Source organism: Geotrypetes seraphini, chromosome 2 (assembly GCF_902459505.1).
Source record: "Geotrypetes seraphini chromosome 2, aGeoSer1.1, whole genome shotgun sequence".
NCBI classification, from domain to species: Eukaryota; Metazoa; Chordata; class Amphibia; order Gymnophiona; family Dermophiidae; genus Geotrypetes; species Geotrypetes seraphini.
In genome coordinates, this window is record NC_047085.1 from 116,215,542 (window position 1) to 116,703,128 (window position 487,587).

Here is a 487,587-nt window from a genome sequence, read left to right on the forward strand (position 1 = left end):
CTACTCTTCAACATATTTATCAATGACCTGGAAACGGAGGCAAAGTGTGAGGTTATAAAATTTGCAGACGATACCAAGCTCTGCGCCAGAGTTAGGACCAGGGAGGAGTGTGAGGAACTGCAAAGGGACCTCGATAAGCTGGAGGACTGGGCAAACAAATGGCAAATGCGCTTTAACGTAGATAAATGCAAGGTCATGCACATAGGGAAAAAGAACCCGTTGTTCGAGTATAAAATGGGGGGGAGATTGCTGGAAGACACCGGACTTGAGAGAGACTTGGGTGTGCTAGTGGATCCATCCATGAAACCATCCGCACAGTATGCAGCAGCCTCGAAGAAAGCCAACAGGATGCTGGGCATCATCAAGAGGGGCATATCAACCAGGACGCGGGAAGTCATCATGCCGCTGTATCGAGCGATGGTGCGCCCACATCTGGAATACTGCGTTCAATATTGGTCACCGCACCTCAAGAAGGACATGGCAGTTCTTGAGAGAGTCCAAAGGAGGGCAACGAAACTGGTAAGAGGGCTGGAAAACTGCCCATATGCTGAGAGGCTGGATAAACTGGGGCTCTTCTCTCTGGAAAAGAGGAGGCTCAGGGGGGATATGATAGAGACCTTCAAAATACTTAGGGGCATAGAGAGGGTGGACAGGGACAGGTTCTTCAGACTAAAAGGGACGACAGGTACGAGGGGGCACTCAGAGAAACTGAAGGGAGATAGGTTCAAATCAAATGCAAGGAAGTTTTTCTTCACCCAAAGGGTCGTGGACAAATGGAATGCGCTCCCGGAGGAAGTGATCCGGCAGAGTACAGTACAGGGATTCAAACAGTGATTGGACAGATTCCTGAGGGAAAAGGGGATCGTGGGGTACTGAGGGAGGTGCTGGGGTGTTGCATAAGTATAGACAGCTCACCAGGTCGTGCAGGTGCAAGGCCGGAGGGTTAGGACATTGATGGGAAGATAGGACTTCGATGAGAAACCTAGGGGGCAAGGGGGCCCCTTCTGGTGATTAAGGCAGGTCATGACCTGTTGGGCCGCCGCGGGGGCGGACTGCTGGGCGGGATGGACCTCTGGTCTGACCCGGCAGAGGCACTGCTTATGTTCTTATGATACTCTTCAATTCCATCAAGTTCCTCCGGAACATCCTCCAATCCCTCCCAGACCGCCCTTCTTCTTCAGGAAGCTCAAGCTCTCCTTCAGCTTCGAGCTATTGAGCCAGTTCCTGTCTCAGCAGAACAAGGGTTTTTACTCCCAGTACTTCCTTGTTCCGAAGAAGACGGGCGATCTGCAACCTATTTTGGATCTCAGGGTGCTCAACAAATTCCTAGTCAGAGAAAAATTTCGCAAGTTGACCCTGGCATCTCTTTATCCCCTCCTCGAGCAGAACGACTGGTTATGCTCTTTGGATCTCAAGGAGGCCTACACACACATTCCCATCCATCCGGCCTCCCGTCAGTACCTCAGATTTCGGGTGGGAAATCTGCATTTTCAGTACAGAGTATTCCCTTTCGGCCTGGCCTCGTCACCCAGAGTCTTCACCAAGTGTCTGATAGTTGTGGCCGCTGCTCTCAGGAACCATGGTCTTCAAGTATTTCCATATCTCGACGACTGGCTCATCAAAGACTCCACGTCTCAAGGAGTCGTCATAGCGACCCAACGGACTATCTGGTTCCTGCAAAGTCTGGGATTCGAAATCAACTTTCCCAAATCCCATCTACAGCCGCCTCAGACTCTTCAATTCATCAGGGCCGTTCTGGACACGATCCAACTCAGAGCGTTCCTTCCTCAACAACGTCTGGTAGCTCTTCTCCAGCTTTGTCATGCAGTGTCCTCTCGCCCTTCCATTTCGGCGAGACACATGATGGTTCTTTTGGGTCACATGGCTTCCACAGTAAACGTGACTCCTTTTCCCAGACTTCACCTCAGAATTCCTCAGTGGACCATAGCATCTCAATGGATGCAGGTTTCCGACCCTCTGACTCGACACATCCAGGTCACTCCTGCTCTGACACAGTCTCTTCGCTGATGGATGCTCTCTTCCAATCTATCCAGAGGCTTACTTTTTCACACTACACCCCCATCAGAAGGTTCTCACGACCGATTCTTCAACTTAGGCTTGGGGGGCTCATCTAGATGGTCTCCGTACTCAAGGCTATTGGACCAGTACAGATCGTCAGTGTCACATCAATCTACTGGAACTCAGGGCGATTTTCAATGCTCTCAATGCTTTTCAGCACCTACTTCACGACCGTGTAGTCCTCATTCGAATGGACAATCAGGTCGCAATGTATTATGTCAACAAACAAGGCAGCACGGGATCTGCCTCCCTCTGTCAGGAAGCTCTGAAAGTTTGGGATTGGGCAATTCGCCACAACACCTTCCTCAAAGCTGTCTAAATTCAGGGGGCGGACAATGCCTTAGCAGACAACTTGAGTCGTCTTCTACAGCCTCACGAATGGACTCTCCATTCCATGCCCCTTCATCACATCTTCTCTCAGTGGGGAACACCTCAGATAGACCTCTTTGCAGCCCCACAACTACAAACTGCCTCAGTTCTACTCCAGGATCTACACTGCTCTTCGCCTCGAGGGAGATGCTTTTCTTCTGGACTGAACGAATCTCTTTCTATATGCGTTTCCTCCATTCCCTCTCATTCAAAAGACGCTGGTCAAGCTGAAGACCGACCATGCCACCATGATTCTGGTTGCTCCTCGGTGGCCCAGACAACCCTGGTACTCCCTTCTCCTTCAACTCAGCAGCATGGAGCCATACCTTCTACCAGTTTTTCCCTCTCTGCTTACACAGCATCAGGGATCTCTGCTTCATCCCAACCTGTAGTCTCTACACCTGACAGCTTGGTTCCTCTCAATGTAACTCCTCTCCAGTTTTCTCAATCTGTGAGAGATGTTTTGGAAGCTTCACAAAAGCCTACTACTAAACAATGCTATCACCAAAAATGGACTAGATTTTCTACTTGGTGTTTTTCTCATCATAATGAGCCTCAACATTCCTCCTTATCATCTGTTTTGGACTATCTTTTGCACCTATCCAACTCTGGACTCATGTCTACATCGATACGAGTCCATCTGAGTGCAATTGCTGCTTTCCATCAGCCTATTGAAGGGAAACCTCTTTCTGCTCATCCAGTGGTTTCCAGATTCATGAAAGGACTTTTCAATGTCAAACCTCCTCTCAAATCGCCTCCTATGGTTTGGGACCTCAATCTTGTTCTTACTCAGCTGATGAAACCTCCATTTGAACCAATGGACAAAGCTCATCTGAAGTATCTCACTTGGAAAGTAGTATTTCTCATTGGCCTCACTTCCGCTAGACGAGTCAGTGAGCTCCAAGCATTAGTTGCAGATCCACCTTTTACAGTGTTCCATCATGACAAGGTGGTTCTTCGCACTCATCCGAAATTCCTTCCTAAAGTGGTCTCTGAATTTCATCTCAACTAATCTATTGTTCTTCCAGTGTTTTTTCCAAAAGCCTCATTCTCATCCTGGAGAATCAGCTCTTCATACTCTGGACTGCAAACGTGCTTTGGCTTTCTATTTGGAACGCACCAAACCACACAGAACTGCTCCTCAATTTTTTGTCTCCTTTGATCCGAACAAGTTGGGACATCCTATTTCTAAGTGTACCATCTCCAATTGGATGGCGGCTTGTATCTTTCTGCTATGCCCAGGCTGGATTACCCCTTCACAGTAAAGTCACAGCCCATAAGGTCAGAGCAATGGCAGCTTCTGTAGCTTTCCTCAGATCTACAACCATTGAGGAAATTTGTAGAGCTGCTACTTGGTCCTCGGTTTCTACCTTCACTTCTCACTATTGTCTGGATACTTTCTCCAGATGGGATGGACAGTTTGGCCAAACAGTATTGCAAAATTTATTCTCCTAAATTGCCAACTTTCCCACCATCCCACTTTGGTTAGCTTGGAGGTCACCCATTTGTGAGAATACCTGCCTGCTTGTCCTGGGATAAAGCACAGTTACTTACCGTAACAGTTGTTATCCAGGGACAGCAGGCAGCTATTCTCACATCTCACCCACCTCCCCGGGTTGGCTTCTCTGCTAGCTATCTGAACTGAGGAGACGCGCCCTGCGCTGGGCGGGAAGGCACTCACGCATGCACGGTGCGGGCGACTCGAAACTTCGAGTTTCTTCAAGCAAGTCTGCTTGTGAGGCGTCCGCATCGAGGCTCCGTCGGATGACGTCACCCATTTGTGAGAATAGCTGCCTGCTGTCCCTGGATAACAACTGTTACGGTAAGTAACTGTGCTTTTTCCTACCTTTGTTTGGTGATTTCATGAGTCTCTGGTTGCACTTCCTTCTGACTGTGTATACAATATTTCTTTCTGCTTCCTGCGGACTTCATTCCCTTCCCCAACTAACATCTCTCTCTGTCCCTACATGAGTCCAACTTTTCTTCCTCTTTCCTCCACCCCCATTAGCAACATGTCTCTCTCTCTCATTGTCCTTCTCTCATTTCTACCCTTGCTGCAAAGAGAGTGGAGAAAGAGAGAAAAAGATCTAGGGTTTATCTCCCATGCCCTCCACTACAACATCCAGCATTTCTCCCTCCTTTCTACCAGTTCAACATTTCTTTCTCTGCCTCCTGCATGCTTCCTCTCCTCCAGTATTCATTCCCTCCCCCTCCATGAGTCCAATGTTTTACTCTCTCCCCTTTCCCCTGAGTGTGACATTTCTCCTTCCCTTCTTTCTGCCCTCTCTTTCCATCTCTCCATGAGTCCAACACTTTCTGCCTCCTACATGCTTTCTCTCTTTCTCCTTGCCCCTTCCCTCAAGTGTGATATCCCTCCTTCCCACCCTAGTCCATCTCTCCCCAACCCCACTCACATGTTCTCTCCCCATGCCCCATTTCTCCCTCTCTCATCACTCTTACTCATCCTGCAACAGTTTTCCTTACTTCCCTCTCCCCATTCTCACTCACAACTAATATGCTCTCTCCCCAAGCACGATCTCACCCTTTCCTCCATTGTGCAGAACCTTTCCTTTCCCTCTCCTTCTACCAGGACCTGCAGCACCTCTTCTCTCTTCCCTTTCCCTTGTCCTTGTCCAGCAGTAACCCTTCTCCCTTCCCCCATGTCCAGCAGTACCCTTTCTGCCTTCCCCATGACTAACAATACCTCTTCTCCCTGTCCCTGCCTAATGGAATCACCAGCTCAGCAATACCTCTTCCCTCCCTAGCAGCAGGTCACTGAATGCTTTTAACTTCCCCCATGCAACTGCCACTAGCGTTAGTTTAGCCACAGCTCCAACAGGTAACCTTGGGGCCTTTGCTAGGCCGGCCCGCCTCCAATGATGCAACTTCCTCTTATGTCGGAGGTGGTCCGGCCTAGCAAAGGCCCCAAGGCTGCCTGATGGAACCACGGCTAAACTAATGCTAGCGGTAGTTGCGTAAAGAAGTTAAAAGAATATAGTGAGCTGCCACTAAGGAGAGGAGAGGTACTGCTGAGCCTGCAATTCCATGAGGCAGCCTTGGGGCCTTTGCTAGTCCAGCTCGCATCCGATGATGCAACTTCCTCTTTTGACGGAGGTGGGCTTGCCTAGCATAGGTCACACAGTGAGCTGATGCTGTTTGGGGAAGGAGGCTGGGGAGAGAAGAGGAAGGTGGAAGATACACAATGGCAGGAGGAAGAGAGACATACAGCGTCAGCACTGAGTAGACGCGACGGAAGAAGGAAGTTAGGAGACATACAGCGCCATGTACCCCCTTCAAGTGGCTTGTGTACCGCATGTTGAGAAACACTGGATTATACAAAGCTACTGATTTTAATATTCTGCTTATTGCAAACAAAAAAAATCAAAATTTTTTTTTATACAGTACTATTTTAATGAAAATTCTAGCTACAATGCATTCACTTAGTAAGTATGTATATTAGAGATACACCAAAAGACTGAAATTTCAGCCTTGCCTGTTATCTGAATATTCATTTGGTCACTATAATTGGTAGTCTTTATGATGATTAATTCTCTGTTGAAAGGGTTTTCTTTCAGTTCTTTAAAATATGGTAGAATTACATCACATAGTAGTAAATAGATAAGTTAACAGTTCTACTCTAAGCAATAAGAAACAATTTTTAAAAGCTGCTAAGACCACAAATTGTAGACACATTCATAAAAACTAAGAAACACTTTTACTAAAGTTTGTTATACTTTTGCACTTTCCACACATTAGATGCAAAGTGTGTGTTAAGTCTAAAGCCCAAAGACCACATGCTTACTGTTTGAAATGTAACCAGTATGTTCTAATATAGAGGACCTTTTACTAAGGTACACTAGCCATTTTAGCGCGCGCTAAATGCTAATGCGCACATTATTGTCTATGGACGTGTTAGCAGCTAGCACGCTAAAATGGCTAGCGCGCCTTAGTAAAAGGACCCCACAGTTGGCTGCACTGAACAGTACTGCCCATGACCCTCCCATGGTCACGCCCCTTTTTTGGAACTGCACGTAAAATTTATGTGGGTAAATTAATTGCAATTAGCACCAATAATTGCTCCCAATAATTGGTGTTAATTGGCTTGTTGAATTAAATTAAGCATTCACCCAAATTTGCAAGTGCAATTTTTAGCACTTTCTATACAACTCAGGGTAAGTGTATTCACAATGCAGTTGCTACATAGGAAGTTTAAGTGCATCTGTGCTAAGTGCAACAGTGAGAGCATGTTATAAAGCATCGTGCAGTCCTTGCCCATTTCCTACCTTTAACTTATCCCAGGACAAGCTGTGCAGTTAGTGTGTGAATTAGTGTCCTATTCTGCTAGCACTTATTTTTATTTTATTTATTTAATTTTCTATACCGTTTTCCCAAGAGAGCTCAGAATGGTTTACATGAATTTATTCAGGTACTCAAGCATTTTCCCCCATCTGTTCTGGTGGGCTCACAATCTATCTAATGTACCTGGGGCAATGGGGTGAATTAAGTGACTTGCACAAGGTCACAAGGAGCAGGGTGCTGAGGCTGTAGCTTTAACCATTGTGCCATGCTCTCCCCTTAAGAGTTACTGCATTCATGCATTAACAGTGTATGCTAATTCACATGCTAACTCCTTAGCACACTTTAGGAAAAAAGACTCCTAAGACTCTTCGTCAATCTGTGGTAACAGGTAAGATATGTGTAGTCATCCACTGATAAATATTGCACAGCTCTGCAAAACGAATGTTTAGAAAAATATACCACCATACTATATATAATTCAAATGCATTTTGACAAAGGAATATCAATATTGAGGCTCAAGCAGAATCAGTTCAGAACTTGTGGGTTGTGCCCAGTGACCAGCAGATGGAGACAGAAAAATTAGTCCTGTGCCCCATAAAGGCACTGTGCAGCCTTAGATGCTTATAATATCTCTCTCTCCAGTGGATGGTGATAGGCGGACAGCTTCTATAAATGACCCAGTTACAGAACTGGTTGTCAGTGAGCAAGATACCTCCAACTGAGATTTAAAGTTCCATTAAAAATAAACATAAAGGGCTAGATTCACTAAGCTCACCGATCGTTTTTGCGATCGTATTCCGACCCGATTTAATAATCTTGGTGCCGATCAACATTTGATCTGATCTGCGATTGCAAATGTAGCCGGCAACGATTCATTAAACATTTTCAGGCACACTGACTGGGCTGGCCGATTCAAAAACAAGCGACTTCTGAGGACCAGTCGCTTGTGCAAAAACCCTGCTCTCTGACCCAACTCTCCTGCTTTTGCTGCCCTGCCTCTCCTGCTCTTGCTGGCCCGTTCTCTGTCCTGACTCTTCTGCTCTTGCCGCCCCAGTACCGGCTCTTGCACTTTGACATAAATACTTGCAATATGGTTGGTAACCCATCCCACGTAAAGCAAGCATATGATAATCATTCCACTGAGAATCACACAAGTGGACAGTAAAGTTTTGGTTTTCTTGGTGCAAGGCATCCTGAGATCCCTGACTCCATGGTTTTAACTCTCAGGTTAAAGCAGGACTGCATTACGGCATGTTCTGTTAAGTTCCAGAACACGCCGCAGTTTAGCCCCGCTTTAAACCCGCAGGCTAAAAGCACGGAGTGAAAGCACATGCGTAGACCATCTACAGGCAAAGAAGATGGTCTATGCATGCATAAGGATCGCTCTCCAGCAATCCGTGTGGTCGGGGGGGGGGGGATCTCCGATCACCTCCATTTGTGGATCAGTTGATCTGCCATGGATCAGACAGGATCGGGAAGGTTAGTGAATTTAGGCCAAAGTAATTGAATTGTGCCTGGAGCAGGGATGATACTTAGAGGAGTCTGAGTTCTTCTCTTCCCCTCCCTCATTCATCTCCATTCTGTGCAAAAATATCTCATGCATATTTATTGTAAGAACTGCTACCCTTGAGGGATCTGTTTCTTCAGTTTTTTATTGCTGTTGTATTTAAAAAAAAAAGACATGCTGAAATCTTTATCCCCACACACACACACACACACCCATTGAGAAAAAAATGTATGAAAGATATATATTGATTCTCAGCCATGGCAGAGCCTGCACAGCTCCACTTTCTACCGAGTTATGTTTCAACAGGTGCTGTCACATATCAGATCTCCTCTTTCCTACCCACTCCCAGTTAGAGGAGTAAAGTGGGAACAACCTGCAGAACTGGCGCTCTCCCTCTACAGAAATAAAGCTTCTCATATTGCCTGTAAGGCTGGATTATGCTTGTGATGCATGAAAAATATCTACAGCCTGAGAATTTTTAAAAAATATCCTGGATAACCTGCTTGGCAGTATCTTCAGTTTCCACTTTGAGCCCTTCCCAGCCTTAATCTGTAGCCCTGCATGGAATGAACGACAGGTTTCTTTTGGCAAAGTTTGAAATGCTAAAGCATTCAACTTGACTGGTGCAAGAGAAGGAGGAAGTAGCTATTCCAGTGAAGAGGAAAATTACCTCTTTAGAAAAGGATAGTGCCTCAGTAAGGAGGTTGTGTAGGAGAAAGAAGCCTGTGAACCTTATTTATTTTATTTCCAGGTAGCTCTCAGGAGGATCCTATATTCACGGGTGGTTAAAAGCCCCCCACACTTCCTGGTACATCTGGAGATGTGATCTCCTCGGGCTGTGATACCCAGTTCTAGCCTTAGAGTGGCCAAGACCAAGAGTTTTATATTCTCTTTGGTGAAAAGATGAATAAGGTGTTTGATTACCTAAGGGGTTTATCCTTATGTAAAACCATTAAAAGGTAGCACAGCATTCAGGGATCTTCATTATAGAAAAACTGGAATTTCTGCTTAAACAATCTTTCATTTAATCTCTCATTCCAGGCAGCTATATTACAGTGGTTCTGGATAGGGCCATGTTGACCTTCCTGCAGGTAAGAGTATACAGAAGAGAAAGGTCTTGGAACAACCCTATGCAGGATCTCTTGGATGGGTTAACTACTGAAAATAATAAATATACAGAGTAGATCAGAAAGACACCTTCTGGCTCATGTGCGAAAGGAATAACTGAAGGAGGCAGCAGAGACCTCTGGCGGAGGAGTTGAAAACCTGAAATGGATTTTTTTCTGCACAAACATGGGGAGAATACCGTACTGTCCAGAATGAGATACCCATTGCACTAAAAATTGGAATAGTATTGTTCTTGGTCTCTGAATTTATAACTGACCAAAATTGGGAGGAGGGGTCTGAGGTGAAGGTCTTCCCATAAGTACTTCTAGCCAGCCTTAATGTTTTTTTCTCTTAAATTTCCACGATTTCTTCACAAAGTTGTTAACACTTGCACAGGATGAAACTGCACAAACTGTTCAAGACTGCCAAGTTCACCACTGCATGGGAGCTACATGAAAAGCATGACAAAATATTAAGGCTGTCTTGAACTAGCCCTGACCAGTTAATATGGAGGATTCCTTTGGCTGTGATCATGCCTCCCCCAATTCACATGCATGGTTCCACAGGGGTTGAGGATCAGTCCAACTGGCAGGCCAAAGATCTCAGCATTTGGAGGACTGACTGATTGAGGCATAGATTCTTCTCCCAGATCCAGCTACTTAGAGCTGAGGCAGGCTGCAACACCTTAAGAGCACATGTCTCAGTAAGGCTATTACAGCCTATGGGTAAAATCAGGGAAATCAGAAAAACCTATTTTTGAAGGTTTCTGCCACATCCTGTAGTGTTTCCTACCTCTAAAATCCTGTTTTCTGAGTGTTTTACTTTTAGTTAAGTCATTTTTGAGCCAGTTTTTTTGGCACCAAAATGCTATCACCGTGGCCATCTTGATTTTCCCAATTTTTTTCATAGTTCCCCCAGATCCTTCAAACCACCTCATTTTGCCTCAGAATTGGAAGGATGGAGTCCTCGGCTCTTTTACCCCTAATTCATGCCAGATTTGTGCTGGTTAGACACTGGAAGAATGCTCTTGCACCATGTGCTGCGCTGTACGTGAAAGGGGGCTTGAGTGTTCGGCTTAGCCTCCCCTTTGGTCTCAAGGGCTAAGGAACTTTTAGGAGGGCCTGTCTTCCAGGAGAAAATCCCTCCAGGAGCCCCAGAACAGCAGCATGCCTAAGGTTAACAATGTTGAAGCCGCAGCACCAAGAGATGTAAGGTGAAGCTACCTGTATACTAAAATTAAATGCAAAGAAGTGCATTTGGGGATTAGAAATCGGAAGGATCTGTATGTGCTGGGAGGTGAGAGGCTGATATGCAAGAATGGGGAGAGGGACCTTGGGGTGATAGTGTCCGAAGATCTAAAGGCAAAAAACAGTGTTGCCAGAAGGATGTTAGGCTGTATAGAAAGAGGCATAGCCAACAGAAGAAAGAAGGGGGGATGCCACTGTACAGGTCATTGGTGAGGCCCCACTTAGAGTATTGTGTTCAATTTTGGAGACTGTATCTGATAAAGGACATAAGAAGACTTGAAGCGGTCCAGATAAAGGCGATGAAAATGGTAGGAGGTTTGTGCCAAAAGACGTATGAGGAGAGACTGGAAGCCCTGAATATGTATACCCTACAGGAAAGGAGGGACAGGGGAGATATGATTCAGACGTTCAAATACTTGAAAGGTATTAACATAGAACAAAATCTTTTCCAGAGAAAGGAAAATGGTAAAAACCAGAGGGCATAATTGAGGTTCAGGGGTGGTAGACTCAAGAGTAATGATAATAAATTCTTCTTTACGGAGAGGGTGGTTGATACCTGGAATGCGCTCCCAAGGGAGGTGGTGAAGAGGAAAACTGTGACAGAGTTCAAAAAAGTGTGGGATGAACACAGAATCTCTAATCAGAAAATAATGGTATATATATTGAAAAACTAAGGGTGTGATTGTATGTGATGATCTTAAGGCGGCCAAACAGGTTGAAAAGGTGACTGCGAAAGCTAGAAGGATGCTAGGGTGCATAGGGAGAGATATGGCTAGTAGGAAAAATGAAGTATTGATGCCCCTGTATAAGACTTTGGTGAGACCTCATTTAGAATATTGTGTACAATTCTGGAGGCCGCACCTTCAAAAAGATATAAAAAGGATGGAGTCTGTCCAGAGGAAGGCTACTAAAATAGTATGTGGTCTTCATCATAAAGCGTGTGGGGACAGACTTAAAGATCTCAATCTGTATACTTTGGAGGAAAGGCGGGAGAGGGGAGATATGATAGAGCCATTTAAATACCTACGTAATGTAAATGCGCATGAGTAAAGTCTCTCATTTGAAAGGAAACTCTGCAGTGAGAGGGCATAGGATGAAATTAAGAGGTGATAGGCTCCGGAGCAATCTAAGGAAATACTTTTTTACAGACAGGGTGGTAGATGTATGGAACAGTCTCCCAGAAGAGGTGGTGGAGACAGAGGCTATGTCTGAATTCAAAAGGGCCTGGGATAGGCACGTGGGATCTCTCGGAGAGAGAAAGAGATAATGGTTACTGCAGATGGGCAGACTGGATGGACCATTCGGGTCTTTATCTGCTGTCATTTACTATGTTACCTAAAGGGGACTCAATGCTGCCTAGAAAAACCTTTTCTCCTGAATTTAATTTGATGTGGAGAACTTATTTGGATAGCCAGGATCTTCATATGAGGTCTGGCAGCAAACCAGAGGTCATGCAAGGGGACATTAGTGTGATTGGCAGAGGATCCAGTGGACCTTTCTGAAAGGGACTCTGAAGGCAAGAGATCAGTCCTCTATGCCCTTGCTGTCACATAGTGAGTCTTCCCTGATGGATGATATGAGGTCACAAACAGAAACAATGTGGCAGTGATGGCCCTCGACCAAGAGGAAGATCCCATAGTATACTGACTGTTCAAGCCTTTGGCGCTATTAGAACTCATTACTAACTCCCAAAAGCCCCCTTCCACTCAGTGTTAAATCTTATGCAGAGTGAGAGTGCAGCCAACGTCTTTTCCCTGGTATCCTGATATGAAGGCTTTAGTCATGGAATACTGGGATACTCCTGAGAGCTCTTTAAAGGTAGCCAAAACAATGTGTAGGCTGTATCCTGTGGCACAGGAGTGACAACAGATGTTCACTCAGCCTAAAGTGGATTTTTTGGTATCTCAGGTAACCAAGTGCATGTCCCTGCTGAGTGAGAGAGGCATAGTATTAAAGGATACGCAGGATCCTCTAAAGGCAGTTTGAAGCTTTGGCCTCAGGGAACAAAGCAGCTGCCAGCAGCCTTTTATGTGACATGCACTTATACCAATATGCATGGGCTTGGCCTGGCAGAGGGGGAGCTTTTACCCCTATTGATGCTAGAACGGGTGGATTATGTGGCCATTGTTCTCAATTACATCATTAGAGTCATGAGCAAAGTCTCAGTTTATTCAATTTCAGCCCACAGAATGCTCTGGATCATGTAATGGGTGGGAGATTCGACCTTCAAGGCTACTCTCAGCAGACTCCCTTTAGATGTTCAGAAAGGGTCTGGATGACTTGATGGCCAGTATTGCAGATCGCCAGCCAAAATCTCTGCCTGACAGCAGACTGCAAACCTCTAGAGGTTCTGGGTAGTCTAATTTTCATAATTCCGGGTGCTTTCGACAGTACTCAAGACGAGCTTGATCTCGGAGATACTTTCAGGGATCAAGACACAGATTTGCAGCACCTAGGCAAAACCAAGCCTCCGGTTCTCTTCCCACAGCAACCTCCAAGAAAGTGCAATGATGCCAGGGCCAAAGTCTTCCCCTTGAGGATAAGAGGAAGGCTCTTGGCATATGCGGAGGTCTGGGCTCGGATTTTGTCAAATTGCTGGGTGCTGGAGATCATTCGGGGAGGGTACAAGCTCAAGTTTACCCATCCTTTAACAGACTGATTTGTGAACTTCCCCAGTGGGATGACCAGAAAGATTATGCAAAGTCTTGGCAACAATACAGAGATTTGCAGAAATTAAAGCCATACAGCCAGTGACGCCAGAAGAATCAGGCTTAAGCAATTATTCCATATACTTCATAGTGCCCAAGAAAGGCTCAGAAGATTGGAGACCGATTCTAGATCTCACACATGTCAATGAGGCCCTGCTGGTTCCATGCTTTCTCATGGAAATCATGCGGTCAGTTATCACAGCAGTTATCATAGCTCCGGGGGAATTTCTAGCTTCTCTAGACTTGACGGAAGCCTACCTTCACATTCCCATATTTCCAGAACTTAGGAGATTCCTGGGATTCCATGTGGTGGAGAGACATTATCAGTTCTCAATGCTCACCTTTGGGTTGGCAACAGCATCCCACACGTTCACCAAGGTGATGTTGGTAGCAGTGTATCTCTGCAAGGTAGGATTGCAAGAGCATCCATTTCTGAATGACTGGCTAATCAGAGCTCCGTCATTATCAAAAGGGGAACAAGTGGGGCCCTGAATGACTCAAGTGGTCCAGGTCTTGCAGAGCTTGGATTGGATAGTGAATTTTCAAAAGATCCAATTAGTTCCGTCCCAATCCCTAGACTACCTGGGAGTACTCTTCAACATGGCAGAAGGCCGGGTCTATTTTCCAGAGGCACACAGACTGAAGCTTTGCACTCAGATAACAGACATGATGGCCAAGCCAGCTTCATCTTTGTGGCACTACCTCCAAGTACTAGGCTCCATGGCTGCCACTATAGATGTACTTACTTGGGCAGACTCACATGTGTCCTCTCTGAAACACACTACAGTCTCCGTGGTTCTCACAAATGGACTCCCTTCAAATGACTCTCTCATGGTCTCATCCCACCACAGTATGAGTGAGTGGCTCCTTGCAGTCATTATTATTATGGGGCATGCCTCTCAGAATAACTTCATGAGTGATTCTCACAAAGGAATCCAGTCTGTTCGGCTGGGGAGACCATTGCAACAGATGCCTGGTCCAAGGGGAAGTGGTTGGCCTCCCAGAGAAAATAGTCCATCAACAGACTGGAGCTTTGGGCCATTTGAATGACATTACAGAAGCTAGAGAAGAGTCTGGAAGGACAGGGTCTGAGTCTTCTCAGACAGTACTACAACAATGGCATATATCAATCACCAAGGAAGCACCAAGAGTGTGCAACTGAGCCTGGAAGCCCACTTATTGTTCCAGTGAACAGAGCTACACCTACAGGCGATCTCTGCAGTGCATGAAGCAGGAGTGGACAATGTTCAGGCTAATTTCCTCATCAGACAGACCTTAGACCCAGCAGCGTTTCAGTCCATTTGTCAATGGGATCAGCCAGCTTTCAATCTGATGGCTACAGTGAGGAACAAGAGGGCAGACTGCTTCTTCAGTCAAAGAGCTGAACCAGGAAGTGAAAGCCTGGATGTCCTAGTCTAGTTGTGGCTAAAGAGCAAGCTCTTGTACTTGTTTCCTCCATGGCCCATGAAAGAGCAGATTCTTCACAGAATAGCAAACCACCCAAGGAGAGTGGTCCTCATAGCACTGGATTGGCCATGCAGGCTGTGGTACACGGACCTAGTACATTTTCAGAGAGCCAAGTGTCTCAGACTGCAGGTACAGCATAGTTTTCTGGCTCAGGAACCAGTGGTCATAGAAGATCTCGATCACTTTGGCATGGCTCTTGAGCACACAGTGTTAGAATGCAAAGGATACTCAGATGTAGTCATTGCTGCTCTCCTCAGGGCCAAGAAGCCTATGAAAGTCAGCAAGATGAGTCTCGGAGCTACAGGCTGCAGGGAACTGCAGGGAGGCTCTTACTCAAGATCATGGAGGTTGGAGTTTTCTTGCGCATGGTCCCATTCTTTTTGCCGAAGGTGGTTTAAGCGTTGTATGTCAAGAGGTATAATTACCAGCATTTCAGACCACATGGTCAAAGGAAAAGGACAGGCTTCTAAGAAAGCTGGCTGTGAGGAGAATCCCTCTACAATATCTAGAGGTCATCAATGAGTTCCAACTGTTGCATAATGAACGGAAGGTTTTATCATATTGTCTACAATGACACCCAGATCCTTTTCTTAGGCACTAACCCCCAAGGTGGACCCTAGCATTTGGTAACTATGATTTAGGGTTATTCTTCCCAATGTGCATCACTTTGCATTTGTCCACATTAAATTTCATCTGCACTTGGATGCCCAGTCTTCCAATTTCCTAAGGTCTTCCTGCAATTTTTCACAATCCACATGCGTTTTAACAACTTTGAACAGTTTAAAGTCATCTGCAAATTTAATCATCTCACTTGTTCCAATTTCCAGATCATTTTTAAATAAGTTAAATAGCACCGGTCCCAATACAGATCCCAGTGGCACTCCACTGTTTACTCTCCTCCATTGAGAAAAATTACCATTTAACCCTAGCCTCTGTTTTCTATCCAATAACCAATTCCTAATCCACAACTGAATTTTGCCAGCTATCCCAGCACTGTGAACTCCCTTACACTCATTGTTCACCCTATTGTTTATTGGGACCATCTTGCATCCAGCCAAATGTGGAAAGGCACATAATACTCCAGCTGCTGACTAGACACCCCCTAGAAGTGTGAGCAGGCTAGTGCTTTGCTTTCCTCTTCCTAGACAATCTCCCACCTGGCTTATATATGCCATTCCAACCTGTAACATGGATTTCTGAATTCACTTCTCCTTATCTATGAGAAAAGATGGATATGCTGTAAGAAGGGAATAGCTAAGGCAATATCTCTGCTTCCTTATAGCAATTCATGTTCTTTTCCCCTCCACTTTCACCACCTCCTGTGGCTTAGTTGGGAACTCTTCCTAGCAAGGGTTTAGTTTTCACAAATGAGATGATGTTAGACTAAGTGGATGAGGCAAGGAGTATGCTGCCATGAATAGAAATTTTCATAAAAGAAAAATGCATATTTCCCCATGTTCTCAATTTTATCTATCTAAAATAAAATATCTTAAAAACTCAGCTACTATTCCAGCAGCTAGAGAGGTCTTGTTTTAAAGTAATCCAGTCATACAGACCTATCAAATGGATAACATGGCAGCATCTGTCATACTGCTGTTGAGGGATGACCAGAGTTAAACAAGTCTAATACACATGTAGGTAATTTCTCATAACAAAATGGCCCCTCACAAATTCATGTTTTTTGTCATGAGAATCCTTTGTTTTCTTTTTTCAAAGATAAAAGGTGTAATCACCTTTAAGGCAGAAAGGTCAAGGAGGCTATAAGTAACAGTTATTATCTTAAAAAATAGAAAAGACTGTATTGGAGGCCAAATAGCTGCAAATTGGCCAATAGAAAGCATATGATGTGGCTTTTGGGGCCCATCCAATTCTTAACCATGGAATGCATTATTATGACATGACTTCCATTCCTTTCCTGACATGTAAAAGTTGCTCATTTGAGGTCTGTCCCCTGTACAAAAAGGCAGGGAAAATGAACTGATTGTTCACCATGTTATGTACAAATGGCAAAAAGTCAGTCACTTGACTATATTTCAAAATTTATACTTTCTCATTTACACAGCAATACTTATTCATCCTGTCTCCCTAACTCTCAATGGGGAAAAGACCAACATACACTTAAAATTAACATTATGTGTAGATTTGGAAGTACAAAGCATGACATATTTCAGATTTTATAAGCAAATATATGCAAACACTGTTTCTGCTATGAAGATAATTGGCCAAGAGGTTTCCTATCTATAAAGTGAACATAAGAACTGCCATCTCCGGATCAGACCCATGGTCCATCGAGTCCGGCGATCCGCACACGCGGAGGCCCAGTCAGGTATACACCTGATGTAGTTTTAGTCACCCATATCCCTCTATGCCTCTCATAAGGAGATGTGCATCTAATTTGCCTTTGAATCCCAGCACAGTGGATTCCTTAATAACCTCCTTTGGGAGAGCATTCCAGGCGTCTACCACTCGCTGCGTAAAACAGAACTTCCTGACATTTGTCCTGGACTTGTCCCCCCTTAGCTTCAAACCATGTCCTCTTGTCCGTGTCGCGTTGGACAATGTAAATAATTTATTTTCCTGCTCTATTTTATCGATGCCTTTCAGCATTTTGAACGTCTCGATCATGTCCCCTCGCAGCCTCCTCTTCTCAAGGGAGAACAGTCCCAGTTTCTTGAGTCGTTCCTCATATTCCAAGTTCTCCATACCTCTTATTAACTTCGTTGCTCGTCTCTGCACCCTCTCCAACAGTTTTATATCCTTCTTTAGGTTGGGAGACCAATGTTGGACACAGTATTCCAAGTGTGGTCTGACCATTGCTCTATAAATAATAATAATAAGCGGTATTATGACTTTCTCCGATCTACTCGTGATTCCTTTCTTTATCATGCCTAACATTCTGTTTGCTTTCTTTGCCGCTGCCGCGCATTGTGCCGACGGCTTCAGGGTCCTATCTATCAGTACACCCAGGTCCTTTTCTTGTTCGCTCTTACCCAGAGTTGCGCCTGACATTCTATACTCGTATTCCTTATTCTTACTACCTAAATGCATTACTTTGCATTTCTCCACGTTGAACTTCATCTGCCATTGATCTGCCCATTTCTCTAACTGATACAAGTCGCTCTGGAGTTCCTCGCTATCCTCCTGCGATCTGATTGCCCGGCATAGCTTTGTGTCGTCTGCAAACTTAATGATCTCACTGGATATTCCGTCTTCCAGGTCATTGATATAAATATTAAATAGGATCGGCCCAAGTACTGAGCCCTGGGGCACACCACTAGTCACTTTCTCCCAGTCTGAGAACTTTCCATTTATGCCCACTCTCTGCTTTCTGTTTTCCAACCATTTGCCTATCCACCTTTGTATATCTCCCTCTATTCCATGGCTTTGTAGTTTCCTGAGAAGCCTTTCATGTGGAACTTTGTCGAATGCTTTTTGGAAGTCCAAATATATTATGTCCACCGGCATTCCACTATCAATTTGCTTGCTCTCCAATGATGGTTAAATGCAACTTTCAGGAGTGTTTTTTTTTTTGTTTTAAGAAACAATTCTAGAATAGCTAAAATGTACCATACTTAAAGTATAACAAAGTGGCATTGTAGAAAGAGAAAGGGGGTTAAAAAGTAACTCTGCCTGAACCCAAGCAAAACAGAGATTCTTTGGGTCCCGAACACAAGGGGAGAAACACCTGACTTCAAAATATCTTCGGGGAAGTATGAAATCCCCCTAAAATTACAGCTCATGAATCTCAGGATACTGCTAGACCAGAGGTCTCAAAGTCCCTCCTTGAGAGCCGCAATCCAGTCGGATTTTCATGATTTCCCCCAATGAATATGCATGAGATCTGTGTGCATGCACTGCTATCGATGCATATTCATTGGGGAAATCCTGAAAACCCGACTGGATTGCAGCCCTCAAGGAGGGACTTTGAGATTCCTGTCATAATAGTAGCCGAATGGGAACATAGGAGAGCGAGATGTTATGAAGACCCAGGTAGAATGTCTAGTTGGGTTCTGGAATGTGAGATGTTAAAAGGATGAAAAGGAAACAACTGGATATATGAAGCCCTGCATGGCTGAAGTTGTATGATAGGGAATGGGCTGACTGGACTTACTGGGGGTTAGGATGTCACCAGCAGTTTTCCCCTAGGGCAGGGTGTCAACGTCCCTCCTCGAGGGCCACAATCAAGTCGAATATTCAAGATTTCCCCAATGAATATGCATGAGATCTATTTGTATGCACTGCTTTCATTGTATGCTAATAGATCTCATGCATATTCATTGGGGAAATCCTGAAAACCCGACTGGATTGCGGCCCTCAAGGAGGGACTTTGAGATCCCTGTGCTAGACTCATCACTCACTCTGATCCCGCAAATTCTAACAACCTTTAAAGTTGTCACTGTCATCTATGGCAGCTACGAAATCTCCATATATTGAAAAGACAAGCCTAACCATAATGGTCCATGCTACAATAACTTCATAACTAGACTACTGTAATGCTCTATACACTGATCACTGACATAGCAAGGATGGGAGGTGCCCAGGGCGATGGCACTCCCCTTGCCTTCTTCTCTGCCCCCCCCTGCTCCTTCCCCACTCCCCCTGCCGCATGCGTGCACCCCTTCCTCGTACCTGTTTAGCTTCCCCAGCGCAAGCAGCATCTCCAACTTGTGCCAGTGTCGGCTCTCCCTCTTACATCACTTCCTAATGTCAGAGAGGAGCACTGAGGCCAGCGCAAGCAACAGGTTGAAGCTGCTGCTCATGCTGGTGAAAAGCTAGAGGTACAATGGGGGGGAAGTGAAGGCGCGCATGCAGCAGGGGAGGAGTGGGAAGAAACAGGTGTGGAGAGAGGACAGGTGTTAGCGCCTCCCACCAAGACAGTACCCAAGGCGATCTTCCCCCCCTTAGTACGCCACTGACGCTAGTCTAACCAAAAAGAGTTTGCATCAGCTGCAACTAATTTGCAATGCTGCAGCACCACTGATAGAAGGCTGCAAGAGGCGTGACCACATCACACCATTCCTGCAAAAACTGCACTGGCTACCAGTATCTTACTGGGCTAAATTTAAAACTTTTTGGCCCGGATGCACTAAACCGGTCATTAAGACCGTGTAGGTCGCCGTGGGCCAATTTTTTTTTTTTTTACCCATTTCAAAACGGCAATCAATGTTCAAACGGCTTCCTATGCAAATGAGTTTTGTAGAGGTCCTGCGTAATCCCATCCCACCAGTCACTGGAACAGCAACTTTCACACATGTACAGAGCCAGTAAGGGAAGCCTAAACAGCTGAGAGGCAGGAGAAGCCTCGAAGCAGCCTCCTGCCACTCAGTTGTTTGTGGCACGAAGACCTGTCCCCATTTAAGAATAAAGTTGTGCCGGACCACCCCAATGGTCCTCAATAAAAGAGAGGCAGTCGGGATGCCCACTCCCTCCTATTACTGGGTGGTCCCCTGCAGAACCAAACCCCACTGATACTGCGACCCACCCAATTTAGCAATTCCTCCATGCCAGGACCCCACTCCATTTCCCCACCTCTAACACCACATTTTAGTGCATCCAGGCCCCCCACACAGACACACAACATGAAGGCTCCCCTTCCCACCACCCCAAAGTCCCCAAAAGAAGGCCCTAGTGGGCTGGTGAGAGTCAGGTCAAACCCCCCCCCCCCAGCTCAAGGATACTCCCCAACCCCCTGTACCTTTTCATGAGCATAATCATTAAAATCCAGCATGAGGGATGTGCACTCCCTCCTGCCAGCAGGCCCCCACCTCTGCAAACTAGTGGGCCTTCCCGATGCATTCTGGGAGGGGTCTAAGGACCTGATTGGCCCAAATAACTAAGGTCTCTACTATAGTTATCCAAGCCAATCAGAGTCTTAGGCCCCCCTCCCACTGCAACCCAGTATGCCCCAGGAAGGGGGGGGGCTAAGTCCCTGATTGGCCTGGGTGCCTAAGGCCCCTCTGGTCTCCTTATCTCAAAAAAGATATAGTGGCACTAGGAAAAAGGATCCAAGATGGCTGCCGCTGTCTGATGCTGGAAGGACGCCTGAGAGTGTTTTCCTTACCTCTTTGGAAATGCCGAAAAGAAGGGGCAAGAGTGTTGGTGGTGCCTCCCAGCGCTCAGGACCCACGGTTCCTACAATTGAAGACATCTTCAGACGCCTTCAAAACGAGCAAGTCGGTTCAGGGAATCGCCCGATGGAAGCGTCGGCAGAGAGGAGTGCTTCGACGACATCCCATGGGCTAGACGTGACTCTGAGCCCCGACATTAGGACGCCTCCCCTCCAGCCATTGCCGCTGGGAGCTAGCTCACCGCGAGAGGAGAGCACGTCAGACGAGAGTGTGTTCTCCCCTCGAGAGGCCAGCACGTCGGAGGGCTTGCAGCAGGAGACAACTCAGAGGGACTCGCTCCCTTTGGAGAAACCAGCGACTGGGACAACTCGTGCTATGGAGGAACAGGGCACTGAAGAGGTAGACCAGACATCTGAACTATCTTTGCCTACACTAACAATTCCTTTTGTTCCAGTTAAACCCCCAGAAGTCACTTTAGACTCGCTCTGGGAGTTAGTTGTGGCTTTGGGTAATTCTCTGACTCCTCAAATTAAAAACTTAGATAAAGAACTTAAAGACCAGAAAGAAGTTATTAAGAATTTGAAAGAAGACATAGAAATATTGAAATCTGATACCCAAGAAGATAAGAAGGACATAAAAATGATAAAAAGTAATCATGACTTATTGGTAAAAGATAACTTGATAATGAGGAGAAAATTGGAAGCACTTGAAAACAATTCCCAGATTAATAATTTGCGTTTAATTAATTTTCCAAAGGTCTCTTCAATTTCCCCAAGAGACATGATAAAGCGTTACTTTCTGGAAATATTAAAAATTCCTGAGAATTCATTACCTCCATTGATAAGAGTATATTATTTACCTATAAAGACTCAGGATGCTCAGAAGAAAGATGTAATTGGAAAATCCCAGGAAAGTTCTATGGATGTATCTGCTTTATTAGAGCAGTCGGACAGAGAAGTGGCTATTCCAGCCACTCTCCTACTGACTGTAGTTCTGGCTCCAGATAAAGACTGGATCCTTAAACTTTTCTTTAAAAATAGAACCACAGACTTCCTGGGTTTTCATATTCAAATTTTTCCGGATGTCTCTAAGGAGACTCAAAAGAGAAGAAGGGAATTTCTAATGTTGAAACCTGGTGTGACCCAGATTGGGGGTTTATTTTTCCTTAGATATCCTTGTAAATGTGTAGTAAGGTATCATACTTTGAAATATGTGTTCTTTGAACCAGCTCATTTGACAGCCTTCCTCTCCACGAAGCGCCTTGGGAATGAAGGAAAATCAGCGTCCAAGGAATAATTAGCTCCTTTTCAGTATCAGATAATGTGATTTCCTTTAGTTATTTTGTATCCTTAAATCACTCAGTTTCTTAAGTCTTGGATCCTAATTTTGAGGACTAGTGTGCGATTAAGTTGAGAGTTATTTCTTCTTTTTTGGATAGAAAGTATTTTTAATGTTGTGTTTAATATTATGTTTTCTTAATTGCAATTAAAAAAAAAAGATATAGTGGCACTAGAAAAGGTTCAAAGAAGAGAAACCACGATGATAAAGGGGATGGAACTCCTCTCATGAGGAAAGACTAAAGAGGTTGGAGCTCTTCAGCTGAGGGGAGATATGATCAAAGTCTACAAAATCCCGAGTGATGTAGAACAGGTACAAGTGGATCGATTTATTACTGCTTAAAAGACTAGGGAACACTCAAAGTTACAGAGCAATACTTTTAAACCAATGGGAGGAAATATTTTTTTTAATCCAATAGGAGGAAAAAATTTTTCACTCAGAATAGTTAAGTTCTGGAATGCGTTGCCAGAGGACATGGTAAGAGTGGTTAATGTAGCAAGTTTAAAAAAAAAGTTTGGACAAGCTCCTAGAGGAAAAGTCCATAGTCTGCTGTTGAAACAGATATGGGGGAAGCCACTGCATTGGTAGCAGGGAATGCTACTACTATTTGGGTTTTTGCCAGGTTCTTATGATTTGGATTGACCTTTATGAAGATGGGATACTGGGCTAGATGGACTATTGCCTCAGCCCTCTTACTGGTTCTCCTAGATCTTACCATGAAGCCACCCTCTTGGCTTCTTCTTCTCTTACTCTGCTCATTTACCAACACTATTTACTGCCTGAACCCTCTCCCCCCAATCTACTCGACTCCACAAATATCAATAATATTTGCCCTGGCCTCAGAATCCCCACGCTAGTGCACACCAGAAGTCACCCCTTCAAAAAAACCTCCGAGGAGTCAACTACTCCTCTAAAACCCGTTCCTCCTGCCAATCTACCCAGCCTCACCTCTGATTTTCTCACCCCAGTCCCAACACTCTATTGTAACGCTAGATCTTCTTGCAACAAGACCCAAATATTAAAGGACCTACTTGTGGACTCAGATCCTGGATTCCTGTGCATCATGCAAAATGAACTCTGCTCCTATGGTTACCATGGCCTCTTCTCTCCCAGAATAAACCGGAAAGAGGAGGCCTGGCACTCTTCTACAAATCATTCCTCAACGTTCAGCTCCTCGAAAAGGGTAGCCACACTTCACTAGAATATATGCTTCCTTCAGTCAAGGATGAACTCCACCCCTACCCATTAGGTATCCTATTACTATACCGGCCACCAACCCCCTGGAATAAATCCTCTGAACTCGTCCTCGAGACCACAAGCGCCTTCCTAAAATTTCAGAGACTATTGATCATTGGTGATATTACTCTCCACCTAGATGACAACACCAGCAAGGATACAACCGAATTCAACAATTTCCTCACTTCTCTAGGTTTCCCTTCTCTTGCATCCTCCCCAACCCACGAAAAGGGGCACACACTAGACATCATCAGCTTCCTCGACCTGACCGAACACAAAACCTCTGCCGAAGATGCTCATCAGGAACATGTCCCTTGGTCTGATCACTTTCTAGGTTCTTTCTGCCTCCCCATCTTCATGTCCCACCTTGTATCTCCACCCCGTGCCACAAATCCTATCACCTTCCACAAAAAAATCACGAGCAAACTCTTCTGGACCCAATTTCTCAACCATCTTTCCTCTTGTTCTAAGCCTGCCGACCCAGAATCCAACTGGCGCAACTGGATAAACCTCTCCAAGACTACCTATTGTGCTCTTGCCCCTTTATCTACCAAATCTATCTCCTACTCCCATAAGGCCCCTTGGTATCTTCCGTACCACAGAGAACTGAAGCAGAAATGTCATGCTCTGGAGCGCAAATGGAAAAAATCCAAATCCCCTTCAGACAGACAATCCTGGAGGGAAAATATCAAGTTTTATAACTCAGTACTAAAAAAAAGCTAGGAAGAACTTCTATGGTGATAAAATTTCCAGATCCAACAACCAGAACAGCACACTGTTTAACATCTGGCGCTCATTAACTTCCAAAAACGACCTCACCATTCCCCCCTCCACCCCATCAGCAAACGACCTAGCAAAATTCTTCAACGAAAAGATCACTACCATAAGGAGCTCCTTCCCCCCATCAGTCTCCTACAACTCTCTGGCCCTCAATGACTCTAACCCTATCCCAGCTGACAGATCCTGGACTTCTTTCGAACTCGTATCTGAACCCCAGATCGCCAATCTCTGCCTCAAACTGAAATCCTGCAAATGTACCCTGGATCCATTCCCTTCCTACTTGTACAAGAATATTCCCGCACAGGCCATCTCATCCCTTACTGAACTTATAAACTCTGCTTTAACATCGGGCCTATTCTTTGCAGAAATGGAACATATTGCCTTGCCCCCATTACTGAGAAAAGCCGATCTTGACCCTTCCTCTCCTTCTAACTACCGTACCATAGCAAACATCCCTCTCCTGACTAAAATGCTAGAGGCCATCATTTCCACCCAGCTCTCATCCTACCTAGAGAGGTTCTCCATTCTCTTACCTTACCAATAAGGCTTCAGACCCAACTTCAGCACCGAATCCCTCCTGGTCTCATTAATTTCAAAGGTGCAACAATTACACTCTCGCAATAAGTTTGCTGTCCTATTACAATTTGATCTCTCTGCAGCTTTTGATGTCGTCCACCACGATATTCTAATTTATCAACTTTCTGAGATAGGCATTGACTCCACAGTCTTAGAGTGGTTCTTGAACTTCTTACGTTCCCGCTCCTACACTGTCAACACAAATGGCACCATGTCCGCTCCTTGGAAACCGACTTGTGGAGTCCTGCAGTGATCACTCCTATCCCCTCTTCTCTTCAACATCTACATATCTTCCCTGAAAATCTTCCATCAATCTTCCCTTGAAACAATCTATACCTATGCTGACGACATCCTTGTCCTTCTCGAGACAGAGTCGAACCTTACCAACCTCTCTGAGAACATAACAGCCTGCATAACAAAACTCAAATCCTGGTCCCTTTCTGTTCAAATGAACTGAACGAGTCCAAAACGAAACTTCTCTGACTAGGTCCAAAATTAGAACAGTTGCCCACCCTCTTCACACTGCCCTCTGGCGCCATGCTGCAGCTTGAGTTCTCAAGCAAAGTTCTAGGCATCATCATCGACTCTTCTCTTTCCTTCAATGACCACCTCAACTTCCTGGTAAAATCATGCTTTTTCAGCCTCCACATGCTGAAGAAACTGAGATCCTGCTTCCGCCAACATTTTGCCATCCTTGTTCAATCCATCATCCTTTCCAAACTAGATTACTGTAATTCCATCTACCTAAGTCTAACCAAAAAGAGTCTTCATAGACTTCAACTAATTCAGAACACTGCGGCCAAGTTGATCTTCGGAAAACGTAAATTTGACCATGTTTCCCCACTTTTGTCCAAACTCCACTGGCTCTCAATAATTGCCAGGGTTCATTTTAAATGTTCCTGTCTAGCTTTTAAAATCCTACACGGCATCCTCCCTCTCCTAATCCCTCTATCTTGGAACTCCCCGAGTCCGGATGACACCAGACCCACCCAAAAACTTAAACTATCCTTCACCTCACTAAAAGGTATCCTCTTTGTGGGAAAATTGGGAAAATCTCTCTTCTTCAGAATCACAGGGCTTTGGAATAACCTTACTACCCCACTGCGGAATCAGGTCTCCTTCCAACTATTCCGTAAGCACCTGAAAACTAGGCTTTTCACAAAAACGTAATGCTCTCCTCCCCCCCTTATACTCAATCATAAGAACATAAGAACATAAGCAGTGCCTCTGCCGGGTCAGACCAGAGGTCCATCCCGCCCAGCAGTCCGCCCACGCGGCGGCCCAACAGGTCATGACCTGCCTTAATCACCAGAAGGGGCCCCCTTGCCCACTAGGTTTCTCATCGAAGTCCTATCTTCCCATCAATGTCCTAACCCTCCGGCCTTGCACCTGCACGACCTGGTGAGCTGTCTATACTTATGCAACACCCCAGCACCTCCCTCAGTACCCCACGATCCCCTTTTCCCTCAGGAATCTGTCCAATCCCTGTTTGAATCCCTGTACTGTACTCTGCCGGATCACTTCCTCCGGGAGCGCATTCCATTTGTCCACGACCCTTTGGGTGAAGAAAAACTTCCTTGCATTTGATTTGAACCTATCTCCCTTCAGTTTCTCTGAGTGCCCCCTCGTACCTGTCGTCCCTTTTAGTCTGAAGAACCTGTCCACCAAACTCAATGTGTTATTCTTTTCATTTATTAAGCTCTTGTAAACCATGCCGAGCTCTATATTCATGGAGAGGATGCGGTATATAAACTTAAGGTTTAGTTTAGTTTATTGGTCTGACTCAGTAAGGCTATACTTATGTTCTTATGGATTGAACTGAAATTCGCTAACCCTAAAGAAGAGGGGAGACATTATTCAAAACTTCCAGAGAAAATAGAACATTCCCTGGGAAACTGGGACTTAAAGGCAACCCTGGGGAGGAGGATGTTAGCATGAGCCTAACTCCAAGTAAGCCCTCAAGACCCATACTGACCAGTGCTGATAGGGGGCCTGATGCAGTTGAGAATCTGACCCACGCTGACAGGTACTTATAGGGGCTCAGTCAGCAGAGAACAAAAGTAACTGGTGGCGGGAAGGTCCATGGGGAATCTGTGCACCAGCAGGGTGAGAGAGTGACTGGTGGTGGGAACATCTACAGGGACATGTGCACCAGCAGAGTGAGGACACACGAGCGTGTCCAGACCACTTGAAAAGGACCAAACCTCGGCCTACACCTTTGGGTAAATGGCACAGGAAGAGGGAGCCAGCCAAGCGAAGGGCTGGACAGGACTGGGATTTCCTGTGTGCACTTACTCCAGTTGATAAATTGAATCTAATCATGTTATGATCACTGTTGTCACTATTACCTCTTGCACCAGATCATGGGGTTCATTAAGGACTAGATATAGGATTGCTCCCCCTCTTGTTGATTTATGAACCAGCTACTACATAAATCAGTCCTTGATTTTTATCTACGAACATTACCTTGCTAGCATGCCCTGATATTCCATTTATCCAGTCAATTTTGGGGTAAGTGTAATTACATCAAAAATATCAAGAGAATATTGAAAACAAAATCCAGGAAAATCAAATACTGTACTATCTGCTTTAAACACAATCAAATAATTCTTGTGCGTTTATGAAAACTTTAAAATTAACTAACTTAGGCCTCCCTTTATCATGCTGCTTTAGGGGGGGGTTATTGACGGCCACTGTTATGGTAAAAGCTCCAGTGTTCATAGAAATTCTATGAGTGCTGGAGCTTTTACCACAGCAGCCGTGAATAAAAAAAACCCTAATGCAGCTTGACAAAAGGGGACCTTAATGAGTCTACAGTAATAGAACTCTATATGTACACTATCCACATCAACATATCAGTCAGTCAGAAGAAATCTCCATTGAACATATTTGATTTTCCTGGTAATTGAACTCACCCATTATTATTGTATTGCCCAGTTTGTTAGCTTCCTTAATTTCAGCTAACATTTTTAAATCTGTCTGTTCATTTTGCGTAGGCAGACAAAACACTTCCCATGGACTACCATTAGCACTCACAATGACTCTTGAAAATTTACCTACAGGAGCAGTTGTCCTGGAAGAAATCTATTATTTCCCCTCTTAAGCCAGCGGTCTCAAACACATGGCCCACGGGCTGCATGCGGCTCTCCAGATGCTATTTTGTGGCCTGCGGTCTGGACGCGATGATCAACTGCTCCCTTGCTGCAGTTGATTGTTCCATTTAAAGCTGCGGCCGCCGGGGGCTCCTCGCACCATCCACACCAGCATTTCTCTTCCCCCTTCCCTTCCTTCTGGAGCAGCAGTGTGTCTGGCCAGCTCCCTCGCTCAGTCGATCGTTCTGTTCAAAGCTGCGGGTGGTGGCTCCACTCGCTATCCACTCCTGCATTGGAAGCCTCTCTGACGTCACAACATCAGAGAGGCTTCTGACTCAGGCGCGGATCTCGCGAGAAGCCACCACCCGCGGCTTTGAACAGAACGATCGACTGAGCAAGGGAGCCGGCCAGACACGCTGCTGCTCCACAAGGAAGAGAACGGAAGGGGTGAGGAAAGAGAAATGCTTCTGCTGCAAAGGAAAGGGGGACCCTAGGGAAATGCTGCTGCTGCTGCACAGGGACAGGGAGAGGGAGGGAAGGGGGAAGAGAAATGCCTCTCCTGCACAGGAAAGGGGGTGGGAAATGCTGCTTCTGCTGCTGCATAGGGAAGGGGAGGGGGAGGAAAGGGGGAAGAGAAATGCTTCTGCTGCACAGGAAAGGGAGAAGGGAAATGCTGCTTCTGTTGCTGCTGCACCCAATTGGGGAAAGAGAGGGAAGGAAGGAGAAGGAAGACAAGGGAGAGGAGAGGAACAAGAGATGGCAAGTTCATGGGAGGGAGGGAAGGAAAGGAGATATCAGACCATAGAGGGGGAGGTAGAGATGCCAGGGCATGGGGAGAGGGAAGGAGACAGATGCCAGACCAGGGGAAAGGAAGGAAGGAGGGAGAGAGAGAAAGGAAGGAAAGAGATGTCAGACCATGGAAATAGGACGGAAGAAGAGAGAGATAGGAAGGGAAGGTAAGACATGGAAACGTAGATTTTGAAAGAAAGCAGAAAAATTGAATATTAAGTTAATGCCAAAGAAGGATGCAAGGCAGAAAGTGAAGACGGAGAGAAAAACAGTCAAAGGACAAGAGGGCCCTGGAAACATAGTTAAAAGCACAGAAAAATAAAGTCACCAGCCAACAAAGGTAGGGAAAATGATTTTATTTTCAATATAGTGATTGAAATGTGTCAGTTTTGAGAAAGAAAAGATGTTAAACTTTAAATGTGAGGGCTGCAGAAAAAATAGAGTACTTGGAGGCCGCAGAAAAAATAGTTAATGTCTTATTAAAGAAATAACAATTTTGCATAAGGTAAAACTCTTTATAGTTTGTATATGTTTCCTTTTAACTGTTAAAGGAAAGTTTTATAAACTATAAAGAGTTTTACCTCATGCAAAATTGTCATTTCTTTAATAAGACATTAACTATTTTTTCTGCAGCCCTCCAAGTACCTACAAATCCAAAATGTGGCCCCACAAAGGGTTGAGTTTGAGACCACTGTCTTAAGCTTACACTAAATCCAGTGGTTCCAGCAAATGATCAACCTGTATCCCACTTGGGCTTTCTGTCTAAATTAACTGAGAAAGTAGTTTGTCAACAACTAGTCTCCTATATGGAATAGACTTTAGTTATCCCCTCTAAGCAATCTGGTTTTAGACCATGTCATAAAACTGAAAAATCATGACATCTGTATTAAGTGAAATTCATGCAAAATTTAGCAAGGTCTTTGTGACATTAGCTATATTTTTGCATTTGTCATCCTTCAACCTATTAAATCACTCTCTTTTTTTGCTGGCTAGACTGGTAGAGATTGGTCTATCAGTTCAGCTAATGCACTACTGTATGTCCTTTTTATTGATATGATCATATGTAATTTCTACTGCTGACTTCAACTCTCCTTCCTACATCATGTTCCAAGTACCTATTCTTTATTAGTCTTATTTTTATTGTATCCTTTAATGTATATTTCTCTGTAAACCGCTTTGAACCTAACGGATTTAGCGGTATATAAGAAATAAATTACATTACATCATGTTCTGCAGCATTCTCCAAGATAAGTCATTTTTGTCAATATTTTCCTTAGCCCATATCATTATGAATATAAGAATTCAATATTAACTCACATTTTTACACTGATGCTGTTTTATTATTATCCTAGTATTTAAGCGCGTTAAATTAACGGGTGCTAGAATAGATGTGTCCGTCTGTCTGTCTATGTTTCTTTCTTTCTGTCTTTCTCTCCTTGGCCGCTGTCTGTCTGTCTTTTTTTCCCCCCAATTCTTTATTCATTTTGCATCTTACAACAAGTGCACAATATTACAACATATTAAACTTTTACCTATCACTTGAAATTCATTCAATTATGATTTTACATAGATAAATTTATTCCCTCCCCACTCATACTTCCCACAAGTAATTTACTTAAAAATATCATATACGATCATGTTACTCCTCTCTTTTGCAAGAAGCACACTGGCTACCGATCTCATATAGAATAACATATAAAATCGCATTGCTAACATTTAAAATCCACCAAACCAATACTCCAACATTTTTACATCGATATTTAATACCATATTCCCCAACTAGATCTCTAAGATCAACAGATCAGCATTTGCTATCCATTCCATCATTGAAAGTAATAGGCACTAGAAGAACTTCAATCTTTTCAATCTTGTGACCTCAGCTTTGGAACCAGCTACCAATCTATTTACGCGCTAAAACTTCTTTAGATAAATTTAAAAGCAGACTAAAAAGTTACCTATATAAAGAAGCATTTGAATCTTAGATTGGATTTTTCTCTTTATTTTTCTTTAACCAGATTTGTAAATAGGTCACCGACCTTTCTATTCACTTTTGGATCAAGTCCCATTTAAACATTTCTTTTTAGATCAAATTTTACTTTTTAAAAAAAACCCCAAAAAAACTTTGGCTTTAAATACCCTTCCTAATGTTGTCCCTTCCTCATTGGGTTTTGGGTTTTTTTTTTGGTTATTTTTTTAACAATTGTAATTTATCCCTGCCTCCCTTATGTATCTTCAATTCACTATGGATATGATTGTATGTTTATTGTTTTTAAATGGTTCCTATAAATTATCATTGTTATATGCATTGAAAATGCTTGACATTACGTTCAAATCAAAATTATACATATTGTATCACTATCTATAAATAAGATCTTAAAAAGAACTTTCTACCCTCCCCCCTCCCCCTACATATAAATACATCATTGGAAAATGATGTCTACTCATTACAATAATTTGTTAATGGCCCCCAAATCTTTTTAAAATTATTATAATTCCCTCTTTGTATGGCAATTGATCTTTCCATTTTATAAATATGACATAGCAAATTCCACCAAAATGTGTAGTTAAATCTATTATAATTTTTCCAATTGCTGGTAATATGTTGCATGGTGACCCCTGTCATAATTAATAAAAGCTTGTTATTACTTGATGAAATTTGACTTTTTGTTCTCATTGACATCCCGAACAGAATTGTATCATATGATAAAACTACATGGTTTTCAAGTAAACAATTAATTTGAGACCAAATTGATTTCCAAAAGACCATGATACAGGGACAATAAAATATTAAGTGATCTAAAGTCCCTGCTTCCAGATTACAATGCCAGCATCTATTAGACCTTTCTAACTTTTGTAATCTAACAGGGGTCCAAAAAGCTCTGTGTAACAAAAAGAACCAAGTTTGTCTCATAGATGCAGACACTGTACATCTCATTCTCCAAAACCAAATTTGTGGCCATTGAGACGCAGAAATTTGATGCTTAATCTCAATGCTCCAAATGTCTCTAAGACCAGTCTTTGGTTTTTTATTCAGATATTCAGATATCAATTTATACCACTGTGTGGCTTGGTGTCCCAAGAAATCCGCCTGAAAGAATAAAAATTCCAGACTATACTGATTATTAAGAATTTTCCATTCAGGGAACCCCTCCTGAATAGCCTGCTTCAGTTGCAACCATTTAATGCTTTGTGATTTATTAAGACCAAATTTATGTCGTAATTGTGAAAAATCAAGCAGTTTACCATTAGAAATAACATCATCTAAAGTCCGTATACCTGCAATAATCCAATGCTTCCAAACGATTTTAAATCCGCCAATTTGAATCTTGGAGTTTACCCATAAAGATTGATTTGTTGATTTATGTATTGGATTAGGTGTTAAATTACTGACATAACGCAATGTTTTCCATGTATCCATTAATATTCTGTTCTCTTTATATTTCCTAGGCATCTTGATACTGAGAACATGAGATAAATTTAAAGGAAATATGAGCCGCCATTCCAAATACAACCAATCTGGGACATTTTTCTTGAGCTCTGGGAAGACCCAATACATACCCTGGCATAAAATATAGGCTTGATGATACCTATAAAAGTTAGGAAAATTTACCCCTCCCTCCGCAATTGGCTTTTGTAAAGATACTAAAGCAATTCTAGGCATTTTACCCTGCCAAACAAATTTTGTAAGAATACCATTTAACTTTTTATAAAAGGACCTTTGAAAAAAAACTGGTATCATACTCATTTGATAACAAACCACAGGCAAAATCATCATTTTAATAGTTTGAACTCTCCCCCACCAAGAAAGATGTAAAGGATTCCATTGCTCACACATTTCTGTTACTTTCTTTAATAAAAGTTTTTCATTCTCTTCCAGTGTATTTTTGATCTTAATACCTAAATATTTTAATCCTTCTTCATTCCATATGAATGAAAATGTTTCAAATAAACCTTTAGTACAATGTACATTGAGTGGAAGAATTTCTGACTTATTCCAATTTATCTTATACTCTGAAAATTTTCCAAATTTCTCTATCAACTCCAGAAAGCATGGAATGGAAGTTTCTGGATTTCTCAAATAAAGCTGAATATCATCTGCGTATGCAGAGATTTTATATTCCCGATCTGTACGAGGAATACCCTGTATCCCCTTTGCTTGTTGAATGGCTAATAACAAGGGTTCTAAAACAATATCAAAAAGCAAAGGAGATAGTGGACAGCCTTGTCTAACCCTCCTCTGCAAATTAAAGTACTCTGAAACATTATTATTAAAATACAATCTTGCAGTAGGAGAGCTGTACAACGTCTGAATCATTTGTATAAATCCTGAACCTATACCAAACCAATTTAATGCTTGATACATGAAAGTCCACTTAACTCGATCAAAGGCTTTTTCCACATCTAAAGAAATAGAGAAAGCCGGATCTTTTAAGGCTTTTGTTAAATTTAACATATGAAAAGCCAGTCTAGTATTATTAGAAGAATGTCTCTTAGCAACAAATCCTGTTTGGTGCATATAAATAATAAAAGGGAGAGCTTTAGCTAAACGTAAAGCCAATGTCTTAGCCAAAAGTTTTCTATCAACATTGATTAACGAGATAGGCCTGTAGCTTGAAACCAAAGTGGGATCTCTGTTTAGCTTTGGCAAAATGATTGTTAATGATTCTGCCATAGTACCTGTAATGCAACCTTTAGTTAGTTGGTACTGATATAAATTTAACAAATGAGGAAATAGGGTAATTTGAAATTATTTATAAAACTCTACTGTATAACCATCACCACCTGGAGAAGATCCATCTCTAAGAGATTTCAACGCTATTTCTAATTCTTTTAGTGATATAGACTCATCCAAACTTCTTTTTATATGATCAGGAACCTTCGGTCCAATAATTAGATTCAAAAATTCTAAACCATCTTTGTTCCTATCCTCATAAGGCTCAGAAGAATACAGGTCTTTATAAAAATTATGAAATTGACTTAAAATATTTCCAATTTGCATATGTGTGACTCCTTTTTCGTCCTTAATTGCAATAATTTTTGTCCTTCTTTTCTTTGCTTTAAGATAATTTGCCAATAATCTTCCCGCCTTATTTGAACTTCCATAATACAAAGTTTGTTTGGAAAACAAATCATTCCTTATGAATTTTGATGAAATCTCATTATATTTACCTTTTGCCTTTAATAAAGCCTGTAGGGTAATTTGTTCCCATTTATCAACTAATTTAGCTTCCAAATTTTTAATTTCTTTCTCTAAATCAGAAAATTGTTTTTTAAGCTGTTTCCTAATATATGCCAAATATGATATAATATTACCTCTCATGGTAGTCTTAAAATCATCCCATAATGTTTCTATGCTAATTTCTTCCAAGGTATTAAATTGGAAAAATTCAATCATTTTTAAATTAAATTCTTCAAGGAATTTTGAATCCGTAATCAATGTATTATCGAATCTCCAAACAGACCTACTAAATTTCTGTTCTACAAACTTAAACTCAATCCACACTCCTCCATGATCAGAAAATAAAATAGGATCAATGGAAGCTTTTATCACTTGTACTAACTGGTTTGAAACGAAAATATAATCTATTCTTGAGAAAGATTTATGCACTTGTGAACAAAAAGAAAATTCCCGCTCAAAAAAATGATGTATCCGCCATATATCTTTCAAATCACAAGATTGTATCAAATTATCTAACCCTAAAGATTTCATAATTTTACTTGGTTTTTTATCCATTAATGGATCTATAACAGCATTGAAATCTCCAGCCACTATTAAATTAGAAGCAGCCAGTGGAAGTAATAATTGTTTTAATTTCTTTAAAAATTCACTTTGATTTGTATTTGGGGCACATACATTAATCAGATCCAGGGTATTATTTCCCATGCTCATTTTTACATATACCCACCTTCCTAAGGGATCAGAATCTATCAACTGAAAATTAGCTGTATTCTTTTTATTTATTAATATAGCAACCCCAGCTTTTTTTATCAAGAGCGGGTGCAAAAAAAACATTGTTTTACCCAACCCTCTTCCAATTTTTGTGATTCTATGACTGATAGGTGGGTCTCCTGTATGAAATTTAGATCGGCATTCTGTTTTTTCAGAAAAGCAAGCATTTTTTTCCTTTTTATTTGATGATTAAGGCCATTAACATTTAGAGAAAAAAGTTTAACCTCCATTATAAAATTTGTTTTTTAAATAATCAGATAAATTAAACTTAAAATAAATAGACACCATTTCCAATATTTTAAAATTTTGCACATAAAGATTTCCTACCCTTAAAATTATCTTCTCTACCCTGCCCCACCCCCACCCTCCCCAACTCCTTATTAATAGTGCTAACTTGGTGACACACATCTTAGATCGAGTAATGATAAACTCCCAACAGACCTTCTTTAAAACAATATTCAATAAATAAATCACATATGAAATTTTAATTATATATAATAATTGTTTGTAGAACTTAATCTAATTCATAAATTTTACAAAGTTTTAATTTAATGAGGTCGTATGTTTTGTGAACCTTTAAATAAATATCATATATTATTATTCCTGCATACCCAATTATAATCATAAATATAATCTCATAAATAATATATTTAATAATATGATTAAAACATCATCATATACTTAACTCCCTACATTAAGGATTTTACACTTAAGAAAATAGACTATAAATCATCTAATTATATACTTTATGATATAGAAATTTATTAAATAATGTCTATAATTAATCTTCTTCATATTAAATGTTAATTAAGACCTTTAATAAATATTGTCATCAGATTTAATTGTTATACAATTTAAATTCAGAACAAATTTAATTACTGATTCAACAAAAGATGTAAACATATCCTATATCTTTAGGAAATGCATTACATTACCTATTAAATAAATCTTTCGTATCAATCAGATTCTAAATTAAAACCATCTACTTATATAATAAAACTTCTATGAAGAACCCATATACGGTTAAAAGCCTCCTAAATCTATTTCTATAATATCTTTAAAACATGTCTTGTTAAATAAATAAAATTTAAGATTCTTTATATATAATATTTACTTTTAAAATTTATTTTCATATGAATCATATCACCTTTTCCTATAATATTATATACTTGAATTGCTTATTTTATCTGTAATATAGACAAAAACAGAGCTTGGCATGTTCATTAAATTACCATATAACAGTGTTCCATGCCCTCAACATTTTGTAACAAAAGCTTAAAATTGATCTATCTTCCTCTTTCTTTGATGAAAAAACTCCATTGTTTTGAACATTCATTCATCAAGATCATGAACACCTTGATGAATCAGTTACTGAAAAATCAATTGGCTCCAAAGAACTAGACATTCTTTACTCTTACAAAGTATAATTTTACATGAAACTACTTAGAGGAGCCTGCATAAAGTGGGAAAGAACAAGGAGGAAATTTTCTCTAGATTTACGTTAGAAATCCAATTCATTTCTACATCCTGTAACGGGTGCTTTCTTGTCACAGTAATGATCTTGACCTTTACATCCTGAATAGCCCAAAACTTCCTTGGATATATTGTTCAGATCAATTTAATGATGATGCAAAAATAGAGTAGGTTCACTGTAAAGATGAAATGCAGTCCATCTACTCATGAACAAAAGCGCTGGATCTTACTTTAATTGCATTCTTTAAGCAATGCTTCAGATCTATGCAAATAAAGCTCTAAGGGATCGCAGCCTCCAATATTATCTCCCAAAATAATGAAAGTTCATATAGCTCTTCATGCAGAGATTTTCCAGGATCTTATATTAAATCTTTATGATTCCAATAAACCTTTGAGGAAATAGAGATTTTATGAAAGCAATCATGCAATGCTATTAAGAATATAGCAAAACATAGAATCTATGACAGAGTTCTAATTCTTACTGTTGCTGCCGTTCAGTCCTTTGGTTTAAACTGAATCAAAAATAATTCTAATGTTTTTCCCAAGTACCATGAAGAGTATAATTAAACTTATTTCCAAAATAATTAGAGAACAACCAATATTTCAAAAGAAAATAAAACCATTTTGACTTACAAACCATTATTTTCTTATAGTTTTTGCCGATTCTATGTTAACATGGGCAGTTCCTGTTTGTTTATGAATTCATACAACTTTTCCGGATCATCAAAAGTTGTGATTTTATTTTCAAAAGTAACTTTCATTAGCGCTGGGTATAGTAAGCCATATTTAGCCCCCATAGCTCTCAATTGTGGCCTCAGCGCTAGAAAAGCTTTTCTTTTTATTGCAGTACTCCTAGCAAAGTCGGGAACAATATGAATTCATGCATCCTGCCACTTCAAATTCCTGTCATGTTTTGCCAGCTGAGATATTTCTACAACCTGTTGATATCTTAGGAGCTTAAAAATCAGAGGACGAGGACCCTTTTGTTTCTCATCTCTCTTGACAGGGATTCGGTGTGCCCTTTTGATTTCAAGAGGAAACTTATCTTAGGCAGAAAATTTTCTAAGAAGGAAATAGGACTCCCTTTCTCCACCCCTTCCGGGAGACCTAAGATACGTAAATTACTCCTCCTCTCATGATTAGAAACTGTCTTTCTTTATTTCTATCTCTCTCCTTGGCCGCTATCTGTGTGTCTGTCTTTTTTTCTGTCTCTCTCTCCTTGGCTGCTGTCTGTCTGTCTTTATTTTTGTCTCTCCCCTTGGCCGCTGTCTGTCTTTTTTTCTGTCTCTCTCTTTCCTTGACCGCTACCTGCCTTTCTTTATTTCTGTCTCTCTCCTTGGCCGCTGTCTGTCTTTTTTTCTGTCTCTCTCCATGGCCGCTGTCTGTCTTTATTTCTCTCTCTCTCGGCCGCTGTCTTTCATGCCCCCTTCTCCCACCTACCTGTCTTTCTGTGTGTGTGTCTTTATTTCTGTGAATGTCTATCTCCCTGCCCCCTGCCTGTCTTTTATCATGGCCCTTCTCCCATGTACCTTTTTTTTGTTGTTGTTTAGAGTGCATAGGTCAATCGGTGCACAGAAACCACCGCTGGCTCAGCTGTAGAAAGTGTAGGAAAGCGCTGAAAATTGCCACCTGCATACACGCCGAAAAGCGCCGGGCATCTCTCCTGCCGCAGGTCGCGGCAGTTCGGGTAGAGGAGTGATGGCATCGCGGTAGGGGAGATGAGGCATCTCTCCTGCCGTGATAGTTGCGGTAGGTCGGTTGCCGGGCCGCTGAACTGATCGCGCCAGCGGCCAACAGCTCAGTGGCCCCTTTTTCGGCACTTAGACCTGGTTTGACTACGTCTAAGTCAAAAAGGTCTAAGTCAAAAAGGTCTAAGTGCCAACTAGGCAACCTGTAACTGTTTTGGTTATACCTGTTGTACGCCTAGGTGTAGGTTGGCCCACCTCCCGCCTTTTCCCCTCCTCTAAACACACCTCTTTTCTTTCTGTGCGTCTAGAGGCAGGGGAAAGGCCTAAGCTGTTTTTAGATACGTCTAAAAACCAGCTTTGGTTATGGGTACTTGGACGATCAGGCTTTTTGATCGTCCAAGTAGCCATTTAGGACACTTTTTAGACGTTTTATTTTTTGATTATTACCCCTTTAGAGTTTTATTATTAGTGATTGTAACAATTTCAACCAACTTGATCCTGTCCCTCTGCAAGAATGTTTACACTCTACAGCAGAATGAAAAAGCATCATCAGATTATGAGCCCAGACAAAATGACTATCTATTGGATTTCCAGTCATTTGATTACTCCTTCTGTGAATCTGCTATTATTTGGTTTACCAGTTCTAGTGGTTGACTTCTTTAAGTACCTTGGAATTATTACATTACATTAGTGATTTCTATTCTGCTGTTACCTTGCGGTTCAAGGCGGATTACATAAGGATATATATAGCCATTTCCAGAGGAATTTGAGAATAGTGAGGTTGGTTCAAAGAGATGAAGTGGTTCTTGTAGATCAGGGGTGCCCAACACGTCGATCGCGATCGACAGGTCACTCGCTCAGACGACCCCAGTCGATCGCAAAGCGAGTTCCCTTCTTCCCTTCTCTTTTTTCTCCTCCTGACTGGCCTGCTCCTGAATTCTGCTGCTGCCTCCGCTGCTCAACATTAAAAAAAAAACACAAAACCCCGGCTTGAAGAACTTATGCTCCAGGAGCTAACCGTGTGCTTGTACCAGCTTCCCTTCTCTTCCCTCTGAAACCGGAAGTTATATGGGGGGGGGGGGGAGAGAAGGGAAGCCGGCACGCACATGTTAGAGCCCCGTTCGCGGGCTAAAGCGGGAGGGAGACAGGTCAGTGAAGCTTGCGATTTGCTCTTCTTGCTGCCAGGTCCTGCCTACTTTCTGTTTCCTCAAAGGCAGGACCCGGCAGCATTTCTCCCAATAGGTCGATCTTGGGCCGATCAGCCTTCCTCTCCCCGACGTCAATTCTGCCATCGGAGAGGAAGTTCTGGCCAGCGGAACTTCCTCTCCGACGGCAAAATTGACGTCAGGGAGAGGAATGCAAGGAGAGCTTGGCCGGCGGCGGGCGGCTTTGGGGGCCTGTTATCCGATGGCAGCGGCAGTGGCTTGGGGGAGGGCAGGGAGGGAGAAAGAGGGCAGGCAGGGAGACAGAAGGAAAGAAGAGAAACAGAAAAAAAGAAAGGGGGCATGAAGAGAGAAAGAAAGAGAGGGCAGGGAGAGAAGAAGAAAATGTTGGGGGGGGGAATGAGGTCAGGAGGAGAGGAAGCATACAGGCTAAAAGAAGGGAAGAAAAATTGGATGCACAGTCAGAAGAAGAAAGTGCAACCAGAGACTCATGAAATCACCAGACAAGGTAGGAAAAATGATTTTATTTTAAATTTAGTGATCAAAATGAGTCTGAATTTATATCTGCTGTCTATATTTTACAATATGGTCCCCTTTTACTAAACCGCAATAGAGGTTTTTAGCGCAGGGAGCCTATGAGCGTCGAGAGCAGCACTGGGCATTCAGCGCAGCTCCCTGCGCTAAAAACTGCTATCGCGGTTTAGTAAAAAGGGAGGGGGTGGGTATTTGTCTATTTTTGTATGGTTGTTACTGAGGTGACAGTGCATAGAGTCATCTGCTTTGACCTCTTTGAAAAACCCCCGGAATAGGAATGATAATTAACAATTCTATGAGTACAGTGTGCGTTGTGTTTTTTAAAAATGTTATTGTTGGTAGATCATTTTGACTTGGTCATTTTAAAAGTAGCTCGCAAGCCCAAAAAGAGTGGGCACCCCTGCGTTAGATTGTTTTTGAGAATAGTGATGTTGTTAAGTTGATTTCAAGGAATTGTTGGGTAGTAGGGTAATTTTGAATAGTATGGTTTTTATTTCTTTTCTGAATGGGGTCATTATCAGCAAAGTGGAGAGTTGGTGGTCCAATCTCGCTGCTTGTGTGGCCAGGAGGTCATCGTACAATTTTTTTCGCTGGACTTCTCTGATTAGGAGATATGTGAATGGAGAGTGGGTTCTTCTTTGTCTGGTTGAGGTGGTTTGGATTAGGCAGTTGTTCAAGTATGCTGGGCTGTCGCCGTTCATGGCTTTAAATAGTAGACAGCAGAACTTGAATTGTATTCTAGCTTGTATTGGTAGCCAGTGTGAGTGGAGGTATGCCTCAGTGATGTGGTCGTGTTTCCTCTGTGAGTAGATGAGTCTCAGAGCTCTGTTTTGGACTGTTTGTAGTTGTTTAATCAGGGTTGTGGGGCGGGGGAGATAGAGAATGTTGCAATAGTCTAAAAGACCCAGCACTAGGGCCTGGACTACAATCCAGAACTGTGTTTTGTCGAAGAATTTTCATATTTGTCTTAAGTTTCTCATGATTATGAAGGATTTCTGTATTGTTTTGTTGATTTGTGGTTGCATGGTACAGTACCTGCCAATCATCATTCCCAGTAGTTTTTGAGTGGGTTGCATGGGGAATGTGGTTGAGTTAATTACTAGGTCTGTTATGGATGGGTTCTTATCATTTTCGAGGAGAATGAATTTAGTTTTGTCTGGGTTTAGTTTCAGTTTGTGGTCTTTCATCCAAGTTGTTATTATTTCTAATGTTTTGTGTAGAGTGTCTTTTATGGAGGATTTTGGTTGATCAAAAGGGAGAAGAATGGTGATGTTGTCTGCGTAGCTGTAGGAGATTAGGTTTAATTTATCTAGATAAGCGCCAAGGAATGCGATGTAGAGGTTGAAGAGTGTGGGGGATAAAGGGGATCCTTGGGGGTACACCACAGGGGTTGGACCAGGGTTCTGACTTTTCGTTGCCTGATTTTAACCTGTAGGATCTGGACTTTAAGAATCCTTGAAACCATGCATGTACTTTGTCCGTGATACCAATTGCATCCAGAATTTGTAGAAAAATGTTATGGTCTACCAGGTCAAATGCTGCAATGAGTTGTATGAGGAACATTTTTTTGCCTGTTCTGAGGTGTTGTCTAGCTGTGTCCAGGATGGATCCTAGTAGAGGTTCAGTGCTATAATTGGTTCTGAAGCCAGATTGTGTATGGTGGAGTATGTTGTGGTGTTCTAGATAGTCGGTGAGGAGTTTGGCTACTAGGCCTTCCATTATTTTGACATAAAGTGGTATTGATACTATGGATCTGTAGTTGGATGGTTGATCTGTTGCTCTTTATAAAAAGTTATTTTATATGAATTATTTTATATAAGAGTTCTTTTTATTAAAAAAAACTAAATGGGATTCTTACAAAATTCCTTTGGATTGGTAAAACTTCTAGAATTGCCTTAGTATCTTTGCAAAAATCTCAATCGATAGGAGGGGTAAATTTTCCAAATTTTTACAGGTATCATCAAGCTTTTATTATACGTCAGGGTATGTATTGGATCCTTCCTGAACTCATGGAGAATCTGCCGGATTGGTTAATTCTGGAAAGTCATCTTTTGGCCTCATTTCATCTCAGCCATGTATTGAGTATCAAATTACCTAGAATACATAAAGACAGCATTATTTTTCATTCAACTTGGGTGATGTTAAAATTTATAGATGCTTTAACTCCTATTCTGATACAGCAAACTAAATGTCAAACCCTATGGTTGAACTCCAAGATACAAATCGGCGAGTCAAAAATCCACTGGAAACATTGGTGGCAGACAGGCATTCGTACTCTAAGGGCTCCTTTTACAAAGTTGCACTAGCGGTTTTAGCTTGCGCTAGTCGCTACTGCCTCCTTATAAGAAGGTGGTAGTTTTTCGGCTAACGCGCTCTAATCTTGTGCTTGCACTAAAAACGCTAGCACACCTAAATGATGTAATTCTGAATGAGAAAATGCTAAATTTATTACAATTACAACAATCATTTGATATATCAAAGTCTCAAGGTTATAAATGGTCACAGTTGTCCAGGTAATTTTGCAGTTGAAGCAGGCCATTCAGAAGGGGTTCACTGACTGGCGCAACTTAAAAAATCAGTACAGCTTGCCGGGTCTATGTTTCCAAATAGATTTTCAAGGGCATCAGGCCACTAAGTGGTACAAATTAATATCTGAATATTTGGAGAAAAAAAACCCCAAAACATTAAGAGACATTTAGAGTATAGAACAAAAGCAGCATATTTCTGCTACGCAATGGCCACGGATTTGCATTTGGAGAATGAGATGTACAGCATCTATGAGACAAACTTTTCTTTTTGGTGGGAAACACTTTGTCTGTACTATAGATATGAAAGGATGATTGCAGAACAATCTGGAAATAGTAAGAGGTTTAAAGAGATTTGGAGGCATTTGTCAGGCAACAGAATGATTGAATCCTTAATTTCTGGATTTTCATAGATTTCTACACACATCCAGGTAGGGAGGGAGGGAAAGGGGGGATGGGTTGGGTTAATGTGTTTCAGTTGTTTGCAAGAATATAAGTGCTGTTACTTGACATTGTTGATTGTATATTTGTTGCACTTTGTATAAGTTTTGAAAATCAATATTTAGGGCTCCTTTTACTAAGGTGTGCTAGTGCTAGACGCTAACACCTCCATAGAGCTTGTTAGCATTTTTCGTTTAGCATGAGGTTTGCACACGCTAATCTTCAGTATGCGCTAAAAATGCTAGTGCACCTTAGTAAAAGGAGCCCTTAAAAAAAAAAATTATCTAATAGTGATTTATCATGCATATATGAATGTGCCTAAGAGAGTGAATCTTATCTATCAAATGATTGAGATTTCTTTCTCACTGTTTGTAGTCTGTAAATCACCTAGATCTGTCAGCCAAAGTGGTACAGTAAGTTCTAATCAACATAAAACATAAGCTGATATGGTTAAAGTAGGATTGTTTAACATTTATGTTCTATGCTCACAGGTGAAAGGCCCGGAGATACTCTGTGCATGTTCCCATGTTTCTTGAATTCAGATACTGTCCTAATAGCAATTTCCTAAGAAGGCTGTCCCATTTATCCATCATCTTTCCCCATACAGAAATATTTCCTTAGATTACTCCTGAATCTACACCCTTTCACTCTCAACCTCTTGTTCCTGAACTTCCTTTTAATTGAATGAGGGGTGCCTCCTGTGCATTTATACCTTGGAGTTATTTAAATGTCTCCATCAAATCTTGCCTATCAGTTATCTATTATCTATTATCATGTAATTGAGAAGACCTATGAGGTTGATGTTGGTTATCTTGTGATATGTAAAGATATGGGCAACTGGATTTATGAGACTGTTTTTATGTTTGTTTAAATTATTATGAATGTTTTTTTGTAAATCACCTGAGATTTTAGGTAGGTAATAAATAGTTTTAAATAAATAAATCTATCAGCTACAAATGTGTACACTAAATTAAACTATCTAATAAAGTTTTTCATGAAAACAAACTGTAGTGAAAAACACACAAGGAACACACCTGTGTTAAATAGGTTACAAATATATTCATAAATTTTTATAGAAATGTATCCTCAGTGTGAAGCCATAAGCTATGAGAACAAATTGCCCAAAAGTCAAAAACTCCTTATGCTTTCAAATAGCCTCCTATTTCCCTGAAAAGAAGACCACAATTAAAAGTTAAGTACCCTTGAAATATGCTAGAAAGGTTGTTAAATTAAAATTTAAAAATAAAGTTTGTTAGTTAAAATTGATAGCAGCTCCAGTGAGGAGGTAGTATATAAATCCTAGGGCAGTGAAAACTTTTGAGCCTAGGTGGAACTTCTGAGGAGCTGGAGATTATATATTGGAGGTGAGGAGTTTTATATACTGAGCTTGGTATATATCTTGGTGAGAGTTCAAATAGCGTCGACATCAGGAACGGCCTGATTTGGTTTTATGCCATACACCTATCATTTGTATACACTTGCATGTGAATAGATCAAATGTGTCAAAATGAATAAAGTGAAAAACTCAAAACTTATTGGTGCATCCCCAGTGCGAGAATGCTAACAAAGTATAAATCAAATAGAGGAAGCTTGTGCACAATTTTTTTTTCACTTATCTTGCAAAGAAGTTCGTCTTTCATCTTTTGCAAAACATCCAATAGATAGGTTCTACTGTGCTCAGTTCTGGGAGCAACCCACTTCTTCAGGAACCACCACAAAGTACAGTTACTTTCCGTAACATGTGTTATCCAGGGACAGCAGGCAGCTATTCTCACATATGGGTGACGTCATCCGACGGAGCCTCGATGCGGACACCTCACAAGCAGACTTGCTTGAAGAAACTAGAAGTTTTGAGTTGCCCGCACTGCGCATGCGCGAGTGCCTTCCCGCCCAGTGCACAGGGCACATCTCCTCAGTTCAGATAGCTAGCAGAGAAGCCAACCAGGGGAGGTGGGTGGATTGTGAGAATAGCTGCCTGCTGTCCCTGGATAACACCTGTTACGGTAAGTAACTGTGCTTTATCCCAGGACAAGCAGGCAGATATTCTCACATATGGGTGACCTCCAAGCTAACCAGAATGGGATGGTGGGAGAGTTGGCAACTTAGGAGAATAAATTTTGTAATACTGTTTGGCCAAACTGTCCATCCCATCTGGAGAAAGCATCCAGACAATAGTGAGAAGTGAAGGTATGAACTGAGGACCATTAGCAGCCTTGCAAATCTCAATCAGTGTCAATCTGAGGAAAGCTACAGAAGCTGCCATTGCTCTGACTTTATGGGCTGTGACTTTACTGTGAAGTGGTAATCCAGCTTGGGCATAGCAGAAAGAGATTCAAGCCGCCATCCAATTAGAGATGGTGCATTTAGAAATTGGATGTCCCAACTTATTTGGATCAAAAGAGACAAAAAGTTGAGGAGCAGTTGTGTGTGGTTTGGTGCGTTCCAAGTAGAAGGCCAAAGCGCGTTTACAGTCCAGAGTATGAAGAGCTGATTCTCCAGGGTGAGAATGAGGCTTTGGAAATAACACTGGAAGTACGATAGATTGGTTAAGATGAAATTCGGAGACCACTTTAGGGAGGAATTTCGGATATGTACGAAGAACCACCTTGTCATGATGGAACACAGTGAATGGTGGATCAGTAACCAAAGCTTGTAGCTCACTGACTCGTTGAGCAGAAGTTAGGGCAATGAGAAACACCACTTTCCAAGTGAGATACTTCAAATGAGCCATATCAATTGGTTCAAATGGAGCCTTCATGAGTTGAGAAAGGACAACATTGAGGTCCCAAACCACAGGAGGAGGTTTGAGAGGAGGTTTGACATTGAAAAGTCCTTTCATGAATCTGGAAACTACCGGATGAGCAGAAAGAGGTTTCCCTTCAATAGGCTGATGAAAAGCTGCAATTGCACTGAGATGGACTCAAATGGATGTAGACTTGAGTCCAGAGTTGGATAGGTGCAAAAGATAGTCTAAAACAGATGAATAGGAGGAATGTTGAGGCTCCTTATGATGAGAGGAACACCATGTAGAAAATCTAGTCCATTTTTGGTGATAGCATTGCCTAGTTGTAAGCTTTCTAGAAGCTTCTAAAACATTTCTTACAGATTGAGAAAACTGAAGAGGGGCTATGTTGAGAGGTACCAGTCTGTCAGGTGTAGAGACTGCAGGTTGGGATGAAGCAGAGATCCTTGACTCTGTGTAAGCAGAGAAGGAAAAACTGGTAGAAGGTATGGCTCCCTGCTGCTGAGTTGAAGTAGAAGGGAGTACCATGGTTGTCTCGGCCACCGAGGAGCGATTAAAATCATGGTGGCATGATCGTTCTTCAATTTGACTAGAGTCTTGAGAATGAGAGGGAATGGAGGAAATGCATAGAGGAAAAGATTCGTCCATTCCAGAAGAAAAGCGTCTGCCTCGAGGCGGTGAGGAGAGTATATCCTGGAGCAGAACTGAGGCAGTTTGTAGTTTTGGGGAGCTGCAAAGAGGTCTATCTGAGGCGTTCCCCACTGTGAGAAAATGTGATGAAGAGATGAGGAATGGAGAGTCCATTCGTGAGGTTGCAGAAGACGACTTAAGTTGTCCGCCAAGAAATTCTGAGCCTCTTGAATGGAGACAGCTTTGAGGAAGGTGTTATGACGGATTGCCCAGTCCCAAACTTCCAGAGCTTCTTGACAAAGGGAGGCAGACCCAGTCCCTCCCTGTTTGTTGGCATAATACATGGCGACTTGGTTGTCCATGCGGACGAGGACTACTGTGTCGTGAAGGAGATGTTGAAAAGCATGGCGAGCTTTGAGGATCGCTCTGAGTTTCAACTGATTGATATGACATTGACGATCCGTACTGGTCCAGAGGCATTGAGTACGGAGACCATCGAGATGAGCGCCCCAAGCGTAAGTCGACGAGTCTGTCGTGAGGACCTTCTGATGAAGGGGCATTTGAAAAAGCAAGCCTCTGGAAAGATTGGAAGAGAGCATCCACCAACGGAGAGACTTCTTCAAAGAAGGAGTGACTGTGATGTGTCGAGAAAGAGGATCGCAAACCTGCGTCCATTGAGATGCCAGGGTCCAATGAGGAATTCTGAGGTGAAGTCTGGCAAAAGAAGTCACGTTTACTGTGGAGGCCATGTGACCCAGAAGCATCATCATGTGTCTCACAGAAATGGAAGAGCGAGAAGACACTGTGTGACAGAGGTGAAGCAGAGCTTCCAGACGTTGTTGTGGAAGGAATGCTCTGAGTTGGACAGTGTTCAGAACAGCTCCAATGAATTGTAGACTCTGAGAGGGCTGAAGTTGAGATTTGGGAAAGTTGATTTCGAATCCCAAACTTTGTAGGAACTAGGTAGTCTGTTGGGTCGCTACAATAACCCCTTGAGATGTGGAATCTTTGATGAGCCAGTCATCGAAGACCTGCCTGAAGACCATGATTCCTTAGAGCTGCCGCTACCACAACCAGGCACTTAGTGAACACTCTGGGAGACGAGGCCAGGCCGAAGGGTAGAACTCTGTATTGAAAATGCAGATTCCCCATCCGAAATCTGAGATACTGACGGGAGGCTGGATGAATGGGGATATGAGTATAGGCCTCCTTGAGATCCAGAGAGCATAACTAGTCGTTCTGCTCGAGAAGGGGATAGAGAGATGCCAGGGACAACATTCGAAACTTTTCTTTGACCAAAAATTTATTGAGAGCCCTGAGATCCAAAATGGGTTGCAGATCGCCCGTCTTCTTCGGAACAAGGAAGTAATGGGAGTAAAACCCCCTGCTCTGTTCCAAGGGAACTGGTTCGATGGCATGGAGACGAAGCAGAGTTTGAGCTTCCTGAAGAAGAAGGGCGGCCTGGGATGGATTGGAAGGATACTCTCTTGGAGGAAGCGCTGGCGGAACCTGAGTGAAATGAAGAGAGTATCCTTCCCTTATGATGGTAAGTACCCAGAGGTCGGATGTAATGACCGTCTGTTGTAAAAATGATGGAGACGACCTCCTATAGGTGGAAAAGGAGTCAGAGACAGAACGATGGAGGTTATGCTCTGTTGTAAACAGTCAAAAAGGCTGAGAAGCCTTAGGTGCAGCTGAGGCTTCTGTGGCTTCTGAGGTGGCTGTTTCTTCAAAGGAGAGCGAGTGTAAGGCGCCGGCTTTGGAGGAAAACGCCTCTGGTAGATAACAGGAGGGCGTGCAAGCCTAGAAGGAGCTGGCTTAGGCTTAGGTCTGACTATGGAGGCAAAAGTTTTGGCATGGTCAGATAACTTCTTAGTGGCTGCCTCGATGGACTCATCGAAAGGGTCATTGCCCTCACAAGGGATGATGGCTAGACGGTCCTGAAGGTTAGAGTCCATGTCAATGGTGTGAAGCCAGGCTAAACGACGCATGGCCACAGAGCAAGCTGCTGCTCGGGCAGAGAGCTCAAAGGCATCATAAGAGGACTGCAGAAGATGGATACGTAACTGAGAGAAAGAAGCAATGACTTCTTGGAACTCAAAATGCATGGTATCATCCAAGTAATTCAAAAATTTTGGCAAAAGAGACAAAAGAAATTCAAAGTAAGTGATGAAATGAAAATTATAATTAAGGACTCTAGAAGACATCATCGCATTCTGGTAGATATGACGTCCAAATTTGTCCATGGTTTTTCCTTCCCGGCCAGGAGGAACTGTGGCATAAACTCTGGAAGGATGGGATCTCTTTAAAGAGGATTCCACAAGCAAGGATTGATGAGACAACTGGGAGTTGTTAAAGCCTTTATGATGGACTTTTTTATATCTGAAGTCCAACTTTCCTGGAACTGCTGGAATGGAAAAAGGAGTCTCCATGCATCTAGTAAAAGTTTGATCAAGAAGCTTATGAAGTGGAAGCTTAAAAGATTCAGCCAGAAGTTGAGGAAGATGCATGACCTCGAGGTATTCTTTAGAATATTTAGAGCCAGTGTCCAATGGAACGCTCAAGTCCACGGCCATCTGTCTCAAAAAAAGAGGAGAAAGATAACTGATCTGCAGTTGCACGGCATCGGAGACCTGGAACGAGGAGTTGGTGGTCTTGTCGAGGCCGGAGGGGATCGAGGCTTGGAGGAATGATGCCTGGAAGAATGCCTCGAAGCACGCCTCGAGTGGTGTCGAGAACTGTGTCTTGAACTGGATCTCGAGGACCAAGCAGAGGTCACCTCAGAAGCAGAATATCGAAGATCTATAGGCGTAGAAGAGGAGTCTCGAAGCACTTTCGAAGACTGGACAGCCTTTGTAGAGTGTGAGGTATCCTGTCGACGCACTCACACAGAATCTACTCCATACGTTTCGTGCTTGGAAGCCAGACCAGACACTCGCAGAGACTCCGCTCCCTGCATCGAATGTGCAGGATCAGACCGGGGCAAAGGCGTCTCGACCTCACGGGAGACTGCTGCATGCCCAGGCTGGAGAAGAGTGAGTAGTGTGGGTCCCATGTTAGTAAGGACCTTAATAATCTGCTCCTCCAAAGAGGTCTGGGACGAAGCCGGCAAGGAGGGTACCGCGTCTGAAACCAGCCCACCTGCCTTGGCTGAGGGGTCCCATACAGTGGTGTGAGAGTGTTTCGATTTGGGAGGCTTCGACACTTTAATCACCACTAGCGGAACCGAGTGCTGAGCTATCTGACCTGAGGAGACAAGAGAAGATATCGCAGCCGAGGGTGTCGAAGCAAGAGCCACTCCAAACGACGAAGGTCTGATGAGGCTCGAGGTGGAAGCAATAGAGGCAGAGGCTTCGACGGGGGTCAAGGCCGAAGACATCTTCGATGTCGAGGGATTAGTAGACTCCATCTCGAAAAGGCTACCCACCAGGATGCAACGACGCTTAAAAGCACGAGGCTTAAGTGTTTGGCAAGGCAGGCACGAGGTAGGATGATGCTTCGGCCCAAGGCACTTGAGGCAGCGTCCATGAGAGATATCATGCACTTGCAATACTGTTTGAAACCGGTAACAGGCCTGTCGAAGCCAAGCGGCCAAGCGGCCTGTACCGGATGAACGAACGGAAGCAAAATTTTTTTTTAAAGAAAGAAAAGTAAGAATACAGCGATTCGGGACAAAAATAAACACAAACCGCGGTGAGAGAAGGCACGAATGACGAAGTTACCGGAGAGAGCCAAAAAGACGGACTTCTCGGCTCCGCGGAAAACTAAGAACTGAGGAGACGCGCCCTGTGCACTGGGCGGGAAGGCACTCACGCATGCGCGGTGTGGGTGACTCGAAACTTCTAGTTTCTTCAAACAAGTCTTCTTGTGAGGCGTCCGCATCGAGGCTTCATCGGATGACGTCACCCATATGTGAGAATACCTGCCTGCTTGTCCTGGGATAATAAAAATTTACTGCAAAAAATCTTGTTTGAGAACACCACCACTTAGCGCTGAAGTACATCACTGCTTCCCGTGATGCACTAAATTAAAGGCAGACATCAGAATCCCAGGCTGCAACAAGATGACTACGTTGAAGATGATCCTGGAAATTAGAATGATGCCTTTTCTTACTCTTAAGTAAACTGTTTATCACTTCTTAACATGCAGCTGCAAATTGTCATGGTGTATCATGTTTACTTTGTAAACTTGGAAGCAAAAGAAGGAGAAAAGTATCCTCATGTTTTCTGAGAAGCAGAATAGTGAGCAAAACAAAACGGGAGTCAAGAACCATGTGCTGTAAAAATGTATTAGTCCTAATAGGAAATGATGCAAAGTAATTTCACTCAGCTATAATGTAGTTGCACGCAGGATTAGACTCATTTTGGCAGAAATACATGCGTTAGGAGTCAAGCAATTCGATAATGATGTCACATAATTAATGTAGTGAATTTTTTGTAGTGATCCATATCTTACAAAACTGCAATAAATAGCATTCTCAGAGCCTGATTCTATATAAGGTGCCTAAAAATCAGCACTTAGCTAAATTCTTCAAGGTGTGAATATACATTTTATAGAACTGTGTTTAGCACCTGTGTGCATCACATAAATTAGGTGCACCCATTTAGGCTAGTTAACACCAAGCCTAAATGCCTGTGCCTAAGTTTTGCGCTCATCGGGCATAATCTATAAAAATAACTTTTAGGAATGTCACAATCTGTCCCTGGCCATGCCTCTTTTCAAATTTGCAAGTGTAAATCTTTATTAAATTGTCAATGCTAATACCAAGGGGATCATAATCAAAAGAGAAAAACGTCCAAAAACCGACCTAAGTCGGCACTTGGACGAACTTTGTCAAAATACATCCAAGTACCAATAATAAAAACAGGTTTTGGATGTATTTCTAAACGACCTAGGCCTTCATAGTACCGCTGAATGACCATAGCTAAATGGGGCGTTTCAGGAGGAGTGTCAAGGGCGGGAGTTGGATGGGACGTGGGCCGGCTTAGACTTAGTCGTACTGCATGTATAACCGAAAGTTATACAGCACAGGATCGACGGAACTTGGACGTTGTGACTTAGACTATTTAAAACATGGTCTAAGTCACAAAAAACCACCTAAAGTTACATTACATTACATTACATTAGTGATTTCTATTCCGCTTGTACCTTGAGGTTCTAAGCGGATTACAAATTAGTAGTCTGGACATTTCCAGGAGCATTACAATACTAAGAGTCCCTTCTTAATTTTTCCAAATGCCCTCTCGTTCTTGTAGTTTTTGAAAGTTTGAAGAATCTGTCCCTCCCCACTTACTCTAAGCCAGTTGGGAACCACTGGCTTAGAGTAAGTGGGGAGGGACAGATTCTTCAAACTTTCAAAAACTACAAGAACGAGAGGGCATTTGGAAAAATTAAGAAGGGACGGATTCAGAACCAATGCTAGGAAGTTCTTCACCCAAAGGGTTGTGGACACCTGGAATGCACTTCCAGAGGGTGATAGGACAGAATACGGTATTTGGGTTCAAGAAGGGATTAGATAATTTTCTGAAGGAAAAGGGGATAGAAAGGAGTATAGATAAAGGATTACTATTCAGGTCCTGGACCTGATGGGCCACCGTGTGAGCGGACTGCTGGGCATGATGGACCTCTGGTCTGACCCAACAGAGGCACTGCTTATGTTCTTATGTTAAGAGTCATGTATATAGCAAGTTACAATTGATAGTCTGGATATTTCCAGAAGTACAAAGCAGGAGTAAGTATAAAAATTAGAAGTTTGGACTTTTCTAGGAGGGTTATCTCTACAATACTAAGAGTCATGTGTATAGCAAGTAACATTGAAAGTCTGGACATTTCCTGGAGAATTACAAAGCAAAGAGAAGGTATATAATAGGTTACTGTGATGAATAGTAATAATAATAATACATCCGGGATATAGTAGTGAGTTATACTCTGTTGAAGGAATTGCTGTGGTGGTGGAGGTGGTATTCATGAGTGTATTCTAGTGCTATAGTGAGGTTAGGATGGTGGGAAGTGTTTTTTGAAAAGATGAGTTTTGATTTCTTTTCGGAATACTTTAATGTCTGTTGATTTGATCAGTAGATTGGAGATGGTAGGGTCAATCTTCATTGCCTGTGTCGCCAAAAGGCTATCGTATAGTTTCTTGTGTCTGGTACCATTGAGAGGGGGGTAGATGAATAGGCTCTGAGTTCTCCTTATTCTGGGTGAGAGGTTACGGTATAGTCGGTTGTTTAGGTAGCTGGGTGCAATACCATGGGTTACTTTATATAGTAGACAGTAGAATTTGAATTGGGTTCTTGCTTTTATCGGTAGCCAGTGTGAGTCTAGGTATGCATTGGTGATGTGGTCATATTTGCCGAGGGAGTATATGAGTCTGAGGGCTGTATTCTGAACGGTCTGTAGTTGTTTTATCATGTAGTTTGGGCATGGTAGGTAGAGGCTGTTGCAGTAATCAACAATACTTAGTACAAGGGATTGTACTAAGATCTTGTATTGATCTTTGTTGAAGAATTTTCTTATTTTTCTTAGGTTTCGCATGGTGAAGAATGCTTTTTGGATGACTTTGTGGATTTGAGTCTGCATTGTACAGTTTCTGTCTAGTTGTATTCCCAGAATCTTGAGTGTGCTTTGCATTGGGTACTTGATTGTGTTTAATTCTAGTTCTGTTAAAGATGTTTTTTTTTCCTTCTCTAGTAGTAGGAATTTGGTTTTATCTGAATTCAGTTTCAACTTATGGTTTGACATTCATTTTTCTACCGTTTCCATTGTTAATTTCAGGCGTTCTGTGGATAATGGGTCTTCAATGTCAAAGGGGAGGAGGATAGTTATATCATCCGCGTAGCTGAATGATACTGTGTTTAGGGCATCTAGGGTTGTGCCAAGGAATGCTATGAAGAGGTTGAATGGTATGGGCGATAGTGGTGATCCTTGTGGTACTCCACATGGGTTTGACCAAGGGTCGGATAGATGATCTTTTGACTTGACTCTGTATGTTCGTGTTTTAAGGAATCCTTGGAACCAGTTGTGTACGTTACCTGAGATTCCTATTGCGTCTAGTATCTGGAGTAGTGTGGGATGGTCTACTAGGTCGAATGCAGCAGAAAGATTGAGTTGGATGAGAAGCAGTTTGTTTCCTTTGCTGAGGTGTTGTCGGACTATGTCTAATAGGGAAACCAGTAGAGTTTCTGTGTTATGGTTAGTTCTGAATCCAGATTGTGATGGATGCAGTATGTGGTGGTCTTCAAGGTAGTTGGAGAGATGTTGTGCGACAAGACCTTCTGTTAGTTTGATGTATAGTGGGATAGAGGCGATTGGTCTATAGTTTGTAGGATTGTCTATAGGGCCTTTAGGATCTTTCAGTATTGGAGTAATTATGATTTTGCCTAGTTCCGGTGGGAAATGTCCTTCTCTTAGTGTATTTTGTAGCCATAGTGTGAGGCTAGCTTTAAATTTCGTGGAAGCTGTAGCTAGTAAGTATGGGGGGCAATTGTTCAAGTCACATGAGGATTTGCTGTATTTTTTGTAAAGCCTGTCCAGATCTGACCATTGTATCGTAGGGAATTTTGACCAGATCCTATCTGCTGGTATTGCTTCATCTTTTGTGGGATTGATTAGTATCTCTTCTACGTTGTTTCGTGATTTGTTGAATGTGGTTCTGATTGTGATGATTTTGTGTTCGAAATAGTCCGCTAATTGGGTAGCTGTTGGAGATTGGTTTCCTTGGATGGCGAGGAATGGTTTGGTATCAGTGAGATTTCTTACTATATTAAAAAGTCTTCTTGTGTCTGGTTTTTTGATGCCGATGAGTTTGGAGTAGTAGTTTTTTCTTTTTTCCTTCAGTTTGGTTTTGTATTGCTTGATTTGGATTTTCCATTCAGCTTTGGTGTGGTTTTGTTTCTGTTTTTTCCATGTTCTTTCTAATTGTCTGCATTTTCTTTTTAGGTGTAGGAGTTCGTCATCAAACCATTTGTTAGATGGTCTGTCTATTTTACTTTTGTTTTTTAAAGTCACCAGATAAGCACTACAAACACATAATACAGACCACCACACACTACCCCAATGATCACTGACCCTCCCCCACCCCCATAAAAATATTAATCACAACTTGAAAATTGTGCCTCCAGAACATCATCACCTGGCAGCCTGGCATAGGAAAGCCTAGTCGTGCTGCACAGAGGCGTCTTAAGCCGTCTTTGGGGTGAGTTAGGGAACCATGCCCATAAGCCCCTGTAATCACTGCATTGATATTGAAACATGGGCACTCCCCTATACATCCCCCAAAACCTTTTGTACTGGCATATAAGTGGCTCCTGCAGTCATAAGTGCTATTGGGGTGGTAGATAAGTGGGTCTAGGGGATTCTGGAGGTGGTTTGGGGGGCTCACCATGACTTATAAGGGAGCTGTAGTGAGATGACATGGCACCCTTTTTGTGAAGTTCACAGCAATGCCCTGTAAGGTACCCCACTATTTAGGTACCATGTCTGAGTGTTCAATCCATCACTTTGCAGACCCCTCCCATGTCCAACCAGCATATTCTAGGCGTTTTTGACTTGGATGAAAAGTTGGACGAAAATGTGGTATAAAGATGGACGATTTAGCGACTTGGACGATCAGATCGATAGGACGTATACTTAGACGATTTTCGAAACGGAAAAAAAATTGGGACGTATTTTTCAAAAATGTGTCCTAAACTTGTTTTTTACTTTTAACAACTTGCAACTTAGACGAAAATGGACTTAGACGTTCCTTTCGATTATGCCCCTCCAAGTGCATAAAATTATACATGGCTCTTGCGCGCACAGCCCTAACTCCTAAGAATTACTTGGAGGTAGTCATTGCAACTATCCTGAGAGTAAAAAAGCCTGTGACATTTGCTGCTTACGCTAAGACCTGAATGGCTTTCCAGCTATAGTGTGCCAAAGAGCAGCTGGAGCCTTATCAGACTCCAATTCCAGTGATCCTAGCATTCTTGCAAGCATGGCTAGAAAAAGGCCTAGCGGTTGCATCTCTCAAAGTACAGGTGGCTGGCCTCTCATGTAGAGAGTTGCGTGGATACAGAAATCTCACCTGTCCCCGCCAAAATTGCACCCATCCCCACCCGTCCCCGCGAGGAATCCCTCTGTCCCCACCCATCCCCGCAAGAAATCCCTCCGTCTCTATGAGGAATCCCCTCCATCCCCGCCCGTCCCTATAAACTTCAGAAATAGTTATTTCATTTAATTATGCTACTGAATTAAAGGCTCTAGTAGAGACCCATTTACAAATAAGCAAAGACACTTTATTAATTTGGAAATATTAACTGGGAAGAATACATACTTTGTAAATGGGTTTCTACCAGAGCCTCTAATGTAAATATACAATATAAATAAATACTCAGCTGATGAGAACTCCCAAGCTGTAAGCTGAGGACTTCCTTTGCAGTTGGCCGGGGGTCCCTTTTGCCAAGCTTGGCAGGTAGCAGTAGCGTCCCTGAGTCACAGATGCTGGCACCTCAGTGGCTCATGGATGTTGCCAGCGACTGCTTTGCTTGGTGTAGGGGAGTTCTGGCCATCTCTAGAGGAGGTCCTCTGCTGGTGGTGCTTGGGGATCCCCATCAGTCACAGCAAAGGTCAGCAAGTACTTCAACTCTGTAGAAATAAAACCAGAAATGCATTTCCTTTTCTTTTGAACACAATACAAAGACATCTGCTATATACATTTCCCAAAGTTAACATATTGAGTCCTCCCACCTTTGTTCCAGATCTTTCTGTCTGTCTCACTCTCTTTGTCCTCCTCTCCCCAGTGCCTGGCCTCTCTCTCTCCTCAGTTCAGTGTGTTTCCCCTCCCTACCCCCTCTAGTCCAGCATTTGCTCTGTCTTCCTCCTCCCTTTTGGTTCAAGTCTGCATTCCAGCCCCTCAAGGTCCTTTTCTGTCTCTCTCCTCTCTCTCCCCCCCCCCCCCCCCCGTCCAGATCCAGTGTCTCTATGAGTTTACAGCCAGCTAAACTCTAGGTTAAGTGGGATATTCAGTATTTAACAGACTATGGTGAATGGCATAAAGGAAGAATTGAGTTTTAAGCACAGTCCCATTTGACTTTGGCAAGTTAAGTCTTGAATATCAGTCCTTTACTAGCCAAATGCTCACTCCAGCCACAGAATGTCCACAACTTACCCGGTTTTCAGTGACCCGGAGCCATTTAGGAACAGTTACATTGCTTTGAATATCCCCCCCCCCCTCCCCGATAGAACCACCTTTTTGGTGCTTACGAGCTTTGGAAATGCCTAAAATCACCAAACTTAGCCCTGAAACAAAAACACCCTAGGATTTAAAAGCTTATTTTCCTCTTAAAGCGTGCAGTAAGGCAGCTCCTCCATGCCTAGGCCCAGTGAACCGTCTCTATCCTTGACCTCCTTGTGACCTGGATTACATCTCTGGCGGGGGGACAACCGGGTGCTAGGGAGAACACTGCTCATCTTCCATTTCCTGCCTGCCCTGCCGCAGCACACATAGCCGACCGGAAGTCTTCAATAAGCCCTCCCTCCGATGTCAGTGCTGACATCGGGGAAGACTTCCGATTGGCTATGTGTGCTGCAGCAGGGCAGGCAGGAAATGGAAGACGAGCCTCGCAGCAGGGCAGGTAGGAAAACCAGATGAGCCTCGCGGCTCGAGTTATATTGAACCCCATGGGATCCCCGAGAGCACAAGGGGCGCCCCCACGGGATCCCCACGACCCTAGGGGGCATCCCCATGGGATCCCCGTGACCCGAAGGATCCCCGTTCAGCTCTCTACTCTCATGCTTTCAGGCTCAGGGAGGTAAGCAGTTGCTGGCATCTCATCCAGATGTTACTTGGTTCTTAAGGGGACTGTGAGACTGTGGGTTCAAATCCTGCACTGCTCCTTGTGACCCTGGGCAAGTCATTCAATCCTTCATTGCCCCAGGTACATTAGATTGTGAGCCCACCAGGACAGATACTGAAAATGCTTCAGTACTTCACCTAGATAACCTTGATAGGCGGTGTATAAATACCTAAATAAATAAACCTTTGGGGTTTTAATGCGAGTGTTAGTTGCACATAGCAGGTTGGTTCCTGGATACTCCTAAGTTCCTGTTCATGTTATATATTGTTCTTTTGTCATAAGTTACAGAACAGAAATGTATGTTGTCTCCAGGGAAGTTCCCTTTGCCCCTCCTTTTTTCTTACATTTCAGTGGAGATCGATTGTTTTGGTACTAAAGAGAGAGCTTTTCTCCACTGCTGAAGGGGAGGATTTGAGTGACATCCTTCTGCAAGATTTGTGACTAAAGGAGGGCAACAGCTTCAGTAGAGAATTCTAAGTCTTATAACAGAAAGCACAGTTACTTACCGTAACAGGTGTTATCCAGGGACAGCAGGCATATATTCTCACACATGGGTGACGTCATCTACGGAGCCCCAGCGCGGACAGCTTTTTAAGCAAACTTGCTAGAAGTTTCAAGTTTGCACACTGCACCACGCATGTGCTAGCCTTCTCGCCACTAGAGGGCGCATCCCCACCTCGTGGTCCTCAGTTCCATATCCAGCAAAGAAGCCATCCCCGGGGAGGTGGGCGGGTTGTGAGAATATATGCCTGCTGTCCCTGGATAACACCTGTTACGGTAAGTAACTGTGCTTTATCCCAGGACAAGCAGGCATGATATTCTCACACATGGGTGACCTCCAAGCCAACCAGAAAGAGGGTAGGTGGGAGGATGGCAATTTAGGAAAACAGGTTACGTAACACCGACTGGCCAAACCGGCCGTCACTCCTGGACAAGGAGTCCAGACAGTAATGGGAGGTGAACGTATGAACCGAAGACCAGGTGGCAGCTTTACATATGTCCTCCATAGGAGTAGAACGGAGGAAAGCAACCGAAGCTGCCATCGCCCTGACCTTGTGCCCCGTAACTCGACCCGAGAGCGGGAGACCAGCCTGAGCGTAGCAAAAAGAGATACAAGCAGCTAACCAGTTGGATAAGGTACGCTTGGAAACCGGATGTCCTACCCGATTAGGATCAAAGGACAAAAACAATTGAGGAACCTTCCGATGAGACTTAGTACGTTGGAGATAAAAAGCCAACGCCCTCTTACAGTCAAGCGTGTGAAGCGCCGTTTCACCAGGATGAGAATGGGGCTTCGGAAAAAATACCGGAAGAACAATGGACTGATTGAGGTGGAAATCAGACACAACCTTAGGCAAAAATTTGGGATGGGTGCGAAGAACCACCTTGTCATGATGAAATACAGTAAAAGGAGGGTCCGCAACCAAAGCCTGTAGCTCGCTAATCCGACGAGCGGACGTGAGCGCAATCAAAAAGACTACTTTCCAAGTAAGAAACTTAAGGAGAGCTTTATCGATCGGCTCAAAAGGCGGTTTCATCAGTTGAGCTAAGACCACATTAAGATCCCATACGACAGGAGGAGGCTTGAGAGGAGGATGAACATTCACAAGACCCCTCATGAAACGAGAAACCAGAGGATGCAGAGAGAGGGAACGACCCTCGAGATGTTGATGGAATGCAGCAATGGCACTAAGATGCACTCGAATGGAAGTCGTCTTCAGACCAGAATTCGACAGATGTAACAGATATTCCAGCACCGAAGGCACTGGAACCGAACCCGGTTCAAGGTGGTTGGTGGAGCACCAGGAAGAAAATCTGGTCCACTTCTGGGAATAGCAAAGCCTAGTCGAGACCTTGCGAGAGGCCTCTAAGATTTCCCGCACTGAGTGAGAAACTGGAATCGAAGTCAAGGGGAAAGGAACCAAGCGGTCAGATGTAACGACTGAAGATTGGGATGCAACAGTGAACCCCGACTCTGAGACAGCAGAGAGGGAAAGACAGGCAGAAGCAGAGGCTCCCTGACACTGAGTTGAAGAAGCAGGGAGAACCAGTGTTGTCTTGGCCAGCGAGGCGCAATGAGAATCATAGTGGCCTTGGTCGATTTCAGATGAACCAACGTTCTCAAAATCAGAGGGAAAGGAGGGAACGCATAAAGGAACCTCCCCTCCCAGTCGAGAAGAAAAGCATCGGCCTCGAGACGGTCCCGGGAGTACATCCGAGAACAGTAGAGGGGTAGTTTGCAAGTCTCGGGCGAAGCAAACAGATCCACCTGAGGAGTCCCCCAGCGGTCGAAGACTTCGCGTAGGACTCGGGAGTTCAGCGACCACTCGTGTGGCTGGAGGAGACGACTGAGTTTGTCTGCTAGACAATTCAGCTCCCCCTGAATGTAAACCGCCCGCAAGAAAACGTTCTGAGAGACGGCCCATGTCCAAAGCCGCAGGGCTTCCTGGCATAGAGGCCAAGAGCCCGTCCCTCCTTGCTTGTTGACGTAATACATTGCCACCTGGTTGTCTGTCCGAACGAGAACCACTCGATCGTGCAGGAGGTGACAGAAGGCCCGAGCGGCCAGATAAATGGCCCGAAGCTCCAACACGTTGATGTGACACCGACGGTCCGCGGCCGACCATAGGCCTTGCGTTCGCAAACCGTCCAGATGAGCTCCCCACGCATACTCCGAAGAGTCCGTGGTCAGGACCTTGCAATGCGGAGGAACGCGAAAAAGCAAACCTCCGGACAGATTTGTAGAGTTGGTCCACCAACGGAGCGAGCGTCTGAAGGACGGAGTCACAGTCAAACGTCGAGATAGCGGGTCGCGGTCCTGACGCCATTGCGAGGCCAAGGTCCACTGAGGAATCCTCAGGTGTAACCGAGCAAATGGGGTCACTTGGACCGTCGACGCCATGTGCCCCAAAAGCACCATCATGCGTTGAGCCGACACTACCTGCAGTTGCGCAACCTGCCGGCCCAGGCGAAGCAGGGCCTCCAGTCGCGGAGAAGGAAGGAAGGCACGGAGGAGAACCGTGTCCAGCACGGCCCCTATAAACTGGAGGGATTGAGTCGGCTGCAAGTGAGACTTGGGAAAGTTCACCTCGAACCCGAGACCCTGAAGAAGCGTGATAGTCTGTTGGGTCGCTGAAATAACTCCTTCCCTTGTCGGGGCCTTGATCAGCCAATCGTCCAGATAGGGAAAGACCTGCAACCCCCGGGAACGCAGAGCAGCCGCGACCACCACCATGCATTTCGTGAATACCCGAGGAGACGAAGCCAGACCGAAGGGTAGTACACGGTATTGTAGGTGCAAGTCCCCGACCTGAAATCTTAAAAACTTCCGAAAGTCGGGATGCACCGGAACATGGGTGTACGCTTCCTTCAAATCGAGGGATCACATCCAGTCCCCCTCGTCCAACAGAGGATATAGAATCGGAAGCGATAACATACGGAACTTCTCCCTGACCAGGAACTTGTTGAGCTTCCGGAGGTCCAAAATGGGGCGCAAGTCCCCAGTCTTCTTTGGGACCAAAAAGTAACGGGAATAAAATCCCTGGCCCTGCTGGTCGAGAGGCACCACTTCGACCGCCCGGAGGCTCAACAGGGCCCTGGCTTCCTCTCGGAGAAGGGCCAACTGGCTCCAATTGGGCGGGCACGCCCCGGGGGGCATGTCGGTAGGCTGTCTTGAGAAGTTTAATGAATAGCCCTCTGAGATGGTCCGGAGCACCCATGCGTCCGACGTTATCCCTGACCAGACCCTGGCAAAAAGCCGAGAGCCGACCCCCGATGGGGAGGGGGTTGGATGCCGACGCGGCGGGGGCCAGCCCCCTGCCGCTCATCCCGTCAAAAGGACGGTGCCGGCTTAGATGTCCCCTGCGCAGCGGGCTTGGGGGGCCCCCCTCTCCCCTGGGGTGGACGTCGAGGCGGAGGTCTCGAAAAGGCCGGCGTCGTTTTTTGAGGATACCGCCTAGGTGGTTGCTTGAATGGCCTCTGAGGCAACGGCTTAGGCTTCGGGCGAACGAGAGCCGCCAAAGAGCGCTCCTGTTCAGACAGCTTCTTGGTAGCCGCATCCAGGGAGTCGTCGAACAACTCCGACCCGACACAGGGTAGATTGGCTAAGCGCTCCTGTAGGTTGGGGTCCATCTCGAGGGTCCGCAGCCAGGCCAGCCGGCGCATGGCAACCGCACAAGCCGAGACCCTCGAGGCGAGCTCAAAGGCGTCATACACCGCATGGAACAGATAAAATCTGAGCTGGGATAGGTTGGACGCAAAAGAGGCAAATTTCTCCCTATGTGACTCCGGGATCAGCCCCTGAAATTCCGGCAGATCCTTGACCATGGACCTGAGATAGGAAGAGTAGGCGAAAGCGTAGTTGAGGACCCTCGTGGCCATCTGGGAATTCGCGTACAGGTGACGGCCAAATTTATCTAGGGTCCGTCCCTCTCTCCCCGGGGGGACAGCAGCCGAGACTCTCGAGGGCTGCGAGCGCTTAAGAGCCGACTCAACCAAGAGTGACTGATGGGAAAGTTGACCTTTTTCAAACCCCTTAGGGGGAAGTGTCCGATACTTGGATTCCATCTTGGTGGGCACTACCGCCACTGTAAGAGGGGCCTCAAGGTTCCGCAGCAAGGTTTGAAGGAGGACCTTGTTAAGCGGGAGGCGGGGGGATTCCCGTTGAGGGGCAGGGGAATCCTGCTCTTCCAAAAATTCCTTAGTATAGATGGACCCCGCCGCCAGGTCCACCCCCAAAGCCTTCGCCATGTCATGGACGAATTTCGAAAAAGAAGTAGTCCGTGCCGGTGGGGAGGGCGACCGAGACTTCTCAGCGGAGTCAAAGGGAGATGCCTGGCGAGAATAGCCAAACTGCCCCCCAGACCCCGAACCCCAAGAAGCACGATCCCGTGACCTCGAAGGGGTCGGGGAGACAGCCCGCCGAAGAGACCCCCTCGGGGAACCCCCCGGGGTACGGGGCCTGGAGGTCCGTCCCTTCCGCCTCGGTGAGGAGGCACGGGAACCCTCCAGTGTTAGTACCAGATTGGGGTTGTCGAGGCGAAGATCCTCGACACACAGTGCCTCGGTCTCGGGCGGGGTCGAGCGACGACTCCTTCGGGGCGAGGCTCGAGCCCGCTTGGCTTTTTTGAGGCGGTGCTTCGGCCGGGGCTTGCTCGAGGGTGAAGAACCCCGTGAAGACCTCGGGGAGGAGGACGAGGAAATCCGGCGAACCCGGCGCTGCTTGTCTCGGGGTCGCACACTGACCTCAGGCTGTGTCATCGAGGTCGGAGCCGAGGGAAGCATCGTGGTCGAGGCCGAGGGAGCTTCGGCCGCTGAAAGGCCGGTGCCCGAGGCCGAGGTCGCCAACTGCGGGGCCCCCGAGACCGAAGTCGAGGCCGAAGCCTGCTGCAAAGTCTCAATGGCCCCGGAGAGCTCCGAGGAGATTAAAGCGCGAAGCAACTCCTGGAATACCGGGATAGTAAGACCCTGGGGCAATACCTGGGGGCGCTCCGCAGAGGGCGACCTCGGTCTCGAGTATTCCCTCGGGGCGCCCCCCTTCGATCCCTTGGCCTGGGTCGAGGCCGACGGTCCCGCCGACGAAGAGCCCAAGGATGGCTTCCTGACAGATGGAGCTGAGGAAGGAAGTGGAGACTTACCCGAGGCTTGCTTCTGCGAAGCGACCAGCTTCGAGGGAACCGAGGGGTCCGAGGTCGAGGCCGAGGTCGAGGCCGGGGCCGAAGCCGAGGCCGAGCTCGAGGCCTTCCCCGCCGGGGTATCAACGGCGAAGAGATCAGCCATACGGGCCTTTCGACGGTTAAGAGCCCGTTTCTGGAAGGTGGCACACTTAGGGCACGATGCTGTCGGGTGATGGGGCCCCAAACACCTCAGGCAGCACCTGTGAGGATCAGTGATGGACAAAAGTCGATCACACCTACCACACTTCTTAAATCCCGTTACGGGCCGGGACATGGGCCCAAAACAAGGCCGGGAACAAGCGAGGTTCCTCGGCCACGGCTACCGGGAGCCCCCGGAGCGCGGAAAACAAAAAATTTTTTTTTTTTTTTAGAGAAAGAAAGAAAGAAATAAACCAAAAACGCAGCGACCGCGTCAAAAATGCAACACAGCCGCGGCGACAGAAGGCAATATTAGCACAGATAATCCACAGGGCTTCTGGCTCCGCGGATGAAAACGAACTGAGGACCACGAGGTGGGGATGCGCCCTCTAGTGGCGAGAAGGCTAGCACATGCGTGGTGCAGTGTGCAAACTTGAAACTTCTAGCAAGTTTGCTTAAAAAGCTGTCCGCGCTGGGGCTCCGTAGATGACGTCACCCATGTGTGAGAATATCATGCCTGCTTGTCCTGGGATAAAGAAGTTTACCAAGGAAAGAGCCTAATCTTCAATTAGTAGTGTCCCTGAGAGAGTAGCATGGAGGCAGAAAAATCAGCAACAAAAAAAGGCAGTTATAAGAGGTCAAATTGTATATATCTAATGCTGACAAAAAAAAAAATGTGTACCTTTCACATATTTAAAACTATGTTTAGAGCCCATATCCTGCTCAGGATATATAAAGATTTGAAGCAATTTAAAGGAAATCAACAAAAACAGTATAGGGTCTGTGCCACAAGATGTATGAGAACAGATGAACGCAATGGAAGTAAAACCCAGATGTCTCAATCTGTTCTCCTTTTCTGGAGTCTTATGGTAACTACTAGTCTTTAAGCCCGTTACATTAACGGATGCTAGAGATTCCTCGGCTTCCTCCCCCTCCCTTTCCCCTTCCCGTCAACCCCCTTGTTTCCCTTTGCACAGTCTCCCTGCTTCATCCGCTCCTTCTCCTGTGCGGGCCACCGGAGCAGAGAGGACTGGGCAAAAGGGGCTGCCAGCCGGGGCCGGCGGAGAGGAGCTAGGCGGCTGGAGGAGTAGCAGCAGCCGCTGCCGATTGCAGCCTCCGTCCCGCCTTCGCCTCCCTGGATTTGCTAGAGCGGCCTGCAAGGTTCGCTACAGTGGCTGGCGAACCTCAGCAGGCCACTTTGAAGAGGACCGGCAGTGGGAAGGAGGAGTTGCTGGCACACGCGCTAGCGCAGGTGCCATGAGCACTGGCACAGAAGCACAGCTCACGCCACCAGGACTCACGGATTTTTGACAGCGCATGCTTGCTTAGCCTTTTATTATTATGGATAATCGGGGGTGTTAAATCCAATAGAACTTATGCCTCCATGGACATGGTCAGAGTTTGCTCAATATTTGGGGCGTTCAAGCGCCCACAGAGCTGGCTCCTATGGGTGGGAACGGGGTGAGTGCTGACCCCAGAAATAGGCAAATTATGTGGGGGTGAGTTGGTGCTGATGCAGACAGGAGGTGAGCAACAATGCAGGGAGGCTGAGGGGAGGTGCAAGAGCAAAATTTGTCTCAGAGGCCACAACACCTTGAGCCAGTACTACCTGTAATGCTAGCTCACACTTGTAAGACTGATTTTTTCTTAGCCCTACTTACAAATAAATAATACATAAAAGAGTAGGTTCTGAAACCTTCAGTGTCAACAGCTGCTTCTCCTCACCCATTGTCTCAATGGTGTTTGGTTATCATTCCAACTTTTGGCCACTTCTGTACCTGATGTTCGTTTTTGGGTTGTTTTTTTTTAGCAAGGCAAAGAGAATTCCGGCAAGTTGGTGTTTAAGATTCAGATTCGGGAAACGTAATGGACACACCAGAGAATACATAAAATACTTATATGAGAGAATAGTAAGGCTTGCTGTGAGATTTTAGTGGAATTAATGGCCCAGAAATGAGGGAAAGAGAGAAAACCACAAAGAATTCCCACATGTTTTAGAGAGACAAGCCGCAACCGCCTCCCATAGCTCCAAAAGAAATCAAAAGTGTCTAAAATGCTTACAGACAGTATACATTGGGAGCAAGACAAAATTACTGAGTTGCTGTACTGCAAGCATAGAGTTATGTACCAAAAAAACCAGTACTGAACTAAAGTAAAATACGCACCGAACACAAAATGCAATTTGCTTCAGCCTATTCCTTTCAATTAATTACCGATTCTGTAATTACCACTGATTAGCTAAGGAAGGAGCATAACTTAATGCAACTGGGGCTCCGAAATAGCTGGCCACTGCCGTCCTGTGCGACACCCTTTTAGCAAATAACTATTTCCACGGGGAGAAATGAACAAATATTAGCAAAGCTCCCCCAAGAAGTAATAAAGCAGACTGCACACCACAGCCGGGACTGTTTGAAGTAGCCGCGCCACTTTCAGGGAAGGGGTAAAACGCGGACCTCGCGGATCTGGCTCAGACCTCGGTGACGTTTTAGCGCTGCCGGATCCTATGCTGAGACGGATCCGTCAGCGCTAAATTGTCAGATTTTTAAGGACGTGCGGGGTTTAGATCCGCGAGGTCCGTCAGATCCGCGTTTTACCCCTTCCCGGCATTAAACTTTGATTTTCTGAAGAGCGGGACCGCGTGCGCGATATATTCCCACAAGATCGCGTCTCCGTGCCTTTAGGAAACGGAGGCGACTTGCTTTTTGTTAAAGAACCTGAATGATTTTCACCTGAGACGGGGAGGGGGAGAGGAAAGACTCGCGCCTTTTTTTCCTAATCAGGTGAGGAGTTCATGGGTCCAGTCAGTTCTTTGAAAAGGGGGTGTGAAAGGACTAGGCGGGAGCAAGAGATTCTTTGACAGACTTTTTATTCTTGTCTTGGTGATGCCTTCGCCTATTCCGGCGCAGCGCTTCCTGCCCAGGGACTTATCACCTTCCCTGGACCTTCGCCCCTGCAGCAGCCCCTTAGAAATCAGCTGCAAGTCAGAGCGACTCTTCCCCGGCCAGCTCCCGGGCCCGAGAGCCCGCCGCCTGCCCCACCGCTTGGCCTGGTGCTCCATTGACTGGGAGCAGGTACGGCTGCTGGAGCCGCTGGGCGCCGGGGGCTTCGGTTCGGTCTACCGGGCCACCTACTACGGTCAGACGGTGGCCGTGAAGAAGGTGAAACGGAGCGACCGGCACCGCCTAGCGTGCCGCCAAAGCTTCTGGGGTGAACTGAACGTGGCCAACCTGCGGCACTGCCACCTCGTGCGTCTGCTGGCGGCCAGTGCCAGTCCTTCCGAGGACCGCGAGAGCCTGGGCTCGATCATCATGGAGTACGTCGGCGTCAGCACGTTGCACCACGCCCTCTACGGCGGCGGCGGCCATCCGGCCCCGGAGCTTTCCCGCTGCCTGCGCTACGCTTGCCAGGCGGCGCGAGGGCTGCTTTTTCTCCACTCCTACGGCATCGTGCACCTGGACTTGAAGCCTGCCAACCTGCTGCTGGGCGAGGGCGACGTCTGCAAGATCGGCGACTTCGGCTGCTCCCAGAGGCTGCAGGACCTCGCCTCGACGGGGGCCAGGCGTTGCCAGCTGGGGGGCACCTACACCCACCGAGCGCCCGAGCTCCTGAAGGGGGAGCGGGTCACGCCCAAGGCGGACATCTACTCTTTCGCCATCACGCTGTGGCAGATGGTCAGCCGGGAGCTGCCGTACTCCGGGGACCACCAGTGCGTGGTGTACGCGGTGGTGGCGTACGGTCTGCGTCCCTCCTTCACCCCGGCGTTTACGCGAGCTGCCCAGGGAACCAAACTGAGAGACCTCGTCAGTGACTGTTGGCAAGCGGACCCGGAGGGGCGCCCTACCGCCGCCTCGCTCCTCGCTAGCCTGCAGGAGAGCTGCAAACCGGGACTTTAAGCGCCGTCAAGACGAACGCTAGAACAGAGTAATTTTATTTTTGTAGTGTCTAATTTGTTTACGGGAAAAAAAAGAAGAAAAAATGCGAACCGAGCTTGTTTCAATAAACAATTGTTTAATAAAGCGACTTTCTTTCCTTTTTGGTGGGGGACATCGGAAAAACCCGGCTGGCGACCAGGATCCCTAGGATCCAGGGTTAGGTTTATTTTGGCTGTCTGGACTCAAGCAGATCGGTGTTATCCAGGTGCCATATGATACTAAAAGGGCTTCGCCTGGATGAGGGTCCACGTGGAACACAAGTCTCTGATGTACCTTTTTTTAATGGTGTCGGATAAATGGGCTATAAAAACATGCAAATCTGATTTCAAGCACTTCCAAAAGTTCACTTGTATAATATCGATAAATAGTAGTAGCATCAGGGCAGGATTAATTCTTGGAGGGCCCCTATGCACCCAAGTACACTGGGCGCCCATGCCCCACCCCCATTTATCTGTTTTCTTATTTACTTCTTTATTTCCACTTGTATTTCTTTTTTCAATTCAAAACAAACAAAGATTAGCATACCAGTGCACAGTTTTTCTTCTATGCAACCCCCAAACATCTCTGAACAAATTCTCCTTCCTTCCCTTTCCTCCTACTTACTCAGGACTTTAACTCTGAACCCTTTCCATGCATATATAAGTGTTCAAATATTTGTAAAGCAGTAATACTATCTGAAATATGTCTATATTAATAACCAAGTTTACAACCCTCTCAACTGCCTCACTCTACATCAACCAATTGTAACCCATATGTTCAAAGAAGCGTGGGATGAACACAGGATCTAGAATCGGAAAATAATATTAAATATTAAACTAAGGCCAGTACTGGGCAGACTTGCACTGTCTGTTTATGGCCGTTTGGGGGAGGATGGGCTGGAGAGGGCTTCAATGGCTAGGAGGGTGTAGATGGGCTGCAGTAGGTTTTGACGGAGATTTCGGCAGTTGGAACCCAAGCACAGTACCGGGTAGAGCTTTGGATTCTTGCCCAGAAATAGCTAAGAAGAAAAAAATTTAAATTGAATCAGGTTGATGGACCATTCAGGTCTTCATCTGCCATTATCTACTATGTTACTATGTATAAACAACCAAATCTGTAATTCCTCTAGCACGTTCCACTCCATGTATGCTAACTTGCAATGAAACAACAAGGCAAGCAGTCCACCAAAGAATCCAACATGAAACAAAATAAGATTGGTAGAAAAATAAGGAGATAATCTTCAAATCAGGTTAATTCAAGGTGCTCCCAAGAACCATGCCTGATGCATTTCGCCAAACAAGACTAGTCAACGTTAACAAAAAAAACATATCTTTCATACAAACGGAACATAGAAAACACCTTCGCCTAGTATGGAATATGTAATCGCAAACTAACCTCTCCCCCTTTTACAAAACTGTAGTATGGTTTTTAGCCATGGCCAGCACTAATAAATGCTCTACAGTTTTGTAAAAGGGGGGGATAAAATAGAAATACGTAGACAAAGGTTAAATAAAACCACCAAGAAGCTAGACTCTGCATACAATGCAACATCACAGAAACAGCGATGCATGTCCCCTAAAGCAAAAAAAAAAAAATAAATAGAAATTTTTTTTCTACCTTTTTGTCTTCTCTGGTTTCTGCTCTCCTCATCTTCTTGTTAGTCTCTTCCTTTCATCTTCTGTCCTGTGTCTCTTCCAGAAATTGACTGCCTCTCCATTCCATCTTTTCTTCCCCCCCCATTTGTGTGGCATCCATCATCTTCTCTTCCTTCCTCCAATGGTCTGGCATCTCTCTCCTCTCCTTCCCTCTTCCACACCCCCATGGTCGGGCATTTCACTCTCTCCTCTCTCTTCTTCCCACTTCCATCAGCATCTGCCCCCTTTCTTTCCCTTCAACCCAATTCCATCCAGGATCCTTCCGCCTTGTATCTCTCCCCTTCCCCTGCACACCAATTCCATCAGCTTCTTTCTATCCTTCCACCACCCTTCCATACCACCCTGCCCCCTTTCCCGCCACCACCCTTCCGTGCTCCTTTCTCCCTTCCCCTGTAAACATTGCAGCTGCTGGCTCTGCCCACTGACTGTCAACGGGTTGCCCCCCCTCCCCCCCGCAGCAACAGCAACGCTGTTACAGGAAAGTCCCGCGATGACTGCTTCTGCCGGTCTATCCCCCTCCAATGTCACTTCTTCTAGAGCAAGTAAGTGACGTCGGAGGGGGATGGACCGGCAGAAGCAGTCATCATGGGACCTTACAGTAAAGGATCCGGTCGTGTTGCCGTTGCTGCGGAAAGGGGGGGGGGGCGTTGCTGTTTAAAAAAATAACAAGGTGAGTTGTCCTCCTTCAGTGGGGCCCCCCTCACAGTTTTGGGCCCTAGGCATGTGCCTATTGGGCCTATTGATTAATCTGGCCCTGAGTAGCATATGTTGCTTTTTTTTTTTGTTGTATTCCTATTTAGTCTTTTTCAAGTATGTGCTCAATGTACAACTTTTTCTAAGGCTGGAGAAGGAAAGCAGCAAGCCAGCAGAAACAAATACACAGAAGATTTGGCAGGGGCAAAATATTTAATGGAACACCCAAAACTAAGGGTATTTACTGTCTAGGGCAAAGGGCATGGGGGTACATGCATGTCATAAGGAATAAGTACCCCGATTTTGGGCTTAATTTGTGGGGGAAGGGTCTGGAAGATGGTTCCACCACTTATTTTCAGATTCTGGTGCGACAGGGGATTTCTATTATATCCCCTCCCTTTCAAACAGCCTTCAGGGAAGAGGAGAAAAGGTTGTGAGCAGTCACCTATGGACACTACTTCTTAATTCAGCCCCTCTTCCCTGTTGCACCTGGTTTACCCAAGTCTCTCCAGGCTCAACAGGTCCACTTCCTTTTTATCGACAAATTAAGCCCTGCCACTACTGTAATACTTGTATTAGCCCCCTAACCATATGTTCTGAAACTCTCTCTAAAGAACAAGACAGTTGTGTTTTCCCTTTAATGCATTTAGTTTGATTTCTTACGTCTTTGTCTTTTTAAAAGCTGGCTACAAATGAGCATAATGGGTGAGAGTTTGGTCATGCTGCTTGTTTGTTTTAATATTCTCTCCCTCCCCCCCCATGCAAAGAGCCAACTAGTATTTGGAAGACAAATTAGGAGTTATTAGCCAAGAAAAAATATAAGAATAGCCATATTGAGTCAGACCAATGGTCCATCTAGCCCAGCATCCTGTTTCCAATCCAGGTCCCAAGTACCTGGCAGAAACCCAAATAGCAGCATTCCATATTACCAATCCCAGGGAAAACAGTGGCTTCCCCATGTCTGTCTCACTAGCAGACTATGGACGGCAAGCAGTGGCTTCCCTCATGCCTGTCTCACTAGCAGACTATGGACGGCAAGCAGTGGCTTCCCTCATGCCTGTCTCACTAGCACACCATATGGACTTTTCCTCCAGAAACTTGCCCAAACCTTTTTTTTTTTTTTAATAAACCCAGCTACACTAACTGCTGTTATCAAATCCTCTGGCAACAAGTTCTAGAGCTTAACTATTCTTCGAGTGAAAACATATTTCCATGTAATGTCATTGAGTGTCCCCTAGTCTAGTACTTTTTGAAAGAGGTAAAAATTTATTCACTTTACCTGTTCTACACCTCTCAGGGTTTTGTAGACCTCAGTCATATCCCCTCCACCACCTCGGCTCTCTATTACTACTACTATTTATTATTTCTGTAGTGCTGAAAGGCATACTCAGCACTACATTCTAACACACAATAGACAGTCCCTGCTCAGAAGAGCTTACAATCTAATTTAGACAGGACATTTCATTATAGTGGGTATAGGTATCTAACAGTAGTGAGTGGGAGTTAAGAGTTGAAAGCAGTTTCAAAAAAGTGGGACTTTAGCTTGGATTTGAACACTGCTAGGGATGGAGCACAACTTATTGATTCAGGAAGCCTGTTCCAGGCATACAGCACCGCAAGAAAGAAGGGACGAAGTTTGGAGTTGGCAGTGGAAGAGAAGGGTACACATAACGGCAACAGATCAAGTACGCAGCCTAGGAGTAACCTTAGATGGACACCTATCCACCCACATATCCCAAGTAGTCTCTACCTCCGCCAACTGAAAAGGATCAAACACCTGACCTAGCCCAACTCCTCTACGCATATGTCCTCTCCAGAATGGATTGCTGCAACTCCCTATTTAATGGAATAACCAAAAAAGATCTCAAGCGCCTCCAACGGGTCCAAAATGCAGCTATCCGCCTCCTACATAGCCTCAACTACCATGATCCCATTTCCCTAGCACTCCGCGCTGAACACTGTTTCCCAATTAGCCGACGCTGTGCATTCAAAGCCCTGGCAATAGCACACAAAATAATTTATGTCACCACCCCCTCCTACATAAAATCCAAGCTACCCATCTACATCCCCACCCGCACCCTCCGCTCAGAAACGGAGATACGCCTATGCATTCCCCCCGGAAGGTCCCTCCTCTCAGAAACTGCCCGCAAACAGCCACTTCATTCCCCAACTCTGGAACCAACTCCCCCCTCAACTCAGACTACAGAACTCACTAATGACATTCCGGAAAATGGTAAAGACCATCCTCTTCAACTAAAGGTCACCCTCAGTCTACACCTAACCCCTTAAACCCCCATCTCTACCCTTTCTCCATTCTAATCTTCTGCCTAAATTTCTGTAAAGTCCACTCTCAGCCTATACTCAAATAACTTGTATCTAAACTAAACTACTTATATTTAAACTACTGTTCTTAATTTGCTGTATAGTCCCTATATTTACACTGCTGCACAGTCTCGTATGTCCAAGTATTTAAATCTACTGTATAATCTTGTATGTCCAATTCCCTCCATTGTAAATGTTTACTTGTAAACCGTTCTGAGCTACTGGGAGGACGGGATAAAAATCTAAATAAATAAGCTGAAGAGCCCTAAGCTCTATAGCAGGGGTGCCCACTTATTTTTGGGCTTGCGAGCTACTTTTAAAATGATCAAGTCAAAATGATCTACCAACACTAAAATTTAAAAAAACACAAAGGCGCACTGTATGCAGAGAAAATGTTAATTATCATTTGTTCCGCGGGTTTTCAAAGAGATCAAGGCAGATGACTTTATGCAATGTCACCTCTGTAACAACTATACAAAAATAGGCAAATATACTCAGAGGGTAGTGGACAAATGGAACGCACTGCCGGAGGCTGTGATAGGACAGAGTACACTACAGGGTTTTAAAGAAGGATTAGATAAATTCCTGAAAGATAGGGGGATTGAGGGATACAGATAGAGGTAGAGATGGGATATAGAGAGAGTATAGATAGAGACCAAAGGGATTTAAGGGTTCAGACAATGATCACCGTACAGGTCATGGGCCTGATGGGCCACAGCGGGTGCGGACTGCTGGGCGCGATGGACCTCTGGTCTGACTCAGCAGAGGCAACTTCTTATGTTCTTATGTACCCCCTCCCGTTTTACTAAATCGCGATAGTGGGTTTTAGCGCAGGGAGCTGCGCTGAATGTCCTGCACTGCTCTCAATACTCATAGGCTCCCTACGCTAAAAACCGCTATTGCGGTTTAGTAAAAGGGGGCCATAGTGCAAAATATAGACAGCAGATATAAATTCTCAAAACGGACACATTTTGATCACTAAATTGAAAATAAAATCATTTTTCCTGCTTTTGGTGATTTCATGAGTCTCTGGTTGCACTTTCTTCTTCTGACTATTTTCAATATTTCTTCCCTTTCAGCCTGCTGTATGCTTCCAGAGCTCATTCCCTCTGCCAACTTTTTCTTCCTCTCTCCCTGCCCCCTCCCCTTTCTGTCTTCCTGTACCCCCTTTCTTTCTTTTTCCCTTCTTTCTGTCTCCCTGCCTGCTCCCAAGCCGCTGCCATCAGGGAACAAGCCTCCAAACCACCACTGCCATCGGGGAACAGGCCTCCAAACTACTGCTGCCCCAAGCTCTCCCTGCTTCCTCACACAGAAGAGTTGGGCTGACCAGATTTCCTCTCCCTGATGTCATTTCTGAAGTCGGAGAGGAAGTTCCGGGCCAGCCAGGCAGCAATTGGCTGGCCCGGAACTTCCTCTCTGATGTCAGAATTGACATCGGGGAGAGGAAATCTGGTTGGCCCGACGCTTCTGTGTGAGGAAGCAAGTAGAACGCGAAGGCAACGCGATCGACTTGCGTTGCCTTCGTGATCTATCGAAAACACAACTGTCTTGTTATTTTGGGCACCCCTGCTCTATAGCCTTTCCTTGTATGATAGGAGTTCCATCCCCTTTATCATTTTGGTCACTCTTCTTTGAACCTTTTTTAATTCTGCTATTTCTTTTTTGAGATACCATAACTAGAATTGAATTTTGATGTCATACCATAAAGTGCAAGGTTAGGGTTACCATATGGCTCCAGAAAAAGGAGGATGGATTGAGACATCCAGGTCTTACTCCACTGAAACAATGGAAGCGAGGAGAACAGACAGAGACATCTGGGCTTTACTTGAACTGAAAGTAAAACCCAGATGGCTCAATCTCTCCTCTTTCTGCAGCCATATGGTATGTTATGTGTATGGTTGCATTCATATGCTGACAGGAACTTTAATAGTGCTGGTGGTATGGTTGCAAAAATTTGAGGCTTGAGTCACCCCCTCTCCAGGACATGGTGATTATCAGTGCTGAAACAAGGAATCCTTACACTATACTTGTTTACATTAGTTGGTGTTACTAGTGAGAAGAAATTTTACCCTTCCCAGGTACATACTGAGACCTGTAGTGTGTGTGTTTCTGGAGAACATATTTGCAGAAGGCCAGTGGAAATAGCTCAAAAGAGGGCCCTAGAATGTTGCATGACTCGTACTATAAGCTAAACCAGTGATTCCCAACCCTGTCCTGGAGGAACACCAGGCCAATCGGGTTTTCAGGCTAGCCCTAATGAATATGCATGAGAGAGATTTGCATATGATGGAAGTGATAGGCATGCAAATTTGCTTCATGCATATTCATTAGGGCTAGCCTGAAAACCCAATTGGCCTGGTGTTCCTCCAGGACAGGGTTGGGAACCACTGAGCTAAACAATTAGAAGAAAAGCAGAAAACATCCCAGGAGTATAGAAGTGTGAAATGGCCATCCATCTGTAAGTATCAAAGCCCATAAGATTATCTTAAATGTATATTATATTGCTAAAGCATGGTTGAAATAGTGTGATGGTTGAAAGCTGAAAATTTCGTTACATCAGGGATCTCAAAGTCCCTCCTTGAGGGCCGCAATCTAGTCAGATTTTCAGGATTTCCCCAATGAATATGCATGAGATCTATGTGCATGCACTGCTTTCAATGCATATTCATTGGGGAAATCCTGAAAACCCGACTGGATTGTGGCCCTCACGGAGGGACTTTGAGATCCCTTTAGTTAGACAAACAATAGCAACAAAATCTGTTTTTAAACCAGGGAAGGGGATTGTTAACAGATGAGGTTCACTATGTGGCTCAAAAATAGTGGTCAGGCTATGATACCCTTTTCTACTGCCTATGCAAATAACTCACTACTGGTGAAATCTCTTCATGAAAAGGTGGCAAATAAATCCCAATAAATAAAAATAAGGGATAATAAACTGAACCTGCTCTCAGGCGATTGTCACAGAATTTTCAAGAAGAAAAAAGAAGTCTCAGTGCTTTACAAGATTAAAAAAAAAAAAAGCTATAGGGGGAAATTGGTGCAGTGGTTAAAGCTACAGCCTCAGCACGCTGAGGTTGTGATTTCAAACTCACTATGCTCCTTGTAACCTTGGGCAAGTCACTTAATCCCCCATTGCCTCAGGTACATTAGATAGATTGTGAGCCCACAGGGAGAGATAAGGAAAATGCTTGCGTACCTGAATAAATTCATGTAAACTGTTCTGAGCTCCCCTAGGAAAACAGTATAGAAAATGGAATAAATAAATGATTATCACACAACATATGAAACATAGAAGCAGGAAAGAAACCCAAATGATGAAGTTACAGCTGGTATATTAGGCAGGTCTAAATGTATGGACTGGGCAAACAGTCTATCTTTATTCTGTTCTCACTGCCTGTGTGCATGTAAACAGAGAGAAAAAGAAACCATAATTTCTTTGTTTTATTAAACTTTATTTCCCAATTTTTTTTTCATGAGACTTTTTTTGGTCGATGCAGCTGAACCCTCCTTTCCAGGCACAGGAGTTGGGTACCTTCCTGCCCCGCTCTTTGCTCAGCTATTTATCTATACACCAGGTCTTCCATAGTTACAGCATCAGAGACAGCACTAAACACTGCCTCTCTGGCTGATGGGACATGTTTTTGTCACATCTTGCCATGCTGATGCAACTTCCTGTGGGCAGAACATGGCAGAGAAAAGGTCCTGCCGGCCAGAGAGGCAGCCTTTAATGCTGTCTCTTGATGCTGTAGCTATGGAGGACCTTGTGGGTGGAGGAGTAGTGGGGGAGAGGAATGGGGTTTCAGACCTGTAGAGGGGGGGGGAACCTCAGTCCTCCCACCCAGGTCCACTAAGTCCCAGCTATTCTACTGCTTATGGGGCCAGGCAACTAGACCTGTTCTGTTTCCCTTTCCTATTGGATATATGGCGTTTCTTTCTGATTTATTTAATATTTTAAAGGGTCATAAGATTTGATATACCACCTTTGAGAGGTTACAGTCAAAGCCATTTACACATATTATATGCTGGTTCTTTTCTGTCTCTAGTGGGCTCACAGTCTAAGTCTTCTAGTTGGGGATTTCAATGGAAGTTTAAGTGACTTGCCCAGGGTCACAAGGAGCTGTAGGCCCCTAGGTTCACAGCACACTGTATTAGCCATTAGGCTAATCCTTTGTTTAAAAAAAATAAATGTAACCATAACTTTATTAATTGGTAACAGTTGCTAGAACATATATAACTTATGGTATAATGAAATCAAGAATATAACTATTGCAGTGTCTTCAGGTTTTCATGAGCTGTTATAAATTCTCAGACTGCTAATTGTATTCATGGATAATATACGTCTGTCTGAAGAGGCAGACAGGCAAAGAGTGAGTGGTAGGGCTTTCAGTATCTTGGCTTGCAAATTATGGAGAATCTGAGTCTAAGGAGAAAATTCCTCCTGTTAATCTAGTGCAGTGTTTTTCAACCCTTTTACACCTATGGACCAGGAAACTCCTAAGACTGAAATAAAAACCACTACCCTCTGCATCCTTGTCCCTTTGTATCCTTGTGATCAGTATTGCCCTTCTATGTCCCCCATCCCTTCTCCATCCAGCATTCCCCCTCTGTGTCTATTCCTATTCTCCATGCACAGCATCTCTTCTCTGGGCATCATCTTTCTATTCTTTTCTGCCCAGAGCCCAGGCCCCCCACCCTATGGCTTGTAAGCCTTCGTTGCTCTTCCCTGTTGTTAGCATCTCTCCCTCCCTGAGTCCACTGTCCCCCGTCCACCAATTCACTCTCTCTGCCCCCTTCTCCACTGCCCTCCCCACAACCAGCAGCATCGCTCTTTCTCCCTCCAGGTCCAGCAGCAACTCTCCATTTCCAGTCCAGTGTGGCAACTCCCCTGACCAGCAGAAGCAGTGTCCTCTTCCCCCCAACCAGCTCTAGCTCTCCTTCCCCCTTTCACCCTACCAGCAACAGCATCTTCCCTTACCTGGACTAGCAGCAGCTCAGTGTTTTAACTTGCCTGCAGCAGTGTCTAAAGCGTCAGCACAACAATTCATTTAGGCAGCCTTGGGTCCTTTGATGGGTCGTGCCCGCCTCTGAAGAAAAAGGAAGTTGCATCATCAGAGGCGGTCCGTGACTCAGCAAAAGCCCCAAGGCTGCCTAAATGAATCACTGCACTGATGCTGACACTGCTGCAGGCAAGTTAGAATACTGAGAGCTGCTGGGAAGGGAGGGGAGGAAAGCAAAATGTCGGCTCTGCACAGGAACGAGGAGACATGCGGGTACCCAGCTCATCGGGCCCCCCTGATCTCCATGGACTGGCAGGAAATTTTTGCAGACCAATATTGGTCAGCGGACCGGCAGTTGAAGAACACTGATCTAGTGGATGGATCTTAGGCAGGAGCCAATCAAGAATAAAAATAACTTTTTAATGCTAGGGAAATACATCTAGTTTATATGGTTACAGCCAGCAGATGGTAGCATAACATTACCACGAAGAACAATTTACTCAGACCAATGATTTTGCAGCAGGCTGTTCCCTAATTTACCAACATTCTGTTTCCTACGTATTTGTCAGGACTGACTTAGTCCCGGCTATTGGCTATTCTTGCTCCTTTCATATACCTTAAATACAACTAATATCACATGTAAATCTTTCCTTCATTTGTATCATAGAAACAGAAGTTAAAAGATAAAGGCTATAATGTCTGTCTAGTCTGTCCATTTCCAAATAGCAGCAGAAGTAAACCCAGCCTCCTATGTGGACTGGGGTCTTAATCAGTGTCGCTCAGATACACTACTACCTTGCGAATGTCAACTATGCATCTACATAAGAAACTGTAAATAACCAAAAAGTAACAGCAAATTGAATATTTTGAGATATATAATTCAAGTAGAGAGAAAATTATATGCCACTTTTCTACATAATTGCCCTCCTTTTTAACACATTTCTCATACCATTGCAGAAATTTCTTTAGTCCATTGGGAAAAAAATATTTACAGTTGTGCCATTAGCCAGGAATGCACAGCTTCTTTCACCCCTTCATTACTTCCAAATCTTCGTCTTCTCAAAGAGTCCATGAAGGGAGCAAGATCAGGGTTTAATGGAGGATGCAGCGAAGGGAGTTGAGGAAAAGATGAATTCTGGTAATTTTCCTGTTGTTGCATGTTAATTTTTTTTTTTTTTTAAACCCCAAAACAAACTTTTGTACAGGTGGTGTGTCATGGGCAGTGAGAGACCATTCCTGCACTATCTGGCCACAGCTATCTGACTAGCATACACCCAGTGTTTCTCAACTCGGTCCTGGAGTACCCCCTTGCCAGTAAGGTTTTCAGGATGTCCACAATGAATATGCATGAACTTGATTTGCATACACTGCCTCCATTATATGCAAATTTCTAAAGGAGGGGCCTTAGGCCAATCAGGCCCTAGGATCTTGTGAGTTGAGCACGGGAGGGGCGGGCCCGCCTCATTTGGACAGAGGCGGGCCTGCTGGCCGGACGATAGGAAGACCCGTCTGGCCAACTTGGCGGTAAACTTGAGGGAGTTCTGGGGTGGGGGTTTCGTTGGGGGAGGGTCCGGCAGGAGGGGTTGGGCACCCTCCTGCCGGCGATCTTCAGGGAGGCCGTTGAGGGATCCAGGGAGTGCGGTTAGGGCATATTGTTTGGGGGTGTTGTTGGGGGAGGTCAGCAGGGGTTGGGTACCCTGCTGCCGGTGATCTTTGGGTGGGTGGGTTCTTTCGGCAGGAGGGGTTGGGCACCCTCCTGCCGTGAACGTCGGGGGGGGGTTGGGGAGACTGGCAGCCATAGCTGCGGCCGCTATACTAATCACAGCAGGGAGATCCCTTGCCAGGATAAAGTATAGCGGCCGCGTCTACTTACCATGTAGGCCAGCATTTTGCTAGCCTACATTGTAAGCATCTCCCGCTCTGCTAGGGAGACGCGCAGGGCCGCCTAGGTTCACCTAAGGCTATCGCCTAGCCTTAGGCGAGCTTAGACAGGCTTATGGGCCTCCCTAGGCTCCCAGAGGCGCCTTCAATATAGGCGGCCTGCCTGGGGAGAATTTTTTTTAGAAAATGTGCCTCCAGATTGGCTGATTAGACAACTGTAGGACGCCTACAGCTGCCTACAATCAGGACGCACTTTGCAGAATCAGTGCCTAAGTGCTCCCATGTTAAACTCAGCAGCTAGTATGTGCTATATTAGCATATGACCTGCATAAAAATATTTTTTCAATAAAAGCTAAAACATGCTGCTTTGAATTTGGGTTTAATGTGTGAGAACATCCTGCATTACAATACGCTAAAACCCAGATTCTAGAATGTTTTAGTAAAAAGATCCCTTAAATTGTAAGCCCTTTGGAGATAGGGTTAATACCAATAATGAATGAATATAGCTCATATTGCGCTACTTCTGAAAAAGTTAAAATTCAAATAAAAAAAAAATAACCCCCCTTTACAAAACCGTAGTGCAGTTCTAGTGCCAGCCGCGGCAGTAACAGCTCCGATGCTCATATGAACATTGGAGCTGTTACCGCTGCGGCCAGCGCTAAAAAACATGCTACGGTTTTGTAAATAATAATAATAATAACTTTATTTTTGTATTCCGCCATACCCAGGGAGTTCTAGGCGGTTCACATCAATTAATCAGATTTACAAGCAACGAAGTTGTTAAGTTAAGCATGAAAGGAATGTACAAGTCCTTGGAGTTAACAGGTTGGGAATGAACAATAAGAAAGAGTAAAAGGAGAGGTCAGATCATTGGTGGAAGGGGTGAGAGAAGTGGAAGAAAAGGATTAGGGGTTCTGTCCGTGGAATAAATGAGTTTTGAGTAGTTTTCTGAAGTCGAGGTAGGTGGGGGCCTCGAGCACAATTTGGGCTAGCCATGGGTTCTGTTTGGCTGCCTGGAAGGCGAAGGTTTTGTCGAGGAACCTTTTGAAGGTGGCATAGTTTTAGGGAGGGGTAGGCAAATAGATGGATTCTGCGGGAGTTCTTATTGTTGCAATTCAGGTTGAAGTGAGGGTTGAGGTAGCTCGGGGATAAACCAAATACAGAAAGGGGTGATGTGTTCCCATTTGTTCAAGCCAAATATAAGGCAGACGGCGGTGTTCTGGATCAGTTTCAGTCTCCTGATGGTTTTCTTCGTGGAGCCCAAGTAAATAATATTGCAGTAGTCTAGGATGCTTAGAATGGAGGATTGTACTAACAGGCAAAATGAGGTGTCGTCAAAGTGTTTTTTTATAGTGCGGAGTTTCCAGAGCACAGAGATGCTTTTCCTGACTGTAATATCAGTATGTTTTTCTAGGGATAAATGTTTGTTTAGGGTGACTCCCAATACTTTTAAGGTTTATTCGAGGGGGAAAACCGTTCCTTTCACTTGAATTGTGGTGTCTTTGATTTTGTCGTTGGGGGTAGCTAGGAGGGGTAAACTAGTCCTGATACTGAGTTTAGCAATTGCATTAATGTGAGTTCCATTTGAAGGAAGTAAATGTCGTAGGCACTATTCAAGTAGCATAGCATTAAACTTCAAAATTAATTTAAAAAAAATATATATATATATTATTTTCCGAAGCAGATTGGCAACAGTTTGATTTTGATCCATCTCCATTTAATTTAACCAAGCAAGTTGCGAAGTTGGCATCGATCAGTCAACCACAAGGTGTCGCCCTGCCGCAGAATGCCCGGCTTTTGCCAGACATGTAGGCTTGTCTTTCTTCTCAGTCAAGGTCCTCGGCGCTCTTCTGTGATGTCATGCCGCAAACCGAACCTATAAGTAAGCCCGACCACAGCACGCTCGCTCTTTTCTCTAAATTGAAGGTTTAGGAGCGTTGTCTGCTCTTCTCCTGGCTCACCGCTGTTCGCTCGCGCCGGACTTTCCAATCCCCGTTGACGAATAAGTCGGTCAGGAAGCTGCTTTTCGGCCATGGTGAGAACGCCGGCTCCTTAGGGAGTCTGCGGTAGGGAAAAGGGTGGTTGAGAGCTGAGGAGTGCGCGGGGGCGCTATTGGGGGGGGGGGAGGGCGGTGTATAGGAGCTGCGCTCGCGCGCTTTGGCGCGTCAACCAAATTTGAAGCGTCTCGTGTTTGCTGGTGCTGTCGCGAGTGTTGCTGGCTTGCAGCCTTCGCGCGTAAAGCTCCTTGCCTTTTCCTGCCTGCGTTTACTGGTGAAGTGCCGCGTAACAATTGAAACTTGGGACCCGGGTTGCCCACTGACGGGAACAGGATACCGGGTTTGATGGACCTTCGGTCTGCCCCAGTATGGCAATTCATCTGTTCCCTTGCGGAGAAGAGGACGCTATATTGCAGGCCGGGATGTGTGACCGGGTCCGCCACGGGAGGTTGACAGTTCCCGTGTTGGGCTCCCCTCTCGCGCGTCCAGACTGTGGGAGCTTCCAGGGTCTTTGCAGTGATATAGGGAACTTTCGGGGGCAATGTCTCTAAGCAACAGTAAGTTAGTTTTGCGCTTACCATGACAGTAGTAAGTTTAATTCTTCTGCCAGGGTATGTGGAGTATGATCTTGGTTTCCCTAAGTTATTGTCATCGCCTGCCATAGTATTTGAACCTTGTCAAAGAGCGCCTCCTTTGGAGTTCCGTCATCTGAAACACGTATTGGTAATTTATCCAGGCGTGGCATCCAAAACGATGGGAAATATATGTACTGTATTTTTCTTGCCATATTTTATTGATTTCAGACTGCATTTCTAGGCTTGCCAACCTCAATGCTTTTTGTTAAGGCACTGTTCATGGCTGAAGGTTAAACCGGGTAAATAAAAAATGATTCAAAAAAGTAAATTTTTAAATTTGATAAAAAATAAATAAAATGCATTCCTGAGTAAAATCTATCTAAAAATAGTTTTTTTATTTAAGATACATAATGTAGTCCAAAATCTATTCATCATGAATAAGGATTAGTTTTTAATTATATAGTATAAGGTTGTATATTCATGCAACGTTTACATTTTTTGGTAAAGTCTTGATGGGAATTGTCTTTCTTGCAGAAATAATTGATACCTCAGTAAATGCACATACAACAGACTGCTTACAGGAAGTAACAGCAAAAGCTATAATGTGAACAAAAAATCAAATGTCTAGTATAGTTTAGTCCAAGGCAGTGCTGCAAATGTATCCAAGACGATAAATTTAGAAGAACATGAAGAGAATGCCAAGCTAATAACATATGGTTGCAGAACTCATTTTCTGCACCTCCTAGCCAGTGTTCCAGAAATAAAGACTAATGTCATTAAAATTGCTAATTACTTCTGTAACAATTTGCAGCAGCAGGTCTGAAAAGAATGGATGGAACCAAGCTAACCTTCCACAAGAGCAGCCTGTAGTGGACTGTTTGAGCAATATATCAAGAACTGACTGGCCTATTCTGATCATAAGAATGAGCCTGTAGACAACCATGATTTAAATAATTTCTGACTAGGGATTTAAATCAAATCCACCCTGATTTTAAAGCTGTCTATTTTTGTATGTACTCCATGCAGATGACACACTATAAAGATTTCCATTGAGCATCCCCCCACCCACTCCCGTCTTACTCTCGACAAGCAAGGAGCCTGTTCTGCTCAAGTTCAATTTATATTATTTTCAGGTTTTTAAAATCTGCAACAAAGTCGTTAAGTTGGAGGCTTTCAGTGGTTGGAGGCTTTCAGTGCTGCAGAGGATCCTGGTCATCCCGGGACATCTGCTGTGAGAAGATACAGACTCTCAGGGCTGAGGTCTGTGGCCTACAGGCATATGCATCGCATGATTACTGTGAGGCTAGTCTGCATCAGTAGTTCTCAGAGCTCAGGGTCAGTACTAGTGCTGCCCGATTTCCAATTCGAATCGATTCACCGATTCACTTTGCATGAATTGAATCGAATAAATTTGTTTAAAAAAGCAAACCGAACTCACCGATTCATCATCCCACTTGCTGTAGAGACCCGTTCGGCCTTTCCCTCTGCTGCCAGAGTTCTTCCATATTATGTAATTTCTGGTTTTGTGAAACTGGAAGTTAAATCAGAAGAAAGGACTTAGGCAAAGGGAGCGCCGAGCGGATCAGCGGCAGCAAGGTGATTGGTTGGCTGACTCCTTCCCATCTGTCCTGCTGCTCTGTTCCCGTGCTGGCTCCCGTTCGTCCTGCCGCTCTAGTCCTGCACCGCTGGTGGAAGTGGTCTTGGTCTCGCGAGAGGAGCGCTGAGAAGAGCAGCGGGAGGGAAGTGTGGGCCGCTTGGAGTAAGTGACAGGCTTGGTTCGGTTCGCCAATCCTCCAACAGTGACGCAGGCTTCTCTGTCCCTCATGCTGCCTTGTGCATGAATGGGGCGGGGCCAGGAAAGGGCGGCCTCAGGTCCTGGCTCCCTGCGTTGAGTGTCTGAAGCTCAGGTGGAGCCACACTTGGAGGTGACGAAGTCTCCGGGAGCAGCTGAACCTCACTTCTTCATTCATTAGCAGGGACTGGGGCGCCCTCAGCCAAACTTTGCATTGGGGAGTTGGTGAACTGGAGAGGGAGAGATGAACTTGGTGGAAGGGGGGGAGATGAACCTGGTGGAGATTATGGAGAGGGGAGATGTACTTGGAAGAGATCATGGAGGGGGGAATGGAAGAAATAATGGATCTAAAAACAGGAGAGGGAGATAGATGGTGGACAATGGGATTTAGGGAAGGAACAGAAAGGGAGAGCAGTTGGACACAAGGGATGGTGGGGGGATAGAGATACTGGATAGGAGGGTAGTTGAGAAGAGAAAGGGAGAGCTGGTAGATCGTGGGGAAGGAGGGAGAACGTGCCGCTGAGAACGATGGGCAGTTGCAGGGATCGCTATAGCACTAGTGCCTTCACAGCAGGGGTGCAGGCCTTTGCGACGGGGAGCAGGAGAAAAGAGTGCCTTCACGGCAGGGGAGGCAGGCCTTTGGGGGGGTAAAGGCCGAAGAGTGCCTTCATGGCAGGGGGGCAGGCTTATGCAGAGAGAAGAGGAGGAAGAGTTCCTTCGCGGTGGGGAGGCAGGCCTGTGCAGAGGGAGGAGGAGGAAGGAGTAAGAGAGGGATGCCAGACCTGGGGTGAAGGGAACATAAGAACATAAGCAATGCCTCTGCTGGGTCAGACCTGAGGTCCATCATGCCCAGCAGTCCGCTCACGCGGCGGCCCAACAGGTCCAGGACCTGTGCAGTAATCCTCTATTTATACCCCTCTATCCCCAAACAAAACGGAGAGGGAGGAAAGCAAAGGAGAGGTGCTGGACTAAAGGAGAGAGGGAGAAGAAATGCAAGACCACAAGGGGAAGGGTACAAGAGGGACAAATACTGCTCCAAAGTAGGTGGGTAGGGTGAAGGATGGCAGGAGAGATAGGAGAAAGCCTGTACCTGGGGAAAGGGATACAAGAGGTAAGGAAGAGAGAAAGAAGAAGCTGGATATGGGGAGAGATAAGATGCTGGGCATGGAAGGAGCATAGGAACGGGGACAGTACTGGAGAGGAGAATAGGGACAGGGACACAGAAGAGAGATGCTGGATGAAAGGGTAGTTGAGAAAAGCAGAGATGGGTGGATCTGGGGATGGTGGGGTCCATCGCTGCAGCTGCGGGGATGGAGATGAAAAAAAGAAAGATGCCAGACCTCCTGGGGAGGCAAGAGACCCTGGCAAGCGACTTATCATAAGACGTTTGTTGCAGAGGCTGGGACCAACACAATATGAATAATGACCAGACAACAAAAGGTAGAAAAAATAATTTTATTTTCTGTTTTGTGATTACAATGATTTGAAATTTGTATCCTGCCAGACCTGGTATTAGACCGCGAACGTAAGCTAGGATTTAACAGAGAGGAAAAGTCTTTTTTGTTTGTTTATTTTTGTTTATACCACAGTGCCAGTATGGGTAAGAGAGGGCAAAGGGGGTGAAGAGGCTATAAAATAAACCCACCAGGATGTATGAAAAAAACACCCAGTTGGGCAGGAAAATCAAATCAAAAAATCGATTCAATAGGCTGAATTGAATCAATTTTTTTTCCCTGAATCAGGCAGTACTAGTCTGTACCCTTGAGACAAGCAGGCAGCATATTCTCACATGTGGGTGACGTCATCCACGGAGCCCCAGCGCGGACAGCTTTTCAAGCAAACTTGATTGAAGTTTCAAGTTTGCACACTGCACCACGCATGTGTGTGCCTTCCTGATCCACTAGAGGGCGCATACCCTCCTCATGGTCCTCAGTTCTTAGTTTTCCGCTGAGCCAGAAAGACCCTGTCTCTCTTCTCTGCGTTCTTCTAAGTGCCTTTCTGGCACCGCGGCTTCTTTATTTTGTTAAGGAGTCGCTGTGCGTTTGTTAATTGATCGTGTATTTCTTTGTTTCAAAAAAAAAAAAAAAAAAGGACTTTTTATTGTGTTTTTCCTCCGGCAGGCCTTTCTGGGGCCTCAGCCATGCGGCTAGGCCTCATTTGCCTGCAGCTGTATTTTCTTCTTCCCTGGCCTCTCTCTGGGCTCACCTTGTGTGAGCAGAATGGCCGGGACCCTCTTCCTTCGTTGGAATCGGACTGTGCAGCTTCGATCCCCGGTAAGTTTTTCTTTCTTTCCTTCTTCTAGGTGCGTTACCTTGGTAACGCCACCGGCTGAGTCTCAGGCATTCCAGGCATCGAGTGCGATCGTGCCCGCCTCGACGAGACCTCCGATGCGTGCCTCCTTTCATGGGAATACTCTTCACGAGGTTGCCCTTATGGAGCGTACTGCTGCACCTTTCTTACCAGTTTCATTGGTACGGTGCCGACTTCTGAACCTCGACTTCGGTGTGCCTCGACGTCGACTGGGGCTTCGTGCCTCGACGTCGACTGAGGCTGCGTTCGTCGACGGAGGCTTTGTGCCTCGACGTCGACTGAGGTTTGGTGCCTCGACGTCGACCGAGGCTTTGTGCCTCGACGTCGACGGAGGCTTTGTGCCTCGACGTCGACGGCGGCTTTGTGCCTCGACGTCGACGGAGGCTTTGTGCCTCGACGGAGGCTTTGTGCCTCGACCTCGACGGAGGCTTTGTGCCTCGACGGAGGCTTTGTGCCTCGACGTCGACTGAGGCTTTGTGCCTCGACGGAGGCTTTGTGCCTCGACGTCGACTGAAGCTTCGTGCCTCGGCGTCGGCTGAGGTTTTTTGCCTTGACGTCGACTGCGGCTTTGTGCCTAGCCGTCGACTGGGGCTTTGTGCCTCGACGGAGGCTTTTTGCCTCGACGTCGACTGAGGCTTTGTGCCTCGACGTCGACTGGGGCTTTGTGCCTCGACGTCGGCTGAGTCTTCTGCCTCGACGTCGACTGAGGCTTTGTGCCTCAACGTCGTCTGAGGCTGTGTGCCTCGACGGAGGCCTTGTGCCTGGACGTCGACTGGGGCTTTGTGCCCCGACGTCGTCTGAGGCTTTGTGCCCCGACGTCGCCTAAGGCTTTGTGCCCCGACGTCGCCTGAGGCTTTGTGCCCCGACGTCGTCTGAGGCTTGTGCCTCGACGTCGACTGAGGCTTTCTGCCTTGACGTCGCCGGAGGCTTGTGCCTCGAGGTCGACTGAGGGTTTGTGCCTCGCCGTCGACTGAGGCTTTCGGCCTTGACGTCGCCTGAGGCTTGTGCCTCGAGGTCGACTGAGGCTTTGTGCCTCGCCGTCGACTGAGGCTGTGTGCCTCGACGACGTCGACTGAGGCTTGGTGCCTCGACGTCGTCTGAGGCTGTGTGCCTCGACGTCGACGGAGGCCTTGTGCCTGGACGTCGACTGGGGCTTTGTGCCCCGACGTCGTCTGAGGCTTTGTGCCCCGACGTCGTCTAAGGCTTTGTGCCCCGACGTCGTCTAAGGCTTTGTGCCCCGACGTCGTCTGAGGCTTGTGCCTCGACGTCGACTGAGGCTTTGTGCCTCGACGTCGACTGAGGCTTTCTGCCTTGACGTCGCCGGAGGCTTGTGCCTCGAGGTCGACTGAGGTTTTGTGCCTCGCCGTCGAATGAGGCTTTCGGCCTTGACGTCGCCTGAGGCTTGTGCCTCGAGGTCGACTGAGGCTTTGTGCCTCGCCATCGACTGAGGCTGTGTGCCTCGACGACGTCGACTGAGGCTTGGTGCCTCGACGTCGTCTGAGGCTGGGTGCCTCGGCGTCGACTGAGGCTTGGTGCCTCGGCGTCGACTGAGGCTTGGTGCCTCGGCGTCGACTGAGGCTTGGTGCCTCGGCGTCGACTGAGGCTTGGTACCTCGACGTCGTCTGAGGCTTTGTATCTCGGCGGCGTCGGAGGCTTGGGCGCCGGCGTGACGTCTCCTGAGACTTGTGCCTCGACATCGTCTGAGGCTTTGTGCCTTGACGTCGACTGCGGCTGAGGTTTGCTGCCTCGATGTCAACCGGGGCTTGGTGTCTCGGCATCGATGGATGCTTTGTACCTTCGACGTCGGCTGAGCCGATTGCTCCGCGTCGCCTAATGCTTGTGCTTCGGCGTCGACTGAGGCTGGGGGGCCTCATCGTCGGCTGGCGACCGAGGCTTCGTGCCTCGCCGTTAACTGAAGCTTTGTGACTGGGTGTCGCTTGGGGCTTTGTGCCCTTGGGTTAACTGTGGCCTTGTGCCTCGGAGTCGACTGGGGTTTTGGGCCTCGGCGTCGACTGCGGGTTTGCGCCCCGGTTTTGACAGGGGCTTCGTGCCTCGACTTCGTCTGTGGCTCTGTGCCTCGGCGTCTCCGGCTCCTATTTGGTTGTGGTGCGGAGTTTGGTTTCCTGGTGGAGACTCTCTCCCTGCTCCCGCTCTATTGCTCCCGCCATGCGTCATCTCGCTTGGGGCAGAGTGGGGCTGTGGACCCTCCAGGTTCGTCTCACCTCCTTTCCTTGCGTGAGTACTGCGTTCCTTGAGGCCTCTCTTGCCGAAGCCACTAACCACCTTTCAGACCGCGACCGGTCCTTCGCCTATCGGGACGCCTTCAGCTGAATCCCTTCTTCCTTGGTGGTTTTGACTCTTTCTCCGGAGGGGCCCTCCGGATACCTTTCTTGGGTTATCTCGGCCTCCTGCGCGGCAGTCGCTATAGCTGCAGCGGCTTCGGGTTGGGGTCCAGCCGGCTTCGGCGACTCCTGGCCGTCTTTTGGACTATTCTCGCATAGCCTCCGGGCTGCTCTCTTCTGGGGATTCCTCCCCTCCCTTCGGGAGGGGTGTCACCGTGTCTCCGCACTGGGAGTTTAGCCTCGCCTCTGTCGGTTGGGCTTTCCCATCCTCCGGGCTACGTCTGGTCCGGGCCCTTCGGGACCTGCACTAGTTTCTGATCTGGGAGCGTTTCAGTCTCTGTCCGCCCCGGTCTCGGGAGTCCGTCTGGGCGGACCTGGACCCAGTTTGTCTGCGCTCCTTCTTGTCTCGACCTCATGGAGAGGGCCTTGTCTGTTTATACCGGACGATGGTCCCTCTGTCCTCGGTCCGCCTCCGGTCTTTTCGGCCACTGCCTCGGCAGGCCGCCTGTCTGCGCCTGAGTCAGCTGGTGACTCAGCGGTTTTCGACCTCGGCCGAGCTGATACTTTGGGATCTTGGGTCTCCACGGTTCATGTCCCGATGTTCGCCTGGTTTCCTCTTCGTGTTCCCCACTGCACCCGAGCTTTTCAGTGATGGCAGGATAGGGATCCCGCTTCCCAGCGCTTGGATCGGATTCTTTGGTCGGGTGAGGACCGTCGCAGCCACATCAATCTGCTGCAGCTCCGGGCCATTTTCAATGCCGGGACGGATTTTCGTTATTGGTCGATGGATTGCGGGGTCCTGGTGAGTCCCGTCATCCCGGGGGCGATGTATCCTGTGACCAAGCCAGGGTGGACAAGGTTCCCTGTTACTTTGCAGGCGAGCCCTTCGTCTTTGGCAGGGGACGTCACCCCGCTACTTCTTTCTTTGGGCGGTGTGTTTTCGGGGCGTGCAGCATTGTCTGGTGGACACGTTGCGTCACCCCTTTTTAGCCGCATGAATGGTCGCTCCATTCTCAGACTCTGCGGCATGTGGTTGCCTGGTGGGGAACCCCACAGGTAGTTCTGTTCGCTTTGCCCCTCACTCACTGGTTGCCTCGATCTTGCTCGAGGATGTTCTCCCAGGGTTCGCATCGAGGTGGATGCTTTCCTTCTCGATTGGATGGGCAGGTTCCTCTATGGGTTCCCTTCCCTTACTTTGTTACTCCTCCTGTCGGTCTGCGCCACCATGATCTTGATGGCTCCTCGGTGGCCCTGGCAGCTGCGGTTCTCCCGGCTCCTCCAGCATGTCAGGGAGCCTCTGTTCCTACCTCTGTTCACTTCTCTGCTGTCTCAGAGTTGAGGTTTCTATTGCATTCCATTCTGCAGTCTCTACTCTTATCAGCTTCGTTCCTCGCAACGTGCCTCCCTCCTTCTGTTTCAAGTCGGTGGGGGTGTTTTCGAGGCCTCTCGAAAGATCTCCACTCGGCAATGCTATTCCCAGAAATGGTCCTGATTTGCTGCGTGGTGTGCTGAGCACCGCATGGATCCGCTCTCTGTCTCCTTGCCTTCAGTGCTGGTTTATCTGTTTCTCTTGTCTCGGTCTGGTCTCGAATTGACATCTATTCGAGCCCACCTCTGTGCTTTTGCTGCCGGTCATCGGCCGCTTGATGGGACGCTGCTCTCCGTCCATCCGACGGTTCCCCGCTTTATGAAGGATCTCTTCAATGTACTTCCTCCGCTCAAAGCCCCTCCGGTGGTTTGGGATCTTTGTGTGTCCTGACTCAATTGGTGCTACCTCTATTGATTCCATTGCTAGAGCTCTTTGAATTATTTCACCAGGCAGGTGGTATTCCTGGTTGCTCTCACGTCTGCTCGCGAGTCAGTGAGCTACAAGCTTTGCTTGCGGACCCGTCTTTTCCTGTATTTTTTCATGCACGGTGGTTCTGTGTACTCAACCCCAGTTCTTGCCCAAGGTGGTTTCGGACTTTCCGCTCCCTCATTTCATTGTTCTTCTGGTCTCTTTCCTGTAGCCCCACTCGCCTCCGGGCGAGGTGGCGCTTTACACACTTGACTGTAAGAGGGCGTTGACTTTTTATCTTCAACGCGCTCAGTCTCCTCAGACGGTTCCTCAATTGTTTTTGTCCCTCGACCCTAATCGGTTGGGACGCCCAGTTCCAAGCGCAACTTGTCCAACTGGTTGGCTGCTTGTATTTCCTTTTGCTACGCTCAGGCTGGTCTCGAGCTGCATGGTCAAGTTGCGGGACATATGTCCGAGCGATGGCGGCTTCTGTAGCTTTCCTCAGGTCGACGCCTATCGAGGAGATTTGCAAGGCTGCCCCTTGGTCTTCGGTTCATACTTTCACCTCCCACTACTGCCTGGATACTCTGTCCAGGAGCGATGGCCGGTTTGGCCAGTCGGTTTTGAGTAATCTGTTTGCTTGAATTGCCAACTTCCCTCCATCCCTTTTTTGGTTAGCTTGGAGGTCACCCACATGTGAGAATATGCTGCCTGCTTGTCCTGGGATAAAGCACAGTTACTTACCGTAACAGGTGTTATCCAGGGACAGCAGGCAGATATTCTCACAACCCGCCCGCCTCCCCGAGGTTGGCTTCTTTGCTAGCTATCTGAACTGAGGACCATGAGGAGGGTATGCGCCCTCTAGTGGATCAGGAAGGCACACACATGCGTGGTGCAGTGTGCAAACTTGAAACTTCAATCAAGTTTGCTTGAAAAGCTGTCCGCGCTGGGGCTCCGTGGATGACGTCACCCACATGTGAGAATATCTGCCTGCTGTCCCTGGATAACACCTGTTACGGTAAGTAACTGTGCTGTACTAGTCTGTACCCTTGAGAGCAATCTCACACCAGGTTCTGTCCATAATGGGCTTGAGCGCAGACTAAATAGGGCCCTTGGTGGTTTTATCCAAGATCAGAGCCAACTGTGTACCTCCTACGACAGTGGGGATCTGCGGGTCCGTTTTCACTTCGGGGACCGGATGGCAGTCTGAAGAAACAAGCCATCTGTTGGACTCCAGGCTTGCCTGAGGCAAAAGCCTTCTCACCTCTGATCAGAGGTTCCTTATGCAGCTCCAAAACAGATGCATGCACAGTGAGTAAGGCTATTGCGGCCTATGAGGAAAATTGGGGGGAGGGGTCTTTAAAAAGTAATTTTTGACAGTGTGAGGGATCAGGTCTCCCATCTCCCAAAACACATTCCCTGCATTTTTTGAGGTTTTTTTTTCCCTCCACGGGCCATTTTAGGTGCTAGAATCACTATCATGGTAGCCATCTTGGATTTCCCAATTTTGTTTTAAAAGCCTCCATTATACCCCCTAATTTTGAAAGAAACAATATGGATGGACTCCTCAGGTAGAGATACTTTGGATTCATGCCAGCTTTGTGACATGCCTAGTGGATGCCCTGGACCTCCCACTGCCCTGGTCAGGCAAGGCATAGAGCAGCCTGGACTGGTGGCTGGAGTCATAGTCCTTGAACAGGGGAATGTCGCTACACATCTCCCAGTGGACAGTTCTGACAATGGATGCCAGTCATTTCGGCTGGGGAGCTCATTGCAAGGGATGTCCAATGCAAGGGCGGTGGTCCCCATCTCAGAGAAAGTGTTGATAACCACTTGGAGTTGAGATTGATATGGTGCATTCTGCAAGCCCAGGGCAGCACCCTGGAAGGAAAGGCAGTCCACGTCTTCTCAGACAACGCAACTACAGTAGCTTATGTAAACAGGCAAGGAGGCACTAGGAGTGCACCACAGAGCTTGGAAGTTTGCCTGCTCTGATTTATTTATCAAGGGAGCTCAGAATGGTTTATATGAATTTATTCAGGTACTCAAGCATTTTTCCCTTTCTGTCCTGCAGGCTCACAATCGATTAATGTTTCTGGGGCCTAGGGAGGATTGAGTGACTTGCCCATGGTCACAAGGAGCAGCATGGGTTTGTGGAATCCCATCTCTTGGCTATCTCAGCAGCTCACGTAGCCGGAGTAGAGAATATACAGGCGAACTTCTAAGTCGGCAGACCTTGGATCCCAGGGAGTGGCCTCTCGGGAGGCCTTCAACAGCATAGTCAGGTGCTGGGGGCACCTGAGGTTCAACCTCTTGTCCTTGGCCTCAGCCTTCAACAAAAAGGTGGCTCGTTTCTTCAGCTGAAGGTATGAGCTTGGAAGCACCGGACTGAACATTCTGGTCTGCGAGGAGCTCCTATATGTTTCCCCCATGTAAATTTGATCTTACTCAAGTGACTTTCTTTCCCTTTTTTGTGTGTAGTCAGACTTTTGCTATTTCAATTGGGATTTCATTTTTTAATTACATCAAAAGTACAGATTGTGTAAAAAATAGTTTTAAAAAATTTCAACAAATCAGAAATTAAATGCAATTATTAAATTATGCGATAACTGGAACAAAGCTAGCGAAATGCAGCATAGATACTCATACATCACCTGTTGGATAGTTTGTCCACGTACAGCGCAGCGCTCAGCCTTTAGTCATGTGGCAGACACGAAGTCAGAAACATGAACGCTTTATTGCAAGATTGCACCATTGAAGAACACGCAGTAGTGCACTTTCTTTGTGCAGAGGACAACTTACCATTGTATATTGATTCAGTATGGACATAACACAATGAATCACAGAAGGTTTGAGTGGGTAAAAAGGTTTAAAGCAGGAAGAATAGGTGTAACTGATGAAGGTCGTTCTTGTCGCCCATCAACATTTGCACACAAAACCACATTGACAAGGTGGATGCCAAGTGATTAGAGAAGACACGGATAACAGTGCCTCAATTGACTGCAAATTTGGGTATCTATGAATCTGCATTTGCCATAATGCATGATGACTTGGGATGCAGGAACGTCTGAGCATGATGGATTCCCAAACAGCTTACTGATCTGCACAAGTAGCAGCATGTGGAGGTTACGACCCAGGTCTGAGATGGTTGGAAGAAGATCTGAGTAATATGGAGAGAATGGTCACTGGCAAAGAGACACAGGTGCATCACAGCGACCTGGAGAGCAAAAGACAAAGCATGATGAAGTAAAGGAAGCGGTGCTTACCTGGCTTTGGGAGCAGCCAATAAACAGCTTTTCAGCAGGAATGCAGAAGTTAATTGAACAATACAACAAATGTGTCACCTTGCATGGGGACTATGTGGAAAAGTGATATGCTCAATTGCTCAGAGTTACTTATATTAAAGCCGTTACATGTATTTTGTCTTTTTGATTTACTCTTGTATAATCTATATTTGGAACAAGATGCTGCGTCCTGCTTCATACCAGTGGCGTAGGTATGTTGAAGGGGGGGGTGCTTAGGAGTCTGCCCTTCCCCACGTTCAGCTCGGGCCCCCACTAACATTGGCAGTCAATACATGACTGATGGGGATGCTCAAGCCCTGCTGGCCGAAGGGTCATTCCATGTCAAGTGATCAGATTCTTGGAAAGTGCCCTGCATGACCATCACGGATTTTGATGAAACTTCATATGCAGAGTCCACCATGTCTCAAACGAACTTTGGTAAAGTTTTAGTTTCGCCTGTGGAATATTTGTGGAGATATAGCCATTTGTTTGACCCCATACCACAATGAAATACAGTACGACAATGACATTCTGACAACTTTGAGACACAATATCTCCCGAGCTGTGTTTCCAAAAAAACTGAAACTTAGCTACCCTGCACAACTTTTTGAGCTCTGTTCATTGCTACCAATAACAATTTTTGCCGAGCACTGATTGAATGCCTGAATTACAGTAAACTTGGCCGAAAAAATTAGTGCTCCAAAAAAAGTCAAAGTTTGACATTACTTAGCTCCCACAATAATTGAGTAATAAATGCGAAATTTGGCGCATAATGTCTCAGTACAACGTTGTTTTCAAAAGTACAATTTCAACCTCCAAGCTCTTTCCATTAGTTTACAAATTAAGTGTAAAGTTGCTAATTTGTGTAAAAAGGCCAAAAATAGGGTATTTTCAGACTGCTTTTACAGAAAAATACCTTTTAGAAACTCTTTCAAATCAGTCTCATTAGAAAGAGCATATTTCAAACCCCCTAGAAAAGTGGACTTCATTTTTCAACGCAGGTTAACAATGGCTGAAAAAGGGGGACAAAGTTGGGAGACGTTGCCATGGCAACAACCTCTATTTCAACATAGTTCTGTCATTTTTAAAGTTACAGTTTTGTATTGACATAGTATTACTACTACTCTATTGCGTTGGTCCATGGTGACATTGTCACTACCAGTTCAAGAGTTTGAACTGGCAACCCCATCGCCATAGGAGTCACGCCTGATAGCTGTGCAATACCAGCCACGGGTGGGCCACTTCGTCCAGGTTTCCAAGCCTCGCATTTGGTTTCTTTGTCAAGGTTCCAAAGCCTTTTGTTGGTATCTTTCTGGTTCCAAAGCCAATGATTAGGGTGTCTTATCCTAGGTTCCCAAGCCTAAATTGGGTATCTTATATGGTTCCCAAGCCGAAGTGAAGTCCACTTTGATTTTAACTGCCAGCAATCTTTATAACATTATGTTAAATGTTTGAGCCACTTTCTTCAGTGCAGTTTCTGGAAATTGATATTGGCGGCCGGATGATGTAACTGAAGGGGCACAAAGCATGCAGATGAGGTGTTGCTCTGGAACCCAACAAACGTCTTGCCTTTCTGGCCAATAAAACGAATGAGCTGGACCGTGAGGATGCATAAATTTTATCAATGCATCATTTTGTTCAATTGAGACTTCAACAACGTTGCCTATCCACCATTGATTATCGTAAGTACAGGCAACGTAGCAACCAGGAAAGATTTCGGACACTTTCAAATTTGGAATGGCAGTATCAGAAATTTTGGCAACAAAATTTATTGTGTCATTTGAAACTTTGTTGACACGAACCGAGTTTGAGTCGACTGGTACAAATTGGTGGTGCTCTCTGGTACCGGCTACTGTGCTGCTTTCATGCCATCTTTCTTCTTGAAACTTTTTGCTTTCTTCAATTTCTTCTTTTGGAACATAAATGTATTTAACTCCGTGTATATTTTGGTCACAAAAGTTAAATAGATCCTTTGGCGTCAATATTTGATCCGTTGATGGTCTTTGGAGGCTAGCCCGGGCAGCCAGTCGTTTAGTTGTTCCACCAACTCCATCGCAGGGTGATTTTCCGTGGCTAGTTCCAAAAAAATTCCATTCAGCCTCAATGTTGAAATCATTTCTGTGATTGCATAAATTCACAAAGTTCTTGTAGTTTTTATATTGTGCAGCTGAGCCGTCACTGAAGTAGTATATTTTGGTAATGTTTGTTTGAGTTACCAAAAATTTGATCAACTTTTGAATAAACACATGTACAGATATCGTATCATAATAATAATAATAATAACTTTATTCTTGTATCCCGCAATACCATGGAAGTTCAATGCGGTTAACAATAGAAGAGACTGTACATTTACAGCGATGATACATATTACAGTGTTATTACATTTACAAAGATGTTACATAAATAGCAGTAATAAAAAGGCATATACTAAAGAAGAGACTGTACGTATACAGCGATGTTCCATGTTAAAGCGGTGGTACATTTACAGTGATGTTAAATATGAGGCTATGAAAAGGCAGGGCAATTAGATAAAACAGAGCTTGAGAAAGAGAGGCCATAGTGGCTTGGGAGGGGGGCGTAGTCAGAGGGAATGGAGGCATGTCGAGGTCAGGAGGGTGCAGGGAAGGGGGGAAGGCAGCGTTAGCGGAATTTGTCGAAGAGGTAGGTTTTTAGTGACTTCCTGAACAGGTGGTAGGGTGGAGAGTTGGAGATGAGGGCGGTAAGGCAATTGTTCCATTTGCCCGCTTGGAATGCTAGGGTTCTATCAGTGAATCTCTTGTAGAGGCAGCCTTTTAGGGAGGGAAAGGTGAATAGGTGGGCGTTTCGTGTGCGAGAGGGGCCTGCTATTTCAAGGTGCTCAGACAAGTAGATTGGGGAAGATCCTGTTAGAGTTTTGAAACAGAGGCAGGCGAACTTAAAGATGATCCTTGCCTCTACTGGGAGCCAATGGAGTTTGGTGTAGTAGGGGCTAACATGGTCGTATTTTTTGAGATCATAGATGAGGCGGACGGCCGCATTTTGGACTGTTCTAAGACGTTTGATGGTATTTTTATAGGATCCCAGGTAAATAATGTTGCAGTAGTCTAATATGCTTAATACCAGAGATTGGACGAGTAGACGGAAGGCTTGGTGGTCGAAGTAACGTTTGATGGTGCGCAGTTTCCAGAGGGTACAGAAACATTTTTTCACCTGGGCACTGGTATGGTCATCGAAGGTTAGGGTGCGGTCCAGGATGACTCCAAGGATTTTTATGGTGGGTAAGATAGGGTAATCTAGCCCATTCAATCTGAGGGAAGTGTTTGTTAATTTGTGGTTGGGACTCGCTAGGAAGATTTTGGTTTTTTCAGAGTTCAATTTTAATTTGAGTTTTGAGGTCCACAGTTCTAACTTGGTGAGGATGGATGCGATGAGTTTTTCCATTTCTGGAGTGAGTGAGGTAATGGGAACAATGATGGTGATGTCATCTGCATATATGAACGATTTTAGGTTAGAGTTTGCTAGGCTTCGTGCCAGAGGGGTCAAGTAAATATTGAATAGGGAGGGGGATAGGGGAGAGCCTTGTGGGACTCCACAAGGGTTACGCCAGTGGTGGGAGAAGGCTCCATTACTGTGGACCTGGTAGGTACGGTTGGTTAGGAAGCCTGTGAACCAATCTATTACCTGACCGGAGATGCCGATGGAGTCAAGGCAGTTGAGCATAATGTCGTGGTCGACCAGGTCGAAGGCACTACTCAAATCGAATTGAAGTATCAGAGCGCTTTTACCCAGTGAGAACAGGTGGAGGAGGTAATTTGTCAGGGCAGCTAGGACGGTTTCGGTGCTATGATTTGGGCGGAAACCGGACTGGGAGTCATGAAGAATATTGTACTTGTCGAGGTAATTCGTAAGGTTGTTGTTGACAAGACCTTCCATGAGTTTTTGGAAGAGTGGTATGTTGGCGATGGGTCTGTAGTTGGTGATGGAAGAGATTGGCTCCTTGGGTTGTTTAGGGATAGGGGAAATGAGGATGTGGCCAAGTTCGGACGGGAAGTGTCCAGTGGACAGGCATAGAGATACCCAATTGAAGAGTTCTGCTTTGAATGATGGGGGGGCGCATTTCATGATGGTGGGAGGACAAGTGTCTAATAGGCAGTTGGAATTGGCGTATTTAGAATAAAGTTCGAGGAATAGATTCCAGTCAGGATTTACAAAGGAGGTCCAGGACATGTCGGCTATTGAACCTTCTGTGTCTGCTGCGCGTAGGTTGAGTGGGGGATCGGGGCTGTGAGCTGAAAGAGACAGTTTTAGAGTGTGGATTTTGTTCGCGAAGTGGTCGGCTAGAGTGATTGCGGAGGGAGGGAGGTCGGAGGTGGGGCGTTTGTGAGAGTCTATGTCGAATAGAGAGTTAACTAGTCTAAAAAGTGCTTTGCTGTTTAGAGAAGGGGAGTTTATTAGTTGGGAGTAGTGTTTACTGCGCTTATCGATGATCTGTTTTTTGTATTCTTTGACTTTCAGTCGCCAGGTAAGTCTGTCTAAATCAGTCCCTGATTTACGCCAGATTCTTTCATGTTTCCGGACTTCTCGTTTTATGGTCAGGAGGTCCGCGTCAAACCAGCTGTTTGAGGGGCGAAGAGTTTTCGAGCGAAGTTTAAGAGGGACAGTGGTGTTAAGAACCTGGTCGCTAAATTTTTCCCAATTTAGGTGGAAGTTGGGGTCTACGTCGGAGTCGGAGATGAGAGTGTAGTGTGACCAGAAGTCTGCTGGATTAAGATGTTCTCTTGTCCAGATGAATTGCTTTGTATGGATGGGGTTAGGCTTTTTGTCAGGTTGTTTTTTGTGCCAGGCTAGTTCAAAATTGCACAGGAGGTGGTCAGACCAGGGGGTATTTGACCAGGTTTGGTCTGAGAGACTTATATTGGGAGTGGTGTTGGTATTGGAGAGAAAGGTGATGAGGTCGAGGTGGTGGCCTTTGTTATGGGTTGTGGTTTGGGGGGGATTGGAGAAGCCTAGTGTCGTGAGGAAGGAGAAAAGGTCTGCGACATTTGGGTTCTCTTTCTGTTCTAGATGTAGGTTGATGTCTCCTGCTAAGAGATTGTAGGTACCTGCTGACGAGTTCGCAAGAAGGTGCTCGTAGAAATCATCTTTTGCTTGATTCCATTTATTAGGGGGTATATAGAATAGCGTGACGATTAGGTTATCTATACAGTCTGTTTTGGAAATTTTGCAGGTGAGGATTTCTAGGTCCTTGGTTGATTTAGAGTCTAGGACATGGAAGTGAAGGTGATTATGGAGAATGATAGCGAGGCCACCTCCTCTTTTTGAATTTCTTGAGAGAGTGATAATTTTGTAGTGTGGAGGGAGAATGTCCCCTATGATGGGGTCCTGGTCGGAAATGAGCCATGTTTCGGTTAGGAGGACAATGTCTAAGCGAGTTTCTTCCAGCCAGTCTTTGATGAGCTGGGCCTTATTTCTAGCTGAGCGGATGTTCAAGTAGGCACAAGGAAGAATGGATTGTTGTGGGGGGCAGGAGGGTATCGTACGTTGCAGATATTTTAGAGATCGTTTTCTTTTAGGAGTTGGTCTAGGCGGGTGGTGGGTGGTATTGATCACAGGAATTGGGAAAGGACCTGCTTCTGTGCAATCGTGTATAAGTCGATGAGGGCGGAGGAATTTGTCAGGACCGGGGATTCTAGTCCAAGTGGTGTAGGTTGAAATAGGTTCGAATGCTAGGACAGCCTCTTGTGCTAAGCAAATAGAGGAGGAGAAAGGCGGGAAGATTATGAGTGATGCTGGTCATGTTGGAAATGTTGGCCTGGTCAGGAGGGGGGAGAAAGATTCTGAGAGGCTAGTGTGAAGGGGAGACCAAAACTGGGTTCGCAAGGGGGAGATTGAGGGGTGTTGGGGGAAGAGGAGGGCTAGGGGAGAAGCTTATGTTGCATATGATCAGAAATAATGCAACAGTTTACAACTTGCAATGTGCCCACTTCATTGAGGTAATATGCAACAAAAGGATGTACCGTAGCTTGTGAATTTTCCCAGTGAAAGCCTTGGGCGGCATCCTGTACAACAAATGAGTAATTTTCAGCGAAATCCATCAAAACGATCATTTCCGTTTCTTTTAAGCCTGTCTTCAACATCTTCAAATATTCACTTTGATGTTTTGAAATGAAATGGTGGCTTGTCAACTTCCAAATCTTGCTTGTAAGTCTTTCAATAAAGTTGTCCATGGTTAGTACGCTTGTTTCTAATGTTTCACGGTCAGCGTGAACCCATTGCTTAAATTCTATTGATTCTTCTGGATCTAAATTCTTGAATATTTCTTCCAGGTATGCTGTTAATGCTTCTTCACCAGGGCAGTTTTGACATTGTTGTAGCATACAGTCCTTGACATTTAGGTCGCACACAGTTTTTTCCATAAGAACTTTGTAGTTCTCTTTGACATTGGCGCCTTGTAGCATGAGCTTTACATTTTGATGTATCGTGCAGACACACACGGAGTGTGCACCTGATGCACCAAAGGTTACACACCACTTTGGCCTGAGCTCACAGAATTTGGAAAAACCAATTTCAGTTCCGTATTTGTTAAAGTACGCCACGTACAGCTCTTTTAAATTACACAACAGCAGCCGCTTTTGCTTTTGTATTTTTAAACCATTGAGGCGGACTGAAATGCAATCTTTTTTTGCCAGGACATATTCTGCTGAATTCATCGTCTTCGTAAAAATCTTGAACTATATTTGCAATTTCTTTTGGAAGGGACTTGCCAATTTTTGCATTAGGTATAGAACAAATGCCTTTCTCTTTCTTTACTTTTTGGGCTGTTCTGACCATGTGCTCTGAAACGCCAAACTTCATTGCTGTTTCCTTTATTGACCAACTTTTTGGGGCCATCGTCAATAATTGAACTTTCATTGACCTGTTGGATATTGCAATTTTCGTTTTCATTTCTTCAATGAGGTCAGTGTAATCTTCACATAACTTGCATTCTACAGACTGATGAGACGGCCCAACTTCTTCAGCTGAAACTGCAGCAGCAGATGTAATCTTCTTGGATATCACATTCTGCACACGTTCAATTTTTCGTATCACATAGCCGGCTTTATCTCTACTAGCTAACCTTCGAATTTTCAATGGAGAGGTTCCTAAAGCAGTCAAGCTTTGATCAACTGCATCGGAGATGCTGATATCAAAATCGTCTGAAGATGAAGATGCTGCAGTAGCTTCACTCATTGAAACGTATTGGGCTTTGCACCTACTGCAAAGTTTCTGACCTGGCTTGATATTTATTTTTGCCACTTTTCTAAAATCATTAGACATGGCAAGATCGACTTTTAACAATCCACTTTGAACAATGTGATTTTTCTTTTCAAATGGATTACAACACGATGTTTGCTTTAATTCGTATTTGTCGAGATACTTTGCTTTGTGGTGGAGGCAGATTTGGTCTTTATCCATCAGTTCAACTTCAGAGCGCCGAGTGATAAGCAATTTTTCATCGGTTGACAAATTATGTAAAAAAATGAGCCCACATTTTTTAGAATAAAATGTGCCGTCATGACACTTTGACAACAATTTTTGCCCAATGGCACAGTCTGGCAGAAAAGGATTATTATTAGTCGATTCGTTGGCATCCATTTTAAACTGAATTAATAATAATGTGGATCTGAAAAAGAAAACAAGTTGCAATTTATGATCTGCATGCAACAAAATGATCACCTCAATTTCTAGTTAGGAATAATCATTAAGAACATTATAATTGTACCCAAAGCTTGAGTAAAAATAAACAGGGAAAAACAGTGTGAAAAGTGACATAATTGTAAGTTGAAACGTAGGCCATTGCCATGGTGACATCTCCCAACTTTGTCCCCCTTTTTCGGGCATTGTTAACCTGCGTTGAAAAATGAAGCCCACTTTTCTAGGGGGTTTGAAATATGCTCTTTCTAATGAGACTGATTTGAAAGAGTTTCTGAAAGGTATTTTTCTGTAAAAGCAGGCTGAAAATACCCTATTTTTGGCCTTTTTACACAAATTAGCAACTTTACACTTAATTTGTAAACTAATGGAAAGAGCTTGGAGGTTGAAATTGTACTTTTGAAAACAACATTGTACTGAGACATTATGCGCCAAATTTCGCATTTATTACTCAATTATTGTGGGAGCTAAGTAATGTCAAACTTTGACTTTTTTTGGAGCACTAATTTTTTCGGCCAAGTTTACTGTAATTCAGCCATTCACTCAGTGCTCGACAAAAATTATTATTGGTAGCACTGAATAGAGCTCCAAAAGTTGTGCAGGGTAGCTAAGTTTCAGTTTTTTTGGAAACATAGCTCGTGAGATATTGTGTCTCAAAGTTGTCAGAATGTCACTGTCGTACTGTATGTCATTGCAGTATGGGGTCAAACAAATGGCTATATCTCCACGAATATTCCACAGGCGAAACTAAAACTTTACCAAAGTTCGTTTGATACATGTGGGACTTTGTGCATAAAGTTTTATCAAAATCTGTGATTGTCATGCAGGGAGCCCTTGATCACTTGACATGGAATAACCCTGAAGAGTTTCCCTGCTGGAGCCCTGACTGTATAGCTTAAACAACAGAAGTTGGCAGGTTGCTCCAGCCTCTGACACCCAGCACTTCTGTGCATACTCAGTTCACATATTTAAGCATGCGTGGAAGTGCTGGGTGTCTGAGGCTCCGGAGCAACCTGCTGACTTTTGCTCAGGCTGTGTGGGTGCCAGCATGGAAACTTCAGCTGGCAGGGTTCTCGCATTCCCGCTAGCAAAAGGTATGATGGTAGAGTTTGGCAATGTTTGTAGTAGGGGTAGGGGGTTGAGAAGAAATGCTTGCCCCCTCCAGTCCATCCTTGTCTGCTTCCCCAATCAACTTTTGGCTATGCCCCTGCTTCATACTGATTTTTCTTGTTGGGTATCTCTGAGATAAATTGTGCTCTATCCCGTGACCTGCATTTACATTCTTCTGACTTGGTGGTGTCTGGAAAATAAAATGCTAGCTTTTTTTTTTTCCCCAGTCCTTGTATTCATTGTATTATCTTAATGTTGTAGGCTTTTAAAGATACTGGCAAAGCACCTGTGGAACAAGAGGTTGCCATCCATCGGATTAGAATCACCCTGACAAGTCGCAATGTAAAGTCTCTTGAGAAGGGTAAGATGCTTTTGCCTGGAGAAAAATGCAAATAGATTCAATTCCTCAGTTGAAGAATACTAAGCACAGTGAATTGGTAGAATTTGATTTAGGGGAACCTGTGTATCAGTAATGGCTGTTTTTGCATAGCAGTGGTAGTGAAAATTGGATTAGATATTGTAGCAAGTATTCATTATTTCTCCCCTAAATTAGTGAGTTCTTATTCTGTTTATAGTATTTCCTTTAGAGCAGGGGTGTCAAAGTCCCTCCTCAAGGGCCGCAATCCAGTCGGGTTTTCAGGATTTCCCCAATGAATATGCATGAGATCTATTAGCATACAATGAATGCAGTGCATGCAAATAGATCTCATGCATATTCATTGGGGAAATCCTGACAACCTGACTGGATTGCGGCCCTTGAGGAGGGACTTTGACACCCCTGCTTAAGAGGCTGGCTGAATTTCAGTTTCGGTGCCAAAACCAGCCCAAAATTGGTATTCGGCCTTGTTTAAGATTTAGCTGAAAATGCCAGTGTCCAAAATGTGCTATGCAGGCCCCCTCTATTGATTCATTGGTGGTGCAGCTAGCCAGGAATCCCCACAGCCATGTTGACTGAGGACCTATTGTGGGGATTGCTTCTATCCTACACCACTAGCGATACAGATACAGTATTCTTGGAAGAGGGACCAACACACAAATCCAGGAAGAGAGCTCTTTGGGGAAGGAGGAGTATTGGAGACATTTTATGTTAATTAGTTTAATTTTAGAAAAGTGTCCCACCTCATCATCATGGATTTTGATGAAACTTTTAGTATGCTGAATCTTACGTGACTCAAGCCAACTTTGGTAAAGTGTAAGGTTCACCAATAGAATACCTGTGAAGATATAGGACTAGATGCACTAAAGTCAGTGATAGTTGCTAAACCTGTTTTCACAGCTTTAGTGACTATTGCTGTTATTGACCTGATGCACAAAACAGCCCACTGCATGTTTTTCCTCTCGATCACCCATTTTCCGATCTGGCCATGCAAATTAGCTAAAACCCCATGCAAAATAGCCAAGCAATTGATGCACTAACATCGCTTGGCTATTCCCCCAAAAAAGGGTTTTAGCAATCATAAAAACTGACTTGTCTAGACCTGTTGGTAACTGTTACACCGACAGATCTACCTGTTGTTTTTTTTAATATTTTTTTTAAGGACACATATAGTTTGCTTGTGTTACACACACAAAATATCTGCCCCATTTTAAAAAAAAAGGTGACGATGGCCCTCCCCAGTGACCCCGACAAACGTGGCCTAGGCACCCCCGAGCCACTGTCCACCCCTTCCCCCGAACCCAAAACAAATGTTAGGAGGGATGCCGAATCCCTTATGCCATGCAGAACACCCCCATACCATGCCCCCTAAATCCCAAAAGGAAGGAAGGAGGCCCACTCCCTCCTGCCACCAAACAACCCCCTTCCCCCGTACTTTTTTAAAATGTTGGAAGCAGGAAGCCCGCTCTCAGGCTCCTGCTTCTGGTCCACCTGTCTAAATGATGGGCCTTCCCCTCCCCGGTGCATCATGTGAGGCACGGGGAGGGCCAAAGGCCCTGATTGGTTCAGGTGCCTAAGGCTCCTCCCAAGATCCAATCCAGGAGCCTAAAGCCCTGATTGGCTACAGAGGGAGGTTCCTAAGGCCTGATTGACTCTGACACCTAAGGCCCACCCCTTGGGTGGGATCTTAGACGTCTGAACCTATCAGGGCCTTAAGCCCCTCCACGTGGAGGTGGGGTATGATCAGCTAGTGGGTGTTGCTTATCCTGGTAGAGGAAGAGGGAGGTGAAGAGTAGATGGGTTATCTGTTCCGGTGAATTAGCAGTTGGTGCATGGTATACAGTGCAGGAAAGTTTAAGCCTTAGTTGCTTTAAGCTGTAGAACTTTCTCTGCAGGTAGATGAGTTTACTGGCCAGAAAATGTCCCTGACCCTCTGGCGTTTTGGCATTGGCAGAACCAGTTGTATCAGCTGGCCATCTGGGAGGCGCGGGATGCCGGAGGGGCTAGGAAGCGAAAGAAATTGTTCTTGACTGTATGGGAGCCATATCTGCAGACTTTACATCCAAAGAGCCGCAGTGCAGTTTTAAGATGGGTGTCCTAATGGGGCGCTCAGTTTGTAGGGCTGGGAGAGCACTGGGGAGTACTGGTGGAGCGGGGTGGAGGGTACCACTGGGGGGTGGGGAGGGGTAATGAGGGGTTATTGATAGGTTCTGGCACTTTGTAATGGATATGATCTGTGGGGTTTGGTGAGGGGGTCTCCCTTACCCTATGTAGATAGGGGAGGGAGGAGAGTTGGTTGCTGTTAGTCTTTTCTGTAACTGCCTGTTCTATTTTTGTATATGAGGCATCATTGTTGGTAAGTGCACCCTGGGGTGGCCAGGTGTTGTATTTTTGTTGTTTGCTTCAATAAAAATTGTTCCAACTTAAGCTGTAGAACATTTTTTTCCTGAGGTTGGATATTTGGGGTTCATAGGAAATTGTGGAGTTAAGCAGGGTTACCAAGCACCTTGGAGGTCTTCTCAATGTTTGGTGCTGCTTCAAGAGGGCAGGGTTAGAGTTGTGGGTGCTGACAAGAGAATTACATGGGGACAAATGTTTATCCCGGGACAAGCAGACAGCATATTCTCAACATGTGGGTGACGTCACCGACGGAGCCCCCTAGCGGACGTTTTTGCAAGCAGACTTGCTTGAAGACCTTCAAGCTTGCAATTGGCCCGCGCATGCGCGCGTGCCCCTCCCGCCCGTCCTAGGGCATGCATCTCCTCAGCGTGGCCTCAGTTCTATGTTTTCCGCGGAGCCAGAGGCACTGCTCCCTTGCTTCGCACGATCTCGTTATCCCTCTTGCACCATGACTTATTTGGTTACTTTCAGTTAAGTCGCTGTGCCCGCATCTTTATTTTTCTTTTTTTCCGTTCGTATATTTTTGACCGGGTTCACCGGTCTTGTTCTGGCCTCGCGGGGCTGTGGCCATCCTTTTTCTTATGTCCCAGCCTCATTCCGGGTTTAAAAACTATACTAAGTGCAACCGGGTTATCTCCATCACCGACCCTCATCGCTGGTGTGTGGAGTGCCTGGGTGCGGAGCACCGCACTGAGTCTTGTCCACGTTGTGCGACTTTGCAACCGCGGGCTCTTCGTCAGAGGGTGGCCAAGATTCTCCAACTTTTTGGCCCCATGGATTCTGCGGGACAGGCCTCGAGCTCGGCCTCGGCACCCTCATTGGGTGCCTCGGCCTTGAAGTCCCCTCGACCTCGAAGACTCCGGCCTTGGCTCCTCCTGCTACTCCGGTCTCGGTAAGTCTCCTCTTGCCTCCTCAGGTGTGCCGGCGAAGAAGCCTGCCTCAGAGTCTCATGTAAGTGCAGCCTCGTCGGCATCTTCAAGACATCATTCTAAGCGTGCTTCCTCATGTAGGGAATACTCTTCCTCGAGGTTGCCCCCGAAGGTGTGCACTGCTGCACCTACGATCTAACAGCCTTTGGTCTCGGTACCTGTGTTCGAGGACATGCTTAAGGTTATACTTACCACGCAGCTTTCCTCGGTGGTGAGCCAACTGGTCCCGACTTCGACGCCTCTGACCTCGGTCTCCACCCAGCTTCGGTCTGACTAGCCTGAGCGTCCTTCTCTTGTGTCTCAGGGCAATGCCCGCAAGACTCGTTTGGTTTTCTCGAGTGATTCTTCATCCCCCGAGTCCCCTGTGATTTTTCAAGGGTCCAGAACAGGGGCCTGCTTTTCGCCCGCTACTATGAGAGGGCATATGATGAAGTTAAGAGGTGATGGGCTCCAGAGTAATCTAAGGAAATACTTTTTTACAGAAAGGGTAGTAGATGCATGGAACAGCCTCCCAGAAGAGGTGGTGGAGACAGAGACTGTGTCTGAATTCAAAAGGGCCTGGGATAGGTACGTGGGATCTCTCGGAGGGAGAAAGAGATAATGGTTACTGCGGATGGGCAGATTAGATTAGCCATTTGGCCTTTATCTGCCATCATGTTTCTGTGGTGAGGCCCCATTTGGAATATTGGGAGCAATTTTGGAGACTCCACCTTCAAAAAGATATAAAGAGGATGGAGTCAGTCCAGAGAGCTGCTACAAAATTAGTTAGTGGTCTTTGTCATAAATCGTATGGGGACAGAATATATGTATACTCTGAGAAAAGACGAGAGAGGAGATATGATAGAGATGTTTAAATATCTCTGTGGGTACGGTTCTGGCACTTAGTCGTGGGTATATTCTTTGGGGATGAGTGGGGGGAGGGAGGTAGAGGGAGGTGGAGTGGGATCTTCGGGGCTCATCAGAGTTCAGGGCCTCGGAATGTCATTCCATTGATTTTGGCCTCGCTTGCCATGAGTAGAATTGATGGGGGGGGGGAGGGTTGTTGCTGTTAACTCTTTTCCTGTTAATGCTTGATATAGTGTTAGTACGATACATTATTGTTTGTGGTGTGAACCCTTTGTGTTCCATTGTTTTGCTTACTCAGAAGGAGACAGCATAGGATGAAGCTAAGAGGTGATAGACTCAGAAGTAATTTAAGAAAATACTTATTTACAGAAAGTTGGTAGATGCGTGGAATAGTCTCTCAGAGGAGGTAATGGAAATGAATGTATCTGAATTCAAGATAGCATGGGACAGACATGTGGGATCTTTTAGGGAGAGGAGGAGATAGTGGATGTTGTGGATAGGCCGATTGTATGGGCCATTTGACCTTTATCTGCTGTCATGTTTCTAAAATCCATGGTGGTGAGGTGGGGGGTACCCTAGTCCACTTGACAGGAAATGACCCATTGGCGAATCTGTAAGGGGGCTCCATCTTTTTAGGGTGAGGATTAAACATTTGAGGGCTGTTTTCTCAGCTTGGTATTGCCAAATGTATACTGCATGTCATGTTTCTTCCTCTTAGACCTTAATAAAAATATTAGAGCCACACTAGCAGTGAGAGGTTTATAACTGGGGTTCTGTCCTAGGTGTCAAACATTTTAGGCATACACTAAGATTTGACAGGTAGAAAATTATTTGAAGAGCTCTAACTACTTTGCAAATTTTTGTCCTTAGTTGGCTATGAGGATAAACTGGAAGCTTGAATGATCATGACAGATTCATACGCTATTCTGAGCCAACTTCAGTAACCATTAGAAATGAAAGACTATACAAGTCTTGGAAAATCTGAGGTCTTTTTACAAATGCTTTGAGTTGTGCAATGTTTAAAAAATTTCTGACAAAGTAATTGATTTTAACTCCCGACTGTGTTTGGATTTAGCTTGCACCTTTCGGAAGTACAAGGCAAGTTATGTTTGGATACAGTAGATATTTTCCTCTCAAAGGGCTTAAGCACTGGCAAGTTAAGTATCTTGCCCAAGATCAGAGAGCTCTGATGCTGAGCATAGCTTCTCTGGATCTCAGTCTGATGCTCTATTAGGCTACTCTTTCACTCCACCAAGATGACTTGTAGTGGTTTATTTTAAATTGCATGTTATATATCTGTGATTTGTATTTTTGTTATTTCCACCCAGTCTGGACAAATTTGGAAGACCAATAAAGCAAATAAAAAATAATGTGCTACAAGGAAATGTGATTTTTCATCCCTGTTCTAACATTGTGTAAACTATTTTTTATTAAGTTTGTGCTGATCTGATCCGAGGAGCCAAGGAAAAGAATCTAAAAGTGAAAGGACCTGTTCGCATGCCTACCAAGGTATTGTATGAGGTTGCAGAGGATGGAAATGCAGCAATGTTTTGAGATTTGCTACAAAATGGATTTTTTTTTAAGTTTAGCATTAACTTAGCTTAGTCATGCTTATGCTGAAGGAGTAAGAGTTAGTGCTAAGTTTGTTGATTTGCATTCAAATTCAGAGTCTGAAGAAAATTAAGCTTTTTTTGTTTTTGTTTTTTTTTGCTTGTTCTGCCATTAAAAACATCAGATCAATATCAAGACCCTATCCATGTAGACAACTCAGCTACAGATATGACTTGCCCCTCATGTTTTTCTCATAGGTGTACACAGAATTAAAAATTAAGAAAACAATTGCCAAATGACTTCAATGGAGAATATTGTATTTTTCACTTCATAAGACGCACCCCCTGTATAGGAGGAAAACACAAGTAAAAAAAAATTCTGCCCACCGCCCTGCCCTGTACCCTGTCCGCCCTCTGGTGACCTAGTGGTAGGTTGGGACAGGGTACAAGGCAGATCTAGTGGTAGGCAGCCCTCTCTCCGGGCAGGTCTAGTGGTAGGTAGCCCTTCCCCAGTACCTTTTTTTAATCCCGGTGGTCCAGCTCACTTTCCGTGCTCCTTCCTCACTGTATGGCTACCTCCTGATCTGTTCCCCTGCTCTCTTCCGGCAGAGCGGCTCACGAGGTGGGCACACACTTTTTATGTGCGTGCTTGGTTCCGCACTGCTCCCTGAATGGCTACCGTCAGTTCTCGTGAGTCTCGTATATCAGCTGTGAATAGACCCGATGTGGGCCATGTTTCAGTTGTGGAAACAACCTTCCTCCAGGGTCCAGTACTGCTATAAACCACAAGCTTAGGAATTGCGAAAGGACACAATAAAATACTGTGCACAAACGAGCCTAGTCGTCTTCTCAACTAACGAGACTTATTTGTACAGCCATATAGAATTGTGATTTCATGGAGCAGTTCCTCTCTGTTAAATCTATCTACCTCCTTACCTTGTCCAATAAAAAGAGTCAGGACAGCTAAGAATAAAATTAGATAAAACTGGCATAAATTGTAGAAACCTTTTTCTTTCTCAAAGTCAAATATTTGCTTAATGTGGAAGCCTGGTTCTAGTTGGCTCTGTTAAATATTTGTGAAAATGTTTTCACCAGTTCTTGAAAGGTTAAACATATTACATTTTGCTCATAGAAAAGGCAAATCTTTTTCCTTTCTTTTTTGGTACTCAACACTACCTAAAATGACTTAGCTAACTAGTTAATTATATTACAGACTCTGCGTATCACTACCAGGAAGACTCCTTGTGGCGAAGGTTCCAAGACCTGGGATCGGTTCCAAATGCGCATTCACAAGCGTTTGATTGATCTTCACAGTCCTTCTGAGATTGTCAAGCAAATCACTTCCATCAGCATTGAACCAGGTGTAGAAGTTGAAGTTACGATTGCTGATGCCTAAATTTGGTTTTCAGTTCAATAAAGGTTAACGTCATTTTTTGAGCTGTGGTGCTTTTTTTGGAGAATGTATAAATATGGAAAGCGTACTTTGTGTCTTCTCTAAACATTCCTAATTGAAAGATCTATATATTTGACCTGATTTTTATGTGTAAAGATAAGAGTAAAGGTGCAGTATGCATGACAGATGGATTAAGGTTTAGTATTTTTCTCACTTGATTGTACACTTGTAAACATTACCATTTTATTCCCAGCCAGGAGGATCTTACTGGGCTTTTATAATGTGCTTTACTGCCTTTTTAATGATGCCCTAGCAAGGTAATTGGCAAGGAGTTCAACTAGTATCTTACCGCCATGAGGCGTCTCTAGATTTTAGATCCAATTGGTCTTTAAATAAATAACAAGATAAACTGAACCAGAGTTGTACTGCCTATGCAGGAAACAGTCTGTCTTCTATCCAGCACCCTCAGACTGGAAGGGCTGGGAGATCAGACACTGAAACTGGCAGGTGAGCATTGTGTGACAATGGTGAAAAGGCAATGCAGTCTCTGGGGTTGGCAGTAGGTTAGAAGAAGGTTGGTAGCAGAGCTTAAGGCAGGGGTGTCAAAGTCTCTCCTCGAGGGCTGCAATCCAGTCAGGTTTTCAGGATTTCCCCAATGAATATGCATGAGATCTATTTGCATGCACTGCTTTCATTGTACGCTAATAGATCTCATGCATATTCATTGGGGAAATCCTGAAAACTCGACTGGATTACGGCCCTCGAGGAGGGACTTTGACACCCCTGGCTTAAGGCATAAAAAATGGAGATCTTCTAGTATACATTGAGAGGGGGGGATTGCTTACCCAACAGCAGTCTGAGCCAGTGGGAAGGGTGCATGTCACAGTAGGCACAGGGAGAACCGATAAGAATAGAACTACAATTTACAAGAAATATGCCAAACTGGTAGTTCACAGTACAACTGGATTATAAATATAACCTGCACACAGATAAAGTGGAGGCAGAACACAATAGATATCTATAAGTACCAGTATTATACTTTATAAACAAACATTACATGCATGTGAAGTACATTTGCAGAAATGGATCTTTCTTTCCAAAGAGTTTTTTCTTTATACCAGGCTCTGTCATTCAGGAAGCTTCTTCCTCATATTGCAAGAGCTGACATGAGAGGTAACACAGTAAATAACATCTGATAAAGACCTGCACGGTCCATTTAGTACCCAACAAGGTGGCCAGAGCTGTGCCCACTATTATTTGGGTCTAGTTGTCCATGCTTAAATGATGGTTGTCAAGTCTCCATGCAAACCATATAGGCAGCAATAACCAGATATCCCCAAATATTGCTAATTGTATTCAACTTACTAGTTAAAATGGCTTCCCTTCCACACTGAGCTGCATAGCACTTTCTCATGCAGGATGTAACAATAAAGTGATCTACAGAAGTGCTGAGAGAGAAGTTAAATATGTGTACCTAGTGCAAAGAGCTCCTAATTAGAGAATGAAACTCCCTGTCCCATTCACGTGAGTTTTGTCAGTACATGTCCCTGCCTCATTCCTGTAAGCTCTGTTTTAACCACAGATTTTAAAGTGTTTGAGACTTGTGCAGATGAGGATGGAGCTTACAGGAAAAGAACTTGCAGGGATGGGGAAATGAGTTCCTGTGGGGACAGGGAAAAATTTGTCCCTGTGTCATTCTCTGCTCCTAATGCTCAAGAACGGGTCCAATCTCTGGAGGCTAAAGTAGCAGATTTGGAGAAGCTGAGGCAGACAAGTTTATGGAGGGGGCCTACAGGGACATAGTAAAGAAGTCCCACCTCCAGTCTTGGCAGCCTCTTTGCTGCCATAAAGGTCACCTGAAGGGAGAGCATCACTGGAGAAGCAGGAAATAATCCAGAGGATCCAATATCCTCCTGCACTGAGGCTATCTCTCTAGGGTCTTTTGCCCAGGTGGAAAGGGTTAAGATGGCTGTTGTGGTTTGAGATTCAATTATTGGGGATATAGATAGCTGAATGGCTGGCAGAAGTGAGAATCACTTGGTTACTTGCCTGCTTGGTACAGTACAAATTTGGTGGACTTGCATGTCACCTGATAAGATTTAGGCAGTGCTGGTGAGGCGCCGGCTGTCTTGATACATGTGGGTACCAGTGACAGAGGAATACATGGGAGGAGGTTCTGGAAGCCAAATTCAGGCTTTTAGGTAGAAAGCTGAACTCCAAAATCTCCAGGGTAGCATTTTCAGAGTTGTTCCCTTTTCCACATGCAGCGCCAAAGAAATAGGCAGTGCTCTGGAGTCTCATTACCCCAGGTGCAAAATAAGTACAGGTGTATTTAATATGTAAATTTCTTTGTAACCATAGAAGTGTGGAATATCCTATCCATCCATCAAAAATTACAAAGACTAGGGGACACTCAATAAAGTTGCAAGGAAATACTTTCAAAACCAATAGGAGGATGTGGTAACAGCAGTTAATGTAGATGGGTTTAAAAAAGGTTCGGACAAGTTCCTGTAGAAAGTCCATAGTCTTCTTTTGAGACAGACATTGGGCAAGCCAATGCTTGCCTAGGGATTGGTAGCATGGAATGTTGCTACTATTTGGGTTTTTTTGCCAGATACTTCTGACTTGAATTGGTCACTGTGAAAACAGGATACTGGGCTAGATGGACCCAGTATGGCTATTATGTTCTTATCCAGCTCAATGTAGAGCTGAGACAATGGTGCAGGGATGGAGGGTTTTATATTTTATTTTTAATCTATTAATTTTCAATTCAAGAACAGTGCAATGAAATATACATACAATTAATAAACCACTTATAATCAAGCAAAGAATATTACAAAATATTCCCTCCCACCCTAATTCAAGAACAGAAACAAAGTGCATTAAATTATACATACTTATAAAATCAGAAAACAGCACTTACATTTGATCAATGAATACTACAAAATATATTTCCCCCCTCCCTGGATGTGCAAATCAAATAGAAAATAAAAGCATAATTCAACTAATCAGAATTAACAAAATTCGTCAATGGACCCCATATTAATTTAAATAGCTTATGATACAATATTTCTGAGTTCATTTTTTCATATTTATAACATAAACATAAAGATCCCCACCAAAAGGAAGGGGGAGCCTATTCAGGAAAGACAGGCTCCACCTTCACCAGAGTGGAACCAGGCTGGTGGCATCAACATTTTAAAATGAGGAAAAGCAGCTTTTAAACTAGAAACTTTGTAAAGGTCAACAATTACTCAAAAGTACATGGTTTGGAACAAGGTGTAGTGGTTAGAGCTATATCCTCAGCACCATGAGGTTGTGGGCTTAAACCCCACACTGCTCCCTGTAACCCTGGGCAAATCACTTAATCCACTGCCCCAGGTACATTATATAGATTGTGAGCCTACCAGGACAGATAGGGAAAATGCTTGAAGTACCTGCATGTAAACTTCTTACCTTCCTTAGATAAAGATATGTTGCTGATTTTATAGCACTTTTTTAAGTTTAAACCAAAGACTTTCCACAGCTCCTCTGTTCTTCCATCTCATCAGTTCTTTCTTCAGGTATTCCTTCATTTTAATAAAAATCAGCATGCTTAAAGTCCAGGATTTTAGACTGTCCACATTCCACTTTAGCACTGTTGATCAGTTGGACACCCACACTAACACACACCATTTATGAGTACAAGATCTAGCTTTGCCCCCTCCTCTCATGGGTTCCGTTGCCATTTGATTCAGCAGTGCATTTTGAAAAGCATCTACAATCTCTACAATTCTGTAAATGAGACCTTCCAATCCACAGCTAGCAGGTATACATTTCATAGCAACATCTCCTCCTTTCCCAACTTTTTGGATTTCTATAACCAAATCTATGTCCAACTTCTCTGTGGACAATCCATATTGCCTCTTTCCCTGGGTTCCTTGCATTTTGGCCCCTTTAATTTTGTTTTTCACAAATAAAGTTATCCCTCCACCTTTCCAACCATTTCTAGTTTTCCTAAATGGGTATAGCCTGGTATATTTGCATCCCTTTCATGGAGGTCATTGAACCATGTCTCTGTGATAGAAACAATATCGAAGTCTGCCTGTACAGCACTGTACAATAGAGAGAGAAGTGTGAGAAACACCACATTAGTAACGGGTCAGTAGAAAATCTTTGCTCTATCTTGGTTCACAGTCTTGATTTCAATTTTGCAGACATTCCGATCTATACTGGTAAAGGTCTTGACATCAAGCCCCAAAGACAAGTTGTATTTGATTTGGTTGTATTTAAGGAGGACAAGCTTACCTTCTTGGATGCTAAGCACATTGTTCTGCCATTTGCAAAAATTTTGCAGAGTTTGAAACTACTCATGTTGCAAGTGACTCCTGTCTTCATCAATGCTTGTAGAGATCCTTTTTTATAAACTTTCATGGTGGAGTTGGAATTGTTCCAGTGTTTTATATCGAGAGCTTAGTTGATGTCATGATCAGTTGTGGTAAGAGTGGATAGTGGAGCTGGTTTTAAGAAAGGTTTGGACAATTTCTTGGAGCAAAAGTCCATAGTCTGTTATTTAGAAAGACATGGGGGAAGCCACTGCTTGCCCTGAATTGGTTGCTACTCCTTGGGGTTTGGGCAGGTACGAGGGACCTGGATTGGCCACTGAGAACGAGCTAATGGGCTTGATGGACCATTGGTCTGACTCAGTAAGGCTATTCTAATGTTCTTAAGATATTGATACTAAAGATTTTAGACTGATGATAGCTGAGACCTCTGCCAAAAAAAGTGCTTAGGACTTTATGGGTAAGTCTAGTAGGCCCTGTTTTTGAGAGCATAGTGTCAAGGATGTGATGGGCAATTCCAATCATGCATTCCGAAGGTTCTCACCCCCATATGTGAAGAGTGGAGAAGATTGAACACCCATGTATATTTTTGATCTCACAGATATCTTTCAGTGGGACTCAAACTTAGCAGATGTAATATCACATCTGTTTACAATGACATCATTGAATAGATGGACACTTCATAAATGCACTTCAAAGTTTCTTCAGCTAATCAAATCTGTTTCAACTGTGAAACCAACTAAGGTGCGCTAATTATTAGAATGCATTAAATGCCATGCAAATATAATAAGCTGTATAGCATTTAGTGTGCCTTAAAGAACCCCTAAATTACTAGAATCCTAGTGCATCAATAAATGTTTTATAAATAGTTGAGAACACATTAACCTTTGCTGTGAAACCAAGTATTTTTTTCATGGGAGAAATTTTTTTTTCCCAAGTATAAGTAGGCATAAAAATTTCACTTCTAGTGCAAAAGGCATATGAGTCTTGAACCAGTGGGTTATTCTCCTCTAATCATGAGTTGTGTAGAAGGTATCATCTACATTTTTTTCTTAGCTCCGCCTCCATCACTGGGCTCCTCAGTTTTTCATTCTACATGCAAATTGGAAGGTGTCTTTCTGATCTCTGATTTTGATTTATTATTTTTTTAGGATTTTTATCTGAATTTTGAGGCGTTTTGGTGCTTCAGAGATTCCCAGGATTCCTGGAGCAGTTCTGCCTGGGAGAAGACAGACTCTGGGTTAGAATTCTTTAGCTAGGAGGATAACCTACCTGGCCGGTCTACACTAGCACTTTTGATGGCTCGGGACACCCCTTCCCCTATGCTCTGGCATCTCTCTCTTCTTTCTTTCCTTCCCACCCCACGGTCTGGCATCATCCCTTCCCTGATTCCTGGCATCTCTCTCCTTTCCTTTTCTTCCATCTCTCCCTTCCCCTCCATGCTCTGACATCTCCTTCCTTCATCTCCTTCCTTCATGCTCTGACATCTCCTTCCTTCCCCCTTCCTTTTCCCTTGGTCTGGCATACCTTCCTCCTTCCCTCCATGCCCTGGCATCTCTTCTTCACTCCAAGCCCTGCCATCTCCTTTCATTCCCTCTCTCATCTTCCTTCTCCCTCCAGTTGGGTACAGCAACACTCTCCCCAATTCTCTCCCCCTCTGCTCCCTTTCCTCCTGTCACCCAAGGCCTGGTGTCCTGAACTTCATCGGGCAGCAGCAGCATTCACAATTCACTGCTGTTGCCGGCTTCAGGCCTTCTTCTCTGTCAGGTCCTGTCTTCATGAAAACAGGAAGTAGACAGGACCCGGTAGAGAGGAAGATCTGAAGCTGGCAACAGCAGCGAATTGTAAAAGCTGCTGCTGCCCGAAGAAGGTAATGGTGTCAGGCCTTGGAGCACCGAGGCAGACCGCTTCTCCCCCCTCCCAGCCAAACCCCCGCTGACCCTCCTATCTCTCCCCCCCAAGTGAACCCTTCCAACCCTCCCAGCGACAGCAGCAAACCTCCCTCCAGTAGCATCGGCAGCCGCAGCGCTAAACAGGCTGCTTCGCAGCTTTCTCCTGCCGGTGGTTGCTGACGCTACTGGAGGGAGATTTGCTGCTCTCGCTGGGAGGGTCGGAAGGGTTCACTCGCTGGTCACCTTAAGTAAGGAGGGAGGGAGCACGATAGGGACCGGGCCGGCTGTGCATCCCCCCTAAGGCTGTACCCGGGGCGGACGGCCCCCCCCCCCGCCCCCCTTTGGTACGCCACTGCCTGAGAGGAAATAAAAATACTCCTACATCAGGGACAGCACATAAGAAGAAACTGCCTACCACTCCATTACCCTATAGCTCTATTTGAACTTGAACAAACTCACAGGACTAGGTATAGAGTACTTGCTGGGCATCTTGCTGTTAATAAAAACAGATAGCTGCGAGAGATCAAAAATACATATTGCTCTGAATTATATTTTATAGAACACATTTCTATGGATATCTAAGAGAAAAACATAATTCACAATTACAAAAACCCTGGCTAAGCACCAAAAACTGTCTTCTCATTCTCTGCATCTCCCAGAACATGTCAGGAAATATTCTGTTTTTACATTTGTCATTTATAATTATTTGACATTTATTTAAAATAAATAAATAAAAAAGATGTAGAAGCCAAGTCCTGTTAGTTTTGAAAGTCACCAGGACTCACCTGTTCTCACCCATTCTATCTAACAAGGATGTACATCCAATATGTCCTCTGATTCCAAATCCTGATATTATACTGATTTTTTTTTCCTGTATTGTAAATACTAGGATTGGATGTTCAAAAATACCAGACTAGATCTGATCAATTCCATGTATTAAAAAAAAGAGGAAGGAAGACCAAATGGCAGCCAGCATGGTTAACAAGTAAGGTGAAGGAAGCTATTAGAGCTAAAAGAAAATCTTTCAGAAAGTGAAAAAAGGATCCGTTTGAAAATAATAGGAAACATCATACAATATGGCAAGTCAAATGCAAGACACTGATAAGGAAGGCAAAGAGAGACCTTTAAAAGAAGATTGCTGTTGAGGTAAAAACTCAGTAAAAATGTTTTTAGATATATTAGAAGCAAGAAGCCGGGAAAGAATAAGTTGGACTGCTAGATGATTGAGGGGTAAAAGGAGCACTCGGAAATAAGGCCATTGCGGAGAGATCAAATTAATTCCTTGCTTCTGTCTTCACTGAGGTTGATGTGAGATAAGATACCAGTGCCAGAAATGGTATTCAATACTGAAGAGTCAAAGAAACTGAAACAAATCTCTGTAAATCTGGAAGATGTAATAGAACAATTTGACAAATTGAAGAGTAGCAAAGCACTTGGACGGGCTGGTATACATCCCAGAATACTGATAGAATTAAAAAATAAATTTGCAGAGCTATTGCTAGTAATCTCTTATCTTTAAATAAAATGGTGTAGCTGTGTTAGTCCACTTTTAAAGGCCATATACAGTATATAGAAATAAAACAAAACATAAAGGAAATAAGGTGATACCTTTTTTTATTGGACTGCATTTTTTTAATTAGTTTTAGTAAGTAACCATTTCTTATCTGAAGAAGAAGAATTACATTTGGAAGCTAATTTATCTTTAAAATCCAGCATGGTATCAGAAGATTGGAGGGTAGCCAATGTGATACCAATTTTTAGAAAGGGTTCCAGAGGTGATCTGATGAGTCTGATGGTCAGTGCCAGGCAAAATAGTAAAGAATATAATAAAGAACAAAATTATTGAGCATATAAATAAGCATGGATTAATGAGAATCCAATAAGGGAAATCTTGCTCACCAATCTACTCTAATTTCTTCAAAGGGGTAAATAAACATGTGAATGAAGGGGAGCTGGTTAATATTGTGGATCTAGATTTTCAAAAGGCATTTGACAAAGTACCATACCTCATAAAAGCCTTCTGAGGAAATTAGAAAGTCATGGGATAGGAGGTAATTTCCTATTATGGATTAAGAACTGTTTGAAAGACAGAAAGCAGAGAGTGGGTTTAAATGGTTAATATTCTCAATGGAGAAGGGTAAGTAGTGGGGTTCAGTGAATAAAAAAATATGTATACAGGCCAAGGGTACAGGAAAATCAATACTAAAAAATAAACTGACTCTTACAAATGTCTTATGCCTAGCATGTTTTTTTGCTTTTCTGGTTGAGACACTATAAATTTCTTAAGAGTCATTTGTAGTTTTCTTTGTATATAAATAGTGGGGTTCCCCAGGGGTCTGTGCTGGGACTGCTGCTTTTTAACATATTTGTCAATAATCTGAAGATGGGAATAACTAGTGAGATAATTACATTTGCTGATGACAGAAAGATGTTCGAAGTTGTTAAATCACAAGAGGATTGTGGCTTTGGGTGAGTTTAAGTGGCCCTAGGCGTCTCCCTAGAGCCATGACAGATGCCTAAAATGTACATTTCATCCTAAAAACAGATGCCACTGCCGGCTCAGCTGATTGTGGCAAGGGAATCCCGATCAGCTGAGCCAGCAGGACTTCCCAAAGCTGTGGCTTCAGAGTGTCCTGCCAGGTCAGCTGATCTGATCAGTCCTTCTGCGATCAGCTGAGCTGGCAGAGGACTGCCTCCCCACACATCTGCAAAGCAGAAGGAATGCCCACTCCCTCCTGCCTAACATCCCAACACCCCTCAAACACACATCCAATCAGCAGGAGGGACCCCGTCGACACCCCCTGACACACCACAGACACTATTGGATACCCCCTGATATTCCCCAATACCCCTGCCACTCACCCACACCCCAACATCCCACCCCCAAACCCCCTGTACCTTTAAAGATGGCCAGCAAGAGGAATGCTGACTTCCCCTGCCAGCAGGCACGGCTCTTCCAAAATGGCTGGCCTTCCCATTCCTAGTGCATCCTAGGATGTACCACAGAGGGGCCTAAGGATCTGATTGGTCCAGATACCTAAGGCCTCTACTGTAGGATGGACCAATCAGGTCCTTAGGCCCCTCCCCGATGCATCCCAGGATGTACCTGGAAGGGGAAGGCCCACCATTTTGGAAGAGACGGACCTGCTGTCAGGAGGGAGTGGGCATCCCTCTTGCTGGCCATCTGCTAAAGGTATGGGGGGTGGTTCGGGGGGGGGGATGATGGGGGTGTGAGGGAGTATTGGAGTGTATTGGGGAAGTGTTGGGTAGTGTCTGGGGTATCGGGGTGTTTCGGGGGTGTTGGAGGGAGTCAGGGAGTGTCAGAAGGTGTCGAGTTTGACAGGACCCAGCGGCTGGGGGAGTGAGCAATCCTCCTGCCGATTGGATGTGTGTGTGTGTTGGGGGGGGGGGGGTTGGCGGTTGGGATGTTACTGTGGCTTTGTAAATGGAGCTCTAAATCCATTAAACACCCACTTAACTGAATATACATTAAAAAATGTATCTAACTGTAAAACTGAAAAGGTTAGTTAAGCTTGTTATTGCCCTTGTGAACTTAAGCATATAGGAAAAACCAAGCATGCATTAAGAGGTCCTTTTACTAAGATGCGTTAGCCAATTTAGCGCACGTTAATTGCTAGCCCATCCATAAAATATAATGGGCAAGTTAGCATTTAGCGCGTGCTACATCGGCTAGCGCACCTTAGTAAAAGGACCCCTAAATAAAAGATTGAACATCGTAGCGCACATAAGAAGCTACTTGAGAAACCATAAGTGGAACATTCAATTAAAATGAATCATAAATTTGGTGGATTTAGATTTTTTTTTTGTGCTACATAAACCTGTACCTTGGAGAGGAGGAGATGTTAACAATTTGCTTGTTGAATTTAGGACCAGGGCAGCTGGGCTTCAATGCTAAGAAATGCAAGATCATGCACCTTGTCAGCAGAAATCCATGCAAAACTTACACCTTAAATGATGAGACCTTAGCTAGAACTTCAACAGAACGAGATTTGGGAGTGATCATCAGCGCAGACATGAAAACTGCTGATCATGTGGAGAAGGCTTCATCTAAGGCAGGGGTGTCCAATGTCGGTCATCGAGGGCCGCAGTCCAGTCGGGTTTTCAGGATTTCCCCAATGAATATGCATGAGATCTATTTGCATGCACTGCTTTCAATGCATATTCATTGGGGAAATCCTGAAAACCCGACTGGATTGCGGCCCTCAAGGACCAACATTGGACACCCCTGATCTAAGGCAAGACAGTTAGGTTGCATCCGCAGGAGTTTCGTCAGCCAGAAGCCTGAAGTCATAATGCCATTGTACAGAACCATGGTGAGACCTCATTTGGAATACTGTGTGCAATTCTGGAGGCCACACTACCGAAAAGATGTGCTGAGAATAGAGTCGGTGCAACGGATGGCCACCAGGATGGTCTCGGGGCTCAAGGATTTCACGTACGAAGAAAGGCTGAAAAATTTGTGGCTCTACTCACTCGAGGAACGTAGGGAGAGAGGAGACATGATCGAGACATTTAAGTATATCACCGGCCGTATCGAGATGGAAGAAGAGATTCTCTTTCTCAAGGGATCCTCGGCCACAAGAGGGCATCAGCTCAAACTCATGGGGGGGGGGGAATGGTGGAATTTCATGGCGAAACCAGGAAACATTTCTTCACCGAGAGTGGTTGATCCTTGGAACGAGCTCCGCAGGTGGTCGAGGCAAACAGCGTGCAAGAATTTAAGAGCAAATGGGATGCCCATGTGGGATCCCTTAGAGGGTTAAGCTAAGGAAACCTGTCATCAGGTGTGGAATCCCTAGGATAGTAGACTTGGGGGTGGGTCAGTAGAGTGGGCAGACCTGATGGGCTATAGCCCTTATCTGCCGTCATCTTCTATGTTTCTATGATTAACCAATAGGCCAAGTAGGCATGTGCCTACGGCCCAAAATGGTCATGGGGGCCTGATGAAGGAGGGCATCAACATTGTTTTTTCCAAACAGCGATGGACCCCTCCAGCATCGATCGGCAATGTGGGCCCCCCCCCCATTGACGGAAAGTATGACAAGCAAGCAACACGGGTTAGAAAGGCAACGGGAACTATAATTGTGCAAGTGGTGCTGCTTGCCCAAAGCTTCCCTCTGACGCAGCTTCCTGTTTCCGCCTGGGCGCAAGGTGGGGTGGGGTGGGGCAGGGGGGGCCCAGTGTACTTGTGTGCCTAGGGGCCCTCGACAAATTAATCCTGCCCTGTTTAGGACTGAATAAAAAGCTGAATCTTTAGCCCAGTGGTCTCAGACTCGTGGCCCAGGGGCCACATGCAGCCCGCCAGGTACTATTTTGAGGCCCTTGGTATGTTTATCATCATCGCAAAAGTAAAATAAAACAGTTTCTTGATCATATGTCTCTTTAGCCATAAATGACACTATTATTATTATTAAGACTTACCCCCTCTTTTACTAAGGCACGCTAACCGATTACCACGCGCTAAATGCTAATGCGTCCATAGACTAACATGCAGGCATTAGTGTTTAGCGTGCACAAAATTAATTGGCGCATGCTAATTGGTTAGCGCACCTTAGTAAAAGAGGGCCTTAGCCAAAAGGAAAGATTTATAAACTATAGAGTTTTACCTCATGCAAAATTATCGTTTCTTTAATAAGACATTAACTATTTTTTTTCTGAGGCCCTCCAAGTATCTACAAATCCAAAATGTGGCCCTGCAAAAGGTTTGAGTTTGAGACCACTGCTTTAGCCTATCTTATGTCCTTGCTGTTTTTAATGCAATTCCAGGACAACACTTATGTCTTTATTTGTTTTAGGATGAGAAGTAAGCTTTTTACTGTTTTATATTAGTAGTGTATATAATATTGTTTGTAGATAATTTTATGTATGCTTTCTCTATATTGTGTGATTAATATGTTACACTTTTAGAAGAAATCTGTGCATTTGTTTTGTGTTTTTCTCAAATGAGGGTTTGGTTTTTTTTTTTTTTGGGGGGGGGGGGGGTTATAAGTATTTTTTTTTTGGACCATATATTTATGATTCCATTGTTTTGGGTGACTTTGGGCTATACAATATGTTTCCAGCATGCACAGTCCCTGCTTGCTGTTCACATTGAGATCAGCCCTTGGTTCTTTATTCATGCTGTAGCTAACATTTGTAAGTTGTGCCCGTTTATTTTACAGGGTGGGGTTATTTTGGTTAGCATATTTATGAAGCATGTTTTGTAGAGACTTGCATTGAATTTGTCTTATGTTAATGTTGCAGCAGGTACTAGTAGTTTTTGTAACTGCTTGTTTTGATGGTTTTAAATAAATGCCTTGTGTATAAGCCTTGCATATTAATAGTTTTGAACAGCCCTTCTGTTTGTAAGAGTAGGGAAGGAACTGCTATATAAACCTTCCCATCATGCACAGCTCTTGTTTGCTTTTGGCGGTGAAAACAATCTGTGTCCATACTGCTGTAAGGATTGGTAAATTTCACATGTGTTTTTACGTTTTACATGATGGATCATTTGAATCAGCAGAGTATGGTCGGCAAAAGGTTGTCAGTGCTGATATAGTTTGTGTTGAAGCTGCAGCAGCAGTTTTGGGGTCTTTTAAAAAACTATTTGGACTTTTAAATAGTTTTAAAGACTGCTTTGAGCATAAATTTTGTTTGTCCTAAAAGTATATAAAAGATCCAGTCCAAAACCAGCAGACCTTCTAAAAGTATATTACTGAGTTTTCTATGATGTAGCTATTTTAATTAGTAGAATATGGTATAAAATGTTTTGTTAAAAGGCTGTTTGCCTTGAATATACAGTAGTTTGTAATAAAGCTGCTACAAACACTAATAGTTTTTGTAACTGTTTGGGTTCTGAGGTATGGAGTTTTGAGCATTTTGCTTAATCTTAGTTGGAACTATGGGTTAGGAAATTGATATAAGCTTTTTATAGAGAATGGTTTAAAATAGCTTCCCTTTTTTTGTGAACACACAGGAAGTGTTAGCTAAAACTTCCCATCATGCACAGCTTCTGTTTGTTGTTTGTGTTGAGAGCAGTATGTGTCCATGCTGCTGTGGGTTCTGGTATGTTCTGTTTATTATCAAGTTCTAAATGATTATTGTCCTTGTGTGTGTGTGTGTGTGTGTGTGTGTGGGTGGGGGGAGGTTCTTTGTTTTTTTTTTTTTTCTGAGTTGCCAGCATATGATATGAGGCACAATTTATTTCTTGTTAGAGGCTGTTGATATTGGAATATGGTTTTTGTTGAATGTCACTATAGGTAATAGCAGTTTGTACAGTATAACTCTTTGTTTGGATTTCACATATAATAGTCACAAAGGGACACAGTAAGCACTGATAAGACCTGCCTGTCTTTTAAAGGTATCTTAAGTTTTATATGTAGAAGATATTATAATCAGTAGAGTGTAATGTGAAGCAGGTTGTATTGAATATGATCTGTGTTTTAAGCTGCTAAGTTAAAGCTGCTGCAAGCACTAGCAGTTCTTGTAGTTAACCTGCTCACTGCAGTTTGTAAAAGTAACACTTAGCCTCTTTACTTAACCTCACTGTGAAATGTACCTTATTCAGGAACTGCTTCTTACTTCTAGAGAAATTCATGCACTTATTGAAACCCGAAGAAAGCCTTGTTAAGGAGGGCCTTGAATCGAACGGACTAAAAATTCTTCAGAAGCAGAAACACACCTTGGAATCCCTATGGGTAGAATTCCATGTGTAAGGGGGGAAAAGGATAGTGATAGGAGTTTACTACCAGGATAAACAGACAGGATAAATGGACCAGATGCTGAAATGTTATCAGAAATTAGGGAGGCTAACAAACTGGGTAACACAGTAATAATGTATATTTTTGACCTTTGCAGCTGCACCTTTGTTTCTTATCTACCATTCTCCTCATGTTCTCGTAATCTCCTTTTTTAAAGTTAAGTGCTGTTGTATTGGTATTTCTGTGTAAACTTATTCCAGGGATTATATGAAATCTGATTATGTTATGATCACTTTTATCAAGTGGCCCCAGCACCATAACCTCCCACACCAATTAATGTGCTCCCCTAAGAATTAGATCTAGAATTGTTTCACCTCGTCAGTTCCTGAACCAGCTGCTCTGTAAAGAAGTCCTTGATTTCATCGAGGAATTTTATCTCCCTAGCATTTACCCAGTCAATGTCGGGGTAGTTGAAATCGATGATGTTTAAAAATTCCTCCTGGAAGCTTAGGCTAGATAAATTCCATGATAAATTCCATGTATTAAAAAAGGAGGAAGGAAGACCAAATGGCAGCCAGCATTGTTAATGAGTGAGGTGAAGGAAGCTATTAGAACTAAAAGAGAATCATTCAGAAAGTGGAAGAAAGATCCCACTAAAAATAATTGTAAAAAGCACAAGGAATGTCAAGTTAAATACTAATAAGGAAGGTGAAGCGAGATCTTGAAAAGAAGATTGCGCTGGAAGCAAAAACACACAGTAAACTTTTTTTTAGGTATATTAAAAGCAACAAGCCGGGAAGAGAATTGGTTGGACCACTAGACAACCGAGGGATAAAAGGGCCTCTCAGGAAAGACAAGGCCATAGCGGAGAGATTTGATATACTGCTCATGTGACTTGGTGCTGTCTCAAATCTAGGAGTCTTCCTAATTTGTTTTTATACTTTGGAGAAATTACCACTGTAGATACTCCCCCCCCCCCCACCCCACTAAAGCCTTCATTGAAGAGCTGATAAGAAGCAACTGAATTCTTTATATACTGTAGGCTGTTTTCTTTTCTTTTTGATAGGCCAAAAAGATGGATCATGAGGAAATGTCTAGCTGTGATCTGGAAGCGGGCACTGTGTGTGAATCGACCTCTTGCAGTTCCTTGAGTGGAAGACCGACCCTGACGGACGTGCTGTCTGAGCCCTCGCCAGTCTGTCCAACTGCAGAAGGGGAGCAGGTAGTATTTTTGTTTATCATTAGGGTGATCGATCTTACACTTTGAGTGACAACTTTGGGGGAGTTTTTCTTTAAATATTTTTCCTGTTTTAGTAAAAGTAATACCTAAAACAGCAAATACCAGTAAACTTGGCAATAGCTGTACTCGTATCAGAGTTGTAATTCCACACAGGCTCAAAGAAACAGATCATTTTCTTCTGGTGGCAGCAGCCAGCAGGAGTACTTGAACTTACAGGCCATTTTTTTTTTTTTTTTTTTTCAAGCTAAGAAGGTTTAGTGTTGTTAAATGTGACCTGGAAATTAGAGAATCTACGTAGAGCATGACATGTATAGGTATTACTCTGGGTTTTAATGGAAAGTGTGGGTCACCTGAGTTAAGTCTTAGGCTGGTGTGGCACAGCAGTCAGCATCCCTTGAGCCTGTGTTGGAGCTGCCAGGCCACTCATTCTGACCTGCAGAAGGTCTGTTGTGACATCCTCTGTTTGTAATTCCATGGGTTATAGCAGCTACAGCATGTAGCATAAGTTCAGAGGAAGGATAAGAGGAGTTGAAACCTGATGGAGGCCTAGATCAAGGCCTGAAAAAGGGGGAGGGGGGAGGAATGGAACAGTAACATTCTTGGAGATCTCTGGAGTGGAAATGTAGATATCTAATGGAGTGGAAGGGATAGTAGATGGCATGGTTAGGCAGACTAGAAAGGCCAAATGGGCTTAAATATGCCTTCATTTATCTCTGTTTCTGTCTTGATAGTACATTCAAGTAGAATCTATTCTAGATATGAAAAGGAAATATTTGAGCCCCAAAAAACATTATCCATTAGACCAGGCCATTCAAGTGAGTTATCCCCCTACCAGCAGACGGAAGTAGAAATTCTGATTTGTTCCTGTGATATTAACTAGTATAAATGCTGATGCAGGCTGAAACACTTCAGGGGTAGGCAATTCCGATCCTCGAGAGCTAGAGCCAGGTCAGGTTTTCAGGATATCCACTATGAATATGTATGAGATAGATTTGCATGCACTGCCTCCTTGAGATGCAAATCTATCTCATGCATATTTATTGTGGATATCCTGAAAACCTGACGTGGCTCTGGCTCTCGAGGACTGGAATTGCCTACCCCTGCACTAGCAGATGGTGTAGGTTGAACTGGTTCAAATACAATTTAAATAAGCCTGACCCCATGTAGATCTTAGCCTGTGTTCTTTTGTGGTTGAAGTATGGTCCAGTGCTGTTCTGGGGATAAGACTAGTCCTTATTTCGTTGAGCCTAGAGGGGAACGTTGAAGAATAGTGCGATGCATACATGGACTTCCGTGCATGCACAGTAAAGATTTGGGTCTAGGCTGGGGGCCTGAAGAAAAAGAGGGCCGGGGAGAGTCGTTGGAGGCGGAGGGCAGGTGAGCAAACCTCATTTATGTGGGCACTGGGGTCAGGGGAAATCATTAACTGTGGCCGACCAGGAGGATCCTGGTAGTGGCTACGGGGTATGCTGGTGGGCAGAGGCCTGGCTCTGGAAAAAGAGGGGAGGACCTTGAAGCTTCATATTGCAGCAAGAGTCCAGCAGGACCCTGGTCAGGACCAGGCCAAAGGCCCAAAAGGTAGACCTGTACAGGCTACAAACTGTGGGAGTGTGCACAGTGTGTAGGCAGGCGTCAAGAGAAGCAGGAGCAGGACAATAGAAGAGGTGAAAAAATCACTCCCAATGATTGGCTGCCCTGCCCAGCAACAGGGGGGGGGGGGGGGGCGCAACTCATTGAACTCTAGCAATTCTTGTGTCTCCTGCAGCTTTGGGCACGAGGGGCAGAGCAGGGATGCAGTCACAGCTCCAATGGGACTCAACTGGATATGTTTCTAGCCCACAGTCTAAGGCAGGGGTAGCCAATTCCAGTCCTCAGGAGCCGCAGGCAGTCAGATTTTCAGGATATCTACAATGAATATGTATGAGATGGATTTGCATGCACTGCTGCCTTGAGATGCAAATTATCTCATGCATATTTATTGTGGATATCCTGAAAACCTGACCTGCCTGTGGCTCTCGAGGACCGGAATTGCCTATTCCTGGTCTAAAGGGAAGGAACATGTTCTCAGAAAAGTGATGGATTTCTGCAACTCTCAGATTCTGGGTTGGGATTGAACACCTAGCATATAGAATCCTACAGGGATTAACATAGAAGATTATCAAAGGTAGAAACCTGATCTTCTATTGTAATAAAAATAATAATAATTTTATTCTTATGTACCACCAAAGCCGTAATAGTTCAAGGTGGTTTACAATAAGAAGAGCTGGACAATCGGCAATGATAGGTACAATGTAAAGACATTGAATACATGTAAGTAGGATACAGAGATAAGAGGAGCTGGAACAATCAGCGAAAATAGGCACACTGTAAAGTCATTGAATATATGTAAGTAGAGTACTGAGAAGGCTTGAGAGGTCTTGGTTACAAATCGGTTAGAGTATAAATAGATAGGGCTTTAAGAGTTCTTAGGTTACAAATCTGTTGTACAAATTTGTTTTTACTAGTTTTCTAAAACTTAGATAGGATGAGGAGTGCGTAATAATGTTACCCAGCCAATTGTTCAGATGTTTGTGGCAGACAGGTTTAAGCCAATCCAATATTAAACAAAAGTAAGTGTGTTCCAGTGCAATAGGTGAGACATTCTAGACAGATGGGTTGTGTCCCAATGGCCATGTGCTATCTGCAGAAGGAATCCACTCTGGATTTTTTCTCTGTGCCTCTGCTGTACTTCACTGTGCTCTCTAGCTCCACCTACAGTTTTTCCCTTCTGCACACATGCCAGCAGGAGTGTGTGTTCTGCTCTCTCCATTTTATTTTATTTGGTGTTTTTCATCTTTTTTTTTTTTTCCCGGAATTTCTTATGCTTAGAGTAGAGAGTTAATGCGGAGACAGAAATCGAGCCCGTCCCCAGTGGAATCATACCTATTCCCGCCCATCCCTATAAACTTCAGAAGTAGTTATTTCATTTAATTATGCTACTGAATTAAAGGCTTTGGTAGAAACCCATTTACAAATAGGCAAATATACTTTATTAATTTGGAAATATTAATTGGGAAGAATACATATTTTGTAAACTGGTCTCTGCCAGAACCTCTCATGTAAATATAAAATATAAATACTCCAGCTGACGAGGACCCCTAAGCTGTGTCAGCTGAGGACTTCCTCTGAAAGTGGCCAGGAGTTCTTTTGCCAAGATTGGCAGGCAACAGCAACGTCCCTGAGTTACAGATGCTGGCACCTCAGTGGTTCAGAGATGCTGCCAGTGATGCTACGCTTGGTGGAGGGAAGTTCTGGCCACCTTCGGAGGAGGTCCTCAGCTGGTGGTACTTGGGGATCCCTACCAGCCACAGCAAGGGTCAGCAAGTACTTCAGCACTGGAAAAATAAAACCAGAAATGCATTTCCTTTTCTTTTGAACACAATACAAAGGCATATGCTATATACATTTCCCAAAGCTAACATATTTCAGTCAATAAATTCCTTTTATACCTTTCTTGTCTGGAGACTTATTTTTCCATTAAGTTGGTCCCAGTTTCTCTTTTTTCCACTTTCCCATTTTCTGCAAATTCTTCTGTTTCTGTCCATTGGTTCCTCCTACCATGTTCCAGCATTTCTCCCTCTCTTCCCTTCCTTCCATTGTACAGCATCCTTACTCCCTTCTGTCCTGGGTTCCTCCTACCATGGTCCAGCATTTCTCCCTCTCCCTCTCCTCCACCCTCATGTGCAACATGTCTTCCTCTCTTTCACCTCTCATCCCCAGGAACCGGAGGCTTTCTCAGAATTTATGAAAGATTTGTGGAAAGAGTTTCAAAGCCAGCGTTGTTCCCCTGCACAATCCCGCTCCGCCTCGGATGTGTCTCTGAGTGACGTTGCTTCTATGGGCACATCCTCATCTCAGTCAGATGCTGTTTTTGCACTGCCTGATTCTGATCTGGGAGATCCTTATGATGCTGACCAGCTTGCTGACCCCTTATTTACAGGTGCGGAACTTCCTGGGACGGGGGTCTAGGCACTGTGTGCTGGATCTTCGGATCCCTCTGGGGTTTTAGAACCTGGGGACAATCGCATGTTTTTGCGTTTGAGTCTGCGGCTTTGCTGGATTTTATTTCTGAGGCATTGAATTTGGTCACTGCTGGCTCTGTCCACTTCTTTCTCCTGGCTTTGTGGTTTACACTTGCAGTCTGCTACTTTCCTCTGGCACTCTGTTATGAGCATTTTAATCTCTGAGCAGTATGATTATCCAGAAGGTGCTCTAAAGATAGCAAGAGCCATGTCTTGCTTGTATCCAGCAGCTGGGTCAGTCTAGGGGTGAATTCTTTGGTTGTATAGGTGACTAAACACATCTCTCTATTCAGTGAAGGTGGTGTGATGTTTAAAGATATGAAGGACCGCTGTATGGATGTGGTCCTCCGGAGACTCTTTGATGCAGCTGCTTTAGGCATAAAGGCTGCTTCTTTAGCACTCTCCAGACTGGTATAGGTTAATCTTACAAGCGGGTATATATATATACCAGCAGGTGGAGGCTAAAAACAAAACTGTGGAATAGTACATAATAGGTACCTTCCCCTATTTCTATCAGTCTTCTTTCAGTCTCCAGCAGGTGAGTGAGCTATACCCATCTTCCTTGGTAGGGCTGTTGGAATTTGTTTAGGAATGCTAGTCCTCATTTTTGTCCGGATTGAGCTTGGGTGGGCCGGATTGAGTTTGGGGGTCTGTCTGACCTTGGGGGTGTCAAACCCGGCGGGTCTTGTGCTGGGTCCCTCCCCCATTTCCTCGACCTCCCCACATTTTTTTAGAGATGCCTCAGCAGTAAGCATTGCCCCCTAATTCAAGCAATGCATATTGCTTTGAGAGCCAGTGGAGTCTGTTCTGTTAAAAAAACTTAAAAAAATCCTGAAGTAGAGCTGGTCTGAAGGGTTGCTTTCCCTTTAAATTTGCTGTATTGTACCGTATTTTTCTACTAATCGGCACTTTTGTTTCAGCTAGGTCACGTCTAGAGCAATGAGTACTTTGCAGGGGGAAAAGTGCTCATTGTGCTCCAGACACGGGTCAGTGCGGTGGTGGAGCTCTGTCAGTAGCGGCTGCAGGCGTCCAGAGCTCCCTGCCGCTAGTGCCTTGCGAGTTGGTTGGAAACAGTGGGGAAACCCGGTCTTCCCCCCACCGCCCACGGAGGGTTTTCCTCAGCTGCCGACGGTAAGAGTAAAAAGGATTCCCTTACCACTGGTTCGGCTCAGGACTCCCTCTCAGCTGATTTTTTTTAACAGCTGATGCCGACTTGCCTGCTTTAGAGGCTGGGACAGTTCAGATTTCCCAGCCACTATAGGCCCTGGAGGGGTTGTTTTTGGCTGGAACTTTGCCATTTTCTCAGTCTGGCCCCTCCATTTTGTCTGCAACCTCAGACAAAACAGGGGCAGGTTCCAGCTGGGTCCCTTGCTGTGGCAGGGAGTCCCTTGGGACCCCCAGGGTTTTTTTCCCCTGATTTCATTTTTGCATTATACAGAGCCTATTTTCATGTGTCTGGGGGTCCCGCATGCGCTCAGGGTTTGGGGGGGGGGTTTACCTCCGCACCCCCTGTAGCTTTGCCTCGCTCTTCTCCTTTGGTGTCCCCTCTTCCTCCTCCCTCGTCCAAGCACCCGAGGGTGGTTTGGGATGAGGATTGGTGGTCAGAGGAGTTTGTTGACCTGGACCCTTTTGAGGAATTCCAGGATCCTCTTGAGGGGACGGCGGGGGGTTTCCCGCCTTCTGGCGAAGAGGCATCCATGGTGTGTCTTTTTCAGAGGGATGGCTTGGCTCTTGAAGGGAGTCACCTAGGTGAGAAGGGGTATTCAGCTAAAGTGCTCTCCACCCTCTTGGAAACTTTCCACATCTTGGGCTTATGTGCTGGTTTGGCGCATCTTTGAGGATTGGTGTGGGGTGCGTGGAGTAATCTCTTTTCGCGCTTCCCTGCCTAACATTTTAGACTTCTTGAGGATGGCCTGGACAGGGGCCTGGCTTGGTCTTCTCTCCAGGTTCAGCTGGTGGCTTTGTCAGCCTTTCATAGGTTGTTATGAGGTCATTGGCTGACTGCCATTTCTGATGTCATTCGCTTCTTGCGGGCGGCCAAATTGCTCAAGCCTCCCATGCGACCGTCGGCTCCCTCTTGGAATTTGAATCTGGTCTTGTCTGGGCTGGCGTACCCTCCCTTTGAGCCTTTGGGCGCCTGCTTGTTGAAGGATCTTATTCTTAAGGCTATCTTCTTGGTGGCTATTACTTCTAGACATGTTTCGGAGCTGCAGGCTCTCTCTTGTAGGTCTCTCTTCTTGGAGATTTCTAGGGAGCGGGTAATGTTGAGGCCTATTCCTTCCTTTCTCAATCTGTAATACCTTTTGATCATTGTAAACCGCATAGAACTTCACGGTCCTGCGGTATATAAACTGTTGTTATTATTCTTCCAAAGTTAGTTTCTCCTTTTCATGTCAATCAGGCAGTGGTCCTCCTGGTGTTGTATAGTCGGAAGGGATCTTCTGAGCAGAAGCAGTTGCGCAAGCTAGATGTCTGTTGGGTTCTTCGCACTTATGTGCAGAGAACCCACGAAATCAGGTCATCTCTGTCGTTCTTACAGGTCCTCATAAGGGGGATGGCCCTTCCAAGGCATCCATGTATCTTCGTCAGAAAAGCCTGTTCCGGAATTTCTCAAGGCTCATTCCACTCGGGGTCAGGTGGTGTCTCGGGCTGAGTCTTCACTAGTGCCTCCTGTGGACATTTGTAAGGCTGCTGTTTTGGTCCGCATTCTTTTGTCAGACACTACCATGTGGACGTTCAGGCTCATCGGGACGCGGTGTTCGGTGAGCGTGTTCTGGTGTCGGCCCTTCGGGGTCCCACCCATGATGGGGACTGCTTTGGTATGTCTGGAGAGTGCTAAAGAAGGAGAAATTAGGTTCTTACCTGCTAATTTACTTTCTTTTAGGTTCTCCAGACTTGTATAGGTCCCCACCCTGTCTATGGTCGTGTTGTTCTTGTGGCTGTTGCGCATGCACTTTTTGGTTTTTCTGCGGGTCTAGTATTTTTCTAGGGCTGGGGAGAATTGAAGAACAGTGGCTGTGGCTCGGCTGGCATAGCTGGTGAGCTGTTGGGACATTTTGCTTGCATTTTCCAACAGCATTTGGGTATGTTAGTTGTTACTCCTGTTCGGAGTCTTGTTTATTTCTATTGCAAGTTATTAGTTCTGCTTGGATATTCGGCACACTGATAGGAATAGGGGAAATACCTATTATGTACTATTCCACAGTTTTGTTTTCAGTCTCCACCTGCTGGTCATGATGAGATACATACTTGTTTGTAAGATTAACCTATACCGTTCTGGAGAAGCTAAAAGAAAGTAAATTAGCAGGTAAGAACCTAATTTCTCCTTTGGCAGCATCCTTTGTCACACTGGGTGCATCCCAGAATGGAGGTGCCTTAGATATCTGAGCCAATCAGGGTCTTAGGCCCCTTCCTGTGCATCCCATGATGTACCGGGAAGGGGAAGGTCTGTTGATTTGTGCATCAGGTCGGCAAATATGATTGAGACCAGTGAGACCAATTTAGCAACGATCGTTGGATGATCAGCGACTTTAGTGCATCTAGCCCTCAGCCTTACTGACCTGTAGTTCCATACTTCTTTCTTTCTTCCACTTTTGTGGAGAAGGACCACATCCACACTTTTCCAGTCCTTTGATACCACTCTTAACTCTAGAGAAGCATTGAAAAGGTCAGCCAGCAGAACCGCCAGAACTTCCCCAAGTTCCTTCAGTACCCTTGAATGTACACCATCTGGCCTCATCGCTTTGTCCACCTTTAGTTTAGCTAGCTCTTCACAAACATAATCCTCTGAAAATCAATTGGGGTCTACCACACTTCCAGCCCTATTTGTTTTTGTCTTCTGCTTTCCTGCGCTATATGCTTCAGCTGTGAACACAGAACAAGTATTTAAGCAAGTCAGCTTCAACATATTCCTTTCCTTCACTTTTGAGTCTCACAATGCCACTTTTGCACCTCCTCCTATCACTAATATATCTATATCTAAAAATAAATAAATATTGTCTTCCCCCCCCCCCCCCTTCTGTTTTATCGTGTTGGATATTTTTTCTTCCGTTTGCATCTTTGCTTTCCTGACTACTTGACCAGCTTCTCTTAACTTTTTTTTCCAGTTGCAGCCATTTATACTAATGAAAATGTGGTGCAAATCCTTGTGTCTAAATTAAGCGCCTCTCTTCCCCTTTATTCTATAACTATGTGTATAACTTGTAAGAATACACCTGATCTGCTCACAGGCCTTTCACTTCTGCCCCCTCCCTCTTCTTGGACTTGTGTGTACATTAATTAAATCCAGTTAGTGCCAATAATGGCTTAAAATCTCAATTATCAATGCTAATTGACTGTTTAATTAGATGACATCACCCACTTGTGATTCTTTTTTTTTTTTTTTTTTTTTTTTTAAATCTGTCTATAGAGAACACTTGTTATCCCAGGACAAGCAGGCAGCATATTCTTAACGTATGGGTGACGTCACCGACGGAGCCCCGGTACGGACCTTTTTAACTAGAAAGTTCTAGTTGGCCGCACCGCGCATGCGCGAGTGCCTTCCCGCCCGACGGAGGAGTGCGTGGTCTCCAGTTTCTTCGTTTCCGCGGAGCGAAGAAGACGCATGTGGTTTCAACGGCTGTTGAACACTCCTTTTTTGCCTTCCCGCTCGCGTTATTTCTGATTTTTTCTACTTTTTTCCTTCGGGTTTTCTCTTTTCTTTCCAATTGGTAAAAAAAAAAAAAAACAACTTTCTTTTTTCCTTTATTTTTCAACCGGCCCCGGCGGGGCCTGTTGCCATCATACAAGCCTCCGGCTTTGATTTCGCGGAGGCCGTATTCCCCTTCATGCCCCCCCAGCCGGGTTTTAAGAAGTGCCAGCGGTGTGCACGCCCGATTTCCCTTTCGGACCCACACAACTGGTGCCTACAGTGCTTGGGTCCGGAACATCGGGCTGACACCTGCACCCGCTGCGCGACTCTCCAAAAACGCACACTTAAAAATAGACAAATCCAGCAGAATCTCCTCTTCGGCACCGGTTCTGCTATGGATCCGACCCCGACGTCGACGGCACCGCCGAAATCGGCACCGTCAACATCGACACCACCTGATCCTTCTGCGGGGTCGATAGCGCCAGGTAAGCCGGCTAAGAAGCCTTCCACTTCCCTCGAGCGCCCTCCTGCCACGGCGGTGACACCGGTCCTTCCGACGTCCCGCAAGTCCCGTAAGCGCTCCGCTCCGATAACGGTGAGTGCCTCTTCATCGGCCTCCTCATCACCGGAGCGTAGAGCGGCACCTATGGTACCGAAGAAAAGTAAAACGGTACCGGTGCCCCCATTGGAGGACCGTATCTCGGCCATCCTCCAGACCAAACTGCAGGAACACCTACAGCACCAGCTTCAGGAACTGCTTCCAACCCTGCTGGCACCACTCCTTCCGGTACCGGTCCGGCCCGAGCATCGCACCACTACGCCAGTGGCCACCCCCTCGGTACCGATGAACACTTCGATGCCGGTCTTATCGGCACAGCCTACACTCCAGACCTGCGCGGCGGAGGACCCCTCCCGGCCCCCGGATCGACATCAATCGTCTCGGGACCGGGATCGGCACCACTCCTCCCGGGACAGAGATCGGCACCGGTCTTCATCTCCCGGCACCGTATCCATGAGATCTGGCAAGTCCCTTTCTAAAACCCGCCATGCTGAGCCGGCCATCAGGGACCCTGACTTATGGGAGCAATCCCCACTCGGTACCGAGGAGGATGCCTCTTCCACTGATGAGGAACCCTCCATGGCTGAATCCACCTCAAAACCTGAGCAGTCCTCATTTACGAAATTCCTTCGGGAGATGTCTGGGGCTCTCTCCATCCCACTTGAGTCCGACTCCAAGAAGTCCCAGGCCTTTCTAGAAGCCTTGGACTTCGATCAACCCCCCAAGGAATTTCTCAAACTCCCCGTCCATGATATTCTACGGGAGACGTTTTATAAAAATTTGGAGAATCCCCTTACTGTTCCAGGTGCCCCTAAGAAACTGGACAGTTTATACCGGGTCATCCCTATCCCAGGATTTGATAAACCCCAGTTGCCACATGAGAGCCTCCTGGTAGAATCCACTCTCAAAAAATCTCATGGTTCCAGTGTCTATGCCTCCACCCCTCCTGGCAGAGAGGGTAAAACAATGGACAAATTTGGAAAGCGCCTGTACCAGAATGCCATGCTGGCTAGCAGAGCCAACAATTACTCATTTCATTTTTCTTTTTACATGAAATATCTGGTACAACAACTTTCTGCTCTGCAAAAGTATATCCCTGAACGCAAGGTTCCATTATTTCAGCAACAAATTTCCACCCTTCTTCAGCTTAGGAAATTCATGGTACGCTCGATCTATGACTCCTTCGAGCTCTCCTCCCGAGCCTCTGCTCTGGCAGTGGCCATGCGACGCCTTGCCTGGCTGAGGGTATCTGACCTTGATGTGAACCACCAGGACCGCCTTGCCAACGCGCCCTGTCTTGGTGATGAACTTTTTGGGGAGTCTCTGGATACCACGACACAAAAACTTTCGGCACATGAGACGAGATGGGACACCCTCATTAAGCCTAAAAAGAAGACTCCGCCAACACGACCATACAGACCTCAGTCCTCTTACCAACGTCGTTTTTCTGCTAGGCCACTTAATCCTCCTCAACAGCAGTCTCGTCGGCCTCGCCAACAACAACAACAACACACTCAGGCTCGCTCGCAATCTCACCAGACAGCCAAGCCTCTCCCTCAAACTAAGCCTCCTCAGCCCTTTTGACTCCTTTCTCCAGGGCATAGCCAGTCTCCAACCCTCGCTGCCTCTGCCTCAACCTATCGGGGGCCGCCTCACCATCTTTCTACGACGCTGGGAGGCCATCACATCAGACCTGTGGGTTCTAAACATCATCCGTCACGGATACTCACTAAGGTTCCAGACTCTTCCTGCAGACCATCCTCCCGTAGAGTCTGCTTCTCACTCCTCCCAAACTCCACTCCTCCTCAGGGAGGTCCAATCCCTCCTCCTTCTCAATGCCATCGAAGAAGTTCCACCAGACCAAAGAGGTCAGGGTTTTTACTCCCGCTACTTCTTGGTACCCAAGAAAACAGGGGATCTTCGTCCTATCCTCGACCTCAGGAACCTCAACAAGTGTTTGGTCAAGGAAAAGTTCAGGATGCTCTCCCTTGCCACACTTTATCCTCTTCTGTCTCAACACGACTGGCTATGTTCCCTGGACCTCAAGGAGGCCTACACTCACATCCCAATCCATCAGGCTTCACGTCGCTACCTCCGATTCCAGATACTGAATCACCACTATCAGTACAAAGTGCTACCCTTTGGTCTCGCATCATCACCCAGGGTGTTCACCAAGTGCCTGATTGTGGTAGCGGCCTGTCTCAGGTCCCACAACCTACAAGTGTTCCCCTACTTGGACGATTGGTTGGTGAAAGCAACAACCTCTCCACTTGTGCTGCAATCAACGCACCACACCATCTCTTTCCTCCATCTCTTGGGGTTCGAGATCAATTATCCCAAGTCGCATCTGCTTCCCACGCAGCGCCTTCAGTTCATCGGAGCACTCCTCGATACCAACCTCATGAGAGCGTTCCTTCCGGCCGACCGGCACCGGACACTGCTTCACCTCTGTCGACAGGTGCTCCTCCAACCATCCATCCCTGCTCGCCAGATGATGATTCTTCTGGGTCACATGGCCTCGACAGTCCATGTAGTTCCTCTGGCGCGACTCCATCTGAGGATACCACAATGGACCCTCGCCAACCAATGGTCACAGACCAGGGATCCTCTTTCTCATCCCATCTCTGTGACATCGTCTCTTCAGCGATCTCTTCAATGGTGGTTGAACTCCTCAAATCTTTCCAGGGGCCTCCTTTTTCATCCGCCCCCTCATTCCATGATCATCACCACAGATGCCTCCCCCTATGCATGGGGAGCTCACATAGGGGATTTACGCACCCAGGGACTCTGGACCCCTCAGGAGCGTCAACATCACATCAATTTCCTGGAACTCAGAGCCATGTTTTATGCTCTCAAGGCCTTCCAGCACCTTCTCTATCCTCAGGTTCTTCTCCTGTGCACGGACAATCAGGTCGCCATGTACTACATCAACAAGCAAGGCGGCACGGGATCTCGTCTCCTTTGTCAGGAGGCCCTCCGAATTTGGACCTGGGCCACAGCCCACAACCTTTATCTCAAAGCGGTCTATATCCAGGGCGAACAGAACTCCCTGGCCGACCAGCTCAGCCGCATCCTTCAACCTCACGAGTGGACCCTGGATCCTCCCACTCTCCACTCCATCTTTACTCGTTGGGGCACTCCGCAGGTGGACCTCTTTGCAGCTCCTCACAACCATCAGCTGCCCCAGTTCTGCTCCAGACTCTTCTCTCCACATCGTCTGGCCCCGGATGCATTCCTTCTCGACTGGACGGATCGGTTCCTCTATGCCTTCCCTCCACTTCCTCTGATGTTGCGGACCCTGTTCAAACTCCGCAAGGACAGAGCCACCATGATTCTCATCGCCCCTCGGTGGCCCAGGCAACACTGGTTCTCCCTCCTACTTCAACTCAGCTCCAGGGAGCCCATTCCTCTTCCTGTATTTCCTTCTCTGCTTACGCAGCAACATCAGTCTCTGCTACATCCCAATCTGTCTTCCCTCCACCTGACAGCTTGGTTTCTCTCGGGCTGACCTCTCCAGAAAACCTGTCTCAGCCTGTCCGTCGCATTTTGGATGCCTCCAGGAAACCCTCCACACTCCAATGTTACCATCAGAAATGGACCCGGTTCTCCTCTTGGTGCCTCCTGCATCATCACAATCCCACCTCATTGGCGGTGGAAACTGTACTGGACTATTTGCTCTCTCTGTCTAACGCTGGCCTCAAGTCTACCTCAATCAGAGTCCACCTCAGTGCCATCACTGCTTTTCACGAGCCTATCCTTGGAAAACCCCTCACGGCTCATCCTCTGGTTTCCCGGTTCATGAGAGGCCTCTTCAATATCAAACCACCTCTTCAGCCTCCCCCGGTCGTCTGGGACCTCAATGTGGTTTTGTCAGCCCTCATGAAACCCCCCTTTGAGCCTCTTGCTACTACCTCGCTCAAACTTCTCACATGGAAGGTGCTTTTCCTCATTGCCATCACCTCTGCCAGGAGGGTTAGTGAGCTACATGCACTGGTCGCCGATCCACCGTTCACTGTTTTTCACCATGACAAGGTGGTTCTGCGTACCCATCCTAAATTCCTTCCTAAGGTGGTTTCAGCCTTTCACCTCAACCAGTCCATCGTGCTACCAATCTTCTTCCCAAAACCCCATTCTCATCCTGGGGAACAGGCTCTTCACACGCTGGATTGTAAGCGTGCCCTGGCGTACTACCTTGACCGTACCAGGGCTCACCGCTCCTCTCCTCAACTTTTTCTGACCTTCGATCCTAACCGTCTGGGTCACCCTGTATCTAAACGAACGCTGTCCAATTGGCTTGCTGCCTGTATTGCGTTCTGTTATGCTCGGGCCGGCCTGTCGCTGGAAGGTGCTGTCACGGCCCATAAAGTCAGGGCTATGGCTGCTTCTGTGGCTTTCCTCCGTTCCACGCCTATTGAGGAAATCTGCAAGGCGGCCACTTGGTCTTCAGTTCACACGTTCACTACTCACTACTGTCTGGATGCCTTCTCCAGACGGGATGGGCACTTTGGTCAATCTGTGTTACAAAATTTATTTTCCTAATGGCCAACCATCCCTCCTCCCTCTCTGTTAGCTTAGAGGTCACCCATACGTTAAGAATATGCTGCCTGCTTGTCCTGGGATAAAGCACAGTTACTTACCGTAACAGGTGTTATCCAGGGACAGCAGGCAGATATTCTTACGACCCACCCACCTCCCCGGGTTGGCTTCTTAGCTGGCTTATCCTAACTGGAGACCACGCACTCCTCCGTCGGGCGGGAAGGCACTCGCGCATGCGCGGTGCGGCCAACTAGAACTTTCTAGTTAAAAAGGTCCGTACCGGGGCTCCGTCGGTGACGTCACCCATACGTTAAGAATATCTGCCTGCTGTCCCTGGATAACACCTGTTACGGTAAGTAACTGTGCTTTACAGGTAAGCAACTTTGATTTATCTAACAGGATGATCAGGTACACAAGGGTGGAAACAAGTATCTGAGGATTAATAACTTATTCTCTGACTGGTGAACAGTAAAAAGAAATAATGCAGATTTTTCCAGTATAGTAATACTGCAAAAAAATATTTATTCTAATCTGTCTACCATGTTTATACTGATGTCTGATTAAATGTATTTCTTCTTAAGACTGAGCAGGTATTGGAACCCCTGAAAGTCTATTTGAGAGTACGACCTTTTTCCAAGGCTGAGCTTGCCAGTAATGAGTTCCAGGTTAGTTTGGAAATGGGTTATAATTCCCCTCTCCTTAATCTTTTTTTTTTTTTTTTTTGAGCTGCTGTTATGTGCCGTTATTTAACTAACTTTCCTTGATAAATTGTATATGGTTGTAGAGTACTTCTGTCTTAAAACTAGTTTGATTTGTCTAGAGTAGGGGGTTGCTAAACCGTTCAAAAGGCCACACATTTTAAACAAGAGGGCGGAGGGGTTCTTAAGCACTTCACTGTAAATGTTGGATAAAAGGGGAAAATAGGATCCCATGCTGAGGGGCCAGATTCTCAAAACTTGACGGTAAAATCCAGCGAGTCGTTTTAGTGGTGTAGTGGGAGCGATTTGACTTTTACAGGCGATTCTCAGAATAATAGCATGCAAATTATATGCACGCTATTTGTGCAGAGAATCACTAGTAAAGGGAACTGTGCATAGTACTTGCTCAGAACAATTACTAAACACAGGTCCTCCCTTCTGTCAAAGCTGCTCTCCCTGGTCTGATCAACTGAGCAGACCCCCCCTCCCCCAACATTGTGTACATGATCGGCAGGAGGGATGCCCACTGTCACCGGGGTCCACCGCTTCCCCCTCCGTACCTTTTTTTTAAATTGAAGGAAGGCAGGAGGAATGCCCACTCTGTCGCTAGGGACCTCTGCTGCGTCCTCCCGACAACCCACCGCCCCCTCCATACCTTTAAATTGGAAGGATGGCAGGAGGGATGCCTACTCTCTGGCTAGCAGGCCCACCTCTCAAAATGGCAGGCCTTCCCATTCCTGGTGCATCCTGGAATGTACTAGGAAGGGCCTAAGGCCTTGCTCGCCTCTGGGCCTAAGACCCCTTCCCTGCCTGGTGCATCCTGGGATGGGGGACCTTAGACCCCTCCTAGTTCATCCTAGGATGCATCAGGAATTGGGAAGGCCTGCCATTTTGAAGTGACAGCAGTAACCATACTACTTAGTTGGGTGTTAGCAATTTTGTCATACTCCTGGGAATCCTGTACCTTGCTACTTCTCTTCCTCAAGCATCTCCTTTCTCATACCATGGTGGCTAGAATCTAGGCACCTTTCCTTACAACAAATGTTGCTTGTGCCTGAAACTCGCCACACAGTTCCAGTAATGCTACAAGTTGTGCTTCTGCATGCTAACAGTGAGGCTTAGATCTGCCTTCTTGCTGCTCATAATGCCACTGCCTGGGTACTATGGGCTACGTAAAATGGCTTGATGAGCTCTTGGGAGACTGTTGGGACAGAATTATTGACTCTTGAACAGTCTGTAAAAGCTTAATTTTTAGTTCTTTTTTTTTTTTTTTTTCATTCCTATTTGTTTCTCTTAATTTTTTTTTCTGCTAACCATATGTGTACTGTATATGGTAAGGCAATCTTCCAAAGCCATTTACATTTTGTAAATGGCTACTTCCTTTCATTTTGCTAGACCGGCAGATAGAGAAATTGGACTCTTCCAATAACATTGCTGGTACAAGCTGGCACGATCTGGAAACCTTCATTATTTCTCTTCCTCCAATAAATGTAGATTATTTAAACCTTGGAAAGTCTGGCTTAGTAGTCCACAGCCTGTCCCTTGAAGGTGGCCAATCTCTCCTGATGTTTGGGTCATAGTCCTTTCCCCAGTTGAGCTTGGAAAGCTTTGACAATCTGAAGCCCTAAGCTTAGCCCTTGGGCAGACTGTACTGGTCTACAGGGCTCTTGCCAGTAGGGAAGTACTCCTTCCTCCCCCTTCCCCCGGAGCACACCTGTAAAGTTTCATTTTAAAACCCCAAAAATACCCCCCCCCCAAAAAAAAAAAAAAAAACAACAACAACCCAAACAACAACAAACCACCCCAATACCCCTAACCTGTCAACCTGTTTTTCTTGGATGTTTGCTATGGAAATAGTTATTGACCCCCCCCCCCAAAAAAAAAAAAACCCCAAACCCAAACAAACCAACAACCCTTTAAGCAGTGAAAGGCTGATAATTAAGGCAGACGACAGACATTTGCCATAGAGAGCCGTTTTGATACCAGCCTACCAAAGTGCAGGCAGGGTGAAGGCCCCAGGTGGTACTTGCACCCTCTAGTGGAGGCAATGATGTTATCCTGGGGCCATAATGGGTGAAGGCCATCTCTAGACTCGTGCAACAAGTATTGGCAGAGAGCTCAGTTTATTTCTTCAGTCATGGAGGATCCCCAAAATTTGAGGATTGGGGATCCCTGTCAGTATAAAAAGTTCTAGGTTGCTGAGTGAGGGCTCAGACTTAGATTAAGCTCTTGGCTCACCTATATCTTTTCTGGAGGACTTCTGGGGCCTGTAATGATGACAACCTTGAGGGCTTCCTTTAGGATGTGGCTTCTCCTGGTGAGAGGAGGGAGGATCTGTCCCTGGAGAGTGACTCTCTAATAGTTTTGTTCCAGAAGGAATAGCTTGATCTTATTGATTCTGTGATTTCAGCCATGTGGATTTCAGCAGAGAAATTGTCAACGTGTACTTAAACTCTGGAATTTGTTGCCGGAAAATGTGGTGAAATCAATTAGCATAGCGGGGTTTAAAAAAGGCTTGGATAACTTTCTAAAAGAGAAGTCCATAGGCTATTATTGAGATGTCTTGGGGAAATCTACTGCTTAGTCCTAGGATAAGCAGCATAAAATGTTTTACTGCTTGGGATCTAGCTAGGTACTTGGGACCTGGGTTGGCCACTACTGTAAACGGGATACTGGGCTTGATGAACCTTTGGTCTGTCCCAGTATGTCAATTATGGTTTGTTTGGTTTTTTGGGGGGTGGGGAGATCTTGAAAAGTAGTTTATTGAGAGTTAGCCCTGGTTCTCCTACCATTAAAATCCTAAAATTGCTGCATTTTGGGGGTTCCTGTGCTTTTCCATGGCTGTTTTTCTTTGAAAATTGCACCTGCAGTGACCATTTTGGATTTTCCTGATCTGAATTTAAAATTATTTTTTGCCTCTTTAAAGCTTTTGTTTTTGCAAGAAAACCACTCAGATGGATTCCTCAGGGCAGGATACTTCAGATTTATGCCCTGTTTATGGTGGATGGCTGTCTGGTGAACAAACCAATAAATATCTAGGAAAACACAGATAAGCATACACATACACACAAAAAAAACCGTACTGTGAATAAGCTCTGCAGGTAATTTCAATCATCCATTCCAAAAATACAGAAAAAATATCAAATTATAAATACAAAAATGTGGAGAAAATAAACCTCATCCACAGACAGCGGAGACAACACTGTACCCTAAGCTGTCTGTATCATCATTGGCTTGAAAAAAACCTCCATACATAAATATCTTTCACCAGTCTTTCCAATTTTCAAATAGACTTTTCACTTATCTTCATCATAAGGATGATAATTCAAATTTCACTGCATAAGACAATCTCTTAATGGCTACAGTTAGGAACTAAAGTGTGTACCTTCCTGACAAGTACACACAGAAAAAATTATATATTTTCAAACAGTACTGCGTAAATACAATAGAACTTTTCTGGAGGTCATTTTTCTATGGCAGACTATCTCCATATCTTTTTCACAGGCTGCTTCAACGATCCTCTCCCGACAGCAAGTACTTCTGTTTTGCTTCATTAAAGAGGCTACATCAGGGGGAAAATTTAATAATTCATCCAAAGTTGTTTTCACAAACATCTACACTGCATAGCACCGACTTAGGCAATTTCAAAATGGCCACGGGCTGGTGAGCAGCCATGTTCCATATGTTCTGCGGCGCAGGAGGGGGCTAGGTTTAATCGGCCCTGGGTCCATCCATCCCTTTAGGGTGTCCTGCCACTAATTCCAGCCGGGGCTAATCCAAAAAGTTGAAATTGGCCCCCAAGGGCAGCGCAATTGCAGCCCCGGCAAAACATAGCTGCAGTTTAGTATCTAAGGCAAAGAAATCCTCCAAAAGTGCCAAACAAGAGTTCATAGGAGATGGCTGCTGCCCCGGAGAAGGGATTTCCCCTGGAATTTATTAACATACTCTTCCAGGCTTTTTTGCCAAGAAAAAGATGCCGTCTGTGCCACCTTTGGCTTCCTTGCTGGCTTCGTGGGTTCCTCCGTCCTAGGACAAAGGTCTTAAATCTAGATTTCCTGAGTTGTTCAGGGATGTGTCACTGGCCGATGACACAGATGACTGAAATGACCTGACAATTCCATTGCTTGTACAGGCAGGCACTTCTACTGGGTCAGACCAATGGCTCATCAAGCTCTGTAGCCCATTCTCACGGTGGCCAATCCAGATCACTAGTATATGGCCAAAACCCAAAGAGTACCAACAATCCATGCTACTGATCCAAAAAGGATCCATGGAGAATATGTCTTCAACTTTTTCAAACATCCCTGTCCACTGGGGTCACCGTCCCCAAGCATACAAAACAAATATAAAACGTTCCCCCAAAATCCGTGAAATACCATTATCATCACACTCGTTCAGTAATAAATCTCTAAACACCATTTCACTTAAACAAGTAAATCTTAATTCTACCAGTTTAAAAATTGGCCTTATTAACGTTAGGGCAATCAAAAGTAAGTATCATCTCATAAAAGAAGCCATCATTAACCTGGACCTACATATCCTATGTTTAGTTGAAACCTGGCTTTCCGAAGGGGAGGAAGCCTACCTTTCCTACTGTTGCCCACCCAACTTCGATTATTGTTGGAATCATCGTCACGAAAGAAAAGGAGGTGGTTTAGCGATCATTTTTCAGGCTAAATTAATTACTATGTCAGATACCTCTTCAGGAACTGTTAATGTCGAATTTCTTCACGTTAAAATTAATTCAAATCCTATTACCGATCTGTTATTACTCTATACCCCTCCTCCAATAGATAACAATATCCTATTCTCTCTTCAAACCCTAATCTTTGAATTTTGTTCCACTTCAGTTTACCCCATTATTCTGGGGGACTTTAACATACATTTTGAAGACAAATCTAATATTCTCACAACTGAATTATCCAATTTCCTTTGTTCATTAAACCTTCTGACATTAATCAATTCCCCTACCCATAAAGCAAATCACACTCTTGACATGGTTCTCTATACAGAATCTCAAACCCTAACCTGCTCGGACCCAATAATTTCTATTGTCCCCTGGACGGACCATTATTTCATTTCTTTCAATCTCCTTTTCCAAAAACCCGTAATCAATTCTCTACTTTCGAAACCTAAAAAAATTCAACTTCGTGACTTCTCGAAATTAGAAATATCTGATATTACTCCTTTTTTCAACCTTTCTACTCTGTCTTCAAACTCTACTGCCTTAGAAGAAGATTTAACTGCTTGGAACTCCTCTTTACAATCCCTTTTAGATAAAAAAATTCCATTAGTTTCAAAAACAATTCCAGCACGAAAAATTTTTAACCCATGGTACTCTGATGAACTTTCTCTCATAAAAAAAACAACTTAGATCTTTAGAAAGAAAATGGGAGACACAATAAATCATTTCATAACTTGCAAAAATACAAGGAACAAGCTGCTTTTTACAAAACAAAAATTAATTTAGCTAAATCTAATTATTATGAAAAAAATCTCTATAGCAAAAAATCCTTCAATTCTGTACTCTATTTTAAAATCCATCACACCTCTCGCTCACAGACATCCCACTAAACAAAGCAGCATTCCATCTTCCCAAGATCTCGCTAATTATTTTTGTTCAAAAATAATAACAATTCGCAACAACTTTCTACCGAATCCAAACAATAGTACTGAAAATGTTTACTCAGCAAATTCTATCCCAACTTCTAACTGCAGGAAATTCAATACACCCACTATTAACGATATCCATCTCTCTATTCAAAATACAAATCCTAGAGGAGTTAAATCCGAGATTATTCCACCAATATATTTGAAGAAATTTTTCTCCTGTTTGAGTCCATTTATTCATTCTTTGGTTCACAAAAGCTTAACTACCGCTTACGTCCCACTCGCTTGGAAAACAACAACCGTTACGCCCATAGTTAAAGACCATAGAATTAGTACAGAAGAAGTCTCAAATTACCGACCCATAGCCAATATTCCTTTTCTAGCTAAAATCACTGAAAGACTTGTCTTTAATCAACTTTCCGACTTTGTAGAGGCTTCAAACGTTCTCCACCCGAACCAAACTGGTTTTCGGAAATTTCACAGCACTGAGCTATCACTAATTGGAATGATTAACAACATCCATTATTTTTTAGACCATAAAAAATCAGTTGTTCTATTTTCACTCGATATATCAGCGGCTTTTGACACTATCGACCATGCTCTTTTATTAGAACCTCTTGAATCAATTGGCATCAGTGACGAAGTTTTGAAATGGTTTGAATCTTTCCTCTCTAATCGATCCTCAACAGTCTATTTCAACAACGAACACTCAAAACCTTTTTCAACCTCATATGGAATTCCACAGGGCTCTATTCTTTCTCCTCTTCTCTTCAATATTTTTTTGTCCCCTCTTCTAAACATCTGTCAATCTATCGGTTTTACATCCTTCGCTTATGCCGACGATATTCAATTATTGCATCCCATCGATCCAGGAAACCCAGACGAAATTTCTATAATCAATAAGAAATTAAACTCAATAAAAGAATGGTTGAACACCAACAAATTGGCATTAAATATCAAAAAAACAAAATCTATGATATTCCCCTGGAAAAAGGACATTTCACTGGACACTGCCTTTGTCCTAGACAATATTCCTTTAGACTCTGTTTCCTCATTAAAAATTTTAGGTATTATCGTGGATGACAAGCTTTCATTTCACGAGAACATAGGGAACACCGTTAAATCATGCTTCTATAAATTACGTATGATTCGTTTTATATCCAAATTTCTTAAACCTAAGTCTATAAATATATTGATCCATTCGTTGATTATTTCCAAAATCGATTACTGCAATTCCCTTTTTTTCAATATACCGCAAAAAGAAAAAAGGAGGCTACAAATCATTCAAAACACTGCAATCAAACTAATTTATAACGCAAAAAAATTTGACCATGTCACCCCTCTGTTGATAGACTCCCACTGGCTTCCTATTGCTCATCGAATCCCGTATAAAATATTACTGCTAGTTTTTAAATCTTTGAACTATAATGAACCTCAGTTCATTACTAGATTGCTCATTCCTTATAACGCATCACGGAACCTTAGATCAGCATCAAAAAATTTGTTAACTGTTCCATCTTTAAAAATTATTGGTACGAGAAGACAAGACATGTTTTCAATTATCGCCCCTACCTTATGGAACTCAATACCGCAATACATTAGGGATATAAAGGACCTCATTTCTTTTAAAAGAGCTTTAAAAACCTATTTTTTTGAAGAAGCTTTTACCATATGAATCTTAGATTTATAAAATTTGTTTTATTAATACTAGGCTTAATATCCCTTAATTTCGCTTTTTTCCCTTCCTTGAGTTATTTTCTCCCTTAAATGTATATTTTCCTCTACAAATATATTGTAACTTTTCCCCTCTACCCCCTTGTTTCATGTATGTTAACCCAGTATGTTTTTGTTTTTTTTAGTTTAAATGTTAATGTATTTGTATTTATATTTTACCTGAATTGTACATCGCTTAGGTATCTAATAAGCGATTTATCAAGCACTAATAAAACTTGGAAACTTAGAATGTGGGCATTGATCCCACTGCCTCTTGCATGCAAGGCAAGCACTCCTCCATTTGAGATAATTCCCCTCCAAGGGGACCCTGAGTAAATTATCTTTTAGAGGGCAATTACTCTTTGGTAAAGGATTAGATGACCTCATGGCTAGTGTGCAGGACCTTAAACCCAAGTACTTGCCCAACAGCAGGCCCCGATCCTTTTGAGGTCCAGAATGTTTCTAGCTTGCGTCCCTTTCAATGTTCCTGTTGGTACTATGGGGGCTCCTCGGGGTAGCGATTATATCGGCTAAACAGCGGTTTGGTGGATCCCGGTGTCCATGGTCGACTGGGAGCCACTTGGTATCTACCCCTAAGAAACAGTCCCGATGCCAGGTCCTCAGCTGCTCCTCTGCAGACCATAGGGCATCTCTTAGCCTTCCTGACAGAATGGTTGTCTATTGCCTCCAGTTGCTGAGTCCTGGATATTCTTTGGGATGACTAAAATCTCGTCAGCCCCCGTCTGAGCTCTTTCTCGACTCTCCGGTGGGGAGTCCAGCCAAGGTGGCCCAGGTGGAGCCCACAGTTCAAACGTTGTTAGACATTGCGGCTATAGAACCCATCCCAGAGCCACAGCAGTGGCCTATGTCGATTGCCAGGGAGACACCAAGAGTGTGTCTCTGCACGAGGACGCCAGTTTCTCTTTTGGTGGGCGGTAAAACCACCTCATTTCAATTTCAGCAGTGCACATAGCAGGAATCGATAACATTCAGGTGGATTATCTCAACCATAAGATTCTGGATCCGGGGGAATGTTCCAAGTGTCCCAGAGAGCCTTCAGCTGCATTGTGGAGCAGGGGGGGGGGGGTCATCCAACATTTGACTTTATGGTGTCGGCAGCCAAGAAGAAGGTGGATCGGTTCTTCAGCCACCGTCACAAGCCAGTAAGCAAAGGCTTGGACATGCTGATGCAGCCCTGGCTGCTGGAGGGCTTTCTTTGTCTTCCCTCCATGGCCTAGGGTAGGCCATCTGCGGAGATGGATCAAGGCACATGGAGGTCTCTTAGCACCTGACTGTCAGAGACAACTGTGGCATGCTGACCTGGTTCATTTGTAGTTGGATCAGGGGCTAAAGCTTCTCTGCCATCCTCGTCTCCTTACCCAGGGCCTGATTTGAGCTCTGGGATCTGGATTGCTTTGGTCTTATGGCCTGGCTATTGAGCATGCGACTTTGGTCCGCAGAAGCTATTCTTTGGGCTTGGTAGCTATTCTTTCTTGCACAGCAAAAAAAGTCAACTGTGGCAGCCTTAGAGGCTTAGAGATATTATCAATCATGGTGCATTCAGAAGCATGAGGATCTGACTTTTACCGTCGGTACCTCTGATTCTCACATTCCTTCAAGACTGACTGGAAAAGGACCTGGTCATCGGTTCTCTGAGAGTTCAGATTGCTGGTCTCTCTTGTTTGGGTTCTAAGTCTCTGTGAGAGACTCTTTGGCTGTAAATCCGAATGTTGTCTGGTTTCTTAGGGGCACATTGAGGCTTCAGTCCCTGCTGTGGCTACCCTATCTGACTTGGAATCCCAATCTAGTTCCCCAATTGCTAGTTCATCCACCCTATGAGCCTCTGGAGCAGACGTCCCTGATGGATCTCGCTAAGACAGTTATCCTGGTGGTCATAACTTCAGCCCGCAGAGTTTGAGCTTCAGACTTTATCCTGCAGAGATCTTTTCTTCGGATATGGATTCTGGCATGTTTTTGTGCACTGTTCTCTTTTTCCTTCTGTGGGTGGTCTCTAGTTTCCACATCAGGAGGACCAGCTGCCTGCCTTTTATTTCCTCTGGATTGAAAGAGCAGGGCCGAGGGCTGAGGTTGCTTGATGTGTGTAGACTTGATGTGGGACTTGGAGGTCACGAATGAGTTTCAGGTATCATAGAAACATAGAAGATGACGGCAGAAAAGGGCTACAGCCCATCAAGTCTGCCCACTCTGCTTACCCATGCCGTGTCTATGCCCTAATGACCCAATTTTCTTATCTTGACCCTCGTAGGGATCCCACATGGGTATCCCATTTATTCTTAAAGTCTGGCACGCTGTCTGCCTCGATCACCTGCACTGGAAGCTTGTTCCAATGATCAACCACTCTCTCTGTGAAGAAATACTTTCTGGTGTCGCCGTGAAATTTTCCGCCCCTGAGTTTGAGCGGGTGCCCTCTTGTGGCCGAGGGTCCCTTGAGAAAGAAAATATCATCCTCCACTTCGACAAGTCCCATGAGGTACTTAAATGTCTCGATCATGTCTCCCCTCTCCCTACGTTCCTCGAGAGTGTAGAGCTGCAATTTGTTCAGTCTCTTTTCATACGAGAGACCCTTGAGCCCCGAGATCATCCTGGTGGCCGTCCGCTGAACCGATTCAATTCTGCGCACATCTTTACTGTAATGTGGCCTCCAGAATTGAACACAGTACTTCAATTGAGGTCTCACCATGGCCCTGTACAACGACATTATGACTTCAGGCTTTCGGCTGACGAAACTTCTATTGATACAACCCAATATCTGCCTTGCCTTAGATGAAGCCTTCTCCACTTGATTGGCAGTTTTCATGTCTGCACTGATGATTACTCCTAAATTTCATTCTGCTGAAGTCCTAGTTAAAGTTTCTCCGTTCAAGAAGTACGTCCTGCATGGATTTCCACTTCCGAGGTGCATGACCTTACATTTCTTAGCATTGAAGCCTAGCTGCCAGGTTGAGGACCAACTTTCCAATGTAAGCAGGTCCTGCGCCATATAATTCTGTAAACTGCATTCACTTACTATATTACATAGATGGCGTCATCGGCGAATAGTGTTATTTTACCTTGAAGCCCTTGAGTCAGATCCCCTATGAATATGTTGAAAAGGAGTGGACCCAGGACCGAGCCCTGCGGCACTCCACTGGTCACCTCCGATGTTTTAGAGAGGGTACCATTAACCACCACCCTCTGAAGTCTGCCACTCAGCCAATCATTGACCCATGCAGTTAGTGTCTCTCCTAACCCCATCGATTCCATCTTGCTTAGCAGCCTGCGGTGTGGGACACTGTCAAAAGCTTTACTGAAGTCCAGGTACACGACGTCCAAAGACTCTCCCAAGTCCAACTTTCTTGTTAACCAGTCAAAGAAGTTGATGAGATTGGATTGGCAGGACCTACCCTTGGTGAATCCATGCTGACTGGGATCCTGAAGATTCCCTTCATTCAAGATCGTGTCCAATTTGCTTTTAATTAGTGTTTCCATGAGTTTGCACACTATTGATGTGAGACTCACCGGTCTATAATTCGCAGCCTCTGCCCTGCAACCCTTTTTATGCAGAGGAACGACATTAGCTAATTTCCAGTCCAGAGGTATCCAACCACTTCTTCATACTGGTGGGTCCTGCCTGTGAGGGCAGGCTGACTTCGAAAGCCACCATTTCGAGATGGATTTGTATGGCTATTCCATCTGCCTTCATTGCTGCCAGAAAGAAGCCCCCTCTTTCTGTATAAGTTAATTCTGCTAGAGGCATTTCTTTTTCTTGGGCAGAGTTGTTGATGATCTCTTTTTGGAGGAGATTTTCAGAGCTGCTACCAGGTCCTCCTTGCATTCTTTTACCAAGTTTTACAGGATCAATGTGGCAGCCAAGCAGGGTGCTACTTTTGGTTTCTCTGTTTTGGCATCAAGTTCATCAATCCCACCCTAACTCTATAGAACTGCTGTTACGTCCCACTTGTCCAGGAATAAAGCGGGATTGTACAAGAACAAAAGATTAGGTTCTTACCTTTGCTAATTTTCTTTCTTAGAAATCCACACTATATTCCTGGAACCTGCCCTGGGAATTGCTGATATGCCGATTGTCTGCCTTAATAGTATGGGTAAGCTGGACTTCTTGATTTCTTGACCAGCCTTTCTAAGAGTACCATCTGAACGTGTTATGCACTTTGCTTTGGAGGTCCTAGCTGTAGAGCCCCCATCTGTTGGTGCAGGCTGTGTCTCCTTTATAGCAGTGTTCTTCAACCTTTTGACACCTATGGACTGATGGAAATAAAATAATTATTTTGTGGACCAGCGGTTGAAGAACACTGGGCTAAGTCGTGAGCCAGATCCTACCCATCTCCACCCAATCTCTGCCCTATACCCCGCCCCCATAATAGTACTAATTGTAACACCATTTTTCCCACAATCACACAATCTTATTAACAACCCATTATGGTTAACCACAAAATTAAACTACACAAAGCACACTGTATGCTTCTCAACATTCATTCCTACCAGAACACAGATAACCCTATGCAAATACAGGACCAAAAACTAAAAGTACTAATATATAACAAACCCTAAGATGCAAGATTCTGCATGCAATACAACCCCATAGAAAAAGAAACTAATGCATTTCTTCCTGAACAGTGCAAAATACAGACAGCAGATGTAAATTCTCAAAATTGACACAATTCAATCACTAAATTTAAAAGTAAAATCATTCCCCCCTGCCTTTGTGGTCTCCCTCCCTCCATAAGAACATAAGAATTGCCACTGCTGAGTCAGACCAGTGGTCCATCATGCCCAGTAGTCCGCTCACGCGGCGGCCCTCTGGTCTAAGACCAGCACCCTAATTGAGACTAGCCCTACCAGCGCACGTTCTTGTTCAACCGAAACTTGTCTAACTTTGTCTTGAATCCTTGGAGGGTGTTTTCCCCTATAACAGCCTCTGGAAGGGCGTTCCAGCTTTCTACCACTCTCTGGGTGAAGAAGAACTTCCTTACATTTGTACGGAATCTATCCCCTTTCAACTTTAGAAAGTGGCCTCTTGTTCTCCCTACCTTGGAGAGGGTGAACAACCTGTCCTTATCTACTAAGTCTATCCCCTTCAGTACTTTGAATGTTTCGATCATGTCTCCTCTCAATCTCCTCTGTTCGAGAGAGAAGAGGCCCAGTTTCTCTAATCTTTCGCTGTACGGTGTTATCTTCGGGCCGGCTCCCTCTTCCTCAGTTCTGCAGTGCACAAAGCCGTGGGCAGCGGCTCTTCACACGCATCCCGCACCTCATCTGGAAGCCTTCCCTCTGATGTTGCGACATAAGAGAGAAGGCTTCCGGTTCTGGCGCAGAATGTGTCTAGGAGCCGCTGCCTGCAGCTTTGTGCACTGCAGCACTGAGGAAGAGGGAGCCGGCCCGAAGATTACGCTGCATCGATTGCACTATGCACTGGCGATTGAAGAACACTGTCTCGGGCTTGATAAACGTGCCGGCCCTGTGGACTGGTAGGAAATTTCTGCAGACCAGCACCAGTCCACGGACCGGCAGTTGAAGAACACTGCTTTATAGCATAGTTTCTTTCAGGTTTCGATTGTGTATGGTTGTTAAGCCTTTTCATGTTATGAGCTTTTGTCAGGGAGTTTCCCTGTACCCCTCCCTATTGTCTATGTCCTCCTCTTCAGGTGTGACTGTCTGCTTTTGCACGAACTGGTGACCAAAGGGGAGGGTCAGAAAAATTATGTAAGTGAGGCTTCCAACAAGCAGTTTTGCGACATGGGATACATAACCCACTTGTCCAGGAATAGAGCATGGATTTACAAGAAAGAAGATTAGCAAAGATAAGAATCTAATTTTTCTATAGGTGCATACCTTCCATGTGTATACTTCTGTATATGCAGTTCTGCAAATTGTAAAAGCTTTCTTCTCTGTGTAAAGACACACTTTTTATATGTAGAGAAAGTTTTATAAAATCTCATTGGCAAAGTTTCAGAGCTACAGGACATTGTACTTCTGTAGAGTAATGATGCTTGCTTTAGTGAACTATCGGGCAAGAAAATGAAGTTGCTGATTTTTGTGAAATGCATTTAGTTTTATTTTCTTTGGCTTGACTTCATTGATGTATTTGATGCTTATATTAAATGGGAAGACTAGATGTTTTAATAACTCTGTTTGTTCTCAGGGCTGTGTAACCATTGAAAGTTCAGAAATAGTAGTTTTGCAGGCACCAAAAGATTCTGCTGCACTGAAGAATAGTGAAAAGGGGATTGGTCAGTCTATACACAAATTTACCTTTACACAGGTAAGTTAATTTTCTTGGAAAATAGAATACCAATATACATGTGGGTGACCTTAGCCACTTAATGATTGGTATTTTTGCAGCACTTTCTAGTCATTCTTGAAGAAAAGGTTCGGCTCACTTGATGATCTGAAGCATTTCTGTAGTGTTTAACTATTTGTGTCTGTTCCTTTCTGGCCTTTCTTGAGCTGTTGTCAAATTGATCAGAAAGTGTCAGGGTTTGCGATCCACTTAAAATGAAATGAGTGAAGTGTCTTAAGATGAAACATTCCCTCCGTACTGCTAACTAGACTTTAACTTCAAAAGTCAAGCTATTAGTAACATGTACGCTTATTCTGATTCACATATGCTCAGAGACATGAAGCTCTCTGGTTAAACTTGTCCCCATTGAGGAGCTTTTCTCCCAATCATTGCATATGACTTTTCAGTTGTGGACAGTTAACAACGAGGAAGCATCAGTTGAGCATGTTGAACAGTTTTAGATCCCAACATTCAAGACAGAGACTGAATATCAGGAATAGCGAACCAGGAATCCTTATGATAACTTCAGAGGCACTTTGTTAAATGAAATCTTACCATCTGAATAAAAAGATAAGTTCTTTTTGAATCTTTTTTGGGTTCCCTGAGGAAGATCTCGAAACGTAGTCCACATCAGGACCCTCTGAACTTCGTTGGAGAGAGTAGCTTTTTTCTCTTTTGATTTCCTGGCCTTTATTAGAGTTGTTCAGTAGTAAAAATTACAATGAATCACAAGCAGTATGTAAGAAATTAAGTAAAATAAATAGGCTAAAATTGCTGGAGGTAGTGAAATACTGACAGGAACTTGTTTGCATTGGATAGGGAATGGGGAAAATACAATATTTTAATGCCTCTGTATTGTCCTATGGTGTGACCACATTGAGTGTTACGTATAGTTCTGGATATAAGAACATAAAAATAGACTAACTGGGTTAGACCAGTGGACCATCTAGCCCAGTTGCCCGTCCTCATGGTGGCCAATCCAGGTCACTAGTACCTGGCAAAAACCCAAGTAGCAACATTCCATGCTACCGATCCAGGGCAAGCAGTGGCTTCCCTGATGTCTGTCTCAATAACAGACCATGGACTTTTCCTCCAGGAAATTGTCCAAAACTTTCTTAAAACCAGTTACGTTAACCGTTCTTACCACAACCCCTGAGAGCACGCTCCAGAGCTTAACTATTCTCTGAGTGAAAAAATTCCCTGTAACTTCGAGTGCCCCCTGGTCTTTGACTTTTTTAACAATTAAAAAAAAAATCAATCCACTTGAACCCGTTCTACACATTCAGGATGCTGTAAATCAGTGTGTGAACAAATTGTTAAAAAATTCCTTTATTTCACCTTGTACTTATGAGTAATGTAGCCTTCAAAAAAGTAGGAGATGTGTGAGTTTTGTGGGGTGGTTTTTTTTTTTTTTTTTTTAATTGTCTTAATTTTGTTTTCATTTATCCATTTAGGTTTTTGGGTCGGAAACTACTCAGAATAAGCTTTTTGATGGCACAATAAAGGATTTACTTACAGCTTTCATTGGTGGCCAGAATGCATTGGTATTCGCCTATGGTGTTACCAATGCAGGCAAAACATATACTATTCAAGGTATGAAAGACTCAGAATAATGACATTCTTTTATAAGCAGATATTCCTTACCGCATAGCGCCTAAAAGCTGCAACAAGTTAGTGTTTTTATTGTCTCTATAAGGTATACAGGAAGTGCATTGCAGTTCAGTGCTGTTCTCTTAGGACCTTCTTACTAAGATGAATTAGGTGCTAATGCCTAATGCAGCTTAAAATGGGATAGCAGGCATCCGTATTTAGAAGTGATGCAATTTGACTCAACACCATAAATTGTAGAACAGTTCTACAATTTATGGTGTTGAGTCAAATTTACTATTCTAATGTTACTCTTGTTGGGTTTACCTGATCAACAACTTTGGGTTTTTGTAAAACATAGAGAGAGTCCTCAGTTACGAGTGCACATGTCAACCACCACTGAAAAATTGTACTAGCATGAAAATGTACTTAAATAACACACTTTTATATAGTATTAGGTGTTCAAGCGTGTATAAAGTAACATCCTTGGACTATCCTTCTATGCTTGTGGCAAGTATATAACAAAACGTGTCAACCCATCTTCAAGCGCTCAAATGCTCTGTAAAATTTCAGATCCATTCATCTGCGACTAGTGCAAACTTCCGAATTGCTTCTCTGTAATTTGCAAAGTTGGCCAAATAATGCTGTTAGCTTAACAGAAAATACAGCGCTCAAGTTTGAGCATTGTATTTTCTGTTAAGCTGACAGCTTTGTTTGGCCAACTTTGCAACTCACATACCATCTGGTGATCATGGGATGCTAGATGATCCTGCTAGCAACATCAAGCACTTCCCAGGCCTAGTATGCTCTCCATGGGTTTATTTACTAGAACAGCTCTCCCTATAGAGAATGTAGGATCCCCTTATTTCTAGGTGATTCAGCTGGGTTTCCTAATTAGTGACCTAACAATTGCACTACCCATTTGATTAAATCCATTTCTTCTGTCTAGGAAAGTCTGTATTGCACCAGTGCAAGTAAATGTTTCATGTCACTTTTTTTTCCTTCATAACCACCACAGTGCCAGTGCCTTTTCCCATAAGCTCTTGTGGTTCTGTGGCTCTAGTAATTACTATTCCTTCCTTCCTTCTACCCTGTCCTTCCTGATTATATTATACAGCACAGTATATTCAGCATTCCACATCTCCATGACCTCTACTATATCCATATCCCTGATGATCCTAGTTTAAAGCCTCCTTAAGTAGGTTACTAAGTTTTTGGTTTTTTTTTGTGGAAGGTGAATCTTTCCTTTTCTGATGGGGAGATTGAGACTTGCATACTGCCTTTTTGTGGTTACACCATTCAAAGTGGTTTACATGTATACAGGTACTTAATTTGGAGAATTAAGTGACTTGTCCAGGGTCACAAGGAGAGCAGTGCTGGGATTTGAACTGACTATATCAGGTTGCTGAGGCAGCTCTGGGAAAACCATTCTGTGATCCAAAAAGCCAAAATGCACTGGCATTGTCCATACAACCATAAATTCATCTCCACAATGAGAGCTGCTCAACTTTAGTTCTCCCTGTTAAGGGTGAAGACCTAGGAGAACATCACCTGTACACTTTTTATTTTACATTCAAGTGAGTATCCAGCAGCATATTTCATACCAGCATGGACTGATAATGGTAGACTTTAGTTTAGTTTATTTAAAATTTGATATACTGCCTAATTCAAACAGGATAAAAGCTGTTTACAGCTCTTTAAAAACTTAATATAGAAAAGTACGCTATTATAAAGATAGGAAAGAATTTATCAAAAGAAATAGACAAAATCATACATTCAGCTCCCTGCACTTCTGTGCACTAATATATCTTCTGCTTATTGTATTGAATTTTAAAATTTGATTCAATGTCTTCAATTTTTTTTAACTTTCTCTGTAAGATCTTGGATATTGGTACTAGGCAAGCACACCTCCCAGGACATGTCTGGCTGGTAGATGCATAGACTGCAGAATGGCTTCACTAAATTTTTTTTCCACAACAGCATTGGTACTAGATCATCGGTATGTGTCACATTAGGATAAAACTTATTAATAAACATTGCACTGTAATCATTGTTTATACTATCTTAGAGTTATCATTGAACTGTTTCTATTGAACTATTTTGTTCAGTTTTACCTTCGATAGATCAGTGTTATGATCACATATAATCTGTACTAGCACTGAATACAGAGAATGCTGGAGTTATACATAAGGAACAATTTGATTTCACAGGGCAAGAGATGGGTTTTTGTGCCCTATTTATCCACCTGATGCTGTGTTTGTGGTTAGATAAGAAGGAGTTTAGAGGATTTGTATTTTCTTTTCTCTTTCTGAAGTTTTTGGTTTTTTTTTAAATTTTAAATTAACAACTCTAAGAATGAAGCTGTTCTAGTTGAGATCAGTAAAGTGTATTTCAATATATTAGAATGTATGTTATGATTATGGTTACATCTATGCTGCTTTATATGCACAATGATATGTCATTACATGTATGGGTCCTATGTAACTTGCGATCATATATAACTTAGCATATGTATTGAATTAATGTCAATGGCCTCATCCATCCTATTACATTTTCTGAAGAAAACTAAAGCAAATGTTTGCAAGCTACAGAAAACTTATCTTAGTGGTAGGAAATCTAGTAAATTGCAGGGAGGTCGGATTACACACACTTTTTATTCTCCTGCCATGAATAAAAAAATAGGGGTTACTAACCTGATTAGAAACACTGTCACTGTTCAAATCAAGAATCATTAGGCCGATACAAAAGGCAGATGGATTTTGCTGAGTTTATCTATTGGCAATATAGAATTTTCTGTGTTTAAATATTTATTCAAACACAACAACAAAGGTGACCAATTGGTGTTCAGTCTCTTATTAAGATGAACTACACACAATCGTGTTTTAGCCCACAAAGGGCCAGCCTTGGGAGTCTTTTTATAATCAAATTGTACAAAACTCCACCAAAATTCAGCACATTCAACAGAAAACTGCAGCTCAAGTGACTGGAGTCTGCTGCTGCCTGTCTTCTATTGAATGTGCTGAATTTTGTTGGAGTTTTGTACGATTTGATTATAAAAAGACTCCCGAGGCTGGCCCTTTGTGGGCTGAAACACGATTGTGTGTAGTTCATCTGAATAAGAGACTGAACACCAATTGGTCACCTTTGTTGTTGTGTTTGCTGTTCATGGTGTGAAGGCAGTTTCTCCTGTTTGTTTCCAAGTATTTAAATATTTATGCACCATCTATTGCAGCCGCAGATTTTTTTTTTTTTTTTTTCAAACTATCTATAAAAATGTGCTTGATAAGGCTCTTCCTAATCTCATAATAGCTGGAGATTTTAATCGTATTATGGGCAGGGAGGCCTATTCAGTCTATCTGCACTAACATTCCCAGGGTCAGAATTGTTTAATATAATATCCCATAGCCTTTTGCTGACACTCTGGTTAGGCCTTCACAAATGCTAACAGCCAGCAAACAGTAATGTAATGTTGACAAGAGGCTGTAGTTTCTTTATCACTATTCCTTCTAAGCTTAGCAGGACTCTTCCACCTAAGTCTGTTCAGTGGGTGCTGCTGTTTCACTTTCACATTTTCAGTAGTGAGGGACAGGCATGGTCTGCAGGACTCCAGGGAACCTGCCTGTCTCTAGCCATTGAAAACACACTATTGAAGCACCACCTGCCACTGGCAGCAGTGCATAAGAGCTGCTTTACTGGGTCAGACCAATGGTCCATCTAGTCCGGTGTCCTGTCTTTACGGTGACCAATACAGGTCACAAGTACCTGGCAAAACCCCAAATAGTAGCAACATTCCATGCTACAGATCCAGGGCAGGCAGTGACTTCCCCCATGTCTGTCTCAATAGCAGACTAGGGGGGGGGAGTTCAAATGTGTTTATTGGTTTTCAAAGACAACACAATACACAAAATATATTCAGTAAGAAATGCAATGAGATTAAATGACAAGCCATGAAGATGAGAATCAAAAACTGACAATATTAAACATCATAACCATTATAATAATAGTGAGGTACCAAAAGACCTCAAAGCAGAGTGTAACATAATCCCGGAGAGGAGGATGGAGTAAAAGTGAGAAAGAAAAGAAAGACGAGATATAGAGAGATAAGGAGAAGGAGAGAGAGGAAGAAAGACAAGAAGGGAGTGGGGCGGGCATCAGCATCCACACAATGTTGTATGTCAAAATGGAGAATACAGGAAATCATATTGGGGTCCTCGGGAATGTCAGCAGTTAAGGAGAGAAATGTTGTATAGGTTCCCAAATACGAGATATGGTCAGAGATCTATTAGAGTATTCAGCCGCTTTAATCTCATAAAGATGAACCATGAGTACAGTATTCCACCAGAACACAATATTAAGGGTATTGGCAGATTTCCAGTTGTGGAGGATCATCTGAATCGTAAGAGCAATCAATATGTTAAGAAGAGAATGTTGACTAGAGGTGAGTGGGTCCAAGACCGCTAGATCTCTAAAGAGAAGGATGTCAAAAGTAAAATCAGATGTAATAGGTAATAAGCGCCGAATAATACCCCAGACCTTGGTCCAGAATGAGATAATAATAGGACAGGCATAAATCATATGATAAAGATCCCCCAATTCAGCGGAGCAATGCCAACAAAGGTTGGAATCCCTAAGGCCAGCGCAAAACATTTTGTGAGGTGTCCAAAAGACTTGATATGCTAAAAAGTATAGAGATTGTGATAAACTTGCAGAGGTGGTGGGTCGAACAGTTTTACTGAAGTACCAATCCCAATCTTTATCGAAACCATGCCAAGTAACAAAGGATGCCCAAGCATCTGTGGTCCTAATAGATCTAGGAAAGAGATGCGATCTGAGCTCTTTATAAAAAAGAGAGGTCGTGTGTCCTAGGAGAAATCCTTGCTGAGATAAGGTGAGGAAGTGGGAGACTTGAGAGAAGGAGAAAATGGAGGGAGAGCATTTCTTCAAGCAATGAGAAAGTTGAAGCCAATGAAAAAATTCCGAAGGAGGAAGATTGAATTTATCCATAATCTGAGAGAAGGACAGGAGAGTATCCTTATTCATAACGTGATCTAAGGTCCATACTCCTCTATCAATCCAGGAATGCCAATGAATAAAACAATTATCTATATTAAATAAGGAGTTGTACCATAGGGGAGCAGATAAGGTACATCTTCTGTCCGATTTGGAAAAATCATCAAAATATCGTATTGCCTGAAGGGTCGCAAAAATGGAGACAGATTTACAAGGGAGAGTAGAAGGAGAAATATATGGTAAGCAAGATAAGGGAATAGGTTTAACAAGATGTTGTTCGATACGAATCCAAGCCGCGTGATCATTTTTTAGATCCAAATCTTGAATCCAAATGGAGCTGTAACGAAGTAGCGCTGCGATATGATAAAGAAAGAAATCAGGAAATCCCATACCCCCATCCTCCTTGGAAGATTTAAGAATTTTCAGTGATATACGAGGGGGTTTTTTGCACCAAAGATATTCCGATAATTTGCTCTCCATAGATTTATAAAAAGCTTTTGGAGCTAGTCTGGGCAACATGGAGAGATAGTAATTGATAATCGGGGAAATGGTCATTTTGATGGCTTCCAGCCGCCCCCACCATGTCACAGAGAGAGGTGACCATCTCTTTAAAAGGGCATCCACTTTGGCAGTAATAGCTAGTAAATTGATAGACATCATAGTATCAACATCCTGATGAAAGAGAGTTCCAAGGTATTTTAGAGAAGAACCGGCCCAACGAAAAGAAACTGGGCCGCAATCAGATAAAGAAGTAGCATCGTTAAGGGGAAGAATTTCAGATTTATCCCAATTAATATGGTATCCTGAACCAGAGAAGAAGTCAGAAACCAATTGAAGTAAAATAGGGATGGAAGAAGCAGGTTTAGAGAGGAATACAAGTAAGTCATCAGCATAGGCCAGAGTTTTAACCTGTAAAGAACCTACCTGAACACCCAGTAGATGCGGATGTTGACGGATAGCCAGTAAAAGAGGTTCAAGAGCTAAATTGAAAAGAAGGGGGGATAGAGGGCACCCCTGGCGTGTACCTCTGTGAAGGTGAACTAGAGAAGATAAAGAATCATTGATCCACAACCTAGAGAAAGGTTTGGTATAGAGGAGCTGTACCCACTGTACAAAGTCCGACCCACAACCGAACCATGATAAGGAGGAGAATAAATGATTCCACTCAACCATATCGAACGCTTTCTCCGCGTCTAGGGATATCGCAATCAGAGGATCGGAAGAAGAGCGAGCCAAATCTAGAATAGCGTTAAAAGTGCGTGCATTATCACCAATAAAGCGGTTACGCATAAATCCAACTTGATCCGGATGAATAAGGAGACCAAGAATTTTATCTAAGCGAAGAGCCAGGATTTTCGCCAGGATCTTACAGTCTGTATTTAACAACGAAATGGGTCTGTAGTTGGCTACATTAGTGTCATCTCTCCCAGTTTTGGGAAGAACAATGATATGAGCCTCCGTAAAATTTCCTTGGTCATTTGGTGAAGAAAAGAGGTAATCGTATAGGCGTTTTAATAGAGGCGCGAGATCGGTAGCAAAAGTTTTATAAAATTCGATTGGAAAGCCATCTGGACCTGGGGATTTGTGTGAAGAGAGTGATTTGATGGCTTTCAAAATCTCCACTTCCGAGATAGGGGCCCCAAGGCAAGAGGCTTGAGAATGTGATAAGGATGGATGCGAGACATTTTGGAAAAAGGAAGTACTGGACTCTGTAGAAGCACTCGCGGAGGAGGAGTAGAGCGTCTCGTAAAAGGAAGTGAAAATTTGGGAGATAGAGGTATCATCTGTAGCCAAAGAGCCATCGTTCTTCTTTAGAGCAGCCACTCGTGAACGTTGCTTTCTATTAGCCAGATAGCGAGCTAAAGAGCGCCCAGCTTTGTTAGCTGAGACATATGTGCCAGTTTTAGAGAGAAGAAAATCTTGTTGCGCTTTAAGGCGAGAAAGCAAATTATATTCAACTCTCTTCTGAATTAAATCCGAAGAAACATAAGCTAGATCAGTATTAACTTGTTGTTTTTCCAATGCGGAAATATTTTGTTCTAATGAGACCAGTTTAGAGGAATCCGATTTCCTTTTCCACGCTAGAAAGCTGATCACCTCTCCTCTAAGGCTCGCCTTAAAAGCCTCCCAAACAGTATTAAAGGAGGGAGTAGAGGGAATATTATCGATAAAGAAGTTAGAGATGAAATAATGAAGTTTATCTTGAAATGTGGGTTCTGTAAGAAGTGAAGTATTGAGGCGCCATATACGTTTAGGAAGAGTATGTTGCATTTCAATGTGGAGTCCAATAGGAGCATGATCAGACAATATGATAGGATGTATAGTGGAGGCACGAACCTGAGGGAGTAGAGATTTGGATATAAGAAAGAAGTCGATTCTTGAGAAAGACCTATGAGGAACAGAATGAAATGTAAAAGAGCGCTCATCGGAATGTAAAAGTCTCCAAGGGTCGCAGAGACCGAGGTCGGCGATGACATGATGAAGTTCAGTCCACATCTTAGAGATACGAAAGGGAGATGGAGATTGTCTATCTTTGAGGGGATCCAGTGGAAGGTTAAAGTCACCGCCAATTATCAGAGGATGTTCAGAAAGGTTCAAAAGAGTGTCTCGTAAAGTGGACATGAAAGAAAGAGTATCAATGTTGGGCGCATAAAGGTTGAGAAGAGAAAGCTTCATATCTCTTATGAGTACGGTAGCAGCTATCCACCGACCCTCAAGATCCGAAGATTGATGAAGGATACTGGCCTGAAGAGATGATTTGAGCAAGATGGATACCCCTCTTTTCTTATGATAAGCCGGAGAGAATAAGTGGGTGGAAAATCCAGGGATCTTGAGTAGGGAACAGTCTTTAGAATTAAGATGAGTCTCCTGTAAAAAAAGAATGTCATAATTTTTCAATTTAAGATAATCCATAATTTTCTTACATTTCAATGATTGATTTATACCGTTGACATTCCATGAGGTAAACTTAATGGACGCCATAATAGAATATAAGGAAATGTATGGAATATACATCATCGAAGGGGATGCCCGCCCCTAGAAAAAACAGGGAAAAGGAGAGAAAAAAAGAGAAGTCCCAAAGGTGAGTATAGGTCAGGAACCAGCTCCAGGAGAAGGGGGAGGGAGCAGCGAGAGCCAGTTTGTCAAAGAAGCAGCGGCGAGGCAACAAGCCACCCACTATTAATACAAATAAGGAAACACTAATACCAACGATGGTAATTAAAAGTGAAACAGCATAATAAACAGTAGTATGAAAGTTATTAATTCTTAACCATGTAATTATGTAAAAGAACAGAGTACATACCAGCAATGGTAAATATGAGAATGGTATACCTTCCAACCTTGGAAGGTAAGGTAACAGTCAAATAAGCACATAAAAGGGAAAAGCAGTTGGACGTTGCAAAAGGGGAATGATTCATGTGGTATAGGACAAAAGAGATACATAAGCAAGGGGGATTGGAGGGAAAGCAACTAGTATAACAATGAACCAAACAATCACTAGAGACAGTCCCTGCATATAAAAACAGATCTAACATTGGTATAGATAACAATCCCACCATACATGAAAAATAATAGTGAGACATGAAAAGGAGTGAGAGAACAGTCCATCAACGTAATGGATTCAGAGGAAAACATTCAGGAACAATTGATAGATATGCATATACAGAAGAAATAGCATAATCTAAGATAAAGAACATATCACTCTGTAAATTAGAAGACTGTCGCAGTAAAATAAAAGGATAATAGGGGGACAAAAGGAACAAGGCAACAGATGAAATCCATCAATTGTATAGGATACAGTTAAGCAGAGGAAAGCACTAAGCCTTAGTTCATAACAGATGCTGACAATTCATTATGCTAAAAGTGCGTTAGGGTCATAGTAATAAGAAGAAATTCATCAAACAAGCAATGCATAAAAAGCGAAGTCCAAATTCATAGTATAATAGGCAGTTCAACAGGGTAATAATAAAACAGAAACAAGACACAAACGTACAATTCGTCAAGCAAAATGGGTATAGTAGATCAGGAAAAATATCAAAGCATGAATTCATGTTATTACTACCATTGCATTGTAGTTTTAGGGAGTAAATTAGAAAAATGGTGCAGTAGAATATAGGAACTGTAATAATAAAATCAATCGAGCAGTGTACAAGTAATCAGAAGTAAAATTCATCAGATGTATAGAATATAGTTAATCGGAGGAAAGAGCCAAGCCCTAATTCATAATAAATGCTAAACAATTCATTGTACCAAAAAAAAAAAAAAAAAAATGTATTGGGGTCATAGTAATATGAGGAAATTCATCAATCTAGCAGGGTACAGTTAATCAGATCATAGAGCTAAGCCTCGATTCATATTAAGACGGACAATTCATAAGGGCAATAAGACAGTAGAAATAGGACACAAACATACAAATCATCGAAACAAATCAGTAATAGTTAATCAGGAAGAATATTTAAGCGTGAATTCATACTTTAACTAATTGTACAGTGTAGTACGAGGGTAGCAGAAGTGTAACAGAATGTTAATCCTCAAACAAGCTGGGTATATTTGATCGACGAGAGGATCTAAGCTAAAATTCATAATTCAAGTAAGTCAGTTGCAGTAAATCAGAAAGAAGGTCATAAAGTAAAATCAGTAGATTATAGACAGTTCATTACGAGGAAGAACAGCACATGAACAAGACAATGGGGAAGAAAGACGCAGTCGTAACCACAGAAAGTTGATAACATTTCATAAGGTGAACAAAAAGGTAGAGAGTGTAAACATTATAGAACGAAATATAGAAGCAGCACATTGAGAAGAAAAATGGCGCAGCATGTATACAGATCACAGTACACCAACATAACACGAGGAGGCATGCGGTAATGGAATAGGAAAAGAGACACTAGCGGGTCAATATAGTATAATTGAGCTACGCTAGCATCAGGGAGAGATCAAAGAGAGTAATGAGGACATATGTAAGGAAAATACTGTAATTAAGAAAAAAAATAAGCAATTTAATAGGAGGGGAAGATTCGCTAAGATAAGAGATAGAAAACAGTAAAGTTAAAAAGAAAAAAGAAAAAAGGGAGGAGGGAAAATAAGCGGGGGTCGGAAGACAGGAAGGGGAACCTGTTTAATAATAATGAATCCGTACATATAAAAGAAGGGAAGTATATTGTTGATGGAGCGAAGAGTGAAAGTCAAAAAAGAAGTCCCAAGAGAGAGCCAGTCATCGAAAATTCTGTTGCACACGTATGCTGTGGGAATGCATCTTCAAAAACAGGATAGGTAAGGGTTGTGGCGGCAGGAGAACACAGTTCACCCCATTTTCGTTTGATGAATCCATGATCGCAAGACTTCAGGGTCGGAATAGTTATCAGTTTTGTTACGATAAGTCACTCTGAGCCGGGCCGGATAAAAGAGGCCGTATTGTGCACCCAAGTCTTTGAGATCCTGGCGCAGGGCAAGGAAGGCTTTGCGCTTCGCGGCAGTTGCAGGGGCAAGATCCGGAACGATGATTATTTTTCTGCCCTGGTAGAGCATCGAAGCCTTTGCTTTAGCGGTTGTCAGGAGCTGCAATGCCTGTTGGAAACGTAGCACCTTAACTATGATGGGACGAGGGTGTCTGGCACCTTGTTGAGGGGTAGAGGGAGAGTGGTGAGCCCGCTCGAGCTCCAGTGCAGGATTGAGATCAAGTTCCAAGAATTTAGGAAGCCAGGATGTTATAAATGAGAGTGTATCTTTACCCTCGGCCCCCTCCGGTACCCCAAGAATACGTAAGTTGGATCTTCGGCTACGATTAGCCATATCTTCAAGCTCCGTCGAAAGTTTCAAAATGGCCGCGGAGTTAGCACGAATCGTTGGGACTTCGTTCTCCACTGCCGAAACTCTGGTAGCCAGGAGGTCAAAATGCTGTTGTGAGGCGGCTAGTTGTGAGTGGATAGTTTCAAGTTCTGAACGCATATCTTTTGATATGTCAAGATGAGTTTTCATCAACGATTTGATTTGTTGTAATTCTGTCAGGACCAGGTCACTCTCTTCCACGAGGTCTGAGACAGAGTTGTTCTTGTCCAGGGAAGGTGGAGCAGACTTGAGGCGTTTATTCGATGGTAGAGCCTCTGTTTTGGTTTTTTTTGTAGCCATAATATCTGGGATGCACTGCAAAGTAATTCACTGTAGGTAGAAAGATCAAAATAGCAGTCGGTGTCAGCGAGATAGAGCGATTATCCGAACAGGAAGTGGGAGCAAGAAGCTCACGCAGCCATGCTGTCTAAGCCCAAACCAGAAGCCCTCAATAGCAGACTATGAACTTTTCCTCCATGAACTTGTTCAAACTTTTATTTTAAATCCATCTACATTAACTGCTGTTACCACATTCTCTGGCAATAAGTTCCAGAGCTAGCTACTGTGATTTTTTGCTCCATAAGATGCACCTGACCATAAGACGCATCCTAGATTTAGAGGAGGAAAACAAGAAAAAAAACATTCTGAATCAAATTCTCCCTGCCAGGCTCTGCACCCAACCCCCACACTCCTTTCCAAGCTCTGCACCCTGTCATCCCTCCCTACCAGGCTCTGTACCCTGTCCCCCCTCTGGTGGTCTAGTGGTAGGCTGGGACAGGAGGGATCTATCCCTCCTGACTAACAATTTTTCACACACCCCCAGTATCTTTTTAAATCATCCCCCAGTACCTTTTTAAATCATCCCCCCGTACCCCCCAGCACTTTTATGGTAAACAGTTTTTGATTGATGATAAAGAAAACCAAACAGCATGATAAACAATAAAGTATACAACTGCCAGAAACTGAAACAACAACTGGTAAATAAAGATATCATCATTAATGCAGAGAAACCTCCCCCCCTCTGTCAGCTCCCTCCCCCATGCCCCTTGCAGTGACTTGGGTATTGCCCTCAAAGAAGATCCAACCCAGCGTCCCAGGGCCTTTGACTCTTATAGGCCCAAAATACGGTCACCCACCCAGCCCTATAGGAATCCCCCACCCAGCCCTATAGGAATCCCCCCCCCCAGTACTTTTAAATCATCCCCCCATACCCCCAGTACTTTTTAAAAATACCCCCTCCCCGTTGCCGCCCCCCTTTTAAAACACCCTCCTGGCTGCCGCCGCTTTAGTACCTGATGGTCCAGTGTGTTTCCCTCCCTCGCTAGCGGTGCACAGGTGTGGAAACTAGAAGCAAGCTTTCCATGCTTGTGCGTCGCAAGCCAGGGAGAGAAACACACTGGACCACCAGGTACTATAGCGGTGGCGGCCGGAAGGGACTGTTTTAAAAGTACTGGGAGATATGGGGGGGGATGATTTAAAAGTACTGGGGGGGGATTCCTAGAGGGCTGGGTGCCCGTATTTTGGGCACCAGGTACTATGGCAGCGGGTGGAAGGGTGTTTTAAAAAGTGTGGCAGCGGCATGTTTTAAAAGTTGGGGGAGGGGGTGTCTTAAAACAATGTGGGGGGGTTAAAAAAATTGTATCTTCACTCCATAAGACACACCGAGATTTCCACCCACTTTTGGGTGGAAAAAAGTGCGTCTTATGGAGCTAAAAATATGGTATTCTCTGAGTGAAAAAATATTTCCTCCTATTGGTTTTAAAAGTATTTTCATGTAACTTTGTGTGTCCTTTAGTCTTCGTAATTTTTGATGAAGTAAATATTGATTTACTTGTGTCTGTTCTACACCAGGATTTTGTAGACTTCAATCATATTTCCCCTCAGCCGTCTCTTTTCCAAACTGAAGAGCCCTAACCTCTCCAGTCTTTCCTCATACGAGAGTAATATGTGCTTATAAGATAATTATAGTAGAATATTTTATTTTTCTTAATGCAAGGCTCTCCTGAAGATGCTGGCATATTACCACGATCGCTTGATTTAATTTTTAATTGTATAAATGGAAGGCTCTATTTGAAAAATAATTTGAAGCCTCATCTGAGCAGTGATATTATGAAGATGGATTTTGGCCAAGTTGAGCATGAGGAAGCAATAAAAACTGCACTTCTTTCTAATCTCAAGGAGGTAAGAATAAGTTATCATGCTTATATAAATAGAAATTTATCTAATCAGATTTGTGAATCGCTTTGTGCCTATAAAAGGTTCTAGGTGATTTACAATTAGACAAGAGCCACCCATGCAACATGGTGAACTTACAGAAGAAGCTGATATAACATTTTACAAACTAAGACAAGGCAAGCGAGAGGCTTGCGGGAGAGCCAATGGAGGTAGGATAGTAAAAGTCAACCTCCATGTAGTCTGCGCTGTCTGCACTAGTGCTGCCCAATTCAGGAAAAAAAATTTCAATTCGATTCAGCCCATTGAATCGATGATTCGATTCGATTTTCCTGCCCAATTGGGTTTTTTTTTCCAATCATCCTGGTGGGTTTATTTTATAGCCTCTTCACCCCCTTTGCCTTCTCCTAACCACACTGGCGCTGTGGTGTAAACAAAATAAACAAACAAAAAAGACTTTTCCTCTCTCAATCCTAGCTCACGTTTGCGGTCTATCATCAGCTCTGGCAGGATACATGTTTCAAATATGACATATTGTAATCACAAAACAGAAAATAAAATTAGTTTTTCTACCTCTTGTTGTCTGGCCATTATTCAAATCTTGTTGGTCCCAGGCTCTGGTTGTCTTCTGATAACCTGCTTGCCAGGGTCTCCTTCTTTCTTCTTTCTCCGTGCTAACCATCCATCTGCCATCTCAGTCCTTCCCTTCCGTTTCCCTTCCCTCCCCTGGAGGTCTGGCATCTTTTCTTTTTTTTAATCTCCCTCCCCAGATCCACCTTTTCTTAACTACCCTTTCATCCACCATCTCTCCCTTTCTTTCCCAACTACCCTCCTATCCAGTATCTCTATCTCCCCTCCACACCATCCCTTGTGTCCAACTTCTCTCCCTTTCTGTTCCTTCCCTCTCTAAATCCCATTGTCTACCATCTCTCTCCCACTCCTCTGTTTTTAGACCCATTATTTCTTCCCCCCAAAGTCTGGCATATACACGTCTCTTTGAACCCCCCTCCCTCCGTGTAATTTTACACCAGGGCCCCCCTGAAGGCCTGTGCCACCATCCCTGAAGGTCTGCCCCCCCTTGTAGGCCTGTACCCCCATGCCCAGGCTATCCCACCATGCTCTGCCCGCATGTACCCATTTTCTTATTTACTTCTTTTCCCTTCTTGCTTCTCTACTTCTTCTCTTCACTGTTCTCTTTCTTTTCCCTTTCTCCCACCAGACCTTTTTCTCTGCTCATTCCATCCCTCTCTCCAAATACTCTTTATCCTCTTTCCAACCCTATATTTCTCTCTCTGTCTCCTTTCTCATTCCAATCCTTCATTCATTACTTTTCACTCCTTGCCTCCTTCCCCTCAGCTCTCCTCTCAGGCTGCCTAGACTTGATCTCTTTTTTTTTTTTTTTTTTTTAAATCATGCAGCAGTCTGATGGCAGCAGAAGAAATGCTGTGCTGCTGTGGGTTCAGTCATGGCCTCCCTTCCTCCCCCCGAAGCCTGCCTGCCTTCCCCCAAGCCGACCTGCCACTGATTCAGCCTCCCGCCACTCGCCCGCAGCCGCTGCTAGCTGAATCCATTTAACACACACCCCCCTGCTGCTGTCGCAACTCCAAAAGGGCCAGGTGCGTGCAGCGATTGCACCTGCCGGTCCATAAGCCTTCCCCCGACATCAATTCTGACAGAGAGAAGGCTTATGGGCCGGCGGCGTGCAATCGCTGCATGCGCCTGGCCCTTTTGGAGTTGCGGCAGCGAGCGGAATTAAATGGAGCCGGCGGGTGGATCGCAAGTAGGCATGGACCAACAGCAGCATTGTCTATCGAGGCATGCAGTCATCGTAGCAGCGCATTGACCCATCCTTTAATCCGGCCCTGGATGCGCGGGAGGCTAGGGGAGAAACCAGCACTTCCCGACTGACCCTCCCCCATCGCCTTCAAAAGCAGAAGTGGTAGCGGCCGGCCAGCAAGAGGTAGCGCTGCTGCTCTCGCTTTAGGAGGGGGAGGGTTAGTAAGCGAATCGGGAGGCTGATTTTTCTTTGTTGTTGTTTTTGAATCGATTCACCCAAAGTGAATCGGTGAATCAATTTGAATCGTGAATCGTGCAGTACTAGTCTGCACTGCCTGAGCATTTGCAGATCCCTGCCTCATTTTGTTCTGCTATTCAGTGACCTTGTCCTCTTATTTAGTGCTGCCAAATATACAAGCGTACCTCACCCACAGAACTGACACTTCTGTTTAGTTTGTCTGGTCAAGAGTACATCTCAAGGATGTGCCTCAATAAATAAAGTGCAACTTTTGTCCTTGTGTGGAATTCTGTGCAAATTCTGCAAATGTGGTGGTGCCAAATTCTCCCAGGAATAATCATTTTCAGAACTGCTGTTTCCACAGATGGTGCTGGATATACGTGAAGTATTTAACTCTACAGTGGCATGTAAAAGTAAGGCTGATCATAGGACTCAAAATATTGACTAGTAATATTTTTCAGTAGGTTTGTTTAGCTTTCCTAGCAGAGTTGATCTTGGCCTTTTCCTTCATGGAAGTTGAAACTAAATTTTTCCTTGTTTTGCAGATACTTAAATGTGATAGTGTACAAACCTTCACAGTTTATCCAATCTATCTTGTCATATTTGATAGTACTAGCTAACTCTAGCCAGAAGATTAAATCATAAGTTTTTTCCATTGTTTTTGAGTTGCCTAAGGTGGAGCTAATAAAATAGAAAAAATACACCCCAATTTTTAGCCAGCAGTAGTGAACATTTTGCTGCCTATCTCGAGTGTTATTCACTGATATTCAGGGCTGGGCCTTGTCCGTATATACTTGAATATAAGCTGAGATTTTTGGGTCCAAAAATGGGGGTCTTGGCTTATATCCGGGTCAGCACCCCTCCCTCCCCTGGACCTGTTGCAGGCCTCTGCTGGGCCTGCTGTAAGACCTGGTGGTCTAGCGGTGGGCTGGGACAAGAAGGATTCCTTCTGCCTCCTGTCCCAGCAGACTGTGACAACTTTTACCTCCCTCCTGCCTCCCCTGCATATCTTTCAATTCCCTGGTAGTCTAGCAGTGAACCAGGGCAGGAGCAATCTTCCTGCACTCCTGCTCCTTACAGCTAGTGGCTTTGCATGGAGCAGGAGTGCAGAAAGATTGCTCATGCCCGGTTCACCACTGAATCACCAAGGACTTGAAAGGTACATGGGGGAGGCCAGCCGGGACAGGAGGTGGGACTGATCCCTCCTGTCCCGGCCCACTGCTGGACTACCAGGTCTTACAGCAGGTTTAGTGGAGGTCTGCAAGGCATCGGGAGTGAGAGGGGGGACAGGGTGCAGAGCATGACGGGGGAGGGTATTTGAATATTAACACCTCCCCCACCCCATCTATAGTCAAGTCAACCTTTTTAGCTCCTTTTTTGGGGGAGGGAGGTTGCCTTTGTTTATATTTGGGTCGGCTTATATTTGAGTATATACAGTATTTTGTTTTGAGCTGACTAACACACAGCCAGCTAAGTCAATATGCCTTTGGCCACTTAGGTCAAACTGCTTAAAGATGGGACTTCTGTTTATGCTCTTGATTTCACTGACTTGTGCACTGAGGGGCTGAATATGGGCACTTAACCAGACAGCCCCTGGTAGCCATTTTTGAATTCAGCACTAACCAATAATTTTCAGTGAAGATAATGGTTTAAATGCTGCTGAAAATGACTGAATAGCTGCAAACAAGCTATTTATTTATTTATTCAGTTTTCTATACCGTTCTCCCCAGGGAGCTCAGAACAGCTTACATGAATTTATTCAGGTACTCAAGCATTTTTCCCTATCTCTCCTGGCTGGGCTCACAATCTATCTAATGTACCTGGGGCAATGGGAGGATTAAGTGACTTGCCCAGGGTCACAAGGAGCAGTGTGGGTTTGAACCCACAACCTTAGGGTGTTGAGGCTGTAGCTTTAACCACTACGCCACACTCTGTTGGTAGCTGTTTCTGGCCAGTTAAATAATTTCCAGTATCAGTTGGATAGTTCTTATGCCATTTGGTTCTTTAGATTCTTCATAATCCGGAGCAATTTTTTTGTGGAGAGGCTGTGTGAATCCATGAAAATATTAAGTTTTAGATTTTTTACTCTCTTTGTTTTTCTGGCAGAGCTTTAAGGGAGTTGAAGCTCTGTCTGGAGAACCATTAGTGTTGCATAAGAACAGGTATTGCTTTCAGATTACATTTTCAGCTCATAGGCTATTGGTGTTATCCATATACCATTCAGTCTTTGAAGAACAAAATTTTTTTGTTGCAAGTGAAATTTGAAATTGATTTTTGTATTGGAAAGCAAAGGGTAAAAATGCTTTCATTTACCACTTGATATAAATGTGTTGAAAAGAGGGTCATTGTACCAAGATGTTTGCAATGTAGAAGTCTGTGGATATATCATGTTTCATGTGGAACTTTTTAACATCTATATTCATTTTCTAAAGGAAACTGATCATAATGTGAAGGCTTCTACAAACCAGAGTAGTCTCAAGGATATGTCACATCTGGTGGGCCCTAACAATGTTTCACCCATGTGTGTGGCAGCTGATGAGCAGGGTAAAATGATTTCTTGGATGGAGCACATCTGCACTGTGGTGATGGGAATGGAGAAAGATGAAAATAGATGCTTTCCACAATGTATACACAAGGGGACAGCAGCAGCCTGAGATAAGCGGCATACATGAACCAAATTACATGTCAAGAATGACTTAGCCTCTTTCTCTTTTCCACCCTTCCTCAAACCAGATACCGTAATTAGATTTTGAAGTAGTCAAGTGTAAAGAGCATTCTGTAGTAGCACACAAAACAGCCCTGTACAAACTTTAAAAACACCCTTAGGTAAAAAGCTTAAACTGTACTGGTATATTTACTATTTTCTTCAAATATTTCTAGCATGACTCTTTTTTTAAAAAAAAAATTTTTAACATCAATGGTGATCTGTCTTACTGTTAAAATATTTCAAGTGCTTGACTCTGTTTGCTTGCTACAGAAGTATAACCTTACTAAGATGAATGATGGGCCCTTCTTTCTCATGGTCAGATTACTGTATAGACATAGCAGTATGCTAACTACTCTTTAAATTCAAGGTAAAAGTATTTATAGGGTCTAGTTTTATTTTCTAATGCTGTTCCTATAGAACAGGGGTAGACAATTCTGGTCCTCGAGAGCCGTAGCCAGGTCAGGTTTTCAGGATCTCCACAATGAATACGTACGAGATGGATTTGCATGCACTGCCTCCTTGATATGCAAATCTATCTCATGCATATTTATTGTTGATATCCTGAAAACCTGACCTGGCTCCGGCTCTCGAGGACCGGAATTGCCTACCCCTGCTATAGAAGAATGAACTGACTTATCATGGAGGAGAAGTAGCCTATTGGTTAGAAAATCTATTTGGCAACCAGGGAAGCAAAACCTGCTGCTGCTTGTGATTGAGAGCAAGTTATTTAACCTTCCATTGTTTCAGGGCTGGGGGAAGTACTTAGCATACTCAAATGTAACTCACCTTGAGCTACTACTGTATAGCAAAAGATATGACCTATATCCAAAAATAAGTCGATTGTTGGGGTCGTGAAAATTCTGCACACTAAACTCACTACAACCATCATTGCATAAGGTCTCTTTAATTTTATTTATTTTATCTAGCATCTTGTGATGCTAAAGTAATTGATATAGTCGGATCATCCAAAGGACTAAAACTAAAAAGGGGTAAAAGGTCATGGATTGGATCTACCACTTTCTGTGGAACAATTGGTGGTGTACTTACAATATTATGAGCAGGTACTTTTTTCTCTGTCCCTGAGGGGCTCATAGTCTAAGGGCTCCTTTTACTAAGGTGCGCTAGGGCTTTAACGCACGGAATAGCACGCGCGCCATTAACGCTGGCATTAGTTCTAGAAGCGTAGCGCACGGTAATTTCCTGCATGCGCTAAAAACGCTAGCACACCTTAGTAAAAGGAGCCCTAAGTTTTTTGGGTTTTTTTTGTTGTTGGTTTTTTGTACCTGGAACAATAAAGTTAGGTGACTTTCCCAAGGTCACAACTTTCTGCAGTAGAAATCCAAACCTGGTTTCCCTAGTTCTTGGCTCACTGCACTAACCATTAGGCTAATCTACTCTTCACATTAAAAAACATAGCTTTGGTATCTGCAACTTAACACAACTCTTCAAACATTTCCCTAGATGTTAATTATATCAAATTCTTGCTTTCCCTGTAGACTGTGAAGATAAAACAAATAAGAACCAAGAGGTCCAGTTTTCAGTATGGATGTCCTTTTTTGAAATTTATAACGAATACGTATATGATCTTCTGAATGTATTTCCTTTACCCAAATGTCAAAAACGTCCGGTGTTAAGAATCTGTGATGATCAAGCTGGAAATTCTTATGTGAGAGGTAAAAAATGAAATTTTTTTTTAGTGTACATGCAGTGCTAGTAAATAATAGTTGGTATAATATTTCTTTTTTTGTTGATAGACTTAAAATGGATATGTATTAATAGCTCTGAGGAAGCTTCCAGAATTTTGAAAATAGGAAACAAAAACCGGAGTTTAGCTTATACAAAAATGAACCAGAAGTCAAGTAGAAGGTATGATTATACCATTTTTTTATTCAGATACAATGCTTAATATAATAGTGAATGGTAGAGACAATTCATTCTATTTCTGTGTCTTTTTTTTTTTTGCTTAGCTATCCATACTGGCACCCCTCTATAAGTGTATATTAGTCAGATGCAGACTGGACTGTATTAATATCTTAAGTCATTTGGATACATTTGACCTCATGCCTCAATGTACAGTATTATGCTTAACAGTTAAAATAAACTGCAAGTTGTCTCTAGCATCAAAATGTACAGTGTGGTATAATATCCTTTCTAAATTAAAAGGAAAATATGGCAGCAGATTTATTGAATGCTTCATTATTTATTTAGATATTTAAGCAACAGTTTTCTCCATTTGTATGGTTGTATGTTCGATGTTATGTATGTATTTTGTAAACCGCTTAGGTTTAAGCAGCTTAGAAATTTACCCCCCCCTTTTTTTTTTTTTTTTTACAAAACCGTTGCTTCTTTTTTTAGCACCAGCTGCGGCAGTAACAGCTACGACGCTCATAGAATTCCTATGAGCGTTGTAGCTGTTTACCACCATGGCCAGTGCTAATAACCGCGTTATGGTTTTGTAAAAGGAGTGGGGGGGGGTTATAAATAAACACCATAACAAAATGCATACTTTAATCTTAAGAACACAAACCACAGTCAATTGCTCAGTGACTTGCTAAAAAGCTGTTTGCAACTTTTTTTTTTTTTTTTTCTGTGGGGTTGTTTTTTTTTTTCTGAAATGTAAACTTGAATTGAATCATTTCACAAATGGTTTTGTAAATGGACATTTTCAACAATTGAAATTGAAATTGTATAAATTTGTAGCGAAATAATCTCAAGAAAAGACATCCTCAATCAGTGACGACTTTCTAAGAGCCTGGTGCAACAGAATGAAAAATTTGCTTCACAATTATTTTTATTACAAGAATTATTTTATTACAAGAGAATAGCACACAACAATCCACATATTCAGCAAGCCAACAAAAAACAATACCTCATATCCAAATACAAAAAAGCACCAAAGAAAACAAAAAGTATCATTTTCAAAAAAATTTTCCCCCCGTCCCTCTCACCCCTTCCCCTCCCACACAAAATAAGAAAAACAAGAGGGAACCCCCCCCTCCATCCAAACAACAGAGACATGAACACAAATTTAATGAGCTTTAACATATATTATCACACACATACAGGAGTTCCCACTACTGCCATATTGGCAAACTACCTTTAGCACGTATACTGTGGCACAGGTTTAATTAAGAGACTGCTTAATGGAAACTGAAAATAAGCTGTTTGGGGTTGAGGAGGAGGAATGTATGATTTGACTTTTGTTGTCCAGAGAGAAAAATAAGAGGATCCCAAGTTACTCATTGGGAGTGAGGAGGTCTATTTGCAGAGTACAGTAACTTATTTCTGAATCAAATTAGATATGTCAGGTACATTCTTTGAAGTTACCTCAATCATTTTTCTATCACTTGCAGATGATCTGACAAATAATATTCAATTTTGCCTATAGACTGGTGGTGAACAGTAAACTCCAAACATGGTTTATGTGCAGGTTAGACTGTGGCTATACAGTACACTGTTCTTAGGTTTGCCTAAATCTTCCTTACACCAGGTGCAAATGCTGTGCATTTGTTAGGAGACTTGAACCAAAAAGATTAGATTCTCATCCATAAGTATCACACTGGCTGCTGGTAGAATACTGTATAGGTGGTTCACAGTTCTGGTATTGGTCCTCAAGGCAGAGTCACAAAATCTTGCAAATATGTTCCCCTAGATAAGATATGGTTGGAGGCAAGGATTTTGTCAGTACTATCAGTCAAGGAGTGGTGAATGGTTACCTATGAGAGGTCTTTTGCAATTGTGGTCCCCAGTCTCTGGAATATACTATTAGATTTTTTTCACTCAGTCTCTGTATTCATTTTTTGCTAATTGGTTAAGGGTAGGGTACAGCAGCTAACATTTTGTTTAGGTTGGGCATCTGGTGGAATTGGGTTTAATGAAGACTCTCTTATATGAGTGATTTTTAGATATGGATTTTTTTTGTTTTTCCACAAGTCTCATACTAAATGTTGGAGGTAGCATGCTGCTCTGTTGAGTCTGGGTAATTTCTCTCCAGTCCTTCTTGGATGCCACAGGTACTCCTTGGGCATCCATCCAGGGAACAACCCCTCCTCCAACAGTCCCACAAAAGGCAGATCCTCACTTTCAACCTTGGCCAATCCGCATCACGGATCAACTGTTCAACTTCAGGACTCTTCACTGTCCATTCAGTGGCCATTTCAGTGGGCACAGCAGAATCTAGATCTAAAGGTGAAAAAACAGTGTGACAAGGCGATGGCTGCTGCCAGAAGGATGCTGGGCTGTATAAAGAAAGGCGTAGCCAGTAGAAGGAAGAAGGTGTTGATGCCTCTGTACAGGTCATTGGTGAGACCCCACTTGGAGTATTGTGTTCAGTTTTGGAGACAGTATCTGGCGAAGGACGTAAGAAGACTTGAAGCGGTCCAGAGGAGGGTGACGAAAATGATAGAAGGCTTGCGCCAGAAGACGTATGAGGAGAGACTGGAAGCCCTGAATATGTATACCCTGAGCAGCATATATAGATTCCATTAGCTTAGTAAGAAATGGAAGTAGGGTTGTCATCTGGCATTCTGTAGTTGAAGGGCATGACCAGGGTGTGTTTGGAGGCATATTTCTCTTGGGAGCACAGTGATCTGTTTGGCACATATGGAAGAAGCTTAGCTGACATTTAGTCTGGTACCATGTTGTGCAGGGATTTGTACACTAGCATCGAGCCCTTAGACTCAATGTTTGGTTATGGCTAGCCAGTGGGCTGATGATAGAGCCTTGGAGATAGGGTCGTGGGTGTGAAGGTTCTTTAGAAGTTTGATTGCTGCATTTTGTACATGTTGGCATTTTATATTCTTTGCTGTGAGACCATTGAATAGGGTGTTGCGGTAGTCCATGCAGGAGAGTACAAAGGTGTAGAGAAGTTGGGCAACGTCAGATTTGAAGTATAGTAGTAGCAGGATCATGAGGTGCTGCTGTTCTCATACATTAGGTAGTTTTACTGAGCTGAGGGAAAGATAGAAGACTGAACTTTGTGTGCTGTATGGAAGGTGTGAGGTGGTAGAAAGGGACAGGAATAATGTGCGAGAAGTGCATAGGGCTAGGACTTTATTCTGTGTGTGGCTAATTGTTGAGCAGTGGGTCTTGGTTCAAATAAATAATGAGGGGGTTGAAAGGAAGTGAGGTATTTGAGGACCTGATAGAGTACAGCTGTATTAGGAGCTTTGGAGATTTGAGGGTCGTGTAATTTTTTTGAAGCAAGTAGAGCAGCTTTGTACATTTTTAAGAAGGGTGGGAGTGGATTGATGGTACCATTTCTGATTAGCCTGGCAAAGTTGCATTAATTGGGGTAGGTCTAGGGTGTACTAGGGCTGAGTAGACCTGTGTGTTAGTATGAGTGTGCATAATAGGAAGGGCAGTGGTATCAGAAGCTTTCTGGAGGCCCATATTCCAGATAAACCTGATTTGCAAGGGAGAGATCGGTAAAGGAGCAGAGGTTGAGGTTAAGCCCTCTTGAGAGATTCAGGAATGAGTTGGTTCAAATCTCAAAATGAGGCGCAGAATCTGTACTCCTTTGAATAGTGTATGTAAAAGAAATTAGAATGGTCAGTCCATGACAGGGGGAGTGAAGAGGAAATAGTCACTGAGTGAGTGTTGGCAGCTGAAGGGAGCAAGAGATGTAAGATGTGTTCATCTCGTTGAGTAGAATTGTGCACATATTGAGTCAGGTTTAAATTGGAGAAGGTAGCCAATAAATAAGGGTAAAGGGGATGGTTACAATCAAAGTGGTTTACATATTTTTTTAGACAGGTACTTATTTTGTATCTGGGGCAATGAATTAAATCATTTGCTTAGTCATAAGAAGCTATAGTGGGAATTGAACTCACAGTCTCAGGGTGCTGAGGCAACTGCTCTAACCACTAGACCACTCCTCCGCTCCACTTGAGTGAGGAAGGAGGTGGTCATCATAGTAGATGTTTAAAGTTGCTTAATATCATGAAATATTTAGAGGAAGTGCAGTGATGACCTTTGGAGCAATTGAAAAGAATGGACAGAGGGTGGAGGCAGATGGTAGGAAAGAAGAAAATTTGATAGTGGAGAACATAAAAACACTTTCTAAATTGTGACCGTTACCCTTGGCTATAGGATATAAATATGTACCCAACTTGAAGATAACCTTTCTAACAAAAGTGAATTAAACCCTGCTGCCCTTCACAATTTCAGTTTGAGTAGATTCAAATTTAAATGTACAGAAATGTGTCATTTTGTTCACTTAAATGTTTTCTTAAGTTGCAGATTGTATAAACTTTGTTTGTTTTTTTGCCAGCCACAGCATATTTTCTCTACGGTTGTTAAGAGTAAGTGTGGAAGATGAACCACATATTCTTGGAGTTTCAGAGTAAGTTTTTGTGGGGGGGGTTTTCCCCATTACTTTCTAGTAGACTGTTGACTTAGGGCTCCGTTTACAAAGGTGCACTAGCGGTTTAACCGCCAGATGCGTTAGCCGCTACCGTCTCCTCTTGAGCAGGCGGTAGTTTATGGCCAGCATGGGGGTTAGCGCGTGATGAAAAGTCGCGCGTGTTAACCCTGCTAGTGCGGCTTTGTAAAAGGAGCCCTAAGTTCAAGTTATGCTGACAGATTATTGAGCTAGTTATCCTCAGCTGAAGGTTAAATAATTTTATAAGGCCTATTGAGAAGATTTTCATTGTCAACATTTTTTTTTTTCCCATATAAATTTGAACTGTTGGCTCTAGTACTAAATTCTTATAGTTTTTCTGGTTAGATTATGCCCACTAGATAGAATGCTGATATTGGCAAAAAGTCGGCCTATTTTCTGTTAACATCTTAAGTGCCACCTGATTTTGGTTTTTAAAATTTTTAATTCCATTCCATTATATAGACTGTCTCTTTGTGATTTGGCTGGATCAGAACGTTGCAACAAAACTCATACAGCTGGAGATAGATTAAAAGAAGCTGGGAACATCAATAATTCTCTTCTCATTCTTGGCAAGTGTATTGCAGCACTGAAGCAGAATCAAAACACCAAGTAAGTTGACTAATTTGAGTTAAATTGCCACTTTTTTACATTAAGGTAATTTTGTGTAGGTGGGGAGATGGATGTGTCTGTCTTTGTTTAAAACTAGACTATATATAAGGAGACTTGTTGATTCTCGAAATATTATAGCACCATTGAAAATGTACATATGTACAGCAGAAGACTGGGTTGTTTTCAAAGCACATATGCGCAAGAGTGGCTTCACATAGGATTTGTGTATATGTGCATATATGCTTATATAATTCATCACAGTAGCCAGGAAGAAGATGGCCTTCCTCAGAATGGAGGTGGATTTGTGACTGGTGAGAATCGCAACCATCATACACTCCAAGGTCAAAGATGTATATTAGTTGGGGTTATGTATGACTTTGATCTGCCAAGGTCTGTGCTGCTTTAGTTGCTTATGGATAACTTCTCTGAGTATTTTGGGCTGAGTTTTGTATTCATCCACAGAGGAACAAATTCTTCTCATCTTAATTTTTTTAAGTAGAAACAGCTGCCCTTGGTTGCCTAGTAGCATGTTGACTTTCAAACATCAAGTTATGTTTCACTGGTTTTCTGTAGACTGTGGTTAGCCTATTTCCTGCTTGTAAACACACAACATCCAGAAAGGACAACTTATCAGATTCCATGGAAAATGTAAATTTCTTATTGTTCATGTTAAGACTAGTCCAGATGAGTCAATAGAGCCAGAGAAAAACTGCTTAGAACTATCTTCACTCCCTTTTAAAGGGGACTGGTGAGCTTATGCTGCCTTCAGCTCCTTTGTATTTCTCTGACTCCAGCAGATGGTGCAAACATGTGATCTGGTGTAGCAGCTATGAGTAGGCCATGCCCAGGAAGACCGTAGGCCCAGATACTTGGTGGAATATAGTATTTTGGAGGCTGATTTCCCTCTATACTTGGGAACAGAGTAGAAAGGTAGAATTAGCTGGGCTGGTCTACCATGTGGGTTTTTCCCTTTCTCTTCTTGTGGGAGTTTATGGCTGCAGTGCCTATTCTACTCTTGGGAGATCTGAGGTAAAGTTCCCCAAGTTTCAACTAACTTTTTTTTAGGTGGGGGGGAGGGGAGACACGTGCTTTCAGTGCAGCTTACTCAGTCTCCTGATCACACATGGGGGCTGATGGATTACGATTCAGTCAGGAGTACTGAAGTAATCATATTCTTTCTTCCCCCCACCCCCCTCATTACTTGTTTTCAGTAGGGCTGCAGGTAAAGTAAGATGAGACACTGCAAGGAAGTCATGGCGATTCAGTGTGTCAGCCAGGGCATTTGACTTTGTTTGGCATGGCGTCCTGCTTGTGTGTGTCCCATTTACAGAAGGTTGCTCTTGGTTTGCTTTCTGTTGGCCTGAGAGCAAGCAAGCAGGCATCAGCTAGGCAAATGCAGTCTGCTCCCCTTCCAGTTTATCAAATTTTCTAGATGAGAACATCAGAAGGAGTAGGAAAGCAATGGGCAAAACTGAAAAGAGCTATTGTAAGGGCAACAAACCATTTTGTAAACAAAGTAAGAGGAAAAGAAGGCCACTTTGGTTTTCAAAAGTAGTAGGTGAGAAGGAAAAGAGGTTAGCTTTCATAAACTACAAAGGATTGCAGAAAGAGGAATACAGGCAAAAATATCTGGAAAAGTTGAGAATCTGGTCAAGTAGTCAGGAAAGCAAAGACGCAAATGGAAGAAAATATAGCTGACATGGGGAACAAGGCATTTTTAAAGATATATTACTGATGGAAGGAAGTGCAAAAGTGGCACTGTGAGAAGAATATGTAGAAGCTGATAACGATAAGGTTGACTTGCTTAACAAATTTGTCCTACATTCAATCGAAGCACCAGGAGCATGACCATAGAAGACAAAAGTAAATAGGGCAGCAGGTGTGATAGATCCTGATTTTCAGAGGATTGTGTTTGTGAGGAGCTAGCTAAACTAAAGGTGGACACAGTAATTGGGCCAGATGATGTACATCCGAGGGTACTGAAGGAACTAGGAGAAGTTCTGATGACTCCACTGGCTGACCTTTTTCAATGCTTCTCTAGTTGGGAGTGGTACTGGAGGACTAGAGAAGGGCATATGTAGTCCCTCTCCACAAAAGTGGAAGTAAAGTAGTAGGAAATTAGTCTCATAAGTCTGACTTCTGTGGTAAGTAAATTAATGGAAACTCTTAAAACAGAGAATAGTGAAGTTTCTGGAATCCACTGGCTTATAGGATTCAGGGCTTATAGGATTCACTAGAGGCAGGTCTTAAAGTCCTAAATAGCATTTATCACGGATGTACATTTTAATTATATACACAGCCTGTGTCCACCAGCGTCTACTAAATCATGCAAGTGGTATGTCAAACTGATTTTGAAAGGTGGGATTAATTTTATGTAAGTACATTTCTAAGCGGACTCAAAAGTGGCTATTAACTGTGTGGGGATTTTTTCTTTCTTTTTTCTTTCAAGAGGAAAGCAGAGATACATTCCATTCAGAGAAAGTAAATTGACGCGCTTATTTCAACCATTCTTTTGTGGTAAAGGCAAAGCCTGTATGATTGTCAATATAAACCAGTGTGCCTCTACTTATGACGAAACATTGAATGTAATGAAGTTTTCAGCAGTGGCCAAACAGGTGAGTAGAGTGTTTTTATAGATATTTTATTTTTTGTTAAAATTTTTAGTGTACTTGAATACCACATCATAACTAAACATTTATTTATAAAAGCTCTGTTTGGAATAGTGCTACTATATATTTGTATCAGGGGTAGGAAAGCATGTATTTATATAAGCAGCTATTAAAATGATCAGTAGTCTCAATCAAAGCATATGGGGACAGACAATGATCTCAATATGGGAGAAAGACAGGTGAGGGGAGATGATAGACATTTAAATACCTATGTGCATAAATAATAATAATAATAATAATAACTTTATTTTTCTATACCGCCATAGTCAGGCGACTTCTAGGCGGTTTACATTGTAAGAAGGCTGGACATTCAGCGAATAACAAGTACAGTACAATACTAATACAATACAATAAATCCACATATAATACAGTAGAGTGAGTCCAAATTCAATACCATACAATAAGTTTAAATACAGTACCGAATAAAGAGTCTAGATGCAGTACAATAGTCTAAATGGTAAACTTACATATTAATTGGAGATCTAAGGGTAATGAGTGTCTGAAAGATTTAGAACATCCGTGAGAGGGGTCTTAGTGGGGAGGGGACCGTTTTAGCCAATGAATTTAGCGAATAGGGTGGTTTTGATCGATTTGCGGAAAGTATTATAAGTCATGTTTGGTTCGTTTATGTGGTTTTTCAGCCATGTTTGCTGTCTGTTCGCTTGGAACTGAAAGGTTCTGTCCAAGAAGGATTTGTATCTGCAGCCTGTAATCTTTGGGTATGCAAAGATGTTTTTGTTTCTGGTCGTTCTTGTGGGGTTGTGTAGGGTGAAGTGAGTTTGTAGGTATGAAGGTGCTAGTCCCCAGGCTTGTTTGAAACAGGTGCATGCGAATTTGAATAGAATTCGCGCTTCTATTGGAAGCCAGTGCAGCTTTTTATAGTAGGGGCTGATGTGGTCGTTTTTTCTTAGTCCGAAAATTAGGCGAACGGCAGTGTTTTGTATTAATCTCAGTTTTATTATTGTTTTTTGTGGGATGCCTAGGTAGATGATGTTGCAGTAGTCAAGAATGGATAGGATCAGTGCCTGTACTAGCAACCTGAATGAAGAAGGGTCAAAGTATTTTTTTATGGTTCTTAGTTTCCATAGCGTGTAAAAGCATTTTTTCACTAGTGAGTTTGTGTGGTCGGTCATAGTTAGGTGAGTGTCAAGAGTGATGCCCAGTATTTTTATGTTTTTGGAAATTGGGTATTCGTGATTATTTATTTTTATCGATGTTCTCGTAATTTTGTCATTGGGACTAGCCAGAAAGAATACACAGGAGGTAAACTTTTCAATTGAGAGGAAGCTCTGGAATTGAGGGGCCACAACTGACTTGAGTTTCTTACAAGAATAGCTTTTGCTTTCTCAATAGTCTGGTTATTCAAGCAACAATTAATACCAAGTCTTTGCTACTTATTACCAATGAGATCTTGGTAAAAGCAGATCAAGATATTGATGCCCTTTGAGTGCAATTAGATCTGACTGCTGCTTTTGATATAGTATCTTACTTCATGTTTAATTCAACGTCTTAAAGACATTTGTTGAGGTCATTGGTATTAAATTGGATCAATTTTCCCATTGGACATACTCATCTGGAATAATGAATTGTCTCTCCAAAAGATTTTAAAATGTTCTTTTTAATTTGTACCTAGACCTTTTGGCTAGGTGGTAGGACACTTGGAATGTTGACTTTCATCTTTTTTTCAGATGATATACAAATCATCTTTATGAAAGATAACTAAGAGGAAATTTATTTTTTGTTTGTATTTTTTTAAATGAAAATTTGTAAGGATTAGCTAATTGAATGTGTGAACACAACTTGATTTTAAATGTAGAAAACTTTTCTACTATGTGGCTATCATGTAAATCCAGGTACCTTACAATTTTGCCTAGGATTGGCACTATACCTAAACACATTCAAAGTGATTTACAATATAAGGAATTAGAGTGTATATGCTACATCATATCAGTTTGAGGAGGGCAGAATTATGAATGGAGTAATATAGGAAAGAGAATGGAGGTTCTATGACTATACTGGTATAACATTTGAGTAGAGTATGGGACTTAGTGATATTAGGTATTTCAAATTAGTTATTTACGGTGTGCATGCTTTCAAAGAGTTCTTTTTAATTTTTTATGGGGAATCTGAATGTTTCCATCCTGATGTCAGTTAGGAAGTTGTTCCAGGTCTTGGTGCCAAGATATGTGAAGAGCAAGTCGAATGTGCATTTGTATTTAATCCTTTTGGGAGATGAGAGAAGCAGTTGAAGCAATTTCAGTTTTCTAGTTGACATTGACCAGGAATTGACAAATAAGTTTGAGCGGTTCAGCGGTTTTTACAAATGAGATTTGGAACATTATGCATGACAGTTTGAAGGTGATAACGAGTTTTGACAGGTAGCCAGTGCAAGTTCTTATAGTAAGGTAAGATGGAGTCAAATTTTTTTTAGTTTGAATATCAGTCTGACTGTTGTGTTTTGAATCATCTGTAGTTCAGGAGAGTAGAGTTAAGTCCCGCATAGAGGGAGTTCCAATAATCCAGCTGGGACAGAATAAGCATTTGCATTAGTACGGCAAAGTGGCTGTCTTTAAAAAAGGGTCTGGTAAGTCTTAGTCTAATCACATTGTAGACGGTTTTCTTCCTTAGGATGGATACTTGAAAGCCATACAATAGGGTGGAGTAAAGAATGACTCAAAGTACCCTGGATGTCTTGTTGATAATCCGGTGTGGATCCTGAGGTTAGAGTTACATCGGTAGGAACCAATAGAACTTTGGTTTTGCCTGGTTACTATGGATGGGCAGACTGGATGGGCCATTTGGCCTTTATCTGCCATCATGTTTCGATGTTTAGTTTGAGTTTGTTGGGTGTGACCCAGGTCTGTATTTTGTTTATTCCATTTGATATTCTCAGTTCCTCTCTGCACCTCCTCATGGGTGATTTTGACTACCGATGCCAGCCTTTACAGCTGGAGAGTGCATTGCGAAGGGCATCCGGTTCAGGGATGCTGGTTCCCCTCTCAGAAGAAGTAGTCAATCAACCAGTGGAGCTGAGAACTATCCACATGGTCCTGCAGGCATATGGAAGTGCACTATGGAGAATACAATGGCAGTAACTTATGCCAGTCAGCAAGGGGGGACCAAGAGTGCTCCTCTACATCTAGAAGCTCAAATATGATTTCAGTAGGTGGTGATCCACCTACTGGTTATCTCGGCAGCAAAGTATCCAGAGTGAACAATGTGCACCCTAGATCTTGGAGAATGGGCTCTATCTCATGAGGCATTCAACAGCATTGTGAATTGTTGGAGGTGTCTGACATTCAGTTTGCAAGAGTCCTGCAAAGAATACTGTTGCATTCAGGGCTGGCAGTTCTAGTTGCACCAGATTGGGCAAGGCGTCCATGGTATGCAGATCTCGTCTGTCTCCTGAGGGACCAGGGCCTCAGACTTCTGTGGCATCTAGGGTTGTTCACGCAGGACCCAGTCATCCTGCAGGATCTGGTTTACAGCATGGTTTTTGAGTATGCAGCCTTAACATGTAAAGACATCCAGACAGAGTGATTGCCACCCTCTTATAATCCAAGAAGCAATCAACATTAGCTCCCTATGTGAAAGCATGGCAGTATTCCCAGGTATGATTCATACAGAAGAGTGAGGACCTCATTTAAAATATTGTGTACAATTCTGGAGACCGCACCTTCAAAAAGATATAAAAAGGATGGAGTCGGTCCAGAGGAAGGCTACTAAAATGGTGCGTGGGCTTTGTCTTAAGGCATATGGGGACAGACTTAAAGATCTCAATTTGTATACTTTTGAGAAAAGGCGGGACAGGGGAGATATGATAGAGATGTTTAAATTCAAAAAATCTCAACAAATATTACCAGCTAGAGGTGGGCATGCCAGGGGAGATGTCAAATTACCACAAAAAGGTGGAGAAAAAGCCTCAAATATCATAAATACGGACCGCAGACCAAAAGGACTTCAAGCTGCCACACTGCTTGTCATTGGCAAAAAACTCTACCAAACTGGGTAACCACCCACCACCGTGCACGAATGGAAAAATTCCACTTACCTGAAAATGAAGAATGTTGACACTGTCCACCAGTGTTCAAGTTGTTCACAGGAAGTACGAGCCCCAAAGCCCAATTTCTTCAAACATTCATCATTTGCCTCCAACAAGAGCCTAATATAGGGCTTGACTCAGTTTACAGATTAGATATTTAAAACATAGAAAACTACCAGAACTAATAAAGGATTACAGAATGAAAACATCATTATTTAAGATTTGTCATGTTTCCGAGTGGGATAATCTGTTAAAGACTCTTGAAATAATAAAGTTTCAAAGATATCCAAAAGCTTTGAAGCGAGAAAAAAGTTCTAATTTCAGAAGAAAGATCATTCCAAATTTTTGCAAAAGTGTATGCAAAAGATCTAGACTTATGACCTGATACTTTAGTTCCCTTAAAGGATGGAAAGGCAAGTTTATATTTTTGGGAGCTTCTTGAGTTTAACAGCCACAGGGAATTAAAAGCAATGAACCAATGGAGAAAATATTCCATGCAAAAATTTTAAAGATTACACATTTAAATTCTTGAATGAACCGGAAGCCAATGGGAGAGCCTTCTTGAAAAGAGGGGAAACATGATCATATTTCTTTTTACCAAATATTAGCTTAGCTGCTGTATTTTGAATGAGCTGCAATCTTTTTAGATTGCATTTACTTAAACTGATATAAAGAGAATTTGCATAGTCCAGCTCTCTTGGTGTCTTATTTTGCTGGTAGCAGTGGTTGGCATGACATTTCAGGTGTGCATACAAGCTGAGGATAACTAAATGGAACAGTGGCCTAGTGATTAGAGCTATAACCTCAGCATCCTGCGGTGGGCTCCAGCCCTGCGACCTCCCTGTGACCCTTGGTAAGTCACTTAATCCTCCATTGCCCCAGGTACATTAGATAGATTGAGCCTGCCAAGACAGATAGGAAAAAATGCTTGAGTACATAAATGTAAATTGCTTGAGCAACCTCCATTGATAGGAAGTTATATAAATAACAAATAAATTTTATAAAATGGTAATCATAAACATATTCATTTGTTTCTGTCATTTGGCAAAAGCCATACAGCAATAAATGGAAAACACAGTGCAAATTGTTTTAATATCAAATTGAGATACTTTTTTTGTCATGATATAGTATAGTACAACCAAACTGACACCTACAGTTGGTTGGTAGCATTTGATGCTCAGCTGTAGTAGACATATTACTTTTGCTATGTGTTTGATTAATTGTATTTACGGTATATACTGCATATCAAAGTTATCTAAGCAGTTTACAATCAGGTACTCAAGCATTTTCCCTGTCTGTCCCGTTGGGCTCACAATCTATCTAACATATCTGGGACAATGAAGGATCGATTGACTTACCCAGGATCACAAGGAGCATCATAGGATTTGAACCCACAACCTTGGAGTGCTGAGGCAGTAGCTTTAGCCACTCCTTCCTTCATGAAGTTGTGATATGGCAATTTGTATATACAGGATACGTTTTAGATTTATTGTCATCGGAAGAAAGTTATGGTAATCAAAATTTGGATTATGATTGCATGTTGTTGGAACTGTTTCTTGTTTAGTATTGTTGATATGTATGAAGGCTGCCTCCTTTTCTTTCCATTAAATGGACATGGCAATGCTGTGTTGGTTCTTGTGAAGCTCGTACATCGTTTCTGAACCTTAAGTTGGACTGCTGAAGTCTTCACTGTTGGGTGTCAGTGAGTGAAAGAACTTTGCACGTTTCATCAGATCAGGAAGATGTGTGTCAGAGTACGCCAGAGGTGTGCGATTGAATTTTATGTTAAACTTGGAAAGAGCGGTAATGAAACTCTTGAAATATTATGGCAAGCAAACGGTGGTGAAACAATTACCTGTGCTGTGTACTCTTGACACATCTCATCTGCCATGACAAAATGTACAAAATTCTTCCTCTTGTGTGACCCAACAATGAAGACTATAGTGGTCCAACTGCAAGTTCAGAAACATTGATGTATGAGCTTCTCAAGAACCAGCACAGTGTTGCCATGTCTACTTAGAAAGAAAAACAGGGGCAGTCTCATTACTTTTCAATCGGCCCTTGTCTAATGGTCTTCAGGATTTAATAGCTTATTAAATGCATATGATGGTGGTCTTCCTTGAATGGAATTTTTTTTCCTCTAAGTACAAATTGGCTAGTTAGCCTTCATAAGGAAGGGTCATCTGATGCATGTGCAGGTTAGCTCCTCTTAATGACTTCTAGAAATTTTTTTAACCTGGAAGTGCAATCATACATTTGTGAAATCAAGTTTGGTGATGTAGCTAGGCTTGTTCATTTTATCAAACAACCACAAAGGAGATATCTGTAAATAAAAACTTTAGTTGAAATCCTAGTTAAGTAAGCCAATATGGAGAAGCCCATATGTGACGAGCATGAATTCAAAGCAAAAATGAAGTAGAGGAGAGTGGATATGTCTCACTGGCTCCACAGAAAAATAAACTGAGGAGGTCCAGTATGAATATGTAATGCAGGATGTTGGGTGCATGCACATTGGTATCTCCCAAAACTTTCTAGAAACTCTCTAAGGTGAAGATCCTTTTTCTGCATAGCGTCTATTCGATGATATCCATCCCATTGTGAGGCTGGAGTTAGAGAATGACATGGGGATAAATTTTTTCCCGTCCCCATGGGAACTCATTTTCCCTGTGAGTTCTTTTCCTGTCCTTGCCCCATTCCTGCAAGCTCCATACTCATCTGCACAAGCCTCAAATACTTTAAAATTATAAGTGTTTGATGTTTGTGCTGTTAGTGCAGAGATTACAGGAATGTGGCAGGGACAAGACAACTCACAGGGACGAGACATTGAGATTGAGTTTCTGTGGGGATGGGGACAAATTTATCCCCGTGTCATTCTCTAGTTGGAGTCACTTTGTGTTTAGAATACTTGCTACAGGTAAATAACTTGTTTTCTTTGGGTTTGTACAATATTTTAGCATTGTTTAACCAATGTTGGCTTCTAAATTTTGACCATCGCCAATGAAGAGCTATTGGACAGAATGGAAATAGTGATTTAAACTTAAGTTGTATAATCCTGTTAAGGGTAAATGGTACTTAAAAGAAAGAATTCTGATCTTCATTGAATAATAGGCTTTCTTAAAATTCCAGGTGGTACAGAGAATCCAGTCTAAAGGCTTTGAATTTTTTACTCCGAAAGTTATTGGAAAGGATGGGAAGGCCATAAGGTTTGATGCTAATATTTCCATCGAGGAACTTCTTTCAGAGGAGAATCTTTTAGAAGATGAAAATGAGATGGATGTTACTGTAATGAGCCATGAGGTATTTGCAAATATACTGCATTGTGTACTATTTGAAACTAAATTGCCATTTTCAACTCAGTTTGGAAATGTATTAATGGGCCAGAGACAGGAGTCAAAGCAGATTTAAGTAGTGTCGGGGAAACTTGAGAGGATTAGATGATGTAGAATTAGGAGTCATAAGGTGTTAGAGCTTTATGCATATTGATTTTTTTTTTCTGGCATGGCGCATAACTCTTTCCTGTTTAAACATTTTGTTCTTTTTGTTCTACAGTTTTGCAGAGAGTTAAATCTCCATAATGGGAAAACTTGCTAGTTGCTATTTGTCCTATTATCTTGAATTTTCTATCAACCAGCAGGACAGTGGTCTTCATCATGAGGCGTACAGGGGCAGACTTAAAGATCTCAATATGTATACTTTGGAGGAAAGGTGGGAAGGGGGGAAACAATGATAGATGTTTAAAATATCTATGTAATGTAAACTCTAGCATTCAGTTAATCCGATTTGCAAATGAAGATATAAACCAATATCTAATTTAGCTGGAAGAAGTTATCAAACAGCCTTAGTTAACTTCATTTAATAAACTTTTGTTATATGTTCACTGGTCCTCAGCGGGCCACCACACACTCAAATACATTCATAGTGAATGGCTTTACGCTCCCACTCGTCATTGGAACCAGCCCGACCTTATATTAAATTTGACTTGCATTAATGAAGGTGATATATAAATACTAAAAGTACTTAGCTTCTAGTAGAATGCTGTGCAGGGAGAATGTGTTCTAAATATCAACATGTTTCGCCCGTTAAACTCATTGGGCTTCATCAAGATATATACTCCCTTTAAATAAACTTGCAGCCACCATTGCACAAATGTGAAAAAAACAAAAAAAACAAAAACAAAAACCAGAAACAGGCCAGGTCTCCCACCATGTTATTCGCGGTTTCACCATATTCACGATGGTTTTTAATAGAAAACAGCGAATAACATATGAGAGAGTTATTTGCGGTTTTTCTGTATTTGCGGTTCTGTTAATCCCCTATCACAGCGAATACAGAGGGAGACGTGTATTCTCAACACTCTTTTGTACTGTTCTTTCCAACTTCCATTGGGTTGAAGAGAATAAAGGGCTAGATTCACAAAGCAAACCGATCGTGTACCGATCGGTTTGCAACCGCTTAGCGACCAATTCCCTTCCGGCCCGATTCACTTACCTCTCTGCTGACCATCCTCCTATCTGTGCATGCAAATTATGGGAGGGACATTCAAAAATAGGGAAGACAGCAATTCACTACACAAAATTCTCGATCCGACTGGGCAGGCCAATCAACCCCTAAAGCGACTGCTGGGGACCAGTCACACACCTCTCTACCAACTCTCCTACTCCATTGCCTCCCTGCACTCTGTTGCCCTGATCTCGCTGCCTGTTCCAGGGGCTGCAGAAGCCTTGGGGCAGGGGGGGAGAGCAGTGCCTGTTGGTTCCCTGACTTCCAATTATGCTGCATCTAGCAGAAATCAGTATTAGCAGCCTTCCCTGCAGTGTGAGCCTGCGGGTTTTGAAACAGGGCTGCACACCGCAATACAGCCCCGCTTTAAATCCATGGGCTCACACTGCAGGGAAGGAGGAAAGAGGCTGCCGCCCCTGGTGGAGATAGGAGCAGGAGAGTCGGGCCCGAAAAATAACCCAGTAAAAAAAAAAAAGGACACAAAATGCATGTGCAGACCATCTGCAGGGAAAGCAATGAATGTGTATATGAGAAATCTGCATGCACTACCTCTTTGGTACAACAAAAACCTAGAAGCAGTTTAGTTAAAAATGAAGACACATGATTCATTAACAATGTCTTCATTTTGGACTAATCTTCTGCTTGGTTTTTGTTGTGCACATTGCAACAAATTCTTGCCTCTATTTTGTGTATACTACTTCACATTAGGATACAATTTTTTTCCAAAAATTTGAATCAAATTTTATTGTAACCAGGGTCATTCAGTGGCAAAGAAGGCTAGTTGCCACAACCAAATTCTAAAGACAATTGCTTCTCCATGTAAATGTGGAGATCAAGAACCAATTGCAAGAGGATTATTTCTTCTGCCTTAATATAGTGTCAACATGGCAGTACCAATAACAATATATCACTTAATAGCCCACATAATATCAATTCGGATAACAATATCAACTTAGCCTAGGTATATCTAGGGAAGATACCAAAAAGAATACTTCCAGAAACCCAATTGTAACATATTTTTGAAATAGTAAAGATTTAAGACTCTTTTTTTTTTTTTTTTTTTTTTAAATATTTTATTTATAAATTTTTCATTCTTACAATAATTTAATTTTACATAAACTTCAATTAATACATGAAAAATTGTGAATACAAGTAATTCATCTTATCACATAAAATATAACCCTCCCCTTTCTTCATTTCTTAAATCCATATAATATACATTCCCACCCTTCCCCAATCTAATATATCCAGTACTAATGTGCTATGAAACCTGATCATTGGAATATCGAGTCAATGGTTCCCAAATTTTCTTAAAATTATGAATATTTCCCTGTTGTAATGCTATTGTTTTTTCCATTTTGTATATATGACAGACTGAATTCCACCAAAATGTAAAATTTAATTTGGTGTAGTCCTTCCAATTTTGAGTTATTTGTTGCATGGCGACCCCTGTCAATATTAATAATAGTTTGTTATTGTTTGCTGAAATCGGACTCTGAGTTCTCATTGCTGTACCAAATAGTATAGTATCATATGAAAGTCCTACATGATTTTCTAGTAATTCATTAATTTGGGGCCAAATTAGTTTCCAAAATGCATTTATACAGGGACAAAAAAAAATTAAGTGATCTAATGTCCCGACTTCTACTCTGCAATGCCAGCATCTATTAGATCTAGTACTATCTATTTTTTATAAACGCGTAGGGGTCCATAAAGTTCTATGTAACAAAAACAACCAAGTTTGACTCATAGATGCTGACTTTGTAGATCTTAATCTCCAGGACCAAAATCGTGGCCATTGAGATTCAGAAATTGTCTGACCAATCTCAATACTCCAAATATCCCTAAGTCCAGTTTTCTTTTTTTTGTTTAAAAATCCATTTAACAATTTATACCATTTTGCGGCTTGGTGACCCAAAAAATCCACCTGGAAACATAGAACCTGCAGACTATATTGAGTATTAAGAGCTTTCCATTCAGGGAACCCTGCCAAATTTATGTTGCAATTGTGAAAAACTAAGCATTGCTCCTTCTGAAATAACATCATTCAATGTTAGTATACCTGCAATTATCCATTGTTTCCAGACGATTTTGTATCCGCCAATCTTGATCCTGGAGTTTACCCAAATTGATTGATTTAATGATTTAGCAATTGGTTCTGGTGATAGATTACTGATATATCTTAATGTCTTCCAAGTATCCAACAGAATTCTGTTATCCTTATATCTTCTAGGCATGTTTATACTAATTAGATGTTCTAAATGTAATGGGAACAGGAGCCGCCATTCTAGATATAGCCAATCTGGTACATTCTCCATGAGATCTGGGAGGATCCAATACATACCCTGTCTTAGAATATAGGCTTGATGGTACCTATAAAAATTTGGAAAATTTACCCCTCCCTCCACAATTGGTCTTTGTAAAGATACTAAAGCAATTCTGGGTCTTTTCCCAAACCAAACAAATTTTGTAAGAATATTGTTTAACTTTTTATAAAATGACCCCTGAAAAAATATTGGTATCATACTCATTTGATAACAAACCACAGGCAATATCATCATTTTAATTGTTTGGACTCTTCCCCACCAAGAAAGATGTAAAGGATTCCATTGCTCATACATTTCTGTTATTTTTTTTAATAAAAGTTTTTCATTTTCTTTTACTGTATCTTCAATTGTATTTTTGATAATAATACCTAAATATTTTAATCCTTCTTTCCAAATAAATGAATATGAATCAAATAATCCTTTGGTACAGTGAACATTAATTGGAAGAATTTCCGATTTACTCCAATTAATTTTATATCCAGAAAATTTCCCAAATTTCTCTAGAAGATTAAGTAAACTTGGAACAGTATTCCCCGGTTCTCTTAAATATAATAATATATCATCTGCATATGCAGAAAGTTTAAATTCCCAGTAAGAAAATGGGATTCCCTTTATCTCCTTAGTTTGATTAATTGCAATTAGTAAGGGTTCTAAAACAATATCAAAAAGTAAGGGGGACAAAGGACATCCTTGTCTAACTCCCCTACGCAAGTTAAATCTATCTGATAAATTGTTATTAATATATAATCTTGCACCAGGAGAGCTATACAATGTCTGAATCATTTTAATAAAACCGGGGCCTATTCCAAACCATTCCAGAGCTTGATACATATAACTCCATTCCACTCTATCAAATGCTTTTTCTGCATCTAAAGATAGCATAAAAGCTGGATCATTCATATTTTTCACTAAATTTAAAGAGTGGAATGCTAATCTAGTATTGTTTGATGAGTGTCTTTTAGCAATAAATCCTGTTTGGTGTACATCAATAATAAAAGGAAGAGCTTTTGCCAATCTTATTGCTAATACTTTAGCAATCAACTTACCATCTACATTTAATAAAGAGATAGGCCTGTAGTTTGAAACCAAGGTAGGATCCTTGTTTGGTTTTGGTAAGACAATAATTACCGAATCAGCCATAGTACCTGATATATTCCCATTATTTATTTGATATTGATACAAATTTAATAAATATGGCAAGATGATATTTTGAAATGTTTTATAGAATTCAACAGTATATCCATCACCACCCGGAGCGGATCCAACTCTAAGAGACTTCAATGCTGATTCTATTTCTTTTAAAGATATAGGATCTTCTAAACTTCGTTTTATATGATCCGGAACATTTGGTCCAATAAATGAGTTTAAGAAATTTTATTTTCATAAGATTCAGAAGAATATAAATCTTTATAAAAATCAAGAAATTGTATTAAAATATCTTTGGTGTTAGTGTGTGTGTTGCCTTGTGTATCTTTAATTGCAATAATCTTATATTTCCTTTTTTTTGCTTTAAGAAAATTAGCTAATAATCTTCCAGCTTTGTTTGAATTACCATAGTACTGAACTTGCTTATAGAAGATATCTTTCCTCACAAATTGAGAAGAAATCTCATTATATTTCGCTTTTATTTTTAATAAACTTTGTAATGTATTATGTTCCCAGTTCTTAATTAATTTATTTTCTAATACTTTAATTTGGTTTTCCAGATCAACATATTGTTTTTTAAGTTGTTTTTTGATAAATGCTGAATATGAAATAATATTTCCTCTTATTGTTGCTTTAAATGCATCCCACAAAATCTCAGCATTAATATTGTCCGAATTATTTATTTGAAAAAATTCATTCATCTTTAATTTAAAATCTTCCAGAAAGTTCGAGTCCGCAAGTAAAGCATTATCAAATCTCCAAATTGGATCGAAATGTACTATATCATTATTCTTAAAGTCAATCCACACACCAGCATGGTCTGAAATTATAATGGGATCAATAACTGCATTCATCACTCGCTGCGCTATATTATTAGACACGAATATATAATCAATTCGTGAGAAAGATTTGTGGACCTGAGAACAAAAAGAGAATTCCTGATCATTAAAATGAAGAATACGCCATATATCAACTAAATTACAAGATTGAACCAAATTATCTAAACCTAACGATTTCATAATTCTACTTGGTCTCTTATCCAAAATTGGATCCATTACCACATTGAAATCCCCTGCTACAATTAAATTAGAAGTAGCCAGTGGTAACAGTAATTGTTGAACTTGTTTGAAAAACTCCATTTGATTCGAATTAGGAGCATATAAATTTAATAAATCCAGGGTTGTATTTCCCAGAACCATTTTGATATGCACCCATCTTCCTAAAGGATCAAAGTTTATTAATTTGAAATCAGCATTGCACTTCCTATTTATCAGGACAGCAACTCCAGCTTTTTTCCCCATTGCAGGTGCAAAGAAGCATTTAGAAATCCAACCCCCAGATAACTTTTTAGATTCAATATCAGAAAGGTGCGACTCTTGAATAAAATATATGTCCGCATTTTGCTTTTTAAGGAACGTTAGTACTTTCTTTCTCTTAATAGGATGATTTAAACCATTGACGTTAATAGAATACATTTTTATATCCATCTATTTTATAATTAAATTTTGGCAAATACTTCTAAAATAAAAAAGATGACCAGACCTAAGCACATTAAGTAAATATAATTCATTCATCCAATTCCCCCATCCCTTCCCCCCCCTAAAATAAGATTATAAAAGAAAAATTCAAATTTTACATTTATCCCATTTTCAATCCTCATCAATATATTATTACTGTGAACCCCCCTCCCTCTCTCTATGCTCCCTCCCCTCCCCCCATAATCATTGTCTGATCTGGAACACACATTGGTATAGCAGACCCTAAACCCCTTCCCCCAGACAACTAATATCCCTCCATATTGAATTAATATATCTCAAAAATTCAGCTATTCTTTTTTCCCCCACATATTTAATATTTCATTTTCTATCCATACATATTCAATCATTCAATTAATAATTATTATCATTAATATTAATATTTCATTGTAGCAAATAACATAAAATTATCTATAATGAATTCAAATATAACTATTCAAATAAATATTCATTCATATAAGTTATTCATATAAATAATAGTATCTTAAAAATCTTTATCTCCTTAGTAATTATCTCTTCTTTAAAAAACCCAATTCCCAGACTTAACCCTTTATTTAATAATTTTTGTATTTCATATCAATTAGTATCTAGGTAAAATATATCATTATATTAAGAATCATACTTAATTAATTCATATAAATTATAAATATATCTTCCTTTCAAAGTAATATATATCCTATCTTAATATTTTGTTAACATTTTCAATTTTAACTATAATTCCATGTATATTAAATATTCATTGTTAATTTAAATATATTCATTCATAGCGTTAATATATTACTAATATTAGCATCTAACCAATTTATTTATAACATTCTCATTTAAAAGTCAATCATAATATATTCAATATAAATAAATATTTGAATAAAATATATATTTTCATATTTATTAATAAAAGTCTAAAATTATTTCCTATTTTATTAATCATCCCTTTTGAAATATGTAATATCCTATATTTATTTCCTCATATTAATCAATTATTGTTATTCAGGATGGTTAGTAATTAGTAGTTAGGTAAATATATATATTATATTTATAATATCTCTCATAGATAGTTAACTTCTTGTTAAATTAAAAATGTATCAGTAAATTCACAATATTGAAAAATTAGTCAAAAGCTCTTCAACTGCAATAAAATGCAGTAAAAATAACTTGGACCAGTATCAATCCACTTTTTTTTTTCCTTCTGTCTTCCTTTTTTTTTTCCCCCTCTTTTCTTCTCTTCAAAATGAGTCTTCTCCATTTTCTCTTTTTCCTTTAATCAATTTTCCTTTATGTAGACATCGGTTCCTCTTGTGATAGAAATTCTTTAAGTTTTGCAGGGTCTTGAAAATACCAGGACTTATTTCCAGTAGATATTTGCATTGTAGATGGATAGTACAAGCCGTACATGTAACCTTTTTCTTTCAACTGCTGCCTCAGCATAAGAAACTGCTTTCTGATGTTTGCAGTGTGTTTTGCAAAGTCTGGAACCAATAACAATTTAGACCCTTTATAATTTAAATTTTTGTTCGCTTTTGCTACTTTCAGGATTTCTAAAGCTTGCTGGTATCTCAAAACTTTAAAAATCAAGGGTCTGGGGCCATTCTGATTCACTGGTTTTTTTGAAGGGATTCTATGTGCCCGTTTTATTTCCAACGGCCACTTGGAGTTTAACTGTAACAGTTTAGGTAGTAAGTTCTCTAAAAACTGTACAGTGTCTCCCCCTTCAAGATTTTCAGCCAGTCCAAGCACTCTGATGTTCTTCCTTTTCCCCCGATTCTCCAAATCTATCAGCTGATTTTTCAAGCTTTCTACATTTTGTCTTTCACTGTCACACTTTTGTGTGACAGTTTCCAGCAGTTCAATTCTCTCCTCAATCACAGACATCCTCTGCCTGTCAGTCTGGATCTCCTGCCTCAGACCCAGCACCTCCTCCTTTACCTCCGAAATTTTGCCAGCGTTGTCTGTCAGCATTAATTTAATTTTAAATAGCTCCGCCATTATATCTGCTTTATCTGAGAATTCCTCTGTTTCCAATGGGATCGGGACACTCGACGGCGACACCGGAGTCACTTTAGATCTTTTTGCCGATACACCGGAAGTGCACGGCTTCTCCGATTTGCCTTGCCTTGTGGTAGCCATTTCAGAAGTTATTTTTTGTTTTTATAACGCGGGTGAGCGATTCTTAGCAGCTGTTTCCTTTCCTTTAGTTGTCTGAGTTCAGGGAGCTCTATTGCTATGCAACCATTTTGCGTGCTCCAAGCCCAAGATTTAAGACTCTTATGGAATTGTAAGTAGTTTGTTTTATTTGATGTCTAAAGGAAAATCATTCCACATCTTAGCAGCTACAAAAGGAAAATTGTTACCATAAACTTAGGAGTCTGTGCTGTAGGTAAATATTCTGGGTGCGAACTGTTACAGAAGGATGTCAATTACATCTTTCATCTCCTCCTGCTTTACTAGTGGAGTATAGTGCCCTTTTCAGTTTTTCCTTCTGCAAGCGAATTGATAAGGTGTTCTGATCTGCTCTATTCATTTTTTATTATTGTTGGGTATTTTTTATATGTTTCAGGAGGCTGCTGTGCCCAGAGGTCTCCAATTTGGGGCAGTTCTGTCTGAGAGAGGCTACAGATTCTGCATGGGTGGTCTGCTGCTTGCAGGGCAACCCCCAGGTTTACCTGTTGAGCCAGCCTGCTTAGTGCAGTTTGGAAGCTTGGAGACCGTTCCCCTGGGTGCTAACTCGTCTTCTGATTTATCAGAGACTTGAGTGCAGGCTGTGAGGTCCCTGTGTGAATCCCTTTGGGCTCCAGGAAGCCAGCTGTGTTTTTTACTCCCCCATCATGGTGTGAGAATCTTTGGGGGTTGAGGTCTGTTTGGTCTGACTGGCCCAAAGATCTCCAGTTTTGGATCCATTCTGGAAAAGATTTGAGGCAGAAAAACTTCTATCATCAGTTAGGCTGCAGGATAGTTTGACAAGGCAGGCACCAGCTCAGCACAGTGAGTACTGCCCATTATTTCTTATGGAGAAAATCAGGAGGGGGGGTCCACATTCTTTTTAATTTTGAGGATTTTTGTGACAAGGGTTAGGATCCCCTACCTCCAATACCCTTTTGCCTTTTGTGTGAATTCACTGGCGGCGGCCATCTTAAATTTTAAAAACCATCGGTTTTTTTTTCTAAAGCCGCCTTCTGCTTCAGAATATCTCGATTTGGTTCAAAATTGATTGGGCTGGACTCCTCAGTCTGTTCTACCTCCATATCATGCTAGTTTTGTGCTGGATGGTTGGCCGAGGAGCATCTGTGTACCACGTGCTGTGGGGCACGTGAGAAAGGAAAACATGCTAATGTAAATGGGTAGGAAAGCAAACAGTATTTATTCAAATGAACTACAAATGTGTATGTATAAAACAATAAGAACAAGTATGTAAATAATGTACATAGCTAAATATTTTTTAATATGATGAAGCTATTGTATGGTATGTTTCCTTGATGTAATGCAGGGGTCTCAAAGTCCCTCCTTGAGGGCCGCAATCCAATCGGGTTTTCAGGATTTCCCCAATGAATATGCATGAGATCTATGTGCATGCACTGCTTTCAATGCATAGTCATTGGGGAAATCCTGAAAACTCAACTGGATTGCGGACCTCAAGAAGGGACTTTGAGATCCCTGATGTAATGTATCTGATGTTTATTTGTTCCTTGCACCCTATAATTTTTATTATGTAAAGCTGCTTTGATTACAGAAAAGGCGGGATAACAAATTTTTAAATAATAAACTTGAATTTGATATAGCCTGTTTTGGACTGTTAATTTAGGATGCTTTGAAGGAGATTGAAAATTTAAGAAAAAAGTTATCTGCAGAAAGGCAGAGTAAACTTGTGCAAGAGCTGCAGATACGGAAAGAGATGGGAGAAGCAATGTTTCAGCAAATGTTGGAATTAGAGGAAACTTGGAGGTAAGAATCTTAGGCCCTGATTCTAAAAAGGCCACTTATTTAGGCACCGATATTTGCGCCTAACTTAGGGTTGCCAAATTTCCTCTAAGAAAAAGAGGACACCTGGTCTTGCCCATTCAACACCAGCCCATTCCTCCTCTAGCTCTACCCCATTCTGCTCTCCACCCCCATTCTGCCCAAATTCATAACCATGTCTGTGCATATGTCGACGTGATGACATTCGTATGCGATTGCATCGACGTTCGCACATGCGCAGATACCCACCAGATGTGGCCCTCAGTTTGGGGACTTCCAAAACCCGGACAAAGTGCTAGGTTTTGGAAATTCCTCCGGGCACCCAGCCAGTCCTCTAAAATGTCTGGGGTTTTCCCAGATGTCTGGTAACCTTAGCCCAGAGGTAGGTCCTCAAGAGCTGGAGCCAGGTCAGGTTTTCAGGATATCCACAATGAATATGTATGAGATGGATTTGCATGCACTGCCTCCTTGAGATGCAAATCTATCCCGTGCATATTTATTGGATATTCTGAAAACCTGACCTGGCTCCGGCTCTCGAGGACCGGAATTGCCTACCCCTGCCCTAGCCTAACTCGATGGATAAGCTTAATCAGTGCTGATATTGGCACGCAACATCTCTCAATCGTCTTTAATTGGAATTAATGAAAAATGAGGTGCCTAACTTAAAGCTTGATTCGATAAAAAGTAGGCACCTATCCCAAAGTGCCTACACTAAACGTAGGTGTGGCTAGGGAACGGATCATGGATGTGTGTTCAAGTTAAGTGCCTCTTTATGAATTAGGTACTGTTGGGCTCTGCTGTCGGCGCCTAACTTTTACTTTTATGTGAAAAATATCCTGTAATAAAATAGGAATGCCTAAATGTTAGGACGCTGAGTGCTGCTTAAGTTTGACATTACATTAGTGATTTCTATTCCGCTTGTACCTTGCGGTTCTAAGCGGATTACATTAGAAGATGGCTAGTCATTTCCAGGCGATGACAATACAATACTTTACAAATCTTTGCATACCTTACTTTACATAACTTTACGTAGATTTACTTTGCATTACTTTACATTTCCTTACAGTACTTACATAACTTTACATTACATTATTTTACATAGCATAACTTTACATTACAGAAAGCTAGATTCAGTTTATAAGTAGAGGTATCGGACGTTTTGAGATATTTAGTTTTATAAAATCGGTGCTCATATCGGCATCTAATTTTAAGCGGACTTTATAGAAACAGGGCCTTATTGCTGCTGTCGTACTGAAGATAAGTTTCACATCAGGAATTTGTACCTCTTCTATCAATTGCCGAGTATCTACCAAGTATACAAATACTTATCTTTTGCATTTCTTCCTCTTTGTATGCCATCAGTGATATAAACCTGTTTCTTAGTCTGACTTATTTTAACAGTTATGACAATAGTATTTACTATGTAGTATGTTTTAACAGTTTTCAAAATGTTAAACTCCCTTGTAATTAATTCTCACGTTTGCTGAGATGCAGCTGTTCAGATACAGTGGTCTCCTTGGTGTTTTGGTTCACAGCTCTAACCAGAACATTAGCATGTGCTCAAGCGTTATGCTTCCTCTAATGCCACCCATTTTTCTCATTTCCTCACACTGTAATCTCCATGAAGATTTTAAAAAGTAGTTATTCTTTATCTTTTCATAATTGAATTCAGCTGGCCATTCCAACGTTTCCCTAATATGACAAGACAAAAGACGGTAGGTTCGAAGGTTGCCTGGGACGGCATTGATTTCTATAAGTGTGTTCAAATTCTCAAACCGAATAACATTCCAAATTGTATACATGTACAGGGCAATTCTTCAGGCCAGGAGAATAAAAGGGCAATGGAGTTTGAGGAATGGCAAAAGGAAACGGCATATAAATGGCAAGCATCTGGTATTGCTCAATGAGAAATGACCAGTGATAACTGAAAAAAACACGGCACAGGGTAAAATTTTCATCATCCCTCTCGGCATAAAATCTCAGCAGCACCTCTGTTGTGCAGAAGGAATAACTCTGCATAGAAATCATTTAAATTGAAGATTTCTTCAGAGAATTTTCTGACATTGAAGGATTTATTTCCAAACCCTTTAAGTCAGGGGTATCAAAGTCCCTGCTCGATGGCCGCAACAGTCGGGTTTTCAGGGTTTCCCCAATGAATATGCATGAGATCTATAGCATACAATGAAAGCAGTACATGCAAATAGATCTCTTGCATATTCATTGGGGAAAACCTGACTGGATTGTGGCCCTCAAGGAGGGTCTTTGACATTCCTGCTCTAAGTGCAATGGAACTAATATGGATTTAGCAGGTTTTGGAAATAAGCCCTTCAATTGTCTGTCCAGAGACCAAGTTCTGTCCATACAGCAAAGAATCTATTCCTGTACCTAAAGCAATGATTCCTCTTTCATATTTCAGAATGGCAACTGCAGAGAGGCGAACAAAGGAGAACATAGGAATATAGCTAGAGTTCATGAAGGGCTACTGCATAGACATGTCCAAGGTGAAGCCACCTGTTTCAAAGGAGGTACACTCAGTTTTGGAAAAGTTACTTTCAAAGAAGGTCAAGCATACCTCTCTAGGGTGCTGCAAAATGGTTCAAGGAGGACATTACTTAGCAGGTATTTGTTCTGCAGTGTAGGTACGTAACAGGGGGCATGAAGGTAACTCTGACCTAGATCTGGAGAATATAATCCTTTCTCACTGAAACATAAAAAAATGAAGGCAGGTAAAGACCATATGGCCTATCTACTCTGCTCAACCTTGCCATCCACTACCCCCTCCTTTCCCTTTAGAGATCCAACATACTTGTCCCCAAGCTGTCTTGAATTCAGATACTCTTCATCTCTTCTACCTCCACCAAGCATTCACCACCCTTTCCATGCAAAACTATTTTTTGAGATTACTTTTGAATCTATCCCCATTCACGTTCATGCCCTGTCCCTTCATTCATGCATATTTATGCCGCATAGATATTTAAACATCTCTCAAGAATCCAAATCGCAATAACAAAATATAAATACAATCAGCAAAAAATTGTTATTAGCCTAGTGGTGGAGATACCCCATGAAAGTTCCTTGTCTTTTTTCGGTGTGAGAAGTGCTATAGCAGGAAGATCTACTCACTGCTGTTGTTGCCATCGTCGGAAGATAAGTGAACTGTTTTGTACTTTTTCTGGCTCCCTGTGCAATGTGGTGGCTTTGGTCCTGTTTTGAAAAATGACATTTTGAAGCGTGTGGAGTTTTTTGCCTATGATGCAGAGCAAGACTGGCTTAAGAACTCATTGGGTTGCCGTCCGTACATTGTTAAGTTGAGGCTTTTTCTCCACCTATTATAAATGTACTTTCATGGGGTATCTCCGCCACTAGGCTAATAACAATTTTTTGCTGATTGTATTTAAACATCTCTGTTATCTCCCCACTCTTGCCTTTCCTCCAAAGTATACATATTGAGATCTTAGTATGCCTTATTTTGAAGACCACTAACTATTTTAGTAGCCTTCTTCTGGACTGACTCCATCCTGTTTATTTCTTTTTGAAGGTGCGGTCTCCAGAATTGTATACAATATTCTAAATAAGGTCTCTGAGTCTTATACAGGGGCATCAATACCTCCTTTTTCCTACTGGCCATTCCTTTCCCACTGCAACCAAGTATCCTTCTATTTTTTGCTGTCACCTTTTCAACCTGCTTGGTCTCTTTAAGGTCATCACAAACTATCACATGTAAGTCCCACTCCTCTTTCATGCATTGAATCTCATCTCAGGTTTTTGCAGCCCTTACATTTCTTAGCTGCCAAATTTCAGACTATTCCTCATGTTTCACTAAGTCCTCCATGTTATCTACACCACCAGGGGTGTCTATTATAGATTTGGTATCATCCACAAAGAGGCAAATCTTACCAGACAGCCCTTCAGCAATATCACTTACAAAAATGTTAAAAAGAACAGGCTCAAGACCAATTTATGGGATGGATCTGTATTCGGAGGAAATAACATTGCTGCATGTCTGGCCATCTGCTTAAACAATCAATGCTGTCTTGACAGTGATTGTGAGGAATCTGAGGGCAAAGAAAAACTATTTAACTTTCTGGAAGAAGCAGAACCTAGATAGATATTTTGGCCTCTTAGGACTAGATTCTCCCTAAAAAGTGTAAAAAATTGACAGGCTGCTATTGCAGCCATTATAGTAGTGGTCTTTGGCCTGGATGCATGAAACATAATTGCTAATACCAACTGGATCATTGTTGGCCAATTCACTGGCTGATTGTGGAAGAGCGATCGATGTACCAAAAAGACTGCATGCAAATGATTTACGCGGAGGTTCATCGTAATCTCCGTCTCTCTCATCCGATTGATCAGTGTGAGAGTGACTCTCACATGTGCAAAGCCAACAAAGGGAAGCCTGAGCAGCTGAGAGGCAGGGGAAGCCCCAAAAGCAGCCTCCTGCCACTCAGCTGTTCGGGGCAGGTAACCTTTTTTTTTTTTTATGGACAGATGAGAGAGAGAAAAAAGCCCTCTCCCAACGTCCTGGCACCAAGAACCAACTACTAACTAACTCCTCCATCCCAGCAGCAAAAACAGCAGGAGGGATGCCCATTCTCTCCTGCCATGCCATCCCCCCACCCTCACCACATGAGAGAAATTTGGCAGGCGGGATGCCCACTCCCTCCTGCCAAAGGAGCTCCCCTCCCAGAAATATCCCCTATCCGCCCATCTTCCTCCCACCGTACCTTTGGTAGATGTTGGGAGCTGGAGGGTAGCACAGTCCATTCAGCTCCGAGGCCCGCCCATCAAAAGTGATGGGCCTTCCCCTCCCCAGTGCACCATGTGATGCACAGGGAGGAGCCTAAGGTCTGATGTCTGAGCAAATCAGGACTTTAGGCCTTCCCTGTACATCACATCAGATATAGAGGGAGGAGGCCTTAGGCATCCCTCCTGCTAATTTTCTCTCATGGGGGATAGGGGGTCAGCATGGCAGGAGGGAGTGGGCATTCCTCCTGCTGTGTTTGTTGGGGAGGTCCATTTATCAACAGTGGGGAACTTTTTTTTTTAATGGGACAGATGTTTTGCGTGTGTAACACACGCAAAATATTTGTGCCATTGGAAAAAAAAAGAAAAAACCCCAAACCAGGCAGACCTGTTGTTTTTTTTCCAATCGCTAAAACCCATGGGTGTTTTTGTTTAATTTTTTTGGCATAGCCAAGTGATGTTAGTGCATTAATTGCTTGGCTACTTTGCATGGGGCTTTAGCTAATTTGCATGGCTGGATCGGAAAATTGCTGTTTGAGAGGAAAAACACACGGTGAGCCATATTGTGAATCAGGTCAGCAAAAGTGATCCTCACTAAAGCTGTGAAAACAGGTTTAGTGACGATTGATCGCTGACTTTAGTTTGTCGTTTGACTATTCAACTAATATCCGCTGTGGTTGATATTCCCAAAACTCCCGACAGGGTTGTCCTTTGTTTCACTTGGTAGCGTGTCAGGAGGGAGAGATTATTCTACTCTGCAGTAAATCAACGGGTGACTCTTATCCACTATAGAGCTATCTCCCTTTTTGCATTCAAGCTACTTGAATGTGCTGTTTACCGTAGCTGTCTATAAATTTCATCTCTCGATATTTTTGATCAACTCCAATCTGGCCATCTTGAGTATAAAGCAAAAAAATTAACTTGGGCTCCTGTTTTAAGCAAAACCAAAGCATGTCAGCAGGATCAAAATTAGTCCTGAAAAGTCTGTAATAAAGAAATATATTTATTTTTAAGTGTAGTTTTAACTGCTTCTTTGGATGTGTTCACTTCTAATAATAGGAACCTAATTACCTAACCCCCCCACTTTTTTTTTTCTAAGGTGCGCTAGCGTTTTTAGCACACGCAGGGAATTACCGCGTGCTACGCTTCTAGAACTAATGCCAGCTCAGTGCTGGCGTTAATGTCTAGCACGCACTATTCCGCGCGTTAAAGCCTTAGCACACCTTAGTAAAAGGAGCCCTAACTGCGGTCGAGGTTTCTACCGCAGCTCGGAGCGCTAAATACTCTGATACTCATAGTAATTCTATGAGCGTCGGTGCATTTAGCTCTCCAGGCCATGATAGAAACCTCTACCATGGCTTAGTTTAAAAAAAAAAAAAAAAAAGGGGGGAGGAGGGGAAAATTAAGGTTGGGTTGATGGCATTTGTGATAAATTACTAAATGACCTGCTTTGAGTTTGTTTTTTTTTGTTTTTTTTTGTAGTAAGATCTGTGAAGAAGAGAGAGAAAAATCTGAACAGCTATTAGAGAAAAGATTTGAAATGTACAGGAATGCTATTAAACATCATGCATACCACTGTGCCATGGAAGAAGTTGAAGATAATTATGTTCCAGTGGAAGAGTTTTTAGCTGAGCAAGAACAAGTTAAGGTAATTTAGAAAACCCACTATAGTACAGGTATTCGTTTGAGCTAGAAACCCAAAGGGCCAGGAAGAAACTCCTTGATCCAGTGTTTAGAAATGCAGATTTCCAGTGTGTGTCCTGGAGAAAACTTTGTAGGTTGGTACATTTTCGTTGACTCAACATGAAAATGTCAGCAAGCTTCCAATACTTATGTTTATTTGGAGAAACAAGGGCAGCAAGATGCATGCACCAAAAATAGCTCTACTGAAAAACCTTAGCTGTGTGGGTGCTGGTTATTTTCGCTTCTTTCTAAGGTTTTTCAGTAGAGCTATTTTTGGTGCATGCATAGAAGGAGGCATAGCCCCTGATGAAACAGAGTGTGAAACGGTTGGGCAGCCGTCGAGCATAAAAGGTAAGTGCCTTACTTTCTTTAGCACCTTAAGCACTAAAAGCACTTTATATTTATTGTATGCTAATAAATCAAGTTTACAAAATTAATTTAGAGCACATGTCACTTAACCAAGACCGATGATGAACTCCACTACCCCAGTAAAGACACAAAAGATTTTAGTAGTGTCTTGGGTATTTGAGGTCTGGTGATTTAATTAAACTTGAAGTCAATTTGTTCTCTTGCCTATGCTACTATGAAAAAAGAAGACCTTGAGTTCTGATGAAGTGAAGAAATTTGGTCACATTTGGATTATATATATATATGTATCCTCAAAGGCACATATCGTGATACTTTAGTTGTTAAAAAGGGTAGAGAATGTGCTTGAAATAACTTTCTTAAAGGAAGATTTATTGGTGAAACCAGAAGGTCTAATAGAAGACACATTAATTATGGTAAGGAGGTAATAAGATAAGCTACTTATTCAGGCTGGCTGATAAGAAAATGGTAAGCCATTAATGAATTTCCTTTCTTTGTGATGTAACATTGAAACAGAACTATTCATGAATGTCATTAATACAACATAATTGCAAATAAATGTTTATCATCCCCTCCCCCTTTACCAAACCTAAGCGGTAACAGCTCCAACACTCATAGGAATTCTACGAGTGTCGGAGCTGTTACCACTGCGGCTGGTGCTAAAAACCGTGTTACGGTTTTGTAAAAAGGGGGGGGGCATATTAGGTGTGAAATGGATTTAAGAATTAACAAGGATTTAGAGCTAGATGTAAGAATTTACAAAACTGTATACTTGGATAAAAAGGGTTGTTGTTGGTGCTTTGCATTTGATGCTTTTATACAGGAGAAAGACCAGAGGATATTGGAACTGGAGATGGCATTGACTCTTCTGAAACAATCCAGTGAGTCCAGGTCAGATCTGCACATTACAGAAGAGAGAATAATCGCAGGTAGATCTAAAATCTATATTTGTTTACATCATTTTTCTAGCTTTGTTCCTAAATACTTCATTTTGAAAACCATTATAGAACATAAAAACCAGAAGATGGATGGTGTCGTGGAAGAATTACAGAAACTGTGTCAAAAGAGAGAGGAGGTAATAAAATATTTTTTTAAAAAATTTTTTTTAGAAATATGGAAGGGTTGCTGTACACTGTCTGGCATTTCTTTATGAAAATAGGCAAATGAAGTCATAATTTGTGGTATGTTATTACATATTAAGCCCACTTTAGACAAATGTAAAAGCTGTCTTTTCTTGATTTTTGACGGGAACAGCTATTCAAATGGTTACACGAAACTGGAAAAACTATGACAGACTTAATTACACACTCTGGTGGTTAAATGTGTGTACTACTTATAAGTATGAGAGAATAAATGAGGATTGTTTAAGGTTTAATAGTTAGTTTAATAAAGTGTGGAGCCCATTAACTACATTTATTAATTCACAATAGTGGTCATTTATCTCTCCTTTAACTAGATTTCCTTACACTCAAGGAGTATTACCGTATTTTCACGCATATAACGCGTGCGTTATACACGATTTTACAAACCATGCATAACCATGCGCGTTATACGCGTGAGCGCGTTTTACAACTTTTTTTTTACATAGTTCCCCCTCCCCCGACGTCCGATTCACCCCGCAGGACCGCTCGCACCTCCCACCCCGAAGGACCGCTCGCACCCCCACAGCCTCCCCACAGCCTCCCCACCGCCCCCCCCATCATGAAGAAGCTCCTACTGTTGTCCTGCTGCTTCCTCTGCCGGCGGTCCCGGCCCTTCTGTGAGCCCTGCGTCTGCACTGCTTCCTCTTCCGGCGGTCTCGCCCTTTCTCTGACGTCAGAGAAAGGGCGGGACCGCCGGAAGAGGAAGCAGCAGGACAACGGTAGGAGCTTCTCCATGATGGGGGGTGGGGAGGCTGTGGGGGTGCGAGCGGTCCTTCGGGGGGGTGAATCGGACGTCGGGGGGGGGCATCAGGTTTCAGGGTGGGGAGAGGAGAGGCGGGGCGGGCGAAAGGAGAGTCGGGGTGGCCAGAGGAGAGTTGGGGCGGGCGAAAGGAGAGTCCGGCGGCGACGGGAGAGTCGGGGCGGTATACAGGTGTGTGCGGTATATAAAAATTTCTTTACATAAATTACAGTTTCCCGCACGCTATACCCGTGTGCGCGTTTTACACGGGTGCGCGGTATATGAGTGAAATTACGGTATTTTCACATAATAGTTCTTCTAGTATTAATATTGGGAGGGGGGAAAATGATTGTTTTATGTGTTATTTGTATATTTAATAGTGCATTTCATGCAGTGTTTATGTTCATTTAATTATTATGCACTGTCAAAGTTTGAAATTCAATAAAGATTTATTAAAAAAAAAAGAAAATAGGCAAATTATAAATCTCAAGTGAAACATGACCTACAGATCCTCTGGCCCAACAAGTTATATAATTTTCCAGGAAAGCTTTGAGCATGGAGAAGAGGCTGTTTTGTATATCACCAAGCCTCTCATCTCTTTTGATTTGTTAAAGAAGGAGGTGCTTCCAGTCTTCTGCTGCTGCTGCCAACACTTTTTAAGACTGTCGGTCTTTTGAGTTTCTAGCACTTTGCATCTCTCTTTTTTTCTGGTATCTATTTGGATGAATTTCTTCAAAATGGCAATGAATCTTAAATTCCAAACGATTCCAAAAAATGTCACTCACCAGCAGTGGGCTACCACTCTAAGATCCAACATTGAAATTAAAAATCAGGTGGAGAAAAAGCCTCAAACGTTTTAAATATGCAGCAATCATTGATGATTCACAGCTGGCTTTCTTTTCTTATCATAGGCAAAAAAAACTCACACCCGCCAGAGCTAAGTATTTTGCTTCCTTGTTCAGCAATGTTGCATTTAGAAATAGATACTATGCACAGTAGTCGGATTTTCCCTTTCAGATCTTTTTACATTGTGCTGTGAATCATCAATGATTGCTGCATATTTAAAACGTTTTTGAGGCTTTTTCTCCACCTGTTTTTGAATTTCAATGTTGAATCTTAGAAAGGTAGCCCACTGCTGGTGAGTGACATTTTTTGGAATCGTTTGAGTTTTACTGTCACTACTCTTTTTGATGTAATGAATCTTAAATATCAAGACCCCCCCCCCCACCACCACCACCACCAAATTGGTGTGCAGCAAATGTAACTGGAATGAAAGGCAGAATAGATGGCATGAATGGATAGACTAGATAGGACATATGGTCTTTATCTGCCTTCATAAGAACTGCTGCTGCTGGGTCAGCCCAGTGGTCCGCTCATGCGGCGACCGTTAGATCTAAAAGCAGTTTAATATAGTATGACCAATTAGAATGGGAAACTCATATGGGATATGTGGAGGGGCATTTTGATATGATGTCTAAGTCCAAGTTTGGATGTTTTGTGAAGTGTGTTCAAAAATCAGGTAGAGAAAAACTAAGGCCAGTACTGGGCAGACTTGCACGGTCTGTGTCCTGTATATGGACATTCAGTTGAGGACTGGCTGGGGAGGGCTTCGATGGCTGGGATGGTTAAGATGGGCTAGAGTGAGCTTTGATGGAGGCTCCAGTAGATAAAGCCTAAGCACGCTACCGGGCAAAACTATGGGTTTCTGGGCCAAAAATATCTAAGAAAAAGGACCCTTTAAATAAAATTATTAATTTATAGAGCATGTAATTTATAGAGCATGTAAGGTTGAGCAGATTGGATGGACCATGTGGGTCTTTATCTGCCGTCATTTACTATGTTTAAAATGGTCATTTTTGAAACTGCAACATGCCTCGTGGGTTCCCCCATCCCCCCGCCAAAAAAAAAGACTTTTCTACACATGTTTGCCTTTAGTGTGTCATCATTTTTGACCATTTTCAAAAAATAAAATGTCTAAATGAAAGATGCACAAAACGAGCCATTCTACATTGGCATGTGGAAGGGGCCAGTATTTGTAGTAGACTGGCCACACAGACATCCAAGCAGAGCAGTGGACTTCATATAAAGGGTACCAGGTACACATCTCACCATAACCCCCATTTATGGTGAGCCCTCCAAAACCTACTGGTCTCAACTGTACACCACAACAATAGCACGCATGCCTGCAGGTGTCGCCTATATGTGGGTACTGTGGGATTTAGGTGGGTTTTGATGGACTCACACGCACCACCACAAGTGTGGTATTTAGAGTGGGATGTAGGCCTGGGTCCCCTTCTCTGGAGTTCATTGCACTGACCACTAGGCTGCTCCAGAGATCTACTTGCTGCTCTGATAGAATTGACCAAAAGCAGATATGTAGTGTTTCATTCACATCTTTGTGGGGTGGGAATGGGTCAGTGATCACTGGGGGAATGTGGAGTCTGCGGTTATTTGGCCAGTTTGGGCACCTTCGTGGCACTTATTCATTTTTAAAACAGGTCTAGCCCCCAAATGTCCAAATTATACCCTGGATGTTTTCTAAAATGCTTGATTATGGCAGAAAAGCATCCAAGTCGCAAGCCTGCCCTAGTCCTGCCCATACCACACCTATAACACAGGCCCTTGATATTAGACAAACTACAGATGAACAGCATAGAAATTTGTCTAGAATACAGGTTTTGAAAATAAGGGTCCATCTGCCGCTTTATGCACGTTTTTCTCTTTTGAAAATTAGCCCTATAGTGTGAGCAAGCACAGTAATCTTTAAAACAAATTAAAATATTCAAGCATTTTGCACTGGAATTCTGTCACCTGTATCTTAACAAGGGCTTACATGCTGTCTCTAAATCTGAAAACAGTTTTTGTCTATCACATCCCATTTTTTAAGTTATGCGTCAGTTTGTGTTTATATATCATTTTTGTCAGTAATGCTACCATGAAGCGTTGGTATTTTACTGTTTCTGTAACACAATATTGCATTTTAGGACAGCTCATCGATCACATATACCTGTAATTTGAAAGTTTATACTAAAAAGTGAATGATTGTGCTGCTTTTTCTACCTGTGAATTTTTATGTTTTGTTTGTTTTGTCTAAGATATTATAATTATTATGAACAGATCAGATTGTGTTAACCATCCTGATAATTTCTGTTATGTCTGAGGATCTTGTATGTAATTTACTATACAAGATCAACGAAAGAATCTGTCCAGCAGACTACAAATTGCATACAAGCATTATTTTGGCTTTAAAGTTGGTGACCAAGATAAAGCGTGGGCACCTCATGTGTGCTGCACTGTTTGCTAGTCTGGATTAACACAATGGCTGAATGGAAATACCCATAGTGTGGCATGAACCAACAAATCATCATTCACTGTTATTTCTGCATGACAAAAATTGCTGGATTCACAAAGAGAAATAAATAAAAAATTGTGTATCCTGATTGCCCGTCGGCAATCAAACCCGTTCCTCATGACTCGGAGAATCAGGTCCAAGTCCTCCTTCCACATCTGCAGCACAAGTTGCTGAAAGTTCAGATGAAGAATGTGCCTCTGCTGCTGTGGAGGAGTTGCATGAACCTGAAGTGGATGAAAAACCACCTAACCTGCTAACTCAAGAAGATCTTAATGATCTTAAAGAGATCTGTCGAAGGAGAAAGCAGAATTGTTGGGTTCAAGTCTGAAGCAATGGAATCTTTTAAGGCAGGACACCAAAATATCTTTTTTCTGTGACTGTCACACCATCCTGGCTTCCTTTTACCAAATGGAAGGAAACATTTTTTTCTATACTGATATTAATGGTCTCGTGCTTGAACTGGGATATGAACATGTGTCTGACGAATGGAGACTATTCATTGATTCATGCAAAGCAAGCCTTAAAGCGGTACTTTTACATAATGGAAACCAGAAGCCATCTGTTCTGTTGCTCATGTGGTTGGGTTGAAGAAAATATATGAGTTGATGGAGACACTTAAAAAAAACTCACATGCTATGCAAATCACCAGTTGAACCCTCTGTGTGATCTCAAAGTTGTATCACTCCATCTGGATCTGCATCTGGGGTACACCAAATACATGTGGTTCTTGTGTCTTTGGAACAGTCGTGATGATGCCAACCACTACAGGCAGAAACAATGGCCAAACTGAGATGAATCCGTACCTGGCAGATACAATGTAAAGCACCTGCCGTTAAATTTTCTCACAATGTACTATCTTCAGCAACTCACATAAAACTGGGTCTACTGAAAAATGTTGTCAAGTCAATGGACAGAAATGGTTTTGAGAAAAGTGAAGCCAAAGTCTAAGAAGGTGTTTTTGTTGGACCCGAAATTCGTGAAATGATCCTTGATGATGTATTAAAACAGAAGCTGAACCCGGTTGAATCAGCAGCATGGGAAGCATTCATGCTGATCAGAATTTTCTTGGTAATCACAGATCAGATAATTATTCTGAGCTTGTGGAGAACACGCTGACAGCATATCAGCTAATGGGTGCCAGAATGTCACTTAAAATGCACTTCTTACATTCTCACCTTGACTTCTTCCCACCCAATCTTGGTGATGTCAGCGATGAGCATGGGAAAAGATATTTCATCAAGAAATTCCAAAACTTTATTACTGCAACACCTGCCTCCACCGATAACATACATTATCTACAAATAGTCCAAACTGCTGCAGTTAAACTTAATATGGGCTTACGAAAGTGTGATCATGTTGCACCTCTTCCCCCACCCCCAACTCTGCTGCCTTAAAGAATAATGGCTCCTCTTAACCCACAGAGCCAGATACCCTGTGTGTCGCTATGTTGGTAAATGGTTCAATTTGAAAATGGTAATTGATATTTAAACAATTTTGCATGTCAATGAGTCTCACAGAGAAACGTCATAATCCCACCCGATCAGTCATTGAAGAAAGCAGCTGACACATGTGCAGAGCCAGCAGGGGAAGCCCCAGAGCAGCCTTCTACCAGCTCAGCTGTTTGAGGCTTCCCTGATGATGGCCTCCCTTCCCAAACTTTAACAAAACAAAAAAATCAACAGGAGCGAAGACCACCCTCCTGCCTTGGCCACCTGGACCTCCTCCACATATTCCACCCCACCCCATGCCTTAGACCAGCATCCTCACAGGGGTGTTTGTGTGTGGGGGGGTCCAGGTGGCTGAGACAGGAGGGGGAAATAGGCATACCTCCTGCCGATCTTCATGGATTGGGGGGGTGTAGAGGGTTGGGGGTTTTTGGGGGGGTTTTTTGTTTTTGTTTTTTTAAGTTCGGGGGTGAGGGGCCATCATCACAGGGGGTCCCGGCACAAATTTTTAATTTATTTTTCATTTATTTATTTGTAGCACACACACACATCTGTGCCAGAACTTTAACACCAGCACCTCTAGACCTGTCAAAGATTTCAGAGCATCTTAGATGGTTAAAAACCGGCGCTTCATTTTGTGCATCATCTGGGCATCATTCGCTTACCTGTCTAATCATAGTTCATCCTTTCTTATTACTCCCTATATTCTCCCACTGAGAATGCTGTTCGTCAGACAAGTCCCTCCTGTCGGTACCCTTCTTTACTGCTAACTCCTGTCTTATCCCTTCTACCTTGCTGCGCCACATGGCTGGAACAACCTGCCAGACTCGTTATGTCATGTTCTTTCTCTGGTGGTATTCAAATCCAGGCTGAAAGCTGCATTATTTGAAGCTGTATTTAAATCCTAACCCTATCAACATATCTGTCACCCCCCTCTTCAGCCCCCCTCTAATTTCCTACACGAGTACTATGTTCTGACTCCCCCTTTTGTCTTTTGTGTCTGTCATAATTAGTATGTAAGCTCTTTTGAGCAGGGACCGTCTCTTGCATGTCCAATGTACAGCGCTGGTAGAACTACAGAAATAATAAATTGTTGTTCCACGTAGTAAGCTCTTCTGTTTTCATCATAACTCTGGAAGTTTTATGATTTCAGCTGCTACTTTCAATTTATTGCAGCATATAAAGATAAGTTGTTGCACTGCTAAAGTAGTCTGGATCTCTATCTTTTGATCTTGATCTTTTTAGATACCCATCTATCAGGGATTCCTCTGCTCAGAATGTTTTTTGTTTCTCATTGATGCATTTTTTCATTTTTTTTTTTTTTCCAAGGAGGAGTGTTTCTCTGCCCCTCATATTGTTTGGTAAAATTCTTTCAGTAGTAATTTTTGCTTCACATTTATTTGATTTAATTTCTGTGAAATTAATAGGTTTCTAAATAGTTGAAGGAGATCAATTGTTAATTCTTCCATTTTGGGTCTTTCATTTATCTCACTCTTAACTTCTGGTTCTTCTTTCTTCATTGCAAGTTTATCATATTTGTAGTACTCTGTTTTGAGCTGCTTCCTCTTATTAACCTGTCCTGATCCCTTCTTTCTGTCTTTATCCACCCTTCTGCTTGTGCTTCTTTCTAGATCCCCCCCCCTCCTCCTTCTGCGTCACTTTCTTCTGGTGCTTCTTTTCAAGCCCTTTCAATATACCAGTAGGGTTGCCAAAAAAACCCTAATGTTGAAAAAACTGTGCGAATGGAAGATTTTCCCATGAATTTGATTTGTGTTTGATCAGAAAATATATTTTTAAAAAATGTTATAAAGCCCATCCTGGGGTTGCACAGACACTGATTACATAAAGCTCTGTTTTACCTTAAAATTTGCTGTTTTGCTTAATGGAGCAAATTTCTTGCTGTTATAATGGAGCAAATTTCTTGCTGTTATAGACATTCATAAGAACAGCCTTACTGGGTCACACCAAGGGTCCATCAAACCCAGTAGCCCATTCTTATGGTGGCCAATTCGGGTTCCTAGTACCTAGCCAAAACCCAAACAGTAGCAACATTCCATGCAACCGATCCAGGGCAAGCAGTGGCTTCCCCCATGTCTTTCTTAATAACAGACCATGGATCTTTCCTCCAGGAAATTGTACAGACCTTTCTTAAGACCAGCTACGCTATACGCTCTTACCACAACCTCTAGCAGTATTTTATTAAATGAATCTTCAATATCTGTTCTCAGCTACTAATGAAACGTGCTGCTGTATTTAGAAACTTAAAAATATACCACAGCAAAACTCAAGACGCCGCTTTGAAAAAAAGTGAACTTACACTTATCTGATATTGAGTAATATAGGTGCTGGCACTAGTTGAAGCAAGTCATTCTTGCTCACGCAAGCTCAGAACTAGAACTAACTGATATTTGAGTAAAGGTGGGGGCGCTCACAAGCATTTTTCAGGCAGCAGATCAGCTGCTGATGTCATACTTACCCGGGCAAGCCCAATCAGCCATGTGACAGTCAAACATTTAGTTGTTCTTTGAATTTCTGTTTGATTTCTGAATGACATAAGAACATAAGAATAGCCTTACTGGGTCAGACCAAAGGTCCATCAAGCCCAGTAGCTCGTTCTCACAGTGGCCAATCCAGGTCACTAGTACTTGGCCAAAACCCAAAGAATAGCAACATTCCATGCTACTGATCCACGGCAAGCAGAGGATTCCCCATGTCTTAATAACAGACTATAGCCTTTTCCTCCAGAAATTCGTTCACACATGTCTATGTCAGACTTACTTATATTTACACATTAAATTTACATCCATAGCATAATGCTAATTTTGTGCCAAACAGGTGATAATGCTTGGATATGTTTTTAAGGGAAAAATGGATATTCATTGGCTTTGATGTGCCTAAAAAATTGTACAAAAATATTTTGTGATCAAGCACATAACAAATTCATGGGAAAAACTTCAGTTAGTAAAGTTTCTCCAACTTTAGGGTTTTTTTTGGACAACCCTACTGTACCAGCCTTTCTCCTGTTCACTTTTAGGCAGGTGCATCAGAAGAAAGCAATTGCTGGAAATACCTCAGATCTCCTCTTTCTCTCTCCATTTCATTTTATACAAAAGCCCTTTATTGTTAAGATATATCTAATATGTATTTTCTTTGATCTTTAAAATGAGTGTCCTTAAAGTTGCATTAGTTGCTTTTTGCAGCCTGCCCTCGGCAATATTCTGTTTTCCTTCAATTTTTGGCAAACCCTCTTGATTTAAATATAGGGTGTGCAGCATAAAAGTAGTGCATTCTCTTTATCTGCAGGAATCCACTTAATGATAAAATTAAGAGGATTGCCTACCATTTGTGTGGCTTATCTCCTGCTGAAGCCAGGGCTACTGTCTTCATCTACAGTGACTGCACTATCGCTGCAACCATCTGTGGACACAGACCTCAATTTGGCCTCAATTGGCACAGACCAGTACGGAGCTAAGCATGATTCTATGAAGGTTAGGCGCACTTACCCAAACTTTTAGGTGCATCTGATTTATGCCAAGTTTCCTTGACCTAAATGCATGCACCTAAGTTAGGAGTACTATGGCACCTAGGTCAAAAACGTTGCCTAACTCAAATATGCCCGCGATCTTCCCCTAGCCACTCTTAATTAGGCATTTTGGACTAGGCGCCTAGTTTTTCTAGAATGTTTTTGAGCTAGACGCTTAACTTTCAAATAAGTTCAATTAATAACAGTGGTGTACGTAGGGTATGTGGCACCCAGGGCCCATCATTTTTTGACACCCCCCCATGTAAAAAAATATTTTTTGTAATGACCATGAAACGGAATAAATGGTCAAAATAGAAACAGGCAGTGAAAATTTTCTTTTATAACATAACATAAATTATGTCTGAATTGTCATGACATCAGAAGTGATGCTTGGGACAGTTCTGATTGTGTTAGTTCGGTTTTATGTGTTTTTTGAATAGAAGGGTTTTTATTTCTTTTTGAAGGTTTTGTAGTCTGTGGTCGAGGTCAATAGGTTGTAGAGTTGGGGGTCGAGTGTTGCAGCTCGAATGGCTAGGAGGTTGTCAAACAGTTTTTTTTCTTTTGAGGTTTTTGGTTGGAGGGTGTGTGAATGGTACATGAGTTCTCCTATGTCTGGTTGAGGTGGATTGAATTATTTAGCTGAAGAAATTAGTTACCCCCTCATCCCACATACATTAATTCTCTTCCATTTTTGTTCCCATTATAAAAAACACTGATAAGTTCCCAGAAAAAAAATACATTAAAATAAGAAGTGAAAACAAAGGCCCCTACAGATGAGAACATAACATAAGAATAGCCTAACTTGGTCAGACCAAGATCCATCATGCCCAGTAGCCCATTCTCATGGTAGCCAATCCAGGTCACTAAAACCTGGTCAAAACCCAAAGAGTAGCAACATTCCATGCTACTGATCCAGGGCAAGCAGACACATCCCCCATGTCTTAATAACAGATTATGGACTTTTCCTCCAGGAATTTATCCAAATCTTTCTTAAAACCAGCTACACTATCTGCTTTTACCATAACTTCTGGCCATTTCATTTTTAAGTTTAGATCTTTCCTTCTAAACAGAGACCTTGCTAGATGTCAAATACAGCACAAGGTAACTTCACACGGACTTAGCTGTGCAGGAAATGTGAATCGCCTCATACACCCACCATATAGTGCAAAAATGTGCAAAGGTCTGGTTTTTTCTTTCGATCACTACATAGCCTAATGCCACACAAGCAGTGCTGTTACAAACATATTCTGTAGGTCAATGCTAAGGATAACAAAGTTTCCTTCCTTGGACCAGAAGGAGATACTGATAAACCATTGGAAGAGATCCCAAAACAACACCCAAAGACCCACTCAGTGTGTGAACCAGTTGAGTGGAGTGGACTAACTGGGGAGTGGAAATGGACACGGAGTTTGCTCAGCAGAATTTCCCAGACCACCTCTTCCTCTCAACACATTGACATGCTGCCACCACCACCACTAGGAACACCTCACCGGGTAGGCCAGCAATACTATAAACTTTATAAAACATTATTATATTTTCTTATAAAACACATATTTTAACTGAACTCTCTGACATCCTCAGCCTTTCCATTCACAAAAATAGAAGGTTCCCATTTCCTGCTGTCTCATATCCCCGGCCTATACAATATTTTTCTTCTGCAGATCTTTCAAAAGTCTGACCAAATCCTCGTTTCACTTGCATTATAAAGTACTGAGGATGCCATCTCTCCCCAATCTCAGGTCCTAAAGTCTAAGACAGTAGCGCAAACTAGTGCTGCCAGATTCAGGAAAAAAAATTTCGATTCGATTCAGCCTATTGAATTGGTTTTTCGATTCGATTTTCCTGCCCAGTTGGGTGATTTTTTCAAAATTCCTGGTGGGTTTTATAGCTTTTTTCACCCCCTTTGGCTTCTCCTAACCACACTGGCGCTGTGGTGTAAATAAAATAAAGAAACAAAAAGGACTTTTCCTCTCTCTGTTAAATCCTAGCTCACGTTTGCGGTCTAACACCAGCTCTGGCAGGATACACATTTCAAATCTGACATATTGTAATCACAAAACAGAAAATAAAATTAATTTTTCTACCTTTTGTTGTCTGGTTATTTTTCAAATCTTGTTGGTCCAAGGCTCTGGTTTTCTTCTGATAACTTGCTTGCCAGGGTCTCCTTCTTTCTTCTTTCTGCAGCTAACCATCCATCTGCCATCTCTGTCCTCCCTTTCCATTTCCCTTCCCTTCCCAGGAAGTCTGGTATCTTTCCTTTTTTTCATCTCCCTTCACAGATCCACCTTTTCTTAACTACCCTTTCATCCGGCATCTCTCCCTCCTTCCCCACCACCCCAGGGTCCACCATCTCTCCCTTTCTTTTCCCAATTACCCTCTTATCCAGTATCTCTATCCCTCCTCCACACCATCCCTTGTGTCCAATTTCTCTCCCTTTCTGTTCCTTCCCTCCCTAAATCCCATGGTCCATCATCTCTCTCCCTCTCCTCTATTTTCAGATCCATTATTTCTTCCCCCCCAAAGTTTGACATATGCACGTCTCTTTGAGCACCCCCTTCCCTCCGTGTACTTCTAAACCAGGGTCCCCCCCCAAAGGCTTGTCCCCCCTTAAAGGTCTGCATCTCACCCCTGAAGGCCTGTCCCCCCCTTGAAGGCCTGTCCCCCCCTTTGAAGGCCTGTTCCCCCCCTTGAAGACCTGTCCCCCCCTTGAAGGCCTGCCTGCCTGTCCCCTCACATGAATGCCTGTCTCCCCCTTGAAGGCCTGCACCCCCACTTGAAGGCCTGTCCCCCCCTTAAAGGCCTGCCTGCCTGTCCACCCCTTGAAGGCCTGCCTGTCCCCCCCCCCGTTTAAGGCCTGCATCTTCCCCTGAAGGCCTGCCTGCCCACCCCACCCCGAAGGACCGCCTGCCCGCCCCCCCCCCGAAGGACCGCTCGCTTTCCCCCCCCCCCCCGACGTTCGGTTCTTTCCCTCTGGCCTCCCTGCACCATTTAGAGTAGCGAAGCAGCCTGCAGCAAGATCGCGATGTCAGCGATCTTGTGCTGTCCTCCGCCGCGGACCCGCCCCCTCCTCTGACATCAGAGGAGGGGGACGGGACCGCTGCGGAGGAAACAGCACGAAGCAGCGCAAGATCGCTGACATTGCGATCTTGCTGCAGGCTGCTTCGCTACTCTAAATGGTGCGGGGAGGCCAGAGGGGAAGAACTGGACGTCGGGGGGAATGGACGCCAATGACTTCAGGTCGGGAGCACCCCTTCAGGTCGTGCACCCGGAGCGGACCGCCCCCCCCTTAGTATGCTACTGATTAATAATTATGAGGTGTTATGTGCCAATTAAGTCTATTAATCAAGTTAGGCACATAGGTGCACCAATGTAGACACCTAACTTTAGGTGGATTTTAATAGTTTGGAGGACAGTGTGTAAGCTATGGATGGGCATTTTTGAGAATGAACAAGAAACAGAAAAACAATCAATACTGAGAAAAGGCAACAGAACATACCACTGCAGTACACATAATCAAGTACACCTTAACAAATGCATTAAAAAAAAAAAAAAAATAACCCCCCTCCCACACCCAACAAACAAAATGTGCCACATAGGATCTCGGAAAAAAGAAGATTGTGTGACACAGAACTTAGGAGCAATTTGCCAGGAAAGCTCTCCAAACTTGCTCCCACTTCACCAGAGACTTATTTTGATGGGTGGGCACCCTTTTTTTTTTTTTTTTTATCCTGGGTGATGTGCAGCTAGTATATATTCTTCCTTTTCTTGCCAACTGTCTGTTTTAGTCCCAGGATGACAACATCCACATACATCAGTCCTACTGTCTAAGGAAAATATCCTGTTACAGGTGAGCAGTTTGCTTTAGACAAGAGTTTCCTGTAAAAGCTTGTGTCTTTTGAGATGCCTAAACATATTTGTAAATCAAGAAACAAGCTTTTATTGATTGTGGCTGGGTGGGTTAAAATTATTGCTCATATGTTTGTAAGACGAAAGTGCTTATCTTGTTTTGCTATATGTTCACATACTTGTTTATTGCACTGTTAATATTTTAAAATCAATAAAGTTAAAAAAAAAAAAAAAGTGAATAGGAATTGTCATTTTAACATGGAATATTTTACTTGTTTGTTTTATTGGTAGCTTATAAAATCCTTGCAAGCACAGATAAAGAATATAAAAGATGAAAGTGATCGAGCAGTCAGCAAAACAAATGAGGAGAATACAGTACTGAAACAGACGATAATACGGAAGGTATTTTGTTTTATACAGTTTTGTTCATTTTATGAATGAATAAGAAGGCAAAGTATCCAATCAAATTATGTAATCGGTATTAAAATATTGGGCATACCATTTTTTAGTATGTGAATATCTGATTCATGCTCTTCAGCTTTTCACATTTGCTCATCACAAAGAGAGAACACCTGTGACAGCCCACTGTGCAGGCATAAATGGGCAGACTGGTTGAACCACATGGTGCTTTTCTGTCAACAGCTGCCTTCTTATTTCAGTTTTAAATGGGCATTTAGTGTGTTGGGAGAGAGGGCTCTTTCTTCGTGTTATTTCCTCTACAAATAGAAGATTCTAGTACTTTCACATTTGCAAGCTATTTTGCAGAAAATATCAGCCATTGCTGCATCAATTACTATGAAATTAACATGCAAAATGTTTTTGTGCAACTTCTGTTGTTTTATACATCTGTTAAATTTCTTGTTTTACTTTAAGAAGCAGCGATCTACAGATTTATTGCTTATTAGACCACTGACCCAACCAAGGCCTCTAAGTGAATCAATGTTACATACTAGAGAGTTGTGCGGGGACAGAAATCCCACCCGTCTCCGCCAAAATCCCACCCATCCCCGCAAGGAATCCCCTCCGTCCCCGCCCATCTCTATAAACTTCAGATATAGTTATTTCATTTAATTATGCTACTGAATTAAAGGCTCTGGTGGAGACCCATTTACAAATAAAGACACTTTATTAATTTGGAAATATTAATTGGGAAGAATACATGCTTTGTAAATGGGTTTCTACCAGAGCCTCTAATGTAAATATAAAATATAAATATTCAGCTGATGAGGACCGCCAAGCTTTCAGCTGAAGACTTCCTCTGCAGTTGGCCGGGGTCCCTTTTGCCAAGTTTGGCAGGCAGTAGTAGTGTCCCTGGTCACCGATGCTGGCATCTCAGTGGCTCATGGATGCTGCCAGCGACTTTTGCACTTGGTGGAGGGGAGTTCTGGCCATCTCTAGAGAAAGTTCTCTGCTGGTGGTGCTTGTGGATCCCCACCAGCCACAGCAAGGGTCAGCAAGTACTTTAACACTGTAGAAATAAAACCAGAAATGCATTTCCTTTTCTTTTGAACACAATACAAAGACATCTGCTATATACATTTCTCAAAGCTAACATATTTTAGTCAATAAATTCTGTTTGTTATCTTTGTTATCTGGAGACTTATTTTTCTATCAAGTTGGTCCCAGTTTCTTTTTTCTGCTTTCCCATCTTCTGTAAATTCTTCTGTTGCTGTCCATTGGTTCCTCCTACAATGGTCCAGCATTTATCCCTCTCTCATCCCTCAGACCATGTGCAGCATCTTTCGCCCCTTCCCACCAACCTACCAACATTCCTCCCTCTTGCATCCCTTTCATTCTGTCCCACTGTTCCCTTTCCATCACATTTCTCCCTCTCATCTGTACATCACTCCCTCCCTATGATCAAAAATTCTCCTTTCTTCCATTCCCCATGTACACAATCATTTCTCTTTCCCTCTCACTGACACACCCACACCCAGTTCTCCCTTTCTATTCCCTCCCCCCACCTCAGCATCTCTTTCCCTACCTTCCTTCATCCTCTCTCCCAAGTTCATGCCTTGAAGTTCTGTGTCCAAAAACACACGCCCTCCCCCCTTTCTGTGTCCCGTGTTTGCCTCCCACATTTGACCCCTTCTGTGTCCCACGTTTGCATCCAGATAACAACAAGGGTTGGAGGCAGCTCGAGCCGAGAGGCTCGTCTTCTTTTGCTGCCTACAGCACGAACATGTATCAGACTGGAAGTCTTCCCCCGACGTCAGAGCTGACGTCGGAGGAAAGGCTTTCCATCAGTCAAGTGCAGCATGCAGGGCCTATTTGGAAATACTGAGCACCCATGAGCTTGTGTCCTGAAAACTTTCTTTGCACGGCGTATCCGTTTGGTCTCCACAAGCCACAGAATTGAGGATTTCTCCCCCCCCCCCCCCAAGTTTGTGTTGTTTTTTTTTTTTTGCAGTAATTTTTTGTTCCGATTCATGCCTGTCCCTGGCATCTGGCACCATCTGACCTCTCCACTGCTACCCTTCCTGAACTGTTGGGTGGCGTGCCAGTTCCACGGGGAAACGGGGAAAGGGGCATCTCCATCCAGGACCACGGCTTCTGCCAGCCCATCTCCATCCCCCTGTGCATGGACATCGCCTACAACCAGACCGTCATGGCCCTATATATTGAGCATTTTTCCATAACTGGCATCACCAAAATAAAGCAATAAAAGCTCAAACAAACCAAGTATGGTTGGGATTCAGGCTAGCAGATTCTCTGGTGCCTTTTCAGTTACTGTTACCTGGTAATTAACTGGAACTGCTGGGCCATAAGAACCAGGAGGACACTGGCCTGGAGGTGCACCCGTTCTATCTGCTGGTGAAGGTGCACTGCTCATCGGAGCTCAAGTTTTTCCTCTGCTCCATGTATGCCCCAGTGTGCACGGTGCTGGAGCAGGTCATCCCGCTGTTGGTCCATTTGCGAACGGGTGCGGCAGGGCTGCAAGGCTCTGATGAACACTTTGGCTTCCAGTGGGCAGAACCATTCGGAAGGGGGGGTAGGCGCTGCTCTCCACAACCGCTCCTCTGCTCTACGGAGCAGCCAAGTACGCCACCTCTGACCAGCCTTTCCACTGCTCATGGGTGCTTGGAGGAAAAGGACTGCAAGGCCCCTCACGAGCCGGACAGAGGTGAAAGCTACGTGTCCTTCAGCCAGGAAGAGATCTGCTCGCTACCTTCACGTGACTGACTGGAGCCTTCTCTCCGACGCCAGTTCTGACGTCGGGGGTTAGACTTCCGGTCGGCTAGTGTGTGTGCTGCAGGACGCAGGTAGGAAAAGAAGAGGAGCCTCTTTCTCGCTGCCTCCAACTCCGTGACCCGAGGGGGCGTCCCCACGAGATCCCCATGACCCGAGGGGGCATCCCCACGGGATCCCCATGACCTGAAGGGGGCATCCCCACGGGTCCCCGTTCCCGTGCAGCTCTCTATTACATACTATGGGGTTATTTTACAAAGCTGTGGTAGAAAGTGGCCTTACATGGGTTTCTCCTGCATGCTAAAGCTGTGGTTTTTTTTTTTTTTTTGGTTTTTTTTACTGCAGATGGAAAATGGCAGATTTTCTATTTTCCCAATTAATAGCCATATGCTAATGTGTTCAAATATAAAATATAGAATAAACCTGTTAATAGGGTTTAGTGGTGGTGAATTATTTATATTGGGGTAAAAAAGCCTCAGAGTATAAACCAAAGGCCCTCAATCTTCTGGGCCAACTTCAAACTCCATCACTGGCATAAAAATCTTCCCCATCCATCCATATTATCTACAAAAATTACCCAGTGCTTCATTCAAAAACAGCACTAAACCATTTAAATCAGCAGTAATTATGAAAACACTTTTTTTTTCTTTTTCTATTATAATATCTCAAAACTGGAAGCCGCCTTTCCTGGCTCTTCATATATTGTTGAAAAAACTCTGTTGTGCCGTTCGTTACTGCCATTTTTTGCACTCTGATGTGGCCTGTGTTTTATGGTGCTACTGCCACTACATCAGGGAACTACGCCATCGGCTACTTTTATTCTGAATTAAGCTTCTGCTGCTTATATGATGAGGGCATCAGCTGAGCCAGTGGTGTAGTAAGGGGGGCAGAGAGGGCAGACCGCCCCGGGGGCCGACTTGGTGGGGACGCCGACACCTCTCCACCCTTCCTTCCCCTCCCCCAGATACCTCTTTAAATCTTCACTAGTGCGATCAACTACTCTGGTCGCCTGCTCGTGTTGGCCTGGCTTCCTATGAAATCACTTCTGGGTCATGGGGCCAGGAAGTGATGTCAGAGGGAAAGCCTACACTGACATGAGCAGCAGGCTGGATAAGCTTCTCGCACTTGTAAAGATTTAAAGAGGTATGGGTGTGGGAAAGGGGGTAGAGAGGGGGGTGCCACCGCCCTGGACACCTCCTACCCTTGCTATGCCACTGAGCTGATCCCAGGAAGCCCAGGGATGATGAGAGGAGTTCATAGGATTGTTTCCCTTTTTTAAAATTAATTTTCTATCCAAAACACAAGGGTCTATCTAGTCTGCTTCCTATAGTGGCTAGTGCAGGTCACAAGTATTTGGTATAGGAGAGTCCTAGCTAACAGAACCTCCCACAAAGAACAGATCAGTGTCAGAATATGCTGGGTCAGGAGTTCTTGCAATTATTGTAGACCTGAATTCTTAAGTGACTTGACAGAATCTTAGATAAGATTTTAAAAGAAACAAGAAGCCAGGGCCCTCAAGGTTGGTATTATGCTCATGATACCTCAAGCTAAAACATATGCCACTGTAAACCAAATCTCGGACAAGGTCATTCAAAATACAGCAACCCACATTTTGTTTATAATGAGTTTTAATAGTTTAGTGTAGCTTGCAACTAGACCATGAATGCTATATTTTCATGGGAAAATAGAGAAGCAAACTTTGAATAACTAAATGGAATAAAACACAGCCTGCACCACATTTAAAATGTAGGCATGAAATGTCAACTCTGAATTATATTTGTATATACCTTCTGTTCTTCAGATTTGAGGTAGCTTGAAAGCTTATAGGAATATTCAATGAGCCATAAAAGTAATTGAAGGATTTTAATTCTTAGTTTGTGTCTTGAGGACTAAGTTCTTACTTTTCTGTAACCAACCAAATTGAAAAAAATCTAGCTTCTCCATGGATTTTGTACAAGAGACCCAGTCTATTTCCATGTCGGCATACAATTGAAGCTTTAGACCAGATCCTTATTAACCACAGGCTACACTTAAATATGAAACAAGAGGGACAGCTTGGTGGGGTGGAGAACAGAAGGCAAGTGCATTTTATCAGTTTTCTGATTTTTAAGCATGCTTCTTTCTTTGTAAAATAAAAGCAGCAGTGGCAGGGAATATATGGCTGTAGATAATACAGATTCATTAGACAAAAAAAGCACATATCTTTGTGTTAAAACACTTAAGCGGAAGTAAAATCTTTGGCAGGAAATATAAAAAAAATCTAGTGTGAAATGTGAGTTAGTTCCCTTGTCTCTCATGTTAAACTTCACTAGTATGCTGTAAGAAGTATAAATCCCATTGGTGGTTATGCATTTATATTTGAACATGTTTGAAATGTATTTGTAGGATCAGGAAATCGAGGCACTGCAGAGCTGTGTAGAACACACGGGTGAGTTAGAAGCTTTGGTGTCTGAACTTCAAGGCAAACAGAATGAAAGCAGAAAGTGTTCATCTTTAGTAGATGTTAAACAACCCAAGACAAAGAAGGGGCTGTTTTCAAATTTCAAATCTACAGTAACTCACAGTCCTAAAAGTCTCAAAGGCCAAACAAAGTCTGAAGACGCATCTACCCTTTCCAGAAAGCAGCCTTTATTGCGTAAAATGTAAATTTTGGGCTTGTGGTATTGGTCAAGTGGCACTTCATTGGGAAATAAGGTTTCATACTAAATAGACATTTACAAGACTCACATGCTACAGATCAGCTAGTGTTTGTCCTTTCTGCAATAAGTCTATTTTGTTCTAATCTATTAATGGATGAATCATGTTTATATTGTTTTGTAACTCTTTTAAATGTGTTATTGTAAAAATAAAATTTATTAATCTTTGGTATATTTAACTTTGGTTTTAAGGAACAATCTTTTTATTTAAATAGTTAAACATGGAAGCAGTGAGACCCAGTATGCATAAAAACAGTTTCCAAAAGCAGTAATTATTGCTTAAATGTTAATAGAAGAGAAGAATCATTGAAGGGATATTACTAAGGTCTTGTAAAATCCTAGGCTTTGTCAAGACCCTGTGTATTGCCAACATCACTCTGCTTATTGAGCTTCATGTTCCATAACATGAAGGTTAACATGAAGACCTTCATGGTATCAGAGGGACTCGGTCTCAATGCAACAATCCAGCATAAAAATTCTAACCTACTAAAAATGTGTCGCAATCTAAGAAAAGGTACCAAGATTTAGTACGCACTTGAGAAACGAGGAGGCAACAATGTCAGTTGGGTTCTATTTATCAGATACAACAATTTGTTAATTGAAACTTTATATCTCTGACAAATGAAATGATAGAAAGATGTGGTTTGTTGCATTTGAATCAGCATCTTCTTGATTACTTAGCCAGCTCAATGACTTGGTCCCTTTTCTTGTATTATGACATATTACTTTGTATTGTAGAAGTAACATAGTAACATAGTAGATGACGGCAGATAAAGACTCAAATGGTCTATCCAGTCTGCTCAACCTGATTCAATTTAAATTTTTTTAAAATGTTTTCTTCTTAGCTATTTCTGGGCAAGAATCCAAAGCTCTACCCGAAACTGCCGAAATCTCCGTTAAAACTTACTCCATCCCATCTAAACCCTCCCAGCTATTGATGCCCTCTTCAGCCCATCCTCCCCCAAATGGCCATATACAGACACCGACCGTGCAAGTCTGCCCAGTACTGGCCTTAGTTCAATATTTAATATTATTTTCTGATTCTAGATCCTCTGTGTTCATCCCGCGCTTCTTTGAACTCAGTCACCATTTTCCTCTCCACCACCTCTCTTGGGAATGCATTCCAGGCATCCACCACCTTCTCTGTAAAGTAGAATTTCCTAACATTGCTCTTGAATCTATTACCCCTCAACCTCAAATTATGTCCTCTGGTTTTACCATTTTCCTTTCTCTGGAAAACATTTTCTACATTTAATACCCTTCAAGTATTTGAACGTCTGAATCGTATCTCCCCTGTCCCTCCTTTCCTCTAGGATAAACATATTCAGGGCTTCCAGTCTCTCCTCATACGTTTTCTGGCACAAGCCTCCTTTCATTTTTGTCGCCCTCCTGTGGACCACTTCAAGTCTTCTTACGTCCTTCACCAGATACGGTCTCCAAAACTGAACACAATACTCCAAGTGGGGCATTACCAATGACCTGTACAGGAGCATCAACACCTTCTTCCTTCTACTGGCTACGCCTCTCTTTATACAGCCCAGCATCCTTCTGACAGCAGCCACTGCCTTGTCACACTGTTTTTTCGCCTTTAGATCTTCAGACACTATCTCCCCAAGGTCCTTTTCTCCGTCTGTGCATATCAGCTTCTCACCTCTCAGCATATACGGTTCCTTCCGATTATTAATCCCCAAATGCATTATTCTGCATTTCTTTGCATTGAATTTTAGTTGCCAGGCATTAGACCATTCCTCTAACTTTTGCAGATCCTTTTTCATATTTTCCACTCCCTCTTTGGTGTCTACTCTGTTACAAATCTTGGTGGTATCTGCAAAAAGGCACACTTTTCCTTCTAACCCTTCAGCAATGTCACTCACAAACATATTGAACAGAATCGGCTCCAGCACTGAACCCTGAGGAACTCCACTACTCACCTTTCCTTCCTTCGAGCGACTTCCATTAACCACCTCCCTCTGGCGTCTGTCAGACAGCCAGTTTCTAACCCAGTTCACTACTTTGGGTCCTAAACTTCAGCCTTTCAAGTTTGTTCAACAGCCTCGTATGAGGAACAGTATCAAAGGCTTTGCTGAAATCTAAGTAAATTACATCTAGCATATATCCTCGATCCAGCTCTCTGGTCACCCAATCAAAAAATTAAATCAGGTTTGTTTGGCACGATTTACCTTTTGCAAAAGCCATGTTGCCTCGGATTCTGTAACCCATTAGATTCAAGTAAGTACACTATCCTTTCTTTCAACAACACTTCCATTATTTTTCCAACAATCGAAGTGAGGCTCACTGGCCTGTAGTTTCCTGCTTCATCCCTGTGACCACTTTTGTGAATAGGGACCACATCCGCTTTCCTCCAATCCCCAGGAACCACTCCCGTCTCCAGAGATTTGTTGAACAAGTCTTTAATAGGACTCTCCAGAACCTCTCTGAGCTCCCTTAGTATCCTGGGATGGATCCCATCTGGTTCCATCGCTTTGTCCACCTTCAGTTTTTCAGGCTGCTCATAAACACTCTCCTCTGTGAACGGCACAAAATCTACTCCATTTTCTTGTGTAACTTTGCCAGACAATCTCGGTCCTTCTCCAGGATTTTCTTCTGTGAACCCAGAACAGAAATATTTGTTTAGCACATTTGCTTTTTCTCCACATATCTGTTCCCAGCATCTTTTAGTTTAGCAATTCCATTTTTCATCTTCCTCCTTTCACTAATATCTGCAAAAATTTTTGTCTCCCTATTTTTTTATTTTTTTTTTTACATTTTTAGCCATTTGTTCTTCCGCCTGTGCTTTCGCCAGACGTATCTCTCTTTGTTTCTTTCAGTTTCACCCTAGTGTAGACCTTTCTGCACTCCTCTTCTTGGGTTTTTTATATTTCACGAATGCCAACTCTTTTGCCTTTATTTTCTCCGCCACTAGTTTGGAGAACCATATCGGCTTCCTTTTTCTCTTGTTTTTATTTATTTTCTTCTCATAAAGGTCCATAGCCATTTTTATCGCTCCTTTCAGCTTAGACCACTGTCTTTCCACTTCTCTAATGTCCTCCCATCCTAACAGTTCTTTCTTCAGGTACTCTCCCATTGCATTAAAGTCTGTACGTTTGAAATCTAAGACTTTAAGTATCATGCGGCCGCTCTCCATTTTAGCCGTTATATCAAACCAAACCATTTGATGATCGCTACTTTCCAGGTGAGCACCCACTCGAACATTAGAGATACTTTCTCCATTTGTGAGGACCAGATCCAATATCGCTTTTTCCCTCGTGGGTTCCGTCACCATTTGTCTGAGCAGAGCCTCTTGAAAGGCATCCACCCCCTACTTCTTTCCGATTCCGCAGATGGAACATTCCAGTCTGCATCCGGCAGGTTTAAATCTCCCACAGCAGCACCTCCTCTTTCCTTCCAAACTTTTGGATATCCACAATCAGTTCCTTATCAATTTGCTGCGATTGAGTCGGAGGTCTGTAGACTACACCTACATAGATAGAAGTTCCATCTTCTCTTTTCAGAGTGATCCATATTGCTTCTTCCTCTCCCCAGGTCTCTTGCATTATCTCATGACAAGCAGGCAGGTATTCTCACTAATGGGTGACGTCATCCAACGGAGCCCCGATGCGGACATCTTGCTTGTAGAAACTTTTAGAAGTTTCGAGTTGCCCACACTGCGCATGCGCTAGTGCCTTCCCGCCCGATGCACCGGGCGTGTCTCCTCAGTTCTTTCTCTTCCGCGGAGCTGAGAAGTTTGCCTTTGAAACTCTCTGCGCGAAGTTCCTTTTGTACCTTCTGTGCCCGCAGATTTGGTTTTTTTGTGCTCATTCCTGTTGGCTCATGTTACGTTTTGTTGTTTAAAAAAAAAAAAATTTTGTTCGACCGGTCAGGTCGCGTGGCCGCGGCCCCGCAGCTTCGACTTTGCGGCGGAGCTTTTTTGGCCTATGTCCCGGCCTGTTACCGGTTTTAAAAAGTGTGTCAAGTGCCAGTGCGCGATTTTGTAGACGGACCCGCATTGACGCTGTCTTCAGTGTCTCAGGTCTCAACACCTTCTGAAATCGTGCCGGCCTTGCTCCACGCTCACAGCACGTGCATTTAAGCGTTGCTGTATTTTGTGGGAGTCGCTGTTTGGCATGGAGGCGTCCCCGGTACTGCCCTCTTCCCAGAGCGCCACGCCTTCGACTTCCGATTCTACTTCTTCGGCCTCGAGTCTGCTCAAGCCTGCCTCGTTCGTGCCGGCTTCGACCTCGACGCAGGCTGCGGTGCCTTCCGATGTCTCTTCAGGTCATATAGCGCAGCCTCCTATCCCTCCAGTGGTGCTTAAGGTGCCCAAGGCCTCCAAATCCAAGCCCCCTGGCGGCCGACTGACCGACGTCCGTGCAGGAGGTCCCATTTCTGATGTGGATCCCTCTTTGCCGGCGTCGTTTCATGCCTTGATGGAGAAGCGATTTGTCGAGCTCTTTACCAAAATTGGGTCGATGCTTCTCTCCCAGATCCAGCCTGGGCACGCGGAAGCCTCCCGCGAGGTCGAGCCGCCTCCGGTACCTCCTCGGCGCGCACTCTCGCTGCTGGGAGCAGAGTCTCAACGAGTGTCTGGTCTGGCTTCGGGGCATGTCTCGCAAGGAGCAGAGTCTTTGCCCATGCCACCTTTGGAGCCGATACCCTCGATCCATGGCTTCCCTGGTCCGGACCCTTCCTCAGTGATGCCGGGCCTCGAACCTTGGGGAGCGCCTTGGGGGGGCCTCATCTCAGCCTCTGATGCTTCGATCCACGGCCTCCAAGTCCCATCTACTAACTAAGTACCTCTGGCTGAAACCTAAGCAGGTCTGCTGTCCAAAATATTTTATATCCAAGAAGGAATCTGTTAAACATGATGGGTGAAAGCAATTGCTTTGTCTGTACCGTTTGTTTTTTCACATAGTTTCAAATAGTTTCCTTTTGTGACCTACAATCAAACCTACACTGGACATTTTTGGTGGTATTTTGGAACCCCAGGACCTTCGTGTGTACCACATAGAAGCTTCACCTTTGGTAGCTGCTGTTGTCTAAGTCAGGGGTCTCAAAGTCCCTTCTTGAGGGATGCAATCCAGTCGGGTTTTCAGGATTTTCCCCAATGAATATGCATGAGATCTATGTGCATGCAGTTCTTTCAATGCATATTCATTGGAGAAATCCTGAAAACCCGACTCAATTGCGGCCCTCGTGGAGGGACTTTGAGATCCCTGGTCTAAGTGAACCCCATACTTGAAGCTTGGAATTATCCCAACTAGCATTTAGAGGCAACTGTTTTCAGTCTTCTGTAATCTATTTAATTTTAAATAAACCTTTATGTCATTTGCTGTTAATTAAAGTATATAATCTTGCAGAAGTAGCGAATGCTCTATGACCTGTGTACTTTTGGTAGGGAATAACGCCACCAAAACAGTATTTTTCTTTACACTCAGCTTTGAGTTTATGCAGAACAAGAATACCATAATCTTGGCCACTCATGTATAGTGACAAATGTGAGAAAGCAGAATTTGTGTTACTTAACTCTAAATAAGCAAAGTCAAGCTTCTGCTCTAGATAAACTGACTACAACAAATAAGTACCTAGGTTTTAGCTTAAGATCTACCAACTCCAGGAGAACAGCGAGTTTGGAACTAGCTGTTAATAAAGGTGAATGTATGGTAAAAAAAGAAAAGTTTTTCAGCCTTGAGAAGAGATAGCTCAGGGGAGATATAACAGGACTTTAAAATATTGAGTGGAGTGGATCAGGTAGAGGAGAACCACTTGTTCTTTCCAAAAATACTAGTACTAGGGACCATGCAATGAAGCTACTAAGTGATAGGTTTAAACAAATTGAAGAAAATATTTCACTCACTATATAATTAATTTGTTGCCAGAGAATGTGCTAAAAGCAGTTAACTTAGCAGGCTTTAAAAAAGGTTTGGATAACTTCCAAAAGAAAAGCTCATCAGCCATTAAGATTTACTTGGGGAAATCTGCTGCTTATTGTTAGGATAAGCTGCATAAAATCTGTTTTACTCTTTAGGATCTTGCTAGGTACTTGTGTCCTGGTTGGCTATTGTTGTAAACAGGATACTGAGGTTGATGGGTGTTCGGTCTGTCCTAGTATGGCAACTCGTATTTTCTAATACTGTAAGTTACATGCGTATGTCCAGAACTTAGGCACTTGCACTTATCAACTCTATTTAAACATAGAAACATAGAAAAAAGCAGCAGAAAAGGGCTATAGCCCACCAAGTCTGCCCATTCCAAGTATCCCCTCCCCTGAATTTACTCCCTTAAAGATCCCACGTGAGTATCCCATTTTCTCTTAAAATCCGTCACGCTGTTGGCCTTTATCACCTGGAGTGGGAGTCTGTTCCAATGATCCACTACTCTTTCGGTGAAGAAGTACTTCCTGGAGTCGCCATGAAACTTCCCTCCCCTGATCTTCAGCGGATGCCCTCTGGTGGTCGAGGGTCCCATGAGCCAGAAGATATCTTCTTCTGACTCGATGCGTCCCGTGATGTACTTGTATGTTTCAATCATATCTCCCTGTTCTCTTCTTTCCTCAAGTGAGTACAGCTGCAATTTTTTAAATCTTTCTTCATACGTGAGATCCTTGAGCCCCAAGACCATCCTGGTGGCCGTTCGCTGAACCGACTCGATCCTCAACACGTCCTTTCGGTAGTGTGGTCTCCAAAACTGAACACAGTACTCCAAGTGAGGCCTCACCATGGCTCTGTACAACGGCATCATAACTTCAGGTCTCCTGCTGACGAAACCTCTGTGGATACACCCCATCATTTGTCTTGCCCTGGAGGAAGCCTTCTCCACTTGATTGGCAACCTTCATGTCCTCACTAATGATCACCCCTAGGTCGCGTTCCGCCGTGGTCCTAACCAAGGTCTCACCATTTAGTACATAAGTTCTACGCGGGTTTCTCTTACCCAGATGCATTATCTTGCATTTTTTAGCATTAAAGCCTAGCTGCCAAGTAGTTGACCATTGTTCCAGCAACAGTAGGTCGTGTGTCATATTATCAGGTAATAAGCTTTTGCCTACTAAAGTGCTCACACCTAAGTGACAGGTGTGTATTTCACCTGTTACATAGGAACCTACTTTCCTTATGGAATACCTATCAGGCACCCCCATGACCCAAGGTGCCTATTTCTAGATGCCTGGTTTTAGAATTCCTTCCCTCACATGGGATAGCGTAGCTCCTCTTTTTGGGTTTTGGCCAGGTACTAGTGACCTGGATTGGCCACCATGAGAACAGGCTACTGGGCTTGATGGACCATTGGTCTGACCTAGTAAGGCTATTCTTTGCCAACCTTTAAGTATAATGTAACCATGAACATATTAAACATTTTTACAATATGTTTAAAACATTCTATGGTTTTATTTTTGTGTGTGCCTGTATTTCTGCTTTGAATTTTCAAGATAAACAGTATGAACATTTCCCCATCTTAAGCTATCACTTTTTTTTATTAGCCATTATCCCTTTCCCCCTGTTTGCAAAAGCATGTACTGCTTCCATTGTTTGTAATATCATACATATTCATTGTGAATATCCTGAAAATTCTACAGCTTGGGGGAGTCCTAAGGACTGGATTCAGAACTGATACATTAAGAGCCATCATGTTCTATCTGCAACTTTGAAATGAATGGTAAAGACAAGGTGATGGTGGGGGGTAGTGGCTTATAGTACCGGGGACTTCCTGCTCACTATGCCTCTCTTGTCCAAGCATGAGTTTGTACATAAGAACAAAACATTGCCATACTATTCCATCGATCAACCACTCTTTCAGTGAAAAAGAATTTCCTGGTGTCACCTCGGGGCGGGAAACTACGAGGTGACACCAGGAAATTCTTTTTCACTGAAAGAGTGGTTGATCGCTGGAATAGTCTTCCACTACAGGTGATTGAGGCCAGCAGCGTGCCTGATTTTAAGGCCAAATGGGATCGGCACATGGGATCTATTCACAGGGCAAAGGTAGGGGAGGGACATTAAGGTGGGCAGACTAGATGGGCCTTGAACAAATTGGGGGAATGGGCGGCGAGATGGCAGATGAAGTTCAACGTTGAGAAATGTAAAGTATTGCATGTTGGAAACAGAAACCCGAGGTACAACTATACGATGGGAGGGATATTATTGAATGAGAGCAACCAAGAAAGGGACTTGGGGGTAATGGTGGACATGACAATGAAGCCGACGGCACAGTGTGCAACAGCCGCTAAGAAAGCAAATAGAATGCTAGGCATAATCAAGAAGGGTATTACAACAAGGACAAAAGAAGTTATCCTGCCATTGTATCGGGCGATGGTGCGCCCGCATCTGGAATACTGCGTCCAATATTGGTCTCCGTACCTTAGGAAGGATATGGCGTTACTCGAGAGGGTTCAGAGGAGAGCGACACGCTTGATAAAAGGGATGGAAAACCTCTCATACGCTGAGAGATTGGAGAAACTGGGTCTCTTTTCCCTGGAGAAGAGGAGACTTAGAGGGGATATGATAGAGACTTATAAGATCATGAAGGGCATAGAGAGAGTAGAGAAGGACAGATTCTTCAAACTTTCGAAAAATAAAAGAACAAGAGGACACTTGGAAAAGTTGAAAGGGGACAGATTTAAAACGAATGCTAGGAAGTTCTTCTTTACCCAACGAGTGGTGGACACCTGGAATGCGCTTCCAGAGGGAGTAATAGGGCAGAGTACAGTACAGGGGTTTAAGAAAGGATTGGACAATTTCCTGCTGGAAAAGGGGATAGAGGGGTATAAATAGAGGATTACTGCACAGGTCCTGGACCTGTTGGGCCGCCGCGTGAGTGGACTGCTGGGCATGATGGACCTCAGGTCTGACCCAGCAGAGGCATTGCTTATGTTCTTATGTTCTCACTTCCATGGTTGTTAATTTCCCTGCTTGATTTCCATAGTAGAATTGCTCAGGTTCTGGTATGTTGGTTGTGTTTCACCCATCATGTTTAACAGATTCCTTCTTGGATATAAAATATTTTGGACATCAGACCTGCTTAGGTTTTAGCCAGAGGTACTTAGTTTAAGGGTAGGACTTACCACCGTATTTAAAATGGGCAGCCTACTCCACAATATAGGGTGGATCAGGGGCAGGTTGTGTTGCGTGCTGGTGCCTAAATTGGACTTAGGCCTGATTCTATAAACAGTGTCCAACTCGGTGTCTCGCAAATGTCTGGAAACTGTGGTACACTAAACCATATGCCACAGCTGGCGGGCATGTGGAAATGTGTGGACAGCAACAGGATGATATCACAACATGTGCGAAGGCCCTCCAGACAGAGTCCTGAGCCACCAGTGGAAGGGGGGGCTGCAACAGGAGCGGCACGTAGAGGAGCAAAGACACCTCCTGCTCGCTGGCATCTCGGAGTATATCTGGAATCTTGCCACAGCACAGTTTGTGATACACCAGTCCAACTTCTTAACGTGCGATGCATTGCTTGCTGCCTGTTTATAGAATTAGAGTCAAATTTTCCAGCAACCCACTCATGGATGAAATGTGGCCATCTTGGACATTTGACCAGAGGGCTGCTGTGTGAGCGGACTGCTGGGCATAATGGACCACTGGTCTGACCCAGCAGCAGCACTTCTTATGTTCTGTTATTTTATATACTGCTGTGAATAAATTGTTTGACGGACAATTTCTCATCTGCTCTGCTAACTTCTGTGCCAAGCTCCACCATATATACACCGTAAGTGCCCTAGTACTCATTTCAAATCACTTTTCATACAGATGCAGTCAATATACACTAGAAAATGCTTTGGATTGATGGTGGATTCTTTGTGAAAATCATTAGGTAAGGCCACTCCCTTCAGTGATCAATAAGAACATTGGAGTTTTATTTTTGCTATTCAGGCACTTACAAAGTACACATGTGGAAGGTTGTTTTCAAAATGGGTCATCTAGGCTGGAAGCTAAGTAGATGCCTATTTTAAAGGTAATCAATGAAGGCACATAGTGGCATGTTTACTAGAATGTGTAAAGTGTGGTAAATAGCCCACACCACCTGCTTAGCATAGGACAGAGGGGGGAGACTGGGTAGGCCATGGCTGGAAATTAAGCATAGACTACACCAGTGGTCTCAAACTCAAACCCTTTGCAGGGCCACATTTTGGAGTTGTAGGTACTTGGGAGGGCCTCAGAAAAAAATGTGCATGAGGTAAAACTCTTTATAGTTTATTAATCTTTCCTTTTGGCTAAGTCTTAATAATAATATTGTAATTTATAGCTAGAGAGACAGATGATCAAGAAACTGTTTAATTTTACTTTTGTGATTATGATAAACATACTGAGGACCTCAAAATAGTACCTGGCGGGCCACATGTGGCCCCCGGGCCCTGAGTTTGAGACCACTGGACTACACCTACTAAGAAACGTAACCTTTCAAATATGCAGTTAGCATTTGTGCATTTAATACCACCTCAAGAGGTACTGTAGATTTAGGTGCATCTGTGCTAATTGGGCTTGAAAGTAACCTGGTAAGGAACACATCTCTATGGAAACTGCAAGGAATACATGGACATATGGACACTATTTTTATTACACATCTCCCTCATTATTTGCGGGGGATAGGGGCAGAGCCGGACCGCGAATAGGGAAATACTGTGAATATCCGTCTCTGACCCACCCCCGCCTCCCCCCAGCATCCCGGCCTTACCTGGTGGTCTAGCGGGCTTTCGGGGCAGGAGCAATCTTCCTACGTTCCTGCCCCGTGTAGATTGCCAATAGGAAATGGCTGTAGGGAGTTCCCGTCGTAGTCTCGAGAGCCATTTCCTATTGGCGATCTGCACGGGGCAGGAGCGTAGGAAGATTACTCCTGCCCCGAAAGCCCGCTAGACCACCAGGTAAGGCCGGGATGCCGGGGGGAAGGCAAAAATATCCTCCCCCCCCAAAAAAATTTGCAATTATGTGAAATCACGAGTGGGGAAACCGCGAATGGGAAGGGGGAAGTGTAATTGTGTTATCCTCCTTGAATCTATTGTGAGAATAGTGCAGAATATAAATAAGAATAGAATGCTGGTCATGCCAACAGTTACCACACAGCTTTTGCGCTTAACATGTAAGTGTAAATATTATTATTTATTGTACTTGCTATAGCGCCTGTGCTACACAAAACCTACAGTACTTTAGTAAACCTGCTCCCTGTCTTTATAAAACAGTTTCAACAATAGCCTGCTGAAATCATGGCTACAATGCAGTTAAGAGAAATATACACAAAGGTACATATTTTATAATCAAAGTACTTAGTGGCTCTGGCCAAACTGTGCCCACTGAAAACACATATACCCAGATGCTGTAAACATATGTGCTTTTTTTTTTTATCACCATGCTTTTATGCACAGAGCAATTTCATAACATGCCATGTACACATATACAAATAGCTGAAGGGGGATATGATCAAGGTCTACAAAATCCTGAGTGGTATAGAACAGGTACAAGTGAATCGATTTTTCACTCATTCAAAAAGTAGAGCGACCAAGGCACACTCACTGAAATTACATGGAAATACTTTTAAAACAAATAGAAGAAAATATATATTTTTTTCACTCAAAGAAAAGACAGAGCGTGCGGTAACAGCTGTTAATGTAGATGGGTTTAAAAAAGGACTGGGCAAGTTCCTGGAGGAAAAGTCTATAGTTTGCTATTGAGACAGATAAGGGAAAGGGGATTTGTATATCGCCTTTTTGTGGCTTTGGCATTCAAAGCGGTGGGCACTGGAGGATTATGTGGAAGCACCTGCTTGCCCTGGAATTAGTAGCATGGAATATTGTGTATTAGGTTTTTTACAGGTACAGTGGAACCTTGGTTTGCGAGTGTTTTGCAAGACGAGCAAAACACTCAGTAAACTTTTGACTCGCAAACCGAGCACTGCCCCGATAAACGAGCACTTACAGCCTAGGAAGCGCTGCTTTGGGGGATTCCTCTTCTGTCTTCCGGCCAGCCTTCCATGTCGGGTGCCTTCCGCAGGTTGGAGAGCCTCTGTCTGGGCCTGCACAGCCGGGTGCCATCCCGCCTGCGCATTGCGTGTGACGCACACAGCATCAATCATCAGTGGCATGCGGGTGGGGTGGCGCTCGGGTGGGGGCTCTCCAGCATGCGAGGGACATCAGACGTGGAGGGCTGGCTGGCAGAAGGAGGAGGCATCCCTCTGAAGTGGCACTGCGGGGTTCTCCGGGGGCTGGCGGACATTAGATGCATCCCCCCTGAAGCGGCACTGTAGGGTTCTTCTTTGGATGACGGACGGAGGAGATGGCGCTGCAGCACCCGGCACCCGACAGGTACAGACCCGGGTTCTGGAATGAATCGTCTGTGTTGCCACTATTTTCTAAGGGGAACTTTGCTTTGATAAACGAGCGTTTTGGATTAAGAGCATGCTCCTGGAACAGATTATGCTCGTAATCCAAGGTACCACTGTACTTGTGACCTGCATTTGGCCACTGTAGAAACAGGATACTGGGCTAGATGGACCATTGGTCTGACCTAGTATGGCAGGTCGTATGCTCTTAACAAGGTTTATGAAAAGTTTCAAGTTTATTAAATTTTACTAAACCGACTATCAACAAGTAGCCGGTTTACAAGTTAAAATAAGATAAAAAATAAAATTAATACAATATATAAAATAATTGAGAAGAAAAAAAAGAAAAGGGGATTGTGAACATTTAGACTTTAACTGGACATACTGGAAAGTGATGGTAGGGAAAAGAAATGGAAGGGAAAAAATACATAGTTCAGCTAAAAAAAAAAAAAAAATTGTATTGGGGAGGATGAAACAAGGAATGGGATCGCTTCCTAAAAGCGGTTGAGGTACTGAAGAATAAATTATATTTGGGAGCAGGAAAACGCATCTTGGAATAAGAAAGTTTTTAATTTAGCCTTAAATTTGTCAATTGATGTCTCGTGATGAATGTGGGATGGCATTGTTAAAATCACCCCTCTATGTATTTGTCCTCCTCCAGATTCTATATACAGTGCTCAAACCAGCACACACTCAAATTTGTGTGTGCAATTTAATTCAGTAACAAGCCAATTTGCATCAACAATTGGGTGCTAAGTCAATTACTGGCATTAATTGGCTACAATTTGGATTTATGCACACATCTTGCTAAATGCTGTTCTATAAAGATGCACACAAAATCGGCACGAGCATGGGATGAGCATGGGAGAGTCGGGGGTGTTTCTAGAATTTGCACTCAATGTTACAGAATATGGTAGATCTGTGCTTAATTTAAGCATGAGGTGCTACACTGCTATTCTATAAATGGGTGCCCAATTTATAGTACCGCTTGGAGCAGTATATCGCAAACTGTGTGCCCTGAGATGCCAGCGAGGAGGAGAGGCACCAGCTGACTTCTCTTCACCTCCCACTGGCGGTAATAGGAGGCTCAAGGCCATGGCTGGAGGATATCTAACACGCTTTGTTTAAGAGTAGTAACAGTCAGTGTTCACTTCACAGAGATAACCGATCTCCAGTGTCTGCAGTCAGACCTCGGAGCAAATCATAAGGAATAACTCTTATGCAGACTATCTATGATCATATATTATCTCAAGGGAACGGTTCTAGTGAGCAATTTTGACTGTTGTTGACTGATACTCTGTAGAACAATTTTAGATGTTATTGTATTCAAAATTCTTATTTGTTATTCATTGTCCTTATGTATTGTCCTTATATATTAAATTGAAACAATACTTTGAAACAATACTTAGCTTGGGTGAAACATCTCTACCCAGCCAGCTCAGTGAGCTCAATCCAATCTGACGGAAGATCTCCGTTTGGCCCGAAAGACATCGGGCTTACATCGGGTTTCTTCAAGTTTTATCGTTTGGAGCCACTGCAAATATAAAGAAAGTATACAGCAACTAAATAAATTCAAACTTCTATAGAACCAATTATATTAATATGCTATTATAGTTCTAAATAAGCCCGTTTATTAGTTTAAACTCATTAAACAAGCTACGGGAATTCAAGACAAACTCCTGTGGAGACATTACTTGATTGACACAGCAGCACCCTAACAAAATCATGATAACCGTTAAATATTTTTTTATTTATTTAGAAATATAAGCATTTAAAATTTAAGATACTATAAGGTTCTATTTAATTTAAATCCTATTTAGGCTCATACGCTCTATGTATACTTATATTTATTTTAAGCATAAACCTAGTTTTGAAAATCCTAACGACATGAACTTAGGAAAGCCCTGAGAGTTTACCTGTTGGTCCGTCAGTAGCCTGCCTTAATACCGAGCAGCGGCATAACTTTGCTCATACAGCTCGAACTCAAAGGACAGAGTCCGACAAAGGAAAACCCATCGACTATTTAATGGCGTTCTAGGTCACATCCGGCTGTTACAGACAGGAAGTGACACACCAAATGGAACGCAAACAAAGTGTTCCATTCAGAGAAACCTGCAGAGGCTCCATGTGTGAAAGAATCTATACACACAACAGGGCATAAAGACCCAGGGTGTTAGAAAATCTCAAACACCACGTTAGTTGAAGAAAATCTGCCAGTTAGTAGTTAAATTTAAACCATTCAGTTGAATGCAGTGTAAACGATCGATCCATCTTAATTCCAGCTGTAATAGCAGGTGATTTAGTGTGATTTACACAGTTTTTTGAAGTGTTTTTGGAGGATATCTACACATGCATGGATGTTGATATGATGATGTCATACAGGCGTGTGACAGTGCATCGCCTAGTGCTCCAGCGGCTTAAAATGTTTGCGACACAGTGGCTTAGAGAATAAAGTTCAGTGCTGATTTTTTATGTGCCATGTATAGAATCTAGGCCTTTGTGTATAAACTGTTATTCAAATTGGTGTTTGGTAACACAGTACAGCAGAACCCTGGTTTACTCTCAGCTTCTTTGCCATTTTTTACACAGTTTTTGAAGAAAAGAAATCCCCCACAAGTCCAAACCAGGGCAAGAAAAATCCTGGTCATCAGCTCACCTAAAATGTGATGCCCCCCCATATCTGGTACTAGGACAGAGACTAGAGGAGAACAGTTAAGATGGACGAAAATCTTGGACAGAGGGAGGGAAACACAATGAGAAACAAGTGAGAGGCATGGGAGAAAACGGTTCATAGACAAAATCGCCGAAGACAAAGGTGCGTGCCGACAACTGAGCGCAAGATGAAAGTGCGCCGAAGAAAAAGAGTGTTTTTAGGGGCTCCGACGGGGGGTTTTGTTGGGGAACCCCCCCAAATTTACTTAATACAGATCGCGGCAGTGTTGTTGGGGGTTTTGGGGGTTGTAACCGCCCTCATTATACTGGAAACTTAACTGTTTCCCTGTTTTGTAGGGAAAAAGTGAAATTTTCAGTAAAATGTGTGTGTGTGGGGGGGGGGTTTACAACCCCCTAAACCCCCCACAACGCCCCCACAACACGGCGCGATCTGTATAAAGTAAATTGGGGGGTTCCCCTCCACAACCCTGTTGGAGCCCTTTAAAACAGTCATTTTCTTTGGCGCGCGTCTCCGCATTGCGCTCAGTTGTCTGCGCGCGCCTTTGTCCCAGCGCGCTTTTGACCTGACACCGAGAAAACAGCTGGAAGAAAGGAGAGTCCCAGTAGGGTAATAAAAGTAAATTAAGGAACAAAGAAAACATCTTAGCACAACAATGATGACCCATTAGATGGTTGATAAAATTTGTTGTTGGCTCATATTATCCAAATTTCCACCCTTACTTGCAACTGTCGAGTTCTTCAGTGAATTTGGTGCTCGTGGAAAAGAATAAAGCCCCAGATTGATAGTGTTGGAGGAAATGGAAACCTGTTTATCCACAGCACAAGTATGATGCAGGCACAGCAAACTTCCCAAAATCCACCTCTGTGCCCAACCTTGCTAAGAGGGTACTTTTAGGGCTCCTTTTACTAAGCTGCGTTAGGGCTTTAACACGCGGAATAGCGCACGCTAAATTGCCGCCCACGCTCGACCTTAACGCCACCATTGAGCTGGTGTTAGTTCTAGCCGCATAGCGCAGGTTTAGTGCACACTAAAATGGCTAACACGGCTTAGTAAAAGGAAGCCTTAGTCTCCCCTATTTGTGCAATCTTTAACTTCACTGCTGAGATTCCAAACCCTAGAGCCAATTAATGTCAACCTGTGATGGTAGTTTGGTGAGGCAGACATTCGTTCCATTGAAATAGGTTGCCCCCACGAGCTTGTTCATTTAGGCCACGTGTTTAAGTCCCTATCGGTCATATAACCCAACTTTTCAAAATTATTAGGGAGGCTAAACTCAGCAAAGTGAATGTGCCCCGGCCACTATAAAAGATACAAACGTGCTTGGTTGCTATTGAGAATACTCAAGCATCCACAGCACTGGCACCTATGCTACTGAACTAAATCTGAAACTACCAGTAGTTACTTAAAGTAGGAAGGGTCTGTTTTTAGCAATTTTCATCGCTAAAATAAATGTGTTAATTATGCAAACTGGGAGAAATCATACTATTCTGTGTATTCAAAATTTATCTTTTATTGTTAAACCATTCACTCTCGATACTTTAGTAGAAGAAAAGTATTCAAAAGAACAAAATTACAGGAAATAAAAATCCAAGCATAATTAAAGTGTTTCACAGCATCGTCAGCCGTAACCACAGCTGATAACTTTTCTGCAAAGATGAAAAAGGGTCTTCAAAAGTCATAAATGCCCATAAATGACGATGGATCACAGCTGCCTGTTCCTCTGCGAGGGGGGGGGGAAATGTCTCCAATCCCAAAAATGAAATTTGGTGCTATTTTAACAGAGGGCAGCTATGCGAATGGGAGGGAAGGGGCTGCTATTTCGATTCAGAGAATCTAGGCATGAATTGAAGAGAGAATGCATCAAAATGTTCATATATTTTTAACTGAAGGTGAACAGAACTGCAAGCATTTCAGCCAGGAGTCATCACGCAAGACAAACTTGAAAGCAGCGTCTGTTAGTGATATATGAATATAACAAGAAATCTCAGTTACAATGCTCAACAATATCCACCTGGCATTAAAGACAGATATAATTGTTTTTCTGTCAAAGCTTCTATTTAGATAGGTCCATGGATTTCTGGAAGTCATAGCTTTAAAAAAAAAAAAAAGATAAAATATCAGACTGTGGCGTACAGAAGCCAGTGGATTTGACAGTGCCAACAGATTACAGGTGCTGCTGCTACACTGGAAGATAATTTTTGCTTTTGGAAAGGGGAACATTCCCTCTGAGAAATATATTTGTGCTTACATCCCAAGTCACCATACTTATCCTCATTCTTCATACTCTGTTGTGCCTAATACCCAATATAAATATTCTAAGACACTGCTTCTCTGATATATTTTCTTTCGTCTTGAACACTAAGATGCTGATTTATATTTCATGGGGCTGGATTTAAATTCAGTTCTTAAAGCACTTGCTGATATTTTTTTTTCCTTTCCATAAATATGATTTTCTCTAAACTGCACTTGAAGGTCTTGCAGAAATGATTATCATAAAGAAGTGTATGTATGTATTATTAGCCATAAAAAAAAAGCTTCATTTTTTTCAGATTGGTTAATTTTCAATTGGCATCTTGGCATTTCTGTTCCAAGAATCAGATTTGGCATGATAGCCGAGCATTTCAAGCAGAGACAGTGAACTACAGGAACTTGACCAATCCTCTTCTTCTTAAAAAAAAAAAAAAAATAGGTCGGAAAGATAGTCTTCAGGTCCTATGGCTGCTGCTGATATTGTCCCTCTGTTGCTGTGTAGAAGTCATCCAGCACACTCTGCAAGTAATCAAAGGTCGGCCTCTCTTCTGCCTTATCCTTCCAGCACATTTTCATGACCTCATACAGCTCCTCGGGACAGCTCTCCATGCGTGGCATCCTGTATCCGCGTTGTAGGGCGGTCATCACATCACTGTTGCTCATACCTGATGAACCAAAGAGACAATATCTTAAAGATAAAGTACAGTATTAGGAATGGAAAAGAAGGATATATGGTAAATCTTTCACTTGTAATTAAAAAAAATTAAGATATCTACTGTTATATTCTCTACTTAAGAGTTTTAATAAGTTGTCATATCTTTTTAAGGCTCAACAAAATGATAACATCTGAAGAAGGGATCTTTAACAGCTTGAAAGCTTTCGTACTAAAACATGGTTTGCTTTTTTACTACTACAACTACTTATTTCTATAGTGGTGCTATACGTACACAGCACTGTACATTATAGAGACAAACTGGGGTTAGGGAATTTCTCATAGAGGGATTAATAAAACAGATATTGGTAAGAGTTGTTTTTATTGGTTTATAAAAGATGTGCAATTCTTTCCAGGAGCTACAGGAACACAAGAACTGTACTAATGTGTCACTGCACAGATGCTACTACAGACAGTCCCCGCGTTACAGACACCCAACTTAAGTACGACTTGTACTTAAGAGCACGGTTGCAGATTCATTTGATTTCATTGAGTAGAATTTCCAGTGGCATAGACTCCTTCACTTCTCCTGTAAAAGATTCAGGAATGATGGATGGCCACATTAAGAACAGAGGCCCAAATTCTGTAACCAGCGCCTAAAGTTGGGCACCTATTTTGGAAGCGCCCAACTAGATGGGCGCCTATCTAAATTGAATAACAAGCTCAATTAAGCTTTTTAATCAGCACTGATTGAAACATAGGTGCCTATCAAGAAAGCACGATTCTGTAACAAGGCGCCTCTAAAAATTTAGGCGGCCTTCAAAAAATAGCTATGTATGTTAGGTGTGGGTGTGGCTACATATCAGGCGTCTTGTTGCAGAATCATTGCTCTTAAGCGTGCTTAAGCGCTCAGCTAGGCGCCTAAGTTTTAGTTGTGCCTAGGGCTGGCCTATTTCTTGGGTGCCTCCAAAATAGGTGCTGCTCAGTGTGATTCATTAAACAGCACCCAATTGTACTTGAATCGCGCTGAACAGTGCCTAATTAGGCGCCTAACTTTTGGGCGCTTCTTATAGAATTTGCCCTAGAGTTTAATTTTGAATGCTGTACCTTAGAGGGAACTGAGTTACATTCAAATCCGACTTAAGAACAGCTTTAAAAACGTAACTTGTTCTTAACCTGGGGACTGCCTGTACTTAAGTTTATGTAAGTTTCCCAACACAGAATTGGAGCACTCTCATGTTTAACCCTGGCAAAATCCAATGCCTACTCAGAATGATATTATGAAAAGCATACAAACTCATGAATATACGCCATGAAATATGACTTTAAGAAGAGAGGACAGAAGTGGCCATACTAGTAATTAAAAAAAAAGTGTAGCTCTAATATTCTCTGAAAAGTTAATATGTAAAAAAATAATATTTCCAATGACAAAAAAGAAAAGTGTTCTATTCTTCCCTTATGGGAATGGGCAAAATGAAAAGTGGCAGCTACAATTTAGTGCAAAAAAGTGCAATAATGTGTTTCAGGTGCAGGAAAGTGTGCTCTGGGTGAGCATATCTGATGCTGTAGTGCAGTGTTCTTCAGAGGCTCGTGAGCCAATGGCAGCCTGTGCTGCCTGTCCCCAATTCCATTCCTTCTCCCATCCCTGGCAAGATCCAGTAGTTTTCTCACCTGTCTTGCTCCCAGTAGTGCTGCAGTCCTTCAACCTTTGGGTCACGGGCAGTCCCAGAAGATTTCCCTCTGCTGCAGTGTCCAACCTATGTAGGGACAGGAAGTGGCAGCAAAGGGAAAGCTTCCGGGGCCACTGAAGGCAGTGCATTTACTTCACTCGTGTTGCCTGCGGCCCAGATTGAAAAACTGCAGCACTGCTGGAAGAAAGTGAGGTGAGAAAAACTACTGGATCCCGCTAGGGAGTAGAAGAGAGATGCTAGATCAGCAAATGGGGGGGGGGAGGGGGAATAGTAGAAGGAGGGTAGTCCAGGACAGGGAGGAAAGAAAGAAAGAGATACCAGATCACAGTAGTGGGGAGGGGGAAGGAAAGGAGAGAGACGCCAGACCAAGGAATGGAAGGTAAAGCGGGGAGAGAGATACAAATATGTCAGACTGTGGGAAGAAGAGAGATACCAGATCACAAGAAGGGGGAAGGGAAGGAGCCTGTCCCTGCAGATAACCGCAGTAAACTATCCCATGTCATTCTTTAGTGTCTATCTCAATCTCAGTCCTTCTACACCAGCATTCTTCACTGCAAGGCTTGAGGGTCAGTGGCTGTGCCCTTTCATACTCTGAGTCGTTCCCCTCTCCTTAAATAATGACACGGTGATGGTTTCCTGCAGTTAAGTGTGGGGACAGGGACAAATTTTGTCCCCGTGTCATTCTCTAAGAGAGATGTCAGACTACTGGAAGGGGGAGGGAGAGATGCCAAACCACGAAAGGAGGGGAGAGACATTCCAGACCACTGTAAGGGGGAAGGGGAAGAGGAGGGGAGAGAGATGCCAGACTGTGGGACTGAGAGGAGAAAGATGTCAAACCACAGGAGTGGGAGAGGGAGGGATCAGAAAGCGCACAGAGATGGAGGGGAAGGGGTGGAGTGAGGGAGGATATGGTGCACAGGGATGAGAGGGGTGGGGAAGGGAAGAGAGATAGAAGAAATGTTGTTTATGGATAAATGGGAACAGAAAAGGAGGAGGAGGGAGGAGATAGTGCACATAAATAGATGGGAAAGGGAGGGAAAGGAAGGCATGGAAAATTAGATAGATTTGAGAAGGAAGCAGAAAAATATGAGGATGTTACTGACCAGACTTTATGGCAGTATTCTGCAAACAATGGGATGGCTGGAAAGGCTGGAGTGAGCTTGGCCGGCAACTCCAGCAGTTGAAACCTAGGACAGTACCCGGTGGACTTTATAGTTTATGGCCCAAAAATATCAAGGAAAAAACAAGTTAATCATGAATCTATAATATGTATAACTAATTTGCAGAATGGATGGACTGTTTAGGTCTTTATCTGCCATCATTTACTATGTTACTACGTAAAAATGTTAATGCCAAAGAAGGATGTAGTAAATCAAAACAAAATCCCTCACTCATTAGAACAAACTTATATTATCAGGCTCAGTAAGTGTTGCAGCATTGAAAAACACTTTTTAAATTTTTTGTGTGCTCATAGATGCGTCAACAGGGCGCCATGCAGCGATATGAAGTCGCTTATACTGTGGGTTCTTAATCATAGCACCTAATCATGAGCGCTAAGGCTTCTGTTACACATTAAATTGTCTCTTTTTTTATTTCCCTGTGCACAGTGGTGGGCTTAGGCCTGGTGAGAGATTGACATTAAAGCATGTAGAGTTTCTTATGCCAATGACATGTGAATGAGCAGCTTGAAATCTTTGCGGATTGCTGCTGAAGTATTACAATTTGAAGTTTTTTCTCCACAGTTGATTAATGGGTCTCTCCTGTGGTAATTCCACCACTGGTTGGTAACATATTTTGAATTTTTGTTATGTATGGACATTTAAATATCATATCTCCCCTCTCCCACTTTTCCTCCAAAGTATATATATTGAAATCTTTGAGTCTGTCCCCATAAGCCTTATGACAAAGACCACGCACCATTATAGTAGCCTTCCACTGGACCAACTCCATCCTTTTTATATCCTTTTGAAGGTGCGGTCTCCAGAATTGTCTATCAATGTTCACTAGCCTTTCAGTACAGAAGTTGACAACTGGAGGAAGGGGCTGCTAAAATCTATCTCCTGCCTGAGACAGAGATTGAGAAGCAAGGCAAGAGGCGGCAGGCCTGCACCATCTGTTAGAGACACACAGCCAAAGCAAAGGCCTACAGCAGAAATTGAATATGGGGCCCTCTATAAATAGCAGTCCCTGTGACAGAATTTCGGGCTGTTGTCATCCAAAAAAGCAACAACCAAAACTGAAATGGAGACTGAGGGCTAGGGCACAAGGCTGCAAATATCACCCTGTTTTTGCCTAAAAGAGAGGCTGAAAACCCAAGCAAGGGGCCACTGATATTACCTCCTCCTTGAGACAAAGAAAGAGACACAGAACATTGGGCTGCTGACAGCAACCTTCTGCCTGTGACAAAGAAAGAGACCATTTAATAGTCAACATCACTCCTTCCAACTGATGGAGTAGGCGAGACATGCCAGAGTGCTCCATCCTGTAATCATATCATCTGCTGTGGTAGAGAGCGAGAAACAAAAAAGGCAAACCTGCTCCACTGGTTCCACCATTATGCTCCACTGAATTAAAAAAAGAATTATTCTGTCTGTCTGATTTATATCGTATGTTCAATGAAACGTCATGATACAGCAATATGAATTCTGCCCTCTTTCACTAAAGGCTATGTAAAAATACTCTATATTTTACCATCATTTTACATTCTATATTGTGATCATTTGTATGTTTCTTGTTTCAGAATTTGTTACAAAATCCAGCCAAGAAATTTTCTCGTTATAGAGGAAAAATGTTCTTTTTCTTTCTGCGACTAGCCACTGCAGTGGTTCAAAATCCAGGCCTTGGGACACACCCATCCAGTCAGGTTTTCAGGATGCCCACATTGAATATGTATATGATAAACAGGCATACAATGGAGGCAATGCAAGCAAATTTACCTCATACATATTCATTGTGGAAATTCTGAAAATATGACTTACTGGGTTGAGAATCCCTGGAATAGTGATATACTCAAAAGAACTCTTATTTTCTTCTGCTCTTTTACTCTACCTGGATAAGGGATTTTTCCCAAGGTAACAATTTCATACAGGAGGACTCCAAAGGACCACACATCAGACTTAATTGTAAAGGAGCCATAGTTGATTGCTTCAGGGGCTGTCCATTTAATAGGAAACTTTGCACCTAAGACACAGAAAACATTTGCTCATCACAACCTGTTCTATTTATCTGGAAAACACAAGGCATGATAGCTACAAATTATAAAACAATTGTTAGTTCATCCCTACATAACCGGCATTTCTGCACTTAAATGATTAATAGGCCTAACTGGCGCTGATCATTGGCAAGTAACACCTCGTAATTGACACGAATTGTAGTTAACTGAAACTTATGCGCAGAAGTGGGTAGGCACACTGCCCAAAATGTTGTGTGTCAGAGCAAGTGTGCAAATCTGGAAAGAGAGTGTGGTTAGGGGATGGATTCAGTGGGATAGCGAGGGTAGGAGGCACCCGGTGTGTGTTGCCACCCGCACCCTCAAGCCCTCTCTGTTCCCATGCCACACCTTGCCCTCCCTTCCTCCCGTACCTCTTTAAATCTTCGCCAGCGCGAGCAGCTTCTCCAGCCTGCTGCTCGTACCAGCGCTGGCTTTCTCTCCGATGTCACTTCCTGTCCCTGTGACTCCAAAGTGATTTCAGAGGGGAGCCAGGCCAGAACGAGTGGCAAGCCAGAGAAATTGCTTGCGTTGGTGGCACAGTGGCATAGTAAGGGGGTGGAGTGGGGGTGGGGAGAGGTGGCATGAGTGTGGTGTGTGTGTGGGCAGATAAGTGCCGGTGCGCCCCCCCCCCCCCGCCCCACTCCATCCCCTTACTATGCCACTGTGTGGATTGTGGGTATTCTTTTAAGTTATGCACAAGTTTCTGACTTGTGCGCAATCTGACTGCAAACAACCATAAGAATCCCCAGACTGAAGATTTTTAAACAAAAACTAAAACCCTGTCTTTGGTTTAGAATGAAATGCTTTTACAGGAAACAAAACAAAATGTAACATAAGAACATAAGAATTGCCACTGCTGAGTCAGACCAGTGGTCCATCATGCCCAGCAGTCCGCTCACGCGGCGGCCTCTGGTCTAAGACCAGCACCCTAACTGAGACTAGCCCTACCAGCGCATGTTCTTGTTCAACAGAAACTTGTCTAACATTGTCTTGAATCCTTGGAGGGTGTTTACCCTATAACCTCTGGAAGGGCGTTCCAGCTTTCTACCACTCTCTGGGTGAAGAAGAACTTACTTACGTTTGTACGGAATCTATCCCCTTTCAACTTTAGAGAGTGCCCTTTCGTTCTCCCTACCTTGGAGAGGGTGAACAACCTGTCCTTATCTACTAAGTCTATTCCCTTCAGTACCTTGAATGTTTCGATCATGTCCCCTCTCAATCTCCTCTGTTCGAGAGAGAAGAGGCCCAGTTTCTCTAATCTTTTGCTGTACGGCAGCTCCTCCAACCCCTTAACCATCTTAGTCGCTCTTCTCTGGTCCCTTTCGAGTAGTACCGTGTCCTTCTTCAGGTACGGCGACCAGTGCTGGACGCAGTACTCCAGGTGAGGGCGTACCATGGCCCGGTACAGCGGCATGATAACCTTCTCTGATCTGTTCATGATCCCCTTCTTTATCATTCCTAGCATTCTGTTTGTCCTTTTTGCTGCCACCGCACATTGTGTGAATGGCTTCATCGACTTGTCGATCAGAACTCCCAAGTCCCTTTCCTGTGAGGTCTCTCTAAGTACCGCCCCGGACATCCTGTATTCATGCATGAGATTTTTGTTACCGACATGCATCACTTTACACTTATCCACGTTGAACCTCATCTGCCATGTCGATGCCCATTCCTCGAGATTGATTATGTCCCGTTGCAGATCTTCGCAATCCCCCTGCGTCTTTACTACTCTGAATAACTTCGTATCATCCGCAAATTTAATCACCTCGCTCGTCATACCTATGTCCAGATCATTTATAAAGATGTTAAAGAGCACGGGTCCAAGCACCTAGCCCTGCGGCACCCCACTGGTGACGCTCTTCCAGTCCGAGTATTGTCCATTTACCCCCACTCTCTGTTTCCTATGCTCCAACCAGTTTTTAATCCACATGAGTATTTCACCCTCAATTCAGCTGCAGCAGAGTGTCTCACTCAGTTGACTAATTGGCCACCTAGTTTCCAGAGGCTATTACACTGTTGGTGTTCAGTGCTGAAAAAATGCTGTATATCCAACTTTTATGTCCTACCCAGTCTGACCATGTGCATCTCCTATGGCAGGGGTGGGCATTCTACAGTTTTGGGTCTATGTAGACGAAAGCCCTTTCCTAGTTGCTTCCAATCTCACTTCTTGTATCCCTGGTACCACCAACAAATTTGCCTCACTAGATCTTAAGGCTTTAGTAGGTCTATAAGGCTTAACAGGCCTATTTTCAGTTGTAAGTAATAGTATGCATTTTAACTTTCCATGTGTATTTGCTCACAATTCTTGTTTAGGTAAAAAAATTAATATAAATTCTGTAATTGCATTTTATATATTAAATTAAAAATAATTGATCAATCTCTAAATTATCACTAAAAGGTTTATAATTTGGTACAATTAACAGTGGCCAAACACAGCACAAAAATAGACTTGCGGAGGTCATGTCCTATGAACTTGATGTTTTTCGACCATCCTAAAGTCTACTTTGCTCACTAGATTAGAAACTTCTTGTGTGGATCTCGTCATCACAGAGTCTAACCTTTGAAAAGTTTTCCACACATCTTTGAGGGTAACCACCATGAAATCTGTGGACTCCACCAAATCTATAACAGCTCGAGTGTTCTTCTTGATGGTCGACTCCTCAGGTCTAGCTCCCTCAATGCACATCCCTGGTTCAGTGCCTTTCAATGCATGAATCTCCGCAGCCAAGGCCCGAGCATTGGCTTGACATGGTGGGATACAGGCAGCTGGGGGAGACGAAGTGTCCAACCCCAAAAGAATGGGCGTTCCTTCATCTGAACTTATTGTAGGGCCAGAACCACCTGAATGAAGTTCTGGGGTTTTGATGGTGTATCACTCAAGTTTCTGCTGGACAGGAGACATGGTTGTGGCCAATGAGGGCATGGCCCTTACCATTCCTTTATTCTTTTTGTATGTGGTATTTTAGAAGAATATTTCTAGCAGATTCAGGAGCAGATACAAACCGTACATTATTCACACCGCCATCTTGGCCACTCTTCCTTGCTCCCAGTTCTTAATGATCTTTTAATGGCATTTTCAATTAAAAAAAACAATGAAGCTAATTAAAAATTTTTGTGTAATTTGACTAGGCGTTGCTAGGTGCTACCAATCTAGGTGCCCAGCAGTGCCTAACCTAGGCACCATTTATAGAGTCAGGCCTTTGTGTTAAATGGTTAGATACCGAAGGCATATCTCAGAAGCTGTATGAAAACTGCTCAACTCTTACCCAGCTAAAAATTATGCACAGGGACCGACGAGCATACTTTTAGCCTGATAAAATGCAGGAGGGCCTTGGATACAATTAGATAAGGGAAGAAATCACTTGTATGAATTACAATTTCACATTTATGTGAGTTATTTTCAAGGGTAAAGCAGATGCAGGCCTCTGCAGGTACTTTTTCCAGGAAAAATGTTTCAAACAGAAGATATTCGCTTGCTGTTTCTTTGAGACCCATTGCAAAGCTCAGCGGTACAAATATCAATTTTTTCACAGTCTCTTTCCAAGCTTTGTAGCAAGTTTCTGCAAAAAAAACTGTCCTCCCACACCAAAAGCTTTCCACTATCCCCCCAAACGCCTCTCCTTCTTGATGCTTTAATATTTTTGGAAGTCTAACAGTTAGTAATGTACTGATTCCCATTTTATTGACAAAGCAATAAACATTATTTGAACTAAAAAGAAAAATGTACTGATCCCTTTTCCCCAGATCATGAAAATTTGTGAAAAGATAAGTGGAAGTCACTACAGTTTCCAGGTTTATTTATTTTTTATATACCACCTGTCAATGGAGGTTGTCTAAGCAGTTTATATATTCAGGTACTTGAGCATTTTTCCCTTTCTGTCCTAGCAGGCTTACAATCTAAGTAACGTACCTGGAGCATTGGAGGGTTAAGTGACTTGCTCAGGGTCACAAGCAGCAGCACTGGGCTTGAACCCCAAACTCAGGATGCTGAGGCTGCAGCTCTAACCACTAGGCCACTCCTCCGCCAGTTCAGCATAAATAGTTGAATTAACGGTACACTGACAAATCCGCGTAGGACAATTGCACTTGGACAAATGCGCCCCAACAACTGCGCGCAGGACAATTGCGGCCTGTGAATAGAAGGCTCTGATTTGCTGACATTCTTCAGGCCCCGGCCCATAAGTGGAAGGCCCTGATTTGCTGACACTCCTCAGGCCCCGGCCTGTAATTGGAAGGCCCTGATTTGCTGACACTCCAGGCCCCGTCCCTTGGGAGGGGCTTGAGGTGCCTGAAGTTCCTCCTAAGGGACAGGGCCTGAGGAGTGTCAGCAAATCAGGGCCTTTGTGTTAGGGTAAGGTTTATCATGATTAGGGCTCCCATAATCATGACTTAAACCTTACCCTAACAGTAGATAGCAAAAAAGAGGGTTACTTCGTAACCCTCAAACAAAGCTTAGTGAAGCTGGTAGAGATGTGGAATGGACTTCCTGACTCCATTAGACTGATAGGCTAGCTACAACAATTTCGTAAAGCCCTGAAAACTCTGCTGTTTACACAAGATTTAAATGGCTTAACCATAGTATCAAAGAATTGACGATAATTCAGCTTTTTTTTCTTTCATGTTCTCTTTCTTATGAACTCTAGTCTTAATTACATGTGAACCGAGTCGAGCTCCGTTGGGAGATGACCCGGTATATAAATTGAAGACTAGATTAGATTAGAATGCACAAAAGTCAGTCGGTACTACCGACTGGATCACTGTTGGTCGATTCTCTGGCTGATTTTTGCCAAGTGACTGGTGCACAACCAAGTTTGCATGCAAATTATTTGAGCGGACACACACCCTACAGTGATCCGATCGCTCGCTGTGGAAGCGATTTAAACGCATGCGCAGAATATTCTTGTTGGTCCTTGAGGCGATGTACGCACGTGCGCATTTGTTGGAGTGCAATTGTCCTGCGCTCATTTGACGGGTCACTGAATTAACACATTCTAAACTTATGAAAGCAATATAGAGTAGACTCTGAGAACTAAATTGTTTTCTTTGTTTCTTCAGAGAACATTCTTTCACTAAACAAACTCCACTGTGCTCCAATCATTAACACATTTACTAAAGTGCTCTATGGTGTTAAAATGCAATATTAGTAATTTGTTCCTAGCAAATAAAATAGGACCTAGGTGTTAAATTAATGTGTCAACAGCCATGACACGCTTTAGTAAAATAAAGTCCTAAATCCATCACTACCAAAAAAAAACAAAACAAAAGCAAGAGAGTTAAGAGTGGACACATTTTAGGAGCCAGCTGTGATGAGTTTCAGTTTCCAGAAAATAACTGTGCCTGGTTTTTTGAAGAATGAAATTAAAATGTCAGACTTCAATTAGCTTATGATGCAGAAGCCTATGCTGTCTAGCGTATTTTGGATAATTCTTCTGGTCATGCAACAGAAGCCCCCAAAACCTGAAAAGAATCAATTAGCTGCTCTTTTATTTTTCACGTCTTTTAATTATACATCCGATAATGTCGATGACACAAGCTTTGATCACCAGGGAGCTTCTCTTCTTTCCCTCTCTGCTTTTGTTGATATTTGCTTTGAAATGTGATTAACATACAATTTTCCTGTCTATCGGTTTTGCTGGTTAGACAAATGTTTGATTAGAAAACTGAATCCAACCAATTATTCTGAGACATGTTTATTATAGCTAAATTATCATCACATCTTGCACATTCATTAGTCTTATCTAGTCCACGGCTTTATTTATTCACTGTTGGCAGAGCTCCAGTGTCAAGCCTAAAACTATAAATTTATATGATACATACCTTCTCTGGCAGTGTATTCATTATCTTCAATTACTCTGGCCAGGCCAAAATCTGCAATTTTGCACATCAGTGCTTCAGAAACCAGCACATTAGCTGCTCTAAGATCTCGATGGATATAGTTTTTCCGTTCAATGTATGCCATCCCCTCTGCAATCTAGAACACAATGACATTGTTTTGTTGATAGTTGTGTCCTCCTGTTCACAACACATACACACACCATCTGCACACAGACTACAAGGGCAATGTTATAGCACAGCACATGATAGGCAGTGGCATAGTAAGGTGGGGGAGGGGCGAACCACCGACTGCACCATCTTGGTGGGGACGCTGGCACCTCTCCATCCCCCATGCCAAGTTTATGCCCTCTCTTCCCTACTACTTTAAATCTTCGCTAATGCGAGCAACTTTCCAGCCTGCTGCTCGCGCTGGTCTGGCTCCCCTCTGAAATCACATCTGGGTCACGGGGCCAGAAGTGATGTCAGAGGGAAAACCAATGATGGCGTAAGCAGAAGACTGGAGAAGCTGTTCGTGCTGGAGAAGATTTAAAGAGGTTCGGGGATAAAGGGAGGGCGTGAGTATGGCATGGGGGGCAGGAAAGGAGCAGGGGGTGGGGAAGGAGAGGGAAGGTGGAGAGGAGAGTGCTACTGTCCCGGGTGCCTCCTACCCTCACTTACGCCACTGGTGGTTCAAGCCCATTCTATAAAGGAAAGGGAATCTACTTTCATTTACAATATTCTAGCATGTTATATTATATATATTATACTAGTCTTTAAGCCTGTCACATTAACGGGTGCTAGAACAGATGTGTGTGTCTGTCTTTCTTTCTTTTTCTCTTTCTGCTTGGCTGCTTTCTGTCTTTCTTTCTTTCTGTCTCGCTCTTTCCTCGGCTGTCCACCATCACCCCTTGCCTGCTCCCCCTGTCCAGCAGCAGCCCTTCTCCCTTCATTTTACCTCTCCCTGTCCAGCACCATCTCTTCCCAGTTTCCCCTGTCTAGCAGTAGCCCTTCTCTGTTCCTTTTACTTCCCCTTGTCCAGCAGCACCTCTTCCCAGCTTCCCCTGTCCAGCAGTAGCCCTTCTCCCTTTGTTTTACCTCCCCACTGTCCAGCAGCACCTCTTCCTTGCTCCCCCTGTCCAGCAGTAGGCCTTCTACCTTCCTTGTATCTCTCCCGTTTCCAGCAGCACCCCTTCCCTGCTCCCCTATGTCCAACAGCACCCCTTCCAGCAGGGAATTTATACCAGCTAGCATGGGACACCTCGCAGCAGCTGCACGACACCCTCCAGCCATCAGGAGTGAAATCGCCACCGCCGCTCAAATCCCTGCATGCGCCGACAGCTGTCGCAAGGCAGCGCACGTGCCTCAAGCTGCCATGAGCAGCAAATAGAATACGGCCACGGAAGGACACAGCATGCTGTCAGGGATCACAAAACCCTAAGTACGCATACGCGCTTAGGGTTTTATTATAGAGGATGCAATCTTATATTCCATCCAATCCACGCAAATCAGTGTTCTAGGCAGGTTACAAGCAACATTCGCTACATAGAATTATATATAGAGTCAATGTTATATAGTTATACATGTTGCATAAAATTATATATGTAGGAGGCTTTTGAATAAACTTTTCAGGCTGAAGTTAGGACCCAAAGTGGTGAACTGTATTAGAAGCTGGTTGATGTACAGAAGCCAGAGTATGGTGGTTAATAGAATTCGCTCAGAGGAAGGAAAGGCGAGTAGTGGAGTGCCTCAAGGATCGGTGCTGGGGGCTGATTCTGTTCAAAATATTTGCGAGCAACATTGCAGAAGGGTTAGGAGGTTTGCCTTTTTGCAGATGATACCAAGATTTGTAACAGAGTGGACGTCCCAGAGGGTGTGCAAAACATGAAAAAGGATCTGCAAAAGTTAGAAGATTGGTCTAATGTTTGGCAACTAAAATTCAATGCAAAGAAATGCAGTGATGCATTTGGGCAGTAGAAATTCGAGGGATATGTATGTGCTGGGAGGAGAGGGATCTTGGGGTGAGAGTCTGAGGGTCTGAAGGTGAAGAAACAGTGTGACAAGGTACAGTGGTGTGGTAAGGGGGGAGGTCGGCCCCCGGCGCCGTCTTTGGTGAGGGCGCCGGCATCCGTCCTCATCTCCACCCACCCCCACTACCCCTACACACGCCCCTTCCCCGTATCTCTTTAATGTTCTTGGCATAAACATCAACCCCAACCTGCTGCTCGTGCCAGCGTCAGCTCTTTCTCTGACGTCACTTCCTGGACCTGCGCATAGGAAGTAGTGTCAGAGAAAGAGCAGACGCTGGTGCGAGCAGCAGGTTGGAGTTTCTGCTTGTGCTGGGAATGTTAAAGAGGTATGGGAGGAAGGGGCGCATGCAGCAGGAGGGGGCAAGGAAGGAGTGAATGGGGTGAGGGTGGAGAAGAAGGCGGGGAACAGGCACCACCATCCCGGGCGCCTCTCGCCCTCGCTACGCCACAGCTAATCATATCTCCCCTAATCATATCTCATTACTACCTTTTAAATATTTAAACATCTGTATCATATTTCCCCTGTTCTTTTCTCCTCTACAGTATACAAATTCAGGTCTTCCAGTCTCTTCTCATGTTTTTTTTGCCGCAAACCTCCCTACCATTTTTGTCACCTTTCTCTGGACTGTTTCAAGTCTTCTTATATCCTAGCATGCAAATAGATCTCATACCCCAAGCTGCTCCCTGTGACACTGGACAAGTCACTTAATCCTCCACTACTCCACACATACGTATGTAAATCTCTCCGAGTGTGGTTGGGTAACTACAAAAAGGCGGTATACAAGTCCCAATCCCTTTTCCCTCTTCTCTCCATGTCACAATTTATATTTGTTTGAAACAATGACCCTCAATTGACAAGGAATAGGGCTTTGCAGGATACTCCCAAATGCTAGGCAAGAGGTACCATATTTTTTGCTCCATAAGACACACTTTTTCTACCCCCAGAGTAGTGCGGGACCAGGCAGGAAGCGCAAAGGTCATGCTCCTGCATCCCGTCGCTCTGCTACCAAAGCCAGCTGTCCAGCAGGAGAGTGCACTGGACCACCGCAACTTAAAAAAGATACCGGGGGGGGGGGGGGGTTGCGGGCTCCTTCGGCTGCGAGTGACTTCGGGCTGCGGGCGGGCTGCTTCGGGCTGCAGACAGGCTGATTCAGGCTGCGGGTGGGTTGCTTCGGGCTTCCCAGCACCAGACCACCAGACGCACCCCCCTGTACAGGATGAAATTTTTTTCCTTGGGGGAGGTGCATCTTATAGAACGAAAAATACGGTATTTTGTTAAACTTAAATACTGTTTTTTTAGTCTGTGTATAGTGGCATTCTGAGTAAAAGGTCTTTTGTTAGACTGAATGGGCAGGAGTCACGAACATTCACAGGGTCGGAAGGGGTCAGATTGTTTTAAAATAATATCCCAGAATCCATTGTTTGCACTCTGGGCTTTCCAGCACTCTAATGTTGACATGCCCCTCCTGGGTACTACAGGATAGGAAGCTGATTTCTTCAGAGCATACAAAATTAGCAGCTGCTTATAACAAGAAGGATTTTAACCTACATACACAAAACTGCTAAGCAGGAAGTGAACACAATAGGTATGGTTATACTTGGTTTTAGCAAAGTGTGCTACACTTCAGCACAATTTTTTTCATTTGCTGCTTAGGTTTAAACTTTGTCTTCTAATTCCCTTAAATATGAAGTAAACTGGAAGCTGAAAAATCAACCACAAAGACATGAGATCTTCAAGCTGAGAATTCCTGGGGAAAGGATTCGTTGTCCGGGCACCCAGAGACCCAAGATCCTCTGGTCCAAGAATTTTGATTTTAGATCTTTGAACCCAGGTGGTCTGAGATCAGGACCCCCAACTAGAGAGTTGCATGGGAACAGAAATCTCACCCATCCTCGCCCGTCCCCACCAGGATCCTCTCCGTCCCCACCCATCCCCGCTAGGATCCTCTCCGTCCCCGTCAGGATCCTCTCCATCCCCACCCATCCCCGCAAGGAATTACCTCCATCGCCACCCATCCCCATAAAAAGCAGCAATTACTTCTCACAGGATCATCAATTTCACAGTTTCTTTGTGTTTGCGCTGCTGTTTTCCTTGTGGAATTCTTTGGTGGAACCCTTTTTTATTTTCTGTTCAGGTAATTAACTTATAAACCCCCTCTTTTACTAAGGCTGATATGTCCTTATATTATATAGACGAACCCTGGTTTCAAAGCCTTCCATCCCCATGGGAGTCCAGTTGGCTAGAGGGGGGTCCCTGTGGGAGTCCCGTGGGCCAAAGGGGGGTCCCTGTGGGAGTCCCGTGGGTTAGGGGGGTGATTCCTGCGGGACCCGCGGGATTCCCGCGATCCCCGTTCCCATGCAGACTTCTACCCCCAACCCCCATCAATTCAGCTTATCTTCCTTTCACACAACCCCCATCCATCCACTTCCCCAAGTGTTACATACTTCCTGAATTCTTTAAAATGGCAACCTACTTATTTTTTGCTGCAAGAACTAATTGCAAAATCTTGATAGAAAGCAACTCCTCAGCTTAAGGTGGAATAACTACAAAATATCTTGGAGATAATCAAAACAGAGAAACTGACATGAACTCAGAAAACAAGTGCATAAGTTTAGTAGAGATTTTGCTCCTTTTTTAAACATATGAAAGTGTTAAGCACTGTCTAATTTAAACTTCCCTCTTTCGTCTGTTTTGGTACCCCATAAGATATTCTGTTGTTACCATATAGGTAAGCCATCCTCTAGCTCAGTGCAAGGGGATTAGTTTGAGTCAGGGCTGTTTACAATTTGATGGTTCTCCTATTATCATGAGTTCCTTATCAGCATAACTTTCCTGCTTCTCTTTGCATCATGATCATCATTAGCAATTTTCCCAAGTATCCATGCCATACACCAATACATTGTGGATATGCCCACCCACAACGTGCCCTTTTCTCTGCCCACAGCCACAGTAAGCCTTACTGCCTGAATTGCCGGGTGGTAAATCTTTTTTTTTTACCACAGCAGCAAGTGCGGCATGCCTACAGTATATTTTGCTGCTCAGCAATACCCTATAAGGACATCACGCTCATACTGTGTTTCTCTGAAAATAAGCCCCAGTTGCTGGCAGCAGCAGCAGCTGCGCTCCCCCCCACCCTCCCGCCGACCCATCTCCCCCCCCCACCGCGAGACAGAAAGAAATGTAGCTTATAACAAACCGGCAACATCAGCAGCAAGCTAGACTGGCTCCTTCGCGGCCTGGGCTGTTCCTTTGCCGCGTTGCTGATGACATCATCAGCAACGCGGCAGAGGAACAGCCCAGGCTGCAAAGGAGCTTGTCTAGCTTGCTGCCGGTTTATTATAAGCAACATTTCTTTCTGTCTCGCGGTCATAGGGAGAGATGGGTCAGCGCGGGGGGGAGGGGGGTGCCTGAGGGGTGCGCAGAGGGGAGGAAAGATGATGCACATGTGGGGGAGAGAAAGGAAAAGAGAAGAATTGGGGTGAAGGAGAGGAAGGGGAGATCACGTACATGAAAAAAATAAGCCCTACCCGAAAATAAGACCTAGTGCCTTTTTTGGGCCCTAAATGAATATAAGACACTGTCTTATTTTCGGGGAAACACGGTAGGACTTTTTATACATGTGTGTTTATTCTTGTGTTTCTGTATTTATTTTGAATTTATAGAAATTAAAGATTGTTTGTCTCAAGGTTGACGTGTTCTATCCCACTCCCCACTTGTTCTTTCTTTGCTGTTGTGCATAAAATTTCAAGAAAAAAAGTCAGAACTAAGCAGTAAAGGTGCATGGCACTTCTTACTGCTTGGTTAGTGCAGGAGCCTTTACTGCCTGCATAAAGGAAGGTGGTAAGGGCATTTCAGACATGCTGTTACCACAGTACGTGTAGGCAGAAACTTGCCTCTCGGCAGGCACACCAACAAAACACACTTTTTTTTGACTTGTGGTAATTTCTGAATTGCTGCAGGCCAATATTGGCAGTAGGTGGCTGCTGTGCTAATTTTGGCCATAGGCCTTAGTATAAAGGACCTTTACAGTAACTTCAAGAACTTTAGATCAATATATATAGTAGTATGTAATGTTATGTTAAGTTAATCAGGTTTTCTATTCCACCTTTACCTATTCAGTTCAAGGTCGGATTACATTACAGGAGGTTGGGTCAGTTACATAGGAAGTCACAATGGACAGATTGATGCTAGTACAGGTAGATCAGTTATGTCATAGTTTCAACTACATAGTTACAAGTACAAGTAGGCCATTGTTGTTTCGAGTTACCTGCAAAGGTGACATTATTTGTTCATTTACACATTCAAATGGCATGAAACTGTAGGTACCCTGTAAGCATTTTTCTGTGCCTACAATAACCTATACAATATTCATGCCATCTCTGCCCTCTTATTCACAAATTTGTAGGAGCTCACTAAGCTAAAGGTGGATAACAACAGGGCCGAATGGTGTACATCCGAGGGACCTCAGAGAAGTTCTTGTGGCTCTGCTGGCTGACCTTTTCAATGCTTTTCTAGTGGCAGGAGTAGTACTGAAGGATTGGAGAAAGGCAGATGTGGTCTGTCTCCACAAAAAGTGGAAGTAAGGAATAAGTAGGAAACTACAGGCCGGTAAGTAACTTCAGTGGTAAGCAAATTAATATAAATGCTTTTAAAATAGAGAATAGTGCAGTTTCTGGAATCTAGCGGACAATAGTACCTGAGGCAATATGGATTCATTAGAGACAGGTCTTGTCGGACAAATCTGATCAATTTCTTTGACTGGGTGACCAGAGAATTGGATAGAGGGAGAATGCTAGATGTGGTATATTTAGTTTTTAGCAAAGCCTTTTGACAGTGTTCCATACAGGTTTCTAATAAATAAACTGAGTACCCTTGGTATAGGCCCCAAAATGATGGATTAGGTCAGAAACAGATTGAGTGGAAGGCAACAGCGTAGTGGTCAATGGAAATCGCTCTGAGGAAAGGGATGTTACCAGTGGTGTGCGCCTCAAGGTTCTGTTCTTGGGCCTGTTCTTTTTAACATTTTTATAAGTGATATTGCTGAAGGGCTGTCAGATAAGATTTGCCTCTTTGTGGATGATACCAAAATCTGCAATAGAATAGACACCCTGGATGGTGTGAATAACATGAAGAAAGACCTAGCAAAGCTTGAAGAACGGTCTGAAATTTGGCAGCTAAAATTTAATACTAAGAAATGCAAGGTCATGCATTTGGGTTGCAGAAACCCAAGGGAACGCTACAATTTAGGGGAGAAGAACTTTTGTGCACAACTTGGGTGTGATAGTATGTGATGATCTTAAGGTGGACAACCAGGTTGAAAAGGAAATGGTGAAAGCTAGAAGGATGTTAGGGTGCATAGCGAAAGGAATGGCCAGTAGGAAGGAGGTATTGATGCCACTGTATAAGACTCTAGTGAGACCTTATTTAGAATATTGTGTACAATTCTGGAGACCACACTTTTAAAAAGATTTAAACAGGATGGATTTGGTCCAAAAGAAGGTCACTAAAATGGCTGATGGCCTATGTCATAAAGAGTATGGGAACAGATTTAAAGATCTCAATATGTACTGTATACTTTAGAGCAGTGGTTCCCAAACCTGTCCTGAAGGACCTCCAGGCCAGTCGGGTTTTCAAGATAGCCCTAATGAATATACATGGAACAGATCTGTATTCCTGGCATCTCCATTATATGCAAATCTCTGTCATGCATATTCATTAGGGCTATCTTGAAAATCCGACTGGCCTGGGGGTCCTCCAGGACAGGTTTGGGAACCACTGCTTTAGAGGAAAGGCAGGAGAGGGGAGATATGATAGAGATGTTTAAATACCTGTGTGACATAAATACACACGAGGCAAGTGTCTTTCATTTGAAAGGAAACTCCAGAGTGAGAGAGTAAAGAATGAGGTACTTTTTCTCTGTCTCTATTGGGCTCACAATCTAAATTTTGTACCTAGGCCAATGGAGGGTTGAGCCAGCTATTGAGATAGACAGGGGGGAAGCCACTGCTTGCCCTGGGATTGACAACATGGAATGTTGCTATTTGGTTTTCTGCCAGGTACTTGTGACCTGGACTGGCCACTTTTGGAAGCAGGATACTAGGTTACAAGGAGCTTCAATGGAAACTGAACCCAGATTTCCAGATTCTCAGTCCACTGCCCTAACCATTAGTCCATGTTCTATTTATGTGTACGCAGTTATAAAATTACCCTATACATAAAATGTTTTCCCTACCAAGTCAAACACTGCAGCCTCATTAATTTCTAGTTTTACCCTTTACCCTTACAATCTCATCATTAAGGATCCCTGTATTTATTCATACTTTTTTGATACCTTAAAAAATAGAATATATCAGATATCAGGGTTGTCATCATCTCTTCCATTAGCATTCTCCTTCTCATAACCATTACTTTTCATGTCAAAAATACTTTATTATTCTACCCCTAAAGTGTACTTCTCTCTATCCCTTCCTGTCAACAACCATTACTTAACTAAAAATATATATATATTGCTTTTCTTTTTCTGAAAAGAGAAACTAAAAAATAAATAGCAATGCTTCTGATGACTTTCCTTAAAAGGTTCCTGAAAGATGAAGAAGTGAAGTTGTCATTCTAACCCACATATGCAACTGACAATATTCTCTCTTCCTCTTTCTGTGATTTTGATGATGGAAAATATTGCACCAGTGCAATTTTCTGCCTCTGGAAGCAAGTTTGTTAATCAATCTAGTATGAATTTCAGTTGAGAAACAGACAACTTTGCTTTCACATCAGGAAAAGGCCATTTTATAAACTAAAGCCACACCCAAAGTCATCAAAATGTAAAAATAAGAAATCCTACTTTAAAAGATTTTAGCCCTTAATTTAGAAAGTGATTCTATAAAAAACATAAATAGGGTTCTGACTACCCAAAATACTAGGGAAAGGGAGTGGGACTTATTAACCACCTTTTTGTGAAGGGATGCCATTGGAGTCACATATATATATATATATATGGGTATTTATTTTGTACTCGGGGCAATGGAGGATTATATGACTTGCTCAGGGTTACAAGAAGCAGTGTTGAGATATGATCCCACAACTCAGGGTTCTGAGGCAGCAGCTTTTCCACTAGGCCTCGCCTCTACATCTTATGCCCTTATTTATTAAAGATTACTCTACAATATCAGCTGTTTAGATGAGTGATGTGTATGCTTTATATTTTCCACATAATTTGGACATTTTCCTTGTGTTATTTCTTCTATTAATATTTACTTTCTAATTTGTAATAAAAAATAAGACCAAAAGGTAATTCCTGCATTAAGAATAAGGTCCCTGGAATTCATGCGTGTAATTTTTATATTTAAAAAAAGGAGAAAGAAAAAAGCAAGCAAAAAAAAACAAACAACCCAAATAAGAAATGTGGTAGAAAAGATATATATTAGCCCTTAACTTAGAAGCATCCCCACATGTAAGTGTTAAGGAAGGTAGTAAGATTTAAGCATGCCATTTTAGAAGGATCATTCACATGTGGGGAAACAAACTATATTCAGATTTCAAGGAGGCATAGCTAGGGTAGGGAGAGGGAATGAAGTGGGCTTTGAGTCTGGATTTGAATACTGCTAGAGATGGAGCTTCGTAGAGACTGAAACGGGGACAAATTTGACCCCCTGGGACTTATCTCTATTCCCCATGAGTTCTGTCTCTATCCCATCCCTTCAAGCTCTGTCCTCATCTGCACAAGCATCAAACACATGATTTTAAAGTGTTTGAAGCTTGTGCAGATGAGGACAGAGCTTGCAGGCAGAGAAAGGGACAGAACTCATGGGGATAGGGACAAATTTGTCCCCGTGTCATTCTCTAAACTATAGCTAGGCAGCTCGTTCCAGGCTTACAAGGTAAAAGGGACGGAGCTGGAGTTGGCCGTAGAGGAGAGTGAGAGTTACCCGATGAGTGGAGTGCCTGGGGGAGAGAGGAGAGATAAAGCTATTAAAGAGGAGATGGGAGAGAGGAGCTGTTATAGGGTATTGCTCACATACTCGGACATTGCCAATGATTTTTTTTTTTAATCAGACTATTTGTTTGCAGGTTTGCAATTCTGCTTTGAGAGCTATGATCACACATTGGTTGAAAGAAGCAATTAATTCTGCTCATCTTCTTAAAGGTCGAGATTCTTCTTTTCCTCCAGCCAGAGGTATGGTGATAATGTGGGCTGAAGTTCATGAGGTTTCCTCTTCAGATATTTTTTAAACTGTCACTTGATTTTCTCTGCATTCATTTTCAAAGTTTTATAGGTTGGATGTTTGAGCTACAAAAGATGCAGATTTTGAAACAACTGTTTTGTCTTTTGGGTTTGCTTCATCTTGTCCTGTTGGTTGACTGCTTTGCTGCATTCCACTAGTTCTGGACTAATCTAGTGGAACAAAAATTTGTTCTTATCTGCTAATTTTCTTTATGTTTCAACTGAGACCATTTTAGCAACCCGCTCTGTGTTTCAGTGTTAATGTTTTTCTCAGTTATTTTTCCAGTTTCTTTTTCTTCTGGCATTTTCAAACTTTGAATGCTCGAGTTCTTTCAGTTTCACTCTTAATAGAAAATAGCAAATACTCTCCAAGGGATGTTTTGGTTTTAAGCTTTATTACAGAAATACTGGCGATCTTTGTCTGTGCACTGTCCTTATATAGTACACATCACAGTTATTTAATCTCCGTCTCCATCTGTTGGCCAATGGATACAACACACTACTTATGGACTGGTCTAATAGGAATACAAAGGAATCTTATATGCTTCCAAACAGAATGACAATCTCTCTGTATAAGTGTCCTGAGCATTAAGCTGGCCTGTATCAAATTTCTGAATGTGATCCATAGTGGCCATAGATGCAAGTGGACATATAGATTTAATTTCTAAATATGGCCATGTCTTCTGAATGTTAGTATCAGTGTTGCAGTCCCCACCAAAATCACCAGTCCTCCTGCCTTACATATCAGCAACAGTGAGATCCCATCCTCATCACCAGTTAAAAGGTGAAAAATATTAGTTGGAGCCAGGAGATTTTTTTTTTTTAAATGATGTAGGAACTGAAAACAGATACAAAACAAGAATCTAACATTCCATACACTGGAGCTCCCCCCTACACAATCAAATAACACAAATGACTAGGTAACACTTGGTTCCTGTCGCCATACCTGAGCTGAGAAGTCAATGAGCTTTGGGAGTAGTGTCTTGCATCCTTCATCACTCTTCAGGAAATCCAGCAAACTCCCTGTTTAGAAAAAGGGAAGCATGTCAGCACAGCTCAGAAGCAGCTTATAAAAGGAAGCAACAGCAGCAAAATAATGTCATTGTCAAAATATACTGGCATTGAATTTTTAACCTCTGCTGAATGCACAATGTATGTGACTTCATTAGGCCACAAATTTATAAAATTTATTCAAATTTTCACACTTTTATCCCATTATAGGAAATGGCCAGGTGGTCCATGAAGACTGGTCTAGATCAGTAGTTTTAAAACTGGTCTTTGAGATTCCCCAACCAGGCTAATTTTCAAGGTAAAGAAAACGAATATGCATGAAGTATATTTTCATGTGCTTCTTCTGTTGAATGCAAACGTATACTATGCATATTCAATGTCAATATCCTGAAAGCCCCCCAAAATCAGGAAATCCCCAAGGATCAATCTAAGGAGTGTTGATTTAGATATTAAAATAATTTACAGTCAAGCTAATTCCTTTTTAGAAAGGACAGAGATGGCCGAAAGAGTACGGTAGATGAGTAGCTCTATATGTGAAAAACAATATTAAGCAGTGCACAAAAAGAGTTCCAATGTAACTGCAGTAGATGTCGGTAGCCAGAAAACCAAAGAAACTGCAGGATGATGACGTCTTTATTAAAATAAATAACTGGTGAAAAACTGGCTGTATGATGAGCTGATCAGGACCCAACATGGTCCGTATTTCGACAAACACATCTTCCTTAGGGGTTCAATGCAAGAATGGGCAAGCCAGAAAAACATATAAAATCCGGAACTGGGAGAAGTCCTGGAATATCTGACCAAGCTGCGTTTCAGCTGAAATACAGAGGCCCTGGGGATTGGAGGAAGCGTTATGATCAGCTTGACAAGAGAAGATTGAACCTCTTTAACACAGGGCCATCTTTAGGCCTCTAACACAGAAAAGCTGGACAAACAGCTAGTTGCAGACATGCAAAAATTGACTCTGAAAGGGGAAGTGCTGTTACTAGGAGATTTCAAACTTCCTGATATGAACTGGAACATGCCAACACCAGAATCAGAAAGAAACAAAGAGATTGTGGATGCCCTTCAAAGTGCTCTGCTCAAATGGTGGAGGAACCCATGGGGGAAGGGATGACGCTAGATCTGGTGCTCACAAATGAAGAAAGTATGACTAATGTCCGGGTGGGTGCCCACCTTGGTAGCAGGCCATCATACAATATGATTTGATATAAGAGCTAAAGCGAACCGTGGACATCCAAAACTCAAAATCCTGGACTTCAAGAATGCCGATTCCAGTAAAATGATGAAAAGACATCTTCTCAACTCGCTTGCCCAGAGATACAAGGGGGGGGGGGGCGAAAAAAGAAAATGATTGATGTCTTCTGCAAGCAACTCGTGAGTTGAGGAGCTTAACCCATCTGTAAGGAATTGTATGCTTTTTGCACACGAAAGCTACATTCTAGATTCATTGATTAATATTTAGTTTGCAAGTCTAAGGGAGAAACAAGATGGCGTCTTGGTAGTAGGACGTGGTGACTGCAGCTCCTGCTCGATATTGAATTTTTTCAAATAGCTCTCTTGAGCTTAAAATCATGCCTAAAAGAAGAGGTAGAGCAGTGGTAGCCCGACCGCCAGAGCCTACCTTAATACAACAGGGAGCGATCACCAGCTTCGTCTCGTCATCGCCTCGGGGCATTCCTGCAGAGCCTGATGCAAGGGAAGCATCGGCGCTAGGAAGCAAAATCTTGCTCAGCCCCGCGGGATTTTGCGCCTCTTTCGCAGCTGGGTGATAGGGAAATGCTGGCTGCAATGCAAACAATGGAAGCAACGCTGTCTGCGGAGCTATCGGGCTTGCTGGCTCCCTAGGATTCCACGGCCGGACTATCTATACTGAAGGAAGCTACAGGAATTTCAGCAGTGCGAGGGGAATTGCCATCTCTTCAACCCCTCGAGAGACCTGCTGAGATCACTTTGGAATCTATTTGGACTGCATTGGACTCCCTCCATAAGGTATGTCTGGGAATCTCACCACTTGTCCAAAATCAAACAGTGAAAATGCAAAAGTTTGAAGAGGATTTGAAAGTTCAAGGGGAGAAAATTAAAACCTTAGAACAATCAGTGCAAGGAACTGTCTTCTTGTACATCAATTATCTAGGACAAATTGGTGCTTTTGAGGAAAATGGAAAATATGGAGAACTATACTAAACAGTTGAACTTAAGAATTTTGAATTTCACCAAAACACTTACAATGTCCCCAAAAGAACTGTTTTATAAATTTTTGAAAGAAGTCTTTAAATACCCCGAAGATGGGCTTCCACCTCTACATAAAATATATTTTATACCGGTTTCTGTTAAAAAACCTTCTTCTTTAGAAGTTGATCAATCTAATGCTAATTTGTTACGTCTTCTAGATCAGTGGTTCCCAACCCTGTCCTGGAGGACCACCAGGTCAATTGGGTTTTCAGGATAGCCCTAATGAATATGCATGGAGCAGGTTTGCAAGCCTATCACTTCCATTATATGTATATCTCTCTCATGCATATTTATTAGGGCTATCCTGGAAACCCGATTGGCCTGGTGGTCCTCCAGGACAGGGTTGGGAACCACTGCTCTAGATTTATCTAGAATTTTGGAGACTTCAGAAAAAGAAGTTGTAGTTCGAACAACGCTTCTAGTGACATTTGTATTTCTACAACATAAGGAAGTGCTTCTTCGCCTATTTTTTAGGCTTAAAGAAGCCTCCTATATGGATGGCAAGATTTCTATATTTTCAGATGTCTCTAGAACGACACAAACAAGAAGGAAGTTTCCTAGAATTGAAAGAAAATGTTAAAACACTGGGGGCAAAATTTCAATTGCGCTATCCTTGTAAATGGATCAGAATACTTATGGTTTTTATGAACCTTCCCAATTGCAGGGTTTTTTTTGGAAGGGAAAGGAGTGACAATGCAGAGTTCCAAATGATCCCAATTTACCGGTCTGAATTAAAAATGTAGATGAGCTACTAAATAGATTTCTGTTAATTTTTTAAAATCCTTTGATTTTCCACTCCCAGTGATATGTGAATTGTTTCTCCTTCTAATGTGGACTACTCAAAAGTTTGTATGTACTTAAAAATTCGAAATGAGTATCTTTTCCTTTATATAATGTAAATTGGGAAAACTTTTGTTTGTTCAATGAGTTTATATTGCTGAAATTATGATAAATGATTAAGTAAATAAATAGCTTGCAAGTCTAAATATAAATAGTCTGAATTAAACAAATATTAAAGCTTTGTACAAGATTTCAATAGCACTTACCTTTAGCCATGTATTCTGTAATAATATAAATGGGCTCTGCTTTGGTGACAACAGCATACAGCCTCACCAGTCTGTCATGCTGGAGGGTTTTCATGAGATTGGCTTCCTCCAGAAATGCTTGCGCGGACATGGAACCTGGTTTCAAGGTTTTCACAGCTACTTTGCTACTATTATTATAGAATCCTGACATGGAAAACATCAAATTACATGAGCAAAGCACCATATGTTTATGTTTAAAGATCAACTTTCTTATAGCATAAATCAAATTGTACAATTAAAAAAAACAAACCAAGAACATTTTAAAAGCCAGAAAGGAACTACAAATAAAATAAAGGAAAGCAAACAGGATTCATACAAACATTCTTAACTTACTCACAGAAATCATAACTGGCAGAACACAATCACACAACCTTTCACCCAACTGTGGAGAACCTCATTCCATATACACACGACAGCCGGCAGCCCTAAAAGTCCATGCTGTGGTTCATTGGAAGGCCTGAGAGACCAGGTGGGTTATTAACCTATCTTTAAATTTGATGTATTTCAACCTACTCATCTGGGGCTCCAGTCATCCACATTATTTTTGGCCTTTGAAAGAGAAAAAGTAAATAAAACTCCAAGTTGCAGCTCTCACAGAAGCCGGTATCCTTCATCAAAATAAAAGAAAAAAATGGACTGCAAAGAATACAACGCAGTTATTGATGTTCTTTTAATGACCTTAAACCTGTCCACAGACAGGTAATTCACTTATATTTTAGCTCTACAAGAAAGATTAAGCACAGGCCAAAGGAATATGAGGGCCTATAAGTGGGTGTTTCCTTTTAGGTCCCCAATGCTGCGCCGTAAGAGTATTCCATAATGGCATCTAGGTGTCTATATTTCATCATCTACCATCATAATCTGGCATTAGCATGTCTACATGTACCTGAGTGTAGTTACTCCTGCTAGAGCCCTGGTGTTACTGAAGTCACATAAATGCAGCAAGGCATGCATAATTTACAGTATTCTATAAGCTGTGCATGTAAATGGCAGTCCTGCATGGGACCACCTCCCTTGCATGTACAGTACGTGCATGCCCAATAGTCAACACTATTTAACAGGCCAGAAATGGGAGATATATTCAGCGAGAGATAGCCAGTTATCTCCATGAATTTTTGCAGTTAGCAACTAACTGGCTAATGTTGCGCAATGTAGTTGGTTAGCTGCAAATATTGAGCGCTGGAAGGCTAAGTTTAACAGGGAAATCGGACTGCATAAATAACAACCCTATCTTTGCTCGCTATTAAGTTAACCAGGCAGCGCGGGATATTCAGTTAGTCGGTTACGTTAGAGATGGCCAAAACAGCCTGGATAGTCAATGCCAGTCGCCAGAAATGGCCTGGCATTGAATATCCGGGATGAGAACCGATGTTGGATAGACAACACATTGCCTGGTGCTGGATGAAAACGTTATGCTATGTTAATCAGGTTTTCTATTCCGCCTTTACCTATTCAGATCAAAGGTCGGATTGCATTACAAGAGGTTGGATCAGTTACCCAGGAAGTTACAATGGACAGATTAATGGGGACATTCAATAGGATTGGTAGTACAGGTAGATCAGTATAACTATTAATACAGTTAGGTCATAGTTTCAACTATATAGTTACAAGTACAAGTAGGTCATTGTTGTTTCGAGGTAACCCGCAAGGGTGACAGTATTTTCTACGTTTACACGTTCAAGTGGGATGAAACTGTAGGTACCCTGTAAGCATTTTCCTTTGCCTACAATAACCATCTCTCATCTCTGCCCTCTTATTCAGAAACATGTGCTCACTTCCTCTCATACACTCAGTCAACCTTCAACCACTCGTATCTTACATGTTTTCTAAACACATGCATACCCGTTATCAAATTATCTAGCACTCAGATATAGAAACACAAGCATACCTGGGATTCTGGATTCTCAATGACTGTAGCAAAATCAAAAGAGACACCATTTTTAGCAAGAATCAATCAACATAAGTATTCACAGCACTACTAAGAAAATAAGAGTCAATTCTCTAGTAAACAAGTAACTTATACCCCCTCCTTGAAAACGCACACACACAATACAACACATGCTTATACGAGGGTAAATCAAAAAGTAAAGGCAAAATACATTTAACGGCTTTAATAGAAGTAACTGTGAGCAATTGAACATATTACTTCTCCACATAGTCCCCATGCAAGATGACACATTTGTTGTATCATTCAACTAGCTTCTGGATTCTGCAGAGAAGTTTTTCGGCTGCTTCCGAAGTCAGGTGAGCATCTTTGCTTCATCATGCTTTGTCTTAATCTCTCCGGGTTGCAGTGATGCACCCATGTCTTGTCGCCAGTGACAATTCTTTCCAGAATACTCAGATCTTTCTCATACCGTCTCAGGAACTGGTCGCAACCTCCATACGCTGTTACTTGTGCAGATCAGTAAGCAATTTGGTAAACCATCGTACACAGACTTTCCTATATCCCAAGACATCATGCATTATGGCAAATGCAGATCCATAGCTGATAATCCAAATTAGCAGCCAATTGAAACACCGTTATTTTTCGGTCTTCTCTAATCAAAGCATCCGCCCTGCCAATGTGCTCTTATATGCGCAATGTTGATGGGTGACCAGAATGACCTTTGTTGGTTAAACCTGTTCTTCCCACTTTAAACCTTTTTACTAACTCATAAATCTTTCATTGATTCATGGTGTTATGTCCATATTGAGTCAATATCCAATGGTGAATTTCCATAGGTTTCACTCCCTCTGCCCAAAGAAAAAGCACTACTTCATGTTGTTCTTCAAAGGTGCAATCTTGCAATAAAGCATCCATGTTTTTGACCTTGTGGCTGCAAAACAACTACAGGTCGAGCACTGCACTGTGCATGGACAAACTATCCAACAAGCAATGCACGAGTATATATGTTGCTTTGTTCTGGTTATCATGTAATTTAACAATTGCCTTTAATTTTTGATTTGCCCTCATATCTATCTTGCCACATATAGGGCTAGATTCACTAAGCGAACCGATCGGTTTGCGACCCGATTACCCTCCGACCCGATTCACTAACCTCTGTCCCAATCATCCTCCGATCCACGCATGCAAATGAGGGGGAACGGCATTCAAATGTAGGCAGGCAGCAATTCACTAAACAAAATGAGGGACACCAACTGGGCTGACCGAATCAAAATTAAGCGACTGCTGAGGACCAGTCGCTCAGGTCCTTTCAGACTGCCCTGCCTTCTGCCACTCTGCTATCTGCCCTGCTTCTCTGTCCCGATCTCCTACTTTCAGCCCCAAACTTTCCAGCTCTGTCTGCCCCAATTGCCGCCCTGCTTCTGCCCCAATCTCCTGCTCTCAGCCCCGACTCTCCTGCTCTCACCCCCTGACTTTCCAGCACTCTGCTCCAATTGCCTTCCCCACAATGCGAGCCTGTGGTTTTAACCCACGGGTTTAAAGTGGGTTAAAACCACAGGCTCGCAAAAGTAAAAAAAAAAAAAAGAAAAAGTTTGCTGCTGCTTCAAGCATGCGCAGACCATCTACAGATGGTCTGCGCATGCATCGGGATCGCTATAGAGCGATCTGGGCGCTCGGTTGGGGGCGTGATTCCGATCACCCTCATTTGCATGAGGGCGATTCGTGAATCAGCCCCCCGGACATGGATCGGATCCGATCTGTGTCCTTAGTGAATCTAGTCCATAGTACACTAAAGAATAATATGGGGAGAATTCATCAAGATGTACTAACCGATTTATCGCATGCTAAATGCTAAGATTTCCATTATATTCCTATAGGTGTCTTAGCATTTACTGTATGCCAATCATTAGTGTGCGCTAAATTGGTCAGCGCCCCTTGATGAATTAAAGTAACTCAAAATCACAACAGACATAATAAATGAACTAGAAATGATTTAAAAGAAGCAAATGTTGCAGGCCTTCCATTTGAATTGTAGAGTGTGTCGTATTAAGCTTGTATCAAGTTCTGGGGTTATTACTGATGGGTGATAAAGGACTCAGATGGACTCATGACTGCCCTAATGTCCAACAGAAGATATAGAACTGTAGTAGAATATGAATTTCTCATCTAGAAAGGAGAGTTTGAGACTTGGATATATTTAGTTTGAGGAATATGATCCCTGCCGAGTCAGGATGCTGGGCTCTAAGGATCTTGGTCAACTCATCATGGTTTATCCATGTTATTATGATTCCTGTATCACAGTGTCTCTCAAACTTTTTTTTAGCGGAGCAAGTGTTTTTCGCAACACACTAAACAGAGCAAATGTTTATCACAGCACATTATAACTGAAATTATAAAATTGCAAAACCAACTAAAAATTGAATTTGAGAGTTATTTATTTAAAGTTATTTAAGCTGTATATGGGTAATCGAAACAATGATGAAACTAAAGTAGATAGAATAGAATTGTTAATCAATGCGATGGATGTGCTTGATGGCTCGATAGTCGACAAGTAAACACACATTTCATCTGCCACCATCGCAAAGATAAGAAGATCCAAATGGTAACAAAGCCTCGATTGCTTTGTTGCTCAAGTTAGGATAACTACTGCATAAAAAATAAAAATGAAACTAAAATTACTTGCTGTTAGTTTTTATTTATTTATTTATTCAGTTTTCTATACCGTTCTCCCAAGGGAGCTCAGAACGGTTTACATGAATTTATTCAGGTACTCAAGCATTTTCCCTGTCTGTCCTGGTGGGCTCACAATCTATCTAATATACCTGGGGCAATGGGGGGATTAAGTGACTTGCCCAGGGTCACAAGAAGCAGCGTGGGTTTGAACCCACAACCTCAGGGTGCTGAGGCTGTAGCTTTAACCACTGCGCCACACTCTCCAAACAATATAGCCAGTACTGGGGATGGTCTCAGTGTGGCTGTACTTTTCAAAGCTGTATTGTTTGTTCCTCTGATGAGCCAAACATTGGTGAAACAAGGTCGCTTGTTGGGAAGATTGGAGAAGACGTGACAGCGTTGGAGCTCAAGTCGTCTTTTGTCAGCTAAGTCCTTGAACGTGCCTCTGGGTGACTTTGCCCTTTTCTAAACCTGAGCTGTTATGTGAGAGAGTTTTTTGCCAGTGAAAATATCAAAAGCAGTTTTGATTTATACCTTTTGGTTCTATACTGCTACATTAGTCTGAGGATTTTTCTCCCTCTTTTTGGGTGCATGCTGGGTTTGAGGAGGGGGGGGTACCTCGGTGCCACGATCACACAACATTTTGAATCATTTAAAATTTACCCTCATTTCTTAAAATCTCTTCATAAATTAGCACCTAACATGGAGGCCTATTTTATATAGAATTAGAGATCAGAAATGAGATATACTCGGTTCTAGTGATATTTTAGAAAAAGATCTGCTGACAACGAAGTAAAGTTCTCCCAAGCAGGAAGTAAGCAAAAAAAAAAAAAAAAAGAGCCTCTTCTCATACAGCTTTATCAGTTGGGTGGTTTTAAAATAATATATTAAAAAATATATTTTTAGCTTGAAAACACACTGTGGGATTCTGTGTTGGGGGAGGGGCATGCCTGTTGAACTCAGTTTTGATGTGATTGTTATTTTGTAGCTTCTATTTTTCAATAGAGCTGATTTTAACCTACAGCTAAAACACCAATCCAGAACTACTTGTATTAAGTCTGTGGATGTGGTGGTATTTTTGATTTAGGTCTTTTTTTTCTACATTGCACGCTGTAAACAGCAGTGTGTGGTCTAATACACTGGTAATCTTGTTTGAAGTGGATTGTTGATAATGAATGTGACCATGCTGCAGCCAAAATAATAAGACCATGAAGGAGAGATGGCTATGGCAAACCTGTTAAGCGCAACAAAAGAGTCGTGAGGATGAGATATCAATAATTCAGCCACAGGTGTAAAGTTCACTTTATTGATAGTAGCACTGCGAGGACTCGAAGACTTGACACTGACAGTGTTTCAGCATCTATGCCTTTGTCAAGAGTCTCAATGGCTGGTAGTTCTATCACATAAATAGAGCATTCAATGCAGGTCAAATTTAGCAGGAACAGGAAAATATCTGGTGTCCAAAGTGAAACTGAGCTGTTAAGCAGACAGGATGAACCAAGTAGTTCTCCATCTACAATAATTATTACTACATTACATTACATTATATTCTGACTTATATTCCACCAAAGGCCTTACGAGTTCATAGCAGATGACAATATATTTTTATTACTGGGAACAAACCCAGTTAAACATAATGCAATGACAAATATTCAAATAGTCCAATTACAATAAAATAATCACTCACCAATTCCCTCACACATACTTCCACAGAACATAAGAAAAGCCTTACTGGTTCAGACCGATGGTCCATCAAGCCCAGTAGCCCGTTCACACGGTGGCCAATCCAGGTCACTAGTACCTGGCCAAAACCCAAGGAGTAGCAACATTCCATGCTACCGATCCAGGGCAAGAAGTGGCTTCCCCCATGTCTTTCTCAACAACAGACTAAGGACCTTTTCTCTAGGAACTTGTCCAAACCTTTCTTAAAACCAGTTACACTATCTGCTCTTACCACATCCTCTGGCAATGCATTCCAGAGCTTAACTATTCTCAGAGTGAAAAATAGTTTCCTCCTATTGGTTTTAAAAGTATTTCCCTGTAACTTCATTGAGTGTCCCCTAGTCTTTGTAATTTTTGATGGAGTGAAAAATTGATTCACTTGTACCTGTTCTAGTCCACTCAGAACTTTGTAGACTTCAATCATATCTCCCCTCAGCTGTCTCTTTTCCAAGCTGAAGAGCCCTAACCATTTTAGTCTTTCCTCATACGAGAGGAGTTCTATCCCCTTTACCATATTGGTCGTTCTTCTTTGAACCCTTTCTAGTGCCACTATATCTTTCTTGAGATAAGGAGACCAGATTATTTAATTGAATGCAATACTCCAGGTGAGGTCGCACTATGGAGCAATACAGGGGCATTATAACATTCTTAGTCTTTTTTAATAATTCCTAGCATCCTGTTTGCTTTTTTGGCCACTGCCACACATTGGGCAGAAGGTTTCATTGTATTGTCTACAATGATACCCAGATCCTTTTCTTGGGCGCTAATCCCCAAGGTGGACCCTAGCCCAGTCTTCCAATTTCCTAAGGTCCGCCTGCAATTCTTCACAATCTGCATGCATTTTAACAACTTTGAATAGTTTAGTGTCATCTACAAATTTAATCACCTCACTCATCGTTCCAATTTCCAGATCATTTATATATAAGTTAAATAGCACCGGTCCCAGTACAGACCCCTGCAGCACTCCATTGTTTACTCTCCTCCATTGAGAAAAGTGACCATTTAACCCTACCCTCTATTTTCTATCAGATAACCAATTTCTAATCTTGCCATCTATCCCAAGACATTTTAATTTTCTCAGGAGCCTCTCGTGAAGAACTTTATCAAAAACTTTCTGAAAATCTAGATACACTATATCGACTGGCTCCCCTTTATCCACATGTTTAGTCACACCTTCAAAGAAGTCAAGCAAATTGGTGAGGCAAGATCTCCCTTGGCAGAACCCACGCTGACTCCGTCTCATTAAATCATATTTGTCTACGTGTTCCACAATTTTATTTTTTATAATCATTTCCACCATTTTGCCTGGCACTGTAGTGAGGCTTACCAGTCTGTAATTAACCGGATCTCCCCTGGAGCCTTTTTTAAAAAAATCGGCGTAACATTAGCCACCCTCCAATCTTCAGGTACTACAGATGATTTTAGCGACAGGTTACAGATAGATCATTAACAGCAGGTCAGCAATTTCATGTTTGAGTTCTTTTAGTGCCCTGGGATGTATACCATCCGGTCTAGGTGATTTATCACTTTTTAACTTGTCGATTTGGCTTAAGTGCACATAAAAACCACAACCGGGGACTAGCCCCTAAATGTGCATCTCTTGGCCCCTAAATGTGCATCTCTTGGTCAATCACAGCACTTGGAAGTTACCTTTTCTTTGCAATTTAAGTATGCTCTAATTTCTATTGTCCATTGTGCTCTCAATTTTTCATACACTTAACTGAAAGAGATTTAGAAGAGCTGCAGGTTAGAACTCTTTTAGTTATGTGTATGAAAGTGTATGAAATCTCTTTCAGTTAAATACTACAGATTATATTAGTGACGGGTTACAGATCACTAACAGCAGGTCAGCAATTTCATGTTTGAGTTATTTTAGTACCCTGGGATGTATACCATCCGGTCTAGGCGATTTATCACTTTTTAACTTGTCGATTTGGCTTAGTATATCATCCAGATTCATCAAGATTTCTTTCAGTTCCTCTGCAGCATCACCCTTGAAAACCATTTCTGGTTCAGGTAGATCTCTTACATCTTCTTCCATAAAGACCAAAGCAAAAAATTTATTCAGTCTCTCCGCTATGGCTTCATCCTCCCTGAGTGCCCCTTTTGCTCCTTGATCATCCAACAGTCCCACAGATTCCCTCACAGGTTTTCTGCTTCTGATGTACCTAAAAAAAATTATGAGTTTTTGCCTGTTTTGCAAGTTTCTCTTCATATTTTTCTTAGCTGTCTTTATCAATGCTTTGCATCTAGTTTGCCAGTGCTTATGTTTCTTCTTATTTTCTTCATTTGGATCCTTTTTCCATTCTTTAAAGGATGTTTTTTTGGCTCTAATAGCCTCTTTCACATTACCTTTAAACCACGCTGGCTCTCGTTTCCTCTTCTTTCCACCTTTTCTTATACATGGAATACATCTGGTCTGGACTTCCACGATGGTATTTTTAAATAATATCTATGCCTGGTTTACAGTCCTATCCTTTGCAACTGATCCTTTTAGCTTCTTTTTAACCATTTCCTCATTTTATCATAGTTGCCCTCTCGAAAATTAAACGCCTCTACAGTAGATTTCTTTTGCGACATCACTCCCGGTTTCAGCTCAAATTTGATCACATTATGATCACTGTTTCCCCGCGGACCCAACACATTTAACTCCTGTACTATGCTTTGCATTCCACTAAATATAAAATCTAAAATAGCTCCCCCTCTTGTTGGTTCCTGGACCAGCTCTCCAAGAAGCAGTCATTTATGACATCTAGGAATTTTACCTCCCTAGCCACTCCCCGGCGTAACATTTAACCAGTGGTAATTGAAATCATACTATATCCAAATGAAAAGCATATTTCATAATACCAAATAGAAAAATTGAAAATTATGCTCGACACTATGCAGACCACCACACTGAACAAAGTACATCCAAATGCAGACCAAAATTTTTTTTACTATAATTTTCTTTACCAATAAAACAATTTATGTGGAGAAAAAAAGCCTCAGTTAACACTTCATGGGCTCAAATAACTCCACATATGTTATTTCTTCTTATAGAAATAACTAACAGTCTATTCAATCAGAAATATACATGTTCAGTTGGTAACAAACTGTTCAGGATTTATAAATGTGTGATAACAACCAGCACTACTCCAATACAGCAAAAAACTTATCTGTGTGGATGCTCTGATGTCATCAATTCTTCCATTCTCCGGATAGCGCCATCTTTGCTTTGCACAAATGCCCAAAAATGAATCCCCGTTTTGCCAGTCAAGGCTGCGTCAGGGGACTGCTAACAATCAAACAAGAACAGCGCTTCCATGAACTGTATCACACCCGAGCATCTCCACCATTTTTTGAAAGAGTTTGGATGCTATTCATTATTCAACCAGTGAGTGTTTCAAGCCTCATTCTGGTATTCCAACTGTCTCTCTCCACACATTCCAAGCCTCATTCTGGAGTCACCAGAGATTATGACTATACTACCACAGGAATCCCATAGTTCTTTTTCTGTCCCCATGGGGATTCCATGGCAACTTCTTCCACACCTGTAGGAATTCTGTAATCCTTACGCAGCTTTCTATCCCAAAGTAGCTCCACTGTGTCTGGCCCCAAAGACTGTATTACACTAGTGCTGATGATGAATGTACATGAATGGGGATTTGGATCATTCCAACCTGGCCTGCAGTTATTTGGTTTGTTTAAGGGTATGTAGATCAAAATGCCTTTATTAGTCATCTTTTACCATTTGTCTGAAAACAAATGCATACCTCTAATATACATGTTTAGGTTTCCAAGACTCATTGCATAGACTCCAATCTGATTTCCCTTCTCTGGACTTCCTCAGATCTATCTATATCTTTCTTGAATTGAACATAATTCTCTAGGCGAGGTCCCACTCATTACCTATACAAAGGCAATCTCATCTTTTCTACTTTCTTCTTCTTGCACCCTAGTATCATTCTCTACTGTTTTCCTACCTCAAAAGAAGCAACAATCAAGGGCAAAAGAACTTACAGTTTCCTTTTGAGCATGCAAGGGTTACCTGTTTTTCTCAATGTCAAACAGTATATAGTGAACAGGAGACTTGACCTGGCCTCTCTAGATTCACAGCTTTGTGTCTCATTAATACTGCTGGATGAGATAGCTCTCAATACCAAGTGCATGACCAGAAAACAATCTATTTTTATGGTGAGGCAAATCAACAACAAAAAACCCCCATCAAAACATATTTTCTACAGTGCCACCACTTAACCTATTTGCTTGTCTCAGGTTTACTATAATTCTCTGGATGTTAGAAATCTGCATATTTCAAAAACACTGATAAATGAACAGGAAGATCCTGGCCTAGATGACTCACTCTACCAGATGTGCTTCACCAAGTAATAACTGTTCTAAAGAATGCAAAAATAAGATGGCCAAGCTTCAGTGCACTGCACAATATATACAATAATGTACAATCAGCCATAAAAAGACCGACTATTCCATCCACTTTGCACAGAGACACTCTTAAGGATACATATACCTGGATATATATGGTATTAAGATATACTCTGGAATTAAGATATAATCAAGATATACTCTAAGGCCTTGATTCTATAAATGGCGTCTAACTCCTAGGCACCATTTAGTGCAGTTGTCAATCATCAGCTAGGCGCCATTTATAGAATCACACCTAGTGGCGCTTAAGCATTCATAAGCACTGAATTGTTAGGCACACTCAAGTTTCAAGTTTATTAAAAGATTTTTTAGACCGCTTAATCAAATATCTAAGCGGTTTACAATGTAGAATTACATAAAAACTTATAACTTTATAAAAACAAATAAAACAAGGGGAACTAAAAGACAATCTGATTATTAAAAGCACAAGACGTACGGACCAACTGCCAACAATAGGGGAGTGGGAAAGAACTACAATTTTTATAGGAAAGATTCAACATAAAAGGAAAATACGATAAGCTGGGGTAAAAGATTAATCATTTACTTTATATTTTAAGTTTTTGAAATTTTTTTAAAAAATTTTAAACTTTCAAAATTTTAAAATATTAAATTGTCAAAATATTATATTATAAAACTTTAACAAGATAGAATATTAAAATATTAAAATAAAGAGTATTAAAATATGCCCTTAAAAGGTAGTTATCCAAAGGCGTCTTGGAACAAGAATGTTTTCAGTTTTGATTTAAATTGCCATTTAGGCCAGGCCTTTTTTTAAATCTAAATGAGTATGCTTAAGGTAGGCGCCTACCGGTGCCTAAGTAAAACCATACCCAAAATCTACCCTTAATCATGCCTACTTTCTGCAGATGCCTACCAGAAAGGTGTAGGTGCCTAGCAGAAAATTAATTTTTTTTAATAGCACTGTTCAATTATCAACACGGATTAAGTCAATTAAAAATATTAAGCTAGGCATCTAGATCAGCTAGGCACGCCAATCTAGGCGCTTAACTATAGGTGCCTTTTATAGAATTAGGGCCTAATTGCTTCTGAAGAGGGTTCAAAAGCTTGCCTTTTAGTAACTTCATGTCGGAGCAATTAAAGGAAGCACAACTTTCAAAGAAGTCAAGTTTCTCTAAGATCTACAGAACTGTGTGAAGTCTGTACCATGTGTTATATAAAACAGAAATATATTTATAAAGGAAATAACTTCTAATGGTAAGCAGAAGATCCAATAATTCAGCATCAAATAAAAAAAATATGGGGAGCTACATTATGCAAAATATTCTTAGTACAACTGGTGAACGGACCTTGTTTACCCACTACTAACACCATTTTCTTATCAGGAATCACTGCTGCAATGTTTTGCGCCTGTTTTTTGAAACCAGGATTTCAAAGAAAGTTAAAAAAAAAAAAAAAAGCAAGGGAAGGAGGTTTAGTAGTAGCAAGAAAGCAAACCATTACTGTATTTGCCTGTCAAAATGAAACAGATGAAAAGGAAATAAACAAGTCTGAGAATTTCATCCCCTACAAGTATCTGGTGTGATAAACAGAGAAGCACAGTGAACTGTATAAAATGAAACTACAACTGAGATTAACACACGCATCTCAATCTGAGCATGAACATAAAAAGCTATGAAATTAATGACTTTCTTTGTATTATAGTGTGTATTTAGAGTGTGGTGTTACTGCAAAGATGTTCTTGGACCTCTCATACAACTATGGGTACATTGGTGGTTAGTGAAAGAACACCAAGCAATGAATGAGAGGACATAAGAATAGCCTTACTGGGTCAGACCAATGGTCCATCTAGCCCAGTATCCCATCCTCATGGTGGACAATCCAGGTCACTAGTACCTGGCAGAAACCCAAATGGTAGCAATATTCCATGCTACCGATCCAGGGCAAGCAATGGCTTTTAAAACCTTTTTAATACCAGCTCTGTTAACTGCTCTTACCACATCCTCTGGCAATATGTTCCAGAGCTTAACTATTCTCTGAGTGAAAAAATATTTCCTCCTATCAGTTTTAAAACCCTGTAATTTCATCGAGTGCCCCCTAGTCTGGCATACAAACATCGATCCAGTCGTACCCGTTCTACATCACTCAGGATTTTGTACACATCATATCTCCTCTTAGTCATCTTTTTTCCAAGCTGAAGAGCCTTAACCTCTTTAGTCTTTCCTCAAATGAGAGGAGTTCCATCCCCTTTATCATCTTGGTTGCTCTTCTTTGAACCTTTTCTAGTTCTACTATGTATTTTTTGAGATAAGGTGACCAGAACTGAATGCAGTACGCAAGGTGAGGTTGCACCATTGAGCGAAACAGAGGCATTATAACATTCTGACCCAGATGCACTAAAGAGGATCGGTAAGACCGTGTGGGTCTGCTCCGATCCAATTTTTGACCGATTCAAAAAGAGCTATTCATGCACTAAAAGATTTGCATGCAAATGATTCATGCGAAGGTTTGTTGAAATCTCTGACACTCCTGTCCAATTCATTGCTTTAAGAGCAACTCTCATACATGCGCAGAGCCTGCAGGGGAAGCCCGAACATGGGAGAGGCAGGGGAAAGCCTCCTGCCTCTCAGCTGTATGGGGTAGGAAACTTTTTTAAAAAAAAAAAAATAAAATGGGCACAGATGCTATGCATGTTACACACACAATATCTGCTCCATTAAAAAAAAAGCCCCCCACCTCACTGTTGACTGCCCTCCCCGACAAGCAACGACAAATGTGGCACTGGGAATCCCTTTCCTGGCACCAGGAATACCCTCTCCCCCACACTAGCAAAAAATCAGCAGGAGGGATGCCCATTCCCTCCTGCCATGCTGCCCCCCCTGCACAAGAAAAGAATGGCAGGAGGATGCCCAATCCCTCTTGCCACTGAAGTTCACTCCCAAGCCAGGTGCCCCCTCCCCAAAAAAGACAGGAGGGATGCCCACTCCATCCTGCCACCATATGCTCCCCTGAAACCCCTCCCCCACCATACCTTTTTTCATAGATGGAAGCAGGAGGGAAGCATGGTCCCTCCACCTTCATGGCCCACCAATCCAAAATGGTGCGCCTTCCCTCTTCAGTTCATCATGTGATGCTTGAGGAGGGGCCCAAGGTCCTGATTAGCTCAGATGCCTAAGGCCCCCTCCCCCTGCATTACATGGGATACAGAGGGAAGAGCCCAAGGCCCTGATTGGTTCAGGCGCCTAACGTGGGAAGGGACTTAGGCATCTGAGCAAATCAGAGTCTTGGCCCTTCCCCATGTATCACATGATGCACCAAAGAGGGAAGGCCTGCCATTTTGGATCGGCAGGCCAAGAAGGTGGAGGGACCATGCTTTCCTCCATGGGGGTGGGAGGTGGGTATTCTGGGTGAGCATCCAGTGGCAGGAAGGAGTGGGCATCCCTCCTGCAGTTTAAATGCCATGGAGGGAAGTGGTCATAATGGCAGGAGGGACTGGGCATCTCTTCTGTCATTTTATCACATGGGGAGAGTGTGGTCACCATGGCAAGAGGGAGTGGGTATTCCTCCTGCCGTTATCACTGTCACAGAGGGAGGGGGAGAGTTGGTTTCCGGTGTGTCGGGGAAGGCCATCATTGGCTAGAAGGGTGTTTTTTTCTTTTTTTAATGGACAACATGCACAGCATCTATGCCCATTTAAAAACAAAAGGGCTAAACTATGGTTAGACAGGTAAGCTATTGGTCTTGCTGGATCACTAAAAGCGATCATTTTTTCTTGTGCATTGGGAAGCCATGTTAGAGCATCAATAGCTCTACTAGTTTACATGGTATTTCCAATATTAATGAGCTTATTTGCATTGTCGGATTGGAGAATGAGTGATAGTGCAGAAAACCACACAGTGAGCCATTTTCTGCATCGGGCCGTCAAACGTGATTGTCGCTAAAGCTGTCAAAACAGATTTAGCAACGATCACTGGCTTTAGTGCATCTGGGACTCAGTCTTGTTTACCATCCTTTTTCTAATAATTCCTAGCATCCTGTTTGCTTTTTTGGCACCTGCCACACATTGAGTAGAAGATTTCAGAGTATACAATGACTCTCACATCTTCTTCTTGAGCGCTGACCCTCAAGGTGGACTCTAGCATCTGGGTTATTCTTCCCAACGTGCATCACTTTGCATTTTTCTACATTAAATTTCATCTGCCATTTGGACGCCTAGTCTTCCAGTTTCCTAAAGTATGCCTGCAAATTTTCACAGTCTGTATGCATTTTAACAGCTGTGTTTTCTGCAAATGTAATCACCTCACTCATCGTTCCAGTTTCCAGATTATTTATAAATAAGTTAAATAGCACTGGTCCCAGAACAGATCCATGCAGCACTCCACTATTTACCCTTCTCCAATGAGAAAATTCTACAATGTCTACATCTTTGTTGGCATCCATTTTATTCTGTTCTACAACTCGTTCAGTTTATACAACCATTCTCTTTTTCTTTCTCAGGGTAACCCCTCCACCCCTATTTCCACCTTTACATGGGAAGTACTCTACAAGTGAGAAGCATCAGAAATGCGTGGACCACTTAGGAGTTTGAAATCACAGCTGTAGTTCCCAATTTGCCATATCGTCCCCCACCACCATTATACTTAAAAAATCTATTGATTATTTTATTTAAGAAATTTCTATTACACTTTAACATACGTTTCTAAGCACAGTACAATAAGACATACATAATAAAAATAACAATATTTAAAACAAAACTACATTGTCAATATATTTTATATCAAAAGTCATATATTTGCCACCAAGTCCAAATTTAAATTGTAAGGGTCAATATTCAGATGCCGGTTGAACAAATATGTCTCTAGCATGACCTTAAACCTTTTGTAACAAACTTCTGCCTTAATCGCTTTAGGTAACCTATTCCAAAGATCTGGTGCAGGCCAAAAGAAAGCCCTTTCCCTGATAATAGCCCAATGAGCTATTCTGAAATGAGATGACGACATTCTAAAATCCTGTAAAGATCTTAGGCATCTTGTTGGTGTTTACAGAGTTGTCCACCTATTAAGATAGGCAAGTTCCTGTTCCCACAGTGCCTTATGTGCTAAGCAGAGCAGTTTTAATTTATATCTAAAGAGCATTGGTAGCTAATGGAACTTCTTATACAGTGGGGTAACATAGTCAAAAAAGCAGTGTTTCCTAACAACCCATGTTTTGAAGCATCTGAAGCCTCTTTGTGAGAGTATGTGGCAGAACTAAGTAGACCATGTTACCGTAGTCTAGACGTCTCTTCCCTTGTAAACCGATTAGAACTGTTTGTCGTATGGCGGTATATAAAAATAAAGTTATTATTATTATTAATGTATATAATAATGTTTGTCGAGCAGACTCTGCAACATTTCTTTACTGAGTGAAGTTGTCTAATAATTAAGAAACCCCTCCTAACAACTGTCGATACTTGATCACTAAATGTAAGAGCTGAATCATAAGAACATAAGAAGTTGCCTCCACTGGGTCAGACCAGAGGTCCATCTCGCCCAGCGGTCCGCTCCCGCAGCGGCCCATCAGGTTCGTGACCTGTGAAGTGGTTTCTGACCACTTCTATAACCTACCTCAAGTTCTATCTGTACCCCTCTATCCCCTTATCCTCCAGGAACCTATCCAAACCCTCCTTGAACCCCTGTACAGAGTTCTGGCCTATCACATCCTCCGGAAGCGCGTTCCATGTGTCCACCACCCTCTGGGTAAAAAAGAACTTCCTAGCATTTGTTCTAAACCTGTCCCCTTTCAATTTCTCCGAGTGACCTCTAGTGCTTGTGGCTCCCCACAGTTTGAAGAATCTGTCCTTATTCACTTTCTCTATGCCCTTTAGGATTTTGAAGGTTTCTATCATGTCCCCTCTAAGTCTCCTCTTCTCCAGGGAGAACAGCCCCAGCATTTTTAACCTGTCAGCGTATGCAAAATTTTCCATACCTTTTATCAGCTTAGTCGCCCTCCTCTGCACTCCCTCGAGTACCGCCATGTCCTTCTTGAGGTATGGCGACCAGTATTGAACACAGTACTCCAGGTGCGGGCGTCCTGGTTGTGATACCCTTTTTGATGATGCCCAGCATTCTGTTTGCTTTCTTTAAGGCTGTCACACACTGAACCGATGGTTTCAGTGATGTGTCGACCATCACCCCCAGGTCCCTTTCCAGTTTACTCACCCCTAGCAGTGTTCCCCCCATTTTGTAGCTTAACATCGGGTTCTTTTTCCCTACATGCATGACCTTGCATTTCTGTACGTTAAAACTCATTTTCCACTTTTTTGCCCAGTCTTCTAGTCTCGTTAAGTCCCTTTGCAGGTCTTCACAGTCTTCCATGTTTCTAACCCTGCTGCAGAGTTTGGTGTCGTCAGCAAATTTGATAACCTCACATTTTGTCCCCATCTCCAGATCGTTAATAAATATATTAAACAGTAGAGATCTCAGCACCGACCCCTGTGGAACTCCGCTCGTGACCCATTGCCAGTCTGAGTATTGGCCTTTTACTCCAACCCTCTGTTTCCTGCCTGCCAACCAGTGTTTGATCCATCGGTAGATATCCCCTTGCACCCCGTGGTTCCACAGCTTTTTAAGTAGCCGTTCGTGAGGTACCTTGTCGAAGGCTTTTTGAAAGTCAAGGTAAATGATGTCTATTGGTTCCCCCCTATCTATCTGGCTGTTTATTCCCTCAAAGAAGTACAGCAAGTTCGTGAGGCACGACCTTCCCTTGCAGAAGCCATGCTGGCTCGCCTTCAGTTGTCCATTGTTTTCTATGTATTCGCAGATTGTGTCCTTTACCATTGCTTCCATCATCTTTCCTGGAACCGAGGTCAAGCTCACAGGCCTGTAGTTTCCTGGGTCACCCCTTGATCCCTTCTTAAAGATGGGCGTGATATTTGCTATTTTCCAGTCCTCTGGGATCTCCCCAGTTTTTAGGGAGAGGTTACATATTTGGCGAAGTGTCTCTGCAATTTCATTTCTCAGTTCTTTTAGTACCCTTGGGTGGATGCCGTCCGGGCCCGGTGATTTGTCGCTCTTTAGTCTGTCAATCTGTCTGAGGACATCCTCTTTGCTTACCTCTAGTTGTACCAGCCTTTCTTCGTGTTCTCCGTTTATAATCACCTCGGGTTCTGGGATATTGGATGTGTCCTCTCTGGTGAAGACTGACGAGAAGAAATTGTTTAACCTGTCAGCTATCTCTTTTTCCTCCTTTATCGCTCCTTTCCTGTCTCCGTCGTCCAGTGGTCCCACTTCCTCTCTGGCTGGTTGTTTCCCTTTCACATACCTGAAGAAGGGTTTGAAGTTTCTTGCTTCTCCTGCCAGTCTTTCCTCATATTCTCTCTGCTTTCTTGACCTCTTGATGACATTCTTTCTGGTGTCTTTTGTGCTCTTCCTGGTTTTCCTTTGTTGGTTCCTTTTTCCATTTCTTGAAGGATGATTTCTTGTTGCTTATCGCCTTTTTAACTGCAGTTGTTATCCATGCTGGGTTTCTAGTTCAATTTTTTTTGCACCCTTTCCTAAACCTTGGGACGTACAGGTCTTGCGCCTCGAGCACTGTGCCTTTAAGCAGTGTCCAGGCTTCCTTTACGGTCTTCACCTTCCCTGAGCTGTTGCTGAGCTTTTTTCCTACCATTTTCCTCATGTCTTTGTAGTTTCCTTTTCTGAAGTTGAGTGCTGTCGTTGTGGTTCTTTTCACCTTTGATGCTCCCATGTTTAATTTGTACTGGATCATGTTGTGATCGCTGTTCCCCAATGGTGCTAGTACCACCACTTCCTTTGCGGGTCCCTCTAGGCCGTTGAGGATTAGGTCTAGAGTGGCCTCCCCTCGCGTTGGTTCCGTGACCAGCTGCTCCATGAAACAGTCCCTTATCGCCTCTAGGAATTTAGTTTCTCTCGTGCAATTTGAGTGCCCAATGTCCCAGTCTATTCCCAGATAGTTGAAGTCCCCCATAACCACCACCCTTCCACTTTTGCACACCTGCCTCAGTTCGGCCTCCAGGTCCAGGTTGTTTGCTTCTGGCTGTCCTGGTGGGCGATAGTACAGTCCCAATTTGATGTCAGCTCCTTCCCCTCCTGTCAGCTTAATCAAAAGTCATACCCAAATATTTAAGGGTAGAGACCAGTTGGATAGGATTGACAAACAGCATAGGTATCAATGCAGGACATTTGTTAATCCCTGTAAACAAGAGGCTACAGATTTAGAAGTATTCAAGACTAATATGTGCTCTTGAAGCCAATCAACAGATCTTGCTCTGAAAATTTAGTGAGTTGGATGACATTGGCGGCTTAGGGGGGAACCTTGAGAAAGCTTGTGCAAAACATATTGGGTCCAATTTTCCCAGGTTGAACTGAATGAGAGAAACGTTTAAGAATATATGCACACTAGTATTTTAGCCCGTTACATTAACGGGTGCTAGAATATAGTCTGTCTGTCTTTATTTCTGTCTCTCTCTGTCCCACTGTCTTTCTTTCTGTCTGTCTCTCTCCCTGGCCCCCTTTGTCTGTCTGTCTTTCTGTGTCTCTCCCTGTCCCTGTGTCTTTCTTCTTTTCTTTCTGTCTCCCTTCCTCCTGCTGGTGCTAGAATATATGTCTGTCTTTCTTTCTGTTTCTCTCCCTACCCCTGTCTTTTTCTTTCTGTCTCTCTTCCTCCTGCTGTCTTTCTTTCTGTCTCTCTCCCTCCCTGGCCCCCTTTGTCTGTCTGTCTTTCTGTGTCTCTCCCTGCCCCTGTGTCTTTCTTCCTATCTCCTTCCCTGCTTCCCTGTGCAGCAGCCGCAGCATTCCCTCTCCCTCCATTTCCCTGTGCATCATCATTTTTTCCCTCAGTCTAGCTTCTCCTGCCCCTCCTAAACTCACTACTTTAAACTTCGGCCCGGCCTGTAGGTCAGGGGTTTCTCAGGCTGACCGCCACCCGCTGCTGGTGGCTCCATGCTCCGTGCTCGCCCGCCGCGGCCGACATCCACCTCGGGGGAAGAGAGAAAGAGAGAGAGATTCGCACGCATGCGCACTCCTACCTGCGGTGCCCTATAACGCATGGAAAACGGGAGCATACAGGTGGGAGTGCGCATGCGCAGCTTAGGGTTTTATTATATTAGATTTAAAAATACAAAATAAGTTACTATTAAGTTAAATACAAAAATACAAAAGATGGAGCCAGTGACAATTTGATATGTAAAGCTTGCCGCTATGAAAGTTTATTGAGCGGTGGAGTGGTGCCGCTGAGGCTTGGTAGAAAAAAATAAAGCTGGTTAGAAGGTTAATTTACTTGGAGTAAGCAAGTGAATGTTGATAGCTTAAAGGTCTCCAAGTGTAGCCATTATATTTAAAAAGAGAAGATCACTTGGAGCCAATCAGCCACAATACGCAACCCTTCTAGATTTATACCCTCGATGTATCCTCTGAAAAATCCAAATCTTCGCTCTTCAATCTCACTCATTTCTGCTGCTCTAGTTTCCTTCTGTATGATTTACTTGTTAATTTACCTGCATTTTGGTAGTTCAGTTTGAAAGGCAGTCAAGCATTATTTAAACTACTGTACTGTATATTCCTTCTGCAGAGAGCTTATGAGATCTCTCTCGGGACCGTGCCTTCTGCAAAGCTTCAGAGGAAACCAGCGGGCAAGTTGAAGACTAATGTGTAAAAGTATTTAGACTTGAGGGGAAAGTCTAAATATATGTTTGGCTGATATAGTGCTGGTTGCAAGTGATATGTCACCAGCTGGAATGTTGCACTTTTGCATCAAATTGAAAAAAGAAAGAGATTTAGTTTTTAAAATGCTGCTAGGCAAATTGTTTCGTTCTGTCAGTACCAAACTGAAACTCCCATACAACATTACAAATAGACTTTCATCTCACTATTCAAAAGAGCCCCTCAGTTTTGCCTATGCATCAGCAGGGATCACCAGCATGCAAATCTCTTTCTTTCTATTTTTTTTTTTCTTGCTAAGGCAGAAGAAAGAGGAAACAGGCTGCACTGCCTCACAGCACAGTCATTTCCCAACTAGCACACCCAGAAATCCACAGAGAAAAATATATTGCACTTGACATCACAAACAAGAGGAAACATCTTGAAGCAGAAAGAAACTTCCACACCCCTTTCTTTTTCTTTAAATTTGTTATTAATAAAGCTTATAACATTTTGGATCTAGATTAATTGTCAGCAGGTGAGGCTATGGCAAAATCACTTTTGATTTTAACAATTTAGGGACCATTTTACAAAGCTGCGGAAAACACTAATGCGTGCTTACCACAGGAAGAAATGGCTTACTGCAGGGAGTGCTGAGGCATCTCAAAGTATGGAGGATATGAATGCGCTACCTACATGTTAAAAAGAAATTTTAGCGCTAGGGGAGGGTCTGGATGTGTTCTGCACTAATCCGTTAGTGTGTTGGCATTGGCATGCACTAACCAGTTATCACAGGTTTAGTGCGCGAGTCCCTACCACCTACAAAATAGGTGGCAGTAGGGGCTCATACACTAATGGCCATTAATACGAAAGTGAGGAAAATCAGCCATTTTACTCCAGTGGTAAAAATGGCCTTAGCGCACAGGAAGCCACTTTTTACCGCTCTTCGGTAAGTTTTTGAGGGGCTTTCTTATTAAGATGCACTAAGAAATGGACTTAGCATATTTTAATGCAGGACTCTTCCACATGTTCAGTCCATTTCTAGTCTGTCCCTAAAACAGGTGTTCTGCCCCCATTTTATGTGGACATTTTCTTAGTTCTTTTATAAATCAAGCATATGTGTTTATTCTTAGATGTGTAAGTAAAGTGTGCTGTGTGGACTTAAATCCCCAGAAAGCTATCTCAGAGAGCCTGGCTGCAACTAGAAAGCATGGGCCTGCCTTCTTTAGCTTCTGTGAGAGAACAGTATTCATTTTGTAAAACCGCATTGCTGCATGAAAACCTGAGTCTAGTATTGTCCTCTCATCAGGTTTTCACCCTTTATTTCCGCTAGTCTAATACAGTTTGGATTCAATATCTAAGTTGTGTTATTTCCCACAAAGTGGGTAGACAAACTCATAGGCGTCAGAATGGGGGGGGGGGCTCACAGGGGCTGTGGCCACCCCAAAAATTCCTGATGCTTCGGGTCCTCACGCTTACCTCCTCTTCTGTCCTTCCTGCCCGCCATCGCTATTATTTTAAAGGCAGCTGTGGTGAAGCGTTCACTAGATGAGACTTCTACTGTCGGCCTGCCCTGGAACTCTTGATTCAGCAGCAACTTCCTGTTCCTGCCTAGACGGGGGCTGCTGAATCAAGAGTTCCACTGCCTATGGACACACTCCCAGCTTTCCTTTGGATAGGTTGTGCTGGTAGGGTAAGAAGATTCTGTACATAAAGTTAGACTGCCTTGAAATCTTCAAATTGTAAGTGTTTATTCTTTACTTCAAGTTATTAAAGAAAGTTGTGTCAGTACTATATATGTTCTTATGTAAACTGCTTAAATCTAGGCGGTCTATAATTTTTTTAAATAAATAAGGAAACTACAGTCTGGCAATAGCACTAAGGTTACAGAAGTAAGGGTTAACTGAAAGGGATTCTCAGAGAAGTGCCAGTCTAATGCAGTGCATGGCCACGAGGAGTCTCTGTTTTTCTGTACAAGACCTGAGGAGTTTCAGTAAAATCTATGGTAAGACTGTTTAGTGAAGCCTGAACCCAGCATAATAGGGCTTTTATCTTTTGGCAGATCCAGAGCTAATTCTTCCTTTAATACAAGAGACCTGCAAAAATATTAACAAGACAGTACTCTCCACCTTATATTCTGGAGGCATTAAGGCCCCGATTCTATAAAAAGTGCCTACTATTAGATGCCTAGATCAGCACACCTAGCCGATCTAGGCGCCTAACCAAATTTTCTAATTGGTACAATTGGCACGGTTAATTGAAAAGCATCACTAAAAACTAATTAAAAAAATAAAAAATTAATTTTCTGGTAGTCACCTAACTCGGTAGGCATGATGTAGGTGTCTATCCTGAGGCAACTACCCAGAAAGTAGGCATGTTTAGGAGCAGAGTTTGGGTATGGATTAAGTTAGACACCGGTAATTTAGGCCAAGAAAACCCTGGCCTAATATACCAATGTCTACGTTGTACACGCCTACTGGCACCTAACTCAATTTAGTCACCACTAGGCATGATTCTACAAACAGCACTTACCGTATTTTCACGCATATAACGCGCGCGTTATACACGATTTTACAAACCGTGCATAACCATGCGCGTTATACGCGTGAGCGTGTTTTACAACTTTTTTTTTACATAGTTCCCCCCTGACGTCCGATTCACCCCGCAGGACTGCTCGCACCCCCACCCCGAAGGACCGCTCGTACTCGCACCCGCACCCCCACCCCGAAGGACCGCTCGCACCCCCACAGCCTCCCCCCCCCATCATGGAGAAGCTCCTACCGTTGTCCTGCTGCTTCCTCTGCCGGCGGTCCCGGCCCATCTGTGAGCCCTGCGTCTGCACTGCTTCCTCTTCCGGCGGTCCCGCCCTTTCTCTGACGTCAGAGACGTCAGGTCCTGCGGGGGGGGGGGGTTGAATCGGACGTCGGGGGGATCAGGCTTTCAGGGTGGAGACAGGACTTCAAGGGGGAGAGGAGAGTCGGGGCGGGCGAAAAGAGAGTCGGGGCAGCCAGAGGAGAGTCGGGGCGGGCGAAAGGAGAGTCGGGGCAGCCAGAGGAGAGTCGGGGCGGGCGAAAGGAGAGTCGGGGTGGCCAGAGGAGAGTCGGGGCGGGCGAAAGGAGAGTCGGGGCGGCATGTACGGTATACGGGTGTGCGCGGTATATAAAAATTTCTTTACATAAATTACAGTTTCCCGCGTGCTATACCCGTGTGCGTGTTTTACACGGGTGCGCGGTATATGAGTGAAAATACGGTAATTTTGAATGACATGCGGTAAGTGTCGTTTTCCCTAGGTGCCTATCAAGTTAAGTGCCGGTTATGGAATTAGGCCTTAAGTGCTCCTGTGTTAAATCTGCCCTATCCAGTTGCTCCCGGATTCTATATATGGTCCTCAAATTGCCTGCAAAAGTTTGGGTTAATTGTGTAACAAGCCAATTAGCACCAAAAATTGGGCACTAACAAATTATTGGTGTTAACAGGATTTTCACGCACATTTTGCTAAGCACTATTCTATAAAGATGCATGCTTATATCTTTTAGTGTACAACTGAAAGGGGGCATGGTCATGGGTGGGGGCACAGGTAGGTCAGGGGCATTCACTAAAGATATGCACAGAATTATAGAATTTGGGGAATCCAGGTCTAATTTATGCACAAGGATTTATAGCAGATTTCAGTTGATGTAAACTCTCATACCCAAAGTTGCTGCAGATCCTGGTGTTATGCATTATTCTATAAACAATGTTCAATTCAAGAGTATTGTTTATACAACAGTACATATCGTGCAATTTTTCAGCACCCAAATTTGAACGCCATATACTGAGTCTAGTCCTTAGCCAGTACTAATTCACAGACACTGTCCATTCAAGTTTCAAGTTTCAAGTTTATTAGGTTTTTATATACCGCCTATCAAGGTTATCTAAGCGGTTTTACAATCAGGTACTCAAGCATTTTCCCTGCCCATGACATGCCCCATCCAGATAAATTACTGCAAAAACACTTTAACATATTGTGCGGTAAAGCCTATTTGCCCACAGGCAATTCAAGCCCCTCCCAAGGGATGGGGCCAGAGGACTCTGAGCAAATCAGGGTCTTCCAGATATCTACTTATGGCAGATTCAGCCATGGGGCGTCATTGTCATGCGTGCAATTGTCAGAGAACATTTGTCGGGGGCACAATTGCCATGCACGGATTTGTCAGGAACAAGTAGGACTCAGATGGAGCAATAGGTTTGCTTACTGCCATTTACGACACTATTGGGCATCCTTAGATAAAACACAATTGAGTACACATATGGGGGATGTCCTGCGTTAGCTGTTTGTCCCGGACGGAGAGGGCACAGACTCAGTATCTCACTTATATAACGTATTGGGTGGGTTGTTACCCCGTAGAGAATTCAGTGGTTATAGTCAACATTAGGGGGACAACTTGGGCCTCGACCTCTCACAGTGGGACTTATATGTTAATTTAAGGGGGTATCCCCGCATTGGCGCAAAGTGCTTGGTTGTGCGAATGCTATTACAGAGTATTAATGAGGGGTTATTACTCACAACATCAATTGTATTGTAGTGCGGGGATAGCTATGGACTTTTGTGTGAAACATGGACGGGACAGCAATACCTTAGAACATGCTTTTTGGCAATGCTCCTGCATTAGACAATACTGGAGCCGCATAGTGGGATTTATGCTCAAGATCACACATAAGCCTATCGAGGGAACGGTCTCCCAGCTGGTATTGGATGTCTCACGAGCATTTGGGGCATTGCCTGCAGCAACAACTCTGTTATGTCACAAAATGTGTTTGGTGGCACGCAAGCGTATTTTGCAATATTGGGCATCAAAAGATACAACTGCATATTGGCACTGGCGTAATTTGCTTCATCAATTGGTCAGTTGGGAGGACAGGGATGTCCGAGGGAAATGGAAGGAGAGGAGACTTCGATTTGAAAATCTGGGGGCCCTATTTAACGCAATTGCATCTGAGAGGACGCAGTACCTTGCTTAATGAGTTGTGAATGGGTATGTAGGTAAACGAGGGATTTCTTGCTTCATAGATTGCCACAGGTTGGAGGAGGGTAGTTGGGATAGTGAGGATGGGGGTGGGGGGGGAAGGGACAGGCATATGGGGAGGGAGGGTGTAGAAGGGAGCAGGATTGGGGGAGGGGCACTTCTTTCAAAAGGAAGAAGGGGATAGGTGAATGTTGAGAGAGGGAGGGCAGTTCTGTTGTATAACTATGGTTCAAACCAATTGGTGTGCTTTTTGCTCTCGTTTATTCTGTCATTGCAATGTTAGTATACTGTGTTGTTCCCAATAATCATTAATCACATTGGGCAGAGGGGACAGAAGGGAGGGGGTGGAGGATGGCACAATAACTATTGTAAAATCTGAGATGACCTGGGATGCATTGTATTGTGTTGTTTATTGTGGACGTTGTGTGCAGTCATCAATAAAAAACATTTAAACTTATTTCTAATATACTGACTGCAAGACCAAAATAATTTCTTTCCAACATTTTGTTGGGTTGGAAAGAATAAAATATAATCTACCACAAAATGTTTCCTTCTGAATGTAAAGTTTGCAATAAAAACATTCTTTTGTGGTTGTTTATTATTAGCTTTCACAATATGTTAAGAACTGAAGGCTCATAAAAACTTACCCATCCAAACTTCACCAAACTGACCAGCTCCAAGCTTCTTTACTAGTTTTATGGACTCTCTTTGAATCTCCCATGCATCCTTATCCCAGGGTTTCTGTGGTTTGGGGCTCATACATGGTTTTTCAAGCTTTCTGCACAGACCATCTGCCTGCTCTACACATTCCACAAAAAAGAATGAAAAATTACATTTTGCTGAACACAATTTCATTTGAACAGGAAGATTACCGCTTTGGGTGCTTTAAGCCAATACCAACAGCATTTAAGACTCTCTCAATGGTGAATTCCAAACAATATGCTTGTACTTTTACATGGAAAACTACAGATAGCATTACAGGGGCGATTTTATTTCCAAGTTGATGTTACTGATATCAACAAGTTTACAGTTGTAGATTTAAAATAAAGGCACCACCAGGTCAAAATTCAAAAGCTCCAGTTTTCCAGGGTTCAACCAAGAATTATGCAAGCAAGTCTATCTTATGAATAATCAATACACTTCTCCCTCCGTATTCGCTATGATAGGGGATTAACAGACCCACGAATACAGAAAAACCACGAATAACTTTTTCATGTTATTCGCTGTTTTCTATTAAAAACCATCGTGAATATGGTGAAACCACGAATAACATGGTGGGAGACCTGGCATGTTCCTGAAGGAGAGGCAAAACACGGTGAAGAAAGTGCTGGGAATCAACGATTTTCTCTGTAAATGCTTGGATTCAGTGATTTCTCTATGCAAGCTGACGTAATTGGGGGGGGGGGGGGGGAGCCAGCAAGCTAAAAAATGCAAATAATCGAAACCGCGAATACAGAGGGAGAAGTGTATATGCAAATCAACGGGTGTTATAATTATGATTTTCCAAGGGCTGCTGAGCAGAGATGGTGTGCATCTATCAAAAAAGGAAAGAAGACCAGATGCTGTAAACAGCACCTAAATTGGTAGCTGCCTATAAAAACGGCACTGGCCACGTGTCAATCACACTTAGGCGCCATTTAAAGAATTGTGGCTAACGGCATCTACCACAAAACATAGGAGTCTGCAAAGTAGGCCGGGGTTTTACTGGCCTACATTATAGATGCCTATGTTCTATTGAGAATCACGTCTAAGGTCATCTACACCCCTAACAACACCTACTTTGACCTTAGGCGCTTCCTCAGATGCAATTACAATGTTTTGTTTCAACGAGTTTTTAATAATTTTTTAATGTCACGGTCAATAACCGCACCAATTAAAGCAATTAAGTTAGGCGGCTGTATGACTCTATTTCTAGAATCAGGCCTGGCAGTGGCGTGCTCAACGTTGAAGGCGTTCTGGAGTGAATTTTTTGAAAAAACAGATGACGCCGCTCTAATGAAAACACCAGCGCTTTAAGATGAGTATATAAAAATTTTGATGATTTATAATCTGTGCACAGTGGTGGGGATCGTCCCCAGTTAAGATCACATTTCTATAGGTGGAGTTTTTTTTTATTGCCTATGATAATATAAGCAACAACACAAAAAGGCAGACCTAGTCACATCAAGGTTCATTCGGAGGACGCTCAGGGACACAGACTGTACACACAAACCACGTTCAGTATCGTGTGAATGAGATCAATGTAAAGGGTGCTCTCAGTGTGAATCATCAGCGATAGGAGTCCAGCTCCAACACTTCACTTCTAGGTAGAGGCGGTAAGCCCCCACCCGCACACCATCATAGAGCACCCAGGGTGTGCTAGAAATCAAAACAAACTTTCACCAATTAAACCAATGAATAGACAAGTGAATAAATCAATATAAATCAGACAATGTAACCTGAGCGACCCCCAAACGAACCCTGCCAGCCGGACCCCCCGAAAAATGCAACCACAAAATCAAAAAGTCACCATACAAAAGAAAAATAAGTGAAATACTTATCTGCGAATGAAAATCACAAAACTGCAACGCAAAAAACCGCGCCAGGAGAAGAGGTTCAACCGTGCTGGTTTTGGGGAGGAGCCCTTCTTCAGGAACCTGTCCCCCGACGGAAACAAAAACGCTGAGGTCAGCTGGAGGGCAGCTAAAATTAGTTGGTTGCCGTCTCATGAAAGACATTCTTGAGGCTTTTCCTCCACCGTTTTTTCAAATGCTAGTTTTCTGTGGGTATCCCACCACTGGCTGGTAACATTATACTGTTGTTATTATTTTTGTATTTAGCTGTTACCATCCTTATAATTCTTGAGAGATATTTAAATACCTACATGGCATAAATATGCATGAGGCGAGTCTCTTTCAATGGAAAGGAAACTCCAGAGTGAGAGGGCATGGAATGAAGTTAAGAAGTGATAATAATAATAATCTAAGGAAATACTTTTTTACAGAAAGGGTGGTAGATGCGTGGAATAGTCTCTCAATAGAGGTAGTGGAGACAAATTGTGTCTGAATTCAAGAAAACGTGGGACAAGCACATGGGATCTCTTAGGGAGAGGAGGAGATAGTGGATGCTGTGGATGGGCCATTTGGCCTTTATCTGTCGTCGTTTCTATGTTTCTAACCTATCTGTAACCCTTAAGGGCTGATTATGAATACTACTAACTTATGGTTGGCAGTAGGTGCTAGTTTTAATTCCCTTCCTCTTCCTGGTGAGAGTGTGAGTGTATGTGAGAGAGTGTGAGAGTGTCTATGTCTAACAGAATTCATTAAAATCTCATTTCTGGAGACTTGGTCACCTTTTTCCTGAGATGATCACATATGGGTCAGACCAGAGAAATATAAAACTCAATATTCTGGTTCCAAAAGTGGCCAATTCAGGTCACAAAGTATCTGAAAGGACTGCATAAATCCATGCTGCTTATCTCCAGGGATAAGCACTAAAATTCCCAAGTTCACTGTATCGATTGTACAGGAAAGGCCCATAAACTATGTCTTGATTTTATAATCTAGTTTATACTATATTGTTAATAGTATTTAGCTGAATCATAAATATAGAACATAACAGGGAAAAGTGGATCTGCAGTATCAATATATTCCTCTAGTATCAGGGCAACTAGCCGAAAGCAAAACTGGATGATGCCAGTTCATATAAGGTTTTATATAAAGACTTGCTGATCCTAATCCAGAGCAGTTCTCACATTGTGAAAGTAATATGATGCAAAGGGCAATAGCCTTCTATACAAAGTTTTCTTTGTATGTTGTGTTTTTAAGGCTTTCTTTAAAAAACATGATCTCCCTAATGCAAGCTGTACAATTCTTATGCTATTTTCATAGCTGCTAATGAGAAGTGGTATGTTCATAGTGTGGCTCACATATGTAGAAAGGAGAGTAGTAGAATAGGAAAAGAAGAAGGAGCATCAGAAACTTTAAATATAAAAATATATTTCTGACATTATGAATCATGTTACTAAAACTGGGCAGTTCAATGATTTTGCATGTTCAAAGACCAGACATTAGTTACATGGGAGACCTTACACACTTCAAAACAATGACTTTGATTACAGCGAAGTGCACTGGTTTCCCATAGCCCTAGAGCAGAGGTTTTCAACCCAATCCTCGAGGCATACCCAGCTAGTTGGGGTTTTTAGGAAATCCCCATTGAATTCTCAGGGGATATCAAGAAAACCCCAACTGGCTGGGTATGCCCTGAGGACTAGGTTGAAAGCCTCTGTTCTAGAGTCACATGTTATATTATGTGTGATAATGTCAAGTTGCTCCACACAATGTTGGAAGCAAGCCTGAATATCAAGTTTGGTTGGGGGAGATGTTATCGAGCTGAGTTAGGAATTTAACTTGCATTATTTGCCTCTTAGTGCCACTTAAAGGTCGCTAACGCAGATTGTCTTATACTAATGTGGTGATATGTATGTCACCATGGGTTATATAGTCATGAGATGCAAACACAGCTAAAAGCATCTCATGACTAAGCAAAGACTGGAATGTAATTTATGATGAATAGTGGATGCATACCACAAGTTGCATTATGGCTATAAAATCATGGTAAAATAATCCTAGCCCTATGGAAACATGATCCCTAGCAGTGGTAACACAAGACTCTGACTAGGGGCACCACTATGGAGATGGCACCGCCAAAATAAGAGTGACTGGGGATCACTTCTGCCCTACTTAGACCTTCAATAATGGAGGGGAGAGATGGATGTTGTGTTTTTAAGGATTATCGCCGCAGCCCCCTTAAGATCCATTCCAAGAGCATTGGACTGGCGTTAAGGTCTAGCGCGCACGCGCGCTATTCCATGTGTTAAGGCCCTAATGCACCTTAGTAAAAGGAGCCCTAAATACAAATAAGACAAAAGTTTTATGATTTAATAATCAATTATCTTTGGTCTCTACATAGATTGCATTGGAATCTGGAGCTTCTCTTAAAGTTGAAAAAAAACAACCAAAGTATTAGGGGTTATTTTGGACCCTTCCTTGACATACAAGGATCAAATCGCAAATTTATGAAAGAAAATCATGTATGTAATGAGACAGTTGAGAATGGTGAAATCATTTTGCATTGGTGGTTCAGATGTTGATATTGAGGCCCTATGCCCATACTGATAGAATAACATTGCTTACGAGGTGGCTTAATATGCATGGTTATGGGTGATAAGTGTTTTGACCGTACAAAAAAAATCATCTAACCTTGTTTAGAGTAATGTTACGATCAAGTTCTTGCAGCAGGGTAACAACTAGAAATAGTAGGTAAAGGGCCAGAGGCCTGGAATGTCTTACCAAAAAAGTCAGAACTTGTGGACTGTTATCGTATTTTTAGATGACATCTGAAACCCTGGCTTTTCCAGAAATATCTTTGTTAGGATTCAGATGAGGGATATCAGATTAATATGATGCGGTGGGAGTTTAATGTAACTGTATCTACACATTGTGGTGAGGTAGATTATAAGGGGGAAATTCTGTAAATGGTCTAAAAAGAGGCGCCTATAATGTAGGTGCCTATCTCATGTCAATCATGCTTAAGCATCTTTACAGAATCTTGCCTACCGGCGCCTAAATTAAAACTTAGGTGCTTGTAATGTAGGCCAGAGTTTTAAAGGCCTACATTATAGGTACCTAAGTCATTTAGAGAATTGTGCCTAGTCCTTCTCCACCCCTAAACACACGTACTTTGGCGTTAGGCACCCCTAGGTGTTGTGCAATAGGTGCCTACCTTTTATAGAATCTCGCCTAAGAAGATGGGCACCTATCGCCCAATTAATTTAAATTATGAGCTTGTAAGTTAGGTATCTACCATTAGGCGCCTCTTATAGAATTTGCCTTTAACTGCCTATGTTAAATTAAATTAGAATAAAGGGTGCCCATTCTTACCGAAGCCTTAACTGGAGACAAAAGAAATTCTATCAGAAACAGATAAGAACGATTTAAAGGATGGCCAAAATAAACCAAATAATTGAAACAGGGAAAAAAATGGGGAAAAAAAGACATAAATGGATGTTACTGAAAGTAGGTATACTCATATTTTAAAACATTAAGAAGTACATAGTTCCTATAACAAGAGTCTGTTACTTACTTTGATAATGTTTTATCATGTCACTGATGCAAGTAAAAGTAATTCTCGGCGAGATATAATAGCCGCCATTGTCTAGAGACCTAATTTTGTAGTGCTTTATAACATCGCCATGTTGTGGGTCATTATCTCTGATGGATAAGGAGAAACTGCCTGTATGAAAAACAGCAGCATTAAAGAAATATTAAACCCGCCATAGACACATTACTGAATAGCTCTTTGTTATAATTATTAGAGCTCTCACATAAATGACAAGCTGGTCTCTGAACTGTAAGATTTCACATGCTCAGAAACATTTAGACGTTAATCAGTAAAACAGGTGTTCATAAAGCAGAACTTGGTGGGTAACATCAGTCATTCTCATCAGAAAGAAAACATATTAAAACAATGATTGTAATGTGCTACTGATGCCTTTTCTTTTACAATCTAATGTAGGGGGTCTTTTACTAATGTTTAGCACATGTTATGTGCTGCAAGACCCAGAGGAACAAAATGGCAAATAACATACGCTAATCATTAGTAAAATATCCCCATAGTTAATTATGTGCTTCAAAGATAGTTTTGGGTGTCCAATGGGAGGCTCAGGCTTGATTTACTGATGTGGCTCTGATCAAAGAGTTAACTAAGATCAAAGGTGATGCTCACAGTTCCAGAAGGGAGAGAGAGATGGTGCCACTAACAGCAACATCTGTGGCTTGGAACAGAGAAGAGCTCCAAGAGAAATCAAAATGGATTTTTCTCTCGTTATTTCAGCACCAGCATGCAGCCAAGGTGCAGAAAAAAAGGAGGCATGAAAAAAAAATTGGTTTATGTTAGCCAAAGCCTTTGTCATGTCACAAAGACTAGCTGCACTGGCCTGATGGTGAAGAACAGCAGGCACTGCTGGCTGATGGGGACTGAGCATTTCTAGTACTTCACAATGCTCTAGAACAGGAGTAGGCAATTCTGGTCCTTGAGAGCCGGAGCCAGGTCAGGTTTTCAGGATATCCACAATGGATATGTATGAGATGGATTTGCATGCACTGCCTCCTTGAGATGCAAATCTCTCTCATGCATATTTATTGTGGATATCCTGAAAACCTGACCTGGCTCCGGATCTTGAGGATCGGAATTGCTTACCCCCTGCTCTAGAACAGTGATTCTCAATCCAGTCCTTGGAGCATGCCCCAGCCAGGTCGTGTTTTCAGGATATCCCTAATCACTAAACATGAGACTGATTTGAATACAAAGGAGGCAGTGCAGGCATATCTCGCTCATTCATATTCATTGTGGAGTTCCACAGGGGTATTCTACTTCTCCTGTACTTTTTAATATCTTTATGAATTCTGTGCAGACATTGGTTCTGTCGGGTGAAGATCTTTTACTCTCTTATGCCGATGATATTTTTTGGTTAATTCTAGTGGAAGGGATATTGTAAATGCCAATATTAAGATCAGGGATTGTATTGGAAAACTTGAAAGATGGGTTTTGTCCTATAAACTAAAACTAAATACAAATAAGACAAAAGTTTTATGATTTAATAATCAATTATCTTTGGTCCCTACATAGATTGCATTGGAATCTGGAGCTTTTCTTAAAGCTGAAAAAAAACCAACCAAAGTATTAGGGATTATTTTGGACCCTTGACATACAAGGATCAAATCGCAAATTTATGAAAGAAAATCATGTATGTAATGAGACAGTTGAGAATGGTGAAATCTTTTTTTTTTTTTAAACATCATTTTGCATTGGTGGTTCAGATGTTGATATATTATCACAACTCGATTACTGTAATAACATTAGAATTTGCTGTCACCATTCTACCAACATTACCAAACTTGCAATAAATCCAAAACAAATTAAAAAATGGTATAAAGTTTTGGCCGCAGCTTTATTTCAAACAACTTTAACAGTATTCACCATTTATTTTTGCCATTGTATTTAAGCTCTTCCCATCGCCCACTTTTCCCTTTTTATTCCAGTATGTCTATGGGCTCCTTTTACGAAGGTGCGCGTTTTTAGCACACGCACCAGATTAGTGCGTGCTAGCCAAAAAACTACCGCCTGCTCGAGAGGAGGCGGTAGCGGCTAGCACACGCTATTCCGTACGTTAAGGCCCTAACGCGCCTTCGTAAAAGGAGCCCTGTATGTCTAATCCACCCCCACACTTTTTTGTTTATTTTTCCTATTTTAATTTTAAAATGTTAAAGTTTTAATTTAATTTTAACAATACTCTGATAATTGTAAACCGTTTAGGTATGTTTTTGATAAATGGTATATCAAAGAACAAATAAACTTGGAAACTTCATAATAAACTTCAATACATTCCAAATCCCCAATGCGGCCATCCCAATGCTCCCTATTTCCCCCTGAGCTCATCCCTCTACTCATCCCTTGCCTCTTCAAACCTAATATGACCTACAGTATCATCAGGTCATACTCCCTTCCCCCAACTCATGGTGGTGATGCTCATGAGTGATCCATATTGAATCCCTCACCTTATGGCAGTCACCCACGAGTGATCCATTTCAATCCCCCCTTTAACAAGTACATTAATTCAGTCCCCTGCCGCATTTACAATATATGTTTTTAATTCATCCCCAACATCCACCTAATGCTGCGACCGCTCCCAAACCCCCTACTCCCACCCCATACACCCTCACTCTCCCCCATCTCAACCAATATTTTCCCCTTTTTCCATTCAAAACACAAAATATTCCCCAAAAAGAGGTGGGAGGGAGGGAAAACACATTCACTCACGACCTCCCAACAGTCCACCACCTGAAACAGAATTTCAGCACTATCCCGCCAAATCTCTCCACACTCTTTCAGCCAATCAACCTCCCCCATCCACTCACCCTCTCCCCCATCCAAAAAAACTCCTTACAAAATAGCTGACCTGCTCATCTAATGTTATTTTCTCCACCAGTCAAAACTGGTGGGCCCCTTTTCTTTGTATATGAAGTTAAACTCAAAAATAGTAAAAAAAAAAAAAAAAAAAAATTCCAGCTGATTCAAAATACTGCAGTGAGATTGATATATGATCTGAAGAGATACAATAGTGTTTCTGTATTTTATAACAAACTTCATTGGTTACCTATAGAGAAACCTATAGAGCTTAAAACTGTTTGTCTGATTCATCACATTATACAGGCAGAGGCTTCCAACCATCTCACTTTGATCTTTTCAAGTTTGCATTATTCTTCTAATAGAGTAATACATTTTTATTGCAGTTTTCCCCTTTTAGAAGTATATGTTTTAATCGTCAATTCAATTCTTCTTTTACATATGCTGCTATTGTTATTTGGAATGATTTACCCATACAAATAAGGACAGACGTTTACTATTGGAAATTTCATAGAATGTTGAAAACATTTTTATATGATAGATTGTAAAGTTAGTATTTTTTATTAAAGAATTGTAAGTATTTTTTATTAAAGAATTGTATTTTCCCATACAAGATTAGATTAGATCAGTGGTCTCAAACTCAAACCCTTTGCAGGGCCACATTTTGGATTTGTAGGTACTTGGAGGGCCGCAGAAAGAATAGTTAATTTTTTCTTATTAAAGAAATGACAATTTTGCATGAGGTAAAACTCTTTATAGTTTATAAATCTTTCCTTTTGGCTAAGTCTTAATAATAATATTGTAATTTATAGGTAAAGAGACATATAATCAAAATGGTTTTATTTTACTTTTGTGATTATGATAAATATACCGAGGGCCTCAAAATAGGACCTGGCGGGCCGCATGTGGTCCCCGGGCCGCGAGTTTGAGACCACTGGATTAAATAGTCTGAAAACCCAGCTGGTTGGCTGTGTCTCAAGGACTGGATTGAGGACAGTTCTAGAAGATTCAGGAGCTAAAGCATGTTTTTCTTCCATTCTTAATGTTCTTTCATGTCAACTTTTTTCTTTTTTTTACTAACTCCATAATAATTGTTAAAGTATAGATTGTTCAGCAGTTGAACAGGATTATAACAATTACATAGCTCATATAAACTCAAGAAAAACCTGACAACATTAATTTTATATAAAGTTTCCATCGTGCATCAGCTGTATTCCAGATACGCAAAAATATTCCTGAACAATGTAGCTAGAGTTCTGTGCAATGCTAGAGCTGGGTGTTCAGCCTACATCAAAAATTCTCTCTTGCTGTAAAGACTTTCAGGATAACTCTAAATACATTTGGGTCTCAGCTCCCCTTATATTTACTACTATGCATTCAGGTTGTGCTTTTTTTTAGCATTTTTTTTCTTTTCAACCTAAATTCAGTATTAAAAAATCTATCATTTCTATAATATATATAATATCCAACCTTCTGATGACCACCCCAGACTATAGGACGTTCAGAAAAGAAATAAAAACCACACTTTTCAAGAAATTCCTGAAGCAGCAATAACACCACGACCTCTTAGTAACTCTAAAACTGACATTTGATCTACCCATTACTGCACTAATAATAACAAAAGAATCTCCACTATTCCACCTATTAACTCTTTTACAAACCACCTCACCCTCAACAACCCGCAAAATGTTTATAAGATCTACAATTTACCTCTCTAGCTAATCATTGTAACTCTGTTCTTTTTTAAATTAACCTTTTGTAATCCGCCTTGAACCGCAAGGTAATGGCGGAATAGAAATCCCTAATGTAATGTAATGTAATGTAATATCACTCATCTTAATACAAATTATAAAAAAAACAAGTTCTAAAAAGCATGATAAGGGTAAAAGTAAATAGAACATTATAACCTGAATTTAAATAACAACCATTACTACTAACTAGTTAAAGGTGGTCCAAACTAAACTTAAAATTGTTTTCAAGTCTTAAATCAAAGGATCATACAAAGAGAGTCTTCAGATTCAGAGTCAGATACATATTCTCTTGTAATACACTTTTCTGCTAAGTCTCATCTAGATAAGGCAAGGGCCTAAGTGAAAATATACTTTTTTGATCTCCCAGGACAACCCAGAATTTAGCTGGATACAATATTGAAACTGAAACATTGATTTTCCAAATATGTTAATATTTTGTTTCTAGGTCTTTGCAAAACAAAAATAAAATTTTAAAAAATTATGTACATGGGGTCACAGTAGATATCAAAGATGTGAAATTATTTGTTCTTTATCCTTAAAATTTTTGGTTCATGAATTATTGAATAAGAAATCACTTTTCACACTCTAGTTTTGAGTGTGATCATCAAGATGTTGTCCCTATATCCCCATTATGCACCTGATTAACATCTCAAGTCTCAGGATAGGGTTAGAGCCTGAGAGAGAAAGAAAACCTAGACTGGTATCTCATTGAGGGGAAGGAATTTCAGAGTTCAAATAGACTCCCAGCTAACTAGAGGGTGCCAGAAAGAGAGAAAGGAATGAGGGCCTTTAAGAATGGTTGCAAAACCGGTTCCAGCCGGTTTAGCATGCCAGTATTTTACCGCCTGGTTATCAGAACGGCTCACCGTGGTCTTTTCCAAACTTCCTAGCAGCCTCTGACTCTGCCATGCAAATGTAGTGCGACAAGGTAATTACTATTAAAAAGGTAGTGAAATGGACTCATTAATATTTAAACAAGCACTCCGGGCAATTCTCTATCATTGCTGGGTGATTCTCAAAGTGAAGCACTGGCTTTTAATGACCAAAATTACTGGCTAGTCTGGGGATACTGGTACTGTGAAAAGTGCATCTCAGGCAAGATAAACCCCCTCTTTTACAAAGGTGCGCTAAGCTTTTTAGTGGGCGCTAAATGCTAACACATACATGTTATTCTATGGACGCATTAGCAGTTAGCGCACGCGTTGATTTAGTGCATGCTAAATCCGCGCTAAAACGCTTAGAATGCCTTTGTAAAAGAGGGCCTAAAAATTTAAAAAACCACGCTATTCACAAAAATTATAGCCAAATAGTGATGGAGAAAAAAAAATCTCAAAAGCATGTGCCTCAAGTGTGTGTATTAGAGGCGTATAAAGGTGTGTCTTGCATGCGCTTGTTGAAAGCTAACAATTGCACCTCCCTTCCCTTCCCCTCCATCCGATAGCGTAGGCACGCCTATGATAGATACAACGATCCGGAGATCAGTTGCTGTGGACTAAGATTGTACAAGTCAGTTACCTAAATACTTCAAGAACAGATATGTTTTTAGGTGTTTCCTAAATTCCCCATAAGTAGTAGGCATAAGCAGTTGTTCCAGATCTTCACCCCATAATGCTGCCTGATGTGAGAAAAGATGTTGATTATGACTTTTAAATTTACATCCTCCCTCCCTGCCCCCCTCCCCCAAATCCGACCCAGCCACTATTGGGACTTATTAACCGTCATTTTCATGAAGAGATTCACCCAAAGCAGTTCACAATACATTGAATAGTAATCAGGTACTCTTACTCCTCCCCCCTTTTACAAAATCATAATGTGGTTTTTAGCATCGGCCGCAGCGGTAACAGCTCTGATGCTCATAAAATTCCTGTGAGCGTTGAAGTTGTTAAGGCCAGCGCTACGGTTTTGTAAAAAGGGGGGGGGGGGAGATTAGGTATTTTTTCCTATCTGTCCCAGAAGGTTCACAATTTAATTGTACCCGGAGCAATGGTGAGTTAAATGACTTACCCAGAGTCACAAGGAGCAGGCTGGGATTGAACTCACAACCTCAGGGTGCTCAGGCGGCAGCTCATACCACTGTGCATATATTTTACTGTAGTTTCACAGAAACTATTACCATTTTCTTAAGTTTAGTTTGACTTAAAGCATGCCTTTTACCTTTTAAAGTTTCACTCTCTCTAATAAGGAATGCTCCAGGACTGTTTGCTGGTGCTAGAAGCTGTCTTTCAGCATCCTTCCTCGTAATGTCTTTGAAGAACCAACTGAAACACATTTTAAACAAATAATTTTTTTTTTCTGACCAAAAATAAATACGGTGATTGAAGACAAAAAAAAAAAAAAAAAGCAAGCAATTTTCAAACAAAAATATTAGGAACCTACTCTTCTGTTTCTAATGTGTTGACTTTTGCTACATAATTGCTGGGAATGAAGCCTTCTTTCTTGGTTGACAGAGATTTTGCTTTCCACCACTCTCCATGTCTGAAATAAAAGTGCATTTATTATAAAACATCTTTGCTTTATAGAAACATAGAATACTATAGCAGATAAAGGCAATAAGATCTATCTAATCTGCCACAACTGTACCTTCCTTTTGCAATACTGCAGACCCATAGCTAATAGCCTTGCTTCCTTGCAACAACTCTCTCTAAGTCTTACTCAGCAGTTTAACAAGATTTTGCTCCTAACTCCATTGAGCAGCTAAAGAGTTTAATTATTAAAGCAGTGTCAAAAGTCATGCTGTAACAGTCGTAAAATAATGATGGCTGATATGGGGATCTACTTCTGACTTAGGGCTCTTTCACTAAGGTGTGCTAATGGATTTAGAGTGTGCTAAATGCTAAGATTCCAGTTAGAGAATGACACGGTGACAAAATTCATCACTGTTCCCGTCCCCGCGGATAACCGCGGGAAACCATCTTCATTTCATTCTTTAAGGAGAGAGGGAAGAATCAGAATATAATTGGGCACAACCACTGACCCGCAAGCTTTGCTTTGAAGAATGCTGGTGTAGAAGGACCGAGGTTGAAATAGACACTAGAAAATGACATGGGATTATTTCCTGCGGTTATCCGCGGGGACGGGAACGGTGATGAATTTTGTCACCGTGTCATTCTCTAATTCCAGTCATGGTACATGGGCTTGTCGTGCCACTGGGGCTTGCGTGCATCGGTAAAGCTGAAAGCTATGCCTTCGGTAGTTTCACTACCAAGGCAGACAGGTTTCAGTGGAGATGTCAGACTAATGATGTACCAACCATCTGGGCAGCAGCAGATGGACAGTTTTGGAGGTGGAGGATAGTGTTTGACGCGACAACATCGTATTTATACTGCGCAGAAGAAAGGCCCGATAATCTACTTCTGCATTCTGCCACAAAAACTTGATATGATCATCAAGTCGCTAGGACATGATGGCGCCTAACAAATTCTAAGAATCCCATTTTATTCCTATGAGCTTCTTAGGATTTAGTTCGTGCTAAATCCATTAGTACACTTTAGTAAAAGGAACTCCTAATTCCTTGGATGAGAGGATTTCAAGGATCCTTAGAGATTGACAGCAATAGCAGCAGAGTGGTCTTTTGGAAGTGGGGGAATTTATTATTTCTATAAAGCTTTGAAATAGTGGGGGCATTTATCTGGGAGACAGCAGCACCTGCCTCCCAGATAAATGCCATTGAGAAAGCTATTCTACGGTACTAACCAGATCGTGCTGCTGAATATCTTTACAGACTACCACATTATATCCAAATATGGCCAGGGCTGTGCGGTAGCAGAGCCAGGAGTTCCCCATTTAGAAGCGATATTCAGCCCACTATCTGGATAACTTATCTGGACAAGTAAGGATAGGGTAAAAGCAGTCCTTGTGACTCTGGGAAAGTCACTTAAGTCTCCTTTGCCCCAGGTGCATAACTTAGACTGTGAACCCACTAGGGACAGAAAAATACGACTTGAATTTAAGAACGCGGTCGTGGCTTCATTTGATTTTGCTGAGCAGTATTTCCAGTGGCATGGACTCCTACAGCATATTCAGGACTGATGCAGGGCCACATTAAGAACGGTGTGTGGTTGTTAGCCCTTTTGTCAGCTGGGAGCAGAGGTAAGCAGGAAGAATTTTAAAATCTACAAGTTCTGAGTTACATACAAATCTGACTTAAGAACAGCTTTAAAAACATAACTCGTTCTTAACCCGGGGACTGCCTGTAGTATATGTAAACCACTTTGACTGTACCCACAGAAAGGCAGAATATCAAATCCATGACCCTTTACCCTAGCTGGGTAAGATGAATATTGCCGCTGCCCTGATAGTGTTGGACATTCACTGCAGTATCTGGATATTCAGCAGTAGGCACTACTTGGATACTGGGGAACATGAGCAAGGCTGCTATGGTCCTTTTTTGAACTACTGTATGTTTCCAAAGTTTAAACAGTAAGAAGATAGAATAGGCGCTAGAATAGCAAGCTCAGTATCCTCCAAGTGGGAATGGATAGATAGCAAAAATTGTTATTGAAAATGATTCTTATACGTATGAGGTGGTCATTTATGGAACAAATTACATGTTAAGCCCCCTATGGATCAATATAAAGGCTGTCTTTTCCTTATAATGACTGGGATAGCCATCCAGATGATAACCCGATACTGGAAGACCTATGATCGTTTAAATTTTCCTTTCTGGTGGGCAAATCTTTGCTCCAGATTTGAAAGGATGAACGCTGATAATTTGGGGCATGGTAATATATTTAAATTGGGCCCATTGACATCTTATGTTACTTCATTAGAATAGGTTTTTGATTGTGAGTCAGTTTTTGTTTATTTTGGTACACATCCAGGGAAGGATTGGAGGGGGTTATTTCTGTCATAATTTGATATTTAATTAAACTTGGGATGGGTGGGAGGATGGAAGGATATGGCTAATAGGGTAAGGTTAATGGGTAAATCTATATTTCTGTGTTTTATTAAATTATCATTAGGTGGGTGGGTAGGGATAGGGGAGAAATTGGCTGGTTATGTATATCTGAGTTGAATGTGCTTTTATTGAACGATTCTATGTAATATATTTGTGTAATGCACTGTCGAAGTTTGAAAATCGAATAAAGAATTTATAAAGAAAATGATTCTTATAGCATCAAAGTATACAAGAGGGGTTTTTATTGTTTTTTTTAAAATCACAGCTGGCAGTAACAAAAGACCAGAAGTCTATCCAGCTGGAAGATCAATGCTTTTCCATCTGAGCCATGGAGTACACAGAGGAAAGGACAGCAACGCAAAGGTGAAGACCTTATAATACCAAGTGTGCTAGAAGAATTGGTTATCCTATTCCAGGGGGAAAGGATTGGTCCTTGGGGATAAAAAGGGGGTGACTGGAACAGACAACTTCTGTTTATTGGTTCAATCTTCCATTCTAAGTATGCTTGACTACTGTAATATCATTTACTTGGGAACTTTTAAGAAAACCCTTCAACGACTTCAAGTTATTCAAAACTCGGCAGTTAGATTGATCTTTGGTTTGAGATAGAGAGTTGCGCGGGGACAGAAATCCCACCCGTCCCCACCTGTCTCCGCCAAAGTCCCACCCGTCCCCACCCGACCCCGTGAGGAATCCCACCCATCCCCACCCGTCCCCGTGAGGAATCCCTCCGTCCCCACCCGTCCCCGCGAGGAATCCCCTCCATCCCCGCCCGTCCCTATAAACTTCAGAAATAGTTATTTCATTTAATTATGCTACTGAATTAAAGGCTCTGGTAGAAACCCATTTACAAATAAGCAAAAAGACTTTATTAATTTGGAAATATTAATTGGGAAGAATACATACTTTGTAAACGGGTTTCTACCAGAGCCTCTTTTGTTTATAAATTTTTATCAACACAACTAATATACTACCAGTTGGAACCCAAGCACAGTACCGGGTAAAGCTTTGGATTCTCGCCCAGAAATAGCTAAGAAGAAAAAAAAAAAAAATTTAAATTGAATCAGGTTGGGCAGACTGGATGGACCATTCGGGTCTTTATCTGCCGTCATCTACTATGTTACTAAGCAAAAGCAAAAAAAAAAAAAAAAAGAAATAGAATTCTTTTCCTACATTTGTTGCCTGGTTTCTGCTTTCCTCATGTTCTCATTCAGTTCCTTCCATCCACTGTCTCTCTTCCTTCTGCGTCTTCCATTTGCTCTGTTACTGTGCCTCTCCCTTTCTCCCCCCTTCCAAATTGGTCTGGCACCCATCTTCTTCCCTCCGCTCCCCCCCATAGTCTGGCATCTCTGTCTTCTTCCCTGCCAGCGTCTTCACCCCACTCTCTCTTCCCCATGTCCTGTCAGCATCCTTCTCCCCCCTCTGTCTTCCACATGTGCTTTCAGTGTCCTTCTCCCCCCTCTGTCTTCCCCATGTCCTTTCAGCGTCCTTCTCCCCATCTGTCTTCCTCATGTCCTTTCAGCGTCCTTCTCCCCCCTCTGTCTTCTCCATGTGCTTTCAGTGTCCTTCTCCCCCCTCTGTCTTCCCCATGTCCTTTCAGCGTCCTTCTCCCTCTCTGTCATCCCCATGGCCTTTCAGCGTCCTTCTCCACCCCCCCGTCTTCCCCATGTCCTTTCAGCGTCCTTCTTCACTCCTTTGTCTTCTCCATGTGCTTTCAGCGTCCTTCTCCCCCGTCTTCCTCATGCCCTGTCAGCGTCCTTCTCCCCCTTCTGTCTTCCACAAGTGCTTTCAGTGTCCTTCCCCCCCATCTTCCCCATGGCCTTTCAGCATCCTTCTCCCCCCTCCTTCTCTCCCGCCCCGGGTGCAGCACAGCCAGCCAGGTCCCTTACTTTTGTGGCGCTTCCCCGACCGACCGACCGACAACAGCCCCGGTCTGACAAACCTCCCTGCCCTTAACCGCGATTCTAAATTTCCTTCTTACAGCTGCTGTAAGAAGGTAATTTAGATTCGCGGTTAAGGGCAGGTAGGGAGAAAAGCCGCGCGACTTAGTACATCCAGCCCCGCAGGAACCCCGCGACCCTCGGAGGCGTCCCCATGGGATCCCCGCGACCCTAGGGGGCGTCCCCACGGGATTCCCGTGACCCTAGGGGGCATCCCCACGGGATCCCCGTGACCCAAAGGGGGAACCCGCGGGATGCCCACGGGTCCCGCGGGATTCCCGTCGTCCCCATTCCCGTGCAGCTCTCTAGTTTGAGACTAAGGTAAGTAAACACCGATCTGGGGCAGGGGAGAGTATACACACTTTCGAGTCTGGGGTTGGCTCACATTATAATTCTGGGTCACATTGTAATTCTGGGTCTAAGGGGAGTGCACATTGTAATTCTGGGTCTAGGGGGAGTACACATTGTAATTCTGGGTCTAGCGGGAGTACACATTGCAAATTGTACTAAAGGAGTTCAAGTAGCCCAAGCAGGAATACCCCCACAGGGTACACACATTTCCGAGTCTGGGATAGGAACACACTGTAGTTCTGGGTCTGGGGAGTCCGGGATAGGTGCACATTGTAACTCTGGTCTATGGAAAGTACAAAACATGCGAATAATGCTAAAGGTGTACAAGTAGCTCAAGCGGGAACATCCCCACTGAGACGTAACAAACATACAACATGGAGGGCTATGTACGTAAGCGCCCATAGTCTGGGAAACAAGATCCTGGAATTAGAAACAGAAATGAGGAATGCCGACCTGGATGTGGTGGCGATATCTGAGACCTGGCTCACGGACTCCCACGGGTGGGACATGGTCATACCAGGTTACAACATGCTTCACCGGGACAGGGAGGGCAAAATGGGAGGAGGTGTAGCATTATATACTAAAGATGACACTAAGGTCACCAGAATCACAGATGTCCACTACATTGGGGAATCCCTTTGGGTAAATTTGGCCAGAGGGAAGGACAAATGCCTGTATCTTGGTGTAAAATACAGACCCCCCCAAGACAACAGGATGACCTAGATATGGAATTAATCGGAGATATAGAGAATATCACCTTGCGTGGGGACACAGTATTGTTAGGTGACTTCAAAATGCCTGATGTGGATTGGGACACGCTTTCCTCTGCTTCTGGCAGCAGCAGGAGGTTATTAAACTCTATGAAGGGAGCAAGACTCAGGCAACTGGTGTTGGAACCAACAAGGGATCAGGCAATACTGGACCTGATACTTACCAATGGAGAAAGTGTCACAGAGGTCTCGGTGGGCGACACATTGGCCTCCAGTGACCACAAAATGGTATGGTTCAATCTCAGGAAAGGTTTCACTAAATCTACCACACTGACCAAGGTCCTCAAATTCAAGGACACAAACTTCAAAGAAATGGGAGACTTCTTTCAGCAGACGCTACAAAGACAAGCAGAAACCGATAACGTGGAAGAAATGTGGTCGACTTTGAAAGCCACCATACAAGAAGCAACAAACCGCTATGTTAAATCAGTAAGTAAACGGCGAAGGAACAATAAGCCACAGTGGTTCTCTGCGGAGATTTTGGACCTCATCAAGGAGAAGAAAAAAGCATTCATCTCTTACAAACAATCAGGGAAACAGGACTCTAGGGAAGTCTATCTGGCCAAGTCAAAAGCCATCAAAACAGCAGTTAGGGAGGCCAAATTCCGCATGGAGGAGTCTCTAGCGAAGAACATCCAGAAAGGAGATAAATCCTTCTTCAGGTATATCAGTGACAGAAATAAGAACTCAGGCGGGATAGTATGTCTTAGGAAACCAGACGGAGACTATGTAGAAGCGGACTCAGAAAAAGCCCAACTGTTAAATGAATACTTCTGCTCAGTCTTCACCTGCGAGGCGCCAGGACTCGGCCCTCAGCTACAGACAAGGGTTGACGCAGATGACCCGTTTAGTAATTTCGAGTTTATACCCAGCGGTGTCTACTGCGAGCTGTCAAAGCTTAAGGTTAACAAGGCAATGGGGCCTGACAACCTACACCCCAGGGTGCTCAGGGAGTTGTGTGATGTCTTTGCGGAACCGCTATCCGCGCTCTTTAATCTCTCCCTTAGTACGGGTAACGTCCCGTTGGACTGGAAGACGGCTAACGTCATTCCACTCCACAAGAAAGGCTCCAAGATGGAGACAGCAAACTACAGACCGGTGAGTCTCACATCAATAGTGTGCAAACTAATGGAAACTCTAATCAAACGCCAATTGGATACGATCCTGAATGAGGAGAATCTACGGGATCCCCATCAACATGGATTTACTAAGGGGAGATCCTGCCAATCCAACCTGATCAGCTTCTTTGACTGGGTGACGAGGAAGCTGGATGTTAGGTGGAGGGGTAGCACTATACACTAAGGATAACATCAAAACTACCAGGATTACAGATGTTAGATACTCTGGGGAATCCCTCTGGGTGAATCTGGCCAGAGGAAATGAAAAATGCCTATACCTTGGTGTGATATACAGACCTCCGAAACAGCAGGAAGACAAAGACTTAGAACTGATAGAGGACATAGAGAACATCACTCTACGGGGAGACACAGTGCTATTAGGGGACTTCAACATGCCCGATGCAGATTGGAACACACTCTCCGCGACTACGTGTGGCAGTAAAAGAATTTTGAACTCCATAAAGGGTGCACGACTCAAGCAAATGGTGTTGGAGCCCACCAGGGACCAAACGATACTGGACCTGGTACTCACCAACGGAGATAGCGTCTCGGATGTCTCAGTTGGAGACACACTGGCCTCCAGCGACCATAATATGGTATGGCTTAACCTTAAGAAAGGTTTCTCAAGGTCAAACACGGCAACTAGGGTTCTCAACTTTAGAATCACAGACTTTGACCGTATGGGAGATTTTGTCCGTCAGGAGTTACATAAACAAGCACTACCTAACAATGTGGAGGATATGTGGTCGACTCTGAAGTCCACCCTACACGAAGCAACAAACCGCTACACAAGAACAATGAGTAAACACAGGAGGAACAAAAGACCCCAATGGTTCAGTGCAAAAATTTTGGACCTCGTTAAAAAGAAAAAAGAAGCATTTATCACCTACAAGCATAAAGGTAAACGAGAGGCGAAAGAAGACTATCTAGACAGATCTAAAGCTGTCAAAATAGCAGTCAGAGAGGCCAAACTCCAAATGGAAGAAGATCTAGCACGGAACATTAAAAAAGGGGATAAATCCTTCTTCAGCTATATTAGTCACAGGAAAAGAAATAAAAACGGGATAGAATGCCTGAATAAATCGGACGGTAGCCTTGTAGAATCAGATTCTGCCAAGGCAGAATTACTAAACGAATACTTTTGCTCAGTCTTCACCTGTGAAGCACCGGGAGCTGGTCCACTGCTTCAAACGGGAGACAACCAGAAGGACCCGTTTCAAGATTTCGAGTTTACACCCAGTTGCGTCTACTACGAACTATCAAGACTCAAAGTAGATAAAGCCATGGGACCAGACAACCTACATCCCAGAGTACTAAGAGAATTGAGTGAAGTCCTGGCAGAACCATTATCTGTTCTTTTCAATCTCTCCCTAAGCACAGGAAGAGTCCCCTTGGACTGGAAAACTGCCAACGTTATCCCACTCCACAAAAAGGGATGCAGGACAGAGACGGCAAATTACAGACCAGTGAGTCTCACGTCTATAGTGTGCAAGCTCATGGAAACACTGATCAAACGACATCTTGACATAATCCTAGACGAGGAAAACCTACGTGATCCCCACCAGCACGGATTCACCCAGGGCAGATCTTGCCAATCTAACCTGATTGGTTTTTTTGACTGGGTTACTAGGCAGCTAGATGCCGGAAAATCAATGGATGTGGTGTATTTGGACTTCAGTAAAGCTTTTGATAGCGTCCCACACCGAAGGTTATTGAACAAACTGAAATCAATAGGGTTAGGGAACACTCTAACTACATGGGTTGAGGATTGGCTGAGTGGTAGACTTCAGAGGATGGTGGTAAACGGTACCCCTTCCAAAACGTCAGGCGTGATCAGTGGAGTGCCGCAAGGCTCGGTCTTGGGCCCGATTCTATTCAACTTATTCATAAGAGATATGACCCAAGGACTTAGAGGAAAGGTATCAATGTTCGCCGACGATGCCAAACTTTGCAACATAGTAGGTAAAAGCATTTTGCCTGATAATATGACGCAAGATCTACTACTGCTTGAACGGTGGTCAGCAACATGGCAACTAGGCTTCAATGCTAAAAAGTGTAAGGTAATGCACCTGGGTAAGAAAAACCCGCACAGAACTTACATACTAAATGGTGAGACCTTGGCCAGGACCACGACGGAACGTGATCTAGGGGTGATCATTAGTGATGACATGAAGGTTGCAAATCAAGTGGAGAAAAGCTACCTCCAAGGCAAGGCAAATGATGGGTTGTATCCGTAGAGGTTTTGTCAGCAGGAGACCTGAAGTTATGATGCCGCTGTACAGGTCCATGGTGAGGCCTCACTTGGAGTATTGCGTTCAATTCTGGAGACCACACTACCGGAAGGATGTGCAGAGAGTCGAGTTGGTTCAGCGAATGGCCACTAAGATGGTCTGGGGGCTCAAAGATCTCACGTATGAAGAAAGACTGAATAAACTGAGGCTGTACTCACTTGAGGAATGAAGAGAGAGGGGTGATATGATTGAAACATTTAAGTACATCACGGGCCGTATCGAGTCGGAAGAAGATATCTTCTACCTCATGGGACCCTCGACCACCAGGGGGCATCCGCTGAAAATCAGGGGAGGGAAGTTCCATAGCGACTCCAGAAAATACTTCTTCACTGAAAGAGTGGTGGATCATTGGAACAAACAGGTGATTGAGGCCAACAGCGTGTCGGACTTTAAGAGAAGATGGGATATTCACAGGGGATCCCTAGGGGAGTGAAACCAGAATGGGCAGACTTGGGCTATAGCCCTTTTCTGCCGTCTTTTTCTATGTTTCTATGTTTCTATGATGTTGGGGAGTCCCTGGACATCGTATACCTGGACTTCAGTAAAGCATTCGATAGCGTACCACACCGCAGGTTGCTGAGCAAGATGAGTTCTATAGGATTGGGCGACACATTGACAAAATGGGTTGGGAACTGGCTTGGAGGTAGGCTTCAGAGGGTAGTGGTGAATGGCACCCCCTCCGATATGACGGAGGTAATCAGTGCAGTGCCGCAGGGCTCGGTCCTGGGCCCAATCCTATTCAACATCTTTATAAGAGACTTGGCAGAAGGGCTGCGAGGTAAAATAACATTATTCGCCGATGACGCCAAACTAAGCAATGTAGTGGGCAAAAGCACAACAGACATAAATTCAATGTTCGACAACATGATGCACGACCTACTCCTACTTGAGCGCTGGTCTAGGTCCTGGCAACTCAGCTTCAATGCCAAAAAATGCAAAGTCATGCACCTGGGCAGCCAAAATCCATGCAAGACTTACACCCTTAATAGTGAGATCCTAACAAGAACTGAAGCAGAATGAGACTTAGGGGTGATCATCAGTGATAACATGAAGACTACCAATCAAGTGGAGCAAGCTTCATCCAAGGCAAGGCAAATCATAGGTTGCATACGCAGGAGTTTCGTCAGCCGTAAGCCTGAAGTCATTATGCCATTGTATAGATCCATGGTGAGGCCCCACCTGGAATACTGTGTGCAATTCTGGAGGCCGCATTACCGTAAGGATGTGCTGAGACTGGAGTCGGTCCAGAGAATGTCCACCCGGATGGTCTCGGGACTCAAGGATCTCCCGTACGAGGAACGGCTGGATAAGTTGCAGCTGTACTCACTCGAGGAACGCAGAGAGAGGGGTGACATGATTGAGACATTCAAGTATCTCACGGGCCGCATCGAGGTGGAAGAAGATATCTTCTTTTTCAAGGGTCCCGCGGCAATAAGGGGCATCCGTGGAAAATCAGGGGCAGGAAACTGCACGGGGACACTTTTTCACTGAAAGGGTGGTTGATCGCTGGAATAGTCTTCCACTTCAGGTTATTGAGGCCAGCAGCATGCCTGATTTTAAGGCCAAATGGGATAGACACGTGGGATCTATTCACAGAGAAAGGTAGGAGAGGGTCATTTGGGTGGGCAGACTAGATGGGCCGTGGCCCTTATCTGCCTTCTATTTCTATGTTTCTATGTTTCATATAAGTCCCTATTACCAAAAATTGCACTAGTTGTCCTTGGAAGCAAGAGTTTTGTTCAAATTCTCTTGTCTTTGTTTTAAATCAATATTTGGGTTGGTTTGGTCTCTCATTTTAGACTGAACTGTTCTAACAGGCCTACTCGTGGAATTCACATGTTCACTTATCCTACAATAAAAGCCTGTCGATATAAAAGATTCTTGGATAGAACTCTTGCTTTCCAGGCAGGTAAATTGAATTAATGGTTGGGTAATATCATTATGCATTCCTCATCCTACTCCAGTTTTAGAAAATTAGTAAAAACAAAATTATTTAATCGATTTGTTAGTTAAGGTTTTACTGTTTTTACTTTCATATTGTATGTAAGTACTGATGATTTTATGTTGTTGTTATTCCTTGATTGTCCAGCACTTCTTGTTGTAAACCGCCTCGAACTATTATGGCTTTGGCAGTATTTAAGAATAAAATTATTATTCCCAAAACTTTAGGCCACTGTATCGCTGTAAAGTCTGGAGGCAAATTGCTTGTGATATTTGAAATCCTAATTGAAGTTCACTAGCTTATGATCACCTGTCTCTTGAATATGAATTGCTTGACATTAAAAATGATGGTACTTTGAATTATTTAGTGGACATTTATGTATTCTAATCAAAACTCAAGACCAGCTGCTAAATCCTTCTACATGATAGAGTAATTATTCCTGTGTAAAACCATCATTAACTTGGAAAATGAAAGAACTTTGTTCTGACAAACTTGACATCTTCATTTGGGAAGGAGCTGGGGCTTCCTTGCCTCACCATATAATTGAAAGTCATAATGCTGATTTTTAAAGAAAAAGCCACAGACTTCTTGGCAAAAATACAGCAACTAATATATACCAGTACATGTCTTCATACCTTGATATATTTTTCACACTACTGTCTATAAAAATAATCATCAAAATGCATTAAGAAGGGAAGCTGCAGAAAGGAGCTCTCGTTTTTCAAGACAATGTACCTGCTCACAAGGCTGGTAAAATGATGGATGTTTTGACACAATTAGGGTTTCAGTGCATAGGCCATCCACCCTACTCACCATCTGACTATTTTCTGTTTCCAAATGTTAAAAAGTGTTTTAAAGGATGACAATTTTTGAGTGATTTGGAGTTAATTGCAGTGGCAGAACAGTATTTCAGTGATCAGACTTCAGAGTTGGGTTACAGAAACTTCTGTGAACTTAGTGGGTGAATATGTGGAATAACTTGTAAGTTTCATGGCTCCATGCCATTCCCTTCTTGGTTCGGCTGAGAACTTTTCAGCACCCCCTCACAGACCTCTCTCTATTTTTTTTAAAGTACTCAGAGACCTCACAGTGATCTTCTTCAGCTGTTTCCTTAACCCATGGCTGCTGACTTGGGTAGGAGAGCCTGATCAAGCCAGGGCCTTGGTGGTAACAAATTATTTCTGCTTTACAGAGGACTTGACGGTGCCCTTAGAGAGACTGTACATTTAATAATGTTAAAAATATTTTAGCAGTTTTGTATTCACCTTGTTTAGATTTTCACTTCAATTTCACTTCATACAACAGAAGGAACTTGATTCTTCATCCACAAGTATCATTTAGAGCAGGGGTGTCCAACCTGTGGCCCGAGGGCCAGATGCGGTCCAGTGAAGTATTTTGTGCGGCTCCGGTCGAGGGCGATGCAGTGTTTTTCTCTGCTGCCCCCGGGTGTTTACCATCTTGCCGGCTCCCTCCTCTCTCTTGCTGCAGTGTTGCGCATTTGTGCGGCCCCAAAAACATTTTTTTTTGACCAATGTGGCCCAGGGAAGCCAAAAGGTTAGAAACCTCTGATTTAGAGCAACCCAAGTACATTGACTGGACATATGTGGGCTCTGTGTAACAACATAATGTAACAATGTCTTGTAGACTGCTAGCACCTTGGCATTCTAAGTGGTTCACAATAAAAAGAGCAGGAACAATTCCTGGAATTACATACAATCAAAATGGTACATAAAAAAATTCATGATTTAATATTAATACAAAGGCCCCCTTTTACAAAACTGCAATAGCAGTTTCTAGCGTGGGGAGCCACGCTGAATGGCCTGCACTGCTCCCGACGCTCATTGAGTTCCTATGAGAATTGGAAGCAGCGCGAGCCATTCAGCGCGGTTCCCTGCGCTAGAAACTACTATCGCAGTTTTGCAAAAGAGGGGGAAAATGTTACTTTTAATTATCTATACTTAACCTAAATCTAATGTCATATTGAAATAAGACCATTATTAGATTATAGGAATTTATAAAACAGTTCAGTCTTAAATATTTTCCAAAATACCATACAAGAAATTATTATGGGCTTTGTTAAGGCAAATTTTGCAAACATAGTTAATCTGAGTTTGCTGTGACAAAGGGTATTAACGGCTTATAAAGTCAAGTCTTTTGGGGTTTTTTTATTTTTAGTTAGGTGTTTACGTATCTCTACAATTGCTTTTTTCATAATGAAACCAATTTCTATTTTAACTGCATTTTTTAAATAGCAAAATGTGAAAAATGTATAAGCGCACGAAGACTCTTTATAAGGCACTGTTATATTTAGAGTCAGAGAGAGATATCTTTTGTCTGAGGCAAATCCTGCCTCTTGATCTCCCCCCATAGTGTCCAGCAGATTTGATTATCATTATATACTTGCATTGGACAAGGAAAATCAGTCTTCAAGATGACAAACTAGCCTTGCTCCCACTTACTCCTCAATCACTTTCAGTCGTTCTCCTTTCTTGAAAGACAAATCATCTTGGTGGATTCCTTCATAAGGATATAAAGCTACTACAATGTTCCCATGTTCTTCTTCTATTAAACACACACAAAAAAGGCAAAATTATTTCATTTTACCAATTCATTCCAAGCGGCCAAAAACTGATCAATTTAGCAGATAAACATACCTTCAGCTTTTTGAAACCTCTGGCCTGGTAGAAGCTGAGAATCTGCATTGTTTGATGTCTAGAACAAAAAAAGTTGTCAGTGAATTCCCCACAGGAGTGATTTTTATTGAACATCCAAATAAAGATAAATGCAATCATCATACAACATCTTCTTATGATATTTAAAATCTTTTTCACATGAATCACCTAAAGAGGTTTTAAATTTGCAAATGGATAAAGTAGCATGATTGCCGTTTTAGTCCACTGGAATGTACAGAAATAAAAGGACAACTCATCCCCTCTCCCCACCAAAAAAAGGAAACTTTTTATTGAATTAAATTAACACATTTCTTGATTGGTTTCAGGAGTTGCACTCCTTTCATTACAAGGGGGTGCTGAAAAGTTCTCAGCTCAACCAACCAAGGCCCAGATTCACTAGCGATAGCGATTCATTCGTTGTTGGCTATTTCTCTGGCCGACTGAGTCACTATCAACAGGTTTAGCGACGATCACTGACTTTAGTGAATCGGGGTCCAGCTTCCTAAATTCTGAATGTTATTTTGCCACTGTAGCTGAAAAGAGCGTTATCTTATTTCATGAAGTGCCAATTTGCAGAAATGAAATTCTGTGTTTCTTGATCACCGATTAAACCATATCCATGCCTTTTTCTTCTTGGTTGGACTGAGAACTTTGCAGCACCCCCTTGTATGTTTTGACCTGATGAAAGGAGAGTAATTTTTCAATGCTAGTAAATATATCACCTTATCACTTTTGTTCACCTTCGTTTTGGCAATATTCAAGTAAACAGAAAACTAGAAAATGGAGAAAGCTATTAAATCATATTGGCCTTATTTATTTATTGGGATTTAGCTCATGTCCTTTTAGTCATTGATAGCGAGTATCATTCAGGTTTTCCTGATTCTCAGCCCATTGCTTTACTCACTATTGCAAAGATTGAAAACATAGCTGCACTTGCTGATGAGTAAAAGAAGAACCACTACAGAATTTTTAAAACTAGATGTTGCCTGGTGTGCCGTACGGTCAGGGCCGCCATCAGGGCAGTACCACCAGTCTAGGGAGAGGGGCGGTCCGCCCCACGTGGACAGGAGAGAGCTGGACGGGGGACCCGCGGAGTTCAATACATCTCGAGCCGCGAGGCTCGTCTTCTGTTCCTGCCTGCCCTGCAGCTAACATATAGCCGATCGCAAGCGTTCCCCGATGTCAGCGCTGACGTCGGAGGGAGGGCTTAAGCAAAGCCTGCCCTCCGACGTCAGCGCTGACGTCGGAGAATACTTCCGTTCGGCTATTTGTGTGCGGCAGGGCAGGCAGGAAGCAGAAGACAAGCCTCGCGGCTTGAGCTTCGTTTTGCTGAGAAAGTTGCAAAGATGGGCTGGGAGGCAAACACGGAACACAAAAGGGGGGAGGGAGTGCGTTTTGGACACAAGGCATGAACTTGGGAGAGAGGAAGGGAGGGAAAGAGATGCTGAGGTGGGGGAGGGAATGGGTTTTTGGACACAGAAGGCATGGACTTGGGAGAGAGAAAGGGAGGGAAATAGATGCTGAGGTGGGGGAGGGAATGAGTGTTTGGACACAGAAGGCATGGACTTTGGAGAGAGGAAGGGAGGGAAAGAGATGGTTGTGTACACGGGGAATAGAAGAAAGGAGAATTTTTGGTCATAGGGAGGGAGTGAGGTACAGATAGTGGCATACCAGGGTGGGGGGGGGGGCGGTCTGCCCCACCCCGGGTTTACGTCCCAAGGGGGTGCACAGCTGGCCACCCTCCAGTGTTGTCCCTAGGCCGGCAAACTGCGGCTCTTTAGCCACTTGAGTGCCACCGCCGCCAACGGTGTTGTTGGCGGTGGCAGCATTATAAAATACTTTCTTTGTGTTTATTTGATTCCTATTCAAGAGAATTACTTTATATATAGTCAATATAGGCACAGAGTTAAATTTTTTAACATTTTCTAATGGTGGTGTGCCTCGTGATTTTTTTCATGAAACAAGTGTGCCTTTGCCCAAAAAAGGTTGAAAAACACTGGTTTATACATATCTTTGTGACTGGAGCAGTATATAAAATGTAATCATCTGGATAAATTTCTCAGGGGAACCAAACCACCTCAATACCTCAAAAATGAATGTCCATTCCATCCTATCAAACGCTTTCTCAGCGTCGAGACTCATAGCTAACAACCATTGAGTATCATTCATAGATGCATGTAATGTTACATTAGTGAACATTTGTATATTATCACAAGAAAATCATCATAAATACATTCTGATCTGTGTGAATCAAATTAGGTAAGACCCTCTGTAATCTATTTGCTAGCATTTTATGACATATTTTAGCATCTACATTGATCACGGATATGGGTTTATAATTTTGACTCTGAAGATTATCTTTCCCCGGTTTTGGTATCACAATAATATTAGCTTCAGTAAAAGTGCCTGTAACTATTCCATTATTAAATAAGTACGAATAGTAGTCTACCTAGTGAGGTGTTATTAAATCCCGAAATGTTAGATAAAATTCAAAGGTTATACCATCAGGGCCAGGAGATATCTCTGGCCATACTTCCCATTACTTCAAGAATTTCTACACAATTCACACCTTTAGATTGCATTTCACAGACATTATCTGATAGTTATATGCTCTAGATTCTCAGAAAAGGTAGAGGGAGCAGTATTCTCACTCATCTCAGAAGTATATAATAATTGATAGAATTTTCAAAAGCAATGTAATATTTCAGAGTCCGATTTAACCACTGTTCCCTGATTATCTTGTATAGCATGAACATAAATGGTGGTCTTTTTAGTTTTAAGGTATTGTACCAATTGATGTCTACATTTATTATTATTTGCATAATAAGCTGCATGATGTAAGAATACTTGGCTACTAGCTTTTCTGGCAAGATCAAGATTGTAAGAATGTTTCCTTTTGCAATCACTTCAAAACCTCCACATTATTTGGATTTTCCTGGTATTGTTTCTCAAAGCTTTTAATAAGAATTTCCATATTATCCAGCTGTTTAATGTTTTCTTTATTCAAGAATGCCGAATAAGAGATGATAATCCCTCTAATGTAGACCTTTAAAGAGTCCCAAATAAAATGCCAAGGATAATCAGAAGGCCTATTTAATTCAAAGAAAGTTTGAATTGCATCCTTTATTTTAGCAACAAAATCTTCCTTAAGGAGTAAAGAAGCATTAAATCCCCAAGGGCCTTTTGTCTGATTTTTACATAGACCTTTAAGCTGTAATAGTACTAAGGCGTGGTCAAACACTGAAATCTCTTTAAGTTCTGCCATATTAACACAAGATGTTAGAGACTTGCTAATTAAAAATAAATAAATAAATAAATAAATAAATCAATTCTAGAAAATGTTGCATGTGGAATAGAATGAAAAATAAATTCCTTCTCAGCAGGATGAATAGTTCTCCATGGGTCAATCAAGTTGAATTGAACCCTACACAACTTGCTATTATTTTACCAAACTTTGCTGGATACTCACTTTAAACATAGCTAGTGTATGTTTCAGACATATGGGCTTCTGAGGAAGGCTTGAATAGCCAAAATACGGACCAGATGTACTGTAGATTCAGTGCCCAAAAGTTAGATACAGGATCCATGCTAAATGCTATTCTATATAAGGCACAGAGTCTTTATAGAATAGCGCATAGTATGGAATTTTTTCAATGTCCAAGTTTCAGTACCATTTATTGAATTCCCTCCTATGTGTGTAAACATTTAAAAATACTAGCATATGAATCGCCTCTTTTGACTACACTTCGTTGGTTCCCCCTTGGGCTCAAATTGAATTTAAAATGACTTGTTTTATTTTTAAAACTTTGAATGATTTGTTCCTAAAAGATTTTATACTACTAGTGTCCTTTAGCCATGGAAAGAAACACTGGACAACAAAGTTTTTCCTTCTTCAACACTTTCTTGTATATCTTAAAGATTTTTGGCTGCTGATCATAAAAATCACATTTAAAATTACACATCACATACTGTTTTAACAAGAAAGTACATTTTTACAATTTCTTCTTATACTTTCAGGCTAATGCACTTGATTCTTAGCAAAATTCTTAATATAAGCCTATTGCTCGTGTTATATCTTGCTGGATATAATGTGGGCATGTCCAGGCGTACATTCAGGGCAGGTTGCATAATGCCCATGGAAAAGATGCAGTCTGTGCATGCCTGGGCATACTTGTACATGGGCTTGAGGGATGCTGCCTGAAAAGGCTATATAAAAACAGTTTGCATACAGGGATAATCTTCATTATGTGTCTGTCAGTTCAGGTGTACTTTGATGCTTCTGAGCATAGTATTGTCTATGTAAGTAACTTAATTAGTAAGCTAGTTAATTATTAATTGCTATAGGATGATTTGTGACAGCAGAAATGTATCACCGATGTCGCAACAGCTGTGACACATTCTTCTACTTTTGTGATGAGTACATGTTTAAGCCTCAGATGCACCATGACTCGACTTGTTAAGAAAGCATATGATCTGTACTTCGGTTGCAAGATTGGTAATCAAGGCAAACCATGGGCTCCTCACATTTGTTGTGCAAGATGTGCCATCAATCTTAGAGCTTGGCTCTGAGGTACTCGGAAGTCAATGCCATTTCTATCCCAATGATATGACGAGAACAGAAGGATCACTTGACAGACTGTTACTTCTGTCTGACAAATGTATCTGGTTTCTCTGGTAAAAATAAGCAATGAATTGAATACCCCAATCTTCCTTCAGCCATGAGACCAGTGCCTTATGATGACAGTGTTCCGGTACTGAAGCCACCAGAGAAATGAAGCTTAAATGAAACCGACTGGATTCGGCCCTCAAGGAGGGACTTTGGGAACCCCTGTTCTACACTGTACTAAATCAGCCCACTCTCAAATCAAAATGCAAGAGGAGCAACCAGATTGTATATCACTTTGTTCTTCTTTATCAAACTGTAAAGGTGCAGCTGCTAAATGGTACAAGCGTTTGAAGTTAAATGTGTGTAAGACTCCCAAGGGAATTCAGGGAACTTGGGATAAGTCTCAATGGAAACTATTATGGAAATCAATTACCACTTCATTACACTCAGCAGGTTTAATGCAATCTTCCTTCTTCTTAATGCATAAAGCACTATGGTCCCCTATTAAGTTATAAAAAATGGATACTTTCAAGGGAAAATTCTGTTGGTCATGTACGGATACAATTGGAACAATGGAACATATGCTTTTTAAATGTCCTTATGTAGCTTCTTATTGGAGTAAAGTTTGGTCAACAATTTTAACCTTGCTTTCTATATCTGAACCATTAACTTACCAGATAATTATATTGGGGGGTTTCAGGTTAAAATCTACATTACATTCTTATAAAACACAATTATTGAATAATTTAATAATGATAACAATAAAAATAATTTTATCTAACTGGAAGGATTTTTCTAAATTGGAATATAAAATGTGGTGGAACATGTTATGCTTGTATAGTAAGTATGAAAAAATTTATGCAATGAAGTGTGTTAGTATGAGAAAATTTAGGAAAATATGGGATTGCTTACTTAATTTTAAGGAATAAGTGTTATATTTAGTTTGGATTATATGTTATGATACTCTATGACTTATTTTTCTAATATTGTGTTAGTATTACTTTCTCTTGTTTTGTGATTTTTTTCTTTAAAATTTCAATAAAATATTTTTGAGGAAAAAAAGTTCTACGGGATTCAACAAACGCCAACAAACTATTTTATCGTGTTGGGTCCATACAATTTCTGTTCATACCACCTTCAGTTCTATATACAGCCCAATGACTATTTGATTTTTAATAGTTTTTTTGGGTGCAATTTAACCTGTTTCAGGATTTTAGTTTGATTCCTGGCTATCTCCAGATATTTTTCATACTATTGTTCCGCTCTTTTTGTGCATTTATTTGGGTGTGGGAACTTCAGTTCTCCTTTTTTCCTTTAGTAATTTTATAATGGCCTTTTTCACATGTGGAAAATTTATATAAAATTACTCTCATTGCCAGACTACCCAGAAGCTCAACCATAGAAACATAGAAAGAAACATAGAAAGCCCGTTCCCTTGGTTTTGCTAGATATACAATAGATAGGGATAGTGGGAATCTCATTCATCCATTCAGATAGAACTCTGGATGCTATCCTACAGATTAAAACTAAACCCAGACAAAACAAAATTCTTCCTAGCAACCCCTAAAGACACCACAATTCAAGTAAAAGGATCCACATTCCCCCTCGAACAAACTTTAAAAGTACTGGGTGTAACACTGGACAAACATCTATCCCTCGAGAAACACACTGATATCACAGTCAGGAAAAGTATCTCGACACTATGGAAACTCCGCACCATAAAAAAATACTTCGACGATTCCTCATTTCGGCTCTTAGTACAATCCTCCATCCTCAGCATACTGGACTACTGCAACATCATCTACTTGAGCTCCTCAAAGAAAACCATCAGGAGATTAAGGATGATCCAGAACACTGCAGTCCGCCTCATATTTGACCTAAAAAAATGGGACCATATCACCCCTTTCTACCACAAACTCCACTGGCTCCCTCTAGAATCCAGAATCATGTTCAAATTCGCCTGTTTTTGCTACAAAACAATATTTGGTTTATCCCCTAGCTACATCACCCCCCATTTCACCCTTAACCACAACTACAAGAACTCCCGTAAAATTCAACTCTTCGCCTTCCCCTCCCTAAAACTATGCCACTCAAAAAAATTCCTCAACAAAACCTACGCCTTCCAAGCCGCCAAACTAAACCCTTGGCTAGCCCAAATGGTCCTCAAGGCCTACAACTACCTCGACTTTAGAAAACTACTCAAAACTCACCTATTTCGAGACCAAGACCCTTAATGCCCCATTTATATCCCCCCGTCTGATCCACTCCCCTCCCCGTCCCCCTCCTCTCCCCCCCCACTTCTCTCCTTGCTATTCGCAACTCTACGATCAATTTGATATGTAACCTCTTGTAACTACTCTCTCCTTGCTGTTTGCAACACTATGATCAATTTGATATGTAACCACTTGTAATCTCTGTCTAACTAATGTGAACCGCCTAGAACTCTTCGGGGTATGGCGGTATACAAAAATAAAGTTATTATTATTATTATTCATGTGCATTACTAATTAGATGATGAAGGATTTTGGCTACCTTAAGAAAGTCATAGTTACTCTCACTGTTCACCCCATGCTTCATTAAATATCTTCACTTTGACATTCAGTACACTGGGCAGAAAACACATCTTGTCAACACCTGCCGCGGGCCTTCGTGATGCCTTATTTTAATTAAACAGACATCTCAGAAATCATATGATGTCAACTTTGGCCCACATTCTATATACAGCACCCTACCAGAACCTAACTTAAGTGCAAAATGCAGTTTAAAAAAAATGTAGGCGTTTACTGTCACCTTACAAAAAAGACACCTGTATCGCAGCTACAGATGTGCTTTACGACACCTAACACCACTGTAGGCATAGCTAACTCCAGAAGTGGCATTAGGCATTGTAAAGTGCCTCCATAGCTGTGACTCACATGAAAGGTAGGTGCCAGAAATATAGGCCTTGAAAACCCTGGCCTACATTTCCGATACCTATCTTTCACGAAGCTTCGATTCTACAAACAGCAAAGGTGCATGACTGATACATGATTAGCGGCCGTTTTTAAGGCGGCCACTGATGCCAGCGCTGTTTGTAGAATCTAGCCCTTTATGCTTTCTGCACCAAAATGGAAAAATTTCTATGTACTATTGTCTATGTATAGACTCTACATATTAAGAAAACCATTGAGTTACCAGGAAGAAGGATAAAAATCTGACTTGCACCAACTATATTTGCCATAGCTTGTTATAGTTATTTTACTCGCATAAAAGGATGTATGGATAGACAGTTTTCTATAAAAACTGAGTACAGAAAACATACTAGAATAGTCCTCTAATATTTCAAGAGGTGCATCAACTATACCAATATAGCCTACTACTTTGGCCTTTATACTGAGTTGCATATTTTTATCTAATGCAAGAAGAAACATTTAAAATTAAGCTTGCTGAAGACCAAACAATATTTGTAAAATGACCACAGGCTGGCATTGCTACAGTTAGATAGGTAATGAAATACAAAACTTGGACACACACAACTAAACAAACCGGTTATTACCGCATTGGAACAAAAGATGTACTCAGGCTTTTATTAGTGCTTCCTTGTTGTACAACCATCTATTGCAGACTAGACTTCTACATTAAAATAAAACCACCTTTATTGATGACTGAGGAACAAAACAAAGAATTCATTGTTGCTTTCCAAATAAGTACATTTCTACTTCATGTATCCAGAGAACTATTTTTGGAAATGTTTATAAAGAAAAACAAACCAGAATAAATGCCATGACCCAGAAATATTGATGTTACGATATTTATTACATTATAAAAGTAATTTTGATGGCATTTTCAATAATATTTCAAACAGCTGAATAACACATGTCAATTAATCTCCTAACCAAAATAACATTGTCAATTTTACTCTCCCCCCTTTTTACAAAACTGCGCAAGAGGTTTTTAGCGCTGGCTGGCATGCTGAACGCTGCTTCAACACTCATCTTCAGAGCAGAGCAGAGCATTCAGCATGCCAGCCGACGCCAAAAACCTCTTGCACAGTTTTGTAAAAGGGGAGGAGGAAGGGGTTAAAAAAGTAGTAGTATATTGCATTATAAGTCCAGTTGTGGGCTCAAGTCCCATATAATACTGACTCTCCATTTAACATGGAATAAATCATTCTGGGGCCCTTTTGAAAAAAGCTTAGAGGCATATTTTCAAAGCACTTAGACATACAAAGTTCCATAGTACCTGTCACTAAAATCGTCTGTAGTACCTGAAGATTGGAGGGTGGCCAATGTTACACCGATTTTTAAAAAGGGCTCCATGGAAGATCAAGGAAAATACAGACCGGTAAGCCTCACTTCAATGCGGGCAAAATGGTAGAAACAATTATAAAAAACAAAATTGTGGAACACATAGACAAACATGATTTAACATGGGTTCAGCCGAGGGAGATCTTGCCTCACCAATTTGCTTGACTTCTTTGAAGGTGTGAATAAACATGTGGATAATGGTGAGCCGGTTGATGGTAGTGTATCTAGATTTTCAGAAAGCTTTTGATAAAGTTCCTCACGAGAGGCTCCTGAGAAAATTAAAGTGTCATCGGATAGATGGCAAAGTTCAGTTGTGGATTAGGAATTGGTTATCGGATAGAAAACAGAGGGTAGGGTTAAATAATAATAATAATAATTTATTTTTGTATACCGCCATACCCAGGGAGTTCTAGGCGGTTCACATCAGTTAATCAAAAATACAAACAATGAAATCGTTGAAGTTAACAGGTTGGAAGGGTACAGAATTACAAAAGGAAGCAGGAAGTGAATACAGGCCCATTAGTGGAAGGGAAAGCAGTCATTAGGTAGTAGAAAAGGGGAAAGGTAGTGAAAGGTAGAAGTACAAAATGCATTAAGAGTTCAGTCTGTGGAATAAGAGTTCAGTCTGTGGTCATTTTGGTCATTTTTGGTCATTTTGCTCAATGGAGGAGAATAAAAAGTAGAGTGCCGCAGGGGTCTGTACTGGGACCGCTGCGATTTAACTTATTTATAAATGATTTGGAAATTGGAACAACAAGTGAGGTGATTAAATTTGCAGATGACACTAAACTGTTCAAAGCTGTTGAAACGCATGCGGATTGTAAAAAATTGCAGGCGGATTTTAGGAAATTGGAAGACTGGGTGTCCAAATGGAAGATGAAATTTAATGTGGACAAATGCAAAGTGATGCACATTGGGAAGAATAACCTGAATCACAGTTACCGGATGCTAGGGTCCACCTTGGGAGTTAGCGCCCAAGAAAAGAATCTGGGTATCATTGTAGACAATATGATGAAACCTTTCGCCCAATGTGTGGCAGGAGCCAAAAAAGCAAACTGGATGCTAAGAATTATTAAAAAAGGGATGGTTAACAAGACTAAGAATGTTATAATGCCAATGTATCGCTCCATGGTGCGACCTCATTTGGAGTATTGCGTTCAATTCTGGTCTCTTTATCTCAAGAAAGATATAGTAGCACTAGAAAAGGTTCAAAGAAGAGCGACCAAGATGATAAAGGGGATGGAACTCCTCTCATATGAGGAAAGACTAAAACAGTTAGGGCTCTTCAGCTTGGAAAAGAGATGGCTAAGGGGAGATATGATTGAAGTCTACAAAATCTTGAGTAGAGTAGAACAGGTATAATTGGATCGATTTTCTACTCCGTCAAAAATCATAAAGACTAGGGGAAGTTACAGGGAAATGCTTTTAAAACCAATAGGAGGAAATATTTTTTCTCTCAGAGAATAGTTAAGTTCTGGAACGCTTTGCCAGAGGTTGTAGTAAGAGTGGATAGCGTAGCTGGTTTTAAGAAAGGTTTGGACACATTCCTAGAGGAAAAGTCCATAGTCTGTTATTGAGAAAGACATGGGGGAAGCCACTGCTTGCCCTGGATCAGTAGCATGGAATATTGCTACTCCTTGGGTTTTGGCCAGGTACTAGTGACCTGGATTGGTCTGACCTAGTGAGGCTATTCTTATGTTCTTTGACTGGGTAAACAGAGAATTGGATAGAGGGAGTGCACTAGATGTGGTATATTTAGATTTTAGCAAAGCCTTAGACAGTGTTCCATACAGACGTCTAATAAACTGAGTGCCCTCGGGATGGACCCTAAAGTGACGGGTTGGGTCAGGAACTGGTTCAGTGGAAGACGACAGAAGGTAGTGATCAATGGAGATCGCTCTGAGGCAAGGGATATTACTAGTGGTGTGCCTCAAAGTTCTGTTCTTGGGCCTGTTCTTTTTTAACATTTTTATAAGCGATATTGCTGAAGGGCTGTCAGGTAAGATTTGCCTCTTTGCAGATGAAACCAAAATCTGCAATAGAGTAGACACTCCAGATGGTGTGAATAGCATGAAGCAAGACCTAACGAAGATTGAAGAATGGCCTGAAATTTGGCAAAAGCTAGAAGAATGTTAGGGTGCATAGAGAAAAGAAGATACAGATGCCCCTATAAGAGACTCTGGTGAGACCTCATTCAGAATATTATGTAAAATTCTGGAGGTCGTACCTTCAAAAAGATATAAAAAGGATAGAGTCGGTCCAGAGGAAGGCTACTAAAATTGTGGGTAGTTTTCGTCATAAGGCATATGGGGACAGACTTAAAGATCTCAATATGTATATTTTGGAGGAAATGCGGGAGAGGGGAGATATGATAAGAGATGTTTAAATACCTACATAAATTATGAAAGGTTGGTCAATGTTGAGACCTCCTTGTAATTTTCCCATAAATGCGCATGAGCCGAGTCTCTTTCACTTGAAAGTAAGCTCTGGAATGAGAGGGCATAGGATGAAGTTAAGAGGCAATAGGCTCAGGAGTAATCTAAGGAAATACTTTATTACAGAAAGGGTGGTAGATGCGTGGAACAGTCTCCTGGAAGAGGTGGTGGAGATAAAGACTGTGTCTGAATTTAAGAAAGCGTGGGTCTATTAAATTTGTGAACAGCTATGTAATAACAGCAAATTACAAAAAGCAGGGAAGAATGGAGGGAAGTATAGTACAAAGATTCAAAATATCACTCCAAAACAAAAGCACCAACCACAGCAATTTAAACATAAAATGCTTTAGAAATCTGTGGGAGTGATGAGTCCAGAGATAGATTTTCTATCATATACTGTTTCAACATCTTTTTAGGGGAAATTAACCTACTGTAAGGAAAATTTTAAAAATGAAGATTATTGGCTCTCAGCTGGTCCTAAATTCTCTTTAATCTTTTTCAAATACCATATTCCCTTTAACTAAAGAAGCATTAATAGGTTCCAATGATTTAATTTCCCACTATGCATTTCCAAATCATTCTCCAGCTACCTTGGAAGCTGCTTCCCCTTGTGACAAACCTAGCACCAGTACTAGTTTTCCCCTATCGGGATCCGGTGCAGAAGAGCTGACCAGATTGATTCTAGGGAGCAACTTGAGGCTGACCTCTCTTGTTCATATGACCAGAGCAGGAATGAGGTGGAACAGAGGCAGGCAGGCTGGCCACAGCAGCAGCCGGTCTATAAAGTAGCTAGGAAAGCCAGTGAGAGATTGGCTGCACTTAGAAAACCTAGGCAGGAAAAACCTGCAGGGGAACCAAAGTCCATCCCCCTCTACAGGCTGAAGGGGATTGGCTCTGAGCTGTTCAAAAGCAGGCTGAAGCATACAGCAAGGGGAGGAGCGAGTGACCAGGAGGAGTCACTTCTGAAGCCCAAGGGAGGGCAATAGCTGTGGCACCAAGGAACAGACACAGAAGTTCCAGATTGGCCTATGCCGGAGGGGGAAGAAAGCCTCCCCACTTCAGACTTCCAGGAGCCTGACGATGTGGAAGTAATGAAAGTACAAGATGCTAGCCCTATGATAGAGAGCCAGGCAGAGCTCATGGACACTGAATGAGAGATTGTGAGTAGCTGGAAAACAGATGGTGTGGGTTTTTTTTCTCTTCTTCTTTCTTTACAAGAAATGCCTGAAGAATTTGCTGCCTATCTTTAGGGTAGTTATTATTTTGGGTTTAAGGAAGATACTTACCTGAATGCTAACAACTGGGTTTAAACTTAAAGTAAAGTTTGGGGCTAAAAGAACCTGAGTTCCGTATGAATGGATTTTTGTTTTGAGGTTTTGAAACCATACTGTGGCTACCGTTTGGTGGTGGCTAATCACCTAATCTCCCATAGCTGTACTACTCTACAGGAGGTAGCTGCAGAAGCAGTAGGCTGTTTGCAAGGCTGTGCTGGGGCTTGCTGCCTCACTGAAATTCTACCGTTCACTGTGACAAGAGATTGTTATGAACTTTATCTGAATGCTGAACATTTATGTTTCCTACCTTTTTGAGATGAACAATGCTAAGAGGAAGTTTTGGGATTCTGTTTGAATATCACTGAAAAAATGCATTACTGAATCAGAGTGCCAGAACTTATGCAAACAACTTGTATGGCATTTTTGTGTGTTGAATTGGTTTTTTTCTTGCTTTGGGCAACTGAAGTTGTTTGCGTGAAATGCTACGAATATCTTTGATTTGTTTTTCAACTGTGTGGACCGCCAAGGTCACAAATAAATATATATTAATCTTGCTTGACGAACCTGGTCTGAGTGGTGGTGCCTTTAAAGCCAGTACTTAACCTTTCTCTCCCAGGCCTAGGCAATTCCCTAGGGCTGACCGAAAGACCTGAAGAGACCCTTAGTTATAGGGGACACGCCAGAGTATAAGTTTTGTCACTGGTGAGCTCCGCTCTGAGGAGTGTTTGTGACACCCTGTAAAGGAACACAATCGGTTAAAATCCCCTCCATCTTAGTTATTAACCTCCAAATTTCCACATTTGAAACTTCCTCTGGGACTGTTGTCATTCCAAAATCTTGCCTCATAGAGCTTCCAAATGTAACTGGTTTAAGGGAAGACTTTGTAATTATCTTATCATTAGAAGATAACTCAGTAGTTGATATCATCATCTCAGACACTGCTGCCACAATAGATTGAGACGTTCAATCACTGTTTTGATGATACAAACCTCCAGATCCATCTACATCTGTTAAGGGGCTAGAAGTTACTGGAGCAGAGAATGCTACCACATTAGGTGGATTAGATATCAGAGAAGGAGCCTCTAAAGTACTTTCACTTTTCAATGGAAAAATCATTTTCACATCAGTGGTGGAAAATTGAGAATGACACAAGGACAAATTTTCTCTGTCCCCTAAAGTTTTGTCGCTGTCCTTGTCCTTGCCTCATTCTTGTAAGCTCTGCCTTAACTGCACAAGCCTCGAACACTTATGATTTTAGTGTTTGAGGCTTGTGCAAGTGAGGACAAAGTTTGTAGGAATGGGGCAGGGGCAGGAAAAAAACTCTCTGGGATGGGACGGGAAAATGAGTTCCCACAGGGACAGGGAAGAATTTGGCCCTGTGTCATTCTCTAGTGGAAAAGCCTCCTTAAATTACGGTAAAGGAGTCCATAGGACCTTGAATCTTCCTTTGTTGTCCTTTAACTGATCCTTTCCCAGCAGTCCATCAATAGGGAGATCCAAGTCCTCAGTTACAACTCAATAATTCCTCGATGACTCCTCAGTTGGCTCCCATGGGCAATCAACTGTGGGCCGCGTACCATTGCACCAAGCTGTTTAAATCTGTCGGGACTTTGTGTCTGCAGATGACATCAGATATCGATGACAGTTCTCTCCTCAGGAACTCCCCTCCCCTCCTCCACAGTGCTCCAAGTCAGGGGCAGCGGACTCTTCTCCTCCCCATGTATTTGTTTCAGTTGATGTAATTCCCAGAAAATGTTTTGAACCAAGAACTTGTTATGTGTTTCCATAGTAAACACAGGGACAAATCTTGACCCTAATACTTTCACTGTAGATTTCAATTTCATTATAACATTACTAAAATTAAAATAGGAACATGGTTTTAAATCTTAAGAGGTCTTTAACCAAACTGCTTTAGTCTTTTCCTCCTTCAAAATTAAATAATGAGCTGCCACCCAGTCTCCTACATAATGAAAACTACACTGAGCAAAGCCTAGTTTATAAAGGCACAATTCCTGGCCTGAAAACAGCCCAAAGGCCTGAAAAATGAAGTAGGGAAAAAAATGTAAAAAAAATGTAAAACTGAATCAAGGAGAAAGAAAAGAAATATGAAAATTTGACTAAAATGAGCAGAAAAATAATGGAAAGGCAAATAAAATACAACTATTCTGAAATTCTTAGAGAAACTCTAAATCACAGCTACTCAGTTCCCATGAAAACCGATGGTCCCATGAGCTGACGTTGGATGGGAAGGCACCATCAATTTTTATTAGTACACATTCCATTGGACTTAGTATGGCAACCACACTACTTTGCCCATTATGGATACCAAAATTATTCATGATGACCAACATGCTTTTTGAGAAATGATGCCGACTTTATACTTCAGAAATATGCTTTTTAGTTAGTCATCATTTGTTTCTGTGAGGAGGAAATACATATGTTATGGGCGGACTTAAAGTTTTAAAGTGACAGTATACTTTTTGACTGTCCGTGCCAGGTTCCGTGGATGTCATCACCTATATGTGAGAATATAATGCCTGCCTGTTCTCATAGAAGAAAGCAAAAACAATATTAGGAATTATCAAGAAAGGAATGGAAAACAAAAGATGAGAATGTTATAATGCCCTTGTATCACTCCATGGTGCAACTGAATCTCAAATACTGTGTGTAGTTCTGGTCACTGCATCTTTAAAAAAATATAGCAGACAAAAAGGGATGGGACGAATTTCCTATGAGGAAATGCTAAAGTAACTAGGGCTCATCAGTCTGAAGAAGAGATAACAAAGGGGAGATATGATAGATGTCTATAAAATACTGAGTGGAATGGAATGGGTAGATGTGAATCGCTTGTTTACTCTTTCCAAAAATATTAGGACTAGGGGTCATGCAATGAAGCTTTAAAACAAACCAGAGAAAATTATTTCTTCTATCAATGTGTAATTAAACTCTGGAATTTGTTGCCAGAGAATATAGTAACAGCAGTTAGCTTAGCAGGGTTTTTAAAAGGGTTTGGAAAATTACCTAAAAGAAAAGTCTGCAAGCCATTATTAAGATGGACTTGGGAAAATCCACTGCTTATTCCTAAGATCAGCAGCATCAAATCTGTTTTCTCTTTGGGATCTTGCTAGGTACTTGTGACCTGGGTTGGCCACTGTTGTAAACAGGATATTGAGCTTGATGGACCTTCAAGGGCAGGCGAGGAATGGAGAAGGGCAGGCGAGGAGCAGAGAAAGAAATTTTTAAACGGGCCAGTGCGAGGGGAAAGCCGACAAGCCAGCAGAGAGCCAGGGGCAGGCGAGAGGTAGCTCCGCCCACCCCCACCGCGTCAGCGGCTTCAGCCCAGACTCCCCCTTAAGAGGGGGTGAGCCAAAGGCGCGCGGCCATTCGGCGCGCGGCGAAGGCGAGCGGCAAAGGCGCTCGCCTTAGCGAGAGCGCCTTAAGAAGGAGCCTTAAGAAGGAGCCCAGCTAGCTGCGCGCCAGGCACAATCCTTTCACACCGTGGGACATAGGAAAGAGAAAGGAGCAATGGAGGATGTGGGAACCCAGCTGAGCTACCCAGTATACTGCATCGGGTGCCATATGTATGACTACCTCCCCTCCGGTCGATGCCAGGAACTGGATAGCCTGAAACAGGAGGTCGGGAGACTGCAGGTTAGAGTCCAGGAGCTGGAGGGACTCTGCACCATGGAGGAGCAATGCTGGGAAACTGAAGACACCACCAGAGAGAGCCACATCGCGGAACAAGTTAGGGAGCTCGAGAAGTTCATTGAGGAGGCCTGCAGGATGGTGGAGGCACGAGACCACCAACACACTAGGAGAGAACCGACAGTTGGACGACAGGAACCACCAGACACCATGGGAATAGGACCTTGCGGAGGACCTGGGCAGACAGAGGAGGAGGAGACCCATCAGAGCCAGGAGAATGGACTAGCGGACTGCGCAGATGACACAGACCTGAGACCAGGGGCGGAGACACAGCTGAACCCAGAGGACGGACAAATGGACTGCACACATGACACAGATCTGAGACCAGAGAGACAGTTGAAGAAGGGGAGATCAGCTATCGTGGTTGGAGACTCAATCCTGAGAGGAGTAGACAGTCACATAGCCGGAGGGAGAGAGGACCGACTGGTAACATGTCTCCCGGGGGCAAGAACAAAGGACATCATCAACAATATCGAGAGGATCCTGGAGGGAGCCGAGACGGAGGACACAGCAGTAGTGATCCACATCGGAACCAACGACATCAGCAGGAGAAGCTTCAACAGGACTACACTAACTGACCAGTTCAGGATCCTGGGGAGGAAACTGAGACTAAGGGCAAGGAGGATAGCCTTCTCAGAGATCCTGCCAGTACCGAGAGCGGACACAAGGAGACAGAGCGAACTACAAGCAATTAACGCTTGGCTGAGGAGATGGTGCGATGAGGAGGGTTTCCACTTTGTTAGGAACTGGACTACTTTCTTGGGGAAGAACAAGCTCTACAGAAGAGATGGACTGCACCTTAGCACAGCTGGGACGAGGATGCTGGCACGCAACGTCCAGAACGTCATAGACTTGGCTTTAAACTGAAGAGAAGGGGAAAGCCGATAGTCGATCTGACCTCGACACATCGGACATCAGTACCTGACAAGGATACTGACCTGGGACATTGTAAAGGAAGACTTGGGACTGAGTGTGTATGTTTTGAAAAAGGACATCGGACATCAGTACCTGACAAGGATACTGACCTGGGACATTGTAAAGGAGGACTTGGGACTGAGTGTGTATGTTTTGAAAAAGGACCTAAGGACGCATTGCAGGGACCGAGGGCACAAATGGAACTCGTAAGCGGCACCAACACAGAACAACAGGAGCCAGAGGGGCAAAGACTTTGTGAAATAGAGCCCAGAACTGAGTGGGAATTACGAGAACAAGAGGTGCAGGGGATACAGGCTGAGGACGTCACAGACACACAGCAGCAGGAGGAGGATGAAGCTCGGGGGCTGACAAACCATGAGGAGGACTGCAGGAGTACCAAAACACGAGAAAAACAAAAAGAGAGGGCAAAAAACTGGGTCTTAAACTGCCTGTACACAAATGCTAGGAGCCTGAGGACCAAAATGGGAGAACTAGAAATCACTGCCAGCAAAAAGGACCTAGACATAATTGGAGTCACAGAAACGTGGTGGACTGAGGAAAATCAATGGGATGTGGCCATACCAGGGTACAAACTATACAGGAGAGACAGGGCACATAAAAAGGGTGGAGGAATAGCGCTGTACATAAAAGACTCCATACCCTCAACCAAGATGGAAACAACAGTACGGGCGGATGGCTTGGAATCACTATGGGTTAAGCTACAGGGAGGAACTGGGGCAGACATTAAATTGGGTCTGTACTACCGCCCACCTGGACAACCTGAAGAAATCGACCAGGACCTGGAGGCAGAACTGAGGCAGGTATGCAGAAGCGGAAATGTGGTGGTGATGGGGGACTTCAACTATCCTGGGATAGACTGGAGTATTGGGCACTCAAACTGCGCAAGGGAGACCAATTTCCTAGAGGTCACGAGGGACTGTTTCATGGAGCAACTGGTCACGGAACCAACACGGGGTGACGCCACCCTTGACCTAATCTTCAACGGACTAGGGGGGCCAGCAAAGGAGGTGACAGTATTAGCCCCGCTAGGTAAAAGTGATCACAACACGATCCAGTGCAGGCTAGAAATTGGATCATCAAAGGGGAAAAGAACCACAACGACGGCACTCAACTTCAAAAAAGGAAATTATGATGCCATGAGGGAAATGGTGGGAAAGAAACTCAAAGGCAACATAGGGAAGATGGAATCCGTAGAAAAAGCCTGGACCTTATTCAAGGGACCTGTGCACGAAGCGCAAAACCTGTGCATCCCCAAGTTCAGGAAAGGGTGCAAAAAAAATAGAACAAAAAACCCAGTGTGGATAACAAATGCAGTGAAGAAGGCGATAAGCGACAAGAAAGCATCGTTCAGAAAATGGAAAAAAGACCAAACAGAGGAGAACCAAAAAGTGCACAAAGAACACCAGAAGGAGTGTCACCGATTGGTTAGAAAAGCAAAAAGAGAATATGAAGAGAGACTGGCAGAGGAAGCAACAAACTTCAAGTCGTTATTCAGATACGTCAAGGGGAAGCAACCGGCAAGAGAAGAAGTGGGACCATTGGATGATGGAGATAGAAAGGGAGTAGTAAAAGAAGAGAAAGAGATAGCTGACAGGTTAAATGAGTTCTTCACGTCAGTCTTCACGGTGGAGAATACAACCAACATTCCGGAACCCGAGGAGATCGCAATAGGAGACCAAGATGATAAACTGGTCAATTTAGAGGTAAGCCAAGAAGATGTACTCAGGCAGAGAGACAGACTAAAGAGCGACAAATCGCCAGGTCCGGACGGCATTCACCCAAGGGTACTCAAGGAACTAAAAAACGAAATAGCGGAGCCACTTCGACAGATATACAGCCTATCCTTAAAAACTGGAGAGATCCCGGAGGATTGGAAAATAGCAAATGTTACGCCCATCTTCAAGAAGGGCTCAAGGGGCGACCCAGGAAACTACAGGCCGGTGAGCCTGACCTCAGTCCCGGGAAAGATGATGGAGGCACTAATTAAAGACAACATCTGTGAACACACCGAAAAAAATGGACAGCTAAAACCGAGTCAACATGGCTTCTGCAAGGGCAGGTCATGCCTCACCAACTTATTGTACTTCTTTGAGGGGGTGAACAACCAGGTGGATAAAGGGGAATCTATAGACATCATTTACCTTGACTTCCAAAAAGCCTTCGACAAGGTACCACACGAGAGACTGCTTAAGAAGATATGGAACCACGGGGTGCAAGGGGAGGTCCACCGATGGATCAGAAACTGGCTGGCAAACAGGAAGCAGAGGGTTGGAGTAAAGGGCCATTACTCAGGCTGGAAAGGGGTCACGAGCGGAGTTCCACAGGGGTCGGTGCTAGGACCGTTCCTGTTCAATATTTACATAAACGACCTAGAGGTGGGAACCAAGTGTGAGGTCATTAAATTTGCAGATGACACCAAACTATACAGCAGGGCTCAAACCAGGGAAGACTGCGAAGATCTCCAAAAGGATCTAACGCAGCTGGAAAAGTGGGCCGAAAAATGGCAAATGAGCTTCAACATAGGGAAATGCAAGGTCATGCACGTGGGGAAAAAGAACCCGATGTTCACATACAGAATGGGGGGAACACAGCTAGGGGTCAGTAACCTGGAGAGAGACCTGGGAGTGATGGTAGACGCAACACTGAAGGCATCGGCGCAGTGCGCCACAGCCTCAAAGAAAGCAAACAGAATGTTGGGTATCATTAAGAAGGGTATTACGACCAGGACGAAGGAAGTCATCGTGCCGCTGTATCGTTCAATGGTGCAGCCGCATCTGGAGTACTGTGTCCAGTACTGGTCGCCGTACCTCAAGAAGGACATGGCAGTACTTGAGGGAGTACAGAGAAGAGCACCTAAACTGATAAAGAGAATGGAAAATCTCCCATATACCGACAGATTGAAGCAGTTGGGACTTTTCTCACTAGAAAAGTGGAGACTTAGAGGAGACATGATAGAAACCTTCAAGATCCTGAAGGGCATAGAAAAAGTAGACAGGGACAGATTTTTCAAATTAAGGGGCACCACAAGTACAAGGGGGCACACGGAGAAATTGAAAGGGGACAGGTTTAGAACAAACGCTAGGAAGTTCTTTTTCACTCAGAGGGTGGTGGATACATGGAACGCGCTTCCAGAGGCTGTTGTAGACAAGAAAACATTAAATGGTTTCAAAGAAGGTTTGGATAGATTCCTAGAAGAAAAAGGGATAGAAGGGTATAGATAGGTATAGACCACTACTCAGGCGATGGGCCTGATGGGCCGCCGCGGGAGCGGACCGCTGGGCAGGATGGGCCTATGGTCTGACTCAGCGGAGGCAACTTCTTATGTTCTTATGTTCAGTTTGCCCCAGTATGGCAATTCATGTTCTTATGATATCAAATCCAAAGCCATGCAAAATTTTCAAAAACAATTCCAGCGATGATCCAAGTGGTGAAAACTATTGTTAAGAACAAAATCCATCACTTTATACATAGGTTAATATGTATTAATAGAGAGGAGCCAGCATGGATTTAGTGATATAATGCCGTTCCTTACCAATTCACTTGAATTTTTTAAAAGGTAAAAATAAACATATGGATAGGGGATTGCTGGTTGATGTGAAGCTGATTTTAGACAGAATGTAGAAACAGGAATTGAGAAGCCCAGAAGCTAAATCCATATATACAGTAGGCAACATCCAATTTCTATCAACAATGGCTCCTTTACTGGAAGAGCAGTCTATTTTGAATAAGACTGAATTATTGAATTGTTTTCATCTGATGAAGCAGGTGTAGCTCCCTTAATCTACTAATGAAATATATTGAGTCAGTTTAATAATAAAATAAAAGATATCCCTTTTTAAAATTAATTTTTATTAGTACACATTCCACTGGACCTAGCATGGCAACCACACTACTTTGCCCATTATGGATACCAAAATTATTCATGATGACCAACGTGCTTTTCGAGAAATGATGCCGACTTTATACTTCAGAAATATGCTTTTTAGTTAGTCATTATCTGTATCTGTGAGGAGGCAATAGATAAGTTTTAATTAATATGCTAACCCCCCATTTTATGAAGCCGCTTTAGGCTTTTTATCCCAGCCACGGCGGTATTAGCTCCGACACTCATAGGAATCCTATGAGCGTCAGCGCTAATGCTGCTACGGCTGGTGATAAAAAAGCTTTAACGCGGCTTCCTAAAAGACAGGGTAAAGAAAGTATCCTTAAAAACAAGGAATATAGTGCAAAAAGTTCAGAAAAGTAGATATTTTACCCCCCCCCTCCGAAATGTACTATTAGTGAGAACCCATGGAATAAACTATTAATAGCAAATATATATTTAGAAAGATTTTCCAAAGATGGTATGGAAATCAGAGAACATAATTCAGCTTAAATCCTCAAGAGCCAATGAAGGGGATTACAAAAGCATAAAACAACAGCCCCAAAGCATTTCATGGTGCTTTTATGAAGCATTTACATTTCAGGATACTGCAGTGGATTTTCTTCACCTTGTAGCTATGTGCTGCCCTGCAGAAGGGCCTGGGCTTAAGTCACAGCTCAGGTGCTTTACTCCCCAGGTAAACCAGGGTTAGGATGCTGCAGAGGCAGAATTCACAGCTCCTGCAGGATGGGGGAAGTCACATAATTACTGATAAGAAAGAAATGTAAATGTAATAAATTGGCCAAACTGTGTATATGCTCTAGTAATACAACATAAAAAAATACAATACAAATTTATATAAAAATATATATGTCAGCATCAGTAAATAGAAGCTATAATAATAACAGTTTATATACCGCAGGACCGTGAAGTTCTATGCGGTTTACAATGATTAAAAGATGTTACAGATTGAGTAGAATTAACAAAGTTAAGGGTTAGTGATTAACAACACCTGGCAACCATACTTCCATTCATTGTATGCCATAACACAAACACACACACAAAAAAGCTCTTGATGGGCAGACGGGATAGGGCAATATGGTCTTTATCTGCCATCATTTTCTATGCTTCTATGTCTGCAGAAGGGATCTTATATTCACTAGCAGCAGCTGTACTGGTACTAACATGAGCCTTATTGCTTAAGCTAAAGATGGGGATTTTGGTCAACATGTGGCCAGTATAAGTGTTCCTTCCTATCACATTAGAATTGCAGTAGTTGCCTTACTGGGATTTAGTATAAATTTTATATAGGGTCATATATGAAGCTTCTCAGCAAAACTTGGTGACGGTAATTATTCTCTCCATCTCCGAGACGCACAGGATTTCACCAGTTTTGTTACTGAATTAGCCTGATGACTAGCCTAAAGGGAAGGTTGGTTAAAGCTCAGATCTGATGAGCATCCATTATCATAAGGATTTCTAAATGTCTTCTCTATGGCCAGCTCAAACATGGGCACAGATCATAGGTAAGACCATGCCTGTGATTGAAGGACACTCTCAAGTACATTCTTAAAGCTTTCGAGGTAAACAGTTGGAAGGACTTGGCTTTGGACAGGTCCATGCAGAGGTAGCTTTGTCATTTGGTGACCTGAGCCAGGAAACCAAGCAACACAAGCACAAAAAGAAAACAATGAGAGAAGGCCAATTATACAGTATATCTCAAATGCAAGTTACATCTGCATCATCTGCAGTCTTCACGTGTGGCTTAAAGATTGGTATTATATCACATCAGAGAACCAGTAAACTTAGTCAAAGGGAGTTGGTGAAAACTCATGCATTGTCGTTGACAGAAGGTGCCATATGCCATAATCGCAATTATCCATTCTTTTTTAAATACGTGCAGGTTTTTTAAAAAAATTAAATCATGTTTTAAGTTGTTTTACAGTCAAATGAGACTCTTTAAAAGACCTATAAACTGCCATTATTTGTGATGACACCTGCTAGCCGGGTTTTGGACCCATAATTTCAAGGGTCTGGAAAGACTGTCATTGCAATGACTTGAACTAAAATAAGCTTGGAAGGATATAAAATAATGGGTAAAATCTCTGGAAAGCTACGCGTGAAAGCACATGGCACCATGTCCCAGCCCTCATTCTGATTGATCAGGAAGATCAAAGGGATTAGAGAGAACTACTGAGTCATAAAAAAGTATATAATTTGGAGAGGGGGAATTAAATTTGTGCTTTTCTATAATGTAAGAATGAGTAAACTTCTAGAAAATAATGAACTTGCAAAAGCAACAATTATTGGTAGAGATAATGCTCAAGTTTAGCTTTTGCATGTATGTGTTTCCAATTGGATTTTTAAATGGTGCCAAGCATGTGCTGATCTTTCATTTGGAATTCTCTTCTTTGACTATCTACTTACTGGCCTTTGCTGTTTATTGGACGTTGGATCTCGCACATAAATAGTTCTTTCAGATTTACGTACTGGTTGCTTCTTCAATTCTTGCCCGTCATTCTGATTCTCTTTGCTTTTTGATTTTATACATCCCATATTTTCTGTAGGAAATAAAAAAAAAAGAAACAAACTCAATAACATTTCTATAATGTTAAAACTAGATTAATATGTTCCAAACATTGAGGGGGAATGTTATTAACATGGACTGCCATTAAGATGTGATATTTTACACAATCCCCCCCTCCCCAGTTATTAATAACTAGGCCTCATGTCTTAATGGTATTCCTCATTGACATTTATGCTCCTGAATCTTTTAAAAGTAATTCAAAATGGTAATTTTTGAATAGTTTCAAATCATTGATTGATTCAAGGCTGCTGAGTTCACCATGGCCTATTATATCAGGACCTGAGAATGTTAGGAATCTCATGGCAATTTTGCAGATGTAGAGTTTTATTTATTTTTATTGATATGTATTCTTCTATGCCAAGATTAAGCACATTATTCACTATAATGTCAATTAAATAAAGCAATCATTTAATAACAAACATATTCAAATTTTATAATTCATCAGAATGTAAAAGATGGCTTATATTAACAAGATATTAAACAATCAAATGACTTATAATACAATTATAAAAATGTCTAACCAAAATCACAAAACTATATCAAATAAGTAAAATAAAATCTAAAATAACATAGCCCCTCTCATCTACTACTGCATATTTCTTTACCCAACCACCAACCTGCTAAATAACCAGGTCTTTAATATCAGCTAAAAATAATATACTTGTGTTGGTTGGTTTTTAGTACTACAAGGTGAGACCTGCTCTCTATTCTCCAGACACTTATACGGTACCGGGCTGACTGAACCCCTTATACAAAGTATTTCTAGAGTGTTAAATCAGCAAGTGGGAACTTGTGTAAAAAGTTTTGTCTGAGTTCACCAGGGTTCAATACTGCCAAATGCACAAGCGTGCCTAGCAGACATTACCCACTCACATCATTTTAAAACACTCTGTGGGCTAGTCTAAAAATCTATAATTCATGATACAAAAAGTTCTTTTCAACTTCTTTTTAAGCTGTGTTTATTACAAAACTATCAGTCACTTTGACACGCAACTCCTGATTGGTGAGGCCCGACTTTAATACAGGAAGAGGTGGTCGGAGCATACCGCGAGTGATTTCCTTCACTCGCCGGCGCTCCAGCTGCCCTCTCTTGTCTCCCTTGCTAAAAACCGTATTTGCGGTTTTTCAACTTTCACAGGGGTGAATATCGGGGGAGTACCGTACATAAAGATAATGAGCTTTCTGATAGCTGGCACTCTCCCAGCGGGGTCCCCCAAGGATCCCCACTTTCACCATCTGTGTTCAAACTTCTAATGCAATCCTTGGGATCCAACCTAGATCTTGCATGAATAAAACATTTCACCTATGTTGTGACAGTGAACCTGGGCAGTGCAGTGGGGATCCTTTATTCAGTGCCCTGGAGGTCCCTGTTACCGCCTTTAAGCAGAGATTATGCCTGGAAATGCCCCAGAGCAGAAAACTACAACTCCCAGAATTCCCTAAGTTTATTCCTCTTCCTTTAAAAGGCAGTATTTAGACCCCATGGTAAAAGGTGGATGGTTCCTTCAAGATTCTGCCTGAATTAGCAGAGGGGATGGAGCAGAGTAATGCAAGGCCTTTATCTCTGATATCTTGCTAAGTAGAAGGGGTGAGCCTAGAGATGGGAGAAGCTGGAAGGAAGTACAGGGAGTCCTGGAAGGCTCTCTCACACCAGCTGGCTGATTGGGGAAATGGAGGACATCAGCCCAGAGCCAGAGAGTCCTGCAGAGGAAACTTGCCCAGATGCCACCCTGCAGTAGAAAAGTAGCTCACCCTGGAGGGGGAGGACGACCTGGAGTTGTAGCCACAGCACGGCAGGTGGGAAGTTTCCTACTTTAAAAGTTATTACAGGTTGTTTTTTTTTTGTGAGTGTGCTGTGCTAGCACCTGGGAACAGGAAGAAAAGAAAGCCTCTTTTGCCTTTTTGTTTTGTTTGTATTTTTGCTTGGGATTGTGCGGTCCAGAGAAGTGGCTAAAAACTAGGAACTGAAAACTGAAATACCTGTAGGACTGGAACTCAGGTGGGTTTCAGGGAAAAGGGAAAAGTTTTGTTTGAGGGGGTTTTTTCTCTGGGGCTAGAACTGCTTATTTCAGGACTGTTCTGAAAAAGACTAAAGTATTGAAGCATTGCAGAGTGGGAATAAATTTATCTATTTTGTTTCTGCTTTATTTTTGCTCTCCTGGAGAGTAGTGCAAGCCAGTAAGTCCAGGGTGGGGTTGCTGCCGTGAAACTGTGTGGAAAAAAAACACACTACAGATTTTTTTATTTTTGGAAGAAAAGATTGTAATGTTGCCAGAGCATGGAAAAATGTGTTCTAATCTGAATTGTTGAGAACTTTACTGCACAAGAGTTATTTTTGTGAATTACTGAATATATTTGGCTATCTGATTTGAACTGAGTTTAATGAAAGCACCTAAATTACATTGAGAACCTAAATTTTTTGAAAACTTTGTATGGTGAACTTTATTTTTGCACACAGCTAAGAGAACAGAGCCAGAGCACACCAGAGGGCGTGGGAGCCACTGGCAGGTTATTCCTTGTGGCAGGGGCCTCGGGTGGGTCACTGTGGCTCAGCCCAAGTGTCACTGCCACAATGTGGACGACATAACAATCATACTACCTGTAACGGATGCATTAGTCAATATCCTCACCACTGTCAAAATATATGTGTCCACATCATAGAAAACTGGACCTCAACCCACCACCTCAAACTAAATAAGAACAAAACCAAATTCCTTTGGCTGGGACCCTCGACTGACCCTTGCTACACTCCAAGGATTACAGCAGACGATACAGATTTTCCATTTGAACTACCATCTTGAATCTCAAGAGTTGGAAATTAACTGCCTATGCATGAAAAGCCATGTACAATCGATAATAAAACAATCTTTCCTTGTGATGAGAAAGCTAAGATCCATCAGAAAATACTTTAAAACAGAAGCCTTCCGAATTGTAGTGCAATCCCTAATCCTATTCTGATTAGACTAGTATAATTTAACACTAGTTCTTTGTTCTAAAACATTGCTATAGCGCCTACAACAAGCTCAAAATGCAGCAGTAAGACTCATATATGGACTATGGAAATTAGAATACCTACAACCTTACTATATGAAACTTCATTGGCTGCCCATAATTGCAAGGATCGTTTAAATTAGGCATCACTGCCTTTAAGATCATGAGAGGGAATGCCCCCCGACTACCTAATAGAGTTGGCCATCCTACTCCATAGTGCATCTAACAGATTTTCCACCAGAAATATTTTCCACTTAAAATTCCCAGCATGCAACAATATAAAGTCTACAATGCAAATCACCTTATCTATCCAATATCAATTAGCAAAATGCTGGAACCAACTACCACTTACACTACGATCTTATGACCACTATCTCAGGTTCAGAAAGCTTTTAAAAGCATTTCTGTACCAAGACAGGGAGCCAACCTTGAAGTAACTAAATAATTGTAAAAGCCCATTTCTAAACTGCCTAATGCAACCCCTGAGACACAACGATGAGCCAACGATAATTTACTAGTAACTATGTATTGGTAACTATGGCCTAATTGTATTAATAGTTGTACTGATCTACCTGTACTAGCAACCCTATTGAATGTCCATGTCAAACTGTCTATTGTAGTTTCCTGGGTAACCGATCCAACCTCTTGTAATGTAATCCAACCTTGAATAGGTAAAGGCGGAATAGAAAACCTGATTAACATAACATCCTCAAAAATTGCTTCAGCTCGTTCCGCTGGGGGGCCAAGGCCTGCTGTCAGTAATTTGGAGAGATGCTGTCAGACAAAGCTATAGGGTGACAATGCACTACTTTGGCTATAAAACTGTCCAATCCCTTTCCAAAAAGCATCCGATCTTTAAAAGGAAGTCTGTTTAATGTGGCTTTAAATGCCAGTTCTCCTGCCCACTCTCTGATTCAGAGCATCCTCTGGGCAGAAACAGAATATGCATAAACCTTGCTCATGATTCTAATGATGTCATACAGAGTACCTGCCACATAATCTATCCCTGCCAGAACCATCTGGGGGGTAAACATCATCATCCACGGAATTCGATGAAACCTGGTGTGGCATGCACGAGCAACAAATGATTCTGCTGCCAAGGCCTTAATCCCCAGAGCTAAGGCCTCAAATTACCTTTTTCAATACTGTGTGCATCCTATGATCTTGGGTATCCTTCAGAATTTTGCCACCTTTACTAAGCAGGGAAGTCCACTTGGTAACCTGAGCTACCAGTGAATTTATTGTAGGCTGAATAGTTGTTGAAATTCAGGAACCATGGGTTAAAGCTTTGACATAGTCATACCTACCTGAAGAAAGCCTCTGGGGCCTCCCAATGCTCCATGATTAACATGGCAATATCTGGTTGTGAGGGGAAAAAAAATGGTCTGCATTTTTGAACCACTTATAACAGAGCACTGTGAAGACGAAGCTTGTAGGGTTTCCTATTTCTATTCCCATAGCAAATCTATGATCACTTCCAGAAGAGCTGTAGGCTTAAAAAGGTGGTGCACTATGGGGTCCTCTCCCTGGTCAAGGGACAGGGCCTGAGGAGTCTGAGCAAATCAGGGCCATCCAGATATCCACTTATGTAAAGGGTTCCCATAATCATGATGTAAACCTTACCCTAACACTAGATACCAAGTGAATCTTTTTAAGTGTAGTGGGGTGGGTCCCCCCACTCAAAAAAGAGGGTTACTTTGTAACCCTCAAAAAAGACAAAATAGTTATCCACCGTTGGGGTGCATTTGACGGGTCACCTCCCATTCAGTGCATGCATTTATCTTGCGTGCAATTGAAGGGGCGCATTTGTCGAGGCACTATTGTCGTGCACGCATTTGATGGGTCATCGAGGAGTCCATTTCCATTAATTTTTAGCTAAATTGAGGGGTTTTGAGACAAATAAAGGCTTTAGAAAAAATTTGGGATATTCAAGATGGCCACCGCAATAGTGATTCCACAGCAAAAAAGGGCCTGGGGAAGCTCTAACAACAATGAAAAAATTTTGGTAAGGGATTTTTGGAGGGGGTACTAGCCCTGGCTCCAGAAACTGCCAAAACTCTAAAATTTTAGACCCCCCCCCCCCCCGATTTTCCCCATAGGGAAGACAGAGACCCTTCTATCTCAGAACAAGCTCCAACAGTCCAGACTTTTTAATCTTCAGGCTGCCAGTCTAGCCAAAGCCGGACTGAGACCTCAGACCCCCACAGGATCACACACCGTGATGGTGGGAGGGAAAATAAAGTAGCCGACACCCATAAAGCTCAAGCCGACCACTGCAGCGCCAAACAGCCTATGCTCAAGTGCCTAATAAATGAGGCAGCGAGCTATCATCAAGGGACATGGACCCCCGAGCTCCACAAAAATTATTGCAAGCTGGCTAAACAGGGACCAAATGGTTGCCCTGCTAGCTGCAGACTGCTGCAATTATAGTCTGTGTCTTCAAGGCAGAGTTACGCCAGCTGAGTGAAAGCTCTTGGGCACCGAAAGCCTATGGATATGGATTTTAAAAATTCAAAATAAAAACTGCAGAGCAGAAAAATAGCTTCTCAACTCGCCTGCAAAAGGAGAAAACTGAGACGACAGAAGTCAGTCAACTGAGGAAGGAGGTAGAGCTGATGCATCTTTCTGCAAACAACTCGGGGCTTCGCGGAGATAACCCTAGGGTACAGGACTCTCAGACACTCTGCACCAGAAGATGTATTATTAGCATGCATGTTCTTCTTTCCATATATAAATAACTCTCATGATATTCATTGTGTATATCCTAAAATCCCAACTGGCAAGATGATCCCTGAAAACTGGGTTGAAAACTGCTGGCCTATAAAATCCTGAATGGAGTGGAATGGGCAAATGCAAAATTGTGTGTTTACTCTTTCAAAAATTACAAAGGCTACAAGAAAATATTTTTCACCCAACACATAGTTAAACTCTAGAACCTGTTCCTGGAAGATGTACTAGAAGCAATTAATGCAGCTATGTTTAATAAAGTTTTGGACAAATTTCTTGGAGTAAAGTCTATAAACCATTATTAGGATAGACCTCGGGAAAATCATTGCTTGGCTCTGAGGGAATAGCATGGAATCTAAACCAGGGATTTATGACCTATTTTGACCACTGTTAGGATACTGGGCTAGATGGACTTTTGGTCTGACCCAGTGTGGCAACTCTTATATCCTTATTTTCTTTAATTCCCCAAGCAGCCGATGTAAGATATTTAGAATAATTATCAATAAAAAAATGATAATTGAAGGAAGCTTATATTTATGACACTATGGGCTCCTTTTACAAAGGTGCGCTAGCGTTTTTAGCGCATGGATTGGATGAGTGCACGCTACAGCATGCGCTACCCGAAAAACTACCGTCTGCTCAAGAAGATGGGGTATCAGCTAGTGCGCGCTATTCCGCGCATTAAGGCCCTAATGCACCTTTGTTAAAGGAGCACTATGTGGATGCAAGTGTAATTTTAGATAATATAATAATGTGAATTACCATATTTATTGGATTTATTGTAGTATCTACTCCTCCTGACGAAGCCTATTTTGGCGAAACTCGGGTCTGAGTAGGGGAGAATTTAATGCACGTTTCACAGAAGAGCACATGGTGGGGGAACTCCTGCGGAGCTGTGCATGAACAAGCAAGGTCATTTCAACAAGATAAGTGCCAATTTGAGAACTGATGAAACAGCAGGATTATGTTGATACTGTACAGGAATGGCATATGAAGGGACGAATGAGGTGCAATGATGGTCCCTAATTAAATTTTCATGCGGCTTCATGCAGGAGATATAGGCAATGAGCACTTCACATAGTTTACAATAAGTTTTCATTTTATTAATAGTTTGACTTTAGTGCTTAAGTGACGAGTATATAAAGTATGCACTAAAGAATATACAGGACTGTACTCCTTTTTTAAGTTACTTATTTTCTAAGATACAGAATTTGTAAATATTTTGTACAGACCCCCCCCCCCCCTTGATCTTTCTCCATCAGTTGATCCTCTCAGCTTGCTCTCTCTCTTCGATTCAACCACCACAGCTCTTTTCTCCCTTATCCTCCAGGCTTGATCCTTGCCCACCCTTACAGCTTGATCATCTCTTCAAGACTGATCTCACTTTTCCCATCTCCCTCACAGTCATTGTCAAGAGTCAATCTCTCAGCTCATGCTCTCTCTCCTGTTCACAGGATCTCCTCCATGGCTCAGCATTTTACCTCACCCCTCTCTACTAATTACAGCCCTCAATTTTTCTCTCTGCACTCCCCAGGCTCCAACCCTCAGTTCTCTTACCCTAAATCCCAGAAATACATTCTAGCTGTCTCTCTCTTCTTGCCTCTCCAACCAAGTTCTCAAGGTTTGGCAGTACCACTACTCTCTTTTCATTACATTACATTGGTGTCTTTTATTCCGCCAATACCTTGCGGTTCTAGGCGGATTACAAAAAGAGGAGATTCTGGTTATATCCAGAAGATTACAAGAAAGCTATTTGGTTGGAATGTTTAGGGTCTGGAGATCAATAGATTGAGGTAATCAGTTATATCCATGAGCTTGTCTTGATAAATTTCCTGAATAACATGGTTTTTATTTCTCTTCTGAAGGTTTTGTAGTTTGGTGCTAAGGTCAGTAATTTGGAGAGGTGGCTGTCTAGTTTCGCAGCTTACGTGGCGTGTAGCCCATTGTGCATTTTCTTTCGCTGTTTACCTTTAATTGGGGGGGGGGGTGAGTGAAGGGTGTCTCTGTTCTCCTTGATCTGGATGAGTTGTTCTGAATTAGGCGATTGTTCAAGTATGCTGGTCCATTCCATTTAGGGCTTTGTAATACATGCAGTAGAATTTGAAAAGTATTTGTGCTTGTACTGGGAGCCAGTATGTGTCTAGGTAGGCAGAGGTGATGTGGTCGTACTTCTTCAATGAGTAGATCAGTTTGAGAGCTGTGTTTTGCACTGCTTGCAGTTTTATCGTGGTGGCGGGGCAGGGTAAGTATAGGATGTTGCAGTAGTCTAGGAGTCCTAATATTAGGGCCTGGACCAGGAGTCTGAATTGTGTTTTATTGAAGTATTTTCACATATGTCTTAGGTTACGCATGATTGTGAAGGCTTTCTGGCCTGTTTTGTTGATTTGTAGTTGCATGGTACAGCCTCTGTCTAGCATCACCCCTGGTAGTTTTAGGTGGGGTTGTAAGGGGTATGAGATGGAGTTTATTTCTCAGTTTATGGTTGGGGCTTTGGTGTTTTCAAGAAGTAGGATTTTTATTTTGTCTGGGTTTAGCTTTAGTTTGTGGTCTTTCATCCATTGTGTTACTGTTTCTAATGTTTTGTGTAGCGAGTCTATTGTGTTGGAGGTTGGTTGGTTGAAGGGAAGGAGAATGGTGATGTCATCTGCATGATGTTATGTTTAGTTGATCCAAGCAGGTTCAGAGTGAGGCTATGATTGAAGAGTGTTTGGGATAGTGGGGATCCTTGAGGTATGCCATAGGATTCTGATTTTTCTTTGTTTGCTTTCACTCTGTAGTTCCTGGTTTGTAGGAATCCTTGGAACCATGTGTGAACACTGCCTGTGATTCCTATTGTTTGCAATATTTGTAGTAGTATGTTGTTATCAACCAGATCAAATGTTGCAGTGAGATCTAGTTATATGTTTAGCCTTTTTATGCCATTGCTTTGTCCTCTGTGCCTGCTGTATCCTTTGTGCCCCCTGTGTCTGCCTGTGTTCGCCTGGTTATGTCCTCAGTGTCCGCCTGGTTGTGTGTCCTCTGTGCCTGCTGTATCCTCTGTGCCCCCTGTGTCTGCCTGGTTGTGTGCCTCTGTACCTGCTGGGTCCGCCTGGTTGAATGTCCTCTGCGTCTGCTGTGGTCTCCCTCTGATCTTCTTTAGTGGTGGCTCTTCCCTTCTCAAGGCCCTTCGCAAAGACGCTCTTGCTAAGGCAAGCGCCTTTGACGCTCGCCTTCGACGCGCGCTGAATGGCTGAGCGCCGTTAGCCCCTCCCATTTTAAGGGGGAGCTCCGGGTCTGCTGCGGGTGATGTCAGGGGGTGGGCGGAGCTACCTCTCGCCGCAGCCCCTCACCCTCTGCCTCCTCTCCTGCTCCTTCCCTTCTGCCTCCTCATGTCTCCTCTTTCCTGCCTTCCGCCTCTCTCCTCGGCCCGACTTCTGCCTGCCCCGATCTCAGACAAGCTGATCCGTGATCCGATAGCCTCTCCTCTTTTAAGGGGGAACTCTGGGTCTTCTGCGGGTGATGTCAGGGGGTGGGCGGAGCTACCTCTCACCACAGCCCCTCACCCTCTGCCTCCTCTTCTGCTCCTTCCCTTCTGCCTCCTCGTGTCTCCTCTTTCCTGCCTTTCGCCTCTCTCCTCAGCCTGACTTCTGCCTGCCCCAATTTCATACAAGCTGGTTACTGAGGATGGGCCATTTGGCCTTTATCTGCCATCATGTTTCTATGTTTCTAAACAGTCAGTGAGATGTTTTGCCACTAGACCTTCCATAAGCTTGACATATAGAGGTATTGAGGCTATAGGTCTGTAGTTGGAAGGTTGATCTGTTGCTCCCTTTGAGTCTTTCAAAATAGGGGTGATGATGATTTTGTTGAGATCTTGTGAGAATTGGTCCTCTGTGAGCATGGATTGTATTCACTGTATGAGCTGGGTGCAGAATTTCAGGCTGGAGGTTTTTAACGGGTATGGAGGGGGGGCAGTGGCATGCTGCATGGTTGTATTTTTTTGTAGTTTGTTCAGTTTGGACCATTATATTTTGGGAAAGTCAGATCAAGCTCTGTTTGCTGCACAGGACTATTTTTGTGTGAGGGGGGGGGGGTGATCTCATCCAGGTGTTTAGGGGTTCTGGCGAAGGTGTTCCTGGCTATTGCAACTTTGTTTCTAAAGAATTCTGCTACTAGGGTGGCTGATTGGGGGGGGGGAGGGGTGTTGTTGGTAGCCAGGAAGGGTTTGGTGTCTGTGAGTTCCTTTAGTAATTTGAATAGTTTTTTAGAATCTTGGATTTCTGATCCTATCTTATTTGTGTCTTTCTTTTAGTTTTTTCTTGTATTGTTTGTTTAAGTTTTCTCCGGGCTGTTTTTGTGTGTTCTTGGTTATTTTCTCTCCATTCTCTTTCGAGTCGTGTGCATTGTCTTTTGAGCTGGAGTAGTTCATTGTCAAACCATTTGTTTGATTGTCTGCAGATTCTTTTTTTGTTTGAAATTGCGCCATATCATCCAGGATGGTAATACTTAGTGTGCACCAGTGGGCTATGAACTCTGGAGTTACCTTCTTGGATCATGGTGTCTGCTTTATTCCAGAATTTGGAGGGGTCAATTTTTTGATGTGTTTCAGAGGTTAGTCTTTGGGGTTTTTGTTTGGTTTTTCCCTGTGTCCAGTTGATATTGAAAGCGTATATGTTGTGGTCTGACCAGAGGAAGTGTGTCCAGATTCCATTTGAGGTGTGGATCTCTGGTTGAGTGGTTTGTTGGAACATGAAGGCTGCTATGTCAAGTTGATGGTCTTTTTCATGTGTGGTTGGATCTAGAATTTTGTAGGAGAGGACTTTGAGGAAAGAAAGAAGATTTTCTACCTGTTTGGAAGTTTTGTCTTCGAGATGCAGGTTTAGATCTCCTAGGATCAGGTTGTATACAAATGTTAGGAAGTTTTGGAATATAAATTCTTTGAAGTCAGGTTTTGCTGTGTTCCATTTCCCTGGTGTTATGTAGCAGAGAAAGCAGGTCATGGTTCCCTTTAGTGTGTCACTCGAAAGTTGGCAGGCTAATAGGTCCATATGGGGGAGGGGGTGTTGTGTCCAGTATGCTTATATTTAGGTTGTTTTTGCTATGATGGCTAGACCTCCTCCTCATTTTTTGTCTCTGCAGACCACCTATATTTTGCAGCCCTTCTGAGTTCATCCCCCCACTGCTTCCTCTTGTGACCACATGGCATTCCACTACTGCAGCAGCATCTTCTCTACTGACCAAGTAGCTGTGGCTGCTTTGGCCACTTCCTCCTTGTACCACAAAGACTTATAATACCCTTCCTCCCTTTAGCCTGCACTGTTTGATACTGATGTTTTCTCCTATTATTCTGGTTGGGTTAATGCCAGTAATTCTTCCTTCCAGCTCATAAGGCTGATAATGATGATGCTTGCTTCCCATGCACAATTTTGCAATTCAAATGCAGAATTCTAGGCAGAAAGAACATTTGCACAGTTCTGCAGTGAGCAATACATCCCTAGAAGTACAAAGGAATAAAGGCTTTAAAATGTATCATAGCTCACTTTATATTATCTATCATGTCTGAATATAGTAATACGGTACGGTTTAATATTAAGATGGATATAGAGAGGGCTCATTCAAAAGTAAAGGTTCTAGACGTTAAAAAAGCTAACTATGCTCGGATGGGGAATTACATCAAGGAATTGTCTGGATGGAAACATCTATAAGGAGTAGAAATGCAGTGGGCAAAACTGAAAGGAATTATTCTAAGGACGACAAACCTTTTTGTGAGGCAAGTAAATAAAAGTAAGAGGAAAAGAAGGCTGCTTTGGTTCTCTAAAGTAGTAGTAGTAGCTGAGAAGGTAAGGAATAAGAGGTTAGCTTTCATAACCTACAAAAGATTACAGAAAGAGGAAGACAGGCAAAAATATCTGGAAAAGTTAAGAAATGCTGTTCAAGTAGTCAGGAAAGCAAAGATACAAATGGAAGAAAAAAACAGCTGACATAATAATATGGGGACACAAGACATTTTTTAAAGTGCAAAAGTGGCATTGTGAGACTCAAAAGTGAAAGGGAGGAATATGTAAAAGCTGCTAATAAAAAGGCTGAATTGCTTAACAAATATTTTTGTTCTGTGTTCATGGCTGAATCGCCGGGAGCAGGACCGCGGAAGACAAACGGGAATAAGATGGAGGAGTGGTAGAACCTGATCAAATTTCAGAGGGTTGATTTCGTGAGGAGCTAGCTAAATTAAAAGTAAACAAAGTGATGGGGCCAGATGGTGTACATCCGAGGGTGCTGAAGGAATTTAGGGAAGTCCTGGTGGCTCCGCTGACTGACCTTTTCAATGCTTTTCTAGAGTCGGGAGTGGTATTGGAGGACTGGAGAAGGGCAAAGGTGGTTCCTCTATGCAAAAGTGGAAGTAAGGAAGAAGTAGGGAATTACAGGCCAGCACGTATCTGATTTCACATTGCTTATTTTGTTATTTGTTATGTTAAAAGCTCAATGCCTATTTTTTTTGTATTCGGTATTCATATAAGAACATAAGAACATAAGAAATGCCTCCGCTGGGTCAGACCTGAGGTCCATCGCGCCCAGCAGTCCGCTCACGCAGCGGCCCAACAGGTCCAGGACCTGTGCAGTAAATTTCTATCTATACCCCCCTATCCCCTTTTCCAGCAGGAATTTGTCTAATCCTTTCTTAAACCCCAGTACCGTACTCTGCCCTATAACGTCCTCTGGAATTGTATTCCAGGTGTCCACCACACGTTGGGTAAAGAAGAACTTCCTAGCATTTGTTTTGAATTTGCCCCCTCTCAACTTTTCCGAATGCCCTCTTGTTTTTTTATTTTCTGAAAGTTTGAAGAATCTGTCCCTCTCTACTCTCTCTATGCCCTTCATGATCTTGTAAGTCTCTATCATATCCCCTCTTAATCTTCTCTTTTCCAGGGAAAAGAGTCCCAGTTTTTCCAATCTCTCAGCGTATGAAAGGCTTTCCATCCCCTTAATCAGTCGTGTCGCTCTCCTCTGAACTCTCTCGAGCAATGCCATATCCTTCTTAAGGTACGGAGACCAATACTGGACGCAGTACTCAAGATGTGGACGCACCATTGCCCGATACAGCGGCAGGATAACTTCTTTCGTTCTGGTTGTAATACCTTTCTTGAGTATACCTAGCATTCTATTCGCTCTCTTAGCGGCAGCTGCGCACTGTGCTGTCGGCTTCATTGTCATGTCCACCATCACCCCCAAGTCCCTTTCTTGGGTACTCTCATTCAAAAACATCCCTCCCATCGCGTAAGTATACCTCGGGTTTTTGCTTCCCACATGCAATACTTTACACTTCTCAACATTGAATTTCATCTGCCATCTCTTTGCCCATTCCCCTAGTTTGTCCAAGTCTCTTTGCAATTCTTCGCAGTCCTCCTTTGTCCGAGCTCCACTAAATAGTTTGGTGTCTGCAAATTTTATTATCTCACACTTCGTCCCTGTTTCTAGATCATTTATGAATATGTTAAAAAGCAGCGGCCCGAGCACCGAGCCCTGCGGAACACCACTCGTGACCTTTCTCCAGTCTGAGTAGTGGCCCTTCACCCCTACCCTCTGTTTCCTACTTTCTAACCAGTTTCTGATCCATCTATGCATATCTCCGTCCACCCCATGGTTCTTCAGTTTCCAGAGTAGACGTTCATGAGGCACCTTGTCAAAGGCTTTCTGGAAATCTAGGTATATGATGTCTATGGGGTCTCCTCTGTCCATCTGTTTGTTAATTCCTTCGAAGAAGTGCAGTAAGTTAGTCAGGCACGATCTTCCCCTGCAGAAACCATGTTGGCTGGTTTTCAGAAGTTCGTTTCTTTCAAAATGTTCATCGATGTTTTCTTTTATCAGTGCTTTCGCCATTTTCCCCGGTACCGAGGTCAGACTCACCGGTCTGTAGTTTCCCGGGTCCCCTCTTGATCCCTTTTTAAAGATGGGCGTAATGTTGGCTATCTTCCAATCCTCCGGAATCACACCTGTTTTCAGAGATAGGTTGCAAATTTGCTGCAGTAGTTCCGCTATTTCCTCCTTTAGTTCCTTCAGAACCCTTGGATGGATTCCATCCGGACCCAGCGATTTGTCAGTTTTTAGTTTTTCTATCTGCCTGTGCACATCATCAAGGCTCACTTCCATGGTTGTTAACTTTTGTGCTTGATTTCCCTTGAAGATTTGTTCAGGTTCCGGTATGTTGGTTGTGTCTTCGCTTGTAAATACCGACGAAAAGAACATGTTAAGTCTTTCTGCGACCTCTTTCTCTTCCTTCACCGCTCCCTTCCGGTCTCCGTCGTCCAGCGGTCCCACCTCCTCCCTAGCCGGCTGTTTCCCTTTAATATATCTAAAGAACGGCTTGAAATTTCGTGCTTCCTTGGCTAGCCTCTCTTCATACTCTTTTTTGGCTTTTCGAACCACACGGTGACATTCTTTTTGATACTTTCTGTGATCTTTCCAGTTTCCCTCAGATTTGTCCTTCTTCCATTTTCTGAATGAGTTTTTCTTATTGCCTATCGCTTCCTTCACTATTTTAGTTATCCACGCCGGGTCTTTTGTTCGACTCTTGTTGCACCCTTTTCTGAATCTGGGGATATACAGATTTTGCGCCTCGCTCACCGTATCCTTGAAAAAGGACCAGGCATGTTCTACCGTATGCCATTTTTTGGAAGTGTTCCTAAGTTTCTTCTTTACCATTCCTCTCATTGCTTCGTAGTTTCCCTTCCTGAAGTTAAAAGTTGTCGCTATGGTTCTCTTTCCTTTCAGTATTCCTATTTCCACCTTGAACTTGATCATATTATGATCACTGTTTCCCAATGGTCCCACTACTTCCACTTCCTTTGCAGGTCCCTTTAGCCCATTTAGGATTAGATCCAGAGTGGCATTTCCTCTCGTCGGTTCTCTAACAAGCTGCTCCATGAAGCAATCTTGTACAGCCTCCAGAAAGTCTGCCTCCCTAGCGCATCTTGAGCTTCCAAGATTCCAGTCTATCCCAGGGTAGTTGAAGTCTCCCATAATAACTGTGTTACCGCTTTTGCATTCTCGCTTCATCTCGGCTTCCATTTCTTCATCAATTTCTCCGGTTTGTCCGGGTGGACGATAGTATAGACCTATCTTTATTTCAGGCCCTTTCCTTCCTGGTATTTTAACCCATAGCGATTCTAGCTTGTTGGCCGTCTCTGCTGTGTCCATTCTTGTCGATTGTATGCTTTCTTTTATGTATAGTGCTATTCCACCGCCTTTCTGTCCTAATCTGTCTTGGCGATAGAGTTTGTACCCCGGCAGTGCTGTATCCCATCTGCTTTCCTCGTTCCACCATGTTTCGGAGATTCCAATGATGTCTATGTTCTCTGCAATGGCCATGGCTTCTAATTCTCCCATTTTGTTTCTTAGGCTCCTTGCATTAGTATATATGCAATTTAGCTCCTGGAATTTTGTTGCCTTCATTTCCTTTCCCTGTGCTTCTGTCTTTAGATTCTTCTCTTTGGTTACGATCTTTCTAATCTCCTCTCCTTTGTTAGTCGACTCCTGTAGTTTGTCCCTTGTTTCATCCCAGCCTTTTTTCTCCTTAGTATCTTCACGAGATACCTTTTTCCGAATCATCGACGCTTGGTCGACTGTCGGCTTTCCCCTTCTTGTTAGTTTAAAGCCTGTTCTATTATTCGGCTGAATAATAAAATATGCTGGTCTGTACAGCTCTACAATAAAGTGACAAACAAAAAAACGGAAATCTGTGCAATGCTGATAGCTGGCTCAGATAGCTACTTTAACTGCCACATGTAACTGCTGAATTATTTGGTCCTAATTCTATAAAGTTCACTTAAACTTAGACGCCAATATTAGCTCTGATTCTATAAATCTTGGTGCCCATTATAGAATCACACTTAGTGTTGTGCAAGCATGCTTAGGGATGCTCAGTATCCTAACATTTAGGCATCCTCAATTTATGGCAAGGTTTTCTATGCTTACAAAGTTAGGCACTGGTATCAGAGCCTTACGGCATCCAATTCACAAAGAAGCGCCTACCCTGAAAACATGCCCATGATCTGCCCCGACCACACCTACCTTTAATATAGGCACTTTAGGCAAGGCGCCTACTTTTATAGAACTGAGTTTTTCAAGTTAAGCACCTAACTTTCAATTAAGACCAATTAAAGCCTATATGCTAAGATGCTTTGTGCCATACAGGTACTAATTAAGCCTATTTATCAATTAAGTTAGGCGCTGAAATCGGGTAGGTGGACTTTATAGAAATCAGGGCCTTTCTGCTCACAATGTTCAGAGTGAGTTGTTCCCACTGCCCATTTCACTCATCCTGGAAATAAGTAAGAGTGTGCATTCATTTGAAAACATGGGAAATGTCAACAGTTTGAAACAAAATCAGGAAAAAAATATGGAATTTGGGGTTTCTTTTTTTTGTTGTGTCATTAATGTTGCACACTCTTTCAAAAGTGTGTATGCTGTTTTGGAAGAATAGTGTGAACTATTCACAAAGACTTTGCACTCTTTTTGAAAGAATGCAAACTCTTAAAAACATAGTACCCATAATGAAAAAATGCAAATCTCCAAGAACAAAAAGAATATTCCCATAAATGATGCACACATTTTCAAGCTGCACTCCCCTAGGGCAGGAACGGATCACAAGTTTATGGGCCCCTAGGCCAACTAGCACATAGAGCCCTCTCCCTCAATTACAAAGACAAAAATTCAAAAGATTATACTTGTTTCAGTTTTCTTTCTTTTTTTTACAATTCTGATTCTTATATTTTTCTCTTCGATGAATAGAAAACTGCACATCTAAGTCATAAGAAAGATATGGCGTTACTCGAGAGGGTTCAGAGAAGAGCGACACGGCTGATAAAAGGGATAGAAAACCTTTCATAAGCTGAGAGATTAGAAAAATAGGGACGCTTTTCCCTGGAGAAGAGGAGACTTAGAGGGGATATGATAGAGACTTACAAGATCATGAAAGGCATAGAGAGAGTAGAGAGGGACAGATTCTTCAAACTTTCGAATAATAAAAGAACAAGAGGGCACTCGGAAAAGTTGAAAGGGGACAGATTCAGAATGAATGCTAGGAAGTTCTTCTTTACCCAACGTGTGGTGGACACCTGGAATGCGCTTCCAGAGGACGTAATAGGGCAGAGTACGGTACTGGGGTTCAAGAAAGGATTGGACAGTTTTCTGCTGGAAAGGGGGATAGAGGGGTATAGATATAGATAGAGGATTACTGTACAGGTCCTGGACCTGTTGGGCCACCGTGTGTGCGGACTGCTGGGCACGATGGACCTCTGGTCTGACCCAGTGGAGGCACTGCTTATGTTCTTATCCTTAGAATCAAGAATGGTCTTAAGTGCACTGTGAAGACTTAGGTAAATAACTTAAGGTAATTCGCCATTGCCTCAAGTACAAACTTGGATTATAAACTTCCAATCCATTAAACAACAATATCGACAATCACCAACAAAATTTTAAAGAGTAATGATGCAACTGATATAAGTAGAAGTAGGTTGCATACAGTATGAAATGCAGAGCTTGGTAGATTTTGGTGTGATCCACCTTGTATAAAAAGTAGAATATAAACAATAAGCTATAAACTATATAACTATATTATGTTCCTGAAAAACAGAAACACCAGACTGTAAAGGTAGGCTGGTATGCAAAGCCCACCTTGATAATGAGAAGGGCCTTTTGCTCCCTGGGCCTGCGACCAGTAGGCCAATGCAGCGATCCTCCCTGCCCTAGGGATAAGACAGAGAATGGAAAGGCTCAGAGGAGAAGGTTCAAGAGGTGCTGTGTACATAAAATGGAGTTAGTTAAATCCAACACTCTGGAGCTCATGCATATTTAAGAGCCACCACTGGTGTCCTTGTTGCTGCAGGTTCAAAGAACAGAACTTCCATGGTGTTCATGACAAGACAGAAGTTTTTGTGATATATTGGCCTAGCTGTGTGATATTATAGTTTTTTCACTGAAGCAAAAGCTTCCAAATCCTTGAATGTTCATAAGGAAACGGGGGGAATGGGATTTCAGATTTAATTCATGCCTTTTTCAGTTGTAGATCACGGTGCATCACATTCAGATACAGTAGCTTTCTATCCCTGGAGAGCTTACAATCTAAGTATGCACTAAGGCAATGGAGGGTTAAGTGATTTTCTTGATTCTAAGCAGGGAACTGTGGGGTACTCTTCAATACTGTGCAGCTCAAACAGCTCCGAGGCTGTAATCTATAAAAGAGGAAGTGGTGTTTTTAGCTTGAGTAGCAGGTTACACGAGAGCTGGGATACTCAGGCTGAGGGTGAAGATAGAAGGGAAGTACCAGCAAAAGGAAGAAGTTCACCTATATCAGGGAAAACACTTTACCTGGTATGACCTTGGTTCTGTCCATTCTGGATTTTAAAAAACAAACAAAACAGGTAGCATACTGTACTGTAATCCTTGGCAACTTTACAGACTTGTTAAATGTTGCCAGGTGGACAAACAGAAGAGCCCTTCGCCTTGCAGTGCAGACAAGTCAACAAGAAAAGGCAAGGGGGAAGTCTTTTCAATCAATAATATCTTTATTCGAAATAAACGAGTCCCAACAGGGATCCCTATTTTGTCGTATCAAAAGATACCTTCTTCAGAGAACAACAAAGTGTCCCCTAAAGAAGGCGTCTTTTGATACGACGAAACAGGGTTCCTTGTTGAGATTTGTTTATTTAAATAAAAGATGTTATTGGTTGAAAAGACATCCCCCTTGCCTTTTCTTGTTGTTAAATGTTGCAACATTTCATTTTTATTTCATGCTCAGTCCATCAAAGCCAAGGTATGGCACAACACAATGGCCCACTGCTAGAATACCGTATTTTCATGCATATAACGCGCACGTTATACGTGTTTTTACCTACCGCGCATACCCCTCGCGCGTTATACGCGTGAGCGCGGTATACAAAAATTTTTTTACATAGTTCCCACCCCGCCCGACGCCCGATTCACCCCCGAACGACCGCTCGCACGCGCTCCCACCCGCACCCGCATCCACGATCGGAGCAAGAGGGAGCCCAAGCCCTCTTGCCCGGCCGACTCCCCAACTCCCCGACAATATCGGGCCAGGAGGGAGCCCAAACCCTCCTGGCCACGGCGACCCCCTACCCCCACCCCGCACTACATTACGGGCAGGAGGGATCCCAGGCCCTCCTGCCCTCGACGCAAACCCCCCTCCCTCCAATGACCGCCCCCCCCCCAAGAACCTCCGACCGCCCCCCCCAGCCGACCCGTGACCCCCCTGGCCGACCCCCACAACACCCCCACCCCCCTTCCTCGTACCTTTGGTAGTTGGCCGGACAGACGGGAGCCAAACCCGCCTGTCCGGCAGGCAGCCAACGACGGAATGAGGCCGGATTGGCCCATCCGTCCCAAAGCTCCGCCTACTGGTGGGGCCTAAGGCGCATGGGCCAATCAGAATAGGCCCTGGAGCCTTAGGTCCCACCTGGGGGCGCGGCCTGAGGCACATGGGCCCAACATGGGGGGGCGGTCGGAGGTTCTTGGGGGGGGGGCGGTCGTTGGAGGGAGGGGGGTTTGCGTCGAGGGCAGGAGGGCCTGGGATCCCTCCTGCCCGTAATGTAGTGCGGGGTGGGGGTAGGGGGTCACCGTGGCCAGGAGGGTTTGGGCTCCCTTCTGGCCCGATATTGTCGGGGAGTCGGCGGTCCTTCGGGGTGGGGGTGCGAGTGGTCCTGCCGGGGGGGGGATGTATCGAACGTCGGGGGTGGGGCATCAGGCTTTCAGGATGGGGACAGACCTTCAAGGGGGACAGGCAGACCTTCAAGGGGAGACAGGACTTTCAAGGAGAGTCGGGGCGGGCGAAAGGACAGTCGGGCTGCATGCGCGGTATACCCGTGAGTGCGGTATACAAAAGTTTTTGTACATAAAATCGTGGTTTCTGCGCGCTATACCCGTGTGCGCGTTTTACACGGGTGCGCGTTATCTGCGTGAAAATACGATACTCACTTTGCTTACATTTTTCCTCCCTTTCAAAACACCCAGCAAAATGACTGGAAGCGCTAAACCAGTACCTATGTTAACGTTTACCAGGAGGAGACTCAAGCTATTCATTCTAACTGTTTTTTAAAGTAAACAAATGAAACAGACACTTATAAATGAAGATGCAGCTACACCAAAAGCACTGCACAAGCAAAAAGAATCTATCTGTTGCATCAGTCCAATGCCCTCAAACAAGGGGAACTGTGAAATCAGATACTGTGCTGGAGAAATGCTCAAGAATGTGGGCAGTTGATGTAGATATGGATTATTGTGACTGATTGTTGACTGTCTGGTGAAAGGTAATGCAGACATGTGGGGGATGGGGGCTATAAAGGGGCAAGGAGCAGAACTGATTGTCAGGCTTAAGGCAAAAATGGGGATCTTCGGGGTGATAGTATCCAAGGAACTCAAGGTGGCAAAAAAAGTAACAATTTAGTTGCTAAAGCTATAAAGATACTGGACTGCAAAGAGAGAGAGGCCTAACTAGCAGAAGCAAGGAGGTGATAATGCCCCTATAGAAGCTCCACTTGAATATTGTGTTCCATTTCACAATCCATACCTTGCTAAGGATTTAAAACAAACAAACTCGTAATTGTAAAACGGGATCGCCTTAGCTTTACTTTTTGGTGGGCAAACTTATGCTTAAGTTATAGGTATGAGAAGATGAATGCAGCGGATATACTGGGGCATACTAAGAGATTTACGGTAAGTTAATTTGGGGCCCATTGACGTATTTTGTGGATTCATTATAGTCTTTTTCTTTAGTTCTGTTGGTATAATACATACACACCCGGGGGGAGGGCAGGAGGGGGGTATTTCCTTTGTATGGTTCTATTCCCTTATGAAAATGTTAGTTGGGGGGGGTTACTGTTGTATGGATACTGATTGATTATAAGTGCATATATGATTACTATTATTTGTATAGATACTGTATTGCATTTTTGTTAGCTTTGAAAACTCAATAAAGATTTAAAAAAACAAAACAAACTAAAAGTGGTTCAGAGAGAGGAAGCCACGATGGAATGCAATCTGTGCCAGAAGATGTTATGAGACTGAATAAAGGCACAGAAAAGAGGAGAAACAGGGGAGATAAGATATAGATATTTAGATACTTGAAAGGTATTAATGAACAAACAAATAATTTTCCACAGTTGGGGAAGATATAGAACTATACGTAGGACCTGAAATGAAACAGCAAGGAGGTAAAACTTAGAAGCAACACAAGGAAATACTTTTTTATAAAAAGGATGATGGACACCTGGAATGCTCTCCTAGTGGAGGTGGCAGGGACAAAATTAGTGATGGAATTCAGAAAGGCATGAGACAAACACAGAGTAGACCTATATAGCAAGAGGCAGAATCAAAATAAATTGTAAACAAGTTTTATGCATCAAAAAAGGCACACATGGGGTAACCTGCATAGAACAGCAGGTATAACCCTAAACAAAAGCAAAGAGGAGGTTAATAGTCATATAGTGACAAAGACATGGAGGGGTAATATGAACAGAATGGCAGGTACAACCCTTAATCATCTTACTGGGCAGACCAGAAGGAGCATATTGGTCTTTACCTGAAGTCTTTTTCTATGCTACTATGTAAATCTCTATGGCTAGCTGTAAAACACAGTTTTCTATTGGAATGAAAAGCAACATATAATGATATAAGACATAAGAACAGTCTTACTGGGTCAGACCAATGGTCCATCTAGTCCAGTATCCCATCTTCACAGAGGCAAATCCAAGTAGCAGCATAACATGCCACCGATCCAGGGCAAGTAGTAGCTTTTACCATGTCTGTCTCAACAGCAGACTATGGACTTTTCCTCCAGGAACTTGTCCAAACCTTTTTTAAAACCAGCTACATTAACCACTCTTACCACATCCTCTGACAAATCAATACAGAGCTTAATTCTCCGCCTGAAAAAAAAATTCCTCCTATTGGTTTTAAAAGTCTTTCTAAGAGGAGAGGAGCAGAGGACATATTTCTCCATGAAAGGAAAGGATGTATCTTTCAGAAAGGAGAGGAGACAGGATATTTCTCAGGGTAAGTATACATCATTTTGCTCTGAGCTTTGCTAATTTGGGAGATAAAAGCTAAACTGTAGGTTCCTTTATAAAGATAGTTTTAGATCTTAAAAGAGAAAGCTTTACTTAACTAGTTTCCATAGAGTAAAATACTGCTATAGTTTCTAAATTTAACTTTCTGCTAGAGATAGTCTCTGGCAGGCAGGATCTGGCTTAGTCTGCATTAAAAAAAGAAAGGCAAATTTTAGAACTAGTTAATATTATAGTATAGAATCCTGTTCCCATAGTTTTAAATGTTTTACCAGAAATAGAACCTTACCAGTAACAGTCTACATTAAAGTTAGGAGCAGAGCTCAAACTTTCTGTCTTTTTGCCATATGGAGCAGGAACAGAGCTCTTGACCCGAATAATAAGGTTCACACACATGGTAAGTCTGTCTTCCTTTTTCTGCTGGCAGCTGAAGTTCAACAGATATTATTTTAATGCAAATGCCACAAATGTCTGGTTCCTAATAGGTCTCCTAGTTCAGGTTCAAAAGGTTCTTTATGCAGTTTCTGGCTCTATATAAAGAATCCTGTCCTACCTTGAGGGCTGTAATGCCCAACATCTTATCAGTCCCTCTGCTACAGCAGGGTTTTTGAGTCTTCCCTCAACTACTCCCAGGGAATCTTTGTCTTCTCTCAGGGTGGATAAAAATCAATGATTTTTTTTTAAATCAAATTTTTTTATTTAAGTTGGATTAAAAAAAAATAAAATAAAGTGCTTTTTGAAGAAAAAAAAATCAGATAGTTTTCTATTTACCATAAGACACATTATAGTCCAAAGGTTATTTATCATGAAGAAAGGATTAGGTTTAATTATTTAGCATGCTGCTGTATATTCACGCAATGTTTACATTTTTTTGGGGGGGTAAATGAATTTCATTAAACTATTCATAATGTCACAGACATGATTTAAATCAAGTCTTTCTGACCAGTGATTTAAAACTATCATATTGTGTTTCCCTAACCTCATTTTTACTATAAAATTTTGTAGTTCAAGTTATCCTAAATTTCTATATGTGAATGCTTGATTGTTATTATATGTAATACCAGATTTTAGATTGTAAACTGCCCAGAAGCGGGAGCGGGATAATAAGATTTTAATATATGTGGAAATCAATTTGATTTAAATTGAATCCACACTGCTATCTCTTACTCAGAAGTTTATCCTCCTGTCTAGAATTCTTGATCTTAACACTGTTAAGGTGGCCTGACCCAAGGAGGATATGACTTAAGAGGAACTTAAGAGGCATTTCCTTACAGCTCCATTTAGCACATGAGCACTATTGTGAGTAGTAGCCATGCGCTCTTTAATCATAAGGCAGGAATGTGATGCCATTCTTTTTGAGTCACAGATAGAACAAACCATAAACAAGGGAGGAACCATTGAAAAAACGTTATCAAAAACACCAATATCAACAGTGTCCTAAAAAAAAAAAACCAACAACCCCACACATACTTCTAAAACATGAACTTTGTTTTTCTTTTTGATCTAATTTGTATGTATTCTTAAGTAAAATACTACAAATAAATAGACTACTTTAATAGAAGGAAAAAGACCTCAAGACACACAGGGTCATAATATTGTTTCATTTGACCACTTACAGACTGAAATCATATTATTGGTCAAAAAATTCTCCCGCCTACCAATATTTTTTTTGGATACTGTTGGTGTTATTCTTTTTGAGTCAGCATGCATGTTCACTGTAGATATGCCAGGAATGCTACATTTTAGCAGGTGTGTTATGTTTAAATGATTTTTATTATTCCAGCAGTAAGAAGCAAATACAAACAGTAGTACCATTCAGGAAATAACATTTTCAACAATATAATCAGTTCCCCTCCCCTCCCCAAGAATCCATGGCCAGTCCAACAGCTGAGAGTGGGAATAAAATCTTAAAGATTCAAAAGTCTACTGCGAGCACGCGGTGTGAGGTCCTGCCAGAAGTACTCCCACACCTGACAAAATTTGCGACCTAGGCCAAGAGTCAAGTCTCCCACCATGCTTCTCTCCAGTGTTGCGTGCACTATCATTAGGGATCTCCATTGTGCATATGACGGGGGATCACGGGAGAGCCAGTTGGTGAGGATGGCTTTTTTTCCCATCAAAAGGGCTCTGAAGATAAATGCTGACATTCCCCTGGGTTTGGGCGAGGCTATATTATAAAATCCAAATAACGCCCTCGGTTGCGGAAGCCATCGCCTTCCCCAAAGCGATGTGGTATATAGGCCAAGATGTCTCCAAAACTGTTGGATTGCGGGGCAGGCCCAAAACATGTGACTCAAAGATGCGTGAGCCTGATTGCATTTCGGGCAAGAATGCGACGCAGTATCCCCATCCGGGCTGCACGTTCCGGTGGAATGACCCGTTGTAACTGTTGAGCAGTCAACTGGCAATGCAAGTCCTCAGCCCACGCTGTCGCTAATATATCCAGATTCGTACTTGGTTGGCAATCCCGGATCCCCACAATATGAAATCGTAGAGGAATCCTCTGTTGGGCTGAAAGGCTGAAGAGTTCCGAAAGCGCCTCCCTGCAGACTTCAGTAAGGGCAGCCATTGGGAGGGACTGAACATAGTGACGGATCTGGTAATAGGCGAAGAAATCATTAGCCTGTAGGTCAAAAGTTTGTTGCAGCTCGGCAAATGTGACCAGGCCCCCTCCTCCGAAAACAGGTGAAAAAATATTGTAGACCTTGTGCTTGCCACCTAAGAAAGGTGGCATTTTGCATGCCCGGCTGGAAAGTTCCATTGCCCTGTATAGGCAAATATAAAGACACCCTAGAAGACAATTTGGCTGTTTTTCAGACCCATCTCCATGTCCTTCTGGCCGGCGTAAAAATGGGGTAGTGAGACACCAAAGGACGCATCCTCGGATCCGCCACATGTAGAAAATAGCTCACATGGAACGGAGCCAGCAAAGATAACTCCAGTGGTGTAGCAGAAAAATCAGATGTTCCTCTAAACCAATCATTAATATGTCTCATCTGACAAGCCATAGCATACCAACATACATTTAATAAACCATAGCCCCCCCTATCCCTGGGCAGACACATCCGTAGCAAGGGCATACGTGGTCGCTTACCACCCCATAGAAAACGCTGTAGCTCTTTCGTTAAACGAATGTTAAGGGCATGGGACAGCAGCAGAGGTAAAACTTGAAAGCGATATAACCATTTGGGAAAGAGCACCATATTAAAAAGGGCTACCCAGCCCGCCACCGATAAGGGAAAAGTGGACCAATTCTGTAGATGTTGTGAGGTGTCTTGAAGCAATGGGGTGATATTGCTGGTGTACAGGGTCGTAAGGTCTCGGGGGATCTGTACCCCCAAATAGCGAATTGACGTCTGAGCCCACGTAAATGGGAAGTGACTGCTGCAGGTCTGTTGTAGTGTCAGGGGGCTAGCTAGGGCCATAGATTTCTGGTAGTTCAACGTAAATCCCGAATAAAATTTGAATTCGTCAAGCGCTTGCAATAAATATCGAACAGAGTGAGTGGGGTCAGTTAGCAAAAATAATAGGTCATCTGCAAAGGCCAACACTTTGAGTGAATGAGTCCCGAAGTCCACACCCACTATGTCGGGGTCCTGAGACACTGAGCGAAGAAAGGGTTCGAGGTACAATAGAAATAAGAGGGGTGACAGGGGACAGCCCTGTCGAGTTCCCCTCTCAATAGGTATTGGGTCAGTAATAATGTCATTGACAAGTAGTCTTGCTGTTGGAGTGGAATATAAAGTGCGTAATGCTGAGGCGAACCAGCCAGATATCCCCATACAATTTAACACTTTAAAGAGGTACATCCAATTGATCTGGTCGAACGCCTGTGCCGCATCCAAACTGAGTAGAAGCATAGGAGTGTGATGGAATTGCGTGTGTGCTAAGGCTATCAATGCTTTACGTACGTTGTGTACTGCTTGTCTACCCTGTACAAAGCCGACTTGTGTGGATGCAATCACATCGGGGAGAAGGGTCGCTAATCTATCAGCTAAGATTTTGGACAGAATTTTGATGTCTACATTCAGCAAAGAAATTGGGCGATAGGACTCGGGAGCAGAACTGTCTTTGCCAGGCTTCAATATCAACGTGATTAAACCCTCATTCGCTTCTCCAGGGAAATGTTCATCCTGGATTACCTGGGAGTAATAGTCCCTTAAAAAAGGACTAAGCTGCCCTGAGAGCAGTTTATAAAATTCTGCCGTAAAGCCATCCGGCCCTGGAGCCGAAAAATTTCGTTGATTGTGGATAGCTTTATGTAATTCTTTAGGGGTGATGGGTGCATTAAGAAACCTAACATCCGAGCAGAGAGCGGCTGTAAATCGGAATCCGTGAAATAGTCCTTAATAAGGGGTTCAGCTCCCGAGTCTCGGCGCCCATATATCTTCCCGAAGTGGGACTGAAAAATTTGTGCAATGTGTTCAGTAGTGTGTTGAAATTGGCCTGTACTATCCCTCAATCCCAAAACATAACGGTGACCCCGCACCTGGGAAGTCAAGCGGGCTAATAACTTCCCTGCCCGATTTCCATAGCGATTTAGCAGGTGTGTTAAAAAGTGTCACAAAAAAAGAAGCAATTCACATTGCGATAAACAGGAACCAAAGAGGGAGCAGTGCAGAAACCAGAACAAACACACAAATTTATTATACAGCTAAAACATATACATTAAAAACAACCAGCCTCGAACCCAAATTCCAGCTATATTTAACCTGTGTCGGAAGCCTGACATTTTGGTATCCAGCCTGTGTCAAGGGTTGTTAATGTTAACATTTTTTATAGAACAGGAAATCAGGCAGATAGATGGACAAGAGAACTAAATCCAAAGTCAAAAAAGAAAACCCCCACGATACAACATCCAATGAAGAAAAAGTAGGGCTGAACAGCAGCCTTCTAACAGGAGCTAGGAGGGTAGCCAGAAGGCAAATTTAGGGCTCCTTTTACGAAGGCACATTAGGGCTTGCATGCGCTAAAATGCCGCGTGCGCTAGCCGCTACCGCCTCTTCTTGAGCAGGCGGTAGTTTTCGGCTAGTGCGCACTCTAGCGAGCGCTAATCCTGTGCGTGCGCTAAAAACGCTAGCACACCTTTGTAAAAGCAGCCCTTAGCGTATGAATGCACAATAACAAATGGAAGTCTGTTGTTCAGCCCAATCTTTTCTTCATCAGACAGATGGACAATGCATCCAAAACTTCTTTAAATCAAGGATAGCGTCGATAAGACAACATAAAAACATAAGCAGTGCCTCTGCCGGGTCAGACCACAGGTCCATCCTGCCCAGCAGTCCGCTCCCGCGGTGGCCAAAAACAGGTCAAGGCCTGTCTGAATCATCAGAAGGGGCTCCCCTGCCACCTTGGTTTCCCATTTAAGTTCTGCCCTCCTATCGAAGTCCTAGCCCTCCGGTCTTGCACATGCACGACCAGGTTGGTTTACTCAGTACCCCACGATCCCTCTATCCCTCAGGAATCCATCCAATCCCTGCTTGAATCCCTGTACCGTACTCTGCCTGATCACTTCCTCCGGTAGCGCATTCCAAGTGTCCACGACCCTTTGGGTGAAAAAGAACTTCCTTGCATTTGTTTTGAACCTGTCTCCCTTCAGTTTCTCAGAATGCCCCCTCGTATTTGCTGTCCCCTTCAGTCTGAAGAATCTGTCCCTATCCACCCTCTCTATGCCCCTCATGATCTTGAAGGTCTCTATCATATCTCCCCTGAGTCTCCTTTTCTCCAGAGAGAAGAGCCCCAGCCTATCCAACCTCTCAGCGTATGGGCAGTGTTCCAGCCCTTTTACCATTTTTGTTGCTCTCCTTTGGACTCTCTCAAGTACCGCCATGTCCAACAAATTTGTTTAGGAACAGAAAGCTTTCCTAGCAACAATCAGCTCACATTCTTTGTCACCACTATCAGTTATGTGAAAAGTTAACTACCCCTGATTCAGGCTTGTTGCTGAAACTTCTCAGACTTATAACAGTTTAAATTTGACTGGAATTAGTTTAGGGACTTGGACTTCTGCTGGTTGTTGGTTTGGTTTTTTTTTTTTGGGGGGGGGTTGTTTTTTTTTTTTTTAATCATCTTTAAGCATACAACAGTACAGAAAACTATGGTGAACTCGTTATTCCTTCCCAACACTTTCCTCCCTCCATTACAATAATCTGATATAAACTATAATGGCATTAATACAGAATAATACAGAATAGTCACATATTTGAAAGTTAGTTAGCAAGGCCTCAGCACTGTTGGTTCTTTTTAATGTACATGTTTTTAGCTGTACAATAATTTTTCTGTATTTATCTAGCTAGTTTCTGCAATTCTCTGTTAAGTACTACCGTGGAACGCCAATTATCCAGACTAACCTTGACAGGAGGTAGTATAGATAATCAAAAATCCAGATGATTGAACATTAAATTTTATACTTTTGCTTTTATTAATTGTAAAAAAAAAAAAAAAATACTGTCAATGTACTACCCCCCCCCCCCAAAAAAAAAAGAAAAGGCAACATTCTTCCTCCCTCCCTGAACAGGAACCACCAATCCCTTCCCGGACACAGAGGAAAGACCCCAGGCCTACCTTGATTCCCTGGTGGTCTAGCGGAATGCTGGGACACGAGCAATCCTACTCGCTCCTGCCCATGCTCTGTCAGTGACGAAAATAGCTGCCGAGACTTCCAGTGGCAATCTCACGAGGCTACTCATAGCCTTGTGAGACTGCCCCTTTTCTTGTCGGTGAGGGGGGGGGGGGGGAACTGGCGGTACAGTACTTTTTTTTATTTTTTTACAATTATTAAAAACAAAAGAATTAATGTTCAATCATTGCAGGGGGTGTGCTGATGGTGGGGGAAAATCTCCCAGTTTGGGGGGGAGGGGGTGCTGGGCTGATGGCAGTGGCGGCAGAAGCAGAGAAGGAGCACTAGTGTGAGGGAGAGTGATAGGAATGGTAGTTCAGGGGGACCTCAAACATAAACTGAGATCCCCGAAGCAATCTAGATAATTGGACATCCAGATAAGTGTTCGGATAATTGGCATTCTACTGTACTTCAGAGTACACATTCATATACTCAAAATTTTAGAAAAGAGATTATGCACTAAAATAGCATTAATTTAAGAGTTCATACTCCAGAGGTAAAACAAATGTGTTTACTGTATTGCACTTTCCTTTGCTCTGGTTTCATGCAATGGATATTCATTATGAGTATATCCTTACAAGCAAACCCGCTCTTGCTACCTGAGGATTTGATCAACAGTGCAAAAAATTACAGAAATAAATAAATGCCACTCTCTCTCTGAACGCGGCACACTCAGCTCCATCCATCTAGTAATCAAATTTCAGCTAGAACAGGCACACATTATTTTGATACAACATGAAATAGCTAAAAGAAAACATTGCTATTCTTTTACTATGAAAAGATTATAATTCTGGCATACTACATAAAAATGAATGATGAATGAAATTCAGAGGATGAATAGCATGTTCAGCTGGTCCATTCCATCTATTGTACATAGCTAATGACTGTACCAGGCTTACAAAGAAGCTCCATTACATAGAATTCAGGACATTATCCTTATTGTGCTATATTTGATATACTAAATAAATAAAGATTATCCCCCTCTTCTACAAAACCGTGAAAGTGGCTGCCGCGCAGCAACAGCCCCGAAGCCCATAGAGATTTAAAGGGCTTTGGGGCTTTTGCCGCACGGCTTTGTAGAAGAGGGGGTATGTCTTTTCTGCATAGAGATTGGTTTTGCAATCTCCTTAAGGGCAGAGGTATTTTAGAAGAAGATCCAAAGCTACATTAAGAACATAAGCAGTGCCTCCGCCGGGTCAGACCATAGGTCCATCCTGCCCAGCAGTCCGCCTGTCTGACTCACCAGAAGGGGCCCCCTTGCCACCTTGGTTTCCCATTGAAGTCCTATCTTCCCATCGAAGTCCTAACCCTCCGGTCTTGCACATTCACGACCTGGTTGGGTTTCTATACTTATTACCTGGTTTGCTTTCTATACTTGTATTACATCCCAGCACCTCTCTCAGTATCCCACGATCCCTTTATCCCTCAGGAATCCGTCCAATCCTGTTTGAATCCCTGTACCGTACTCTGCCTGATCACTTCCTCCGGTAGCGCATTCCAAGTGTCCACGACCCTTTGGGTGAAAAAAAACTTCCTTGCATTTGTTTTGAACCTATCTCCCTTCAGTTTCTCCGAATGTCCCCTTGTACCTGTTGTCCCCTTCAGTCTGAAGAATCTGTCCCTATCCACCCTCTCTATGCCCCTCATGATCTTGAAGGTCTCTATCATATCTCCCCTGAGCCTCCTTTTTTCTAGAGAGAAGAGCCCCAGCCTATCCAACCTCTCGGCGTATGGGCAGTGTTCCAGCCCTCTTACCAGTTTCGTTGCTCTCCTTTGGACTCTCTCAAGTACCGCCATGTCCTTCCTGAGGTACGGCGACCAATAATGAACGCAGTATTCCAGATGCGGACGCACCATCGCTCGATACAATGGTATGATGACTTCCCGCGTCCTGGTTGTTATGCCCCTCTTTATGATGCCCAGCATCCTGTTGGCTTTTTTCGAGGCTGCTGCGCACTGAGCAGATGGCTTCAGTGATGCATCCACCAGCACACCCAAGTCTCTTTCAAGTCTGCTGTCTCCCAACAATGCCCCCCCAATTTGTAGTTGAACAACGGGTTCTTTTTCCCTATATGCATGACCTTGCATTTTTCCACGTTAAAGCACATTTGCCATTTGTTTGCCCAGTCTTCCAGCTTGTCCAGGTCCCTTTGCAGGTCCTCACACTCCTCCCTGGACCTAACTCTGCCGCACAGTTTGGTATCGTCTGCAAATTTTATAACCTCGCACTTTGCCTCCTTTTCCAGGTCATTGATAAATATGTTGAAGAGTAACGGTCCCAGCACCGGTCCCTGTGGCACACCGCTCGTGACTCCCCGCCAGTCAGAATATTGGCCCTTTACTCCGACCCTCTGCAGTCTACCCGACAACCAGTGCTTGATCCATCTGTGCACATCCCCTCCCACCCCGTGGTTCCACAGCTTCCTAAGCAGCCTTTCATGTGGCACCTTGTCGAAAGCCTTTTGAAAATCGAGGTAAATGATGTCTATGGGTTCCCCATTGTCCACCCGACTGCTTATTCCCTCAAAGAAGTACAGAAGGTTCGTTAGGCACGACCTTCCCTTACAGAATCCGTGCTGGCTTGTTCTCAGTAGGCCATTTCTCTCGATGTGCTCGCAAATGCCGTCCTTGATCATAGCTTCCACCATCTTCCCATTCTGGTTCAAGGTGAGTTAATTACAGATGGGTCTACAGCAGTGGTCTCAAACACATGCGACCCGCCAGGTAATATTTTGAGGCCCTCGGTATGTTTATCATAATCACAAAAGTAAAATAAAACAGTTTCTTGATCATATGTCTCTTTAACTATAAATTACAATATTACTATTAAGATTTAGCCAAAAGAAAAGATTTATAAACTATAAAGAGTTTTACATCATACAAAATTGTCATTTCTTTAATAAGACATTAACTATTGTTTCTGAAGCTCTCCAAGTACCTACAAATCCAAAATGTGGCCCTGCAAAGGGTTTGAGTTTGAGACCACTGGTCTACAGCAACAGTGACATCTTTCTTTTTAAACTTTTTCCCAGATCTTACAGTTTTTCATTATAAGCTACTAATTTTTTTTTACCACTTTCTTCAACATATTTCATTTATCAAAATGCTGCCTTTCAAGTCTATCTCTCATCTGGAATAAAATCAATATTTGTTTGTTTTGCAGATTTGTTATACTACCCTTCATACAAAAATATATCAAAGAGGTTTACAATATAAAAATAATCACGGGAAAAGAATATATACGACAAAGGGAACAACAGGAGTCAGGGAATGTAAATAGCACAACAAAAAAAAAATGTTAAATATTACTTGGTAATCAGAGACACATAAGGAAAAAATTAGTCATCCTTGGAGGCTCCACTTAAAAAAAAAATCTGATTAAATCAAAATAGACTATCTAAACAGCCACGTTTTCAGGGCCTTTTTAAACTTCTGTAAGTTATTCTTGGTTCTAAAGGAAGAGAGTTCTGAGAAGAAAGAAAGAGGGAAGAGGATATTCTCTTTCTGAGAAGAGAAGAGTAGTAGACATATCTTTGGGTAAATATACATTATTTTGCTCTGAGCTTTCATAGGTTTGGAGAGAAAACCTCAATTGTATGTTCCCTTCTATAGACAGTTTAGATCAATGGCATCAAACTCAAACCCTTTGCATGGCCACATTTTGGATTTCTAAGTACTTAGAAGGCTGCAGAAAAAAATAGTTAATGTCTTATTAAAGAAATGACAATTTTGCATGAGGTAAAACTCTTTATAGTTTATAAATCTTCTCCCCCTCCCCCGAAGGCCTACATGTTTCTCCCTTCTTTGCAGCATCCTCCAGCTTCTCCCCTGGCCTCCTGGTCTTAGTTTCAGCTAATTACCGCATCCTGCAGAGAGGATTGCCGGTGCTGTAGTGTTCCTTGCAGGCTGCCATCGGTCTCTCTGCCACGGCCCCGCCCTCTGACATCAGGGGCAGGATCACGGTAGAGGGAATGTGCTGCTGAGGACGACAGCAGCCTGCAAGGATCGTTACAGCACTGGCAATCCCCTCTACAGGCTGCAGTAATTATCTGAAGGTAAGAGCGGGAGGCCAGGGAGGAAGCCAGAGGACGCTGCAAAGAGCGGGTAGCACTAGTACAGACAGCAGTAGTACAGACTGCAGGCTATAAAATAATACCTGACGGGCCACATGTGGCCCCCAGGCCGTGTGTTTGAAACCACTGGTTTAGATCTTAAAAGAACAAACTTTATTTAGCTAGTCTCTATAGGATAATACCCTTCTATAGTTCTACAGTTTTGTAAGTTTGAACCTGCTGATAGAGATAGTTTCTGGCAGGCAGAGCAGGGTCTGGCTTAGTCCCCATTAAAAATTTTTAAAAAGCACATATTAGAACTAGTTATCGTATTTTTCGCTCCATAAGACACACTTTTTTCACCCAAAAGTAGGTAGAAATCTCGGTGCGTCTTATGGAGCGAAGATACAAAATTGGTAACCCCCCTCCGTAGCATTGTAAAATGCCCTCCCACCACCGCTGAACCTTTTCAAAACTCCCTGCCTCTCAGCACCACCACCTACTTTTTCTAAATACCCCCGCCTCTCAGCACCGCCGCCGCATCTTTTCTAAAAAAAACCCTGCATCTCAGCATCGCCGACATACTTTTTATAAACCCCCCCCCGCCTCTCAGCACTACTGCCACACCTGTTTAAAACAAACACCCGTTGCCGTCGGTACCTTTTTTTTAACAGCCTGGTGGTCCAGCGGTATCCCTCCCTCACTAGACGGCTCGCGTATTCAGGTCAGGAGCGCGGTTGTCAGGGGCAAGCTTTACAAGCTCCCGCTTGGGACTGCTTCTGCTTTCTGAATAGCTGGCATCAGTTCTCGTGGGAGCTCATGCCTGACCTCCAGGCTGCTGACCTGTGTGCTGCTGAGGGAGGGAAAGATTTAAAAGTTATGGGAGTTGGGGGTTTGCTTTGGGTCACGACACAGACATAGGCTTTCCAATGTGTGGATGAATCCACCTTCTCCCCATAATTCTGCATATTTTCACAGTCACACTTAAGCAGATGTGTTAGGTGTGCCTCAGAGCAGGAGTAAGGAATCTGCCACAGAAGCAGGAGGATGCAAGGTCAAATCATTCATGCAGAGAATCATTCTTGTCCCCAGGCATAAGAGCTCCCATTAACTATAACCAAGGTGGAATACTGCTCTTCCAACTAAACATGCCCCAGTCTTGGGTTTTGACAGGTATCTTTATCTGCTTTTTTGTTTTAGATTAGGGGGGGTTGGAATTTTATACTGTTGGGGGGTATCCTTTGATCTCCAGTGGTCCTAAGAACACTGGCCCCTGGAATGTTGTGTTCTACCTTTTGCTGTTTCACAGGATGGATGGTGGGGGGAGGGGAATTAGGGTATTTTTCTTTATGTAATAAAGGAAAAAAATTGATGATGTAATCTCTGTGATAACTTCTTTGAATTGTTCTATTTGATGTTTGTTGTATAGTTTTGGAAAGGTGGTATGATGTACACTACTGCTGTTGGATTGTTCATTCATCAATAAAAATTGTTTTAAACTAAAAGATACAGGAGGTATGATTAAAAAGGTACGGAGGTTTTAAAAAGGTACTGGGGGTATAAAAAATTGTTAGTCGGCTGGGATGGATTGCTCCTGTCCCGGCCTACCACTAGACCACCAGAGGGGGGCAGGGTATAGGGCTGGGCGGTGGGACAGGGTACAGAGCCTTGCAGGGAGAGGGGCTGGCTGCATAGCCTGGTAGGGCAAGGAGGGAAGGGGGATGGGTGCAGAGCTTGGCAGGGAAGGGGGCTTGGTTCAGAGCCTGGCAGGGAGAATTTGGTTCAGAATGTTTTTTTTCTTGTTTTCCTACTCTAAATCTAGGGCGTGTCTTATGGTCAGGTGTGTCTTATGGAGCGAAAAATACGGTTATAATAAGAGTATACAACCCTTTCCAATAGTTTTAAAAGTGAAGTGTTTTACCAGAGGTAGAGCCTAAATTAAAACAGTTAGAAGATTTAAAGCTCTAGGATATACATATTTAAGTCCTAGGCCTCATCTCATACATACATCATCTGTACCATGGTGCAAATTTCCCCTGGACTGCCTGTAGCCTCTTGATATTGGTATTGAGATATAGCTCCCCAAACTGACCACCATATACTAAGTGAAGCCTCACCAGCGAATGGCCTATACAGGGGCCTTATTACCATCCTTTTTTCCCCTACTAGTTATGTCTCTCTATGCAGCCTAGCATTCGGTTTTAGCAGTTGCCTTTTCATGTGGTGTCTGAGAATTTCAAGGTAGCAAAACAATCAAAGAAACAGAACAAATGTTAAATGAATACATCTGCTCAGTCTTCACCCGCGAGGCGCCAGGACTCGGCCCTCAGCTACAGACAAGGGTTGATGCAGATGACCCGTTTAGTAATTTCGAGTTTACACCCAGCGGTGTCTACTGCGAGCTGTCAAAGCTTAAGGTTAACAAGGCAATGGGACCTGACAACCTACACCCCAGGGTGCTCAGGGAGTTGTGTGATGTCTTGGCGGAACCGCTATCCGCGCTCTTCAATCTCTCCCTTAGTACGGGTAACATCCCATTGGACTGGAAAACGGCTAACGTCATTCCACTCCACAAGAAAGGCTCCAAGATGGAGACAGCAAACTACAGACTGGTGAGTCTCACATCAATAGTGTACAAACTAATGGAAACTCTAATCAAACACCAATTGGATACGATCCTGAACGAGGAGAATCTACGGGATCCCCATCAACATGGATTTACTAAGGGGAGATCCTGCCAATCCAACCTGATCAGCTTCTTTGACTGGGTGACGAGGAAGCTGGATGTTGGGGAGTCCCTGGACATCGTATAGCTGGACTTCAGTAAAGCATTTGATAGCGTACCACACCGCAGGTTGCTGAGCAAGATGAGTTCTATAGGATTGGGCGACACATTGACGAAATGGGTTGGGAACTGGCTTGGAGGTAGGCTTCAGAGGGTAGTGGTGAACGGCACCCCCTCCGAAATGACGGAGGTAATCAGTGGAGTGCCGCAGGGCTCGGTCCTGGGCCCGATCCTATTCAACATCTTTATAAGAGACTTGGCAGAAGGGCTGCGAGGTAAAATAACATTATTCGCCGATGACGCCAAACTAAGCAATGTAGTGGACAAAAGCACAACAGACATAAATTCAATGTCCGACAACATGATGCACAACCTACTCCTACTGGAGTGCTGGTCTAGGTCCTGGCAACTCAGCTTCAATGCCAAAAAATGCAAAGTCATGCACCTGGGCAGCCAAAATTCATGCAAGACTTACACCCTTAATGGCGAGATCCTAACAAGAACCGAAGCAGAACGAGACTTAGGGGTGATCGTCAGTGAGAACATGAAGACTGCCAATCAAGTGGAGCAAGCTACATCCAAGGCAAGGCAAATCATAGGTTGCATACGCAGGAGTTTCGTCAGCCGTAAGCCTGAAGTCATTATGCCATTGTATAGATCCATGGTGAGGCCCCACCTGGAATACTGTGTGCAATTCTGGAGGCCGCATTACCGTAAGGATGTGCTGAGACTGGAGTCGGTCCAGAGAATGGCCACCCGGATGGTCTCGGGACTCAAGGATCTCCCGTACGAGGAACGGCTGGATAAGTTGCAGCGTACTCACTCAAGGGACGCAGAGAGAGGGGTGACATGATCGAGACATTCAAGTATCTCACAGGCCGCATCGAGGTGGAAGAAGATATCTTCTTTTTCAAGGGTCCCGCGGCAACAAGGGGGCATCAATGGAAAATCAGGGGCGGGAAACTGCATGGGGACACCAGGAAATTCTTTTTCACTGAAAGGGTGGTTGATCGCTGGAATAGTCTTCCACTTCAGGTTATTGAGGCCAGCAGCGTGCCTGATTTTAAGGCCAAATGGGATAGACACGTGGGATCTATTCACAGAGAAAGGTAGGGGAGGGTCATTGGGGTGGGCAGACTAGATGGGCCATGGCCCTTATCTGCCGTCTATTTCTATGTTTCTATATTACTAAGCTCTCCCTCTCCCTCTGTGCTTGTCCTATATTTTCTTGAATTCAAATAGAATTTGATAAAGCAGGGGACAAGCAGGGAGAGGAAGGTTTACATTGCATCATGCATCAAGATAATAAATTCAAATAAATGTTGGCTTTCTTTGGTGAAAGTTGATGTGTTAGATTAAAAGTAGTACTATGCAATAGCATCCATTCTTTTTATTCTGTGGGTTTTTGCCAAATTACAGTTCCCCCTTTTACTAAGCCATGGTAGAAGTTTCTATAGCAGCCCAGAGTACTAAATGATCCGATACTGCTCCAATGCTCCCATGGCATTACACATGGCTCAATGAATCTACATCTGCCAGACCAGACCATATTTACATTATCTCACACTCCCCAAATAAATTAACGAGTGCTCTAATTAAAGTCACGATCGTGTAACCACTTAGCAAATGTTTCAAAACCACTTAACAAAAGTTTCAAAAAATGAAAACTAAAATGTAAAAGTTCAAGCAAAATTTCAAGTTCAATTGCAGCAAATGAATTCAAATCTTAAGAGGCGAAAAGGAAAAACTTATCTCAGGAATCTTGTGCCATTTATAGAATTCCTCCCTTCCCCCCCCCCCCAATATATATCTTATAGACCAGTTTGGGTAGAGCAGGGGTAGAACTCACACATATGCACATAACTTATACATGTATCTCTAGCAGTTCCAGCAGAATAAGAGAACCATATAATGCCTGTCAAAACACACAAGTATTCCTTTATCCAGGTAGGAATGCCCGACAATATGATGCATGATCTACTCTTACTAGAGAGCTGGTCTAAGACATGGCAGCTCAGCTTCAATGCCAAAAAATGCAAAGTTATGCACCTGGGTACCCAGAATCCATGCAGGACTTATACCCTTAATGGCGAGATCCTAACAAGAACAGTTGCAGAACGAGACTTAGGGGTGATCGTCAGTGGGGACATGAAGGCTGCCAATCAAGTGGAGCAAGCTTCTTCCAAGGCAAGACAGGTCATAGGTTGCATACGCAGGGGTTTCGTCAGCCGTAAACCTGAAGTCATTATGCCTTTGTATAGATCCATGGTGAGACCGCACCTGGAATACTGTGTGCAATTCTGGAGGCCACATTACCGTAAGGATGTGCTGAGGCTGGAATCGGTCCAGAGAATGGCCACCCGGATGGTCTCGGGACTGAAGGATCTCCCGTACGAAGAACGGTTAGATAAATTACAGCTATACTCGCTCGAGGAGCGCAGGGAGAGGGGAGACATGATCGAGACGTTCAAGTATCTCACGGGCCGCATCGAGGTAGAAGAAGATATCTTCGTTTTCAGGGGTCCCACGGCAACAAGAGGACACCCGTGGAAAATCAGAGGCGGGAAACTGCACGGTGACACCAGGAAATTCTTTTTCACCGAAAGGGTGGTGGATCGCTGGAATGGTCTTCCACTTCAGGTGATTGAGGCCAACAGCGTGCCTGATTTTAAGGCCAAATGGGATCGACACGTGGGTTCTATTCGCAAAGTAAAGGCAGGGGAGGGTCATTAGGGTGGGCAGACTGGATGGGCCTTGGCCCTTATCTGCCGTCGATTTCTATGTTTCTATGTTTCTATGAATTGTGTATATTCCCTAAAACTATGAACTACTCTCCAGTTATGAGTCATGGATTATATGGTTCTTTAGATGTTACAAATCTATTATGAATTAATCCATTTTACCATTAATTTGGAGGAGATCAGAAAAATAAAAATTATATCCACCTCATGATGCAACAAAATGATAATTCAGTGCAATATGGACCTGCAGATACCACTGCAAATACATTATCATGCACTCAGCACTTATCAAGCCTAATAAGAAACCCTGAGATAAAGGCGGGTGAGGGGGGTAATCTACATAAGTAATTTGAAAACAATACTATCTTACACCTCTCTGCAGCAGTATAAAATTGATACTTCAATTTTTTGAGACCGTGAACAAACAAATCGATAGTGGGGAACCAGTGGCATAATATACTTGGACTTCCAGAAAGCATTCGACAAGATTCCACATGAGAGACTTCTCAGGAAAATACAAAGCAAAGGAATAGAGGGGGGATATACAAAGATGGATAGGAAACTGGATGGAGAACAGAAGGCAAAGAGTGGGCATAAATGGGAAGTTCTCAGATTGGGAGAAGGTGACTAGCGGTGTACTTGGGCCCATCTTATTTAATATTTTCATCAATGACCTAGAAGAAGGAACATCCAGTGAGATCATCAAGTTTGCAGATGACACAAAGCTATGCCGGGCAATCAGATCGCAGAAGGATAGCGAGGAACTCCAAAATGACTTGTGTCAGTTAGAGAAATGGGTGGAGAAATAGAAGATGAAGTTTAATGTGGAAAAGTGCAAAATAATGCATTTAGGCAGAAAGAACAAGGAACACGAATATAGAATGTCAGGTGCAACTCTGGGTAAAAGCAAACAAGAAAAAGACCTGGGTGTACCGATAGATAGGACACTGAAACAGTCAGAACAATGTGTGGCGGCGGCAATGAAAGTGAATAGAATGTTAGGAATGATAAAGAAGGGAATCATGAATAGAGCAGAGAAAGTTAAAATGCCACTATATAGAGCAATGGTCTGACCACACTTGGAATACTATGTCCAACATTGGTCTCCCAATCTAAGGAAGGATATAAAGCTGCTGGAGAGGGTGCAGAGACAAGCAACGAAGCTAGTAAAAGGTATGGAGAACTTGGAATATGAGGAACGACTTAAGAGACTGGGATTGTTTTCCCTTGAGAAGAGGAGACTGCGAGGGGATATGATCGAGACCTTCAAAATAATAAAAGGAATCGACAAAATAGAGCAGGATAAACAATTATTTACAATGTCCAATGTGATACAGACAAGAGGACATGGACTGAAGCTAAGGGGGGACAAGTCCAGGACAAATATCAGGAAGTTCTGCTTCACAACGAGTGGTGGACACCTGGAATGCTCTCCCAGAGGAGGTTATTGCGGAATCCACCGTTCTAGGATTTAAAAGCAAACTAGATGCACATCTCCTTATGAGAGGCATAGAGGGGTATGGGTGACTTAATTTAGGCCAGGTGTACACCTGGCAGGGCCTCCGCATGTGCGGATCACCGGACTTGATGGACCAAAGTCTGATCCGGAGATGGCAGTTCTTATGTTCTTATGATATCTTCTTTTTCAAGGGACCTGTGGCAACAAGAGGGCATCCGTGGAAAATCAGGGGTGGGAAACTACGAGGTGACCCCAGGAAATTCTTTTTCACTGAAAGGGTGGTTGATCGCTGGAATGGTCTTCCACTGCAGGTAATTGAGGCCAGCAGTGTGCCTGACTTTAAGGCCAAATGGGATCGACACATGGGATCTATTCACAAGGCAAAGGTAGGGGAGGGTCATTAGGGTGGGCAGACTAGATGGGCTGTGGCCCTTATCTGCCATCTATTTCTATGTTTCTAACACTGTTGTTTTGCATTGATTTTTAGGCACCTTTCATCTATGCAATACCACCTATCGGAGGGGCTCCATAGTCTGTTGTTCACATAGACACACATGATGGAAAGTTACTTGGGATTTTGTAAGCTATTGAAAGTGTGGCTTTTACTAGAAACTTTTGTGTACTGTGGCAAGAATGGGCTCTTTTTATGAAGGCGCACTAGGGTCTTAATGCACGGAATAGCGCGTGCTAGCCGCTACCGCCTCCTTTTGAGCAGGTGATAGATTTTTGGCTAGCGTGCACTATAGCTCATGCTAATCTAGTGTGTGCAATAAAACCGCTTAAGCACTTTCATCTAATTGCAACCCTCATAATCAAAACCACTCATTAACTATATAAAAGACCTCAATAAATAGTGTTATCCATAGCATTCTGACACTCCTTATTATCTACCCCTTTTACAAAACCGTAGCTTTTAGTGCCGGCCACGGCTGTAACAACTACAATGCTCATAGAATTCTATGAGTGTAGGAGCTCTTACCGGTGCAGTGTGCACTAAAAAACATGCTACGGTTTTGTAAAAGGGGGAGGGGCAACAGAATTGTAGTTGTTACTGCCGCGGCCAGCGCTAAAAACTGTGCTACGGTTTTGTAAAAGGAGGGGGGTGGCAGTTAGTGTTGGAGCATTTACCAAGCCAGCTCGTGCTAGAAACCTCTAGCACAATTTGGTAAAAGGGGTCCCAAGTTAATCTATTATATATACTAGTGTTTAAGCCCGTTACATTAACGGGTGCTAGAATAGATGTATAAACTTTTAGCACAATGGGGTGCTGAGGCCTTTCTTTATTTGCTTCCTGCTCCCCTTGTCCAGCAGTAGCCTTTCTCCCTTCCTTTTAACTCCCCCCTGTCCAGCAGCACCCCTTCCCTGCTCCCTCTGTCCAGCAGTAGCCTTTCTCTCTTCCTTTTACCTCCCCCATGTCCAGCAGCACCCCTTTTCTGCTTCCCCTGTCCAGTAGTAGCCCTTCTCCCTTACTTTTAGGTCCCCCCGTCCAGTAGTACCCCTTCTCCCTTCCCTGCTCCCCCTGTCCAGCATCCACTAGCCTGGGCAGCCTCGGGGCTTTTGCTAGGCCGGCCCACCTCGCATTATCGAAGTGGACCGGCCTAGCAAATGCCCCGCGGCTGCTCGATGAGACTGCTGCTGGTCCAGGGGTGAGAAGAAGCAGCATCTTGACAACGTAGTCAGAAGGCAGGAAGTCAGCCAGCGTCGGAGATCAGGGCAGGAAATCAGCTGAGGCAGGCACTGCGCATGCGCGGCATGCCACCACGGAGGCACGGAACACGGAGATTAAAGCGCATGCACGTTAAGGGTTTTATTATAGCAGATATATATATACATATATGCATATACATATATGATTAGTACATGTGCAAGATCTTTATCTGAAATTCTAAAAACCAAGAAGCTCATAGAACTGAATGTTTTTTGTAACCTTGTTGCATTACTAATTTGTACAAAAAGTGTACTTTTACAAGTAGTATCAAAGGTAAAACCTGGCCCCAAAGTCACTTTAACTCTTTAACTGGAAGACACGGCTGCTTTTCGTAACTTGCTGTTGAACAAGAGCAGCAGTGTCAAGTAACAGGCATTTGGAGATGCAGATCTTCCATAAGAGCCAAAGACGACACATGTTGCTTCTGAGCAATAATGTCAAATTAAGGGTTAAAAATTTCACTCTACGCCGATAGTAGTTCAGTTTTTTCATCTTATCTCACACTGGTGTACCTCTGAGATGTTTCTGGTGGCCACAACAATTCATATTCTTTGCCTGCTGTGGCCCTGCATGAATGCTTCTCTGTCGCATCCAGCCGGGAAGGAAAAAGGAAGTGATGTCAGTAAGGCAGGAGGCAGCAGAGAAGCCTACAGGGATTCAGCAGGCAACAAATATATATCGCTATGGCCACTAGTGCCACATCATTCCAAAAACTTAAAAATTCTAAAATCTGGAATATCTCTGTTCCTGAGCATTTTGGATAAAGGATCTTGTACTGGTACAGTGAGCTGGAAACTGGAAAGCCCAAGTTCAAATATCTTTATAGCCCTTAACAAGTCACTTAACCCTTCATGCTCCAGGAGAGAGCAAATAACAAATCCACCTGTATCCAGGGGCATAGCCAGAAGTCCACATTTGAGGGTTCCTAAAAGTGGACTTGGGGGGGGGGTGGGGGTCGCACTATTCTTTCTCCCTTCCCCCACCCCCTCCCCCACCTCCTGCAGCCAAAGCTGCCTGTTGCAATAAAATGCTACATTTGCTGGTAGGGATGCCTAGCCCTGCCGGCTGAAGACATCTCCTACCTGAGTCATGACTACAGCAGCATTTAATTCGGTAGCTACACTTTGGCTGCTAATGCCGGTTGTCCCAAGCACACTCAGAAAGCAACATTAGCGACCGAATAGTACCTGCTGCATTAAGTGCTGCTGCAGGCGTAACTCAGGTACAAGATATCTTTGGCTAGCAGGGCTTGGCATCCCTACCAATCATGAAAACAGAGGAGACTCAGGCACCCCTCCCCCAGAAAACCACAATGGGGCAAGGGTCCTTAAGTGGGTGGCTGCCAGGTGTCAGCTTTACTCGAGGGCACATCCGACTCTGGATTAAGATACATATACAGTAAAACCTTGGATTGCAAGTAACTTGGTTTGGAAGTATTTTGCAAGATAAGGAAAACATTTTATTAAATTTTAACTTGATAAACAAGCAATGTCTCGCAATACAAGTATATAAATTAGACACACATCACATCATCACAATTGAGCTGACACTGCGGGAGTGTAGTGACTCTTCTAAATGAGCGAGGTCTTGCAATACAAGTACATACTGTATTTTGTATTAAAGTTTTTGGTTTTTTGGAACAAATCGTCTGAGTTTCCATTATTTCTTATGGGGAAATTCGCTTTGATATACGAGTGTTTTGGATTACAAGCATGGTTTCAGAACGAATTATGTTCGCAAGGTTTTACTGTATCAACAAATATTTTCACTTAGTGCAATCAAAATACAGCTTTACGGTAGTTATGTACACTTTGCATAGAAAAGTTTTACAATCCTTAACACACTCATGGAAAAACCCATTCAGACCAGGGCACAGCTGAACTGCCTGCAAAGACCACAGCAAAAGAAGTTGGATGGTATTGTGAGCTGGAGAATCGGGGACAAAATTAAAAATTTTGAAAACAAACCATTTATTCACTAAAAGGGAGGATCAAAGTATTGAGAGGGAATCATTACTAAAAGCTTCCGCATCGCTGATTAGTCTCTAAGATTCCTTTTTATCAAGCTGCGGTAGAGTATTTATTACAGGCTGACAAGGTAAATTCTCCACTCATTCAATTCCTACATGAATCGGAGCATTTAACTCACCAGCTAGTGCTAAAACGCTCTACATAGCTTGATAAAAGGGGGGCTTAATTTAGTCTTAAAAATATTCTAAATTATAAGAGTACATAAATTATGCCATCCTGAAAAGGAAAGACTGTCTTTAACAGGACCACTAGGTAAGTGCTGAGAAAGAAGAAACTGGAATTATCTAGTTTGCGCAGTTAAATTACTTAAGTGTTATAAAAGTGATGCACATTGGGAAGAATAACCTGAATCACAGTTTCCAGATGCTAGGGTCCACCTTGGGGGATAGCGCCCAAGAAAAGGATCTGTGTATCACTGTAGACAATATGATGAAACCTTCCATCCAATATGTGGCAGTGGCCAAAAAAATGAAACAGGAGGCTGGGAATTATTAAAAAAGGGATGGTTAACAAGACTAAGAATGTTATAATGCCCCTGTATCGCTCCATGGTGCGACCTCATTTGAGTATTGCGCTCAATTCTGGTCTCCTTATCTCAAGAAAGATATAGTGGCGCTAGAAAAGGTTCAAAGAAGAGCGACAAAGATGGTATGAGGAAAGACTAAAACGGTTAGGGCTCTTTAGCTTGGAAAAGAGATGGCTGAGGGGAGATATGATTCAAGTCTACAAAATCCTGAGTGGAGTAGAATGGGTACAAGCGGATCGATTTTTCACTCTGTCAAAAATTACAAAGACTAGGGGACACTCAATGAAGTTACAGGGAACCAATAGGAGGAAATTTTTTTTCACTCAGAGAATAGTTAAGCTCTGGAATGCGTTGCCAGAGGATGTGGTAAGAGCAGATGAAGTAGCTGGTTTTATGAAAGGTTTGGACAAATTCCTGGAGGAAAAGTCCATAGTCTGTTATTGAGAAAGACATGGGGGAAGCCACTGCTTGTCCTATATTGGTAGCATGGAATATTGCTACACCTTGGGTTTTAGCCAGGTACTAGTGACCTGGATTGGCCTCTGTGCGAACAGGCTACTGGGCTTGATGGACCATTGGTCTGACCCAGTAAGGCTATTCTTATGTTCTTAAGTGTACCATAACTAATTTAGCTCACAGAATTACAAAATCTACCTGATTGAGGTGTCTGAGGCTCAAGCTATGGGAAGAATATTCAGATTCATGGCTGCTATCCACTGGCAATCTTGGGCTAAGAAATTCATTGAGTATGTCGTTTGTCAGAGCTGTTATCTCTAATAAAGTGAAGACTGTGTATGGAACCTGGCTCATCCTGCAAAAAAACAACTAACCCTTAGGACTTGACACTCTCCCGAGTGAATTTTTTCAGTTAAGCCAATTCATCCTGCAAAAGACATCACTGAATATTAAATCTACTAATAAAACTCTTATTGATCGACTATGACGTTTGAATGGCATTGAATATTTTTGACTGCCCATTCCCCAAATTCCTCCATTTCAACATATACTAGACCAATGAGTTATAAAAACTGACTGACTATTCAAGGAAAACGGTAGTCTCTCTGGGATAGACAAAGGCTGTATTTTACTATGAGCAAGTCCTCAAAAACAAAGACTTTTTTTTGCTTTAAAATGAAAAAAATAAATAAATAAATAAAGAGGAAGCTTAGAGTTTCATTCTAATTGCAAAAGTGAAAGAAACAGAGAACATGATGACATATAAAGCTCCCGATACTCAGCAAGTCTGCCCACTGTTCCTTCCTGTTGCATCTGGCTTTCCCATCATTTCCGCACAGCTAAGGATCCTCTGTGTTTATCACCGCTTCCTTGAATTCTGATATTGTTTGCAATGCTAATTGGATATTACAAGCCAAATGCAAAGACACCTCAGAATGATAAAGTTGACCAAGCCATCTATTAAGAGAATTACAGTATCGGGTTTAGAAAACAGGAATGTGAAAGAAAAACATGGAATCGGATGAGTATTTTTAAATGCTCTCCCGAGTTTCAATTCCTCCTTTACTGGCAGCCAAGTGCCCTTGAATTTGCTGGAGACTGGTTGACATGAGCAATGCTGTTTTAATCTCCTTTCACAGTTATGGTACTTGTATGGCAAATATCTGTACTGATGTAAACAATCATATTAAGTACTTGAATGTTCTATCAGCACAAAAATTTAAACATAGTTTAATATTTGAAAGCATTTATGCAAACCACATAAGTGGAAATATTTTTTTAAATCCACTGCTAGCTAGTGGATAATTGCTGAACAGACAAATATATGTTCAGGAATGGAAGGTAGTCCAGTGATATGACAAAATGTTATGCAGATAGTGGAAAAGTTCAGCAGATATCCAGATACATTTATTCATTTAGGGAGACATCAGCAAAAGCTGTTCTAATTAGAAATGGAAAAAGTTGTCTGGAAGGGCAAGAACACTGACTTATCAGATGTACATTATCAGCTTTTTTAAGCAACAATTGTGTATTTGAATATTGACTCCTAACTCCTCTCACCTTGGGTTCTGCATCCCCCAACCCTAAATGTCATGTTTATCTGTCCAAGTTAGATTGTAAGTTCTTCCGAGCTGTCAAAATGTACAGTGTTGTATACACCTTTCAGCGCTAAATAAATGAAAAGTAGTAATAGTATTGGACTCTATTCAAATGATTCACCACAGACACCAGGCATTAGGCATGAGAAAAGCCTTTACAGGGGGATCTAAGATGACCATAGTTGGTGAAAGCTACAAACTTCTTACATGAAAAACCTCTCTTCCTTTTTTTTTTTTAACAATGGAGAAGCAAAAAGAACGCCATCATGGAAGGCAGGTTTTCATGATTATTTGAAGCAGAGAACCCCGATGGATGGAGGAGAAAAATGTAGATACAACGAATGAAGATGCAGTAATATTGAGGAGAGAAAGTATGAAATCTTGTTGAATGTACTTGATTGTTAAATGTTTTTGGAACATGGCTGTGTATGAATAATTTCTCTTGATCTCCTGAAGAAGCCAAGGGCGAAACGGGCCTTGTTGGGATCAGAGATTGGAAGCCCAAGTACAATGGTCATTTGACGCTCCATATTTATATTTTCAATAATATGATATGGTACAATTTTAGTAAATTGCATAATCTGATTTATGTTTGGAGGTGGCGACGGACCAGTGATTGTAATAATACCCGCTGAGTAGATCAGCTTATGTTGCTCTGTAATGAGTTGGGTCAAAAACATCTGAGGTCCTACCACTTTCCAATTCATTCATCTAAGAATATCGGAAATTTTGTTCAGCCAAATTAGAAATTTATTTAAAAATTTATATTACCTATACAGTTTCCATAGTAACAAGCATAAAATGTTAAACAAACATACGTAATTCAGTTGTTAAAAAAACAACACTCTTAAAAATGGTTGGTAAACATCAGAAATCTTCAAATCCAGTTTGAATATAAAATTTCAACTCAAAAAGCCTTCACAAACAGTTGAGTTTTTAACTTTTTCTTAAAATTCATTCTAGCAGCATACAAACACAGAATTCCTGGTAGGGTATTCCACAGCTTTACACCCGCTACAGATAACATAGTCACACCAATCTTTTTTTATGTAATATATTTATTAAATTTTACAATAGAACATAATACAAGTCAGCAAATCACAAATAACATACGCAAGTATAAAACTCCAAATAATCACCCCCACAGCTCTCCCAATCCTCCTCCCAACCCTAAACAACAACAAAAACCCCAGCAATATACTCAGGCCCAGATTTTGCAAAGTGTGTCCTGATTGTATGCAGCTGTAGGCGTCCTACAGCTGTCTAATCAGCCAATCGGGAGGCACGTTTTCTAAAAAAATGCTCCCCAGGCAGGCCGCCTATATTGAAGGTGCCTCCAGGAGCCTAGGGAGGCCCACAAGCCTGCCTAAGCTCGCCTAACCTAGGCGGCCCTACGCGTCTACCTAGCAGAGCGGGAGACGCTTACAATGAAGGCTAGCAAAATGCTGGCCTACATGGTAAGTAGACGCGGCCGCTATACTTTATCGCGGCAAGGATCTCCCTTCTGCAATTAGTATAGCGGCTGTGGCTATGGCCGCCAGTCTCCCCAACCCCCCCAACGTTCGCGGCAGGAGGGTGCCCAACCCCTCCTGCCAAAAGAACCCGCCCCCCCCAAAGATCGCCGGCAGGAGGGTACAAAGCTATGCCGGGCAATCAGATCGCAGAAGGATAACAGGGAACTCCAGAGTGACTTGTGTCAGTTAGAGAAATGGGCGGAGAAATGGCAGATGAAGTTTAATGTGGAAAAGTGCAAAGTAATGCATTTAGGTAGAAAGAACAAGGAACACAAGTATAGAATGTCAGGTGCAACTCTGGGTAAGAGCGAACAAGAAAAGGACCTGGGTGTACTGATAGATAGGACACTGAAACCATCAGAACAATGCATGGCAACGGCAAAGAAAGCAAATAGAATGTTAGGCATGATAAAGAAAGGAATCACGAGTAGATCGGAGAAAGTTATAATGCCGCTTTATAGGGCAATGGTCAGACCACACTTGGAATACTGTGTCCAACATTGGTCTCCCAACCTAAAGAAGGATATAAAACTGCTGGAGAGGGTGCAGAGACGAGCAACGAAGCTAATAAAAGGTATGGAGAACTTGGAATACGAGGAATGACTTAAGGGATTGGGATTGTTCTCCCTTGAGAAAAGGAGACTGCGAGGGGATATGATTGAGACTTTCAAAATACTGAAAGGAATCGACAAAATAGAGCGGGAAAAACAATTATTTACAACTAGTGTTTAAGCCCATTACATTAACGGGTGCTAGAATATATGTCTGTCTGTCTTTCTTTCTTTCTGTGTCTCTCCCTGCCCCTGTCTCTCTCTTCCTTTCTTTCTGTCTTTCTCCCTCCCGCTGTCTGTCCTTCTTTCTTTCTGGTTCTCTCTCTGGCACCCTGTCTGTCTGTCTTTTTTTCTTTCTGTCTCTCTCTCCTGCCCACTGTCTTTCTGTGTGTCTGTCTTTCGTTCTAATGCGCTGTTTGCCTGCCTGTCTTTCTGTCTCTCCATGGTCCCCTTCTGTCTCCCCTCACCCAAAGCAAACTAAGATTGCTCCCAGGCCCCCTTTCTCTCTCCGTCCCCTCCACTTCCCTGTGCAGCAGCAGCAGCATTTCCCTCCCACCCTTCCCTGTGCAGCAGCAGTATTTCCCGCCCTTCCCTGTGCAGCAGCAGCATTTCCACCCTCCATACACACACTTCCCAGTGCAGCAGCAGCATTTCCCAGCCTTCCCTGTGCAGAAACAGCATTTCCCCCCCACACACACTGCCCTGTGCAGCAGCAGCATTTCCCCCCCACACACACTTCCCTGTGCAGCAGCAGCATTTCCCACCCTTCCTTGTGCAGCAGCAGCATTTCCCGGCCTTCCCTGTGCAGAAGCAGCATTTCCACCTCCCACCCCCACACACACACTTCCCTATGCTGCAGTAGCATTTCTCAGTCTTCCCTGTACAGAAGCAGCATTCCCCCCCCAGCCCCCACACACACTTCTCTGTGCAGCAGCAGTATTTCCCAGCCTTCCCTATGCAGCAGCAGTATTACCCAGTCTTTCCTGTGCAGCAGCAGCATTTCCTGGCTTTCCCTGTGCAGCAGCAGCATTTCCTGCGCTCCCTTCCCAGCCGCCGCATTTAAATTTAGATAAAAGCGCTGCACCGCGCTACCGCTGGCTTCAGCGTCTTCTATCCACTGCGGCCAACCCTAGCGGAAACAGGAAGTAGTCAGAGAGGGCAGGCCACAGTGGACAGAAGACAGCGAGGCCAGCAGTAACGCGGTGCAGCGCTTTTCTCTGAATTTTAAATGCGGGTGAGCCGGGAGAAGGAGGAGGCTTTAAAGTACAGTAGCTGGTTTTGGCGGTGAGTGAGGGCGGGAGGGGGGAGTCGCTGGCTGTGCTGTGTCTCTCTGTGTTCGAATTCAGCAGGAGGGACACAGCACTTGTCAGTGGCCACCGAGGTCGGCAATCGGGGGGTGGGGGGGGCAAGGACGCAGCTCAGGAGACTGGGAAGGTGTTGGCGGGCGGCGGTGGCTGAAGCCTCCTCCTGCAGGCACTCGTGTCTCAGGGGTCCGGCAGGGAGAGAGCTTGCCTGCGCTTCCTCCCAGCAGCAGTTGGTGAGTGAGGGTGGGAGAAGGGGAGTGACCAGAATGTTCCCTGCCGCCGGGTTCTAAAATGGAACACGGCCACGGACCACACACGGATCACGGCAGGGAACACGCTGTTTTAACAGTGCATGCGCCGGTAACCTTTTATTATATAGGATGTCCAATGTGACACGGACAAGAGGACATGGACTGAAGCTAAGGGGGGACAAGTTCAGGACAAATATCAGGAAGTTCTGCTTCACGCAACGAGTGGTGGACACCTGGAATGCTCTCCCAGAGGAGGTTATTGCGGAATCCACCATTCTAGGATTTAAAAACAAATTAGATGCACATTTCCTTACGAGAGGCATAGAGGGGTATGGGTGACTAAAATTACGCCAGGTGTACACCTGGCTGGGCCTCCGCGTGTGTGGAGCGCCAGACTTGATGGACCGAAGATCTGATACGGAGATGGCAGTTCTTATGTTATACCACTTTTTCAATCACCTTACCTAAAAAATGGACAACAGAAATCGGCCAAAAGTTTTCATGTCTCCTAAATCCAATCCTTTTTTTCTTTAAGATTGGGATAACTGTAGACTCCTTACATCCTGATGGAAATTTTCCCTCATTTAATGATTTATTCACAATTGTCGTCACAAAAGCACTCACTACTACTCAAATTATATTTAAGTTAAGGATTCAACTCCGCATGGGTTGGTGTCATAAGTCTGATCATTTTACCCACATCCTCCTCTCTAACACACTGAAAAGATCTCTAGTCTACCACTTGAAAATCTGTATCACTCCTTCCAAAATCGAATTCCTCAACTTTACCTGAGACAACTTCTCCAAGCTTAATCTGCAATAAATTTGCATATCTATTAACATCTGGTAATGCATCATCCTGTACTCCACTCTTTCCATCTAAAAATATTTAACTGTTCAAAATAATTCCTGTGGCCTACGCTGAGCACCCTTAATATGGTTCTGAAAATATCTAATCCTCTCGTTATCACATAATGCCCTATATTCCAACAATCTGATCAAAAATCCTTCTTTATCATCTGAATCACCAGATTTTCTCCATTTCCTTTCGGCGATCCGAATCTCCCTCCTTACCCCAACAATTGCCTCAGATCTCCAAGGATATGGAACAAAGTTTTTACGTTCAATAATCAATTTTTCAGATGGCATTATATCTAATGCAGTAGAAAGAGAAGAACCCCAAAGTTCAACATCCTCATCCATAGATCGCTCTCCATCTATTACCAAATTCTCTTTCCATATTGCTGCTAAAACATTTACATCAAATCTTGGTCTTACTACCCTTCTCTTATCTTCTTTCATCATTTGAGAAACAGAACAGAAGAAAGTGAGAAAACAGTGATTAGACCATGTCATTTCTAATACCTACACTGTCCCTTCTCATATTATGTGACAAAAACACTAGATCTAAAACATTACCTGCTTTATGAGTACTATCAACCACAAATTGGGTTAAACCTAAACCCCCCCATTATGTCAAAGAGGTCGCTATTCACATTATCATATTTTATCTCCTCTGGGGATAAAGGAACAATAAAATTTCCATGTTCCAAATTTACTTTTAATTCTAATAAAAATTCTAAAAAAGGAAAGCCATCAGAACTTGCAACACCAGGTGGCAAGTAAACCACACACATCACCAACCATACATTTCTCACCTAACTCACATACCATAGACCCCCATTTCGCTAAGATCTAATTCTTATAAAATACCAACACCCCTAAATAAGATAATGAGATTTTTAGATTTTTATAAATAATTTATATTTGCTCCACATTTTTACAGTTTGTCATCTTTTTACCATTTTGGTGGAGTTTATTGTCCTTGTTCTTGCTGTTTTGAACTCTTATCTATTACAGCCATATAGATATCATTCTGAGACTCTATATAGCCATGCAGATACCATTGTGAGACTCTATATTAGGGGCTCCAAAAAGGTCGATCGCGATCTACCAGTAGATCGCAAAGGCAACGCGAGTCAATTGTGGAACCTCTGTGATAGACTCGCGTTGCCTTTGTGTTCTGTTCTCCCTGCTTCCCTGATGCCAGGCCAGGCACGTACAAGCGCCAGGCCCACAACCTTCCCCTTTGATGTCAATTCTGATATTGGAGATGGAGCTCTGGGCCAGCCAATCGCTGCCTGGCTGGCCTGGAACTTCCTCTCCGACATCAGAATTGATGTCGGGGGGAGGGGGGGAGGGGGGAAGGCTGTGGGCCCAGTGTTTGTATGCGCCTGGCCTGGCATTAGGGAAGCAGGGAGAAATCGGTGGTGGTGGCTTTGTGAGGATAGGGCAGGGAGAAAGAAAGAAAGACAGCCAGAAAGAAAGGGGGGCAGGGAGACAGAAAGAAAGAAAGAAGGGGCAGGGAAAGAGAAAAAGGGGAGGGGGCAAGGAGAGAGGAAGAAAAAGTTGGACTTACGGAGGGACAGAGAGACATGTTGGTTGGGGAATGGAATGAGATCTGGAGGAGAGGAAGCATGCAGGAGGCAGAAAGAAAGAAATATTGGATTTACAGTCAGAAGAAGGACGTGCAATCAGACTCATGAAATCACCAGACACCAAAGGTAGGAAAAATGATTTTATTTTAAATTTAGTGATCAAAATACGTCCAAATTTATATCTGCTGTTTATATTTTGCACTATAGTCCCCTTTTACTAAATTGCGATAGCGTTTTTTAGCACAGGGAGCCTATGAGCGTTGGGAGCAGCAAGGGGCATTCAGCGCAGCTCCTTGTGCTAAAAAACGCTATCACAGTTTAGTAAAAGGGGAGGGGGTATATTTGTCTATTTTTGTATAGTTGTTACTGAGGTGATATTGCATATTTGAAGTCATCAGCGACGGGAGCCAGCCACGCCGCCAAAGCCACAGAGGAGACCATCGGCCCTGCCTGCAGGGTCAAACGAGCCCCTCTCCGCCTCCCCCACAGCCGGGAGAGGAAACTTTTCGGGTTTTTTTTTCTATTTTTTGCTTTTTTTTTTTGCTTTTTTATCTCTCTTCCCTTCTTCAGCGACGGGAGCCAGCCCGCGCCGCCAAAGCCACAGAGGAGACCATCGGCCCGAGTTGAGAGGAGCGTGGGAGCACTGCTCCGCCCCTCTCCGAGCAAGCAGGAGACCTCGAACTTAAAAAACTAAAACACCAGTGACGGGAGCCAGCCAAGCCGCCAAAGCCACAGAGGAGACCATCGGCCCTGCCTGCAGGGTCAAACGAGCCCCTCTCCACCTCCCCCACAGCCGGGAGAGGAAACTTTTCGGGTTTTTTTTCTATTTTTTGCTTTTTTATCTCTCTTCCCTTCTTCAGCGACGGGAGCCAGCCTGCGCCGCCAAAGCCACAGAGGAGACCATCGGCCTGAGTTGAGAGGAGCGTGGGAGCACTGCTCCGCCCCTCTCCCGAGCAAGCAGGAGACCTCAAACTTAAAAAACTAAAACACCAGCGACGGGAGCCAGCCACGCCGCCAAAGCCACAGAGGAGACCATCGGCCCTGCCTGCAGGGTCAAACGAGCCCCTCTCCGCCTCCCCCACAGCCGGGAGAGGAAACTTTTCGGGGTTTTTTTTTTCTATTTTTTGCTTTTTTTTGCTTTTTTATCTCTCTTCCCTTTTTCAGCGACAGGAGCCAGCCCGCGCCGCCAAAGCCACAGAGGAGACCATCGGCCCAAGTTGAGAGGAGCGTGGGAGCACTGCTCCGCCCCCTCCCGAACCAGCAAGAGCCCGACTGCGAAGCACCTGCGTGAGGCACCCGCACAGGCAGCCTCCGATACCAGCCTACTGACCACATAACCTAGCCCAGACCACAGAGCCTAGCCCAGACCACAGAGATCACAGAGACAACCACGGATCTCCACTACAGTCCCAATCCCAGCAGCCCGACAAAGACACAGCCGTCTCAACCCCAAAAGGAACTCCTTCCCACGAGACAGATCCAACAGCACTGACTATCTAGACTCCCGGTCTCATGGTTATAGACCTAATAACCCCAACCGGATAAGTATTACGGTTACTTAATACTCTGTTGTATACCCTTGCTAGACCTGTACAGATTGTAGCACCACTGAATTGAAACTACATTGTTTATCCTTTCTACATTGTTTATTCTACAAGATATTATACAGGAATCTACTAAACCGCTCTTCGACCCGCGAATCTAGTACCCCTCAATTACCGTCTACCCCCTGCACTAATCCTGACCACTCTAGCAAAAACACAATAAAAAAAAAAAAAAAAAAAAAAAAACATCCTGAGTCATCTTGCCCCCTTTTTTACCCCCCTATAATCGCCCGCAGGAAACTCCCCAACATCTCCAACTGCAGTTGGACGAGCCCTTCACAATGGCCAGGCCAAACACACACCAATGCGCAGCTCTACTTCTACTCCTCTTGCTCTCTTCCAGGCTCTGCAACGCAGACAACTCCAATGCATCCCCCATTCCCATCCACTTCACGCTGCACCGATCGGTAAAACCCAGAACCCCTACATACACTCTCCACTCCACACAAGACCACCCTCACGCCTATTCGCCCAACAGCCCCCCTCACCACTACAAACCGACCAAGCCCCACCCAAAAAAACCAAGAACTCTAAAAAAACTGGCGTACTCCCACTACTCCCCACCCAATCATACCTACCACCAGTCCCTACTGGGCTTTTACCTGAACATCAGATCAATGAGGAATAAATCCACACTGATCAAAGACTGGCTGACCGAAACTAACCCCGACTTTGTCCTTCTCACAGAAACCTGGTTGCTTTCAGACAATGACATCATCATTAAAGATTGTCTACCACCACGATTTAAGATACTCTCCCTAGCCAGAACATGGGGAAGAGGAGGAGGACTAGCAATAATCTTCCGAGACCACCTCAATGCTTCCATTCTCAACACAACCTCTTCGCCCAATTCTGAAATTCTAACCATCGCCCTAGCATCAACATCTCTGCCCTCCTCACTAACCATCACTTTATTTTACATACCCCCCAAAAAATGGACCACGACCAAAGACGACTTCGCTGAATCACTACTTACCAATTCTCTAACAAGCCCATACAACCTACTGTGCAGGGACATCAACATACACCTCGAGCAAACTGACCAACCTGAAATCTCGGATTTCTGGTCATTGCTCTCCCAACTAGGCTTTGACAAACACCCCCTGATCAAAACCCACCAAAGAGGACATCAGTTAGACCTGGTAACTCTATCCTCCAAGGAACAGGCCAATCCCACTTTTTATTGGAAACAAGGCAGCTGGTCAGACTCCCTTTGGTCCGACCACCGTCTATATACCTTCACCATTGGATGCCAACTCAAACCTCCTAAAAGCAGCAAAACAAGAATCATCAAAACCCACACGACCAGAGGACTGGAGGACTGGAAGATAGCAAATGTTACACCTATCTTTAAAAAGGGGTCAAGAGGAGACCCGGGAAACCATAGGCCGGTAAGTTTGACATCGGTTCCAGGCAAGATGGTAGAAGCACTGATAAAGGACAGCATCTGTGAGTACATCGAAAAAAATGGGCTGATGAAAGCGAGCCAACATGGCTTCTGCAAGGGAAGATCGTGCCAAACAAACTTACTGCACTTCTTTGAGGGGGTAAACAGCCAGTTGGACAAAGGGGAACCTTTAGACATCATTTACCTTGACTTCCAAAAGGCCTTTGACAAGGTACCCCATGAGCGGCTGCTTAGGAAGCTGTGGAACCACGGGGTGGAAGGGGACGTATACAGATGGATCAAACACTGGTTGGCAGGCAGGAGACAGAGGGTTGGAGTGAAGGGTCACTACTCGGGCTGGAGGAAAGTCACGAGCGGAGTTCCGCAGGGGTCTGTACTTGGACCGCTGCTGTTCAATATATTTATAAATGACCTGGAAACGGGGACGAAATGTGAAGTTATAAAATTTGCGAACGACACTAAACTCTGTAGAAGGGTTAGAACTACGGAAGAGTGTGAGGATCTACAAAGGGACCTAAACAAACTGGAGGAGTGGGCGAATAAATGGCAGATGAAATTCAATGTAGGGAAATGCAAGGTCATGCATATAGGGAGAAAAAACCCGATGTTCAGCTACCAAATGGGGGGATTAGTATTAGAGGGAAGTAACCTTGAAAGAGATTTGGGTGTACTGGTGGATACAACAATGAAGTCTACGGCGCAATGCGCAGCAGCCGCGAAGAAGGCAAACAGAATGTTGGGTATTATTAAAAATGGTATTATGACCAGAACAAAAGAAGTCATCCTGCCGTTGTATCGGGCAATGGTGCGCCCGCACCTGGAGTACTGTGTTCAGTATTGGTCACCGTACCTCAAGAAGGATATGGCAATACTTGAGAGGGTCCAGAGGAGAGCGACACGAATGATTAAGGGCATGGAAAACCTTTCATACACTGAAAGACTGGAGAGGCTAGAGCTCTTCTCCTTGGAAAAGCGGAGACTCAGAGGAGACATGATAGAAACCTACAAGATCATGAAGGGCATAGAGAAAGTAGAGAGAGATAGATTCTTCAAAATTTCAAAACATAAAAGAACAAGAGGGCATTCGGAAAAATTGGTAGGGGATAGATTCAAAACAAATGCTAGGAAGTTTTTCTTTACTCAACGGGTGGTGGATACCTGGAATGCGCTTCCAGAGGACGTAATAGGGCAGAGTACGGTAATGGGGTTTAAGAAAGGATTGGACAATTTTCTGTTGAAAAAGGGGATAGAGGGGTATAGATAGAGAATTGCTGCACAGGTCCTGGACCTGTTGGGCCGCCGCGTGAGCGGACTGCTGGGCGCGATGGACCTCGGGTCTGACCCAGCAGAGGCATTGCTTATGTTCTTATGCTTATGTTCTTATGTTCTTATGAAAGATTGACCCAACGGAATTCTGGTCCCATTTCGAAATCAACACCAATCCAATAGAAGATACGGAACAAATCATGACCTCCTGGATACAAGATAGTACCAACATACTAAACGAGATTGCCCCCACAAAAACCCGCAGAATAAGAACCCCTAACCAAGAGGGCTGGTTCGATCCTGAACTGCTGCTATGCAAAAAGGATCTCAGAAAAGCTGAAAGATTATGGCAAAAATCCGGAACCTTAGAACACAGATTGGCCTGGAGACAAAAATTAAAACAGTATAAAACCCTGACTAATGAAAAAAGAAAAAATCTCTACTCCCACAAAATCAGTAATCTTAAAACCAACAGCAGTAACCTCTTCAGACTGGTCAACGATCTATCTATATATATAAAATCGGAGGTATGTATGTGTGTATGTATGTATGTATGTGCTGCGATCACGCAAAAACGGCTTGCCCGATTTGAACGAAACTTGGTATGCATATCCCTCACTACCTGGGGTGATATGTTCTGGGGGTCTCGCGGCCCACCTGCACACGTGGGCGGAGCTACAAACTGAAATTCAGATTTCACCCATTCATGTCAATGACAAAAATGTAAAAAGCTGCCTATGCAAAAACGGCTTGCCCGATTTGAACGAAACTTAGTATGCAGATCCCTCACTACCTGGGGGTGATATGTTCTGGGGGTCTCACGGCCCTCCTGCACACGTGGGCGGAGCTACAAACAGAAAATCTGATTTCACCCATTCATGTCAATGGAAAAAATGTAAAAAGCTGCCATTCTCACAGTAATTCCAACTATAAAACACTTTCTATGACACTATAACCACTAGGGACATCGTTTCTATTCTACCACGGACACCATACATATAGAGTTTGTATGTTCTAACTGTGTTTGTAACTGTTTCCTTCATGCACCCCAGTTCATAATGTTATTACATTACATGAGTACTCACATATCCTGAACTAGGAACACAGGTTCCATTCTGAACCGGGAAGAAACTGCATGGAGTTTCTTTTCAACCTGAGTTTCCACATATTGAGTTGTTTAAATCAATACTGAAACTTTTGGATGCCACTTATTCCAACAGATCTTCCTTTTCAGTTTAAGAGATTGCAAATTCCAGTGAGACTTGCATTCTCTATCACAATCAACAAATCACAGGGACAGACTATTACATACTGTTGAGTGGATTTAAGATCCCCCTGTTTTTCCCATGGACAACTCTATGTTGCTTGATCAAGGGTGGGTTCACCCAAGAATTTATATGTTCTTGCTCCTGGAGGTGAAACTAAAATTGTTGTTTATAATCAAGTTTTGTGTTAGTTGTATTGTATTCATTTTGTCAAATATTTCACATTATAATTTGAATATTGTACTTTTTATAAAGCTGTAAAAAATAATTTCATTCACCACTATAAAGTATCTTTATTTCAATCCATTTACTGTGTTATTGCTATAATTAAATACCAGTGCAACGCCGGGGCATCAGCTAGTATATGCTATAACCAGTGTTGTATAATAACTAAGGGCTCCTTTTACGAAGGTACGCTAGCGTTTTTAGCGCACGCATACGATTAGCGCGCGCTATAGCGCACGCTAGCCGAAAAACTACCAGCTGCATAAAAGGAGGCGGTAGCGGCTAGCACGCGCTAAAACCGCTGGCGCACCTTTGTAAAAGGAGCTCTAAATAAATGTAACTAGTACAACATAAAAACCTGCACAAACCTACACGAAGAATCCACCTTAACCGCCAACACCCTTGCCGACTTCTTCAATACCAAGATCCAAAAATTAAGAACAACACTACCCGCCAGTCCCAACCCCCTCGAGCTCTTCCCCATCCTCACAGACATGAATCTATCAAACCCAGATCCTGGAGCCAGAGTCGACCTTAGCTGGAAACAATTCGCATTAACCGATTGGCAAACCTTCAATACTTACTACAACAAGTATACACACTCCTACTGTCATCTGGACACATGCCCACCAAATATCATGAAAACTGCCCCCCCCCCCACTTTAAAGCAAAAATGATGACATGGGTTAATTACCTACTATCCACAGGAAACTTCCCGTCAGAGCAAGGTCATATAATGATTACCCCAATTTTAAAAAACGCGAAAGAACCACCTAACTCGCCATCTAACTACAGGCCGATCGCCAGCATCCCCCTATTTACCAAAATAGCGGAAGGGATGGTAAAGGCGGAACTTTCCGCATACCTTGAAAAATTCAACATTCTATGTGACAACCAATCAGGATTTTGCGCGGACCACAGCACTGAAACCATCATTGCCTCACTTCTCGACCACCTCCACACGCTCTTCAGTCAGGGCTCAAGTGCCCTGATCATACAACTCGATGGTCGACCACACCATTCTCCTTGAATGCCTAGCTCACATTGGCATCTCAGACCAGGTCCTCAACTGGTTTCAGGGGTTCCTACAAAATAGATCATACAAGGTATTGAAGAATAACTCTTTCTCTTACTGCTGGGACAACACCTGTGGGGTCCCGCAGGGCTCCCCCCTATCCCCCATCCTATTCAACATATACCTAGCCTCCCTAGGTAAACTCTTACACAACCTAAATCTCAAATTCTTCATTTATGCAGACGATATCACAATAGCCATCCCACTAACCAACTTTTCACAAGAACTACTCGACCACATCACAAATATTCTCAACCAGATAGAACTCTGGATGCTTTCATTCACACTGAAATTAAACCCCGACAAATCAAAATTTTTCCTAGCCTCCCCCAAAGATAAAATCAAGGAAACCACAATTCAACTAAAAGGAATGACCTTCCCCCTCGATCCGACCTTAAAAATTCTGGGAGTCACGCTGGACAAAAACCTATCCCTAGAAAACCATACCGACCTCATCGTTAGGAAAAGCTTCTCGGTCCTTTGGAAACTTCGCACCATAAAAAAATACTTCAATGACACTGCATTCCGCCTACTTGTACAATCCTCTATCCTCAGCATTCTCGACTACTGCAATATCATCTTCCTTAACGCCACAAAGAAAACTACCAGGAGACTAAAAATTAATCCAAAATACCGCAGTGCGCCTCATCTTTGGCCTAAAGAAATGGGAACATGTCACCCCTTTCTATCACCAACTACACTGGCTACCATTTGAATCTAGAGTTCTTTTTAAATTTGCATGCTTCTGCTACAAATCGGTTAACGGTTCTTCTCCAAGTTACATAAATACCCACTTTAACCTTTATTGCAACAACAGGACATCACGCAGAATTCAACTGTTCGCCTTCCCTTCGCCAAAACACTGTCCTCTCAAAAGATTCCTCGATAGAACTTTCGCCTTCCAAGCAGCCAAGTCGAACCCATGTCTAGCCCAGATGATACTTGAGGCCCCCACTTACCTTGCCTTCAGAAAACTACAAAAAACTTACCTATTCAGCAAACACGACCCTTAATATTCCCTTCACCCCACATAACACTTGCCCCACCCCTGCTCCCTTCCTCCTTCACCAGACCCTCCCTTTTTTCCCACTCTCTACTTCCCTTGTCTAGTTCGATCAAAGCTGCAATTTCTGTTAAATTGTTGTAAATCTTCCCCTCATTGTAGACTGTTGTAAATCGCTGTAATTTCATTGCTGACTGCTGTAAATCGTTGTAATTTATTGTAAATCTGCTTGTAATTTGCTGTAAATCTGCTTGTAATTTTGTTGTAAATCTGCTTGTCAATGCAGGTCATTTGCTAATTGATGTAAACCTCCTAGAACTCTCTGGGTATGGCGGTATATAAGAATAAAGAATAATAATAATAATAATCTGCCTTGACCTCTTTGAAAACCCCCCGAATATAAATGATAATTAACAATTTCTCTGCATACAATGTGCTTTGTAGGTTTTTATTTTTATTTTATTGTTGGTAGATCATTTTGACTTGGGCATTTTAAAAATAGCTCCCAAGCCAAAAAAGTGTGGGCTCCCCTGATCTATATAGTTTGTATTCTCTTAGTTTAATTAAAGCATAGGGGTTAGCACCTTCCCCCCACTGCATATGTGTCATAATATTTAAAAAATCATCTAATTTCTGTAGCATGTAGATTCACTATAACATACATGATCTTAGTTTCCCCAAAGCATGTATGTTATTGAAAACCATCTCAATGTTCTGCAGCTTATGAATGATCTATGATAAAACAACTCCAGACCATACAAAATACCGCCCTCAGATTGATCTACTCACTCAAAAAATATGATCACATAACAACTGCCTTCTTAGACTCTCACTGGCTACCCATACAAGCACGAATCCAATTCAAATTCTACTGCCTGATATTCAAAGCATTACACGGCTCTTCCCCCTCCTATCTAAATAACCGCTTAAACCAAATCTCCACCTCAAGACATAGAAGAACCTCGAACCCTTTCGCCTTCCCCCCACTCAAAGGCACACAACGCAAGAAAATGTTTGACAACCTTCTAGCAACACAAGCAGCAAAAATCAACCATTCCATCTCCAATCTTATGACAATATCAGACAACCTCAAAACATTCAGAAAAGAAATCAAAACCCTGCTTTTCAAAAAATTCATCCAAATATCTTAACCCCTCCTCTTTTACCTCCAGAAGATTCACCTACCTTCAGATAACCTTCCCCCAAATTACCCACCTTAACACCTTCCAATTAAACAAATACCATAAATAGATTGTAACCTACCCTCTCTAACTGAATTCCATATGTATTTTTCATACAGTTCTTCACTGTCAGTTTAATTTCCATCCTATAAATTCACATAGAATTTTTCTTTTTTCAACCATCTTTATTTTCTCTTCTTTATTAATTTCCAGGTACTTTAGTTAGATTGTGAGCCTTCGGGACAGTAAGGGAATTTTTTAAGTACCTTCTTACTTCTCATTTATAATCTTAATGTATATTTTCTTCAAACCGCTTAGAACCTAACGGATGTAGCGGTATATAAGAAATAAATTACATTACATTACATTACATCTTGTAGCTTGTTTGTTATTGATCCTGAAAACTACTGTGTACATATCCTTGTAACTCGTTCTGGTCTCCTGGGGAGGACAGGCTATAAAACTAACTAACTATCTAAATAAATTATTTGACTGCATTTTTATCTGCTAGAAGATCCTCAGGATCAGTTATATCTTAAGATGTTATAAGTAAAGAATGACACAGTGACAAAATTAATCACCGTTTCCGTCCCCGCGGATAACTGCGGGAAATAATCCCATGTCATTTTCTAGTGTCTATTTCAACCTCAGTCCTTCTACACCAGCATTCTTCAAAGCAAAAGTTGTGGGTCAGTAGTTTTGGCCATTCATACTCTGATTCTTATGTGAGCCAAGGATAATGAAGCCATTGTGACATCACTGATGTGATTGGCTCTTAGGCACTGGTGGAATGAGGCATTATGACACCACAATATCTGCTCTGGATACCAGAGACTGTCATTCTTCAGTGTCTATCTCAACTTCAGTCCTTCTACACCAGCATTCTTCAGAGCAAAGCTTGTGGGTCAGTGGTTGTGGCCATTCAAACTCTGATTTTTCCCTCTCTCTTTAAAGAATGACATGAAGATGGTTTCCCGCGGTTATCCGCGGGGACGGGAACGGTGATGAATTTTGTCACCGTGTCATTCTCTAGTTATAAAGTGGTGGTAGTAAATAAGTGCTCTCTTATTACACTGTAACCGGCACTAGAGCCTAGCAACTGGACTCCTCAGTGCCCCTAGTGGTTACAGCTATGGAGTCACCCTGCAGACACTGTATTAATATGAGTAAAACAAAGAAAAACAGAACCAATGCACATAGTTCCAGGTTTGGTTCCAAAGAAAATTTAATGTCAGAATGAAACAGAAAAGCAAAATCCCAAAATCAATTTAACTTGCAAAACTCAAAGAAAACGCCCCCCCAAAGGAAAACTCTGGGTGAGTTTAGGATTTCTCTTCACAAATGCCAGTAATCTTCTCTGTGGCTTTATTCTCCACAGAGCTTCTTGCCATAAGGCTTTCAAAGCCTGCTCCTAGCAGGTTTCAGAAAAGTTCAGTTCTCTGCTATCATACACTAATATCCAAACAGTCTTAACTAGGAAAGCCTCCAGCTTATTTTATAGCACTGCTGGGTCTAGGGGAGTGCCTCAAGTTTGCATGACAAAAGCTCAAAAAACAGCTTTCAAAATCCCTCCCAGGTGTTGGCAAACTTCTCCCCACAAAAGCACTCCCAGCTTCTTAAAATGAGCAGAGAATCAAAAATAGCAAAACAATCCCACAGTTCAAGCAGTCAATGATAGTGGCAGGAAAACAGAACAACCTCAGCCAACAATAGCAGCAGCAACAAAAAAACCTCACAGTTCTCCTGCTCAGTCCTTCAAAATGGTTGCCAAGCCTACTTCCATCGGCTCAGGAGTTGAATACAAATCTTCAAGAGCCAGCTCTCCTTGCAACTCCATGGCAATCTCCTGGTCTGCTTCCAGAAACTCTGAAGTGGGTCCAGCCTCATCCACTTCCATGGGGGTCACAGGTATTACCCGTGCTTGAGCTAGGAAGCTCTTCTTTAGGGATAGATCTGAGCTTCCTCCCTAACCGGCCTAGTAGCTTGTTCAGATCTACTGGTTTTTCAAGAGGAGAGCCCCACCCTGCTCTGACTGAGCCACCTCTCACCTAGGTTTCTCTCTGGCTCCCCCGGTGGACACTAGGGCAATAGTCTTCCTCCCTATTCCTAGGACTAGGTTTAAAATCTATGTTCCCAGCCCTGCTGTGTGGATGGTAGTGATTGTGCAGGGCTTCCTCTTCCCCCTATTCTGGGTTGGTGGCATCCTCAAGTGGGGGCAGATTGGTACTGGGAGCTGGCCTTGGCAATCCCCTTTTTGGGCTTCTTGCCACCCTTTCTTCCAGCTTTCATAGGGACCTTGGCAGGCCTAGAGCCTGACTGGTCACAACGTGCATGTATTCTGTATTCGCAAATAGTATTATTTATATTCCATTCTTTTCCTTAAAGATTCAGTGCAGATTACATAAAGAGTTAGGCAGACATAGTTGCTAGATCAAGTTGAGTTAAGGTTTGTCGAATTTGCAGGAGCCAGTCAGGAAGCCGCTCAGCGCTGAGCAGTAGCTCCCGCTCGATGCCACTCAGGGCCTGAAGAAACCAGAACTCGTGGCAGCCACTGACCAACCGGGTTAGAAGCGGGGCAGGAGCGTGGAAAGCTCGTTCCTGTCCGCTGCACCTCTGGACCACCAGGGATCGGCAGAGGAGGTACGACAGACAGGGCAGGAAGAGGGGCAGGATGCAGAACCTGGCAGCGGCCTGCAGTAAGTCTGGGAGAGGGGCGCTGGCCTGAATATAAACCAGGGGCCCCATTTTTGGGCCAATTTTTTGGCCCAAAAATCCAAGTTTATATTAGAGTATATAGTATTTTATTTATTTGAAGGATTTATATTCTGCACTCATTTCATTTCTAGGCAGATTACAGCTCTACATACATAATTTAAGATGTAACACAAAATAATTTTCATGATATATAGGACAGGGGGTACAAAAAACATTGGTGTTAGGGATAAAACAAGTTGCATTCAAACATTTAACTTAGTAACATCATATCAATAGTTTGGATTCAAGTTCTTAAGTCTGTTCACTTGCATCTATTTATTAGGATTTCAACATGGATTAGCAGTTGGAATAAATATTTTTGAACATATGTGTTTTTAGTGAGGATTTGAATGTCTAACCGCATTTGTTCTAGGAATTGGTTCCCCCACTAGGGGTTACCCGAAACTGGAAGAATTCTAATAGTCTAAATTTCCCTTTCTGGTGGGCAAACCTGTGCTCCAGCTATAGATGTGAAAAAAATGTATGCCGATAGTTTGAGGCACAGTAATTTAGTTAAATTGGTTTGGGGCCCGTTGACATCTTATATTACTTTATTATAGTAGGTCTTTGGTTGTGAGCCAGTTTTTGTTTATTTGTACACATCCAGGAATGGGTGGGGGGGGGGGCTATTTCTGTTCTAATTTGGTCTTTGAATATTTACATTTGTAGTGGGTGGGAGGATATTAATAATTCAAATAGGGTATGGTTATTGGGAAAATCTATGCTTCTGTGTTTTATTGTGGGTGGGAGGAAATATTTGTAAGTTGATTGTGCTTTATTGACTCATTTTATGTGAATAGTTTGTGTATTGCACGACTGAAGTTTGATAAATCAATAAAGAATTAAATAAAAAAAAATATAAACAGAGTTCCTGTATTCTTCAAGGTAGATTGCTCGAGCAGAGGGTATTTCAAGGAGGTTACTTTTTCAAGACTGTAGTGGTCTAGTAGGTTGATGGATATGTAGCATTGATTTCAGTAATGGAGATAGCATGCCTATCAGGGCTTTGAAAACTAGCATCATGATTTTATATCAGATGTGATCTTCTGTTGGTAGCCAGTGTAGAGAGATAGGTATTGGTGTAATATGTTCATGTCTGGGGATACTGTGAATCATTCTAACCATTGTGTTTTGAGCAGATTGCAGAGCTTTTAGGTATTTTTTTGGGACTCCCATCAGTAAAGCATTGAAGTAGTCAAGGTGGGGTGTGATGGTGCTTTGGATAACAAGTCTCATTGGATAGTATTCTCTTAGGGGTTTAGTTTGAGGAAGATTTTTTTCAGTGTATGGGTGATGTGGTCTTTCATTGTTAGGGCAGGGTCAAAGAGTATGCCTAGTGATTTTAAGCAATTTGTCAGTTATATCTCAGTACTGTGAATTTTAACTGAGGAAGGAAATACAGTGTTGTTGCGGTTGCTCAGTAGCATTACATTTGTTTTCTCTATGTTGAGTTTGAGTCAATTTATTTGGAGCCATTGGGTTCACTGTATTTGAGGTTATAAACTCTGTGGTTCCAGAGTAGGGTTGTTTAACTTGAAGTATGTTGTTGGCATAGATATGATAGTCTACACCCAGCTCGTACAGGACTTTACCGAAGATGTTAAATAGGTGTTGCTGATTGCATCAGAGAGTTCCTCAAGGCTCCACACTTTCTCATTACCTTGGACTTTTCTCTCCTATTTTGTATCCCATTGAGGTCCATTTCCAATGCTCCAAGTAAGGTTGCAACCTTACTTGGAGGATGGCTTCACCGTCTCTGGGTTGCATATAACCCTTCAGGGTCTTATTTCATCCCTAGTCGGGTTGTCTTACAGGAGAGATGGTGTACTGATTTGGGTATTCCCCAAAATTTGTTGGATTTGGAAGCTTTGATTAGATGGATTCCGAGCATTTCGGTTAATGCAGACTTGCGAAAGTGTCAATATCGGGTGCTCCATCGGGCATATTATACACAGAGCCAGCTTCATCTTTCGGGATTTATACCATCACCCGATTGTCAGAAATATACTCATCATGTCCAATTGTATATTCATGCCTTTTGGTTGTGTCCCAAAGTTAAGAGATTAGTGTCCCAAGGTTTTGGAGATTAGTGCTCCGCTATGTGGAGTCCCTTTTTGATTGTACCTTACTGCTATCGGCAGCAGGCATTCTGTTTGATAAATATGAAGCTTTTTGGCTTCCCTTGAAGGGCTGTTTATGTGGAGGGTTGGAGTTTGGGAGGGAAAAAGATATTCCTGTCGGTGTGGACTACTGCGGCGGTTCCCTCCTTTTGGGCTTGGAGAAACAGACTTCATACACTTTTGCTTTTGGAGAAGAGTAGCCTCTACCAGCTATAAACATAAATGACAATTCCTTCAGATATGGGACCCCTACATTCAGTCCCTAGCACCCAGGGCATGCAGTGAGGTCCTAAATTCCTTTCCCAAATTTTGGGGTTGCATGGGCAGACGGGTGGGGTGGATGGGGGCGCGAGAGGGGGTGTGTGGGTTGGTTGGGTTTGTTTTTTTCTTCTTCTATCTGCTCTATTTGGGTTGGGGATCGCTTGCTTTCCCACATATACAGTAAAACCTTGGTTTACGAGCATAATTCATTCCGAAACCATGCTTGTAATCCAAAACACTCGTATATCAAAGCGAATTTCCCCATAAGAAATAATGGAAACTCAGACGATTCGTTCCACAACCCACAAACTTTAATACAAAATACTGTATGTACTTTGCTTATTTAGAACAGTCACTACACTCTTGCAGTGTCAGAGAGAATAACCATCGGCTCAGTTCTAATGTTGTGATGTGTGTAAACTGTATGTACTTGTATTGCAAGACATTGCTTGTATATCAAGTTAAAATTTAATAAAATGCTTTGCTAGTCATGCAAAAGCACTTGCAAGCCAAGTTACTTACAATCCAAGGTTTTACTGTATATATGTTTATCTACAGAGAGAGTCACTTTGAAAAACTCTCCCCCAGAAATGCTGCGGAAAAGTGATCTGTGAACACATTTAACTTAAATAAGCAAGCCTTTTTACGTCTTATAAAACCGTGAGCTTTACAAAAAGTTAGAGAACTACAGAATTGCAACTTTATTCATAAGTAAGAAATTATAGTTTCTTGCACAAGAGTGATGTTTCAACTGATTCTCGTCATAGGAAAAAGCAGCAGCTGTTCAGGAAGGACAGGGTAGGCTGAAAAGGGGAAGGATTTGAACTTACTGTAATGTGAACCATAGTGCTAAAGCCATTAAGAAGCAGGGGTATGCGGCAACGAGGAAGTAATCTGGGTTACACCCATGCAATCTACAAAATTCCATCACATACAGATGAGTTTAAGTTTTAGTTAACTATGAGATTGTGATGATGCTTCCGATAGGAGATAATCATCTGCCCGAATGCTAATTTGGGAGCCTAACAATTGCAGAAATAAAATCAGTCCAGTTGGATATTCAGCTGGCGGTGGTCAGCAGCTTCTTAAACACTGTTCCATGTTTAATTAGCCCCTGATATGCAGCACTGGTCGCCGTACATGAAGAAGGACACGGTACTACTCGAAAGGGTCCAGAGAAGAGCGACTAAAATGGTTAAAGGGCTGGAGGAGTTGCCGTACAGTGAAAGATTAGAGAAACTGTGCCTTTTCTCCCTCGAACAGAGGAGATTGAGAGGGGACATGATTGAAACATTCAAGGTACTGAAGGGAATAGATAAGGACAGGTTGTTCACCCTCTACAAGGTAGGGAGAATGAGAGGGCACTCTCTAAAATTGAAAGGGGATAGATTCCGTACGAACATAAGGAAGTTCTTCTTCACCCAGAGAGTGGTAGAGAACTGGAACACTCTTCTGGAGTTTGTCATAGGGGAAAACACCCTCCAGGGATTCAAGACAAAGTTAGAAAAGTTCCTGCTGAACCAGAACATACGCAGGTAGGGCTAGTCTCAGTTAGGGCGCTGGTCTTTGACCAGAGGGTCGCTGCGTGAGCGGACTGCTGGGCACAATGGACCACTGGTCTGGCCCAGCAGCGGCAATTCTTACGTTCTTATACTGTGCCACGTCTGGGTTCTGGCACTCAATATCCAGTGCTAAAGTTGTGCTGGCTTCCAGCACTTATGTGGGTCCCAGTTGATATTCACCCAGACCCGCAAGTGCTTCTATCATTTTACCCCCTCACCAATTCTGACACCTCCCTTCTGACCCCCCACCCCCACTGGTGCTTGCAATCCACCTCCCACCCTCTCCCACCGAGATGAGCCCACCCCAAGATGCTGTTTCCACTAGTCCAGCCCAGAGAAAAGTAGACAGGGAGCCAATGAAATGACTTGAAATTCGATCATGTTAACACCTTCTTATCAACATTGGCTTCCGATAGAGGCATGTGTGAAATTTAAGTTTGGCTGTTTTTGTTTTAAGGTTAGCTCCTAAATATATAATTGATCTTTTTTCTTTTCCAACCAATAGACACAAGAGAAGCTTACACTTGAATTTTATTTCCCCATCGGTTAGAGAAGGTAAACTTAAAAAAATATCATCAACATCTTTTTTCGTATCAGGCAGCATTATGAGGTAAACATTTGGAAAAATTGCTTTTGCTTATTAATACTTATGAGGAATTTAGGAGACACCTAAAAACATATTTGTTCTTGAAGCATTTAGGTAGCTGATTTGCAAAATCTTATACAATAATTGATTTTTAATGTTTTTAGTTACTATTTTTTAACTTTGAAAGTTTTACTCAATTTGTAGTATTTTTAACCATTGTAAACTGCATAGAACTTTACGGTCCTGCGGTATATAAACTTTTATTATTTTATTATTATTGAGGAGAGTGATAACATGGAGCATAACGACACTTGAAGAATATGAGGTGTGAAGCAAAATTCTGGACAGATTGAAGGGGGACAGATGGATTGATGGGAGACCCGCGAGAAGCACATTGCAGTAATCCAGGTAAGAGGTGACAAGGGCTTGGAGAATGGTCTTGGCAGCGTGTTAGGAAAAGAAAGCATAGATTTTAGTGACAAATTTTGGCAGCTTGTTGAGAAGGATAGAGACTAGTCAAAAGATGACCCCAAGGTTGTGAACCAATGAGATAGGGAGGATAAGAGCATTATCCACCAAAATAGAGAACCTAGAAAGAGGAGGGGCAGGTTTAGGAGGAAAGATAAGGAGTACAGTCTTGGTCATGTTTAACTTTAGATGGCGGTGAGCCATAGCAATGTCACAAGCAGGCTAAGGCTTGGGCCTGGATTGCCATAGAAATTTCAGGCTTAGAGAGGTAAATTTGTGAATCGTTAACATAGATGGTACTGGAAGCTGTGTGAAGAGATTAGAGCACCAATGGAAGAAGTGTAGATAGAGAAAAGAAAAGGTTCCAGAACAGAGCCCTGAGGTTGTGAGTTTGATTCCCACTGCAGCTTCTAGTGACTCTGGGCAAGTCCCTTTATTCCTCATTGCTCCATCTAAACTGCTTTGATTGTGTAAACCACACAGAAAAAGCAGTATATCAAGTCTCATCCTTCAGTTAAGAATTGTAAGAGACTGGATTTTTCATACCACTAATTATTGTGATATTGAGTTTGATAGCAATCTGGGAGCCAAGATGCACTTGGTGTATATTATTCACGTAAAGACTAGCAAATTGTCTTCTGCAAGATGGGAGTGGAGACATCTCCAGAGACACACTCATCTGCATCCTCTTCTTCACACTAGCTGCCTCCTTGTGTCCCACCTGGGCGTACTGAAGACAGGTTTTGTGGCTAGGCTGCTACTGGAAAGTTCTTTTTATTATATAGACTTATACCTGAAGGGATGCATTTCTGAACCAGGGCATGATGATTTGCTCACAGGCCAGGTTGGCACACTGATCTGAGGCCTTGTGTAAGGATCTGAGCCCCTGTGAAAGAATTATGAGCCCCTGTGAAAGAATTATGAATTATTCCCATTCCCTCTCCCTTCTTACCATGCAGCCATTCTAAGTAAAGGAAAATGCTAGCATCTTGTCACAAGACCCTTGTCACATATTAACCTGACCTAAATCTACCTTTATCTTATCCCTTAACTTGTTAGAGATCAGACCCTGCCTACGTGCAAAAGCAGGCCCTGAGTTTAAGGCTTATCCTGAGAAGCTTAAGGAGCATGCATTATAACCTTTGGACTGTCACATGCTTATCTTATTTGAGCTGTCCTTATTTGGAAAGGACATCAGCTTACAGGCATTGCATTGGCATTGCATACGTGCAAAGACTCAGGCTCTGTCCACGTGTTAATCAGGTCCTTGTCTAAGTGCTGAGTTGGAGGATGATCACGAGGTAAAGGGAGGGTGATCACGATGTATAAGCATGTACCTTTCTTTGTATCCACCAATGTAAAAGCATGTACCTTTGTACCCACCAATCATGAGATGTGTAAACGAAGGAGCTACTATGATGTCATTAGCTTAGAAGCATAATAAAAAGAGACTCGGAGCGGTTCATAGACAACCCCGCGAAAGACAAAGGCGCGCGCCGACAACTGAGCGCAAGACGGAGGCGCGCACCGAAGAAAATTACAGTTTTTAGGGGCTCCAACGGGGATTTTTGTTGGGGAGCCCCCCCAGTTTACTTAATAGAGATTGCGCCGGCATTGTGGGGGTTTTGGGGGGTTGTAACCCTCCATATTTTACTGTAAACTTAACTTTTTCCCTAAAAACAGGGAAAAAGTGAAGTTTTCAGTAAAATGTGGGGGGTTACAACCCCCACAACGCCCCCACAACGCGGCGCGATCTCTATTAAGTAAAGTGGGGGGGTTCCCCCCCACGCCCCCCCCCCGTCGGAGCCCTAAAAACAGTAATTTTCTGCGGCGTGTGCCTCCGCTCTGCACTCAATTGTCTGCGCGCGCCTTTGTCCCGGCGCGCTTTTGACCTGACACCCTCAGAGCTAGCCCCTGGCAGCGCCTCCATCCCTACTCTAAGACTGTGTGTGTGTGTTTCCTGTGTGACATCCCTACATACACCAAAAAGCATTACAATTCAATGCATTACAAAGTCAAAGCAGCAAATATCATACAAATTATACAAACATAAACTGACACATCACTATCCCAACACCAAACCTATACATATGAAAACTAAACAACCCCACTGGATTGACCTTATTGGACCATGTATTGGAGGCAGATGAACCAAAATTACCTTATCCTGATTTACAGAATATTTACAACCAATCTTGAGAAATTTAAATCTTTTCTTAAGACATTCCTTTTCAAAGATGCCTTTCAAGTATAAATGTTCTTTTAAGGATTAAAAAAAAAAAAAAATTATCTTTTATGAGTCCGCTTTTATTGGGCTTACTTGTTTTTAACCCCTCCCTTTTGTTTATACCTTTATACCTTACTTTTCTTTAATCATTGTAGTTTTCCCCTTTTTTCCTCTCGTACCTGTTTATCCAGTCGAGTATGTTAGTTTTTTGTCTAATTGTGTATGTTTATTTTGTTAAAGTTATGTTAATTTGTATTATCTGTTTTTACCCTATTTTAAAATGTATAACCACCTTGAAATAAATTTATTGATAAGGTGGTATATCAAATTTTTAATAAACTTGAAACTTAATAAACTTGATTTACCACCTAGAGATTGGTACGTATTCTTATCACCAACTTCAACATTATGTTTGTTCACTTTCACAAACTAATGCTTCAGATATTGCTGACCATTCTTTGATGATTTTTGACCATTACTGGCTGTCACCAAGGGTTTAGTTAATCATTTCTTTGAGGGCTGAATCAAATCTGAGCAACTCTACCCCCTATACAAGACCTTAGCTTTATGGACAGATTTTGGCTACTATGACATTGAGAAATTTTTCATCACACCTATAAGAAAACATGACCCCCTAGTGGTAGTCATGAGAGACTACCACTAAGGGCTTCATTTTGGGAAAGGTGCTGAACTGGGCAGGAGGTTACAGGCACCCCCCTTTAGGGGGGTCTTGGGACATGTGAAGATGAGGGGAGTGGAGGCTTCCATTATGTAGGTGGAGAGTGAACAGAGCTTTAGCCTGATATTTTGGACCTAATGTGTCTTGTGGTATAATACTGCAAGTTGTATTAGGGTATCTGAATAATAATGAGATGCAAAACATGCAGCAATTTAAATATCGCTATAGGAAATTGAGCTACATTAGATCCCTTTCAATTATATTAAGGGGCAAATAATGCGACATAAAACACTAACATGGCTTGATGAATTCCCCCCTTAACCTTCCATGGCCTAATATACAAACAGATTATAAACCTTCCAGGGTCAAGGAAAATGCCTAAATTACCTGTTAATCTCTGTAGAGTTGAAGCTTGTCTGTTCCACTTTCAGAAATGCTTTCTTAGCTAACAGATTTTATGGTAGTAGCAAGTATAACAGCATGGAAAGATAAGTACTATATTTCAGTGTGCATACGTTTCCCTTGACTGTTTACCAACCTTCAGCTCTTATCCAGTGATAGCTGCCAGCTTTGCAAAAAGTACATGATCAGTGCTGTAGTTTTACTGCAGCCTTAGCAGCTTGCAGCGCTAGTTACATCTGCACTTTTGACCTCTTGCTTTTTCCTGTTCAAGCTCTCTATACCTGTAGGAATAGGGAGTTTCAAGGGAAAACTGTGAAGAGTTGCACATCTGCTGGCTCCAGTAGCTATCAGAGGCTCATGTCAAAATTTCTAGTAATTTCTGGAAGCAGATCCTAATAGAAGCCAATGTAGCTCTTGGTGTTTCTGAAGGGGTGTGCTAGTGGCAGTAGCTATACCCCCAAAGAAGCTTTTTGGTGCCAAAATTGTCTTTTGGACCATCCATTCTGAAGGAGAGCCCCTTTATTTATCTACAATACAACTTCTTGTATCCCAAAATTTTCTACATGGAATCAATGCAGTTCACAGCGAGAGGATTTTACATTAATGACTCAAGGTTTGGAGATGAAAGATTTAACAATGATGGTTCATCTTTAGAGATAAGCAATAGATAAGGACTGAGACCAGTTCCATTGACAACGTTTAGCAGTTACAAGGAGAACAGATATGTCTAAATTTTTCCTGAAGTGATAGCATGGGATGGGTTATCACAGGCACATAGGTAGACTGTTCCAGATGAATGGTCCTAGAAACTCAAAGATGAAGTCAAATATCTTTTTCTGGCACATTTGCTAAGACAATGGGAATGGTATCTTGAAGCATTTTAAGTCCAGCAGCACTCTCCTCTGTTCCCAATCCAGCAGCACCTGTCCCTCTCACCTCCCTCCTCCACTCAGCTCCAACAGTACCTCTCCCTCCCCTCTACTTCCGTTTCCCCCACCAACTAGCTGTAGCACCTCTCCTTTCCACCCCCAGGGCAAACAGCATCTCTCCTCTCTGACTAGCAGGGCTCCTCTCCCTTCCCTTTCCCTCCCCTCTGACTAGAAGCAGTACCTTACCCACTCACCTCCCAGGTCTAGCAGCATCACTCCCTCCTCTTCTTGCCTCCTATCAGCCCCCCTCCCTCTTATCTCCCAGGTCCCGTCCCGCCTCCGAGGAAGAAGGAAGTTGCATCATCAGAGGCGGGACGGCTTAACAAAGGCTCTGAGGCTGCAGAAGTGAATTGGCTCGCTATAGCTACGGAAGGAGAGAGTGGTGCAGCTGCTAATACAGGCTAGTGTTACGGGGAGGGTTTGAAAAATAGCCTGGTTTTTTTTCTTTTGTACTTTCTTTAGCCGGAGTCAAACACAACTTCATGCTGTGCCGAGTCAGGCCAGGGAATCCACAAGCCGGTGAGAGGGTTTTAAAAAAAAAATGTTTTGAGTGGCAGGATTTGTGAGCGCGATGACAGCCGGGCACGGGGAGGTTGGGCCCCGAATCGGAGAGGCCGATTTTTTAAAAATACACATCGATTCAAATCGATTCACCCAAAGTGAATCGGTGAATCGATTCGAATCGGAAATCGGGCAGCACTACTCCAAGCTGCCTAAACTGCTCGGACAGCAGTGATGAGCCAACGAGTTCTACCACAAGGGATTCACCCTCAGGGGTCCCCATCAACTAAGGGAGAGGCTACAAAGCAGAACAGACAGCCTCCGTGGACAACTGGTATGAGGCCAGTACTGCTATGGGGTTTCCCCCCTTGCCCGAAAGCCTTGCCATGATGTTCCTGAAAGAGCTGGAGTCATCCACCACTCAAAGTGAACCTGCTAAGAAACCAAAATGTCGCGGGAGAGGACTTGGATTCCTCCTGTCCTAAATCGAGCCTGGCATCTGAGAACTGCTCAGACTCCTTAAGATCTGCCTTCTCCACTATGATGGATTCAACAGTGCTAACTGGCCATCACGTGAGACAGAAGACCTCCTGTCTCAGTGCAGTACAGGGACAGCACCATCTACAGAATGACCTTGGTCCTGTCAAACTGGTAAGGCTCTACTAGTGCCACATCAACTGCGATCCCAGGTATATTTTTGGGAATCTACTAAACAGTTCTATTTAAGCATTCTTAGAGTGGACCAGGATTTTGTGATTTGTACTGTCTAGGGTCCAGTTATCGGTATCCCCTCACTGGCTAACCTCTTTGAATTCAACTGTTTGGTATGGGGGAACATTATAGTGCACAACCTTGAGGGAAAAAGACTCGCCTGCTTGGAAGCCCACCTAGCACCTGGGTTTTGGTACATGGATATGTTGGAAGAGAGAAGAGGAGAGAGTAGCGGGGCTTCTGGAATGGTGCACATAGTGGATGAGCCACCTAAATAAAGGTACAAGGATTTGATTGACTCGTCAGTGCCAGTTATTTACATTCTCGATCCTTGGATCTCACTAGGACATGGAGGATGCTCTTGTTTGCTTGCACCTAGCCGTTCTGACAAATATGTCAAGCAGATGGTACATCAGTTGTGGGGCCTGAATGATCTTTATGGAGACATGGGCGGAAAAGTGGCAGATGAAGTTCAACATAGAAAAATGCAAGGTGATGCACCTGGGTAGGAAAAACAAGGAACAGGAATATAAAATGTTAGGTATAACATTGGGCAAAAGCGAACAAGAAAGGGACCTGGGGGTACTAATAGACAGGACCCTTAAGCCGTCGGCTCAATGCGCAGCGGCGGCAAAGAAGGCAAACAAGATGATAAAGAAGGGAATCACGAGTAGATTGGTGGACGTCATTTTGCCGCTTTACAGAGCAATGGTCAGACCACACTTGGAATACTGTATCCAACACTTGTCTCCATACCTAAAGAAGGATATAACCCTGCTGGAGAGGGTACAGAGGCGAGCCACAAAACTAGTAAAAGGAATGGATAATTTGAGCTATAAAGAGCGCCTCAAAAAACTGGGACTGTTCACCCTTGAAAAGAGGAGACTGCGAGGGGATATGATAGAGACTTTTAAAATACTAAAAGGATTTGACAAAATAGAGCAAGAGGCACCGTTATTCACATTGTCAAATGTGACACGAACAAGAGGTCATGGACTCAAACTGAGGGGCGGCAGGTCAAGGACGAATGTCAGGAAGTTCTGTTTCGCACAGCGAGTGGTGGACGCTTGGAATGCTCTCCCGGAGGAGGTTGTGACGGAGACTACCATTTTGGGATTCAAGCGCAAGTTGGATGCCTACCTTCTTGCAAATCACATTGAGGGATACGGGTAATCAAGGTCTCCATCAGGGAGCACCTGGCTTGGCCTCCGCGTGTGCGGGTCGCCGGACTAGATGGACCTAGGGTCTGATCCGGTGAAGGCGTTTCTTACGTTCTTATGTGCCCCCTTACAGTCATGGCCCTGGTTTGAAGCAGACTGTGACAAAATTTCAGAATGGACACTGTGTACTTAACAATCATAGCTTAAAGCAGGGGTGTCAAAGTCCCTCCTTGAGGGCCGCAATCCAGTCAGGTTTTCAGGATTTCCCCAATGAATATGCATGAGATCTATTAGCATACAATGAAAGCAGTGCATGCAAATAGATCTCATGCATATTCATTGGGGAAATCTCCGACTGGATTGCGGCCCTCCAGGAGGGACTTTTGACACCCCTGGCTTAAAGAAAGCCGATTCCAAAACTAGCTTGATCTGTTCCTTGCTCAAACTATGAACAACCAAGAAAAATGACAAGGTGGCATAAACCAAAACTAACTGAACACTGCAGTTTTGTTTCTCTCAAATTTAATGCTAATTTATTTGCTCTTAACCAAATTCAGAATAGAGGCTGCCTGTGCTTTGCCAAAGAGGAATTAACAGTTGTAAATTATCAGCAGAACTTCTGGCCATAAAAAAGCAATTTTTTGTTTGGTTTATTTGTGTTCCTTTTTATGAAAAGCTAGTGAAGTTTTCTGCAGTTACACAGATGAATCATATGCCTCAAATAGCTTCCTATTAGTTTGAAAATAAACCAGCCCTTTTACATCACTTGTTACTGCAGTTTCTTTAAATGGAGCATAACTAGCTCTGGCTTAAAATGTCAGCATGCCATGGTGTGATTTTTTTGGGTAGCTTTTTAAAAATATTGCCCTAAAGTAAGTAATGAAAATCAATAAAGCATTATATTTTATTACATCGGCATTAGATTTATTATGTTTATTTCAACTGTGTTTTTATGTTCTTCACCACTCTCTCAGCATGTCATGGAACAGCAGCTTCAAAATGCGAAACAAATGTACACATGAAATAGAGGGGAAACCACTGTTTCAAGAACTGAAAGTCCTTTCAAAACTGGAAATTACCTTTCTGTAAAAGAACGTGGCTTCTGAAGTCTATATTCCACAGACTTGCAAATCTCCTGAATTGGTTAGGAGGTCATCATCCCGCATAAGATTCACCTAACGCAAGAGAACTAGGAAGCAGGTAGCGGTAGCTTTGGGGGCACAGTGTCAGTAAATGGTAGCCCCACTATTCAGTTTCTTTCCTGAAGCACTGTGACCAACTTCATGTCTCACGGCCAATTTTTCGTGCTGTTAATGTCAAGCAAATTGGTGAGGCATGACTTCTCTGAAGGTGTAAATAAACATGAGGATAAAGATAAGCCAGTTGATGTAGTGTACCTACATTTTCAGAAAGCTTTTAACAAAAATTCCTCATGAGAGGTTCCTGAGAAAATTAAAGAATCATAGAATAGGAGGCAATGTTCAGTTGTGGATTAGGAATTGGTTATCAGACAGAAAACAGAGGGTAGGGTTATATGGCCATTTTTCTCAATGGAGTAGGGTAAATTTATTTATAGGATTTATAATCTGCTCTGTCAGTCAGTTTCTAGGCAGATTACTTGAGAGAAATGGTGTGGCAGCCATGTTAAGAGTGGACTAACAGAAATAAAAAGACATAGAACAAAAAGAATCCAAACAATACCTTTTTTATTGGATTAACTAGAGAACATGTGTCAAACACAAGGCCCATGGCAGTGCTCCCAGAACTTCCCCTTTTCACGGCCCAGCATGTCTTCCCTTCTGCGCCAATCCAATGTCGCTGTCATGCTGAAAAATCTGCCAGCTTTGGCAGTGATTCAGCAACGTTGTCCGCAGATCCCCTTCCTGCTTTCTATTTGCTGTGGTATGTCCCCAATGACGGAACTTCCTGTTTCCGCTCGGGTGGCCCATGGCAGATGCAAAGCAGGAAGGAGAGTCATGGACAACATTATTGAATCATTGCTGAGGCCGGCAGATTGTTCAGTGTGATGGTGATATCGGACTGGCGCGGGAGGGAAGACATGCTGGGCTGTGAGTCTAGTCTTCACAGCGTCCTTAATATTTCTGTCCCATCCTGGGACAGGGGATTTCTACCTGTACAATTAAACCTGCTCCCACTTCTACCTAGGGTGTCTAACCACCTCCCCCCCACCCCCCCTGAGCACCACTTCTTGTTCTCAAGTTGAGAACACGCCACAGGCACCCGCTGCCATGTTCCATACTTGAATTTTTAAAATTTAATCTATACAATTTTCCTCTCTTGGATCCTTATTTTCCAATTTGTATTTATCTGTTTTCTTGAACTAATGCTTTCTTTATTATGCCTTATTGCTTTATTTCCTGTACCACGTAACATTGGAAATAACTAATTTTGAAGTGCACGTCAGGTTTTATTATGTGACTCAATTTTATTGGCTTTTCAAGAGTTAATAATAGGCCTTGTTTAGTGGTTTGGCCAAATTAAGGACCAACGGCAAAACCAAAACGACTTCTGGCAACATACTTACAAACATTTAACCCCCTAAAAAGAAACCTACACACAAATAGGGCCAGCCTTAAGCAGCAGGGTGTCTGCACAAGTCAACTTTGCAACTGTTGGATGACAAAAAGTTAAAGCTTCTTTTCCCTTTCCATCTTCTTCTCTGTATCCTTCTCTCTCCCTCCCCATCGATAATCATGCTCTTCAGCACTGTTGCTCTATCCTCCTCCCACTACACTGCCAGCCAGCCCTTATACCTTCTTCCACTCATTCCTACTAGCCATTTGTTTTCATATTTCTCAGAAGAATAGTACTATATTATTGTCTTTTTGGATCTACCTCCTCACAGTGCCGGCCTTAAATAAATAAATCCCCGATACTTCATTTGATGTCTTAAATCCCGGGCAGAGATAGAGTGGGGTGCGGCAACAAACTGGTCTGTACAGGGCCCCTCAATTGCTAAGGCTGGCCATGCTCACATTCTTCAAACACCACATGGAGTTATCTTGGTCTCTGAAGTAGTAAGTCTGGGAGTAACCATTATGGCCTGTCAAATTTTCCCCAAGCCAAGGGCCTAAGTGAGAAGCAGCAAGGTGGCTCTATGATAGCACAGTTCCTAGAAGAGGTGCTCATACAGTATGCCTGCACTGCCTATCCCAGGATTCATTTGGTTTTGTATTTTAGGTTTCCTGGTCCTACCCGAGTTACCTGGCAAACCATAGAAACTCATCCACACTTATGAAACATTTTCATGTGTAGAAAAAAAGAATGATTAACATACATAATAGCAAACAAAACTAAAGTAACCTTTTGACTAAATGAAGCACTTTATTCACCCCTAATCCACCTGCAAGCTCCCTGGTATTTGTATCCTTGACATTACTAACATTGAGTAGGTGCAGCTAAGACACCATATGATGATCTGCCAAATATTTATTTAAGTTCCTCTTAAAATGTTTTTGCATCACCTGTCTCAACTTACTGGCCAACAAAAAGTCAGCTGGGTGAGGAGAAATTGAAAAGAACATCAGTAGGTGGAGGAGTGGGTGGGTGGGAGGGATAAAAAAGGGAGCAATTACCCCTTCCAAACTTTCCGGTTCCAAAAGAAATTTTTAAAAAATATTCCACCCAGTTAGGGCCAGTTTGAGAGTGTTATGTGCCTTTCAGCTTTGCACACTCTTTCAATTAGCTTTAAAGGCACACACCCCCCCCCCTTTCAACATACCCCTTCCAGAAAAATTCTATAGAAAGGTATGACTGCACATCACACTTTCAAATTATGAAGCCTTGGTTTCAATTTTTTTCTCTCTCTTTATATATACAGTGGTGCCTCACACAACGAACTGAATTGGTTCCAGGAGCAAGATTGTTATGCGAAAAGTTCGTTATGTGAAACGCGTTTTCCCATAACAATACATGTTAAAAAAAATAATTCGTTCTGTAGCATAAAATATGCTAAGATGACATAAAAAAAGATACATTTTTTGTTATTATTTTTATTTAGATACATCTAAAAACATAATTGTTTTTTAAAACAACACACATTTTTAAAATTTAAAGACAGACTAAGTAGAGTCTAATTTTACAGTGAGAGAGGGCAGAGTCTCAGCGGCAAAAACTGGGACTTAACTGTTCATTTTTTTTTTCTAGCATCGGGGAAGCGGCGAGAGTAGCTCCGCCCCCCCCAACGCATCAGCAGTAGGCGCCGGGCCCCTGCGAGCCGACGGTCCGCCACTGCACAGGGAGCCAGGCGGAGAGAGGGCAGTTAAGCGCAGTGCCTGCGCGGAAGGATGCAGCTCGGGCGACTTCGTTGTGTGAAACGAAGTTCGTTGTAGGAAGCAAGACATGAAGTTCGTTGTGCGCAGCGTTCGCTGTGCGAGGCGTTCGTTATGCGAGGCACCACTGTATATAGTCTGCATGTGTTACAGCAAACCAATCCCCCCCCAAGAGGATAAGGCAAAAATGTATTCCCCTAGAGGTCTTTGCTGTTTCTCTGCAAGTGCTTGGAATTTCAACGTAATATTTTACAGCTTTATTTGTTGTTACTATCTACATTCATGTGATAATCTCATTCTACTTATCTTTAAACATGGTGAAGTTACAGACTTTTTAGCGTGACCACCCAATAATGTTTGTGAATTCAAAAATGTTTCACCGTAAAACTATCATTATTTGTCAAAAATAGGATGTCAGCTTACTGCTAATAACGTCAAAGTGACAAATTTTTGTAAAAAATAAATAATCTGAATTTGAATAATCTGTACAGCATTTCATAATATGATAATTTATTTAAAAAGTGGTTGCAGTTGAAACAGGCTATTCAGAGTGGGTTCCCTGAATGGAAAAACTTTAAAACTTATTATAGCTTGCAGATCCTTTGCTACCAGACAGATTTAGTAGGACATCAGGCCGCCCAGTAGTACAATTTGATTTCTGAATTTTTGAATAAAAAGCCAAAAGATAGTCTTAGAGACATTTGGAGCATGGAGATAAAACAGTATATTTCTGTATCTCGTTGGCCACAAATTTGGACTTAGAGTTGAAATGTACAGCATCAGCATCTATGAGACAAACATGGTTATTTTTATTACATAGGATTTTTTTGGACCCCAGTTCGTTTACAAAAACTAGACAGTTCTAAGTCTAATAGATGCTGGCATTGTCGTATTAATATAGGGACTTTGGATCATCTGTTATATTTTTGTCCATTGATACTTAATTTCTGGAGGTCAATTTGGGGACAAATAAATCTTATTCTTGAGTCATCTATCCCCTTAACTTATGAAGCCATAATTTGTGGTACGTTACTGCACGTTAAGCCTACTTTGGATAAATATAAAAGTTGTCTTTTCTTGATCATAACGGGAATAGCCATCCAAATGGTCACACATAACTGGAAGAGCCACGAAAGAATAAATTACACATTTTGGTGGGCAAAAATGTGTACTACATATAAATATGAGAGAATGAATGCGGAATGTAAGGGGTTTAGTAGTTCATTTAATAAAGTGTGGAGCCCATTGATTATATTTGCTACCTCGCAATAAGGGTCATATATCTCTCCTTTTCTTAGATTTCCTTACACATCCAGATAGGTGGGTGGGGGGAGGGAAATGTATGTTGAGGATTAAAATTATTTAATTATAATATTGTAATCATATCATATATCATATTGTATTAATAATTGGGAGGAGGGTGGGAGAAAATGATTGTTTTATGTATTAGCTGTGTAGTTAATAGTGTGTTTTATGCAGTATTTTATGTTCAATTAATTGTATTGCACTGTCAAAGTTTGAAAATCAATAAAGATTTTTTTTTTTAAAAAAAAAAGCATTTCAGATTGGAACAGCAAGGTGTTAGCAGATGATCTGGGACAGCCTGCCACAAGGGGACCGATCAATAAGACTGTTCAGAACTTCCCAAAGTGACTGCAGGCCTGTGTTAAAGCTAGGGGTGGACATTTTGAGCATTCACAATGACTGCGAAATTAGAGATCGTTTCAACTTATGAACACAAGTTGTCATCTGATTCAGACAGCACCCATCTCTCTGGCATTTGAAGTCTAATATTTTTCCTTTGGGTTCCTTGAAACAGACCCTCAAAACATGACCCATGTCGGGACCTGCTAATTCACCTTAAAGCTAAGTGGAGGCGTTGTTTTCTCCTCTTATTGCCATTGAGAACGAAGTTATTAATCAGTAGAGCATGTAGCCTCACTTACTATCTTTCACATTAAAGTCATACACAGTGATGGGACGGTGGGTTCGACTATAGAAGCTACGGCTCTTGGTCGGATTACACAAATCTGAGTGTATGTAAAAAATTGCATTATATTTTCTACATTTATATTCAAGCCTTAATATTTGATTCATATATTGAGAAGTCTTGTGCCTAGTTATATTTTTGCCATTGACTTTGACCTCTCATTTCTGTATATTTTTGAGAGCATTTTCCTCACTCCTTATAATTTTTGACTTAGAACACTGGCATATACACACGTGCATATACGCTAGAATTCTAAACATAACTAGCGTGAAAATATTGGTGCCTACTTTATAAAGTCACCCCAGTCTTCTCAATTTCCGAAAGCCATTTACCTGGATAAATGGTCATTTGAAAAACTGCCCATCCTCCCTGTGGGTAGAAGTACAGGCTGATGGTTATTTCTGAATTTGTGCAACTACTGGAACTATTGCTCCAACTACAGTTGCGCTTTGCTGCTGCCCTACCCCCACCCCCTTAGTGGCCACCTAAGCTTTCCTAATGGTTAAGTTAGCCCTAAGCCCTACAAAATTTGACAAGAAGGCTAAAAAAAAAAGACTAGAGAATTCTTTGCCTCTTGCAGGATTGGCAAGAGGAACAGTGATTCCACAGTCCCAGCTCCTGAGACACAGGGATTCCCTTAGATCTTGCAAGCAGATTTGCAAGACTACACCCAACCCTGCTAGCAGTGAGTATAAGCACACCAAAATGCACCATGAAAATAACTAATTGTTGACAAAGAAGAGAGAGGGAAAGAGGATGAAAAAAGAACCCTCTAAGCATAAGGAGGAGGAGGCATGGCTATGTGGTGGTGGTGGAGACTGCAACTGGCATAATATAAGGAGCCAAAAGAGAAAGGATAATGGTTGGGGGGGGGGGGCTGAAGAGATGTGGAGAGAAGAAATAGGATCCTGGGTGTGGAGAAAGGGGACCAGATGAGTTGGTAGGGGTGAAATGAAAGAAGGAAAATGATCAGAGTTGAGGCCAAAGTGGAAGAAAAAAGGATGGTGAGAGAGATAAGGAGAGGTGGAGGTGGAGAACAGGATGATAGGGGGAAGAGTGAAGAAAAAGAGAAAAGGAAGAATAGAGGAAGGTCAAAAGAGGTCAGATGAAAATAAGAAGGGGAAGATAGAGAGAGATAGAAGAGGATAAGTGAAGGAAGGTGATAAGAAATGAGGGGTTGAAAAAAATGAGGGAGAGGTGAGGGATCTGTGATATAAAAGCCACATGTAAGACATAGGGAAGGATGAGTGCTGGGAGAGAGGGAATACCTGTGAATAAGAGAAGAATAAGAAGGTGAGAATAAATAAGAAAGCAAAAAGAGGACAACAAAAATGGGACACAGAAGAAAAGGGCAGGGGATAGAAAAATTTAGGGGAAAGGCTGAGAGAACAGAATAAACAACAAACAGAAACTTAGAATTAGAGAGAAAAAATGAATAAATAAAGGAAAAAGTTTGAGAAAACTGGAAACCTTAATTAAGGAATAAAGAGGAAAAGAAAGAAGTAAAACATAAATCAAGAAATGCAAAAGGTTTAAAACTATTGAACATCTCTGTGACAACTGAACAGATGAAAATACACACACGTGTGTGCATGCGTGCCTGTGTGAGAGAGATAGGAAGAGGGAGGGAGAAATTTGCTATTTTTTTGTCTTTCCCTTCCAGTTTTAAAGAGTGTCAGTCCAACATGGGTAAAGAATTAACCTTCCCTGCCAGTTTGATGGTCCTACTTCTTGTCTCCTCAAATTGAACAGGAAAATTGTTCCTATCAGAACATGGAAATGACCAGAACTAAAATAAGGACTTGTCTTTGCTCCTCAATTGTTCCATTTAATTCTCCATTCTGTGGTGGAACTAAAGCAAAGTTATGTGTCCAAAAGTTGCTAGTTCATCAAAACCCTTCTTTCAAGATATTTAAGCAGCTAAATGTTGGCATATTTGTCAGAATGAAATAAACCACTAGTTATGCACTGAAACTTGAGCAGCAATGCCTTAACATTTAAGAAGTCTCTGAAAGATTTCAGCTGACGTTAAATATTATCCCAGTTCGAGACTGCTGGAATTAAAAATGACTAGCCATTAGTGATCTGAAAGACTGGGCCAAATTCTGTATAACCTTACTGCGTGACACTAGACAATGAGGCAAGACTGAATGTGTGCTCTAGAAAAAATGCAAGCAATGAACACCATACACACTTGCCACCACATTCTATATAGGTTGCCCAAAACTGGGCATGGAATTTTAGGTGTGAGTGATTAACTAATTAGTTGGCACTGATTAGGATATAGGCATGGATCTGCCCTGTGTTCTATTCTATAATACATGTGCCTAAATTTCATAGCATGCAGCTCTAAAGAGACATAAGCATGGGAGGGGGCATGAGTGGATCGGGGGATTTCTAGAAATTAGGCACGTCATAGAATACAATCATTGTGTGCTGAACTGCCATAAATTGGATAATAACATTTATACCAGATTTTGGCAGGAAGCAAGCCTGTTGGTTTGATACCATTAACAATAACATAGGAATGAACATCAAGCAACTGAAAGAAGCCGTGGAAAACAGGGAAGCATTGCGAGGACTGGCCTATAGAGCATCCAAGGGTCAGACACGAACAGATAGCAGTAGTAAGTGCTGTTCACAGATCGAAATGTGCGCTAAGGTAGTATTTTATAAAAGGATGCTCAGCACAGAGCACCCTTTGCAGAATACTAGCATAGCACGGATCATCCCGGTGCCTAACTTTCAGTGCCAATTACTGAATTGTGCCCTTAGTCACCACCACAGACAAAAATGTCCTAGAAGCATATGGCCCAGTATTCATATATCCTTTTATCTGGATAACAACAGCCATTATCTACACGAATGACTAAGCTTTGCAGTGGCGCACCTAGCATATGTGACACCCGGGGCCCATCATTTTTTGACACCCCCCCCCCCCCATCTGTACAAAAAACATGATTTTTAATAACAAGCCATACGTCACACATGAGTACCTAAGAAAAGGCAGCATCTTACATATTGCAGTGAGCAGTACATCAATACACCCATTGTAAAACTAAACAAGCCAGACTAGTACAGATCAATCCTACACCGTCAATCCTAACAGAAAACCATGTCTTTCGAACACACAGAACACAGAAAACACCTTTGCCTAGCATGGAATATGTAATCACAAACTAACCCCTCCCCCTTTTACAAAACTGTAGTGTGGATTTTAGCCACAGTGGTAACAGCTCTGACGCTACCACTACGGCTGGCGCTAAAAAATGCTCCACAGTTTTGTAAAAGGGGGGATAAAATAGAAATACATAGACAAAGGTTAAATTGAACCAGCAAGAAGCTGGACTCTGCATAAAATGCAACACCACAGAAACAGTGACACATGTCTCCTAGAGCAATAAATAAATAGAAATTTTTTTTCTACCTTTGTCTTCTCTGGTTTCTGCTTTCCTCATCTTCTTGGTACTCTCTTCCTTCCATCCACTGTCTGCCATCTCTCTGCCCCTATATGGCATCTTTTCTTCTTCTATGCCCCTTCCAAAAACTGTATGCCTCCCCCTTCCATCTCTCTTTTCACCCCCATTGGTCTGGCATCTCTCTCCTCTCCTTCCCTCTCCCACACCTCTCTTCTGCAATCCCTTTATTCCCTCATTTTCCTTTTCAATTTATTTTCTGCATTCATCTAGATTACGTTCTTACTACCCTCTCATCAATTTCCTTTTTTACTGTCTACCTACAGCTCGCCACCTATTTCCCTCACCCCCTCCAGTATTTCCCTAACTCAATCCTTTTCTCCTATCATGTGCCCTCCTTTTATTTATTCCCTCCTTCCATCATGTGCCCTCATTCTCTACCTCTTAAATCTAGTACCTTCTCCTCTCTCTGTCCATTTCCATCGTCTGCTCCCCTCTTTCTCTCCTCCCATTTCCTTCCTGCATTTGCTCCCTTATCTCTACCATCTGCACTTCCATCCAGCATAGGCTCCCCCTCTACCCGCCACACTACCATCCAATGTCTGCCCTTTCTCTCTCCATCCACCCCTCTTCAATCAGCATCTGCCCCCTTTCTTTCCCTCCAATCCAATTCCATCCAGTATCCTTCCCCCTTATGTCTCTCTCCCCTTTCCCTGTACATCAATTCCATCAGCACCTCCCTTCCATTCTACCCTGCCCCCTTTCTCTCCCTGCACCACTCTTTCATTCCAGCAGTCCTGCTCCTTTCTTGCAATGACTGTAGCTGCCGGCTGCCGGTCCCTCCCACTCTGACGTACTAGCTCTGGAGCAGAGTCGGCAGCCGCATGCTGAAAGGTCCCACGATGACTCCAGGCTTTGTTCCGGAAGAAGTAAGTTACGTCAGAGGGGGTTGACCCGGCAGACGCAGGGAGTTGTGGCAAGGACCCGCGATGACTGCGTCTGCCGGGTCCACCCCCTCTGACATAACTTACTTCTTCCGGAGCAAAGTCAGCAGATGAGTCATCGGGGGACCTTCCTGCACCTCAGCGCAGCTGCCGACTCTGCTCTAGAGCAGTGTTTTTCAACTTTTTTACACCCGTGGACCGGCAGAAATAAAATAATTATTTTGTGGACCGGCAAACTACTAAGACTGAAATTTAAAAAACACATTTCCACCCCGTCTCTGCAAGCTCAGTCCCCGCAAACCATCTGATCACATCCGCATAAGTCTCAGTTATGATTTTATATTGAACATATTTTATTAAAGTATAAAAAGAAACAATATTCTCTACAATTGTCATTTTATAAATATAAATATACAGAGCAAGGACCAACAAAACCCCTGTCTCCCCTCCCCTTCACATATATCCCCTCTACTATCAAGAAAACTGAATAAGCCAAATTATTATAGAATGCTATACAGAAATATCATGCTAACAGAATACTGCAGTCACACATGACAGGAATAGTGTTAGGGGAATGCCCCCTGGTCCAAGAGAGCCCTAAGCTAGCTGGAAGCTAAAGAAGCACTGCCTGGGCTTTGCAGTCCCCAGTTATGTCTCTAGCAGGATACATATTTCAAATCTGATATATTCTAATGACAAAATAGAAATAAAATGATTTTTTTCTACCTTTTCTTGTCTCTGGATTCTGCTTTTATCTTCTTTTCACTCTTTTCCTTCCAGCGTCTGCCCTGTCTCTTCAATCCAGCATCTGCCTGTTCCATCCACTGTCTGCCCCTTCCAAAAACTGTCTGTCTTCCCCTGCCATCTCTCCTCTAGACACCCCCCCTTTGGTCTGGCATCTATTATCTTCCCTCTGTTCCCTCATGGTCTAGCATCTTTCTCCTTTCATCTCTCTTTTCCTCCCCCCTGTGGTTTTTAGCATCTCTCTCTTCTCATTTCCTCCACTCAGATCTGATATCTCTGTCTCCTTCCCCGTTCTATGGCATCTCTCTCCCCTCTCTCTCTTCCCTTTCCTTCTCTGGTCTTCTTTCTTTATTTTCTGCATCCGTCTAAATTAAATTTGTTCTTACTATGCAGTCCTCAAATTCCCTCTTTTCACTATGTCTACCCACAGCATGCCACCCCTTTCCTTCACCCCTCCACTATCTCACTAACTCTATCTTCTTCCCCCATCCAGCATATGTCATTTTTCTTTATCCCTCTTTCCATCCAGTATGTGTTCTCTTTCTCCACTTCCATTCAGCACTTGCTCTCCCTTCTCCCCACTTCCATCATCTGCCCTCTTCTCTCTCCCCACTTCCATCATCTGCCCCTTCTCCCCACTTCCATCATCTGCCCCTTCTCTCTCTTCCCCCACTTCCATCATCTGCCCTCTTCTCTCTCCCTCTTCTCTCCACTTCCATCATCTGCCCCTTCTCCCCTCTTCCATCATCTGCCCCTTCTCTCTTTCCCCCCACTTACATCATCTGCCCTCTTCTCTCTCCCCCTTCTCTACACTTCCATCATCTGCCCCTTCTCTCTCTTTCCCCCCACTTCCATCATCTGCCCTCTTCTTTCCCCCCACTTCCATCATCTGCCCTCTTTCTTTCCCCCTTCTCTCCACTTTCATCATCTGCCCCTTCTCTCAATCTCTCCATTCACCACAGGCCCATCTTTCTCCCTTCCTCACCTTTCCTATTTTGGCAACAAGATCGGCAAGGGCCCCCCCTCAGCAAAGGGACTCAGCGCCATCGGCACTCAAATTCGGCCTCCTTCTCCCTGCATCAATAGAACTTCAGATCAGCAACAGGTGCTCAGTCAAAAGTTTCCCTCTGACTGAACTGCCTGGGCGGAAACAGGAAGCTGAGTCAGGGGACGCTTTTGACTGAGCACATGTTGCCGATCTGAAGTTCTGTTGATGCCGGGAGAAGGAGGCCGAACTTGAGTGCTGTCGCTGGGGGGGGGGGTGCCGATGCCGCTGAGTGCCGTCGCAGAGGGAAGGCGCCAATGCCACTGAATGCCATCGCGGAGGAGGGGCGCTGATGCCGCTAAGTGCCATCGCCGGGGGGGAGGGCGCCGATGCCGCTGAGTGCTGTCGCCGTTGCAGCCCAGGAATTTTCCGGACCTGGCCAGCTGTGCACCCCCCTAAGGATGCACTCGGGGCGAATCTCCCCCCCCTTGGTACGCCACTGAAGCTTTGACTATCCATGGATATCTGGTGGCGGTGCCAAGGGCAGAGGAAAGGGTCCAGAGAAGAGTGACTAAAATGGTTAAGGGGCTGGAGTTGCCGTACAGTGAGAGAGTGGAGAAACTGGGCCTCTTCTCCCTTGAAAAGAGGAGACTGAGAGGAGACTTGATCAAAACATTCAAAATACTGAAGAAAATAGACATAGTAGATAAAGACAGATTGTTCACCCTCTCCAAGGTAGAGAGAATGAGAGGGCACTCTCTAAAGTTGAAAGGGGATAGATTCCGTACAAACATAAGGAAGTTCTTCTTCACCTAGAGAGTGGTAGAAAAGTGGAACGCTCTTCCGGAGGCTGTTATAGGGGAAAACACCCTCCAGGGATTCAAGACAAAGTTGGACAAGTTCCTGCTAAATTGGAATGTACACGGGTGAGGCTGGACTCATTTAGAGCACTGGTCTTTGACCTGAGGGCCGCCACATGAGCGGATTGCTGGGCACGATGGACCACTGGTCTGACCCAGCAGCGGCAATTCTTATGTTCTTATTATCCTGTTGGTGGGGATATTCAGATCGCCACCTGAATAACTATCCCGATACAGTTAAAACAAAAAGACTGCTGTCCTCACTTTATCTGGAGAGCTATTTGCTCCACTCTGCATAGGGACAGTGGCGCTGAATATCTGTCAATAATTTAAACACCACTGACAGCGTTTAAATCAAATAACCAGAGTTTAATGACTTGACAAAATATGGCAGCAAGTAATGTGTTTTATCTGCCCAGTTTCCTTCCTGACTGTTCTGCTAACAGATATCAGATGATTGCTGCAGTTGTCTGGGTCTTGCTGCACCTGAGTAAGTGGAAGCAACATTTCAACCATTGTGCTGTGACCTTCTTCAGGGTATACTGTGAAATCTGCAGTCTGTCTTTATATTACATTAGATAAGAGGGTGAGCCCACCAGGAAAGATAGGGAAAAATGCTCTAGTACCAGAATGTAAACCATGTGGAGGGCCATAATCAAAAGGAACATAAAATGTCCATTCTCAAAAAGCACATCTAAACTATTCCGTTTTTTGAAAATCATCTATCTGTATATCCAGACGTTTGATCGTCCAGACCACCACTTTGTCTATCCTTATACCACATTCTCAACCCAAAATTTGTCCCAAGGCCCAGAACAAGAATTTTTGGATGTGGGAGGGGGCCAGTATTGTGATGGACTGGCCACACAGACAGGGCAACAGAGCAGTCGGGCACCATACAGGTGAATGCTGTGAACTTCACAAAATGGGTGCCACAAACATCTCACCAGAACTCCCTTATAGGTTATGTTGAGCCCCCCAAAACACCCCGAAAACCTACTATACCCACCTGTCTACAACCCTAATAGCTGCAGGTGGCACCTATATGGCAGTACAGTAGGGCTGAGCTCACATTTTCCACCATGAATGTAATGGTTAGAGTGGCTTATGGGCCTGGGTCCTCCTCTCTATGGTTCACTAGCCCACTCCCCAGACTACTTAAGCCACCTCTGTGCAGCTTTACTAGGCTTTTTTATGCCAGGTGCTGATGTTCCAGATGCAGGTATGTACGTTTTTATTCTGAACTTTGTGGAGGGTGCAACTGGGTCAGGGAACCTGAGGGGAATGTGTGGGGGGTCTTTACTTTGTCTCTGCAGTGCTTATTTGATCACTTTTGATACCTGCCATGGTACAGAATATATATATTCTTTACCATGGCAGGCAAGTTCTTTGCTTGTTCCTGCATTTCTTTGCTGCTAGGGATCCTCCGAGTTTCTTCTCTGTCTCTTTCTTTGAATTTATTTATATACCACTTATAGCCTTATTTGTATACCACTTATAGGCTTATATAGTGGGTTTTCAAACCTGATTGGGAGTTTTAAGGTGGGTGGTTTCCTCAGAAGGAAGGAGATTTTGGTAGGAAATTTCTTGTTGAATTTTGGCAGGCAAGTTCTTTGCTCATCCCTGCATTTATTTGCAACTAGGGATCCTCCGAGTTTCTTCTCTGTCTCTTTCTTTGAATTCTGCTATTCTTTTATTCTGTACCATTGAGAATATTATTATAAAACTGTGGTTTTTAAAGAATGACATTCCAGCTTTGGAATGCACAAGAAAAGGAGGCAGCCCAAAGCACTGCAATGGCACTGTAGTGGTCTAGTACCTAGTAAAGAGAAGTCCAGATTGAAGCACACGGGGGGAAAGGGAAGGGTTCAAATGTGGGTACTAGCCAGGGGATTGATGAAGGAGATGTACTAGACCGTGCTACTATACTGCTTTCAAGTATCCTACTACTACTACTACTAATCATTTCTATAGCACTACTAGATATATGCAGCACTGTGCATCAAAACACAGAACAGATGGTCCCTGCTCATAAGAGCTTACATTCTAGTCAAGACAGACAAATTGGACAAGAAGGTGCATCTATACATAGTACTCAGGTGGGGGAATTACAGAGGGAATGATAAGACAAGATATCGGTGCTTAGAAGGTGGGTTGAAGTTTGGAACTGAAAGCACCTATAAAGAAATGGGTTTGGATCTGAATACTGCCAGAGACAGAGCCCAAGGTATTGAATCAGGCAGTTTGTTCCAGGCATACAGAGCAGCAAGGTAGAAGGGATGGATTCTGGAGTTGGCTGTAGGGGAGAACATAACATAACTTTATTCTTCTATACCGCCATAATCAAACAATTTCTAGGTGGTTTACGCAGAAAAAGGCTGGACAATCAGCGAAATACAATTAATTAAAATACAACAAATTACCTAAAATATTCAATGTAAGATTTTAGTTAACAGTAATGTCCTCATTTAGGAAATAAATTTGTCAAACATCGTTGACTTAATTACTTTTCGAAATGCACTAGATAATGACACGGTGGTTGTTACCCGTGGCTAGCCACAAGTAGCGAAACTGGGAAAGAAAAAATAGTGGTCGCTGCGGGGACAGGGACAAAGCCATTCACCGCCCCATGGAGTGGTGAATGGACTTGTCTCTGCAGTGAGGCAATCAAGGATTGCGCAGTCCAGCAGCCCCCACCCGCCCGATTGCAGCGTTCCACTATCTCCCTCACTCCACCTCACCTTAGATGCAGAGTTTGCTGGCTTTCTTTTTCTTCCAGCCGCACGCTTTCAAAAAGCCACACACGTGCGGCTGCTCGAGTTGTTCAATCTTCTCCTCTGCTGCAACTTCCTTTTTCCGGTTGCGTCAGAGGAGAAGATTGAACAACTGAGCAGCCGCACATGCGCGGCTTTTTGATTGCGTGCGGCTGGGCGAAAAAGAAAGCCAGCAAACTCGGCATCTAAGGTGAGGTGGAGGGAGGGAGCTGACGGAATGCTGCGATTGGGCGGAGGGGGCTGCTGGGCCGCGCGATCGCGCGTGTTCCCGGCTCACACTAGAAAGGAGGGAGTGAAAGGGAAAGAGATTCAGGGCCAAGGGGATGAAAAGGGAGAGAAAAAAAACCCTACAGCAGGAAAGAAAGGGGAGGTCAGGCAGGTGAGCCAGATGCTGGAAGCGGGGAGGGGGGATGAGGGGGGAAGAAAGAGGGAAAGAAGCTAGATGGGTTTGAAGAGAAGAGACACATTGGTGTGGAAGAGGAAGAGAGGGGAAATCTGGACACAGGAAGGTAACAGAAACAGAGGGGAAATTATGTGCATGGGGGCATAGGGAAAGACATAAAGGGGACATATATGCCATGGGGATGGTATATGGACACGGGGGGGGGGGAGGCAATGCCAGATACATAGGAGAGATATTAGAAATGGGGAAAATAGGAACACAGAAGCGAGATTGTTTGGGGACAGAGCTTGCAGGCTCCAGCGGCTTACACAAATTACATTGTAACGTGCTACAAAAGTAAGAGGGAGGTAGATAGATAGATAGGCCATGCGAGAGGAGCTGAAGGGTGGTAGAAAGGAACAGATGGTGAAGTAGGGAGGGAAGGATAGTAGTGGAAAGGAATAGAACAGACATTGAAGGAGGGTGGAGAGGAACAGACCCTGAAGGGAAATGTGGAAGACAGAGTGGGGAGAAGACGCTGGAAGGGAAGAAGACAGATGCCAGACTATGGGGGAGCGGAGGGAAGAAGATGGGTGCCAGACCAATTGGGGGGAGGGGGGTGAAGGGAGAGGCACAGTAACGTAGCAAATGGAAGATGCAGAGAGAAGACACACAGTGGATGGAAGGAATTGATTGAGAAGATGAGGAAAGCAGAAACCAGACAACAAAGGTAGAAAAAAAATTATATTTTCTTTTTTTTCTTTAGGATAAAGTAGTATATTAGTTGTTTTGATAAAAATTTATAAACAAAGCCCTGCCAGCTGAACATCTCTTTCTCTAGTTCAGCAGCCAGAACTTTGATTTATAAGGAAGGAATAAGCTAAATATTGCAGTACTAAGGCTTATATGGATGCTGCGGGGACAGTGACGGGGCAGTGAAGGGGATGGTGGGCTGGAGACGGGGCAGTGACGGGGACAGATTTTTCCCCCGTGTCATTCTCTAAAATGCACCATAAGACAACATGACTCCACCAACACAATTACCCCACCAGGACTGCTGCTTACTTGCTTGAAATGCAAGAGTCCTATCCAAAAAAGTCTTATATCTACAGCCAGTAATTTTTGGATAGGCAAATAAATTGGAATTCCTAGTTATCCTCGTTGGAGTATATAACACAAAATGAGATAGAAGGTAATTTGGGGCAAATCCCCAAACCAGCTTAAAACAGATTCACGAAAATTTGAACAGCACCCGTGCCTCCACCGGGAGAAGGGTACAGATAAGAGAGACTTATCTGTTGAGTGGAAGGGGTTGTGTGTGGGGGGACAGATGAGAAAGGAGAGCTATTGAGGGGAGCTGTAAAGTGAATACCCTCCCTCAGGCTCCCACACCAAGTCCACTGAGAAGACAAAATTCCATTATAAGGGCTGCAGTCTGCAGCTATGTCTACAGCATCATGGAAGATTAGAAGCACTGGACCTAGGATTCAACACAACACATACATAGCAAGCGAGTTAACAGAAGACAAACAGAAACCAGAGCCTGGGACCAACATGATTTGAATAATAAAATGACCAGACAACAAAAAGGTAGAAAAAATAATTTTCTATTTTGTGATTGCAATGCGTATATCAGATTTGAAATGTGTATCCTGCCAGAGCTGGTGTTTAACAGCGAGCGTGAGCTAGGACCTAATAGTGTTCGTTTTGTTTACATTTGACAGTGCCAGCGCGGGGTTGGAGAGGACAAGGGGGGGGGGGGGGTGAAGAGGCAGCAAAATAAACCCACCAGTTAATTTTAAAGCTAAACCATAGTGAATTGAATCGTACTGAATTTTTAAAAAACTTTGATTCAATTGGCAAAATCAAAATTTTTTTTCTAGAATCAGACAGCTCTACTGGTGCAGCATTTTTCCCAATATTAGAGGAATCTGCAGTTTGGCAAAAAGCATTTTTCCCTCTTTCAGGAACTTGCCAGAGCTCTGTGCGCTAAAACTGAAAAAAAAAAAACACCCCAAAGGGCTCCTTTTACGAAGGCGTGTTAGGGCCTTAACGCACGGAATAACGCACGCTAAAATGCCGCACACGCTAGCCACTACCGCCTCCTCTTGAGCATAGCTATAGCGCGTGCTAATCTGATGCATGCGTTAAAAACGCTAGCACACCTTCGTAAAAGGAGCCCAAAGTGTCATGATTACTGTAATCCAGCCATGAGCTGTTTCTTCTTATCTTTACACTTCCTTGGTAAACTTTGTAGCCCGAGCAACAAAAAAAATGCTGGCTTGGGCAAATTTTCAACATCATATGGTCTCACCGGTTCTTTGGCTCAAGGTTGGATTACAGCAGCAGGAGCAATATGATATACCAATGCCTGTGCCAGCAACACCTGTGCCTATTAAAAAAAGTGTTGATCCTGCATTTACTTAAGAATATAAGATATCCCAAAGAGAGGAGTCATTCCTTATTGCTCATGCCAATGGACATGCATTACCCTTCCCCAGGTCTACTTGGCTAATAATGGCTTATGGACTTTTCCAAAAAAGAAAACAAGTGGGAAGTGAGACAGTACACATCAACCTTAATGACAACAAATTTATAATGTAAAATCAAATCAAATGCATGGATATGAATACATAAATATGAAGTTCTGTGTTTATCAAGACCCGACACGGTCCGTGTTCTGGCCTCCAATCTGAGGCCTGCCTCAGGGGCGTGGTGGTCAGTCTGAAAGAATACATATATATTACATATATGTTAATGAGACAACACTGATAAAATGACAGCAATACAAATTGCTAAAAAAACATACATGTAATAAACAATAAATGAACTAACATAATAATACTAATACAGACTTAAAATGATAAAACTGCATAAGTAAGGGCTATGGAACAGAAATAAAACCAATACAAACAATGGATGTAAATATTAAAAGTACTCTAAAAGCGAAGAAATCAATTACAAAAAAGACGCAAAAAGATAATTTTAAATGAAAACCAACTAGACATTGCAATCAGAATGCATACTAAACTAAACTAAACCTTAAGTTTGTATACCGCATCATCTCCATAAAGATAGAGCTCGGCATGGTTTACAGATAAATTCAATAAATGAGGGAAGGACATAATAAGAAATAAGAGGTTATGAAGAGGATAGCTAGCTTTACATTTTAAATAGATAGCTTTATGTTTAGGAGAAAAGCCAGGTTTTCAGTTGCTTTCAGAATAACTGGAATGAGCCTAGGTTCAGCAGCGGGGCAGGGAGGTTATTCCATATCTCGGTGAATTTGAAGAAAAGGGAATTTCCCTAATTTACCTGCATACATGATGCCTTTTAACGAGGGAAAAGATAGTTTGAGTTTGTGGGTGGATCTGTTAGTGTCAGGTCTCGAAGAATTGCAGGATAGTGGAATTAGGGGAGGAAGAATGCCATGTAGGATCTTGAATATTAGGCAGGTACATTTAAAATGAATCCTAGAAATCACCGGAAGCCAGTGAAGTTTTGACAGAAGCGGGGAAACATGGTCAAATTTGCTTTTTGCGAAGATCAACCTAGCCGCAATGTTCTGGATCCTCTGAAGTCTTTGAAGATTTTTATTGGTTAGACTTAGATAGATGGAATTACAATAGTCCAGTCTGGAAAGAATGATTGTACAAGGACAGCAAAATGTTGTTGGCGGAAGCAGGATCTCACTTTCCTCAACATGTGAAGACTAAAAAAACATTTTTTTACCAGAGAGTTGAGATGATCATTAAAGGAAAGTGTAGAGTCAATAATGATGCCCAAAACTTTGCTTGAGAATTCGATCTGCAATGAGGGACCAGAAGATAGTGGAATGAGTGGGGTAATGAGCAGAGTTTTGGTTCTACCCTGCCCATAGGTGCACTGAAATGATGATAATTGTACAAATGTTCCAGATAAAATCTTGTTTTATTAAAATTCAACAGACAGTCCTGTTTCAAGGCATTCATTTGTACAATGGAGGAACATTACAAGTCAGAGAGTGTAAATGCAACTTCCCCGACATAACACCCTCAAAATTCTGTTCTGCTAGGTTCACTTAAATATACCTAATACATGATGACATTTTACTGCTTGCATCTAATTGGTCAAGAATACTTGATACCATATAAGGCGCTTGTATGCATATTGGGGGAGTGTCCGTCCCCCTCACACAAAGATTCTTAAAAGTTACATTTTAATACTAGCTTATCTAATAAAGGAAAAGTACAGAAGAAACCAGGAAAAAGTATTACAATATACTTACAGAGGAAAAATTATCCATTCACACAGCTTTAAATCATTTCTCTTTAAGAGTTAAACTACTGCTCCCATATTACTAAGTTATTTAAGAGCATGCACTGAAAATCCCGTGGTCTCAGTGAAAGAAAAGGGGAGTGGCCAATCCACTCCCACATACCCTACATTTTCCTATATGACTCCTCCAGTACAATTGCTAGAGGTAATTATATTTCAATCTGAACCCTTAAATATGAAAGTCCCTATGTTATTAGTTTACCAACATTAATTCATCATTTTGTATATCCAATTAGCATTTCTAACTTTACCCTGCAAAAAAGGAGAGGGAAACCCCCTCCCCTGGAATGTAATCTCCCTAGTAAGAAGAAAAGTCCATCACTATAGCAACCAGATCAAAAGCCAACCCTTATCTCTCCAGCAAGTCTCTGGAGACTGGACACACATTGAAACAATGGGACTTCATAAAACTAAGCTACAGCCTGTGTGTATCTTCTCTGGTCTTCAACAGAGCTTATATATTAATTCTAGTGACATGAGAGAAGGCCTACTACTGTTTCCAGTGACCTCAGCACAAAACACATATTTAGGTCAATATATTATCCCCTGTTTGTTTTATCTGGTTTGTGTTCTGGCTTCTCCAATTGTAATTTTATCTAGCCATTTAAACCCTCCTCCTTTGCCCTTGGATAGGTCCTTATCTTATAACCAAAACCCTGACTAGTAAATCCAGAGCAATGGAAAGAAAATAATGGCTATTTTATTTTTCATACTTGCCCATTCTACCACATAGCTGTCCATTTTTAATAGGCTGCCACGCCCAGGTTCAAAAAAGCCTCATCAGTAACTGATCTAATTTTTGGCCAAGCCAGAGTAGTTTTGTTTTGGACTCATTCAGTTTCATTTGTACAGAGAAGGCCCAGGATTGGAGTTTCGTTAATGCAAACTGTTATATTTTCGGTGAGGTTAGTGAGGTTCGAATCTATCGAGAAGGACAAGGATGTCATCAGCATATGTAAATAGAGTTTCAAAGGGAGATAGATGGAAGAATTTCAAAGAAGATATATAAATGTTGAAAAGAATAGGGGACAGAGGTGATCCCTGGGGAACACCACATAGTGGACTCCAAGGAGAAGACATGGTTCCATTCATGTTAACAGTGTAAGAGCGGGATCGTAAAAATTTTGAGAACCAGTCTAAGACTGTGGAATCAGTGCCTGTCTCAGAAAGTTGGTGAATTAGGATATCGTGGTGGACAACATCAAAGGCCGCAGATAGATCGAATTGTAGTAGGATAGCAAACTTATTACGAGATTAAAGTTGTTGGATCTTTGAGATTAAAGAGGCCAGCAGGGATTCAGTGCTGAAATTGGGTCTGAAGCCATATTGGCAAGGTAATAGAATGGAGAATCTCTCTAAATAAGATGAGAGCTGAGTGAATATAATAGCCTCGAGCATTTTGGTCAGGAGAGGAATATTTGCATACTGACAAGGAACTTACCTAAACTCCTTTTCAATAATGTCCAATGCCTTGACCACATTCTACAACAAATTCCATAGCTTAACTGTATGGGGACAGACTTAAAGATCTCAATCTGTGTACTTTGGAGGAAAGGCGGGAGAGGGGAGATATGATAGAGATGTTTACATACCTATGTAATATAAATGCGCATGAGTCGAGTCTCTTTCATTTGAAAGGAAACTCTGCAATGAGAGGGCATAGGATGAAGTTAAGAGGTGATAGGCTCCAGAGCAATCTAAGGAAATACTTTTTTACAGAAAGGGTGGTAGATGCAAGGAGGTGGTGGAGACAGAGACTGTGCCTGAATTCAAAAGGGCCTGGGATAGGCACTTGGGATCTCTTGGAGACAGAAAGAGATAATGGTTACTGCAGATGGGCAGACTAGATGGGTCATTTGGCCCTTATCTACCGTCATGTTTCTATCCTTTTTAAGATGTACCAACTAGCAGACATGTACATTTTAGTACTGTTTCATCTTTATAACAGTTCCTGCTATTACTAGATAGTGTATGCTATTACCAAACAACGCAATGCGACACAAACAAAAAACAGAATTTAAGAAAAATCTAGACAGCATGTAGTGGTCAGCATTTTTACAAGTGCAAACTGATGTAAGCTGCATAAGTTTCAAGTTTAATAAAATTTTGATTAATCGCTTAATCATAATTCTAAACAATGTACATAGTGATAAAATTACAAGGTTTTGGGAAACAATACAACGCATAAAAAGAGCTAAGTCTTACAGGACTATTGACAAACTTTACAAACCTAAAAACACAAGGAAAGGAAGGGAAAAGAACTACAAATTATTTGAAAGCAAGCAAGATATTTAAGACCCAGATACTTGGTGCCAGCCCTAATCCAGCTGCTGGCGATAAATACCCTGGTTTTTGTGGGTTACTGCAAGTTATCCAGGTCTGGACAATATTCAATACTGGTACCAATTTCATGCAGTTCTACTTGGTTCTGCCCCAGCAGTAACTAGATAGTGCAATGATGGTCAAAGCTAATATTTTGCAGCACTTTCCAGTTCAGTACCACTGAATACAGTCAAACCTCGGATAGCGAGTAACATGGTTTTCGAGTGTTTTGCAAGATAAGCAAAACATTTTATTAAATTTTAACTCGATAAATGAGCATTGTCTTACAGTACGAGCACTTATATGTGCATCACGGCAAGTGTGCTATTGTGGAACGAATCGTCTGAGTTTCCATTATTTCCTACGGGGAAACTCGCTTTGATATACGAGTGCTTTGGATTACATGCATGCTTCCGGAACGAATTATGCTTGCAAACCAAGGTTTTACTATATTAGCATATGAGCTTGCCAGTGCTCTTCCTCACTTGCACACTGTACCCAATGTGAAGTTCCATCACAAATCGAAAGAGGCATTATGATACTCTCTGGTTTATTCTCTGTTCCTTTCTAAATAATTCTCAGCATTCCATTTGCCTTTTTAATTGCTACCACATACACAGCTGAGGATTTCAACATATCATCTCCCACAATTCCCAAAATGAAACCCAGCACTATTAGGTTAGGATTTTGTCCCACCTATGCATCATATTGCATTTGTCCACATTTCAAATTTCTTTTACCATTTAGAGCAGTGGTTCCCAACCCTGTCCTGGAGGACCACCAGGCCAATCGGGTTTTCAGGCTAGCCCTAATGAATATGCATGGAGCAGATTTGCAAGCCTGTCACTTCCATTATATGCAAATCTCTCTCATGCATATTCATTAGGGCTAGCCTGAAAATCCGATTGGCCTGGTGGTCTTCCAGGACAGGGTTGGGAACCACTGATGTAGAGGACTAGTCCCTCGGTCTCACACAGTCTTCTACAATGCCATAAAATCAGCTGTTTTAATGACTCATTACAGCAGCAACTGCTCCCTTTACCAGATCATTTATGGAAATCTTAAAAAACACCAGTCCTAGCACAGATCCCTGGGTACTCCACTACATATGCTTCTCCACCAACAAATTTAATACTACTCTGTTTTCTATACTTTACTAGTTCTCAATGTCTTGTATTTCACAACTTTTGTAATGTAATTTCCTGAGATGTTTCTCATAAACACTTCTGAGAATCCAGATATGGGAGATCATTTTAGAAAGCTTACATCTGCCCATGTAACTGTCTTACATGTACAAACAGTGATTTCTGAAGAACTGCTACTAACATGACACAATTGAGGAGGTCTTGCTATAGGCCTACACACCTCTCCTATTTTCCAATAGTAATATAAACTTCTGTTTAAAAAAAAAAAAATTCCAGATGCCGTTTATATTTGGTCCAAGGCACGTGCCAGTTAACAGCTCATTTAGACCCGGAGTTTGAAGAAATAGTGAGGGGGCAATTGTGGTTCTCTCTCTGATGTTTAAAAAACATCTCCAAAAAAAATAAATAAAAATCTTGGCGTCATAATTGACTTGACCTTATCATCCAGTTTGTCAAAACCAGCACTTAAGTGTGAAAGTACTGGCCAGTGTTGTATAGTATCTAAGTAAATGTTAACTAAATTACCCCTCCTTTTATGAACGCGTAGCGTGGGTTTTAGCGCCGGCAGCGGCAGTAACTGCTCCGACGCTCATAGAATTCCTATAAGCGTCGGAGCAGTTACCGCTGCTGCTGGCGCTAAAACCTGCGCTACGCGTTCATAAAAGGAATCCTTTACTGTACTCAAGTAAAATTTTGATACTTTTACTTGTAAAGAAGTATAGTAAAACCGCGGAGGGGCATAATCAAAAGGAACGTCTAAGTCCGTGTTCATTCAAGTTGCAAGTTGTCCAAAGTAATGTCTTGCAATACAAATACATACAGTATACACGTATCACAACTGAGCCGATGGTGGTTCTCTCTCTGATGCTGCAGGAATGTAGTGACTGTTCTAAATGAGCGAGGTCTTGCAATATAAGTACGTATAGTATTTTGTATTAAAAGTTTTTAGGTTGTGGAACAAATCGTCTGAGTTTCCATTATTTCTTATGTGGAAATTCGCTTTGATATACGAGTGTTTTGGATTACAAGCATGTTTTCAGTGTATTTTGTATTAAAGTTTTTGGGTTGTAGAACAAATCATCCAAGTTTCCATTATTTCCTATGGAGAAATTTGCTTTGATATACGAGTGTTTTGGATTACAAGCATGCTTTTGGTGAATTTTGTATTCAAGTTTTTGGGTTGTGGAACGAATCGTCCGAGTTTCCATTATTTCCTATGGGGAAATTCGCTTTGATATACGAGTGTTTTGGATTGCAAGTAAGCTTCTGGAACGAATTATGTTCGCAAACCAAGGTTTTACTGTACAGGATAACATTTCATCTAGTTACATTTGATGTAAAAAGTAAAAGTGGAAAGGAGATGTACATGGCAATTTCTCAGTAAACCAAATGAAACAGCAAAACTGGAAACAGGATTTTGCTATTGCTAACCTCGTCATGTACAGTGGATCATTTCATCTTAAATTTTGCTGTTCAGTGAATATAGCCTTTAACAGGGGTAGGCAACGAGGGCCGCAATCCAGTTGGGTTTTTAGGATTTCCTCAATGAATACGCATGAGATCCATTTGCATACAATGGGAGGCAGTGCATGCAAAAAGATCTCATGCATATTCATTGGGTAAATCCTAAAACTCCGACTGGTTTGTGGCCCTCATTACCCACCCCTGGTCTATAAGAACAGTGGAGCGTTGGCTGTATTTGAAATGGTTAGATGAGCTGGGTCACTTTGAAGCAGAGATGAAGCTGAAGCTGGTAGCAATTCTTGATGAACAGACATTGTAGTTGCTTTTATTCAAAAAGTATTATTTTAGGCACCTTTTTACTTTAGTAAAATTTTTATCCCTCCATATTTGTGGGTTTGGCATTTGTGAATTAAGTTATTAGAGAGCCTCCCACCTCCCAGACCCCCCACCAAGTTCAATTTATTTGATATACCGCCAATGTAAAACCAAGGTTAAAATTTAAGCAGTTTACAATAAAAATTTAAAAAAAGGAGGAGGAGCATTAAAACAAACAAATCAACAATAGCAAATATCACTGGAAACAAGAGGAATGAATGGTAGGAAAGAAATTACATTAATATCTTAGGTAGAAAAAAAAAAGATGTGAAGGAAAGAAAAACACAAAAGAAAAAAACCCTAAAAATCTACAGATTATGAGGAAAATGCTCGAGAGAAGTAGTGATCTTTTAACTGGGTTTTAAATATTGTAAATGATTTTTCAGTGCAAAGATAGAGGGGGAGCAAATTCCAGAGAGTAGGAGCCATGACTGAGAAAGAAGAATTTTTGTGGATATCAGCTTGCTTTCCTCCATTTTGCGACTCTACACATTTGTTTTATAACAAAAATCCAATAATAATCTGTGGGGACCTTTATTGGACAGTGTTTGACAAAATAGAGTATGAGACTTTATCAAACTTTTTGATAAATATATTAATACTTGTTATTTAGATATATATCCAACAACAATTTTCTGCCTGTAGATAAGGGTATCATGTATTTTTAAAATGTATTTTATATATGTGTTCAGTCCTAATGAAGTGGGCTAGAAAATTTAAGTTGTATGATTTTTTGTTTCCTGGAATTTTTTTGTAATTGCTTACAGTTTTTATTTGTTGTAATAAATGAATAATCTTATTTAAAAAATAAATATATGTCCTACATAAATATTAAGATGTGCTCCTTTAGTATTTAAAATGATTCTTTTAGATTGGCTAAATGATACGCTCCAGAAAGGTTCCTTCCCCAATTATTTGAAACAAATTTTACTAACTTCATTATTAAAAGATACCAAGGTAAACATAATCAAAAATCTAACTATAGACCAGTAGCATAAATTCCATTTTTTATTAAAAAAAAATTATGGAAGGATTAATAAATACTCAATTAAATTCTTACATAGAAAAATTCAACATACTTCATCCTACTCAATGAGGTTTCCACAAGGATCATAGAAACATGATGGCACAAAAAGGCCAAATGGCTCATCCAGCCTGCCCATCCGCAGTAACCATTATCTCTTCTTCTCTCTAAGAGATCCCAAGTGTCTATCCCAGGCTTTCTTGAATTCAGACACAATCTCTATGTCCACCACCTCTTCCGAAACACTGTTCCACGCATTAACCACCCTTTCTGTAAAAAAAATATTTCCTTAGATTGCTCCTGAGCCTATCACCTCTTAACTTCATCCCTCTCATTCCAGAGCTTCCTTTCAAATGAAAGAGACACGACTCATGCACATTTATGCCATGTAAATATTTAAATGTCTCTATCATATCTCCCCTCTCGCCTTTCCTCTTAAGTATACATATTAAGTCTGTCCCTATACGCCTTATGACAAAGACCACACACCATTTCAATAGCCTTCCTCTGGACTGACTCCATCATTTTTAAAGGTGCAATCTCCAGAATTGTACACAACTTTCTAAATGAGATCTCACCAGAGACTTATGCAGGGACATCAATACCTCCTTTTTTCCTACTGGCCATACCTCTTCCTAAGCACCCTAGCATCCTTCTAGCGTTCGCCATCACCTTTCCAACCTGTTTGGCCACCTTAAGATCACCACATACAATCACACCCAAGTCCCGCTCTTCTATTATGCACATAAATTCTTCACCCCCTAAACTGTACCGTTCCTTTGGGTTTCTACAGCCCAAATGCATGACTTTGCATTTCTTTGCATTACATTTTAGCTGCCAAATTTCAGACCATTCTTCAAGCTTCACTAGGTCTTTTTTCATGTTATTCACACCATCCAAGATGTCTACTCTATTGCAGATTTTGGTATCATCAACAAAGAGGTATTTATCTGCCTGCCTGGTGCCAAAATCCAAGATGTTACAGAGAGTTTGCCGAGACTCATCAAGCCTGATGACTATTATCCAATGCTGCTTATCCATGTTGGCACTAATGATACTGCCAGGTACCCCTGCGAATGTATCAAAAGCGACTTTGTGGCTCTGAGGGAGAAGGTGAAGCAGACAGGTGTGCAATTGTATTCTTGTCCATTCTCCCTATCGAGTGCAGAGAAGCTCGCATCCTGGAGATGAATGTGTAGCTACGTGGATGGTATAGTCAAGAGCATTTTGGTTACCTAGACCATGGGATGATTTTCCAAGGGCTATTGAGTAGGGATGGTGTGCTTCTATCAAAGAAGGGAAGAAGCGAATTTGGCAGCAGGCTGGCTAATCTACTGAAAAGGGTTTTAAACTAGAAGTGAGGGGGCAGGGTAATAAAAGCCCCCAGGTAAATAAATCAATGAATACTTTTACAGAGATGGGAAAAGGGGGCAATGTCTGGAAAGCAGTATTATACTAATGCTCAAAGTATGGGAAACAAGATTCTGGATCTAGAACCTGTGATGGAAGAAGATGAGTTAGATATAGTGGCAATCACGGAGATGTGGTTCATGACTGGGATGTAATTATACCAGGCTATAATCTGTTCAGGAAAGACAGGATAGGAAGAAAAGGAGGGGGAGTAGCATTATATGTTAAAGATCATATTAAAGCCACACAATTGCAGGATCTGCAGGGCAAGGAAGAGGCATTGTGGATCAATTTGGAAAGTGGAAATAGTGAATATATTTACATTGGTTCGTATACAGGCCTCCTTCACAGATGGAAGAAGTGGATAGAGATTTAATAGTAGACATTCAGAGTTTGGCCTTACTGAAGGCATCCATTAATCCAAGACTTGTTGCGACAGGTAAAAGGACTTTCTGTTGTGCAGGAGTTAAGTTATGGAACTCCTTGGCTCAGATACAAAACTGCTGTAAAAAGGGTAGGTTTAGAAAATTATTAAAGACACAGCTTTTCGTAGATGCCTTTTTTTTATTATTTCCGTTAAAATTGATGAATTAACTAAGAGCCCTGCTATTCACTCTATGAGGATTGTATGTAATTTTACTTTTATTAGATGACTATTTTACTATGCATTTGTTTTTATCTTGTCATCATTTTAACAGTGTATGTTTAGACTGTATATAAATTTTTAAAATAAATAAATAAAATATCTAAAAAAGGAGAAGTTTTACTAATAGATAATTTTAACATGCCGGATGTTGATTGGGGTATCCCTATTGTGGGGTCTTGTAGAAGTAGGGAGATCCTGGATTCTCTACAAGGAGAACTGTTCCAGCAGTTGGTAATGGAATCCATGCAGGATGGGGTCATACTGGACTTAGGGTTAGATTCACTAAGCCCACCGCTCAACTTCCGACCACTTAGCGACCCGATTCACTAACCTCTGTCCCAATCATCCTCCGATCCTCGCATGCAAATGAGGGGGAACGGCATTCAAATGCAGGCAGGCAGCGATTCACTAAAAAAAAAAAAAAAAGAGGGATACCGACTGGGCTGACCAATCCAAAAATAAGCAACAGCTGAGGACCAGTCGCTCAGGGCCTTTCCGACTGCCCTGCCTTCTGCCGCCCTGCTCTCAGCCCCGATCTTCTGCTCTCATCCTGAATTTCTCCTGCCACCCCAACTTGCCGCCCTGCTCTCACCCCGAATCTCTCCTGTTGCCCCCGACTCTCCTGCCCTTCCTCGCAGTGCAGGCCCGTGGTTTTAACCCACGGGCTTAATGCAGGTTAAAACCACAGGCTTGCAAAGAAAAAAAAAGAAGTTTCCTGCTTTGCCAGGCACGGGGGGCCAGCACATGCGCAGACCATCTACAGATGGTCTGTGTATGCATCGGGAACGCTATAGAGAGATCTGGGCGCTCGGTTGGAGGCATGACGGATCGGATTCCTCACAGATCAGATCGGATCCGTGCCCTTAGTGAATCTAGGTCTTAGTAATTATAAACAGGGAAAGTGTTTCTGATGTTACAGTGGGTGATCATCTGGCATCCAGTGATCACTGCATGGTACGGTTTAATATTAAGATGGATATAGAGAGGGCTCATTCAAAAGCAAAAGTTCTATACTTTTTAAAAAACTAACTTTATTCGGATGGGGAATTATATCAAGGAATTGTTGTTTTTGAAGATTTGTTAGGTCAGCCACTTTGTGATTTCATAATCAGCTCTTATGATTCCACAGAGAATCAAACTAAACCTCATATCCGTACAGACAACACTTGTTATTCACACCTTCTCTCACTGCCCTATACACATGTAGCCCCCCCCCCCCAATTCACACAATTTATCTTTAAAGGGGGGGGGGAGAGAGACTGATTTTTGCACATGAAGCTAGTGAAAGCAGGCAGAACTGAGAATGGTAGAAAAAGACAAGCAAAAAGACTGGAATCTCCAGGGTAACAGAAGGCAGTGAAGATTAGCACATATCCCTGCTAATGAAAGGCTGAAACCTACGTAAGACCCATACAGTCTCCTCTTGGACCACTATCTTCTATATGTTCATCTGTGATTACAAAATGGTGAAGGGGGTATGTTTTTCTGAAGATTTACAAAGACTAGGGGACATTCGATGAAGTTACAGAGTAATACTTTTAAAACCAATAGGAGGAAATATTTTTTCACTCAGAGAATAGTTAAGCTCTGGAACGTGTTGCCAGAAGATGTGGTACGAGCAGTTAATGGAGCTGGTTTTATAAAAGAATTGGATAAGTTCCTGGAAGAAAAGTCCATAGTCTGCTTATGAGACAGACATGGGACAGTAGCATGGAATGCTACTACTATTTGGGTTTTTGCTGGGTACTTGTGACTTGGATTGGCCTCGGTGAAGATGGGATACTAGGCTAGACGGACCATTGGTCTGACACAGGCTATTCTTATGTTCTTAAGACAAAACATAGTGGTAAAGTGAATAATATATCTCACACACTGAAAAAATGTGATTTAGAGTACCGTATTTTCACGCATATAACGCGTGCGTTAGACACGATTTTACAAACCATGCATAACCATGCGCGTTATATGCGTGAGCGTGTTTTACAACTTTATTTTTACATAGTTCCCCCCCGACGTCCAATTCACCCCCCCGCAGGACCGCTCGCACCCCCACCTCGAAGGACCGCTTGCACGCACTCGCACCCGCACCCGCACCCCCACCCCGAAGGACTGCTCGCACCCCCACAGCCTCCCGACCCCCCCACCTATCATGTAGAAGCTCCTACCATTGTCCTGCTGCTTCCTCTGCCGGCAGTCCCGGCCCTTCTGTGAGCCCTGCGTCTGCGCTGCTTCTTCTTCCGGCGGTCCCGCCCTTTCTGTCAGAGAAGCGGGACCGCCGGAAGAGGAAGCAGCGCAGATGCAGGACTCACAGAAGGGCCGGGACCGCCGGCAGAGGAAGCAGCAGGACAATGGTAGGAGTTTCTACGTGATGGGGGGGGTCGGGAGGCTGTGGGGGTGCGAGCGGTCCTTCGGGGTGGGGGTGCGAGCGGTCCTGCGTGGGGGTGAATTGTACATCGGGGAGGGCATCAGGCTTTCAGGGTGGGGACAGGACTTCAAAGGGGAGAGGAGAGTCGGGGCGGGCTAAAGGAGAGTCGGGCGGCGACGGGAGAGTCGGGGCAGCATGCGCGGTATATGGGTGTGCGCGGTATATAAAAATTTATTTACATAAATTACAGTTTCCCGCGCGCTATACCCGTGTGCACGTTTTACACAGGTGCGCGGTATATGAGTGAAAATACGGTACATATGGATGAAATGATGAGCCTAGACTTCATAAACATACAGGGCCCAATATCCATACTATAGGAGTTAGCTGGGCTGACTCCTGCAGTTGGGGGAGCCTGGATATTCAATGCCAGGCCATTTCTGGAATTGAATATTCACTCTATTTTGGCTTTAGAAACTTAGCCGGGTAAATCAGTATTAAGCACTGGCCGGCTAAGTTTATAGCGGCCAAAGATACACCAGCTATTTAAGCAGCCCAATTTGGCCACTAAAATGAGCTGGCTAGCATTTGAAATTTCACAACTTAACTGGCTATCCACTAGACATTAATATTCAGTGGACATCTCATGCTGAATATTACATCGGGTGGAAAACCTTGATTACATAGCTGTAGTGGGTGTTTCCCTAAACTGAGGCTTCTACAGGAATACCCCCTACCTACTTACACTGACTTTTTCTCTCAAAAAGAGCAGCAGTAGCTAGAGGGTGGGGGCTGGGAGATATTCTGTTCTACGCAGCCTTGAGCTGCTCCTTTAAATAAATTGGGTCTTATGTATTGTGCAGGTTTTTAGTCATGCCGTGCAAACAAATTCAGTTGAATTCCATGCATCATCCGGGTAGACCTGGGATTTTTAGAAGATATGGTATCTCAGAATTGCCTCCAGTTTCATGGAAGCAATTCTGGACCAACTCCAGTACCAAAGAATTCTGGTGCTCAGTGGCCTAGCGAGGGTAGGAGGCCCCTTCCATGCCCTTCTCGCTGCCCTACCCTTTCTGTACCCCTCTTCACCCCTGCCCCCTTCCCTTTTTAATCTTCACCAGCGCGAACAGCTTCGCCAGCCTTCTGCTCATGCCAGTGCTGGCTTTCCCTCTAATGTTACTTCTTGGCCCTGTGACCAGGAAGTGATTCAGAGGGGAGCCAGGCCAAAGAAGTTGCTTGAGCTGGTGAAGATTTAAAGAGGTACGAGAGAGAAGCGGGAGCGCGAGCATGCCGTGAGGGGGCAGAGGTGCCGGCATCCCCAAGACGGTACCCAGGGCAGTCTGCCCGCCCCCCTCCCCCACTCCCCCGTTACTATGCCACTGCTGGTGATCATCATTCAAAATGTGTTAAGAGGAAAGATAGAAAGCCCAAGATTTACCTAGTTGCTAATATGGAAGCACTGAAACTTTATTTTCATTAATTAGAATAAGAGTGTACAACAAAAATATTTTCTTTTTTTTTTTTTCAGATTTCTTAAGTTGTTTATGAAAATTTTCTTTTTTTTTTTCATTGTGGGGACAATAGTATGCACTCGTCTGGAAAAGTATGTCCAATTTGTCAATAATATACACTCTTTACGACACAAGAACAAAAAACAAATATTTCAGGTGAAAAAAATTACATAAAAACAAATTAAGAGTCCTCATTTAGAAAGATGTTAAGGGTGATCTTGCTGTATGGTTGCCAACAAACTAACCTTTAAACTACTCTTCTATTTCAGCCCTGGGATTTCCTGTTATATGTGGCAAAATAGCAAATGTCGACAGCTACAGTAGGAATAGATCTGTTCACAGAAAGGAAAAATAGGCTGACATGCTATTGCATATAAAGTACATAATTTAGCAGGAGGATTTAATGTTGTGGGCATATGGAAAAGTTGACCCTGCTGTTTTACTTCCATTATTTCAATTTTTCCCCTTGGATCATAGGCGCCAGCTCTGTGGGTACCTAAGCACCCCCAATATTTTTGGACCTCACATGATCACATAATGCACTAGTTGCCCTCAGCAGGCGTTCTCTTTTTTCTATATAATTTCTGTCAGAGCTGAACATCCAAGTTTGCAAAGATGGGAGATCCTGAAAACCTGACCTGGCTCCAGCTCTCGAGGACCAGAATTGGCAACCCCTGCTCTAGGGACAAAATAAAAAGAAGGTGGTTGCTATTATCAATGATGGGATGTTTCACTTTTGTTTGATATAGGTTTTAAACTCATGTAAAGGGTTTTTTGTGTGTGTGTTTTTTAATTCTGAAGCAGACCTGTTTTGTACCAAGTTATTTTAGGATACATTTTACTGGTTAACTGTTGTAGGAAGGTGTCTTTCTCACCTTAACCATAATAAAATACAGTGGCTAGAAAAGCCCCACACACACACAAAAAAAAAAAGAAAGGAAGAAAGAAGAAATGTCTTTACTGTTTAGGAATATGCATGTTGCACAACAGAGAAACATCAGTAAAGAGTTATAAAACAAAACAATGACATACCTCACTTAGAATTTAATACTTTTCCCACTCCCAATATCTAACATTAATAATCAGAGATAGTGAGACACTAAAACAGAAAAATAAGTAGTTACAAATTCAGAAGTTGACTACATGCAACATGTGTTAATGAAAGCTAAAACTAATGTTAAACAAGATATCCTAAAACAGGGATGGGCAACCTCAGTTCTCAAGGGCCGCAACCCAGTCGGGTTTTCAGGATTTCCTCAACGGATATGCATGCGATCTGTTTGGATACAATGTAGGCACTGCAAGCAGATATCTCTCAACCCATATTCAGTGGGGAAATCCTGAAAACCCAACTGGGTGACAGCCCTCAAAGACTAAGGTTCTTCATCCCTGTCCTGGTACTTTGGTCTCTATTTGCAGCTTTGTATATGTGGTGGCACCATCTATAATAATAAAATGCTAGCTGCGCATGCGCACTCTCGCCGCGTGTTCCCTGAGATCTGATCTGTCGCGCTGTGCTGGCAAGAATGCGCATGCGCATACTATATCACCAACCGACGATCACCTCCACAAGCCGGGACTGGGGCACAAACAGCGCCTCCTGCCCCCCCCCCTCTCCGGGACGAACCGAGAAATGGAGCAGGGCCGCCCTCCACGACAGACATCCGAGTCCTTTGCCGCCCCCCCTTTCCTTACCGCAGTCCTGACTACGAACCTGGCGATTCAAGCAGCATGTGCAGCATCTTCACACACTGCTTCGGGCCCTTCTACTGCCCTGATTTGCTCTGCCGTATCGCTGATGATGTCATCAGGGACGTGCCAGAGTAAATCAGGGCAGTAGAAGGACCCGAAGCAGCGTGTGAAGACTGCTGCACACGCTGCTGGAATCACCAGGTTCGTAGTAGGGCCCGCGGGAAGTGAAGAGGGGGGGGCGGCAAGGACTCTCTATCCGAGTAAAGAACAAACAGCAGAGACCGGGCCTGTACTAACTCCCTTGGACAGAGGGAGCAGGAAGAGGTGCTGATGGACAGGTGGGGGAGAAAAAGGAAGGGAGGCCTACTACTGGACAGGGGGAGCAGAAAGAGGTGCTGATGGACGGGGGTGGTGGAAAGGAAGGGAGGCCTACTGCTGGACAGGGGGAGCAGGAAGAGGTGCTGATGGACAGAGGGGGGGGGGAAAGGAAGGGAGGCCTACTGCTGGACAGGGGGAGCAGGAAGAGGTGCTGATGGACAGGGGGGGAAAAAGGAAGGGAGGCCTACTGCTGGACAGGGGGAGCAGGAAGAGGTGCTGATGGACAGGGGGGAAAAGGAAGGCAGGCCTACTGCTGGACAGGGAGAGCAGGAAGAGGTGCTGATGAACAGGGGGGAGGTAAAACAAAGGGAGAAGGGCTGCTGCTGGATAAGGGGAGCAGTGAAGGGGTGGTGGTGGACACAGGGGAGGTAAAAAGAAGGGCGAATGGACAGGGGGAGCAAGCAAGAGGTGGTGGTGGACAGCCAAAAGAAAGAAAGACAAAAATACAGAAAGCAGCTAAGGAGACAGAGAGAGAAAGAAATAAAGACAGACACACATATATATTCTAGCACCCGTTAATGTAACGGGCTATAAAGCTAGTTTATCAATAATATGCCAACCAATGTACTGTTCCCTAATCATTAAAATATCCTTAAGAAACTCCCCCACTCCCACGCTTTGCTGTAAAAAAACTATTTTCTCCTTTTTCTGTGGGGAAGGGGGGAGGGTTTTTCTTGGGGGGGGTTGGGTCTCTTTGTAACCTGGGAGGACATCAGAATCCAGTCCTCTTGGGGGGGAGGGGGAAAGGTGACCCTCTTTTTGTCTGTTGTTGGAAAAGTCTCAGTCCTTATTTGTTCCATGTGGTTGTGAGTTGTTAATCTCTTTACCAATAAAAAAGATTTCAAGAAAAAAAAAATATATATATTTTCTCTGTTTTAGTCTTCAAAGTAAAATCATTTACAACATAAGAACTTTCTTAGATACAGTAAGGTGGCAAGATTTAGCCCCCCCCCCCAATGCTGCTGTATGGTGTATATCTGTGAGTGAATTTATATTATGTTTGCTACAGTAATTTTAATCACTCACACCACATTAAGTATAGGATTTGTGGTCCCCCTAATCTATTTTGATCTATGCTTTGAGCCAATTCTATAATGCCATCTTGGCACTAAGGGGTCCTTTTATCAAGGCGCGGTAGGGGTTTAACACGCGGAATACCGCGCGTTAAACCGCCCGCCGCGCTAGTCGCTAACGCCTCCATTGTCGAGGCGTTAGTATTTTGGCTTGCCGTGGGGGTTAGCGCATGATGAAATGTCCGACACTCTAACCCCCGTAGCGCACCTTGATAAAAGGAGCCCTAAAATTCTTAGAGCAGTGTACAGCAAACTATGGGCTACTTTTACTAAGCCATGTTAGGGCTTTAACTTGCGGAACAGCGCGCGCTATATTGCCATGCGTGCTAGACCTTAACGCCAGCATTGAGCTGGCGTTAGTTCTAGAAGTGTAGCGCTCGGTAATTTCCTGCGTGCACTAAAAACGGTGACGGGTCAAAAGTGCGCGAGGACAAAGGCGCGCCGACAACCGAGCGCGGACAACTGAGCGCAGGGCTTAATCGCGCCAAAGAAAACACGAATTTTAAAGGGCTCTGATGGGGGTGTGTGGGGGGACCCCCCCCACTCTACTTAATAGGGATCGCGCTGCTTCACACTGCCATGTTGGGGGGGGGTGTAACCCCCCACATTATACTGAAAACTTAACTTTTCCCCTGTTTTTTAGGGAAAAAGTTAAGTTTCCAGTATAATGAGGGGGGTTACAACCACCCAAACCCCCCACAATGCCAGCGCGATCTCTATTAAGTAAAGTGGGAGGGGGGTTCCCCACCAACACCTCCCGTCGGAGCCCTTTAAAATACGGTTTTTCTTCAGCACGATGAAGTCCTGTGCTCAGTTGTCCGCGCTTGGTTGTCGGCGCGCCTTTGTCCTCGTGCGCTTTAGACTATGAACCCTAAAAACGCTAGACACCTAAGCAGGAGAGGCACCAGCACCAGCTGACTGCTTACAGGACATGCCTCTCGCGGCAAGAAGCACATCCTAATAATAATAATAATAACTTTATTTTTATATACGGTACTGCAATACCACAAACAGTTCAGAGCGGTTTACAGAGGAAGAAACTGTATACAGACAGCGATATTACAAAAAACTTTAAAACTTACATTAACATGGTAAGGTTAATCAATTTTTCCTGGAAGTGTTTTAGAAGTGCATCATGGTAGAAATGGAGTCATAGAAATTTGCCAAAGAGATAAGTTTTGATTGACGTCGTAAAAGTTTGGTAAGAAAGAGCGTTTGAGATAAAATTGGTTAAACATTTATTCCATTTGCCTGCTTGGAATGATAATCTAACATTAATAATAGGCAGTCAGCCAGCCTCTGCTGCTAACTGCACCTCTCCCTCTCCAGAACCCCAACACCGGCAGCAATATGAGTCTCAGGGCCGCAGCTGGAGGGATTCTGTCTTTTGTCAACTCTATTCCACTTCCACATCTTATGTGAACTTCAGAAAACTGTTAAAAGCTTATTTATATGATCATTTTTTTATAACTGGTAAACTTACGTTATGTTCAAGTTATTTTTTTACGGGAGGAGAAAGAACTTGGAAAATTTAAAACTGAGCTAAAAACCTTCCTTTTTAAAGATGCCTTTTCAACATAATTTTACGCTTCATGAATTATATTTTACTTGGTTATACCTGTTTTAACTATATCCCTTTTGTATTTTCCCTCAATGTTTCTTCTTTACTTTAAAAATTGTATTTCATCCCTCCTTTCCTTATGTTTATTAGTGTTTAATTAAGAGTATTTAACCATTATTTAAATATTATATGTATTGTAATGTATTATATTGTTGTTGTTGTTTTTTTTTCTTTTAATTGTAAATTTTAAAATGTACATCGCTTAGAATATTTGATTAAGCGATTGATCAAGTCACCTAATAAACTTGAAACTTGATAATTCGCTGTTTGATGCCCAGCTTTATCTTTTGCTAATTGTAAACCGCAAGGATCCACATGGGTTTGCGGGATACAAATGTTATGTTGTTGTTTACATGACGACATCACATGTGAATGTAATGTCATCATGTCGATGGCCGTGCACTTCTGGATGCCCTCCAGCCGCGGCCCCGCATTCAGTGTGCCGCAGCTTTAAAAAGTTTGCGGCACACTGTGTTAGAGAGTACATGCCATTGTATCGAGCGATGGTGCGTCCACATCTGGAATACTGCGTTCAGTATTGGTCGCCGTACCTCAAGAAGGACATGGCGGTACTTGAGAGGGTCCAAAGGAGAGCAACGAAACTGGTAAAAGGGCTGGAACACTGCTCATACGCCGAGAGGCTGGATAGGCTGGGGCTCTTCTCTCTGGAAAAAAGGAGGCTCAGGGGTGATATGATAGAGACCTTCAAGATCATGAGGGGCATAGAGAGGGTGGATAGGGACAGATTCTTCAGACTGAAGGGGACAGCAAATACGAGGGGGCATTCGGAGAAACTGAAGGGAGATAGGTTCAAAACAAACGCAAGGAAGTTTTTTTTCACCCAGAGGGTCGTGGACACTTGGAATGCGCTACCGGAGGAAGTGATCAGGCAGAGTACGGTACAGGGATTCAAACAGGGATTGGATGGATTCCTGAGGGATAGAGGGATCGTGGGGTACTGAGTAAACCAACCTGGTCGTGCATGTGCAAGACCGGAGGGCTAGGACTTCGATAGGAGGGCAGAATTTAAATGGGAAACCAAGGTGGCAGGGGAGCCCTTTCTGATGATTCAGACAGGCCTTGACCTGTTTTTGGCCACCGCGGGAGCGGACTGCTGGGCAGGATGGACCTGTGGTCTGACCCGGCAGAGGCACTGCTTATGTTCTTATGTTCTTATGAGCATAAGGCAGAATTAGTGCACCTAAAGTCAGGCACCAAATGTGAATCCAAGTTCATGGCAGTCGTAACTTTTGCCACCTAAATGTGTCCTGCAATATACATATGAATATAAGCATTGCCATTCTGGTATATACTGAAGGTCAATCAAGCCCAGTAACCTATTTCCAACAGTGGCCAATCCAGGTTTCAAGTATCTGGTAAAATCCCAGAAGATTAAAACAGATTTTATGCTGCTTATCCTAGAAATAAACAGTGGATTTTCCTAAGCTCATCATAATGACTTGTGGACTTTTTTTTAAGGAAATTATCCAAACCCTTTTTTTTATAAACCCTGCTAAGCTACATGTCCACTCTGCCCATTTTGTACTCCCTCAAACATAAGTGATAAGAAATTTTGGTGCATTCATTATAAAATAGTGCCTAGCGCTTATGGATATAAATGCCAATTTCTGGCATCAATTACACTCATAAGTATTATTCTACAAAACCCCACCCCCTTTTACAAAAGCACGGAAGAGGTTTTTATTGCTGGCTGGTGCTTTTAATGCTCTGCACTACTCTGACGGATATAGAGCTCCTATGAGCATTGGAGCAGCGCAGAGCATTCAGCACGCCGTCCAGCACGAAAAACCTCTTCTGCGCTTTTATAAAAGGGGGAGTAAGCTAGGTACCAATTGGGTGCATATCTTCAGGCCTCAGTTTTACCTGTTACATGGGGTCAGTACATTGGACAAAGCTGACAAGTCAGAACAAGACACTACGGTCAACCATTTGTAGTAAGAGCTTTATCTAGCAAAATAATCTGACTCTTATGCCAAGTAATTTTACTTACAAAGATTATGGAAAAAAATAAACAAAGCTCTGTACAGTATGTCTGCAGAACAAAAGGTTCTGTGTTCAAAGGCGCACACAAGCAGAAACTCTGAAGCTGAAAGAAGTCACGTTAGCTGATAAAGCATGGTTTATTCACATTGTAAGACATCTACAAAAACATAATGAAAAAAAGCATTTAAATCCAGGAAGGATTTGGCATCTATCATAAACCATAAAAGGGACTCCCTAGGTCAACAATACAGTGTTCCAAAGACTGAGGAGGATTTCAGCTCTTACTCGACAGTTGAATCTGTTCTGGAAGACATATATACACTTCTCCTTCCATATTCGCAGTTTCAGCACTCACGGTTTCGCTTATTCGCTGACTCCTCCCCCCCCAAATTATGTCATGAGTAAAATACTGTACCGATAAAAAGTTTGGCGCTTACTAGCTTTCACCCTGAAAATCGCTGCTTCTCAGCTTTCACAATCGCTGCTATTATTTGCAATTTTAACATATTAAAGGATGGCTGTTACAAAAAAAATGCAAACAACATATAAAAAGTTATTTGCGGTTTTTCCATATTCGCGGTCATGGTCCACCCCTAACCACTGAGAACACAGAGGGAGGAGTGTATGACTTTTCAGTGTTTGTTCTCATGTCAAAAGACATTTTACTATTAGAACTATATCAGAAAACAAGTGTGACTTGGTTTATTGAAACGTAGGGGGAATTTCATCAAGGCAAACTAACCGATTAGCGCATACTAAATGTTGACACATTATATTCCTATGAGCATCTTAGTGTTTAGCATGCATTAAATTGGTTAGCGCCTCTTGATGAATTCCCCCCTTAATAGTTCTCCATGCGCAGAAGCAACGAAGTGTAAAGCACCAAAGTGAATTATAATCAGAACATACACAAAATATATTTATTAATTCTACCTATCCTCCATAAAACATACAACTTAAAAAGATATACGTACAGTTAATTGACTAAATAGAAAAGCAGTAAAAGATCAAATAGAAAAAGGAATTATACACTGGCCGAAATATTGGTTCAATAATTCAAGCCCTCAATCACTTTGTAAACTGTAGGAAGTTAGGCTACTCCCTGTGACGCAAAAGGGACATCTTTCCACATGGAGAATGACACGGGGACAGAATTTGTCCCCATCCCCATGGTTAACCCTGGGTACCCATCCCTGTCTCTTTAATAAGGAGAGAAAGAGGAATCAGGGTATGAATGGGCCCAGCCACTGACCCTCACGCCTTGCACTGAAGAATGCTGGTGTAGAAGGACTGAGGTTGAGATAGACACTAAAGAATGACACGGGGAGGGTACCCGCAGTTAACCGCAGGGACAGGGCAAATTTTGTCCCTGTGCCATTTTCTAGGACACAATCTAGAGCAGGGGTGTCCAACCTGCAGCCCCGTGAAATATTTTGTGTGGCCCCGATCGAGGGCGATGCAGTGTTTTCCTCTGCTGCCCTGGGTGTTTACCGTCTTGCCAGCTCCCTCCACTGTCTTACTGCAGCGTTTGCGCGGCCCCAGAAACATTTTTTTTGGCCAATGCGGCCCAGGAAAGCCAAAAGGTTGGACACCCCTGATCTAGAGCCTAATCAAATGCCAAATTTCTGACAATGGAAGCAAATGACCCTGACCTTACCAATACAAGGGTCTGGCAGAAAGATATCTGTGCTATTCCAAGCAATCCAAAAAGATCAAAGTGTTTACTATTAAACATTTCATGACAAAAGCTGTGCCAGCACATTTAATAACATTACTTTTGGCTGCCCTTCTTAAGGCTGATTTTGTTCCTTTTGTGCTGGCTGCAAGCTTTGCGTTTTTCTGCATCCCTCTCCTTTCCCTTTACCAAAAATATTTCCTCACTCAATCCCAATTCTGTCTCTACAGCTTAGTCCTCGCCAGACATCCTCAACCCAATTCCTCGGGATTCACCTAGCCAGTCAGGTTTTCAGGATATCTACAATGAAAACATATGAGATTTGTGTAGAATGAATATAATACATGTAAATTTCATGCATATTCATTGCCGATATCCTGAAAAACCTGACTGGCTAGGTGAATCCTGAATACCATGTCTATATTGCTTTCAAAGATGCCTTAGGATTACCCTTCCTTCAAAGACTTTGGTCAAAATCTACCAGGGGCAAGGCAATAACCAAAGTTCAATCATTGGCCCTTAGTCAGTTGGATTATTATAACATCGTTCATCTTGCTGGTGCTCAAAAGAATCTTCAAAGAGACTGCGCATAATTCAAAATGCAGTGAGACTGATTTTTGATTTAAAGAAGTATGACCATGTCACCGATTTCTATCTTCGATTGCATTGGCTTCCGGTTGAAGCACGGGGTAAATTAAGAACATAAGAATTGCCGCTGCTGGGTCAGACCTGTGATCCATCGTGCCCAGCAGTCCGCTCATGCGGCGGCTCTTTGGTCAAAGACCAGCGCCCTAACTCAGACTATTCCTACCTACGTACGTTCTGGTTCAGCAGGAACTTGTCTAACTTTGCCTTGAATCCCTGGAGGGTGTTTTCCCCTACGACAGGGATTCAAGTTCGGCTGTATTTGTTTTAAGGCATTAACGAGTCTAATCCCAGAGTATCGTATGGAATCTTTCATTATTACAAATTCCAAACATTCTAGAAAATCTCATTCACTATTTTCATTTCCTTCTGCAATCGCATGCAAATATAAGAAATTCCAGGGACGATTGCTGTCCTTTCAGGCAGCTTCATGGATTAGGGATCTGACTCACATATTTACACTTTCAAACTCATAACAACAATTTTGATGTGCTTTAAAAGACGCATCTTTTTATGGAATCTTTCGGAAGTTAGATACTGGATGTTTATTCATTTGTATTGCTAATCTCTGTGAACTGCATAGAACTTAATTATATTTGCGGTATAAGTGTGAGTTTTTATGTTATGTTATGTTAGAATAGGAGTTTTATCTACAGCAGGGTCCCCCAAAACCAGCCCCTCAGCAGGACAATCCAGTCCATAGGAGCCAACTTTTCAAAATGATTAGGGGTGCTCAAAAGCCCTACCACAGACCCTGCCCAAGCTCCGCCCCCTGATCCCATCCCCATAATGAATTATAATACCATTTTCCATTCATATATACACACACACACACACACACACACACACACAAAATATAATCTTAACAATACATAATGGTTAACCACAATATTATACTACACTGTATACTTCTCAACATTCATTCCTACCAGAACACCTGGCCTTGGTCACACATGCAGAACACAGATAACCCCTATGCAAATACAGGACCACAAAACTAAAAGTGCCAATATACACAAATGAAACTCGATGATGCTAGATTCTACGCACAGTACACCACCAGAGAAACAGAAAGAAAAAAAATGTCTTCCTGAACCGTGCAGAATACAGAGAGCAGATATAAATTCTTAAAACTAACAAATTTCAATCACTAAATTTAAAATAAAATCATTTTCCCTATCTGGTTGTCTGATGATTTTATTTTTCTAACCATCTTTTCCCAGTCTCTGGTTACACTTCCTTTAGTCTGTACTCTTAATTGTGTTTTTAGGGCCTTCTTATCCATTTACTGTTTTTCTCTACTTCACTTTCTGCCCTACATCCATCTTTGGATATGTAATAGTAATGCTTTAACCATGCTATACATATGTAAAGATCAGCTCAGAGACATGGAGGGGCTTTTACAGAAGGCAAGACCCCCTTATAACACCTCACCACCCAATCATTGTTGTATCTTCCATACTTTGACAGAAAACAAAAGAAAAATCCAACAGAAACTGCAGTGAAGATAGCTCAACAAACAAAAACAAAAAGGACAGCAGACAAAATATACAAGATGCAGGCTATGTTTATTATATCAAGTATAAATGCGATCAGTGTTACCACCCTTCAAACAAACCTAAGGACTTTCATACTTTGAAGCATAAATAGTGCTGGGGAGGAACCAGCTATCTTGGTACATTGTAGGTACTAGTGCTGCTCGATTCGATGATTCGAATCAATTCATCAGTTCACTTTGGAGAATCGATTCAAATCGATCCGTTAAAAAAAAATAAATTGGGCTCGCTGATTCGTTGACCAACCCTCCTCCCTGTGCCTTCAGGTCTCCTACAGCAAGAGTGGCAGCGCTGCCTCTTGCTGGCGATCCACTGCCATGCCTGCTTTAGGGGGGAGGGTCAGTCGGGAAGTGCTGAATAGACCTTTCTAGCATCCTCTGGCTTCCCCCCCTAGCCTCCCAGTCTCACCTTCAGTTAATTAGGGTAGCCTGCAGAGGATCACCAGTGCTTTAGTGATCCTAGCAGGCTGTCGTTGTCCTCCGCAGATCGTTCCCTCTGTCGCAATCCCTCCCCTGAAATAAGAGGAGGGGTGGGAATGCAGCAGAGGGGACCTGGATGCTGGCACTCATCGGCTTCACCCAGTTTGGACAATTTCTTGTTTGACTTGCTGGGAGACAACGGCAGTTACCTTCGGCACCCGTGAAGAAAGTGATAAAGAAAAAGGGAGGGATGGGGGAAAGTGAAGAGAGAAAGATGACAGGGAAATAAGAAAAGGGAAAGATGGTCTGTGGTAATGGAAAGAAAGGGGAGAAGAGGGAGAAATGCTGAAAGAGGGAGTGGGAGAAGTGTTGGACCACAAGAAGACAGGGCCTGTTTTGGGGATCAGCAACGAATCATGCGAGTTTCCCTTACTTTCTATGGGGAAACTCGCTTTGATATATGAGCACTTTGGTTTTCGAGCATGCTTCGGGAACGAATTATGCTCGCAAACCAAGGTTCCACTGTATGTGAAAATTCAAACATATCTAAGTCCAAAGGAAAATAGTAACTTGCTAAATAAGGAGAGCACATTGAAAAGTTTTCAATATTATTATATTTGATGATAGAGGAGACATAGGGGTCCTTTTATTGAGGCGCAATAGTGCGTCTTAGCGCATGCTAAATGCTAACACGTGCTAACGCTCCATTATATCCTATGGACGTATTAGCATTTAGCACATGCTAAGACGCACTAGCATGCCTTAGTAAAAGGACCCCATAATGATGTACGATTATTATATTTGATGATATAGGAGACATAATGATGTATGGGGCAAGCTCATTTAGGCCATAGCTGGAAGATCAGTTAATATGAGTCCGGGGTCATGCTGCTAGTTGATTCATCGATTGTAGTTCCTCAGTACTGAAGTCTCTTTCTTTGTTCCACTTCATTTATTTAAAATTTCAGGAGTTCTCCCCACTTTGGCGAACATAGTGTAGGGCTACGGCCCTTTCTATAGTTATTGCCAATTTTTTTTTTGGGGGGTGGGGTATTTTGTTGAATTGGGGTTTTTTTTGGCAATTTTAGGTTCAGAGGATACCGTGCAGGAAGATTGTGGGGAAGACTCACCGGATCATAGGCAAGGCAGAAATCCTGATGGATCAAAAGGGATACAAGAGGGAAGGAAATGCAAGAAAGTAACAGGCCGCAAACTCAAGTGTATGTATGCGAACGCAAGGAGCCTAAAGAATAAGATGGGGGAATTGGAAGCTATGACACAAAAAGATAACCTTGACATCATCGGCACCATGGAAACATGGTGGAATGAGGAAAACACGCTGTGCTATCAGGATACAAGCTATACTGCAGAGACAGAGTGGGTCAAAAAGATGGGGGTATTACCCTATACGTCAAAGAGGGAATTGAGTCTACCAGAGAGAACACGCCAGAAAAGAAAAATAAGGTAGAGTCTCTATGAGCCAAAATTCCGGGAATAAATGGAATGGAAACGAAGATCGGCATCTACTACCGACCCCCAGGGCAGTCCGAAGAAACTGATGGAGAAATGACGGACAAGATTAAATGCAACTGCAAAGGAGGCAATGCAGTTATCATCGGGCGACTTCAATTATCTGGGGATAGACTGGAACCTAGGCACCTCCGGCTGCGGTAGGGAGACCAGGTTTCTGAATGCTGTAGGCGATTGCTTCCTGGAACAACTTGTCAAGGAAAATACGAGAGGAAATGCAATTCTGGACTTAATTCTAAATGGACTACGAGGGACGCTGGGAAGCAGTGATCACAATATGATCCACTTCAACCTGGACACATGGGCAAAACATCGATCTAGAACGACGGCCACGGCACTGAACTTCTGAAAAGGGAATTACAAAGGGATGAGACTCATGGTGGGGAAGAAGATTAAAAAGAGGATAAGCACTGTAAAAACGCTAGAACACGCATGGTCCCTTTTTAAGGACACAGTCACCAAGGCACAAAATCTATATATACTGCGTATCAACAAGGGATCCAAGAGGAAAAAGAACAAGGAACCGATCAGACAAGAAGACTTCGTTTAAGGAATGGAAAAGGTCAATAACGGACGAAAACTGGAAAAAGCACAAACAACATCAAAGCAGGTGCCATAAGGTGGTAAGGGGGGGCCAAAAGAAACTACGAAGAAAAAATAGTAAAGGAGGCAAAAAACTTCAAGCCGTTCTTTCGATATATTAAGGGGAAATGACCCACGAAGGAAGTGGTGGGGCCGTTGAATGACCATGGAATAAAGGGAGTGCTAAAGGAGGACAAAGCCATCACCGACAAACTGAACACATTCTTTTGCATCTGTATTTACTGAAGAGGATATACACAACATACCGGAAGCCGTCAGGCTATACGCAGGAAACGAAGACAGGAAACTGACTGGAATGACGGTCAGTCTAGAAGAGGTATGCAGGCAGATTGATAGGCTTAAAAATGATCAATCCCCTGGACCGGATAGCACCCATCTGAAGGTAATCAAGGAACTGAAAGGGGTTATAGCTGAACTGCTTCAACTAATAACCAATCTGTCGATCAAATCAGGAAGGATTCCGGAAGACTGGAAAGTGGCAAATGTTACACCGATCTTCAAGAAAGGTTTGAGGGGAGATCCGGGAAACTACAGACCAATGAGACTGACCTCGGTACCGGGAAAGATGGTAGAGGCGCTGCATCATTGACTACTTTGACGGACACAATCTTATGAGGACCAGCCAGCATGGCTTCAGCAAAGGAAGATCTTGCATGATGAACTTGCTGCACTTCTTCAAGGGAGTTAACAGACAGATAGACAATGGTGACCCGGTTGACATTGCATATATGGATTTTCAGAAGGCGTTTGACAAGGTCCTGCATGAACGACTACTTAGAAAAATTGCGAGCCATGGAATCAAGGGTGAAATACTCACGTGGATTAAAAACTGGTTGGCGGATAGAAAGCAGAGAATGGAGGTAAATGGACAATACTCAGACTGGAAAAGCGTCACGAGTAGAGTGCTGCAGGGTTCAGTGATTGGACCCGTGCTCTTCAACATATTTATAAACGACCTGGAAATTGGTACGATGAGTGAGGTGATAAAATTTGCAGACGATACGAGATATTCAGGGTAATGAAAACACAGGATTGCGAGGACTTGCAACGTGACATAAATACGCTCGAAAAAAGGGCCACAATATGGTAAATGAGGTTTAACGTGAATAAGTGTAAGGTAATGCATGTCGGTCTTATACACGAATACAGGATGTCCGGTGCAGTATTCGGAGAGACCCCCCAGGAAAGGGACTTGGGAGTATTGGTCGATAAGTCGATGAAGCCGTCCACCCAATGTGTGGTGGCGGCAAAAAGGGCGAACAGAATGCTAGGAATAGGTAAAAAGGAGATCACAAACAGATCGGAGAAGGTTATCATGTCGCTGTACCGGGCCACAGTACGCCCCCACCTGGAATACTACATCCAGCACTGGTCACCGTACATGAAGAAGGACACAGTACTACTCAAAAGGGTCCAGAGAAGAGTGACTAAAATGGTTAAGGGGCTGGAGGAGTTGCCGTACAGTGATAGATTAGAGAAACTGGGCCTCTTAGGAGACACGATCAAAACATTCAAGATAATGAAGGGACACTTAGTATATAAAGACAGGTTGTTCACCCTCTCCAAGGTAGAGAGAACAAGAGAGGGCACTCTCTAAAGTTAAAAGGGAATAGATTCTGTACAAACGTAAGGAAGTTCTTCTTCACCCAGAGAGTGGTGGAAAACTGGAACGCTCTCCTGAAGGCTGTTATAGGGGAAAACACCCTCTAGGGATTCAAGACAAAATTAGACAAGTTCCTGCTGAATCAGAACGTATGCAGGTAAGGCTAGTCTCGGTTAGGGCACTGGTCTTTGACCCTACGGCCGCCGCGTGAGCGGACTTCTGGGCACGATGGACCACTGATCTGACCCAGCAGTGGCAATTCTTATGTTCTTATAACACTAAACTGTTCAAAATTGTTAAAACGCATGCAGACTGTGAAAAATTGCAGGCAGACTTTAGGAAATTGGAAGTGTGGGCATCTAAATGGCAGATTACATTTAATGTGGATAAATGCAAAGTGATGCATATTGGAAAGAATAACCTAAATTATATAGTTACCAGATGCTAGGATACACCTTGGGGGTCAAGATCCAAAAAAGATATGGGTGTCGTAGACAATACTTGAAACTTTCCACCCAATGTGCAGTGGTGGCCAAAATACACAAACAAAATGCTAAGAATTATTAGAAAAAGGTTGGTTAACAAGACTAAGAATGTTATAATGCCTCTGTATCACTCCATGGTGCAACCTCACCTCAAGTACTGTTTCCAATTCTGGTCACCTTATCTCAAAAAAGATATAGTGAAACTAGAAAAGGTTTAAAGAGCAACCAATATGATAAAGGGGATGGAATTCCTCTTGTATGAGGAAAGACTAAAGAGGTTAAGGCTCTTCAGCTTGGAAAAAAGAGAGCCTAGGGGAGATATGACTGAAGTCTACAAAATCCTGAGTGGTGTAAAACAGGTAAAATTATTAAAACTAGCGGAGTCTCAAAATTACAGGGAGATACTTTTAAAACCAATAGGAGGAAATATTTTTTCACTCCGAGAATAGATAAGCTCTGGAATGCATTGCCAATTGATGTGGTAAGAGTGGTTAATGTAGCTGGTTTTAATAAAGGTTTGGACAAGATCCTGGAGGAAAAGTCTAAAGTCTACTATTGAGACAGACATGGGGAAAGCCACTGCTTGCCCTGGATCGGTAGCATGGAATGTTGCTACTATTTGGGTTTTTACCAGGTACTTGTGACCTGGTTTGGTCACCGTGAAGACGGGATACTGGGCTAGGTGGACCATTGGTCTGACCAAGTAAGTCTATTCTTATGCTCTAATGATATTTTGAATGTTTAGGTGCTTTTAAAATGAGCCCCTAAGGATTGAATTCTACAAATGGCAGCTGCCGAACGTGTGTCAATCCTGCACCGGCAGCCATTTGTAGAATCATGGCTTCATGAAAGGAAGGCGCTGGAAATGTAGGCCAGCGTTTTCAAGTCATACACTTCCTGCGCCTACCTTTCACATTAATCTCAGCTATGAAGGCACTTTGACACCTAATGCCATTTCCAGTGTAACAAAAATCATATGCACGGATACAGGATGTCCGGTGCTCTACTTGGAGAGAGCCCCTAGGAAAGAGACTTGGGAGTACTTGTAGACAAGTCAATGAAACCGTCCGCGCAATGCGCGGCAGCAGTGAAAAGGGCGAACAGAATGCAGGAATGATTAAGAAGGGGATCACAAATAGATCTGAAAAGGTTATCATGCCGTTATAACGGCCCATGATACGCCCACACCTGGAATACTGCGTCCAACACTGGTCGCCGTACATGAAAAAGGACATAGTACTACTGAACAGGGTCCAGAGAAAAGCGTCAAAAATGGTTAAGGGACTGGGGGAGTTGCCGTACAACGAGAGGCTAGAGAAACTGGGCCTCTTCTCCCTTGAAAAGAGAAGACTGAGAGGGGACATGATCGAAACATTCAAGATATTGAAAGGAATTGATTTAGTAGAGAAAGAGAGATTGTTCACCCTCTCCAAGGTGAAGAGAACAAGAGGGCACTCGCTAAAGTTAGAAGGGAAAAGATTCCGTACAAACGTAAGGAAGTTCTTCTTCCCCCAGAGAATGTTAGAAATCTAGAATGCTCTTCCGGAGGCTGTTATAGGGGAAAGCACCCTTCAGAGATTCAAGACAAGGTTGGATAAGTTCCTACTGGAACAGAACATAAGCAAGTAAGGCTAGACTCAAATAGGGCACTGGTCTTTGACCTAAGGGCTGCCATGTGAGCGGGCTGCTGGACACGATGGGCCACTGGTCTGACCCAGCAGCAGCAAATCTTATGTTCGTAGCCATGCCTACAGTGGCATTAGATGCCATAAAGCACCTCTGTAGCCGCAATGCAGGTGCCTTTTTGGCGCCTACATTTTTTGTTTAAATGCGTGGGGGTTTTTTTTTAACAGCATTTTGCACTTGTTAGGTGCCAGTAGGGTGCCTAACCTAAGGTGCCGTTTATAGAATATGAGCCTAAATGTCTTATTTTTTGCTGCTCATCTCTGTGCTCCCTTAAGTCCTCTTTGGCAATGAGGGTGGATAGCTCAAGATGAGGAAAATGGATGTTCAGACAGCTGATGGGATGCAATGGATTCTGCTGACTTGTGATCAACTAGAGCAGTGATTCCCAACCCTGTCCTGGAGGAACACCAGGCCAATCGGGTTTTCAGGCTAGCCCTAATGAATATGCATGAGAGAGATTTGCATATGATGGAAGTGATAGGCATGCAAATTTGCTTCATGCATATTCATTAGGGCTAGCCTGAAAACCCAATTGGCCTGGTGTTCCTCCAGGACAGGGTTGGGAACCACTGAACTAGAGCATTTGTGTTGGAAAAATTGACGCCATTGAGCTGTGGTGCAATATAGCCATTTCTGTTAATAGACTGTGTATTTTATATTTCCTCTTGTTTATGCTTTAAATAAGATGTATTATTTATTTTACTTCATCAGCCATCCAGGGCCTGTCCAGAGTAGCTTGCATACTGTAGCTATACTAACAACAGCATCATAAAAATATATTAAATAGCAATCAGGTGAATTTGCTAAAGTCCAAAAACGATTGTTTTGACAAAAAGGTTAAAAGAAACTTTGTTCACCTACACTCTAATAAAATCTGTTAAGGCAAAAATAGCTCCACTGCACCTTTCATGTTTTTTAGAATCTGACTCTGGTCATGATTTAATAAAACGACTTTGTTCCTCATCTTCTTATGCATAATTTGACAAAACGAATCACAGTCTAATAACAGGGGAGAAAAAATAGTTTTTATGCACAAGGTCTGAAATTCCAAATGATTTATGACACACCATAACCTTTTAAACATTTTCTTTTAGCTAATAAATAGCCTAATCAGTATTTAATGAGCAACCTATAGCAAAGTTCAAAGGAAAAAAAAAACCCCCAGAGACAAAACAGAAGTGGAGGCGTAGATAAAAGTCTGCCTATATCCCAGTCCTTTACCTACCGTCTTCCAATTTAAGTCCTATTTCCTTGAAAAGCCGGGGGGGAGGGGGAGCCCTCTAGCTACTGCGTCTCTCCTGTTTTACTTACAACTTCACTTCCTCTTTTGGACCCACCGTTAGCCAAAAAAGAACACTAGGCTTTGATCACCAAACACACAAACTCGCCGGGGAGGGCTTTCTCCCCTTCTGTGGCTTACATATCTCCCCCCGCCCCCCAAAAAAAACACACACAAAAAAAAACAAATATCAATGCACATCTGACGAGAGCCAAGAAGCTTGGTTTGAGAAGTCACCTTTGAAGAGAAAAGATTTTATTTTTTTGCTGCTGGTCGGTCAGGTGGTTTGGGGGGGGGGGGGTTCTGAATGGGAAAGAAAGCCCTAGGGCAGGAGCTATTAGCATATTAGTGCCAAGTGTTGTTGTAAGCCGGCTCCTCCACCCGGCTTACAACAACAAAACGTTAGCCAGCAAAACGTCTCTAATCCCTGGGTAGAGCAAAATCCAGAAAGGATCACCAAAGTTTTCTTTCTACAGGAACCATAAAAGAAACAACAGCAAAAAAAAATCACCTCTACGTTTCCAAACTTGCAACAAAATAGTCACCCCCCCCCCCCCCGCCCTCGCCTAGTGGAACGGATTAGCGCCCCTCCCCCTTTCACCTGCACCGAGAACTCGGAATCCTTCAGCTCCAGCCTTTCCCGAAGGTGTTGTTTGGTTTTTCTTTTTAGTAGCCGGTTCCGGCTGCACAGAAAGAGGAAACGAGAGCTGCCGCATATACGTACTTTCCTCCCCGGTCTGGAAGTTTGGCAGAGTCCGATCCGGCCGGCTTCTGGCTCCCCCCGGGGAGCAGAGGAAGAAAGGCGCTCCCCTCGGCCGCTGCTCGCCGCTGGGTCGGTTGAAATCGCAGGCTGCCGGAAAAGTGGGAGAAAGCCGGTGGGGTGGGGGGGAAGGGAGGTAGGGTGAGCCCCGTCCGTGTGTTTGCACTCCGGTCAAAGCAAAATTCCTGCTGCTGTGGACGGTCACTTAGAGGAACTTCTCACGGGGTTGGTTAACAGTTTTTTCTGCTTTACTTCCTGGAACAGTAGCCCACTATTTGCATGCATGGTTTGAAGTGCTTGGTGAAATCCCTGCTAGTCACACTCAAGAAGAAGTTAAAAAAAAAAAATAAATAAAGTAGTGTTGTCCCTGAACAAAAAGATACTCGTAAAGCTTTTGGAGTTATATTACGATTCCTGCTTGCCAACAGGATGTTTGGATTTGCGTGCTTACGTCTTATAAGTGCAATTTTTTTAAAAAAGATCTTGTCAGGAATCTTAGGCTGTCTGAAAATTGCTCTCCAGTGGTCGTGGCCCGCCAGGTACTATTTTGAGGCCCTAGATATGTTTATCAGAATCACAAAAGTAAAATAAAACAGTTTCTTGATCATATGTCTCTTTAGCTATAAATTACAATATTATTATTAAGACTTAACCAAAAGGAAAGTCTGTCATAGGGGGAAAACACCCTCCAGGGATTCAAGACAAAGTTAGACAAGTTCCTACTGAACCAGAACCTACTCAGATAGGGCTAGTCTCAGTTAAGGCACTGGTCTTTGACCAGAGGGCCACCGCGTGAGCAAGATCGACCCATTGGTCTGACCCAGCAGAGGCAATTCTTATGTTCTTATTTATAAACTATGACGAGTTTTACCTCATGCAAAATTGTCACTTCTTTATTAAAACATTAACTATTTTTTTCTGAGGCCCTTCAAAGTACATATAGATCCAAAATGTGGCCCTGCAAAGGGTTTGAGTTTGAGACCACTGCTCTAGGTTGATAATAATTTTTTTGACGGGGGGGGGGGGGGGGGGCCTGCACAACTGTGTACTTCTATCAACCCTTTTTCCCCTCACCAAAATCCCTTAGAGGAGGGTTAAGTGAGGAGTCAATAATAGGCATAATTTTGTTTTCAAAGCAATTACACACTAAAGGCAATTCTGTAACTGGACGTGTTCAGTTACATACACCTTGCATGTGCAAGTGTATGATGTTCTCCAAGAGACTGCAAAATTTAATTGCATGAGGACATAAAAATGGGGCAGAACTAGGGAGAGGCATGGCCATGTCTCCAACATACAAAAGTAACTTATAGAATTCTAAGTGTTATGGGCTTTGCATGGCACACTTAGGCACAAGTAAAAAATTTGGTTAAAAAATCCTTTGACTCCCGACAAAGGATTGACACCTGCAATTTAAATCTGACCTTATAATTTTCAACAACCAGATAAGCTAAGTTGATTTGTTTCATAGCGGTCTAATTTTCAATTGTGACTTTCACTGTTTATGAATGATTTTTTCGTTATTGATTTTTTTGGGGAGGAATTTCAAGTATACTCTACATTTCCCTTTCCTTCCTACTTTGGATGCACACCTGCACTTTATATTTTATATATTTATTTATTGGCACCAGAAAATGTTCTGAAATAAAGGAAATGATGATGTACGGGGCAGGGTTTATTTAGACCTTTGGTCTAGTGCTAGTCACCCATGAATATCTGTCTGGGACTTTTGGTCATTCGTAGGGATAATTAAGCCCATACTGAAATCCCCTTATCTGGTTGATGAAAATTATAAGGTCAGATTTAAATTGCAGGTGTCAATCTTCGGGAATCAAAGGATTTTTTTAACCAATTTTTTTACTTGAGTCTTTCTTGGTATTGGTATTATATATATATACCATTATATTATATATATATATATGCCATTATAGAATACTAGTGTTACCCTGAATTGGCACACCTAAATTTAGATGCAACCGTTTATGCTAGGTCAATGGTAGACATTAAAAAAAACATATGGGTGTGCTTAAAAAATATATTTATATATATATATATTTTTTTAAGCCTACACTTAGGCACACCCATATGTTTTTTTTAATGTCTACCATTGACCTAGCATAAACGGTTGCATCTAAATTTAGGTGTGCCAATTCAGGGTAACACTAGTATTCTATAATGGCATTTTGGCACATAGATGCTGTAATGGAATCGGTGCTCAGTGTACAATAGCAGCACACCCAGTTAGAAGTACAAACTTATAGAATTGCCCTCATTAATTTTAAGTGAAAAAGTATCCACTGAAAAAGCAGATATGATTTGTTTTCAAGTATGCCCTCCCCCCCCCCAGGCAGATAAGAGCTGCCATATTGGGACAGACCACAGGTCCATCAAACCTAGTATCCTGTCTCCAACAGTGGCCAGTCCAAAACACAAGCACCTGGCAAGATCCCAAAGAGTAAAACATGCTGTATTTTATACTACAGTGTTCCCCCGGTAATTCACGGTCGGCGGTTCGTGGTCCCGGTCATTTGCGGTATTTTTCAACCGCCGACCAGGAGAGGACACTTGGAGAGACAGGAGAGAGCAGCTGGAGCGCCGGCGAATGAAGGAAACCACTCGCTGTATGCTCCGACTGCCTCTTCCTGCACTAAAGTCGGGCCTTACCAATCAGGAGCTGCTTTGACACGCAGCTCCTGATTGGTAAGGCCCGACTTTAGTGCAGGAAGAGGCAGTCGGAGCATACAGTGAGTGGTTTCCTTCACTCGCTGGCGCTCCTGCTGCCCTCTCCAGTCTCCCCCACGAAAAACCTTATTTGCGGTTTTTCAAGATTCGCGGGGGTCCCTGGAACAGAACCCCCACGAATATCGGGGGAGTACTGTACAGTCCATATCCTAGGAATAAGCAGTGGATTCCCCCACATTCACCTTAATAATGGCTTATGGACTTCTCTTTTAGGAAGTTATCCAAACCTTTTTTAAATCTTGCTAAGCTAACTCTTTTCACCACATTCTCCAGCAATGAATTCCAGAGTTTAATTACATGTTGAGTGAAGAAATATTTGTAATGCAATTTTTCCATTCATTTTTCATATACACACAATATCTTATTAATACATAATGGTAACCACAAAATTAAAAAAAACCACAAAGCACGCTGTATGCAGAGAAAATGTTAATCATCATTTATATTCAAAATTTTTTTTTTTTCAAAGAGGTCAAGGCAGATGACTTTAGTGTTGACACATTTTATTAAGCATTTCCAATGACAAACCAAAAGAAAATTCAGGAATACAAGCAATCAACAAAGCATCACAGGAATCAATATTCCCCCTCCACAGCCAGGAGATGCAACACAACACCAACACACCCCACCAAAGCAAAAATCTCTCCCACCCCCTCTACTGCCACATCAAACATTTCTCCCTCTCTCATACCCCGGATCATGTGCAGCATTTTTCACCATTGCCCACCAGCCCCATGCCCATTTCTCACCCCTCTCCAGCAGCATGCCACATCTCTCCCATGTGCACCATCTCTTTCCCTCTCACTCACACACTCATGCCCAACAATTCTCCCTTTCAATTCCTTCCCTCCTATGTCCTAAGTTAGTTCTCCCTCTCTCCCTTCTGTGTCCTGAATTTGTGCCCCCCCCCCTGCCTTTCAGCCCATGTCCTAACACGCTCCTTCCCCCTTCTCCCTTTTCCCCGGTTCATGTCCTTTCTCTCCATTACTTGCTCACTCTAGGGCCGCACTCACTCCCTTCAGGGCCATCCAAGTGGGCTGTTCCTTCTGCCTTTAGCGGCACTTGTTGTAGGGACGTGCGGGTAGCAGCTCTTACATGCTGCATGTGGCTGACCCAGAAGCCTTTCCTCTGATGTCAGCTCTGACGTCGGAAAGAAGGCTTCCCTGTCAGTCACGTGCAGTGTGAAAGAGCCGCTGACATGTCTCTGGAACAAGTGCTGCTGAAGGTAGGAACGAACTGCCCACCTGGAATGAGATAACTGGGATCCCCCACTAACCCGGGGGAGACCCGGAAGTCTTCTCTCCGACGTCAGCTCTGCCATCGGAGGAAAGCCTTCTGGGTTGGTTTTGATGAAGGGGGGTGGGCAGGAAGGAGGGCATGGGATCCCTGGTGGCAGTCCCTAAGGGTACGCGTACCGTGTGTTGAGAAACACTGGTCTTAGCTATGAAGCCTTACTTTCCTGTCAGTGCCTGAGCCAATCAGTGCTCCAGCAGTGACCCGAAAGTAAGGCTATGACAGCTCAGACCCTTCCGGAAAATTTTGCCCGCAAATGGGGCACAACAAGGTTAAGGAATCCAAGTTTATTCAATATTTGATATACCGACCATCGACAAGTATCTAGTCAGTTTACAATGCTAAAATTAGGTTAAAAGAAAAAGGGGGCAGTATATAAATAGCATAAATGTTAGACAAGATGAAGACAAATTTGATACAAGAGGGTAAGGGTAGTGAATTGCCTGGAGTGCTCCTTTAAATATTTATGAGTCCATTTTACTACCATTTTAATATTAATTACCTCTTCCCCCAGTAGTCTCAACTTTTCCCAGTCCTCTCCATCCCACAGATTGCCACCCTAAAGCTAAGCTAACAATGTTAAACTCGCTTATCGCTAACATTATATCACAAATGTAAAATCATCTTGCTGGATCCCGCAATGATTCCCTGTTAAAAATTGGAGGATATAAGAAGTTGTATTGTTGTACTACATTTGCATGACAGAGTAGGAGACTGATAGGAAGCTCAGAAAAGACCACGGTGAGTTGTTCTGATAATCAGCCAGTAAAATACAGAAAGGCTAGAACCGGTTTAGCGGCCATGGTATGTTTTGAGAATCCATTCCTCAGTATACGCTATCGTATCTTCCCTAAGCTGTCTCTTCTCCAGGCTGAAGAGCCCTAGCCGCATTAGCCCTTCCTCATAAGGAAGTCATCCCATGGCGTGTTACCATTTTCGTTGCCTTTCTCTGTACCTTTTTTAATTCCGCTATATCTTTCTTGAGATGTGGCAACCACAATTGCACACAGTATTTGAAGTGCGGCCAACATAGTGATACAAAAGAATGATAACATTTTCATCTTTGTTTTCCATTCCTTTCCTGATAATTCCTGACATTCTATTTGCTTTCTTATCTACCGCCACACACAGAGCTGAAGGTTTCATCGTATCCTCAACGATTTAAAAAGCAAAATATGTGTGCAAAAGGCAAAGAACTTGGTGCAAACTTAAGTTAGGTAGGACTGTGCAACTACCCATCCAGTTTTGAAAGTTGTCCCCATCTGTTTTGTTTAATAATTGATGATACTTATAAAAGGCTAATCTTTGAAATGGTAAAAACCATAGTTGACATCTGAATAAATGAAGTGTGGTTGGAGCAGTGAATTGGGTGACAGAACTGGTTTTCATACGAGTTATTTTTAAATTCTGCTCTCCCACTGTCTGTCTTCAAGGTACTGCTCATTCCTTCTTTGCTTCATTAATTCCAACAATAGGTAATTACTGTACCTGAATGTAACTTATCTTGACCTAATACTGAAAAAGCAGGAGCTAAATCAAAAATCCCTTTCCTTAAAACTTCACTCTTTTGAGCTTTCATTTTTGGTAGGAAACAGTATGCCTTTATTATCGATATGAAGCTAATTTAGCTGAAAGGTCTGGGAATATGGCTTCCTTTGTAGATGTGTGGGGCCCTTTAGAGCAGGGATCTCAAAGTCCCTCCTTGAGGGCCGCAATCCAGTCGGGTTTTCAGGATTTCCCCAATGAATATGCATTGAAAGCAGTGCATGCACATAGATATCATGCATATTCATTGGGGAAATCCTGAAAACCCGACTGGATTGCGGCCCTCAAGGAGGGACTTTGAGACCCCTGCTTTAGAGGGCTTTGTTAAGCACTGTATGTGATTGTATGATTGACCTACCAGACAAATGGGAGAGGGTTTGGGTAAGGGAGGGGTAGGGTGGGTTGATAAGATACTGTTTTTGCAAAGATTCTCTTAATGTTATGATCTACACATGTGTGATTTGCATTATTCTGTAAGATGTTAAAATGTGATAGTTTAAACTAAAAAAAAAATTCCTTTCCTTGCCTTCACCACAATTTTAGCATTGTTAGTATTTTTTTTTTCTTAAAAACATTTTTGTTTTGTCTGTCTATATATATCTTATCTCCCAATCCATTTAACCCTATACATTAACTAGGGGTGGCTGAAAGGCTCTCAACCCATCCAACAAAGTTGGAGCAGTCTCCATTGAGGGCTATACACTTAGTCCAGTGATTTATTTCCACTTTTTTCATTCTATACTTTTCCAGCGGAATAAAAAAAAAGTGGAAAATCACTGGACTAAGTGTATAGCCGTCGATGGTTGTTGGTTGGGCTGAGAATTTTTCAGCGGCCCCTTGTAGATTTCCTAGAGCTATCAACTTACCCAGTTCCAGGAGGGAAACTTTTTGACCTTTCCTAGTTTTGAATTTAACCCAAAAGCAGTATGGTACTTGTAAGTCTTGATTCCATCCCTTGAAATCAGTGCTTCAGGTCCCAAAATGCATCAGGATAGGGTTGCCTGAAATCTCTCTTTTGGATCTAGGTAAGCACAAGTTTACATTTATGAAAGCTACAAACTAAAATAACATTTCTCAGGGAATGGCTTTATACTGTGAAGTACTGTATTTATCGAGTCCTCTTATACTAAATTGAGAAAATTGCTAAAAACACATCTTTTTAGGTCCCATATTGAAAATTGCCTCTGGCAGGTCAACGGCTCAATATTGAAAGCGCGGAATGAGGAAATATTTGCGTTTTTAGACAACTGAAGTTTTTTTTAGTTTTTCATTTAGTAATCATTGAACCGCTAGGTAATGGCAGAATAAAAATCACTGTATATTGTAATTCGCTGACTGTACAGCTATTCTTCTCTGTGAACCGCCTAGAAGTCGCAAGATTAAGGCGGTATAGAAAAATTAAGTTATTATTATTATTAACAATTGGATAAAATGATCAGATAAAATGGGAAACTTGAACCTCAGGCTTTTGGTGAGTTTCTGGTCTGAAAGATAGATAGATTTTGCAGCAGAGATTGTGAAGCTTGTCTTAGGGGGATATTGATGGCGGTGGTGGGAAATGTTAATAAGAGAATTTTGGCTAACGGAGCCAGAGGTGGCTACTAGTGTTTGCTGCCTGCCCCCCTACAAGTGCAATACAGGATTCCTGTTCCTCAGTGATTGTTAGGTGTCTGGCAAAGTGTTGCTCTGTTTTTACAGAGAATTGTAAATATGTTGTTTAGTTCCAGCTGTGTTGAAGTTGGCTACTGTACAATCTTTATTGAAGAGGTCCACTCTAGATTCCAAAGTTGTTGAGGACTATCGGCCAATTTCAGTGTTGCCCATGATGACTAAAAATTGATGAAAATATTGTGTTGGATAAGTTTAGTAATTATAGGGAAGAGTGGCAATGGTTAAACCCTTTCCAATATGGTTTTAGGAGGGTGCATAGTGTGGAGAGCCTTGTAGTATTAATAGTAGATGAGATAAGGCTCAGGAGCTGCCCCAACTCAACCGGACCTCAGCATCCGCAAAGGAAGGAGTTGGTCGGGTGTGGGAGGCCAACTCTACCCCACAACGGCCCTTGCGCCGTTCCTTTTCTTCTCTTAAAAACAAAACAAAAAAAACCTTGCGACATCCCTTTTCTTCTCTAAAAAACCCCCCAACAAAAAACCTCTCCAACCCAAAGAGCCACCTACAACCGCACGCTCTACAACTCCTACCTCCTATCGTGCACAATAGAAACATAGAAACATAGAAATAGACGGCAGATAAGGGCCCACAGCCCATCTAGTCTGCCCACCTTAATGTCCCTCCCCTACCTTTGCCCTGTGAATAGATCCCATGTGCCGATCCCATTTGGCCTTAAAATCAGGCACGCTGCTGGCCTCAATCACCTGTAGTGGAAGACTATTCCAGCGATCAACCACTCTTTCAGTGAAAAAGAATTTCCTGGTGTTACCTCGTAGTTTCCCGCCCCTGATTTTCAACGGATGCCCTCTTGTTGTCGTGGGACCCTTGAAAAAGAAGATATCTTCCTCCGCCTCGATGCGGCCCGTAAGATACTTGAACGTCTCGATCATGTCTCCCCTCTCTCTGCGCTCCTCGAGCGAGTATAGCTGTAATTTGTCAAGCCGTTTTTCGTATGGTAGATCCTTGAGTCCCGAGACCATCCGGGTGGCCATTCTTTGCACCGACTCCAGTCTCAGCACATCCTTGCGATAATGCGGCCTCCAGAATTGCACACAGTATTCCAGGTGGGGCCTCACCATGGATCTATACAATGGCATAATGACTTCCGCCTTACGACTGACGAAACCCCTTCGTATGCAGCCCATGATTTGTCTTGCCTTGGACGAAGCCTGCTCCACTTGATTGGCAGACTTCATGTCCTCACTGACGATTACCCCCAAGTCTCGTTCTGCTACCGTTTTTGCTAGGATCTCGCCATTAAGGGTATAAGACTTGCATGGATTCTGGCTGCCCAGGTGCATAACTTTGCATTTTTTGGCATTGAAGTTGAGTTGCCATGTCCTAGACCATCGCTCCAGTAGGAGTAGGTCGTGCATCATGTTGTCGGGCATTGAATCTTCGTCTGTTGTGCATTTGCCCACTACATTACTCAGTTTGGCGTCATCGGCGAATAATGTTATTTTACCTCGAAGCCCTTCTGCCAAGTCTCTTATAAAGATGTTGAATAGGATTGGGCCCAAGACTGAGCCCTGTGGTACTCCACTAATCACCTCCGTCATTTCGGAGGGGATGCCGTTCACCACCACCCTTTGGAGCCTACCTCCAAGCCAGCTCCCAACCCATTTCGTCAATGTGTTACCTAATCCTATAGAACTCATCTTGCTCAGTAACCTGCGGTGTGGTACGCTATCGAATGCTTTGCTAAAGTCCAGGTACACGATGTCCAGGGACTCCCCAATATCCAGCTTCCCTGTCACCCAGTCAAAGAAGCTGATCAGGTTGGATTGGCAGGATCTTCCCTTAGTAAATCCATGTTGTCGGGGATCCCGTAGATTCTCCTCATCCAGGATCTTATCTAATTGGTGTTTGATTAGAGTTTCCATTAGTTTGCTCACTATCGATGTTAGACTCACTGGTCTGTAGTTTGCTGTCTCCATCTTTGAGCCTTTCTTGTGAAGTGGAATGATGTTAGCCGTCCTCCAGTCCAACGGGACGCGGCCTGTACTAAGGGAGAGGTTGAAGAGCGCGGACAGTGGCTCCGCCAAGACATCACTCACAATGAAGCCTACAACACAACACAACACAATGAAGCCTACAACATCACTCACAATGAAGCCTACAACACAAAAACAAATGCAAACTATCCTAGTGATCATCCTACTCCTAACCAACTGGAAAGCAACAGCAAACAACATCTCCCCAATTCCAATTATTACAACTACTAACAGAATTCACCATCCAACCAGGAGAACCACAGTGGACAGGCACATAAATTACCAGACCTATGCACACCACACCATCGCACCAACATAGAGAAGAAGACCAACAAATCCCTCCATGACCAAACCACATCCTTACCCAAGACCACTCATCTATCCAAAAACAACAAGCAGTGCACAAACAGAATACACAACACTTACATATGCCTACATAAACATCAGAGCTCTAGGTCCCAAGACAGAACACATAAAAGACTGGATAGAAAACATACGCAGGTAAGGCCAGACTCAAATAGGGCACTGGTCTTTGACCTAAGGGCTGCTGCATGAGCAGACTTCTAGGCACAATGAACCACTGGTCTGACCCAGCAGCGGCAAATCTTATGTTCTTAATCCCTGTTTATAATTGTATGTAGTATTTTACAATTGTACACTACTTAGAAATTTGATGAAGAGGTATAAGAAAACAGACTACTGCAACACATTGTATTTGGGTATTTCAGCTGTAAGATATCAGGCTTTGTAGGGTGTACAGAACTCAGTGGTGAGTATAATTGCTGGTGTTTCTAAGCTTGTTCATGTGACTTGCATTTTAAAACAGTTGCACTGGTTACTGGTAGCCAGCAGGATTACATTCAAAGTTTTGATATTCATTCACAAGGTGTTGTGTGGTATGGCTCCTTGGTAGTAAAACCTGGATGTCTCAATCCGTCTTTCTGGCAGCATTACTTTCTGAGAGAGAGACCTCAAACAGTATAGCATGTGATGGACAGGCAGAGTTTTGTGTTTGCAGTGCTGGGAATGGTGCAAGAACAGAAAAAAATCTGGCCAGGAGTGGTCAAAAGAATCCAATAGAGCAGGGATCTCAAAGTCCCTCCTTGAGGGCCGCAATCCAGTCAGGTTTTCAGGACTTCCCCAATGAATATGCATTGAAAGCAGTGCATGCAAATAGATCTCATGCATATTCATTGGGGAAATCCTGAAAACCTGACTGGATTGCAGCCCTCAAGGAGGGACTTTGAGACCCCTGCAATAGAGGGTGTGCTTTTGGCTTTAGTACAAGCCACAAGCAGCCGGAGGAAAACTGCCAAGTCTCCTGCATTAAGTGGGAGACTCCCACTTTAGTGGTTCATTTCCCTCACTCACACTGGTGAGCTGTGATTTCCCACCGAACAGCTTCCCCTTCTAGTGGTAGAAGGAGACGCCTTACTGAAATGCCATCTTCTGTTGCTGTGGGACTGGTCCCATGGTCATAGGGTTATCATATGGCTCCAGAAAACAGAGAACGGATTGAGACATCCAGGTTTTACTTCCATTGCTTTCAATGGAAGTAAAACTTGGATGTCTCAATCTGTCCTCTTTCTGGAGCCATATGGTAACCCTACGTGGTAGTAAAGGACATTTTATTAAGGCCTTTCCTGCTGCTGGTGTCCTGGGCCATGCCAGCAAGGTGTCAGGGCTATGAGCAGGACTGGGCACATGCTCTAAATCAGTGGTTCCCAATCCTGTCCTGGATGACCACCAGCCAGTCGGGTTTTCAAGTTAGCTCAAGTTAGTTAGCATATTAGAATATGCATGAGAGAGATTTGCATATAATGGAGGGGACAGGCATGCAAATCTGCCCCATGCATATTCATTAGGGCTATCCTGAAAACCTGACTGGCTAGTGGTCCTCTAGGACATGGTTGGGGACCACTGCTGTAAATTTCCTGTTGGGAAAGCTGCCCCCCTTGACAGCTCTGTCAGAAGAGTTGGCAAATTTTAAAAGTGAAACTGTAATTAAACCCTGGAGGCTTTTCCTTAACTGAAGTGCCCAGAAAGAGCTATTCTGTTACTTCAGTGTGGAACTTAATTAGAGTGCACAGAGTAGGAATGCTAATGCAAATTAACTGGTGGTTCTCGGTGTGACAGGGAAAGTTAATGTTTAAACCGCTGCTATTGAATTTGAGCCGGAGTAGCTGAGAAATCGGTCCAGAGTAGCAAATGAAGCTGGAACTGGAGCTGTGAAGGGGTTCTCAACCAGTCCTCAGGACATACTCAGCCAGTCAGGTGTTCGGGATATCCACAGTGAATATGCATGAGAGTGTGGGTATGGCTGGGTGTGTCCCGAGAACTGAGTTGAGAACCCCTGGGCGGGAGGGAGTGAGAGATTCCAAGCTGTGGGCTGAATATAGAAGCTGCTGCATTGTAAACTGCAACCAGAGCAGTTAGAAATCCTGGAATGGAGTAGCTTTTTCAAGCCTGTGCTCCAACATTATACTAGTGGGAGATCAGCGAGTGTGCCTTGAAGAAGTGAGATTTCAGGATAGGAATCAATAAGCAGGAATGTCAGGAGGCCCAGATAGCCCTGCAAGAAAGCCCTGTGAATAAAGAAACTTACTGGCCTTGGGAAAGGGACACAGCTGAGGAAAAGAAAGGAGAGGCCAGAAAGAATGAAGCAGTCACCAGGTATGACTGACAAACTAGTGGGGTAGTCAAGAAGGCACCAGGAGGAAGCCAGCCAAATGAGTCTCCAAGATGGAGCAAGTTAAGTGACCTGCCAAAGGTCAAAGGACTTCAATAGATTAAGTGGCTTGGCAAGGACAGAAAGCCAGAAGCAAGACAAGTGGCTGTGCAGCAAGAGGAAGTGATGCCTGGGCAGTAAAGTGAGTTGCAATCCTAGCCCAGAAGCCCCAGGGAAGAAAAGGGGACCTGTTAAAAGCAACTAGTAGAGGTTAAGTACCTGCCTCATGTGCAGCCCAAAGGTTTGAATTAAGCCAGCTGTGGTGGTACAAAGGAAACAGAGGACCTGGATTGGTTATCTGCTACTGTGTACAGACTGTGGAAGAAGGAACCCTTCCAACCTCGCCCAATAGAGATTGAAAACCAACCTCAAGAGGAGTGCACTGTTAGAAGACACTAACCATTGGATTGAAGTCCTGATAGGGGAATTGCAAGATGCAGCTATATATACGCATGTAGCCTACAAGAGGAGAATAGGTCTCTCCATAGTCAACTGGTAGAGGTTAAGGATCAGTTGCAAGACCAAAGCAACAGAATGAATGAATATCGGGGCAGGACCGAAAGAGAGGAAAAACTAAGGGAAGCTTTTGTATGGCACACTGACAAGTATGTGGATGAATTGCAATCCATCTGTGCTGCCATGGAAGCAGAACAAAGGGTTACGGGAAACCATTGAACAGCAAGTGGAGGAGATAAGGCGACTAAGTGCCAAGTCCTTAGGAGGGGACCCTGCAAAAGCAACAGTACAAGTTACAGTCTCTGGAAATTTCCTTAAGCTACCTAGAGGAGTATCTGGAGAAAGAATGGTCACAGAGCCAGCCCAATTGAAAGCTAAGACCCAAGTAGTTATGTTATTCACCAGCAAAAGGGAACCGGGAGGAGGGGGGGGGGGGGTCACAGAGTTAGAAAGCTGTCTGAAGCACAATTATATAGCTGCAAGAGGAGGTAACCCTTATGAAGTCCTCCACTGGGACACTGAAGAAGCTAGCATAGTGGGCTGCATGCTGACCTGAAGGAAGCAAAACGCTCACCTGGACTGCAGAGGAGCAACAGGAGAGTGTCTTGGTTGAAGTCAGCTAGTTCCGTGCACAGTTCCAAAGTGGGAGAGCTACACTGGAAGGAGGCATAACTCAAAAGAAAGTGCCTTGTGCCGGTGGAAGAGAAAACTAGCTGTGAAAGAGAGAAGTAAGAAATATGCCAGTTGCGGGAACTGCAAGGACAGTTAAAGAATGTCTCAACTGACCAAAGAAACAGAGTGCTGACTTAGGAGGTAGCAGAGAAAGTTAAGAGTTGAGAACCAAGGATGGAGAGTTGGCATAGTAGCAGAAAGAGGTCCAGGGGTAGAAGGTACCAAAGCCTCTTGCTAATCATTTCTATAACACTATGTAATGTTATATTGTAACACTGTGAATGTTAAACTCTGGGGAGGATGGGATATAAAACTAAGGGCTCCTTTTATCGTGCGCACCTTTTTAGCGCGCTAACCCCCGTGCTAGCCGAAAAACTACCGACTGCTCAAGAGGAGGCTAGCGTGGCCGGCAAATTAGCGCACGCTATTATGCGCATTAAACCGCTAACGCGGCTTCGTAAAAGGAGCCCTAAATTTTCACCACATCCACATTTTTCTCCAGGGTGTTGTAAAATAGCTCTTTAGATGTGGATTTAGACGTTACTGTTTACACATGGATGGCTTGGTACAGCCACATCTAAAAGATGAATAGCAGTTCTAAATCAGGAGCCTAGAAGTTCCATCTTTACTTGGATTATTGAAAATAAATAATACTTTTATAACACTACATGGCTCCATGTTACTTGCGCAAATTATATAAAACAACAATACCCTATACCAGTGGTCTCAAACTTGCAGCCCGCCAGGTACTTTTATGAGGCCCTCGGTATGTTTATCATAATCACTAAAGTAAAATAAACCAGTTTCTTGATCATATGTCTCTTTAGCTATAAATGACATTATTATTATTAATTTTTTTAATTTATTTATCAATTTTACACAATATTTTCAAGCATAACATTTTGTACAGCAAGATTGTAATTAGGAACTTCAAAACAAAAGGAAAAAAAGAAACAAAATAGGAGAAATGCTAACGTAGTCCCCTTACAATTAAGCAATTATTGTGATCCAAGACTACAAAGAGTGACAGTTTAACAATTAAGAAAAATCAGTTTAAACAATTTATGACAATATTATTATTAAGACTTAGCCAAAAGGAAAGATTTATAAATTATAAAGAGTTTTACCTCATGCAAAATTGTCATTTCTTTAATAAAACATTCATTATTTTTTTTCTGAGGCCCTCCAAGTACCTACAAATCCAAAATGTGGCCCTGCAAAGGGCTTGAGTTTGAGACCACTGGCCTCCCTACTAAAAGCAATGTAGGGAGTAAGAGAACATCCTAATATTTTAATAACGCAAAGATTTATGTTCTTATGTACTTAGCCTTTCTTCTAATTGTTGCGTTGAATGTGAAAACAAGATAACTACAAAGTCTGTTTTTTGCTTGTGATATTTGTATACTCTGTACTGTATTTGCTGTGAACCATCTTCTACAGCCACAAGTAAGATCTGGAATAACTCCAGGCACATCATGGAAACAGTGGCCAAATAAAGTAATAGATGCACTTAGATGTGACAAAAATAGAGTACGCTTTGGTTTCTTTTCCCAATAGTAGAATGAGACCCAGAAAGAGGAAGTGAGATACAGTTACATATGTTCCTCTCTATTTTGACAGCAAAAAACAAGCCACCTTGTCTCAAAAAGCTTGACAGATTCTGACTTCCAGGGGAAAGCAGGAGACTCAGAACTAAGACTTGGTATGATGTTCTAGATAGAATATGGCATGTTTATTAAGAAAAGGAGAGGGGAACTCAAAAAGATAGATTTATAACTGACCCATTTAAGGTTAAATTCAGTAAAGAGGAACTTTCTTAGCTTTACTTCCTAGTATACTGGCTATAATTTGCATGAATGCTGGTAAGTGCATGACACTTGTCTTCAGTACTCATAGGAAAAAAAAACATGTTAGTGTTTGTTAATATTATACAGGAGATTTGTGAGATGGCAGATGGTAAGCCAGAAAAAAACATGGCCTGAAGCTGTGAAATAACCATTTTTCTGGATCACGGAGTAAGCTCATACTCTTATTAGCCTTTCAGGACCATTCACATGCATATAAGGCTTACGTTAACATAGCAAAAAAGCAAAACAAACACTATTTTTTTCTCTATTTCAAAAAGGAATCCAAATCTAGTAATACTATGGGGCTCATTCTCAGAAAGAAAACCATCTCCCCAAAAATTACATTACATTAATGGCTTATATTCCGCCTGTACCTTTCTAAGCGGATTACATCAAAAAGATAACTGGACATTTCCAGGAAGAGGAATACAATTAAAGGCGTAAGGTCTAAAACAATTTTGAAGTGAGGAGGATGCTAAGAGGGGGCGAGAGGGGAAAAGGAAGGGGTTAGGACATTTGGGTGAATTTCTTGAATAGTAGGGTCTTGATTTCGGGGACAATAATGTTCCAAAATAACACAGTACACCTGATATCAATGACCACAATGAAGGAAAAAGACCTCAACTGCCCCTTTTGTCAAAAAAACCAGAGTTTTGCAATGACATTCAAGTGGGGTTAGGGGAAAATAGACATTTTTCTTCTTGACAAACCCTTCCAATTCACTATTTTTGAAACTTACATTCTCAATAGATATCTATGCTATTGATTAGTAGTTCATCTAAATCTCAAGAGGCATGTTCTGTGCGGGAGTAAGGCTGGCTTATGACTTAGACATTTTTCTGCCACAATCAAACATTTAAGAATACAGTAAAACCTTGGATTGCAGGCAACTTGGTTTGCAAGTGTTTTGCAAGACAAGCAAAACATTTGATTAAATTTTAACTTGATATACAAGCAATGTCTTGCAATACAAGTACATACAGTATCCATGCGTCACATCATCACAGCTGAGCCGATGGTTCTTCTCTCTCTGACACTGCAGGAGTGTAGTGACTTGAAAATGAGCGAGGTCTTGCAATACAAGTACGTATAGTATTTTGTCTTAAAGTTTTTGGATTGTGGAACGAATCATCTGAGTTTCCATTATTTCCTATGGGGAAATTTGCTTTGATATACGAGTGTTTTAGATTACAAGTATGCTTCTGGAACGAATTATGCTTGCAAACCAAGGTTTTACTGTACATCCAAGGCACAATTTGGACATTTGGGGCTAGATCTGTTTTAATAATAATGAATAAATTCCAAAAAGATGTCCAAACTGACCAGATGACCACTGGAGGGATGTACTCGGTGTATTTATACAAACTCCCCTGCACAGCGTCTTGCTAAAAGCTAAGTACTTTTTGTATTTATAAATTACTTATAATTAAAGCGCAAGAAGTATAATAAAGAAAGAAAAAAATATATGCTGGTTCCAATGAGGAGTGGGAGCGTAAAGCCATGCCCTATGAGAATGTTTGAGTGCATGGTGGCCCGCTGAGGAACAGTGAAAAATAAATGAAAAAAGATATATCTTAAGTGTGAATGAAGGTCGGTAACGCTGCGAGATAATTTCTCTCAGCCGAATTGGACATTGTTTAGTTTCTTCATTCTAAGATACTTTATTATATTAGTGCTGAAGTTTACACACTGGAGGGATGTAAACATGATCTCCCCAGGTCACTGACCCTCCTTCCACCCTCCAAAGATGTGACTGAAGCAGTACATACTTGCCTGTATGATAGATTCAAATGGTATGGCCTAGTGGTCTCAAATCCTTTGCAGGGCTACATTTTGGATTTGTAGGTACTTGGATGGCCTCAGAAAATTTTTTTGCATGAGG

General features: G+C 42.9%; 4 protein-coding genes, 1 long non-coding RNA gene and 1 other non-coding gene across 20 annotated transcripts; 4 read left to right on the forward strand and 2 right to left on the reverse strand.

The window, feature by feature from the left end:
* Window positions 1-41,367: 41,367 nt before the first annotated feature.
* LOC117353655 lies at window positions 41,368-76,122 on the reverse strand. The gene is made up of 3 exons (XR_004537996.1): window positions 76,014-76,122; window positions 74,235-74,268; window positions 41,368-41,564 (listed from the first exon to the last, which is right to left on the reverse strand). It is a non-coding gene; the product is annotated as an uncharacterized LOC117353655 (long non-coding RNA).
* On the forward strand, window positions 65,181-66,478 carry MOS (MOS proto-oncogene, serine/threonine kinase). The gene has a single exon (XM_033929839.1). It carries the CDS (start codon window positions 65,340-65,342, stop codon window positions 66,348-66,350), a length of 1,011 nt encoding a protein of 336 aa, XP_033785730.1. The 5' UTR covers window positions 65,181-65,339; the 3' UTR covers window positions 66,351-66,478.
* Window positions 76,123-79,799: 3,677 nt separating the features above from the next.
* Window positions 79,800-108,312, forward strand: RPS20 (ribosomal protein S20). The gene is made up of 4 exons (XM_033934169.1): window positions 79,800-79,951; window positions 101,036-101,135; window positions 106,761-106,834; window positions 108,089-108,312. The coding sequence occupies exons 1-4, from the start codon at window positions 79,949-79,951 to the stop codon at window positions 108,269-108,271; spliced, it is 360 nt and encodes a 119-aa protein (XP_033790060.1). The 5' UTR covers window positions 79,800-79,948; the 3' UTR covers window positions 108,272-108,312.
* Window positions 106,197-106,262, forward strand: LOC117356180. Its single transcript, XR_004538607.1, has one exon. It is a non-coding gene; the product is annotated as a small nucleolar RNA U54 (small nucleolar RNA).
* Window positions 108,313-120,858: 12,546 nt separating the features above from the next.
* LOC117355711 (kinesin-like protein KIF20A) lies at window positions 120,859-224,913 on the forward strand. Of its 5 annotated transcripts, none has more exons than XM_033934661.1 (19): window positions 120,859-120,951; window positions 123,249-123,404; window positions 137,790-137,873; window positions 151,390-151,509; window positions 152,982-153,120; window positions 165,950-166,134; window positions 170,572-170,683; window positions 172,343-172,519; window positions 172,601-172,712; window positions 177,118-177,189; window positions 177,691-177,837; window positions 180,287-180,452; window positions 187,675-187,845; window positions 197,853-197,992; window positions 204,236-204,401; window positions 205,626-205,731; window positions 205,810-205,877; window positions 219,141-219,251; window positions 224,424-224,913. In XM_033934661.1, the coding sequence occupies exons 2-19, from the start codon at window positions 123,258-123,260 to the stop codon at window positions 224,682-224,684; spliced, it is 2,484 nt and encodes an 827-aa protein (XP_033790552.1). In that variant the 5' UTR covers window positions 120,859-120,951; window positions 123,249-123,257; the 3' UTR covers window positions 224,685-224,913. The 5 variants fall into 5 exon arrangements, with proteins under 5 accessions (XP_033790552.1, XP_033790550.1, XP_033790549.1 ...); XM_033934659.1 differs by having other exon boundaries at window positions 120,862-120,941; XM_033934658.1 differs by lacking the exon at window positions 120,859-120,951 and adding an exon at window positions 120,957-121,022.
* Window positions 224,914-241,206: 16,293 nt separating this feature from the next.
* On the reverse strand, window positions 241,207-483,839 carry LYN (LYN proto-oncogene, Src family tyrosine kinase). 11 transcript variants are annotated; one of them, XM_033933634.1, is made up of 13 exons: window positions 483,761-483,839; window positions 343,428-343,561; window positions 319,879-319,936; window positions 319,684-319,786; window positions 306,292-306,390; window positions 306,070-306,173; window positions 299,342-299,491; window positions 293,866-294,018; window positions 267,870-268,052; window positions 264,524-264,600; window positions 253,335-253,488; window positions 247,358-247,489; window positions 241,207-242,631 (listed from the first exon to the last, which is right to left on the reverse strand). In XM_033933634.1, the coding sequence occupies exons 2-13, from the start codon at window positions 343,554-343,556 to the stop codon at window positions 242,429-242,431; spliced, it is 1,545 nt and encodes a 514-aa protein (XP_033789525.1). In that variant the 5' UTR covers window positions 343,557-343,561; window positions 483,761-483,839; the 3' UTR covers window positions 241,207-242,428. The 11 variants fall into 11 exon arrangements, with proteins under 11 accessions (XP_033789525.1, XP_033789529.1, XP_033789526.1 ...); XM_033933638.1 differs by having other exon boundaries at window positions 343,491-343,561; window positions 483,761-483,809; XM_033933635.1 differs by lacking the exon at window positions 483,761-483,839 and adding an exon at window positions 470,722-471,038 and having other exon boundaries at window positions 343,491-343,561.
* Between the last annotated feature and the right edge of the window lie 3,748 nt (window positions 483,840-487,587).

Bases quoted from the DNA above. Each gene is read 5' to 3' on its own strand.
- LOC117355711 (XM_033934658.1), top strand. From the start codon at position 120,963: ATGTGTTTTTACGTTTTACATGATGGATCATTTGAATCAGCAGAGTAT. The intron at 153,121-165,949 runs GTATGAAAGACT...TCTTAATGCAAG, and splicing joins CAAAACATATACTATTCAAG to GCTCTCCTGAAGATGCTGGC. The intron at 197,993-204,235 runs GTAAGAATCTTA...TTTTTTTTGTAG, and splicing joins GAATTAGAGGAAACTTGGAG to TAAGATCTGTGAAGAAGAGA.
- MOS (XM_033929839.1), top strand. From the start codon at position 65,340: ATGCCTTCGCCTATTCCGGCGCAGCGCTTCCTGCCCAGGGACTTATCA.
- LYN (XM_033933634.1), bottom strand. From the start codon at position 343,556: ATGGGATGTATAAAATCAAAAAGCAAAGAGAATCAGAATGACGGGCAA. The intron at 306,174-306,291 runs GTAGGTTCCTAA...AATGTGTTTCAG, and splicing joins AACACATTAGAAACAGAAGA to TTGGTTCTTCAAAGACATTA. The intron at 299,492-306,069 runs GTAAAAGGCATG...TTTTTCATACAG, and splicing joins AGAGAGTGAAACTTTAAAAG to GCAGTTTCTCCTTATCCATC.
- RPS20 (XM_033934169.1), top strand. The intron at 101,136-106,760 runs GTAAGATGCTTT...TTTTTTATTAAG, and splicing joins TGTAAAGTCTCTTGAGAAGG to TTTGTGCTGATCTGATCCGA. The intron at 106,835-108,088 runs GTATTGTATGAG...ATTATATTACAG, and splicing joins CTGTTCGCATGCCTACCAAG to ACTCTGCGTATCACTACCAG.